Source organism: Vipera berus, assembly GCF_964194415.1.
Source record: "Vipera berus genome assembly, chromosome: 7".
NCBI classification, from domain to species: domain Eukaryota; kingdom Metazoa; phylum Chordata; class Lepidosauria; order Squamata; family Viperidae; genus Vipera; species Vipera berus.
In genome coordinates this window covers 30,389,373-30,863,234 of record NC_138209.1, presented here as the reverse complement: position 1 = coordinate 30,863,234, position 473,862 = coordinate 30,389,373, and the positions used below count along the sequence as shown (strand labels likewise).

At 38.7% G+C, this 473,862-nt stretch overlaps 4 protein-coding genes and 1 long non-coding RNA gene across 6 annotated transcripts; 4 read left to right on the top strand and 1 right to left on the bottom strand.

Moving 5' to 3' along the window:
- Positions 1-71,647: 71,647 nt before the first annotated feature.
- Positions 71,648-75,312, top strand: LOC308670661. The gene is made up of 2 exons (XR_014027053.1): positions 71,648-72,369; positions 74,915-75,312. It is a non-coding gene; the product is annotated as an uncharacterized lncRNA (long non-coding RNA).
- Positions 75,313-118,071: 42,759 nt separating this feature from the next.
- On the top strand, positions 118,072-142,693 carry USP38 (ubiquitin specific peptidase 38). Of its 2 annotated transcripts, XM_081332655.1 has the most exons (10): positions 118,072-118,989; positions 122,879-123,011; positions 125,486-125,615; positions 125,786-125,887; positions 126,925-127,083; positions 127,759-127,952; positions 130,004-130,097; positions 131,619-131,725; positions 132,728-134,063; positions 142,445-142,693. In XM_081332655.1, exons 1-10 carry the CDS (start codon positions 118,266-118,268, stop codon positions 142,604-142,606), a joined length of 3,141 nt encoding a protein of 1,046 aa, XP_081188781.1. In that variant the 5' UTR covers positions 118,072-118,265; the 3' UTR covers positions 142,607-142,693. The 2 variants fall into 2 exon arrangements, with proteins under 2 accessions (XP_081188781.1, XP_081188782.1); XM_081332656.1 differs by lacking the exons at positions 118,072-118,989; positions 122,879-123,011 and adding an exon at positions 124,514-124,599.
- A 35,409-nt stretch (positions 142,694-178,102) lies between these two features.
- GAB1 (GRB2 associated binding protein 1) lies at positions 178,103-289,029 on the top strand. Its single transcript, XM_081333360.1, has 11 exons — positions 178,103-178,329; positions 258,550-258,844; positions 262,057-262,270; positions 267,804-268,405; positions 270,457-270,542; positions 271,481-271,787; positions 281,185-281,274; positions 284,021-284,114; positions 284,913-285,036; positions 286,445-286,567; positions 287,297-289,029. Exons 1-11 carry the CDS (start codon positions 178,258-178,260, stop codon positions 287,453-287,455), a joined length of 2,166 nt encoding a protein of 721 aa, XP_081189486.1. The 5' UTR covers positions 178,103-178,257; the 3' UTR covers positions 287,456-289,029.
- A 9,347-nt stretch (positions 289,030-298,376) lies between these two features.
- On the top strand, positions 298,377-352,771 carry SMARCA5 (SNF2 related chromatin remodeling ATPase 5). The gene is made up of 28 exons (XM_081332651.1): positions 298,377-298,795; positions 305,137-305,211; positions 305,751-305,917; positions 308,839-308,939; positions 310,445-310,545; positions 311,938-312,117; positions 313,681-313,836; positions 313,926-314,057; positions 315,059-315,127; positions 315,532-315,641; positions 315,779-316,005; positions 316,306-316,427; positions 316,503-316,655; positions 316,929-317,061; positions 317,713-317,861; positions 319,353-319,472; positions 319,572-319,682; positions 320,402-320,515; positions 320,665-320,787; positions 321,748-321,880; positions 326,565-326,683; positions 327,923-328,135; positions 331,266-331,373; positions 331,803-331,864; positions 337,113-337,197; positions 339,630-339,799; positions 341,350-341,524; positions 352,714-352,771. The coding sequence occupies exons 1-25, from the start codon at positions 298,673-298,675 to the stop codon at positions 337,162-337,164; spliced, it is 3,153 nt and encodes a 1,050-aa protein (XP_081188777.1). The 5' UTR covers positions 298,377-298,672; the 3' UTR covers positions 337,165-337,197; positions 339,630-339,799; positions 341,350-341,524; positions 352,714-352,771.
- Positions 339,180-425,634, bottom strand: FREM3 (FRAS1 related extracellular matrix 3; the record flags this gene model as incomplete). Its single annotated transcript, XM_081332650.1, has 24 exons — positions 339,180-339,701; positions 339,841-339,987; positions 340,079-340,266; positions 342,047-342,173; positions 343,864-343,998; positions 348,388-348,515; positions 348,943-349,047; positions 349,500-349,692; positions 354,900-355,231; positions 357,631-357,762; positions 359,037-359,340; positions 359,991-360,149; positions 362,577-362,707; positions 362,876-363,058; positions 364,425-364,589; positions 365,501-365,698; positions 367,402-367,611; positions 368,338-368,487; positions 378,317-378,568; positions 384,660-384,785; positions 384,917-385,147; positions 393,339-393,485; positions 419,286-419,375; positions 420,453-425,634. The coding sequence occupies 24 exons, from the start codon at positions 425,632-425,634 to the stop codon at positions 339,180-339,182; spliced, it is 9,537 nt and encodes a 3,178-aa protein (XP_081188776.1).
- Between the last annotated feature and the right edge of the window lie 48,228 nt (positions 425,635-473,862).

Genomic DNA, 473,862 nt, shown 5'->3' with positions numbered 1-473,862 from the left:
TTTTGCAAAAAAAAATGTGCCGGAACGCCGTTCTGAGCGTTCTATGAGAAAAAAAGCCCTGGATATATCCATGTGCAATTTAAAACTTAAACCTGTGCTACACCATAAGTTTAAATGTCAAATATCATTGGAGAACCATCCCTGTGTATGACAGAGGAAAAACTAATGCCAGCTCACTTTAGTTTTGTAATTTTTGAAGTATAACATTTCTTTTGTTTTGCTGGAGATTGGAAACACTAGCAAAGGACAGAGTAGATTCATTCAGGAGAACTGAATTATTCTCCCTTAGGTTTTGAAATTTAGCTTTGAAAACAAAACCTTTGTGGTTATAGAATTACCACAATGGCTTTGTGATTATAGTACTAAACCTGGGGGGGAAAGACTCCAGATTGTTGGGTGAAAATTGAAAGTTACTAGGGATTAGAAAGCATATTTATTACATTTTTGTTGGCTAACATAAGTTAATTTTGGCTAATAAAGCCAAATATGATTTCTAGACTCCAGCCAAATAGTAAGAGCCTTAAATTAAAAACTAAAGATAATTCTTCAGGGAGGTAGGAAAAACAATGACAATGACAGAATCAAATGTTATTTTTGCTTTTCATGATAATTTGCAATTATAAAAAAGCATTAAACATTTGTTTTTCAATTTTTCACGCCAAATACTTTAAAGCTATGTTCAACTCTGACAAAATTGGATCACAACATCTTAGAGCTGTATCAGCATTAAGTTTAATTTAAAGTAGTTAAATCTGGTATTAACATTACTGCAAATGTCTTTTTAGGTTATAAAGATTCTTGTATCTCATAAAAACTAGGAAATCTTTCTCTAATCAGCATTTCTTCTTTTGCAACAATACCAACTTTGCTAATTTAGAGCTGCTATAACAAAATATAGCACGTAAACAGTTGTTATCTGTCTTTTTCCTCTTCTAGTGTTCAGATATTAAGACTTAAATAGTCAAGGCTAGCAATATTTTAAAGTTATTATTTATTTGTTAATGTCTAATAGGCATGACAGAATCATTATTAATTGCAAGAACAGTTGTACTATCAAATCTCCAACCTCTGGAGATCACTAAGAAAATTTAGAATGTTAGAAAATATTATTATCACTGGGATACTATGACCAATTATGCATGCATTTGTTCATTATTATCATTTAATGACTATTTCTATTTGTATCCTATGGTCCATTAACCTTACAGCATTTAAGGTGGCTAGCTGAAAGCAGTAGCAGAGCAACAAGTAGTAAAATTAACAACCTTTTGAAAGGCTAAAACTGAAAAGTAAGTGAATATAATTTTATTTGTTAAGATGATCACTACAGGGTAGTGTTCAGATGACAGTAAAAGATAAGTAACTTCACAAGAAACCAGAGTTTCTGTCAGAAACACAAAGTGACCAAAACCCATCTTTGGACCCAAAATAATAGAAATTCTTACTTCCAAATTATTTTTCACAAACACCTTAGACCCTACAATACAAACATATATAATATATAACCAACATGGTCATTTGCCAATGTCCTGCTTCATCCTCTCAGAATTGGCTGCAAATTCCTCACAATAACATCTTACACCACAAAATCAAAATCACCAGGGCACAACTGCACCAAATCTCTCAGTCATATTGCCTGCCACAGCATCCAACTTATTAAGCAGATGTTCTCTTTGTTTTTAGCTTTAAGAGAGGCCATTTATTCATTAATTATTGTACTTCCATGTTGCTCTATTCAAAATCAGCTCCAAGCATTGAAACTAAGCAGTATCTCAGTCACTATCTTCATTCTATAGATCAGTGTTTTTCAACCTTGACAATTTTCAGATCTGTGGACTTCAACTCCCAGAATTCCCCAATTAGCCTTGCTAGAGCAACATTTAAGTATGATAACTAATGAATAAATGTCCTCTCTTAAAGCTAAAAAAAGAGAGGACATCTGCTTGATAAATTGGATGTTGGGGTAGTTGTAGAGCACGGGTGTCAAACTCGCCATGTCGTGTGACATGTTGCGACATATCATAACTCTTTTTGCATTGCCGGCAATTGGGAGGGCGCGGCTTTGGTATGATGAAACCACGGGCCGGCAGTTTGACACCCTTGTTCTAGAGGCAACATTATGAGTGACTGAGAAATTCAGTGCAGTTGTACCTTCGAATAAGAGGGATCTATAGATTGTTCTAAGACTAATGTGGGTTTTGCCAGTTAATTGAAAACATTTTAAAATGCTTTTTCAAGTCACTCGTAGAAGGGTTCACAGACCAAAAGAAAAGGTGTGATAATACTTTTGTGTCCAATTATGACCCTTTGTTCAATTAAGGAAGATAAAGTACAAAAGTGTGCCAATTATGTCACATTCATATATACTGATTAATAAGTACATTTTCTTTCAATCTGCACATTCTTTAAACTCATATTTTATACTTTAACATCCCATAAAGCTGAGATCAAACACTGTGCTCAGTAAGAATGTACATTTTTTTTCTTTGGCTTTGCCACTACATCTTATAAATTATGGTTTCACACAATGAATAAATCCATGTAACATAGTTTGCAGTACTTGCAGTTAGGTACCCTTTTGTGGGTGGGAGCACTAACAGCAGTTAGGCAGGTGAACATAAAATTATGCATTACAACACTTAAACATAAAGACAAACAAAGTCTTTTAAACATTTAATTGAATAATTTAAGTCCTCGGTGTTTTTCTTTATATTTTGGTTAATAACAATATGCTTTCAAAATAGCAAACTGTTTCTACACTTCCCCCATTTTTCCTTTGTATATATTCCATCTGTTTCTGTCATTTGTAATTCAACTGTTCAAACAAATGAAAAGAATGAAGGCTTCTGAAGTAGCAATGAAATCTCAGGACAGACAGAAAATAGTAATAGAACTATTTTAAGTCCCATAAAGGACAAGAGTAATTAAGATAAACAAGCTTTTGCCAGATTGCTATTCCCCACGATGATCACTTCCACATGATTCATACTAATTTAATTTCTCTGTTCCAAATGGGATGATGGCAAGAAAAATGAAAGAATTACTGGTTTTACTTTTAATACTGCTTTCTTACATTAGCTGAGTAAAATGAGCCATGAAGTTCCCTAAAAAAAATTACTAATGTGTTCTTCTATAGAAGAAACTACATGACCTACAGTGTTCACAACCAAACAGTGCAGTAGCACCAACGACAGATGGTAGGAGAGAAAGAAAATATGTATATGGAAAAAGGTAGAAAAATGAATTTTGCAGTGATTTAGTTCGTCTTCAATAATGTTATAAATCTTATATTGTAGGAGGGGAAGAGCTATGTTAATCTATTGTACCCCCAAAAAACCCGGGTCTAACTAACAATTCTATTAAATGTCTTATGGAATCCTATACCTTTTAACAGAATTAATATTTTTTAATGCCAACTACAACAGTATATTTTCTTAAAACTCTTTTTCCTAGAACAGTGGTGGCGAACCTATGGCATGCGTGCCAGAGGCGGCACTCAGAGCCCTCTTTGTGGGCACACATGCCATGCCCCGGAGATGGCAATCGTCCCACGTGGCCGAATGTATCCCAGCACGGCTGGTTTCCCTCTCCCCCGTCCCGTCCTTCCTGGCCTCGCATGCTCTCCTTTTCCTGGGCACAACCCACTGCATCGCCTCCTCAGCTGTCAGCCAGCTGTCCAGCTGAGAGTCGGCTTCTCTGAACTGCTGGTTGCGGGCTGCAGAGCTCCAGAGTCCACCGGTCAAGGAGCTGGCAGGCTCTGGCTTCTGATGGACACCATCAGCCCCCATGCGCTCGCTAGCTTCTGTGTGTGGCGGCCAATGGTGTCAGGCAGCAGCTTCCCTGGCCCCTGCCTCGCCTTGCCCTGTGGCAATGGCACCCCCATCCTGCTTCGCCTCACCCCGCAGGACAAGACTCCTGCCCACCACCCCACCTGCCAGAAACCCCATGGATCTCTCCCAACCCTGTCCGGCCCCAACAGGCATCCCTCCCCACGAGCAACATCAAGGTGACCACGCCTACTTTGGCCACACCCACCCAGTCTGCCATGACCACCACAACCACACCCACTCAGTGGGCCACATCCCACCTGGCACCCGATGATAAATAAGTGGTTTTTGGATTGCAGTTTGGGCACTCGGTCTCTAAAAGGTTCATCATCACTGTCCTAGAACAACAAAATATCTCCAGAAGATATTATCCCCTTATGACACCTATATATGTAAATGACATTTACTGTACATTGGCTTAACAAGCCTACCAGTCTCCATGACAGAACATATTTTCTCTTAGGGCCTACTTCTCTGCTCATCCTAATTCATCACTATGGCAATAAATCCCATACTCTAATTTTTTGTCCCTGTAATAATACAGGTAGTCCTCAAGGTATGAACCTAATGGAGCCTGGCCATTGTGCTTGTAAATCAAAAAACTTATCAAATGAATCAAACTCAATTTTACAAATTTTTAAAATCTGATAAATGCCTATCCAGTCTCTTCTTAAAAGCTTCCAGTGATGGGGCATCCACAACTTCTGGAGGCAATTTAAATTTTAAACCTACAAACTACAGTAATACATGCTAATCTCCAGAGTAAAAGCTCAACAGTTTGCAAACACAATAGTTTGCAAAGTACAGTAGTAAAAAGCAGAGCAGTTTCCAAAGAGTAACAATTAAAAAAAATAAAATACAGAAGTAATTCTATGGTGGCACTCCAGCCCAGGCAGTAGTAGATTGCAGCAAAAACAAAAACAAACTGACCCAATTGGGTCTTGTTTGGCCATGTGACCAGGGACCAAAAAAACAACAACACCCTTCCGACTTCTTGTAGGCCCGAACAGTGCAGGCAAGTTCCAGACTTAAATACGGCTGCCGCTGCAGCAGAGCCCTAGTCCAAGTCACATGGCTACAGAGGCCTGTTTTGAATTTTTAATGTAAGCACCCTTTCTGAACTAATTTTTGTGAAAACTCGCTAAATAAATGTTCATACCTGGGGGTTTACCTGTAATGGATAACCTCCCTTCTTGCCAAAGTGATGTAACTCACTTTGAATCATTCAACTAGGCAACCCCTTAACCAGGCAATTTATTGGAATTTGACATTTTCTGTTTAACTGAGTAAGTCTTGATAGCTCCATAGCACAGTATGGGCTGCTTGATGGGAGGAAACCCTAAGGGCTGGTGACTAAGTGGAAGACTGCTGGTCTCTGGATCAGTGCTTGCATTCCTGCTGTTTTTGGACTTGGGACCTTTACTTCATTTCTCTCCCTATCACCCTCTTTTCAGATAACATTTCCTGCTTGGTCAATGGAGAAGGAGCTAGTGATATATCCTTGAGGTATTCCCTTGATCAGGGCTTTTCAATCAGTGGAACGGGTACCACCTGTGGTACATTGGCACCTGGCAGGTGGTACGCGACCATCCTAGAAAAGTGGTAGCGGGGGAGGGGAATGAGCTGAACCGGTGGCAGCACCGCACAAGCCTGAGCGAGAGATGGCTGGAGCTGCAGGGCTGTCAGGGCTCAGTGTAAGTCCCAGGATTAGCACCAGGCTCCAGCTGGAGGCCGGCGCTGATCCTGGCACTTCTGAGCCCAGAAGAAGCACAGATCAGTTGGAATGTTGCAGCATCACCAGGGTCTTGTGATTTACATTCAGATGTTTGGCAATAGATTCATATTTATGACGGTCACAGTGTCCCAGGGTCATGTGAAGTGACCTGCTGCAACCACCCAGCAGACCGGGGGAATAAAAACCAAACACACACACACCCCACCCCCACTGCTAATCCTCAACAGAAATGCTCACAACAATGAAAACCTCAGACAGGAGGAAAAGCGCCACCGGGCGGGCAGGCAGGTGTCTTGCTCGGCTGTGGCTTGGGGGGCACTTTTTTCAGTGCCACTGTAACTTTGAACAGTCACTAAGCTAACTGTTGTAAGTCGAGGACTACCTGTACCTCATCACTTTTTTCCTTTTTTTTTTTTTGGTCATCAAGTTTTTGACACCTTGCTAGGCAACTGGTGGTACTCGGATGTTGCCATATCCTAAAAGTGGTACAATGGGTGAAAAGGTTGAAAAGTCCTGCCCTTGATGCAAGAGCTAAAATAAATTCCAAACTGTGAATTGTTGACATAATTAGTGTGATTTTTGTTAAGGAAAATTCATTAGGTTCGTAGCTGATTGAATCAAGGATGTTGTTGGAACACAACCATATAACATACACATGAACTGTCAGTTTTTCAAGCCTTCTAAATGCTAAAAGTGCTATGTTACATTTTAGATTGAAATTTTTAGTATCAGATTAGTCTTCAAAGACAGCTTAACTAAAGAAAATTTCTAAAGTCAGATTACTTAAAAGGTCATCTTGACATGTACTTTAAAAACTATGGCAGAATTGACAGAATAAGCTCGGCTTTGGTTACCTTAAGGCTCAGTGTTTTGTGTAAAGCAGGGCTACTAGGTTTCCACAATAGCAGGGAATAACCTTGCATTTAAATTAATGAGCTGATGTGTTCTGGAAGCACGGACACAGATCATTATATACTGATATCCCAAGGACAGATCACTTTCTGACAATGACTCACAAGATAAGTCATATTTAACTGTTTTTCCTTGTTATCCCGTCACTATGCTGCCACATATAGTTTGATTTATTATTTAATACATACATATAAAACATAATATTAAATATTAAATCTTATTTACATAAATAGCATCAAATATGAGGTGATCACAAGCTTGCATATCAATTGTGCAGAGAAAGCAAAGAAAAAGCAAAATAAATAATAATAATAATAATTTTATTTATATACCGCCCTTCTCCCGAAGGACTCAGGGCGGTGAACAGGGCAAACATATAAAAATACAAAGATACAAAAGTTAAAAAAGAATTAAACACATTAAATAAATAATCAGCTTGGCAAATAAAAAATTACCAAGCACCATCAAATCAACTACTTGTTATCATTCTGTTGCTTTATATCCACAACTTCCCACAAAATTATTTATGATGTTTTGAATATCCCAGAACTTAGGGAATACTGCATTGGATTGATATGCATTAGAAAGGGATTACAACTTTTTGAAATGAACAAGCATGACAATATATTTTAATTTTACTGCAGATTATAATTTTGTCCATGTAAACTGAAGTTTCCTCATGTTATGAAGGGTCTTTCAACTGTAGCATCTCACAAAACAGGCTTGGCCTAATTTTTCATTTACTAATTACACCTCTGTAAGCAAATATTTGACACAGTATTTGTTATTATATAATGTTTTATAATCACTTGATTTTAAAAGCTGTGTTGCATATGTTCATAATCTTGAGTATGTAGGGCAAGAGGTTTAATATGTACTCTATTTCAGCGGTCCCCAACCTTGACAGTTTGACGGCCCAGAGTGGGGGAAAGATGATGTACTATTTATTTATTGGACTTCTTTTCCACCTTTTTCTCAGATCTTAAGAAAACATGTGAGATGTTTCTCACCATATCAATTCTGAGTGGTATATTGGGATGAGAGAGAGTCACTAGATTCAAATCATCATGTGAACCTCATGGATAACCTAGAACATGTCTTAGTTCTTAGTGAATAAATTCCCTTCCAAAGATAGATCCTGAGTTATAATTTTAGAAGAGAAAAATATTAAATACGAAATTATACTGACTGAATTTAATAAATATAACTTAAGTTTTATTAACTTGAATTTCAATTAAAACAAAATTACTTTTTTCCCTTTTCCTAACCACTTTTCCAATGTGATCCCTGGCCAACAGCTAAAGGACCCTAAAAGCTGGATACCATATTTTACTGTAAGTATACATTAAGTTACTTATTTGTTTACATCAACCATTGCAAAATAAACATTTTACTTGAGCAATCTCTGATTGTGGGAAACCATTCTAACAGTAAACACTAAAAAAAAATTCTGTTATTAAATAGAGTACTGCAAATGGCAGGCTGATATTGCTTTTTCATCATTGCACAGAAATAGAAGGCATTAACAAAATATAATGGTAACAGCACTCAGTAGAATACCAATTTCAGTACGACACCAATCTCAAAAAAAAAGCAGTGACTGCTTGACATTTTATAACATTTGTTCTTTTGAGCCTGAAAAATGAATAGGATCTTCAAACCTGATGAAACATTCTCAGTTCTTTATACTGTAGGAAATGGTGAAGGATTATTACTGCTCTCAACCCCTTATTGCTGTAAACAACAATAAAACCAAAAGAAACAAAGAACACACAAGGAAAAAACACATTCTAGGCAGGTTTCTCATCTCAGCCCGTCAGAGGAGAGTGAACTACAGATCTTTCATAAGGTCCCTTTTCTGGCATAATCATATTGTGCTCTTGTCTTCCATAAAGATAAAGTAATGCATCCTAATACATTTTCTGAAAATTCCTCTGTTTAAGAAGAGTTACATGATTATAAATTAACCAACAGCACCAATAACTATGGAAACTATAATTGTGTCTACTTTTACAATATACATAGAGGTTTATTGATCTGTTGTGGCCCTTGCAACTTTTATCTCCAGTTCTTCTTAGTCTATTGATTCTAAATCTATGAAGACTAGGAACAACATTCTAGATTCACTCTTGTGTCATGACCACTTGCTTTACATTTCTAAATACTTAAACCTCATGTCTTTTAAATAAATATCTTTTGTTGCTATAAAGTTAGTGTTTCACTTTGATGCCAACTTTAACATCTGTGAATTTCACTTTCAGAATTTGCAGTAAGACCCATATCGGATGGGGAATTCTGGATATTGAGGGTCACGCATTTACTATGGTAAGGTAAAACTGCTGTAAATTATTAATTAACAATAGCTCCAATGACTTGCAGTAAATAGTCTTTCTTCTAGTATTTGTCATTCATTCATTCATTCATTCATTCATTCATTCATTCATTCATTCATTCATTCATTTAGAAATTGGCCATCTCCCTCACAAAGGGACTCTGGGTGGTGCACAGGTAAAATATTGCATTATACTCCTACTCCAATAGCATAAGATTTATTCACTCAATATAGCAGTAAAATAATAGATTAAACGGGCTTTGGTGGATTTAAGAAGAAACCTACCCTTGTCTCCAAAAAAGTTAACAAGGAATAATCATTTTCTTAGATAAGCCCAAAACAGATTAAATTGTTCTATAAAGCAATGGGGACCCTGAGAACAGCTACATTTCTTTAAGTCTTCTCCAACTCCCATCTCCCACCCAAGGCACATAATTATTTGTTTGCATAGTCTCCTTGTGAAGAGCCATTCATAAAAATATCTCAAAAATAACCAAAGACAACTGAACTCCTCAAAACTAAACTACCCTCTGTTGATGTTGGGCTTATTTCCCTTGGTATCACAGCTCTTTTCACACTGATCAGTGAAGAACAACAATATTCAGTGATAGTTCTTAGTACAGCAGAAACCATAGGGATAGAAGAATCCCTTTCTATGAGCTGTTTTCCATTCACATTTTTCACAATCTAAATTAAAGTCATCAGAGAGCAATAGGAGAGGGAATCTAAACACAAAATATACATTAAACCTGAATTAAGTAACACATCACTTGTTTTTGGTTGCCGAGTTTCATTTTTGATCATATATAAAAGGTAAAGGTTCCCCCGCACATGCGTGCTAGTCATTTCTGACTCTAGGGGCCGGTGCTCATCTCCGTTTCAAAGCCGAAGAGCCAGCGCTTGTCTGAGGACGTCTCCGTGGTCATGTGGCCGGCATGACTAGACGCCAAAGGCGCACGGAACGCTCTTACCTTCCCACCATAGTGGTCCCTATTTTTCTACTTGCATTTTTACGTGCTTTCGAACTGTTAGGTTGCCAGAAGCTGGGACGAGTAACAGGCGCTCACTCTGTTACGCGGCACTCGGGATTCGACCCGCCAAACTGCCGACCTTCTGATTGACAAGCTCAGCATCCTAACCCACTGAGCCACCACGTCCCTGCTTGATCATATATAACCTCTTGCAAACTGTAATCAAACCTGAATTCAATAATACAACCAACAGTTTTTAACTGCATTTTTTTTAGAGTGCCACCATATATCACTGAAAGAGATTTCAAAGACACTTAGGGCCTTTGACCAAAGCTGGCCTATTCTGCAATTATCATATCCAACGTTACGTGTTATTTTACTGCATGAAAGGCTTTCTTCTTCATACAATTATTTTTTAAAATGTTTATTATCCCATTCAGGGCTTTCTAAAAATAGTATCTAAGAATAGAGCAAAATTTCTTTCCTCAAAGAGTCAGCTTCTTTTTACCTTCCGAGAAATCAATGGCATAACCAGGAAAAATGAGAAACCCTTCAATTCAAGATATTTAAGAAATGGAATGAGGATCATAGAGCCAAAGATGCATATAAGGCAGTTGCCAGGGATTGTATCACTTTGACTTTGCTTGTTGGAAGTCAGCAGTGAAATAATGATTATATGGACACTGCAATGGCCAAAATTTCAAGAACTGGTCTTAAGTACCACTCATGCAGCCCCATTGTAAATTCAAACAGTTACTGAATGGGTTATCATTAAGTGAAGACTACCTGCATCTGCCTTATCTCTACTTAACTTGACAGTAGGAGATTGCAGAGAATGTTTCACATCTGGTGGAAAACAAAACTTCATCATTACACCTTACCTTTCCTGCTAAAGTTTTATTTGAAGGACAACTTGATATTAAAGTATTTTAATATGTGTATGATATAGGAGTTCTTAACTGATTATTCAAGATATTTAGAAAGGTTTAACTGACTGCTCAGGGAATATTTAGATTTGTTACCCTCAAAGATAGAAATTTAAAGGAAGTAATAGCCACATTTTTTCAATCTTTATCCCAATGTGACTTGGAGGCAGCTCCAAGAAGGGAGAGGGCCTTCAATCAGAGGTCCCCAACCTTTTTGGCACCAGGGACCGGTTTCACAGAAGACAACTTTTCCATGGAACAGAGGGGGAGGGGGAGGTTTCAGGGTGATTCATTATATTTATTCTATATTTTCTAAATAAACAAACAAATAATGCACTTTGTTATTATTATTACATTGTATTAGATTAGAAACACTTTCTGTTTCTAAGTAAGTGGGAAGGAAAAGAGACAATCCTAAACTCAGCCTTCCAGCAAAACAAACCAAAGACCCAGCACGTTGAGGAAGTGCTGAGAAAACCATTCAAAAAGAGTGGGGGGAGCACTGCGCAAGCCCAGCAGCCTTGGAAAAGGTGCAGATGAGAGAGGATTCCCTTGAAGCCACAGTGCTTAAGGATAAATGTAGCTTCTCCCCTTCCCCCTCCTGCATTGCAAGCCGGGTAGGAGCCCTTGGCTTGCAAACTTGAGAGCTGAACGAAGAAAGGAGTGTGAACACACACACACACACACCAAATTAAACCACAAAAAGAAGGCAGGAAATTGTCAAACCATAATGCACCTGCAGCACCAGCAAAACTAAAGCAAAAAACTCAGTGGTCTTAGAAAAGGTCCAAATAAGAGAGAGATTCCCTTGAAGACGCAGTGCTTAATGTGAAAAGTAGCTTCTCCTTGCCCCTCTTTGCACCCTGAGAAAGCACCCTCACAAACACATACCTTGGGGAGAGGATCCCCCTCCTAAAAGGTTTTGGGGAAGCCCCTGGTTACAAGCTGGGCTGGCATGCGCTTGCCTTGAAAACCTGGAGACTTGCATGAAGGAAGCACAAGCCCAGCTGGGGTGCCAGGAGTGGGAGAGGAGGAATGTGGAGGAAAAAAAAGTAGCAGGAGGAAGAGGAAGCAGGAAGAGGAGGAGGAGGCAGGAGAAGAGAGAGCACAAAAAGCAGGAGGAGGAAAGATGCTGAGCTCAGATGTTGCAAGCCAGCTGCAGGTGCTGGAGAACCTTTGCACCGAGCAAGCCGGCTTCTGCCCTGCCACTTTCTGGCCCCTGTCCAGACCCCTGCAGACTCACCGTATGCTTCCAGTTGTGGGGACCAGTTCCTAACTGGCCATGGAACGGAACCAGTCTGCGGAGGGTTGGGGACAACTGCCTTGGATGACACTGCAAGAAGAGCTGTTTGTCTTTCTTTCTGGTGCAAAGCCAGCTCACCCTCCTGTGGTGCACCTTGACAAAATGTGGAAGCATTTCCTACAACAAAGCTGATATCTTGGCAGCCAAACTACTACTCTGAAATAGCACTGTGGTCTCCTGGCTAATGTAACAACACCATACACTAATCTTCATCATTATCGTCATCACTGTACTGATTCCTCTGTCAACATTACTAAATAACTAAGGCCATGGATATCAAACATTAAAAACATCTGTCAGGCTATCCACCTCCTTTACATGGATGTTCTGAAGCTGTATGGAAATAGAATTTCTGCTCAACAGTGTCCATATATACACCCAAGATAATACACTGGGCTTTGGACTGGAAAATACCAGGGTATCCTTCAAGCTGACAATATAAAACACACTGAAGTCAAGAAAAAAAATAGAAGTGAATACATCAAGAGAGACAAGAGATCTTAAAGTCCAAATCAAAGGAAATACCATCAAGGGAATAAACACCTGAACAAATCTAGTAATTAGATACACAGCTGGAATAGTGGACTCGACTTAAGCAGAACTAAAAGAAATGGATAAGAAGAGCAGAAAAATAATGACAATGAATCATGCCCTTCATCCACGCAGTGACATTGATAGACTCTACCTAACAAGGCAAATAGGTGGGCATGTAATGTTGCAAGTACACCAGATGACTGAAGAAGAAAAATGGGAATTGGAAGAATGTATGAAGGACAGTGAAGATGATGCACTGAAGCTATTTATTTATTATTTATTTATTTATTAATTTAATTTGTATACCGCCCTTCTCCCTAGGGACTCAGGGCGGTGAACAGGGCAATACATAAAAACTAGATACAAAAATTAAAATTATTATTAAAACATGATTAAACAATGCCCATAAATTAATACAAATTTAAAATTAAAGTCGTTTATAAAAATCCCACCCCGTCCCATCAGGCCAGGCCAGCTTGTTTAAAGAGATAAGTTTTAAGATCGCGCCGGAAGGAGCGGAGATCGGGCGCCATCCGGAGCTCAACCGGAAGATGGTTCCATAAATCCGGTGCACCCACAGAGAACGCTCTCCCCCTGGGGGCCACCAGTCGGCATTCTTTGACCGGTGGCACCCTGAGGAGGCCCTCTCTGTGGGAGCGTACTGGGCGGAGGGAAGTTGACGCCGGCTGCAGGTGCTCCCCAAGGTATTCTGGACCCATGCCATGAAGGGCTTTGTAGGTCATTACCAACACCTTGAACCTCACCCGGAAGACAACTGGCAACCAATGCAGCTCGCGGAGTAAAGGTGTGACATGGGAGTATCGGGAGACTCCCAGTACAACTCTCGCGGCTGCATTCTGTACCAGTTGGAGCCTCCGAGTGGTCTTCAAGGGTAGCCCCATGTAGAGAGCGTTGCAGTAATCAAGACGAGAGGTCACGAGCGCATGAGTGACCGTACGCAAGGCATCCCGGTCTAGATAGGGCCGCAACTGGCGCACCAGGCGAACCTGGGCGAAGGCCCCCCTAGTCACAGCTACAATATGGTCTTCTAAGGAGAGTTGTGAATCTAGGAGGACTCCCAAGTTGCGAGCCCTATCTACAGGAGATAATGACTCACCCCCCATAATGAGGGGTGGGATATCCTGAATATCCCGAGATGCCGGTACGCACAGCCACTCAGTCTTGTCAGGGTTGAGTCGAAGCCTGTTCCTCCCCAACCAGACCCGGACCACCTCCAGGCACCGGGACATCACGTCGAGGGCATCACTGGGGTGGTTTGGGGTCGAAATGAAAAGTTGGGTATCATCAGCATACTGATGATACCCAACTCCAAAACCACAAATGATCTCACCCAGCGGTTTCATGTAGATGTTGAACAGGAGAGGCGAGAGGACCGACCCCTGAGGAACTCCACAAGCGAGAGGCCTCGCGGTCGACCTCTGCCCCCCTGCCAACACCGACTGCGAGCGTCCCAGGAGATAGGAGGAGAACCACTGAAGAACCGTGCCTCCCACTCCCAATCCCCTGAGACGCCGCAGCAGGATACCATGGTCGATGGTATCGAAAGCCGCTGAGAGGTCTAATAGGACTAGAACAGAGGAATATCCCCTGTCCCTTGGCTAATATGCCAAGAAGGCATACTGAGTATTGGAGAGACCAACCTGGCCTACAAGAAAGATCAAATGAAGAAGAAAAAAGAAGCACAGCAAAACAAAGCACTATAAGGCCAATTCATTTTTAAAAAACAGATAATAATAGGACCTGGCAATAACTAAGAGCAGGAGAGTTAAAGAAAGAGACAGAGGGACTAATTCTGGCTGCACAAGACCAAGCCTTAAAAACGAATGCATACAAATCCAGAATAGAGGAGATAGCAACAGATAACAAATGCAAAGAAGCTGAAGAAACAGTAGACCACCTGGTTAACTGCTGCCAAAAGATTGCCCAGACTGACTACAATGGCATGACAAAGTAGCAACAATAGTGTGCTAGAAGATCTGTAAGAAATATCATTTATTTTCAGGCAAAACCTGGTGGGACCATAAAACAGAGAAAGTCATAGAAAATGAAGAAGGTAAACTGCTCTGAGATTCTAGAATTCAGACAGACAAACACTTTCCACATAACACCCCAGACTTAACAATTGGCAATAAGAAAGACAAAAAAAAGTCTGGATAGAGGACTTTATAATATAACCAATCTCATATTCTTAAAGGCTATTGGTTAAAAAGAGACAGCTGCATATATCAAAATACTTTTCTGCTTTTCAGTCATTAGTGTTATGGCTTGCTGGACATATTCTCATGAGGAAGGTGGTGAAAACCTGCTGTCAGGACCATCTAAGTGTGGGTGATTTGAGCAGTAATGAAACCAATTACTCTCCTCTGGTCTAGGCAGGTCTAGTCATCCCTAGAACTCCTTGGCTGCACCCACTGACAGCCTCTTAGACTCTGAAAATCAGCCACCCAGTCCTTCAGAGGCATGTGATAAAGATTCAGAACTCCATAGATCTGAAGAGAGAGAGCAGAACTCCATAGATCTGAAAGACTTGCCAAGAAACAAGCCAACAAAAGAACCAATGCGGACAAACTATGTATTAGTGGAGGCTGAGCATGACTGATTTTTTTGGATTCACTCCACGAGAGCGGGTGTTGAAAACCACTTTTGAATTCTCAGCTTTGTCATGTTTACCTTGCTGTGATGTAGATTCTGTTTCGCAATGCCTCCTGTGTTTCCCACTGGATTTGTCACTTGTTCATTGGATTCCTAGTCTCAGTCTATGTCAAGGTTGTTGACTGCGTTTACAGTTATCGTTTTATGATACTGATAAAAAGACTTTTTTTTTCCAAAAGTCAGTTCTGGCTGAGCTTTGCCTATCATTGGACTGTGACAAGCATCAGGCTAGCTATCTTGTTGGCTGGCAGCCAAGCTTGCCAGCACAGAAAAAATGATGATAAATATCTATTCATTTATATGCAAACTAGCAAAGACTCTTTAGCAGAAAAATTTCATAGGTGACACCTTTTCCTAGAGCCATCACGTTCATAAACTTTGATTTCAGATATGAAGCCAAAGTAATTAATTAGAAAAATCATTTTAATGAAACCACTGTATTGTTAAAAAACAAATTACACATAGGTGGGGACAGTATATGAGTGGCTATTTAACCTTCCATCCAAAGATAATTGTGACATTCCAAAACCTGATATTGGTATGTTGCCATGGATTGGTAATGAGTTCAGGTTGCAGAGATTTTATTGGAGAAGAAAAATAATTTGAAATTATTTTGAATGCCAGGAGGAATGAAAACTTTAAAAAAATTGTTTGCTAACGATGATGAAAGAAAAAGATTGCAAAGTTAGATTTATTAAAGTATATATAAGACATAAGGAAAACTGATTTCTTTGCTGAGTTATCCTTCTGTAGGCTAAAAGCAAGGCCAGTAATATTATTTTCTCAAAGATGTAAATTAACTGTAAGGAGACTGTCTTGTTACAGGAGTTTTTTACAACCTGTATTCAGGTATTAAGAGCTTCAGAAACTGACAATTCTATCACAATTATGTTAAAGAAGAAAACAAAATTAGTTAACAACCTAAGAAACATTAAGAGGAGGAAGAAAATAAAGGTTTAAGGTCCAACAGAGATGTTGGATGGCTGCAAGCAATAAAAAATGTATAGATATGTAGCCAACAGTTACCCAATTATAGTATTGTACTGCAAATCAATGAAAATATGCTTAAGCAAGCATTTTTATCTTGTAAAAAATCACTTTTACAAGGCAAAGTTAAGCAGAGATATTTTTCCCTCTGTCTTTGCTTAGTTTATCATATCAGCAAATTTATCATATCACTTTCCTTTAGTGTATCATATCAGCAAGGACAGCCATTTTTAAAATTTCCTGCAGGGGCTGTTTTATTTTTATATTAAAAGATAAGCAACATGGAGGATTGCAAAAGATAATAAGAGAATAAGAAGCATACTGTTGAGTTTTTTCAAATCAAAATTGGCCAAATTATAAAGTTCACACTTTTGCCAGACACTTTAATCAGTTTCAGAAATTCAAAATCTATTTTACTAAGCGGAGCCAATCTGGTTCTTTTTTAGTATGCAATGGTTAATTGTATCAGTTATCTTAAAGAAGCTTTGACCACTGCTATCCAATCTAAACACATTAGGGATAGTAAAATAAAGTATTTTTAAAAGGGGGAGCTTATTGCAAAGGTTCTTCTGGCAATATGACAAATATATTGATTCAAATACAGAATACATAAGCTTCAGTTTGAATTACTATTTCAAGATTTTTGCAGTTTGGTGAAATTTTGCTTGACAATTACACAAGGTTTAATTTGGTCCCGTGTTATTTAATAACCCACATGAAACTGCTGGGAAGAATCATACATAGGTTTGGAGCCATTTATCACAGGTCAAGCTTTATGGACTTCAATGTTCAGAAAGATTTGAGTATGTAACCTTATTATTAGAAAGTGGTTTGCTCAAAAGGACCTTTTATCAGTCCTTCATATTTATCTGATAAATATTCTAATGACACATAAATGACAGGCTTTCCTCTGACTAGATGCATTGTTTTGACTTCAAGTAAACTAAAAAGGTATACAACACTGTTTTACGAGACCATTTCTCAAAGCAGGGAACTGAATCAATCTCCAGTGTCCTATTGTGATACTCACTCTATTTCAGTTTATTAATGTCTCTCCTAATTAACCATCCAGGGAGATCATATAAGGCTATGCAATCTATTATGAGATCAATCAACTGAAATTTCAGGAAGAGTAGTGAGACTTTATTCATTTGTACTCTAGATTATTAATGAGAAAATATGTTTGCTGCTGGGTGTAGCAATACAGGTATTTTTTGACCTATGACTACAGTAGTTTCCATCTTATGTTCAATTAAAACATGACAACAGCTAATGTTTGTGTAGTATTATTTTAAGCAGACTGTGTTTTTCTATTGTTGTGACTTACATGACGTTTAGAGCGCATTTTATGGCCAATTCATGCAAAACTCCATGTAATCCCAAAGGGTTCACATACTTTTTCTTGCAACTGTATAACCTTCCCTGCTAGTTTTCCCAGAACATCAATAGGGAAGGAAGCAGAGATGATCTCTAAAGTCACTGCGGTAAGTCTTCCACTGGCACACACTCCCTAAGCTGGCCACTCCTTCATCCCCATACACCATTCCCAAACCATTCCATTCCTGCACATACTCTTTAACTTACATGGCACATATCATGCACCCTCTTTGATCTGCACGCCATCTCTCATGCACCTACTTGCATCCTTCCCAATCTGCACTTCTCACACATCTCCTCATACTCTCGCACATCCTCCAGCGCCCACATTATGTCTCTCATGAACCTCCTTGCATACCCATTCCTCTTGCATATCCCCTTGCATCCTCTCTGACCATCAGTGCTATGTCTCTTGCACACCCTTATGCACACCGAGACCTCCTTGAACCAGAACAAAGTTGCCTCATCTAACGATCATGGTACCTGTTAACAAAGGCAACTAGGACTTCAGGAATTACTATCACTAAGCAATGCAGTCGTAAAGTAAAATTCCAGTTTCATTGCTGTTATTAAGACAAGAACTACCTATATGTTATTTTATTTCTTATTGCTTAGACTGCATTTTCTTTTGCTGACTTTATATATTCCCCAGATTATTGGCCTGCTATCATAGTTAAATAATACTAATAAATAATAATGTCTTATTTATAATTTATGAGTGCAAATGCATTCAGGTTAGTTTCTTTGCTCTTCAGCTTTAAAATGTTATGCTTCTAGAAGACAGGGAGGATTTCAAATTGGAAAACAACTACAACAACAACCCTATCTGAATAATCAGATTATTCTGATTATGACATACACAAATAGACGTTTATAGCAGAAGATAAACAGAGCCAAAATGCCAATGAAGTGATTTTCTAGAATTAGTTCAGCACTGCTTTTATGCACAGATGTACTTCTGGGAGGATTAGCTTGTATAGAGTTTTTTATGTTAAACCTGCATTTTTAGAAGCAGCCATGGGAATAATTCCTCAGCCTTCTCAGCAATTCAGAAAGTAATGAGACCAAAGAGTCTACCAATCATCTCCCCACCTGTTGTCCATGTCCATGATGGAAGCTTTTAGGCATGGAAGCATGGTCCAAAGAATCTACTCTGCCATCCTGTGCTTTTGAATAGAAAATTCTAGCTAGAAAAGATTTAACCTTTATATCATCTGGAATGCATTTTAGGCAAAAGAGCAATAGTAATAGAAAAAGCAAAGGTAGCTAGCTGCCTTAGCAATATATGTTAAAAAGTACTAAGCAAATGTGTGGGTTTTTTCACAAATCTTCTATGTTCTCCAGAATTCCTTCTCTAATCAGATAGCAGTAGTGCTTCAAAAACTGATTTCATCTCTTTTCACATATATGTATATAGAGACACTTGGTTTTATTTGAAAAATGAAATAAACGATAAGCAGGAGGCTCCCAATCTGACATCAGAAAAAATGAACAGCAAAATTTCCACTGACCTGAAAAGTGGGGGAGGAAAAAAATTTAAAATTAGAGAATTTAAGTCTTCAAAAAAACTTCTCATTTTATGGGTATCATTTGAAATAGAAACAATATTTTTGGTACTATATTCATTTTCACGGTAGCAATTCTTCCTAACAACGACAATTGCAAGTTTTTCTATTTTTCCAAGTTAAGTTTTATTTGGTTCAGTAGTTTTATATAATTATCTTCCTTTATCATTGAACATCTTGCTGTCAGGTATATTCCCAAATATTTAACTTTTTTGATTATTTATAATTCTATTTTTTCTGACACTTGTTTTTTGGGGGGTTGTTTATCTGTAAGATTTTTAACCATCACTTTAGTTTCTTCTCTGTTTATCTTTTATTTGGCAAGGAAAGAAAGCTAAAATTAAATTGAAAATATTACAAGAAGCTAAGGAAAATGGAGGTTTTGGCTTGCCAGAGTAGGTTTTATATTATCAAGCATCAGTAGTAACATGAGTAAAAGAATAGATAAGTCTTAGAAATAAAAGGTTGTTGTATTTGGAGGGACATGATTTACAACTCAGTTGACACGCTTTCTTATGGTACGGGAAAAATAAAATTATAGATATTTCCAAAACTACTATATTAGAAATGCATTATTACTGACATGGGAAAAAATAAAATGTAAAATATACTTGAAATTCCAGGATGGCTCTCAACAATAGAAGCATTTGTACATCCAAATTTAGTCAGTCTTGAGAAAATATGGATATATACAGTAAAGATATTCTAAACTCTGAATGAAACTCTAAATTTAACTGTTATTTATTTTTCTGTGTTTTTTAAAGTGAATTTTATTTTTTAATGTTTCCATTTTTAAGGATTTTTTTTATGTGACCATGTTATTTTTAATCCTTTACAATGTAAATTAATCTAAGCTCATCTGGTAGGAAAAGCAGCCTGGAAATAAACTATAAGAATGCATCCCCAATTTTATAAGTATAAAAACATACAATCTGAAAAGAAACCAGAGTATAAAAATATAAAATTCATAACTGATTGATGTAGCAAATTCACCTGCAGACAAAAACATTCATATTCAAATTCCAGCCTTATTTTATGGAAAATAGTGCACATCCCAATCAAACAAATGACAAATAGACATATTTATTGGACATGCAATTGTATGAAGCCACAGCAAATAACCTACTGAACAATCCACCTCAAACTAAGTCACCATTCAAACTCAATGACCATTTCAAAAATTACATTTTCTAAAATTAAATACAAATTTGGACTTCAAATGAACCAAGCACAATGTCCAGACGCATTATTTTCTGGTGTTAGTGTATTAAATATAAAACAGCCTACAATGCATATCTGTTTTTACACCAACCAAGGTCAACTAGGTTCCATCTTTCAAAAGTATACTTTAAAATTTATTTATTAAATTTATATTTTACCCATCTGCCCAATGAGACTTACATAAAAAGATAAATAGAAAATAGTTCAAATTTCAAGCTGCGGTAGTACCTCGGTACTTGGCTGCTTCAAAACTCATAAAATATGGTACTCAACACATTTTGATGTGAAAATGTTGTCCTGGAACTGATTGTTTGTTTGGTACTAAACACAATGTGATAGGAAAAGAGGGATGGCTGAAGAATGGACTGGAGGTTAGCCATGTCAAGAAAGTCACTGCAAAAGGAAAAGGAAGACGGCTGCAGAGGGTAGACAGGAAGCTGGACATACTAGGAAGGTCACTGACATAGAAAAGGAACAAGCAACAGGGAGAAAGCAGAACTATTTAACTCATTTTTTGCATCTGTCTTTACACAAAGGGAAAAAACAGTCCAACCTACCAAAACCACTGCCATAAAAAACAGAATAGAAACACAAATTAAGATAGGCAAGAAAATGGTAAGTGAGCAACTGTCCAGCCTAGACGAGTTCAAATCACCAGGACCAGATGGATTACACCCCAAGGTTCTCAAGGAACTGGCAGATGTGATCTCAGAACCACTGAACTATATTTTTCAAAGATCCTGGAGCACTGGGGAACTACCAGAGGACTGGAAGAGAGCTGATGTAGTTCCCATATTCGAAAAAGGGAAAAAAATAGATCCAGGAAACTACAGACGTATCAGCCTGACCTCAATACCTGGGAAGATCCTGGAAAAGATAATCAAACAACAAATCAGCGAACACCTTGAAGCAAACAAAGTCATCATTAAAAGCCAACATGGGTTTGTCAAAAACAGATCATGCCAGACAAATCATATTGCATTCTTTGACCAAGTGACAAAATTAGTGGACCAGAGGAATGCTGTAGATCAGACATGTCAAACACAAGGCCCGGGGACCGGATCCGGCCCGCGAAGTGGTTTTATGTGGCCCACGAAGCCATCCTGGAAACAGTGAGGGAACGGCTCCCACTGCCTTGGCCCTGGCCCAGAGACCCTCCTTCTGCCAGAGACCCTCAGATCTGTCCTACTCCTGCCCAGGCCCCCATAGGCACCCTTGATGCGAACAATGTAGAGCTGGCCATGCCCACCCAGTAGGCCATACGTACTCTAGCCACGCCCACCCAGTAGGCCACGCCCACCCTGGCCATACCCACCCGGCCCCTTGAGGGCAACTGCAATGCTGATGCGGCCCTCAATGAAATTGAGTTTGACACCCCTGCTGTAGATATAATTTACTTGGACTTCAGTAAGGCATTTGATAAAGTAGATCACAACGTACTACTTGATAAGATAGAAAAATGTGGGTTAGATAGCATCACCACCAGATGGATTCGTAGCTGGCTGACAGGCCGTACTCAGCGTGTGGTCCTCAATGGAACTGCATCTACATGGAAAGAAGTGTGTAGTGGGGTGCCCCAGGGCTCTGTTCTGGGCCCAGTGCTCTTCAACATCTTCATCAACGATTTGGATAAGGGGATAGATGGGGAACTCATCAAATTTGCAGACAACACCAAGCTGGCAGGAATAGCCAATACTCCAGAAGATAGGCTTAAGATACAGGAGGATCTGGACAGACTCGAACACTGGGCACTATCTAACAAAATGAAATTCAATTGTGAAAAAAGTAAGGTTCTACATTTCGGCAGGAAAAATCAAATGCACAGGTAAAGTATAGGTGGTACCTTGCTCAATAGTAGTAACTGTGAGAGAGATCTTGGAGTCCTAGTTGACAATCACTTAAATATGAGCCAGCAGTGTGCAAAAAAGCCAACACAGTGCTAGGCTGCATTAACAGAGGGATAGAATCAAGATCACGTGAAGTACTAATACCACTTTACAATGCCTTGGTAAGGCCACACCTGGAATACTGCATCCAGTTTTGGTCACCACGATGTAAAAAAGATGTCGAGACTCTAGAAAGAGTACAGAGAAGAGCAACAAAGATGATTGGGGGACTGGAGGCTAAAACATAGGGAACAGTTGCTGGAATTGGGTATGTGTAGTTTAATGAAGAAAAGGGTGAGGGGTGACATGATAGCAGTGTTCCAATATTTCAGGGGCTGCCACAAAGAAGAGGGAGCCAAGTTATTCTCCAAAGCACCTGAAAGCAGGACAAGAAGCAACGGATGTAAACTAGTCAAGGAGAGAAGCAACCTAGAACTAAGGAGAAACTTCCTGACAGTTAGAACAACTAACCAGTAGAACAACCTGCCTCCAGAAGTGGTGAATGCTCCAACACTGGAAGTTTTTAAGAAGAGACTGGCCAGCCATTTGTCTGAAATGGTATAGGGTTTCCTGCCTGAGCAGGTGGTTGGACTAGATGACCTCCAAGGTCCCTTCCAACTTATTATTATTATTAAACAGGAAGTCCTTCCCAGCCAAAATAAAGGGATGTTGTAAGTCATGTGGTTTGTTTGGCACTCGTCATTTTTAGTACTCATCGGGCTTCCCAAAACCAATTAACAATGACTACTGAGGTACTATGCTATGCAAATTATTTTTTTTAACTATGCATAAAGCCAGGAACCAAGCAACAGATGATACAAGGATGAGGTCTTCTTACCCTATCAACCACCAGTGAGTGCCCTCCTCAGGGCCCCAAGCCAAGCAGCAAAACCAGGTTTTAATGCCCTTCCAGAAGGCCAAAATGGTGGGTACAGTTCTCAAAATATTCCAAAAATTCTACTGCAAACTTGATTTATATTTTAGTCATATTCACAATGTACTTCAAATGTAAAAACAGGATTCTTCATAGTACAAATTCCATAACACATTCAGCAGTAATTATTCTTTCATTTTTTTACTTCCCGCTGTAGAAGCCACCTAGAACTAAGAAGAAATTTCCTGAAAGTTAGAACAATTAATCAGTGGAATAACTTGCCTCCAGAAGTTTTGAATGCTCCAACACTGGAAGTTTTTAAGAAGAGATTGGACAACCATTTGTCTGAAATGGTATACAGTTTCCTATCTGAGCAGGGGGTTGGTCTAGGAGACGTCCAAGGCCCCTTCCAACTCTATTATTCTATTCTATTCTATTCTATTCCATTCCATTCCATTCCATTCCTTCTGATTAACCAAGTAAGAAAGTGGGGTAGAGGTATAACACAGCTTCAAGAAAGATGTCCAGCCACATATTCCAATATAATGCATTAAAAGTAACTATGTTGGATGTAATTGTATTATACCTTAAAGTAAACAGGCACATTTTTAATAGTCTACTAATCTGTTCTATGTTTCTATAAAGCTTAATAAATATTCATGAGTAGCTCCATGACATCTCATTAGTGAAGTGTTAAACAAGTAGAATAAATGCGGAATTAAACATCTGTAATGAATTACTGTAGCTTCCTAATGCAATTTGAAAACATTTATTCATACATACAAAAAACAAATTTACTTTAGTAGTTCCAATTTGTATTTCCAATCTGAAATACAACTGTGTTTGCAAAGGCTAAATCTATACTGCATTTTTATTTTAAACGTTCAAGCCAGCAATACCAGCCCTGTATGGGTAGGATTGCCGATAATAACATTTGCCGAATAACTTCATGTGTTATATTGGAAATTTGCTTAAGTCAACTTTTCCCATTCTGATGTCCTTCAAATATGCTGATTTCAATTCCCAGACTTCTCTAGACACCTTATCATTGGCTATACTAGATGGGGGATATGGGAGTTTAATTCCAGCACATTTGGAAGGGATAAAATTAGAGAAGACTCTGTAAACAATTCAGCTGATTCTGACTGAGCATCAAATGGAATTCACTTTTCCCAAACACTATTTTTAGTATAATTATATTCACAAGCAAATACAAGAGCAAGATCTTATTCAACATTGATAAAACCTTTTGCAGTTTAAACATTTTTATAGTTGCTCCATAAATGCATTTTTAACACAAGTGATCAAAAAACTAAAGGTTCAACTTCTCAATTATAACATTTGAAGATTTAATTATTGTGTATGCTAGTTAGGAATTTGTTACATTGGTAAGAGTTAATAAATCTTAATTTAAAATATTGTTGCCAGTTAATTACAAAAGAAGAAAGAAGAAACATAAAAGTATAATCCAACCCATCAGCAAAAGAGCACAATAGAATATTTGTTAGGATATTGATAATTCATGACATCTGGTTTGTATTTCTGAATAGAAGAATCAATTTCCGAAGTTGGCGTTCTCAAATGCTGGCTTGCACTAAATTGTTTTCTCCCCCAGGTTCTTATGTTGAATTAATCCTACCTAGTAGTATGTTTGAAAATCAAATTTCAAATATAGAAAAAGGAAGTAACCTACCCACTTTAAACTACTGATAAATTCTTTTTACTGCACAGATTTTGCAGTGAAACTTCCTAATACAATATCTCTTGAATTACATAAAAAGTAGGAAGTACTTTATTATTACTGATTGATGTAGAAATTTTATCTAAACTTTTCTAGTTATTTCTCCTTCTATTTTGTGACAACAATGCATGAACAATAAGAAAAAACCATATAAGACAAGAAAGAGACACAGTAATTACACAAACTTTGTCTCATTTACATATGTTTATCCTTACATTAGGGACGCAGTGGCTCAGTGGGTTAGGATGCTGAGCTTGTTGATCAGAAGGTCGGCAGTTTGGCGGGTCGAATCCCGAGTGCCGCGTAACAGAGTGAGCGCCTGTTACTCATCTCAGCTCCTGCCAACCTAGCAGATCGAAAGCACGTAAAAATGCAAGTAGAAAAATAGGGACCACTACGGTGGGAAGGTAACAGTGCTCCGTGCGCCTTTGGCGTCTAGTCATGCCGGCCACATGACCACGGAGACATCCTCGGACAAGCACTGGCTCTTCGGCTTTGAAACAGAGATGAGCACTGACCCCTAGAGTTGGAAACAACTAGCACGCATGTGCGGGGGGACCTTTACCTTTATCCTTACATTACATTACTCTATCAGATTTATTACTTTACAAGCATGTGTGTGTGTGCGCACACACACACACACACACACAAACACACACAACAGATGAATTGAAAACAAAATGCATATCCATTTTCATTAAAAAAAATCATTATTTGAAATGTATATACCTTTCCAACAATTGAAGTTGCATAAGATTGTTGTACTGTATATTGCCATCTAGTGTACAGTTTTTTAAGAGCAAATGTTTAATATAGCAGCAAGGTTTTATTATACTGCACCAGTGGACTACAACATGACTTTCTCTTCCTTATGTTTTTCACATATCTCTGACTCTTGTTCATAAAACTGAGGCTCAGATTGGATAATTCACAAAAGAAGAAGGGAATTTAATCTGTTTATTCTATCAACAAATCAAAACATTTTATTACTAAAGTGAAGTTTACCTGAACTACATCATGCTATCATAATTAGAATTAGAGACAGAATTATGTGATACATAATGTAATTGTTAGGTAAAATTATAATCATTTTATTCCATTTACTAACTATTCATGAAGAAATGTAATCTTTACTAAATTATTCATGATATAGGTATCTAGTAATATATCTAGTATGTAGTAAGTATTTAATGATACTCTACTAAAAATATTCCCTGACAAAGTATACTTAAAGGGACAGGTAACCAGCATCCCTAACTTGTAACTCTAGAATCTCCTACTGTGATTTCCAATCAATTTTAGCTTGAGAGTAAAGAAAATAGGTGTGATAAGCTTCTTAATGTTTAGGATACTTCCACAAAGAAAAAAACATCTCCCAATCCTTGCAAAATTATTAAATAGAGAAAGAAATCCCATTTGGTTCTACTTTGGTGATAACAATTACATCCCCATCTTGCCCACTACTGACCTTAAATGTAAAAAAAGGCAATAAAAAGGCTGTTCATGGTTTGCCCATTTATTTAAACATGATTTTATTTCACTTGAAACAATCATTTGTAGTCTATCTTGTCCTGCAGTTCTTACATCCTACTACATCAAATTAGAGTGGGACTGGAGAGTTAATAGCATTTCAAACTGAAAAGAGAAAGATAGTAAAGAATTTCCACTTTATAATGTTTATTTAATATTATGGGCACTTAATGAATCGTCAAAGTGTGTGTTTATTTTATTGGACATATCACAGCTATCAAATTCATAAAGCAATTTTGATTAACTAACCTAATAAAAACATTACTATATTAACAAATAATGCAATATCATAAAAATGCAAAAAAAGAAAATGAAAAAGAGGGCCATTAAGGAGAACCCAATAATGGTATATAAATTATACTTACACATAAGTCCATTTTTAGATAAGCCACCCTCAATTTCTTAATCAACATAAAATTGTGCCCCCTGTGAATAAGCCAAACTGCACTGGCACCAAAACTCTGTATAGCCACAGGCATATATGATAACAGCAAATTCATACAATTCAGTTACTTAACTTTCTCCTGATCCCATAGACAGCCAGATCCAGGTCTTAAAGGCTTTGAGGAAGCCACAGAGTATGCCTCAATCTAATCTCAGGTTGAATGCATGGCAGGTAGTGCAATGGACAACTTCTTGGGTCTTTTCAGGTGACAATCTTTAATTAATAGTATCCACAAGATCCCTCTTCTTTCAGAGTTGATGGGGCAGATAGACACAATTAGACAAAAGGAGTCCATCAAATATTCCAGTCTGATGGCAAGGCTTTATAGCTAACAAGCAACATTTCCAGCTGCATATATATACCTACTGGAAGCCAAAGCAGCTCCCAAAACAAGAATATAACATGGATTTACCAAGATATGTTCATAATTGCTCTTGCTACTATTTTCTGGACCAACTGAAGCTTCCAGATGTTCTTTGAGGACAATCTCATGTAGTGTGCATTGCAGTAATCAACTCAGGAAGTGATCAAAGTACATCACAATTGCTTTTCTTTAAACAAATTACAGTTGGATTTGCACTGTAATTGCTCTGGTAAAAATAAACAACTCACTTTATTGTAGAAATGTTACCTTGACATTATTTTAATTTTACCTTTTGTCACCAAATTGTTTAAAGAACAGGGGGATAACTGCAAAGTAAATGAAATTTAATCCTCAATTACGTAGGAAAATCTATACAACATAAAAGCAGGAATAAAGTATCCAAAGTAAAATATCTAACAATACTTCTGACAGTTTCCATCATGTGTTTCATAAATACTGGATCTAATGCAGTAGAACAGTAGAGCACAATTCGCATTTCAATAGTCATTTCTGACTATATGACCTAGCTCAATTATTTTTGAGAAAAAATAATTAAAATCTATGACTCTACAGCTCGCTCTCTTAGTCATTATATTACATCTCATATTTTTCTTCGATTAGAGTAAGGGAAACAAAAATAGATTATACAACATGCTAAGCTACAAACCATCAAGTGATCAAATCTGTATCTCCAACAACTTGACACCATATCACTGTTACAGCTGTCACAATTAGATTGCTTCAGAAAGACTTTACAACATAAACCTGAAAGGAATCAGAGATATTGCAGTGAGGATTTACTTGAAATATATTTTTTGCAAGATATACAGTAAGTACCCATTTGGCTACCTATGCATGTCAACTATAACATCGATTTCCTCCCCCTAAAATAATTAGGATTAAAATCCAGCACAGATAACCAAATCATATAGCAAATTGCCAGGGGGATTTTAGCCATGAAGTTCTTCTCCTGGTAATGGTCCACATACTTGAAAACTGGTACATTGGGAAGAGGAAGTTATAGATTCTCTACTAATATTCACACTAAGCACAAATCTCTTATGTCATTAAACTTATTATTCAATATTTTTTTTAATTCCATTTATATCCCGCCCTTCTCCGAAGACTCAGGGCGGCTTACAAGCTTAGCAGTAGCCTTCATTCTATGTACCGTATATACTTGAGTATAAGCCGACTCGAGTATAAGCCGAGACCCCTAATTTTACCCCCCAAAACTGAAAAAAGTTACTGACTCGAGTATAAGCCGAGGCTGGGAAATGCAGCAGCTGGAGGCTGGATCCCCCGAAAGACGTCTCTGCTGAGATGAGAGAACGGGGTGGCAAGCCGCCGAGAGAATGGGGCGGTGGAGTGCTCCGCCGAGAGAATGGGGCGGCTTGCTGTTCTCTCGGTGCAGCACGGCAGAGGCTGGATCTCGCGAAAGAAGTCTCCACTGAGCGAGAGAATGAGGCGTCTCAGCGCCCATTTTCTCGGCGAAGACTTCTTTCGGGGGATGCAGCCTCTGCTGCCCCTTTCTCTCAGCTGCCAGGGCAGCTGAGAGAAAGGGGCGGCAGAAGCTGCATCCCCCGAAAGAAGTCTTCGCCGAGAAAATCTCAGCGCCCATTTTCTCGGCGAAGACTTCTTTCGGGGGATGCAGCTTCTGCCGCCCCTTTCTCTCAGCTGCCCAGTGGAACAGCTTGCCACCAGAAATCAAGAGTGCTCCATCACTGGAGGTTTTTAAGAAGAGACTGGACATTCACCTGTCTGAGATGGTATCGGTCAGTGGTGGCGAAACTTTTAGAGACCGAGTGCCCAAACCGCAAGCCAAAACCCACTTGTTTATCACAAAGTGCCAAGGCAGCATCGGCATTCTGGTGCCCTCGGGGGAGGGGACAGGGAGGCGCCTCTGAGTGCCGCCTCTGGCACAAAAAAAAGGGGGAGCAAAAAATGGGCCACCGTACCGCAAGGCACAAAAACGCCAACCGCCGCGCCGCAGGGTGCAGATACAAGGCACCGCACCACGTGAGAACGGGGCTGGGCTAGTATCACGCAGGCACTAGCCCCGCCCCCTTTGCAGCATGTGCCTGCTCGTGGCCCCGTGCACGCATGCACGCATGTAAAATGCTTCCCCCTCCCTTTTCTTCCAGTCCACCAACCGACAAGGACCTGCTGCTGGCAGCGGTGGTGGCGCACGTGCCAACAGAGAGGGCTCTGAGTGCCACCTCTGGCAGGCGTGCCATAGGTTCACCACCACTGGTATAGGTCCTCCTGCTTGAGCAAGGGGCTGGACTAGAAGACCTCCAAGGTCCCTTCCAGCTCTATTCTATTCTATTCTATTCTATTCTATTCTATTCTATTCTATTCTATTCTATTCACTTTCTATATTTCTATTCTATTCTATTCTATTCTATTCCATTCACTTTCTATATTTCTATTCTATTCTATTCTATTCTATTCTATTCTATTCTATTCACTTTCTATATTTCTATTCTATTCTATTCTATTCTATTCTATTCTATTCTATTCTTATTACCATTCTCTATTCTATTCTATTCTATTCTATTCTATTCTATTCTATTCTATTCTATTCTATTCACTTTCTATATTTCTATTCTATTCTATTCTATTCCATTCACTTTCTATATTTCTATTCTATTCTATTCTATTCTATTCTATTCTATTCTATTATATTATATTCACTTTCTATATTTCTATTCTATTCTATTCTATTCTATTCCATTCACTTTCTATATTTCTATTCTATTCTATTCTATTCTATTCTATTCACTTTCTATATTTCTATTCTATTCTATTCTATTCTATTCTATTCTGTTCTGTTCTGTTCTACGTTCTGTTCCATTCCATTCCATATTTTCTATTCCATTCTGTTCCACTGTCAGAGCCCATCGGAGGCAACCCAGTCAGCCCAAACAGGAGTTACACTAAGGCTACGCAGCCTCTCCTCTCAACCTGAACCCCTCCTTACCTTTCCTTTTATCTGCATCCTATTTTTAACTGCCGGCTCTGCCCTGCCCTATTTTGTCCTTGAGCACTCGTGAGCTCATCAAGAACAGAAGGTAACCGTGGGGGGAAAGGCAGGGCAAGATCTGCAAGATCCCCATTTGCATTTGACTTTGCCATCCCATCTGGTTCGAGATAACACACCACAGAGAGAGAGAGAGAGAGAGAGAGAGAGAGAGAGGGAGGGAGGGAGGGAGGGAGGGAGGGAGGGAGAGAGAGAGAGAGAGAGAGAGAGAGAGAGAGAGAGAGAGAGAGAGAGAGAGAGAGAGAGAGAGACACGCACACCTCAGCAAAAAAGAAAGAAAGAAAAAGAAGTAGTAGAAGAGGCAGAGAGCCCCTGTGGGTAGGAGTGAGGATGGGGAGAAACAGCAAGAAGACCGGGTGGGGTGGGGTGGGTTAATCACTAAACCTTCCAGTGTTTAACCAAAGCAGCTTTTGCATTTGTCAAGCTCTGCTAGCAGGGCACTGGACGGGCCTGGCGGAGCTGCTGAAGGTTGCTGAAGGTGAACGGGAGAAGGTGAGTCTTCGCCGAGAAAATCTCAGCGCCCATTTTCTCGGCAAAGACTTCTTTCGGCAGAAGCTGCATCCCCCGAAAGAAGTCTTCGCCGAGAAAATCTCAGCGCCCATTTTCTCGGCGAAGACTTCTTTCGGCAGAAGCTGCATCCCCGAAAGAAGTCTTCGCCGAGAAAATCTCAGCGCCCATTTTCTCGGCGAAGACTTCTTTCGGCAGAAGCTGCATCCCCGAAAGAAGTCTTCGCCGAGAAAATCTCAGCGCCCATTTTCTCGGCGAAGACTTCTTTCGGCAGAAGCTGCATCCCCCGAAAGAAGTCTTCGCCGAGAAAATCTCAGCGCCCATTTTCTCGGCGAAGACTTCTTTCGGCAGAAGCTGCATCCCCGAAAGAAGTCTTCGCCGAGAAAATCTCAGCGCCCATTTTCTCGGCGAAGACTTCTTTCGGCAGAAGCTGCATCCCCCGAAAGAAGTCTTCGCCGAGAAAATCTCAGCGCCCATTTTCTCGGCGAAGACTTCTTTCGGCAGAAGCTGCATCCCCCGAAAGAAGTCTTCGCCGAGAAAATCTCAGCGCCCATTTTCTCGGCGAAGACTTCTTTCGGCAGAAGCTGCATCCCCGAAAGAAGTCTTCGCCGAGAAAATCTCAGCGCCCATTTTCTCGGCGAAGACTTCTTTCGGCAGAAGCTGCATCCCCCGAAAGAAGTCTTCGCCGAGAAAATCTCAGCGCCCATTTTCTCGGCGAAGACTTCTTTCGGCAGAAGCTGCATCCCCGAAAGAAGTCTTCGCCGAGAAAATCTCAGCGCCCATTTTCTCGGCGAAGACTTCTTTCGGCAGAAGCTGCATCCCCCGAAAGAAGTCTTCGCCGAGAAAATCTCAGCGCCCATTTTCTCGGCGAAGACTTCTTTCGGCAGAAGCTGCATCCCCGAAAGAAGTCTTCGCCGAGAAAATCTCAGCGCCCATTTTCTCGGCGAAGACTTCTTTCGGGGGATGCAGCTTCTGCCGCCCCTTTCTCTCAGCTGCCCGGGCAGCTGAGAGAAGGGGGCGGCAGAGGCTGGATCCCCCGAAAGAAGTCTTCGCCGAGAAAATGGGCGCTGAGATTTTCTCGGCGAAGACTTCTTTTGGGGGATGCAGCCTCTGTCACCGCCTTCTCTCAGCTGGGCAGCTGAGAGAAAGGGGCGGCAGAGGCTGCATCCCCCGAAAGAAGTCTTCGCCAAGAAAATGGGCGCTGAGATTTTCTCGGCGAAGACTTCTTTCGGGGGATGCAGCTTCTGCCGCCCCTTTCTCTCAGCTGCCCGGGCAGCTGAGAGAAGGGGGCGGCAGAGGCTGGATCCCCCGAAAGAAGTCTTCGCCGAGAAAATCTCAGCGCCCATTTTCTTGGCGAAGACTTCTTTCGAGGGATGCAGCCTCTGCCGCCCCTTTCTCTCAGCTGCCCAGCTGAGAGAAGGGGGTGACAGAGGCTGCATCCCCCAAAAGAAGTCTTCGCCGAGAAAATGGGTGGCAAGCTTCCACCGCCCCATTCTCTCAGCGGAGGCTTGCAGAGGTGGCGGCGGAGCTGCGCGCGCAGCTCTCCAAACCGCCGCAGCCCGTTTGGAGAGCTGCTGCCTTCGTCCATGTTTGATGAAAGCAGCAGCTCTCCAAACTGGGGGGTGGAAGTTCTTTTTTTTTTTGTTCACTGGAGTATAAGCCGAAGTGGATTTTTTCAGCCCAAAAAGTGGGCTGAAAAATTCGGCTTATACTCAAGTATATACGGTATATGCCTGCTTATTAAGGCTTTCATACACCCCCAAGCGGCATTATTACAAAGTCAGCTTAATTGCCCCCAACAATCTGGGTCCTCATTTTACCTACCTCGGAAGGATGGAAGGCTGAGTCAACCTTGAGCCTGGTGGGATGCGAACCTGCACTAATTGCAGGAAGCTGGTGTTACTTAAGGAGGCATTAGCCCACTGCTCCACCAAGGCTCTTAATATGAAAGCACATTTTCAAATGAAAGACCTTCCATATCAGAATGTAAATAAATATTTGCACTGCAATAAATGTGGATTACTTGTTGCTTCTCATGGCCCATATAAATGTGTGGTTTCCCATTCCTTCAATTAGCAAAAAAGCATACAGGCTTTTGTCCCAACAGATGGACTCTTTTCTGTCTCAATTACAAGGCTAGCTATTGAAGCTGTTTCTAACAGCTTTAGTGTATGACAATTTACACAAGCGATTGGTAAGTTGCATCGACTGCATTTTTCTGTATGCCCATCCAGCGTCATCTGTCAGTGGGAAGAAAAAACACCAATTGCTGTACTTAATAAGCTCTACAAGAGGCTACCCATGAGGAGCATTCAGAAGCTAAAACTAGTGCAGAGTGTAGCATCATGGACGGTTCTTGGGGCCTCTAACATGGCCCATATTGCACTGCTGTTCTCCAAGGTACACTGACTGCCAGCTTGCTTCTGGGTGCAATTTAAGTTGTTTAAAACCCTATATATATGGCCTGGGTCCAGGCTACACGAGAGACTGTTTCACCCCAATGCGACTGGCCCCCTTCACCTATGCTAACAGAGGAGGCATGCCGCAGAGCCTATTGGTCAGGAAATTCCAGCTAACAGGCTCCAGGAGAAGAGCCTTCTCTGCTGTGGCCCCAGCCCTTGCCCTAATGGGGGATTATTACACTGGGGTGGTTGATGACCGATAGCAGAACCCAACTCTCCCCACTTACATTCTGCTCCCTGCTTCCTTCTTCCCCCATATTTTTAGTTATAGCCTGTATTTTTACTGATGTTATTGTGATACACACACACACACAGAAAGAGAGAGAGATTTTAATGTTGTAGGCAAGCAAATCTAATTAATAAAATAAAATAATACACAGTGGGACAGCTTTGGGCAATTGTGGGCTGTTACCTGGAACAGAGTCTTAATCACCTTTTACGTTGCACAAAAAGACAGTTCTGCTTCTCAGTCTGACTCTGACTTCTGGTTATTTTTGAATATGGATTTAGTGTTCTTAGTAGTATTTGACCTCTTTATTTAGAAGAGCTTGTGCTCTTCTAAAGAGAGCTACATTCATGTCTAAAATATAGTCCACCTAAAAGGTTGCCTAGAGAGTCGGCAGGAATAGGCTGAGGCAAGCAGGATTTCTCCCACATCTCTTCCATTTCACTTTGCACTCTTTCGATACATGCAACCTATCACTTGGGGGCAGGGTAAAGTGGAAGAAAGCTATTATTAAGGCTCCATGGGGATATCAAGTGTTGGCAGCTAATGGCCATGACCAGCAGCTTTTGATACACTTGTGCTTTTGGCTACACTTGTCAGACTGAAAGGGATACAGGGCAGAACACTTCTTCATTTTAGCTATTACATATTCCAAAGCATTATACAGAATGCTGGTCCTGTGAGTATATGGTTATGTCCAGCAGCACCCAGAAATAGCTAATGGAGTATGCAAAATGATGGTGGCATTCTCCTAAAAGCAGTAAATGACATGGCCATTGCAAAACTCTTTGTCCACATAATCAGCAAACATTACTTATGAAAAACTGGAACACCAATATTGTTTTTTAAATATCAGTGTAGAAGCTTTTCCAAAAGCCATACTTGAACAGATTCAAAACAGGCTTAGTGTTCTTACGAAAGAGCATTAAACCCACAAAAATTAACCATACATAATGCCTGATTAAGCATTAGAAAAATAGCCGTATCTCAGAATTCAAGGTCACCTCTACCTTACCCTCTCCCTAGCAGCCCAAAGCCAAACTGTCATGGAGGGCATTGTCCTACAATTGGAGGAAGAAGAGGAGGTGTGTGTACAGCAGCCTAAATTGGCAAATAGATGTTGGGAATACACCAATCTCCGATGATATCATCATCAACATTGACATAAAGCCATGGCACTGAGAACAGTAAAGAAAGATATGCAGTCATTCAGGTAACGTCCCACTTGTGACAAAAGGAAACTATGAGAGACACAGTGGAGGTTAGTTTCCCAGGAAAGGCTGAATATATCAAGGGACCAATTGCTATGTCATAATGAGTGTGAAAAATACAAAACAATGTATTAAGCCATGGAACAGATTGAAGAGAATACTGGCTTTTACCTGCAGTAGTTATACAGAATTTCAGCCTCATTTTAGCAGACAGTAATCAAATATTTAAGAGGCTTAAAACTTCTTCACTAGCTGTACCATACTGTCTACTTAGCGTAAGCTAAGCCACCTAAAGAGGGGATCTGACAGTTCCACAGAACTGTATCATGTCCTCTATGCTGTTCCATTTCTGCATGAAACTACTGGAAATGGTCACTCAGAACTCTAGAGTAGGGCTTTAAAAACACCAGTACTTATGAATTCTGTCTGAGCTTGAAAATAGGGAGGATGATAAGTGCTTGGTGCTCTCTGAGCTTGGTTGTTTCCTTGCAGATATTTCATTACTAGACTAGGAAACCTCTTTCATGCCAGAAGGTAATGGAATTTGCTCTGTTCATATAGTAACATGCCCTGTCAGTGATGATGGCATGTTGTTTTCTTCTTGGACAGTATGGGCATAAGTTATGATAGTCATAAAGCGAGTTATTACATGACTGACCTGATTTTAAAACTTTTTTGCAACAACCGTTAAGTCAATCACTTAACTGAATCCGTGTTAAATGAAGCTATTGTTCATGACCAGAACCAGTGGTTAGAATGCAGTATTGCTGGCTGACTCTGTCCACTGCCAGAAGTTCAATCCTGACCAGTTCAAGGTTGACGCAGCCTTTTGTCCTTCCGAGGTCAGTAAAATGAGGTCCTGATTGTTAAGGGCAATAAACTGACTCTGTAAACTGCTGTAAAGAATGCTGTAAAGCAGGGCTTTTCAACCACTGGTACGCATAGTACGCATATCACCTGTGGTATATTGGCACGTGGCAGGTGGTACGCAGCCCTGCCCAGCAAAGTATAGCAAGGGAGGGAACGAGCCAAATTGGCGCAGCGCAGGACTTGCCCTGAGAAAGTCTTCAGGAGCTGCAATGCAGGGGCAAGGCAAAGGCCCCAGGATCGACACTTCCAGCTCATACGGAAGAGAAAGGAGGAGGAGGGGGGTGCAGACAGGAAGGGATATAAAAGGAGGCAGTTTGGGTGGGAGAGGCAGAGAAAAAAAGACAGCCTTGGGAGGAGGAGGAAGAGTCAGCTGAAGCTGCACCAAAGAGGAGGAGGGGCAAGAGAGGACAAAAATAGGCTAGGTGCACACACAGGTAGCAGCAATAAACAGATAAGAAACACAGCTGGAGAAGGATCATGGCATGAGAGTCCATATTACCTGCGCTACACCGCCCAGCCCTCCCCACAGCCTGCCCAATTTCAGCACGTTCTCACAGGCAAAGTGAACCGGTGACAAGCCAATCCTGCCCGGGTGCATGCAGAGGTGGCAGCAAGTGTATGCACCTGGCGCCTAGCATCCCGGGTGAAAGGGAAGCACTCAGAACGTGGTCAGCCTGCATGGCAAAACAGTCACTCGGGATGCCAGGTGCTTGCACCCACCACCTCTGCGTGCACCCAGGCAGGTTCGGCATGTCGCCGGTTTCGCCTCACTCAGCCCAGCCGCTCCGCGCAATGAGGAAAGTGCACCACTGCCTGCCCAAACCAGGCTGGGGTCTGGGTGGCGTAGCGCAGGTAACGTGGACTCTCATGCTGCTCGTTGTGTCCCCTCCACCAGAGTCCACGGGTGAGTGAAGTGGGCGAGGGCCATTTGCTGATCTCCTTCAAGGGATGCCTGTTTTTCTCCCTCCCTCATTACAAATATCTTCCTGTCACTCTGCTCTTAACGCTGTGTGGCTCTTGTTCAGCAATTTACAGTGGTCTTTAAAGCCATGATCATTGGCAGCACAGCCACCAGCCGCACTGGCAGCCTGTCCCCCTCCCCTTGTCCCTTCTTGAGCATGGAAGGAGGAGGGAGGAAAGAAGGGACAATGGGAGGGAAGGAAGGAAGGAAGGAAGGAAGGAAGGAAGGAAGGAAGGAAGGAAGGAAGGAAGGAAGGAAGGAAGGAAGGAATAATGGGAGGGAGGGAGGGAAGGAAGGAAGGAAGGAAGGAAGGGACAAAGAGAAGGAAGGAAGGAAGGAAGGAAGGAAGGAAGGAAGGAAGGAAGGGACAATGGGAGGGAGGGAAGGTGCCCACCCCAGTCCTGCCCCCCTCCACCAGAGACCCAAGGATCCCTCCCACAGCCCCGCCCGCGCCCCCCACAGGGGCCCCACAACCTGAGTGATGTTGAGCTGCCCTTCCCCCCCCCCCCCGGTCATTGACTTTGCTTGTCACAAAGTTGCAAAAGGTGATCACATGACCTTGGGACACTGTTACTGTCATAAGTATGAATCAGTTGCCAAGCATCCAAATGTAAATCACATGACCCTGGGGATCTTGCAACAGTCGTGTGAAAAAATGGTCATAAGTAATTTTTTTCAGTGCTGTTGTAATTTCAGTCACTAAGCAAATTATTATAAGTCAAAGACTACCTGTACTTTATCACTTTTTTCCTTTTTTTTTGTCATCAAGGTTTTGACACCTTGCTAGGCAACTGGTGGTACTCGGATACTGCCATATCCTAACAGTGGTACAATGGTTGAAAAGGTTGAAAAGCCCTGCTGTAAAGCACTATGAAACAACATATAAGTCTAAATGCTATTGCTATTATTATATGGTGCTCTTGCCCCAAACCAAAAGTAACTGGTTTTCAGCAAAAACATAGTAAATCATAGTCATGTGACTGCAGGCTACTGCAAATGGCTGTAAATGTGGGCCAGCTGCCAAGTGCCTGAAATGCAGTTGTTACCATAGTAGGCAGCCCTGCTGTTGGAACTTCAGAACCAGGTCATAAGTACCTTTTGGGAAGTCCGTTGTACCTTTGAATGGTTGCTAATTGACTGGTTGTAAGTCGAGGACTACCTGTAGTACCTTGATCAGGCTGTTTACTGCTTGACTGATTGTCTACTGTGATCCTTCATTTATTAGGGTATTGTTTTCTGTTTCTTTATCTGGTGTTAATCTTGGGTGTTAATACATAGATATCTGAGTATTGATTGCTACTGAAGATATGTTCTGGTCTTTTTGTTTCCTTTTCAGCTTTTCCATTGTCTCTTTTGAATGGCATGTAGATGTTGTTCCAACAGATAAACTCTGCTTGTTGATGGCCGATTTGTCAGAGTACCATGCTTCCAGAAATTCTCTAGCATTTTTGGTTTTAGCTTGGTCTTGGATGCTCGCATCTCCTAGTTGAAATCATGGTTTTCGTTGTGTCTTCTGATTGCTAGTTGGTGTTCATGGATGCACTCTGTCTTCTGCCTGTCTGTCATAGTAGCTGTTACAGTTCCTTACATATTTACATGTTTTCTTCTTTGGTTTTTATTTATTTTATTTATTTTATTTTATTAGATTTATATAGCGCCCTTTCCCGAAGGACTCAGGGCGGTTTACAGGGTATTTAAAACAAAACCAGTACTAAAATTAAAAAGATTAAATCATCCCTAAAATTAAAAACCCGTTAAAAATTCTCAGCCTGGGCCGGAGAGCTCAAAGAGCCAGGTCTTCAGGTCCCGGTGGAATGAATGAAGGTCAGGGGCAGTCCTGAGCTCCACGGGCAGCTGGTTCCAGAGGGCAGGCACACCCACAGAGAAGGCCCTTCCCCTGGGTGTTATCCGCCGGCAGTCTTTTACCGGGGGCACCCTGAGAAGACCCTCCCTGTGTGAGCGCACTGGACGAAGGGAACTTGATGCTGGCAGCAGGTGTTCCCTCAGATATCCCGGACCCAAGCCATTTAGGGCTTTATAGGTCATCACCAGCACCTTGAATCTCACCTTGAATCTACTTTTGGTTTACTTAAGATGTTTTAGTGGGCTTTGGTTGGCTTGTGTGCTACAATTATGCCATGTGGTTGTAATAGTCTGTTGATTGTTTCTGATATGTATGAGGGGTGTTAGCCTTTTCATAACTTGCACTGGTTGTGTTATAATTGGCTACGTGATTTGATAAAAACTTTTTGATAAAAGTTGTGTGGGAAAAAGTTCAATTTTGATGGAAGATGTTGTATAAGCACTCTATTTCCCTTTTTTGGACTTCTGGATTGTTGCAGTGTATTTGTGCTTGTTTGAATAATATTCTTACACAGCTGTTCTTGAGAGAGATGGGGTTGTTAATTTGGTAGTGGAGCACTTGATTACTGTGGATGTATTTCTAATTTGCCACCATTACCTCTAATCGATGAGGATATCCAGGAAGGGTAGTGAGTTGTTCTTGTCTTCCCTTCTGAATTTTATTCTTTTGAAGATGATGTTAAGCAATATCTTCCTGGATAACTGTCTCCTCTAGTTGTTCTTTTTTATTGAGGCAAAAGTGTTGTATTGCAGCAAACCCATGTTTAAATTACTGCAACCACGAAAAGCATGCCCCCCCTTCCTGGGTGCGACCCGCCTTCATTTCAACCTATCCTCTTGATGACGGGCCCAATTACTGGGACCCTGAGAGATGGTTGGGCAAGGGCAAGGACAGGAGCCTCCACCACAAATTTAATAAGAGGCCCCTGGTGCATTTTTTATCTCGATTTTTTATGGGGTTAGGGAGAGGGGAGGGTTCTAAAAAGGTTCGGTTGGAGACTGGGGGGGTTCCACCAACCGTTTCTCAGACCAGGCCGGGGATTGCTCGCGCCGCGGTGGGGTTTGGGTTGGGGGCCTATGGGGCCCCGGAGCGGGGTGTGGGATTGCCTATTCCCACGGCGGTAGGGAATGGCCGCAGGTGTATGAACAGAGGGCCGTATCAATACCCGGGAGTGCATCCCCGCTGTCTTCAAGCGGTGATGCGCTCCGACCCTCTGATTTCGGCTCGGGAGCAAGGATGAGCAGCCACCTGAGCTCAGGCTCGTGTATTTCAATGCCAGGTCCGTAATGAATAAGGCTCCTCTCATTCAGGAGTTGATTGAGGAGGAGCATGCGGAGCTGGCTTGCATTACGGAGACCTGGTTGGGCCCAGAGGGCGGGGTCCCCTTGGTTGATCTTTGCCCATCAGGCTTCCGGGTGCTGCACCAGCCTTGGGCTCAGGGTAGGGGTGGTGGAGTGGCAGTAGTTGCAAGGGAGACCTTATGTCCGCGGGAGGCCACCATGGTCCAGATAGTCGGGTGTGAGTCCCTCCTCCTGAGATGTGGTCCCAGAGCTCAGTTGGGCTTGCTGCTGGTGTATGTTTCACCTAGACACGTGGCAGCAGCCCTGCCTGAGCTTCTCGATATCCTCTCAGGGTTGGTGGTTGAGTTCCCCAAACTTATAGTTTTGGGTGACTTCAACCTACCATCCCTGGGGGAATCATCTGAGTTAGCTCGGGAGTTCATGGCTTCCATGACGGCCATGGACCTGAAGCAGGTTATTCTGGGCCCAACTCACGGGGGGGTCACACGCTCGACTTGGTTTTTCTATCCGGACGGTGGTTAGATGATCTTGGGGGGGGTTCTCCAATTATTTCACCCCTGTCATGGACCGATCATCATCTCCTGCGGATGGTCTTCCGTTTTGCCACTCCCTGTCGTGGGGTTGCTGAGCCAATAAGATGGTTCCGCCCTAGACGCCTTATGGACCCTCAGCGGTTCCAAACGGCGCTTGGGCCCCCACCTGCCTCCTTTGCTCACAGCTCGGTCGATGCCCTAGTGGAAGCCTGGGAAAGGGCAGCCACGGAGGCACTCGACCAAGTTGTACCCATGCGGCCCTTGACCCGACGCAGATCTCAACGGGCCCCATGGTTCTCCATGGAGCTCCGCGAGATGAAGCGTCGGAGACGGGGCCTAGAGAGCTGTTGGCGGTCCAGCCGATCCGAATCCGACCGGTTACGACTAAGGTCGTTTACGAGAACTTATCTCGCAGCGTTGAGGGTGGCTAGGTCTAACCACTTTGCCACCCTCATCGCGTCCGCAGATAATCGCCCGGCCGCCCTGTTTAGGGTAACTCGCTCCCTTCTTAATCAGGAGGTGAGGGAGGAACCCTTGCAGGGTCGAGCCGAGGAGTTTAGTCGATTTCTGTCGGACAAAATCGCTCGGATCCGGACCGGTTTGGACTCCAACTGGGCAGAGTCTGATGAAGAGGATACGGGCGGCCTTGTCGATTTAATCTGGGAAGAGTTCGATCCTGTGACTCCTGAAGAAGTGGACAAGATCATGGGGAAGCTGAGCTCCACCACGTGTTTGTTGGACCCGTGCCCCTCCTGGCTGACTTATGCAGCCCGGGATGGGACACGAGGCTGGCTCCAGGCAGTGATTACGGCCTCTCTGAGTCAGGGTAGCTTTCCCGCCGCCTTGAAGGAGGCGGTGGTGAGACCCCTCCTCAAGAAGCCTGCCTTGGACCCAGCAATTTTAAACAACTATCGTCCGGTCTCCAACCTTCGCTTTTTGGCAAAGGTTGTTGAGAGCGTGGTGGCGCAGCAGCTCCCTTTGTTCTTGGATGAAGCTGATTACCTAGACCCGTACCAATCGGGTTTCAGGCCCGGGTACAGCACGGAGACGGCATTGGTCGCGCTGGTGAATGATCTCTGGCGGGCTCGGGACAGAGGTTGCTCCTCTGTCCTAGTCCTTTTAGACCTCTCAGCGGCTTTTGATACCATCGACCATGGTATCCTGCTGCGACGTCTCAGAGGGTTAGGAGTGGGAGGCACAGTTCTCCAGTGGTTCTCCTCTTACCTTCTGGGACATTCGCAGTCGGTGTTGGCAGGGGGGCAGAGATCGACCTTGAGACCTCTCATTTGTGGAGTCCCTCAGGGATCGGTTCTCTCGCCTCTCCTGTTCAACATCTATATGAAGCCGCTGGGTGAGATCATTCGTGGTTTTGGAGTTGGGTATCACCAATATGCTGATGATACCCAACTTTTTATTTCTACCCCAAACCACCCCAGCGATGCCCTCGACGTGATGTCCCGTTGCCTGGAGGCGGTCCGGGTCTGGATGGGGAGGAACAGGCTTCGACTCAACCCTGACAAGACTGAGTGGCTGTTCGTGCCGGCATCCCGGGAAATTCCGATCATTCCATCATTGGCCATGGGGGGTGAGCTATTACCCCCCGTAGATAGGGCTCGCAACTTGGGGGTCCTTCTAGATTCACAGCTCTCTTTGGAAGAGCATATTGGAGCTGTGACTAGGGGGGCCTTTGCCCAGGTTCGCCTGGTGCGCCAGTTGCGGCCCTATCTAGACCGGGATGCCTTGCGTACAGTCACTCATGCGCTCGTGACCTCTCGTCTGGACTACTGTAATGCTCTCTACATGGGGCTGCCCTTGAGGTCCACCCGGAGACTTCAACTGGTGCAAAATGCAGCCGTGCGAGTTGTCTTGGGGGTTTCCCGATACTCCCATGTTACACCTTTGCTCCGCGAGCTGCATTGGCTACCGGTTGCTCTCCGGGTGAGGTTCAAGGTCCTAGTGATGACTTACAAAGCCCTTCATGGCATGGGTCCGGACTACCTACGGCAACACCTGCGGCCGGCGTCAACTTCCCTCCGTCCAGTGCGCTCCCACAGAGAGGGCCACCTCAGGGTGCCGCCGATCAAAGAATGCCGATTGGTGACCCCCAGGGGGAGAGCGTTCTCTGTGGGCGCGCCAGGCCTTTGGAACCGCTTACCGGTTGAGCTCCGGATGGCCCCCGACCTTCGCTCCTTCCGGCGCGATCTTAAAACCTTCTTTTTCGAACAAGCTGGCCTGGTCTGATGGGATGGGGTTGCGTTTTTATAAATAGCTCTAATTTTAAGATGTATTAATTATTATGGGCATAATGGTTTAATCGCTTTTAATTTTTGTATTCGGTTTTTTACTATGTATTGCCCTGTTCACCGCCCTGAGTCCCTCGGGAGAAGGGCGGTATACAAATTAAATTATTAAATTAAATTAAATTAAATCTGAGAGTTTCAACTGGTGAAAAATGCAGCAATCTTTCAGAGCACAAAACTGAGATTATATAATCTCAGTAGTGAAAGACCAATGATTGCTAATTGTTTAGGGCTTAATTTAGAATCTTGCTTCTAACATTTATGTATCTAAAAATCTGTTTCATTATTAAATGGGGTTATTAATTGGGAATGTTACTCCAGTGACATATTCCAGCCAACTAGCATCAACACTAGATCCAGTCAGCGATCCTTCAAGGACCTGGATTTTGAACTGCTGCTGCTGAACACCAGTTTGTAATGAAGCTGACTTCATCCATGATCTAATCACCTGGTGGGACACTTTTCTGTCATGGTGCCTGCAATCTGGAACCTTATTCCTCCAGACATTAGAGTCAACCTAATCCTGCTAGCTTTTTGTAAGGCACTGAAGACAAGTTTTTGCCACAAAGCTCTCCAGCCTAAAGGTTTGGATAAGCCCATTTTCATGGTTATATTAACTGCTGCATTAGTTGTTTTTTCCCTGCATAAATTTATAATTTTGTTATATTTCATTGTGTTTATTCTGTTCTTCAATAATGGTAGCTACCCAAAGTCATATATGTGAGGTAGACAGTCATATAAATTCAATAAATAAAATCATATATTCATTTTTATTTTTCCATTTCTTCCACAAACAAGTCAACAAATATACTGCAATACATAGATACATACACATAGGTTTGGGTGCTGCTCGTCCATTTCCCCTTTCACTGTATCCGCCCTCCTTCTCTCTCTTTCCTCTTCTCTACTTTCTTTCTCCCTTTCTTTCCTACTTCCCTCTTCTTCCTCTCCTCTCCTCTTTCCCTCACCACTCCCCTCCCGTTTCTCCCCACTTCTCCTCCTCTCTTCCTCCAACCTTTCTACTTCCTTCCCCCTCCTTTACTCTCTTCCCTCTCTCCTCTCCTTTCTTCCCTCCCATTCCTCTTCCGATACAATTCAGGGGTAATATCCGAGAAGCTCCTCTCCTTAAATTTTCAATATCTATATTAGTTATGATAACATTAATTTTCTATTACATCAATATTTCTATAAATCTGACCTTCTCGGTGTATACTTCTATAAATTTTTATACTACCTCCGGTTATGCAACACTGTGTCACCTGGGTAGTGATAGCCGTCTTTTAAGATATTCTCTTTTTCACCCACTCATAAAATTTTCCCCAAATTTCATAATACTCTGACTCTGTCTTATCTTTAATTATCATTGTTAATCTATTCATTTCCGCACATTCCATTATTTTTCTGATCACCTCTTCTTCTGGAGGAGCTTTCAGTGCCTTCCAGTTTTGTGCAAACACAATCCTAGCTGCAGTGGTTATATGAATAATCAAATATGTGTTCTCTTTGCTATATTTCTCTGGTAAAATACCCAACAGGAATATTTCTGGTCTTACTTCTATACGCTGTTGTATCATCTTTTCTATCCATGATTTGATTATGTTCCAATAGGTTTTAGCTTCTGCACACGTCCACCACATATGATAGAAAGAGCCTGGTATTTGATGGCATTTCCAACATTTCATAGATCTGTCCTTAAACATTTTAGCTAGTCTTTCTGGAGACATATGCCATCTGTAGAACATCTTGTACATATTTTCTTTATACGCTGTCACCATTGTCAGTTTATAGTTTCTTTCCCACAATTGCTGCCATCTATCTAATTCAATTGTATATCCAAAATTTCTTGACCATTTTATCATTGACTCCTTAACTTGCTCCTCGTCTAATTCCCTATATAATAAGTAGCTATACATTTTTAATCCATTTTTCTTCAGTTCCCGTATTTCATCTAACTCTGTTCTCCCCAAATTAAAACCACCTATTTTAGCATCTTTTTCATATCTAGATTGTATTTGCGTTCTCATGTACCAATCCATCTTTATTCCTTGTTCCTCTAATTGTTGTTTGGGGAAGCTGAAAATCAATAAATAAAATCAAGCGAAATATTGGACACATGAGAAAAAAAGTTACAACTTGCCCCAAGGCTTTGGTTTTAAAAAAGGCCTTAAGACTCAGACTTTAATTCTGACCTCTTAAAATACTTTTAACATTTTCATTGTTGTTTTTCACTGTTACTGATGTTGCATTTTTGGTTTAATATTTTTATGATGTTGCTGTTGTTTTAATATTTATGCTATCCTATATTCAATTTTGGTAGTTTATACAGTCAAAAAGTATAAAAGTATTATAAACAATGAAATAATACCCTCACAAAAATTCAATCCCTTCCTTTTTTCTATAAGCAAAGAAAAATACCATTATCAAAATCAGGGGTACATACCCAGTAAGAGAGAATTAATGCTACATGCCATCTGTAATACTAAAATGTACTGTATGTGAATAAAATGTCTGGGCAGCGCAAATATCATAGCCCTTATTTGCCCCAGAGTATTATGAAGTGCTACATTCAAACATATCTTCATCTATTAATTCTTCCCAGGTCTAAAAAAAAACTTGTAACATTTTTATGATAAAATGTGCATTGACCTGTAGATTTTATGCACACTGTTATCTTTCATGGAAAGCTGTAGGCATCCTTACAATTAAAACCCCTTAGGTACTCTGGAGCATGACACTCCAAGCTAAATCCATGATAATTCATGATTTTCTAATAAAAAATGACTATCAAAATAAATCATTGAAGTGTACCGGAATTAATCCTGCCTGAGTCATACATTTCATACACCATTTTTAAAACCTAACCAGCACATGATAATTAGGATAAGAAGGGGCAACTCAAATGGCTTTTTAACAAAGGTTTTTCTTTCCATTAGGAAACAAATGGGAAATTAATGTAACACTGTTTCTGCAAGCATATAGGGAACCATTGATATGGAAGACCACCAACAAAATGACCCTTTCCTCCTTAATTGGAGGTTTGATATTGAATTACATGTTTTTAGCTGCGGTTGGCCAATAGAATAAAATAATAAAATAATAAAAATAGCAAGATACTACCTTTATGGATAGACTATTACAAAACAGTCACTGACCTATCCAGATTTTTTTAGTCTAGAAAGTAGGCAATCATTTTAACAAGTGAGTCCAGAAAACTATTGGTTAGTCATAATTTCAAAATCAAAATGGAAAATTATTTAATGTGATTACTTGGGCATTTACAGTTGCAAGAAAAAGTATGTGAACCCTTTGGGATTACGTGGAGTTTTGCATGAATTGGCCAAAAAATGCGCTCTAAACGTCATGTAAGTCACAACAATAGAAAAACACAGTCTGCTTAAAATAATACTACACAAACATTAGCTGTTGTCATGTTTTAATTGAACATAAGATGGAACACAGTGCAGGGTGGAAAAAGTATGTGAACCCCTAGCCTAATGACTTCTCCAAGAGCTAATTGGAGCCAGGAGTGAGCCAACCTTGACTCCAATCAGTGTGATGATTTTGGATGTGTTGCTGACAGCTGTCCTGCCCTTTAAAAACACACACCTGTTTTGGGTTTACTGGTCTCAAGAAGCACTGTCTGATGTGAACCATGCCTCGCAGAAAAGAGCTCTCAGAAGACCTACAATAAAGAATTGTTGACTTGCATGAAGCTGGAAAGGGTTACAAAAGTATCTCCAAAAGCCTTGATGTTCATGTGTCCATGGTAAGACAGACTGTCTACAAATGGAGAAAGTTTAGCACTGTTGCTACTCTCCCTAGGCCTGGTCGTCCTGTAAAAATGACTGCAAGAGAACATGCTTAATGAGGTAAAGAAGAATCCTAGAGTGTCAGCTAAAGACCTACATAAATCTCTGGCACATGCTAACATTTTTGTTGACACATCTACAATAAGGAAAACATTAAACAAGAATGGAGTACATGGGAGGACACCACGGAGGAAGCCATTGCTGTCCAAAAAAAATATTGCAGCACGTTTGAAGTTTGCAAAAGAGCACCTGGATGTTCCACAGCACTACTGGCAAAATATACTGTGGACAGATGAAACCAAAATTGAGTTGTTTGGGAAAAACACACAACACTATGTGTGCAGAAAAAAAGGCACAGCACACCAACATCAAAACCTCATCCCCACTGTAAAACATGGCAGAGGGAGCATCATGGTTTGGGGCTGCTTTGCTGACTCAGGGCCTGCACGGATTGTTGTCATTGATGGGAAAATGAATTCTAGAGTTTATCAGGACATTTTGCAGGAAAACGTACGACCATCTGTCCGTCAACTGAAGCTCCGCAGAGGATGGGTGATGCAACAGGACAATGACCCAAAGCATACAAGTAATTCAACAAAACAATGGCTTCAACAGAACAGAATACGCCTTCTGGAGTGGCCCAGTCAGAGTCCTGACCTCAACCCTATTGAAATGCTGTGGCATGACCTTAAGAGAGCAATTCACACCAGACATCCCAAGAATATTGCTACACTGAAACAGTTTTGTGAAGAGGAGTGGTCCAAAATTACTCCAGATCGTTGTGCAGGTCTGATCTGCAACTACAGTTTGGTTGAGGTTATTGCTGCCAAAGGAGGGTCAACCAGTTATTAAGTCCAAAGGTTCACATACCTTTTCCACCCTGCACTGTGAATGTTTCCATCTTATGTTCAATTAAAACATGACAACAGCTAATGTTTGTGTAGTATTATTTTAAGCAGACTGCGTTTTTCTATTATAGTGACTTACATGACGTTTAGAGCGCATTTTATGGCCAATTCATGCAAAACTCCACGTAATCCCAAAGGGTTCACATACTTTTTCTTGCAACTGTATGAGTATTGGAGAGTACAGGATTTGTTTATTTTATTGGATTTATATCTGAGCTTTTTTATACAGAACCTGATATTTTATATTATTTCCCTAGGCTTTATTTCATTAGGTAAAACAGTAATAGCATAGCTCTTTTTTATATGCAATCTTAATAAGAAATTAATGAATAACAAAATGAAAAATACTATTTATGGTAACTCAATTTACATATTAATTAATTTAAGTTATATAAATTAAATTACAACAAAATTATTTTTAATAGCTGATTTTATTTAAATGTGTTTTGAATTTAATTATTAATAAGCAGTTTTATTGGATTTACTTCTGAGCTTTTTCATACTGAACTCTCAGCTATGGTTGAGACATTTGGTCTTTAATTTGATGTTAATTATTCTTAAAAACACTCACAATGTTATAATGAAATTACATTTAAAAACAAACAACAAACAAATAGCTCAGAATTTTTAAAAGCAGAAATAGGAACCTGCAGTTGTGCAAGTATTATTGAATGATAACAAGCAAACATAGTAGAAAGAGATTCTGGAAATTTTCAACAACTCTGCAGAACCACAGATTTTCCTATTTTCAATTATTTATGATTAGTCTCTTTAGTTCACTAAAATTGTATTTATTGTTTAATAACCGTGCCTCTACACTCTGTTCATCCAGTATGTAAAATTAGTAATGCTCATCTAATTTAGTAAGGTATTTATCAAACCATACATTATACATACTATATAACAGAGGTCCCCAACCTTTTGGGCACCAGGGACCAGTTCCATGGAGAGAGGTTTTTCCACAGACCGGAAGGTGCATGGTTTTGTGTGCTGCCTGCATCCCATGGATGGGGCTTTGCTTGTTTGTGCAGACCGGTTGCTGGCATGCCATGCCCAGTACTGGTCCATGGACCAGGGGTTGGGGACCCCTGCTATAAAAGCTCTAGATCTAGCCAGAAGTAATCTCTATATTTAGCTTTATTCTGTTAGGCTGAAATCTCAGTAAAAGAACTAAGCAATGTGAGTTTTACTCTTGAATAAATATACAGAAACTTTTCTTTCATTTGGAGACTCACCTAAATATAAACTAAAAAAATGAACAAATATGAATAAGAAATAGAAATGTAATACTGTATTTTTTTTGTTTCTTTAAATATGTTATACAGCCTCCAAATCGAACAACACGACTCTGGATGACTGACACAAGACACCCAAAATAAAACAATTAACAGTGATAGTAATAATTGGTTAATATGTGATCTGACTCTTACCTTCTTTCTGCACATCATGATCCTAACTGTTTGGGACATAACCATATTTTAAAGCCTTTTAAAAGATCAATAGAGTCAGAACCAATTGAACTATTTCTAGCTATTTCCTATTACTAATAACTATTTGAAATAGAACAGAACCAAATCAAATCTTTATTGCAGGTCATAGACTGTTTAATATTGTTGTACTAAATTCAGTAGAAAATTTAAAATTATGAAGAGAACCTTTGGTACTATCTTTATTCCATATAGCAAATGCCAAATTAAAGTATACCCAGGAGATAGCTGTTAACATCTGTCTGGTAACAGGCAGAGGATTAGAAATCCATTACCTATCCTATTAGTTCAATCATCTGACTTTCTACAAAAACATTTATCCTAATACTCACTGCACAATCTGCTGTCCTCTAACTTAGTACCATTAAATTACCGGTAAGTCTTGCCATTCTAAAGCAGTAGAAAAAATAATGGTCTCTTTTATACAGCAGTCCTTTGAAGAGTGTCATCACATATCTTTTTTGCCAATCAATTGCCTTATGGCTAAATGTATTAAATTCTTTCAAATGGTTATAGACCTTGTTTTCATCATTGCTCTCCTTTGAATCTGTTCTAATTTATTTTGAATCACAGGGCCCAGAACTTCTCAGAAAACCTTTTCTATGTAATATGAGTTATAAACTTTTAATAAAACCCATAACTTATTGTTTTTCATATATGAAGAAAGATTTAAATCACTACTGTAAGGAACAAATCAAGTGAAAATTATCTGTAGCGATGTATGAAAATATTATTACTCTTCATTGTTCAGCTTTACAATAACTATAAATTACAATGAATGCTGCATCCTCTGAAACTGCATTTCAAAGACGAAACTACTTTACTTGGAAATAGGCAATGCTGTACAGTACTGTATAGTCACATTCAGAGCTAGATATTTCCTGCTGGATCACACTGAAGCTGTACTTCAGTGGACAAGAGGACAAGAATACTTCTCATTTTAGAGAACTAAGAATACACAAGAATGCAGACCTAATCCAAACTAAGCCTCACAATGCCCTTAATGCTACCTCTCTCTCATTCTGGAGCTTTGGTAGCAAGGAGATGGGGTTACACACATATCATATGGGCTTAGACAGATATCCATAAAGCAGCTTTTGGTTATCATGACCAGAGATTATAGGACATAATTCAAACCAGCTAGAGAGCATCTTGTTGGAGAAAGCTACACTAAGACTAGTCCTCAGATATTCTTCATTATTTTCTTTCCCCTCTCTAAACACAAACTACATATCTATAGAGATATTTATGTAGATATAGACGGTGATACAGATTTATATTCAGAGACACACAACAACGTATCCTATGAGCTACAGTTCCCACAGTCAACAGGATGGCTATGCAAGCTGCACAATTCCTGGGATAGATTTGAAAATATGTAGAGAGGTTTTTTTCCCCTGAAAATCTTAACAAATGTACCAAAGAGCATTTTACCCCCAATGAAAGCCCAGAACTTTCAAATCCTATTTCCCTTTCTTTGCATGATAGCATCTTTTCACTGTATCCAATTTAAGAATTAAAATTTAGAGTTCTATACAAAAATATAGTCCTACATAGAAAATAATATTGGCTTATCTGCATTCCACAAAAAAATCCAGAAACTCATTAATAATGTTTACAGGTAATCCTCGACTTGCAACTATTCAAAGGTTATTTATTTAACTTTATTTATAAAATGTATTGGACACCCATCTTACCTCAGGGTAACTCTGGGCCACTTTCAATCATAAACAATAAAAACTGTAGAAAGATAAAAGCATAAAAAAATACTACACAGAGCCAAATACGGTGGCCGAATTGAAAGATGAGTAGTGAGGGAGCAGAATGGGAGGAGAGGTGGGATCTGTTGTTAACGATCAACCACCTCCACCGTGATGCTCCCCCACTGGAGCCCCAAGCCAACTGGCAGAGCCTGCTCTTTAGGCACTTGCAGAAGGGTTGAGGTCAACTGCACTCCAGAGGGCAAGATGTTACAATGGCACTGAAAAAAATGATTTATGACTGACTGTCACACTTACAAATGTTGCAGCATCCCCATGGTCACATGATCAAAATTTGTATGCTTGGAAACTGGCATGTATTGGGGACAGGTGCACATCATGTGATCATCATTTGTAATCTTCCCAGCCAGCTTCTGACAAGCTAACTCAGTGGGGGATGCCAGATTCGCTTAACAACCATCTGATTCATTTAACTGCAGTGATTCTCTTAACAGCTGTGGTAAAAAGGTTGTAAAATGGGGGGAAACTCAGTTAACAACTGCCTTGCTTAGCAATGGGCTAGATTGTGGTCGTAACTTGAGGACTACTTGTATATTTTCCAACCCAATAGATAATGTAAAAGAATAAAGAGGCTGGAACTTTACCTATTAACATTACAGTTGTGTTATAACTAAACAGAATGGGACCAAATTTAGAATGGGGGAAGAAGCAGGAAAAGAATGATTTAAGTTTGAAAATGGGCAAAATCCTGCGGGAAATAATATCCTTGCATGCCAATGTATTCCTAGAGCAGTATTCCTTACCATACCTTTGGCAATTTTAAGATATGTGGACTTCAACTCTCAGAATGCTGGCTAGGGAATTCTGGGAACTGAAGTCCATACTTCTTAAAATTCCAAGATTAAAAAATCTGTTATAAAGGAGAAGTTGGTAAAAAGCTCAGAATGTTGCCCAAGCCTTCATTCTAAGCCCCTCCTCCTCCCTCCCAGGTGCATGACTTTATAAAACTGTTATTAAGGGATTAGAAAGAATTCAAGAAACCATGCTTTCCATATTTTTTAATAACCCAATTCTTTAGATTTTTTATGCATGACTAATCTGATGCCCTGAGTCATGCCCCTTTTGACTCCAATACAAGATAGTATTCACTCCAATAATAAGCCTATTTGTGTGCATCTATTTGAACCGATTTAGGGTTTTTCCTGTTTGCAAATGAATATTTATGAATGGTTATATAACATCCCATGTACAAGAATGTTCAAACATAGACATGCTTCTACTTCAAACAGCTCATTATATTTTATTTTCAGTTAGTACTCAGTAACAATTTATTGACCCTGTGTATTTATTTTGAAGGAAATTTCTATTATTCAAAATCATTATGATTTTAAGAACATTTTTCCCAGTATGGTTGAGAAGCTATGAGATTACAGTGAAGCAGCTTTCAGCTATGAAATCACAAAAGAAATACTGCAGACCATTAATCTTCCAGCGTATTTTCAGAATAAAACCGTGTCCTTTAATACTAGGAATAGCCTTATTACTCAATTCAACATTAAGCCATTAGCAATCTATACTCCGTAAAGTTCAGAACATATATTTACCTGATTGGCAAGTATTATTATGTATTCAATTACTATGCTGTCCAACTCCAGCTGAAAAGTATGGAAGCTTTTCAAAGAGGGCACTGTATAATGGAGGTTCACTTAACAACTTTGCCCCAAAATGTGGCCACAAAATTCTTTATGGATAGGTCTAAAGGTACGTAGGACAATGTTTCCTTGTAAGATTAGAGGGAGAGGTGAGGAGCTTCTAGAGCATGACACATCAAGTGTCATCTCTAACTTTCCTTCCAGAGCAATCAGTTGTAACACTTCTCTAAAAGAAAGCAGGTAAGTAGTTGGAAGGTAGTGGATCTTTTTTCCGCTTAGTTGATTTTCAGTAAAATTAGGTATGTACCAAGTAATGGACTCTGCTTCCCGAATCCCTGCACAAGATTCTCCAGAATGAATCTGCTTTCAACCTCTAGTTCTCGCAGTGCTGACAGATTCTTTTCCAAATCTTTTTTTTATCAAGGGAGGCAAGCAAGAATGATAGGGAGAATTCAGAATTATCAGTCTGTTCTTTCTTTTCCCATACATACCCAAACGAACTGAAATGCAGCTGTTGTATGTGGCTACCACTTTTTATGTGTGTGTGTATATCGCAGTTACAAAGGACCGACACGAGGAGCATCCTGCCTTATTCAGGATCATTCTTAAGAGTTTTACGCTTAATTCGTTTTAGCGCAAGAGTTAGGCGACAATAGCTCACCTCCGCGACTTCTCCGCTTCAATACAAACGCATTTTCTCGGACAAACGTACCGAGGCAAAAAAAAAACCAACACAAAACCACACACCATGCAGTCGGAGGATCGAAGAGGATGGCAAGGCTTACTCCCCTCTTCGTTCGCCCTTTCCTTTCTCCTCCTCCTCCTCCCACCGAGGAGGAGACAGCTACAAAAACGATCGCCTTGGAAAGAGCAACTGCAGGTAAGGGGAACAAGCTGTAGTCTAGGCACACACACAAAAAAAAAAACAAAAAAAACCCACCGGCACCAGCTTTGGAAACCAATACGCTGAGACACCCGCACCCGCTCGCCCTTCCGTCTCCGACTGAAAACCGAGCCCGCGACCTACTCCGGCACAACGCAGCCGCCTGCCTCCACGTCCCCGCAAAGGAGAGGCTTCAACCGATTTTGCGGGCGGCAGGGCGGGGGTGTCCATCTGCCCTCCCGCGAGCCCAGACTCCAGCGCCCGCCTCGGGCTTGCCTTCCAGCGAAACTGCAACAGGAAGAAACTTGAAAAGGGGATGCAGAAGCGACGGCGGGCAAAGACGGAAAGCTTCCCGCCTAGGCTTAAGAGACGATTCCCGGCAAGAGCTTGCCGCCCCTTCGTTCAAAAGTCCCACCTCGGCCCTCCTCCGAGGAAGGGCCAAAGGAAACTCCCGGCTTTTATTTGACTTTTTCTTTTTTTTCTTTTTTTTACCTGGTGGTTCCTCCCTTCCAGCCGAGACGTCACGGTTAGCCGCGCCTTCCCCAGTCCGTGGCACGCAGCGTCCGTAGCCGCGGCTATTTATAGTCCGCAGCTTCCTTCCAGCGGACTCCCGCCAAGCACGGGACAGGAAAAGTGGCCAGAGAAGCGGCGCCAAATGGCGGGACTCTGCCGAGCGACCGGCTCCGATCCTGTCCTCGAGCGCCAGAGCCGCCGCCGCCGCCGCCGCCGCGCGCGCCGCGAGGATAAGTTGCCTGCTCCGCAGCTGCAGCTGCCGCTCGAGCCAGAGGCGCAAAGCAAGGCGCGCGCTCTTCCCCCTCGGCGCCGCCTCCTCCCTCCCAAGTCTCCTCCCCTTCCCCTCCTTCCGACAATGTCACCGCAACCCGCAGGAGGCTCCCTAGCTCGGAAGGAGCGGCGCGCGAAGGGCTGAAGGCGCAGGCGCTTCGGGAAGACGGGAAAGCGGGTGCGCCACGCTGCGCCCGGCTGTTTTTCCCTCTTTCTCTCCCTCTCTCTCTCTCACTCTCTCTTAGGCCCTGCAAAGCAGCTCTCGGAGGTGATCGTTGGTGCAAGAGCCGGAGTCGGGAGGAGAGGAACAGGAAGAAGGGGAGGCTTGTCGTTCGCCTCCCGGTGCCCAGAGGGAGCTCCGCTCCTGCTTTCTTTGGACGAAGCAAAGATGGGAAAGAGAAAAATGCCTTCCACCGCCTCCGATTTCTGATTTCCTGGTGGTGTCCTAGTCGGCAGGCATGCTTTTCTGAAATAGTAATGACTAACCATGATGATCTGATCAAGTTACCTGGCGTGCAGCTATATGTCCGCACCTTGTCAATATTTTCTTTTCGGAACAACCTTTACGAAACCTGCGATAAACCAAGTAAAGGTTGCTTGGAGAAAGAAATGAAATTACATTTGTACCAGACAAATTTAAATGGATCTAAATTTTGGCTTTTATGCCAAGATGTTTCTGCCTACACAGATATGAGTGGTGACCCATCAGCATCATAAATGAATATACATCTAATTTTTTAAGAGCTAAAACACCTGAATTGGTCTACTTGCATCAATGCATCTTTCGTATATTGTATTTTAGATTACAATTTCAACCAGATATTCAAATGAGACAGACTAACTGGAGTTGATGGGAACTGAAATTAATGTTCCTGGTTATAGAACACTTGATTTCTTTCGTATTCAAAATCTTTTGCAATCTACACTCCTTTGTAGATTATGCTGAGGTTGGCGAGTTTTTGCAAGTTGTTACCGCAATTTTTAAAAAAACCAAACTTAACTTCTTGCCCTTTTCGAGTTCCATGAAACCAGAAAGGTTGAGAAACCAGTGTGGTTTTTTTTTTATGAAAAACCTATTTTTTAACTCCAGTTACAATCAAATGTAACCAATTACTGCTTACAGAATTCTAGGTTAGATTACACAAAGATGTGTAATGTCTTAATTTAGCCAATATCTTTTCTTCTAAAAAGAAAACTGTTGCTGTCTAATTGCTGCCTCTGTTGTTTTTGACCATGAGGGACACAATATCCAATTCAGTCACTGTGTGTATAGAATTTTGCTACTCTGTAAGCTCTGACCCATAAGCTCTGTAAAGACAGAACATTGCCTGGGGCACAGGTCGGCAACCTGCGGCTCCGGAGCCGCATGCGGCTCTTTGAGCCGTCTCTTGCGGCTCCCAGCCGCCCGGTGCGCGCGCACCTCTTCCAACGGGCAGTGGTGCGCGCGCACCTCTCCAAATGGAGAGTGGCACCGCCCGTTTGGAGAGGTGCACGCGCACCTCCCCGAATGGGCGGAGGTGCGCGCGCACCTCCCCAAACGGGCAGCGGTGCCGCTCTTTGAGGAAGCTGCCGCGGCCCGTCTGTGAAGCTGCCGAAAGCGGCAGCTTAGCAGACGGGCCGCGGCAGCTTCCTCAAAGAGCGGCGCCCCTGCCCATTCCGAGAGGTGCGCGCGCACCTCTCCGAACGACCGGAGGTGCGCGCGTACCTCCGCGCGAATGGGCAGCGGTGCCGCTCTTTGAGGAAGCTGCCGCTTTCGGCAGCTTCCTCAAAGAGCGGCACCGCTGCCCCTTCGCACGGAGGTACGCGCGCACCTCCCCAAAGGTTTGGGGAGGTGCGCGCGCAACTCCGGTCGTTCGGAGAGGTGCGCGCGCACCTCTCGGAATGGGCAGGGGCGCCGCTCTTTGAGGAAGCTGCCGCGGCCCGTCTGCTAAGCTGCCGCTTTCGGCAGCTTCACAGACGGGCCGCGGCGGGCTTCCTGAAAGAGCGGCACCGCTGCCCATTCGCGCGGAGGTACGCGCGCACCTCCGGTCGTTCGGAGAGGTGCGCGCGCACCTCTCGGAATGGGCAGGGGCGCCGCTCTTTGAGGAAGCTGCCGCGGCCCGTCTGCTAAGCTGCCGCTTTCGGCAGCTTCACAGACGGGCCGCGGCGGGCTTCCTGAAAGAGCGGCACCGCTGCCCATTCGCACGGAGGTACGCGCGCACCTCCGTTCGTTCGGAGAGGTGCGCGCGCACCTCTCGGAATGGGCAGGGGCGCCGCTCTTTGAGGAAGCTGCCACGGCCCGTCTGCAAAGCTGCCGAAAGCGGCAGCTTTGCAGACGGGCCGTCGCCATCGGGCAACCGGGAACCGGTTCCATCTCATTTTTAAAAAAATGGCAGCCGCGTGCGTCCGCGCATGCGCAAAAAAACCTTTTTGCGCATGCGCGTGCATGGACACATGCACGCGGCTCCCTCTTTTTTTAATTTGTGATGGAACCGGTTCCCAGTGGCTCTTTTTCTTTTTTAGGTTGCCGACCCCTGGCCTGGGGTATACCATTGTGGAGGTAGTCTACACTCCATATCCCATCATATACTTCATACACTATCAGTCTCGGAAGGTGGAAGGCTAAGTCAACCTTGAGCTGGTCAAAATTGAACTGCTGGCAGTCAGCAGAATTAGCCTGCAATACTGCATTCTAATTATTGTATGTGTGTTTATTTAAACAAATTTTTTATATCGGATTGCATGACCTCTGTAGATGCCATATGCTAAATATATTTGTTAAAATATGTTTTTCCCTGACACTCTTTAGACATGCAACTTCCAACACAACCCTTAAAATTGTGAATTTTACTGGAATATTTTATTGGCCAGTCAAGAAAGCTAGTCTGAATTTCTTTTAAAATATAGGAGAATGTATAAATGAAAAATCTCAAGAATTCTAAAACTTTCCAAAGGAATGAAGAAGATTTTGCATATAAGACTCATATTTTTCAGTCATTTGATAATTACAGAAAGCTTGTCATATTATTACACTTGCAATATTTAGCTCTTTTATGAAACTCGTAATAACATTTATTCATACCTAATTATTTTAATACCAATTAACCAAAGAAATTGTTACTTATGCAAAAAATTACTGTTCATTTGTTCAAAAGTCAGAGTCTGTATATCATCAAATGTACAGTTTAGATAATCTAATGCTTGTTAACTAAAGATTACCAAAGGAAATTACAGAAGCAAAACAACATACCTGCTTAAAAGAACAAATGGCAGATATCTTTTCTAGGTTTGTGCTAGGTCTCTGCTATAAGCATAACTATTTCCTCTCCTGCTGAGTTGCACACAGATAAGATGTCAGTTGTCAAATAGTATTAAATGAGATATATGCAGCATTGGATTGTGAATTTTAAGGAATAAAATTAGCAGCATGGGGCAATATGAAATGTCAAATCAGCTATGGGGGTTTTTTTTGAATAGCTTGTTGAAGTTAAAGTAAATCTTCTCAGGATCTGATAGACTGCTGGGAATATTCATATATAAGCTTATACAAAAAAATGCAGATACAGGTAGACCTCAACTTACGATCACAATGAAAACAAAAATTTATGTTGCTAATCAAGACAGTTGTTAAGTGAGTTTTGCCCCATTTTACAATCTTTTTGCCACAGTTATTAACTGAATCACTGCCGTTTTTAAATTAATAACAGGATTGTTAACTGAATCTGGCTTCCCCGTTGACTTTGCTTTTCAGAAGGTCACAAAAGGTGATCGCATGACTCCAGGACACTGCAATTGTTATAAGTGCCTGAATTTTGATCACATTTATTTTTTTATTTTTATTTATTTTATTACATGATCCTGGGGATGCTGCAACAGTTGTAACAGTGTGAGAAAAGGTCATAAGTCACTTTGTTCACTGCAGTTTTAACTTTGAATGGTCACTAAATGAATGGTTGCAGGCCAAAGACTAACAAATGTACTTAATAAACATTGTCTATGCATGTATTTATTAAATTTATATACCACCATATCTTAGGAACTCCTGACGGCCATTGGAAAACATTAAAATACATATCCAGGTTAAAATACCATGTGCATTACATTAAATTAGAAGTTACACATCTTTCATTGATATCACCATTAACTCCTAAAAAGGTCTTCAGAACAATTTGACATTAAATAATATGCATAGGCTAGTACTAAGGAACTCAATTTTACTTCCAAGAGAAGACTGTTCCTTTTTCAGATTACCAATTATAATTGAAAAGGTACAGTTCCAGGTGTCAACTCTACAATGAGCGTGGCTGCAGCCATTTTCTTCTTATTATTCTAGGTTGCCCCATAGAACAGAAGGAGGGGGGTTGCCCAGGTGCTTCATTGGTCAAAATAATCTTCTGTCTAGTGGGAACCAAGGTCATCTACTGCTCCCACCACCAGGGACTGGGCGTTGCATAAAAAGTCCACCAAATGAAAATAATGGGGAATGTAGTTGCTTGCAAAGTTTTGTGGGTGGGACATTATACTTTGTTACTGGGTAATTGTTACTTGTGTATTCAGACTTGGTTTCACTTTTGACCTTACCAATACTTTGTAACTAATAAACATGTTATTAGTTTTTAAAAGTTTTTAAGAAGAGCCTTGACAGCCATTTATCTGAAGTGGTAGGAGGTTGGACTATATTACCTCCAAGGTCCCTTCCAACTCTGTTGTTGTTTGAGGAATTTTCAAGCCTGGGAGTTCTGCTTTATTCGTCTCTGTTGGAACCATGACATCAGGACTCAGTCCCTGTCATTCTGAAAATGGAGCAGCTTCCTCATTCGAGACCACTTCAAGCAGATCAAATCCAATTGGAGAAGGCAGTTCTCAATGTATCCTTTTCAATGGAGCTTAGGAGATATCAGTGTCAGTGTTCTTCTGTTCAGGTGTGGGTGTGTCAAGTGAGGGTGTTGTGAGGGGTCAGGTGTGAGTCATCAATGAGAGTCTTGTGATGGGGAGGTTACATCAGGTCTGGGTCATTGGGAGATTTTGCGGGGCTTGTGCGGGTTGATTGAGAGTTGGGACTGTGTCTGGCTGTGTGGTTGATTTGGATTCTGAGAGGTTTGTAGACTGTAGGTCATTTTGAATTGTACTCCGAAACCTACATGCAACTAGTGCAAGTCCCTGCAACACTGATCATGATACACATTAAAAACAACATATGATCATTGGATTCTATACCAGTGGTGGCAAACCTGTGGCACTCAGAGCCCTCTATGTTGGCACATGTGCCTCCACCACCAGCAGCAGGTTCATCAGGCCACCACCGCCACCCAGAGCAGGAGTCCCGCCCAGCACAAAGGAGGCGAAGTGGCCGACTAGCAAGTTCGAGTAGAGGTGGTAGAGCAGAGGTCACCAACCATTGTTGATTAGTGCCTGCGTGATACTCACTAGCCCTGCCCCATTCTTGCGGGGTGCAGCGCCTTGTATCTGCACCCCACAGTGTGGCAGCGCCCATTTTTGCACCTTGCAGCACGGTGGCCCATTTTTGCACCCCCTGGTTTTTGCATGGCAGAGGCGGCACTCAGAGGCGCCTCCCTGTTCCCCCCCCCCTGAGGGCACCACAATGCTGATGCGGCCCTGGCACTTTGCGATAATTGTGGGTTTGGGGTTGCAGTTTGGACACTTGATCTCTAAAAGGTTCGCCATCACTGTTCTATACCATCACAGTTACTTAATGATCTATAAAGGCCATCCTATATCGGGTGTATTTGTTGCAAGGCATGAATTGATGTAACAATGTCCTCCTTCACTGTGAAAGACCTCTTTCATAAGTAGCTGCAAGTCCTGGAAGACCAGGAGACTATGAGTTCTAGTCCCGCCTGAGGCATGAAAGCCAGCTGGGTAATTTTGGCCCAATTACTCTCAGTCCAACTGACCTCACACTGTTGGGGTGGGAAGAAGTGTTAAGTATGTTCACTGCCTTGAATTATTTATACAAATAATAAATGCAAGGTATATACACACACATACGTGCATTGGGTGTCTGTAGGTGTGTGTTTATGAGAATAGATAGATAGATAGATAGATAGATAGATAGATAGATAGATAGATAGATAGATAGATAGATAGATAGATAGATAGATAGATAGATAAATATGAGCTGTCACCGGTGTGACTACTGCCTGTCGATGGCCTTCAGGTTAGGCTGACACAGGAAATAAAGATTTGTCCCATGTTTGGGGCCTAGCAAGGTAATCTAAACATAGTTAACAAGCATTTGACACATATCTCCCCTTGCTTCTCAGCTAACAAAGCGAGAGAGATCCTGTGGCTTAGAGGTGAAAACAACTGCCTAATGTGCAATCAGCCCAGGTTCGAATCTCAGAAGGGTATGGCTGACTGATGAAAACTAATAAGTTTGAAATACATATCAGTCTCCCTTAATTCTTTGCTAGCAATTTAAAATTTACACAAATATGAGCTGTCACTGGTGTGACTACTGCCTGTCGATGGCCTTCAGGTTAGGCTGACACAGGAAATAAAGATTTGTCCCATGTTTGGGGCCTAGCAAGGTAATCTAAAAATAGTTAACAAGCATTTGACACATAGATAGATATAGATATAGATATAGATATAGATATATAGATATAGATATAGATATAGATATAGATATAGATATAGATATAGATACACACACACATCATCCAGGTAGCCATCACAGTTACTTAATGATCTATAAAGGCCATCCTATATCGGGTGTATTTGTTGCAAGGCATGAATTTGTCCCATGTTTGGGGCCTAGCAAGATTTGTCCCATGTTTGGGGCCTAGCAAGGTAATCTAAAAATAGTTAACAAGCATTTGACACATAGATAGATATAGATATAGATATATAGATATAGATATAGATATAGATACACACACACATCATCCAGGTAGCATCATCAGTGCTAGTAAGGAGTGGGATTAGCTCTCAGTTTATATTCTAGTGGCTGGCTTGCCCAATCAGTGTTAGTGGGAGTGGTCTTGGAGGTTTTTTGGTTGGGCTATTTATTGTTAGTTTGTTTGGCAGTTTCTTGACTGAGGTATTGTTTAATTCTTGGTTGTTGGTCTGATGTTAATCTTGGAGTTAATCTATGCTCATTTGGGGCATTGATTGCTGATTGTTTCTTTTTCTTTAGATTTGTCTGTTACTTCATGTAAAATTCTGAATAATGAAACTAAAAAAAGGGGGGGAAAATCAGAATTTTTTTCTCCACATCTGAATTGAGTTGTCTTTTATGAGCTAATATTTCAATTGACTATATTCTTTCAGTCACACACACATCTGTAAAACAAACCACCAAATAAAATATTTCAAAGAAGACCTCTGGGTTCCACGTAGATTCCAGAAGTTTTATCTGAATCCAAAAAGTAGTCCAATAGGCTGCCATAGTAAATGTCTGTATTTAAATATTTATAGTTCAAAAAACCCCCACAAAAGTGCTATATTCTCACTACTTAATTTATTTTTGCTGAATATATTTTCATCTGTCAGTAAATTAGTTATATCAAGCATGGCAAAAGAATTTGAAACAAAAAATTAAAAAAATCAAAATAACAAAGGCTGACATATCACCAATGAAATCATATAATGATGATGATGATAACTTTATTGTCACTTTGAATGTACACCAATCGGCATACATCAAAATGAAATTTCGTTGCATACAGCTCTCAAAGGGTCACCACCTCTGATATATACTTCTTGTTCATGGCCCACTCAAATTTCACATTGTCCATTTTAGTCTCTAGGGAGTGAACAATGGCACACAGGACAGATGGAAATGGGGCTCCATGTTGATTAGCCCTCAAATTCGCTTGTATTCTGACAACCTCGCCTTCTTTCCTTTTTCTGATCCTGACTCTTCCACCTTTTCCTTAAAGAGGCCTTGCTTCTTTTCGCCCCTGGAGCACGCTGCTGCTGCTGCCACCAACTCCTCCAAAAGCCCCACTCCCTTCCTCTGGGCCTGCTGACAGCCTCATCCAGTTCCTTCACTCCATAAGCTCCAGGTCCCAGTGGCGTAGCGTGGGGGGTGCAGGGGGGCCCGGCCGCACCGGGCGCAACATCTGGGGGGGCGCATTAGATGCATTTTACTTTAATTACATCAGTATTTTCATAACAAACAATACATGTGCTTAGGGGGTAAGGGTTTCTTTAACTATCTAGTGGAAGAGACTCGAGTGCTAAAATCCACGGGTTAGGGGGCGCAAATTACTTGCCCCGGGTGCTGACAACCCACGCTACGCCACTGCCAGGTCCTCTCCTCCTCTGCCTCCTCTGGAAACAGCCCTGATTTGCAATACAATCCATCACTGGGCCAGCAGTCAGATCTTGCTGCTGGTAGAACAAATTCAAACAGCCCCAATGACTTTTAACTTTTAATATTGTTTTGATGAAAGAAATACACTACTTTCACCAAGATTTCAAGAATCCAGTAATGTCAACGTTAGATCATTCTAGTACTTCAGTGCCAAGTAATCATATGTTGGCAAATTTTCCTAACAATATTTAGAACAGGTTTTTCAATTAGCTTTGATAGATTGTTATTTGAACCATTTCCATACTTTACCATGTGCATAAAATTGTATCCTTTTTTTACATCTGAGGCCAAATAGTATTTAAAGAGCATTTTAATGTTAGATTTGAATAACACAAAATAGACTTTCTATTCTGTTTTTTACTATTATTTTGATTGATTAATGCTGTAAGTCTCTGCAGCAATCTGGATTAAAAAGAGGGGTAAACTGAACCAGATTGTGTAATGGAGCTCATATTGCACCTGTTGGCAGTTTCTCAAAAGCTGTGTGCTTTTGAGATTATACAGCTACTTCCACACTGCCTCAGGAAAAGACATAGTTTGATTTAAGAAGATGCCCTAGGTCAGGGGTAGGCAACCTCGGCTCTTTTATGACTCATGGACTTCAACTCCCAGAATTCCTGAGCCAGCAGGAATTCTGGGAGTTGAAGTCCATGAGTCATAAAAGAGCCGAGGTTGCCTACCCCTGCCCTAGGTGCAATGATGCTCCTAATCATTTTCTCTTGTTTGAGCACAGTAGGTTGCACAGCCCAATATGTATTTATTGTAAAGATTACATATCTCATAATCTCTCACTAGATATATATTCATACTGTGCATCTCATTAATGATACAGATGTATTTATTAAATGGTGCATTGTATTAACTATTATTAATAAATGCACTATATTGCATTAATACTCAAATTCATAAGAAATAAGCCAGACAGAATAAGGGAAATCACTTGACTTTTAGTTTTTTTAAGCTTAGACATGTACCAGAAACAACTCTTATACTGACATTTTATTCAATCTAAAGTTTCCTCCGTTGACCTCTCCAAGGTCCTGACAATGCTTGGTTTTCCTAAGAATCCGGTCTGCCTAGTCAATTCATTCATTGAACTTTTCCTTCAGCTGCTTGCTCATTGATTCATTCAATTTCTTTGGCTGCCAATCTCACACAAGTGATTTCTTTGGATTCTTCAGTCTACCCAGACACTTGTAATACATACACATACAAATGCATATACACGCTTCAAGTATATGCTGTATGTTATGATCATCAATGCTTCCATTTAATTTAAAATGGAAAATAATTCTGGCTTCTAAACCAACCAGGCAGTCCCCAGGCATCCATAATTCACTAACTTGCCCAATTAAAACAGAAAAGACTTTTTCTGTTTTGATCGCTGTTGATTTTATATTGTTTAGTTAGTTGTAAGCCACCCAAAATTATTTTAAGATTGGAAGATGTACAAATGCTTTTCAAAAATGACAGAGATATATCTGAGGGACAGCATTTTTCTTGAAATTATTCTCACAACCCCATTTATCCCCACTTTTACAGAATATTTGCAATTTGTAACAGAATGATTGATCATTATGATCTCAAAATTTTGGTTAAACATAGAATTCCTACTTCCTAGCTGTGAATTCCATACATGTAAAAGTGTTCATGGGCAATCTGTAGTGCAAATAGTCCTAACTTACTGATTGCAATAGGGACTGGCAACTCAGTTACTAAGCATCACATACATAAGGTGAAATATATGTCCACAGCAGTTTTTATGTTAGTTTTGACCGCAGTCAAGAACCAAATCATCATAAGTCATTAAGAATGATATATGAATGTACCTTGTGACTTCTTGCTGACTTTCCCTTTGACTTTGTCAGAATCCAGCTGTGAATTCCCAAATGGTAATCACATGATTGCAGGAGGCTGCAGTCATCGTAAATGTGTGCCAAATACCAAGATTATGATGCACACCTCCTCCTGATCCAAGGACATGTAGAGCAAAGAGGAAACAGACATAATGCCAATCAGCTAGAGTACTTGTGAGGAGGCAACCTCAGCTCTCATGAAGGGCTGCACCAGCGTCACCTACTTAATCCTGCCCAGAGGACTTGAGCATTGCTGGAACAACATGCCCAGCCTTGTCTGCTCATGCCATGTATCCTGACCCATTTGACTCATGGACTGCTTTCCTGGACTTTGTGTGTGCCTGTTGGACTCAGATACTCAGTAACTCTTGCCATGCTGAGCTTGGAATCTGGATCTGCACAATGGGGGTGCTTTCCAAGGACCTGTTTGGGAGGAGTAAATAAACACCTATAGAACTCTTATTGTGCATGTGGGTGGGGGAGGGCAGCACAAAGCAGTCAGTAAAGGAAGAGTACTTTTAAAATGAGTGGAAAAGCATGGCTCATCCCACTTCCTACCCTCTGAGATTCTGCCATAGTGGGATAATACATGGCTAAGAAAACATGGCTAGAAATACTAGAAATAGTATGCACTTGTGCACTCTCCCTCTCCCTGACTCTCTCCCCCCCTCTCTCCCTCTCCCTCTGTCTCTCCCTCTCTCTGGAACTCTATGAGCAACTATTACTAAGTCTTGATTAGCTGTTGGTTCTCTATGACTTCTAAAGATGTAAACCTTTCCATTGTGTAATTGGGGTGTCAAACTGCCGGCCCGCAAGCCAGATGCGTCATCTGGAAGCCACGCCCACCCCATTGCCAGCAATGGCAAAACAGTCCCGATAAATCTCGCGACATCATGTGATGTTGCGAGTTTGACATGTCTGTAAAATATAACAAACCTAACAGATGTGGAAATAGTCAAGAGAGCACAGCTAATCCCAGCTTCATTTTAATAGTGAAATGGGATGAGTTGGATAACAGAACGATTGTTTCTCTGGAAATACAAGAGTGTAAACCAGCTTAGTTAAAGTAAAACTAAGTTCAGGAATAATAGGTTCTCACTTTAAGTACCCCTTTTCTCTCATTTTAAATAAGTTGTGTGTATTAAAAGTGAAACAATTTTATAAGAAAGGTTTACAATATAGGTTTGTGTGTTATTGGTTTATAGCTAATGCAGAACTGCACAATAGAATAGATGCCAAAAAACCAGCTATTGAAATATGGATAATTAATAAACTGCATAATATTTACATCAAGCTCAAGCACACTGGAGGTAATTTGACTTGAATAATTCTGTATATTTTTATCATAATATTTACAACCCATATAACTGGTTTGTATACATAAAGAAAATGCCCACCACAGACAAAATCTGCTGCTTTGTATGCTGGAGGAAACCCAACTTGCTAAACAACTCTGCAGTTATGATATGTTATAATAATAGGTTAGTTCTATTATAATATACACAAGATAAAAAAGAGAAAGTTTTGATGGGTCTCTTAAATATCAAATTCTAGAAGTTTCTTCTTGGCTGGGCTCAGAACTGCGTATTAGGCTAACATATGCTTGGCTAGTTTATGACATTGCTGTGCCTGGTCTACTGTGATGGAATTTCTAATAGATCTTGGAACCACTGTGAAACATTAAGACAATTAATGGAGGGAGCAAGCCTATTACAGAAGAGATTACCAAGTCCAGGAGAAGAGGGAAGCATGAGAAAGAGACTGAGACACTCAGAACAACTGCTTTAATTACACTAGTGTGTAAGAGATTCAAGATTCTGTTATATTACCCTACTGGCAGTAAAAATCCAAGTGATTCTTGTTTCCTGGATTTGCCAGCTTTGCAAGGCTTGACACCAATCAATGTAGATAGTTCTGTGAATCAGGCTGTTGGTTAATTCAGTTGAACTTAGGGATTAGTATAATATGTGAATGCAGCCAATTTATTTAATTTATTTTTATTTTGTCTTTATTAATTTTATAAATAACTCAAGGTAGTACACATACCTAATACTCCTCCTAACCCCTGTGGCGTTAGGATGGCTTAAGCTGAGAGAGAGACTGACTCAAAGTCATCCAGTCTGTTTTCATGTCTAAAATGGATTAAAACTGGTCTCCCAGTTAACTAGCCTGATGCCTTAACCACTACACCAAATTGGCTGTTCATTTTCATCAATTAATTTAATTTAATTAATTCAGTAACTGAAAATGAAGGGTCAAGTCAAAGAGTGGTTGAATAAAACTATTTGGAATAGTTATAATGAATTATTAAATATTTACATTTTAGAAGCTTTTTAATATTATCTATGCCTAAGTTCATAACAATTTGTCATAAATTCTGGAGATTTTTATTTATAACAAATATACCTGCAGGAACAAGTGCAGAGAACAAGCTAGAATTCTATTAGATATATACAGCTGTAGAATAATATCTGATGCTGTCTAAAAGTTAAGATAGAAATTTTTTCCCAGTTAACTCAAACCACTCTACCGCCAAAGACAAACAAACAAACCCACAAGGTGGCAAGTCAGGAGAACCCCACTTGTAGAGATGTTTAGCACAAACAATCTTGTCACCTAGCAAAAGGAAATGTCATTCCAGGAATCTTATCTAATTCTTAAAAGAAAAGGTCTTCAGTGCATTGTGTTTTTTTCCCCCTTTAAATAATGGGAAATGTAATCTTTGTTTAATGAGAAAAGGCTAATGTATGGAAAATCTATAGTACAAAATAAAGTACTGTATCGCAGCAAAGCCAAGCAAGACCAAGCCAAATGAAAGTTTTATGGAAGACTCAACTGAAATATATATTAGCTAGCCAATACTTTCTCCAGTTTTACATCCCTAAATTTTTCTCCTTGTACCTAGAACGGCATTGTATTTTCCAAATATTACCATGTTTGCATCAGAGCCTTACTATTAACAAGACCTCTGGTAGAATCCTATGCTACTACAGGTCTACTGTAGTACCATTAGACTTCAGAAATGTATGTGAAAATTTTAAAAAGACTTTCTTTTTCCATTTTATTTCTCAAGATAACCAGAATATTACTTTCTAGAATCTCTGGCAGTTGGTGAAAAATATGAAAGATGTTTGCTTCTTCCTTTCCTGCAACAAAAATAAAGTGGTGCCTAAAGAGCTGGGCTTATGTACTGTGCTAAGCTGAACTGGAGCTTGATAGGATCCATTGTGGTATGCATCAATTGAGCCACTGCATCTTGCCCAAGAAATCTACGACTAAAAGAAAGTTCAGCTTAGTGAAATGTGTGAATCACAGTTATTGACAGTGAAAAGTTATTGCCCTGCAATAGTTTTGCTTATTTAGTAGATCCAGCTTCCTGCTCTATACTGCATTTTAATTATTTTTCATATCTCTACTCCTACATCCTATCAGGTGAATGGCATAAGGATCTGGTAGAAGCCACAACAAATGATGTGAATTACATAGTATGCATCAGCTGAGGAACTGATATAACTTACATTTGCACAATCATATCATGATGTCTATGATGTTCTTGGACCCTACCCAATGAGGATTTCTTCTGAAAGTATCACTTCTTGTGTTACAATAACACCTGAATTTTATGTTCACTTAGTTAAGTGGACTGATTTATTTATGAACAGCTTTGCACTGTGGCATCCTGCATATGTGTGTTAATACCAGGACTTGTTATATTAGAAGAGCCTCCAATCAAACTCAAAATTAGAAAGCATGGATTGCGAGCATACTGCTATTGACAAAACTTTGTTAAACATAATAAATGTTATTCTCGGATTGACTTATATATACTATGAATAATTTGACAATAGCATTAATTATATTTAATAACAGTATTGTCCTCATAATGTTGGCTTTCTAATTTGGAGCTTGGAGTTTGGTGGGAGGGTCTTGAAATATCACATGTCATGGCAAAAAAAATTTCCCCCCCCCCCAAATAAGAATTTAATATGCAAGCTGCGATGCATAAAGATGGAAAATTGTCCTTATTTTTTTATACAATTGTCCTTATTTTTTATACAATGAATTTTGTATATGCACATGAAAGGCCTTCCACAATATTACAGTCCAGGCTATGATAAGCAGAGTCCCATTTTAAAGAGACAGTTTTATATATAATATTTTATTAAATTTCTGTTATTACAGTTCCTTAGTGCTTAATGAACAATGTATTGTGTGGGTTAATTTATTATGTTTAGTAATACCAATTATGTTCTTACTCTCTGTCCCGTTTTTCCAACCATTGATAAAAATAGGTTCCATGTTTGATAACATTCTTTACCTTCTTTTTCTTTAATTCTCAGTGTAAGTCTATCCATTTCTGCACAGTCAGTATTTTCTTAAAATTATCTCTTCCTCCAATGGTGTTTTTTTCATTTTTCCAGTGTTGTGCAAATACAATCCTCATTGCTATTAATACATGTAATGTTAAATATACGCTTTGTTTATCAAGTTTTTCTGAAATTATACCTAATAAAAAGAGTTCAGGTTTAAAGTCTATGTATTTCCCTAACATCTTTTCTAACCAAGTATGTATTTTTGTCTGTATGTATTCACTCTAGACTAGAGCTATCAAATAATTATACACAGTGCTTTTTTGTAAAAGAAAAAGGTGCCGGAACTCACACGTCATACAACCCGCCTTGCCTACCCTACAAGGTTCCATCCAAAAAAGGTGCCGGAACTCCGTTCTGAGCGTTCTATGAGAAAAAACACCCTGATTATACAAATATAACTTTAAGAATTAATAGGTTATAGTAATATAATTCAAATTTATGAAATAAAATAAAAAATATGAAAATATTTTTCCCTGTAAGAATAGGTTTACACAACTTAGATTATGGAGTAAGCCATGATTCATAAAATCATGGGGTTCATAAAACCAGACAATCACTGTGGTTTGCAATGGTGCAATAGTCCACTAAATGACCATACTGATGACATCCTTAAAAGGAGGTTTCATTTGAGGTATCAGCTCCAGCCTATAAAGCTAAAGTTCTATGATGAAATGTGCAATAACCCATCATTTTCTGCATGTGCATATAGAAAATAAAGGAACAAAAATTAAACAATGAAAAGTAATCATCCCTTCCAACAAGAAAATGATACTGACAAGATATACAGCCTCGTGAATCAAAGAACTGCAGAAGAGATTTCTGATGTGTCAGTTGATTAAGGCTTCCAGAATTTTTACCTTACTGAAAATACTTTTTCTTTTGTCAAAAGCTAATCAGCTGGAAATCATGGAAGAAAAAGAATATTCTAGCTGATATGGTTCACAAAACATTACTTAAGCCTCATGAGTCTGATGGACAACAAATTATTGCCTCCACCAGTGCAGCATTTTTCCATGCCAGTTAGATCAGAGTTCTTATTTGCCACTTACAATCAAGGGAGATTTTTATGCAGCTTTCTGTGGCCCGTATTCTAATAGGAAGGTTTCTTCTACTCTACTACTCACCTATTATACTTGTGGACAATTTTTTGTGGACAAATTATCCGTATTATCTAGACATTTTCCTTGGTCACCATGCTATTCTTTCAGACTGTTTTCTGAGCACCATTTTGAGGCAGTTCTACTCCTACCCAATAGGCAATTCCAACTGATGTGGGGGAGAAGAGGTCAGTATGGAGGGTGTTGATGACATACAGCAGGTTGAGCTGAACCCAAGCAAGATGCAACTCCAAATTCTCTGTCAGACCTGTGTTCTCTCCCAGAGGAAAAGCATGATCCCTGAGGAAGCAGAGATTTCTGACCACTCTTTATTACAGAAATGTATTTAGTTTATCTGAATTAATACTAATATGTCAGCCTATAGTTGATTCTAGTTATATATGCATAGCCCAATTGTATATTTGCAGAAAAATAAGAAATTTCATCTAATATAATAGAAAGACAAGGGTTTTTTTAACCGTTCAGTTTCCCATGTGTCCTAAAAACTTACTCTGAAGGTCCCTCAAATTCCCTTGTGTGAGTAGTTTTCAGCTCATGTGCCACAATTACACTTATGATCCTCATGGAATTGATATTATGTAGTTCTGTAATAATTTTCGCCAGCAACATGCTTCCATTTTTTTTATTTTCTGAATTCAGAATTTCAGTACACAAATATGCACTTAAAATCACTTCAGCTTCCAGAAATGTTATTTATTGATTTATTGATTGATTTATTAATTAGATTTCTTTGCTTACCATTTCACTTCAAGGTGACTCTGAGCAGCTTACAAATATAATAATGTTATAAAATAATTATAATTAAAGTGATGATAAAAATGCATGAATTAAAAGTTGGTTTCCACTGTATTGTTTTTTTTCTTTTTCAGCCCCCAGGAATTCCAGAATTTCTAAAGTACAAAACTACAGCTGTAATATTTTAAAATCTTGGAAGTATAGACATCCAAGTAGAGTATATTATTTTCATTTTTAAAAATACACTTGCAGATACAGGAAACATCTGTGTCTGTGTCCAGGACAATTAAGGTTTTTAGGGAAGGAAACTGAAAATGATTATGACTATCACTAACGTTAGAAAATCTACTGGCTGCTGCAGATAATAAAACTGCTGCAGCAAACTATGCACATTAATAAGTTAATTTTGAGACAGCCAATCACTTTGACTCTTCTAGGAATTTTACAGATCCTTATTAAATCCAGGAGTAGAGAAAATATCACCCAATCATCAAAGCAACGCAAAATAAGAGCTCTTTGACACATCCATGTAGTTTTAAGGCACCAGGCTAAAAAAAGGGAAATCATGAGTTCAAGTCTTGCCTTAGTCACGAAAGCCAGCTGGGTGACTTTGGGCCAGTCACTCTTTTCTCAGCCCAACCCACCTCACAGGATTATTGTTGTGGGGAAAATAGGAGGATAAAGCAGTGTTAAGTATGTTCACTGCCTTGAGTTAGTTGTAAAAATAATAAACACAGGTTATAAATAAATAAAAGAGTGCATGTGACAGTAGCTGGAGACAGCAGAATAAAAGAGAAAGAACTGGAAAAAATAACAAAATACAAAGACCTGCAAATAGAAGTAGAAAGGCTATGACAAAAAAAATGAAAATAGTACCAATAATAAAAGGCACCCTGGGTGCAATCCCAAAACATCTGGAGCATCACTGGAATACAACTGGCATTGACAAAATCACCATCAGTCAATTGCAAAAGGCAGCTTTACAGTTCATACCTTGCAATGATACCTTTAAAACCATCCAATACCCATATCTGTCTATCCCAGGTCCTTAGGAAGGACTCAATAGGCGGAAAAAAAATGGCAAATTTAGTCTGAACATTGACTGACTGTGTGACGAGCCAATAGTAATAATAATAACGCAAAAAATAGTTTGTCATTGTCTTAATATACTTGGAATTCTCCAACCCAGATAATAACCAAGACTGACTTTTCAAGATCAAAGTTGCAAAGTGATGCCATCTGGTGTGACAATGAGAATTTTCTTATTGTGAATTAAAACTTCACAAAATATCAACTGACTACCATTATAAAGACAAAATCAACATTAATGAGGAACTTTTATATTTTAGTAGTCTGATGTAAAATAATCTAATTTAATCCTTGGATTAGTGCATTTCATTATAGATGGGCTTTAAGGAACAGCAATGGCCATAGATTTTTCAGTATTTTCTGAGAAAGTGCACAAATCACCCTGCTTAATAACTAGAACTTTAATTCTTGAACATTTATTACTTTGTGTTTCTCTTTCAGTAGTATTGCTTGTGTGGAAATTGAAATAGCCACCCCCACCTCCTGCAGAGGTTTTTGTGGTAATACTTAAAATAACTTGTTTCTTTCTTCAACAGCTTTACTATATTGATAATGAACCATCTGAAATAGTTATGTGCACCATAACTATTTGCAAAGTTTTAGTCATGCTATTTAGGAAGGATCCACATCAAAAAATGTTGAATCTAGGTTTCAGTTCAGATTGTATAACCTAAACTTGTCAGAAGTTACAAATTACATTTTAAAAAAATGTTGGCCATCTTTGAATTACACATGTAAGTTTTAATTCAAAGAGAGGGAGAGAAGAAAGAAAGAAAGAAAGAAAGAAAGAAAGAAAGAAAGAAAGAAAGAAAGAAAGGAAGGAAGGAAGGAAGGAAGGAAGGAAGGAAGGAAGGAAGGAAGGAAGGAAGGAAGGAAGGAAGGAAAGGAAGGAAGGAAGGAAGGAAGGAAGGAAGGAAGGAAGGAAGGAAAAGGATATGCAATGGTGACATACCATTGACTAAGCTTTTTGTAAGTGAACTCAGTCTATAGTGAAAAAGATTCATACATTAACCATATTGCTGTTGTTTCAGCCATGGAAGTACCAACCATTAAAAAGGAACCACAAAAGACTTTTTATTATTATTTTTCCTAATGGACTAAATGCAATAGAAATTATTTTGCACTTGGATGCAAGGCAACAGAGAAACCAAAAAGTAATCTTTTATATTAAAAAATTACAGCTATGTGATCTATTTTATATTGTTTGGTCTGATCATCCTATTTAATTATGGTACTTTTTTAGTGCTTATCTATCTAGTTTGTTGTTTCATACAATACTATACAGTTTTGCAATGGAATAAGTAATGCATGTGATTACAATATATAACTAATAAGAAATGTTACAGAATGTTACCACCTTTGTTTCTAATTACTGTATGTTCATACCAACAATGATACTCAAAACAATCTTTTTGTACCATGATAAAGAATAGCTATTAAGATTGTCATAAGACAGTTCCGTTGCTTTTGAAATTATATCTTATCAGAGAAACTAACAGCTAACAAATAATGACAATAACAACGCAACACATTTTGGCAGTATCCATGGCAGCTCCACCAGCTCAGACATCACTATGTGATAAAATGTGCCTATATTACCCATACATGAACAAATCAGTATAGTGCATCTAAAGCAAGGATTGTGGGGTATCATCCAACTTACTTTAGATACAAAAGCATATCTAGCTGTTCCATTAGTATAAGATTATATGAAAAGAACTTGATGCACTTCATGACATGGTGAAGATGAAGATGCAAATCCATATGTAGGCCAAGAGTAGTGAAGAGCTACTCTTTTGAGGAACAAGCATGCTTTGGTCCAAAGATTCTACTTTAAGAGAAGACATACTTGGATAATTCCACATACAAGTCCTATTAGGGGAATAATGTGCTGACTGCATAATTTTTGTGAAAGGAGTAAAGTTGGGGAGGGGACATGGAGACAGCAGCAGAACAAGGAACAGTAGGAAATACCGCAGGCATGACAGAATGGGGCCAGTAATACCAGGATCTGCTGGTAGCTTAGCAAGAAAGAACACTTATATAAGAAATAAGAGCTGACAGCTCAGATATCACTATAGAAAACTGTTGACATGACCATCATAAGATAAATCATCTTTTGTGATGCTTGGCCTGCTGCAGTCAAGGCAAAGGATAAAAAGAAGGGAGAGACAGGAGAACCTGAACTTAAATCTGCTATTGCACAGAATAACTGCACAGAGTAATGCATGCTGTACGTGCAAAAGAACAGAGTTAGATCAGAGGATGTTATTCCCGATTGCTCCACATAATTCCAAAATGCAGACCTTCTTTGTAGCAGAGTAACCGGTGAAGAGTTTCAAAATGCAAATTACTCATAAGCGTAACCTCTTTTTAAGGTCAAAAGTCTAAAGTAGTATTTCTCAACCTTAGCAGCTTTAAGATATCTGGACAATTCCCAGAATTCAGACATTTCAAAGTAGCCAAGGTTGAGAACCACTGATCTAAAGTAAGCCTATGGGTTACAGCTTGGATCAGGGCTACTGTGTGCTAGGAGAGGAGTTTTACATCTTTCCCCAGATGTTTGTTTTCAAAATACTTTGACCTTCCCTTTCCCACAGATTGGCTTTATGTATAGTACTGAGCCACAATGTTCATTTTATCTTGGTATATTGCTTGAATCCAACCAAATTGCACTGATTCAGAAAACTGGAAGAATTGTAGAACAGGTCTAAACTTATGTATAAAAGATGGCAGCAGAGTGTCTGCTGGGAGCATGGTGACTTGAATATGTATTTCCATTCACTCATATTTGATTCTTGGAGACTGCCTGGACAAATCCCCACAGTTTTCTTGTCAAGTCTTTTCATAAATGCCACGGCCTCCTTCCTAGGGCTGAAAGAGGGAGAGAGATTGACCCAAGGCCACCCAGCTGGCTTTGTGCCTGAGGTGGGACTAGAACTCCCAGTCTCCCAGTTTCTAGCCTGATGCCTTAACTACTGCACAAAACTGGCTCTTAATCATATATTATCTATAAGTATATAACGTATAATTACATTATACAAAATTGTATAATTACATATATAACAAAGCAGCACATAATCATAGAATCACAGAGAGGAGAGGAAATTATTAGTTAATGTTAACTGGAAATGGGAAGCAATTACCTGGAACAATATTCTCTCATTTACTAGGCTAGACCCTGCAGCTCTCTCTGATACTCTGGTCAATTTGTCACCTTTGCTATTAGATAAGCACAGCTATATACAAGAGAGTTTAGTTCTCTTTTTAAAAGGGGTATTTTATGTTGTGTCAGTATATAAATGCTGTTAAATGAGTAAATGATAATCCTTGGTTTATAATGAGTCTGCATAACATTTAATAAGTGCTTCAGAAAGCACCACTAAGGCACTATGAGAGTATGTATTATTGAAATATCTAGCGTTTCAGTTTCTCCTGCAGCCTGAAGCAAAATTGCCATGAGGTTATTGTGTCAGCCTTTGGAGGCAGGACAGGTCAGAGAATATAATTACTACTTGAAGTCTACTTTATTGTTGAGGAATATAATAACAGAATCTTGAAAACTTTCTAATGTATCCCTCTGCCCCCTCTTATACAAAGCAGAAACAAGATGGAGTTATCTTGAAGTTCTTTCTCATTCTGTTCCTCGTTCCCAAGAATGAACTGTCATTTGTTTACTATTCTTGTGTTCTGTCACAGACCAAGACTCGGATTCTGACTCTGAAGAAGTTGCTCCACTGAACCTGTGGAATTTAAGCCTCAGAAGACACCTAGCCAGGAATCACTTGAAGCTGATCATACACAGCTACCACCAGAACATCTGGAGGATTAAGTTGATGAGCCATAGTCTCAAAACCTTGGACTCTGTGAGCAGAGCAAGGAAGCTCAATGAAGCTCCTTGATAGGCAAGGCAGTAACTGTCTTTATTAAAAGGTGGCTGCAGGCTGATTTAAGAGTCAGGCTCGAATCTTTCTCTTGGAAACAACTGCCTGATGTCTACTTTGATAGTCATTCCTATATATTTTATTCATGTAAAAAAACACAACATTCTGACTTTTGGACTAGTTGATAAACCTGGCTTGGCTTTTTGAATTGTGGACTGGATTTTGACTTTTCTTCTGTGTGTTCCTGTTGAAAGTGAAACTAAAACTTTCTTTCCAAGAGACTATATTTTAATTTACATTCCTTTCCTCATCTGTCTTTATTAATCAGTCTTGAGTAAATTACTATTATCAAATAGAAATGGTGGGTCTGAGATATAAGCCAGCATAGATACCCAGACCCAGAGTATCTTCCAGATTTACTGATGTAATCGGGAATTTCAGTTGGCAAAATTAAAGATATAATAGTGGTAATACTGTATTCTACTATTTGGAATACAGGCATCATGCCATCTCATCTGACATGGCATGTATACAGTGGCAGCATTGTAATAAGTGAAGTTTATCCAAGGCATGATTACTTCTAATTGAAAACTTTTCTGTCAGGCCCAGCACAAGAACAACATAACACAATCCAGTCAAAGTTTGGTTTTTTTATTTTTTTATACCGACAGAAACTTGCCAAGCTAAACCTATACCACCCTAAGCTAATGGATTTATCCTGTGAGATTCTAGGGCGGAGCTATCTGACATCTCTTCCTCTTCTCATGATCCAGTTCCATGCTGTGCTGTCTCTTTCTCTCCTTTGAATGTGCTCCCTCCTTCCTGGGAACCTTTTGCATTAACCGTAGTCCCTCACATCACCTCTCTATTCATAGACACATTCCATCACATCTTCCTTATATTGTGTCTTGAAAAACTGAAGTTATCTTTTAACAATAGGATAACCATTTGTGGAACACTGGAGGATCACTCATGGCAGCAAAAAGATAAAGTATTGCAGGATCCAATCTGGGTCAGTCAGCGGGACCAGAGATTTTGTCTTCCGAGCTTTCAAACTCATGCTGGAGTCGATCCTCAGGGAACTTCTCTGTGTTCCCACAGAGAGGTTGTGGGAACTTCTTCAGAGAAGACACAGAGATGTTCGCTGAGCATGGGCTCTGGCATGAGTCCGAAAGCTCAGAAGACAAAATCTCTGGTCAGGGTGACTGACCCAGATTGGATCCTGCAACATTATCCTGGGTATATTCACCTTCATTCTTGAGAAAGTATTCTGTATTTCTAGTGGCCATATTGACTTCTGCAGTCAAAAGGTGGTAGTTCCAAAAACAAATCCTTCAACCATGTGCAAGCTTATTCTCTCAGAAGGATTTGGAAATCTCTGTGACCCTTCACAGGCTGCAAAAAATCAGGGTCTCTAATTTTGCTATAAATAATTAAAGGTAAAGGTAAAGGTTCCCCCGCACATGCGTGCTAGTTGTTTCCGACTCTAGGGGCCGGTGCTCATCTCCGTTTCAAAGCCGAAGAGCCAGCGCTTGTCCGAGGACATCTCCGTGGTCATGTGGCCGGCATGACTAGACGCCAAAGGCGCACGGAACGCTGTTACCTTCCCACCGGAGTGGTCCCTATTTTTCTACTTGCATTTTTACATGCTTTCGAACTGCTAGGTTGGCAGAAGCTGGGACGGGTAACAGGCGCTCACGCTACTATGCAGCACTCGGGATTCGACCTGTCAAACTGCCGATCTTCTGATCGACAAGGTCAGCGTCCTAACCCACTGAGCCACCGCGTCCCTTTATAAATAATTAGGGGTGCACAATTAAGAAATTATTTCCCTTGCCTCCCACCCACCCACCCACCAACGTTGAGGAAGAAGTGCTGCTACCATAGTTTCAAAGTTTTCCTTCCACAAACAATAAGTTATTCAAGGTAAAAACTTTTTAGTTTTAAATTGTGCCAGACATTCAATCATGTATTTTTTTTCTCCCTCATTTTTCTTAAACTTTTTTTGAATAGGTGTTTATCATTAATCACAGCAGGTGGTGGAACAAGACAGTGATTGGTTAAATCCAACTTGTAGGTGGTCCTTTGCTTTTGGCTATTATTTGCTGTTTATAGGATAACAAAGAAGGTTATATTAACTGTCCAAGCTATCCACACAACTGTCAGCATGCTGGATGGAAAAATCAATAAAGAAAGGCTGCAGAGAGACAGAAAGAAAAGCAAGGGGAAGAAATTACAGGCTGCACGAGGTAATCTATCTAGGTAGGACAGGCAAAAGGAAGAAACACCACAGGGCTGGTCAGTAAGGCAATTTCCCTCAAAATCAGCCAAATAGCCAACAACTGAGAGTTTCTTCTGCCCGCAGAAGCTATAAGTAAATCAATTCCTACCTTTCCTTCTATTTTTAGTTCTATCCCAAACTCTAATAGAACGGGAATTGCAAAGAGAAATAGAAGAACAATTGCTGTTGTACTTTTCAGCTTCCCAAAAAGAAAATTGGAGTAGTCTTCTTCCTAAATTATTTCATGTATCCTTAAATGACAAGATAATTCGAAAGCAGGACTGGCAGGAGATGTTTTGCAGGGTGTCTCGACTGAATGTAAGGCTAAGCATCCCACAGCCCAAATAGTTATTTCAGTTTCTGAAGAGTTAGTTAAATCAGTAAAAATCTAGATTCACCAAAAGTGATTTTGAAGATTTTGCTTTTAAGCATACTGAAAGACTCTCTTCCTATCCCCAGTCATTTGTTTTGGCAAAAGCAATTCCATCTGCTTTTTTATATTTAAAAAAAATATATTTGGGTTAGTAGGTATAAAAATAGTAACTTCAGCATATATAATTTAAATCTGCCTCTCAATTTAAATATATTTTCCTCTTCTTTAAACAACTTTTTCAACTTTTTTTTTAAAAAAATGTCTCAAGGGTCACCCTCATTATAATTGGCATCTACTTCCCGCTTTGAGAAAGGACTTAACAGCATCTCTGAGAACATTAATGCACTTTAAGGAGACACTGGGAAACGTTCCACAAGAGATCCATGAGCTGTTCAGAACATAGCCAGCTGCCTTGTGCTAACTCAGACTATTTGGCTAGTAGGATAGGAATAGGAAAACTCTAAGACCAAGGATGCATGTGGTTTCTGACAGGGGCCACTTTCCACAAAATAAAACCTGGCCAAGAAGAAAAGGAATTGTGTTTTAAGTATCATTTTTTATTTAAAGATACTCAAAAAAATCACATAGACTTTAATACATATATTTTCCTGAGATATCTATTTCTGTATGCAACTTTGGCTTACCGTATTTTTGTAAGTGCATTTTCAGCTAAGAACAGCATTGTAAAATCTGAAAAAAGCATGGAATTTGAAGGATGGCTCTATTAAAACTTACACAATAGTCTGGAAAATGAAAAAGCAACCAAAACAAAAAATCTGTATATATTCTTAATTTGAATTAATTAACGAGTCACAGCATAATCTAAGGTAATTCAAGGCATCAAAACATATGTGTGTATGCATGTGTATGTGAGTGTATTATCAGAGGCAGGAGTCAGTGGTTATAGTGACTGGCTACAGTGATAAAGTTATAGGCCAAATTTTTATTTATTTCTTTTTTTGTAGTATTTTATTAATTTTCTAATTTTACATTTAAGTATTTAAAAAGCAACGTGGTGGCTGGGTTAATCGATAATTCAATAGCATACAAAAATCTTTAGTACAAATCTCAAGGTACCACATCAAATATTTCCTCTTTTTCCCTTTATATCTACTGTCTCATATTTGAACTAATACAGTTCTTATTATATCAATTGAGTAAAAATAGCATTGTTACATTTATCAATAAATTTTTAGCTTAGACATATACTAGTTGCTTTTACATTCAATCTTTATAGAGAATTAATGTCTTATTAGTGTTTCCCAATTTTTAGTTTCCCATCAATATTTAAATTTAACATTTATTATTTATAATTTCCAAGTTTTAGGTAACCAAAGTTTCCTTTATCTCAATTCATAACAAAGTCTAATATTCAAGATATACATCTTATCTATTTAAGCATATTCTATTTCCCACCATCTTGCATCATCTAGTTAATAACACAATATAACATCCTTATTTTTAACTAATTTCCAAATGTCTTAAATTTAATGACCAAAATTTGTCTTATTTCAACATCAAATACTCTTTTTCCCTTAATATCTACTGTCCCATATTTAAGCTAATAGTTCTTATTATATCAACTAAGTAAAAACATGCTTATTACATTTATCAATAATTTTTAGCTTATACATATCTTAATTACTTTTACATTCAATATAGACAATCAATATCCTATTTGTTTTCCCCGATTTTTAATTTCCCATCAATATTCAAATTTAACTTTTAATATTTATACTTCCAACTTTTAAGTGACCAAAGTTTTTGATATCTCAATTCATAACAAAATCTAGTATTCAAAATACACATCTTGTCTATTTGAGTATATTCTATTTTAATTAGTAATATAAAATCCTCTCTAATAAATCAAACCCCCAATTTTCTTCAGCCTTATTCTAGCTTTCTTCCTTTGTCAGCTTGCCTTCCATGTCAGTGCTTTTAAGTCATCAAATAGATCTCTCTCTGTTGTTATATATATTATTTGAAATAAGAGAGACCATCCAGTTGCCATTTTTTTGAAGGGCTAATGAATTGTCTCTGTATTATTCCAAATCCCCATAGTTGTCCTGATATGTTTGTCTTCCCTTCGGTCTGTTCTTCTTCTTGCTCCTCAAATTTCTTCTGATTTATATAGAAAGTCTTTTCCATTTTCAGTGTTGATAGTCCCTTTTCTGCATTTTCTATTGACTGTATTTGTTGGTCAGTTGAATCCTCTATCATTGTATTTAATTGCTCCACTTCTTCTGTTATCTTCTGCGTAGTTGATTCTTTAATTGTGGTCAAAATTTGGGTTTGTATATCTAGGCTGACATCTTGTTCTTTTCTGTAGCATCTTATTTTATCACAACCTGAAAGAATGGTTTCATGTATGGTTTCAATATAAAAATAATCTGTTCCTGGTCTTCCTCCATATTCTCTTGATGGTGTGTTAAGTTGAGGGCTTTAAAGTCAGAGAATAAAAATAATTTTATAACTGGGTATAGGACACAGCTGAGCTTCTCACAGCTGGTATTTGTCAAAGTTGAAAAAATCTTATCTATAGCCTGGGCTTCAAGCCAAGTCTCCTTTAGACAATAACAAGTTGTAATATCAAATTTGGCCACAAGATGTCACCAATGCCGTTTAAAGTTTTTTTAAGTCCAAAATTTTTATAATCCTTTTTCCAATTTTATTTCTTTTTTGTAAATAAAAACCAGTCTTCTGTAAAGATAAGAAATCTTTTGGTTCCCAAATTTTAGAACCATATAAATCCAGTTAGATTAAGGTTATTCTTTCAGTGTCTTAACTCCCTGGATAGTCAGTCAACACTATTCTTAGAGGGTGGGATAGAAGTTCCCTTCCCTCTCACAGGGGGGAAGATGCTTTGGGCAGCTTTTACAGGAAAAGAAAATACTTGGGATTGAAAACAGGTTCAGATCTCACCCAGTCTCATCTGGGCTGCTCTAGAAGTGCCTGGTGGTAAGTTTGACTTCGGCTGTCTGCAGCCTAGTGATGAGCCATATATCTATGCTGGTCTTTCATCCTCCGGTTTGGAGGGCTGCCCTGGATCGAGCGGAAGGGCTACTGCCCTCCTGTGATCAAGTGGGGGTCCCCTCCTTGCTTGTCACCCCTACAGGGCAACTCTTGACCCTTTCCAGGGTCCCCCAGTGGAGTGAAACCAAATGCAGGAGACAGAGCTTGCCTTCCAGCGGCTCCAGTGGCTGCAATGGCAAACCGGAAGTCTATTTATTTCTTTATTTAAGTTATATGCCACCCATCTCACCAAAGGTGACTCTAGGCAACTTACAGTCAAAGACAATCATTATGCAAACATTTCGGTTCAAATTTGATACACATCACACTAAGCATGCCTTTATATGAAAGAATGGGAGGGATACGCGACAAATTTAAATGTCTGAAGGTGTACAAGTCAGTTATATCTTTTTACTGGCAGTAGGTAATATTATGTGTGACTTCATCTTTCTCTACAATAAAGTTTCTGATCTAGGCACTCCATGCCTGGCAGCCTTCTGCCAAGTCCCATCAAAATGAGCTAAGCTATGATGTGTCAGAACATCTGTTATTTATTGTTGAGTCTTGGTTGGGAGGCCTATGGCAGACATGCCAAGAACTTTAACAATTGTAACTGTTAATGTAACAGGAAGGTGAAATTATGAATGGAAAGTAACAACATTAAATAGTGTAGTCAACTAAATTTAATTGAAATTTATTTTAACTGTAATTTATTCGTGCAATAGCCAAGCTTGGTCCCCACTTAGACCAAGGTTACATCATTTATATAAATAAACAATAGAAAGAATTGTAATATAATTTTTCACAATATATTCACAAATACATGTTTAAAAGTATGGCAGAAGTGCTATGCTGACTTGAAGGTTCTACATAGTTATTTTTTCAAAGTTCTACTTTGAAAACATCTGAAAAGTCACCAAAATGGCAAGAAGAAAAATATGCAAGTATGTAGAATACTTTATTTACACAATAGCATAGTAAGTTAGGTGCAATATCACGTGATATAAATCTCTTTAGACTTACCCGAAACTTTACAGTGAGCATTAAAAATAAATTTTGACAAAGGGAGAGAGGGTGTAGTAGTGAGCTGTATGAAAAAAAATGCATTTAGTTGTATTTTATCTTCAATTAAGGGTAATTTACAGTGCCAATGATTTAGGGGTTTTTTTTATTTAAAGGCACCAAAATAACATGTGCTTTAGAGTAGTACAACAGTTCTGAAGAAATGCAGATTTAATAATCCTATTCAGAAAGACTGGGCCACCTATTCATAACCAAAATGCCTTCAGCCACAGCACCAGATCTTCTTTTATTGTTGCAATCTTGCTGTTAGGTGTATTCCTAGATATTTCACTTTCTTAACTATTTGTAAGTCTTTTTCTGACAATTGTGTTTTTTTAAAAAAAAAAATTTTATTGCTTTTATATAAACATATATTTAAACAAAAAATACATATAAAAAACAAGACATGACATAAACAATACAATCAACAACAAAAATACAAAAAGAATACTTAACTTCCATTATTCCTAATCTTTCTAATCATTTTCAGGTGACTTCCTCGAATCCCCCCTATCTGCGTTTCTTCGTTAATCCTCTTTAGCAATTTCTATTTCATAATTTTAAATCATATTTAATATCTACCTATATTTAATTTCTTATCATTTAACAATCATTATTTCATATTATCCTTAATACTAAACATTAAATTCTAAAACTACAACCTATAAACACCTCCAAGTCCATTTCAAACTAGTTGGTATAGCAATATTTCTTCAAATAATCCTTGAATTTTTTCCAGTCTTCTTCCACCGACTCTTCTCCCTGGTCACGGATTTTCCCTGTCAGTTCAGCGAGTTCCATATAGTCCATCATTTTCATCTGCCATTCTTCCACTGTTGGTATTTCTTGTGTCTTCCAATTCTTAGCTATCAAAATTCTCGCCGCTGTTGTGGCATACAGAAAGAAAGTAACATCTTTTTGGGAAATTTCTTTTCCGACTATACCCAATAAGAAGGCTTCTGGTTTCTTAATAAATGTATTTTTCAAAACTTTCTTTAATTCATTATAAATCTTTTCCCAGAAGTCTTTTACTATGGGGCAAGTCCACCACATGTGGTAAAAGGTTCCTTCTACAGCTTTACATTTCCAGCATTTTCTGACAATTGTATTTTTTGCTTAGCTGTCAAGTTTTTAACTATAACTTTGGTTTTTTTTCTCTGTTTATTTGCAGCCTATGTTGCTGTGAATATTTTATAATTATTATTGAAAGTGGTGTATAATTCTTAGCTAAAGTTAAGTCTTGCCTTCCTTTGCCAATAAAGCAATATTGGTCTATTTTCAAGATTCTAGTACATTGAAGTCTTGTAAAATAGAATTCATCATACTCTTAAGTGATGACAAAAGTTGATCTTCAAAACACATATATATGAGCTTGGTAACGTATCAGGACCTGGTGCTTTATCTATTTTAATATTCTATGGTATCTGATATTTCAAAAATTATTATAGGGCTGCTCATAATTTCTTTCTGAGATTGTGAGAGTTTTGATAGATTCTGTTTTTTTTAAATACTCATCAATTTTTTCCCAAAGGAGTTTCTTGTTTTTTACATAAATTTGAAAAAAAATCATTGAAATATTTTTGGATACTTGCATTAGATGTTCCAACAATATTCCAACAATGTAATGTTGGCAAGGAAATTATTCTACAAAAGATCTACAAGAAAGTAAATAAAGGTAAACATGACAATGATTTACAATTGGAACTTTAAAAAAGAAACTGAAGGATTGATTTTGGCTGCTCAAGAGCAAGCTATTCCAACAAATGCAAGTTAAAATACTGATGGATTTCTAAATTTAAACTGATAATGTCTTGGACAATAACACACCAGTTTTAACTCTGGTTGAAAAGAAGAAAGTATGGATAATTGTTATAGCAATACTATAGGATAGAAGAAGACAAAGAATTGGATAAGATAATAAAGTATCAACATCTGAAAAATAAAAACTGAAAGATTATGGCATAAACTGGCCAGGATGGTCACAGTTGTTATTGGCACACTGGGTGCTGTACCAAAAATATTGAATGGTACATAAGAAAATCTGTGTATTGATAAAATTACCACATGTCAAAGGTCACACTGCTTGAATGTATACATGTATAACATCCTAACTTCTTGGGAAGAACTTGATGCATCTGAAGGGCAACACCAGCTAAAGAACGGGCAACTATGATTTCATATATTTGTATATACAATAATTGAAACTTTAGAATAATCAGAAGTTTTAGAAAATAGGTCACAGAGGCTATACTTGTTTGAGTGGCAGTATATCCTTAATCTCTCCATGATGGAGCTCTAGCTGGTGTTCCCATCCAATTCTAAGTCAAAGACTGTACAGACATGGACTTACTAAAGGCTCGCAAAGATGATGATCTAGTAACTTTAAATTATGCCAAATCTGCCTTCCATGATTGATGGTCCATTGTATTCCCACACAGTCAGCTATGCTGCAGACAGGTGGTGGATTCCAGCACATCTAAAAGGTATTATTTGCAGAAGATTGAGCTAGACATACTAAATGAAGGCAGACAACTTAGTAATCAATAATCACATATATTTGCCTTCATTCGCAGACAACTTGATTTATCAGAAATTTGAACACATGTAGATAAGAGGAAAGAAATTCTATTCTGGTGCAAATTATATAATTATATATTCAATTATATAAATTGAATAAATAAATAAATTAATTAAATAAATAAATAAATACTCAAGTATATTTATATGATTTCATACAATCCTTCACGAGATACAGATTAATTCATTCTGCCACAGTTGTCATTACTGCTGCATGGCTGACGAAAGAAAGCATTTGTAAAGGTTTTCTTGAGGGTTTGAAGAATATTATAACAAAATGTATCCTTTTGTCAGACAGTAACCTTTTGAATTGGACTGAAGGAAGCTTTTAACCCCTCAAAATATTTTTAGTCATCTTGTTAAAAATGTTTAAATAAAATATTTGCTTGAAGCCTTTTCCAGAAACAGAGATAAAGCCTCTTCATATATCTGAGCTTGGCAAAAGAAAGGAAATGTAATTCTTCTCTGCTAAGAAATGACAGCATAATATGCCTATCGCAGCACTGCAGATTCCTTGTCTTTCAGAAATCACATTTTCCGGCGTAAACTTTATGTGCCTTTATCACTACATTTGAAATGTGTTACTCACAAATGTCTTAACAGAAATTAAAGTTCATAACTAGATTATATATCTTCTGTCTATGTACAGATAGTTTCTAATTCTAAAAATGTAAATGACAGTATTGTACTGAAGCTGTGAAAAAGGAAGGCACATTTATGGTTGGAAAAATCTGACATATACAAATATGTCACTGGGCTCATTTAAACACCATTAGCATTCAGCCTAATTTTAGAGTGGACAAGCGGACAAGGGCACCTGTGAAGTGGTCAAAAAAATCAGGGTGGTGGGCTGACAGTGCAATTGAAAGCTTGTCTCTTTTTTATGCATGTTGCATGTGATTATGGAGATCATATTAAACCCCCTGTAGACATCCTGCGAATGGACACAGGCATGGGTGGGGGGGAGGGACATCAAAAGCATGATATTATCATCATACAAATGTAAACTGCATGGGAAAAGCTACTTTACTGAGTATAGAAAAGCCTAGTGTGCCAGTACAAGCCATCCAATAGAAATGGCCAGCTATATCATATCTGATTTTCTAGTCTTGATTGCCATGCAGAACACTCTGTTGCTTAATGCTGACCTTATATGATGCTGCAGTTGTGCCGGTGTAACTATCCTGCATCAAGTTCTTGCAAGCTGTGAGATGCAGGTAATCAGGAGCCAGAATAGAGTTCGAAAGCACTGTGAATTTACTCCATGCAACCTATATACAAGACTCTGATCTTATAACAGTCAAGGCAAACAGGCACCAGATAAGAAACAATGGACTTGGGGGGTGGGGGTGGACTTAGGTCTCTTTCAGGATTCCAGACTGATGATGCATTTGATCCCACCCTGGGGCTCAGCTTGGTTACCTCCTACACAGGCAGAACTCAACTATAGTATTCGCAGGATAAGGAATTTTGGCAGCCAACCTATTCCAGCCAATCTTTGAAATAAAGAAGAATAAAGCTGGGAACTTTGCAGGAAAGTGGGATAAAGCACAAATAACTTTACATACATCAATTTGTTTACTAACTGAAAATATTATTAAAAGCTGTATTGTGTAATGGAGAGATGCAGTCCATAGTCGTTTTTGTGACTCTTAGAATGAATTGAATTGAGATTATATCCAAGTACTGCTTTAGTAAACATAGATCTTTTCATTTTTTGAAGATGACAAGTCAGGCAAAATAGTATCCAAAATATTCACTTTGTTAATATTGTCTAAATCTATTTATGATACTATTATACCTTTAGATTGCTTAATTTAAGCATTTAAGATGTATCACATAAATTACATAAATTGCCAAAGGTAAATTCATATGGGTAAAAATCAATACTACTATTGTCACAATAGGAATATGTTGTCTTTCCATATTTGAAAAAGTCTAGCATTTTACATCTAAAATCACGGTCTATAAATAAAAAATGAATTTAGAAGTACTGCAGAAATGAAGGGATTTATTTCCTGAGAAATGGACAGGAAATGGACCTAATTTTCTGATTTTACCTATTATACAACCCTGAGGTCAAGGAATATGTAATATTTTGAATAGTTTATCAGAATATTATTATAAGCTATAGCTTATAACAATAATAACTGCTCTTGTATGATTCTGACATGCTCCTTTGGGTTATTACAGAACAATATTTTCAGAACACTATAAATCAGTCCTAAAATTTCATTTATGTTTTCCTTTCACTCAAAAGCATGTTCCACATGTATTCCATTGAGTTTCTGGAAGAGGTGATCTTTAGTATGCTATGAATGAGTGACTATTTCTTTTGCCCCAAGAAACCCATAAAAAGCACATATTTTTAAAAAATCAATTCCAGTGTTTTAAGCCTACATTCCAATTCAAAGTCTGCCTCAGTTATAAATATCTTATTCATTTAAGTTCACATGAATCACTCCAAAAAAGAGTTTGCTGATGAATAATCCCTGATAACTACTATATTCTTTGTAGTTAAATTTCTTTCCAGAATCAAAGAGTATTATTACCAATGGTATCATACTTCACTGGTAATTTCTACCCTTGATGGGATTATGTTTTATTTTGGATGTTTTATTTCGCTGACATCAGCTCTGTAAAACAGAACAATAGCAGCAAAAATCTGCCACTAGGAAATCTCACAGCAAGCCTGTCTAATTTACCCCAAAAAAGCAGTATGGTATTGGGTTTTACAGATTTTTAAATTAATGTTATAGTATACAAAAATGCAGATTATTTATGCATTTATCCCACTTTTATTTTTTTATAAATAACTCAAGACTACAAACATACCTGAAACTCCTTTTTCCTCCTATTTTCCCCAGAAGAATCCTGCTAAGCGGGTTGGGCCAATATTCATGCCTAAGGTGGGACTAAAACTCTCCGTTCTCTGGTTACTACCTTGGTGCCTTAACTACTGAATCAAACTAGTTATCACTTATTAAATATTGCAGCCAAAGTTTCCCTAAAATACACTGCACTCTATTAATAAAAACACCTATACGTCCCTAATGAGAATAAAATCAGTAATATTTTAAGAAACTGTTTTAAAAGTGTTACTATTTAAGAAGTATTAAAGAATCTTCTCCCAAACCTTCCATTAACTAAAATAAGGGATTGTATTCACAAATTGTTAAGTCATAATTTACTTAACAATGGATTGTTATATAAGCCATAATTGGCTTGGTTCACACAGGACATTGGTCATGGTTTAGAACTCACATTGGCTAGATTCACCCAATAAATAAAAACTAAAGCCATTAAAAATCACTTTATAGGTTACTGCAATGTGTAAGCCAAATCTATTAATCTTACTAAAATTAAAAGCATGAAGAGTGCCCTTTTTGGGGATGGAGTACCAAGACTGCAATCATCATCAGCATTTCCGGCTTTTAGATACAGTATAATTCATATAAGCTTAGGGCTATCAGATCTGGTCTGCAAGGTGCAGAATGACCAATATTGTAGACAGCAATAAATATTTGTTTTTGTGTGGCTCTTTTCTATCATCTAAGGATGATCAGGATTCCTATAGCTCCAGATCTAGTATCCCAGTTGTACATGTGCTATGGTCTTTTTTACATTGACAAATTATATTAGAACAAAACTCTGGATACTTGGTTTGAATAAAATATACTATAGAAATGAGCAATTGTCCTTACAAATATGGCATTTACATGTTTTAACTGTATTGCACCTTCTACAAATATATTCAATTAAATTTTCTTCATTCCTACTTTCTATTGCATTATGTTGTCAGCTAGCTGTCATTGGTTGATAATTCAAACAAAAAGAACTATGATGTGGCTTTTTGTCAAATACCCTTAATGTGCCATTTGCTTTCTAAACCTGGGTGGTAGCAACCTTTCCTTGTTCATTTACCGTATTTTCCGGCATATAAGACGACTGGGCGTATAAGACGAGCCCCTACATTTCTTGTTAAATTATAGGGTTTGGGCTATACTCACCGTATAAGACTACCCCTCTTCCAACACACACCAAATAAAAATTAAAAAAAAACAGATTTGATTTTAATATGGTAATTTTAATTCAAATGCTTATGACATGCAGGTATTTAGTAGGAAAACTGTCACTTATAAACATAAGGCTGTTTGTCATCAAACATGTAAACATAAAACAGTACAAGTGGATTAAACTTTTCTTAATTCACTCTAAAGCTTTCCCTGCGCAGACCAAATGGGAGATCCACTCCAGGTTTTCCAGCCAGCCCGCCCAGTTCCTAAGTCAAATGTGTCCTTAGAGCTAAGCAGCTGCTCTGGCTGCTGCATTCCCCACTTGCCTTTCAAGTTGGGATAGACTGGAGCTGCTCTTCAACTTTAGAAGGAAAGACGCCCAGACCCCAGCCTGTAAAAAATCACAGACTGCAGCTTCTTCTCCAATTGGTCCTGCTTTCCCTGCGCAGACCAAATGGGAGATCCGCTCCAGGTTTTCCAGCCAGCCCTGTCCCTAAAGTTTCAGCACCCGGCGTAAAAGATGACCCCTGACTTTTGAGAAGATTTTCATGGGTTAAAAAGTCGTCTTATACGCCAGAAAATACGGTGATTTTTTGTTGCCCACTTCATATGTGGGATATATTGTCTGATTGAAATAGTTATTATCACATGAATTTCAGAAATATCTAGAATATTGGAAAAGAATTGCTGCACTTTAGCTTCTTCTTGGAAAATAAAAATAAGCTCTAAATAACCCAAGAATAGTTAGTTTGAAAATCACAGGAAAGTTCTTTGCTGTAATTATCCAACTGGGAACTAGAAAAGCTAAGGCTTTGTGTCAAACTATCCAATATTTTGTTAATAACAAGGCGGCAAGTTAACTAGTGGAGCAAAAATAACAAAAACAAATACACTTAATAAAGTGTATTTATGACTAAATTGCAGGTTTTAGGTTATGGTTGTTAACATATTGATGAAAATTCTGCAAATTTCTCTGAATCAATAAGCAACTATAGCTACAAATTGTATTTGACTGCTACTTTTATTGTCAACAAAGTGATTCTAAATGACTATCATTAATGCTGGATTTGTGTGTATCTTTCTACCCCCAGATGCTAGACCAGGGGTAAGCTAGCTGGCTCAGGAATTCTGGGAGTTGAAGTTCACGAGTCATAAAAGAGCCAAGGTTGCCTACCTGTACTAGACATTCATCTTCCAGAATTCTTAACCAGCATAACCACTTTGGAAAATGTACAATACTAGGAATTGTAAGCCAAAGGGACTACATTCAAGACATTTGTAATAATGTAGAATTCAAATAATTCTACAGAACTAAAGTATTTTATCATACTGTTGGGCATATCTGCACTTACCATTTAAACTTCTCTGTCTCCGTTCTTGATGAATGACTCTAATGCAGCTTAAGAAAATCCTGTCTTAACCAAGACCCTTTGACAACAGCTTGCAAAATAGATGCTTTACTCTCCTACCTTTTTCTACCAGGAAAACAATTGCCATTTTTCTTCCTGTATGTATGTGTATTTATATGTAGAGCCACATATATACATATAAAATTATTTTTATATACAGCAACAAAATGCAGATACATGCAGGCACAACAAGTTACTATTGCAGAACTCAGTAGGACTGGTGGACGAAATAAGTGAGTCATGGGTCTATCATAATCTTGATAATACCTCTAATCAAGCAGTTTGCAATGCATGACACATACTCAGTGTTAGCAACACTGGTTATCTTTGCTGTTCCCATTATTAATTAGAACAAAGGCTTAGAGTTCACCCCCATGTCTGTGAACCTTGTATACGATTAATAATAGCAAATAAGTCTTCACAACTTCCTACACAATAACACTCCCTGAACACTGTTCACATTTATTCAGCATTTCAATAACATATTACTTTATTGGTTTGACTAGTTATAATAAATCTGGAGTTGGCAGTAATTCTTTTCTTATTTCACAGTATATCATTGGATATAGTTCATTGGAATGGCTTTATTGTATCTAGTGATTTCACACAAAATCATATTGGTACAAAATTATAATTAGTGTTAAAGAAGAAGAATTAAAATAATTATGCCATTTCTACATCTTTTATTCCAGCTGTTTATAATAAACAGCCTAAGTATTTTTATAATATACACCTAACTATTAAAACAACTTGCTATAATGGATAAATGTTGGGGTGGGTGGGTGGGTTCCAATGAACCATAAAAATGCATTTAAGCACTTATTTAATGCCCCGTAATGAGAATATTGAAGTTTATTTTCATTTAGCCAGTTAGCTTGTATTTATCAAACTCATACCCTTTCTATACATTAAGATTTCAAAAACACTTTGTATTATTCTTGAATTACTGACTCTTACAAATGATTCTTTATTTTCAACACAATAAAAAGGGGGGAGATATAGTACATTAGGAGAAAAATGAACAAATCCTGCACATTTAATTTCTTTTAGGACCCATAGCATTTTTCCAGACTGTAAAGATTGCAGTACGTTTTTCTTAGGATGTCTTTGGGCAACCTTCTGTTATCATTACAAATTTGTATGTAATTAGAATTACACAATCAAATACTTGAAAAATACTCAAAGTATGCAAATACTTCACCATTCATCAATAAGCCAAGATCCACTGCTTATTCATTGCTTTGCCAAAAGCATTTGCAAAAATCCTTTTTTTTAATAATAAGCAATAAGCAAAAATAATCATACAATTGGGAACAGTTTTATTAAAATAAGTTATTCTATGGAAGTGACTAGAAATGTAACCAGTAATTAAACACTTGTAAACACATAAGGAACATGTGAAAAGAAAATTTATCCGGTAATATGTTGTGATTGCTTACTTTGTAGAGGAATAAACATTGCTTTCATCCACTGAACCTGAAAAATATTCAAGTGAAATTGACAAAAATGTATCTATTGCGGAACAATATGTTGTATGCAAAAAAAAGCAAAATAGGAATGTGTCATGGAATATAGTTTCAGTTTACATCAAATACATTCCCAAAACAATTATTTTCATTTGGGCTTTTGTTGTTGCACATATATTTTCCTGCCTTTTATCAAGATCAGTTGTTGGTTATTTGAAATTTCTGAGGTGGGAATACTGCAAGATATTAAAAATTAAAAGCAAGTCTCAATTAAAAACTATCAGGAAAGTTGTTCTCTAGCTCCATTTGTTTCTGATTCCTGAAGGAGATTCTCTTTGGATGAGTAGAGGTTCACATATATCTGCACTGACTTTTATTAACCTTGCTGCACTGCCACTGGAATGTTCTGACTTTTGCTTCTCATGAAATCTGTCAGCTAATCAAGCCAGGAACAGATAAGAATTTCAGAAGTGAAATTTCCAAGTCCAGACTGGAAGCAATGGACTGGGTGAAGAAAGGCTGACAGAAGTCAGAACTGTTTAGGCATAGATGGAAGGCCATGTGGTCACCCATGAAATTTAACAAATTTACTAGGTCTGTAAGCCTGGCTGGATTCATTCAAAATACTAAGTTTGAGGTCATCATTCACTAAGCAAAATAAATGGATAATCATAGGTATGTGATGCACACCACCCACAGTTTGCCTTGTCATTATTCCTATACATTATCCCTTACCACAGCCATCTTTACAGAAATCTTGGGATTGTATGTTTAAATAAAAAAGGAGGTGATTGAAATCAGAACTATCAGCAATAGAGACAAGAAAAGCATTCACCGTGCACCTGGTGTCACCCCACATGCTATGGGAAAATATTGGCAGGAATAAAGGTATCACAACTGTAACAGACCCATTTTATCACACTCTTTTTGTCCTAATTCATGTCCATAGGTCAGAGCGGGAATCTTAAGTTAAATCTGTTTTTTATCCATTCAGATTTGAACAATATGTTGGTCCTGTTCCTGTGGCACGCTTGATTTGGGTCATGGGGGTAGGGGTTAAATGTGTTACATAAACTCTTCAATGCATAGATTACCTGCTTAAGTATTGCAAAGGTAATTAGATTTAGTTCCAAATGGACCTTTCTGTCTATGGAGCTAAACTAACTCTTCCCTATGGTGCCAATTACTTAACCAGAACATTACCTGCATGTTCTGTTCCCCCTCCCTCAAGGTACAAACAAACAGACAAGCAGGTACGAAACAAAAGGGTTAAGTCTTTATACCACAATATAATTGCTGTCCGATAAAGTCTTGGCAGCAAGCTACCCACAGTCAGCCAAAATAGGCTAGTGATATCAAACGTTCGCTGACATGAGATAACTGCCAACAAGATATTCCAAGAACGTCCAGACAAACAAACCGAAAAGCAGAGATGAAGAAGCGTAGACACGAAATCCAGACCAGGGTTCACACAGGTAGAAAAATCCGACAGACGTGACCAGAATCTGTGGTGAATTAAATTGTTCATCACAAAGTTCTGAGAGCAGCCACACCCCCTTTTGTACCTTATGGGGTGTGACTCAATGACTCAGCTACTCCCTGGCCCTCCTACTCATCCTATGTTGCTGCAACGCTTGGCCCTGCGTCTTTCTCGAGGGTCTAGCCATGAATCATCTTCACTAGACTGTATTTGCTACAGCTGCTCGAGCTCCCCCCCCAGCCTGGCTACTAGTGCGCCAGTTGTGGCCCTACTGCACCAGTTGCGGCCCTATCTAGACCGGGATGCCTTGCGTACGGTCACCCATGCGCTCGTGACCTCTCGTTTGGACTACTGCAACGCTCTCTACATGGGGCTGCCCTTGAGGACCACTCGGAGGCTCCAACTGGTACAGAATGCAGCCGCGAGAGTTGTGTTGGGAGTTTCCCGATACTCCCATGTTACACCCCTGCTCCGCGAGCTGTATTGGCTCCCAGTTGTCTTCCGGGTGAGATTCAAGGTGCTGGTAATGACCTATAAAGCCCTTCATGGCATGGGTCCGGAATACCTCAGGGAGCACCTGTGGCCGGCAACAACTTCCCTCCGCCCAGTGCGCTCCCACAGAGAGGGCCTCCTCAGGGTGCCACCGGTCAAAGAATGTCGACTGGTGGCCCCCAGGGGTAGGGCGTTCTCTGTGGGCGCACCGGATTTATGGAACCATCTTCCGGTTGAGCTCCGGATGGCGCCCGACCTTCGCTCCTTCCGGCGCGATCTAAAGACCTACCTGTTCGAACAAGCCGGCCTGGCCTGATGGCTGATGGGTTTGGGTTTTATTGCTTTTTATGTATTTTAACTTATTGTTATAGTTTTTGGGCATCTTGTTTAATCTCTTTTAATTTTTGTATTCTTGTCTTTTAACATGTATTGCCCTGTTCACCGCCCTGAGTCCTTCGGGAGAAGGGCGGTATACAAATAAAATTATTATTATTATTATTATTATTACTCCCAGGGTGATCCTCTCAGCCTTCAGATGGAGACAGAGGCCTTGCCAGAGAGGAGGGCCCCGGAGAGGGAGGCCTTGCCAGTCCCTCCCCATCATCCTCAGAGTCCTATTCCTCGGTTAGGACAGGCCCGGGGGTCGGGGCCACAACACTGCATTTCCAGTGTCCATGACTGAGATGGGGCTGTTTCTGACCTGTAACAATTTGGTTTTTATCTTCTGTGTACTGACACAGGGGTTGAAAAAAGATTGGAATGTGGCCCTGACAATTCCCGTTGTGCTATCATAGATTCACACACTCCTCCAAAAATAAAAGAAATATAAAAAGAAATGTAGTCTTGCAGTCTTCTTGGCAGAAATTGAAGGAGCTAACATATTTATCCCTGACTGTAGTAATCCCGTGTCTCATTCTCTATTGACTACAACAGGGGATATTTGTGTCTTGTCCATACACTCCAAAGTAACGACTGGGTTAATTAAATACACTTACAAATCCTGGGTAAAAATTGTAGTAAAGACACTCCTGAACCAAAGTTTAATCCATGATGCCAGTTTGTACCTTGTGCTGTGCTTAATGATACTGTAATGTATTGGGATTTTACTTGAACTGTTTCACGTGTCTGTTTGAATGCTGCTTAAAGTTGCTCAATTGGTGTGTCTGTGTAACGGTCACTGACTAGCCAGACTTGCTGTCTCCAAGAAGATCACTGGATGATTTGGGGTGGGAATGGGTTCCTTTAAACCTATTGGCCGCCACCTAGTGGCCAACCATATAAGTAGCTGCACAGAAGCCTCTGTTTCAGTTCTGTTCCTGTTTGCCTCAATAAAGCAATGTTCCTGTTTGCAACCTCTCGTCTCGCTTATTGCCAACAAAGAACTTACTACACAACACTAGCGACGAAGGTGGGATGCTGCTTCTCTGAAAGAGCTGAAAGTCACTAGCGGGTGAGGACAGCACAGCACCTGGCAGGGACTGCGTCCCCCCCCTCAGTTGGCCTAGCAAGCCACACTAGTGACCACCCCACCCTGCGGACCCGTCCCAGGGCCCACAAAAAGAAGCAGCATGAAGCAACGCGAGACACAAGCCACGAAGACTTCCACCATGGCAAAAGTTGGAAAGTTCGAGGAATTCGATGTCAATCACCCAGAGAGATGGTCGTCCTACATTTCAAGAGTAGAGAACTACCTCTGCACCAATCAAGTTGCCAAAGATGGCCTGAAGGCCACAACACTCCTCTGTGTCTGCAGGTCTGCAATGTTCGACATCGCAGAGAACTTAGTTGCACCATCACACCATTACATACGCAGACTTGAGGAAATGGCTCAGCGACCATTTTCAACCGAAGCTGTCGGTGATAGCGTGGAGGCATGCCTTCGAGCAACAAGTACAACAACCCGGTGAGATGGCCACTGAATTCATCGCAGTGTTGAGACAAGCTTCACGCCTGTGCCAATTTTCGGACTTGGAAGAAAGGCTTCAAGACCAACTCATCTGTGGACTAAGGAGCAGGGAGCTTCAACAAAAACTTTTCGCAAAAGAGACTCCAGGAAGCACTAAAAGAATTCATGGAGGATGAAGCTGCCGGCAGGGCCGTGAAGTTGTTGTGTCCTGCCAAAAGTACTCCTCACGAGGAAGCCATCCATCACGAGGACGCCGAGCATTCGGAAGGCGTCGACTCCGACTGCAAAGTCGACAAGATCCAACGGCACCATGACAAGGAACTGAAGCCCCCTTACAAGGCAGTTCCCTTCCTTCGGTGTTTGGGCTGTGGCGGCTGCCACCAGTGAGCAGACTGCCAGTTCCGAACAGCCACGTGTCAGGCCTGTGGAAAATCCGGCCATATCGCAGCACTCTGTAGAGGTCGCCAGGACTGCCAATTGGACGATCTGATCAGGAGAGGTACCGGGGCCCCAGGGCAGCATAGAGTAGGGTTCTGCTCCAGTCATTGGAGCGTTTGCCGCACTGGAACTCACCACCCCCTTAAGCCAAAACTTTGGCTTCAAGTCGAGCTGCAAGGCATCCCTTGCAAGATGCAACTAGACACTGGTTCAGCTGTATCCATTATTTCCCTGGAGACTTTCCGGTTCGTGTGCAACCGCAGCAAGATATGGGCCAAGCTTAGGCCATCCGACATCATCCTTACTGACTTCCAGAATTCCCAAGTAGCCATCAAAGGCGAGGCCACACTGGCCATCAAATTCAAGGGGTTTTTGGGGCCCCTAAATGTGATTGTGGTAGAGGGCCAGAGAATGAACTTAATAGGGCTTGATTGGTTTGATGCACTGGGCATTCAAGTAACCGGGATCCACCGGACACAAGCGGCGAACTTGGCATCAGTATGCGAGGAATTTGCACGTTTTTGACACAAGCCTGGGAGAGTACAAGGGCCCTCCGGTAGCCTTTAAGCTTGATCCTGCCATAACCCCTATTAGATCAAGCCCCGTAGGGTTCCATTTGCACTGAAACACAAAATTGATGCAGAGCTGGACAAGCTAGTCAGCCAGGAGGTACTACAGCCCATAGATGGGGGTGAATGGGAAACTCCCATTGTCACACCGCTTAAGGCCAATGGGGAGGTCAGGATTTGTGCTGATTACAAGTGCACCATTAACCGGGCATTACAGCAGCACGCGAACCCGGTGCCAGTCATTTGCCACATTTTGGCATCGCTGCAAGAAGGTACCATGTTTGCTAAATTAGATTTGGCACAGGCCTATCAGCAATTACCTGTGGATGAGGCCACAGCGGCTGCACAAACAATTGTTACAGGGGGGCTTTTAAAGTCAAATGCCTTCATTTCAGGGTCAGTGTAGCCCCAGGGATCTTCCAGGGAGTTATGGAGCATATGCTCAAGGGCCTTCCGAGGATTTGCCCCTATCTTGATGATGTGATCATCGCCGGTGAGTCCACTGAGGTGCTTGCAAGGAGGCTTAAAGCTGTCCTTCAACGGTTCCGCACAGAGGGACTCAAACTGAAAAAGAACAAGTGTAAAATTGGGGTCCCTTCCACTGAGTTCCTGGGATTCTGTATTGATGCCAAAGGCATCCATCCTGCAGAGTCCAAGCTGAAGGCAATTCAGTTGGTACCAAGCCCCAGGTCCAAGGGAGAGCTCCAGGCATTCTTGGGTCTCCTGAATTTTTACCATGTGTTCCTGCCTAACAAGGCCACAGTGGCAGAGCCGTTACACCAGCTCTTAGACAAAAACACCCCGTGGAAGTAGACCAAGGTCCAAGAAAATAGCTTTAGGGCAGTAAAGTCACTACTGTCCTCAAATTCAGTGCTTACGCACTTTAATGAAACATTGCCTGTATGCATTGTGTGTGATGCATCCCCTTATGGGGTGGGGGCTGTACTAAGCCACTTGTCTAGTGATGGGACTCAAGTCCCCATTGCCTATTATTCAAGGACATTGTCCTCAGCTGAGTGCAATTACGCTCAGATTAACAAAGAGGCCCTGGCCATTGTGGCCGGGGTGAAGAAATTCCATGATTGCTTCTATGTCAATTCAGGATTTGACTGAGTTTCCCCTCCATGCTGGGAATGTGGCTGCAGAAACTGCTGCAGACAAAGTTTTAAGTAGAGTTGTGTCATGGATTCACACCGGATGCCTTGAAAATAGTCCTGGACCAGAGTTCCAGAGCTATTTCACACGTAGACACGAGCTTTCAGCTCACAAAGGCTGCATCTTATGGGGGAGCAGGTTTTATTGTCCCCAGTTCATTAAGGCACTGTGTGCTTCAGTCTCTGCATGAGGGCCATCCGGGCCTAGTCCAGATGAAGGCATTGGCACGGAGCTACCCATGGTGGCCAGGGTTAGATAAGGCTATCAAAGCCCAAGTACACGGGTGTTATATGTGTCAACAGTCCAGACCAGAAATGCCACAGGCCCCTGTCCACTGATGGGAGTAGATTCATACACCGTGGTCAAGGATTCACAATGACTTCACTGGGCCCTTTCAGGGACAGCTGTTTTTGATAGTGGTCGACAGCCACTCTAAATGTTTGGAAGTAATTCCTATATCTACTATGACTACTACTAGGACCATCCAGGTGCTTAGGAAGCTTTTTGCCACACACAGGCTGCCAGACATTGTAGTCTCGGACAACGGGGCCCAGTTCACAGTGGCAGAATTTCAGGCCTTCTTGAGGACTAACCTCATAAGGCATGCAATATCGGCTCCCTTTCAAAAAGTTTCATTTAGCATTTGAATAAGTATTGATGTGATATCTATATTGCTTGTAGTCATTTTACAAGAGTTAAAGTGCGATAGACTTAATAACTCATTGTTGTTAGCATATGGTAGATTATGATTGTTTTTACTTTTATACCTTGTATTTAGCTCTGGGAAGTCGGGGAGGGGGGAAGGGCAGGGAGGGAGGGTTGGGCTGGGTTGGGAAGGGGGTGGGTGGGTTGGGAGGGGTTGTTTTGTTAAAGCTAAAATGTATTGAAAAACTTTCCAATAAAAAAAAATATCGGCTCCCTTTCACCCCTGGGCTAATGGGCAGGCTGAACGCATGGTGCGCACAACAAAGGAGTCACTCAAGCACATTGTGACCGGGAATTGGCACCATAGGCTGGCTGATTTCTTGCTTTGCCAGCATACTACGCCTTGCACAGCAACAGGCAAGAGCCCAACAGAGCTTCGCTGGGGGAGAAGGCTAATCACGAAACTGGACAGGTTACATCCTGACCGGGTTGCAGCAGACACCCCACGCCCAAGGGCTCCAAGGGGGTTGCAAGTGGGTGATGGGGTGTGGGCCTGGAACTATGGGCATGTAAACTTGTGGATGCTGGGTAAAATTGTCAAAATTTCGGGACCTCTTTCTTACGAGGTGGCTATGAATGGGGGGTGAGTTGTTCACCACCATATTGATCAGCTACGGAAGCGTTTTGCGGAACGGCCACTAAATGAGGAACTCATAGTAGATCCACAATTAGAGCAAGAAACCGGCAGCCAAACAGGGCAGTTCTCACGCTCTGAGGACTCAATCAGTCAGTACAATGGGGAGGTGGTCGTAGATGGACAAAGTCCGAAAGTGCAACATGGGTCTCCAGATGGGGAAAGTCATCCCGAACACAGCAGCAGCTTGGCTGACACAGCTACCTCATTGGACTTTGGTTTGGATTGACCAGGAAAGCCCAGGCAAAAGAACTCAAGTCAATCCGACTCATGTAAACCCAAGAGTCCTGGTCTACTCAGCCCGGCAGGCAGGCTGGTAGACCGGGAGTTGCCTGGATCCCCCAGGCGTTCTGAATGGTCGCACAGACCACCACATTTACAAGATTATATTCTGAAATAATATGCGTACATTCTAGGGGGGAGGGGTGTAATGTATTGGGATTTTACTTGAACTGTTTCACGTTTGTTTGAATGCTGCTTAAGGTTGCTCAATAGGTGTGTCTGTGTAACGGTCACTGACTAGCCAGACTTGCTGTCTCCAAGAAGATCATTGGATGATTTGGGGCGGGAATGGGTTCCTTTAAACCTATTGGCCGCCGCCTAGTGGCCAACTGTATAAGTAGCTGCGCAGAAGAAGCCTCTGTTTCAGTTCTGTTCCTGTTTGCCTCAATAAAGCAATGTTCCTGTTTGCAACCTCTCATCTCGCTTATTGCCAACAAAGAACTCACTACACAACAGATACCATGGCTTATTACAGTTTTAGGCCATTTTTTTCCGCTAGGGGCCTGTGCTTTTTAAATTATCTTGCCTCCCAAAGGCTGAGTAAGCAGAATTTCATCCCCAATGGTATCACTGTAAAAGTGAGATAAACACATTGGCTTATTTGGGAAAGGATAAGATCTTTTACTGGTGAAAAATGGATGTGTTTTGCTTTATAGAATCTTAGCACATCCATTTCAAAAGGGGGGAAAGAAAAGAAAAAATATACTGCCTAAAAGAAGTCATTTTTTCACTAACTTTTAGCAGCACTGTTGGGTAGATGGGTGCTCTGTTGGGCTACAAAATGTGGTATATGAGTCAAACTACAACAAATTGTACAAACAGCAACATATTATTGTTTATTTCTTTGATTTATATTTTACTTTTCTGTTTTGGAGAGTACTCAAGGTAGTTATAATATTTAATTGCAAAAGCGGAATCTAAAATGTTGCAAACACTACAAAAACTTTATAAATTTGCTAACACCAAAAAATAAAACTCAAATGCAAATTTTGAAACAATCGTGTGTGTGTGTGTGTGTGTGTGTGTGTAAAATAGAATAATTGTATGAATGGCTTTCAAAACATATTAGAGTTCTTATTTAACTTATTTTTTTAAACAAGTTACTCAAAATTTGACCTTCATTGAGCCTTCTACACTTGTTTTGACATGCAGCTGATACATAGATAGACAGACAGACAGACAGAGAAAAAGAGATTAGAAATTTTAAAATGGGACAGAAGCCTTAGGTATGTGAGCTAATTTGCCTTTTCCATTCAGCATTGCAATATGGATGACAGAAACATAATGAGATAGTGATCTTCTAGTTACATAGAGACACCAAATCACAATTTTTCCCAGAGTTTAAAGCAAATGTAACTAATTTTTTTCTAGAAAATTATAGGAAGTTAATATACATAAAAAATAGCGTTGCTTTAGATCACCTCTCTCCTGTCACACCATTTACCCAGAGGCACACTATTTCTAGAATAGTTAACAATAGGAATATTATTTAAAACCATTCCTTAAAAAATCAGTACTGAATTGGTGATATTTTATGGCAAGAAAGGATATTGTTTTGCGTATACATTTATTTTATTTATTTTATTTTATTTTATTAAATTTATATACCGCCCTTTCCCGAAGGACTCAGGACGGTTTACAGGGCATTTAAAACAACCAGTACAAAAGTTAAAAACAAATTAAAAAAAGATTAAATCATCCCTAAAATTAAAAAACCCAGTTAAAAATTCTCAGCCTGGGCCGGAGAGCTCAAAGAGCCAGGTCTTCAGGTCCCGGCGAAATGTGCGAAGGTCGGGTACAGTCCTAAGCTCCACGGGCAGCTGGTTCCAGAGGGCAGGCGCACCCACAGAGAAGGCCCTTCCCCTGGGTGTTATCCGCCGACAGTCTTTTATCGGCGGCAACCTGAGAAGACCCTCCCTGTGGGAGCGCACTGGACGAAGAGAGCTTGATGCCGGCAGCAGGTGTTCCCTCAGATATCCCGGACCCAAGCCATTCAGCACATGCAAAGCTAGGATTACTTAGTTCTGTCATCATAGGATTGTTTATTTTCATGATTCAGACTTTAAACAACTATGTTGGCTATTTATTATAGGTGTCCTTGAGGGAAGAATAAAAGATCAAAGGAAATTATAAAACCAGACACTTGTTATTTAGAAAAAAGGAAATCATGTTATAAAGTAATCTGCTAGTGTGGAGTCATTTTTTGCTACTAAAGAAAAGACAACTTTTGCTGGGCTTAAGAATACAAACTCTTCCACTTTTTATATGATTCTTTTCCATTTTTAAAAAACTCTATCTCTTAGGGCCCTTCCAGCCCTATGACCATACGACTCCTTATTAGCTATGGTTCCTCTGTAATTAGGACAGATAATTCTTAGAAATTCTAAAAGTATATACATGCATGTATTTGTACATTTGTACATTTACCAGGCATTCTTGATGCAACTTTCTCCAATCTCTTAAATTCCTAGTCAGCATATTACTGACAATGGAAATTGTATTTCCAGTATATAAAGATCTTCAAACACTGGATGGTTGTTTATTAGAAATGTTCTACTAGACTCTGCACTGAGTAAGAGATGGGATTACTGAACTCTAGGCTAGCCAGCTCTATAATATGACTCTTAAGAATCTATGCTCACCTACTTTGAGTGTTATAATGTAATGATCAGACCTGTTGTGGTTGCTACGTCCCAGCGCAGGGCATTTCATAAGAGATGCAGGGCTGAAGCTTGGGACAAAATAATAGATTCAAATTCTTTGAAGGAAATGCTTTACAAGGCAGAGAAACATTAAAAGAGCTGTGTTTTTTCCAACCTCATACCAGTTGCTTTGGAAGTTACACTTGGCTACCTATACATGAATGTACATTCCCACCATTTGACTTTGCTATGGAGATACTGTAGGTTAAAAATGAGCAGATACATTGAGTATTCAAATTCTTTATTGATACAGATTGATAACACTGAACATGTTGGTCAAATCTAGAGAGTGTTTACTACATTCAATAGGCTTATTTGCTGAAAAAACTAAAATTTCCTAGGATTCTCATCCCATTTCTGCTTTGGCAATAACTGATTTTGACTGAGATTGTATATGCTGCTTGAAGTAACCACCTCATTTTGCAGAATGCAGTTGGTCCAGCAGAAAAGACCTAGGGCTCTGCAATCCTTTGAACAATATGCTTAACAACACATAGGGGCATGTGTAAAGTACCTTTCTTCCTATCATTAAAGCAATATCTCTTTTCAAAGCAGCTGCTTCAGAAAGTGTTCCTTAACACATGCCCCTGTGTGTTGTTATGCATATTGTTCAAAGGATTGCAGAGCCCTAAATCATTTCTGCTGGGCCAACTCTGCATTCTGCAAAATGAGGTGGTTACTTCAAGCAGCATATACAGTCTCAGTCAAAATCAATTATTGCCAAAGCAGAAATGGGATGAAAATCTTAGGAAATCCTAGTTTGTTCAGCAACTAAGCCTACTGAATAGGTGGTAAACACTCTCTAGATTTGACCAACATGTTCAATCTATCAACCTGTAGTAATAAAGAATTTGAATACTCAAAGTATCTGCTCATTTTTAACCTGCAGTATTTACCATAAATTATATACTTTTACACAACAAATTTTAAAAAAATTACCAAAGGTACAATTGCTATTATTACACCATCATTCTTAGTTAACTCCCTTCTGACTACAACAATGCAAATTATTTGTTAGCAGTAATCAGTTATGCCAAGTATTTTTATACTTCTGAGCACTCTGACTTACTGAAATGGAATTGGCTTTCAGCCACTAACATCCTTTCTGGAAATATATGATTTGTTACACTACTAGCAGAACATAGTACCCTCCTGTTCCAGCTTATTTCCTTTATATGCTTCAGTCCAAGTTTTATATCTTGTAATTATGTGCATTGTTATATTAAAGATGGATACAACTTTTCATTTTGACAATCTAATGAGTTTGGGTGACTACAATGCCACCCCAGTTTATAATTTTGTAGAATATTTTGCCATCAAGGTAGCAATAAATAGAAATTGTTTTTGTTGGTAGAATAGATAATATTTGGAACATTCAGATTGTTCAATATGCCTACTTAGTTAATAAACAATTGTTAGAAAGGCTCAGGAAAATGAAAAGAGGATATAAGATGTAATGTATTTCATTTTTAATCCTATTTTATTCTAAACTTTTATAATCAGATTCTCCCAACCTGGGACTATTCAGATATGTTGAACTGTACTAATCTAACTCATCTAGAACCCCCTTCTTTAGTGTTATATATTGGAGTATATGGGCATAAAATTTCAATGGAAATTAGTATTCTTACAAAAAAGAACACCAAAATTGTGCTTTGTAATGTTAGTGCATAACTGGGAGAAACCTCCAGAACACTTCCTTGTTTTTATTTATTAAGAAAATAATTTTGCTTCCTTTAAGATATCCAATAGAGTTGAGTAAATGCTTGTGGCATGAGAGAATTATTACCATAGCAGCAAATGGTGTAATATAATGTCTGCAGGGGACTTCTGGTTATGGTATATTCAGATGTACAAGCATATAATAACTTGCTTCTAATAACCTATTAGAAGACTCCAAGGTCCCTTCCAACTCTTGTTATTTATTATGTCCTGTGCATTGCCATAAGTGCTAAAATAAAATGCCAAAGATAAACAGTCAAAAGGGGAGATGTAAAACAGTTTTTATAAAATGCAGATACAAATCCAAAACCCAGCAAATATATATGTGCTGAAAAGAAAAAGAAAATAGAAAAGCATAGAAAATAAAGGGAAAAAAGAATTCAGTAAAGGAAAAGGTGGCCTCCACATTTTACTTCTGCAAGCTGCTTTAACATATTTATTTATTTATTTATTTATTTGTTTTTATAAACCGCCCTTCTCCCGAGGGACTCGGGGCGGTGTACAGAGGAAGGAAGGTATACAGATTGAACAATAAAAAACAATAAAAAACAATAGTAAAAACAAAACTGTGACCCCAATTAAAGCTATCATGCCAGGCCGGACTGCTGGAACAGGAAAGTTTTTACGTCGCGTCGGAAGGTGCGGAGGTCGGGGGCCATCCGGATTTCGGTTGGTAAGCTGTTCCAGAGGGCTGGCGCACCCACTGAGAATGCCCTCCCCCTGGGGGCCACCAGACGACATTCCTTGAGCGGTGGCACCCTGAGGAGGCCCTCTCTGTGGGAGCGCACAGGACGGTGGGGTGCTGACATTGGCAGAAGGTGCTCCCGTAGGTAGTCCGGACCCATGCCATGTAGGGCTTTGTATGTCATTGTTAGCACCTTGAACTTCACACGGAAGGCAACCGGAAGCCAGTGCAGCGCACGGAGGAGAGGTGTGATATGGGAGTATCGGGAGGCTCCCAAGAGTGTCCGTGCCGCTGCACTTTGCACCAGTTGAAGCTTCCGAGTGGATCTCAAGGGCAGCCCCATGTAGAGAGCGTTACAGTAGTCTAGGCGAGAGGTCACAAGGGCATGGGTGACTGTACGTAAGGAATCCAGGTCCAGATAAGGCCGTAGTTGGCGAACTAGTCGAACCCGGGAGAAGGCCCCCTTGGTCACAGCTCCTATGTGATCTTCCAGGGAGAGCTGCGAGTCTAGGAGGACACCCAGGTTGCGGGCCCTATCAACAGGGGGTAGTAACTTGTCCCCGATGTTAAGCAATGGGACGTTCTGAATATCCTGGCTTGCCGGTACGTACAGCCATTCAGTCTTGTCCGGGTTCAGTTGAAGCCTGTTCCTCCCCATCCATTCCCGGACCGCTTTCAGGCAGCGGGACATCACGTCGAGGGCATCACTGATATTGTTTGGAGTTGAGATAAAAAGCTGGGTGTCATCAGCATACTGATGGTACCCTACTCCAAAGCTGCGAATGATCTCACCCAGCGGTTTCATGTAGATGTTGAACAGGAGAGGCGAGAGGACCGACCCCTGAGGGACTCCGCAAGCGAGAGGCCTCGGGGTCGACCTCTGTCCCCCTGTCAGCACCGACTGCGAGCGACCCTGGAGAAAGGAGGAGAACCAACGCAGAACCGTGCCTCCCACTCCCAGTCCCCTGAGGCGTCGCAGCAAGATACCATGGTCGATGGTATCGAAAGCCGCCGAGAGGTCTAATAAGACTAGGACAGAGGAATGGCCCCTGTCCCGGGCTCTCCAGAGATCATTCATCAGAGCGACCAATGCCGTCTCCGTGCTGTAGCCCGGCCTGAAACCCGATTGGTACGGGTCTAGATAAACCGCTTCATCCAGGATCTGAGGAAGTTTGTGTGCCACCATGCTCTCAACAACCTTCGCAAGGAAGCGAAGATTGGAGACAGGACGAAAGTTATTCAAAGAGGATGGGTCCAAGGTGGGCTTCTTGAGGAGAGGTCTCACCACCGCCTCCTTCAAGGCGGTGGGGAAGTGACCTTCACTCAGAGAAGCAGAGATGACCGCTAGGAACCAGCCTCGTGTCCCCTCTCGAGCTGCATAGGCCAGCCAGGAAGGGCACGGGTCCAGTAAGCATGTGGAGGCGCTCAGCCTTCTCATAATCCTGTCCACTTCCTTAGGAGTTACAGGATCAAATTCCTCCCAGATGACGTCGACAAGACTGTCCATGTCTTGTTCTTCCATCTCAGCCCAGTTGGAGTCCAGGCCAGTTCGAATCCGAGCAATTTTATCCAGCAGATATTGACCGAATTCCTCGGCTCGACCCTGCAAGGGTTCCTCCCTCACCTCTTGGTTTAATAGGGAGCGAGTTACCCTGAACAAGGCAGCCAGGCGATTATCTGCGGACGCGATGAGGGTGGAAAAGTAGTTGGATTTTGCCACCCTTATCGCAGCGAGATAAGACCTGGTGAGGATTCTTAGTCGCAATCGGTCGGATTCGGACCAGGAAAATGGCATAAGAACAGTATATTTTAATACATTGTTTTTAATAATCATAATTTTGCTCAGTGGTTTGTTGATCTGTCCTCCTTTCCTGTTTTCTTTTTCTTCTTTTTTACTAACAGAACTGTAGTGAAGCAAAATAGTCCCCTGATCTACTGTAGTTCACACAGAAACACAGTTCTGGTGGATTTCATTTGGTTTTACACAGCTTCAGTTCAGGATCTGAATATATCCCAGTTGGCTTATTTATGTGCTGAATAAAAAAAGGATTTGGTGTCCAGTGCGTAATTTCCCGACATGTTATTTAACTGATGTCACAGAAAATAGAGATCAGATCCTGTCTTTAAAGTCATTCCTACAACTTATTTTACAGTTTGCCCTTACAGTATAAACCAGAAGCAAATGGTCATCATTCTGAATGAGATACAAGGTTCTTGTAGTAAATGCTTAGATCTGTATTTTTAATCTTGCATTCCATGCTGGTTCGGGAGAATTTTAATATATAACATGTTGGTACAATTGCATATTGGTAAAATATTTGAGCAAAGAGAATGATTAGCAGCAGTGTGGAATTGCTTTGCTTATATTTAAGAGATATGCTTATCTCAGACTAATTTCAAAAGCATGCTCTTCGCTTAAAAGCTGCCTTAGAATAAATTGTGGTTCTGTAAAAATGATTGAAAAGTAGTCAGTAAATGTGTAAAAACACACTTATCTGCCACTTCATCTTTTAAACTGGAAATACCAGGGAAAGAAGATGGCATTTTCCACATGCAAGCATGGACTTTATTGCTAAGCAATATTCTTCCTAAAATATTGACCTTTAATATGCTCTTTGGGTGTTAAATGGAGAATACATAGCTGTAGATTTTATATTGTCAGGAACAAAAATGATCTCATGCTGCCTGCTTTTAAAAACATCTTACTCTGCAAGAGTCAGCAAATGAAATATTTGTGAAGATGTTTGGCAGACATATAAAAAGCTAGAAAATTCTGGAGTCAAATACATATACTGATTCATAGGATTTTTAAAAATTAAGATATAATTGAAATCAGTCTTTCTTTGGGGATTGATGAACAAACGGTTGGGAAAAAGTTATGGAACTTTGTTTTTATAAAAGGTAACTGCAATGAAATTATTCTATGCATAAAGATGCAAAGATTCGGCACTACCCACAAAGTCTCATTTGATTTCTTTGATCAGAAAAAAGACAATAAGTATGTTTATTGCTGAGTGGAAACCCCTGAAAGACTTTTTCATTGAAAAATGAACTCAAGATATATGAATTTAATTATTAGGAGGGTGGGGAAATATATTGTAGGACAAATGAAAGTCATCCTGCAACCACAGAAGAAGAGATTAAATTACATTTATACTTATAACTGCTATAAAGAAAAACAGAAGCTACTTCTCTGTATCGTTTTTCCTTCTATTTTTCTTTTACTTTTTCTTTCTTTCATCTTTAACTTTTTCTTTCAATTCTTTTTCTTTTCTTCTTCTTACTTTACCTTAGTTTGCATTAACTTTTAGGTTTTTTAAAAAAAAAATCTTTAACAAAAATTATATAAGAGGCAGTAATAACTGCTTCTTTGAAGGAGGGTGTCTTCCCTGCTGCCTTGAAGGAGGCGGTGGTGAGACCCCTCCTCAAAAAGCCTGTCCTGGACCCGGCTGTTTTAAATAACTATCGCCCAGTCTCCAACCTTCGCTTTTTGGCGAAGGTTGTTGAGAGTGTGGTGGCGCATCAGCTTCCTCTGTTCCTGGAGGAAACTGATTATCTGGACCCGTACCAATCGGGTTTCAGGCCCGGATACAGCATGGAGACGGCATTGGTCGCGTTGGTGAATGATCTCCGGCAGGCTCGGGACAGGGGTTGTTCCTCTGTCCTGGTCCTATTAGATCTCTCAGCGGCTTTTGATACCATCGACCATGGTATCCTACTGCGGCGTCTCAGGGGGTTGGGAGTGGGAGGCACCATTTTACGGTGGTTCTCCTCCTATCTCCTGGGCTGCTCGCAGTCGGTGTTGACGGGAGGGCAGAGATCTACCCCGAGGCCTCTTGTTTGTGAAGTTCCTCAGGGATCGGTTCTCTCGCCCCTCCTGTTCAACATCTATATGAAGCCGCTGGGTGAGATCATTCGTGGTTTCGGGGTGGGATATCATCAGTACGCTGATGATACCCAACTTTTTCTTTCCACCCTGAACCAACCCAGCGATGCCCTCGCTGTGATGTCCCGTTGCCTGGAGGCGGTCCAGGTCTGGATGGGGAGAAACAGGCTTCGTCTCAATCCTGCCAAGACTGAGTGGCTGTGCATATCGGCATCTCGGGTTAACCAGACCATTCCACCTTTAACGATGGGGGGTGAGGTGTTACCCCCCCGTTGATAGGGCTCGCAACTTGGGCGTCCTCCTTGACTCCCGGCTCAAGTTTGAAGATTATATAGGAGCCGTGACCAGGGGGGCTTTTGCCCAGGTTTGCCTGGTGTGCCAGTTGCGACCCTATCTGGACCGAGATGCCCTATGCACAGTCACTCATGCGGTCGTGACCTCCCGTTTAGACTACTGCAACGCTCTCTACATGGGGCTGCCCTTGAGGACCACTCGGACGCTTCAGCTGGTGCAGAATGCGGCCGCGCGAGTTGTGATGGGGGTTTCCCGATACTCCCATGTAACACCTCTACTCCGCGAGCTGCATTGGCTCCCGGTTGCCCTCCGGGTGAGATTCAAGGTGCTGGTGATGACCTATAAAGCCCTAAATGGCGAGGGTCCGAGATATCTGAGGGAATACCTGCTGCCGGCATCAAGCTCCCTTCGTCCAGTGAGCTCCCACAGGGAGGGTCTTCTCAGGGTGCCGCCGGTAAAAGATTGCCGGCGGATAACACCCAGGGGGAGGGCCTTCTCAGTGGGTGCGCCTGCCCTTTGGAACCAGCTGCCAGTGGAGCTTAGGATTGCCCCTGACCTCCATTCATTCCACCGGGACCTGAAGACCTGGCTCTTCGAGCTCTCTGGCCCAGGCTGAGAATTTTAATTTTAATTTTAATTTTAACTGGGGTTTTTATTTGTTCAGGGATTGATATAATTTTTTTTTAATTGTTTTTAACTTTTGTATTTTTCGTTTTAATCACCCTGTAAACCGCCCTGAGTCCTTCGGGAAAGGGCGGTATATAAATATAATAAAATAAATAAATAAATAAAATATATAAAAATAAATATTTATGATAGTTATTATTACTTAAAAGAGTTATCATTAACTGTTATTTTGGCAAATAGCAAAATGTATATATGCAATTTAAAAATATTTATATTAAAATCTACTGCTGTATACATAATAAACATGTTCACGTTCCTAAATGATTGATTTTATAGCTGGCTGCTAAAACAAAAATCATTTTACTAACAGGAAATTTCCTGTCAAAGGCCAATAATGTTGAGAAAAATATCCCTATGAAAAACTATGGTGCCACTGAAAGCACTGCAGAGTTCTCCTGCTATCCAACCAACAGACAGAATTAATAACTGGTTTTCCATGGGTAATAGCTGTGACAGGGTATCAATAATCAGGAAAATAATCCCTGGAAGAGAATAAAATAAGCCATTCTACATCCCAGCAACGCTTCAAATAGGGGGATGAGGAACCACAGTCCTCCAGTAAATGCTAAACCGCAACTTTCAGCATGCCTCAGGAACAGGATGGCTAATGATGAAGGATTCTGAAAGCTGTAGTTCAGCTGTAATACCTGGAGAGGCAAGCTAAATCTCCCATAGTGTGCCACCATTTTGCACTGTTCTCAGGAGTAATCAAAGAATAGGTCACAGAAATCAAGAGAGGAGTGTGACTTATGATTAAAGCCCCACAACCTTTTATATGCTGTATGGCTTCAGTCATGTCCACCATCTTGATCTTTGTGAAATCACCTCTGAGTGATTTGTGGACACCTCTGAGGGCCCTTTAATCAAGATTAGAGACTTCCCAAAAGCCCTACATATTATATGAAACCAAGAGAAGCTGTTATTTCTACATAGCATGGACTGATTTTAAAACTTATTCTTGATCTGTTATTAAATTTGTACACCATCCAACTCCTAACAATCATGGGAAGTTCACAAGATTAAAAAAACACAAAATAAACCATCAACAATATAAGCAAGGAGCAAAAAAAATATTGAAGCCTCGGAAAGAGGTCGCTTGTCAGTCAACAGGAGTGCTGATTTGCCACCAGCTTATCAAGTATTTAGGAGCAGAGGACTTGGCAGCACAAGTAAGCAACAGCCAATGACTTAATAGCCAGCCATCAACACCCCAATCAACCAATAAGTAGCCACACCCAATCAGGTACCACATAAATATGACTCACAGAATAGCCCACAGCACATATTCCAGTAGAGAGATGTTCCTGGAGGATGGGCTCCAGCACAATCTGAAAGCTCAGAAGAGTAACATCTGGTCCCAGTGACCGACCCAGATTGAATCCTGCAGAAATCTATATTACTTCCCACAGCAAGGAAAAAAAAGTAGAGATGGTTAAATTGGTTGCTTTATTTAAAGAAAATAACATACCTAATTTTGTTTTCATTTGGTTTTGATTTAAGATAAGATCATTGTAATAGAAATGGATAGTATATATTACTGTGCAAAAGTAAAATTTGGGGCAGTAATGTTTATTACTGCTAAAAACAGAACTCAACACCTTCTTTTTCTTTTCCCCCTTTTCCCCCACACTTTCTCCTCTTCCTTTTGTTCCTCTCATAGTTCCCATTATTTTCATTTTGCTTTGTATTTTATATTTTGATAAACTAATAAAAAATGAAATACAGAAATACAAGATGCTGGTGGTGGTTTGGTCGACAAACTAGGACATAAACCTAGAATGGCATGGGGAATTATCTTTTATATGAAGATGAGATCTGATTTTATTGCCAGGTTAGGGTATCTGTGGATGTCTGTTTTGTGTGTGTGTGAGGAATACTATTTTAGTCTGGACAGTCATCTTGGTTTAGTTATGTTTTTGATTTATGTATTGCATATTCTAAGCCAGCCAGATCTTTCATCTTTCTGGAAGTGGGCAGCTTAATGAACCAAATAATTACTTAAAAAATAAAATAAACCTAGCCAGAACTGGTAGGCAAGTTTTTCCACACTTGTCATTTTTTATCACTTCTTGCATGTTTTCCTTGTTAAAGTCAATTACATTTTGAAAGCAATATTCTTATCCAGAAACAAATCTGCTAAGTTTTCCTACTGAATGAGATAATGTAATAACCTAGTCTAGTGTAGCACAACTTTGTATATACTCCACCAGAATTAGAGAACAATTATACATTATTAACAGTGAGAATACTATAGTACTATATTACTATGCTGCCATCTAGGGATAGTCTACTCTAGACTCTAGATTTTTGCAGCCAATCTGGCAGCTCTACAACATAGTCAACAGAGCCTTTACATTTAATCAAAGGTCAGGCTTCTTCTGTATCTACTGACATCTCCCTGCATCACTTTAATGAGTAAAATATAAGAATTGTACCTATCCTCAACAGTGGGAAAAACAATGTTTATTTGAGCAAATATAGGAGGTGACAGTACATCCTGTACGTTGAATCACCCTGCTATCTCAGCTTTTCTTATTTTTAAATAATGCCAAGAGCCGCTTTCATAGAACATGACTTCCTTATTCAAAGAGCACACTCTGCTGGTTGCCTATCAAATCTAACTGTGCTAGCTTTAGAAGAGGCATGTGTTCATATAAAATAATTTTTTCAGAATAAATCAAGTTGGAGAGAAGACCATGAGCTGTCTCTGGGTTTGGCAATTCTCTCAGATGTACCATCACTCGAGCAATGCAAAGTGCAACTATTCCCTTATGATTTCATTCAACTTATTTTTGTAAGAGTACGATAAAAATGTTATAGAAAGCCATCATGCAAGAAATACATATTTGCTATTACTAACAAAAATTGATAGGTGTAGGGAGCAGTTAATGATCCTTTGAAGTGCAATTATTTATCCTGCGTACATGCAGTATCTTGTCCAAGGTGTTAGTTTATCGCAAAATAAAGAAATTTGTATTTTCCAGTTTGTGTCAAACGAGATCAGCTCTTGTTCCAGAGCATCATGTATTTGAAAACAAGTCCTTATCAGAGCTTCTGTTAGCCATTATGAAACAAATACTGATTTGCAATCTAGTGAAATATTAAAGCATACATATATACAACAATTTTTGAGTCAGAATATACTGTGATTACAGACCTTCATCAAAAATTTTCTTTTCCAAACAATTGCTTGGTGAACCCAAAACATTTTTAATTAAAATAACCAGGAACCATTATTTCTGAATGAAGACTATCTATTTAGTCTTCATTTATTATTCAACATGAACAAAAGCTACATGAAAAACGTCATAACAAATTGTAGGATACACCATAGAAAAGAGCTGTCTCATTAGAAGAAAAAGGAAAGATTTGAGAAAGATTTCCCAGCAACTAATGCTGTGGAGAAAAATACAGTCAGCTAGTAATGGATGACTACATGCGCTGGTATGTATTTTAAATATATCATCATAAAAACTTCCAAATGATGTAAACATTAAACAACAAGCAATATTATCAAATGCTTTAAATAAAAAGACAGATTAAAATGCCTAGCCAACAGCCATGACCACAGCTTCACAATCATAGTATTCATGCTGGATATGGCTAATGGGTTAAGACAAGATCCCACTTCCCTGTTCTTAGCTTGTGCATCCTGCTCCCGTCCTCCCCCCCTTTTTTTAATTGTAAGGTATTAGTGTTATTATGAGTATTTATTATTCTGGAGTTTTATTGGCTTTAATGTTTGTAAGTTGTCCAGAGTTGTCTTGAGGTCTAATGAATAAATATATAAAAGAGGTCTAATAAATAAATAAAAATAGTAAGATGTCAAACTGATTTAAAACAATTTAGGTTTGTGTCTAAATTGTAATAAAAATGGTATTTTCTTTATTTTTAATGGAAAGATACATTTGTTTCGACAGACTTCAAAGTATCCAAGATGTATGAACTGTCAAGAAAAATAAGTACTTTATTATTGTTATAAAGTATGGGAAATTACAGCCAGGTTTATTTTTGTTTAGTACAAATAGGCCAGTGAATATATCATACTGGGCCAAAGAAGTGCATTGCACTTTATTATTATTTAGGCATGATTAATATGTATTTTTAAGTACAATGAATCATACATATGCCTAACATTTTTCCCCATTCCAATATAGCAGCATCTCCACGTTCTTTAACAACTGGAATTTAGCAGGATGTTGCTTCCACTGTAGCTCCATTTATTTATGTAATCTCCTTTATAATGTCAAGAGTTGTCTTGTAATACAAAACACCACTGTATAACACAGTAAAGAGATACCGTCCACACCCTGGATGGTATCTCTTTACTCTCCTACCATCCGGTAGGAGATATAGGAATATAGCCAGCCGTACCAACAGGCTGAAAAATAGCTTTTATCCGTGGGCTGTTAGGCTTTTAAATGGGACAATCTCTGTGAACCTATGCAGAATTGACTTGGGAGGCCGGTGTGTGGTGTAGTTGGTTCACATGGTGTGGTAGGATGGAGGGTTTGTTGTCACTGTGTGTTGGGGGGAGAGAGCACGGGGGGGGGAAGGCTCAGCTAATCTCAATGTACACATGTTGTACTTTGACAATAAAGGTTTATTATTATATACTGTGAACAAGTGCTTCCTTTTGCCTGTTATGGATATTCCCACAGCCTAGAATTGTGAGAAAAATGGGAAAGTGTTGTGGCAATTTAAGGGGTGGAATTCAGCTTATTTCAAATTTATTCAAATATCTTATTGTACCAGATACAAATCAATATTGGCAAATATGGAATGTAAAACACCATTTTATTTTTGCTCTTTCTTTACCAAGAGATCTTTATTCTCTAGTTAGATCTTGATACAAAATCAATAGATTCATGTTAACACAAATGAGGAAAGCATCCTTTTTTGCTTCTCAATACTACTATAATAATATTTTGGACTTATTGGTTCAAATGTGTTTGTACAGAAAAGAAATAAGTGATTATGTTGTTTCAAATGCAACCAGAATAATGCTTCATTAAATCAAATAGTTTTGTAGTGTTCTAAAATTATATTCTGTGCAGAAGTAAACACATATATTAGTTTGATTGTAAGACAAAGTTTAATATTTTTGGATCAACACATTCTTTTGAACTACTTATCTACTACTGGAAGCTGACAGCTGGACAATGGAAATTGATTCTCATGTCATAATTATTACTAAGAGATTAGTTTTTCACCTTTGGAAAGACAAATTTATGTTCCTAGTTACCTAGGAGATTGAAGACCTGATGTTAACTGCATCTTACAAACAAGTCATCTGTAGATGTAGAATATGTATGGACAATTACAATGAAATATATGTTTATATTGAAATTGATATTTAAAATGACACACACACATGCCCACATCACAAACAGAGGCACACATAAACAGAGAGAAGCACTCACATGTACAATTTATGTTACTTCCTTGAGGTAATTTTTTTCTTTTTAAATAATAAGAAAAAAACCTTATTACCGCTTTGACAGAAAACTGATTTTACTAGAAAATGGAGTTGGACAGCAACTAAAACAGAGATAATGCCATGGTAACATAACTATAACTTTAGGTAGTCCAAGGATACAATTTATTAACTGTTAGCAGCAACATACAGTAGATACTACTGACAATCTATGATAGACATGTCAAACTCACAATGTCACGTGATGTTGTGCAATGTATCACAGCCTTTTCACCATTGCCGGCAGTGGGGCGGGCGCGGCTTCCAGATGACGCATCTGGCCCACGGACCGGCAGTTTGACACCCCTGATCTATATGATTGCACCAGATATAAGTTAAAAACCCCTTCATCTATCTTTGGTAATTTTATTACAACTTACTAATTATAATGTTGAAGGCACCAAATAAAGTGAGATAGTGAGGAGGACAGCTTGCTGATAGTACAGAAACTGGCAGAGTTTACAGCAACTCTGTCATAAGTTCCAAACAGATTAGTACAGGGGTGCCAAACTGCTTGCCCACAGGCCGGTTGCATCATGCGGAGGCTGTGCCCACCCCAGCTCTGGCAGTGCAAAAGTCATGATACGTCATGACACATCACATGATGCGACGAGTTTGACACCCGTGGATTAGTAGGACAAAGAACAACAGACATTTGCAAGCCACTAACTTTTCCAAACAATCCTTCTTTGTGACATTTGTTAAGCATTTTAAGATTATTAGTGTTGGGACAAATAGCAATAACAAGTAATATTCTATCTTTACATATGATTTTGAAGTGCATACAAGTAGTCCTCGACTTACAACACTTCATTTAGTGACCGTTCAAAGTTACAGCAGACCTGGAAAAAGTGACTTATGATCATTTTTCACACTTACAACTGTTGCGGTATCCTCATGGTCATGAGATCAAAATTCAGCGCTTGGCAATTGACTCATTTAGATAGTTGCAGTGTCCCAAGGTCATGTGATCATCTTTTGTCATCTTCTGACAAAGTCAATGTGGGGGCCAGATTCATTTAACAACCATTTTACTAACTTAACTGCCGTGATTCACTTAACATAAAATGGAGCAAAACATCATTTGGCAACATAAATTTTAGGCTCAATTGTGGTCGTAATTCGAGGATTACCTGCATTAGACAGGTAAGAGAAACTGCCTGATGACTCTGGAAGTAGCCTGATGACTCTGGAAGTAAAATCCAGGTTGTCATCTATTTTATGGTGCGTAAGAATCAATATGTGGGTATGATAAAGGCAATTTACTCCTCTCTCTAAACTGGACATCAGCATCAACTGTCTATTAATGTTAAATGGCATTAGAGTCAGGTAAAACAGTAATACGTCTATAGTCTAAACTAAGGCTTTTTATTCCATAAAATATAGCTAATCAGCTGAGAGCATTTTAAAAAAGATTCAGATACAGGCAGTGCTTTTTTTGTAAAAGAAAAAGGTGCCGGAACTCACACGTCATACAACCCACCTTGCCTACCCTGCAAGGTTCCATCCAAAAAAGGTGCCGGAACTCCGTTCTGAGCGTTGTATGAGAAAAAAAGCCCTGGATACAGGTAATTCTCAATTTACAACAGTTCACCTAGCGACTGTTCAAAGTTACAACATCCTTGAAAAAAAGTGACTTATGACCATTTTTCATGGTTACAACCATTGCACCATCCCCATAGTACATGATCAAAATTCAGAAGCTTGGCAACTGACTCATATTTATGACGGTTGCAGTGTCCAGGGGCCATGTGATCACCTTTTGCGACCTTCTGACAAGCAAAGAATGGGAAACTGGTTTCACTTAACAACCATGTTACTAATTTACCAATTGCAGTGATTCACTTAACAACTGTAGCAAGAAAATTCATAAAATGGAGTATAACTTACTTAACAAATTTCTTACTTAGCAACAGAAATTTTAGGCTCAGTTGTCGTCATAAAGCAGCACTTTATATTGTGCAGACTAGATGAGATTTTTGTCTTGTGCCCAGAACAATTCCCAGAAACAACTGGCTGACCACTTCAGCAAAAAGGATCTAGACTAGCTAGGCTTTTGTCTGATTCAACAATTTCTTTCCTTTTTTGGACAAAAGCTCTTATCATTCAAGAAGCATCCATTTTGAATGGTCTACCATATTTTTTTAAAAAAGCTACACATTTTCACAAAGAGCAATTCCAGGTCAGCATGGGTTGTTCTGCCTCTCATCAGTTTTCCATTAATTGATACAGCAAAATATTACACCTCCAACATCTATAACTTTCCAATTAATCAGCAAATACAGGTAGTCCTCAACTTACGACAGAGCCCAGAAATTATGTTAAGTGAGAAATTTGTTAAGTGAGTTTTGCCCTATTTTATGACTTTTCTTGTCAGTTGTTAAGTGAATCACTGCAGTTATTCAGTTACCAACACAGTTGTTAAATGGATCTGGTTTCCCACTGCCTTTGTTTGTCAGCAGGTTGCAAACGGCAGTCACATGATCTTGAGACACTGCAACCCTCCTGAGTCGGTTGCCAAGCGGACAAATTCTGATCACGTGACCATGGGGAGCCCGCAACCGTCATAAGTGTGAAGCATGGTCATAAGTCACATTTTTCAGTGCCGTTGTAACTTCGAACGGTCACTGCATGAACCGTCGTAAGTCTAAAACTACCTGTAAAAAAATTCCTCAGGGAACAGCAGTAATAAACACTATGAATAACATCTAAGATGGCGGCGCCTGGAATGGCTGCGGCTGCATTGGCTCTTGAAGGCGAATAGTTTTGGGAGGGATAGTAAGGGCTATAGGCCACATGATCAGGAAGATTTTAATGTGTTTGAGCAACATGGTGGAACTAAGGTAACATACGACATACGACCGACAATCTTTGCTGGCCTGGCGTTTCTAGTTGTTTTGGAACTGTTCGTAAAAGTCGTTGGCGCTGTTTGAATTTGTTCTACCAGCAGCAAGATCTGACTGCTGGCCTAGTGATGGATTGTATTGCAAATCAGGGCTGTTTCCAGAGGAGGCAGAGGAGGAGAGGACCTGGAGCTTATGGGGCAAAGGAACTGGATGAGGCTGTCGGCAGGCCCAGAGGAAGAGAGACAGAGAGGATTTTGGAGGAGTTGGTGGCGGCAGCAGCAGCGTGCTCCAGGGGCGAAAAGAAGCAAGGCCTCTTCAAGGAAAAGAGTCAGGATCAGAAAAAGGAAAGAAGGCGAGGTTGTCAGAATACAAGCGAATTTGAGGGCTAATCCACATGGAGCCCCATTTCCATCTGTCCTGTTTGCCATCGTTTACTCCCTAGAGACTAAAATGGACAATTTGAAATTTGAGCGTGCCCCGAACAAGGAGTATATATCGGAGGTGGTGACCCTTTGAGAGCTGTATGCAACGAAATTTCATTTTGATGTATGCCGATTGGTGTACATTCAAAGTGACAATAAAGTTATCATCATCATCATCAACTTCCTGCTCTAGTTCTGTCTCCGCCCTTTCAACCCGCATTCTTCCTCGTGCGACGCTCCGGGCTCGGCTCACGCAAAAGGCCTCCGGCATTTCCAGCGCAAGTGAGAAAAGCGCAGGCGCGTCGTCGGCCGGGCAGTCCTCCGAACAATACTTGTTTATGCGCCGTTGGAACGCCCGCCCGTCTTCTATTTCCCGTCTGGCGTGACGATGCGTTGTTCTGTTGCTTCCGGGTCACGTGTTCCCCGGCTTTTGGGGCCTCCGACATCTCGGTTTTGAGAAGCCTCCTGAGAAACACCGGGTCGGGCCGATGTTGAGGCGTCGCTCCTGGCCGGGAGGTTGAGAGGCGGCCGCGGAGCGAAGGACAGGGCCGAAGGGGACCGGGTGGCCAATGCTGGGCCGGCGTTCACCATGGAGAAGATCTTGGAAGGGTTGGTGAGCTCGTCCTATCCGTTGGCGGTGAAACGGATGATAGTGAAACGCGTGGTGGAGTCGGCGGAGTCGCCGCTGAGCGGACCGCAGTGCCGGGCCATGTTCGCCTTGAGCACCCGCCTCATTCTGCAGGGCCCTGACCAGTTCCAGCGCCAGGTCGGGCGGCAGGTCCTCGAGGCCTACGCTCGCCACCACCGCGACGACTTCGAGGCCTTCTTCACGCGCGACCTGGTCCTGGCCTTGCTTGGCGGGGGAAGCCCCACGTCCCCTCTCCTCCCTCCTCCGTCGCCTGCTCCCGGCCTCGGCTCCAACTTGGACCCCGGCGTGTTAGACTACGTCCAGACCGGCTTGCGACTTCTCATTAGCTGCCCGGCGGTGCTGGAACTCTTCGCGTTGCTCCAGAGGGAAGCGTTACGCCTGGTGAGCGAGAGGCCTCCGGCTCCTCTCTGCGCTCGCCTTTGCCAGCTTCTCAGCGACTTTCCTCAGTGTCTGCCCCGGGGTAGAAAACTCGCCCTCGCCTTTTGCCAGCAGTTGGTACGCAGTATCGCTCACTTCCAGACGCAAAGCACCCGGGAAGCTGCTCTACGCCTCTACGTCTCCCAAGTCACCCAAGTCAGCAATCTGCTGCGCAGCATCTGGAAAGCAGAGCCCGATACGCTGCTGCCCTCCTTGCAGGAGCTCTTCGCCATCATCTCTTCCACCGGTAGGCTTCTGTTTTTTTCCTCCGTCTTCCCCAGGGGTCTTCGAACTTGGCCCTTTGATGACTTGTGGACTTCAACTCCCAGAATTCCTCAGCTAGCGTGCCTGGCTGAGGAATTCTGGGAGTTGAAGTCCACAAGTCATCAAAGGGCCAAGTTCGAAGACCCCTGGTCTTCCCGTTGAATCTAATCCCGTTGGGATTCTGAAAGTAAACAACAAGAAGCTGGGGGATATCAAATACGGAAAAAGGAATTCCAGCCTGCTCCAGAAAGGCTAGGACACGGGTAGGCAACCTCGGCTCTTTTATGACTCGTGGACCTCAACTCCCAGAATTCCTGAGTCAGCATAGCTGACTCAGGAATTCTGGGAGTTGAAGTCCACGAGTCATAAAAGAGCCGAGGTTGCCTGCCCTTGGACTAGGAACAAGACTGGTGTTGATGAGCAGAAAGCTGTTTGAAGGCTTCCACATCCAGTTTGCAAAAATCTGGAGGGCAGCACAGATGCTGAAAACTGACATCCTTGGCTGCTTTCTAGTGTTCTCTGGATTTTTGCGTCTCAGATATGTTATACTTGTCTTTGGTTATTTTTTTAAAATGTTAGCTAAATATTGGGGACCATTCTTGTTACTGCCAATATGGCTGTGATTTACTCAGTGTTTGTGCGATAACTGATTAGAGCAAAGTTCCTAAAGTTTCAAACAGTATAGGTAAATAATTGATTAAATTATTTAGCATTTGGATTGATTAATAGAACTGGTGACTAGATTTTAGAAGTTCTTGGAGGGAAGTGGGAAGAACTGAATGTAAATATTTGGAGAGTATTAGATTAGCAAGGTATATATTTTTATTCCTATATGCCACGACTTCCTTGATTTGTAGTGAGCTTTGATGCATACCGGTAATATTCAGGCACTGTTTGGAGATAGCTGGATTCTACTTTGATGAGAGAGATAGGAGTTAGTTATGTTTTTGGGTTTTTTTGAAACTTTTATGTCACTTAAATTATTATGGCATTGTTAATGATATAGTTAATATTAAATGTCATTGAGTGGCTGCATAGTTTTAAAGTGCATTCATTTTTTCAAAATGTGAGATTTTTAACATAAGTAGAAAGTTTTTAGTTGCACTAACGTAGAACTAGTTTAGTTTAATCAATTAAATATATTTACAAATATAATTTTTTAATTTTTTTTATTTTTTTAATTCCATTTATATCCCACCCTTCTCCGAAGACTCAGGGTGGCTTACAAACTTAGCAGTAGCCTTCATTCTATGTATATGCCTGCTTATTAGGGCTTTCACACACACCCCAAGCGGCATTATTACAAAGTCAGCTTAATTGCCCCCAACAATCTGGGTCCTCATTAAATAGTTCTTAAGACCTAGCTTTGTTGTACATTGTTTTGGTACTATCTGTGCAGAGATAACTTATGGCTTCTCCATTGGCTTTCCTTTTGACTGTTTGTAAATGACATGGTGTAATATGTTTTGTGTTGTTCATCTGGAGGTTAGGACCAGATGATTTTTACTACGTCCTGATACATAAAACTATGCAACTCAGAGGGTGTATTTTCTTTTTAACCAGACTGTATTGGAACTGTAGCATTTGCTAAAACAGAATACAGGTGAAACTCGAAAAATCAGAATATTGTGCAAAAGTTCATTTATTTCAGTAATGCAACTTAAAAGGGGAAACTAATATATGAGATAGACTCATTACATGCAAAGCAAGATAGTTCAAGTCGTGATTTGTCATAATTGTGATGATTATGGCGTACAGCTCATGAAAACCCCAAATCCACAATCTCTGAAAATTAGAATATTGTGAAAAGGTGCAATATTCCAGGCTCAAAGTGTCCCACTCTAATCAGCTAATTAAGCCATAACACCTGCAAAGGGTTCCTGAGCCTTTAAATGGTCTCTCAGTCTGGTTCAGTAGGAATCACAATCATGGGGAAGACTGCTGACTTGACAGTTGTGCAGAAAACCATCATCGACACCCTCCATAAGGAGGGAAAGCCTCAAAAGGTAATTGCAAAAGAAGTTGGATGTTCCCAAAGTGCTGTATCAAAGCACATTAATAGAAAGTTATGTAGAAGGGAAAAGTGTGGAAGAAAAAGGTGCACAAGCAGCAGGGATGACCGCAGCCTGGAGAGGATTGTCAGGAAAAGGCCATTCAAAAGTGTTGGGGACTTTCACAAGGAGTGGACTGAGGCTGGAGTCAGTGCATCAAGAGCCACCACACACAGACGGATCCTGGACACGGGCTTCAAATGTCGTATTCCTCTTGTCAAGCCGCTCCTGAACAACATACAACGTCAGAAGTGTCTTACCTGGGCTAAAGAAAAACAGACCTGGTCTGTTGCTCAGTGGTCCAAAGTCCTCTGTTCTGATGAGAGCAACTTTTGCATCTCATTTGGAAACCAAGGACCCAGAGTCTGGAGGAAGAATGGAGAGGCACACACTGCAAGATGCTTGAAGTCCAGTGTGAAGTTTCCACATTCTGTGTTGATTTGGGGAGCCATGTCATCTGCTGGTGTTGGTCCACTGTGCTTCATTAAGTCCAGGGTCAACGCAGCCGTCTACCAGGAGATTTTGGAGCACTTCATGCTTCCTTCCGCAGACGAGCTTTATGGGGATGCTGACTTCATTTTCCAGCAGGACTTGGCACCTGCCCACACTGCCAAAAGCACCAAAACCTGGTTCAATGACCGTGGGATTACCGTGCTTGATTGGCCAGCAAACTCGCCTGACCTGAACCCCATAGAGAATCTATGGGGCATTGCCAAGAGAAAGATGAGAGACATGAGACCGAACAATGCAGAAGAGCTGAAGGCCGCTATTGAAGCATCCTGGTCTTCCATAACACCTCAGCAGTGCCACAGGCTGATAGCTTCCATGCCAGGCCGCATTGAGGCAGTAATTGCTGCAAAAGGGGCCCAAACCAAGTACTGAGTATATATGCATGCTTATACTTTTCAGAGGTCCAATATTCTATGTACACTCCTTGTTTTATTGATTGCATGTAATATTCTAATTTTCTGAGATTGTGGATTTGGGGTTTTCATGAGCTGTACGCCATAATCATCACAATTATAACAAATCACAGCTTGAACTATCTTGCTTTGCATGTAATGAGTCTATCTTATATATTAGTTTCCCCTTTTAAGTTGCATTACTGAAATAAATGAACTTTTGCACAATATTCTAATTTATCGAGTTTCACCTGTAATGGATATTGAAGCTGTTGTCCTTTTTATAGTAGTGTCACAGAATAATACATCTGTGAGTGTGAGACAAATTTACATAGAGAAATGTAAATAAGAAATTCTGTGAGTTGTTTCAGTCAGAAATTTATTTTTATTTTGCCTTTATATTGTTTTTATAAATAATTCAAGATGATAATTACATAAAATACTCCTTCCTTTTTCTATTTCGCCACAACAAGTATGTGAGGTGGGTTGGACTGAAAGAGAGTGACTGACCCAAGGTTACCAAGCTGGCTTTCATGCCTAAGGACTAGAACTCAATTTCTATCCTAGTGCCAAACCACTAAACTAAACTATGTTATATCCAGACTACCTGTGAGCTGAACTATGATATAGGAAAGCCCCATTAGAGGAAAGGAAAGAGGTGGTTTTTCTACTACTCTTATAGTTTCTTTGGCTTTTCTCCAGATGAAAATAGGAAGCAATGCTCAAACTGTATCTTTTATCCTTCCAGCAAAGAGCTTCCACTGAATATCACTCCATTTGGGTTTGAAGAGTCTGAGAACTTTGAATTGGTTCAGAATATGGTTAAGCTTGAAACATAACCTTTTAAAATTGATTCAAATCTTAATGGAAAAAAGTAGAAGTAATATACAATAATTTCTTATATGTTTGGTAATTATAGATACTTCTGAACCTTCGGTTGCTTTGGCAAGTCTTGTGCAGCATATCCCTTTACAAATGATTACAGTCCTGATTGGAAGCCTTACTACAGATCCAAATGTAAAAGATGCAAGTATGACACAAGCTTTGTGCAGGTATAGTATTCAGTCTAGCAAAAGAGTACCTGTTAATTTAATTAAGCATCTTGTTTATTACATGCATTTTAAAGAGAAGATTATTATTTCAATTTATATCACTGCTTATTTCAAGTTCATCGCTCTGGTTAGTGTATAGTATTGAAACCACAGCAATCAAAACAAAAAATTACCAACCATATAGATATAAATAGCAGATGAGTAAAATCAATGACAAAATAACATCACTATTATATGGCCTACTGTCACAAAGCATGGATATCACAACAGAAAAGGCTCTCAGGGCCCAACACATGGCATTCTCTACTAAACCTGACCTGAAGCATGCCTCTTCTGTCAGACTTAATGGCACAACTACAAACAATCAGATGGAGGTAATCCTTCAGATAACCAAGCCCATTCTAGTTAATATGCAGATTAAATCTGCATATATCTGAACATGGTGTTTACTGCGTTGGATTTGTATTTGGAATGGAATACTTTATTTGGCCAAGAGTAATTAGACATAAGGAATTTGTGTCCAGTACAGAAACGCACTCTGTACTTGCAAGCAACAGAGAGAATAATATAATACCAATAAAATGGGGAAATGAAGATAATGAAAAGGATAAATAATGTCACAACCGCACTGCACGGTTTAATATGCATACAAATTAGATAGGAACTGTGAGAATCACACTGTTCAGCAGAGTGATGGCATGAGGAAAAAACTGTCCCTGTGTCTAGTTGTCTTGGCTTACAATGCCATGTAACACCATCCTGAGGCAAAATAGTTTATGTCCAGGATGTGAGGTATCTGCAGATACAATTTCAGCCCTCTTTCTGATTTGTGTAATATACAAGTCTTCTATGGAAGGAAAGCTGGTTGCAGTTATTCTTTCTGCAGTCTTGGCTATCAGTTGAAGTCTGTACCTGTCCTGTTGGGTTGCTGTACTAAACCAGACAATTATTGAAGTACAAATAACAGACTCCATAATTCCTCTGTAAAACTATATCAGGCCCCTGGAACAGTCTGAAATTCCTGAGTTGATACAGGAAGAACATTATTTGTTGTGCCTTTTTAATGATCGTTCTAATGTTAAGCATCCATTGCAAGTCTTGGGAAATGATAGAACTCAAAAACTGAAGGACTCTACTGCTGATACTGTTCTGTCAGATATAGTAAGAAATGTAAAATAGAAGGTCTCCTAAAATCCATTCTTCATTTCTACAGTTTTAAGCATGTTCAGCTCTAGACTAATCCAGCTGCACCACAGTTGGACAAAATTCCTTTTGCATTGATTTAGGCAGCTTAAATTGGCCATGCAGTAAGCTAGCTCTAAATAAGAAATTTAACTTTTCCTTTCCTATCTTTTCTTACAAAATAGAATACATAGGAGTACAATAGCATATTTTATTTTCTGTTAGCTAAAAAGATATTAAAAGGTGTGCTGACTGTATAATACCTATTTTATATGAGAATGCATTTTCTGTGTCCATGCATGGTTTAGGAAAATAGTGCCATTTCATTAGAAATGAGGATACTTTTGAAGGTGGATTGTGATTGTCAAAAGGAACAGTAAGGAAAAATTGAGAATTCTTAGAAAAGGTTTGTGTTTCATTGTATTTTCAAACCTTTTTTGAACTCCTGTACTAGATGTGTGAAGAGTTTAGAACTACTGTTTCTCATATTTTGTTTTAGACATTTCCTTAGCCCTCTCAGGTGTCCTTACATGATTAGCCACCTTTTTCCTTGGGGTGTTTCATTTTATTTATTCTACATTACCTAGGATCAGTGATGATGGGCAATGCAGCTTTCCTAGAAACTAACCTAATGTTAGGAAATGGGGAAGAAATTAACATTTTTGAAAATTAGATCATGAAATTTATTTTTCCAACAAAAATCAGTAGCACTTCTACTTTCCAAAGAAAACTTAGTGGAGGTCTCATGTAATTACAGAATGTAGAAACATGTTTATTGGGGATTACAAATCTGGAAGAAAAAATTATTTTAAAGTGTACAAAAATGGTGAGTATTGTGGCTTAATAGCAAATCTAACTTGAAGATTATTTGTGGAATATCAAATTATGCTATCAAGATATTTTTTTTTGCTATAATGGATGTTTTGATGATAGATTGGTGATAATGTAAAGAACGTCTGTTGGCTTTGATAGTTTGGTTTACCTAATGTAATAAAACTGTATCATGATGTCTAGATAATTTATTACATAGAGCACTGCAAATAACAAACTATGTGTTGCCTTGAGGGAAACAAGCGACAAAATATTGAATCTTTTCCATAGCTTCCCTAGAGGAAAAGAGGTATCTGGCAAAGTTTTTCCTCCAGCCAGAGCATCATATGGTCTCAGGGTAACCTGTGACCTTCATATAATTGATATAATATGAAAACCAGTACCAGAGTTCAGAAATTGAGTAACTGGGATATAGATTTTGCAGCTAAAATACTAAAAAAGAGAAATTCATCACTTTTCAGGATGATTGATTGGTTGTCCTGGCCATTAGCTCAGCATGTGGAGACCTGGGTGATAGCATTATTGAAAGGACTGGCTGCAGTTCAGAAGTTTACTATCCTTATTGATGTTACTTTGCTTAAGATTGAATTGGTAAGTATTATTATTCAACGATTATTAGAATTTTAGTTGATGTTGTAATAAAATTGTAAATGGATTGCTTTTTTTATAAAAAATTCTTCACTGCAATTTGTGTATTTGTAAATCTATGATACTACTGTACATTTCTTATTTTTAATAACAATTCTTCCTTTTCCTGCAAGGTATTTAATCGCCTTTGGTTTCCTCTGGTGAGACCTGGTGCTTTGGCTGTCCTTTCCCATATGTTGCTCAGTTTTCAGCATTCTCCAGAGGCTTTTCATTTGGTGAGTTTTTTCTTTCTTTTTTTCTTTTTTCTTTTTGCCTTAAAATTGTCCCTGAGAAAGAAAATACCTGCAAGCAGGTCATCTCACTCTTATATCAATAAAGCCAAAAAATCACATCCTTACAACCCAGAAAAAAATGAAACATAAATTTTGATTACATTACAGTTGATTCTTAACCAGTTTTATCTTCCTCAATCTTAATGGTTTATGTCATAAAACCATTAAGTTTATAACCGTACATCTGTAAAGTTCTTAACACTTTCTTTCTAAGAGTGTTGATATTAACACTGGGTTGTATCAAATTATGTGGCCAAAGTATCTTTGACCGTGTTGAAATGTACGCCCCCTCTGATATTCCTATCTTGATAACCTCATGGAATAGGAATGGCTGATACAGAATGAAAGTGAAATCATCAAAATTATTTTCCCATTTTGCTTCATTTGAAGCTTTAACTGAATTTTAATATGTCATCAATGAACTTGGATGCAATTCATTTTATTTATTACATTGCTGCAGAGGTCTGTTATAAAGAACAGCATGAGTTATAATTTAGCAGTAATGCAAATTAAACTAAAAATTATAAGAATGAACGGTCAAAGATGTACTCTGCTAATTCTAAAATGATGGAGTCTTCTTTTTAGCACTTTCATAAAGTTTTTCCTTATTTGCTAGCAGATGTGGAAAATTATGGAGCTGTAGAATTAATTTCAGGAAGAGCTCATAAAACAGAATGTTTTATACGTTTGCAGACTTAACCATATATTTTAAAAAGTTGCTAAATGTTTCAATCACAGCATGTAGGACAATAATGTACTAGCAGTGGCTATCCTGATTTCTATCCCAATAGAATGTGAAATTATGTTTCTTAACTTGAAATTGCTCATTTAAAGAATAAAGATAAAACTGATCAATTAAGGTGTTCAGGTAAATAGAAATACCATAGTTAATTATTATGTTCTGACTTCATAATATAGTAATTAAAATGTGTTATGTTCAATGAGCAAGGCAATCATTAATCTATTTATCTTAAAATTAGATTGTTCCACATGTGGTTAAATTGGTAATATTGGTCAAAAGTAATGGTCTGCCTACCAGCACAGCATTCTTAGAACAGCTGAGTGAATTAATGCACTGCATGATGTACCATTACTCTGGATTCCCAGAACTTTATGAACCCATTCTAGAAGCAATAAAGGTATGCAAATACAAATATTTCAGTACTGAAGGGCTTAAAAATCATTTTTTATTTTATACATAAAATTGTATCAGTTATTTTGGGATTTCAGGAAAAAGTAAAGAAAAACATTGAAATCAGTAAGCAGGTAAAATGTAACAGTGTCATTAATGTAAATCTTTTAAATAAAATCTTGAGTTGTTTTATCCATAAAAGAAAATGGTAACGTACATTTTTACTTCAACATGGTAAGATTTTCATAGAGGTATTTTTGCCTGTTAATTATTAAAAAGAAAACATTATTTTAGCTAATCCTTTATATCAGAAATTGCTGTTTAAAGTAGCCCAAAGATTTCCAGATTAGGAAAAAGATTTTCACTTTTTTGTTACCACGGGAACTGAATAGTGTTTTAGAAGATAATACATGTTTAGATTCATGTAATAAACTTCCACAAGATGGGTTGGTGAGCACTTAGTTTTAATTCTTGATTTGCACTGCAAGAAAGAAAAAAATATATGGTGAACAAGATGGTTATATGTTGTCAGTTTATAAATAGGCGCTTTTCTTAGCAGAGACGTTGTTAAGATTTGAAAGTAGTGGGACATAGGCTGTTTGACTGCTTTTTTTGTAGATGTAATTGTTATGAAAACAGTTGCATAATAATTGTTCAACTTGTCTCTCTGTTTTCGTTACAGGAGCTTCCCAAACCCAGTGAAGAAAAAATTAAGATGATACTGAATCAGAGTGCCTGGACATCTCAGTCCAGTTCCTTGCAATCTTGTCTGTCTAGATTTTCTGGAAAATCTGAAACTGGAAAGACTGGTCTGATTAATTTAGGAAATACTTGTTACATGAACAGTGTGATTCAAGCACTATTCATGGCTACAGAGTAAGTTTAATCCTATTTGTTTTAAGGTTGCAACTTTTTATGTATGCAATATGTTTTCTTTTTTAGAAAAATATATGGCATTTTAAAAATTTAAGATTCAAACAGTCTCTACCATACTGGCATTGCAAAGGACCCTCGACATAGCTGTTGGTGATGACAACTGGCACCCATTATCTTCCCTTTCCTTGTTACAATCTAGGCTTGTTTTCTTTGCCATATTTGTTTCTTTGTTTTGTGTTCCTTGTTTTGTTTCTTCTTTTTAAATGTTTTGAACATTTTGTAAATGCCCAGAATCGCTGGAAGTTGAATGGCATATAAATTTAAGTTATTATTTCTACTACTAGTTCTCTGTTGGCTTGAATATAGCAGTAAGAATCTGAGTAAGTAACAGAATGTGTTTCCATGCCTCAGTTCATATTAAGATTAAAGAAAATGTAAATCACAATAAATTGTTCATTTGATCATTGACCAGCAAATAAAACAAGAAAATTACAATTAATTATTTAGAATATAAATATCATGCATATATATATATATATATATATATATATATATATATATATATATATATATTATATATATATATATATATATAATATTTATATTCTATAATATATATATATATATATATATATATATATATATATATATATATATATATATATATATATATATATATATATATATATATATGAGTTCAAAATTCTACATACTGTGTATAGTGACATTGTAATGGTATGTATTCTGGCATTTATATAGCTTTCTGTATGAGTTAATGCCGTGGTCCCCAACCTTTTTGGGTCTGTGGACCGGGGGCGGGCAGCAGGTAGCAACAGACAGTGAAGAGGTGGACAGCAGTGGGAGGGGATGGTTACACGCGTGCAACCTAACCCTGCGCGTATGCAAAAAAAGCTGCACATGCTCTCCTGGTGCTTGCGTGGCCCGATTCCCAACAGATTGCAAGCTGGTGCCCGGGGATTGGAGACCCCTGAGTTAAGGAATTCCAAACTTATTTCTATAAGGTAAAGGTAAAGGTTCCCCCGCACATGCATGCTAGTCGTTTCCAACTCTAGGGGCCGGTGCTTATCTCCGTTTCAAAGCCAAAGAGCCAGCGCTTGTCCGAGGACGTCTCCGTGGTCATGTGGCCGGCATGACTAGACGCCAAAGGTGCACGGAATGCTGTTACCTTCCCACCGTAGTGGTCCCTATTTTTCTACTTACATTTTTACGTGCTTTCGAACTGCTAGGTTGGTAGAAGCTGGGACGAGTAACAGGCGCTCACTCTGTTATGCGGCACTCGGGATTCAACCCGCCAAACTGCCGACCTTCTGATCGACAAGCTCAGCGTCCTAACCCACTGAGCCACCGCATCCCTGATATTCCTGATTTCTATACTAGAAGGAAATTTAAAGACATCCCTTCTGCATTATTTATAATTGGACAATTTATTGAACGCTGTTTTTTTTCTAAATTTCAAATCAAAACAAAGTCATTTCCCAAAGTGATTAAACTGTTCTTCAAAAGTATGGCTTAGTACAGACATGTCAAACACAAGGCCCGGGGGCCAGATCCGGCCCGCAAAGTGGTTTCATGCGGCCCGCAAACCCATCCTGGAAACAGTGAGGGAACGGCCCCCACTGCCTTGGCCCTGGCCCAGAGACCCTCCTTCTGCCAGAGACCCTCAGATCTGTCCCACTCCTGCCCAGGCTCCCATAGGCACCCTTGATGCGAACGATGTAGAGCTGGCCATGCCCAGCCAGTAGGCCATACGCACTCTAGCCACGCCCACCCAGTAGGCCACGCCCACCCAGGCCATACCCACCCGGCCCCCTAAGGGCAACTGCAATGCTGATGCGGCCCCCAATGAAATTGAGTTTGACACCCCCTGGCTTAGTATTAAGATTTAATTCCAATTTGAGCAGTCTCATATTGCTAATATGATTTTGAACATAGTTAAATTATTTTAAATTAGCTTAGTAAATGCTCTTGAAACATCGGAGTATCTTTGTATAAATTTGTATCTGAAAACTTTATGATCTCATCTTTTGCAGTTTCAGAAGACATGTGCTATCATTAAATCTAAATGGCTGCAATTCACTAATGAGAAAATTACAACATCTTTTTGCATTTCTTGCTCATACACAGGTCTGTGTATTATTTTATGAAAATTAAAGTAATACTGCAAAACGGAGGTTTGCCTTATTTATATGTAGAATTGATTGTGGAATATTTGCATTTTTTATAAATCAGTAGAAAATGCAGACCATTTTGTTTCATCTCTGAAATTTTGAAACAATTGGATACTTCTGGAAAAAATGCAGATTCGTTGAAACTGAGCATTATACTGATGCTTGTAAAATTATAAGGTGCAGTAATTTTAAATTCAATATACCGTATTTTTCAGACCATAAGACGCACCGGACCATAAGACGCACCCAGTTTTTAGAGCAGGAAAACAAGAAAAAAAATTCTTTCTCCTTCTCTCTCTCTCCCTCTCTCTTTTTCTCCCTCCCTCTCCCATTGTCCCTTCCTTCCTTCCTTCCTTCCTTCCCTCCCTCTTTGTCCTTCCCTCTCTGCATTAGAGCAGTACCCGCGGAGGCGGCCCTGCAGCCCGGCTTTCTCTTGCAGAAAGCAAGCTGAAACGGAGTGAGGGAGATTGCCAGAAATGCGAATCGGCCGATCTCGCGCTCCTGCAAACTCCCTCGCTCAGTTTCAGCTTCCCTTGCTACAAGAGAAAGCAAGCTGAAACGAGGCAGATTGCAGCAGCGCGAGATCAGCCGATTCGCATTCCTGGCAATCTCCTCACTCCATTTCAGCCTGCTTTCTCTTGTAGCAAGGGAAGCTGAAACCGAGTGAGGGAGAGTGCAGGAGCGTGAGATCGGCATTTCTCAGCACGTGCCGATTTGTGCTCCACTTGCAGAGGTTGGGGCTGGCCATACGGATCACCTTCGGACCATAAGATGCACCCTCGTTTTCCCCCCCACTTTTGGGGGAAAAAAGTGCGTCTTATGGTCTGAAAAATACGGTAATCAAATGTTTTATTCAAACATTCCCTCACAAGTTAAAGTAACACATTAAGAGGTTAGGATGGATGTCCAAAATTAGTTTGGAAAAGAACATTAAACAATTCTCGTTGCATGAAATTTCATTAGGTGTCTTTAATGATAACTATTATTTCCCTGTATTTCAAATATACTTTTTATTCTAAATTAATATTTACGATTGAATTTTAACATGAATTGGGAAATAGATATTACATATTTGGATTTTTATGCTGTCAGAATAGTTCATTAATCCTTAGCTTTTCCACTATATAAAAGTTTGTGAGAAAGACTTTGAGAAGTGGGGTGAAGAGATCATGTCTAGGGAACAATCAGATAAGCAGGTACATCCTGCAGTTACATAACTCTCCCTAACTTCTCAGGTTTTAAATGAAATACGGTTGGAGATTTTTACTTTTAGATTTGCAAAAATCTGTTAACGTAGCCTTGCAATAAATTAGAAGTAGCTTATGTGGTCTGCTTCCTATGTGATATACCTGGGAAGGCTGACATCTACTATTCTTGCCTCTTATTCACTTGATTTCTGTTTTTACAAATTATGAATTGCTTTGTAGAATAATGCCAGTGTTTCAAATTTGTTTTGTCTTATTTGTTTTTTATTTAGAGGGATGCCTATGCTCCTCGCCTTTTCTTTGAGGCATCTAGGCCTCCTTGGTTTACTTCTAGATCTCAGCAGGACTGCTCTGAATATCTTAGGTTCCTGCTAGACAGGTAATGATAATCAGAATTCATTATCCAAGATGTTATTTTTAAATACATTTTACATGCAAAATATTTTATAGGCAATGCATTTCTTGTAACTTTGTTGGGTAAGAAGTATTCACCATAAACCTCTTTCACAGAAAGCTGCAAAACCTGAAGCAGTCTTCCCAATCTTCAGGTACAAAAAATATGGTATCTTTCTAAAGACAACTATTACTTAAAAATAAAATAATCAAATTTTATATAGTTTGAAATAACATGCTTTGTTTTTGACTTGTGTGACATCTCAATCATAGTCTCTTTCAACACAATCTTGGTTTTCAGTTTCTGTTTCCAAAAAAGCCGTTTGAATCTCTGCAATGGGATGTTTCTTTGTCTACAAAATTCATACGATATGCCAAACAACTGTAATAAACTAAAGTAAAGTAACTGTTAGAATTAAAGCAATGGAGCAGAGTATATTAATCTGTAGTTGGGGAGACGGCATTCAAAGTACAAATAGTTCTTGACTTACGACCACAATTGAGCCCAAAATTTTTGTAGCTAAGCGAGACGGTTGTTAAGTGAAATTTGCCCCATTTTACAACCTTTCTTGCCACAATTGTTAAGTGAATCACTACAGATGTAAAGTTAATAATCTGGTTAAGTGAATCTGTCTTCCTTATTGTCTTCACTTGTAAGAAGGTTGCCAAATGTAATCACATGACCCCAGGACACTGCAACCGTCATAAATATGAGTCAGTTGTCAAGCGTGTGAATTTTGATCTATGATCTGTTTTGACTATGGGGATGCTGCAGTGGTCATAAGTGAAAAACTTCAGTGCTCTTGTAACTTGGGACGGTCTCTAAATGAACTGTTGTAAGTCAAGGACTTAACTGTATTTTTTTCCACACTAGACTTGCCTAGTAAGTAATTGGTTGTATGTATAAGCATACTGAAACATAGTAACGTGTCAAATAGATAAACTGGTGGAGAGCAATATAATTTGAATAGAATTTTTTTCCCCTAAGGCTACATGAAGAAGAGAGAACCTTGAAAGTTCTGTCTTCATCAAGGCTTCCTGAGGATATGAATGAAGAGTCCCTGGTCCAAGACGTAGCCAACAAATCTCCACTGTTTATCAAGCAATCATGTTCAATGAAAGAGGAGAGAACCTTGATAGAAAAAATGTTTCGAGGGAAACTGCGAACAAGCATATGCTGTTTAAATTGCAAAAGTACTTCTCATAAAGAAGAAGCCTTCACAGATCTTTCACTTGCTTTTTGTCCTCCAGTATTCTTTAAAAATGTTGGTCCGCCAACTGTAGAACATTCATCTGATGAGAAAGATGACGCCATGGAACAGGTCAATGCTAGGGCATTGAGCCCCATGACAGAGATGCCATTTGGTGTGGTCACCGTTGGTGATTCCTGTGAAATGGTCACAAATGATGGGACTTTGAAAGATCCCTCCACTGACTCAAATTCTGAAAATGTTACAGATCCTTTTATCTGTAAGGCTGAACTTGGGGATAACTTGAAGAAACACATCAGTGAAGTTACTCCTTCAGTTACTGATTTGCTAAATTATTTTTTGGCACCTGAAGTTCTTAAAGGGGATAACAAATACTTTTGTGAAAAATGTGCCTCCTTACAAAATGCAGAAAAAATTATGCAAATTGTAGAGGAGCCAGAATACCTCATCCTGACTCTTTTGAGATTTTCATATGATCCCAAGTGTCATATTAGGCGCAAAATCCTAGACAATGTGTCTCTTCCGCTTGTTCTAGAATTACCTGTTAATAGAACTCTCTCATCCTTAAGTACATTGTCAGGCATTTGGTCTATGAGTGTTGAGTTTTCTGATACAGGAGAGAATCTGGCTAAAAAGCTAAAGCCTTCTGGTGCTGAAGAAGTTGGTTGCCCTCAACTAATCCCTTATGTATTAAGTTCTGTAGTTGTACACTCTGGCATATCTTCTGAAAGTGGGCATTATTATTCTTATGCAAGAAATGTTGCTAATTCAGGGTCTTCACTGGGATCTTTTGATCAGTCGCAAACTCTGGCTTTAGCTTATCCTCAGAGCAATTTAACTGCAGCTACTGAAAAGGGTCTGGATGAAAATGAAGTGTCCAAGGAATGGTTTCTATTTAATGACAGCAGAGTGACATTCACCTCATTTCAATCAGTCCAAAAAATTACGAGCAGATTCCCCAAAGATACTGCTTATGTGCTGTTTTACAAAAAACAAAATAATGCTGGGACTATCAGTGCTAAATCAGCCAGTGGACTCTGGATCAATGGAGATCCCCCTCTACAGAAAGAACTTATGGATGCAATTACAAAAGATAATAAGCTGTATTTGCAGGTAAGGTGCAGATATTAATCTGAAGGAAATCAGTTCTGTAGTTACTGTAAATGTGGACAGTATAATATAAGGTTGGGAATACAAATCTAGGCAGATTATTCTGATTAACCAGCATTGTTAAGATAATGTTATGGATTGCTAAATTTTAGTATTCCCAGATTTCTGGCAAAGAAAAATCTTAAATATCTTAACTGAAATAACATATTGTTCTTCTGGATTGGAATCACAGTTATAATGTTAAAATTTTTATAAAGTATTTTATTATTATTTATTTTTCATCCAACTCAGACTGAGGTGAATCTGAGTGGGATTTTATCTGATCTGTATTTGTTTAATATATAAATATTATGATTATAGAATTAAAGGCTTTATATAAAATGAAGTCATTTAAAAACTCAGAGTACTAGTAAACCACAATTTAGAATTCAGTTTGACAAAAAGGTCTTCCAAAGGTTTAGGTTGATTTGAGAATTTACTAAAGTATTCATATTTTCCAATATGGCAAATCTAAATCTCTTTCTACCTCAGCAGTACACTTCAATTCTTTTTTTAAAACAAAGAGTAGGAGTCAACGTGGGGAATACCTGTACTTGTCAGCTCTTGACCTTCCATTATTTAATGAATATTCTTAGAGTTGTCAGGTTAACATATATCTCAATGTAACTTTTTATTCAATTTATATAGCTGACCATTTCACATGTGCGACTCTGGTGACTCACATACTAGCTTTGAATAATTCTAACTTGAAAAAGGTTTTTTTTAAAAAAAAATTATTAAATTTATTAAATATTTACAGACACATACACACTAAGTATATACATTTCAAATTAAAAAGGAAAAGGACAAAGAAAACACTTAACAAACATACATATAAACTAACTGGGGATTAAAATCCCCTGTGCAGTTATGCATAATTACATCCCGGTAAATCTTAAATCTTATTTAACGTTGTCTGTTTCGACTATTAAATATTATCATAAAGATTACTATGAAATGTCATATTAACCATTCTAGGTTTGTTCTATTTTTTAACCAATCATACCATCGTTCCCCGTTGGTGTAATATATAGATTCTTGTTTCTGTTTTAACATATAAGTTAGTTTATCCATTTCAGCACAATTCAGAATCTTATTAATTAACATTTGGTCCGTTGGAATATTTATATCCTTCCACTGTTGAGCGAAGGTTATTCTCGCTGCTGTTGTAACATGTACAAAGAGATACCAATCTTGTCTATTAATTAGTTTTGGCTTTATACCAAGTAGGTAAGAGTCTGGAAGCAGAGGGAAGATGACACCAGTTATTTGTTTTAACCAGTTTTGGACCTTCTCCCAATATTTCTTACTCTGAGGGCAAGTCCACCACTGGTGAAAAAAAGTACCCTTGGCCAGTCCACATTTCCAACATTTATCAGAGGCGCCTGGAAACATTTTGGCTATTCTAGCTGGCGGCAAATACCATCTATAAATCATTTTGAAATAGTTCTCTTTGAATGCCGAAGATAATGTTATTTTCATCGTTCTGGCCCATATTGTCTGCCATTCCTCTAGTTGGATCGACCTCCCTATGTTTCTCCCCCAGGCTATCATTGTATCTTTCACGATCTCATCATCTATATATCTAGCTAGGAGGAGATTGTACATTCCAGAAATAAATTTTAGTCCGGGGCCTTCCAAACTTTTATCGAAGGGTTGACTAGTTTGGGAGATGCCATATTCCTGTTTATCCTTAGAAAACCTGGTTTGGATTTGAATGTATGACCACGAGTCTATATCTATACCTTGTATCTGTAATTGTTCTCTAGATTTCAGATTCCCTTCTTCATCCACCAGAATCTTGTAGGACCAGTTTCTTTTCAGGTTTTGAACAGTCGGCTGGGTTGTTATCTCCAATGGAACCACCCATTTGGGAATCTTGGTATACATTCGTTTTTTTAACTTTTTGCCAAATTCTGATCAAAATTCTCCTAATGTAGTGGTTAGTAAAGTACTTGGATGGAGTTTTTTGATATGACCGTAAAGTTGAGTGCCATCCTTGGTTAAGGTCAAAGCCTTCAATAGTTAATATACGTTTCCTCGACAGGGATACCCAATCCTTAATCCAGAGGAGTGCAGAGGCTTGATAGTATAACTCCCAGTTTGGAAGTCCCAAGCCCCCCCTTGTTTTGTGTTCCTGGAGCATTTTTTATTTTTATTTGTTTTTATTTTTATTTTCCCCTTAATTCGTGGTTTTTTACCCTGCCAAACAAATTTCCCTATTGCTTGATCCAGTTTCCTAAAAAATTTGTTGTCTAAATTTACGGGGGCCGTTTGAAATAAAAAAAATCCAACGTGGGAGGATATGTGCCTTGATTGCGGCAATTCTGCCCAAAAAAGATAATTGAATATTTTTCCACCTGTCAAGGTCTTGTAGTGTATTGGCAAATAATTTATTATAATTAAGTTCTTTAATATTGGAACATTTATTGGTTAATTCGATTCCCAAGTACTTTACTTTTTTAGCAAATTTTAACCCCATAATTCCTTCTATTTCTTTTTTCTTTACATCAGTTAAGTTTTTGGACAACATTTTGGTTTTTTCTCTATTTATTTTCAGTCCTGCCACCTCACCATATTGTTCAATCTTTTTTACTAAATTTGGCCCAGAGACTAGGGGGTCCTCTAACACAAACACCAAATCGTCGGCGAAAGCCTGAAGTTTATATTCTTCTCCTCTAATTTTGAGGCCCCTAATAGTCTCATCTTGTCTAACTGTATCAGGAAGTGGTTCCAGAGCCAAAACAAACAATAATGGGGAGAGAGGACAACCTTTTCTGGTGCCCTTGAAAATTCCAAATTCTCTAGACATCGCTCCATTAAAAAGCAGCCTAGCCGACTGTTCAGAATATATTGTTTGAATTGCATTCATAAATTTAGGGCCAACGTTGATCCAAAATTACAGACCAATTTCATTATTGAATGTAGATTACAAAATTTTTACGACCATATTGGCAGGAAGACTTAAAATATTTCTTTCCCACTTTATTCACCAGGACCAAAATGGCTTTTTACCCTATAGACATCTTAATGATAATGTGCGAATAATTTTAAATGTATTGGAGTACTACCAGAAACTTTCAGACAGGCCCATGGTGATGATATTTGTAGACGCACAAAAAGCTTTTGACAGAGTCAATTGGAAATTTATTATGCATCAATTAAAACTTGAAAAAGTTTGAAGTGGAATCCAGTTGAAATTGACTTGGCAAAATTACAAAATTTAGCATATGTTAAGTATGCTCCTCGATTTCACAAGCACATGTGAGAACTAAGGTGATGAGGGTTGAGAGAGTAAGACAAGGGAAATCACTAGACCAGTGGTGGCGAACCTATGGCACGCATGCCAGAGGCGGCACTCAGAGCCCTCTCTGTGGGCACGCACGCCACCACTGCCAGCACCTTTCACAGGTCCATTAGGCCGCCGCCCACAGCAGCAGCACTACCCAACACAAAGGAGGCGAAGCAGCCAGCTAGCAAGCTCGAGTAGAGGTGGTAGAGCACGCCCACGCCCAGCAAGCCAAAGGCCACCCTGAGCAGGGAAAGCCAGATCCCCATCGGCGCCATGGCCCCCCAGGCCCAGCTAGGATTGTGTGCCTCCCCCCATTTATGCTGGGCCTCCTGTCCACCACCCCACTCGCCAGAGACCCCCTGGATCTCCCCCAACCCTGCCCTGCCCCTACAGGCATCCCCCCCATGAGCAACATCGAGGTGGCCATGCCCACTCCAGCCATGCCACCCAGTCTGCCATGACAAATGCAGCCATGCACACACCCCATGCCCCTCCTGAGCGCACCACAATGCTGAGGCGGCCCTGGCACTTTGTGATAAATAAGTGGTTTTTGGTTTGTGGTTTGGGCACTTGGTCTCTAAAAGGTTCGCCATCACTGGACTAGACAGAAGGGTTATATACAGAGGATGATGGGGAAAAACAGATCAAGGAAAAATCTTAGAAGATTTTGAAAATTGCAATATTTATATGGCATTTGAGCCATACAAATGTGATTTTAGGTGTAGAGTTACTTGATCATATACATGAAGTGATAAATAATCCATGATTTGGATCTTTATGTGGATATGGGAAAGTAGGAAACAATTTGTTAAAAGCAGTCAAATAATGGGTCAGTTTTTTAATTGGGTGTATTTTGTCTACATACCAACTTACCTCAAAAATGGCTTAAGTCGTCATCAAGGTCTTCTACAGAGGATATTGGGAGTGAGTGTTTTCCAATGGTTTCAATCATTTGCAGCATCTTTAGCATAGTCTCAAGAGAATTAATCTTAAAAACTTCCTTAAGTGTTTGGTGCCAAATTTTCCAAGGACAGTCTCATTTTCTCTTTCCTCCAGGAGTATCCAAAAATAGCTCAGTCCTGCATCCAAAAAAGCAAGTTAATGCTGCTACAGAATTAGCTACCTTGTTAGAATAAAAAAATCCATATACATTTATGTATTAAATTTATATGTCCCTGTCTCACTATCCAAAGTAATTGAAGAGTACAAAGTCTAATTCACTTAAATTGTCCAGTAATTTTGGAAACCTCTGTGACTGACTGCAAAAAAGTCTGTTAATTCATTGTAAAGCTATGGTTCCAGTGGAAGTGAAAAATTAAGTTGATGATAGAGCAGATTTTATTCACAAAACCCAGGTTAGGTAAGTCTCAAATTCCTATTGGAAAGTCTAGGAATCTGGTCAATAGTCCTATGTGAATCAGGTTAGACTAGGGTTGGAAATTTAAAGGTTCAACTTTGTGATTCAAAATTCAGCACAGTTCAGTTGGATTGGCACCAGTTCAAGATTTCATTTGGAAGAAAAGATTAGTCTTTATAATGAGAAATTTTTGAATGTGTGAAGCAGTTTCACTTCACTTTTTGGTATAATGGAATCCCTGGTTGCATCAAGAATATGGTTTGCCTGTAATATCTTGGGTTAGCTAGACATGGCAGCAGAACGATGTTAGTACAGTGCCATAATAATAGGCCAGTGATGGCGAACCTTTTAGAGACCGAGTGCCCAAACCACAACCCAAAAACCACTTATTTATCACAAAGTGCCAGGGCCGCCTCAGCATTGTGGTGCCCTCAGGTGGGGCATGGGGGGTGTGGCCCACTGGGTGGGCATGGCTGCAGTTGTCATGGCAGACTGGGTGGCATGGCTGGAGTGGGCATGGCCACCTCGATGTTGCTCATGGGGGGGATGCCTGTAGGGGCAGGGCAGGGTTGGGGGAGATCCAGGGGGTCTCTGGCGAGTGGGGTGGTGAACAGGAGGCCCAGCATAGATGGGGCGGAGGCACACAATCCTAGCTGGGCCTGGGGGGGCATGGCATCGATGGGGATCTGGCTTTCCCTGCTCGGGGTGGCCTTTGGCTTGCTGGTCGTGGGCGTGCTCTACCACCTCTACTTAAGCTTGCTAGCTGGCTGCTTCGCCTCCTTTGTGTTGGGTAGTGCTGCTGCTCCGGGCGGCGGCCTAATGGACCTGCGCAAGGTGCTGGCAGTGGTGGTGTGCTTGCCCACAGAGAGGGCTCTGAGTGCCGCCTCTGGCATGCGTGCCATAGGTTCGCCACCACTGTGATAAGCAATCCATAACAGAAAAGTTGTCACCTGTGCTTTACACCACACTTATACACAACAGTCTTAATTTTTGAAGAATAAAGAGGCTTAAAACTTTTCTAGCTGTGCAGAGTTTAAAAGTAAGGGAACCATACTCATTTACTTCTTATGGCTTCCAATGAGGTCTGACAAGAAGGACATTATCGAGTTCCCTCAATTAAACAGTCTTGTCAGATGGTACTTAGGAAATGCACCTCTCTGTGGTTGCATCTGTTCTGTAAAATAGTGTCTCCCCCAATATTGAAATGTCCCTGATCCTGATGATCTTCTATAATACATTAAAAACATGACAATTTCTCTCATAATTGGACCAGGAAGTTAAGTGTGGTAATTATTTTGATATTTTAAGTTTTGATTTTTTTATCATCCAGGGTCATAAGTCAAATGGGTGGGTCTATATAGCTAGTTAATTAATAACCTTAAATCTATATTTATAATTCTAAAGCTGAGTTGAATTTCCAGTTGTGTTTGCAGGATCAGTACATTCCATTAGTAAAAGAGAGTAAAATTAAGGCTTGAGACTGGCCATATTAAAGAAAGTGAAAGAAACCCTAAGTAAAGTTAGCCCTTCTCATGTAAAAGAGCTGATTGGTAGATATTATTATGAACAAATTACTGCCCAGTTTGTATCAGTGTCAGATATCATAATATTTAGTGCTGAAGTTACTACACTCTATATTATTTGTAAGAATCACAAAAACTATCCAAATCTATCAAAATTCTGAAGTTCTTTGGATCCACTTTACCTGATTAACAAATCTGCTTCAGTGGCTTGATTCAGTCAATTTCTTGTTGAATCTATTGACTCATTCAAAATGTTATACAGTTCTACCAGTTCATAAATGCAATACTCAATGGAAATAACAATAGGATAGGCGTACTGATCATTTGAGTCCTTGATCTGTTATACATCTTAATTCATGGTTTTAACAGAACTGAAAACATACTCCAGAAAGATTGCCAAAGAATTTATCCAGGATTCCTGCAAGACTAGTATTTGATGTTCTTAATTGTCTCTGGTAATTTAGTAAACAATTCTGCCTACACCCTAAATCAATCATTGCAAAACTAGGAGTGCCTTCGTATGAGACTTTGCATTTCTTTCATCAGTAGATGAAAAATTAGAACTATAATTAGAACTAATTAGAACTATACAAGCTATTTTTCTAGAATCTTCTGGGGAATACTACAATTATGATGGATCTAGTATCTCCTTGTTAAAGGATTTTAAAGAAATTTAAAATGTTGCAGGATCCAATCTGTCATTCAACAGACCAAAGGTTTACTCTTCCAAGCTTTTGGGCTCACGCTGGAGCTTATCATCAGGGAATTTCTCTCTCTACAGAATACGTGCATTAGGCTGTTCTACACGCAGTATTTATATAGTGCCTGGTTGTGTGTGATTTTTAGTTGGGGTGTTGACGGCTGGCTATTAAGTTGTCGATTGTAGTTTTCTTGTTCCACTGTGCCCTTGGCTCCCGTTAAGTTGGTGGTAAATCAGCACTTCTGTTGACTGACGAGGGAAGTATTTTTGAGGCTTCAGTCCCCTGGCTATTTTTGTCCCTGTTTGGCCAACAATCATAGTAACTGCAAAATTGAATCCTTGCAATCTGTCCCACATAGTTGCTGGGGCAATCCATGCAGGGAATACAGTAAATTACAGTCGAAGTTTCTCCCACCTCCAAACAAACAATTGTGCCAGCCATTTAGCCAGGTTGTAAGTAGAAGTACTCTTTAGCACTGCCAATAGGTCTGAGAGGGATCCCTATTTTGCGTATTTTGGTGCTCCCTGGGCTGGTGTCTGTTCCTCTCATTAAGTTTCCTGACTCCACCCTTGAGCACCACGGTCACATCACGTACATTATTTTTGACACAACTCAGAGGCTTAAATCTGGTTCCTGATAAGATCAAAAGAGATGTTGATCTCTTTTGACATGATGTCCTTATTTACATCCCTCCCTCCCCATTTACCATATAAAGTGATAAATGGAAAACTAGAAGAGTACAATACAGATCAAAACAACCTAACTAGGACACAAATCATGAATCTACTCCACTACTGATTTCATGTTTAAAAAGGAAATATAAGCAAATAAAAGGGATACCCATGGTATCCCCAATATCTAGAGTCATTGCAGAAACAGTCCTGTGTAAACTACAGTTCTGTATTTTTCAAAAATACACCCCAAATTTTGGCACTGCTACATGGATGACACACTTGTCATAATAATCAACAACTTAATAGCCAGCCATCAAAACCCTAATTAACAGCTAAACCCACACACATCCGGGCACCATACAATGCATAGTGCACATTTTCTGGAGAGACAGAGGTTCTCTCTCTGATGGGCTCCTAGCAGGAGTCCAAACATTTGGAAGAATAAAGCTTTGATCCCTGTGACCGACTGAGATTGGATCCTGTAACATTACCCTGGGACACATATGTACCTTCATTCACGAAATTTGAAATGTTCTGGAATAGTTATAGGTGTCCTTAAGTTTAAAAGAAAAGTTTCTAAAACTAGTAAAACAAATGGATTCTTTGGTTTATTTTGTGGGGTGCTTGTTTTACATTTATAGGGTCACCATTGAAGAAGTATTGTGTAAAAATAATTGACGTAGCTATGTCATATGTAGCATTCTGCTTCCTATTTTTCCCCCCTGAAATTTACATTACAATCAGTTTCTTAAAAATTAATGTCTGTGTGTATGACTACCATTCATTTTTTTCTTTTAGGAACAAGAGCTTAGTGCTCGAACCCAGGCCCTAGAAGCATCTGCAGCTTCGTGTTCTTTTCGGCCAAATGGATTTGATGACAATGATCCCCCAGGGAGTTGTGGTCCAACCGGTGGAGGTGGTGGGGGAGGATTTAGTACTGTTGGCAGGCTTGTATTTTAAGGAAGATTGCATTGGTTTCTAAATAGCTTTGATTCCTGCACAGGACTGTTATGTTACTGAACTGTATTAAATAATGTCCCAAGCTTTTTTCAAGATGTGATTTTTGCTTTAAAAACTTTTGTTTTTTGTTTTTATTTGAAATAAATAAGTGCATCATGGAGAAATCTACCTCTTAAATTCACTTGTTTTTGGAAAGATATTCTTGGCCAAAAAGGGAATTAAACTTTTAAAAACCAATATAGATCAGATAAAAGCACTTAAACATTTAATTCCAAGTCCAGTGATAAAATATTTGAAAAAAGACATGTTTGTGTGACACCAACAGTGCTTGTGCTTTTTGTTTTTATTTTGTTTTATTTCTTAAATATGTAAATTGTCAAAGGCATTAGAAATGATAACTATTAAATGGAAATCTAATCTTTTAAACAATATAACCCAGAATAACAAAAGCTCTATTTCAATATATTTGTATTACAAGTACAAGTATGTAAAGAATCAACTTCCCATGCTTGTTAAGTCACTTTTCTAAATGGGTGTAATCTTGTAGAGAGTTTTTGGGGGGAAAAAGAAAAACATTTGTAGCATTTCTTAACTGCTTTAAGGATTTTAAAATTATTTCAGGGAATACATCTTACTTTCAAGGAAGAGTTTCTATGTGCCTTGCCATACTGTAACAAAGTACAACATTTTTTGAACCTGAAGAAAAATGTAGAACATAAGATGTTAATTTCTTGTTTAATATGAAGTTCATGAATTTTTGAAAAGTGTTAGCTTCTCCAAAAGTAAAGTTTAATGGTTCCAAAAATATAGTAGTTGCTCATGTTTTTAGTACTAACATTGGTTAAAACTTTTTGCATTGAAAATTAACATCGCTGTTTTAAAAATTGGAAGTGAAGCTTTATGTATATTGCTGAGATTAAACCTCTTAGGATCATATTTGCTAGGTGTGTGGTAGTTGGCAAGAGAGTTTTAATTTTTTTTCCTCACATGCAACCTTATCTAGATTTTTTCCTCATATTTTTCCTCATATTTCCTGTTGCATATCAAGTGAGTATGCAAGTTTTGAAAAGAACAGTTAAGAAAAATTGAGTACTGGGAGAAGAGCCTTTAGTGGCATCAGGGTTTGAAAGTCAAAGTAGTTTTGTGAGCCCAGTGCAGAATTAATGTACACGTCTTACTAAAACATGTGATTCTTAACAATGCTATTTTGAAGGGCACAAGGGGTTGTAACACTAACTTGATTTGTATTACACCAAAGATGCATTAAACTAAAAACAAATTACACTTGTTATCCAAGAGTTGCAATGTATGGCTGTGAAAGTTGGACCATAAGAAAGGCTGAGCGCCAAAGAATTGAGGCCTTTGAACTGTGGTGCTGGAGAAGACTCCTGCGATTCCCTTACACTGCAAGGCGTTCAAACCGGTCAGTCCTAGAGGAGATCAACCCTGACTGCTCCTTAGAAGGCCAGATCCTGAAGCTGAAACTCAAATACTTTGGCCACCTAATGAGAAGGAAGGACTCATTGGAGAAGAGCCTAATGCTGGGAAAGATTGAGGGCAATAGAAGAAGGGGACGACAGAGAATGAGGTGGCTGGATGGAGTCACTGAAGCAGTAGGCGTGAGCTTAAATGGACTCCAGAAGATGGTAGAGGACAGGAAGGCCTGGAGGAACGTTGTCCATGGGGTTGCGATGGGTTGGACACAACTTTGCAGCTAACAACAACAATCCAAGAATTCAGCCATTGCCTGTTTGCCTGTGCTAATGTTCAAATATTTTTAGTAAATTATGGAAGATAAAAATAACTGGTTTTAAAAACTTTACATTAGTAAAAAAAAAATCAGTATGTGGTCCTAACACTTAGGAACTTTGGATTTTCTCTTATAGGTTGGTTTGTTTTTCTGTCCATATTGCCTCCAATTGTATTGTGTTGAAATATGGGCAAAAAATACAAAAATGAACCTGCAGCACAGGAGCCAAAGAACTAGGTAGTCCGGTATATTGTTTTTCCCGTTGCTAATCAAATGCTTTGACTGCTCGCCAACAGACCTGAGGACAACTGCCATTTTTTGCTATTTCCCAAAGTCAAAATACTGTATCCACTGACAATTGAATTAATATTCTAGGGCAGTGTCTTATGTAAATAGCATTTTATTTCCTGAAAATAGAAAAAAGGGGGAAAATGGTATCGTCTTGAACAGTTCCTTGCAGTCACAATTCTGCACAAAGTTTTTAACACGGGGAGTTTAAGGCTAAGCCCAAGAACGTCATAGAACAATTCAGCCAAAGTTCAATATTTACTTATGTACAATAGACAAAATCTTGCCAGGCTAAACCTTTACTACTCTCGCCCTAAAGGATATATCCTTGGAGATTCTCTTCACATTGCCTCCAATTAAAATACTGCTGAACAATTAAAATATATAATTTTCCTTTAGGTTGCTATTTTCAACTATCCTATTTTATTTATTTATTTATTTATTTAGTTACATTTATATACCGCCCTATTCCCTGAGGACTCAGGGCGGTTTACAGGAAATTAAAAAATCCACCATACAAAAGTTAAAAAAAAAACCAAATTAAAAAATATTAAATTGACCCTGTATACTTAAAACCCCAATTAAAAATTTCTCCTCAGCCTGGGCCCGAGAGCTCAAAGAGCCAGGTCTTCAGGCCCCGGCGGAATGATCGGAGGTCGGGGGCAGTCCTCAGCTCCACCAGCAGCTGGTTCCAGAGGGCAGGCGCTCCCACTGAGAAGGCCCTATCCCTGGGTGTCACCCGCCGGCAATCTCTCTTATAGCCTGTTTGCTATAACCTTGAATACAGAAATGTTTTTGAGACAATTATCTTTGAAATTACTCTTATTTTAAATTTATTGAATAAACACATTTTGAAAGATATATGATTTGCACTGCATGCTACAGTATATTTTCCAAAACACTAATTTGCCCTATATATTGGTAAATATTGACTGCCACATCCTCCAAGCTAAGTCTTTATAGCATAGTTTGTGAACATTGATACAGATTTCAGCACACATCATCTATAATTCATGTATATTAATATTCAAACTTTGTTAATTGTATCAAAGCTGTTTTGTACAATTAATGAAAAGATTGACTCTTATAATCAAAGGGACAGAAGTTTCTTTTATAATTATTTGGTCATTCCCAAATCCCTCAATTTTCTGAGAATGTCTACTGACCTGTATGTTGTATTTCATTTCTCTTGGAAATCAACAATTCTCCCAACTGGGGGTGTGTGAATGTGGATTGTAGTCCATTCAGACATAACTTGAAATAAGCTCATGGAAAGTACTCCAGATGTGTATATGAAAAATTTGTGACACTTAGGCTAAAACAGTCTAGGACTGAACTTTTGCTAAGCTATATAACTCATTGAGTTCAAACAACATGCTAAGCCTAAACCAAATAAACTATATTATATTTGAAAATAAAGTGAATTCAGTGATTATACTGACTTGTTTAGTAAGAGCCCATGCCTCATAACACCCAAATTACACAGGATATTTAAGTAAAAATGTTTATATAAAATAATGGTGAATTTTCTACTAGTAGTTTATGCTTCTTCAAATTCCGAAAAATACAATTGTCAAAATATGGAGCACTGTAGAAAGATAAAAAGTTACTTCACCACTTTTCACAGGAACTTTGTACATAAAAATATACAGCTTTCTTCGTCATATATATTCTCCAGCATGAAATTCATGTGGCAGATATGCTGAGGCATCAATCAAATGATGGCATTCCTCCCAAATATTTGAGTACCAGCTGTTTGCAAACAGTCACAATTCACAAATCCTATTTTTACAATGGCAATAAATTTCTAAATATGCACATTATTTCCAGTATTTTGTCTGTTTCATGTTCTGCATATCTCCAGAATTTGAAAACTTGCAGGCCCTTTTATTAGGATTGGTTCTAAATAAATACTATATGCAAAACTAGATTTTTTTCTTGATGTGTGAGCATTGATATTACATTGGTTCTTTTTATTTAATTTGTAACAAATAGCCTGATAATTAAATTATCCTGGCTGTTGCTCTTGGATTATGTATCTCAAGATACAAACTAAGGAATAGCTTTGGGAAGAAAGCAGAGGTATCTGTATTTACTCTGAATCTCTGTTTTGCAGCTGTAGATATCACACATCATATGATAAATAATGAATGTATTAAAATAATTATCATTAGAAACTACAGTACAACTCAAGTGAATACAGTAATAGTAACATATTAAAGTGGTCTATTGTTTATGTTGTGCTTGTGCTGCAATGATATATTCCTTCAACTGTTGACTTGTAACTCGGAAACTCAGAGTGAATCTCGTACCTCGAACAAGATCACTTCCTTGCTCATTAAGACACACACGGCTCGTTAAGTGAACATGAGGTATCTCAGATACCACTAAGATACCTTATGCTTCCCCCTCCCATCCTGCCATGCTGGACTCACCTTGGAAAGATCCATCTCCTCTCTGCCGCGGTTCCTGCTGCCACCCAGATCTGAGGCCGGGGTATGCTTCGGCAGCCCTCCGGCAGCCCGTTTCCAGGTGGCAGCGGCCTGGAGAAGGCTTCCAACACCCAAATCAGGCCGCCTGAGGGCCTCGGAAGCATCCCCCAGCCTCATATTCTGGTAGCAGTGGCCTGGAGAAGGCCTCTGGTACCTGGATCAGGCCTCCAGAGGGCTATGGAAGCATCCCCTGACCTCAGATCTGGGCACCAGCAGCCTGGAAAAGGACTCCAATGTCCCGATCAAGCCTCTGGAGGCAGGTGAGCGTACCCTGGCATTGGTTCCGTTCTCTGTTGGAGAGAACAGAGGCCTAAAGTACCATGAGATTATGCGAGATCAATGTAAGATATTGCCCCACTGATCTCGTGTGGTTTTGCATTACTTTAGGCCTCCATTCTCTGCGAATGCACCAAAGTCCTGGAGCAGCCAAGAAAGTAAAGGATTTCAATGTTCACAGGGTTAGCATTGAAGGTCTGGTGCCTAGGAGACCCAGGATAGGGGTGAGGAATATTTAAAATTGAAATATCATCAGCAATCAGTGGCAGGATTTGGCCTAACTACAAGATTATTTCTAATTCCCATGATAATTATTGTTGGTCACTAGCCAATAAGCAATGGCTATAGTCACATTTCAAGATAGTAATGCATTAATTTAAGAGCCAACATTTTATTAACCATCATCTAGATATATACTCACAATAGCAAGCAGAATTATGGTTTACTAAAAAAAAGCCTTATAAAATTAAATATAAGCAAATCAAAGTCAATAGTGCAAAAATGCAACAATGTGCTCTATGATAAATATTCATATAGAACAAAGATACTGCTATACACACATACAGATACATCCATATATTCCTTTATCTGTTAAAAATGAATGTAAAATTGAATATTACTGCACCTCTGTGAAAAGAAAGGCCGCTATCAGTGGAGTAATTTGAAGAAACACAGAAATACTCCAACAACAGAAGAAAGAAGAGAGTATTTGATCTTTGTCTTCTAATCTACTATCAAATACTACTACTACTACTACTACTACTACTACTACTACTACTACTACTACTACTATTTTCTAAAATTAGTATTCAGGTCTACCTAGCCATAAGAAAGATAAAATATAACAAGAAATTATTATCAATTAGAAAGGAACCAGTCAGCAAAAAAGCACCTTAATAACAAGAATTGCAGGAAAAGGACATAGAGGAACGTAGCTGGATTTTATTTGACAGGATTTTCTAAACTCTGGAAATACAACCAAAAATATTCCTTTATGCACCTTTGGGACAACCATGACTTGGATGATTGAGAATCTCCATAGACATGAACATAGAGGGGTTATTTTAATATGAATAGAAGTTAAATGTAAAAGATTTAGAATATTACCACTGAAAATTTCAAAATACCTGTTGAAGAAACACTTCAACAGATATACGTTTGAAACACTTTTGTAGATCAATGCCAAACAAAATGAGCACAATATGTACACAGCCAGTGTTTCCAGCTTGAAGCTAGGTGGTGCTATTTTTCAGTTTTTCAGAGTAGTGCTATGCGCTTTATGAAGTTTACTTCACAATTTGCACAGCTGAAGGTTAGTCCCTCTTAAAGCAAAACATAACATGAGAACTAAGCAGTCAAAACAGCAAAGGAAGTGCTGAATGTCTCTTGTTCTCTTGCTAATGTGCTCATGTCTTGTTACCATTGTCTCCATTGCCACAGAACACATTAATTTTTCCTTCAAAAGCAAATTATGCATATTGTCACTCCCCTACCATTCCAGTCCTAGAGTCCTTCCTCTACCACCATTCTTTCTTCTTCTCCATTCCCAAAAATATTGGGCACAGCTTTGGAACCATTGCTGCACTCAATAGGCTTCCAGCTGTGCTGGATGCATGTTTGGTAAAGCCAGGCAGTAAACGCTTATGGGGATGCTGAATTTAGACAGAACATTAAAACCATTGTTCTGAATCTATGGATGTGTTGCTTTTTAAAACTCTACCCCTCCATAAATTTCATCAGGAGGCTTGGAATGGTGACCAGTTTTGAAAGAGCATTAAGCCTGCATTCTTAAGGGCACAGTAAAGTAGGAGAGTGAGATCTAGTTATCGTTCAAAACACCCCACCTCCTTCAACTACATTCCAAGTATACCTTTGAGACTGACAGAAGATTTCCTGCCAGCTGCATCAGTGCAGTTTCAGAATTGGTGAGTAGACTCTGCTTCTCTGCGTTGACATGGGAAGTAAAGTACTAATCAAAACTCACCATTTCCCCAAATCCAATCTTTAATACTTTCAAAACCAGCAGATGGTTTTCTGCTAGCTGATTATATTTGGAAAGAAGAAGGGCAGCAAAGCTAGAGGGGTTAACCAATTGCTTTGATTAAATGCCTTTGAAGCCAAGACATTACACTTTTATACAGTAGGCCTAAATAGTTTTTACATGCAGGACTGGCGCTGGTAGTAGGGACTGTACATTTTATATCAGCATTGTTTTCTGCCAACATATAGATCATATAGATGTAAAACTTGTCATGTCACATGACGTGACATATCACGACTCTTTTTGCATTGCCGGCAGTGGGGTGGGAGAGGCCTTGGTATGATGAAACCAGCCCGCAGGCTGACAGTTTGACACCCCTGATATAGATACACAGGCATCACTTTAATTCAGCTGTGTGGAAAAGTCTGTAGTGAGAATTCAGCCAGGACTCGGAAGACCAGCTTTCAGAATTTCTCCTCTGTAATAAAAGTATTCATGATTTAGTTTAACTCTAAATTGGCATCTTATGCAAAGGTAATCACCATAATATTTGATTGATTTACTATATTATATGATCCTAACCACTGTAATTTTGAAATCATGGCTTATTGCTTGGTATGTAATTGCAAATGCATCTAATTGAAATTTATTTAATAACAGTGTTTAAATAAGACTTCCGGTTTGTCTTGCGGCCGCTATGGACAGCTGGGAGACTTGCTCTCCCCCTCCAGTTTTGCATCGCTGGGGGCCCCTGAAAAGGGCTGAAAGTCGCCCTGAAGAGGCGACCAGCAAGGAGGGGCACTCACTGGATCGCGAGAGAGCTGCAACTCTCCCATTGGTCCTGGCAATCCCTTCAAACCGGTGGACGAAAGGACCGGCCATTATGGCTCATCCCTAGGCTGTGATCAGCTGAAGTCACATTTTCCACCAGGCAACTCTTAAAGCAGCGCAGAAGAGACTGGGTGAGATCTACCTCTTTTACACCCTAATTACTTTCTGTACCTCCTTAAGCTGCTAAGCATTTTCCCCCTTGCAGTGAGGGAAGAGGAATTTCAGCCCTCCCTCCAGAAAGAGCAGCGACTAAATACCCAGGGGCGTTTTAAACATTGAAAAAGTAACGGAATCCCAATTGGAACTTTATCTCTCAAAGCATGTGGATTGAAAGATTTTTTTATTTCCTATCCTTCATTGTCTACTTCTGTTGGAAATCTGGATTCATTCTTATTAAAAAAAGAAAGAAAAACTGAAAAGATTAAGAAAACTTTGGGACTCAAAGGGAAAGTTTAAAAGGGGCCTGGCTGACTGCCCAGGGAAATAGATAAGATACATAACCTTGATTACTTTGAAACAACAGCTGTGAAAGGCTTTGTGTTCCCTATCTAAGGAAAAAAATCTTTCTTTTGGATTTTCTAAGTGTAAAGCCTTTAATTTGAAATACCAGCATGGAAGAAGACCAGGAACAAAATTTACTTATAGATGAAGATCAACAAACTCTTGCTGTGTTAAAAACACTAATCCAAATTCTTACCACAACCAATGATATACTAAGAGGCTATGTGAAGGAACAAGAAGACAGCCCAGATATGAAAGCCCAAACTTTGACCACAATTAAAGAATCACCTATACAAAATAGAATAGAAAAAATGAAACATTCAAATACTTTGACAGAAGAATCTACTATTGAACAAATATTGATATTTGAAAATCCAGTAAAGAAGACATTGACAACCTGGAAAAAGGAAAAGGTTTCTTATACAACTCAGAAGGAACTAGAGCAGAGGTCTTCAAACTTGGCCCTTTTATGACTTATGGACTTCAACTCCCAGAATTCCTCAGCCAGGCATGCTGGTTGAGGAATTCTCGGAGTTGAAGTCCACAAGTCATAAAAGGGCCAAGTTTGAAGACCTCTGAACTAGAGGATCCAGAAAAAGAACAGTTGGATGAGAAGACAAACAATTCAGAACAACTACGTCGATATGGAAGAATAAAGAGACGACCCACTAGACCTACAAGTCCTCTCAAAAAAATGGCGATCAAATGGTTTTGCCAATATCAGTTAATATACATGATATTACAAGGAGATTGGTTCGATGACTCAAAAACAAGGACATGGAAGATGATTTGGCAAAGGAAAAAAGCTAGAATAAGACTCAAGAAGAATGGCGTTTCAACCATCTTATTGAAATCTGAAACAGAATGTACTTAAATAGATAAGATGTGTATGTTGAACACAAGACACTGTTATGAACTGAGATAAAGAAAAAATTTTGGTCATTAAAATTTAGCAGTATAAATACTAATAGCTAATTTGAATATTGATTTGTGCATAAAGGTCATGTAAAGGTGAATAATGTAGATAAGCTAAAAACTTATTGTTGAAAGTAATAAATAGGTCTATATGAAATGTTAAAAACAAAAATTATCAGTTTAAGCAAGAGATAGCAGATATAAAGAGGAAGAGAGGGAGCATTAAATATTGAAATAAAAAGAAATTTTGATTACTACTTAAAAAAACAAAAACTGAAAATTAGCAAAAAGGAAGGATATCATATTGTATCCTTAACTTGTTGACATAGAGGGTGAGAAGTTAAGCAAATGCGATGTGTATTTTGAATATTAGATTTTGTGAGTAATGGTGATAGATGAATTGGGAGTATACTAAAAATCTTTGGAATGATAAATATCAAATGTTAAATCTAAATGTTAGTGGAAATTAAAAGTGAAAAATCTATTAAGTCATTGATTGTCTAAAAGATTGTACATTAAAACAATTAGAATATGTGTAAACTAAAAACTATGGATATATGTAAGAAAGTTATTTTCTATGCGATGGATAGGATAAATCTTGTCTTTTAATTTACAAATAGACAGTGTATATGAAGGGAAAAGGAGAGGAAATATTTATGGTAGCAATTTGAAATATGTACTAATGATATCTGTATGTAATTGAATTACTACTACCCAGCCACCACGTTGCTTTTTAAATATTTGAATGTAATATCAGAAAATCAATAAAATTTGTATAAAAAAACAGTGTTTAAATAAACCATGATGTAGTGCAATACGTGAGTCAAGTTTCAAAAAGAGAGTATAGAGGTATCCATAGGTTGAACTGTGAGTAGCTAGATTCATACTAAACGGCCATATGATTAATTATAATGTTTACATTGCAGAAAATGATAGTTAACAATGGCAGCCTTTACTAACTAATGCCATCCACATATAGTTTCTATCAGCCCCAAGCAATATGGTTAGTGGCATCTGGACAGGATAGCCGGTTTATGTTAATTGTATTTTATTATTAGACATCCTACATTTAAGGGGAGACTAATAAATGGATGTTTCTTGGCTTTTTGTTCTAAACCACCTGCTTTCAATAAAGCATTTCAGGCTGGACAAATGTGCTTTTCAGACTTTGCAGCAATAATTTGTGGTCAGATGATAGTTAGATTACAATGCTAAAGCTTTAAAATACAGCCGCAGAAGTGACAGAAATGGGATCTAAGGCAGCTCCAATTCAAGCTGAGCTTTTATGTACTTCCCAAGTATAATGCAAACAGGCTTTGATTTGGGATCAAGATGCAATTCTATACAGCCTTTCCTGAAGTAAATCCCAAGGAATTTAGTGGGGTTGGATTTTACTGCTAGTCTCATAGATTTATTAAAGTAACTTAGATACCAATAGTGTAAATTAAATCTGAAAGACTAGAGTATTGTTAAAACAATTGAGGAAGTAGGCATTCAGTTTCCATTTGGTGCCTTTAATATTCCACATGTTTAGCTTAGTAGAATTATTTTTTTCTCAGTAAAAGCTAGAATGGTTTTGCATCAACTTCAATTAGACAGTTAGAAATTGTTGTGCACAGGTCTCCTTGTGCTACCAAAGAATTGCACAGACAAGGAAGGGTACTGAGAGCAGTAAGAGACAACACAGTAACCACAAGAGTACACTGAGTTGTGAAAGCAAAAAGTACTTTACTTTTGAGGTGGTGTAAGAACAAAAATGCACGGTCAAAAATAAACAGTCCAGGTCATACACAATAGTAACAGTCCAAGGAGTAATCCAAAATACAAAGTCTTCTTACCGGTCCAGAGGTCAATAAAACAGTTGTACAGGTTTATCACAGTAGTAAACCAACAGTACAGCAAAACAGAGCAAACACAGTAATAGTAGAGAGCAGTTAATTCAGAGAGAGAAAGAAGCTACGTTCCTAGCTTCCTCTAATGGCCATGAGAACACTTACACACCCATTGGCCAATTAACATCTTAAAGTCACAACATCATGGTTAATATATTTTCAACCCAACATTGTAGGCTATCACCATATGCCTAACACACTCACATTGCTAATGTGTACAATGTCACATTAGATTATATGTATAGCCTACATAACAGAAAAGCAGGGGTTTTATTTCCATCATTATTTAATCCCTTAATATAGGAGTGTCAAACTGATGGCCCACAGGCCGCATGTGTCACGTGCAGGCCACGCCCACCCCGATTCGACAAAGGCAAAAAAGTCACCATATGTCACAATACATCACATGACAGGATCAAGTTTGACACCCATGCCTTAATACATTGAACCCAGAGATAAGATGGAACTTGGTGAAGCCTTTAAAAATGTAGAACTAAGTATTTACACCTACACATTCACACATTTTATAAAAAGGATTTTCCAGAGAAAGATTGTAGAGAAAGATTGTATGTGTATATAAGATGTGCAACAGTAACTAAGGCTGTTATCAATTTTTTTTATTGAAAAGTTTTATAAAAGTTACAAAGAATCCCCCAAACCAACCCCCCCCAACCCCCCCCTTTCCCTCCCCCACTTCCCAGAGCTGAGTACAGGGTTACAAATATAATAATCATAATCTAACTAACATTAACCAACTATATAAATAACCAAGTTCATAATGCGCTTTAACTCCCCTTAACATAAATACAAGCAAAATAAAAGTATACATAATAATAAAAAAAGATATAAACAAATTAAAATCCAAATTATTAAACAATACTGTATGGCAACAGACAATATTGCTACAAAAACTATAATCCATTGCATGCAAGCTGTGACTAAGCTCCAGGAACATACTGGGATTGAATTGTATGTAAACCATGGGTGTCAAACTCACTGCGTCACATGACGTGTCGTAATGTATCATGACTTTTTTGCATTGCCGGAGCTGGGATAGGCGCAGCTTCCGTATGATGCAACCGGCCTCCAGGGCGGCAGTTTGACACCCCTCATGTAAACGTTCAGAGGATTTCATGAAGACATTTAAGAGAAACAGCCAATTTCTTTGTTTTGAAAAAATCTTTAACCTGTAAAGTATTACTATGTTAGTTTTCTTGTTTTCCTCTTTGCCACTGAGAAACTTTGGACCAGGAATATTTGAAGCAACATTTCTTTTTTCATGATTTGATCATCAGTTGTTTTCAGTTTTGGAATCCATACTCTACATCCTGCTACCAGGAATGATAGTGTTGTCTGGGCTGAATTCAGGAGTTTTGATGGTGGCACTAGAAATGAAACTCTTTTTTTCAAATGAAATTACATTGGCATTTATCTGTTTTTTTGTTTCTTTATTTTGTTTTGTTTTTTTGCATTCAAGTTAGTGTAGACTCCAGGCCTGGACAAGTCCCTGCAGTTTTCTTGGCAAGATTTCAGAAATGATTTGCCATTGCCTGCTTCCTAAGTTTGAGAGAGAGTGTCTGGCCCAAGATGGGACTAGAATTCTCCTGGTTTCTAGTCTGATGCCTTAACCACTACAACACCAAACTGGGGACCTCTCAGACTCACAGCTCCTGTTGAAGAGCAGATGGCAGCCTTTGCTGGAAGGCCCTTTGTTCAACTTTGTATTGTGCACCAGTTAGGCTGTATCCTGTATAGGGAGCCTTTCCTCTTGCTCACTCATACCCTGCTCATCTCCTATTTGGACTATTGCAATACCTCAACATGGGGCTACCCTTAGAAAGTATTCAGAAGCTTCGACTGATACAGAATGTAGCCGTGCAGGCAATCTTAGACATCCAAAGTATGGTGCATGTAACAGTTTAGTTGTGTGAGCTGCATGGATGCCAGTTTGCTTCAGGTCCAATTCAAGATGTCAGTTATCATCTTTAAAATCCTACATGGTATGGAGCTAAGCTACCTACAGTACCATCTTCATTCCATTACATCTGCCCATCTCCCCATCCTGCCCAGTCAGGCAGGAAAGGTATGTTGGGGACCCCATCAGTCAAAGAATTCTCACTTCATAATCCTCCCTTTTTCTGGCAATATATTAGATAACAAACAGCATTATTTTGATAGTATTATCATTTTATCGTATATGGTTTTAAAAGGAAAATATTGTAAAATGTTCCTTCAAATAATAGAGTTCTATTTATGGAAAAGAGCCATATTTTATACATACTGTTATAATTAGCTGAATATATAACTACCGGTAGGAATTAAACTGCTGAACCCATCACTGAATTGTCCTACAAAATCTGAAGAAATTACTTAGAATATTTAAAGGATTAGTCACAAGAACTATGTTTATTTGTTCTGAAGTGAAGAAGTTCTGAGTAAAAAAAACATTGAACACACATGATCATCTCTCATAGAAGTCTGTTTGCAATTGTTCCAAATTTATTCATTATCCACCCAGATTTAGATTACTGATTTCCAAAAATAAAGCACTTATTAGTCCGACTAGAAGACCTCTACTCTCTTAGCCTTCCAGAAAGCAATGAATACCTACCTACCTTTCCCCCAGGCATCAGACAAGGATGAGTTCCTGGAATATGGATATGGTATGGGGATAACATGGTGCTGTGGGGAAAAATGCTTTCTTTTCTGTGTTGCATGGGAATGTTATTTTATATTTATGTAGCCATATAACTCCTTTAATTTGTTTATATAAATAAAAAATACTTAAATAATCCCCCTCCTCTGTTGAGAAGTTGTTGTGACCTATTACACAATTATTGGCAGGAGTACCAATCATTAATACAAAGGAACTGATCTGTAACAATGAATGCAGCTGAATGCTCTACAACTGAAATTGCAATCCTAATATGTTTTTAATAAAGCAGAACTCTATAAGGTCATGACAACCACCATTTCTTTCTTCATGTATATATTTAAAAAAATCTGATCACTGGAAAAAACATCAAACTGATTGAATAAGCCCTATATCAATTATAAATATAAGAAAATATTGCAAATGGGAGCATATAATACATACATTAAACTTTAGGTTTTCAATATAATACGAATTCTTGAATTAGGCTTGGTAGAATGGACCTAGCTTGTCCTGTGAATGTAAAAAAACAATCTTTCTTAACTTGGGAAAAGTCATACTTACAGATGATATACGTGGAGATAAATATGAATTGTTTTCTGTACTTTATGCATCCCAGATGGCAACAATTATAAATTCATTCATATGTCATGGATTACTGAATGGGCTTATAGGGAAAATGCTTATGTTACACAGCTATACAAGTAAGGAGGAACTATAATGTAATGCATTAAGGGATTTTTTATTGGCATTAAAACTTTGAAATTATATTAAGTAAGCCAGTGTGAAGTATCTGATTTGTCATAAACAGTCTAGTGCTTGGAATTCTAAATAAGAGAAAAGGTAAAGGACATTCCTTTAACTGTTCTGAATATTTACTGAACTGGGAAGAAATGCAGTGGAAATATTCTTACCTATCACATCAGTGTTATTCTGCTGATGATTTTCATCATTAGTTGAATATTCTTTGATTAAGCTAAAAATATGAATCCTGGGCATATTAGTATTAAAACAAACACTCGAACACCAGGATGAAGTAAAAAACAAAACAGTTTAATAAACCAAGCTTTCGTTGGCCAACTGCCAATGTCGTCAGAGTAAAATTGCTGGAGAGGTGAAAACGCATTTATATTACTGGCGTTTTTGCGCTCTGCTCATAGAGCGCGTCACTGGCCGTATTATACTGAGCTGCTTCGCACTCATTTTCATGGAGTGCGGCTGTGTCTGGGTGCCAGCTGTCAAGGGGGGATTATGAGTCGTTCTTTTGGCTGTGGTCGGTGCCCTCATCATTACACATGCCCCCATGCTAAGCATCTTTGGGGATTCCTCCCCCCCTTTTTGCCTGTTGTGATGTAATGCCACTGTGTGGCCATGCGTTCCTGATCCTGGCTTGAAGGTACGCTCCGCGAGTACTTGCGTTGCTTGCACTGTTCTTCTTCCCAGCTCCTAAGGGCTTGATATGCAGGGAGCAAATCTATATGGTGGTTAATTGAGAACTGGTCCAAAAATCAGACTTCTTTAAGCAATCAGCCACCCTTGGTGTTATCCTGGGCAATGGCCTCAGCCCCTGCCAAGTCAAAGGTATGATTGTAAGCAGTCATGTGCACCTACACCTGCGAATGTTGTTCTTGCCGTTTGATGGCATAAGCATGTAGTATTTTTCATATGAATATGGTTACTTGAGGGGCTGTCTCATCTCACTGGGATTAGCCAGTCCTACTCGTGCCGGCTGAGGAGGCATGCTACTGGTCCCATCAGCTTGATTATTCCAGCTGGTGGAGTCCAGGAGGAAGGCCTTCTCTGCTGTCGCTCCTGCCCTCTGGAACCTCTTGCCCCCTGATGTGAGGTTCGCCCCAACTCTCCTAATCTTTCATAAGGACATCAAGACCTGACTCTCTCAGTTGGCCTGGGGACCCAATGGGGGAACAGTACAGTACAGTGGGGGTGGTTGATTGAGTTGATTAACAACATTCTGTCCCCACCCTCACCGTGTGTCCTTAGATTTTAATGTTTAGTTTTAATTTATTTATGTTTTAATGTAGATATCTTTTTTATGACTGTAAGCTGCCCAATGGTAAGATGTGTGGCCAATAAATTTTATAAATAAATAAATATAAAACATAGAGACACTGGGTCTGGGGCACTAGATGTAATGGTATTTTCTTTCTGCACTTTCAGTGTAATCCCAGGTTACCAGTTATGGAAAGTAATCTTGGTTTATTGGAGCACATAAAGTGGAAAGGGGGTCATTTGAGGAGAAAGGATGCTTCTTCTTCCCAGTGCTTCTTCTCTTTCTTTCCACTGCCACATTCTTTTCCTTAATAGTTGAAAAAATGTGTACAGAAATGGTGACCCAACTATGTTTCTTTTTTCCAGTGATATACACAACTCCAATCATATTTACCATTAAAACAGGGTCAAGATGTACAGTGTAGTTCTTGTCTCTTTCTCTTTTGAGACAATATGTAAGTACATTTACTGAAGTCCATTTCATATGAACTTTGAGTAATATAGAAACCTGTTTGAAATTGAACCCTAGACTCAAGAGCTTGGAAGGGACTTTTTAGGCCAGCTGTGGAGGGCAGCCACATGATCTGGGAGACAAACACAGCTGCTTTCCAGAGTTGCAGATTGTGCTATGTTTGTATTTCCTTGTGATTCAAAGCACTTTTTTTGGAATCAAATTCAAAGCATTGAGTAGCACTAATGGTTAGTGCTATTAATAAGAAAAGTTCCTTAATGGGAACAATGTTTAAGTGATAAAGGCATACAATTTGTATTAGAAAGGGAGGAGCTGCAATTATATCCATTTTTTTGGTTTTGGTTTGATAGTAGGGGGGAGAGAGATTATTTTTGTGGTTTCTAGAACATGAAGTAGCTTGAGATGGGCAGCATTGGAGAGAGATTTTTTTTGCATTCATCACTGCGGCGAGGAAAAAAGTGCTAAGATATGATGAGAATGGCACTTGAAGACTGTGCTATTGGTTGTATCAAAGGAGGTTGGTTGTGGCACCAGATTATTTGTTTTTAATACTTTTTTCTTTTTTATTGTTTTATTCAATTACATTTAGTTTTATTCAACTATTGTGAGCTGCCCAGAATTGTGTCACTTAAGATAGACAGTTATACTAATCTTCTAAATAAATAAATAAATAAAAATAAATGAAAACTCGGATAGTTCCTGGTGTTCCCTGCTTTTCTCCGCATTTAGAGAGCTGCAGAAAAAAAAAAGTCTCTTCAAAATGATTTGTAAGTAATTGAAGAGTGGAAATTCTGGGATGTCAAAGTCATAAATATTGTAAAGAAGGAGTGTGCAACTTTATTGTGGCCAACATTTCACTTGGCCTTTGATGTGTGGAGATAGGGAGCTTGAATGAATCCAAGGTGAAGTTTGAATACAACTTTGGTCATTACTGTTTCATTAGGGTAAAATACAGTCATATATAAAATATAGCATTTACTTTTCAGTCTTATAATAATGATTATCCCTTTCTCTCATCTTGAAAATCACAATTTGGTAGCAACTTTTGTGGACACAAGTCTCAAATTGTGTAGCTTTTCCTGTAAAGGACTGTGAAATTGGGATGGAAATATTAATGCTATTAACAGTTTAATTCCATTGTTACATAAGAAAGACAACTGTGTTAACAGAGTTGGTAACCTCAAAGCTCCAGTAGGTGTAAAGCAAGCCAAGTTGAAACTGCTGCCTTGTTTTAACTGAGAACATAAGATGACTTGTCATTATCTTGGGAGATTTCATAATACTATATTGTTAGAGTGGGAAGGCATTATGATTAACATTAGTCCTTGACAAAGGAGCATTTTATAATTTAGGCTGAACTTGTCTGTGAAATGAAAGTTTCTTTTTCTATATAGCAAAGCACATTTTTAAAAACAAAGATGTTAGCTTTGAATTTGCAAAATGATACACAAAAGAAAACAATGGCAGAAGTTGCACATATATTAACTATCAGAGGAATCAATAAAGTGGTAAAAATTAATACTTCTATATTTCACACTTCTTTGCCTTTCTGTTTAAGACAAAGTGGAAGTTCACTGCTACTTCCTTTAGTGGACTGCTGACTTTGTACATTTACCTCAGAAGATAAACAGCTGACTCTTCTACTTTAAGGCAGAAGTTTTCAGGGAACTTAGGCATGAGATAAATAATAGTTTTGGCCTTGCAGATGTACAATAGTCTGAACTGGAGCAATAATAGTATTTACCTTCATGCTTCACTTTGGGTGGTCTGCAGTTCTGTTTGGAAAAGTATAATTTGCCTCTTTGGCATGAGAGAAAAGAGCTAATGATGTTACTGGCCACAAAACTGCAGACTGCAGTTCTACTGAAAGAATATCATGAAAATCAGAAATCCCTGGGTAACTTGTATAAGAATCCAGAAAGAAGGGTTAGGGGTGGAGGCTAGGTCAGCTATTAGAAGTTTTCCTTCTATTTAAGAACATATTTAAGAGTTATATTGGATCAGACCACAGATCTGTCACTTTAGGATTCTGTTTCTGTAATGGCTGCAAACCAGATACTCCTGGGAGGTCCACAGGTATGACCACAACAATATTTCCTGTTGTTTTTTCCCCCAGAAAAAGATTTTTTTCGAGGATATGAAGGTAACATAATTATCATGGTTAATTGTTTTCCCATTCAATTGTTTAATCCACTGAAAATTACCAAAATCAGTGACTTTTGTTTAATCGCTCAATCAAATTTGACAATGTATATCACTTGCATGGGATTCTTTAATAGTAAGGCTATTATTACTATTGTTAAGTTTATTTAAGCTTTAATTTTATTAAGTTTAATGAATTTTAATTTTATTTTAAATTTATTAAGAAAATGTATTAAAACTACAGTGTTCAACTCTGAAACTCCCTTTTAGAACACTTTTATTTTAATCCATCAAGTTTGAATTATATTGATTTTTATATATGCAATTAGTGTCACTGTAAGGTTATGCAAACCTACTTACCATGTACCTCCACATCTATTTTATGCAAAGTACAACTATGCAATGTATGAAATCCTTTATGGATTAGATGAGATGACTGAGTTTCTGCAAGCTATTTATGCTGGATTGCATGGTTAATTGGAATATTTAGCAATGAAAATAGAAGCATAAATGATGCACATGTGTGTGGGTGAGATCAGTCCTCTTGATTAGGAGAAAATTTTCCACAATATTTTAATCTATTCACAATTATGGCAGTTTCTTTCATGTTCCTTTTTTCCTTTTTTTCTTCTGGATTATGGGGCAGTAAATGTTTGCCTTTCTTGTTTATAAATATACAAATAAACAGATAAATTTACAGAGTCAACAAAGGCAGAGCAAAGTTCAAGAAATTACCAGACTTAAATTATTATTTTTGACTGACATTTTCCAAAGATTTCTAGACTACCATCCCATAATATTGAGATGCCATTGGAAGGAAATATTGCTTTTCCCCCATACAGACACCACGATTGATATTAATTCCAAACTATAATTGTTTTGTTCCTTTGCATTATGCATAGAATGTCCCTTGGTGATTTCCAGATATCAACATGTTGTTTACTGACTTACTTGCTAGATTGAGGAAAGCAAAACACAGAGATGAAAATTGCTGATTCTGTAGTATAGTCTTTTTACAACTGTCTGAGATTCTCTCAAAAGATAAAAGACATGGGATAAAAGATTAAAGATGTTTCTGTTTTCTGTAAATAAATACCAAATATAAATCTTTTATTCTCATCAGCCTACTCCAAAATGATGCTTTTCAGGACGTGTTGTGTTGTATAGTTCCCGTTATTATTAGTGAATATATCCACTGTCACATTTGGTGATTATTCATAAATTAAAGATAATCCATTTAAAATATTTCAATTATGCCATTCTAAATAAAACATTAACATAAGAAATATTTTTGTAGTCATCAGTGTCCTTTATCTTTTATTTCATGTATCCTGGACTACCTGCAAAGGGCAAACATTTTTATAAACTTGGAATTAAGAAGTGCAAAAAACTTATTAGAATTAAGGTGGGACATAAATACGTAACAGAATTTGATACCAGGTATGGCAAATTTGAATACTATACTCTGTGATGCCTTCTGATTGGTTTATTTAATAATTAGTTAGCTGTTGAATAGTCTTCTATGGTTTCATGTACAAGATATTATATAACATTTTAAACAAATATGTAATGGTGTAGTGGATGATATACTTTTTTTCCTGAGGACCCTTCCTTATATGATACTCAGATGGTCAGAGCCAATCTGAAAGTCAGGACAGCCAGTAAAATTGGGAGCAGGAAGACTTAAAGCAAAGCCACAAGATGTTAGGGCTTGGATAGGTTTATTTTTTTAATTTTAATTCCATTTATATCCCGCCCTTCTCCGAAGACTCAGGGCGGCTTACAAGCTTAGCAGTAGCCTTCATTCTATGTATATGCCTGCTTATTAGGGCTTTAGATGATGTGCAGTGAGTCTTGCAAAATGAGCCATCACTTTTCATGTCTCAAGATGGGCAGCATTTAGTTCACAGTGGTCATTTATATGTTTGCTATCCTTTAAGGGAAGAAATGATTCAACTGTGCCCTGAGAACTGAAGGGCTTGGAATTAGAAAGTCTAGTGATAAAGATTAAGGAAAGACTATGTTTTCTCTTACCATGTTTGCCACCAGACAAAATTTATTTCTGGAAAGCCAACTGGTTTGCTACAACCTCAGAGTTGGCATTATGACCTTAGGACACAACATCAATGGATTTTATTACTGGCCTTCTGTTTCTTTTCTTTTTTTGCCAAGAAGCTGGACTCAAGGTTTACTAGCACCTTTCCTGTGGTTTAGCAAATAAAACCAGTACTATCTATACTTGCTTGCTTGCATTTTATATCTTTATTAGCCAATTCATAAGAAGTGACTCTGGCTGACATACAATAGAAAGATTCATCCTGTGTTCAATTGATTGCTGCTTGCGTTTGTAGAACTCCTTGCAGCTTATGGATTAATACAACTCTGCCTTCCCTTTTTCTGGTGAGATGGAGGCTATTCTGGACTCTGGGTGTAATGGGAAATGTTTTGTGTACATGATTTATTGGCAAGGCTATCCAGAATCAGAGAGATTGTGGGAAAACTGCAGTGGATGTCCATGTCCTGTGCCTTGTACACTAGTTTCAACTGCAATCATTGAAGCTCCATCCACATGATCTACGTTTCAAGGGAACTATAAGTCCCAGGACAAATAAGACTCTGTTTCCAGGGGAAGAGGACTCCACAGAACAGACTGGGATACAACCTGAGAGCGGAAAAACTTCCCAGACGCATCTACATCTGTAATGCAACACTGGCTGGATTAAATGGGAAAGCTGCAAGAAAGGGAGAGAGGAGAGTAGCCTAGATAGTAATAGAAACAGGAGATAAAAATATCTGCTTCTTTTTGTTTTATTGTAATGATATAAACTTTGATGCATTGTATTATTTCAGTGCAGATTTCAATAACTAATATTTATGTAATATGCTTGAAATTATGAACATTCTATTATTTGGAAAGCCTCAAGAATTGAACATGAAAATAGTAAAATGCATATTATATTAGTATTGATTGCAGATTGCAGGATATCAATATTAAAGTCACAAAACTTTCACTCTTCATCCAAAGTTAAATACAACAACAAAAACTCTGCTGTAATTCACATCAAAGTGTTGTTATACAAGGGCAATTTGGAAATAAACCTCTGTTTGGTTATCAATGACAGACACTCACAGTTACAGAAGTTTTATTATACACATTAGAAAACTACATTATAATGCTTTTCAACATAATTGCCATTCAAATTGAAGCACTTGTCATAATGTCTATAAGGTTTGAAATTCCTTAGTAGTAGTGGCTCAGCGCCAAATCTGGGCTACAGGGGGAGGGCAATCAAAAACATCCCAACAGAACTGCTTCAAAAGTTCTTGGGTGCATCTAGCAGTGTGCAGGTGCGCATTATTGGGAACCAACACCACACCGGAAGTCAGCATACCTTGATGCTTATTATGGATGGTTCGTCTTAGTTTTGGTAATGTATCACAGTAGACTTCTGAACTGATGGTTGAACCATGCTACGTGAACTTCACTAGCAGTACTCCTTTGGCATCTTCACATTTGGCGGGATTTTCTATGGCATCACTTCCAGTGTGGTGTTGGTTCATGACAATGCTCGCCTGCACACTGCTAGACATGCACAAGAACTTTTGAAGCAGCTCCGTTGGGATGTTTTTGATCACTCTCCCCATAGCCCAGACTTGTCTCCGAGCCACTACTACTAAGGAATTTCAAACCTAGTAAGATGTTATGAGAAGTGCCTCAATTTGAATGGCAATTATGTCAAAAAGTAATGTAATGTTGTAGTTTTCAAATATGTATAATAAAAGTTCTGTATCTGCAAGTGTCTGTCATTATAACCAAACGGAGGTTTATTTCCAAATTGCCCTCGTATAATAATAGTTTTGGAAAATGCCCACTTCTTTTACTGATGGCAGAAAATAGGAGTGAAACTACAGTTTGTTCCCATGATTCTGGCCTGGGATTTTCAGTGCTTGTGAGAAGACAGCCTGAGACTAATATGGAAGATGATGTAGAAAATCAGAGAGATAACCTTGAGGGAAATAAGCAAAGTTGCTATATAAGCAAAGGGTGTTGAAACATTCCATAAATCCTGGAAAACAAGATCGTATTTGGAATATTCTTAGACAAGCTATTCCCTGATTCACTGGGATATAAAAATGAGAAGTAAAGTGTTGTGTAGCCAGTTCTTTGCAGGCAATAAGCGAGACAGAAGGTTCCAAACAGAAACATACTTTATTGGAGTCAAACAGAACAGAACTGAAACAGTGGCTGCTGTGCAGCTACTTATACGGTTGGCCACTAGGCAGCGGCCAATAGGTTTAAAAAAGTAAGCCATTCCTGCCCCACATCTACCAATGATATTCCTGGAGACAACAAGTCTGTCTTGGTCCATAGCCGTTACACAGACACACTATTGAGTAACCGTTAAGCAGCATTTAAACAGACACGTGAATCAGTACAAGCATAATGAGGGTTGCAAGATAGCCTATCTCAATAATATGTAGTTCTAATCTTATGGAGTCTGTTTCCTAATCTGAAAAACTAACATAGATTGTATCTATAGTGTTCCTCACCTCTACCCTTGACAAAGCCACGTTAGTTCTTTATGTTTGCAGCTTTGTCTTCAAGGTGCTTACAGCCAATTGCTTTAGTACCTGCTTTAATCTCTTTCTAAGGACACAATGATTCATTGAGCAATATTACTACTATCCTCTTCTCCCCTTTTTTTAGTTTCTTGAAGAAAGGAGCCACATTTGTTATTTGTTGATCATATTTGTGCACATTTAATTAATTAATATTATTTATTATATATTTCTGTTGTAAGCAGAAACAAGCAAATGTCCAATATTCTTCAAATCAAGATACGTAGTGGGACAACTTATTTCCAATACTTGTAGAGGCAAGTCCCTTGACTACTGATTTGGCTTCTTAGATACTAGATTACTCCTTAATGATTTTTTCTGATGCTATATTTCCATGTTACACTTTCCCATAAATATAGACTGTCTGGATTTGCCCAACAGTAAACTTTTTTGACTTTTTTGTCTATTTTTATGGTTCAGTGTGTCATAGCTTGCTTCTGTTAAGAATAGGTTTTCCTGAATGTTGAACTTTTTGCTCTTCCTTAAGTCATTTTAAAACCACTATAATTACCAATGATTGCTTCCTTGATATTTTTGAACATTCAATGGGTCAAATTCTTTTCAGGATACTGAAGTGAATCAAAATCTGGGTTTCATGAATAAGAAAAATCAGCATTATGTGTTAAATACTTTATGGCTCTTTAGACATTTTAAATAAAAGAGACACATGAAAATCTTAGTATACAAAAATCTCCAGATTTGTTTCATACTGCAATAATTGGGCAGGGTCAGTTTGCTGTAGTGGCTAAGCAAACTACTCTTGCCCAAATCCAGCTGAATGACCTTGGGCTAGTCACTTTTTCTTAACTCTAGGAAGGAAGCAATGACAAACCAATCTAATGGGCAGCAGAAACAACAAAACAAAACAGGGATCATTGAAAATGAATAAACATTAAGACTAGGGCTGCAATGAGAGCCAGGTTTTCAAAAATTTCCAGAACACTAGGAGAGAGGAAGTGATGTTAATGGAGGGTATTAGCAACACAACAGAGAAGGTATACTTCTTGTTTCTTGTAAGAGGGCAATGATTAATGGAGGGGGCCTGGAATCCATCTATTCTGCTGGAACATACTATGTGGGCAAAAAAGTTGGACACACCAGAGTTGTATGCTGCCCGGAGTCCCTTCCATGTGAAATGATTGGCTATACAAATATGGTAGTTAAATCTACCAATCAATAACCATCCAGGCCCTAACCATGTAGGTCTTTGTAGGTAATAATCAGCACTTCAAATTGCACTCAGAAGCCAACTGGCAGTTAATGCAGTTCGCATAGCAGTGGTGGCGAATGGACAAATTGAGAGGCACCTGTTACTACCTGTACTGCTGCATTTTGAACCAGCTGTAGCTTCCAGGTGGTTTTCAAGGTCTTCAGTGGTAGCCCCACATAGAGTGCATGCAATAATCCAATTGTATTCTTTGGGTGAGCTGTAAATACAAACTAATGTTTCTATGAAAGAGAGGAACAAATTGTAACTGAAATGGGGTCCATTTATAGGAATTGGGCAGAAATCTCTCTGAAGTTAGACAGATTACTCACATACTGTATGCTCTGTACATCTGGTTTTCTGTTTTGGGAAAATACAGCAAAAGGATGATTGTTGTTGGCTTTAGAAAGTTTTATATGGATTAAAGGCTTAATGGACTTAGTTTAAAACTTTGAAGTTGATTGAAAAGATCCTCTTCCATAAGGAAGTCCTGTTTGTATTCTGGACTGATAGTAAATCTTTGAAGACTAGATGCTAGAAGGCACCATTTAAAAGAAATGCTTGACTTGTAGTGACAGGAAATTTTTGAACTACACAAAAGGAAAAAACAGTCCAACCTATTAAAAATAGTATCGTAAAAAACAGATTAGGAATACAAGTTAAAATAAGCAAGAAAATGGTAAGTGAGCACCTGTCTACCCTAAAGGTAAAGGTAAAGGTTCCCCCGCACATGCGTGCTAGTCGTTTCCGACTCTAGGGGCCGGTGCTCATCTCCGTTTCAAAGCCGAAGAGCCAGCGCTTGTCCGAGGACATCTCCGTGGTCATGTGGCCGGCATGACTAGACGCCAAAGGCGCACGGAACGCTGTTACCTTCCCACCGTAGTGGTCCCTATTTTTCTACTTGCATTTTTACGTGCCTTCGAACTGCTAGGTTGGCAGAAGCTGGGACGAGTAACAGGCGCTCACTCTGTTACGCGGCACTCGGGATTCGACCCGCCAAACTGCCGACCTTCCGATCGACAAGCTCAGCGTCCTAACCCACTGAGCATAAGCAAGAAAATGGTAAGTGAGCACCTGTCTACCCTAGTCGGGTTCAAATCACCATGACCAGATGGATTACACCCCAGGTTATGAAGGAACTGGCAGATGTGATCTCAGAACCACTGAACTATACCTTTCAAAGATCCTGGAACAATGGGGAACTACCAGAGGACTGGAAAAGAACTGTAATGTAATTAGTTTTACCCCATTATCTTGAGTCTGTCTATGGCTTTTAGAAAGTTTTCTTTGAAGGTAAACAGGCTTAATTTAAGGCTAAAGCCTTTTGCAATTGCTGGAGCCTTTCAGTCTTGTATTGGAACATTGTGACACATGACACACCTGAGGCAGCTTAAAGAGGAAAAAAAACAGAGTTAATGTGTTACTTTATTTTGTGAGCCTTTCTTGCTTTGCACTTGATTCCTGTGTCTTTAAGGGTACAGGGAAGGGATGGGGGGGTGCATTCATACTATACTGTGGACAGAGTTCAGAAGGGAGAAGAGGAAGAAGGGTCGACCAGCTAGCTCAGGGGTCTACAAACTTAGCAACTTTAAGACCTGTGGACTTCAACTCCCAGAATTCCTCAACCAGCCATGATGGCTGAGGAATTCTGGGAGTTGAAGTCCACAAGTCTTAAAAGTGCCAGGTTTGAAGACCCTGAGCTAGCTGGTAGTGGTGCATATTAATAAACATGGATAAATTCTTCATACATTTGTCAGTGCAAAGGGAAAGTGATTCAGCAAAGGAACAGCCACCAAAGAAATTAAAACTGGTACTTTTTCCTTTTTTTCTACAGTTTGTAATATTTTATTAGATTATAGAATAAAATACAAAAATACAAAAGCAAAGGAAAAGGGGGGGAAAAGTGAGGGGGAGAAGAGAAAAACAACAGACTTCCTCTGTTGCAGTAGAAGGAAGCATTATCATTGAGCAGACAACACCAACTGGCAGGAATAGCTTAAGATACAGAAGAATCTTGACAGACTTGAACATTGGGTGCTATCTAACACAATGAAATTCAGTGGTGAAAAAAGTAAGGTTCTACATTTAGGCAAGAAAAATCAAATGCACGGGTACAGGATAGGCGGTACCTGGCTAGATAGTAGTAACTGTGAGAGGGATCTTGGAGTTTTACGAGCCAGCACTGTGCTGCAGCTGCCAAAAAAGCCAACACAGTTCTAGGATGCATCAAGATCATGTGAAGTGTTACTATCACTTTATAATGCCTTGGTAAGACCACTCTTGGAATACTGCATCCACTTTTGATCACCATGATGTAAAAAAGATGTTGGGACTCTAGAAAGAGTGCAGAGAAAAGCAACAAAGATTATTAGGGGACTGGAGGCTAAAACATATAAAGAATGGTTGCTGGAATTGTGTATGTCTAGTTTAATGAAAAGAAGGACTAGGGGTGACATGATACCAGTGTTCCAATATCTCAGGGGTTGCCACAAAGAAGAGGATGTCAAGCTATTCTACAAAACACCCGAAAGCAGGACAAGAAGCAATGGATGGAAACTAATCAAGGAGAGAAGCAACCTAGAATTAGAGAGAAATTTCCTGACAGTTAGAACAATTAATCAGTGGAACAACTTGTCTCCAGAAGTTATGAATGCTCCAACACTGAAAGTTTTAAAGAAGAGATCGGACAACCATTTGTCTGAAATGGTATAAGGTTTCCTGCCTGAGCAGGGGGTTGGACTAGAAGACCTCCAAGGTCCCTTCCAACTTTGTTACTCTATTTCTAGCTATTTAACTCTTTACTAGCATTGGCTGGTATTACTGCAGAGAAAGAAACCCCATTGAAATTGAATTCAGTTTCACTGCTGAGCCATCACACTGCCAGAAAACTAGGTAAGCCTCTACTTAAAATATAGCTTAAATCTTCATGAATTTTAATTTCCCCAAGAGATCACAATGCTGAAATCCTACTGTGGATTAACATTTAAAGGACAGGAAGGGTTAGTAATTACCATTCATTTTCTTGAAAGGAGCATATCAATTAGTTTAATAAATTTCAGAATTTAACAATAACTATTTTGTGTTGTGAAATCCTTAAACAATGTAATAATATAAAAAACTGAAAATTGGTAATCAAAATTCATTAAATCAATATAAAACTTATTCTGGACTCGATTTGCATTTTGCATTCTCATGGTTAGTTTAAGCATATATTGTGTTCATGTAAGACTTACATTTTGGTATAACATGATGTGTAAATCCAGATACTATATCTACTTACGGTAATTGGTGAGGATTTCAAATAAGTATCTTCCAAGTTCTTTCTGGAGATACTTAGAGCTGAAACCTGGTACCTTTTCCATAGAAAACTTATGCTTTACCCTGGACAATTGCAAGAATTGTCTGATATTATTTGATTTTTCCCCTCCCAGGTAAATTAAGAATACTCAAAATTTCAGATGTAGACATTGTTTTGACCTGTTGTCCTTAATTTGCATTTCCTGGCCTTGAATTCGAGGACTAAAGAGAAATACGTTCTTGTGTAGTTTCCATCATTTCAATGATCAGGACATGATCAGGACGAGAATGCCGGGCAGTAAATTATAATACGTTTTTAAAAGAATCCAAGGTCAGAAGAGCTTCCACCATATTCTGATTCTCATTCCATATTTTCAAAGTTTCAATACTGATTTAAAAAAAATTAAACTCCTGTATTAGTTAGGATAAAGGTAAGACATAGTAATCCAATATAAGAGGAATATCAATGTTAACAAATAGTGTACATTAACCAATACTTTGGTCTAGTGCAGACATGTCAAACACAAGGCCCAGGGGCCGGATCCGGCCCGTGAAGTAGTTTCATGCGGCCTGCGAAGCCATCCTGGAAACTGTGAGGGAACGGCCCCCACTGCCTTGGCCCTGGCCCAGAGACCCTCCTTCTGCCAGAGACCCTCAGATCTGTCCCACTCCTCCCCCATAGGCACCCTTGATGCGAACGATGTAGAGCTGGCCACGCCCACCCAGTAGGCCATACGTACTTTAGCCATGTCCACCCAGTAGGCCACACCCACCCAGGCCACACCCACCCGCCCCCCTGAGGGCAACCGCAATGCTGATGCGGCCCTCAATGAAATTGAGTTTGACACCCCTGGTCTAGTGCTATAAACTGCAGTGCCATAAATTTTCCCATGAGGAAATCCAAGGGATTTTCCCTTTCATATATTTTCATTATTGCTTCCTCAATCTCTTACCAAACATTTGTCTTACCAAACAATTGTAATTGCTTATGGTCTGAGAAATGTAGTTTTGAAATATAAGTTCTACATATACTGTATTGATTCATCATCTCCATTCAACTGTCAAACTTTTGCCATTTTTTCATCTAATTTTTCTTGAGGAATTTATATATTGCTATTCTTTTTAAAAAAAACTGTTTTTTTTCTCTTTCTAAAAACGTTACTATAACTCTGCCTCTTTCTTCTCCTCTGCTCCCTATCCCATTTTCCTAATTTAAAACTACTCCTTTTTATTACACAGTCCTGGCCACCTCCGTGCATTTTGCTAAAATTAGATCCTATCGGATTCCAGGCAGCTCTGGAGAATGTTTTCTCAAAACTGCCTGGCTATTGTATCAACCAGACTGAACTGTAGAATGCCAAATTCTCCTGGGCACTTTGATATGGTGGTTTGTAAGAAGCTCTTTTCTGCTTTATATGAAGCATGTATTGGATGGCAACTGACCAGGGACTACCAGGACTGTAGAATAGACAGAAATGCAAAAGGTAATCAGAAGACAATAGTGCCAAACCATGTAATCATCAGAATTAAGTATAATTTAGACAGGACTCATGGCATAAATCTCCTAATGGTTGTATATAAAATATTCCCTTCAGATTCTGGAAACGTCCAATAAGTAGGAATTGCCTGTTTTCTTAGATAATAATCTCTTCTGGTGTTCTTCTTTGTAAGAAATTATTCTGATCATAGATGTGAAGATGACTTGGCCAAAAATACAGTGTCAACAATAGATTGCATATATTTAGAAATTACACATGCTTTTCAGTAAAACCAACCAATTCCCTCCATTTCAGTTTTTTATAAGGCAAGGGAATAGCACTGGAGAGATTCTTTTTATTTTTGAAATTTTAGTTACTATAAAGCAGGGGTGTCAAACTCAATTTCATTGAGGGCTGCATCAGCATTGCGGTTGCCCTCAGGGGGCTGGGTGGGTATGGCCTGGGTGGGCGTGGCTAGAGTGCGTATGGCCTACTGGGTGGGTGTGGCCAGCTCTACATCGTTGGCATCAAGGGTGCCTATGGGGGCCTGGGCAGGAGTGGGACAGATCTGAGGGTCTCTGGCAGAAGGAGGGTCTCTGGGCCAGGGCCAAGGCAGTGGGGGCTGTTCCCTCACTGTTTCCAGGATGGCTTCGCAGGCCGCATGAAACCACTTTGTGGGCTGGATCTGGCCCCTGTGCCTTGTGTTTGACATGTCTGCTATAAAGGCATCACAGACTGTGACTACCCAGTTTCTGTCACACTCTGGAGTTAAGGAGAGGAGAAGTGGCCCAAGAAAGGTAGCTGATAGCAGCATGAATGACCAAGCTGCTATCTGAAAGTGGAAAGTGGGGTTAGGGTATGAAGACCCAGAGGACCTCTGCCAGAGATTTCACACCTTCAGCCTTCCACACTACACTACAGGCTTAGTCCAAGCTCTGCTACAGGTTTTTTTTAGTGCCTTGGCAGTATTTAAAGTATTTCCAAAGGAGGTTTATAGAATAACAGAGTAAGGAGGGACCTTGGATGTCTTCTAGTCCAATCCCTGCTCATGCAGGAAACCCTACCATTTTAGACAAATGGCTGTTCTATCTCCTCTTAAAAACCTCCAGTGTTGGAGCACCCACCACTTCTGGAACAAATCATTCCACAGATTAATTGTTCTAACTGTCAGGAAATTTCTCCTTAGTTTTAGTTTGGTTCTCTCTTTGATTAATTTCCATTCATTGTTTCTTGGTCTGCCTTCAGGTGCTTTGGAGAATAGGTTGACCCTCCTCTTCTTTATGGCAGCCCCTTAGATATTGCTAGACACTGCTCATATCAAGTAATACATTAATGATAATATTAAAATGATTACCTTTGGGGGAAAATTGTACCTTTTGTACCTTATCTTTTGGGGGAAATTGTATCATGTTTTAGTAAAAAATTGAACAGACTATAGCCTTAATATATACAGTTATTTGCATAATAAATCTCTATATGCTTAATCATAACCTAATATAATTAAGTTTGAAAAGAATTTGAAGAGTTGAAAAGTATTTGAATAGAGATGATATATTTTTTCAAAAAAATTATATTCACAAATTGCATTAAGCCCTCTTTTAACATAAGCCATAACTGGTTGGGTTCACACAATACTGAACTGTGAACAGTGGTATACACATAAGAGATGCATAGTTGATGCATCAAAACATCATGTAGTTTGGTTAGTTCTGGCATGTGAATATACTTCCTTGTTGTTGTAGTTAGTTGTGAAGTTGTGTCTGACCCATTGCGACCCATGGACAACAAATGGATGAAGTTGCAGTACATGTACTTTTGTACACATTTCCAACAACCTAAACATTTTTTTGAATTTTAACAGAATTTAACAGAGTTAGAACGGACTAGGACAGGCATGTCCAACCTGCGACGTCACGTGACGTATCGTAACTTTTCCCCCATTGCCGGCAATGGGGTGAGCGTGGTTTCAGTATGATGCATCCGGCCCGTGGGCCAGCAGTTTGACATGCCTGGACTAGGAGGTCTTCTAGTCCAGTGCTTTTCAACCTTTGGTACATGTATCACTGGTGGTACTTCAGCACCCAGCAGGTGGCACATGTATGACGGGTTGAAAACCACTGTAAAAAAAACTGTAAAAGTTTAGCGGTGGAGGAGCTAAAGTGGCGGCAGCACTGCACAGGCCTGTGGGAGAGTCAGCTGGAGCTGCGGTGTTGCCAGGGCTCTGCTGAGCCCAACTGATCAGGTGGGGCTCCAGCTGATTGGCACTTCCGAGAGCAAAGTGCAGCCTGAGGGAGAGGAGTCGGACTGAAGAGAAGAGGAGGGGAGAGAGGAGAGGATGTAAAAGGAGGAGGTTTTGGTGGGAAAGGGAGAGAAAAAGAGACGGGGAAAGAGAAGGGGATGGAGAAAGACAGACAGAGGAGAGGCTTCTTTGAGACAAGCAGAGGGAGAGAAGGGGATAGAACAGTGCAAAGATTAATGTCAGAGAAACAAGCACAAGTTTCCCATTAAAAGTGTGGTAAGTGGGTGTACAGATAGTCCTCAACCTACGACTACATATGAGCCCAAAATTTATGTTTCTAAGTGAGAAATGTGTTTTGTCCCATATCATTTTACACAAATGGCTGTCCAGTCTTTTAAAAGCCTCCAGTGATGCAGCACCTACAACCTCTGAAGGCAAGATGTTCTACTGGTTGATTCAATGGAATTCAGTATCTAGACCACAGGTCTGCAACCCACGGCTCCGGAGCCGCATGCGGCTCTTTCAGCCGTCTCCTGCAGCTCCCAGTCCTCTGCCATGTGCAGTCCCCCCACCCAAAAAAAAGTGGGACTAAAAAAGTTCAACCAATCAATTCAAATATGCAGGGTAGGTGCATATCTCGCCTTGTCTCCACTCTTCAGTCAAACCCTGTTCTGCACATGCGCGCATGTACGCACACGCGCACACATTTTTTGCGGCTCCCAGTTTTTCCTTTTGTGAGGGAACCAGTTCCGAGTGGCTCTTTCACTGTTTCAGGTTGCTGACCCCTGATCTAGACTGATGAAATCCTTCTGACTTTTAACAGGGTCTGAGTATTTGAAATGGTCCTAGTTTATTTCAGTTTTAAATAACATTAATTAATGTTATTTAAGTAATGGGGTCAGAAGGAAAGTAGCTATTATACATTGTATAATGTATAATAGTACATTGTATAATGATATTAAAATTTATGCTTTCTAAACTAATATATTCACGAAGAGCTGGCTAATAACGTTTTGTTGGCCAGCAGCTGATTTTTTTTTAAAATAAACCCAATGTGTTTCTGACCTCTAACCACAAATCCTCGTGTATAACAATATGTTTTGATTTCAGCTCTAAAGGCAATTCACTGAAGAAAAATGTTATACTGCAAGATTTTTTAAACATCTTTCCATAGTGCCATATGGATCCAGGACACCTGGAAACATTCAGTTATTCCATTGCATGGCTGAACACTTAGATCATTTTTACTAAAATGTTAGCATAAGTCCTGCCCAACTAGCAGGAATGATCCTTGTACATTTAGAAATCTACATTTGTCAAAAAGAAGAAAAAAATGGGCTTTTATTATTACTTCAGATTACCTCTCAGGTATTGGCTGACACTTGAAATGAACAGACATTCTATCTGTTCAACTTAAGAATATTCTGATTTGGCCCTAGTACAAGAGATTCTAAGTATGATTTATGATATATTTGTAAGTAGTCCATAATGCTTGATCATGCGCAATAGTAAAAACAGAACTTCTGGGTTGGTACATATCCTTTTGTCATCAAAATTGTAGTTATAGTGGATATACTAAAGTACTATACACATATACTTTCTAAATATATTTTCTTTTTGTTATGGATGGTTACCACAGTGGTTTGGGAAGTTAAAATATGTTCCCTTTTTTAATGAACTAATCATACCAAACTCATTTCATATAATCACATTTTGCAATGATCTGCAAATAACCCAATTCAATCACTCTGCTATTGTTAGCTGTCCGTTTTGCTGCAGGGGATTTCAAAATTAACTGCAAATTAATTTTATTTTTCAGAAAAGTGATCTTCCACCTAAGTATTCAGGAACTTCTGCCAAACTTATTTTATACAATGATGCCAGCATTGCTTCTAAAAAACCTGTATTTTAAAATTGGTCAACTAGGATGAATGTGCTGAAAAAAGAAGTATCTGAAGATATTGAACATACGTTTACATTGTATTAGGTTTAGAAAAATCTGGAATTTGTGTAATAGTAATATTTCATGAATTGGGCTCACAAGAACAGTTTTTCAAACTCCACCTTGTCTCTCCACCTTTTAAACAGTCAAAAGCAAGAAGACATCTGGTTGAGGGGCTTGCTTCTGTTTGTGTACCACAGAAAGAGAGCAAGTGAGATACAAGCTGCCTTTTTCTTTCTAGCTACCTGGCTTTGCAGTATCCATATGTTTTGTTTTTTTAATCCCATTTATATCCCGCCCTTCTCTGAAGACTCATGGCGGCTTACAATTTAAAGCACAAATCAATGTGCTTAGCAATAGCCTTCATTCTATGTATATGCCTGCTTATTAGGGCTTTCGCGCCCCGCCCCCCCCCCCGCGGCATTCTTACAAAGTCAGCTTATTGCCCCCAACAATCTGGGTCCTCATTTTAACTACCTCGGAAGGATGAAAGGCTGAGTCAACCTTGATCCTGGTGGGACTCGAACCTGCACTAATTGCAGACAGCTGGTGTTACTTAAGGAGGCACTAGCCCACTGCTCCACCAAGGCTCTTGAGGGCAAGGTAACCCTTGATTTTCTTATCCTTACTCCACTGCACTATGAGATACTTTATTCAACAGTCTTCCTCAACTCTGGCAACTTTAGGATGTGTGGACTTCATTCCGCATCTTGCCTTCTGGGACTGGAAATCCACACACCTTAGAGTTGTCAAGTTGGGAAAGTGTTCTTTATTATCCTCCTGTAGCAATTCTTGGGAGAACCAGCCTAAGAGCCTTTCCTCACCCACATTTAGTCACTGCATGTATCAGTTTGAAGACACTTTTCTCTATTTAAAATACAATTAATGCGAACATTTACAAAAGCTCTTTATACCAATCATTAAATTTGCCTCCCTTCCTTTTTGAAAGAAAGCATGCATCTGAGAGGAGAAAAAAAAAGAAAAACAAAAACCTGGCCAATTTCTCAGAGAATCTCAGCTTTGGATGTTGAGTGCAGTACACAGAAAAGCTACGAGGCCAACTTTGGGGAAAAAATTTACAGCAGTGAGAGTGAAAAGTCAGCAATTGATTAGTACAGGCCCGGTAGGGCTTGCAGGAGAACTGGCTAGAAGGGGAGGAAACTTAAGAGTATGTGCAAGATCTACATCTTAGTCAGATATAGATAAGATACTAAAATACTGGGTAAGCTCACACATTGTGCTAAACCAGTATGGTGATTTGGATTTGATTTAAACCATAGACTCTCCTGGTTTGTAAATGATGATTTAATGGAGTAGCATAATATGTAAACATAGACAAATGAATATGTGCATTCAACAAATACAGGTAGTCCTCGACTTACAACAGTTCATTTAATGACTGTTCAAAGTTACAACGGCACTGAAAAATGTGACTTATGACTGTTTTTCACTGTTACGACCTCTGTAGCATCCCCATGATCATGGGATCAAAATTCAGATGCTTGACAACTGGTTCATATTTATGACTGTTGCTGTCTCAAGGTCACGTGATCACCTTTTGCGGTCCTCTGACAAGCAAAGTCAACGGGGAAGCCAGATTCTCTTAACAACCGGGTTACTAACTTAGCCACTGCTGTGATTCGCTTAACCAGTGTAGCAAGAAAGGTCACAAAATGGGGCAAAACTCACTTAACAGCAGAAATGTTGGGCTCAACTGAGGTCGTAAGTCGAGGACTACCTGTAATGATTAAGTCCAGGCTGGGTTTACAAGATACGCTTACTCATGGTTAACCAAACTTCAGTTGTCTGAGTTCGCAGGACGCGCTGTACCACAGACGCGCTGGCTCGGTTCCTAGAAAACGCTGGGCTCAGCTGCGGTTGGCTGGTTTGTGGTTCAGGGCTCCGCCGCAAGCAGCTCGCACGGGACAACGGCCCCGCCTCCCGGTCCATCCCCACATTCCGGGCAAGAGGTCTCGTCGGGCTGAGGTGCCGCTCGAGGCGGCACCGGAGTGGGGGGGGGGGTGGCCGAGGAAGCCGGGAGGGGCGGCAGAGGAGCCGAAGAAATTGAGCGCGAACGGCTGGGCTCCTCCTCTCTTCCGCGCTGCGCTGGCCACGGGCGTGAGGGAGTCGCTGTGGGCGGACTCAAGCCTTGCCCAGCCGAAGCGAGGGAAGCCCTCCGCCTCACGCTTCAGTAGAGCGGGTGGGAGGTTCCTGCTCCGGAGAGGACCGAGCGGGGAGGGCTTTCCCGACGCCCGGGCTTCCGTGCAGTAGCTGAAAGTTAGCAAGCAAAAAACCCTCGTTTGCGTGGACGGAGAGAGGGAAGGAGGGGGGGGGGTCTTCATCTCCTCTGGACTGTCTGTCTCGGCTTGGAGCACCCGCGTTATATATTCACGGACGAGCCCCACACGCACCGTTCGGCCCTCCCTCTCCGCCTCTCTCTCTCTCTCTCTCTTTCGCTCCCTTTCCCGGTCGTCTCCTCCCTCTCCTGCGCTTCTCCCTCCTCTTTCCCTTCCCCCCCAGAGAAGCTGCCGGAGGAGGCCGGCAGACAGGCGCGGCGCGGCGCTCCTCTTGTGTTGTCTTGGGCTGTTTGCTCGGCCCGGCCCGGCCCGGCAAGTCGCAGCTGCGGAAGAAACGGCTCCTTCGCTCCTCGGGGCGCGACGCAACCATGAGCGGCGGGGAGGTGGTCTGCCAGGGCTGGCTCCGAAAGTCGCCCCCGGAGAAGAAGTTAAAGCGCTATGTAAGTGTCTCCAGTGGCTCGGCGGGTTCTCCTGCTTGCAGGAAGCGCCCTTCTCCGCTTCTGGCTACTCTCCGCGGCGTTTTCGGTCTCCTCTGCCCGGGTTCCCTCCGCGCTTCTCCCCTTCCTTTTCTTGCCCTTAATCCCTACGGTAGTTAACGCGCTGCCCAGGGTCTCAACGGTCGGCTACCACCTCTGCGGGTCGAATTAGATATACACAAATGCTTTGGTTCTTGTGTGACTTTTAAAAACAATCTGACCGTGTCTGTTTACAAGCTGACCTCTTTGAATTGTGTAGGAATAAGAGAAATAATTTCAAAAAAAAAAAAGATCTCTACGTTCACCTTTCTTAATTGCAAGTTCGCAGTTCTCTTCCTACTGGGGCTTTTGCAAGGCCCTGAACGGACCCAACTTTTCTCTTCTTCTGATTTATCGCCCTTTGCGACGGAGGATCGGGGAAGAGCGGACGAAGTTTTCCGGAACACATACCGTATATCAGCGTTTTCCAACCTTAGGAACTTGAAGATGCGTGGACTTCAACTCCCAGAATTCCCCAGCCAGCATAGCTGGCTGGGGAATTCTGGGAGTTGAAGTCCACGCATCTTCAAGTTCCTAAGGTTGGAAAACGCTGCCGTATATCTTTAAAAAAAAGGGGGGGGGGGAAGTCTCCGAAGCACTCAAGACGGAACTCGGCTCTTTGGTCGCTTTAAAAAAAAAGGGAGGGGTATAGGAGAAGAAGATCCTGTGGAAATCTGCAAATATATATATATATATATTTGCTCTTGGAACTTTTCAGAAGTTATTCCGCGCGTCATCTCTGTCTAGTTATGATTGTCGTTAGTTTTTGGAAGACTGCATTTTAGCTGCCTTCTGCCATGGGAAACAAACATGTAGGAAAGGAGAAATGCAGTCAGTGTATTGATTGCGTTGACTAGACTTGCTGGTTGAAGCTGCATGCATGCATAGTTGCGTTGTGTTACCTGAAGCAGTTACGATTTACAATGTATTCAACATTTGAGTGTTAACAACTGGACGTGTTTTTTCCCCCTGAATGACATGGTTAGCGGGCTTTAGGAGTGTGCTTGAGAAATGCATTGATCTTTTGGAATGTGGTGATTCTAAAGGGTAAAAAGATTCTTATACACAAATATTTTGGCTTTTAAAACAATCTTATAATGTCTGTTTACAGTGGGTTAATTTACCAAAACTGACATCTTCGAACTATGTAGTAATAGAAAATAATTAAAAAAAGACCTCTACCTTGTCTTTGCTTTCATCTATAATACTATTTCTACAGAAATTTGCATTAGGGCCTGTAACTAGTTTGTTGCATTGCACTTACTTAAGTATCATTCAGATATGAAAATAGTATTTCTGGAAACATTTGATTATTACACAAAGGCAAAGAGAATGCTGCCCATTTGATATAATTTTATATTCCAGAAATAGGTACCTTTTCTTTTCATAGGCAAAACATTTCATAATGCAGATACTCCTAACATTGGGAACATAAATTACTTCAAGACCCTGAACAGACCCAACTCAGCAAATAAAATTCTGTCAACTATTGATGTGGTGATTTAGAACCTTCAAGTAGAATAACATTTATCCACTGGCTTCCACATATGTTGATTTACAACATCTAAAATTTGCAGCCACACAGTCCAAAGTTCAAGAATAGATAGTGCCATAAAAAAACAATAAGAAAAGGTGTATTTTAGAGAATCTATAGTACGTGGGTTTTAAAAGAATCCAGCAGTATAAACTTCTGGACTAATAAATGTACTTGTCTGCCAATTGCTGTTTCTGGTTAAATAAAATATTGTTTATCTTGCACAGCTTTGCTGGCTGCATGGTACTACTCTTACTAATGTAGCATAGACAATTTTAAAATACATAAGTATATAGTAATTATGTAGTTATTTAATTGTTCTGAGAAATAAATGTAAGAAGTGTTTAACAATTCTTAAGTACTTTTTAATACCTTTAAAAAAATTTAAACTGAAAGAATGAGATAGAATGAAACAAGGCTAATTCATACCAGAGAGAGTTCTCAGATTTTGTTTTTCCACAAATGAAGTGAAATTGGGCTCCAGCAGTTCTAAAAAGGTATTCATGGTGATTTTGAAATAACATTGGTAGGGTTACTGGCATGTATAGACAAGGTTGTGAGATTGTTGGGAAAAAGATAAAGGCTGGTGAACTGCAGTCACCAATCAGGCTGAACATAGGAGAAATACTATTTAACTTCTTTGGTTGAGTATTTGGAGTGGAAAGTGACTTTTTTTACAGTGGGAAAACCCTTATGTGTCAGGGAATCTTTCAATTAGATTAATTTAGACCTGCTTCTGAGATATTTTAAGTATTCAGACTATTTCTCCCTTTCTATTTCTTTATGGCATTCAATAGAAGTAAGTATGAAAATAGCTTAATTATTTTATTAGGTCTTTGGTTAGAACTGGGCATATCTTCTTGTGCAGTTTAAATAAATTCATAATTATATTGGATCATATAGAAAGTGAAGTGACAAGTAGATGAAGAGGCTCCAAGCTGTATATTAGATGGAACGTAATATTACAGTATGAAAATTCTGCATTGCAATTTTCAAAGACTGAATTTCATCAGTTACCATTTAAAGATTATTGATAGTCTTATCCATAAGTTCTGCATTCCTATATCAAACAAGAATAGAAATAACTGGTAATTTGTAAAAATGACATATAAAAGCTACAGTCTTTTGGTACATCTGATGTAGTTGACTGTGTTGCACAGTTAACTTACAATGTTAGTGTTTAAATTGTAACTATTTTTGCTTTTAAGAGTAACACAGCTACCCTTCTGAAACTGCTGTAGTGTACAAATGGAGGTTATGTAAAGTAGTAAGCCAGAATTACACATATAGGAGGTAAGCCCTAGTTCAGCTTTTCATTAATATGTAAGAAATTAACAGACAAAAGATATTCTCATTCAGCAGTAAAATTAATACCTGTAGATATATTAATAATGGCTAATAAATTACAACAAAAAAGTTGGGCTAATGTGCCAGTAGCTTTTTAGTTCTTTTCCCCCCTATTCTGTCTTGAGGCTACCATTCTATACCATTCTATAAGCCTCTGGTGGAGGAAACTGCCTTACGTAGCTTTGTAGAAAGATCCTGAGTCTTGACATACAGAGCCCTGTACATATAGTCCCTAATGTTAGAAAAATAAAGGATTGTGGTCATAAGGATATGTCTACTGAATTCTTGAGTCACTTGTAATGTAACTAACCCTAACCCTAACCCTATTTTAGCTTCTGTCTGGGAAGCAGTTCAGGCAAGTATTTGTCCACTAAATTTGTCCACTAAATCTGTCCACTAAATCAGAGGTACCCAACCTTTTGGGCACCAGGGACTAGTTACCTGGAGAGAGTTTTTCCGTGGACTAGAGGGGGTATGGTTTTGTGTGCTGCCTGCATCCCGCAAATGGGGCATTGCTTATTTGTGCAGCCCGGTTGCTGGCATGCTGCGGCCTGGTACCGGTCCATGGATTGCGGGTTGGGGACCCCTACACTAAATGTTTTAAAGACTTTTTCTTCTCTATTTCCCCCCCCCCAAGTCCTCTGATAATAGCTATGCTTCTTTTAAATTTCCTCACTTGGACAGGACTTTCACTTTTCACTGTTATGCTTTCCTCCTTGACATGTATCCATTTATACTTCATACATTCTGATTGGGCTTTCAATATCATTCTGAAGTAACCTGAATGAAATCTTGGCTCTTGGTGCATATTTGGTTTCAATTTCATACCGATTTGGTTTTTGTAAGTTTTCTCTTTTGAAATCAAATACCATTTAAAGTGAATTGGCATTTTCATTGTTCAATTTTCCATTTACGTATATATTAAACGTGGGAGCGTTGTGGTCACTAGTCCCAATTGCTCATATCATGCTCCACATCAGATCAATATTTAAAGTAATTTTTTATTACTATATAGCAGGCATGTCAAACTCACAACATCATGTGACATTGCACGACGTATCACAACTTTTCCCCCATTGCCGGCAATGGGGTGGGCATGGTTTCACTATGATGCATCCGGCCCGTAGGCCGGCAGTTTTACATGCCTGCTATAGTGAGGTACACAGAGCGGTGGCCTAGTGGTGGTGAGTTCATTTCCCATTCGGAAGGTTGAGAGTCAATCCTAGGCAGTGCCAGTTGGTTTATCAGGGCGCAAAGTGAAAATATCTGCTGCAAACTCTGCATAGGTGTCAGGAAGGGCATTCGGCCGTAAATGCTCAGCTCCATTCAGTTGCCCCAATGACATGGATTAAAGGGTTGTAAAAATAAAAAAATATATAGTGAGGTACATGGTGAATTGCTCCATATAGAAATGCAGCATCTAATAAGCTGTCTTGCATGTATTCATTATTAAAGCAGTTTCTTCTTTTAATTGCTCTTAGTTTTTTTCCTTATTTAATTCTTGTTTCCAGTTAGAAAGTTGGTCCTTGACTTACAATCATTCATTTAGTGACTGTTCAAAGTTAGTGGCACTGACAAAAGTGACTTATTACCATTTTTCACGCTTATGACCATTGCACCATCCCATGGTCACTTGATCAAAATTCAGGTTCTTGGCAAGTGGCATGTATTTATGATAGTTGCATTGTCCCAGGGTCATGTGATCGCCATTTGTAATTTCCCCAGCTGGCTTCCAACAAGCAAAGTCAGTGGAGGAAGCCAGATTTGTTTAATGACTACATGATTCACTTAACAGTGGCAGTGATTCACTTAACATCTATGACCAAAAAGGTCATAAAATATGGCAAAACTCGCTAACAACAGTAACCGAAATTTTGAGCTCAATTTTGGACGTAAGTCGAGGACTGCCCGTATAATATTACAATATTTTGTTTGCTATAAATTATATCTTCTGTTCATGGATTTTGCTTCTTCATTTATGCTTTCTAGCTCCTTTTTACTTTTTTGAAATTGGTCCTCTTATGCCTTCTAGTTTCTTGGACTCTCTATACTCTTTTGAACATTGTCCCAGGAGGAAAAGTCATTCCAACTGCAGTTCTAAACTCTTACTAGCTTCTTTCAAAATTCCTGAAAAACTATACTGTAACTGTTTTGATGTTTCAGAAAATCAGATTAGATTGGTATTGTACAAAAGAAGCAGTTTCTTTAAAAACAAATCTCATAAAGAAAATTTAAATCATTATTTGAACTAGCACTGCAATTTATGTATTTGATACATTGTAGTACTCAGATTATCCTGCTGAAATGATAAAAGCTTGTGGTAACCAGACAGAATGATTTTTGTCTGATATGATTTGAATTTAGTTCATTTTATTCTCAGAATAAATTTCTGGCCTCATGATTCTCTCAGTTGATCTAAAAATTGTGGCTAAAAGCAAAGTAGACTAAACAAACCTATAATATGCTTACCACTGAAATATGAGAGAGAGGTTTTATACCTTGAATATAAATGGATGTCTTTTCAGAAGTAATAATGTTTTTTCTCTTTAAGGGCTTATTTTTTCTTCTGTTCTCTTTATGCCCCAGGGCTATAATTTTTAAAAAATGCAAAAAGAAGTAATTGGCAAAGATCTTGTCTCCATACTACTCCCATTTTTCCCCTTTAAGCTACTGGGGGCTATTAGGGCTTCTTTAAAGGCACTATACATCAGGGGTGTCAAACTCAATTTCATTGAGGGCCGCATCAGCATTGCGGTTGCCCTCAGGGGGCCGGGTGGGTATGGCCAGGGTGGGTGTGGCCTACTGGGTGGGCGTGGCTAGAGTGGCTATGGCCTATTGGGTGGGCGTGGCCAGCTCTACATCGTTCGCATCAAGGGTGCCTATGGGGGCCTGGGCAGGAGTGGGACATATCTGAGGGTCTCTGGCAGAATGAGGGTCTCTGGGCCAGGGTCAAGGCAGTGGGGGCCGTTCCCTCACTGTTTCCAGAATGGCTTTGCGGGCCACATGAAACCACTTTGTGGGCCGGATCCGGCCCCCGGGCCTTGTGTTTGACATGTCTGCTATACATAGTCCGTGGTACATGTATTTTTTTAAAATGACCCAATTCCTAAAAAATTGCCAAATCTAGCAAGATTGGGCGTTACTCCCACAGCATTACTGGTGGGAATGCTAAAACCTCAGAGGATTATAGCCAGTTATTTTTTCCAACTTGATTTTATTTTAGTTTGCTGTCTTATCAATAAAAGTTATGGAAAATTTAGTAAACTCTGGTACCGCAGATGTCACATCACTGGTCACTTGTTTTATCATCTAAGGTTATAAATAAGAACTGGTGGTCTAAATAATCTGTGTTTATCTTGAGAATGAATTTATTTCTTAATAGAATTGAAATCTAAGTGCACCTTCTAAATACTGTCTCAAAAACACAATCATGTGATAGTCGTAATAACCTTCCTGGTATTCTATTATACGATTTGTCTTTTTCTTTGTAATTTTCAATAAGATATTTCCTATGTGTCTTTTAAAAGTAATTGTTGTTTGACCTTAATAACTTTTCCATAAAGCAGATAATTTTTAATACAAGTGCGCTATTTATATGATTTGTCACCAGATGCTCTTACAAAAGCAAAATAGCAACTAAAATTACAAAATCTAGTCACCTTACACCTTCATATGATGCAGTAAAACTAGTTTATCCAATTGCTGTTGATTAAATAATATTAACAATCAGCAGATAGGATTTTAAGGAATTATTGGCTACAGGAATCTTCAGGGTGAATGTAAAAGTGTCTTGCTGAATAAATTCCATTATTAGAGAATGGTTTTATGCAGCAGAGAGCATTTTCTACTCTTAGAAGTGTTGAATACAAATGGGAACATTAGGAACCCTGAGATCTTAAATTCACAGAGTTTTTATAAGTTCTTTTATATCTTACCCAGATATCATTTAGTATGTATTTGGTCAGGGCCTTCCTTGAATGCTTTCAAAATGACTGACAGAATTTATTCTAGCAAATTTCTATAGTTAATTTTTACTAAATAAGTTTCATATGCGATAGTTTCATATGCAGTTATTCTGACCCTCAAATTTTTTAGTTACCAACAAAGAGAACAAGAAGGAGAGGGCTCATGGATCACTTTTGTCTCTTCTATCTCTAAGTACAATTGCATAAATTTCTTAATACGTCTTTTTTCATAGTAAGTCTTATCTAGAAATAATCTAATTTTAGTACCTCTTTATTTCCTTTAAAAGTACATTAGGGATATTTCAGTCAATTGACTCTTCAGTTTTTAGTGTTCCCAGCCATTAGTTTTGTTGTAAATGATATGTATGGTAGGCTCTTCTCCCTTTATAAATAAAGATTGTTTGTTTGCCACTTTGTTTCTGGATGAAGTACACCATTGAAAATATGTCTGGAAACTCTATTTCTTTCTAACTGCCCAGGAGCAAAATATGCTATAATTGTATGTTTATTGGTGTAATTAAGACCAGATGAGAATGCAACGTTTCCCACTAGGAAATGTACTTCTCACAATAAAGTAAAATAAAATAACTGCATTAAGCTGGTACAGAGGTTGCCTGGAAGAAGAGCTTTGTGGTATGCAGGTGATATAATTCTTTTTGATGAAGCAAAAAGAGAATGTGATATGTTCAAAAAAAAGTACTTCAGATAGTCTCATAGTATCTTCCAATCTTTGTCAGTGGCCAGTAGCATATACAAAAACTAGAAGATACTGTACACATGCAGAACATTTTCCCAACTTATGCAAGTCTTGTAGGGGCTGGATGGAAGAACAAAATAATGCAATCTGATCACTTCATTTTAGAAGCAAAAAGATCTCATTGTTTTGCAAAGAAGCTTTAGAGCTTTGCTTGGCTTTAAGCAAAGGCCTCTTCAAGATTTATAGGCCCCTAATCAGCATATCTGAAGAATAAAGACAATGTTGGTAAATAAACACAGGTGTTTTCAGGTAGAGCAGTTATTGTGAAAGCAGTAATGTGTTGCTTTGTAACTTTCACTTGTTTCCCACAATTTTTCTATCTTCTGTTCTCCCTCCAAAAGTGAACTAGCAGAGGACATTTTGATTGGTATAGCTATGAACTGTCTGCATATTTTATCTTTAAAAAGACAGATAAAAATTATTCTTTGGGTCACAAAAATGTGAATTAAATGCCTCATGTTACCAGTTTTGTGAAGTTGGTATCAGAAGCTTAGTGAAGAAAACACCAGATACAATCTGCTTCTCAGACGTTCCATAAATAAATGTAGCACTCCTTCAGCTGAAAAGTCCTCTTTCAATTTTTTGCTTTCCTTACCTCAGAAAGAAGTATAAACCTGGAAAGAATCACTAGTGACTTTGAATGCCTTTGCAGGTTCATTCAGGAATAGGCAGGCTTTTAATTTTTTATGGAAAAAGATTGCATGTTTCTGGTCTGGCAAGTGAGTACAGGGAGAACTTACTGATACGAGTATTTTGAGTATAATTTTTGTTATTTAACATGTCTGAAAGTGATTGCAATCTGGATTTTTGGATCTTATTTTGATAATTATTTTTAGGCTCCCGGGATCTGATTTCTTTTAGAAAGAAAGAATTTCTGAGGCCATTTTTACAGAGGGATCAATTGCTTTATTATTAAAGCAATAATAATAATTTGAGAAGGGGTCCTTTTTGGGCTGTTTTCAGTTCATTGGAAGGAAGTTTTCGCTTTGGGATAAAAATGTTTAAATTGCAAATTACAGGAATAAAAGAGCCCAAAATGTTATTTTTATAACCCCCTCCTGTTTTTCCTCTGCAAATAGTTTAATAGGCTACAGTTGATCTACAGTTATGCTACAGTTGCATAAAATGTCTTGTTTGCTGAGATGGCACATTTTTTAACATGGTAATAGCAGAATTGTTTTGTGTTAGTTTTTCACCTCTTTCCATAACTATGTTGGGACAATAGGTATTGCAGAAAATGTTTTGTCTGTGGGCTCTTTATCCTAAGATCAAGAATGTGATGCCTCTCTTACTTAACAGATGATGTAGGCTTTTGTGAGGATTGTTTGTTATGTGATAATGTGGGCCTGTCCTTCTCCCTTCCTCCCCCCCTCCTTTTCTTGTAGGTACACACCCCATTTGACTCCCCTGAACCTGATAGAGCATACGAGGAAGATGAAATTTGAGTTTGAGTCAGTTGATTATTATTATTTGCATATCATTGCTCAATGTTACAGTGTTGAACACTTGTACAGAAAGCATTTCTGAGGTGGAAGTTCTCAAAGAAAATATGCTATTAAATGTAGGAACATTTTTAAAAAAATATGAATTGCAGCTGTTAGCCTCCATGTATGAATCTTCAACAGGAAAAACAGAGATATTCACATCTGTTATTCATCTTGGAAATGACAAGACTTAGATTTTTCATCCATTGTTTTGGGCTCTAGATTACAAGCTTCACAAGAAACTATTTTTGTGTCCTACCAATGATACCAATGACACACTATGAAGTTATTTGCACTAGAATTAAAGTATTTCCTTAGTAGTAGCCATTGTTCAAAATGAAATTTTTGAAATATTTGAACCAAGTTTAAAGATGAAAAACTAGTTCTTTTACTGAAGAAAGCAGCTGTTATTTTCCAGCTGCAGGAAAGAAATTGTACTACTTATATTAAAGCCATATACAGATCTACCTGGTATGCAAGCAATCCAGCTTGACTATTTGTTCATACATTTTATTAGTATGTTCATGTTCAGTGTTTCCTTTAAATAGAGAGCTTTGTCCTGGAAATGGGAGTTGTGCTTTCCTTACTCAGCTGGTGTCCATGAAATCTGATCTGCAAAATTATCCAAGTATATTTTGCTAGAAGTCTTAACTCACCTAACATTCATCAAGCCTGCAAAGGCATCTAGGCAGACTTGGCTTCTTAAAAATAAACTTTCATTCCTAAGATATTATTCTTTATCTCTCTGCTTTCATTGCTTTGAAATGTAGCACAGAAATGTGCTAAATGTTCATATAATATGGTGATATTAGGTCTTAGTTTTTGAAAATCTCAAGCTTGTGGAACTGATTCTGGCTAAGGTCTCGTGTAGAGTAGATTGATCAGAAAATTATATTTAACTACAGGATAAGGACAGTTTTTAATTTCTTGACTGTTATCTTCTTGTCCTTTGGATTTTTGCAGCCCAGGTTAGGTCATTGCTCAATTGATGCGAGAGCTTGCAGAATTTGTCTGATCTGCACTTTTCCTCTGAGGAGCAAAACCATACTTAATGGTTGGTTCTCAGCCCGATAAAAAGCCATTACCTAAATAGCTCACTACTGCGGACCACCTGATGTCTGAGGGAAAAAAACAGATTTAGAGTGTGAAAAAAAATCAGGAAATCACTGTCCTCATATTTGCAGACGTATATTGGTTCTATTACTTTCATCTTAATAAAACTTAGTAATGAGAAGGCTGAGATTTATGCTTGGGAAAAATTTAATTTTAGTTGAAACAGATCTGATAGTCTGATACCGTGTCCCACAAGCTCCACAATTAAATAAAGCCAAGGCAATAGTTTTCTTCCATTCTCAATTATGGTAAAAGGAGAGAGAAGAGCTTGGTTATTACAATAAAAGGACTGAGAGTAAAATCAGTAACAGACTGTTCCATTGAAGTTCCAAGTCAAACTAAAAGTGAAGAAAGCCAACCACATTTCATAATGTGATTTTGAGCATAACATTACAATTTTCAGGGAGAACATCAGGAATTGCTTTGAAGTCCTGAACCTTCAATGATAGCAAACAGAGGAGAACTGTGGAATTAAATAAGATCATGACGTATGTTAAAAGAAACTGTCACGGACCTGAAAACAGAAGAAATCAAACTCTGTGTCATAAAAAAGTAGAAATTGCCAAGAAGAGAAAAGAAGCCCAAGCCAAGAAAACTGGAGGTAACTTAAATAATTTCAGAGAACTGTTGGAAGAAACAAGAAATAGTCTTACAGTGATTTCTGTAAAGACATTGAAGATGGAAAGAGAAATAAATGGAAAAACAAGGAAATATTTTGGAGGTTCCCATATTCCATTGATATGCTGTAGGATGCTGATAGTAATATTCAAAGAAGACTAAAGGTAAAAGTAGTCTGAAATGTGCATCCAAGATCCCTTAGAATATATTCTAACAAGAACGATTATTATTAGAACGTAATGTTAAATCAGTGTTCTGATCATTATCAAGTTGGAAGGCTGCAGTATTGATAAAATATACACAGAAATAATGGTAAGCAACTGAAGAATTTTTTAAATATTTTTACTAAACTATGCCAGTGATCGGGAATGACACGGGTTGAAAGACTGGAAGATGTTAGTACTTACCAATACCAAAGCAAAGAGTTTTAACAAAACCGATAGAAGAAAATATTTGGTAGCCTGGTGTTGAGCTGTAGGGTCCTTGGTGCTCTCTCGGGTTGGGTGTTTTCTTGCAGACATTTTATTACCAAACTGGGTAACATCAGTCCAGTGCATCTGGACTGTTCTACCATTTGAAAATTAGATTAGAATAGAAAGATTGAACTTTGGTATTGGAAGAGACTCTTGAAAAGGTTGACTCAGCCTTCCATCCTTCCGAGGTAGGTAAAATGAGGACCCAGATTGGTGGGGGCAATAAACTGACTTTGTAAAAATGCCGCTTGGGGCCCCCCGAAAGCCCTAATAAGCAGGCATATACATAGAATGAAGGCTATTGCTAAGCACATTGATTTGTGCTTCTTAGATTGTAAGCCGCCTTGAGTCTTCGGAGAAGGGCGGGATATAAATGGGATAAAAAATATATATCATGGACAATCAAGAGAACAACCAATAGAACAGTTCAGAGTTGTCACTCAGGGTATAAATGACCAGCTCCAGTTATTGTATTTGAAATGTATTGTAGGCGTATATTTACTTCTATGGAGAAATCTATAATGCTGTGAAAGGTAGAAGGAAGGAGAAAAAGAGAGTGACCAGTAGCAAGTGGAGGGACATCCAGCTAGTCCTTGACTTAAGACCACAACTGAGCCTAAAATTTCTGTTGCTAAGTGAGAGATTTGTTAAATGAGTTTTGACCCTTTTATGATTTTTCTTGCCACAATTGTTAAGTGAATCATTATAGTTGTTAAAATAGTAATGAAGTTGTTAAGTGAATCTGGCTTCCCATGGACTTTGCTTGTCACAAGGTCTCAGAAGGGGATTACATGACCCTGGGACACTACAACGGTCATAAATATAAACCAGTTGCTAAGCTTCTGAATTTTGATTGTATGACCACGGGGATGCTGTAAGGGTGGTATATGTGAAAAATGGTCACAAGTCACTTTTTTCAGTGCCATTGCAACTTTGAAAGGTCACTAAATGAACTGTTGTAAGTTGAGGACTACCTGTAATTACAGTGATGAGGGTTGCATTGCTGGAAAGCCTGGAGAACCAGTTTTATCCTGGAAAAGATCCATCTATGTGGTCACTAAGAAGTGACACTGACTCGGTGACACATAATTAGTCAAAGTTTAAGGGTGGGGGGAGAGAGTTGGTTGATTTTTTAAAATAATGGTTCTTTTATGAACTATGAAGTTTTTAATGAACATCCTTTATGATCTTTTTCTGTTGTATACTTTAAAAAAGATGTTTCATTTGGATAATGTTTTATATGGTCACAGAAAATAGAATAGTGCTTATTTGGTTATCTTGCTGAAAATATATGCAACTGAAGGATGTCTTATTAAGCAAGAAATTCGCTGTACAAAAATTTCTCAGGTTTAGATTGGTAAAAGAATCCCATCATTATAAACAGCTCAAACTTTGCTCTGACATATATAGTGAAACAATGATTAAGAGGTTTTGTTTGCTGATTCTTCTAGATTCAGAGCAGTATTGAAAGTAGGAGAATGCCAATCAAGTTATCTAGATCAAAGTTTCAAACTTTGAAAACGTTTGAGAAGCATTATAGGGTATTAAACATTGTGTTGTGGTTGTTAGCTGCAAAGTTGTGTCCGACCCATCGCGACCCTATGGACAACGTTCCTCCAGTCCTTCCTGTCCTCTACCATCTTCTGGAGTCCATTGAAGCTCACGCCTACTGCTTCAGTGACTCCATCCAGCCACCTCATTCTCTGTCGTCCCCTTCTTCTCTTGCCCTCAATCTTTCCCAGCATTAGGCTCTGCTCCAGTGAGTCCTTCCTTCTCATTAGGTGGCCAAAGTATTTGAGTTTTAGCTTCAGGATCTGGCCTTCTAAAGAGCAGTCAGGGTTGATCTCCTCTAGGACTGACCGGTTTGATCGCCTTGCAGTCCAAGGGACTTGCAGGAGTCTTCTCCAGAACCATAGTTCAAAGGCCTCAATTCTTTGGCGCTCGGCCTTTCTTATGGTCCAACTTTCACTGCCATACATTGCAACTGGGAAGACCATAGCCTTGACTACGCACTTTTGTTGACAGGGTGATGTCTCTGCTTTTTAGTGTGCTGTCTAGATTTGTCATGGCTTTCCTCCCGAGGAGCAAGCGTCTTTTAATTTCTTGGCTACAGTCCCCATCTGCGGTGATCTTGGAGCCCAAGAAAATAAAATCTGTCACTACCTCCATTTCTTCCCCATCTAATTGCCAGGAATTGAGAGGGGCGAATGCCATGATCTTGGTTTTCTTAATGTTAAGTCTCAACCCAACTTTTGCACTCTCCTTTTTCACCCGCAACAAGAGGCTCTTTAGTTCTTCTTCATTTTCTTCCATTAGAGTGGTATCATCTGCATATCTTAGGTTGTTGATATTTCTTCCGGCAATCTTAATTCCAAGTTTTGATTCATCTAGCCCTGCCTTTCTCATCATGTGCTCAGCATATAAGTTAAATAAGCAGGGCGACAGTATACAGGCTTGCCGGACTCCTTTCCCAATTTTGAACCAATCAGTGGTTCCATGTCCAGTTCTCACTGTTGCTTCTTGGCCCACATATAGGTTTCTCAAGAGACAAATAAGATGGTCTGGTACGCCCATCTCTTTAAGAACTTGCCACAGTTTGTTATGATCCGCACAATCAAAGGCTTTAGCATACTCAATGAAGGAGAAGTAGATGTTTTTCTGGAACTCTCTAGCTTTCTCCATGATCCAGCGTATGTTGGCAATTTGATCTCTAGTTCCTCTGCCTCTTTGAAATCCTGCCTGTACTTTTGGTAGTTCTCGATCCACATACTGCTGGAGTCTAGCTTGTAGGATTTTAAGCATAACTTTACTAGCATGAGAAATGAGTGCAATGGTGCTATAGTTTGAACATTCTTTGGCACTGCCTTTGTTTGGAATTGGAATGTAAACTGATCTTTTCCAATCCTGTGGCCACTGTTGAGTTTTCCAGATTTGCTGTCAAATTGAGTGTAGCACTTTTACTGCATCATCTTTTAAGATTTTGAATAGCTCAGCTGGAATACTGTCACCTCCACTAGCTTTGTTGTTGCTCAGCTTTCCTAAGGCCCACTTCACTTCACATTCTAGGATGTCTGGCTTGAGGTCAGTGACCACCTTATTGTGATTATCAGGGACATTAAGCTCATTCTTGTATAGTTCTTCTGTGTAATTTTTCCACCTCCTCTTAATCTCTTCTGCCTCTGTTAGGTCCCTGCCATTTTGGTCCTTTATCATGCCCATTTTTGCATTAACCATTCCCTTCATCTCTCCAATTTTCTTGAAAAGATCTCTGGTCCTCCCTATTCTATTGTTTTCTTCTGTTTCTTTGCACTGTTAATTTAAGAAGGCATTCTTATCTTTTCTAGCTATTCTCTGGAATTCTGCATTCAATTGGGCGTATCTTTCTTTTTCTCCCTTGCCTTTCGCTTCCCTCCTTTCCTCAACTATTTGCAAAGCTTCCTCAGACAGCCATTTTGCTTTCTTGCATTTCTTTTTCTTTGGGATGGTTTTGGTTGCTACCTGTTGTACAATGTTGCGAACCTCTGTCCATAGTTCTTCAGGCACTCTGTCTATCAGATCTAATTCCTTAAATCTATTTGTCACCTCTACTGTATATTCAACAGGGATATGATTTAATTCATACCTGAGTGGCCTGGTGCTTTTCCCTACTTTCTTCAGTTTAAACCTAATCTTTGCAATGAGAAGCTCATGGTCTGAGCCACAGTCAGCTCCTGGTCTTGTTTTTACTGACTGTATAGAGCTTCTCCATCTTTGGCTGCAGAGCACATAGTCAATCTGATTTCTGTGTTGACCGTCTGGTGATGTCCATGTCTTGGGTTGTTGGCAAAGAGTGTTTTCTATGACCATCGTATTCTCTTGACAAATTCCTGTGCCCTGCTTCATTTTGTACTCTAAGGCCAAACTTGCCTGTTATTCCGGTTATCTTTTGGCTTCCTACTTTAGCATTCCAATCCCCCATGATGATAAGGATATCATTTTTTGGTGTTAGTTCTATAAGGTGCTGTAGGGCTTCATAGAACCGGTCAATTTCATCCTCTTCAGCACCGGTGGTTGGGGCATAGACTTGGACTACTGTAATATTGAATGGTTTGCCTTGGATTCGAACTGAGATCATTCTGTCATTTTGAGGATTGTATCCCAGTATTGCTTTTCCTACTCTTTTATTGACTATGAAGGCTACTTCATTTCTTCTGAGGGATTCTTGCCCACAGTAGTATACCTGATTGTCATCTGAATTAAATTCACCCATTCCTGTCCATTTTAGTTCGCTGATACCTAAGATGTCGATGTTCAGTCTTGTCATCTCTTGTTTGACCACATCCAGCTTTCCTTGATTCATGGATCTTACGTTCCAGGTTCCTATGGAGAAAAAATCTTTAAGCATTGGACTTTCCTTTCACCACCAGACACATCCAGAGCTGAGCATTCTTTCAGCTTTGGCCCAGTCGCTTCATTCTTTCTGGCGCTACTAGTACTAGCCCTGTGCTCTTCCCCAGTAGCATATTGGACGCCTTCCGACCTGAGGGGCTCATCTTCCAGCGTCATATGGTTTTGCCTTTTGGTACTGTCCATAGGGTTTTCATGGCAAAGATACTGGAGTGGGTTGCCATTTCCTTCTCCAGTGGATCACTTTTTGTCAGAACTCTCTGCTATGACCTTTCCGTCTTGGGTGGCCCTGCACGGCATAGCTCATAGCTTCATTGAATTACACAAGCCCCTTCGCCACGACAAGGCAGTGATCCATGAAGGGAATTAAACATTGTAATTAATTTAATTAAAAATATTCAATGGATATCTTGTATTTTCCCCCAAACTAGTCAAAGTAGAAGGGTATAAAATGGCAGTTTAAAAAGCTGGTTGTTTTTTTTTTGGGGGGGAGACATAAATTCATTTTCTGATAGACTCACATGTGACATAGTTTAGGTTTATTTAACTTAACAGAAACCAAATTTTCAAGTTACATGCTAAGGCCGCCTGAGATAAAGATGGTGCTCCTTATCAAAGAAAATGACATCAAACTTTATATTCAGACTTATTTTTTTCAGAATGCAGCATGTTTTTGATGTTAATATCCTTTTAAAATATAAGGAAATCAAATGCATTGAATGAAAAAGCTGAATAAAAATATGACTAATACTTTTGGTTCCAATATCTATAACAGCACCTTGGTGATGATACACTTAAGGGGTTCTTGCTGAAAACCTAGTCCCAACAGGGCGATTACTTCAAGACTTGTCATGGGGAGACTGAAGGGGAAGGACTGACCATCTTTGAAGGTATTTCATGAATATCTGCCAAGTGAATCTTGAAAACTTCACATTGCACTCTGTAAGGAAAACATAGTGTTCCATCTGGATCACAGATGATAGCTGCACAAGCTGTCCTTTATGGTGTCAATGGGGTATTTTAAAATGTGAAAATAACATCATTTAGAAATTATTAAGCACATGAACTTCTCAGTCTTCCCCAACTCCTGCCAAAATGATCTCACACAGCATTCAAGTAAGCCACTAAATACTTAAAACTTTAAAAACATAACTTCCTTACAATGGAGAGTTTCACTTTATTGAATATATGTGAGAGAACTGCAGCATGTTGTGTGAAAATGTACATGTGAAAGTTGTTGTGTCTTTTAATAATTCCTCTTGAAAATTCTGGTGCAATCTATAGCAGCTTGTGTTACTATCTTATTTCATGTTTTCAGGCTTTGTATATTGCCTTGCTTTTTAAAAAGTATTAGTTAATAACATGAGACAGACTGTATGAGGACAGCTAGTCGTGTAAGTCAGCTTAGTCCTAAATTTTATATAAGATTTTATATATCATCTAAGCACACTGGATTGGCCTTAGAAGCCAATAACCTTGTTTCAGTTGTGCCTTCTACATCCTTCAGGATGCATCACTAATCATACGCACCACTACATTTTTGTGCTGTCTTCAAGATTTACTCCTCAAAGTTCAGTGGTATTTAAAAGTTTGTGAATCCTTTTGAATTTTCAATTTTTTAGCATCAATAGGACAAAAATACGATCTGTTCTCCACACAAGTCCTACAACTAGATAAAAAGAATTTAATCAGTGAAAACAAACGAATCAAAAACATTATGCTTGTTCATTTATTTATTGAGGAAAATGACAACAGACAATCTTTCTTTAACGAGGGACAATGTGGCTTTATCAGTTGAAGGTTAAAAAGGCTTTTCTTGCTACTGCTGTTAATGAATTTTATTTATTTATTTATTTATTTTATTTTAATCCCATTTATATCCTGCCCTTCTCCGAAGACTCAGGGTAGCTTACAATCTAAGCACAAATCAATGTGCTTAGCAATAGCCTTCATTCTATGTATATGCCTGCTTATTAGGGCTTTCGCCCCCCCAAGTGGCATTATTACAAAGTCAGCTTATTGCCCCCAACAATCTGGGTCCTCATTTTACCTACCTCGGAAGGATGGAAGGCTGAGTCAACCTTGAGCCTGGTGGGATGCGAACCTGCACTAATTGCAGGCAGCTGGTGTTACTTAAGGAGGCATTAGCCCACTGCTCCACCAAGGCTCTTTTTTAATTTAGCATTAAAGATGACTCCCAGAATGCAAATCTATTCCCTGGCCCACCCAGAACAGGCATTTCTGCTGAATCCCAAAGTCTACATCAATTATTCCACATCAATTGTTACCTCACAGCAATGAAATTTATTGTGGTCCACAACCAGTACAAAAGAAGTTAAAACAACTCAAGTTCCATCCCAAAATATTACACTTTTAAGACTTTACCATATAAGTATGTTTCTATTAATATTGATATGACTTAAGAAATAAAAGGGTGATACCACTTTAGAAGACTTCTAACTAACTGATGGGCATTATTTCTATTACAGGAGTGAATTACTTAAGAATGTAATTCTGTATAGAATTTACAACATAGAAAATTATGTTTTAGAGTTCTTCAGGTTCACTAGAGGCAGAAGGACATTGCCTAACCAGTGCATGAATCTATTTTATCCAACTTCCATAATTGTAAAGAGGAAGACATTAAAATATGCTCAGCAAATAGGACGTTGGTAATAGTAGCAAACAAGTTCAGGTTCCCTCAATTCATTGAGAAGAGGATATAATCTAAATTATTCTAAATTTTCTTTCTTACTAAGTGTTGTAACCAATATTTAGAAGGCAATTGGGGAATACGCCAATATGAAACAGTTTGCTACTTTCACTGCTGAGTTTCAAATATGGTATACTCCCCTAGTCTTCTTAACATTTCTCTTTCCCTCTTTCCTTGTAGTACTGCCTCTGATAACTTTGCCTTTTTAATTCTCTTGCCTCCTTTGAACACTGCTACCAGCAATGGCTGTTACAGACATTATAATAGTTAAGGAATGTTTTGTGCATCACTCCACACACCGAATTTGTGGTCCAAAAGTCTCAACAGGATCATATTTTCCATCTATTTCCCTTTTATAGATCATTCATCAGGGAAATCAAGACTCTCTTCATGCCTAACCCAGGTCTTAAATGCAGATTAAGAAGGGTAAAGTACAGTCTAAATGTTGCTGGAGATGCAGTACTGCTGCTTTTTCAGCCAACTTGGCTTTAATTAATAAAGCCAACCTGTCCAAAAATGTATCTTAAAAAAGAGCTTTGTTACTACCACTTTTGAAGAGTCAGGAAACTCTGCCTGTAAAAATTGACTGTTAATTATCTCAGTCATTATTAGGAGGACAAAGTCCTTAAGAGGCCCTTATAAGTCAAGATCGTGAATGATATGGGTAGCAATCTGAATAGATCTGAAGAACTGCATTTGTTACCTAAAGAGAAAATGGTGCTGCACACCACGGATGCAATATTGTTCAAATTAGCTTCAAGCCTTGCACAAGTTTTAATGATCTCTGCTCAAAGACAGAACTGGTGTTGCTTCTCTCTTTTGCTGTCACTTAGATCTTATGATAAGGCAGCCATTGATGTGTTGTTACTACTACCTGTGCAAACAGCCAATTACAATTCCTGGGCTTTTTTTATCTTTTGTATTCAGAGTCTTAAACTCCCCCACAAAATGGTGAAATCATTGTGTTGAGTAGGCCTTTCATTTGTGACACTCCAGTTCCCATTATCAGTTAATTTTGCTGATCCAGTGTTGTATGAGTGAATTTCATCTTGCACAAAGGCTTTCTTCCCCTATTCTATCCTGGAGTAAACTCCTGTTTCTTATTTGTTGGATTGTGAGTTTCATTATTTTATAGTTTAAGAGTAGAATTTGATGAAAAATGAGATAACTAACAAAAATATTTTATACAATTATACTTACTTTCTACCAAGCCCCTCTGCAAACTCACTCTGTGTTTGTTATGTGATGAAATTATGAAGTAATCTCTGTGTGTATTGTTAAAATTCAGAATAATGTAATTCACTCATAGCTATTTAGAAAGACAACTATAGCAGTGAAATATATATACTAATGTAGTTAATGACAAGGGGACAAAGCTAGGTCATATGCCCACCGACTCATTGGTGACCTCATAGCATATGGCTATGTGAAAATTGAAATACCCATTAAATAAGAGAAAGTAGAAAACATGACTTGAATATGTTGCAATTCATGCTCAAATGGACAAATTATTGACACCAGCTGAAGGTGATTTTGAGATAATTTATTTTTTTATTTTATTTTATTTAGATTTATATACCGCCCTTTCCCGAAGGACTCAGGGCGGTTTACAGGGCATTTAAAAAACAGTCAATACAAACGTTAAAACAAATTAAAAGAGATTAAATAGAACCCTGAGAAAATTAAAACCCAGTTAAAATTAAAATTAAAAATATTCTTAGCCTGGGCCAGAGAGCTCAAAGAGCCAGGTCTTACTGCTGGGTTCTCCAACTCTTTGCATCTATCTGTCATTCCTGTATTTTTCCAACCAAAAGGAAAGTTGCAAGTAAATTATATAAGGGAATTTGAAACACTGTTCATCAGCAAGATAACCCTCTGAAAATAGAAGGCAATGGGACCAAATTTTGTGTAGAGTGAAGGTAACAAAAGAAAGACTAACTAAAAATTGTATGTGGGAAAGGTGGATCTGAATGTTGACAACTACTCCATTTTAAACTTACCTTCTGGCTCTTGGGCCCTTAAGCCAGCGTGGACATTTAGCAGCTTGTCTCTTACTGCCCATGCACACATAGATATTATATGACAGAACAGAAACACCACGTACAGGTGAAAGATTATTTTGTTATACAAAAGAATATATAGACAAATCCTATAGCCACTACTAGTAAAGGCACTGGATGAAATTTCAGAATTGTATGCTATTACAACTTTGTTATGTTATTTAAATTCTTCTAGGATCATACCACTGAAATACAAGGAGCATCTTTCTATAGATGCAAATTAAAATTAGAAAAGTCTTGAAACTCTTCTGAAGGCAGTTGTTCTGTTTAACAAAACATTGAGGCATTTTCCAATTTTGTCATTGCATTTATCAGGCACTATTTTAAGAAATGATTATTATATAAAATAGGAATACTTAAAAATGAAAATACCTATGTTGTTATACAATGACATCAGTGCATGATGAGGGCAAGTGTTCATTCTAAGATTACATTACTCGTACATATGTTTTATGCATACATACTTTTTCTTTCTAATAATGTTTAAATAATATGCTCACTTTATATGGATTTAAAACATTAGCCTTTGACTGCCAGTTAATAGTTGTAAAATTGTTACAAAAATGTGTCGAGGATTGTGCCATACAAAGTTCTTGAATCCTTGGTATTTAGGAAAAGAGGAGTCTTTTGACTTTCAATTAACAAAATGTTTATTTTAGAAGTTATTTTAGAAAAAAGAAACTTATCTTCCTTACCATTTGAAGCTATTTTATTTTATTGTTGAGTGCTACAGAATTGGGAAATACTCAGCTTGTGCTTTTGTGCAACAGATTATGAAAGTCTTAATTGTATATATGACAAAATCTATTTTGTAAGGGACAGCATAATCACTGATATCATTTTTATCTTTGAGAAGGGCTGCTTTAAAAAAAATGGGAAGAGAATGTTACTTAAATACCTTAATAGCTGACCTTTGATGGCTTGATTCAAGACCTACAGGTTAAGACATTTCTACACACTGGGTTGTCTCAAATGTTACACTTTTTCAATTCATAAAGCAGTTACATTGAGAAAATAATGCCATTTTTAATACAAATTTTATTGATTTTCTGATATTGCATTCACATATTTGAAAAGCAACGTGGTGGCTGGGTAGTAGCAATTCAATTACATACAGATATCATTAATTAGTACATATTTCAAATTGCTACCATAAATATTTCCTCTCCTTTTCTCTTCATATATACTGTCTATTTGTAAATTAAAAGACAAGTTTTATCCTATCCACCACATAGAAAATACCTTTCTTACATATATCCATAGTTTTTAGTTTACACATATTCTAATTGTTTTAACATACAATCTTTTAGACAATCAATGCCCCAATAGATTTCTTAATTTTAATTTCCACTAACATTTAGATTTAATGTTTGATATTTATCATTCCCAAGATTTTTAGTATACTCCCAATTCATCTATCACCATTCCTCACAAAATCTAATATTCAAAATACACATCGCATTTACTTAACTTCTCACCCTCTATGTCAACAAGTTAAGGATACAATATATCCTTCCTTTTTGCTAATTTTCAGTTGTTTCTTTTTTTAAGTAGTAATCAAAATTTCTTTTTATTTCAATATTTAATGCTTCTTCTCTTCCTCTTTATATCTGCTATCTCTTGCTTAAACTGATAATTTCGTTTTTAACATTCCATATGGACCTATTTATTACTTTCAACAATAAGTTTTTAGCTTATCTACATTATTCACCTTTACATGACCTTTATGCACATATCAATATTAAAATTAGCTATTAGTATTTATACTGCTAAATTTTAATGACCAATTTTTTTTCTTTATCTCAGTTCATAACAGTGTCTTGTGTTCAGCTTACACATCTTATCTATTTAAGTATATTCTGTTTCAGATTTCAATAAGATGGTTGAAACTCCATTCTTCTTGAGTCTTATTCTAGCTTTTTTCCTTTGCCAAATCATCTTCCATGTCCTTGTTTTTGAGTCATCGAACCAATCTCCTTGTAATAGCATGTATATTAACTGATATTGGCAAAACCATTCGATCACCATTTTTTTGAGAGGACTTGTAGGTCTAGTGGGTCGTCTCTTTATTCTTCCATATTGACATAGTTGTTCTGAATTGTTTGTCTTCTCATCCAACTGTTCTTTTTCTGGATCCTCTAGTTCCTTCTGAGTTGTATAAGAAACCTTTTCCTTTTTCCAGGTTGTCAATGTCTTCTTTACTGGATTTTCAAATATCATTATTTGTTTAATAGTAGATTCGTCTGTCATGGTACTTGATTGTTTCATTTTTTCTATTCTATTTTGTATAGGTGATTCTTTAGTTGTGGTCAAAGTTTGGGCTTTCATATCTGGGCTGTCTTCTTGTTCCTTCACATAGCCTCTTAGTATTTCATTGGTTGTGGTAAGAATTTGGATTAGTGTTTTTAACACAGCAAGAGTTTGTTGATCTTCATCTATAAGTAAATTTTGTTCCTGGTCTTCTTCCATGCTGGTATTTCAAACTAAAGGCTTTATACTTAGAAAATCCAAAAGAAAGATTTTGTTTTTCTAAATAGGGAACACAAAGCCTTTCACAGCTGTTGTTTCAAAGTTCTCAAGGTTTTGTATCTTATCTATTTCCCTGGGCAGTCAGCCAGGTCCCTTTTAAAGTTTCCCTTTGAGTCCCAAAGTTTTCTTAATCTTTTCAGTTTTTCTTTCTTTTTTTCATCAGAAAGAATCCAGATTTCCAACAGAAGTAGACAATGAATAATAGGAAATAAAAAATCTTTCAATCCACATGCTTTGAGAAATAAAGTTCCAATTGGGATTCCGTTACTTTTTCAATGTTTAAAACGCCACTGGGTATTTAGTCGCTGCTCTTTCTGGAGGGAGGGTTGAAATCCCCCTTCCCTCACCGCAGGAGGGGAAAATGCTTAGCAGCTTGAGGTGCAGAAAGTAATTAGGGTATAAAAGAGGTAAATCTCACCCAGTCTCTTCTGTGCTGCTTTAAGAGTTGCCTGGTGGAAAATGTGACTTTGGCTGTTCACAGCCTAGGGACGAGCCATAATGGCCAGTCCTTTCATACGCCGGTTTGGAGGGATCGTCAGGTCCAACGGGAGAGTTGCAGCTCTCCCGTGATCCAGCAAACACCCCTCCTTGCTGGCCGCCTCTTCAGGGCAACGTTCGGCCCTTTTCAGGGCCCCCCAGCGATACAAAACTGGACGGGGGAGAGAGAGCAAGTCTCCCAGCTGTCCATAGCGGCTGTGTGAAAAACTGGAAGTCCAAAATGATGCCATTTTTATTCACTTCATATGTTGCTGTGGCACTTTCCTGAAATATCTCTTTATGATCTTGCCTTCCAGGTGTGATTGTACAGAATCAGTGCAATCACAGCTGTAAACTGCAATTTAGCCTTACAAGAAAACAAATTCTCCTCCATAATCTGTTGCATTTCTGTTTTAGATTAATCACACAATTGGGTTATCATCCAACTGTAGTTAATCTAAAGTAGGGGTGTCAAGCTGCCGGCCCACGGGCTGGATGCATCATAGCAAAACCGCACTCACCCATTGCCGGCAATGGCAAAAAAAGTTGTGATACGTCGTACCATGTGACATTGCAAGTTTGATACCCCTGTTGTAAAGTATTAAAAAATGACATGAGCTCAATTCAGAGCACAGTTTATGAAAATTAAACTAGTTACAGTTACTAAACTAATAGTTAAATGTTGGAAATATGCTAAATCATGCTCAGTTTAAATTAGAAGAGAAAGCTTCCAATTTCTTCTTTGCAGCTCTATTGGCAGAGAGGAATGGAATGTGAAACCAAGGCTTGGTGAGGCTTTTTCCTGAAGTCCTGGACATTGGCTTAGGTTTAAAAATGCAGACATACATATTATTAATTTCCCTGGCTAAGCTTTCTGTTTCACCCTAGAGATAATTGTTTTTAATATTTCAAGGCTTTTTTTTCAGAAAAAGCCTTTGATAATTTAATATTAATAAAGGAGAATATCTGTAGCTCAAAGTTGACTGTGGTTCTTTGGTGCTCTCTGAGCTTGCTTGTTTTCTTGCAGACGTTTCATTACCCAAACTAGGCAACATTATTCACTAGCACTGATGATGTTTACCTAGTTTGGGTAATGAAACATCTGCAAGAAAACAAGCAAGCTCACAGAGCACCAAGGAGCCCTCATATTTTAGTATCTTTTTCATGGTTATTTTGATATAACATTCTCACAGTAATTCTAAGCAGAGTGTGAAATTTGAATTTTCACATTTGTAATAGTAATGGAACAACTGTATTTGGCAAATATTTATTTCAATTGTAACCAGTTGTGTTCAGGTCTGATTAATGTGGAATATAATGAAGAAATTTCTTAGCTTACATTCAAGCCTGAATGTAAGTTCTTTTCTTGAGTTAAAATCCAGATGCAATATAAGTACTAATATTTGCATATTTACTCAATATATGTGTGTACTTGTATAGAAATTACAATTTGTGTACAATTGCAATATTGTATATGTTTACTTGCAATTAAATTCCAGTTATCAACAGGAATTGAGTTTTGAAAATTATTGCCTTAAAGTTTTGATTATACCTGGCACCATAAACATATATAAGAAATATTACTCACACTTTTTAATGAAAACTAGAAACAAACAAGATTTAAGATTATGTGATTACAAATAGTGCTGAGAGCTAAAATCATGTTTCGTTTTCAAAAGACTGTATAGAAGATAATTAGTTTGAAATCTACCTAATAGCTATATTGTATTAATGCTCATAGCAAGATATAAATAATTCAGAACAATCTATAAATAAAACGTTTTAAAGTTTGTCCTCTTAAAATGTTTTTTAAATCTTATGGGGAAAAGTATGAGAGTTACAGGTTTGTTTAATAATAAGGGGAAAGCCTAAACAGTTTACCTTCAGAAAAGAGAAATTCTGAGGAGGGATGTACAAAATGTAGTTTGCAAATGCATCTTTATTTTTTAATCAAGAATGCAGAATGACTGTTTTCCTAGTTGTTTTAGGTGATGGGTTTTCTTTTGCTGGAGGTATTTAAATAAAAACTGGTTTGCTAACTGTCAGGGATGATGAAGTTATAACAATGTCACACTGGACAAGGAATTAGAGAAGCTGACCTCTAATCTCCTTCAATTATGTTACAATCCATCTGATTTTTTTTTATTAAGTTGCATTTTTGTCTGAATCAGCAGGGTTTTCATGTCATTCTTCATTTTCAAAATGGTTTTAGAATTCAATCTTAAATTTCAGTACATTTTCATCCTTGTTTTGTAGATACAAAGTTTATCAATTCAAATATGTAATTAGCTTCATTATTTGATTAATAATATGCATGTCTTGAATTATTGTTTTATTTCTGTCAAAGTGAATCCCATGGGATATTTTTAGTTACAATATCTTTCTTGAAAATCTTAAGTGTCAAAATCACTTTCTGTCATAACCTGATTATATTACTGGAGATGAAAAATGCTTGTTGCTTTTGATTTTATCGACATATCTTGCTTCCAGAGTACTCCCATGTTCCACATAACTATCATGTGGAGCTTTTTTTGTCTGTGAAAACAGAAAACAGAATTAAAAGGTGAATTACAGTTGCCAGAAAATTCTTGGTGGATACCGTACCTCAATTGCATCTAACGTAGCTCTTGTAAAGTTGAGATGAACATATTTTTACTAGCTACATGCATATATACAGTACATGCATGCATTTTTTTAATATTCTTTAGTGCAAAGCTGCTAGATATTAATAGTTAGTCTTAGAATCTCCCAAAGTAAGCATAATCACAAAGTGTCGTGACAATACCAAAGTTTTGACAAATTTCCAGATAAGATTGGTCATTATGTGAGATTAAGAAGAGTATCTGAGGCCAGAAAATGTTGCTAATCCCTGGCATATACTGTATCTGTGCAATTAAGTAGAGATTTCATTAATCCAAATTTGGGGTTGTTTTTCTTGTTGAGTTCCCCAAGTTTCCTTGGTCTTTGTGAGCATAAATTTGATGAGAGTAGAACAATCAGATTAGTTGTTTGAATCTAATCAAAGAAATTACCAGACAGGCAAAATAAATCTGCCCTTTTCAACTGATTCCTTAAAAGAAACGGTGTGTTCTCACATCAGTGGTCAATACCATAGATGCAGTTGTGGGATTCAAATATTTGAACAACCAGTTCTCCACATGGATACCACTTTCTGAAGTCTGCTCTGAGCCTCGGAGGCCTGGGTTCGTTTGCCGAAGTAAACAAAAAATTAGCTACCGGTTCTGCCGAACGAGTGCAAACCAGCCAAATCCCACCACTGCATGCCTGTTGGTGTTTGGAATTCTGTTTTACTTAAAAGAGTTGATTTGCCCTGCACAGTCTTTGATTTTAAGTTTTCTTTGAGCATGCTATTTTCAAAGATGAATTAATATTTCTGCAAAAAAGGAAAAACATGTCAATTTCCATAATGGAAGACTGGATGGAGTGGGCAGTGATGGCAAAGTTATTTTAAATAAAGAGAATTTTTCCAGTTTTGTTTCTACTTGGTAACCACTTCTGGACTTTATGCATAAAACAGGAAAAAATGAAAATTTACTTAGGTTTCGATAACTAGATTGTCATTGTAGAAATTGCTTGCATATTAGAAATGTAAAGCAAAAAGTTGAAGCTGTAATTGTATTTTGTACTGCACTAAAAAGAGTCAGAAGTCAGTACTTTTCTTTCTTTTTACTCTACACATCTTTCCCCTCTGATCCATAATTTCATTTGTATTTCATATTACAATAAACTATAATAAATATTTTAGAAATACGGTAATTAAAAAATGTGACTGCTCCTGAATAATCCCCTCCAGAAAAGGAGGCAGACAAGTGAAGTTGCATGCAAAGATGAGACAGGAAACAAATAAGTGTGGTGAGTGGGTGCAGCAAGATTGGATATGCTCCAATGTACAGATTCTGATTAGGAAAGGAAATTATGTTGGGATGAAAGTAAACTCTGGGAAATTTCTGCAGGGCAAACAGGGTAAGGGGTCTTCTGAGGTAATGTGAACTTAGCAGTTATATTATGATAAAGCAAGAATTAGTGACTAAGTGAACAGGGTTTCCTCTCTGTCCTCAGACACACCCAGGCAATTTCTTCCCAGCTTGCAGAGGGCCTAAGTATCTTGTTTGTATGCATGTTGAATATTTTTTCTGGAATTCAGCCCTTATACCCCAAAATAGCTGTTCAAGAAAAGTTAGTTTTGATGTTGCCCACCGCTGATTTCATCTGGTGAATGTTTAAGGAAGTGATGTATACTAAAGCCATCTCTGTCACCTCTTTGAAAACTGATGCCACATATATTGCTAATTCAATTTTAGCTGTTTTCCTGATTTTCATATTGGGATATAATGGATTTTATTATGGATTTTAGTATTGATTTGTACTGTTTTATAACGTAAGACACTTAACAGTCTGCCAGGTTTCAGGGAATAGGCAGATTGCAAAAGTAAATCACATGGGATATATAAAGTATGCACATTAATGTTAACTTGTTTATTAAAGAATTACTTTATAATTCTTTAAATAAAATAAACTTTCCATAGGAATACAGGAAATATCATCCCTATTGGATCAGATTAAAAGACCACCTAGTCTAAAATTCGGTTCTTACAATATTCTGTCCTGCCAAATGTCTATGAGATCTTCCACAGGTATTCCCAATAATTGGTTTTCAGAGCCATGTGACCTTTATTATTGAAACTAATGCAGTCTAGACCACGGGTGTTAAATTCGCTGCGTTATGTGACGTGTCATCACATATCACGACTTTTTTCACATTGCCAGAGCTAGGGTGGGTGTGGCCTCCGCATGATGCAACCAACCCATGGGCCGGCAGTTTGACATCCCTGGACTAGACACTAAAAGCTTTATTTTTAATAAATGCTTAATTGTTTTTATCAAAGTTTCTGGTTATCACATCTTGTAATAAAATTCATAATTTATATAGTGCTTGAAGAAGTAACGAGTGTCCTTATCCTATACATCTCATTCAATTTCAATAGATGAGTCTTTTAATCTTGTCAAAGGAGGAAAAAAATTATCCATTTTGTTCTATACCTTGCCTGATATTGTCCATTTCCTCTTATCTCCACTTTTTCTAACACAAACTTTTACCTTCCCTTGTGGTAGAGTTGCACAGGCTTCTTGGTTGTGCACTTTTTAAAAGCTTGACATCCATAGCAGGGCTAGATCTATATATAAATATATTATTCAAGTCCTCCATAAATTTATTGAAAACAGTATTAGTGCTAGATAATTTTATGATTCACATTACAATGTAGTTTTGTGTTAGCTATTGTTAAGTTACACAATAGTGGCTGGATTCAAGGTGATCCAAAAGATAACAAATTATATTATGGCTTAACACAGTGTGTGAATCCAGCTACTGATTGTATAGTACTAGTCCTTGGTCTTTCTTACTGATATTTATTAACTGGTAATGAACCAGCTATATTAGGTTAGTGAATATTGCTGCCTATAGTATTCTATTCTGTTCCATCCTTTTAGAGGAAACATTTAAGGCAGTGTTAATTTTTTTTAAGAAAACATTAACACTGCCTTAAATGTTTCCTTTAAAAGGAGTATTCTGCCACTTTTTAAAATGTAATAATAGGAAATTGTTACTAATAGAATGTCCATTTGGGATCCTCACACATAATTGATGCACAATTTTTACTGCCTACCCTGTCCCTGCTCATGCCTGTTGGAGCCTGGGGAGGAAAACACTTCCTATAAAATACACTGCAGAAATTGGCAGAAGGAATCGGCATATATTGACAAATCTCTGGCACATCTTTGTGCTAGATCCGCATTTGCCTCTGACTGCCATTAGCAATAAAAAGGACCTTTCCCCTCATTGTTGGAAGATTCTGATTCTAGCTTGTTCTCCGTAGCTAGAGTTTAAGCAAACCTCAGTTTCATATCTTTGGCCACCAGGAAAATGCACTTCAGAGAGAAAGTTGAAAATGTTCATCCCCCATGGAGTGCAAAAAGAGATAGGGGAAAATATCGCAAGACTGGAAACCTGAAATTCATGCAGGCTTCTTCATATGACTTAGTTCAGCCATCTTTGCTCTAATAATGTACGTGACTTCCAAACTTTCTAATGTTGTCTTTAAATCCACTTCTGAAGGCATCTTTCAGCAGCAAACTTTCCTACCTTTTCATGCTGGAAACAAACTCTAGTCTAAAAATAGAGATTAAAAAAGATGCTCTCCAACCCTCCAAACATGAACAAATGGCAATCTAGTCTTATACAATTTATGTTCTGCTATACCCACATATACCATTGGCTATTTGTAATATCTTTGAAAACTACTGTTTCCCATTTCATCATTCTAGACTAAAAGTAAGAAATAAAGTAGGTGTTGTATGGGCAAGAATAGCTAAGTGTAATAAATTATAACCTTTTTAGATTAACAAGTACAACATGGATGGCATACATAAAGCTGAAGTTGACTTACACTTTAATATTAAGAATTTAGAAAATACTTCCATATTCTAACAACGTTATTTTTTTTTACATGGTCCTATTTGCATCAGGAATAAATCATTTCTAAACACATTTCAGTTTTGTTCAGATTGTGGTAAAATTAGAGTTCAAGCTTGTCATCCTTATCACTTTGACATAAAAAGTATTTGGGACTGATGGTTCTGAATAAATTTATCTTTGCTGAGGCAGTGAATTACTGGCATTAACTAGTACCAGACTAAAGCCAGTAAAATAGCTTACCAGTTCTGTGTGGTAGGATAAATTCCTACTGAGATTGGTTAACCCACCAGATCATATTATGGGAGACCACATGGCATTACACTTAGTATTTAGATCAGGGATCTTCAAACTTGGCCCTTTTATGACTCATGGACTTCAACTTCCAGAATTCCTCAGCCAGCATGCCTGGCTCAGGAATTCTGAGAGTTGAGGTCCATGAGTCATAAAAGGGCCAAGTTTGAAGACCCCTGATTTAGATGTTTATTTCAGCTGCAGTATATTACTCTTGAGTCTAAATGAATGTGAGAACAATAAAATGTCATCACAAGTATTTCAGTTGCACTATTCTTTCTAGTTAAAGTAAATTTTACAGTGAGATTGAAGAGAAAATATTTTACTGTTCTTCATTAAAGGACGCGGTGGCTCAGTGGGTTAGGATGCTGAGCTTGTCGATCAGAAGGTCGGTAGTTTGGCGGGTCGAATCCCGAGTGCCGCGTAACAGAATGAGCGCCTGTTACTCGTCCCAGCTTCTGCCAACCTAGCAGTTCGAAAGCACGTAAAAATACAAGTAGAAAAATAGGGACCACTACGGTGGGAAGGTAACAGCGTTCCATGCGCCTTTGGCGTCTAGTCATGCCGGCCACATGACCACAGAGCGCTGGCTCTTCGGCTTTGAAACGGAGATGAGCATCGGCCCCTAGAGTTGGAAATGACTAGCACTCATGTGCGGGGGAACCTTTACCTTTTTAAAATGCGCTAGTTTGACAGATTTGAAAAAATATTGAACTACTATAATTATTTTTTTAAGTGTTTCTGAATATATAAGGACATATTGAATGAAACTAGGAGGTGGAAACCATAACACTCTATGAAAGGGAAAGAAAAGGAAGATTTTGGAGAATTATCATAATGGATTAATTTTCTTTTTCTTTGTAGGACATTTCTTTGGTATTCTATGTTGGAATGCAACTTATGTATTTCCCTTCAAATATAATGAATCCTTGAACTAAGCAGTAGTGATGCTTAGTAGTTTTCAGTAAAGGTCTCTATAAAGTGTAATGCATTATTAAATGATGACAGAAACTCCATTTTACTTGGTCAAATATTGATTATTATCTGAATATTTCGGAAGAGAAGACTGGTAAAATACATTCTAAGAATTTTAAGTTGTATAGCTCAGAAATTCAGAATAAGACGGATTTTTGGAATCTTAAGAATGTTTCCTAAGAAAAGTATACAAATATTAACCATTGCTTAAAACCAATACCCATATTGTTTTTTATATCCTTATCCTATTTAAGGATAATCAAATATGCCAACCATCAAAGAAGATAGAAACCTATGTTGATTTAGCACAAAAAGTTCAATATGGGTCAGGTGTCCCGGAGTTATAAATTATTCTCATAAGTAGATGTGACACTGGAAGAAGTGCCTCTACCCTGTATAAATGGGGCTGGACAGATTCTTCTTGTTTTGACCGTGGTTCTAATGTGCAAACTATGAAACATATTGTGCAAAACTGCCCACCAAGCGCATTTTCTGGTTCCTTAGAAGATCTGTATGAAGCAATGCGACAGGCGATTGCCTGGATAGCAGAACTGGACATCCAGTTATGAGGCCATTGCCATTTTGTATATAATTAGGTGGATTGTGTGTATATGGTTAGTTCTCTTTGTCATGTTCTCATCATACACTAAATAAATAATCTGCTCATATAATTTGCCAAAAGAAACAGCATTGTTAAATAATTTACTCTATCAGATGGAAGTCATTAAAATTTAATGCATGTATCTACTATGGTTCTGCAGTACTTGTATATGTGCTGCTTTTTTTTAAAGTAGGCTGAATACGCATATAATACATAGTACATTTGAAAATGCAAGCTTCTAGGAACAAATAGTTCTAAAGTACAAAAAGCATGAAATGGATCTGGATGACTTCCATTCTTCCACCTGGCTCTTTTGGCATCATTATGTTTTGTCCATCTTTTGTCTTTATCTTTTATTGGTTTCACTGATTTCTTTTATTGTTGTAGGCTGCCAAGAATCATTAATAGTTGGTCAGTATAAAATATTAATAAATTATTATTATGCATTTAATAACTGGTTAACATATGATAACTGTTGCACTAAACAGAAAGATTTTATGGCATCATATTGATCCCACCACAATAAGGGAAAGTAATTTGGATACATATTTGTTATTGTTAACCATGATAAGAAACATGGTAAAATGATATGTACACATATTTTTACTCTTGAAAAAGAACACATGTCCTTAAATTAAAAAGTTCTGATGGAGTGTAATACTGACTATATTTAGTTGTTGGACCTGTTGACTTACATAATGGAAGCTATATTACAAATTGACTTTAATGCACTTTCCTGAGGAATACTGTTTTCTCTAATTTTTTTTAGTGGTGGTGTTTTGTATTACTGGACATACATAAATTATTTGTGCAACACGATATGATTGTTTTATCTAGATTTCATAATTCAAATCTTAAATACTTGCTTTTGGTTGCCTGAGAAAAAAACTCAGGCTATCTTCCTACATGCACTGAAAATCCCAGGCCAGAATCATTCAAACAAACTATACTTTTACTCCTATTTTCTGCCATCAGTAAAAGAAGTGGGCATTTTCCAAAACTATTATTATACAAGGGCAATTTGGAAATAAGACTCCACTTGGTTATCAATGACAGATACTTGCAGATACAGAACATTTATTATACACATTAGAAAACTACAGCATTACATTACTTTTTGATATAATCACCCTTCAAATTGAGGCACTTGTCATAACGTCTTACAAGATTTGAAATTCCTTAGTAGTCATTGCTCAACACCAAATCTGGGCTATGGGGGTGGTGGTGGTGTGATCAAAAACATCCCAACGGAACTGCTTCAAAAGTTCTTGGGTGCATCTCGTGGTGAGCATTATTGTGACCCAACAGCACACCGGAAGTGGTGCCATAGAAAATCCTGCCAAATGTGAAGATGCCAAAGGAGTTCTGCTAGTGATGAGGTCTCTCTCTGCATGATCATATGACCACATTTTAGGTGCTGTGCAACCAGCCCACATTTATTTTGTTTGTAGCATCCCTCAGTCACATGACTTGAGATTTTTGATGGTTTTGCCAGAAACTGGCATTTGCTTCTGATTTCTGGCAAAAAATATCCATAATGAACAATGGGTTCATTTAATGATTGTGGCATTTGCTTAATGACTATCACAAAAAAGGTCATACAATCGGGCCCAGTCATGTGCTAACCCACTTTACGGGCATCATGACTTACAACCCTAATTACCAGGCTCAATTATGGTCATAAATTGAGAACTACCTGCACTGGTTTATTAACAAGATTTAAAATACAGATAGTCCTCAACTTACAACAGCTTGTTTAGTGACTGTTTGAAGTTACAGCACTGAAAAAGTGACTTATGACCATTTTTCACACTTTTGGCCATTGCAGCATCTTCATGGTCATGTGATTTACTTTTGGATACTTGACAGCTGGTTCATATTTATGGCGGTTGCAGTTTCCCAGGGTCATGTGATCATCTTTTGTGACCTTCTGACAAGTACAGTCAGTGGGAAAGCTAGCAGTAACAAAAGTGTTACTACTCTAACAACTGCAGTGATTCACTTAACAAATGTGGCAAGAAAAGTCATAAAATATGGCAAAACTCAGTTAGCAAATTTCTCACTTAGCAACATGAATTCTCAATTGTCATAAGTCAAGGACTACCTGTACCCAACCTTTGTTAAATTTTTGTTTGAATGCTTCTTTAATATTACCATAGTATTAACACAGTGTATTATCCCAGGGTGGCATTGACTAGGTATTACAAGATCTACCTGCTCTACAGATGACTACTGCTGGGTGGAAAGATGGAAGCTTTGCTATGTTTTGCTGTTACAGACCTATTTCCCAGGTGTAGTACTTCTTGCCAGAGAGACAAAATTGGAGCTGACAGATAATTTCAGTGCACAAACAACAACTATATCTATCTTGTTTCATCTCAGTTAGACTCCAGCAGCTTCTATATATTTGGGCAAAACATTGGCAACATTGCTGGTTTGGCCCAGGTTGGTGATGTATTAGTGATCTAACATACAAATAGTAGACTGAGTTCAGAGTGTTTACAATCATGTTTCACATGTTTAAGGCATTAGTTTACTACATATCAGTGTGAATGTTATGTTTCTGGGTAGACAATGAAGGAGAAAAAAGAAGCTGAGATTTTAATTCACTCTGCCAAGCAGTAGCAGTACACTGATATTAAGAAAGCAACTTTAACTTACCAAGTTCTAACTAAGTGTTTCAACTTGCCCTACCACATGCTTTCTTTTAGGCTTGCTTGTCTATTGTACATTTCCAACTGGCTTATCTTGTTAAACAAGTACTGCTAAAAGTTCCAAATTTGCTAAGAGAATGACAATAGCATTACTATAACATATTATCCCAGGGTGGCATTGATAATTGGTGTCATCAGTCTGTCTTTCTATACAGTTCTTGAATGAACATCATCATCATGGTGGTTCTTTTTACTTTTTCACAGTAAAATATTTATTTATTTAATTTAATTTAAAATATAAAATATAAAATATAAAATATTTTAATTTAAAATTTTATAATATAAAATATAAAAATATTAAATGATGTCAAAGTTTAGTAATCATTTAAGTATTATTTTGTTATAATTTAACCAATTATTTTGGTTAAAAAATATTTTTCAGCAAGCCTCTTGTAAATAAGAGTATTATCTTGTACATCAAAATAATGACTAAGCATTTTGTCTGAAGGAACTTTGTTCTATTCTGTTGGAATTATTCAGATTCTTAGTTTATGATTCTATTAAATACATTCATATCATTCCCATCAAGTTGTACTAGAATTATATCTGTTTTGGCAGTAAACCTAACAATCTTGGCAAGTAAATATTGCATATAGGGGGATTTGTTCTCAAACCTACAATTAAACAACTTTCTAAAGCATCTCAGTTTTTGGCTTTAAGCTGCATTTTGATTGATAGAATTCTTAGAAAAGTGTGTGTTATTTTCAGAAATGTAACCTATTGTATTGTATATGAACAATACAATAGGTTACATTGTATTGTTCATATACAAGTATGAAAATTGGTCACTAAGAGAATTGTCGTAAGTAGAGGATTACCTGTGGTTAGGGGTGGAGGAATTTCATGCTCTGTAGTAGTCATCTGCACTTCATAGCACCTGCTGAATTGCCTTGCCATGGCATTCGCCTGTCCTTATCCATGTTGCCTGCCTACAGTGCCTGCTCATACTCTGCAGCAGTTGCCTGTAGCCCACTCAGTCTGTTTGCCTGGGATACAGTTTCAGTAGCATAAGCAAGACTTCTGGATTCACAATTCTTCCCACCTAACGTTCTCAATGACCTGCATGGTTCTCACTGGCAACCGTTAGCAGCATCCTAGGTATCAACCAGGTACCGCCTTAAAATGTAAGATGTCCAAGTAGGAGGTACCTGGTTGATACTTAGGATGATGATAATGATGATGATGATGATGATCATCATCATCATCATCATCAAACCAAAGAAGGTAACAAGATCAACAAAGAAGCAGAAGTCCAAGAGTTAAGCATACAAGTTCCAACAATGTCCAACTAAAACAAAACCTGGACAGAAGCAAAAGTGTAATCAGGACACAATCCAAGACTCAGGTATAATGAAGGCATTCAAGTAGGGGTCAAGTCACAGTTTATCCCAACACAGGATTGCTGTAAACTAAAGACTTTTATGCTTTAAACTATTGCAAATCTAGCTATGAGTTCTTCCCAGTTAATTGGTCATAAGTGCAACATGAAAACCAAATTTAATTCCTGATATGATTTATCTTCTAATCTATGCTTTGGAATACTATGATTTTTATGTGTTCATTTCTGAATTTCAGCCATGTAACAGAAATCTCCAGCAACCTCAGAAGTAGGATAGGATGACCAAGTAATTTAAGTAATTTGAGCAAGAAGGGACATCAATACTCCTTTATCATATGTAGGAGAGAGATTTGAAAATCACTTTTGCTTCTGTCCACGTTTTGTTTTAGTTGGATGTTGCTGGAACTTGTATGCTTAACTCTTGGATTTCTGCTTCTTTGTTGATCTTGTTACCTTCTTTGGTTTGATGATGATGATTATTGTTATAGTTGGAAGGAACCTAGTAGGTCATCTAGTCCAACCCCTGCTCAGGCAGGAAACCCTGGCCTATACCATTTCAGACAAATGGCTGTCCAGTCTGTTCTTAAAAACCTCTAGTGTTGAAGCATTTACAGCTTCTGGAGGCAGGTTGTTCCAGTGATTAATTGTTGATTGCACTGATTAATTGATAGCATTTTATATTACCAAATCAGCAAAAGTCTTTGCTTTGTATATGGTTTTGTAACATTTCCATTTCATCCCTTGATTTTTCTTTTGATCTATTTATCCCCAACTCGTAGTATTTTGTCTTTATTTCTGTAGAATTCAATGCCTCTTTTTAAACTATGCAATACACAAGTGGGAAAGAAGCGTATACGTTGCCTTGCAATTTTAAAAATCTTCATTTATACAATGTGGAAGATTCTTAGGAAACCTCTTAGCTATTCCTTTTTTGGTTATATTTTTAAATAAGGTGTGGTTGTTAGAAAACATAATTTATTGCTCATTCTCCTTCCCCTTCTATGTGTATCTTCCTTGGTTCATGGAATAGTGTTAAATCTCTGCATAATTCTAGGTTGTCGTTATACAATAAATAAGATTGTACACTTTTTTTACTCAAAAAGTATCTTGGGATTTTGAAATAGTTCCTTAGTAGTTTAGGAAGTTTTCCCCCCACTTCCTATTGTCCTATTTGTTTCCATTTAATTTCTATAGGGATTGGAAAATATGTTCATTGTTGTCAAGGTATTGCTGACTAATGATGATATATATCTGCGCTGCTCAGTGCTTCCTTTGAATAGCTACATAAATTGAATAAATAAATGAATAAATCACATTGGAAATGAAAAAAATGAACTCCTGAAGTTGTGAATGTTGTTATTAAATGCAATACTATAATGATATTGTCAGACTAGATACCGTATATACTTGAGTATAAGCCGAATTTTTCAGCCCACTTTTTGGGCTGAAAAATTCCACTTCGGCTTATACTCCAGTCAACAAAAAAACTTACCGAGGACTTGTGCGCGGCCGAGGCTTTGGTGCTTCCGGGATCGCGCGCACCTCTCCCAAGCCACCGCCATCCGGAGACCTGCCGAAGTTTGGGGAGGTTTGGGGAGGTGCGCGCGCACCTCCCCAAACCTCCCCAAACGTCGGCAGGTCTCCGGACCTCCGCGCCTTGCCTGCCTGCTTCTTTCCGCAGCGGAAAGAATCAGGCAGGCAGGGCGCGGAGGAACGGAGACCTGCCGACGTTTGGGGAGGTTTGGTCGCCTCCCCAAACGTCGGCAGGTCTCCGTTCCTCCTGCCGACGTTTGGGGAGGTTTGGGCGCCTCCCCAAACGTCGGCAGGTCTCCGTTCCTCCGCACAGACCTGCCGACGTTTGGGGAGGTTTGGGCGCCTCCCCAAACCTCCCCAAACGTCGGCATGTCTCTGTTCCTCCTGCCGACGTTTGGGGAGGTTTGGGCGCCTCCCCAAACCTCCCCAAACGTCGGCAGGTCTCCGTTCCTCCGCGCAGACCTGCCGACGTTTGGGGAGGTTTGGGCGCCTCCCCAAACCTCCCCAAACGTCGGCAGGTCTCCGTTCCTCCTGCCGACGTTTGGGGAGGTTTGGGCGCCTCCCCAAACCTCCCCAAACGTCGGCAGGTCTCCGTTCCTCCTGCCGACGTTTGGGGAGGTTTGGGCGCCTCCCCAAACCTCCCCAAACGTCGGCAGGTCTGCGCGGAGGAACGGAGACCTGCCGACGTTTGGGGAGGTTTGGGGAGGCGCCCAAACCTCCCCAAACGTCGGCAGGAGGAACGGAGACCTGCCGACGTTTGGGGAGGTTTGGGGAGGCGCCCAAACCTCCCCAAACGTCGGCAGGTCTGTGCGGAGGAACGGAGACCTGCCGACGTTTGGGGAGGTTTGGGGAGGCGCCCAAACCTCCCCAAACGTCGGCAGGTCTCCGTTCCTCTGCGCCCTGCCTGCCTGCTTCTTTCCGCTGCGGAAAGAAGCAGGCAGGCAGGGCGCGGAGGAACGGAGACCTGCCGACGTTTGGGGAGGTTTGGGGAGGTGCGCGCGCACCTCCCCAAACCTCCCCAAACTTCGGCAGGTCTCCGGACGGCGGCGGCTTGGGAGAGGTGTGCGCGATCCTGGAAGCACCGAAGCCTCGACCGCGCGCAAGTCCTCGGTAAGCTCCGGGCGGTCACTTGCTTCGCGTCTCCTGAGGGAAGGGGGGGCGACTGGAGCGGGCGTGTTTCCTCGCCTGCTGGGCGCCGCGATTTGCCCGGGGAACGCGCGGGCCCCGAATGGCAGCGTGGAGCGAGGAAGTGGACAGCCAGGGCTTCCCTGAGAGCCGCGGCCACACAGGGTATTCCTGTGTATTCAGGCCTGCAAAATGGCGGATCGAGCCTCTGCTGGCGGCAGAGGCTTGCAGAACGGCGGATCGGCTTATACTCGAGTCAATAACTTTTTCCAGTTTTTGGGGGTGAAATTGGGGGTCTCGGCTTATACTCGAGTCGGCTTATACTCAAGTATATACGGTAGGTATTTTTCTTCAGGGTGTCTAAATTCAATAATACCTCTTTTTTCTACCATATCCCTGTTGTCAGTTATAGATAATTTTATGTAACTTGGAAAGAATCTTGATTCTATAATTAATATTAGAAAACATAAACTAATTAGAATATGCACATTAATGTTTGTGTATATTCCTTTGAAATCCTTTACGTATTCTATTTCAATTTTGAAGAGCTATAAACCCAACCCACTAATACAACTTGTTTGAAACCTCAAATATGCTTGCTATTCTGACTCCCAAACTCCTACAGCTTGTAACTTTTGATCTGAAAGCATGTATAGCATTATTCATTTTTTCTACCTGTGCTTTGGCTTCTTTTAAAGCACATCCCAAAGGTGCTTTTTCAAGAGGCAACTGCACTTCCTTGTTTTTTTTTGAAGACGTTTCGCTTCTCAACCTTGAATCTTATTCAGAGCTGATGAGAAGCAAAATATCTTCAAAGAAAAACAAGAAAGTTGCCTCTTGAAAAAGCATGTTTGGGACAACCATGATCTGGATAACTGAGAATCTCCATAGACCTTTAAAAGATGTGTATTGACTTGATTATAAATCAACTGTTTCTCAGAATGGGTTAGCAAGGCTTTTGTCTAATTACATTAACTAGAACTTTAAACCATAGTACTGTACCAAATAAATATTATTTGTATATATTGGTGACTTTGAATGAGTTGGGTTCTTTTTCATAAGACTTGAGTTTGTACTAGCCAGAAGTCTGAGGATCCACATGTTAGCGCCGTGAAAGAAAGAGTAGGCTGTTCTTTTTTGTTTTTTAGTGTTTTGCATGGATTGAAATCTAGAAAGATGCCTGAATTGCTAGCTAATTAATACCTAGGAAGACGTACCTGGAGATGACAGAAATGGGAGTATTAGAAATTAGATTATTTTCTAATCTGCCAGGTCAAATAAATCCAAGGTGTCTATGAGATTCTGTTAATTCTGGCTCATTTTGTTGACCCTTACTTTCAAAGTTAATTTGCTACTCTTAGGGTGTACTAGGGCTGGAATGAATTTTAATCATTGGCATAATAGACCTTTGGGGTTCTGTTTTCCTCATCTCTCAGGGCAGAGTATTTGACAGTGCAGGGACAACAGAGAAAGCCATCTTCCTAGACCCCCATTGAAATTCTTTGACTTACAGGGTCTGCAGCATATCTTCCTGCCAGAATGAGTGGGATAGGCTAATGTGATGGGCAAAGATAGTTTCGTAGATAGCCTGGCTCTATGCCATGTAGCGCTAATTCAACACTTTGAACTAGATTTAGAAGCAAACTGGCACCCAGTGCAGTTTGTGGAGTAAAGGATATGCCCTTCTTTGGGCACCCAGTATGGTTCACATGGCTGCACTCTGCACCATCTGATGCTTCTTGATAATTTTCAAGGAAAGCCCCGTGTAGAACGCATTGCAATAGTCCAATTGGGATATGACAATTGGCAAGAGTGACTGTGTTATGTCAGTAGCTTTGTTGCAAAGTAGGTTCCTTGAAGCGGGAGATTCTGGTGCAATTATTGGTTAATGTTGTAAAGGCGGGAAAACCCGGACTTGTGATTGGATACAGTTTAAACAGCTCGAGTATAAAAGCCAGAGTTATTTTGACAGTTGTCAGTTGACATATGTGTATTGAATAAACCTTATTGCTGTTTAACCTCACTGAGTCATTCGTCTGCCCGAACCAAACAACTGGCGATGAGGATGGGATTGACGGCGGACTAGTGAAGGATCGGCGAAACAGCTGCGCGTAAGGCGGTAAATTTTAAAACAGAATTCACAGTCAACCACAAGCAGCCGCGGCGGAATCAACAAAACCTCCGAATGGCGCAAATAGGGTCTTTAAAAGAATTCGATCCAAACTACCCAGAGGACTGGGAAGAATATGTGGGACAGGTCGAAGGGTTTTTGCTCGTAAACGGCATAACCGATGACCGGAAAAAGGCGGCTGCCTTACTAACCATTTGTGGCACACCTGTGTATCGGGTTGCTGTGGGACTTTGTCAACCGTTGCCGGTATCAAGCGTTCCGTATGCCGACTTACTGGCCAAATTAAAAGTACATTTTACGCCAAGAAGATCAGAACTCTTTTGGCGGCGCATTTTCGAAAAACGGAATCAGAGACCGGGCGAGTCAATCCAAAAATTCGTTGCTGCAGTCAGAGAAGCAGCAGTTCATTGCAAATATGACAACTTAGAAATAAGAATCCGGGACAGAGTGGTGCTGGGCTTGCGAGACGAGCAATTACAAAATAGAATTATCGCTAAGCCCACCGGTGACTTGCAAGAAGTACTCGACGAACTCTTGACATATGAATCCACTGGGTATCGCGACCCCCCCGAAATAGCATGGCCACTTCTGCCGAAATAAATCAAGAAAGCCTTGTGGACTGCGGGGAGGTGGACCAACAATGGGAAGCCGACATAGCCGAAGTCACCAGACAGTTTGGAAAAATGGCGGCAAAACCATCCCGAAGCGACGGATCAGAACCAAGTCGCCGATTCCAAACAACAACAACACCACAACGACAACCAACAACACCCCAACGACAACCGAGGGACACTGCAACAAGACCGCGCGACAGCGACAATAGATGTGGCAGCTGCGGAGGCAACCATCCCCGAGCAACATGCAGATTCCGTTCTGCTAGATGCAGATTGTGCGGGAAGACTGGCCACATTCAAGCCATTTGCAGGGGTCGTGCACGCGACAATCGTCTACACGAAGTCGACGTTTGGCCCGAAGGTAAGGTAACCCCTTACTATAGTGGCAAAGAGACCCCTAGACCTTGGGCACAATACCCCAACCGCGGGGAGGTGGCGCGAGTCAATCACATTGGGAAAAGAAAAATAAACCATATTTTGGGATCAAAATTAAAAATTGTAGTCCAGTTGCAAGGAATCCCTTGCAAAATGGAAATTGATTCTGGGGCCTCAGTGTCCATAATATCCAGTGAAACCCTTAAAAAGATTGAACTTAAAAGTGGCCGCAAAGTTCCACTTAGTTCAACCAAAATTCAATTGGCAGACTTCCAAAAAACCCCAATAAAAATTAAGGGAAAAGTTACCCTTAGAGTCAAATATAAGGGGTTTAATGGAACACTAGACTTAATAGTTACAGAAGGCCATAGAACTAGTTTAATAGGCCTTAACTGGTTCCCTGCCCTGGGGATTTGGGTCGGGGGAATTAACACCGTTATTAATAATAAGACCCTCAAATCTGTCTGCGATGAATTCGCAGATGTATTTGATGGGTCTTTGGGTAAATATAAAGGGCCCCCAATTAATTTTAATTTAGACCCATCGGTTAAACCCATCAGGCTTAAGGCCTGACGGGTGCCTTTCGCCCTGAAGCAAAAAATCGAGGCCGAGCTCGATAAGCTTGTAGGCCAAGGCGTTCTAGAACCGGTCGAGGGTGGTTTGTGGGAGACGCCGATCGTCACACCCCTTAAACCTAATGGGGATGTGAGGATCTGCGCTGACTACAAAGCCACCCTGAACCTCGGAATGAAAAAACATGCTTACCCGGTCCCGACGGTGAAGCAGGTCCTCGCCACGATACAGGACGGCGCCATATTTGCCAAGTTAGACTTGGCGCAGGCGTATTTGCAACTTACTGTTTCCAGGGAGGCTGCTGAAGCTCAAACTATTGTTACCCACAAGGGGGCGTTCCGAGTCCACAGACTGCAATTCGGTATTGCAGCAGCTCCAGGCATCTTCCAGGAGGTGATGGAGAGGACCTTAAAGGGCATACCTGGTGTATGCCCTTACTTTGATGATGTTCTAATTGCTGGAAGAAATGAAGAAATATTAGCTGAGCGTCTGGAACAGGTATTGGGAAGATTCAGGGGGGCTGGACTAAAATTAAAAAGGGAAAAATGCTGTATTGGGGTTAAATCCACAGAATTTTTAGGATTTAGGATAGATAAAGATGGAATTCACCCTACACCTGATAAAATTAAGGCAATTAAATTGGCACCAGAACCAAAAAACAAGGCTGAATTACAAGCCTTTTTAGGATTAGTCAATTTTTATCATACATTCTTGCCTCATAAAGCTGCCATCGCGGAACCACTACATAGACTATTAGATAAAAAAACCCCATGGCAGTGGCATGATAAACATAGAGTCAGTTTTCAAACATTAAAAGATATTCTTTCAAGCCAATCCACAGTTACTCATTTTATTGAGAATAAACCAATCTATTTAGCTTGTGATGCGTCACCTTATGGTGTGGGGGCTGTTATCAGTCACATGGATTGTCATGGCATTCAAAAGCCAATTGCATACTATTCCAGGATGCTTACCAAAGCTGAAAGGAATTATGCTCAGATTGATAGAGAAGCATTAGCAATTGTGGCAGGAGTAAAAAAGTTCCATGATTACCTTTATGGTAGGAACTTTACCATACTCACTGACCACAAACCATTATTGGGACTGTTTACCACTGATAAACAGACACCCCAAATAATGTCTCCCAGAATGCTGAGGTGGTCAATTTTCCTCTCAGCATATTCATTCTCACTGCAACATAGACCGGGTAAGGAAATGGGCCATGCAGATGCCCTTAGCAGACTGCCTTTAACCAACACAGAGGAGGACCCTGCCCCAGTAGGACAAATTATGTCATTACAGGAAATTCCTGAATGCCCCTTAACTGCTAAAGAAATAGCTGAGGCTACTAAAAAAGACCTAATTCTCAAAAGGATTATGGCCTGGGTTCTTGGTGGTTGCCCTAGTACTAACCCCGATGCCAAGTACATCCCATATTTTAGGAGGAAGAATGAACTATCATCCCATTTGGGATGTATTTTGTGGGGCAACCGTGTTGTTATTCCTGAACTGCACAGAACTACAGTTTTAATTGAATTACATGAGGGACACCCTGGAATTGTGCGAATGAAGGCATTAGCTAGAAGTCACTTGTGGTGGCCAGGGCGTGATAAAGATATTGAAGAATGCGTTTCAGGATGTTATTTGTGTCAGCGATCTAGACCAGAGCTGCCACACACACACACGCATAAGTGGGAATCGGCCAGGAATCCATGGTCTAGGATTCACATTGATTTTGCAGGGCCATTTCAAGGTTTAACCTTCCTAGTTGTGGTGGACAGTTTCTCTAGGTGGCTGGAGGTAGTGCCTGTTAATTCAATGACATCTAGTAGAACAATACAGGTTTTAAGGGGCCTCTTTGCCACTCATGGGTTGCCTGATGTGATCGTATCGGATAATGGGCCCCAATTCACCTCTGTTGAATTTCAGGATTTCCTCAGGGCCAACTCGATTAGACATACGACATCAGCACCTTTCCACCCGTCCACCAATGGCTTGGCTGAACGCAACGTGAGAACCACCAAAGACGCCTTGAAGCGAATCATCCGTGGCGACTGGCACCAAAGACTGGCAGACTTTTTGCTGACCCAACACACAACCCCTTGCACGGCTACCGGGAAAAGCCCTGCAGAAATGAGGTGGGGCAAACGGCTAACCACCAAACTGGACAGGTTACATCCTGACAAACTACCCTCGAGTGCTGAACCTGACATCCCAATCAGGTTCTTCAAAATTGGAGACTTAGTCTGGGCCAGAAACTATGGACAGGGGGACAAATGGGTTCCGGGGGTGGTCACTGACATAATGGGGCCGTTGTCTTAAACCATTGAGGGGGAAGGGAATAGAGTAAGTAAAAGACATATTGATCAATTAAGGAAGAGAGTTGCCGGAAGTATGCCAGTTGATGGGGGTCAAAGCGTACACGGGGGTGATACTGCATCTTGGTTTAATCAAAACAACTTGCCAGCTAGCGATGAAGCGGAAATTCAAACCAGTGTGCCCATAGCTAACCCACAACATTGTCAAATTGACTGGGAGCTGTCCCCTATGAACAGGCCAGCAGTACCTGAGCAACAACAACAAACACATCAGCAATCACAATCTGTTAGTAGGGAATCGTCAGAGCCTGTAATTCAAAATTCCAGACCTATAAATATAAGCCAGCCAAGCAGACAGTCAGTTAGCAATGACTTAAGCAGCCAACACAATAGATACCCATCTAGGGTCCACAGGCCACCCAAATACTTGAGGGATTATGTCAACAAATAACATCAACTGGGGGGGAAGGGGTGTTATGTCAGTAGCTTTGTTGCAAAGTAGGTTCCTTGAAGCGGGAGATTCTGGTGCAATTATTGGTTAATGTTGTAAAGGCGGGAAAACCCGGACTTGTGATTGGATACAGTTTAAACAGCTCGAGTATAAAAGCCAGAGTTATTTTGACAGTTGTCAGTTGACATATGTGTATTGAATAAACCTTATTGCTGTTTAACCTCAGAGTCATTCGTCTGCCCGAACCAAACAGACTGATAGGGTCTCCCTGTCCAGGAAGCGATGTAACTGGCACACAACAGGAAGCAAAGGCCCTCCCAGCCATAGCTGCCACCTGCTCTTCTAGCAGGAGCCATGAGTCTAAGAGGAACCTCAAATTATGCACTGGTTCTATCTGCAGTAATGCAGCCCCATCCAGGACCAAAGATGATAAACTCTTGGATACAGAGAGGCCCCATCCAAAGCCACTTTGTCTTACTTCAGCTGGAGTCTGTTGTTCCTCATCCAGACCTCCACAGCTTCCAGGCAATGTAAAAGGTTCCACTGCATCACTCACTTCACCCGGGATGGAGATATATAGCTGGGTATCTTAGTGTACTGGTGATACCTTGTCCCATGTGACAGATGATCTCACCTACCAGTTTTATGTAAATGTTAAAAAGGAGCAGAGAGAGTACCAAACCCTGTGACACCCCCAAAGAAGGGCCATGAGCTGGACCTCTTGTTCCATATTTACACAGATTGGGTCTGGTGCCTTATTTTCCCCTAATGTGAGACACTGAACTTTTCTTCCCCTTTCCCTTCCTGTGCCACTTTTCTTTCTTTATTTTTAAATAATTTTAAATAAAAGGTTTTCATTGCATGCTGTATGCAATGAAATGGTCAACAGGTTGTATTTTTGTTGTACTTTCCTCAGAGCAACATTCACAACTAGCAATACAATGTGTATAAAACTATATAATATATTCTGTCCTGTACTCTAAATACAAGTTTGCTATAATTTTTGCAAGTAGTTCTTGGGTTATAAGGGCAATTAGGACAGGAATTTTTTATTGCTAAGCAATGCAGTCATAAATTGCAATGTCAAATGACCATGTCACTAAGCAACAGCAATTCCAGCAATTTTGGATGCTATCGTTAAGTGAGAACCTGTTGGTCATTAAGTGAGAACTTCACGTGACAAAGCTTCCAACTTCCTGTTGGATTTCCCATTGACTTTGTTCATGGGAAGCCAGTATGGAACATCCAAAATTGTGACTGTGGTTCACCATGATGTTGTAATTGGGAATTGGCACCAAGTGCCCAGAACACAATCACCTAACTTTGGAGATACTGCAGTGGCAGGACCTATGTGGACTTGCATAACTTAACCTCAGCACTGTCATAATTTTGAACGGTTGCTGAACAGATGTTTGTAACCCAAGTACTATCTGTAATTTTTAGAGTTTTCAGTAGCACATCAATAAAAACTATATTAGTCCCTTCAATATTGTGCCATTCTACTGACAGTGAAGGAGGTTAAATATTTTCTACAAGACTGTTTGGAGTCTTTGCATAGGAACTATTTAGCTAACGAATTCTGTGAAAATATGTGAAAATCTAGTCTTTTTCATTTGAAAGTTCTTCTAAGACTGCCAATTATTTATTGCACTTTTACTTCTGTAATAAAAGGCTCTTTTTATCTTGTTTTTGTCTTCTGGCTATTTGACCTTTGCATATCTAGGATTCAGTATTTTCATTTAAAAGAGGTCTCTGTGAATTCTGTTCAAATGAATATTTTCTTTACAGTTTATGTTTGTGCTTGTCATGAATAATTCCAGTACTGTAGTATTTTAAATTTTAGTTTTTAAACATGTTTGCTCTCGGTTCGGTTATCCCTATTACCAGTTTAACAATTGAAAAAAAAGTTATCACTTCTTGTCTGACCACATGAGGAAATACATAAAACTTCTTTTAGACAGTATAAACATTAAAAATAAAACTTGTTCAGATGTTTCAGTGTTTTCTAAAATAGATGAAAATATCCAGATAGTTTTAATTTCAATGCAGGTCCTAACATGAGGTTGCATATGCTTCTTCTATTACTGGACTGATGTTATCCTTGAATTTAGATAACTGGTATTATCCAGAAATAGTTTACTGTTGTGAAGAGAGAGGGGAAAGTGTAGCAAGTCATTTAACCAATTAATCAAATTAATTAACTAATTTAAGGCATAATCGTTGGCTTACTAGTTAACACCTTCTATTCCTTGAGGCAGAAATAAACTTTTTTAAAAAACTTTGTAGTTAAAAATGAAAACATGGGATAGATACTATATAAGCATAAGTACACAATATATTGAAATAATGATAGTATGACCTTGACTAAAATGGGTATGTAAAATAAAAGAGCTTATAATACTTATAAAGAATAGCTATTTTTAGTATTTTAATGAAATTATTAATGATTAGATAGAGATTAGTTGTTCCAATGTAAAATCTTCTCAGATTGATTGATATTTTGCAAATTTATTCTTAATAACTACTGAATTGTAGCTAGGGAAAAAATAAATCTATAATTGTATAATGACACCTGCTGCCTACAAATCTTCATTGATGGTGATAAGTTCATTTCTACTATCAAAGCAGAATTAAGAGAATATATATTTCATAAATTACTTTTGTTAGAAATAGCTTTAAAGTTTGCCCTGAAGTATAGTTTTATTTTTTTTATTTTTTTTAAAATTCCATTTATATCCCGCCCTTCTCCGAAGACTCAGGGCAGCTTACAAGCTTAGCAGTAGCCTTCATTCTATGCATATGCCTGCTTATTAGGGCTTTCACACACACCCCAAGCGGCATTATTACAAAGTCAGCTTAATTGCCCCCAACAATCTGGGTCCTCATTTTACCTACCTCGGAAGGATGGAAGGCTGAGTCAACCTTGAGCCTGGTGGGATGCGAACCTGCACTAATTGCAGGCAGCTGGTGTTACTTAAGGAGGCATTAGCCCACTGCTCCACCAAGGCTGGTGGATTTGGTGGAAATATTTGCAATGTAGAGAAAATATATATATATTGGCTGTTTGAACTCAGGGAAAATGTGACACTCATGAAAGTGTTCATGAAATTTTAAGCATAAGAAGGAGCGTTATATCCTCCCCCACATTTTATGGTTTGGATTGTTCTTGCTTTTTTAAAGCAAGTCTGTTTTTTTAAACTGAGGAGATTTTGTGCTGAACTAGTTATTTTGTTTGGTAGAGATTTTACTCCTAGCAAAGCATAGTTAACTTCATCCTTCTCTGTTTTGTTCCCTTTCAGGAAAAGTCTATTGCAGATGTTGTCCTGTTCTATGTGAAATTGATTCTATTACATTTTCCCCTCATCTTCTGCTGTCATTTTGCTTCCATTGACTGTTCCCCAAAAGCCTGAATGGCAGAATGGCTTATGTCAACTTCTAAACATAATATTAATAATTCCTCTGCTCATAAAATATTGCTCTGATAAATGTTTCACATAATCATGCCATAGCTTATCTTCTCATTCAGTCTTAAAGTTCCAAATCATACATTTTTAAATTTAATTTAATTTAGTCTTAATCACCATCCAGAATTCCCCGATAGTCAACTAGATGCATGTGTGAATCTGAGTGAAATAGAAATTGCTAGCCTTTGTTTTCATCTTGTATATTTTCAAGTTCTAGAACAATGAAAAACGATCATTATCCATTTTCTTAAATATGAGCTTAATATCAAAACCTCTACTATGTCTGTCACAATTATTTTCCAACTTAAGTCCCAAATCTGTTTCTTTTAAGGGAGTTGCTTCATGAACATAAGCCCATTTGTGCATCTTTTCAGAGTTTAGAATGCCCGTTAGGAGTTGTATTGGCCAAAACTGTCTATATTATTCTAAGCATTTTTGTTGAATTATATTGTAATAATATAAATGAGTGCAATTATATTGCCCCTCATTACTCAGGTTTCTTGTTTGTTTGTTTGTTTTTTGTTTTTTTGCTGTTTGCAAAGATAGTCCAGGTAAAACGTCCTCAGAACTTGTTCATGTGTAAAGAGAGAACATAGGATGCAACTATTAAGAACTATCCTGATCAGGCAGTGTATTGTGTGGTACCGTATGGATAAATTTAAGGCCAAAGATTTTAAATGATTACTGTATCCCCAGCACAATTTCTGATGCTTATTTGGCCAATTTATATTTAGGAATTACTCATATACCCATATCAGTTCCCTGCTAGCAAATACTGCAGATGCATATTTGTGCAAATAAACTTATTCCTCACTTTCCAGTGTCCATTTCCTGAAATAGCTACATAGGACAGATGTGAGTTTGTTCTGAATTGAAAAAACAAAGTCATCTAAATTTTTATTTTGTCTTTCTGGTAGGAGGAGGAACAGCAGCTTTTTTCCCCTCCTCCCCGTTCTCTCAAAATACAAACAGGGGCTTGACCAAACTGTCTGAGCAACTCCATTTTCTGTCTCTCCCTGCATGTTACTTCTGTTACTAAATGAATGTGGAGCAGTTGAAGTCACAGACTTGGCTCTGGGCCACTGGTGCTCTGTGTGTAGCTTCTGTGCCACTTTAATGAATAGTGATGTGATTCAGAGATAAGCAGAGATTCATCTTGGAAGAGGGTATGTTTTTCTCTTTCTGTTTGGTTTTCTTCACTGCATCCAATCCCAATTTACTCAATATACCGACGATTCTTTTACCGTAGCTTTTGTATCTTGCCAGAATAATTTAGCTTTCTTTCTAGTTAAGACAGATTGATGTTTTGATAACTGAAGATTTGACTCCATTAGATAATAATCAGTGAATGTAGAAAAGTTTGCTCAGCCCTTTTCTCAGTTAAGGTCAGGCGAATATAGCTGTGTATGTACATTCAGCTGAATTGCTTTAAGATGTAAATTCTTTGATAAAGCAAGTTAGGCAGCCAGAGGCGGCACACTGTGATGTAATACTCAGATTCCATTAAGTATGGTGCCAAAACCCAGCTAATTAGATTTGTGTAATAGATTGGAATTGGATCAAATTTTGCTAATAAGTAATTTATATACTGTAGATGTGTCTCAGAAAACATTACGAAAACAAACAACAAAACCACAAACAAGTCAACATGAATATGAATAGTTTAAAAAATATATATATTCAACTTGTTTAAAATTATTAAGGAAAGGTCATATGTCTTAATTCTGTTACTGTTTGAGTTTTGTTTTTCCTGGTTTTAATAGTTTTACTTCTCATTTTTAATGCCAGGTAATTGCTTAAACAGGTATTTTTATGATTCTCAGTTTTAAATAATTAGTCTCTTACAAATACTATAGTTGATTGTCTTATTTTTCCACTGAACAAATATCAAAGTTATTAAATAAGGATATAGTAGAGACAAATACTATGAAGTTCTTTTTAATAAAATTATGACACTTTTCTTGTTTTAACTGAAATTGTACATTTTATGGTGATTTTGAATTTGCTTATAGACAAAGAGATAAAAAGTTAGAGCATTAAGTCAAATTGTGGGAGGGTAATTAAGTTCAAATCATTTATATGAACTGAAGTTTAATTGTAAGTAAATATGAGTTCTACAGTTTCTTTTAGTCCACACTACCTGTTCCTTTGAAGGTAAAATAAAGGTGAGATATGTTGTTCTTTCTGCCTTGAATATTTCTGAGGATAGATTAAAATTAACTATATTATTGATTGGTTTGCATGGTAGCACACAATCTTCTGAAACTAAAAGGCTTATACAGGGCGACACTTTTGGCATAGTGGGCTACTGTTTCTGAAATCCTTTTGCTAAATTATATTGCGATGGTTGCTTTATTTAAAATTATTTGCATACATTTATTTTAAAGAATTAGATTATTAGCCGTGCCTTCAATTATTATGAATAAATCAAATTTCTGATTCTGATTACTATAATTATATTTAACTTTGAAAGAAGGTTCTGTAAGTCAGTGAAACAAAATATACATGCTTTTGATAGAAGTTAAGACTTACTACATTTTTATAGTAGGCTTGAATTGCTGAGTAATGTGTGGCTGACTATATTACTTAGTTTCTTGAGTAGCTTTGTGATAGTTTATTCTCTCAACTTTCTTTACTTGTTCTTTGTAGTGTAATTTATTGTACAATTTCATTGTATATATTCTATAAAATTATGAGGGTGGGAGAAATTAGCTTGGAAAGCATTAGCTCTCTTTGACATTTAAAAGACTTGTGTTGAAAGCTGGCATCTTCTTTGCTAGAAACAAAGCATATTATCTTGCATAAAATAAATTTACAGGAGTTGCTTTCTTAATTTTGCTTGCAAATTCTATAGATAGAAAAGTTTTACAGAGTCTCTGAGAAATGTGTGTGACTATAAGGTGATTGAACAGAATGGTTCTTGCTAGCAAATTTAAATGAATTTCTTCCCTTGGATAGAAAAAAACAACTGGAATGATATATTATTAAGTATCTCACTATGTACCACATTCTGTCTTTTGATAATCTACATCTACTGGCAGATACTGAAAATCCGTGAAAACTTCCCCAGTGTGAAATTGCAGAATCTAACGGTTTGTGTATGTAGTAATGACTACAGAGATAAACCATATGGGTCCTTGACCTCTTTGCCCTCCATCAGTTAGCCTAAATGACAGTGTGCTTCTTTATATTTGTTGTATGCTTAGAATTATGTAGTTAGCTGTCTCTGTCTGGTCCATCTTTCCTTGGGGACTGTAAGTGGAAGTTATTGCCATAAATAGACACAGTACCAGCAAGTAATGCTCTGGCAAGTTCAACTGCATGTTAATTGCAAATAATACAAATCTGAGGAGCAGGAGTAAAATCCAAAGCAGGTTATTTTGAAATTGTTCATACATGTTTGCTGTTATTTGTAACTGTTTGAACCCTAACTCCATTTGATAAAAGGGATGTTTATTTAGAGACAATGGATTGCATGCTTCAAGCAATCTTAAATATATAATTCTTATTCATAAGATATATAAATACCTTATGTGATTTGATTTGAAACTTGGTCAGTTTATGGATCATATTTGTTCATATTAACAACAGAATGCCATCGGATAATAGGAACACAGAAAATAATATGTGTCAACAGTATGTGGGTAGTTGAAAATATATCTGGAAAAAAAATACATTGGAATCTGCATATAGAAGAGAAAGATTTCCTGAGGTTATAGATTTTGAGGTATTTTGGCAATGTGTGAAAATGTGCCTCATCATCAGTGATTGTTTACATGGCTTTAAGACACTTGGGAGGGATGGAGTATGGAATTAAAAATAATTTATGACTAAGACATACAGGAATTTGGAAGAAATGCTATAAAATTGTATCTTATTTTGAGCAGAAGGATGCTGTATGTAAATATCTTTCAGTGGAATGTTATAAATTCTCTTAATTTTCTACTATTCCAGCAATTCATTTTTAATAAATAATTAGAATATATTTTTATGGTTTATAAAATGGAATAATTGATACTTTTTTCAGGTGGTCATTATGATGAGTAATTATTTTTCACCAGTTTGATATTAAATGTAACTCATTTTTATGCTAAAATTGGTAGTATTCCCAAAGTCTACTGACTGGGGAAAACAATGGTTTTCATTCTCTTGCTCTTTTTAGCAATTGTAGGAGAGGTAGATTTCAATATGTTTAGAAGATAAACTTATTAGAATTGTATCAGGAGATTAATGTAATGGTTTACCATTCAGAGTTTACCATTAAACAAGCACACAAATTATCTCATCTCATTATATGATCAAAACTCTGATTTGAGCATTTTATGATTACTTCATCTACCATACTTTGCAGTAGGACAGTTCTCAGCTCAGGGCAATTTAATTGCAATGAGTTTGTTTTGTTTATTATGCCAAAAATCAGGAGAAATAAGAGTTACATAGAAACTCTCTGTGCAGCCCTTCACATTCTCTCTATTGGAGAGTTATTTGTTTTTTATTTGTTTTAAAAAGTTTTTGATGTATTCTTAAGATTAAGATATGAACCCCAAGAACAAAAACATTTGATAAATCTAAATTGTATTTCTGTTTATTTTGCTTAGAATTTCATATATATATATACTGCTCAAAAAAATAAAGGGAACACAAGATAAGACATCCTACTATTAAATACAGTACATTGTGTTGTTTAAGTGTTCCCTTTATTTTTTGAGCAATATATATATATATATATTGCTCAAAAAAATACACATACACACACACACACACGTGTGTGTGTGTGTATGTATGTCAAGGATTTTGAGGATAGCAAAAACTAATACAAACTAAACTTAAAGAAAAAAAGAATAGTAAGAATAATAACTCCCAACTTTCCAACCAATGTGCTCAGTCATAGATTACACAGTAATCCATATTTGTTGCCTGGACATACCAGGAATTTAGGTAATATTTGTGAATAATGATTTATTTATTTAGTGGAGGAATAAAGCAGAAACCAGCCCAAGATATAACATGCCTGTCCAGCACCAGTGCTTTTCAGTATATGTTTTATATATGTGTGTGTTTGTGTCCTTTCCATTAAAATAAATGCACAAATGAGTAAATGCTTAACATTCAAGCATATTTAAGTATAATTTGAGTGAGGTTTTACTATTCTCAAAATCCTTGATCAAAAATAGTTTTTTTAAATGCTGATCAGATCAACAGATAGTTGTACTGTTCTAAAAATTAAATAGTGAGGGGTCCTTGGTGGTCTCTGAGATTTGGTGTTTTCTTGCAGACATTTCATTATCCAAACTAGGTAACATTATCAATATTGGCACTACAATAAAACAACCAAGCTCAGAGAACACCAAGGACCTTTCATTTCGACCCTGAGCTATAAATATTCTCCTTTATTGGAAATACTGAGTATTGTTTTACATATATTTCTCTTCTTCTCAACCCGTTATTGAGTGATCAAAGATGTAGTTGATGGGCATTAACTATAAATGTTTAACATGTTTGTAGGCATAGTAAGAATTTACTTCAGGACATTTTTCAATGGGTTATCACTTACCTCAAGATAGACAGGAATTCCAATGAACTACAAAATTGAGATTTAATGATAGTTGTTTGAGGAAATCAAAGTTGGTGGCAGTTCTCCATCCACTCGCCAGCTCTTATTATACCTTAGCTTCTCTCATCTTTTTCCCCCATTCCCTATAGTTCTTATCAAGTGCTTTCCCATTGGCTATAATGTACCTATTCTTCCGGTAACCATTTGTAGCCAGTGTATTATAGTTATTCTACCTGAGAGTGACAGGAAGGCATACTTACCAAAATATTTCCTATTTTTAAAATAGGAGTGGATAAGTGAATGGCTCTAAATCATTTGTCTGTAGGCATAGGCCAGTTGCTTCTGTAATATGCAGTCCTCAGTTTATAGGTCCTAACCAAAAAATCAATTTCTTGGTTACATTCAGGCAACAGGGACGAGACAACCAAATGCAACAAGCTATAAAACATGGGCCAGAATTTCAGCAACAGAATAAAGCAAAAATTACACTTCAGTTTTGCGTATCACCTTAGTTCTTAGTATTTCAACATCTGCCAATGCATGCTTTTGTGGTATGAATATTGAAGGAAGCACTTTAATATTTTGCACTTTAAGGCAAAAAACATCAATTGTAGACTTGAATTTAGAAGATCAAGATTGGCTTTATCAGAACAAAATGCATGTGCTACAGCTGGTAAATTTGTACAAGCAATAACTGTTATTGAGAGGTAGATTAGTTGGTGACATGTGAGAACTTGTCTCATCAGGGCAGACTGAAAAGAATCTATTTTAACCTCTAAGCAATTTTTCTGTGGCTAAAAGGAACTCAGGAATGTAGCCTAGAATCCAGCATTAAAATTTAAAAATGTGTGCTTGGTGTTATCTGGAATATCTCTGATCCCTCATAGGCCAGCCAAACCTGAACATGTCCTCTCAATGTGAGAAGATACAATGGCCTGATAACTGAGAAAGACAGATTCCCTGATTCTGGCAGCATTTGTTCTATTTTATTTATTTATTTTTGTTTGGGGGAAAAAACCCCAGATAACTGATGAATTATGAAGGAAATGCTGCAAGCTGCAGAATTAAAATCCCTTGCTTGGTGGTGTGAGCTGCAATATATTGGTCAGCAATTTAAACAAAAGGAATATGCAATATTTTAATGATAAATACATGATGAATACCAATGAAACATATGTATGTTTCATGTGATTCAAATTGATGCTGTATAACTAGAGTGTAAAAAACTTTGCTCTGTAGGACTTTTAACAAAGCAAACAAAGCCTTACCTTATAATTTTATGTATGTTCTCTAGATATATTGGGAGTTTTATCATTTGCCAAACTATATGATCATAATAAGAGATAACTGTGGAAGTTGTGCTAGGAATTCATCTGAAGAATTCCACATTGAAGAAAGCTAGTATATTATATGTATATCTAAATACTCATTTATTCATAGTGAATTAATTTCTCATGTGTTTGTCCACATGCAACCAAAATTGCATGCTCCCTATCCCCAAGATGCAGGAATCACTGGATTTCGCAAAAAAATCCAGCATGGGATTCCTGAATAGTCTCAGTGAAGACCAAATTGATTGGTGCCTAAACAATTACTGCTATGGAAGGTTTGGAGAGAATGGAAAATGGAGTGGAATCCTGTACATTCTGTAATATTTTCTTACAAATCTTGTTGATATTCTTCCACCAGGGCCTTGTTTGATTCCTGCTGTGTTCAAATTAAAAACCTCAAGCCCCCCCCCCAAAAAAAACCTATTAAAAATTTATACTGTGACATTAATTCTGAAAAAGCCAGGTATAACAACATAATCAACATAATCTTCATCAGCCAAAAGAAAAGGTGGATAGAGGTTAGAAGATTAGCTGAACCTTCCCATAGTGAAAACACTTTTCCCAAATACCCAGCAGGCTCACACTTGTAGGAAGTAATACATGTAACAGCGTATTGGACGATAAATGCAAATTTTAGGCAGACTGTCAAGGGAGGAGTTTGTCATTTAGAATGTTGGCCTCAAGCTGTTTAGGGCTGTATTAAAGATATGTTACTGTATGTACATTACATAGGATAAAGCAGTAAACTATATAAAAGAGGAAGGCTGTGCATTAAAAATGTATATGTATGAAAGTTTCTTCAACTGTTGTGCTCTCAGGATAAGTAAGGCTGATATATCTATCATACTGCAGTGCACATGATAAAGCAATTAGGTTTTGGCTTCTTGACAATCAATCTATTTGTCTTAAGCACTTTATTCTTAAATATCTGTTGTCTTTCTTGCTAAGAGCTGTTCATAGCTGAACCAAATTTTCACTTTAAATCTGCTTGAGGATTTCTCATCTCTTTATACTGGAACAAAACTAATTCTAAAGTACTAAACATTCTTCTTCCATCTAGTACTACTCATAAACTCCATTTTATGCAATGGTGAACATCCTTATTATACTGGAATGTAAATTTGGAAATGTTAATGACAAACTAAAACTGGATGAAATTTTCAAGTGGATTTACAGAAGAAGGAAATATAAATATTATATTGTTGTTGTTGTTAGCTGCGAAGTCATGTCCGACCCATCGCGACCCTATGGACAACGTTCCTCCAGGCCTTCCTGTCCTCTACCATCTTCTGGAGTCCATTTAAGCTCACGCCTACTACTTCAGTGATCCATCCAGCCACCTCATTCTCTGTCGTCCCCTTCTTGTATTGCCCTCAATCTTTCCCAGCATTAGGCTCTTCTCCAGTGAGTCCTTCCTTCTCATTAGGTGGCGAAAGTATTTGAGTTTCAGCTTCAGGAACTGGCCTTCTAAAGAGCAGTCAGGGTTGATCTCCTCTAGGACTGACCGGTTTGATCACCGTGCAGTGTAAGGGAATCGCAGGAATCTTCTCCAGCACCACAGTTCAAAGGCCTTAATTCTTTGGCGCTCAGCCTTTTTTATGGTCCAGCTTTCACTGCCATACATTGCAACTGGGAAGACCATAGCCTTGACTATAGGCACTTTTGTTGACAGGGTGATGTCTCTGCTTTTTAGTGTGCTGTGTAGATTTGCCATGGCTTTCCTCCCAAGGAGCAAGCGTCTTTTAATTTCTTGGCTACAGTCCCCATCTGATCTTGGAGCCCAGGAAAATAAAATCTGTCACTACCTCCATTTCTTCCCCATCTATTTGCTAGGAATTGAGACGGCCGGATGCCATGATCTTGGTTTTCTTAATGTTAAGTTTCAACCGAACTTTTGCACTCTCCTTCTTCACCCGCAACAAGAGGCTCTTTTGTTCTTCTTCACTTTCTGCCATTAAAGTGGTATCATCTGCATATGTTAGGTTGTTGATATTTCTTCTGGCAATCTTAATTCTAACCTTTGATTCATCTAGCCCTGCCTTTCTCATCATGTGCTCAGCATATAAGTTAAATAGGCAGGGCGACAGTATACAACCTTGCCGGACTCCTTTCCCAATTTTGAACCAATCAGTGGTTCCATGTCCAGTTTTCACTGTTGCTTCTTGGCCCACATATAGGTTTCTCAAGAGACAAATAAGATGGTCTGGTACGCCCATCTCTTGCCACAGTTTGTTATGATCCACACAAAGGCTTTAGCATAATCAATGAAGCAGAAGTAGGTGTTTTTCTGGAACTCTCTAGCTTTCTCCATGATCCAGCGTATGTTGGCAATTTGATCTCTAGTTCCTCTGCCTCTTCGAAATCCTGCCTGTACGTCTGGTAGTTCTCGATCCACATAATGCTGGAGTCTAGCTTGTAGGACTTTAAGCATAACTTTACTAGCATAAGAAATGAGTGCAATGGTGCGATAGTTTGAACATTCTTTGGCACTGCCTTTCTTTGGAATTGGAATGTAAACTAATCTTTTTTAATCCTGTGGCCACTGTTGAGTTTTCCAGATTTGCTGGCAAATTGAGTGTAGCACTTTTACTGCATCATCTTTTAAGATTTTGAATAGCTCAGCTGGAATACTGTCACCTCCACTAGCTTTGTTGTTGCTCAGCTTTTCTAAGGCCCACTTCACTTCACATTCTAGGATGTCTGGCTCGAGGTCAGTGACCACCTCATTGTGATTATCAGGGACATTAAGCTCATTCTTGTATAGTTCTTCTGTGTAATTTTGCCACCTCTTCTTAATCTCTTCTGCCTCTGTTAGGTCCCTGCCATTTTGGTCCTTTATCATGCCCATTTTTGCATTAACCATTCCCTTCATCTCTCCAATTTTCTTGAAAAGATCTCTGGTCCTCCCTATTCTTTTGTTTTCTTCTGTTTCTTTGCAGTGTTCATTTAAGAAGGCATTCTTATCTCTTCTAGTTATTCTCTGGAATTCTGCATTCAATTGGGTGTATCTTTCTTTTTCTCCCTTGCCTTTCGCTTCCCTCCTTCCCTCAGCTATTTGCAAAGCTTCCTCAGACAGCCATTTTGCTTTCTTGCATTTCTTTTTCTTTGGGATGGTTTATTATCTTATATTAGTAAAGGTAAAGGTTCCCCCGCACATGCGTGCTAGTCGTTTCCGACTCTAGGGGCCGGTGCTCATCTCCGTTTCATAGCCGAAGAGCCAGCGTTTGTCCGAGGACGTCTCCGTGGTCATGTGGCCGGCATGACTAGACGCCAAAGGCGCACGGAACGCTGTTACCTTCCCACCGTAGTGGTCCCTATTTTTCTACTTGCATTTTTACGTGCTTTCGAACTGCTAGGTGGGCAGAAGCTGGGACGAGTAACAGGCGCTCACTCTGTTACGCGGCACTCGGGATTCGACCCGCCAAACTGCCGACCATCTGATCGACAAGCTCAGCATCCTAACCCACTGAGCCACCGCGTCCCTTATCTTATATTCAGCTTAAAATTATTTATGTAAACATCCTGACAATAGGCTTATGACTACAGCTCCTTATGCATCTTATGTAACACGCTTTTAGAGATAAGTTAAAGGCCGCATAGATGTACTTTTCTTTGCCAAATTTTATGCCTCATTAAATGGATTCTATATACAATCTACATAGTGATAAAGATAACAATCAATATCCATAAAACTATGAACTGGTACTTTGAGCCACTAATTGCTGTGTTGATCCTAAAATGCAGGGTGTACCAATTAGTGTTAGTATGCAAGGATTAAAAACCTTATTGCAATGTTAGATTTGCACATGCATCTTTATCATAAGAAGCCCAGTCGGACAATCACGTTCATAATTTGCATTGCTCTAAAGCATTTATCCTCAAGAATTTACACTATTAAAAGTAAAATAAAAGTCACAGTGGAATTGTTTCAACAAATAGAAATTGGCAGTTCTCAAGTAGAACTCAAGAAACCAAATTGCAAGTTTCAAGCTTTGTACTCAGTGTTGGGGACAACTGTAAACTATAATAGTATCTGGAATAGCAGAATTGAATTTCTACTGTATTCATCTGAGCAGCATTGATATAATAAAACATATTGTTCTGCATAGCCATTTCTATATAGCAATACTTAAGATATAACTCAAAGATTACCCATTATGAATCAGATAAATGCCAAATGTATATTAAAAACAAAAAATTGTCAGTGTCTTCCTAAATAAAAGAATTAAAAAGGATAAGTACATCTTTCAGGGGAGCATATTTATACGATTTATTTATTGAATTATATGGTTCCAAATCTACTGGTCATGGTACATTAAAACAATAAAATGTGCCGGTACACAATATAGCACTAAAAATCTTCACAGTAACCCAGGTAAAATAAAACATCTACAATTACATCTTAATACGCTAATTTAAGTTTATTATTTATTTATTATTTATTTTTCACAATTCCATAATAAAATTGCACAGGCGGGAACAAGCTCACAATTACATTTCAGACGACCACTTTCAAAGGCTTTCCATAATATCTTGATTTTTGGTTTTTACCAGGCCAGCACAGTTGAGAAATAGCTAATATCTTGTAGTGTCAATGTCAAAACAGAAAAAACATCACTTGGTTTCATACCATCCTTTCCTTCTTAAAAATAAGGGATAATCAGGAACTGTTCCTATAGTGATTATATGAAATGGATAAATTCTGGTTCAAGTCTTTATTATTACAGCCATAGGCCAACACATAAATTAAACATTCAAATAAAACAAAACTAAACAGAACCAAACACAAGAAGACATAGCAATATATTACAATTAATGATGTAATCAATGGGTGACCAAGGTCTGACTAGTTTTACAGACAGTATAACAAAACCTAGCTACCTTCAGAAAAACTGAATCATACTGACCTGACAATAAAAATACATTGAGTATAGTCTAATACTAGATAGAAACACGTAATAAAATTAATTATAAAAGCTAATTAAAAAGATATAAAATATTTATGTTTCTGGCAAATCCCCAATGCTGCTGCGCAGAATCTAGCCACCTGCACCATGATCATTGCCTGCTCATCCTTAAGCAGCCACTGGAGATAAATAACTTTCTGAATGACCAAGATACCTATCAATTTATTTATATTTATTTATATTTATATTTTTATACCGCCCTTCTCCCGAAGGACTCAGGGCGGTGTACAGGGCAATAAATACAAAAACAGGATACAAAAGTTAAAAGCGATTAAATAAATGCCCAAGGTTAAAACAATAATTAAGACGTATTAAAACCCCAACCCTAACCCATCAGACCAGGTCAGATTGCTCAAATAGATACGTTTTTATGGGGAGGTATGGTTTTTCGAATAGCTCTATGGAAGGAACATCAAAAGAGTATTTGACCAATGGTCTCCACCTCTCTTGAGCCACAGGAGCAGTATCTTTCAGTCAGTGGTGTCTTTGATAAATTCTGGTTCAATAAAGCAGTGCTGGAAATATGCTAATCAATTTAAGTCTTTGTAGGTAAAAATCGATACTTTCAATTGCTCACACAATTGCCCAGTCAGTGCAAGGCACTGAACCTAGGTGTCATACAAGTAGGTTTAGGACAACTTGGTGCAGCCAGCTCAATGTAGTCAGCTCACCACCATCAAGTTGCCTCTGCAACTCACTGCCACCAAGTCACTGCAGAACAACTCCACACAGCCAACTCGCTGCGAGGACAACTTGCTGTGTGTGGCCAGAGGCAGAGCTGGGTGGGTGGGTGAGTGAGTAGGTGGGCAAAACACAAAGCAGTGGCTGGGGGCTTCCTATTTTCACCCTACTGCTGGTGCTGAACTCTGAGCCAAAGCGGCTGGGAACCGTGGTGGCGGCGTGTGGGGTGGGTGTCTGGAGGCAGCAGCAGCTATGCTGAGCTGGCCATGCCAGTTGTCTCATTTTGCATACAAGAGTATCTGTGGAGATGCACTGCTGTTGAAGTATTTATTTATTTATTTATTTATTTATTTATTTATTTATTTGTTTGTTTGTTTGTTTGTTTGTTTGTTTGTTTTTATATACCGCCCTTCTCCCGAGGGACTCGGGGCGGTGTACAGAGTAAGGTAGGTATACAGATTGAACAATAGAGAAAAACAATAGTAAAAACAACTGAGACCCCAAGAGCTATCAGGCCAGGCCGGACTGCTGGAACAGGTAAGTTTTTAAATCGCGCCGGAAGGTGCGGAGGTCGGGGGCCATCCGGATTTCGGTAGGCAAGCAGTTCCAGAGGGCTGGCGCACCCACTGAGAATGCCCTCCCCCTGGGGGCCATCAGCCGACATTCCTTGAGCGGTGGCACCCTGAGGAGGCCCTCTCTGTGGGAGCGCACAGGACGGAGGGGTGTTGACGTTGGCAGAAGGTGCTCCCGTAGGTAGTCCGGACCCATGCCATGTAGGGCTTTGTATGTCATTGTTAGCACCTTGAATTTCACTCGGAAGGCAACCGGAAGCCAGTGCAGCTCACGGAGGAGAGGTGTGATATGGGAGTATCGGGAGGCCCCCAAAAGTGTCCGTGCAGCTGCACTTTGCACCAGTTGAAGCTTCCGAGTGGCTCTCAAGGGCAGCCCCATGTAGAGAGCGTTACAGTAGTCTAGGCGAGAGGTCACAAGTGCATGGGTGACTGTACGTAAGGCATCCAGGTCCAGATAAGGTCGTAGTTGGCGCACCAGTCGAACCCGGGAGAAGGCCCCCTTGGTCACAGCTCCTATGTGATCTTCCAAGGATAGCTGTGAGTCTAGGAGGACACCCAGGTTGCGGGCCCTATCAATAGGGGGTAATAACTCATCCCCGATGTTAAGGGATGGAATGATCTGAGTATCCTGGCTTGCCGGTATGTACAGCCATTCAGTCTTGTCAGGGTTGAGTTGAAGCCTGTTCCTCCCCATCCATTCCCGGACCGCTTTCAGGCAGCGGGACATCACGTCGAGGGCATCACTGATGCTGTTTGGAGTTGAGATGAAAAGCTGGGTGTCATCAGCATACTGATGGTACCCTACTCCAAAACCACGAATGATCTCACCCAGCGGTTTCATGTAGATGTTGAACAGGAGAGGCGAGAGGACCGACCCCTGAGGGACTCCGCAAACGAGAGGCCTCGGAGTCGACCTCTGTCCTCCTGCCAGCACCGACTGCGAGCGACCCAGGAGAAAGGAGGAGAACCACCGCAGAACCGTGCCTCCCACTCCCAGTCCCCTGAGGCGCCGCAGTAAGATACCATGGTCGATGGTATCGAAAGCCGCCGAAAGGTCTAATAAGACTAGGACAGAGGAATGGCCCCTGTCCCGGGCTCTCCAGAGATCATTCATCAGAGCGACCAATGCCGTCTCCGTGCTGTAGCCTGGCCTGAAGCCCGATTGGCACGGGTCTAGATAAACCGTTTCATCCAGGACCTGAGGAAGTTGATGTGCCACCACACTCTCAACAACCTTCGCAAGGAAGCGAAGGTTGGAGACTGGACGAAAGTTATTCAATGAGGTTGGGTCCAAGGTGGGCTTCTTGAGGAGAGGTCTCACCACCGCCTCCTTCAAGGCGGTGGGGAAGTGACCCTCGCTCAGAGAAGCAGAGATGACCGCCTGAAACCAGCCTCGTGTCCCCTCTCGAGCTGCATAGGCCAGCCAGGAAGGGCACGGGTCCAGTAAGCATGTGGAGGAGCTCAACCTCCTCATAATCCTGTCCACTTCCTTCGGAGTCACAGGATCAAATTCCTCCCAGATGACGTCGACAAGACTGTCCATGTCCTGTTCCTCCAACTCTGCCCAGTTGGAGTCCAGGCCGGTTCGAATCCGAGCGATTTTATCCAACAGATATTGACCGAATTCCTCGGCTCGACCCTGTAAGGGTTCCTCCCTCACCTCTTGGTTCAGTAGGGAGCGAGTCACTCTGAACAAGGCAGCCGGGCGATTATCTGCGGACGCGATGAGGGTGGAAAAGTAATTGGATTTCGCCACCCTTATCGCTGCGAGATAAGACCTGGTGAGGATTCTTAGTCGCAATCGGTCGGATTCGGATCGACTGGATCTCCAACGGCTCTCTAGGCCCCGTCTCCGACGCTTCATCTCCCGGAGCTCCGTGGTGAACCATGGGGCTCGCTGGGATCTGGGCCGGGTCAGGGGCCGCAGGGGTACAACTCGGTCCAGAGCCTCCGTGGCTGCCCTTTCCCAGGCTTCCACTAAGGCGTCCACCGAGCTGTGAGCAGGGAGTGCATGTGGGTTCCCAAGCGCTGCCTGGAACCTATCAGGGTCCATTAGGCGCCTAGGGCGGTACCATCTGGTTGGCACCGTGCACCCACGGCGGGGGGTGGCAAAGGGGAAGTCTAGCCGTAGGAGGTGATGATCGGTCCATGACAGGGGCGTAACGGTCGTGGCGCCCCCACCGATATCATCACGCCACCGTCCAGACAAGAACACCAAGTCGGGGGTGTGGCCTCCCTCATGAGTCGGTCCAGAAATTATTTGCGACAGGTCCATGGCCGCCATGGAAGCCACGAACTCTCGAGCTAGTTCAGACAATCCTCCCAGGGACGGTAGGTTAAAGTCGCCCAAGACCATGAGTTTTGGGTATTCAACCACCAACCCTGAGAGGACATCGAGTAGCTTGGGCAGGGCTGCCGCTGCACGATTAGGTGGTAGGTACGCCAGCAGCAGGCCCAACTGCGCCCCCGGGCTGTATCTCAGAAGGAGAGACTCACACCCGACTATCTGAGGGATGGTGGTCTCTCGCGGGCTAAGGGTCTCCCTGATGATTACTGCTACTCCTCCGCCCCTCCCGTGGGCCCGAGGCTGGTGCAGCACCTGGAAACCAGGTGGACAGAGGTCAACCAGAGGGACACCACCCTCTGGGCCCAGCCAGGTTTCCGTGATGCAAGCCAGGTCCACGTGCTCACTCTCCACTAGGTCACGAACAAGGTTAGCTACGGACCTGGCATTTAGGTAGACCAGCCTGAGCTTAGGAGGCTGCACACCTTCGCTCCCGGGTCCTCGGGGGAAGTACAGAGGGTCGGAGCGTCTCACCGCTTGTACAGAGCAGAGATGACTCTCCCGGTGACGATACGGCCCTCTGCTTGTGCACCTTCTGCCGTTCCCCGCCATCCTGGGAATTGGCTGTTCGTCAGCTCGCCACTGGGCTTTGTCGGTGACTGGCCCTCATTCCTCACCTTCGTGAACGGTCGTAGGCCTGGCCTGCGCTATGGTAGTTGGAAGGCCCCCCTTCGCCGAACAACCATAGTCTTTTCCCGCCCCCCTCCCTAACCCGACAAAAAACTTAACTAGGAACTTAACCAGGGGCCTCTTGTTGGACTTGTGCTGGAGGCCCCTGACCCTGCCCGGCCATCTCTCAGAGGTCCAATGGTCGGGCCCGTCATCGAGATTGGATGTATTGTAGGCGGGACGCACCCAGGAGAGGGGGGAACCCCTGAGGGCGTGTAGGTCTGTGCTCGAATATTGGAGAAGCATAGAGTCACGGGGTTTTTTGGGAAGGCGGTCCCCTGGATGGAGAATTGGCAGGAGGGTCGAGATGGGTAGGTGGGTATCTGGACCGTCACCCAGCCACTGCCACTTGGCTGGGTGAACCCCAGAAGCAGGCCACTCCCCATCCTCTCACGATGGGTTGTGACTCTGTTTCCGGGGGTGGTCCAGGACCCACTCTGGGTGAAGCATACCCCATAGAGCTCTCACCTCTATGGGGCTGCAGGTGTAAGGTCAAGCCACTCTGCCACTGTGGCTTGCACCCAGGCCCATCATGTCCTGTGGGGCGAGGGTGGGCAGGGGGGGTTGAGAGTTGGTAGAGGCAAGATGATGATGGCTTCGGTGGTCCAGTCGCCGCTGTCTCCACTGATCAGCTGCATCGTGGCGTCTTTTGGTTGAAGATCGGCACGGAGACACCACGCCGTGTCTAATAGTGCTGCCGTCGAGGGTTCTTGGTAAAGGTGGTCGACCGGGGTCTGGAGAGGCTTTCGCTGCTGTCGCTTTCGCTGCTGCTCCGTTGCATAGCTGTTCCCCTGATCCGCTGGTCCGCGGCGTCTCCTTGATGTAGATCGGATGTGCCGCTGCCTAGGGCTAGGTCAAGGTGGTCGGGGAAGGACGAGGTGCTGGCCCTCACTCGAGATGGCTGCAGAGGTTCAGGGGGGTGGGCCGGAGACGCCACGCCGCCGCTGCTAGCGCCGCTGTCAAAGGCCCCTCGGAGGGTGGTCGATCGGGCCCGCATAGCCGGTCTGCGGCGTCTCCTTGATCCCATGGAGACGCCGCCGCTAATCAGGGGCAGGTCAGGAGGCCGAGGCAGAGCAGCGACTCCGGTCCTGCTCAGGGTGGCTGCAACGGCTGCCACTTCCGCCGCCCAGCTGATCCAGCTGATCCGCGGCGCCTTCCTTGGTCTTCGGAGACGCCGCCGTTGCCCGGGGGCAGATCAGGGAGCCGAGGAAGGGCGGAGACGCCGGCCCCACTCCAGATGGCTGCAACAGCTGCAGCGGCTCAGGGGGCGGGTCGGGGGCGCCACGCCGCCACTGCCACTGCCGGTGTTCAGGCCCATGGAGAGACGACCGACTAGGGCCCGGCGAAGCTCTCACCGTCGCCGTTGTTGACCTTGCCGCTGCCTCCGCCACCCAGCTGGTCCGCGGCGCCTCCGTTGATCCTTCGGAGACGACGACGCCGCCCGGGAGCCGATCAGGGAGCCGGGGCAGAGCAGAGCTGCTGGCCCCTCTCGGATGGCTGCAATGGCTGTAGTGGCTTAGGGGGCGGGCCGGAGACGCCACGCCGCCACCGCCACCGTCGCTGTTAGGCTCCTGGGGATGAGATGACCGACTGGGGGCTGGAGAGCTGTCGCCGCCGCTGTTGTTGTCCTCGTTGTCGCCGCCTCCGCCGCACAGCTGATCTGCGGAGACGCCGCCCTTGCCCGGGAGTAGATCAAGCGGTTGAGGCAGGGCGGAGGCGTTGGCCCCATTTACAACGGCCGCCAACGGCCCAGGCGGCGGGGCGGAGATGTCCCGGCGCTCCTACGGCTGAATTCGGGAGGCAGCGGGCGGCACATTGTCCAACTCATCTGCCCAAATTTCTGACCCCACCCCAGGGGGCCGATGACATCCCTGGGGGGCTCCTGGGGGGACGCCTTACCACTGGGGGCTACGGAGCTCTCCCCAGCACGTCCGCCATCTTTGGAGCCGGCAAAAAAAAAAAAGTAACCGTAAAGTAACAATGATTTTTTAAAAAGAAAAGGTAGGGGAAATTGCATTAGAACAACTACAAATATTTTGATTGTACTGCTCAAAAGAAAACTTTTTCTCAAAAGAACCAACCCCTCTTGTCAAAAGAAACAAATAACCTTTAATTTGATTCTGACAGATAACACCAAACATTCATTTCTCCAAGTGTTATTCGAGTGTCATTTAACCAATTCCCATGCCTGAAATATGCATGGTTCCTTGTGGCTTCAACTCCTAGAAGTGTAATAAGAGCGGGTTTGGGGTGGGGGGGGGATTTGGGGATATATTGTAAAATTTTGTTTTTGTAAAACTCTTTAATAAAAAAAAATACATATTTTTTTCAATATACCACATTTGAATCAAGGATAATCTTGTTGATTTTAACCTTAAATATCACAGAATAGTCCACCCACAAATGATAATCGTGCAGTTCCTAAGCTGCACTTCCAAAAGAAAAATAATTGTGATAGTATCAAGCTTGATGGATTTACTGTTATCACCTATTCATTATTCCTAATGGCTAAACATCTAGTAATCCAAACGATTACAGCAGAATTGTAACTCTGGAAAGCAACTGTTCATTTAGGTTTAAGGATCATGATGCATCTAAGTATAGGTTGGAACTAGAACAGGGGTAGGCAACCTGGGCTCTTTTATGACTCGTGGACATCAACTCCCAGAATTCCTGAGCCAGCTGGCTCAGGAATTCTGGGAGTTGAAGTCCACGAGTCATAAAAGAGCCAAGGTTGCCTACCCCTGGACTAGAACATATTTTCATTGCTAGTATTTATTCTAAAGTCCTTTGATGTACTAAGATATATACACTTTGTCTTTTTGCTAGAGCAGCCACCTTCTGGGGGTTGGGTAAGACTTTTTGTTGCTGTTTTTAAACCATATGACCCATACTTTACTGATTTACTATAATCTAGATCAGGGGTGTCAAACTCAATTTCATTGAGGGCCGCATCAGCATTGCAGTTGCCCTCCGGGGGCCGGGTGGGTATGGCCAGGGTGGGCGTGGCCTACTGGGTGGGCGTGGCTAGAGTGCGAATGGCCTACTGGGTGGGCGTGGCCAGCTCTACATCGTTTGCATCAAGAGTGCCTATGGGGGGCTGGGGAGGAGTGGGACAGATCTGAGGGTCTCTGGGCCAGGGCCAAGGCAGTGGGGGCTATTCCCTCACTGTTTCCAGGATGGCTTCGCGGGCCGCATGAAACCACTTCGTGGGCCGCATCCGGCCCCCGGGCCTTGTGTTTGACATATCTGATCTAGATTTTAGTACTAGAATATTTCAGGGTTTTTTTTTTATTTTCTGCTGTTCTGTCCTATATCAGCCTGTAATTGTGCTCACATTGACATAATTAAAGTATGGTTTACTCTGAATTACTACTGGCTGGGTTAATGGTATCTTGGGAAGTCAGGTTAAATAAACAAGATGTAGCATGGTCTATGACTCCACTTCTTGAATACATTAGTGCAAAGAGACAATTGGTGTTCTTGTGTTTACTCATGTAAACACAAACATATGTCTTTGTGTTACAGTTGCAGAATGGAAATGGTAGTGTGCTTCCCATTTGGTAATTTAACAATGTCAAGAAACCCCCACATAGCTGAAGGGCTCTGAAACGGACACCTAGGTTTGGTGGAACCTTGATGGTGATAATGATTGAAAACTCCAATGTTCTTTTACCCAGTGGACTGAATTTCTTTGGCCATTTGTGTCATTTGCTTACTCTTGTTACTTCTTTTTTTCCTTTTCTTTTTTTGCCTTCTTTCCCAGCCTTTGGCATCTCCTGTTCATTTTAATTCTTTTTGCGAACACCAGATTGCTTGTTAACCTTCTTTCTTATTTATGTTCAACTAAGTCTAGATTGTAGGTTTTGTTGGCTCTAAGGTCAGGCAGTTGTGTCTTTTTACTGTTATTTTAGCACTGTTAGAATAAGCTCAGTTTTCAGGATGATGCTAATAAAAAGAATGCTCAGAACTGGCCAAATTTATTTCAGCTGAGAAAATTTGGCAGTTTTTTTTAAAACAGCTATTTTATCTACTAATTAAATGAATCTAAAACGTGGTGGGAGTGGAGAATAACCCATTATCCAGAGTTATGTAAAATATAAATACTGTATAATTTAATAATCCATCTCTCATGAATCTTCTTAATCAAAAGGTTGGCTATGTCTGAAGAAATCATTTCTCTCATCAGGCAGATTTTGAAATGTAGAACACAGCCATAGTATCCTTAACAAAAGACCATCAGCTCTGCTTAAATATTTCCAACAAATCAAAGTACATCAGTCTACAATATAAGGCAGATGGTTCCGTTATTAATTCTGACCTCTTGAATTTAGCTAAGATGTGATTCCCTGCAGTTTCTATCCAAGTGATTGAAGACTGCTATCATGTTCTCTTTTTTGGAATAAATGAAGCAGTTCTTTGAACTGTTTCTTCTAAGACTTTTTCCAGATTTATGATTAACTTGCTTAGCATTTTCTGCAGACATTCTGCCAATATTGTTATTAAAACAGCATGTGAGACTTGGTACAATAATTTAAATACTTCCTGACAAAAGCAAAAGGTAGCTGAATTGTTACCAACCATAATTGGGACATTGAACTTGTTAACATGATTCCTTGTTTTCTTTATTGCTTTCAATATTTGAGATGAACTACATCCATTCCTACTTCAATTACATTTCAGAAAAAGATTGGTAATACCTGAATGAAAAGATTTCTGCAAGAATTTTTAAATTTCACAGAATTTGGGTATTTTTAAAAATCAATTCTTCCCTTGCAGGATTCATCTAAAATACTTATTCATGTGTTTATTTACATATATTCATACATTGGCATTTTCAAGAGAAAAATGTGCATTGCTGTAGTTAGATGTGGTCCCTGCTTATTATTTTAGTATAGTTTAAAGTTTCAAATAGTTTGTTCATCAGTTAAATACTTCTTTTATATCCATTAAAACGTTCTGAAATCATACAATTGTTGTTATTTTCAGTCCATTGTGTCTGCTTCCTGCTGGTCAAAGGTTATTATAATAGGGTGGTGTATAGTAAGCTGGAAAGCTGACAGGAAGACTAACACTGACCTTCTTTTGGAGTAGACGCAACAACTGAAAAGATTGGAATTCAGGGATATGCTGAAAACAAAGAAGAGGTACTTTTTATTAACAGTATCAAACTGTTGTCCATATGAATATGTCCAGTCTTTCATCTGATGTGTTGTAAAAAGAGGTAAAGTTGGTTATTTGATACGCTTTAATTTGTTTGAGTTGACCGGGCTTTAAAATATTTTTGAAAATATTTGCATAATTCTTCAGTCTTGGAGCATTACTGGTATTTTCAGAAACAAAAGTAATATTCAAGGTTTTATGTGTGTTAAATGTAGAATTTGTAATTTTGTTAAAATTTCTTGAAAAATAATTCTTTGTGTAAGACATTGAAACAGATAGTATAAGGCAATTCTAATCATTTTACAAAAAGAATTTCTGTAAAGAAAGAACTGGTTCAAAGACTTGAACAGAAGATGATCAGGTTCCCTATAGTTCTGAGCATATATAAAGGGTTTGTCACTTTAAAATAACTATTTTTAAAATTAATTAAAAATAATTTAAAAAATAAAATTAATTTTATTGAAGCAATATATGAAGAAAAGAAGGGACAAGCTACTGAATAATCATGTATGTAAATTTGGATTTCTTGGTAGTCATCATGCCTTTCTTGATTACTGCTGTTATTATTTATAAAGTGCATGAAGTTTAGGTGTCAAATTAAATCTTGGATTATATTGACTTAATGACTTCAAACTGTTCTTCTACTAACGCTTCCCAAATGCCACCCTACATTCTTGCTTTTTGTCATTTCTTCCATGATGAATAAATCAAAAGACAGATGTTGCCTACTTTGCTTTCTGTGCTTTGAAAATCCCATTAAAATTTGAAACAGCTTTTCATAATTTTGAAATGAGAAACGACTATATAATGGCTTTTGCTTTTTCAATCAAAACCTAACCATACACATACATGCATGCACACACACACATATTAGTTACAGTTTGTTGGTATGTGGAGCAGTTCTGATATTTTTAGAAAAGAGAATCAATAAAAACAAATATTAAAGGAATTACTCTTTCAATAATGTAAAAAATAATTTTAAAAACATTAGTTTGTTTTAATATGCTCTTGGGTTAGAACATGACGTTAACACAACTTGACAAATATTTCCCAAACTTATCAACTGGGTGATAGAATTAATATGAAGGAAACAGAAAAGGATTCTTGAATATGTATTTTGCAGGCATAGCAAACTAAATGTCAAATGTATAAAAATTGGAAGATGAATTCAAACATTAGAAGAAACCTGGTTTCTGTGCTGTAGTTTAACAAGGCTATGTAAGCTAAAATTATTTATCCTTTTTTTAAAGTGAACAAGATGGATAACATTATTTGGATTGCCGTTTTAAAGCTCAGTCAGGCACTATATTCCCACATGCCATTACAGTTTTATGAGAGTGGAAGAGAGCATGACCCCTTGATAGTTCTTGATTGTGAATGTGTATAGAGGGATTTCCCCTATGCAGCTCAAAAAGTGTTGCATTTTTCGTGAGCAAATGCTGCAGGGCAATACATGCAGAAGTCAGTACCATTTTTATTACTTTAGCTTGAGCTGGCCAATGCAATAATTCTTTATTACATGATCAAATTGAATACTGTACAGACATCTGGAAACTCCAACACCCAGAATTTACACCCAAGAAATCCTGACATTTGTGTGAAGTGCATGATTACATAGAGGGGTTTGAGAGCTAAATAGCACTCTTCAACTTAGGATAATAAATTAGTAATTATTTAATAATAACACACACAATCTTATCAAGCATTTTATAGCTTCATCTGCTTTTTTTAAAAAATGTTTAAATATATAATTTTCTATTTTTTCACTTTTAGGTTAAAGAAATGCTGCAAGCACTATTATATTTACATTGCTTTCAATGTTTTTGTTTGTATAAGTACACTAAAGTTAGAACAGACCAATGTAGAACTGGCAAATGGTGACAATAGATTAAAAACAGGAAATGTTGGCCATGTGTGTATTTCAAACAGCTAATCAGGATGATAGCTGGTGGAGTGGAAACTTCCACTGAGACTGTTTTTTCCTTATTTTTCTTTGTAAGAAAAGACGGTGCTTCCTGGAAAACAATTCTTAAAAAGTGTGAATGTATTTATGGCAAAGGGGGAACAGCGTAACAATAAGTAAAGATGCACCTAATATTTTATGTGCTTATTTATAAAAGGACTTAAGATATATTGTTACAATGAACAACTGAAGCTTGAGAAATTATGCTTTGAATAGTTTATCTGTGTCACAAGCCAGTAAACAGCAATCTTTATGCTAATTGTGCTAATTGTGTTCTAAATTATTTGTGTGCTAAATTTTCAGTGAAATTGTTTATTTATTTGAATGAAAAGCTTATGGTATAGTAAAGTAGTCTGCTTTCCTCATTCAACCATTGGAGACTGAATGTGATAAAAGCCTCCTGTATACGTAGAAGCTGCTATGACATAGAGACCTTCATATTCATTCATTCAATATCCTCCCAATATTTAGGTAATCCATAATTTTGTTCTACATGTTTATTAATTGACTTCATCTTTGGATAGGGCAAGTATTGAATCAGTTAAAAAGTTACCGGTAAGTTGGATTGTAATAGATCAAAGGTTTAAAATATAGGAAACTTTTTCACCTTAATGCTTTTTTAAGTAAGGAACAATAAAAAAATTAATTAAAATATATGCATAAATGTGGCACTGTAGTGATAAAGTAACTTTGAAAGTAAGTCTTGCTGAACTCTTCCTTCTCATGGTTGGGACTCTAACATTGTAATTCTATATAACGGTGGTTCTCAACTTGTCATCCACAGACCCCTGAGGGCTGCGATATCATCACGGGGTCTGCGAAGGCTTGAAGAAATGATTTAAATGATTTAAGTCTTGAGTTAAGCCTTGGTGGTCTGTGGCCACGATGAAGAAAAGGTAGAGAACCACTGCTATATAATATTCTTGATAGCATATTGTAACTGATTCAAGGAGCTCAATTTCTAAGAAAGCATGCACAAGATTGTACACTAAATCTTTTATACTTAAAATGATATCTCAACTGTTATTATGCTTAATTTTTCCTTTGTTTTCCTTCAGGTGGGACTGATGGAACAGTCCTTGCAATACAAACTTTAATGCTGGTTAGGTTTAAGCAGTACTATTATTCTGTTTTAACGGGGATGGGGGAAGAGCTGGAAAATTGATGCTTGCTCATTATAGTAATATCTGTAACAAAGACCAAGCTTTTCAAGTGTATTCCTGAAGATGTTAACATCAGGTGTCCCACCTGTTACAAGGAATCAAAGAATCTCAACAGGGGGATATATATATATATATATATATATATATATATATATATATATATATATATATATATATATATATATATATATATATATATATATATATATATATATATATATATATATATATATATATATATATATGAAAATCAAAGCTGTACTTTTCATTTCATACTGTAGTATGATCCTCTGACGTTTTTCCTCAGTAAGGCAATATACAGCTTCTATCAGGCAGCCAATATTAAAATGTTAAAAATAGAACTTACTTCAAGAATCCCAGATATTTTCAGATAACAAAGAGTGATTTATATGGACTCGCTTTGCAGTTTCATGAAACATAGTAGGGCCATTGTACTATGATTAGCACGCGTGCTGATGTCAGGTCTCTTGTCTAGCTTCAAGCTTTATTCTGCTGTTAAATTGTGCTTTTGTGCTATAATCCAGAGAACCTTTGTGTCTGCCTTACTAGTGTGTAGTTTCTGAAATTGCTTTTGTTTTTAAGGACAGTCTGTGCCAGTTTCAGCAAGTGACTCATTAAGCAACTAAAAAAAAATTCCCATTTTCACTTTCTGTGAGAAAGATGTATTCTGAGGGAATAAAGCAGAGATATAGAAGCAGGTGTTGTTGTCTAAAGGCAAAGTTTTCTGACACGTAGAAATACAAACAAGTTCTGTTTATATTACCAATTTACCAAGCAAGCTGCACCTAAAGCGATATTTCACTCCTACAGAGGACCTTTGTTAGTTCTGAAATATAGAGAAGATTTCAGTGTACAAGTTAGAGAAGAAATTTCCAAATCTGTACTACAGACATGTCAAACACAAGGCCCGGGGGCCAGATCCGGCCCGCGAAGTGGTTTCATGCGGCCCGCGAAGCCATCCTGGAAACAGTGAGGGAACGGCCCCCACTGCCTTGGCCCTGGCCCAGAGACCCTCAAATCTGTCCCACTCCTGCCCGGGCCCCCATAGGCACCCTTGATGCCAATGATGTAGAGCTGGCCACGCCCACCCAGTAGGCCATACGCACTCTAGCCACGCCCACCCAGTATGCCACGCCCACCCTGGCCACACCCACCCGGCCCCCTGAGGGCAACCGCCATGCTGATGCGGCCCTCAATGAAATTGAGTTTGACACCCCTGCTGTACTATATAGGTCAGAACCATGTTACTGTGCAAATCATAGCACGCCTTCTTCTCACACTTACATTGAGTACATTGATTTTTCCATTTTTCATTTGTGCCTGCATGTGTTTACCGTATTAGGAAACTCCTGTGATCACCTAGATACTGATGGGTTACAACTCCTGTCTTCTTAGTACCAAAAAACCCAATAGTTTTTCACTCTAATGGAAGGAAATTAGGAATGTTATACAGTATAAAATAATATAAAATATTGAAAGTTGATAGCTTTTCTATCCAAATAATTGGTTAATGTACTGGATTTAAAGGATTGTTTATGAGCAGGCTACTCCCATGTAGCTTAAAAATTAGTTGTTAAAATTTGTTCTTTCAATATTTGCTGATAAGTCAAAAAGAAGCTTAGTCAAAAAAAGAGTCTGTTTGAATGGTTTAACCAAAGAAGGCCATAACTCAGTGGAAGACCATAATACTAAATCCTCAATATTTCTGCATAAAGGCCTAAAATGGGATCTATTTTCTATACATGTCCTACAACTAGATAAAGAGGACCCAATTAAATAAATAAGAAAGATTACATTTGTTTATTTATTAAGGAAAATGATCCAAATAACATTTTTCTGTTGACAAAAGCAAAGGTATGTCATTTTCAGTAGCTAGTATGTGCCCCCCCTCCGATTGGGAAGCAGTAACTGCAACTAAACTTTTCGTACAACTGTTCATCAGTCCTGCAATTGACTTGGAGAAATTTTAACATATTCTTCCTTAAAGAAAGTTTCAACTCAGGATTGTTAGTGGTCTTTTCACACAAGCTGCCCACACCATGTCCCTTTACATATTGCCTTAGGATTAAATTCAGAACTTTGACTTGGTCATTCCAAAACATTAAGTTTCTTCTACTTTAAGCATTCTTAGATCATATGACTTGCATTTTGGGTTGTTGTTTTACTGTGTGACCTTTTTTATCTTAATGTTTAGTTCATGGACAGATACTCTGCCATTTTCCTGTAGAATTTTCTGGCACAATTCAGAATTTATAGTTCTATCAATGATGGCAAGCTGTCCTGGTCCAGAAGCAATAAAGCAGGCCCAAACCATGATTCCACCACCACCACCATGTTTCATAGATGGGAAAGGTTCTTGTGATGGAATGCAGTGTTTGCTTTTGCGAAACAACACTTTTCAGTCAAGCCCCAAAGTTCAATTTTGGTCTTATACATACATAGAATACCGTATATACTTGAGTATAAGCCGAATTTTTCAGCCCACTTTTTGGGCTGAAAAATTCCACTTCGGCTTATACTCCAGTCAACAAAAAAAACTTACCGAGGACTTGTGCGCGGCCGAGGCTTTGGTGCTTCCGGGATCGCGCGCACCTCTCCCAAGCCACCGCCGTCTGGAGACCTGCCGAAGTTTGGGGAGGTTTGGGGAGGTGCGCGCGCACCTCCCCAAACCTCCCCAAACGTCGGCAGGTCTCCGGACCTCCGCGCCCTGCCTGCCTGCTTCTTTCCGCAGCGGAAAGAAGCAGGCAGGCAGGGCGCGGAGGAACGGACACCTGCCGACGTTTGGGGAGGTTTGGGCGCCTCCCCAAACCTCCCCAAACATCGCCGGGTCTCCGTTCCTCCGCGCCCTGCCTGCCTGCTTCTTTCCACAGCGGAAAGAAGCAGGCAGGCAGGGCGCGGAGGAACGGACACCTGCCGACGTTTGGGGAGGTTTGGGCGCCTCCCTAAACCTCCCCAAACATCGCCGGGTCTCCGTTCCTCCGTGCCCTGCCTGCCTGCTTCTTTCCACAGCGGAAAGAAGCAGGCAGGCAGGGCGCGGAGGAACGGAGACCTGCCGACGTTTGGGGAGGTTTGGGCGCCTCCCCAAACCTCCCCAAACATCGCCGGGTCTCCGTTCCTCCGCGCCCTGCCTGCCTGCTTCTTTCCACAGCGGAAAGAAGCAGGCAGGCAGGGCGCGGAGGAACGGACACCTGCCGACATTTGGGGAGGTTTGGGCGCCTCCCTAAACCTCCCCAAACATCGCCGGGTCTCCGTTCCTCCGCGCCCTGCCTGCCTGCTTCTTTCCACAGCGGAAAGAAGCAGGCAGGCAGGGCGCGGAGGAACGGACACCTGCCGACGTTTGGGGAGGTTTGGGCGCCTCCCCAAACCTCCCCAAACGTCGCCGGGTCTCCGTTCCTCTGCGCCCTGCCTGCCTGCTTCTTTCCACAGCGGAAAGAAGCAGGCAGGCAGGGCGCGGAGGAACGGACACCTGCCGACGTTTGGGGAGGTTTGGGCGCCTCCCCAAACCTCCCCAAACGTTGCCGGGTCTCCGTTCCTCTGCGCCCTGCCTGCCTGCTTCTTTCCACAGCGGAAAGAAGCAGGCAGGCAGGGCACGGAGGAACGGACACTTGCCGACGTTTGGGGAGGTTTGGGCGCCTCCCCAAACCTCCCCAAACGTCGCCGGGTCTCCGTTCCTCCGCGCCCTGCCTGCCTGCTTCTTTCCGCTGCGGAAAGAAGCAGGCAGGCAGGGCGCAGAGGTCCGGAGACCTGCCGACGTTTGGGGAGGTTTGGGGAGGTGCGCGCGCACCTCCCCAAACCTCCCCAAACTTCGGCAGGTCTCTGGACGGCGGCGGCTTGGGAGAGGTGCGCGCGATCCTGGAAGCACCGAAGCAAGTCCTCGGTAAGCTCCGGGCGGTCACTTGCTTCGCGTCTCCTGAGGGAAGGGGGGGCGACTGGAGCGGGCGTGTTTCCTCGCCTGCTGGGCGCCGCGATTTGCCTGGGGAACGCGCGGGCCCCGAATGGCAGCGTGGAGCGAGGAAGCGGACAGCCAGGGCTTCCCAGAGAGCCGCGGCCACACAGGGTATTCCTGTGTATTCAGGCTTGCAAAATGGCGGATCGAGCCTCTGCTGGCGGCAGAGGCTTGCAGAACGGCGGATCGGCTTATACTCGAGTCAACAACTTTTTCCAGTTTTTGGGGGTGAAATTGGGGGTCTCGGCTTATACTCGAGTTGGCTTATACTCAAGTATATACGGTAATCTTCCAACAGCAAAGTGTGGATGTGTTCTTTGGGAGAGCTGTGGCTTTCTCCTTGCAAACCTGCTTTGCACATCATTATTGTTCAGTGTTCCCCTGATGGTGGCCTTATGATCACTGATGTTTGCCAAAGCAAGAGGCCCTTAATTCCTTACAAATTACCTTATGATTCTTTGGAAGCTCCCAGATTATTAATTGTCTTGCTCTTGATGTGATCTTGTTTGTTTGACTTCTCCTGGGGAGGGTAGCAATACTGTTGAATTGCCTCAATTTGTATATGATCTGCCTGACAATTGACTGGTAGGGTCCAGGCTCTTTGGAAATAGTTTTGTAACCTTTTCCATCCCAGTGAACATCAACATCTGTTTTTTGGAAGTACTCAGAAATCTTTGTTTGAACTATACTTGTATTGTGAAGATCAGACTTTGATAGTGAATACCAAGAATTTTGTCCTTTAAATAAGACAGGACATTTCACAATTAGACCTGATTATCATATCAGGTCTGAGATCCAAATTCCCTTCTGTTAGCAGCAAAAGGATTTTTTTTCCTGTGCACTGAGTCTAAGGCAATCTCACCACTAATATCAATGTCACAATTTATTGTTTTACAACTGTATCCAATTCGATTTCTTTCTATTGTCCTATCCTATATTGTATTCTATTGCTATTGTTTTTATATTAATATGCTTACTGCTATTATTTTATATTACTACGCTAACTACTAGAAATATAGAAATATACAATTTCTTTATAATGCAATTACTATTACTATCATATATCTTCTATATCATGCTCTATAGGTATTCTATTTTACAATGTTTCCTCTTTACTATTACTATACTGCACTCTATAGTATTATTACAGCAATGTTTTCTTCTTACAAATCATGTTCTGCCTTCTGCCTTAATTCCTCTTTTTGGGATTTCTTCTATTTATTTTCTGTCTGTTAATGGCCAGTATGTAGAGTACTTACACTTTTCCATGTTCTCTTTTGCTTTGTTGTGCCACATATTTCCTTTTCCTCTGGAGTCTGGACCATTCATTCCCTTGGAAGGAAAATGTTTCTCTCTCCCCCCTCCCCCCCCCCCGCTTTAGATGTTTTATTTGCTGGTGATTATACAGCGTCAAAATACACATCTCAATTATCTGCCCTTCATTATCTACTTTTAGGGCTTCTGTGGAAAACAGATCATGTTTTAGATGATGTTTATGCAGAAATACTGAAAATTCAAAATGGTTCACAAAATTTTTAAGCACTACTGTATGTAGATGAACTTCTTCAGGTGAAGAGCAATGCATTCTGGGAAACCACTTTGGCGATCGCTGTAATAGTGCTCAATGGAGAAGTGGTCAATAATTGTAATGATCTGTGAGAATATCCTTGGGAGATAAGAAGAAGAGGAAGAGTAGACTGCTAGGCAATGGTCAGATTAGAGCAGACATGTCAAACACAAGGCCCGGGGGCCGGATCTGGCCTGCAAAGTGGTTTCATGTGACCCGCGAAGCCATCCTGGAAACAGTGAGGGAATGGCCCCCACTGCCTTGGCCCTGGCCCAGAGACCCTCCTTCTGCCAGAGACCCTCAGATCTGTCCCACTCCTGCCTAGGCCCCCATAGGCACCCTTGATGCGAACGATGTATAGCTGGCCATGCTCACCCAGTAGGCCATATGCACTCTAGCCACACCCACCCAGTAGGCCACACCCACGCTGGCCATACCCACCCGACCCCCTGAGGGCAACCGCAATGCTGATGCGGCCCTCAATGAAATTGAGTTTGACACCCCTGGATTAGAGGCACTTAGCCAAGGGAGTGCAGCAAGCGTGTCAGAAAGAGTCTTTCTAGATTCTTGGATTGTAAAGGTATGGGGGAAGAGATGTGTTTTTAGATTTGCAAGATTCTGTTACTGTAACCTTACAATAAAAATAGTGTTAATACTCATGGTTGGTGCTTCTTATCTGGACTACCTCTAAGGACTAACAATAATAAACAGATTATATCTTTTTAGGAGTTACCAGAATATTTTAAAAGTTCAAAAAATTTAAGCAAGACTGGTTTTCTTTCTCTGTTTCTCCTTTTGGCCTTCTCTCTCTCTCTGTCTCTCTCTCAAATCAATTTGTTTACTCCTGGCAACTGCCTGACAAGTCCCTGCAGTTTTCAGAAGTGATTTGTCTCTGTCTGTTTCCTAAGGTTGAGAAAGAGCGGCTAACCCAAGGTTACCCATCTGGCTTTGTGGTTGTCCAGTTTTTAGTCTGCTTCCTTAACCACTATACCAGTCTAGCTGTATATTTAGAAAGAGAAAAAGTGTGTCCAAGAAAACTAGAGACAGCAGGTGAAAATGTGCCTGCCCACATGTACATTAGCTGTGTCAATGGGGATTGGGGTTGGAAAAGGCTGGCTAATGCCATAATAACAGGGTTAAGATTTAATACAGTGTAAGGCTTTTTGTTCTTCTGCACTTGGCTTATTCTTAAATAAATGTGAATGTGATTATAGCCTCAAATACTCTGTTGAACCAAAACATTTCATGCCAGAAAATGAAAGGTCCTTTATGTTTTCAAACATACATATATTTGTACAAGACATTAAGGTAGATTAGTTGTGGGTGGAGGGTATGCAATATAAAATAAAAAATATCAATTTAAAAACTGTTAATCTTACATTTTTTTCTGTTGGCCAAAAAAATTGTGGATATATTAAAGATACGTAAGGCTTGTTAACCCATATTGCTATTTCTATCCTGAGCTGAAAAACCTCTGGGGCAACATAGGATTTAAGCCTAGTGGCTTCATACTGAATATTCCAACTATTTTGTATACTGCTAGATTATGCAATCTTAGTTGTATTCCAAATTGTCAACTACTTTGCCCTTCTTAACTACTGCACTTTCTTTTTATATAGATTTAATTGAATTCCAAATATTTCAATTTATAATATAATTTTATAGCTTCAAATATGTATTTAGATTATTCTGTGCTATTTCAGTAACACATGCATGTAAAATATATGGTTATTTTCTCCATTCTCTAGGCATGGAAGAGAAGATGGTTTGTGCTCCGCAGCGGTCGGTTGACAGGAGATCCAGATGTATTGGAATATTACAAAAATGACCATGCCAAGAAACCAATTCGTATCATTGACTTGAATTTGTGTCAACAAGTGGATGCTGGATTGACATTTAACAAAAAAGAATTTGAAAACAGCTATATTTTTGACATAAACACAATAGACAGAGTCTTCTATTTAGTTGCCGACAGTGAAGAGGAGATGAATAAGTGGGTTAGATGCATTTGTGATATCTGTGGATTCAATCCTACTGATGATGGTAAGTAAATTGTTATATTTTAGCAATTTATTAGAAATTTGATCCCATAGAAATACCATGTAGGAATATGGAAATTCAGAAGATAACTGTTGTATTTAAGTTTATGCTGACTGTATTGGTTTTTGCCATTATAGAAAATTATTGTGGCCTTTCAATAGCCATTATTTTCTAATGCCACACTTTAGCTTCTGAAAGAAGGTTTTTTGGGGGGTTTTTGAAGCAAAGAAAGTCCAGCATGCTACATATCTGCAAAGTTGCAGCATGAAACAGATAGCAGTTTACAGTACAGAGAGACAGTGTAGTTGTGGACAAAGGCAGTGTCATTTATAGTCACCCGAGATAGCAAGAAAATCTAAGCACATAGGTCTTGCCATGGGACAATGATTGCCTGTATTTTTATAACATACATGGAAAAAAGAAAAAGGAGCATTTCCCGGGGGGGGGGCAGTTTGAAGTCTTCTTTTGAACTTAGTTGGTCCTTTTAATGCGACTTCCTTTGATCATGGAATTCTCAGGATACTGTGATGAATAATTTATGTGGTATTCCCCAATTTCTTAGGTATTCCCCCGAGAAATCGATGATGGGGGTGTTTCTCAGCAAAAAAAGTTTCCCATTCAGAAATGTGGTTAACTATAAGAGACATTAGCTAGCAAATTTGTTGAAAAAGGAAGAAATATATTGAGAATATGTGTTTTGAGAGTATATTACTGTGTATTGTAAATATTTGTTTTAAATGATTGAATTTTGAAAAGACGCATGAAATGAATATAAATGAATATATGAGACCATTGTTAGAGTGCCAGAATAGGAGTGACCTGGTTTCAAACGGTTTGGCTACAACATTGCTGAATGTTCTGGTCTAGTTACTAAGTTGCACCCTAATCAGCTTCATTGGTGAATTAAGTGAATAAAACAATGGGGAGAGCCACGTATGCTCTATTGAGAAGTATAAATTTATTAAATGAATAAAATATATTGTATGATGAATTTGTAAATATTTATAAATAAATAAGGCATCTGAGTAAGGTTGCCATGTAAGAGCAGGGCTCAATCAATGGATCATAGACCTTTTATTTTGGGTTATTTTGAAACTGCAACTATAAGCGTTCCCAGTTAGCAGGGCCCATTGGTAGCACAAAGGGCAGAAAGAAACATTCCCAAATATTTCTATAATGGATTTTCTGAAATAATTTTGAAACATAGTTTTCAGAATCTTAAAGGAAAGTTTACATATTTATATAGTTGAATGTTGAGAAAATGTTTGCCTTATGTTACACTACACTTAGAGGTTGTTTTGGAAGAGTTTGGAGATTATAACAATGCTGTGGCTACATTGGGGACTGTACGATAAATATTTGCTATTGCAAAATATTTGCTATGGTTTTCTACTTTTAGAATTTAGCATACAGATTAACTGAATGGCACATCTGTTTTGCAGAATGAATGGGAATATCCATACCAGATTCTTTCCTTCGATAAACAGCTGGGCAGATATCCATAGCCTGGATTTAAAAGGAGTTCTCAATCTTACAATGACTATATAAATGTAGCTTTTTGCATTGCAGTAGTGATTACTAATAAGTTCCCTTTTACTATGTGGGGTATCCTACAGCTAGATTTACAGTCTTAAGACTGTGGAAACTCAGGTTTTAACTAAGGAATTAAGAATTATTAAGGTAGCGTCTAAGAATATAGGCAGTTCATGTATAGTAAGTTTTTTGTAAAATTAGGCTGTTCAGGCCTGATTCAGTATTTCTAGATATCAAAGAAGTTGCTCCAAGACCTCAAGTTATGACTGGTAGAACAATGGATTTTTTTTCAATAAACACCCAACTTCAATTTACAAGTGCCAGTATTTGTATTTTTTCCAATATTTTTCCTTAATTCTAGCATCAGCTAGAATAGCAACATCAATAACCAGCCTTTCTTCTTTTTAATAATTGTTATATTAAGCATGTTATCAACCACATGCCTGTCTCTTTGGATCTTAAAGCCCCATAAGATCTTAACCCACTTATTTTCTAAAACCTTCTTAACTTGATTGTTTTTACTGCAAGCCTATGGCAAAGTTTCCAGTGAATAATCTGGCAGCTTGGTCACGATGCTGCTTGTAGCCAGTTTATGAAATTTTGCTGTAGCCACTGATCAAATGGTCAATTGTTTCATCCTTTTCACTACAAAGGCGACATTTGCTGTTGTTCGTTATGATGTTGAATTTTTGCCTTCATTATTTTTTTTAATAAAAAGCCATTCATCCTGTAACAGACCCATCAAGCGACAATAACATAAAAGCATATGAAAGTAAATCAAGAACATAAAACAGTCACTTAAAGCACCTCATAGTCAGAGGCTTACTACTTCTTGTAATGTCAGTATTTACATTATTAATTGGGTTTGCAAACAATTCATCATTCTTTTCTGTCCTGTTATACATTAACACTGAAATGCAGAACGTAAAAAGTCTTAGGCTTTTTGTCAAGACGCAGGGGAAAATAGAGTTTGTGTATTCATTTATTTTATAAAACTGTCAATTGGGAAGGAAATTGTGGGTTCTTCTTACTTTAATCTGAGAGTGACAAGTGAGGACCATCTTGTTCAGAGAATCCATATCTGAAGATGGGTAAATTGATAGCTTACCTTGATTAAATATATATTTAATTGAGGTTGAGAACTTAACAGTCACCATTCTTTTACAGAATAACTGCAGCCTGCTCCGTTACCTCTGTATCTTGAAGATATTACCATAAGAGTAGTTGATATTATATAATCGAAACATTACTAATGTCTGGTGGGATCTAGGAAATGTGTCTTTCCTACAGTAGGATCTTCCCCATGGAACATTCTTCCCTTTAAGACCCAGCTGGCCCTCACATTCCTAATCTTCTGGAAAGCCATCAAGAGCTGACCATTGCCCCAGGAATTGGGATGACAAGGTTGGAGCCTAGGGATTGAATAGATGAATGGAAATAAATGTTGGGTTGGTGTCAGGTTTTCCTTGATTTCGAATTCTGTTGTTTTTATTGTTTATGATTTTATTGCTGTTAACCGCTAAGAGTTATGTACTGCAAGATGTATGGCCATATAACTCTTTTGAATGAATGAATGAATGAATGAATGAATGAATCAATCAATCAATCAATCAGTCAATCAATCAATTAGTCAGTCAGTCAATTGAGTATTGAATGATATGGCTGCATGTTCTGTTTTGTAGATGCTGTGAAGCCACCTGGCAGTTCTCTGCCGGCACCAGCTGAATTACCGTTAGCTGTCAGTACTTCCCTACCATCTGTACAAGCTGAGCCATCCCTGCCTCCTCCATATCAATTAATTAATATTCCACCATTAGAATCTGCCTCCAATCATGAAGATCCACAAGATTACCTGTTACTAGTCAATTGTCAAAGTAAGAAGCCTGAACCAGCAAGGTAAACATTGGATTTTTTGTTTTATTAAAATGCTATAGTAACTGTTATCATAGGTAGTTTCTGAGTGGCTAACAAGTTTTCATTACCTATTGTAGTGAAAAGACCCGTGGTGGCGCAGTAGATAGAATGCAATATCGCAGACTAATTCTGCTGATTCCCAACTGCCAGCAGTTTGGCAGTTCGAGTCTCACCGGCTCAAGGTTGACTCAGCTTTCCATCCTTCCGAGGTCGGTAAAATGAAGACCCAGATCATTGGGGGCGATATGCTGACTCTGTAAATTGCTTAGAGAAAGCTGTAAAGCACTGTGAAGCGGTATATACAGGTGAAACTTGAAAAATTAGAATATCGTGCAAAAGTTCATTTATTTCAGTAATGCAACTTAAAAGGGGAAACTAATATATGAGATAGACTCATTACATGCAAAGCAAGATAGTTCAAGCCGTGATTTGTCATGATTGTGATGATTATGGCGTACAGCTCATGAAAACCCCAAATCCACAATCTCAGAAAATTAAAATATTGTGTAAAGGTGCAATATTCTAGGCTCAAAGTGTCCCACTCTAATCAGCTAATTAAGCCATAACACCTGCAAAGAGTTCCTGAGCCTTTAAATGGTCTCTCAGTCTGGTTCAGTAGGAATCACAATCACGGGGAAGACTGCTGACCTGACAGTTGTGCAGAAAACCATCATTGACACCCTCCATAAGGAGGGAAAGCCTCAAAAAGTAATTGCAAAAGAAGTTGGATGTTCCCAAAGTGCTGTATCAAAGCACATTAATAGAAAGTTATGTGGAAGGGAAAGGTGTGGAAGAAAAAGGTGCACAAGCAGCAGGGATGACCGCAGCCTGGAGTGGTTTGTCAGGAAAAGGCCATTCAAAAGTGATGGGGACTTTCACAAGGAATGGACTGAGGCTGGAGTCAGTGCATCAAGAGCCACCACACACAGACGGATCCTGGACACGGGCTTCAAATGTCGTATTCCTCTTGTCAAGCCACTCCTGAACAACAAACGTCAGAAGCGTCTTACCTGGGCTAAAGAAGAACAGACCTGGTCTGTTGCTCAGTGGTCCAAAGTCCTCTTTTCTGATGAGAGCAACTATTGCATCTCATTTGGAAACCAAGGACCCAGAGTCTGGAGGAAGAATGGAGAGTCACACACTTCAAGATGCTTGAAGTCCAGTGTGAAGTTTCCACATTCTGTGTTGATTTGGGGAGCCATGTCATCTGGTGTTGGTCCACTGTGCTTCATTAAGTCCAGGGTCAACGCAGCCGTCTACCAGGAGATTTTGGAGCACTTCATGCTTCCTTCCGCAGACGAGCTTTATGGGGATGCTGACTTCATTTTCCAGCAGGACTTGGCACCTGCCCACACTGCCAAAAGCACCAAAACCTGGTTCAATGACCGTGGGATTACTGTGCTTGATTGGCTAGCAAACCCGCCTGACCTGAACCCCATAGAGAATCTATGGGGCATTGCCAAGAGAAAGATGAGAGACATGAGACCGAACAATGCAGAAGAGCTGAAGGCCGCTATTGAAGCATCCTGGTCTTCCATAACACCTCAGCAGTGCCCCAGGCTGATAGCTTCCATGCCAGGCCGCATTGAGGCAGTAATTGCTGCAAAAGGGGCCCAAACCAAGTACTGAGTACATATGCATGCTTATACTTTTCAGAGGTCCGATATTGTTCTATGTACGCTCCTTGTTTTATTGATTGCATGTAATATTCTAATTTTCTGAGATTGTGGATTTGGGGTTTTCATGAGCTGTATGCCATAATCATCACAATTATGACAAATCACGGCTTGAACTATCTTGCTTTGCATGTAATGAGTCTATCTCATATATTGCATTACTGAAATAAATGAACTTTTGCACGATATTCTAATTTTTCGAGTTTCACCTGTAAGTCCTAAGTGCTATTGCTATTGCTCTTTGGGCTCCATTACTTATTCCATTCTCTTCCAAAAGTATTGAAGTTCATCAATCTTGATGAAAAGCTTAAAATTTTATGAATATACTTTTCCTCCATGAGTTCCTATGTGATTTTTAAAGAACAACTACCACTAGAGTCTGATTACTTAAGGGTGAGGTAAATCATCTTAAGTTCCTTCTGGTTAGATATTATTTTCATTAAATCTGAAAAGCAGCCTATATACAATGATATTTTATCTTTAAAATTGCTTTTTATCAAATATTTTTTCAAAAGGGGTTAGGGTTACTGTTTAAAAATAATTTCCATCACTGATCTCTTAATTTTAACATGTACTCAAAAAAGCAGCTTTTTCATCTTGGAAGAAGTGGAGGAGTATTTACTGCTGGAGGATTTTGAAAGTAAAAAAGTTCCATTGCAGTGAGTGTTTGGGATTTGTCTTTAGAATTTAATCACAAACCTAAAGCCTGTATGAAAAAAAATCAACTTTTGTGTGTGTTTGTGCATCTTGTGCATTTTGCTGTGGATTTTCATAAGCAGTGCAAATAATTACTACTTGATGCTTGAAGTGGAGAAATTGCTGCATTGTTTGCAGATGTATTGGTCATTTTGAAAAGACTGAAGTAAAAGGATTTATATTTTGTAAATAGAAAAAAATCAGTCCTCGCTTTACAGTTTTGCTCCTTGCTAAGAAAATCTTCCTCACAACACCTAGTCCACAGCCTGCTAAAAGTTTAGAATGTTATCCTTCATCCTTTTTCTCATATGAAGCAAATGTAAGGAAGTAGTAATCTCATTTTACTCTGTCTTAAAGAGCCCTAGAATAATCAAGACAATAGAAAATAAATCCTAAGAAGTAATATTTGGACTTGAGAAGTTGAATGACATTGTAATGTGATAATGTTGCTCTGAAACTGAAAAAGCCAGAAAGTTAAAAAACAAACAAACACCCAGCCCTCTCTTAATTTAGGACATGTTACAATTTCACATTAGAAATGGCCATGACACTAAAACAATGCTGAAGTGAATCTAATTAATCAGATATTAGTGGACTTGCTCTCACTGGATGTAGTTAAGTAGAAGTTAGGTAGCTATATTGGTTTAATTTGGATTTCTACACTGAGCAGGTTTGGATTTGATAAAAAAGACAACTTCTAATTCTATATTTTTGTGAAGACAGAGATAAGGAAGGATACTGTAGTATATAACAGGGATTCATATGGTCAGTCTACTCATATTTAAGAGCAAAGTGGCATATGCAGCTGCTTTTGAACAGCATTTTTGTCTCAGGCTTGTATTCATACATATTTTCATTCCAAAAAATAATGTTTTAAAATGTTGTTTGCAACTGTAACTTCAAATTACTTTTAAATATTATTACTTAAATAACTTATATAACTTTAAAACATTATTTCTTAGTTTGAATAACTAAATTATTCCAAAATTGATGAATTCATAACAAGTTATGGAGGATGTTTTTTTTAAGGACTAAGAGAAATAAAGTAGTTAAAAATAATACAGTAACACATTTAAAGAAATTTTAATAAGAGTTAATATAATTAATGTTTTATTATTAAGTTTAAGTTTAAGTTTAAGTTTATTAAATTTTTATACCGCCCTTCTCCCGAAGGACTCAGGGCGGTGAACAGGGCATATAAATAGAAAATACAAAAGTTAAAAAAGGATTAAATTATTGCCCGAATTAAAACAATCAAGGTATAAAAAACATTAAAAAAAACCCTAAAATTCCCCCATCAGGCCAGGCCAGCTTGTTCGAATAGATGGGTCTTTAACCCGCGCCGGAAGGAGCGAAGATCCGGTGCCATCCGGAGCTCGACCGGCAGTTGGTTCCATAAAGCCGGGGCGCCCACAGAGAAGGCCCTCCCCCTGGGGGCCACCAGCCGGCATTCTCTGACCGGGGGCACCCTGAGGCGGCCCTCTCTGTGGGAACGCACAGGGCGGAGGGGAGTCGACGCCGGCAGCAGGTGGTCTCCGAGGTATTCCGGACCCATGCCATGTAAGGACTTAAAAACCATCACCAAGACCTTGAACCTCACCCGGAAGACAACTGGTAACCAATGCAGCTCGCGGAGCAAAGGTGTAACATGGGAGTACCGGGAAACTCCCAAGACAACTCTCGCGGCCGCATTCTGTACCAGTTGGAGCCTCCAAGTGGTCTTCAAGGGAAGCCCCATGTAAAGAGCATTGCAGTAGTCCAGACGAGAGGTCACAAGCGCATGAGTGACCGTACACAGGGCATCCCGGTCCAGATAGGGCCGCAACTGACGCACCAGGCGAACCTGAGCGAAAGCCCCCCTAGTCACGGCTACTATATGATCTTCTAGAGTAAGCCATGAATCTAGGAGGACTCCCAAGTTGCGAGCCCTATCCACGGGGGGGTAAAAACTCACCCCCCATAGAAAGAGATGGAACATTTTGAATGTCCCGGGATGACGGAATGTACAGCCACTCAGTCTTGTCAGGGTTGAGCTGAAGTCTGTTCCTCCCCATCCAGACCCGAATCGCCTCCAGGCAACGGGACATCACAGAGAGGGCATCACTGGGGTGGTTTGGGGTCGAAATGAAAAGTTGGGTATCATCAGCATATTGATGATACCCAACTCCAAAACCACGAATGATCTCACCCAGCGGTTTCATGTAGATGTTGAACAGGAGAGGCGAGAGGACCGACCCCTGAGGAACTCCACAAACGAGAGACCTAGGGGTCGACCTCTGCCCCCCTGCCAACACCGACTGCGAGCGTCCCAGGAGATAGGAGGAGAACCACTGAAGAACTGTGCCTCCCACTCCCAGTCCCCTGAGACGCCGCAGCAGGATACCATGGTCGATGGTATTGAAAGCCGCCGAGAGGTCTAATAGGACTAGGACAGAGGAATATCCCCTGTCCCGGGCCCTCCAGAGATCATTCACCAGAGCGACCAGTGCCATCTCCGTGCTGTACCTGGGCCTGAAACCCGATTGGTACGGGTCTAGATAATCAGTCCTGTAGATCAGGGGTCCCCAACCTCCGGTCCACTAACCAGTACTGGTCCGCAGCCTGTTGGGAACTGGGCCACGCAAGTGATGGGCCATTGCATGAAGCTTCATCTGCGCATGTGCGGAATTTAGGTTGCATGCACAAAACCATATTCTCTCTTCCCCCTCCCCTGCCACCATCAGTGTTCGGTGGAGCCAGAAAGGTTGGGTACCACTGCTGTAGATAACTAGCAATTGATTGTTTATGAGAAGAGATCTCTTAGAAGCCTTGCTGACTAATATCCATGAGACAGAATGACAACTGAGAACTTAGCAATGTAGTGTGGAAACACAGTATATCATGAAAGCATCCACTTTTTGAATTTAAGAATGAAAAATGCCACATTGGTACCTGCAGTCCTAGATGATTTACCAAGAAGCAGTTTCTCCCCTCAAGTCCTACTGCATTATAGATGCATGTTAGTAATACATGTAAAGTTAAAGCCTGTATGAAACACAGTTGTGATTTTCTATTTTTGTTTCTTATTTTAGGAAATATTTGTTTCTGTAAGAAACATGCATAAATATGCATTTATTTTTTGTTTGTTTTCATCTAACATTTAGGTTGTCAGCTGATACAGCAAAACCTGCCTGTTCTGAAACAGATTGTAATGATAATGTGCCTTCCCATAAAAGTTCTGTGCAATCACTAAACAAGCATGCAGTGAATGGATATTTCCAGCAACATAGTGTATATGATTCCCCCACATCGAGAGCAGCTTCAGTGTCAGTAGATGGCAGTCTTTATAATCTACCACGGAGTTATTCTCAAGATGTTTTACCAAAGGCATCTCCTTCCGGAACTGATATAGACGGAGAGCAACATGTTTTCAGCACTCCATCTGCAACCTCTTCTCTTGATACACAGATGAGGCATTTCTCCCTTAGTTATGACATTCCCTCAACACCTGGAAGTACTTACCAGATTCCACGAACTTTTCCAGAAAGCTCATTAACTCAAAGTTCAAAACTAGAGACTATTCCAGATGTTCCTCCACCACGTCCACCCAAGCCTCATCATGCTTCAGATCGCTCTCCGGTGGAGGCATGTAGCATTTCTCGTACTGCATCAGATACTGATAGCAGTTACTGTATCCCAACAGGTGGCTTGCTCCCATCTCGCAGCAACACAATTTCCACCATGGATATAAATATATTTCGCAAAGGTTAGTGGTTTTTTTATTGGATAAATTTTATCAAAGATTTCATTTATATTTCCAAGAAAGGAATGTTAGATCAAAATCATTGGGTTTGTTTTAATTTCCTTTTAATGTGATCTTATAAATCTTGATAAATTATATTATTTCAATGCAGATTTCCATTCAATGATATGTATGTAATATTATTTTAAATTGTGAACATTCTATTATGTAGGCAGCTTATTGATAAATTGATATTGATAAAAAAATGAAAAGTAAAAATATATCAATATTAAAAGCATTTTAAGATGTCAGTATTGCAAGTTTAAAATTATTTAATTTTTTATCCAAACTTAAGTATAATATAAAAAGAACTGCTGCATTTATATCAAAATGGTAGTTATTGATAGTAGTTTCAGTACTTAATATTAAGATCTCCATTCTATTATTATTTAGTAGATATAAATTTATATAGACATTCATATGTTTATAAAAGGAAATCACACAATCAAAATCATGGGTCTTTGAGGGTAAATATATATCCTTAGATTTGGTTTTCTTGCGCTGTCTTTTGTTATAGTTTATTAAGAGAGACATCTCTTAGGGCTACTGCAACATGGATATCCTACATTAAGAATTAGATTAAGCCCTTTTGAACTGCCATATTTCAGTACCAAAACAGAAATATGCATGCTTGATTACTATGGTTTTTACCTATATAATAATGAGTGGGTAAAAATTGTGTTAGACTTAATACATTTATTTTAATTAATTTCCCAACCTATAAAAAAAGTTCCAACAGTGCCCCTTTTATTGTCAACATTGCACCATCTCTCTTGTGTCCCTAAGTAAATTAAAGTTTTTTTAAAACAGTAGGCCTTATTTGCAATGAGGCTACCTGCCTTTGGCTAAATGCCTGCAAATCCTTTTGAGCCTGGATGCTATTTATGATGTAAGTCAATCATTTTATTATCAAGCAAGATGGTTTCCAGAGTACAAATATTTTGAATCTAAAAATTGCCATTGTGGTGTTCATCTTTTACTATTCAAGTATGCCTTAATCATTTTAGTGCCTACAAAGCAGGATTAGGCAGCTCCCTTCAGCTTCTGTTGGAATGGCTAAGGCTGAAGTTGTGTAAAGAAACATGAGCTTGGACAATAGCTCTTAGATATTCAGGTTTGTCCCTTGCAACTTTGTAACGCTTAAAATCTTTGTGAATATTTTTTTAATTCTTGGATGAAATAATGAGGATGGTATGGGATTAAGGAGAAGATTGGCATGTGCAGAAGAGCCAAAACTGGCAGTCAAAATGAAAGGTACAGAACAAATTAGATAAAAAGGAGGATGGGATGGAATATTTCTCTTTCCCTTTTAAGTCTAATTTCTTTGTTCACTGCTTACATCTATAACAGGGGTGTCAAACTGCTGGCCCACGGGCCGGACGCGTCATCTGGAAGCCACACCCACCCCATTGCCGGCAATGGCAAAACCGTCCCGATACGTTGCGCTACGTCACATGACGCTGCGAGTTTGACATGTCTGATCTATAAGATCGAACATTAGCTCTGTTTGCATATTTAAACAGTGAAAGAGACATAGAGAATTTTCCTGCTACTGAGTTATAATGCTATTACCTATCTTGAAATTGTCTGAAATGTACAGTGGCTAGAAATTTTGCCTATTTTGAGGCTAACCTTGAATAGTTTTGGAATAAAAGGAAATATATTAATCCCAGAATTAATCTGACCTACCCTTATTTTAGCCAGGGGCTGGAAATCAGGTGAAGTTAATATTACGGTAGTACAATATGAAAACATGCTTGTGGCTGTAATTAGCTATAAGTAGATACCTGGGCTAGTCTTTCTAGCCCTTCCCTCAGCTATATTGTGCTTCAACTCCCATTATTTCCAGTCAAGTGATGTTTGTATGAATATATCCAAAACATAACAAAGTGGGAAGACTGATATAGAAAGTAATTATACAAAATTTCTCATTTTGACTAGTTGCTCTTAATAGTATGATTTTATTTCATCGCTGAGGAATGGGGGAAAAAACATTTGCTTTCTTCTTGTTTTAGACCTTGGTTCTCAAGACTGCTATTTTGTTCCACGAACGTTTCCAAATGATAGATCAAGCTCACTGGAAGGCTTCCATAACCACTTTGTAAGTATTATTTTGATTTGCCAAGTGGGGAGGATAAACTTTTCTAAAGCTGAAATGCCAGTCTACTTACTATACAACTCAGGAAAGAAACTTTATGCTGAACATCAAACATCAATCACTGGCTTTGCTTAGTCAGAGACAACCTAGATATATTCCCTGTGCAGTAAATTGAGATACCCTATTTTTAATAAATGAAGTCACAAGATTAGAATGAGAATTCTGTTAAAGAGGGTTAAAATTAAACTCTCTACAACCAGAATTTCTTTAAGAGGGTTCTCATTCTGATCTTGTGACTTCATATATTAAAAATATGGTATATCAATCTACTGCGCAGGGAATATCTAGGTTGTCTAATGTTGTCTCTGAAGCCTAAGAGGTCATTTGCTAGTTGGAGGGCTCTGTAGTGATGCCTAATGGGACTTAAGCAAGTTGCTGCTCTTACATCAGCAAATATTTTAATGTCAACATCTGCAGGCCTTGTATCAAGATGATAAAAATGCCCATTGAGTCCTTACTGTAACCATAGGTATTTCAGCATTATTTATTTATTTATTTATTTATTTGGTTGTGTGCATATTCACTAATACAAAACAATAGAACTTATGAAAAATATTTGCAAGGATGGCTTGGCTATAATGTAATAAAAGGGCAGCTTCATAATGGGACATCAACCTGATGCAGGAGAGGGAAGGAGCTTGGTAAATATTATGAAAATAGATTCAGCACATAAGCTTCTAGCAAAATGTGTAGAAAAGTGGCAGACACATAATACAATGAGAAGGCAGAGGATGTGGTGGATGTTTAAAAGTGTAAGGGATGGAAGAATTCTGTTCCATGAAGGAATGGTTGGGGCCCTTTGATCAATAATGTATCATATGACTTGAATCATAGTCAGTGAATTCTGATTAACTTACTGCTATCATAACTCTTGTTTCTAGAAAAATAAAAGTCTGTTGACTGTTGGAAGTGTTTCAAGTGAAGAACTGGATGAAAATTATGTCCCCATGAACCCTAACTCTCCTCCACGCCACCATTCTAGCAGTTTTACTGAACCCATCCAAGAAATGACGAACTATGTGCCAATGACTCCTGGCACTTTTGATTTTTCACTATTTGGAATGCAAGTGCCTCCACCAGCACACATGGGATTTAGATCTAGTCCAAAGACCCCTCCCAGAAGGGCAGTCCCTGCAGCAGAATGTGAACCTCCTCCAGTGGACAGGAACCTGAAGCCAGATCGGAAAGGTGAGGGATGAGTGTGTGCATTCAGTTGCTCTAAGCATTTTCTTCCTATCTCTGTTTACCCTTCACAGAATAAAACTATATAGAAGTTGATAGCCAGTATGAACAATTTTAAATTAGAATTTTATTATTAAGATATTAAATATGTTCATCAAAGTTTAATTTTTTTATTTGTATCTTCCTTTTAACACTTAATTTCTGTAAGCCACTTAGAGCCTATTTGGTATCATGTAGTTAGATAAATTATACAAATAGCCAGCATCTGAAATAAGAGCAGCTATGGATAAAGTGTTCAGGGTGAATTCATGGATTGCTAGGCAGAGAAAGTTGCCTAGAGATGTGGTGGTTTATTTTGCAAAAAGAGAAATTAGAGACCAAGTTATACAAGCTGCCTATGATGTTAAAGTGGTGATTGCTGGACAAGAAGTTCTGGTTTTAAAAGAAATTCCTCCAAGGATCTTAAGGGGAAGGAAGGACTATGCATTTCTTGTGCAGGAGTTTAAGCAAAGAGATATAAGGTTCAGATGGGAGATCCCTGAGGGGCTGATGGTGATGCATGAAGGTAAAAGGTACCGGCTGATTACTGTGAAGCAAGCGCGTGATTTCTATAACAATGTCTTAAAAGCAGCCCCATTAACACTTCTGGAAGCTGGAAAGGGATCTGGAGAAGGAAAACATCAAGAGGATGGAACAGAGGAAAGTGGTGTTGGAGGAGATCAAGCTACAACTTCTTTGGATGATCCTAGAGAGCAAAGAGTAACGCGTGCTGCTTTAAAACGAGCAAAGAAAATAAAAGAACAAGATCAGCAAAAGTCTTCAGATTCTTCACAACGTACATATAGTCAAGCTGTGGGAGGAGCACGGCCTAAAGAAATTAGTCCTATCAAAGCTGTGGTCCAAGAGCTTTTGGAGGATATGCATGGCAACTAAATTTCTAACCTGGAATGTTAATGGATTAAATTCACCGCAGAAGAGGAAGAAAGTTTTTCAATACTTAAAACAATTTAAGATAGATGTTATATGTTTGCAAGAAACGCATATTAGAGTTTTGGATCAAAAGTATTTATTGAACTCGAGACTGGGTACGCAATTTGTTGCCTCTGCAGAGAATAAGAAAAATGGAGTGGTTGTTTATGTTAAAAGTGCCTTAACAGCAGACTTAATTGAAGCAGATAAGCATGGACGATATGTTATGATTGAGCTGTTGTTAGAAGGTAAAAAGACGCTTTTAGTTGGATTATATGCACCTAACCAACAACAAGCTGATTTTTTTAGCTTACTTCACACAAAGATTACCCAGTTGGATTATAAATCTTTTATTTTTATGGGAGATTGGAATGGTGTTTTGGATGTACAGCTGGATAAGGCTGGAGTTTTTAAGCGCATTCCAAGTCATGCAAGACTGCCTAAATCCTTTTTTGAAATGAAGGATGACTTGGAATTACGAGATATTTGGCGTGAGAGACACTTCCAAGAGAAGGATTATACCTTTTATTCTGACAGACACCAATCTTTTTCAAGGATTGATTTTATTTTGTTGACTAATGACCTTTTTCTGAGATCTAAAAAGGTGAAGATTTGTGCGAGAATTATCTCTGACCACAGCCCAGTTTGGTTGGAGATTGATGAGGAGAAAAGAGACAGACGCTCGTGGCGTGTAAATGAGAATTTGTTTAGAAATCAGAAAAATGTGGAAGAATGTAAACAGCGGATGAAGGATTTTTTTGAGATTAATATGAATAAGGGTACTTCTATGGACATGGTTTGGGATGCTAGCAAGGCCTATATGAGAGGGGTGTTGATATATATGAACAATAGACATAGACGTGCAGTGGAAATTAGAAGGAAACAACTGGAGAATGAAATAAAGGAAAAAGAAAAGGCTTTGATTTTGAATCCAGAGGATGTGAAGATTAAGGAGGCTATTAGATTGCTAAGAGGACAATTTGATAAATTAATGGCAGATCAAGTGGCAACTAATCTGCGGTTTGCTAGGCATAATACTTTTTGCAACGCTAATAAACCAGGCAGATGGTTAGCTTATAGACTGAGAAAAAAGCAAAGGGCCTCTAATATAGATAAGATTGAATATAAAGGAAGGGTTGTGTTTCAACAGAATCTTATTAAGGATGCTTTTCTGGATTTTTATTCGAAATTATATACTAAGGAGGAAATTAATATAAAAGATATTGATATATATTTGGAGAATGCTAGCATCCCGGTTCTTACGCAAGTACAAAAAGAGGGGATTAATCAACTGATTACAGAAGAGGAAATTTTTACAGCTATTAAGGAACTGAAGGTGGATAAAGCACCAGGCACTGATGGCTTGACTGCGGCCTATTATAAAAACTTGCAATTAGAGATGATAAAACCGTTAAAGGAACTGTTCCAGACAATCCAGAGGGGGGGAGAGGTGCCCCCGTCTTGGAGAACAGCTTTTATTTCTTTGATTCCGAAGGAAGACCAGGATGCTACTCAAGTTAAAAATTATAGACCGATATCGCTTTTAAATACAGACTATAAGATATTTGCTAAGGTCTTGGCTAATAGACTGATGAGGGTCCTGCAACAGGTGATTCACGGGGACCAAACGGGGTTTATTAGTGGTAGGCAAATGAAAAATAATGTGAGACATATAGTTGATGTGTTAGAGTTTTTGGAAAGGCACAACCAGATCTCTGCAGCGCTAATCTTTTTAGATGCTGAAAAGGCTTTCGATCAATTGAATTGGCAATTTTTGTTGAAAGTCTTAGATAAAATGGATTTTGGCGAAAATTTTTTGCAGCCGATTAGGGCATTATATCAAAAACAAACTGCCCGAATCATAGTTAATAATAGCTTGACAGCAGTATGTAATATTGAGAAGGGCACAAGGCAAGGGTGTCCGTTATCGCCCTTGTTATTTGTGTTAACATTGGAGATACTATTGACCAAGATTCGGAATTCAGAAAAAATTAAGGGAATTCAAGTTGGAGATCAGGACTATAGATTGAGAGCATTTGCCGATGATCTGGTTGTTACAGTGACCCAGCCAGAGAACTCTGTTGTGGACCTGATGGAGATAATAACACAATATGGCAAAGTTTCTGGATTTAAAGTAAATATACAGAAAACTAAAATTTTGGCTAGAAATATGACAGTTTCACAGAAGGCTCTCTTAGAAGGATTAACTGGATTTGAGATTGTTAAAAGGGTTAAATATCTGGGGGTGATTTTGTCGCCCTCTAATACAAAGCTATATAAAAATAATTATGAAAAATTATGGGGAAAAATTCAAAAAGAATTGGAGAGTTGGCAAAAATTGCAATTGTCTTTGTTGGGACGGATTGCAGCAGTGAAAATGAATGTCCTGCCCAAATTTTTATTTTTATTTCAAATGATACCGATTCTTAAGAAAGATTCTAATTTGGAGGAATGGCAGCGTGGTATCAATAAATTTGTCTGGGCAGGGAAAAAGCCACGAGTTAAACTTAAGATTATGCAGGATACTCGTGAGAGAGGTGGCCTTAAGCTGCCCAATTTGAAATTATATTATGAAGCTGCTGCATTAGTAGGAATAAGCGATTGGATTAATTTGACGCAATTGAGGTTATTAAATCTTGAGGGCCATGATCTGTTGTTTGGCTGGCATGCATATTTGTTGTATGATAAGAAGGTAGATATTGTGTTCAGGATGCATATTTTAAGACAGGCATTGCTGAGAGTTTGGAAGAAGTATAGACATAAGTTAAGCAGCAAGATACCATTGTGGGCAATTCCAAAACACGCAATAGAAAATATACATGCTGGCTTTAAACATGATGTGACTACGTACAAGGAGATTTTAAGTTTGGAAAGGAATATTTGGTGCTTGAAAGCATATAGCCTGTTGCGAGAAGAGAAGGTTGTCCAAACTTGGTTTCAATATATTCAGTTACGGGCCAGGTGGAAAGAAGACCAGAAAAATGGATTTATAATGACTGATGAAAATTTGATAAAGCAAATTAGAAACCAGGGACCAGCACATATTAAACGGATATATCTTGCATTGCTGGAGATTGATTCAGAAACGGAGCTTGTTAAAGATTGCATGATAAAATGGGCCCAAAACATTCAGGAAGTTATTACAATGGACACCTGGGAGAAGATTTGGGTGAGGAATGTAAAATTTACTCAAGCTCAAAATTTAAGAGAGAACTTTTACAAAATGTTTTATAGATGGCATTTAGATCCCAAAAAGCTTGCAAGTATGTATCCGAAATACCAGCCTAAATGTTGGAGATGTGGTGATGAAGATGCAACATATTTTCATATATGGTGGACATGTAAGAAGGTTAAGGCTTTTTGGATAAAAGTCTGGTGGAATATGCAGAAGATTTTTAAACGGAGGATAAAGTTTTGTCCGCAATTTTTTTTGTTGGGAATAATTGTTGACGCTACAGTTGTGGACTCTAAGCTGATGTTGAACTTAGTTACGGCAGCAAGACTTTTGATAGGTCAATATTGGAAGAAAGAGGTACTGCCGACTATAGAAGAATGGACTTTAAAGGTTTCCGACCTGGCAGAGATGGCGAAGATTTCAGCCTATTTGAAAGATCATTCGCAAGAACGTTATATTATGGAATGGAGAAAATGGATTGAGTTTATCCAGAACAAGTATAGGGTTAAGAAGTTTTATGTAGCATTCGAATGAGTCTTCTTTCGTTTCTTTTTCTTTCTTTTATGCTAGTTTTTTTTTATATACATTTATTATGGTTAAGGTGTGTTTTATCCTATATAAGCTAGAGAGTGATGGATTTTAGAATCTATAGTCTTTAGTATATGGTAGTTTATGATTGCTTTTTTACATACATATACCTTGTATTTAGCTCTGGGAAGTCGGGGGGGGAGGGGGGGTGGAGGGAGGAGGGGAGGGAGGGACGTTGGGGGGAGGTAGGGGGGGTAGAGGGAGGGGGAAGGGTTTTTTTTTTTTTTTTTTTTCTAATGGAAAACTGTATTTTAAAACTTTTCAATAAAAAAAAAAAAAAAAAAAAAAAAGAAAGCAAAAGATAAATTATACAAATAAATAAAATTACAGCAATTTTAAAAACACATTTGCAACAGTTTATTGTTATTGCTATACCTTCAGTTAAGGTTCTGTTTTTAATTTCGGGCAAAATTTCTGACAGTAGGCTAGATCTCTGATTTGGGAGTAATTTAGGTATCACTAATCCATGATCAGCAGAATGTGTAGATAATAATCTGATTTGTTTTTCATAAAATAAGTTATTAAATGGAAGCAGTCTCATTTAAATCTTTAATTTACAAATACATACAGCATTTTTGAAACTGGTAAACTCATGGTTTTACTGTCTCTTTAAATTTAGATTTTACTCGTAGTGTATATTTCATCTCAAATAACTCCATCTCTCAGTATCCATTAAAGTTGTATTAATGGATAATACATATTTTAATGTAACAATGTAGAAGGAATGCATGTCATTGTCATGGAATAGCAATAGCAGTTAGACTTATATACCACTTCACGGTGCTTTATAAGCTACTCTAAGGGGTTTACAGAGTCAGCATATTGCCCTCAACAACCTGGTCTTTATTTTACCGATCTCGGACGGATGGAATGCTGGGTCAACCTTGAGCTGGTGAGAATAGAACTACTGGCAGTCAGCAGAATTAGCCTGAAATACTACATTCTAACCACTGTGCCACCATGGATCTCTAACAATAGGGAACTATTATTAACTATTACTACTAGATGTTGTAAAATTACCATTCATAGCTTGCCTCATCATAGGCCATGCCAGTGCAGCTCAGTGACATCTGGAGGGCCCTGCTTCAGTGTCTTAACAGGCTTTTGAATTGACTCAGATTATTTGCTACCAATAGAAGAGATTGTTTGTAGCTCAGGAATCCTACCTGCTCTCTGAGCTTGGTTGTTTTTCTTGCAGACGTCTGCAAGAAAACAGCCAAGCTCAGAGAACAACAACCACACGGATTATTTGCTTTCCTGAGAACTACTAAAATGGGAGAAGGAGCAGAGTGGCAATTTTCTCTTATTCCCTCTGCAGCAACTTTTATATGAAAGTATAGGAAGGAAGTGGCAGCAGGAGAGAAAGAGTAAGAGAATATTGCTGCCATGTTTCCTTTGTCTAGCACAATGATTTGCTAGATTCAAGTTCCTATTTGTTTATAGAGGTAGAAGCCTGGATCCAACCCAATGTGTATAAAAATAAAGGCAGGTAAGTTTTTTTCTTCCAGCAAGAGAAGACACACGTTATTTGAGCATGTTTTGTATATATCTCATTTTATAAAAAATTTTTTATAATGACTCATACTAAATTATGTGCTGATCACAATTACACTTTTTTGCTGTTCTAATCTTTCAGTGCTTGCAAGTGTTGGTGATGGTACTTTCTAAATTGCATTGGCAGCAAATTCAGATTTTGCTTTCTCTCAGCACTGCTCATCAGCATTTCTACCAATGAAAATAACTGAGTTACTCTGAATTTTTACTTAAGTGTTATTAAAAATTCTTACTGATTTCAGATGTAATAGATGTGTAGCCTCAAAGATAATATTAAAAAGGAGCACTGTTTTGTAGTTAAGCATCACATCAGTCTCTTTGCAAACTATTTGCAAAATGGCACATAGAACATGAAATGAATACTTAATTACAATTGAAATTTCACACAGTCCTGAGTTTTTTAGTAGATGATACATTGAGATCTTAAAAAATGTTAACAGACCTCTGAGCGCTTGTGCTAATAACTGGCTAGCTATATGCAAAGCAGAGAAAATAGCATGCTTGGTTTCTGATGTAATTGTGTACAGTTTTATATAATAAATAGTGAACTTGAGGCTTTTCAAAGCTGGTGCTTTAGTTTCTCTTGCACATCTCTCTTTAGAGCACTGTTGAAATAAGAATGCAGCATTTTTTTGTAGTTCATGTTATAACCTTTTGAGATAATAAGGAATTTCATATGCAGTGATAATTCTATTTTGTTTTGTATTGTGACTCTTTTAACTTGTATAATTAGTGACAGCTCTTTGGTATTTTACTCTAGAATTACAGATAGAACATTAAACCTAAATCTTGGATCCTAAAATGAACTTTGCATAGAAGGAGAGTTTTCTGTTACAGCTGCTCTATCTTGAAGGTGAGGGTTACCCTTAAACAATATGAAAGAGGAAGCTATAAAACATGATTTCCTAAAATCACATAAAACTTTCTTCCTGTGAACCTCACTGTTGTAAAGGATCCTAGTCTACCCAATTTGAACAGGCCAAACCTAAATACAGTTTATTATCATCTTTATCTGTATAAAATCCCAAGAAATCTGTATAAAATCCCCACCATCAGAGAATGATTTTCAAATTATTGTATATTGTAAAATAGTTTTAAGTTAAAAGATTGGCATGATCTGATACGTTGGTCAGCAGCCTCACACTATCAGGTGCAAGCACCAACCTTTTCATGCATTCGTTCACCATAGTGTTTCTATACAAGCAGACCTTGCATCTCAGTGATGAAATGGCTTCATCATTTATTATCTCTTGATTTCCTGTAGATGTATCTGAATTAGAAGACTATGTAAGTCCCTAAAACATATGCCTCAGTAAATTTATTATTCTTTAAATTAATACATATATAATAAGTATATAAGCCTAAGAGCTATTGCTATTGCTATAAGATGTTGTTTCTGTAAAATTACATAGTACTGTATATCTGGAAGGAATCTGCTTTCAATTTGATAATTCATTGTTTCTACAGGTTAGACATTAGATCTAATTTCACTTTGTTGGCCTGTTATTCATAGCTTTATTGAATTCATTTAAAGAAAGCTAAATGTGAGATTTTGGTTGGCTTTTTTGGTTGAATTTTGGTTTTTGGTTGAATTTTTCAGGAACCTCCAACAAACAATTCTGCAAAAACTCACAATAATGCAGGAAAACTTTATGAAATCAGTTTTTCTAAGTATTCCTTTTGCCAGCAATCATGATAATACATCAATAAGCAGTTATTCTCTAAGTGAAAACAACTTAGTTTATTATTATTTTATATACCTTTCATATCTTTCATCATGTAATTTAGTGTTAGATATTGGGATAGGGCTATCAGAAATAGAATTAAAGTTTTAAAATAATAAATGCACCACTGTCACCATGCATATTTCTTACAACTACGTTCATTCAAGATACAAAATTAAATGAAGTTGCTGCTGTATTTCACTACTGAAATTGAATTGCCTGCCTATCAGTAGTAATTTAAGGGACATTTTATTTATTTAACTATAGAAATAGCAATAGCACTTAGACTTATATATCGCTTGATGGTGCTTTACAGTACTCTCTATGCAGTATACAGCATCAGCATATTACCCCCAACAATCTGGGTCTTCCTTTTACCAACCTTAGAAGGATGGAAGACTAAGTCAATCTTGAGCTGGTCAGAATCAAAGTCTGGTAGTGGGCAGAATTAGCCTGCAGTACTGCATTCTGACCACTGTGCCACCACACCAGCTCTGTATACTATTAAAAAAAATATTGTTTCGGTAAAGTTTAAGTAGGCAAAATAGTGCATCATAGGGTAACAATTTTTGAAACAAGGTACCTCAAATGGGCTATCTTACAGAATGCATCTAAAATCCAGGATCTGTGATTTTAGTAGAACTGAAATGTGGCAAATTTGTTGTCATGTCAGTGATTCTATGTCACCATCTAGAGGGTCAGTAGACCAGTACCACCCTAGCTTTCCAGATGCCAGTTAGATGGGCCTCTCTTTTGGCCGCTGGAGACCAAGTAGATGGGTCCCATTCTAGCCCTTTAGAGATCAGGTAGACCAGTACTACTATCAGCTGCTGGAGTAGTAGGGTTAGCCACAGTAAGCCAGAAGGAACTTAGAAGTCAATCCCACTCTCATGGTATTTTGCTCTTGGTCATTCTGTTTTTCTGTTTAGATAAGGAAATATTTTTGAATAATCTAGTTTAACATATTTCTATGCTTCCATAATTAAAAAAACTTTTACTGTAAGATGGCAGAACATACAGTATCTTCTGTGCTGTGGCTCACCTTTTTTTTCTTGATATACTTTAATCCCTTTCATAGTATGCTTTATTGAAGTATCACTGTAGTGTTCCTCCTTCCAATCTGATATCTAACAGCACTGTTTTCAGCAAGAACATCTTATTTATTGGTGACATTCAACTCAATTGCTTCCTTGGAGCAATTTTGATGCATGGTCTCTCAGCACGCTGCATGAATTTTAGTGTGAGATTTCTGTCTGTCGCTTGCTTACCCTTCAAAAATGCAATCTCTTTCTGCAAGGGACTTTGCAGTTTCTTAGTAGTCAAATTATTTTTCTTGTTTTTTTTCTTGGTAATAAAAAACTATATTAAGAAATATTCCTTTTTTATCAATTAGGTCAAAGCCCTAAAATTTTAAGACCTAAACCTCATGGTTTAGAGCGAACAGATTCACAAACCATAGGTGACTTTACAACAAGGAGAAAGGGTATGTACTTCAGTATTGCATGATCTATTGGGCTCAATATAAGACTCAATATAAGTAAAAAAAAATCTGACTACTCATATTGTTCATTCCACGTGTCTCAGCCACATGTCTACTTGCTCAGGAAAAAACATTTGTAGCAAAACATGTTGAAATTCTGCTTGCAAATCACTTTTCTTCCTTTTTAACTTAATCTTGGGCTTTATTTCAAATATATTTTGCTTGGTTTTAGATTATGTATACATTATAATGTGAAATATGTAAACACTCAAGTAATTGAGTTATGCCATATTATGATTTATAAAGACTACTGTTTATAGAAATTTTATTAGCATAAAGGATTTTTTTTCAATTAATGTGTAATATCAGAAGTAATTGAAACATGGCTATTTTAAAAATATTACTGCCTTGATTTGGTTTTGGTATTAGATGTGTTAGATAAAGAGTCCTGAAGGGCTTTCAAAAATTAAGAGCATTTCTGCTACTTATTTCTTGAACTACTTCAAAGGTCTGAAATGGAAGCCAAAAAACAGGCTGCTTCAATGAATAGAAGAAAAGTACTGTGTTTAATGTTCACACAGGTTTTTCAGCACATTTTCCCAATTATTTTTAAAGTATGTACAATTTAATTGTTATACACTTATAATATTGCATTAAATTGTGTATTTAGCACAATGTTATAAGTGTTTTTAAAATGTTACAACATACTTTCCCCCACTGCCCTATGTTTATAAAACTTTATAACATATTTAATGCTCCTTTTTAAATTGTTTTTTAAAATTTACTGTAAAATTAATCTATGTTAAAAATATAATGGATATACATACATGCTTATTCACGGCCCAGTTAGTATTTTAAGTATTTTAAAGTAATTTTAAAAATACCTATTTTTTATTATTCTAATCAAGAATTGCATGAATAGTTTAAAATAATTCTAAAGAGAGTATTCCATGTACCAAATTGCTTAGAAACAGAAGTATGTTAATATGTTACAATAATGAAACATATTATACTACTTACTAATTTATACTAGTAACTTTACAATATCTCTCTGCTATTTACAATAGAGTACAAAACTGGAACTAAAACCTGATAAAACTATTAAAAGCAACTATACATTTTTAAAGATACGTTTTAGGGTCTTTTTATAACTAAGCAAGGTGTTAGGACACTTAACATAGAGTTCATTTTAAAAAATTGTAGGCAGACCTACATGGCATTAATTGTTTTAATACAAAATATCATTCTTTTCATCATTTGATCACTCAAGGCTACTAAAGTTCAATAATATACAAGCATTCAAAAATCAAATGCATAAAGTATATCAAAAAATCTTTGCATATATGCTTATCATAGTCTCAAAATGATGGATGTCAACATTTCCCAGGATCCAATTTGTTTTTAATGCAGGATAATATTAAGTCATAGCTAATTGCTCTGAGGTTATTCTTAAAAAATAACAAAGATGTATGCAGTTAATGCTTGAATCTAGTATAATCTGAGACCTTATTAAAATGATTACGATATTATGACATGGTTTAGCTAATAATTAATAATTCCATTCTCATGAGCTTAATAGGCTAACACTACTTTCAAAGAAGATCTGAATTCTATGATCTGCTAAATCATACACTACTGTATTGATTAACTTCCCTTTCTTTATAAAAAGGACCTCACAAAATTAACAATTTAGGAGAGAAAAGAATAGTTATGGTAGTTTATTCCAGCAAGATACAACTCCTTCTTGAGGAGTGAAAAATAATTGGAATTTATCTATTAAAAGCAGACAAAGTCTGAAGAACTGGTTTGGTAAAAGTCAGTTAGTCTTGACTAATCTTTTAGGATCTAGTAAAAATTTGCACAAAGCAAATTTTTGTTTCTGTGTGTGTAACAAAAGTTTTAAAAGTGGTAATGAGAACTAATACAAACTAAATTAGAACAGAGAAAATTAAGAAGAAATAAATAACAGAATAACCCAAAGTACAATAAGAAAAGAAAGAATAAAATAGAAAAAAATACATAAAGACCTAAATATTTCAAATAGTTGTTTCCATTATTCTTCACAATGGTTATAAGCACAATTATATTTTAATCTCTCTCAAGTTAAATGATGATTTTCTTTTCTATAATACAGTCCTGTTTAATCATCAAAACCATAAACCACAAGTTCATTTTTCACATGTATGCAGATAAATCCTGCAGGAATAAATATAAATATTGGCTTTTCTCTAATCAGAGAAGTCAGCTTGTCCATCTCAGCAAGTTCTGCTAATGTCACCAACCATCAATTGAATATTAATTCAATTTAAAATGGAGCAGTATCTATTTGAATCCAAATTTTGTTTAGCTTTTTTACATGTCCACCAATCGTGATAAAATGTCCCTTTATGTTGTTCACATTTAAATGATTGTAAGTGTAAATCTAATCATTTTAGATTGATACTGATTGTCTGATGGCAAATGAAAGTAGAATGATTTAATTGTACAATAAAGTTTTATTTGATTTTAGAAACTATCCATTTTAAATTGGTACTTAACCAAAGTGTTGCTTACATAAAAGCTGTTTATACTACTTCTATATAGTAGTTCTAGTACTATGCATATAGTATATTAAGGGTATATTAAATATATTTTCCCACATTTAATGGTGAAGTTCCATATGGAAAATGAACTATAATAAATAGGTGTATAGGAATGTAAGATTTTTTTAAACTGCATTATTTTCAAACTTGTTTCTTATGTATTATAGTGAAACCAGCACCACTAGAAATTAAACCTTTATCAGAATGGGAAGAATTGCCAGCTCCAGTTAGATCTCCAATCACCAGAAGTTTTACACGAGAGTAAGTCTTTGACTTCTGTTTTCATACTACAGTATATTCTTTTTTATTTAACGGTGACCACAACATCTATTTGTACTGCCCATATAAATTGCTTTATATATGTTCCTGTCATTTTGCCGTACAGCAGAGAGTCTAATAAGGGGTTATGAAAAAATCAAATTGGCAGTCATGACCATCCTCTTGATTTTTCTGAATCCCTCCCCACCGCTACCACCAGAAAGTCTTGGTTATTTTGCTGGGATCTTCCTACATAATACTTTTCCTACGGCACCAGGTTTTTTTTTAAAAAAATACTCTTCAAGAGCAGTTCCTGATATGTTAAAAAAGGTAAAGGTAAAGGTTCCCCCACACATGCGTGCTAGTCGTTTCTGACTCTAGGGGCCGGTGCTCATCTCCGTTTCAAAGCCGAAGAGCCAGCGCTTGTCCGAGGACGTCTCCGTGGTCATGTGGCCGGCATGACTAGACACCAAAGGCGCACGGAACGCTGTTACCTTCCCACCGTGGTGGTCCCTATTTTTCTACTTGCATTTTTACGTGCTTTCGAACTGCTAGGTTGGCAGAAGCTGGGACGAGTAACAGGCGCTCACTCTACTACGCGGCACTCGGTCCTAACCCACTGAGCCTTCTAGATTATTTTGTGTTTCTTATTTCTTGAATTATCATTCAACTCCTTTATTTTATGGTTCTTGCTTTTAAAGGGAAAGATGGAATAGAAATACTTAAATGAAACATAGAAATATATTTATGAACAGCACAAATAAATACACTACACATTTTAAAATACTTTTCTTCATTTAGTTCTTCCAGGTTTCCATTATCTCCCCGGCCAGATTCAGTTCATAGTACAACTTCTAGCAGTGATTCGCATGACAGCGATGAGAATTATGTACCCATGAATCCAAATCAGTCCACTGATGATCCAGTAGGTGGTTTTACATCATAAATATGCCCTTTCTTTAAAATTATATCACACTTTCTGTTTTTAGGTGGGAGGGGAGGTATTTAAATCAATTAAATACTTTGAGGCTTATAAAAGTGAAATGATATTTAAAATAACATGAGCATCATTTCATAGTTACACTTAACAAATTCCAGATAGCGATAAAAGGGATGAAGCAAATTAGTCAAGTTTGTTTTTAAAATGATTTATTTGTTTCATGTATTTCACACCTTGAAATGTTATCATTAATGTCTGGCAATTAAGTTCTGGGGACCATAAAATGAGTAAAACCTTGGAAGTAATGGGATCTAGTTACCTGGTTCTCATATTCAGCCTTCTCTTTATTTGAATCTGAACGTAAGAATTGTTCTTTTGATTAGAAATAAATGACCAAGCGATCAGCCAATACCTATGATAAAGTAGGGAACCTGTTGAATTTCAACTCCCCAGAGCCCTGCTGATAGATAATGAGTCACAAATTTCTAAAGTGGCTGGTGCGAATACACAGGAACAACACAGGAACAGTATTTTAGCCCAACTCTTGTTCTTGCAAAAGATATTCTTTACTCATTATATACATGCGAACTAGAAGCTTTTGAGCTCACTCTTCAATATATCCAAAAACATTTCAAAACTATTTGGCCATCATCATGTCTTCTGATAGTGAATGAATTCCATTATTTAACTAATTATAAAATATTTCTTTAAATCTTTAAATCTCTCTAAATCTTTGAATTTCCCACTATTCAAATATATCATGATATTATGATGTTAAATTAATGACATAAGATATAGACCAAAAGTATTGCCAGTTGTATTTCTCTTGTGCATACTTTTATACAACTTTATAAAATATTTTATTTATTTATTATGAAGTAATTGTAAGATAAGGTAGGCAATCTTTTATATGGTCTTTGACAACATGTATACATATAGGGGGGTGGGGAGAGATACATATTGTGAAGTTAATTCTTATGAATGTAAATATTAATGTGGATTTCCAAAATGTTTCCATTTCATAGCATCTCTTCTTGCCCCAATAAATGTTCCAGCCATTCAAGAAGTGTTTTAAGCTCAAAAGAGTCACGTTCCAAATTTGGGATATTTCTGGAACGAACAAAATAGTGTTAGGCCATTTCTAGTTAACCTAATACAACTCAAATTTTAAACCTTTTGCACATCTTTAACATTAAATCTGAGTTTGATTTCAGTTTTTCCTATGCTGTGCTCCTAAATAATTTTAATTAAAGGAAATCTTAGTTGTAAAATATTGTTGGATATTGAAACACATATTACAAAATGAGAACACAGTGCTTCACAATGTTGAGGGATAAAATCTATTAAAGTTTTTCACTAATAATAACAATAATCATTTCAATTACAATTTCAGGGTTTGTTTGGCAGCAGCAGTCTTGATGGGGGAAACAGCCCTATGGTAAAACCTAAAGGTGACAAACAGGTGGAATATTTAGATTTGGATTTAGATTCTGGAAAATCTACTCCACCTCGCAAGGTAAACACAACTGCATAACTACCCACAGATAATTTGGCTGTAGACAGTGAATCATTTTATTTGTCAATTACAGTTGAGATCCATTTCTTTGGATCACTAAAATGGAAAAAATACAACTTTTTATGTTGTCACCATACTGATCATTTTAGAACTTTTCTTTCAGCCAACTTTCCAAAGCTGGGTACAAAATTACTTTTATTCAAACATACCGGTACTTGTACGGTGTATGTACAGTGTAACATACTTGTCATGAATTTACAAGTGGTTGCTTTCTTCTTTTCATAAACTTAGATCAAGAGTTTATATCCCAATCCTCTAGTTTGAAAGGATGGAGATGAGGAATAAATAAATATTATTTGCAAAAAGAAAATTATACTGCTTTTTTTCCACTAGACACCTCTGCTAAATCACATACTTTTCTGGAAAGAAAGACTTTCATTTGTGGAAAAGACTTTATGTTACCTTCCTTTATTATAAGTGTCTCTGTGTATGTATCTCAAAGTCAGTGTTGACTCCTGACAATTATCTGTACTCGTTCCTGCAGCTTTCTTAGCAGCATTTTCAGAAGTATTTTGCCATTCCCTCTTTCCTAAGGCTGAAAAATAGTGACTGGCCCAAGGGGCTTTGTGCCTAAGGCAAGTCTAATAGTCTCTGTTTCTCGCCCAGTGCCTTAGCCACTATACCAAACCCTTTCTCTTATTCTAATCTAATTTTTTATTTCTTTTCCAGAAAAAGAGTAGTGTTTCTGGCAATAGTGTGGCTGATGAAAGAGTCGATTACGTTGTTGTTGACCAACAAAAAACATTAGCGTTGAAGAGTACAAGAGAAGCTTGGACAGATGGAAGGCAATCCACAGAATCTGAAACACCAACAAAAAGTGTGAAATGAAAATAAAATTTTTTGAATTCCTGTTTAAATATTCTTAAAGTGAGCCACCACTAACTGAGAAAGAAGAATACTTCAATGAATTATTTTTCTTCAGATATTTCAATATCAAGCTGATGACAACATGAAATATTAACAGTAGTCTGTGGCAAATCCTAATGATTTTTATAATGTAAAATAGTGTTTCTTAGGTCCCAGAAAAACATTTTGGTCTGGAATTAACTGATTGATAGTATTACGATGTTGTATGCACTTTTTCATTGTTAAAATGATGGTTCAGCTTTCTCCACCTAATGTATTTTTAATACCCTCCTTTCACCCTCTGACACTACTATATAACATTCTAGGAAGTAAGCTATGTGTATGATACTGAAATTAAAGTCTGAGGTGCATTTTAATAGCTCAAAGATCAATTAGAAAAAATAGTTTCACAATTTTAATCTACTTGAAATGTCAAGAGATGATTTGTTAAATGCCTATGTCTTATATTTAATACATGCAAAAAAGTATTTCAAACTCTACAGGTTGCCTTCCTACCAGAAATGGCTGTGAGTTAGTAATAATAGACACATTTTTGGATCTACTCCAATGTCTTATTCAATAATATATTAGTTAGAGGAGGTCCTTTTGAATTTTCACTGAGAAGAGTGTTCTCTGTTTGCCGAGCAAAGATTCTGCAGGGAGGGATCTTTGCCCAGAATATCACATAAATCTCAATATCATTGAAGGTATGCAGTAATGACTGATCTCATTCTTTAACTGCAAAGTGTAATATTTACTTCATTTACAGAAAACAAACTATGACATCAGGTACGTACCTAGCACCACATTGTGCTAGTTCACAAATCAGGTTCAGACAACGTGCTTTTAATTTTCTACTGCAACCAAGCCTTCATATTGGTTTTTAGTATGAAAATTCATGAGGCGGTGTGACATTCACTGTTTATAGTACCAGAAGATACTGTGATTTTTGTTTTGTTTTGTTTTTAAATCAGACTGCAATACAAATGGAATTATTATGTCTTGACACCACATGAATTTTTTTAAATGATCCTTGTTATGCCTAGTTTCTTGCTTGGCCTTATATTTAAATTCCTATGCAAGTGGCATTTTTTTAACATCTTGTTTTTTTTAAAAAAAAAAGAAAACACAAGATTTATCCCATTTTTTAAAAAAAATTCTTCAGGTACAGAATTTATTTTGAATACTTTGATTTATTGAGTCACTATCCTTATTCCAAATAGTAGCTGTTTCAACAGCTAGAAAGGGAAACACTAATTCTCTTGAAAGTAAAACTTTAAAAAATCATTAGTCATGGTGGAAAAATTTACTAATTCATTCTTTTGTGGTTGTAAAAAAGAAAATGTTGTATTTCTCAAATCTCATAAATACTGAATTAAAAAAGAAATGCTGGCCTTAATACTATATCTAATTTTCCAACCCCATTCCAACTCAATAGTTTGTAAATTTTCTTTATTCCTAACAAGGTTTCATTTTAAATTAGAAATATTTTGGTGTTTTAAATGTTTTTTAAACTAAACATTGCATTTTGAGATGAATTTTAAATAAATCCAAGTTCTGCTTCATGAGTGCAAGTCATTGATTGGGAACCATAGGCATAGTTGTCAACCTTTAATAATATACATTATTGTATCTAGATTATTAAATAAGACAAACTATTAGAAATTGTGCAGTTTTTTTGAAAAAAACCCCAATAATGGTGGTTGTGTTTTAAAACTGAAACAAAAGGGTATCTCCAAAAGACGTCTACCCAGTTTTTAATGCTTCTATTACTAAACCCATTCGTTCATAAAAATTCTTTGAATAGATGTACCTGGATGAGCCTCACAGTCAAGACAAAGACAATCAAAACAGCAATAAGGGACCACAACAGGACATCCAAGATTACATGAACCCCAAAGTGAAGGTTTTAAGAGCTTCCAGAACTGATAGAAGGTGCAGTCCTTGTATCAGGGGAAATGCTTTTTTAGAGGACAGGGGGCATAGCAGAGAAGGCTTGCTTGTTCAATCCCAATATGATAAAGTTTAATAGAGGGGACCTGGAGCCCACACATAACCGATGTACAGAGACCAGCAGTCTTTCATACAGCCAGCTCATGTTAAAACCAGCTCATTGAATTTCACTCAGAAGCTGACCGACAATCCATGGAACTTGTATAGTGGCAATGACACGTGGATATATTAAGAAATGCCTGTTATTATTTGTGCTGCTGCATTTTGAACCATCTGTAACTCCTGGGCAGCCCCACGTAGAATGCATTGCAACAATTCAGTCATGAGGTGAGCATATCATGAGTAACTGACTGGAGACCCTCCTGATTGAAGAATTGGTGTAACTGGCAACCAAGTTGAATTTGTGCAAAGCCGTTCTGACCACAGCTGTCACCTGCTCTTTGAGCAGTAAGCTGAAACTATAAGGAACCGCAACTTGTGCATCAGTCTTCAATGGAGATATGCTGCCTGATCTAAAAACAATTAGTGCCCTCCAAAAGACTCTAACAATTCTCAGCAATGTGTATGAAGGTTCTCACTTCACCTACTTCCAGAAGAAGAGTTGTGGGGAAAAATGGGAGGATGGAGCACAACATATGCTGCTGTGAATTATTGAATGAAAGAGGATACAAGTCTTAAAAAAGAGTCAGTTATGGATGTTGAGATCCATATAAATATAGGATACCCTGGAAGTATAATACTGGCCATAAGATGAGAAAATGACACTATTTGAAGGATGGAGAAACCTAGCTACAATTAGGCTGTCTCTTGCAATGATGAATGATCAATTTCTTACTGAGAAAATATTAAAATATAGCAATACAGGGGCCCATGATGAATTTTGTTTTAAAACGCTGGTTCATTTCTTTGTTTCATGTTTTTAATTTGGAGTACAGAATCACATTTTAAAAATAATGAAATTAATCCTTTCTTAGTAACCAGTTACAGCAGATCTGCCCTGCCAATGGAACGAAGCAAGCTGGATGCTATTTTTTTCACTTTACTATTTAGTATATTTTTTCCTGAAATGAGATTACCTAGGTAGGTAGGTAGTGTAATGTATTGGGCTTTGTCTTGCTTAGGAATATCACATGGGGTTAATTGCTGGAAGGTTGCTCAAGCAGGGAAGCTGGCTAACGGCTCCCAGCTTCTCAGACAACCCATCTCCAGTGCCGCCATTGGCTGCTTCTAGGGCGGCAATAGGTTGCTTTAAACCTATTCGCCACCACCTAGAGGCCAAGGTATAAATTGCTGCATTCGGAGCCCTGTTTCTCAGTTCAGTTCCTGCAACCAAAGAAAGAATGATTCTTGCTGAACTTACTCGCCTCATCTCATCAATCATGCAACGAACCCAGTATCTAACACTGGCAACGAAGGTGGGATCCTGCTCCTCCAGATGAGCTGAAGAGTCACTAGGGGAGAGGCCGAACACACCTGGCTGGAAAAGCAATTCCCCCCCCTATGGTCGGCCTAGCACAGCCACGCTAGCAACCATGCACCCAGAGGACCAGTCCCTGGGCAATGGAAGAGCAGGACAAGACAATGAGCCCCAGCCATGAAGACCAGCAGAAATGGCAAAAGTCGGAAAGCTGGAAGAATTTGATATAGCTCACCTGGAAAGATGGTCTTCGTACCTATCCAGGGTCGAGAACTATCTACACATGAATCAAGTTGCTGAGGATGGCCTGAAGGCCGCGACGCTCCTGTGTGTGTGCAGCCCAGCCACGTTCAACATTGCGGAGAACTTGTTTGCGCCAACGCCATTGGAGTCTGTAATGTTCACGGACTTGAAGAAACGGCTCAGAGACCACTTCCAGCCCAAGCTGTCGGTAATCGCTTGGCGCCATGCATTCGAACAGAGGATTCAGCAACCAGGTAGAACAGCGTCTGAATTCATTGCGGTGTTGAGGCAGGCTGCACGCCTGCCAGTTCTCCGACGTTGAGGAGAGGCTACGAGACTGGCTTGTCTGCGGTCTCCAGAATCAAGAGTTACAGCAAAAACTCTTTGCCAAAGAGACACTGTTGTTTCCAGATGCACTGAAAGAGATCATGGCAGATGAAGCTGCCGCCAGGGCCGTACAAGCCATGCAGCCCACCAAATCAGCACAGCACGAGGAAGCCGTCCACCACGAAGATGCCAAACACGCGGAAGACCCAGAAGACAACACAGAAGTCAAGCTACAAAGACACAATGACCAACAACGTCACAGAGACAAGCAACAAGGGGCAACTTACAAGGCAGATCCCTTCCTTAGGTGCCCAGGATGTGGCGACCGCCACCAACGCACGGACTGTAGGTTCCGGATAGCCACGTGTCAGGCCGGCGGAAAGACTGACAACATCGCATCGGGTCTGCAGAAGTCGCCAAAGGGACCGGCAATTGAATCGTCAGTTGGACATTCCGACGAGGAGAGGTACTGGGGCCCCGGGACAGTATAGTGTAGGGTTTTGCTCCAGCCGCAGAAGCATTTGCCGCATGGGAGCTCACCGCCCTATTAAGCCAGAGTTTAGACTGCAGGTAGAGCTGCAAGGGGTCCCCTGCAAGATGGAGCTGGATATGGGATCAGCCGTATCCATTATTTCACTTGAGACATTTAATTTCGTCTGCAATCGCAGCAAGAGATGGGCCAAGCATAGGCCATCTGACATTGTACTAACCGACTTCCAGAATGCTAGAGTCACAGTCAAGGGTGAGGCCACATTAGCCGTTAAATTTAAGGGGTTTTCTGGGCACATGGATGTTGTTGTAGTAGGGGGTCAGTGAATGAGCCTGATCGGGCTTGACTGGTTTGATGCGCCAGGCATCCAATTAACCGGAATCAACCGGACACAAGTCGCGAGTCTAGTGACAGTATGTGAGGAATTCGCAGATGTGTTTGACTCAGCTCTGGAGACGTACACGGGCCCGCCAATAACATTTAAACTAGTTCCTACTGTAGTGCCGGTCAGGATTAAACCTCGTAGGGTGCCATTTGCTCTTAAACACAAAATAGACACTGAGTTAGATAAACTTGTAGAACAGGGAGTACTTCAGCCAGTAGAAAGGGGTGAATGGGAGACCCCAATTGTAATGCCACTAAAAGCCAATGGGGAGGTCCAAATCTGTGCCATTACAAATGCACAATCGTGCACTCAAACAGCATGCATACCCGGTACAAGTAGTAAGCCACATCCTGGCGTCCTTGCAAGGTACAATTTTTGCAAAATTAGATTTGGCTCAGGCCTGCCAACAGCTTCCTGTTGGTGAGGCCACAGTCGCGGCACAGACAATTATAACCCACAGGGGGGCTTTTAAAGTAAAACACCTGCAATTCCGGGTCAGCGTAGCCACCGGCATTTTTCAAGGCATTATGGAGTGGACGCTTAAGGGCATTCTGGGGGTTTGCCCCTATTTTGATGATGTGCTCATCGCCGGTGAGTCCACTGAGGTGCTAGCAAGGAGGCTCAGAGCCATCCTTCAAAGGCTGAGTGAAGCAGGCCTCAAGCTTAAAAAGAATAAGTGTAGTATTGGAGTCCCTTCAACTGAGTTCTTGGGTTTCCGTATAGATGCCGATGGCATCCGCCCTGCTGAGTCAAAAGTAAAAGCCATTCAGATGGCACCCAGCCCCAAAACGAAGGCAGAGCTTCAGGCATTCCTAGGCTTCCTAAATTTTTACCACATGTTCCTTCCTAATAAGGCCGCAGTGGCAGAGTCGTTACACTGGCTCTTGGACAAAAATACTGCATGGAAGTAGACTAGTGTTCACTAAAGAAGTTTTCAGGAATTGAAGGCTCTACTGTCAGTTCCACGATCACTCACTTTAAGGAATCGTTGCTGGTATTCACTTCACTGAATAATATATAAATAACCATAAGTCTGATGGAAGCTTTTTTGCTACATATGAATTAATCACTATTTAACTGAGAAACCTATTATTAAATGTACAGAAGACTGAGTAAATGTTATAATTTCTACAGATAAAATCTGTCTTCTTACAAAGAGTTCAGGAAATATTCATAGCACTACAGTGGCCACAGGATTGGAAAAGATCAGTTTACATTCCAATTCCAAAGAAAGGCAGTGCCAAAGAATGTTCAAACTATTGCACCATTGCACTCATTTAACATGCTAGTAAAGTTATATTTAAAATCCTACAAGCTAGACTCCAGCAGTATGTTGATCGAGAACTACCAGAAGTACAGGCAGGATTTCAAAGAGGCAGAGGTACTAGAGATCAAATTGCCAACATACGCTGGATCATGGAGAAAGCTAGGGAGCTCCAGAAAAACATCTGCTTCATTGACTATGCTAAAGCCTTTGATTGTGTGGATCACAACAAACTGTGGCAAGTTCTTAAAGAGACCATCTACTTGAGAAACCTATATGCGGGTCAAGAAGCAACAGTGAGAACTGGACACGGAACCACTGATTGGTTCAAAATTGGGAAAGGAGTCCGGCAAGGCTGTATACTGTCGCCCTGCCTGTTTAACTTATATGCTGACCACATCATGAGAAAGGCAGGGCTAGATGAATCAAAAGTTGGAATCAAGATTGCCAGGAGAAATATCAACAACCTAAGATATGCAGATGATACCACTCTAATGGCAGAAAGTGAAGAGGAACTAAAGAGCCTCTTGTTGCGAATGAGGAAGGAGAGTGCAAAAGTTGGGTTGAAACTAAACATTAAGAAAACCAAGATCATGGCATCCGACCCTCTCAATTCCTGGCAAATAGATGGGGAAGAAATGGAGGTAGTGACAGATTTTATTTTCCTGGGCTCCAAGGTCACTGCAGATGGGGACTGCACCCAAGAAATTAAAAGACGCTTGCTCCTGGGGAGGAAAGCCATGGCAAATCTAGACAGCACATTAAAAAGCAGAGACATCACCTTGCCAACAAAAGTGTGTATAGTCAAGGCTATGGTCTTCCCAGTTGCAACGTATGGTTGTGAAAGTTGGACCATAAGAAAGGCTGAGCGCCAAAGAATTGAAGCCTTTGAACTATGGTGGTGGAGAAGACTCCTGCGAGTCCCGTGGACTGCAAGGCGATCAAACCAGTCAGTCCTAGAGGAGATCAACCCTGACTGCTCTTTAGAAGGCCAGATCCTGAAGTTGAAACTCAAATACTTTGGCCATCTAATGAGAAGGAAGGACTCACTGGAGAAGAGCCTAATGCTGGGAAAGATTGAGGGCAATAGAAGAAGGGGACGACAGAGAATGAGGTGGCTGGATGGAGTCACTGAAGCAGTAGGCTTGAGCCTAAGTGGACTCCAGAAGATGGTAGAGGACAGGAAGGCCTAGAGGAACGTTGTCCATGGGTCGTGATGGGTCGGACACGACTTCGCAACTAACAACAGTCCCCAGATTTTTCAGCAGATAGTTGAACAAGAGAAATATTGAGTTCATGTTGCCATTGTGCTTTATTAAAAAGTGTGGGGGGAAAAACAACATTTGCCTTTAACTGTGTTATCTTGGTAAGTGCATTATGCTAATATTTTACACCTTTAAATATGTATATTTTAAACTGTCTTTTGGCCATGGGCAAATCAAATCAAATTGCTGCAAATGAGAATTAAAAAGAAAACATCTTAAAAGCAACTATAGGGTATTGGAAAGCCTTCATGTTTTGCTGAACTAGTATCAATATATCTGACACATCCAGTGGCAAAGAATACTAGGACAATGGTATCTCCTGTCTAGAGGGTCACTGTTTTATCATCCTTACTTTAAAAAGAAAACACAATAAAACTGAAACCCACCAGAAACTATCAAAGTCTGATGTCATTTCTTTTTTTTGTAGCAGTGGTTTCATGAACTATTTCAGACCCTGATCAACACAATGGCTGGATTCACATATAGCACTAGTTATGGTTGGCTTAAGTCTATAATGGGATTTAAGAAATTGGAATTTATGGTTCAGTTTTTATTGTAAAACCCATAAACCATGGCTAAACAAAATTTATAAACCAAGTCAATGTTCCTTTTCCTGAAAATCTGGGTAAAAAAAATTAAAAAGAAGTAAAAATATAAGGATTAAAAACTTGTACCAGATTATACAAAAATATGATCTGATGTAGTTTATTTACATATTGAATGGCTTTAGGCTAAATGAATAACAAAAATCAGTGAGGTTATGCAGCAATTAAAAAGACACCCATACAAGCAGTAACATAGATACACCAAACTCAGCAAGCACTAAGGAATGTCAAGGATCTATACACAGACTATTAGAAAGCAACCAATGAATGTAAAAATGAGTGGATGGAAAAAAAACCTGCCCCAGAATTAACTGATTGTAGAGCATGAACATCACAAGATCTGAATTGGGATAGGAAGAAAAATATGACTCTATGCTTTAGGCTTACAGTGACTCCATGTTTTTTATGCTAAGATATAAAGAGGAAATAACTAGAACATTAATAGTTGAAGTCTACTGATGTTTTCTATTCATGCTGTAAGTTTCATTTCATGTGTTAGTGATAAAATGTGATAACTCTGGTAACTTCTTGGAAAGAAGTAATCTACTAGTGTTTATCTAAAAACTAATGTTTTGATAAATATACAAAGCCCAAAAGTGCAACTGGAAAAGACTTCTTATACATCACTGGTCCCATACTGATCACAACAGTTGTATTAGATAACAATAACTAGAATATCAAACACTCTACTCAATATGCTACTTTTATTCAAAGGTTTCCTACACTTGGACTGCAGAAATCCAGATAACACCAAATTACAGAATCATAATTTTACTGCCATCTAGGGTTCATCAGAATTTATGCAGCAAATGCCAAGTACATTAAGTTCAGTTTAGTCTTCTAATGCGATATTCTAGTTCTATTACAATGAGTTACAACGTTGCTGCCTATCCACTTCCTCTTAGGACACTGAAACACAATTTCAACTGCTTTTGTTAGATTTTGGGCTCAAGAAATCGATTCTGAAAGCTCAATATTTAAATACTTTAAAATGAAGATTTTATATCAAGGTGATATGCAATCTCAAAGGTGCTTTTTCAATAGGCAATTAGACTTTCCCCAATTTTGCTTCTCCATAGTCATATGTAGTAATTTTGATAAACCTTTTCACCATCCACCCATCTATACTAGTTTTATAACTGATAGTTTAAAAATATAAACAACTCAAGATATTCATAAATTTAGAACCGAAATGGGTCATTCAGGCAGCGGGTTTCAGCACAGTGCAAAAACACTGATAAAAATCTGTTCAGCTTCTGCCAGAGCAGGGGTAGGCAACCTCGGCTCTTTTATGACTTATGGACTTCAACTCCCAGAATTCCTGAGCCAGCCACGCTGGCTCAGGAATTCTGGGAATTGAAGTCCATGAGTCATAAAAGAGCTGAGGTTGCCTACCCATGTGCCAGAGCACACTCTGAGAAGGGTTTTTTTTATTATTTCACTTAGTAACTGTTTCACTTGCCAAACTCCCTACTGAAGAGAGTTTCGTTGAAGATTCAACTGGAATATGTATTTCTGAAACTTAAACTCATCAGTCCGTGTCTGCACTCTGAATTAATCTTGAGTTTCATCTTTATGAAATTCTTTGAACTACCTAAATATTATATCCTGCCCTTCATTCATCTGAAATGAATTTCCTGAGCTAGAAGGCCTCCAAGGTCTTTCCCAACACTGTTATTCTGTTATTTTTCTCAAACTCCCATTTTTAAATATTCTGTTGATAATTTCTAGTTTACATATCTTAAACACGTTCCAATTGTTTAAAACACTTTTTAAATTATGCCCGGCACAATATTCAAAGTAAGATCTAACCTAGGCTGAATGGAGTCAAACAATTATTTTTCGTAAAATATTTTTTTATCTGCTAAATTTGTCTTTTAGCAAATATGTAACAGTATATTAATACTGTCCAACTACTGATATATTGTTATTCTACAGTTTTGTTGGTTATATTTGTTTTTAACCATACAGATTATGATTTTACTTTGAAAAGCCTTATAGAATTTTAAGGCTTTGTTGTAACATAACCATACCTACGTAGCCTCTGAAACCTCTCGATAGCACCAAATGACTGCAGATTTTTTTAAATAGAAGAATCTGCTATTTAATGGCCCTCTGGATTTTTGCAGCCTTATTGGTCAGACTCCTTAATATTTTAAATGAACAAATTCTGAGAAACCCACAGGTATCCCAGTGTCCATTATATTAAGCTTTGATATTACTATTAGAATCCTGCGACCGTCCTAAGTTCTGAAGTCTTGGTGAAAACGTGCCAGTATTTTTCAGATCGGGAATGAGGAAAAACCTGCAGCAGATTCTGCCAAGACGCAAACATTGATGGGAGTCATGGTTCCAAGAGTGGAGGGCTGCACCAATCTCCCATTTCTATTCTTACTGACTGAAAGCTTTGGAAGACCTGGAAAGGCTAGCAATATTTTTTCAAACTTGACAACTTTAAGAAGTGTGGACTTTAATGCAGGGCTGGCTGGGAATTCTGGGAGTTGAAGTCCACACATCTTAAAAGTTGCTGACTGAGAAGCTCTGAGCCAGGGGTCTTCAAACTTGGCCCTTTTATGACTTGTGGACTTCAACTCCCAGAATTCCTCAGCCAGCAAAGCTGGCTGAGGAATTCTGGGAGTTGAAGTCCACAAGTCATAAAAGGGCCAAGTTTGAAGACCCCTGCTCTGAGCCAACCCTCCGGCACCTCGACTTGTCTTTTTTGTTGCCTCTCTTCTGCAACGGAACGGCAAGACCCGCCCCGATTTAATGACGCAAGGAGATTCCCGCTCCCAGTTGTGGTCGCTCGGGCAAACTTCACCCATTCCTATCCCAAATGCCGAACACTGGGCGGGGGGGGGGGCAAAGGAACCACCTTCTTGCTTTAATTGGCCAATCAGGCCTTGACTTCAGCCAATGTAAGAATCAGAACGGGCTTCTTCTTTTTTTTTTTCCTCTCCCCCTCCGTGTTTTCTTCCACACCCAGCCCGCGAGGCTAAGTCTCGCGATATTCGAGAGCCGGCTCGGTTCCTGGTTGGTGGGACCGCGTTGAGAAAGCCGGGGCGGCAGCGGAGAGAGAGAGGGGCCTGAAAGAAAAAGAAGAAGAAGAAGAGAAAGAGAAAGAAAAAGAGCCCGGCTCGAGTCCCGCGGACAGAATCGGCAAGAACTCCGTTCGTTTCGGTTTCGTGTTTCGAAGCAGGAGTTGGGAGTTCGGCGCCCTTCACCGTTTTCATCTCCCCGGACGGTGTTCGTGATGTCTGCGCTGGGACCGGAGAACGAGAACGTGAGCACCGCTTCGCTTCCCAGCGGCATGGAGACCGCAGGAGCGGTGCCGGCCTCTGCCGAGGGGCCGCCGGGGATAAGCGACGAAAGAACGGTAAGGGGACTCGGTGGCTAGAAAAACCGGCTCCGTTGGGGGCGACCCGCAGGCTCCTCTCGCCGGCCGAGGCAGGCAGGGAAGGGCGGGCGGGCAGCGTGGGGCAGAACCTCGGCCGTTTCTTCGGACCGAATCTGGGAAAGCGCTCATAACCGCCGAGTTTCTCCGACCCCGAGTTTCTCGGGCGGGGACCGAGTCGTTGGCGCCGGAGACAATGGGAAGAGCGAGCGACTGTTGAAGCTTCCTCTAGCCCAGCCGAGCGGCGCCTCCGGCGGACTCCCCCGCCTGGCAGAGGAGCGATGGGCGCGCGTATCCCGACGGAGGCGAGCGATTGCCCCGGACGCCGCTCCTTTTTTCTCCGGTTTCATCGCGCCGCCTCCGCTGCCTTTTTTGTTGTGCCCGCCAGCAGCTGAGCCTTGATGGAGGGGGGGGGGAAAGGTTCGACGAGTCTTATCAATTCGCCTCCCTGTCCTGCGCTGCTTCTATTGCAAAAGCTCCGTCGGTCCGGTCCTGGCTGGGCTGCCGGTGGAAGCGGGTTTCATCGGCCACGTAACCGTGCTCGTAGCGAAGTGGTCCTTCCCCAAGGCTCAGAAGCCTTAAACCAGGGGTTTTCAAACTTGGCCCTTTGATGACTTGTGGACTTCAACTCCCAGAATTCCTCAGCCAGCGTACGCTGGCTGAGGAATTCTGGGAGTTGAAGTCCACAAGTCATCAAAGGGCCAAGTTTGAAGACCCCTGCCTTAAACGTTCAACGTTGCGCCTTCAAGCGGCGCCGAGATTTATTAAGTTCTGTAGCCCGGTGCAGCCCTGGCTGCTCTTGCAAAGCCTCCGATCGCGTTAGCTTCAAGGGCTTGGAGGCTCCCGAGGCGAGCGGCGGGGTTGGTGCTTGAGAGGCCTTCTTCGCTTTCAGTAGTAGTTGATGCGGTAATCCTGTTGAGGCCACTTCCCTTGTTTTACGATTAGGATGTTGTAGACGTCAAAAAAAAATGCTGTCGCCGGGCCCCGAGACAACTGCTCTTGATTGTGGAAAGTCATTTGTGCTCGGTTCCTCCTGGCGCATGTGCGTTTCACGAGAAACAACCCTTCTGCACTTGTCCAGGGCTCCACCTGCTTTATTGTATTCTGAGATTTCTGCTCAAAGACGCTTAGTCTTTGCAGAAGGCTAAAGGTAAAGTTAAAATGTACAAACGCACAAACCCTGAAGGGAACTTTGTAATTGTTCTTAGAAAATTAATATAGGAGCTTTTTCCTTTCTATTTTTTTTTGCTAAAGTATATAGTTGTTTTATTTAAAAATAAAACAGGTAACATACAGGTAATCCCCGAGTTAAGGACGTTCCCTTAGTGTTGAAAGTTACGCGATAAGCGCCCTCTAGTGTTTACCAACAAGTCTCGAGTTTATGAATGTTGCAGCACCATGGCAGTCCTTCACCCTTACAACCTGACCGCAGAGGCACTGCAACATTCACCCTGGCTATTCCCTTGAGGAATAAAAGCCTTTGCTGCTGAGAACGGAGCTCCGATTTTGTCAGCAAAAGGCCTTGAGGAAAACCTGTGCTGCCAAGAACGGATTGAGGCGCTTGTCGCTCCCAGCCTTTTCATCGGCAAAGGCCTTGAGGAAAACAGGGAGTGATGGTGTTCGAGTTACAATTGGAATGGACAGGCTCCATTACATTCATAACTCGAGGACTACTGTACATTTTGGGAAGGCTAAACGTTGTATTTACCGGTCTATTAATCTGAAATAAATCAGGAAATACAACCTATTTGTAGATGGATTCCAAGCAATTTTGCTTGCAAGTATTGCTAAAGTATATATGTTGTTATAAAAAGTATTTAGAATTGCAGCTGCATCTGTGTTAAATTGAAATGTTACCTTTGCTTTGACTTTGAATTTTTTGTGTTCCAACTTCTGTCACAAATTTCAGCCTCCAAAATTTATATTAGTAGTGTCCCCTGAAAATTTTACATTGAACAGTTTCAAATAAATGTCTTTGTATAGTTACATAATAATAAGATACATCAATGTTAGTGTGTTACTTGCTTCCTTTTATCTTTGTTTACAACTAGAAGATAGTAATTTTAATTGGACTGTGCACACATTAATAAACCTGTTTGAATCATATGTGTTTGTTTAATTTTGTTTTTAGTAGTGTAATAAGATAAGGATGTTAAACTCCAAGCATGTCATTGGTAGCATAATTCAAGAAGGTATAAATTTCATAAATCACATTAATTCACATATATTTGAAAGATAAATAATGAATCGATGCATAATCTTGTCTAGGATAGAGGAATTATTTATATCCGCTTCTACAAATTAAGTAGGACTTGTTAGTCAGGCATTTCTAGCTATTTATTTTTTATTCCACCCTTTTAAAAATACATTTTGGTCAATTCAAGGCAATAAAGTCTCATGGTCATACAATCTCTACTTAAATACTGTCTGAAGTTAAGTCATGACTTAGTCCACAGTTTTTCACTTTGGTCCCTTTCAAAGTTAAAGACTATTATTTGTATAATATGTTTTATATAATCAGTTATTGGTTTTATGCAATTTCAAATATATTTTAGTAGAAAATGGAAAAAATGTTAATTCACTGAGAACAATTACAAATTTACATTAGGGGTTTGTGTTTGTACATCTTAGCTTATACATTTTACTTATTTAATACCTACTTTTATATGTTATCCCATCTGCATACTCTGGGCTATTTATATCCATAAAAGAGGCTTGCTATCCTTAATGACAGCCAAGTCATATTACAAACTTAAAACACAATCAGAAGCAGTATTTAGACTTACTAGTATTTGGACACTGTAGGGATGGAGAACCTAATTAATATTGTATATTGTATATATTGCACATCTTGGAGTACAGGTAGTCCTCGACCTACGATCACAACAGAGCTCAAAATTTATGTTGCTAAGTAAGACATTTGTTAAGTGAATTTTGACCCATTTTACTACCTTTCTTGCCCCAGTTTTTAAGTGAATAAGTGCAGTTGTTAAGTTAGTAACACTGTTAAGTGAATATGCAACTGTCATAAATTTGAACTAGGCATCAAGTGTCCAAATTTTGATCACGTGACCATGGGGATGGTGAATAGTCATAAGTGTGAAAAATGGTCATAAGTCACTTTTTCAGTGCAGTTGTAACTTGGATCACTAAATGACAGTGGATTTGATTTAAATCACTAGTAAAAAGGTTTGATTTAAATCAACTGGATTCAAATCATAATTTTTAAAGAGCAACTGTCATCTCTGTCCCGCAGCGGCTCCTCCTCTGACCCGCTGTTAACTCACCGACAGTCTCATTCACTTTAATGAATGGTGATGCAGCAGTGACACAACAAGGTGTGGGACGTGGTGGGCAGCAGGTGAGTGGATGCCCGCTAACAGGCTCTGCCATGATGGATCTGAAATGACAGGTGCTCTTTAAATGTAAGGACTCATTCTTGCTGGTAGTTAGAATCTTTAATATTATTTGCAAACAAAATGAAGTTTCCTATTTAGAATAATAAGCTGTCAGTTTAGTAAAACAGCAACATCAGAACCGATTTTAGGTTAATGGGTTAATCACACATATTGTGTTTCCCTGAAATTAGACCTACCCCCAAAATAAGACATACCCTGATTTTTGGGGGTGGGCCTAAAATAAGCCCTAGTTAGGATCCTGCCCACTCTGCCCCAGCTCGCTGCCGCAATGGGGCAGGAGAACACGTGTTGCTCCGCTGCCACCACAATGAAGCAAGGCAGGTGGAGGGATGTGGAGCTGCCCCACAAGCCCCACACCCACTTACTTCAGGACCCCCCCTCCAGCCAGGCTATTCCTTTCTCGGCGACCTTTCAGTCCCCTCCTGAGTCAGACTACCATGCTACGGAGGATGGGAGAGATAGGCCCAGTCCCCCTCTGTCGTTTCGGACCCGGGGGAAGTGATGGCAAAAGGCTTTGCTGCTGCATCATGACATAATCGTACAAACAGTGCATAATTTCTAATACATAATTTGTGTGCTGACACATATCTTCTTACCCCAATTTCTTGAAAAATTATTCAGCAAGGGTTGCTAATTGTAGTTAGATTAGAACATAGACTAATATCTTCTTGTTTGATAGCACTTGGCTATATAAATTTTATGAAGTTTTCTAAGATTGTTAGGATGTCTTTTTTAATTTCATGATTTATTTTGTGAGCCACCTACAAGTTAATAATTGTGGCAACTCAGAAATATTGGAAATGAATACATTGGTTACTTAAAAATAATCCCATTGGAACCACCTAACAAATTAATTTCTGCCAGTACTAGAGAGGCCAATGTAGAATTGGAAGGAAACACTACACATTTATGTCTAAGGCTGTGCAAAGTCTTGGAAATGTGTGGTATATTGTATAGGGCAACTACCCTTTTCAAAATGTTCACATAGCTTTATCTAGCAAAATGTTTCTGACTGTCTTTTCCATTTGAACATGCATATTCATAGTCACATGCATGACTATGTTCTGGATTTCTAAGTGCAATCCAGGATGCCCATATGCAACTAATAAAATCTTACAAGGTTCAGGGGCCTGGTTATTTTCAAGACCTCCAATACAAATGTTGTCCACCCAGTCTGAAGATGTTGATGCAGGTAGTCCTCGGGTTACGTATGTTTGCTTAGCGAATGTTCAAAGTTACAACATCCCTGCCAAAAGTAGTTATGAATGGGTCCCAAAGTTACATATGTTGCAACATTACAGCGGTCGTTCGCACTTACGAATGACCACAGAGATGCTGCAACATGCTACTTTGTTGCCATGTTCAGTCAGACTTTCCAACTTCAGGAGATCTTTTTTTTTTCACGAGAAGTTGGAAGGTCTGATTGAACTTTTTTTTTTAGTCCCACGAACTACATTTGTTTCCCTGCAAATGGCAGTGGAGAAATGTGATGGAGCTGGAAAGCAGGTTTGTTTAGGAGCCCCACTTGCAATTTAGTGAAGGAATGATTTTGGGAAGCGAGGGGAGCTAGGTGGTGGTGTGCCAAGCTCTCCAGCTCTGAAGCAACACAATTTGTGAAACCTGGGTGGGTTCAGCACTCCAGTAAGTGGCAGGACAGGTCTGCACTAGCTTGTGAGAGAGGTTGGGGCTCAGTGGGGAAGGGGAGAGACTGGTCTGGCGCTTCTCTGCATGGCTGGACAAGGGCTCTGGCACTCAGGAGATGAGGGTGGGAAGTGTGGGGCTCTCAAATGTGGCACCAAAGATAACTTAGCTGTTGGTGAAGGGTGGGGAGGAAAGGCCCAAGCAGCTTGGGACCCCAAGGGGTGGAAAGAGGAGCATGGGGTCTCTCGGTGGGGGAATGCCTGTGATGGCTGGACGCAGTGGTCTTGTCCCTGCACTAGCCCCCCCATGGCCTTCCCCACCCTTAGATACCTCATGTGCACTTAATGACCCATGCATTCGATTAGCAAATGCATGGGCCAAAGCAGGGAGCGATCATGTTCAAGTTACGCCATTCACTCCTACAAATTCTTAGGTTACAAATGTAATTGGCAGGTTCCATTACATTCGTAACTTGAGGACTATCTCTATTTCTTAGTTATTGAGTTATTGAGAGGCACAAAAGGAGAGTGTACAAAAATGGGCATCAATAAAGGAAAATATTTGTTGTTCAGGGTTGAAATGAGGGTCCTTAGTGCTGTCTGAGCTTGGTTATTTTCTTACAGACATTTCATTACCCAAGATAGGTAACATCTCAAAAATGGGCATTTTTTGGAGGGCTCCCTTCTCTGAACACACACTCCAGTTGTGAGGCAAGGATAATTCTCATTATTCTGGTCTTTCAAAAGCTTGTAAAAACTTGGGTATTCTGGATGGTCTTTGAAATTTGATGCTGTAGAACTCCTAGTGGCAAGAGTATTAATGTAATGTAATGTAATGTAATGTAATGTAATGTAATGTAATGTAATGTAATGTAATGTAATGTAATGTAATGTAACACAGCACAATGCAACAGAACACAATATATAACTTTACTATAATTTTATATTTATTATATAATTTTAATTTTATAATATTATTACTGCATTGTGTGCAGCCATTACTTTTGTACTGCTTAGAACATGGGTGTCAAAGGGCTGGATGTGTCATCCGGAAGCCGCCCCCACCCCATTGCCGGCAATGGCAAAACTGTCCCAATATGTTGCGCGATGTCCCGTGAGGTCGCGAGTTTGACGTCTGGCTTAGAATATGTTTTATTAATGTGGTTTATCAAGTTTGCTGTATGTAGTTTGGATTTCCAAAACAAATCTTAATGTTTGTAAAGATAAAATGTGAAAAGATACTAAGGATTTTATTTGTTCTTAGGAACTAGTTGGTGATGAATCTCCAGGAAAACAAAAAGAAAATCAAGAACCAGATCCTACATATGAAGAAAAAATGGTAGGTATTTTGTATACTGCTCAAAAAAATAAAGGGAACAGAAAATAAGACATCCTACTATTAAATACAGTACATTGTGTTGTTTAAGTGTTCCCTTTATTTTTTTGAGCAGTATATTAATAAACATTGTAGTGTCGGTGATTACTTCAGGAGTTGATAGTTTGGTTCATGCACTGGGCAGCCACGCATCTCAAACTTGGACTGATCTCTCAAATAAACTTGATGTTTTATTAATGTTTATTTTTGGAGGGCTTTTAAGAATGGGAATAGTAGCAGTTTGTTTTCTATTTGTACTCTTAAGTTTCCTTCAAAGTCTGTTGACATTCCCCCACCCAGTCTTCAGCCACACAATTTCTATCAGTGTCACTGTAATCGGCTTCCTAGACTCTCTCAAAGATTGGATGCTAAATTATGGTATTTTCTGGTTTTGCCCCACGTTATAATTGTTTTTCAAATGTTGAAAACTAATTCTACAATTTGATTTTCTTTCATATAATCTTTCTTGGTTTTTTTTGCTAATTGTTATAACTTTATTGCAGCAAACTGATCGAGCAAACAGATTTGAATATCTGTTGAAGCAGACAGAATTGTTTGCACATTTCATTCAGCCTGCTGCTCAGAAAACTCCAACTTCACCCTTAAAAATGAAACCAGGACGACCAAGAATAAAAAAAGATGAAAAACAAAACCTGTTATCTGCTGGCGAGTGAGTACCAACAGAGTTATATTTATTCTGAAAATGTGTTATTGTAAAATATTTTAGTGCCTTTCAATTGTAATGTGCAAAGGAGGTCATGCAACTAAATAAATAAATTTGAAACACAAAGATAGATCTTGATTGAATACAAATATGTAGACATCAGGGTAGATTGCACTTAAATTGTCTGGGAAGGCCTATCTCTGGTGAGAATTGATACAGCCATATATGTGAATAGCAGTAGCACTTATACTCACTTCATAGTGCTTTACAGTCCACTCTAAGCAGTTTACAGAGTCAGCATATGGCCCCCAACAATCTGGTTCCTCATTTTACTGATCTCGGAAGGATGGAAGGCTGAGTCAATCTTGAGCCGGTCAGGATCGAACTCCTGGCAGTCAGCAGAATTAACCTGCAATACTGCATTCTAATCACTGTGCCTCCACAACCCTTCACTGTGAAACTCTTTAGTCTGGGATATAAGGAATACCTTTTACAAGCAATACCTTCTATAGTATTGGTCACCATGATGTAAAAAAGATGTTGAGACTCTAGAAAGAGTACAGAGAACAACAAAGATGATCAGGGGACTGGAGGCTAAAACATATAAGGAACGGTTGTTGAAATTGGATATGTCTAGTTCAGGGGTCGGCAACCCGAAAAAGGAAAAGAGCCACTGGGAACCGGTTCCATCACACATAAAAAAAAGTGGGAGCCGCGTGCGTGCGTCCATGCACGCGCATGCACAAAAAAGTTTCTTGCGCATGCGCGGATGTGCACGGTTGCCTTTTTTTTATGTGTGATGGAACCGGTTCCCGGTTGCGCGACGGCCCGTCTGCAAAGCTGCCGCTTTCGGCAGCTTTGCAGATGGGCCGCGGCAGCTTTTGCAAGAAGTGGGGCCGCTACCCATTCCGAGAGGTGCGCGCGCACCTCCTCAAACCTCCCCAACCGTCGGCAGGTCTCCATACCTCCGCGCGAACGGGCAGCGGCCCCGCTTCTTGCGAAAGCTGCCGCGGCCCATCTGCAAAGCGGGCCCCGCTTCGCGCGGAGGTACAGAGACCTGCCGATGTTTGGGGAGATTTGGGGAGGTGCGCGCGCACCTCTCGGAATGGGTAGTGGCCCCACTTCTTGCGAAAGCTGTCGCTTTCGGTAGCTGTGCAGACGGGCTGCGGCAGCTTTCGCAAGAAGCGGGGCCGCTGCCCGTTCGCGCGGAGGTACGGAGACCTGCCGATGTTTGGGGAGGTTTGGGGAGGTGTGCACACACCTCCCCAAACCTCCCCAAACGTCGGCAGGTCTCCGGACGGCGGCGGCTTGGGAGAGGTGCGTGCGCACTCTCCAAACCGCCGCCATCCCGTTTGCACAGCTGCCGTGAACGCGGCAGGTCTCCGGACGGGACGGCGGCAGCTTGGAGAGGTGCGCGCGCACCTCCGCCCTTCGGAAAGGTGCGCGTGCACCTCTCGGAACGGGCGGTGCCACTCTCCATTTGGAGAGGTGCGCGCACACCACTGCCCGTTCGTAGAGGTGCGCGCGCACCGGGCGGCTGGGAGCCGCAGGAGACGGTTCAAAGAGCTGCATACGGCTCCGGAGCCGCGGGTTGCTGACCCGTGGTCTAGTTTAATGAAAAGAAGAACTAAGGGTGACATGATAGCAGTGTTCCACTATATCAGGGGTTGCCAGAAAGAAGAGGGAGTCAAGCTATTCTCCAAAGCACCTGAAGGCAAGACTAGAAGCAGTGATGGAAACTAACCAAAGAGAGAAGCATTCTAGAACTAAAAGAAATTTCCTGACAGTTAGAACAATTAATCAGTGGAACAATCTGCCTCCAGAAGCGGTGAATGCTCCAACACTGGAATTTTTTAAGAAGAGACTGGACAACCATTTGTTTGAAACAGAATAGGGTTTCCTGCCTGAACAGGGGATTGGACTAGATGACCTCCAAGGTCCCTTCCCATCATCATTATTATTATTATTATTATTATTATTATTATTATTATTATTATTATTATTATTATTAATTATTTTAAGAAAGCTTTTAAAAGATACCCTTTTTGTTTGGCTTTTAACAGTGTCTAGTTGATTGTTGGTGAGAAGTTTTAATTTAATGTCTTAAGTAAGAATATCTGTTTATTGTGGATTTATTTTAACATGACTTATGTCTATCATCCAGAGACTTTGTAGTGGATTGTCTTTTAATTGTCTTTTTTATTTAAAAAATAAAATAAAATAGTGAAGAGATAAAAATAGGAAAAAAATTGGACAGGGAAATAAGAAAACAGAAGATCTCTCAGGGTGTTAAAAAAAAGCTTAAAATACAGTAAATAAATGTGCAAATATAAGTCTGTTCCTATGATTTTGACAGTATCTATTGGACAGTATTCATTTTAAAACTTAACAATTTCCAGGACCCCATCTTTGATTGTCCTTTTCTCAGCATGTGATACAAGATTATCTCTTTTTACCCTTTCTAATTTTGAATTGGAAAGAAATAAAAATCAGCCTTTCATTAGAATGGGCAGCAAATTTTTCCTAATAGAGTTCCATATATGCCTGCTTTGAATATTTTCAGAATCAAATGAAATTGCAGGTATGATCTTAGTTCAGTTTCTGGTTTATATGATTGAAAGAAGGAAAACTGACATGGCAATGTGCTGTGATGAGATTGGATGCTTTACAAATGGGAAAAAAGTCATCAATACTTTCTTGCCTACATAGTAGAAGAACCATACAGAGCATAGTAATAGTTGTAATTAATAATAGTTTGGGAAGCAGGAAAAAAATGAGCTTAAGAATGGAGAACTAGTTTTGATGGATGCATTCCCCCCCATCCATATAAGAGTTTAGCTAAGCAGTCTGTTAACTATAAAATTTTGGCTTGTTTTGGAATCTACCATAGTTATTGTTTATTTTCTTAACATTTCTATTGTTTCTAGCTATCGGCATCGTAGAACTGAACAAGAAGAAGATGAGGAGCTTTTAACAGAAAGTTCCAAGACTACTAATGTATGCACTCGATTTGAAGACTCTCCATCCTGTATGTAATACTTTGTGAACTGTCCAAAATTAAAAGATTTTGATACTTTGCTCATTTAATATCACAGAATTCACACATTTGCCAATATTATCCAACTCAAATTAATATATTTTTGAAATATTATATGCTTCCTTTCAAAACAAATCTTCCTACAACAGACTAGAAAATATTCACATTGGTATTTTGAATAAAATTTTGCATGCAAACTTTTAAAAATACTTGTTCTGCCATTATGGTTTACTTTTTTTATTCATTATATCCAACTTTTAATAGAATGAAAACTATTTTTTTGAAGGAGTATATTTCTGACAAAAAATGGGAACGTGTTTTTAATTTTCTACAACAGATTATATTTCCAAACTGGATTCTAAATTGAGTATCAAAATCATGAATAGGGGCTCCCAACCTGTGGACTGTGGCCCACTACCAGGCCACCGGGCCACATGAGTGGCTGGCCAGTGTGTGCATGTGCGTGAGCACACACAGTCCCACTCTTGCAGGTGTTTGTGGCCCCACTTGCACAAGCGTCGCTGCAAGTATTGTGGGTGTTTGTGGCGCCATTTGCATGAGCGGTGTGGGCATTCGTGGCCCCATTTGAGCAAGTGTTACTGTGAGTATTGTGGGTGTTCACTGCCCCACTCAAGTGTTGCAGACATTCATGGCCCACTTGCACAAGTGCTTGCGGTTCCACTCGTGCAAGTGCTTGTGTCCCCACTCATGTAAGCAACGGATATTCATGCGAACGCATGCATTCACCCAACATAAAACCATCCCTTTCCCCGCTCCAGGCCGCCAACCCCAAAAGGTTGGGGAACTCTGTTCTAGAAATACTGCAGAGAAGTTATATGCAAGCTAAATCTACTAATTAAATATGTGTATAACAGAGAGAAATTTCAGGGTTTAAAGTTACATAATTTTAGAATATATGTTCATGTGTTTTTCCTTCTTGATTTTGAATGTATGCCATATAAATCACAAATTCAAAGATTTGTTGTTTGCTACTTCTTAATAAATATTTCAACAGAGTATCATTTCTGGTGATTGAGAATAGACAATAGTGGGACAGAAGTTATACACCTTCCAAAAACTTTTGCTAATAAGTACATTCAGGCATTTGTATCTAATAACTTACTATAATTTGTTTATCCTGTTATTAAGGTATATTAAAATGCTATGATAATTTGTTTTCATAACTATGACATTTCTTTTCAAATAGAAAATAAACAGCATTGTTTAGTTTTGATCAATATTTGTAGAGCAGTCAATATTTTTATTCATTTGTACTTCTGTTTCTGATGTTGATTAACATTTGTTTTGCAAACATTGCAACTAGTTGGTAGACATGAACAATTCTGAGTTACCAATGAATTTGTATACATTTAATTTAGTCATGATGTCATAACATTTTGCATTTTATTCTGTTAAGAATATGGATTGAAAACTCTGAAGCAAATATGATGTGACTTTAAATTTATTATAGTACTTGCTTCTGTCTCTTATTGCAGATGTGAAATGGGGTAAATTGCGTGATTATCAAGTCAGAGGATTGAACTGGCTCATTTCTTTGTATGAAAATGGCATCAATGGTATTTTAGCAGATGAAATGGTATGCAGAAAGCTGATTTTGTTTAGAATTAAAGTGAAAATTAATATTTAACTTTAATTATTACAAGCTTGTCCAGTTTTCTTTATGGTGAACCGTTTCTAAATTTTGAAATTGGTTATAAATTGTATAATAGCATGAAATACATAAATATAAAAGATAATGATATAGTTGTAAAAAGCCTAATAGCAGATATATGTTCACATTTTTTTAAAAAAAGTGATTATTCTAATAACAAATTTTGATTTAAGTGGTAATTGGATAAGTAAAATATTTCTTATTTTATGTAATTAGTCCTGACAACTGGTATTGAATCTAAATATTTGGGGGAAAGTGGCTTTTTAGGTATTTGTAAAAATAAGATCAGATATATTTTCTAAGAAATGTTATGTAATTATTTGGTTGGCTTCTGTGAAGGTTTTCTATTTTGAGTAGAATCATTGTCTAAGTTAGTTGTCATGGTTCTGATAAATGAAACAGTTCAAAGAAAATGCAACCATTGTTTATCTAAAAAGTATTAATAATGAAATGAAACATCGGCACTCATGGAGGGATGCCAGAATCTGAAATCTCCTCCCCCAAAACCCATCGGAACACACACACACACAATCCCCGCCCTTATTTACACATCATAAGTCACATTATCCAATTAGTTTTACATATGAGGTCTTACCTCCCATTGTGTACGCGGGCTTTTCTAATTTTCTCAAAATAGTTGTTAGAAAATTCCCTCCCTTCAAGATTCAAAGCGAAGCAGTTTAAACAAAAGGCTGTCTCTTATATTGTCAGTGCAAAAACATGCCAATGTTTGCAGCATTGACATTAGTCTTGCTTCAGGAGCCATTGACTGTAAAGACTGAATTGCAGAATGTTTTATTTTATGTTCTGGAGTTGTCCTGGGTTTTATGTTTTCAGCATGATATTTCAGGTTGCAGTTTTCCTACATAGTTAAAATTCTGAATATATAATGTTTTTATTATAAAGGATAATATTCTAGTGATAAACAGAGTAGCATAGTTTTTAATGTTGTTCTAACTAGAAATGGTTGTATATTTGAAAATAGGTCTTCTGATAATAGAGAAGCTCATCCTAAGAAAATCTAACAATCCTGGTAGCACTTTCAGGAAGATTTTATGATATGGGATACAAATATATATGCTTACAGGATCATACATTTTCTAAATTTAATATATTGATACACACACACAATTCCAAGATGAATAAAAGACACCTGGGTTGATTGGTGTTTAAAATTTAGTTATTGCTGAAATCTACCCATGAAAATTTGGTGTGCATGTATGCATACACACACACATGCAAACACAAAAATTACATATGTATTTTATCTTGCTTCCTGATACAAATTAACTTTTTGTATGTATACACTGTTAACAGGGTCTTGGAAAGACATTGCAAACAATTTCTCTTCTTGGGTACATGAAACATTACAGGAACATTCCAGGTCCTCATATGGTATTGGTTCCCAAATCAACTTTGCATAATTGGATGAATGAGTTCAAGAGATGGGTGCCAACTCTTCGAGCAGTATGTCTGATAGGTGACAAAGACCAGCGAGTGAGTATGTTTCTACTAGTCATATATATGTTTAGGGACAATTAGCCTATCTTGTCTGTAGCGAAGTACTGTGGATTGGTAAGTGAAATTTCGTATGGATGGTGACAGACTTACGATGCCATTAAATGAGATATCACTTTACTATGACTTGTGATTTACTGCTGGCTACTCCATTGACTCTGGTTATCAGAAATAGGTTGTGAAGTATACAATTGGTGATCACATCTTAGACAGTTGTAAACAACTCCTGTTTGAAAACTACCTGAATGGTAGTCAATGACTATGATGGTTGTAAAGTTACATTGTGCCACCATCCAATGATTACTTGGTGGGGAAGTCACTAAATAAAATAACTGTGTCGTATTCCACCAAACAATAAATGTTATGGATTATTTTAAAGTTTCTTATCAATTATATCTCTATTTGACAAATGCATTTTTGCCAGGAGCCATGGTGGTATAGTGGTTAGAATGCAGTATTGCAGGCTAACTCGGCCCACAGCTAGGAGGTCGATCCTGAGGGCTCAGGGTTGACTTAGCCTTCCATCTTTCTGAGGTCAGTAAAATGACCAGATTGTTCGGGCAATATGCTGACTTTGTAAACCGTTCAGAGAGTGCTGTAAAGCACTATGGAGTGGTATAGAAGTCTTAGTTCTATTGCTATTGCTATTTTATGCAGCTTAAACTTTGTGTACAATATTGGAAGTTAAACTAAAATCTATTTCTAGCTGACATAAATGCTTTTAGATCAATATTCTCATTTTTGGAATGGGCAAATTCAGTTCCTAAGGTGGCTTTTGAATTTTATTTATGGTTTCTTAATTGGCACATTTTTATAATTTAATCTGGTTTATTAAATAAGGAAATATACTGTACTTTTATTGGTTTTGAGGTTCCACATGAATTAAATCAAATTGCTTTGTTGCTTTTTAAATGTGGTTAAGTCCTGTTTATAAGGAAGATGATAACCTTGATATCATTTAATGATAATTAAACATATTTAAATATTGTCAGATGCCAAAATAAAACTATTGAAAACATTAAGACAGCTATAGTGATATTGTTTGAAATTTTCTATTACCACAACAGTGTTCTGTCAGTTAGGAATTGTTATTTAATTAAACTTTTAAAATAAAGAATATAGGGTGGGTTTTTTTTTTGGATTTAATTGCTTCTAATTCTTTATGCAGGAATTAGGGAAAATTTATTGCTATGTTTATTCATTTAAATTAGTTAATACTAGGACAGATATTATATATTATTTTTAAAATACATCATTTCTCTTGCCATAATCTGTTGGAAAACCTGGTCATAAGGCTGGTGCAACACAGTTTGTGAATTTTTGCACTAGCTATTAGCATAGTTACAAATTACCCTGAGTTTGCTCAGTACATTAAGATTATAATCTATGTAATGTTGGGGAACAAGTGGTAACAGATTTGAAATTATCAGGGTTACGGGTGGATGTATTTAATGATAACTAGCCATAAAATACATATTCTATGATATAGTATTGATTATTTCTTTCTTTAAAATGTTTAATTCAATATTTTCTCTGATTAAGGCTGCTTTCGTGAGAGATGTTTTGTTGCCAGGTGAATGGGATGTCTGTGTAACATCATATGAAATGCTCATTAAAGAGAAATCAGTATTCAAAAAATTTAACTGGAGATACCTAGTTATTGATGAAGCCCACAGGATTAAAAATGAAAAATCAAAGGTAATTTTAAATAACCCATTTAGGGTAAGAATTTAAATTTTGCAGATTGCTTTCCTGTCAGATGTTTATAATAATTATTTTTCTTTCAGTTGTCAGAAATTGTGAGGGAATTCAAGACTACTAATAGGTTATTGTTAACTGGAACACCATTACAGAATAACTTACACGAACTCTGGGCACTTCTTAACTTTTTATTGCCAGATGTCTTTAATTCAGCTGAGGTAATGTATGAAAATATTTGTGAAATTTAGTGGCAACAACATTAAAAAGTTTAATGGCTGAATACATTCACAAAAGATTATATGACATTTATGTACATGAGTTGATTGGCAAGCAGTTTGTGGTGAAGCCTCAGTGATTCTGATCAAAGTAATTATATCCCAACTGCTAATACGGTAGAAATAGGAAAATGATCCTCATTTGGAAAACTGTAATTAAAAGGGAACGTAAGTACAGGTTTGCCTCTTGATTAAGAAGTATTTTCTCGGCAAGTATAAATAATTTTAAGCATCAGCAACAGTTCTGTAGGAATTTATTAATTGAATTAATAATAATACTGTGGAGAATAGATTTGACTATGGCACTGTGAACTGTTCAATATGAAATATATAAATATTTAAAATTGAAAATAAAATAATTTTTTAAAAACTGTTAAAAGTATTTGAAAAAGAAGCATTTCTAGCAAGGTAGAAATAACTATATCATTGATGGTGGTTATCTTCATAAGCATCACTGTGTCATGCCCAGAGAATAACGCTGTTCGATGCTTTATCTCTGTTTTGCAGGCTGGAAATCAGCCTTAACTTTAGTACTATTTCACTTTTCCCCACTGATAGCTATATTTACTTTATAAGTTGGAAATCAAATTATGGCTTTAGTAGATCTTAAAAATCATTAAGAAGGATTATTACAGTATCCATAATCTGTATCAGTGTGTCATATGAAATTATAGATAACGCGAGAAGAGTGGGAGTATGTTCATATATCTCATATCAAATGTTGACATCATGAATGTCAGCCAACCTGAGTTATGCTAGCAGCATTTCTATATTATTTGAACAAGAAATGAGAATTGAGAAATATATTTTGGTACACTAAACTGAAGATAATAGTTAAATGCTTCTGTTTGTGTTTTAACAGATGTGTGGACAAGGAATAGTACTTTAAATGCTGATTTATTGGTAATGAATTATTTGATTATAAAGCATGTTTTTTAATGCAGGATTTTGATTCATGGTTCGATACAAACAACTGTCTTGGGGATCAAAAATTAGTAGAACGGCTTCATATGGTGAGTTTCTTTTTAAAAAATGAACTAACTTTGGTCTATTCTTACTACATAGCGCTCACTGTGCAACATCTCTATGTATTCTACCTGAAAAGTAATAAAACATGCCTCTAAACTTTGCTTGAGATCCTGTTGGTGCAGATACTGCAACATTTTTCAATTCCATAAATAGCACAAATAGTTTCGTGATCATTGGGACTTCTAATTTCCTCTATCTTTCTTTCCAGAAAAGTTATGTAATAGTTGACGTTTCTCCATTGCAAGCACAAAGGTCTTGGAACCACAATTAGATATAGCCTGGAAAGCTTATACTTTTGAAAGAGTAGTAGTATAAAATACAGTAGTATAAAATACAGTAGTATAAAATAGTTATTTTACTGTGTGATATTATGCATTATAATTGGCAGGTACTACGACCATTTTTGTTACGTCGTATAAAAGCTGAAGTAGAGAAAAGTTTGCCTCCAAAAAAAGAAGTTAAAATATATGTTGGTCTCAGCAAAATGCAAAGGGAATGGTAAGTAATTAAAACTAGTATATGAATAAATACAATGTCTCCATGTTTCTGATTGCTTTTTATTATTAAATCTTGAAATATTTTCATTACATTACTGCAGAATTGGTAGCCTTTGTTGTCTTTGTCTTTCAATATAGGTACACAAGAATCTTAATGAAGGATATAGATATATTGAACTCTGCTGGAAAACTGGATAAAATGAGACTATTAAACATTCTTATGCAATTACGAAAATGTTGCAATCATCCGTACCTTTTTGATGGAGCAGAACCTGGCCCACCTTATACAACAGATATGCATTTGGTTACCAATAGTGGCAAAATGGTTGTTTTGAATAAATTGTTGCCAAAATTGAAAGAGCAGGGTAACTATTTCATCTTATTGCTAAAATTATTTTATAAAAATTCAAGAAAATGTTCCCAATTGCTTTCACTCTTCATAAAAATAAATATGCTATTAATTTTTGTAGAATTCTGTTTAAAAATTATCTGCTGTCATTTGCTAATTATATATTATAAATTTTGCAAGGATTCCTAATAGCTACAGCACGTTTATTCACTGTGCATGTTGCTTTATGAGTATACTTATTTCAGTTCTTCATAAAATTTATTTAGAAGAATTTATTTGAATAACTGAATTTTTAAAATCCTTTCATGTGCAACAGGATCACGAGTCCTAGTCTTCAGCCAGATGACAAGAGTATTAGATATATTAGAAGATTACTGCATGTGGCGAAATTATGAGTATTGCAGACTTGATGGGCAGACACCTCATGATGAAAGACAAGTAAGCATGCAGAAACAAGAGGTTTATTTATTTGTTTTCAAACTCAGTGTGAATTGACCAACTTTTTTATTGTAGGCTTCCATTAATGCATACAACGAACCTGACAGTTCAAAGTTTCTCTTTATGCTGAGCACACGGGCTGGTGGTTTGGGAATCAATCTAGCTACAGCTGATGTTGTAATTCTATATGATTCTGACTGGAATCCACAAGTAGACCTTCAGGCTATGGTAAGCTTGATTATTATGAAATGTGTTTGAATCTGAGTTTTTCCCCCCAGGGATATTGGACATACAGCAATATGTTTGCTTGTCCGCCTGGATTTTTGATAAAAACTATTACATTAGTAAGTAGTAATTATTTCATATTATTTTTAAGTTGGGAAGATTTAGATTTCTAAAAGTTAATCAAGTGAAATGATATTTGTTCACCAATTGTGAATTGCTTATAATACAAAATTGTAATTTTTATGAATTGAGTATTCCTTTTTTCCTACCACATAGGATCGTGCACATAGAATTGGTCAGACAAAGACTGTTAGAGTATTCAGATTTATTACAGACAACACTGTAGAAGAAAGAATAGTAGAAAGAGCAGAAATGAAACTTCGCTTAGATTCCATAGTTATTCAACAAGGTAAAAATATTCCGTTGTTTATTAATAATACCAAATGTCAGTAAGCTAAATATATCCAAACCTAGAAAAAATGCATCAAAATAAAAAATGATTGCGAAGTACTGCAGTGGGAAAATATACACAAAAAGTATTGTCTAGACATAAGCTTGATAGCTAAAAGGTGTATCTAGAATGTTGATTTAAGAATAGTTGATGTTAATAATTTTAATTGGAAATAGTAATTGGAAGGATACAAAACATTTTTGAGGGAAGTTGCAAGTCTTATCCACCAGCATAAACAATTTTTTGTACATTGTTAGATGAGGAAAAATGAATGCTGTGCAAATATTCAGTAACACGTTGGAAACTTGTATTTAATATGAATATTTGGCCTCACATTTTCCTGGAATAGCATTACAAATTACATTTGAATAATAAAAGGTTGCTACTTAAAAAAATATTTGTCAAATATTGCCACAGAAGTATATGTGCTTCGTATTCCACTATTTTAATCACATTCCAGATTTACAGAAATAATTTTTTAAATTCTTTTTTATCTGTAAAACACAAATGTAGTGTCAAAGAATTGCATGTTTTGCCTGTTTTTAAAACTTTTTTGTGAAGTTATCAGCCTCTTGAGAATATTCTCTTTTTTAATATATATATATATAGGTAGACTAGTAGATCAGAATCTGAATAAATTGGGAAAAGATGAAATGTTGCAGATGATTCGACATGGAGCTACCCATGTCTTTGCTTCAAAAGAGAGTGAAATTACAGATGAAGACATTGACGGTATTTTGGAAAGAGGTGCAAAAAAAGTGAGTGGATATTGGGAACTAGTAAAAAAAGTTATGCTAATTGTCTTAATTCAGATTTTATCAGAAAACCATGTTATTATTATTATTATTATTTAGATTTATATACCGCCCTTTCCCGAAGGACTCAGGGCGGTTTACAGGGCATTTAAAAAACAGTCAATACAAACGTTAAAACAAAATTAAGAGAGATTAAATAGAACCCTGAGAAAATTAAAACCCAGTTAAAATTAAAATTAAAAATATTCTCAGCCTGGGCCAGAGAGCTCGAAGAGCCAGGTCTTCAGGTCCCGGCGGAATGAACGGAGGTTGGGGGCAGTCCTAAGCTCCACAGGCAGCTGGTTCCACAGGGCAGGCGCGCCCACTGAGAAGGCCCTACCCCTGGGTGTTACCCGCCGGCAGTCTTTAACCGGCGGCACCCTGAGGAGACCCTCCCTGTGGGAGCGCACTGGACGAAGGGAGCTTGATGCTGGCAGCAGGTGTTCCCTCAAATATCCCGGACCCTCGCCATTTAGGGCTTTATAGGTCATCACCAGCACCTTGAATCTCACCCGAAGGGCAACTGGAAGCCAATGCAGCTCGAGGAGTAGAGGTGTTACATGGGAGTATCGGGAGACCCCCATCACAACTCACACGGCCGCATTCTGCACCAGTTGAAGCCTCCGGGTGGTCCTCAAGGGCAGCCCCATGTAGAGAACGTTGCAGTAGTCTAAACGGGAGGTCACGAGCGCATGAGTGACTGTGCGTAGGGCATCTTGGTCCAGGTAGGGTTGCAACTGGCGCACCAGGCGAACCTGGGCAAAAGCCCCCCTGGTCACAGCTCCTATATGGTCTTCAAAAGTGAGCTGCGAATCCAGGAGGACGCCCAAGTTGCGAGCCCTATCAACGGGGGGTAACACCTCACCCCCCATCATTAGAGATGGAATAGTCTGGTTGACCCGAGATGCCGGTATGCACAGCCACTCAGTCTTGGCAGGATTGAGACGAAGCCTGTTTCTCCCCATCCAGACCCGGACCGCTTCCAGGCAACGGGACATCACGGCGAGGGCATCGCTGGGTTGGTTTGGGGTGGAGAAAAAAGTTGGGTATCATCAGCGTACTGATGATACCCCACCCCAAAACCACGAATGATCTCGCCCAGCGGCTTCATATAGATTTTGAACAGGAGGGGCGAGAGAAACGACCCCTGAGGAACTCCACAAACAAGAGGCCTCGGGGCGGACCTCTGCCCTCCCGTCAACACCGACTGCGAGCGGCCCAGGAGATAGGAGGAGAACCACCGCAAAACAGTGCCTCCCACTCCCAACCCCCTGAGACGCCGCAGTAGGATACCATGGTCGATGGTATCGAAAGCCGCTGAGAGGTCTAATAGGACTAGGACAGAGGAACAACCCCTGTCCCGAGCCCGCCAGAGATCATTCACCATTCATGTTGACTGTTGATGATAAAGTAGATTGTTACAAAACACTAATTAAAATCTGTTTATGTATGTAGACTGCAGAAATGAATGAAAAACTTTCCAAAATGGGTGAAAGTTCACTCAGAAACTTTACAATGGATACAGAGTCTAGTGTGTATAATTTTGAAGGAGAAGATTATAGAGAGAAACAAAAGGTAATGTATTTATTTCTCTTACTTCAATATGTTAACTTTACTGTCCATTTACAACCATGATGTTTCCATATAATTTTCTAAAAGTACAACATGTTGCAGATGGCATTCACAGAGTGGATCGAGCCACCGAAACGTGAAAGGAAAGCCAACTATGCTGTTGATGCTTATTTTAGAGAAGCTCTTCGTGTCAGTGAACCAAAAGCACCAAAGGTGAGTTATTGAAACTTGTTAAAAATAGAATAATTAGAAGAAAATAATTAGAAGAAAAGCTGGTATATTTATTCCTAAAATGTTTTATTACATATCAGTGTTGATGAAATTTTTAGAATAATAAATTATTTAAGGCTGTTTTTATTTTTTTAAGCAGATTTATTTGTACTTTTATGAAAGTTGTTTCCAACTATGTCTTCAGACAGTGATTGAGGTTAGAATAAAAAAGGGTTTTCAAGCTTCTTCCCTGTAAACTCAGATTCCTGTTCCTCTAAAAAAATAACATATCAGTTCCTGTTCCTCTAAAAAAATAACATATCAGTTCCATTCACTGAAGTGCTTATTAGAATTTTTATATGTGTATATGTGTCTCTGAATATATGCTTTGCATTTGTCATCATTTTTTTGCTGTCTTTTTGTTTCAACTACCGCTACATTGTTTATTTTTCCATTTTCCAACAAATAGTTTGTTTTGTAATAATAGCAAACAGTGAAAATAAATCAAGCAGAATTGGAAATTAAACCACTCAGGTATATATATAGATTAAAGAGTTTTCTTTGAATAATTAACAATTAAATACATCTTTGTATCTGTCAGTGGGAAGGGGGGCTAATAGCAAAATATGGAAGTAGTTTGTATTTTATGTGGAAATTAAATGCTGCTTAACTTCTGTTACTGAAGTGATTATGATTACAGTGCAATGTGTCTTTTTTTAAAGGCCCCGCGACCTCCAAAACAGCCTAATGTTCAGGATTTCCAATTCTTTCCTCCACGTTTGTTTGAATTGTTAGAAAAAGAAATTCTTTATTACAGAAAAACTATTGGATATAAGGTACTAGTTATCCATATTTTACTTTTTCAGTTTAAAAAATTAAAAAGTTCTTAAAATTTTACTATGTGACAATAAAACCACATGTTTTGAGTAAAAGCTATAATGTTTTTAGAGCATATGAATTGATTATAGAAATATAAATTCTTTAGGTACCTCGTAATCCTGACTTGCCAAATGCAGCTCAGACACAAAAGGAAGAACAAATTAAAATTGATGAAGCTGAACCGCTTAATGAAGAAGAACTAGATGAAAAGGAAAAGCTACTTACTCAGGTATTCCCCACCTGCTTGGCAAATTATAAACTATCCTTCATTCCTTTTCTAGTAGGTACTAAGGGAAAAAAGTGTTCTTAATGTAAAAGAATATAAAATTGAAATCCAGTTTTGTTCAGCAATTGATGACTAATTTGATGGACACTGTTTTGTCAGTAATTGCATCTTGTAAGCTTAGTCAGTATAGTCACATTCTCTGTTGGCTCCTTTTTCCCCAGTTGTCTTCAAATTGTTCAACTGCACTGTTTTCTATATTAGCCTTTCTTTTTTTATGAGTCAGAATAATATTGGCTTAAGACTTCCATAGACTACTGAGGTTTTAGTTCGCCTTATCTTGCATGATGCATTATTCTTGCAGTCCAAAATATTGAAACAAATTTTATTACTTTTAAATACTGTTCAATACTATTGAATAAATTCAACAAATTAATTCAGTTGCATCATTCATAGATTGCTTCTGCCAGAGCTTGCTGGATACAGTAGCTTAGAAATGCCATAAACAAATATTTATTGTGCCCTTGTCTTGAGTTGAAATCCAGAAAAGAGAAAAGTATTGTTTGTGGGCATTTCCCCCCAAGAAGGTACAGTTGACTTCTTCTAATCAAGTTTACAACTTGATTAGAACATTACCGAACATTCATGTACATGCTGTATGTACAGTACAATGTATGAAAATGACTAGCTTGAATGAATTTTAATGAAATTGAGGATCGTTATTCAGTCATAAATGATTTATGATTACGAGCTAGGGAGGTAAGAATTTCAGACTTCATTAGTTCTAAATTTTATCCATGTTTATGGAACATGTTTAAAAATTCTTAGAAGAATCCAGTTTATCCTCAACTGGCTAATGTAATTTTTCAAGCTTTAGCTTGACGTGGCTCAACCCAACTAAGCCAGGTCTTATTAAAGAAGGATAGTATTATTAAGCAATTTCTTTATTACTCTTTTATTTTCAAGGGCTTTACAAATTGGAATAAAAGAGATTTCAATCAGTTCATTAAAGCTAATGAAAAATGGGGTCGTGATGACATCGAAAATATAGCTCGAGAAGTAGAAGGAAAAACTCCAGAGGAAGTCATTGAATATTCTGGTAACACCATTTTAAATTTTTAAATAATATTATATTAGGTATACTCTCAATCCAGTCTGATACAGTGTTTAGTGAGACATATGTAGTGGTTGAATCCTTAGAGTTGTGTTCATGACAACATAAACAGAGTTCTGTGCAATTCCACCTATACAAACCCTGCTAACATTTTACCAGAAAAATTCAGTCCAACAAATTGCTGAATTTGTTGGACTGAATAAAGAGGAGAAAGTGCTAAAAATCATAGGAAATATAGATGAAAGTGATGTGTATGCTTGTACTTTCTGAATATTTGCAAAAAATATACACATTGTAGACAATGCTGGTTGTTTTGAAGCACTGTAAAATAATTAATGCACAGTTGAAGTTGTTTAGCAAGATCTGTTATTTAAAAGAAGTTTTATAATTTATGAAATAGATTCAATGTAATGTATGTGTTTGATCCTGAATCTACAATATGATATTTAGAACTAACATAACTTCACAAAAGGACAAACAACATTGATAAAAATTAAGATGTGGACAGGACAGAAGAAACCAAATACCCTGCTGGAACATACTATTGCAATATTTTAAAGATGCTGCTTTTAAACATAACATAGTTTGAACCAGTTTTAAGTGTTGAGGTTTTGTGAAAACAAGAACCACAGATTTTTAAATAAAACACTGGTAACACACACACACACACACACACACACACACACACACAGAGAGAGAGAGAGAGAGAGAGAGAGAGAGAGAGAGAGAGAGAGAGACCCCAACTCCCTCTTGCTTCCTTTAATTGCAGGACTGCAATATAATAGGATAGCATCATGGGCTGTATGCTACTAGTAAACTATGCTGCATAAAAATTGGCAGGGTACATAATTTAAAATATTTTTGAAATGTCGGTTATGGGGGTGTTTATTTCACCTTCTTGTACTACTTTCCTTAAAATTAAGTTCATTCTTTTTCCTTTGCCTTGAAAGGTGCTAATTGAAAGTAATGTGAGGAGAGATCAGTGGGCTGGCTCTCTTTGAAAAAGAGTAACAGCAGAGAACGTGCACATAGCAGGTTCAAACAATTATACCTTTAAGGGAAGGAGCACATTTTGGGGGGGGGGGAAATGAATGTCCATTAACACAAATGATGTTTTTTCACAATATTTTAAAGTAAATGTTTAAATTGTATACCTCTGAACCAAGCTTAGTATACAATTGGGAACATGAACTGTCTCCTTCTATCCTAAATTTGATTTAATTTTTAACTCTACATGCTGCCATTTTTCACTTAATTCATTTCCACAGTATGTGTAAGATTACAAACAATAAAACACCCATAATAAATATAACATTAAAATGTACAAAGTAAACAGTAAAATAGTAGTTTATTATAAACAATAAAGCAACATTTGGAGATTAACTTGCTGATTTGCTCTTCTTGCCCCTCTTTCATTGGCTTGCTGCCAAAAATCTGCAGAAGAATTATCAGTTTCTTCTGGGAGAATGAGCACGAACACTGCATGCACACAATTTAAGCCTTAACAGGCCAAGCACCATAGAACCTTTTGTGCATTTTTAAGTGCACACTGATCACTCCACAAACTAAGGAGATAAATAGAATATATAGATTACAATAATGAGCACATATGTGCAAAAGAAACTCATTTTGCTTTTCCAAAAGCTGGCATTCAACTAGCCAACTGACCCAAAGTTATTCATTAATCAAAAAAAACTTGGAAAAATGATATTATATTTATGATTTTCAAACCTTAGTGTGGGTATAGATTCTTTATGTTCTTTTGCCTATTGATTCTGGAGATTTCAGAATCAGAGATTTTAGGCAACTGATTCAGACATCCTGAATCTCAAAATCATAGGGCCCAACACCAGGCTGAGGCGAAATATAAGAAATCAATCCTTTGTTTTAAGAGTGGAAAATGGACTTTGAATGACATCTAGTGGTGGGTTTGTGTATAGCTCTACAGTTTGCTTCCTAGCTGCTTGGTTATTCCTAGCTCAGGAGAACAGCTGGCAATAAAGGAAAATATTTTCACATACTTATCACATTACCTTCTTGGATTATAAATACCTACTGAGCTTGGACTTTTAACTTTTAAGAGCTAGTGGGAGAGAAAGAAAAATTTGACCTTGAATTATGCCTGGCTGGGAAAGACTTTTGAGCTGTTTACAGAGAGGTTGAACATTTTGAACACTTTGAATATTGTGGAATACAACCTTGCCTGATTGACAATTTTTGGATACTTGAGACAAAGGATCACTATAAAATATTGCTTTCATGACTGAACCTATACTTTGGAATCTATTGGATTATAAAGGATACATATAAAGACCAGAAAACTAGAGGAAACTTTGATCTACACTTACTGAAGCTGGTGATACTAGATGATGCTCAAGAAAAAACAAACACCTTTCAGAAAGAATATATTCTATCCTACAACTAATTCACCAAAAATTGTTGAATGCAGAGGACATAAAAAGAAATCATGAGACTAAAAGCAATTTAGACAATATAAATGAGCAAATCTCCAAATTAAATCTACAGCTAGAAAGTTCCCAGATAACGACTACAAAGTATGAACAAATAATCCAGAAATCAGAAGACGAAGCAGAGGAAATGGATTTAGAGATAGAAGAGATAAAAGAAAGAAAATATAAACGACTATGTACAAACAAAATACTGGCTGATGAGAGCAAAGCAGCTTGAAATAGCTATACCAGTCTCCCTTTAATTCTTTGTTAGCAATCCAAATTTAATATAAAAATGATTGTCGCAGTTAGCGCCTGCTGCCTGTGGATGGCCCTAGTTTGGGCTGATACAGGCAAAAGATTCCTTCTCCCATATTTAAGTCGACAGGGTGCATCAAAAAAACAACACTCAAGACATATCTCCTCCCCTGGTCTCTTCCCTTCCTTGGTATAGCTGACAAAGTGAGAAAGAGCCTGTGGCCTAGAGATTAACACAGCTGCCTAATGTGCAAGCAGCCCAGGTTCGAATCTCAGAAGGGTGTGGCTGGCTGATGAGAGCAAGGCAGCTTGAAATAGCTATACCAGTCTCCTTTTAATTCTTTGTTAACAATCCAAATTTAAAACAAAATACTGCAAGACTTAGCTATAACAATGAAAATACAAAAGACCTTTTAGCCCTTAGGTTGCAAAATATATCTGATGGCAAGGAAGAAGATTTTTAAAAATGGAATATAGAGCTGTTAGGGGAAATATTACAACTTGGGAGACAGGGAATGAAAAGAGAAATGGAGCGAGAAAGGAACTGGGAGTTGTTTAAGGAATATAAATGGGCGGAATCCCCCCTGCCCCCCGCAAAATACTTTACCTAAATTGTCTTCCTTGTGCCAAGCAATTTTTACAAAAATAGAAAGAAAATTCCTGGGCGATCTAATTGCCCTGGCTTAGAAAGCTATTTGGCAAAGAAAGAGAGTCAGATTTAACAAGCAGAAGATTTGACCTTTTAGAGGGGGCATTATATGTTAAAATACTTGTTTGAATAAGATTAAAAGAACGGATGACCCTTAGATATAATTAGATTTTTATAATGGAAGATATGATTTAGAACTAAGATAGCATTTTTTTTTCTTTTGATATGGGAAATAAGAAGATAAGAAGAGGATTGATATGAATAAAACTTAGCTATATAAATGCAATTAATATTGAGAAAATTGTAACTGATAAAGATATTTCAAATATTGATGGGAAATCAAACCTTAGCAAGAGCACGAAAAACAGGATGTTGATTAATGAATTGACATTATTGATTTATGAATTGATATTGAAAAAATACTGGATTTGTAGTATTGAACAGATTTATATTGAAGAAGTTAATGTTAAATATCTGAACCCAGACAACATGTTGTTTACTAAGCACTAACCGTAATTCTTAAAAATTAATAAAATTTTTATAAAAAGGAAAATACCACAAAAGAATGGTATGCTCAGGAGGAAGGAAGAAATCACTATTCTTCTGAACACACACTGCATTCTGCATTGAGTTTGCCAAAGATTCCTGGGTGATCCAGTAGACTACCCAGCAATGTCTTCTGGTAAACTGTACAAGAGAATGTTAGAGTAAGTTTAAGCAAATGTGGTTCATGCAGCATGACAATCTTAAACTAACAGATCTACCACAAAATGGTTGAAACAGAACAAATGTCATCTTTTGGGAAGACAAAGGCTTCCTCTTAAGCCAGTTGACATGTTGCCTCCGGTCAGAGAATGCCGGCTGGTGGCCCCCAGGGGGAGGGCCTTCTCTGTGGGCGCCCCGGCTTTATGGAATCAACTGCCGGTTGAGCTCCGGATGGCACCGGATCTTCGCTCTTTCCTGCGTGGGTTAAAGACCCATTTATTCGAACAAGCTGGCCTGGCCTGATGGGGGAATGTTAGGGTTTTAATGTTTTTTATATTTTGATTGTTTTAATTTGGGCAATAATTTAATCCTTTTTAACTTTTGTACTTCTATTTATATGCCCTGTTCACCGCCCTGAGTCCTTCGGGAGAAGGGCGGTATAAAAATTCAATTAAATAAATAAATAAATAAAATAAATAAATGTTATGCTGACTTGATATAAGAAGGAATTATGTTAGATCTAAAGAGAAATCAAAATACAAAACTGAACAATACTTGATTTACTTTGCAAACATGTGAGACAAAACTAATAGATTACTTTCTTCAGCTGTTTTCTGGGAACGATGTAATGAGCTTCAGGACATAGAAAAGATCATGGCGCAAATTGAAAGAGGTGAAGCTCGAATTCAGAGGAGAATTAGTATTAAAAAAGCACTTGACACAAAGGTAATTGCCTTTTAAGTTGTATCGTGAAGAAAAATGGTAAAATATTAAGAAATGTTACTATTGGTTTTTAAATACTATTTCATATTTTATTGTTATTTTTTCCGTATTTCATAAAATAAGGTTCATATATTTTCTTGTTAACTAAAAGTTTGGGAACCTTTCTTTAGTACTTCTCAGTTTCAGGTCCTACTTAGCTTAATTATATGCCTCTAGAAATACTTTAAAGTGCTGAATTGCTGTTCCTAGTCCTCTGTACATATCACCCACCCACCCACCCCCGCAAAAGAAGAATAGCAGCAGTCATTACACATGGAAAACGTTATAGAGTGTGGAGTAAGGGGAGTGCAACTTTTTCTGAGGCAAGGCTGGCATTCCTGAAATAAAAGGCCAGGGTAAAAATAAATGTTATTTTATAAACAGATTTAATTATAATTTAATGCAATCAATATTATTACTATCCAGCTATGTATTATAGTCCTATTCTTCATGAAATATTAATTTGATAGCAAATTCTAGAGGAATTTGAGAGACTATATGCAGCTGTTGAGTCCTTCTGATAGAAAATTGCAAAAACATGATTTGATATTCTTGATTCACTTAACCGGTGTTCTCTTAAAGACCATGTGATTGGCTTGACAATCATGATGACTCACTTAACAACTATCATAAAAACAGTTGTAAAATCAAGCCAAGTCGCAGGGTGACGTGCTTAATGACCACAACAATTTACAATCAAAATTCTGGGCTCAAATTAGTCATACATCAAAGACTAGATGTATTAGTTTAAATACCTAATCCAATGTTCAAATTTGGAAAGAAGGTCTAAATTTTTGAGAGGCTGCTTTCTACAGATCAAGAATCCACTGGGATTTAAACATCAGGTTGTGATATTTCCTCCTGGGTCTTACTCTATACATTGTGAGCAGAACTGTTAAGTTTATAGTTGATCAAAGGACTTGTTATATTGAACAGATATGGGTATTCTGAGATTGCGGTATTGTTTACTGAATGCTGATTCTTTGTGTTTTAACATACATGTATGTTATTACTTACATCCTATATATTATTTTTTGTTTTAAATTGTTGATATGGTAGTAAAACTAATCAATCAATTATCTACAAATTAAGAGACCTTTTTTGCTTTTAGATTCTAGAAGTATGTACTAGCTAAATTTCCAATGAGCTTGTATTATGTATATTCTTTTACATGCCACTTTGATTTGCTTGTTTTTTTCTTAGATTGGCAGATACAAAGCACCTTTTCACCAACTGAGAATATCATATGGTACTAACAAAGGGAAAAATTACACAGAAGAGGAAGATCGCTTTTTGATCTGTATGCTTCATAAGCTTGGATTTGATAAAGAAAATGTTTACGATGAATTGAGACAGTGTATTCGAAACTCTCCCCAGTTCAGATTTGACTGGTTCCTCAAGTCTAGAACTGCAATGGTATATACTAGTTTCTGTTTGTTTTTTTGTTTTTTTTAAAATACAAAAAACAAACCAGTTTGTGAGTAGAGAAAACTGTATTATGTGTAGATAAACCTTATTTCTGACAGGTAGTCCTTGATTTATGGCCACAGTTAGGACCAGAAGTTCAGACAATAAATGATGTTAAGTGAGTCATCATGTGACCAGTCTCAATTTTATGAACAGTTTTACTGCAGTTGTTAATTGAATCGCTGTGGTAGTTAAGTAAATCACATAGTCATTAAGTGAATTACATGGTTGTTAAACGAATCTGGCTTGTTGGAAGCTAGCTGGGAAGGTCGCAAAATATGATCATGTGACTGCAAGACAGGCCATCATAACTTTAAACTATTGTTAAACAAATGATCATAAAGTCAAGAACTACCTGTATGTTCTTACCCAAAAATGTTAGACCGGTAGTAACAAGTGAAACCTGATTTATGAGGAGTAATATCCCCTTTGTTTGTACCACTTGTTACCTGGAAGTTTCCTAGTACAATTATAAATGCTGATTTTTACCTATAAAGGGACATGGGAAGGGAAGTGTGGTAAAGTTCTGTTGCTCTTTCTCATAGTGGGTATTTGTTTAAATTAATATGATTTATCTCCCTGGTGAATAAGCACAGTACAGCTTTTCTATATCTTATGTTATTTTTTTAATTGTATTTTGGAGAGGAGTTTCTGTTTTAATCTGAATTACAGAGATCAGGAGGATATGTCATTCAATCAGTACTAATTGGAGGGTCCTATCAGCCAGAATAAATGAATGAATGCATAACAAAACCTATAGTGAAAAATAGCTGGTTGTCCACTGGACTATGGTATAAATATTATTTATATAATTACCCTCATGGGACAATTTTCTTTCAAAAGTCATTGTCTAGGGCACAGGTCTGCAACCTGCGGCTCCGGAGCCGCATGCGGCTCTTTCATCTCCTGCGGCTCCCAGTCCTCTGCCATGTGCAGTCCCCCCCCCAAAAAAGTGGGACTTAAAAAGTTCAACCAATCAATTCAAATATGCAGGGTAGGTGCATATCTCACCTTGGCTCCACTCTTCAGCCAAACCTTGTTCTGCGCATGTGCACATGTACGCGCATGCGCACACATTTTTTGCGGCTCCCATTTTTTCCTTTTGTGAGGGAACCAGTTCCGAGTGGCTCTTTCACTGTTTCAAGTTGCTGACCCCTGGTCTAGGGAATGCTGAAAGAAATCCTAAATAAGCTTAAAATATTTTCAAATAAAGTGTTCTGGTTATGCTGATGAAACAAACATTGAACTGTTTGGGCACAAAGCATACAATAAATTTGGACAAGAAAGGATGACACAATTTATGAAAATAATATATTGCAACCTACTAGGTACAGGATTGACTCTATTCCTTTGGAGTCATATAGGAGCCTATGGCACAAGAAATATTGTGTGAGTGAAAGTATTCAACTAAATTTCAATATATCCTAGAAGACAACGCCCCAGCGTCTTCTGAAACAGAAGGTGATTGGCTATTTTTGTAAGCCCATGATAAGAATCACAGCAGGTAATACCTAGAGAAAAGGAAGTAGTTATAGGAAACAAAAATACAATAAAAGGTGTAAGACTGATCTTCATAGTCCCCAGCTTGAATATTATTGAAAATCCTTATGGAGATCTAAGTGCACTCAAGAATATAAAAAATGTTTCTGAGTTAGAATTTCGCAAGGAAGAGTGGAAAGAAATTCCAAAAGCATTTAAGAGCTTAGTTGGCTGTGGGAAATAGTTTCTGCATGACTGTAGTTTTTTTTTAATTACTTTGAATTTATAAACATTAAAAATATTATTAAGTATCCATTCACACATGCTTAATGTGTGAATGAATGTGTCAGGTACAGGTTGTGCTAGCTTCCACTGAAACATAAAATTTAACTAGGAGTGTCTAAACGTCTCCATCCAATTGTACATTTGAAGCAGCATAGTAATTGTATTTTTAAAAATGTTTTTTAAAGTATGCCTTATTTAGCAACCACAGTTGGGATTGGCAGCTTTGTTGTTACACAAAGCGGTCACTAAGTGAAAAATCACATGACGTCTATGCTTTTTCCATTGTCCCTCCCTTGGGGTAGTCATTCTGGCACTGAGATAATTAGCAAGAAGTGAATTAATTTTTGTATTTCGTTAAAGAGGAAGACATTACAAGAGAATAAGCAGGCATATTGAAAGGAATGTGCTGCTCTGTGCAAATTGCTGATGTTATCTAGTTGGGTTATGAAATGTCTACAAGCAAACAACCGAGCTCAGAGAACTTCAAATAGTCTATTTTGTTCTTAACTATGGACATAATTCCATTCAAAGATATCAGAGATTCTATGCTTGATGTAATTGTAATCCAAAGGAGACACTGACATTTCTATTGAAGTAGCATAATGGCTACACTGTCTGTTTTTGTTCTCTGCCTCATTTTCATCCCACAAAGAGGTTCCCCCCTTATCTCATTGTTGAATATAATGATTCCCAAGAAATGGAGCTGTAGTTCCAGATATATAGTAGATGTAAATTGTTGACAAAGTAGGGTTTTAACTATGACTAGTTTGGAAGGCTGGAGGGCTTATTCTACAGATTTTTCCAAAGTTTGTCTTACACGAGTAAGCATCTATACCAGTGATGGCGAACCTTTTACAGACAGAGTGCCCAAACGGCAACCTAAAACCCACATGTATTGTCGGGTGTCAGGTGGGCGTGGCCAGTTGGGTGCACATAGCCCATTGGGTGGGTGTGGTTGTGGTGATAACAGCAGCCTGGGTGGGACTAAAAAGTTCAATCAATCAATTCCAACTTTGCGAGATCTTTTTTTCCCCAAGAGAAATTGAAATTGATTGATTGAACCTTTTTTTTTTGCACATGGCAGCGGAGGCCTACAGCAAAAAGGTTTTATAAAACCCAGCTGAAGGCCTAGGATTGGGGTGACGGCGTGCGTGCCCACAGAGAGGGCTCTGTGCCACCTGTGGCACGCGTGCCATAGGTTTGCCACCATGGATCTATACAGTGGAGATGATTAGAAAGAACGTAATGTAATTGTATGAAATTCTTTGTGTAGTGGCAATTATACCATTGAATGTCCTGCTTGCTCTTGATTCAGGAATTACAACGAAGGTGTAATACCTTAATCACTTTGATTGAAAGAGAAAATATGGAATTAGAAGAAAAAGAGAAAGCAGAAAAGAAAAAACGGGGACCTAAACCTCTGGTGAGAGTAAAATGTGTTTAACTGTGAAGATTCATAGGCCATTTTCTTCAGATGAAAGAAAATGATATAAATGATAATGTATATGGGAAAGGTTATGAATCCATATTAGTTATAATTCTCAGTTCTTCTAATATTTTAAACAGCACACATTAAGTCTAATTTGTAGCATTAATCATATTTTTACATTGCCTCAATGTTTCATGCTAAGTGGCATAGAATTGACTAGGATTAAGATAGCCCTTGCAATATTTTTTTCTAGACCTCTTCCCATATTATTATGAAAACTATTTTTAAATAATAATAATAATTTTGGTATACAAAGAAAAACAAATTATAAAATGTTTTTAACCTCACTGTAGCTTTAGAATAATTTAAATCATGAATAAAATTCTCAGAGCTGAGACTCAATTTTTCTCTTTTCTGATACAGACACAGAAACGTAAATTGGATGGTACTCCTGATGGAAGAGGAAGAAAAAAGAAACTAAAGCTGTGAATATTGATTTCTTATAATCACTAAATTTAGTTCTTTAATTTTACGGGTCTTCATAAGATGTATTTTACAATTCTCAACTATTATGTCATTAAAGGACATTGGGTTCATGTGTTTACCTGCTGAACTAGAAAAAGTAACGTAGTTTCACGTTTTTAAATAAAACAGCTGTGCTGAACTTTTTTTTACCATTAACACTTGAAATAAAAAATAGGCTTCATCTAGTAGTTGATGTTTTTTATATATATTTGTATATATTGTTCAATTCTTTGTTTCACAAATTTGCTAAATCACACTACCTGTGAGTAGTTTATAGATATTGTGCTTAGGATTCCCAGACTATAAAGTTTTGAATATACCCATGTTTTCCTGAAAATAAGACCTGGTCTTATATTTTTTTTGCCTCCAAAAGAGGCACTACGTTTATTTTTGGGGGATGTCTTACCTTAGGACCACTGCAGCCAGGTTTTCCACACCCTGGCACCTGTCGTGCCGCTGCTTGATTTCTTTAGCGGCTGCTTGCCACTACTTGCACTGTTGCAGCTGCATGCTGCAGGAGACCGCATGGTGCTTCAGGCTGTTGCCACGACTTGCGGCAGGCCATGCGGTGCTTCGGGCCAGTGGCAATGGCCCAAAGCGCTGTGCGGCATCTTGTGAGCAATGGCAATGGCGTGAAGCACCTTGTGGCCTCCTGCCATGAGCAATGGAAACGGCCTGAAGCACTGTGCAGCCTTCTGCTGCAAGTGGTGGTACCAGCATGATGAGCCACGCGGCACTACAAATGTCGGGGGTGTGGGAGGCCTGGCTGCAGTAGTCCTACTGGTAAGGTAAGTGGGAATGGGGTGCATGGGGCAGCTCTATCCCTCAACCTCCACCCTAGCTTGATTTTTTAGTTCTGCGCCTTGCCCCCAAACCAGGGCTTATTTGGGGGTAGGGCTTATATTAGGCGCACCCCCAAAAATCAAGCTAGGGCTTACTTTCGAGATAGGCCTTACTTTTGGGGAAACACGGTATGTTCTTCGCTGTTATGGAACATATATCCAGTGATAAAATAACCATTTATAACTGGGCAAACTAACTTATCCATGCCATTCTATTAGTTTCACAAGATGATCGCTGCACTTTAGTTTAACTTTTGCCTTTTTAAATAGGCAGATAAAAATATCAAATATCCAGCCACCCAACATTTTTATTTTCTAGGAAAATGTCAGTGGGACACAGAAATGTCATTGGGAATATTACATTGGAATTGGTATTTTACATTATAGCATAGAGTCAGTATTGTTGATCTACAATGTAATTTAATCATTTTTTTTTCCTTTTTGGAACTACTTTCTCTTTTCACTTGTCAATTATTGTTGTATTCTGGTCAGTCATAGTAGATAATAAGCCAAGAAGCCAAAATCAAATTCCAATTTCTACATCATGTTAAACTACATTTGTAACTGGTAAGCCAAAGAAAATCATTTTAAATTAGCTTACTACCCAATAAGCAGGAAAAAGGATAGCATAATTTTTAGGTAAATGTCTTTCCACTCAAATTTTATTTCTAGATTTCTCATAGAAAACAAGAATTAGTCTTTTTTCTTGGATGTGTTCTTTAACCCACATAACAGGTACAGCATGATTGCTTTCTCTGTAACCTTCACATTATACAATCCCTGTAAAAACAGTTGCTTAGCAGTCCCTAGTATTGGATCAAGCTTCTGCATGTACAAATTAAACATTCAGATTCTGGATTGAACTTTTTATTTTACCCAGGTTGTGGAAACCACCAACTTCAAACTTAGCTTATCAATTTACATTCTTATAATAAAGTGTAATTAGCTAATATAGTGGGGGGGGGAAGTACATCTTTGAGTTCTGTGGTTTTATGTATCAGGACACAGTAAAAATTATCTGGTCCTTAGCAATTCTTAAAAGTAGGTAAATACAACCTCAGATGAACAACACCTGACATATTACACCATGTCATCATTTATCTTACAAAAAGAAAGCCAAACTGGAGAAGCCATGTGTGAAAAACTAAATACACACTGTTTTCATAGACATGCCTAAGTAGCAGCCATGTGCTGCTAATCACGTGCCCTTGATCAATTTATCATCAGCAAATGTGGCTACCTCAATAAAAGCTGAAGTTTTAGGAGTTGTTGGTCTCCACCATTAAGGTTTGTGTTAACATAGTGTCAAAGAGTAAAGACATCGGCAATGATCTTAGAGAAGCAATTGTTGCCACCCATCAATCTGAAAAGGCTTATAAGGCCATTTCCAAACAATTTAAAGTCCATCATTCTACAGTGAGGAAGAGTATTCAGAAGTGAAAAGCATTCAAGACAGCTGCCAATCTTTCCAGGAGTGGATGTCCCAGCAATTTCAACTCAAGATCAGATGGTGCAACGGTCAGAGAAATTGCAAAAAATGTAAGTTACATCTCAAACTCTACAGGCCTGTTTGTTAAATGTTAGTTCATGACAGTACAATTAGAAAAAGACTGAATAAGTATGGTTTGTTTGAAGGGTTGCCAGGAGAAACCCTCTTCTCTCTAAAATTAATATTGCAGCATGACTTAGGTTTGTGAAGTTGCATCTGAACAAATTGTGGGACTTCTGGAACACTGTCCTTTTGTCAAGACCAAAGTGGAGATGTTTGTTCATAATACAGTGTCACTTGGCAAAAACCAAACACAGCATATTGGTACAAACATATCAACTGTCAAACACAGTGGAGGAGGGGTAATGAATTGGGCTTGTTTTGCACCTTGCAGTCATTGAATTGACCACGAATACCAAAGTATCCTAGAGTCAAATCTGCTGACAGCTAAAGCTTGACCGACAGTAAGTCATACGACAGGACTATGATCCTGAGCACATCAGCAAATCTACAACAGAATGGCTGAAAAAGAAAAGAATCAAGATGTTGCAATAGCCCAGTCAAAGTCCAGACCTCAACTCAATTGAAATGCTGTAGTGGGACCTCGAGAGATGTACATAAACAAATGCCCACAAACCTCAATGAATTGAAGCAATGTTATAAAGAAGAGTGGGCCAACATTCCTCCACAACTATATGAGAGACTGATAGTCATACAGAAAGCTATTCAGGTTATTGCCACTAAAGGTTCTACAGGCTATTGAATCATAAGGTGTACTTAGTTTTTCACACATGGCTTCTTCATTTTGGCTTTTGTTTTGTGAAATAAATGATGACATGAGGTTGTATTTACCCAGTTTTAAGAATTGCTAAATATCAGATGATATTTACTATGTCCTGATATGTATAATCATAGAACTCAAAGAGTGTGCCCTCTTTTTCACGTGACTGTATATATTTTACATCAGGAAATGTTAGGAATAAAACAGGAAAAAGCTGCTATGTAAGGATAAATTTTAACATAGTAATTTTATATTTTATAATTACTTGAAAAATAAAAAACTTGTTTTGGTTCAATGAAGTGTTCTGGTTTTTTTTCTACAAAACATAATAGGCATTCACTTGTACCAGCTAAATTCAAATTTTCTGTTCTCTGCCACTACCTGAATATTGTATTAATCATAATGCAATTAATAGTGTAGTTTCTGGCAAGCATATCTGAATTCATTTCAATCAAAAGCTACTGACAACTTATAAGAGTAGGAAAAAAATATTAAATATAATTTATTTCTGGTTTATTATAGTTTACTGTAGTACACTTGTAGTAAAATTACCTCTGATTTTTGCAGATTCCAGGCTTTCAACTTTAATAACAGGATAGTTTGGTCTTCAGATTTTACACTGCAGTCATGGCATTTAGTATCTGGCTTTATGTTTAGGTCCAATACCTTAGGTAATGCAATATGACAACAAATGGAAGAGACAATGCTTATAAAACACATTTTATAAAATGACTCTGAAAGAATATTTTGGTAAATTCACAGTCATAGGGCATGAGCGGTATAGCACAATACAGTTGAAATGTAATGTTTCTGTCCTTGACAACCTAACATGTACTTTGAAATAAGTGAGTTAAGTATACAATTATATGCTATGAAATATATTTTACATTTGAATGTAATACAAATTGCAGTAATCTGTTCAGGAAGTATTTTAGTCTACATTTTAGTCTAATGAAAGAAAGCTTCTATTTTAGTGGCTTTCCACCTTTCTATTGCCAAATGAAAAATAGACTGAATGATTGTACCAATTGTCATATAGTTTATAGTAAAACTTTAGAAAGAGCAATTTCACTGTACTGAGTCTTATTCCAGGTAGTGTAAATAAAACTGCAGCCTTATCAGAGCACAAAGGCTCTCCTCTTATTGAGCAATGTGCAAGCAGTGCATATCAGTTTTTAAAGGCTGTTTCTTCTCAAGATGTTCCTATCAGATCTTCCTTCTTTAGTGTTTCAACATAGATAGAATAGAACAGAACAGAACAGAAGCTGGATGGGACCTTGGAGGTCTTCTAGTCCCCTGCTCAAGCAGGAGAACCTATACCATCTCAGACAAGTGACTGTCCAATCTCTTCTTAAAAACCTCCAGTGATAGAGCGCCCATGATTTCTGAAGACAAGCTGTTTCACTGGTTAATTGTCCCCACTGTTCGAAACTTTCTCCTTAATACCAGGTTGCTTCTCTCTTTGATCAGTTTTCAACCATTGCTTCTTGTTCTGCTCTCTGGTGCTTTGGAGAATAATTTGACCCCCTCTTCTTTGTGGCAGGCCCTCAAATACTGGAATACTGCTATTATGTCTCCCCTATTACTTCTTTTCTTTAGACTAGCCAAACCCAAATCCTGCAGCCATTGTTCGTATGTTTTACTCTCCAGGCCTTGGATCATCTTAGTTGCTCTTCTCTGAACTTTTCCCAAGGTCTCAACATCTTTTTTGTAGTATGGTGACCAAAATTGGTTGCAGTATTCCAGGTGTGGTCTCACTAGGGTTTTATAAAGTGGTACTAATACTTGTGTGATCTTGATTCTATGCCTCGTGACTGCTTGGTAATATAACAGTGGTAATTCTGGAAATGTGAAAGTCTACAGTTAATAAGATATTAAGCTCATGATTTTGACAGAATAAATAACCTATGATAAATTTGTTCATAATCACCTAAGTATATAATCATTATTATTGCAGCTAATTAAAATAAAACCTTGCATATTTTGACTTCTATAAGCAAAAGAACCCATCATTTCAATTTTACATTAAAAATTTTTTAAATTTCATACATTTCTTCATAAATGAACCATTACATTACTTTGGTTTAACAAAAAAGGAAGGAAGAGGAGGAGGAATCAAAACTAGCTGCTATGTCTATGCAGATATAACGTACTGAAGAAAATACAGCATGGTCCCGTGATGTGAGTAAACTTGAATTTAGCTGGTATAGGTGGATAAGATTGCTATTGTCATTAGGAAAGATATTAGGGCTATTCTAGGGCTATTCTAGGGCTATTCACACTAGCTTTCAAAGCCATAAATGTCGGTCTGCTTTAATGAATAGTAGAGAGCTGCTCTGCTTATAGAGTTCACTTTTCCAAATAATCTTGAATGTGCATTGCTCTATATGAAAGATACAGCAGGAGCAGCCGGCAGATCCATTATTACTAAGTTTCTCCTATAAAGCAGGAGACTTTTATGGGCTAGTGATTTTCACCTGATTAACCAATAAACACTGGGAATCAAAATATTTAAAGGAAACTAGCATACAGTATTAAAATGGATATTATAATTTATAGATTGGTTAGTAGTATTCTGAGAATTTCTAGGCAAGAGAAGGTAGATATATTAACTAATGCACATTGATTATATCAATTAACAAGGTGAATCGTATTAAGTTGCTTATAGACAAATGGTGTTCAAGCACCATTAACAGGCACTTCCTCCCAAGCATGAGAAAAAAGAAATGGTTGGTTTTAATAACACAAATGCTGTCCAATTAATCAAGGGTAGTTTTTAGTATATCAAAATCCTCTAATTAAAGCTTTTATGTCACGTAGACATTTACAATGAGTAGATCGTACTGAAATTGGTGTAGCTTCTGAATAAGTTGGTGCAATCTTTTTAATGTAATCTGTTTTTATGTAAGAAAATTCAATGGAATCTAAAACTTTCCAGACGTCTGAGGCAAAAACCTACTACATGAGAAATATATAAATTCTGTAACCAAATTTAGTATATGTGATTAATTCCACACCAGAACCTCAGGAAATAGAGGCAATAATCTTACTTTTACTTATTTTGGAATTATACAGATTCTATTAATCTGACATGGAAAGTTGCTTCAGAACTGAAGCCAGTTCTGTCTAGTTCATAATTAAAGTTGAAATAATAAGGGGTTACCAGCTTTGAAAACGTACAGGATGTGGCACTATTTTATTCAGGTAATAGCAAAGTGCCATCCTGATTCTCCTAAAACAATATTGAACAGCCCTTTCCCAGAATGATTTATTTTCAAAATAACATGGTTATAATTGTCACATTTTTTTTAAATGACTGCATTTTTGACACAAAATTTACTATGATCGCTTAGCTAAGTAGCAGTTGTTTTTAAAAACAACACTGAAAAGCAATTTCCAGGCAGTTAAGATCATGTAAGTTATTCACAATGTTTTACAATATTTTCAAAGTTCCATTAGGAGAGAGCTATTTGAACTAACATAAATAAAATACTACTAACTGAAAGCAATTGGAATAAGAATCTAATAATGATTTAGCTTTATGATATTTATGGTACAGAACATTGCAGGATATTATATGAAAGACTGTAATATTTGTATATCAAAACATTCAAGAAACATTCTCTTTAAATAAGTTCAGTATTTTTCTAATACAGCATTTTGCTTATCAATACAGATAATACAATTCTATTGAAATTTAATTATAGATATTTACTTGTATCTTATTTAGTTAAAATTTTACCTTTTTTCTTAACCTTCCTCTCACCCTGTCATATAAAAATGGTATAAAACTAAACACTATACAAAATGAAAAGGAAATCAATATCCCTTTGAATAGCACCAGGCTTTCATGTTGATAGATAAGGCACACTTATATCTGCTAGCAGTTTTTTTTAAAGCACCATTTCAGGGGGAAAATGCTAAATTTAATTAACATTGTATTCCAGCAGATCATCCTGTGTTCCTGGGAGTTGGTTGTGGTGGAAGTTATAAATAAATCACATTTCTGTACAGATTATTCTTGCTATAATTTTCTTCCAAATGCTGAAATCTCACTGAACATGGTACCAAAACTGCAGCAGCCTAAATCCATATCTACCCCACCCCACCACAGCTCCATGTGATTTCCATTGTGTAGGATCTTCAAAGAGTCATCACTGCTGTTAAACTTCAGAGCTGTCACTATTGCTCTGCTGTGTAGTCATAGTTTCATTACTGTTGGAATGATTGGTAAATGAGCTTGTTTTTCCATCAGCTGAATGTCCCTTTCGCTTCAGAAGTAATATAATGATTATAACAGTGCAGAGAAGAAGCAACAGTCCAATTGCACCTCCAATAATGGGAACTATCTTGTCTTCTGCATTGCTTCCTGTAATTTGCAGGATTGGCTTTTCATAAGGTTTACCTGCTGGAGACCATTCTTTTTGCTTGAGTATAATTTTATTAGATCGGTCAAGAACTATATGCTGGATATTTGTTCCTCTATTCTTATCAGCACCAATATCTTGGGCGAGAGCAGGAATATCAGAAATAGCTCTCCGAGAGCGACTAACATGTGAGGTACTGTTATTGTAAGATAAAGCATGGTGATCTTCAATACTTCTTTTTCCTAGGCCCTTATGAGCATTTTCACGTGAACGAACCATGTAGATGGTGTGGATGTACCACTCTCGACCCACTGCTACCTATTAGGTTAAAAAAAAGATGAAATAAAAGAACAGAAAACCAAGCAAAATGAAAAAGTCTGTGAGACTCCAGTAGCAATTGCACACCTAAACTGCATGTAGGTGTTTTCATCCAATAAAATATCATCATCCACATTACCTGGAATAATGGAGTTGACAGCAGGCTGAATCCATCAGAACCAGGTTGCTTTACCAAAGGATAGCCATCATTGTGATCAACTGCTAGTTTGGCATGGAATGCCATATTTCCAAACATTTTTGCTTGTGTATCTGGTTGAGCTTTATCCTAGGGAACAAAGAAATAGTGGTATATTATTAAATTTAAACTTAAAAATGACATTTAGGAGAATTTATTAGTCTAGCATTAGCATACCTACCAGAATTTTAAATCTGTACAATAGGGAAGGTGAGTCAGCTAGACAGCCATATTCTTTGTTACTTGGACTATACTTGGGAACATAACCATCAGCCCCTGTACATAAGAACACCTTCTCAATGTTACAGATGAAAGACTCCCCTAAATTCTGAACGGGATCCACCATGACACGACCGTAAATTTCTGAACCTAAAATTAAATAAACATGAGATCAAAACAAAAACGGTCACTCAAAAAGCCCTTGGATGTAATTCTCCAAGATCTCAAATTCAATAAACAAGTAACAATTTTTCATGTGACAGAAAAGTAAAATTAACAGACTAAGATAATCACATTAACCATAATTTGAATTAACTTTAAATATTAAAAAAATCAATTTATTTTTTTACTCCAGATCAGTTTACAACTTTGAAAAAGTGGCTGTGGGCATGCCATTAAAGGAGGAAATATGGTCTCCTAGCCTGCAAGATATTACACAGACTGATATATGCAGTAAATCCAAACATGTAATCATGTTCTTTGAGTAGCTAATCTATAATGCAAGAATTATTAATGCTAAACTTTTAAAAAGTGTATATATTATATAAATTAAATATATATAATGTAAATTAAATAAATGTATAACAAATGAAATAAATCACAATTTGCATTTAAACTACAAACTTCTGAAATTTAGGAACAAAAATGCTTTTGCTTGGCATATATTCATATTGTCAACACGGCATGCTATCACTCTGAGAAGACATGCTAGGCCCAGGAAACCAGCATAGGAAATTATTTGTCATGTATCACTGCTGATTGCGCAGCACTTAAGAGAAGAAAAAGCATGATATTCTGGCTAAACTAGATTTCTTATATACATTTTTAAAACGTTTTTTTATACTGGCATCTGGGATCTGGGATCTCCGCTCCTTCCGGCGCGACCTTAAAACCCATCTCTTTAAGGAAGCGGGCCTGGCCTGATGGGACGGGGTGGGATTGTTATTATGACTTTAATTTTAAATTTGTATTATTATGGGCACTGTTTAATCATGTTTTTAATAATTTTAATTTTTTTGTATCTGTTTTTATGTATTGCCCTGTTAACCGCCCTGAGTCTCTTGAGAGAAGGGCGGTATATAAATTAAATTAATAAATAATAAATAAATAAATATTTTAACAATTCTGTTTATTCTATCCCTCAACAATGGTTGGCTAATATTATTTCATAATTCTATATAAATACTGCCCTTACTTTGAGCTATTAAAATAAATGCTTTATATTGCTCCTAGATAAGGGGTCCCCAAACCCTGGTCCGTGGAATGGTACCGGCCTGCAGCATGCCAGCAATGGTCCGCACAAAAAAGCAAAGCCCTGTCCACAGGATGCAGACAGCACACAAAACTATGCACTCTCCAGTCCGTGGAAAAACCTCTCTCCATGGAACCAGTCCCTGGTGTCCAAAAGGTTGAGGACCTCTGTCCTAGACGTTAGTTCTGCAATTTACTTGCTCTATCAAAAATTCCTGCAACTCTATTTTTCTTCACTAGGGGTCAGCCTTTATTTAGGATACAAGTAAAAATAATTTATATGATGTTACACTAGTGATTTAGTATATCTTTTGGTCATTCCAGTTACAATTTGAATAAGGCATTTATTCAGTATAAAAACAGGAATTCTGCTTCCTAAGGAAAAAATTTTTTGCAGAGTCACATTACACAATGCATTTTAATTTGTCAGGAAGAAGCACTTCATACAAAGATGATTGCAGATTTGGACCACTGTAATTTTAAATAAGTTTTTAAATTCATGGTGCAAGTGGACAAAAGTTCCTTCTTTCTCAATAACAAATATTGGAATATAAGAGGACAGGATTACTCAGAGCATTAGCCCATGCAAATGAATACACTGCAGTCAAAAAAGGGGATTTACAAGTGTGGCTAAAATGGTTCATTGGTCTATTCAGTTGTATGTTAAAGCAGATTTTACCCTCTGTGAATGAGACATCAGTTTCTTCTCCAAATCCCAGAGAGCCATCAGACAGCCAAAGATCTTTCTTGGATAGCAGAAACATTTGAGTATTGAGATTAAATTCAGCTGCTACTGGGTCACTGACCTGTATAACGCAAAGACTATTTAGGGAAGTAATTTAATCGTCTTTCTAGCAAAAATCTAGCATAATTTAATTGCAGTTTATTCTCAATGTTATTAGAAATATTCAAAAGAGTTCAACAAAGTAGAACTAAACAGCAGAGTGTGTTCCATGATTTGTATTTATAAATAATTGCTTCAAGGAGTAGGTGCTTCATATAGTGCCATTGTTTTATATAAGCATGCCACCTTGAATTCCTTCTCACAGTCTTTCAAGAATAAAATCTATAAATGTAGGCTGACTCAATCAAACAATCATTTAGAGCAGGGGTGTCAAACTGCCGGCCCGCAGAAGCCGTGCCCACCCCATTGCCGGCAATGGCAAAACCGTCCTGATACGTTGCGCGATGTCACATGACGTCGCGAGTTTGACTTGTGTGACTTAGAAGAAATAACATAGAGTTGGTTGGAATGAGGCAGTACCCAAGTTGACTGATTAATTGAATGAATATTATTTTTTCATAGAAAAAAACAGCAATCTTAAGTAGTTTTGCTTCCATTGAAAAAGCCCAAATCCAATTTAAAATAAACTGATGTCAGGTGACATTCAATGCTGCTGAAAACAATTCCTGTAATACAGTTTAATACAACATAATCACATCCAGATCTGTTGGGCCCTATAATTCTTTTATTGGAAGACATAGTCTTAAAACCACTGGTTTTTTATTTTTTCTATAGCATAGCTATAGTAGGGTGTTCTAAGACAATTCTCTCCTGCACTAAAATGGCTTCTAATAACCCGTTATAAGACAATTATACAGAAAAGATTGCATAGAGGGATATCGCATATTGCATAGAAAAGATATCCTAGGGATGCACCTGTGAGACAATATTTATGTGACTGAATATTGTTAGAAGAAAGGAAATTGTTTAGTATATTGATGTTATTTTCACCCAAAAGTCCTAAATCAGAGAAATTTATAGGTACACTCAGTGTTTAGTAATATAATCTCTACTTAGAGGCAGTATAAGCTCTAGGGCACACTGACAGTCAGATATGCTGGGATTCTAGTTCTCAGAATTCTAAAAGTTAGCCCTAATGCCACTTCAGGTGGTGAGGTTGAGAAAAACCACTAAAAAATGACCAGGTTTTGATTTGGAGAGAGTGCAAAGAGAAAGTGTGTTTTTAAAATTTTAAATATTCAGGGCCCAGTTTTCTAAGTCAGTTTAAAACAACAAACATGTAAAATTAATTCACTGCAATTAAGCCAATGTAATTATCAAATAAGGGACGCGGTGGCTCAGTGGGTTAGGACGCTGAGCTTGTCGATCAGAAGGTCGGCAGTTTGGCGGGTCGAATCCCGAGTGCCGCGTAACAGAGTGAGCGCCTGTTACTCGTCCCAGCTTCTGCCCACCTAGCAGTTCGAAAGCACGTAAAAATGCAAGTAGAAAAATAGGGACCACTATGGTGGGAAGGTAACAGCGTTCCGTGCGCCTTTGGCATCTAGTCATGCCAGCCACATGACCACGGAGACGTCCTCGGACAAACGCTGGCTCTTCGGCTATGAAACGGAGATGAGCACCGGCCCCTAGAGTCGGAAACGACTAGCACGCATGTGCGGGGGAACCTTTACCTTAATTATCAAATAATATTTCAGAGAAATGTATTAAAATGCTTTATTAGTTGAGAGCATTAAAGTCCTGAAATATTTTACCTGCTGGAACCTGATATCTAAATCAAAAGTGATTGGCTCCCGTGGGCTGCAGATGACAGGCTGGGTATATTCTTGGCTGGGTGTGGCAACACAGGGGATAAGTTTCACAGTATAAGTGCCAGAATAGTCACGTACCTGGAAAAAGACACCCAAAGTAAAATATGAATTGATACAAATCAATTAAGAATAAGAAATATTTAGAAGGGCATGCTGGTGCAGAATGCAGCGGCACAGGCAGTTATGTATACTTTTAGATTAGCACATATCACAGTCTGTGAGCTGAATTGGTTCCCAGTTTACTTCTGGGTCCAATTGAAGGTGCTACTTTTAAACTTTAAAACCCTTCATGGCATGAGACCAGATTATCCAAAGGAGTGCCTCGCCCCAATCACATCTTCCCATACCATTAGATCTGGCAGAGATGACATGCTTCCGGCCTAATTGGCTAAGGACTTAAATTTGGCAGGTGTTAAGAGGCAGCCCTTCTCTGTCCACCTTGTGAAAAATTCTTTCCCCCAAAATGAGGTTAGCTCCATCTCTGTTAACGTTCTGTAAATCCATCCAGACCTGGCTATGTCATCAAGCCTGGGAGTCCCAGGAGACCAGTGATATTCAGAGATGGCCTCATCATTGTGTTTGATTTATTCTCTCTTGTACCTGGTGATCTGTATGTTTTAATATGTCTTATATTTTTAATAAATATTATTTTAATATATTTAATTGTTGTACATCACACAGAGTCACTTCCTATGACATGGATGGCTATATAAATTTTATTTATAAACAAATAATGATTATGTGTATCAGTGGAACATTTGGCGTACGGCTTTTTTTGTCTTTTTACTATACTTACACAAAATCATTGGGATTCTGAACCTACAGCATGGACAAAATCTGCATCAGTAGATGACTAATTGATTGTGATATACCCATAACATGCTCTTCTTTTCTGACAAACCTTAACAGTCATATAACACTCTACAGAAATAACACTATAGCAAGGATGTGTACCCCCTTCATGGATTATTGCCTTGTCGTGGCGAAGGGGCTTGTGTATTTCAATGAAGCTATGAGCTATGCCGTGCAGGGTCACCCAAGATGGACAGGTCATAGCAGAGAGTTCTGACAAAACGTGATCCACTGGAGAAGGAAATGGCAACTCACTCCCGTATCTTTGCCATGAAAACCCTATGGACAGTACCAAAAGGCAAAACGATATGATGCTGGAAGATGAGCCCCTCAGGTCGGAAGGCGTCCAATATGCTACTGGGGAAGAGCAGAGGGCTAGTACTAGTAGCGTCAGAAAGAATTAAGCGACTGGGCCAAAGCTGAAAGGATGCTCAGCTGTGGATGTATCTGGTGGTGAAAGGAAAGTCCGATGCTGTAAAGATTTTTTCTCCATAGGAACCTAGAACGTAAGATCCATGAATCAAGGCAAGCTGGACGTGGTCAAACAAGAGATGACAAGACTGAACATCGACATCTTAGGAATCAGTGAACTAAAATGGACAGGAATGGGTGAATTTAATTCAGATGACCATCAGGTATACTACTGCGGGCAAGAAACCCTCAGAAGAATGGAGTAGCCTTCATAGTCAATAAAAGAGTAGGAAAAGCAATACTGGGATACAATCCTCAAAATGACAGAATGATCTCAGTTCGAATCTAAGGCAAACCATTCAGTATCACAGTAGTCCAAGTTTATGCCCCAACCACCAGTGCTGAAGAGGATGAAATTGACCGGTTCTATGAAGCCCTACAACACCTTATAGAACTAACACCAAAAAATGATGTCCTTATCATCATGGGGGATTGGAATGCTAAACTAGGAAGCCAAAAGATAACCAGAATAACAGACAAGTTTGGCCTTTTGAGTACAAAATGAAGCAGGGCAAAGGCTGACAGAATTTTGTCAAGCGAACACGATGGTCATAGCAAACACTCTTTTCCAACAACCCAAGAGACGGCTCTACACATGGACATCACCAGACGGTCAACACAGAAATCAGATTGACTATATGCTCTGCAGCCAAAGATGGAGAAGCTCTATATAGTCAGTAAAAACAAAACCAGGAGCTGACTGTGGCTCAGACCATGAGCTTCTTGTTGCAAAGTTTAGGCTTAAACTGAAGAAAGTAGGGAAAAGCACTAGGCCAGTCAGGTATGAAGTAAATCATATCCCTGACGAATATACAGTAGAGGTGACAAATAGATTTAAGGAATTACATCTGATAGACAGAGTGCCTGAAGAACTATGGACAGGACTTTGCAACTTTGTACAAGAGATAGCAGCTAAAACCATCCCAAAGAAAAAGAAATGCAAGAAAGCAAAATGGCTGAGGAAGCTTTGCAAATAGCTGAGGAAAGGAAGAAAGCGAAAGGCAAGGAAGAAAAAGAAAGATACACCCAACTGAATGCAGAATTCCAGAGAATAGCTAGAAGAGATAAGAATGCCTTCTTAAATGAACAGTGCAAAGAAATAGAAGAAAACAATAGAATATGGAGGACCAGAAATCTCTTCAAGAAAATTGGAGAGATGAAGGGAACGTTTCATGCAAAAATGGGCATGATAAAGGACCAAAATGGCAGGGACCTAACAGAGGCAGAAGAGATTAAGAAGAGGTGGCAAAATTACACAGGAGAACTATACAAGAACAAGCTTAATGTCCCTGCTAACCATGATGAGGTGGTCACTGACGTCGAGCCAGACATCCTAGAATGTGAAGTGAAGTGGGCCTTAGGAAAGCTGAGCAACAACAAAGCTAGTGGAGGTGACAGTAATTCAGCTGAGCTATTCAAAATCTTAAAAGACAATGCAGTAAAAGTGCTACACTCAATTTGCCAGCAAATTTGGAAAACTCAACAGTGGCCACAGGATTGGAAAAGATCAGTTTACATTCCAATTCCAAAGAAAGGCAGTGTCAAAGAATGTTCAAACTATCGCACCATTGCACTCATTTCACATGCTAGTAGTTATGCTTAAAATCCTACAAGCTAGACTCCAGCAGTATGTGGATCGAGAACTACCAGAAGTACAGGGAGGATTTCAAAGAGGCAGAGGAACTAGAGATAAAATTCGCAACATACGCTGGATCATGGAGAAAGCTAGGGAGTTCCAGATAAACATCTACTTTTGCTTCATTGACTATGTTAAAGCCTTTGATTGTGTGGATCACAACAAACTGTGGCAAGTTTTTAAAGAGATGGGAGTACCAGACCATCTTATTTGTCTCTTGAGAAACCTATATGTGGGTCAAGAAGTAACAGTGAGAACTGGACATGGAACCACTGATTAGTTCAAAATTGGGAAAGGAGTCCGGCAAGGCTGTATACTGTCGCCCTGCCTGTTTAACTTATATGCAGAGCACATCATAAGAAAGGCAGGGCTAGATGAATCAAAAGTTGGAATTAAGATTGCCAAGAGAAATATCAACAACCTAAGACATGCAGATGATACCATTCTAATGGCAGAAAGTGAAGAGGAACTAAAGAGCCCTTGTTGCGGGTGAAGAAGGAGAGTGCAAAAGTTGGGTTGAAAACCAAGATCATGGCATCCGGCCCTCTCAATTCCTAGCAAATAGATGGGGAAGAAATGGAGATAGTGACAGATTTTATTTCCTGGGCTCCAAGATCACCGCAAATGGGGACTGCAGCCAAGAAATTAAAAGACACTTGCTCCTGGGGAAGAAAGCTATGGCAAATCTAGACAGCACACTAAAAAGCAGAGACATCACCCTGTCAACAAAAGTGCGTATAGTCAAGGCCATGGTCTTCCCAGTTGCAATGTATGGCTCTGAAAGTTGGACCATAAGAAAGGCTGAGTGCCAAAGAATTGAGGCCTTTGAACTATGGTGCAGACTGCAAGGCGATCAAACCGGTCAGTTCTAGAGGAGATCAACCCTGACTGCTCTTTAGAAGGCCAGTTCCTGAAGCTGAAACTCAAATACTTTGGCCACCTAATGAGAAGGAAGGACTCACTGGAGAAGAGCCTAATGCTGGGAAAGATTGAGGGCAATAGAAGAACGGGACGACAGAGAATGAGGTGGCTGGATGGAGTCACTGAAACAGTCACTGAAGCAGTAGGCGTGAGCCTAAATGGACTCCAGAAGATGGTAGAGGACAGGAAGGCCTGGAGGAACGTTGTCCATGGGGTCACGATGGGTCGGACACGATTTCACAACTAACAACAACAAAAGGATGTGTACATTGAAATTAATATGCATATTAGTGATACCTTATATGGTTTTAAGACACAAAACTGACTAATATGCTTGTATTCTTACTGAATATGCATGTAAAATATCTGCTCCTGAGCCATCCAAAATCTATTTTCTAATCATACATTAAGCCATGGTTTGTTCACCTGTTATTATTTATAGCACACTAAAATTATTTTGAAAAGTAGGTTAGTATGAACCTAATCTAAATCTCAGCGTCATTTACTTGTGAGTACAAATGAGTTAAATGTTGGCCCTTTTTAAAAAACACTGAAAACTACCACAAAATACTAATGTTAGTACTCACAGCAAAATCAGAAAGAAATTTCCATTGCTGCATTGGCTGATTGAAGGTTTGCTCACTTTGAGAAAGGGTCAATGTGAATGTAAGGCCAGGATGATCAGATGACATCACCATAGAAGTCAGAGAAGTACCTGCAAAAGTGAAGGAACTGTTTTATGATGAAGGTCATTGATGTTATCCACACACTGTAAATCACAGATGCTGGGATCAAGAATGTATTTTTAATAGGTGGAATGTGAAGTTGATGGAATGGAACTGCCTTTTCTCTTTCAATTTAGGAAACCAAAGAATCAGGATATAAGGAGATGCACTAGTGGGTAGAGTAGGATCAGGAAATACTGTGTGTTTTGAAGACAGAAGGAAATTGGCAAAATCATCCTTCTCTCTTCTGCCTATGGAATCCAAAGCTTTTCATGAATAGATGATGAAACCCAGTTCAGACTGTAAGTTTCTTACTCTTTATGAGATTCACATTAAATCCCAAAGTCTGTTGTCATAATCCTATGAAGTGATTTTTAGATTAGAAAAGATCTGAATATAAAAAAGTGCTGGCCTTACCTGGATGGGATATTATGAACTGTCCCCTGAATCGAATTTCAGTCCTGAAATGAACCACCAATTGCCCTTCATCATTCATTTGCATGCTGGTTGGGTAAAGAGACCCTAGATGTAAGCAGCCATTATATTATTTTAGAAATAATAATAAAAAGACTAATTGTTTAGTAGCATTAAAATGTATTAGACTGCAAGTACCACAAGACTTAGTCAGCATTGTGTGGATTAAGGAGTCGAAATCATTAGTATCATAAAATAAAACAACAAATATGAAAATAGAGTAACATAAATAATTCAAATTTTATTTTAAAAATTAGTTTTGCTTTGAAGTAGCTGTCACTCTGCAAATGGCTGGATAAACAAGGACATCCTCAGTTATTTATCGCAGTCTAGCATACAAACCGGCTATTCTTTTCTTGTGAAGTTCCATATAGCCATGAACAGCTAATTTTGTCCATGAGGCTGAGTTTACACATCCTGTAGTAGCCAGTTCTCCAGACTAATCTCTTAAGGTAAAAAGATTATGGGCAAGAAAAAAAAAGAAAATACTTATAATTTACCTTGCAGTTCTGCTTCTGGTGGACTTCCAATGCCATCTTTCCACAGAATGGCAGTATCATACACAAAGGTGAGCCTCAACTCAGATTGCAGATCAAAATGTTGCCAGCCCCCAACTGCTGCAGGTGAATGGAAGACATACGATACATAGAGGGGCACTCGAAGAGTGACATATGATTGAACCAGATTCAACACCTAAAAAATAGCATTGCATTAGATCACCCTATGTTCATACTGGATCTTCAGGAGTTAAATCACAGCTCTTTTGAACACAGAATAAAATCTCATCCTCATACCTTCCTTTTGGGTTGGCATATATTTTGGTCCCTTGTTTATTTATTTTGTGATATGTGTTGGCTCCAGAACAAACATTTCTTGATGTACTTAGAAATCTACTTTGATGCTTTAATAATGAATTTACAGTTTATGGGGAAGTGTGAAAGAATGAAATGTAGGTCAAAATTTAAGCAGGCAGCCCTCTACCTGACTTCTGAAACACAATCCTGGCAAAGAACAAAACCCACTTTAAAATCAACTTGACAGTCATCCCAGAGTGTGTGGCAATCTGAGATTATAGTCAAGTCCCTATTATAGGATTAAGTTGATACTAAGAATCTCACATTCATCTCTTACCTCCGGTGCATTGCAGTCCAACTTTTTAAAAGTGAACTTGCTCATATTAAAGTATAGCTTCTGATTATTAAAGATAAGCATCGTCACCACCAATTTCCTTTCCAGCTTTTAGAACTGATAGCAAATCAAATGAAGAATAAGAAGTGAACTAATCAAAGCCTATATTCTAAGAAGTAAATAAAACTCCAGATAAAAAGAATAACTGGCATCTAACACTCAAAATAATCCTCAGGATTTCAAGCAGTTGAGAATATTTTTAAAATACAAAGCAAATCTGAATGTAACTATCCATCAGTAATAAGGTAAAGGTAAAGGTTCCCCCGCACATGCGTGCTAGTCATTTCCAACTCTAGGGGCTGGTGCTCATCTCCGTTTCAAAGCTGAAGAGCCAGCGCTTGTCCGAGGACGTCTCTGTGGTCATGTGGCCGGCATGAGTAGACGCCAAAGGCGCACGGAATGCTGTTATCTTCCCACCTTTCGAACTGCTAGGTTGGCAGAAGCTGGGACGAGTAACAGGCGCTCACTGTTACGCGGCACTCGGGATTCGACCCGCCAAACTGCCGACCATCTGATCGACAAGCTCAGCATCCTAACCCACTGAGGCACCGTGTCCCTATCCATCAGTAATAGCTTATGACAATATAACTTTGATTAGGAGATGATACACAAGTTAAATTCTACCTCTTTTTTCATGCAAACATACTTTCTCCCTACCTGTTTAAACTACAGTGCCATAATTTAAATATACAGTACATAACTGAATGTGTACTTTACAAAATAGTTCCATTTTCTTTTCTGATGTAGTCCCATCCCATCTAATGTGGCTTCATGTTTTCCCATAAATAGGATCTATGTCTATCTCTGTATGGTTACTACATGTCAGGTAAATGATTCAGTTTCTATATTAGCAATCAGTAAGAAATTTCACCGTAAAGTATATATTTGTGTGTTACTCATGTCATGTAACATTTCCTATATATAACAGATGGAAGGCATGCATATGTTCCTAACTTTAATGTCTTTGTCGCCTCTCTGGGAAGCCTGATATGCAATATATCAGTGTTTACAGCTAAACATATACATATAAACACTACTGGATCTCATTTTTACAGGTTCAAATTATATGAAGATGTCAGCTTCCTACCTTTTGTCCTTGACATGCTTCATTTGGCATTCATTTAGCTAAATTCCAATCTGGCTCTCTTTACCACCATTCTTTTTGTTTCTACCCTACCTAGGATTCTAGCTCTATGTTGCTTTATTTATTTATTCAGGCTTAGAACCACAAACAAGATCTCTCATTAACTAATGAGATACCACCTTACTTCCTTCCCACATGCACCTGGACAGACATCATTATATGAGCCAGTAGTGTAGTGGTTAGAATGCAGTAATGCAGGCTACTTCTGCTGACTGCTGTCTGTTAGCAGTTCAGCAGTTCGATTCTCACCGGCTCATGGTTGACTCAGCCTTCCATCCTTCCAAGGTTGGTAAAATGAGGACTCAGATTGTTGGGGGCAATACGCTGACTCTGCAAACCACTTAGAGAGGACTGTAAAGCACTGTGAAGCAGTATATAAGTGTAAGTGTGATTGCTATCATGATCATCCTAGCTGCCTTAAAATATATGTATACCGTCTTACAAAATCTTTAAGATAATTGGAAGAATCACATTTTAAATATATTTTTATATGGCCAATGTCAGGATCTAAAATAAATGTGTCAGGTACTGAATGGATTTTCAGGTAATTCATCTCAAATATCAATCCTAACCACAAAGGGGATGGCTGGCTCTTCCCTGCTCGAATTGAATAGAATATCTGGGGTAGCAGAAATATTTAGGCTAGCTAGCATCTTTCCTTAATGAAGGCACTGTTTCTCCCATAACAGTTGAACTAGGGCTAATTGAAACTATTTGATTTGCCCCAAATGATGAATTTATGCTTTTAAATTAGGGCAGAATAGTGTTTAATTAAATGAATTAGATCAAATTAATTAAAAGTAATTGAAAGTAAAGCAAATTTGTTTTAGTTCTTTGTCCTAGTCCTATCCATTTTTCTGAAGCACGGTCTTAGTCACTGTCCCTACTTTCTGCAAAAGGCAGCTTTACTTAGAACAGCTTACATCTTGGGACAATATCTTTAATAGTAATACAGAGCAACACCTGTCTATTCCAGGTCCTTGAAAAGAAAGCAGTAGGTGGAAAAAAATCCTGACTGTGCCACCTATCATAATACCTGAACATGAAGATCCTATAAGGACGCCTCCTTTTTAGTTTAATGCTACACCTATAACATAGATATTAAATTATAGCACCATGTTTTGGATTTTTTAATAAAATTATTTGTGTTTTGAACATAGTCTTCTGCTTTTTACTATCATTGAATTTTGTCCTTCCTTCAGTTAGCTCTGCCCAGACATTTGGGAAAAAAACCATTGCTGATTTTAAAGCAAGAGACAATGTTATTTCCTCTCATTAAGTTGGATGTCACCTATCCGTAATAAATTGATATTATCAGGTCATAAGCTCAAATGAGTTCCGCCACCATGAATTAACTAAAACAGGTTTTTTTTCTCCTTTAGAATGGCCTGTCCATTTGGTGCATACTAATACACTATTGGCTCATCAGGCACACACTGAAATATGTAAGAGCCTTGGTGGAGCAGTGGGCTAATGCCTCCTTAAGTAACACCAGCTGCCTGCAATTAGTGCAGGTTCGCATCCCACCAGGCTCAAGGTTGACTCAGCCTTCTATCCTTCCGAGGTAGGTAAAATGAGGACCCAGATTGTTGGGGCAATTAAGCTGACTTTGTAATAATGCCACTTGGGGGGGGGGCGAAAGCCCTAATAAGCAGGCATATACATAGAATGAAGGCTACTGCTAAGCTTGTAAGCCGCCCTGAGTCTTCGGAGAAGGACGGGATATAAATGGAATTAAAATAAAAAATAAATAAAATAAATAAGTTCTTATTTGGCTGCCTTAAGTTGCCCTAATTCATGAACCACAAATATTAATGCCTATACTATCTTTGTCATCCAATCATTTGACATATCCAATCATTTGACATATGCTCATACATACATGGCATGGGTCCGGAATACCTCGGGGACCACCTGCTGCCGGCGTCGACTCCCCTCCGCCCCGTGCGTTCCCACAGAGAGGGCCTCCTCAGGGTGCCTCCAGTCAGAGAATGTCGGCTGGTGGCCCCCAGGGGGAGGGCCTTCTCTGTGGGCGCTCCGGCTTTGTGGAATCAGCTGCCGGTTGAGCTCCGGATGGCACCGGATCTCCGCTCCTTCCGGCGCGGGTTAAAGACCCATTTATTTGAACAAGCTGGCCTGGCCTGATGGGGAGTTATTTAGGGTTTTAATATTTATATATATTTTCTATTGTTTTTACTGTGGGCAATAATTTAATTCTTTTTTTTAACTTTTGTATTTTTGTAGTTTTATGATATGCCCTGTTCACCGCCCTGAGTCCTTCGGGAGAAGGGCGGTATAAAAATTTAATAAACCTAAACCTAAACCATACTGAGTATATTAGGATCATGTTCAGTCTTTGAGAGTTAGCACACAAAAGAATCATGTTTATGATGGCAGCTGTTTCTTTGCCTATGTATGGAAGTCCCATGGTTTTTAAATTAATGGCAGTTAGGAAATCTGGTCTGTATAATTTTATTTTCAGACTGTCTGTTGTACTCTTGTTAGACATTAAGCTGTCTGCCAAATTTTCCTCCAATCTTAGGAGACACATTTCTCACTTCTAAATTCATTCTGTTTTGATTATACATTATGTATTCATTCAGTATTTATTATATCTCTTAAAAAGTGGCAATCTGTTTGAAACTCCAAATAACTAACTTGTTTGTAAGAGCATCCTTTATAATGTGCTATCAGCAAAGCTTTTTGTGTGCCATCCAGATTGATTTTCTAATTGAATTGATCTGCTATGGACATTAAACACAATATTGTTCCTTAGCTTTGTTTTACACAATACATAGATTCTGCCATTATGTTGGATAAACTAACTTTATTGCTTTGTTTATATATGAATCAGGAAATAATGGAGTCTTCAACAAACTGTAATAAATTATTGAGTTCAACTACATTATTGGTCCATCTGCCACAAATCTACTTTTCTGAATAGCAGCTATACTCCATGTAAAGAATAGAAATTTCTCTCAAAAGGGTGAGAAAAAAGGTGCTATGAAAGCTTCGCTGTAGACAGAGTGAATCAAAATATACAATGGAACCTCATTATTCATTGTTAATTGGTTCTGGGATATACGAAAAGTACTAAAAATGATCAGTACCAAACAAACCACAAGATTTATCACATGATCCTTTGTTTTGGTTGGGAAGAACTTCCTGTTTGTTCCTTTTCTTATGTCAGTGACCTTCCCAGCCTAGCCGACTTCCTGTCTACCCTCTCCAGCTGTCCTCTGCTTCCTTTTGCAGTGACCTTCCTGACATGGCCAACTTCCTGTCTGTTCTCCACAGCTCTCCCCCTCTTCCTATTGCAGCGAGTCAAGAACAAAAAAAATGACAAGTACCAGAACAACATTTTCACGTCAAAATGCATTGAATACAGAATTCAATGAGTTTTGAAGCCGTCAAGTACCAAGGTACCACTGTCTATTCTGATTCTGTATATTATTGTTTTAAATGAAGGAAGAATCTGTTCTGGTTTTTCATGCTATGACTTGAAGTGCATACAACTGAGCAAAATCCTTGCATTAATAGAAATTTGCTTTTCTTCAATGGAGCCTACCTGACCATCTGTCCCAATGGAGCCGCTACAGTCAGTTACCAGTTCTGACATATCATAATAACTGATAAATTCCCACAGGCAGGCCTCCTGGTTGAGATTACGATAGAAACGTAAAGTCTTAGATGATCGTATGCTACCACTGTATTGATAGGGTGAAGTTTCTCCAATCACTTCTGGGTTCTTGATATCATCTGTGATGAAGCCATGTTTTGTTTCAATTTCATTATAATCCAAGAGATTGGAGCATTTGTGATTGCCTACACGAGTGCCATCTGGACTCAATGTCAACTCAAAGTTGGACAAAGGTTTGGTTGAGATTACTGGCAACATTCCTGAAATCAGAAATTGCCTATTAGATATTTTATGCACTAATAATAAAAGTAGCTGGGTGATTACATTACATCAGAGAATATGTAAGATTCAGATACATTTTACAACAGTAATTCAACTTTCAAAGCAGGGTTAAGAAAAATGTTTGTAGTTAGTTGCCTAAATCTTTTGTAGGTGAAGTATAATTATTTATGGAACTAAAGTACACTGAAGTAATACCATGTTTCCCTGAAAATAAGACACACCCAGAAAATAAGTCCTAACCTGATTTTTTTTAGGGTGCATCTAATATAAGCCATATCCCCAAAATAAGCCTGGGGTAGGTGGGCATGGCCAGCACATAAGGCGGCTAGCGAGCGGCGACCAATTGTGTCTGGCAGCAGATACAGCCCGTGTATTATTGCACGAAAAGAGGTATGTTTGTATGTGTGTAAAATACTTCACAGTGAGGGAAAAATTATTTGATCCCCTGCTGATTTTGTACGTTTGCCCACTGACAAAGAAATGATCAGTCTATAATTTTAATGGTAGGTATATTTTAACAGTGAGAGACAGAATAACAATAAAAAAATCCAGAAAAACGCAGTTCAAAAAAGTTATAAATCGATTTGCATTTTAATGAGTGAAATAAGTATTTGATCCACTATCAATCATCAAGATTTCTGGCTCCCAGATATCTTTTATACAAGCAACAAGTGGAGATTAGAATCACTTTCTTAAAGGGAGTGCTCCTAATCTCAGCTTGTTACCTGTATAAAATATACCTTTCCACAGAAGCGATCAATCAATCAGATTACAAGCTCTCCACCATGGCCAAGACCTAAGAGCTGTTCAAGGATGTCAGGGATAAGATTGTAGACCTACACAAGGCTGGAATGGGCCACAAGACTATCACCAAGCAGCTTGGTGAGAAGGTGACAAGAGTTGGTGCGATTATTCGCAGATGGAAGAAACACAAAATAACTGTCAATCTGCCTTGGTCTGGGGCTCCATGCAAGATCTCTCCTGTGGAGTTTCAATGATCATGAGAACAGTGAGGAATCAGCCCAGAACTACATGGGAGGATCTTGTCAATGATCTCAAGGCAGCTGGGACCATAGTCACTAATAAAACAATTGGTAACACACTACGCCATGAAGGACTGAAATTCTGCAGTGCCTGCAAGTTCCCCGTGCTCAAGAAAGCACATGTACAGGCCTGTCTGAAGTTTGTCAATGAACATCTGACTAATTCAGAGGAGAACTGGGTGAAAGTGTTGTGGTCAGATGACCAAAATTGAGTTATTTAGCATCAATTCAACCCGCCGTGTTTGGAGGAGGAGGAATGCTGCCTGTGACCTCATACCCACCGTCAAACATGGAGGTGGAAACATTATGCTTTGGGGCTGTTTTTATGCTAAGGGGACAGGACAACTTCACCACATCAAAGGGACGATGGACGGGGCCATGTATCATCAAATCTTGGGTGAGAACCTCCTTCCCTCAGCCAGGGCACTGAAAATGGGTTGTGGATGGGTATTCCAGCATGACAATGATCCAAAACACATGGCCAACGCAACAAAGGAGTGGCTCAAGAAGAAGCACATTAAGGTCATGGAATGGCTTAGCCAGTCTCCAGACCTTAATCCCATAGAAAATCTGTGGAGAGAGCTGAAGGTTTGAGGTACCAAACGTCAGCCTTGAAACCTTAGTAACTTGGAGAGGATCTGCAAAGAGGAATGGGACAAAATCCCTCCTGAGATGTGTACAAACCTGGTGGCCAATACAAGAAACGGCTGACCTCTGTGATTGCCAACAAGGGTTTTGCCACCAAGTACTAAGTTATGTTTTGCAAAGGGATCAAATACTTATTTCACTCATTAAAATGCAAATCAATTTATAACTTTTGTGAAATGATTTTTTCTGGATTTTTTTGTTGTTATTCTGTGTCTCACTTTTAAAATAAACCTACCATTAAAATTATAGACTGATCATTTCTGTCAGTGGGCAAATATACAAAATCAGCAAGGGAACAAATATTTTCCCCACACTGTATATGAATATATTGCATGAATCCTCAAGTCTAAGCATTTGGTGAAACATTATCTAGAATAAAAAATAAATAATTTTTAAGTGTATGAATTTGTTCTAAATTGAATTCATGGTCCTATTCCCAAAACCACTCCTGCTTACTACAAGCTTTCTTCATTTCAGCACTAAATTTAACAGATTTTTTCTATCTTATGTTTAAGCATTAATATAACATTCCTTCTTTGTTAAGCATGTTAAGCACGAACAAAGATGAGGATAAACATTAAAAGTTGTCTTTGAATTATTGTTTCAAAAATCTCTTTGTTGATGACAATTGGTGCTGCACCATTTCAACTGTTCTGGTTCTAGTGGCACGTATGTCTGGTACTTACCATCTATATGAGGCATGGTAACTGAAAACCTGATCAGGTTTGGATAGTCAGGATCATCAGGACCCATGTAATGAATTTTGGCTGAGAAAGGCTCTGCTCCAACTGTACCCAGAATACGTGGTTGGCACAGACCTATTGGAAAACAGCAATGCTTATTGAATGATTTAAATCAAGCCACACCTCTCATTAATGTGACTCTGGGAAGCTTATACAGTTATGAAAAATAAGTACAGGTAATCTCTGACTTATAACCACAATTGAGCCCCGTTTCCATTGATAAGTAAGGCAGTTGTTAAGTGAATTTTGCCCCATTTTATGATCTTTCTTGCCACAATTGTTAAGTGAAATCACTGCAGTTGTTAAATCGGTAACACAGTTATTAAGTGAATCTGTCTTCCCAATTGATTTTTCTTATCAGAAGGTCACAAAAGCCCTAGTCATGAAGCTAGTATCTCTATTTTTCTCTGGCCAAGTTCCACAGATAATATCTTCTTAAAGATATTTATTTCAAGTTGTTTTTTAAAAAAATAAAAGTATACCTAGTACAATAAATATACTGATCATTTGACCCTGGGACTACTGCAATTGTCATAAATATGAGCCAGTTTCCAAGTGTCCAAATTTTGATCACATGACCACGTGATGCGTAACTGTGAAAAATGGTCATAAATCACTTTTTTCAGGGATGCTGTAACTTTGAACGGTCACTAAATGAAAAATTGTAAACTGAGGACTACCTGTATTATCTTAATATAGTTTTATTTAGAAGAATTGATTTACAGCAATGCTCTTGCTTTAATAGTAAATACTGATAAATGCCTGACATGGAATTCTATAAGTCTAAATGCCCTCTCCAAGTGTCATTAAGTTACTAACATAATCTCCAATATCAGGCAGCTCACATCAACAATACACCTATCACAAATACGTGTAAATGACATAGATTTAGAAATCCTGTCACAATAGTTTCCCTCACAGACAAATTGTAGGAAGTATCAGATTACATACAGACTTAGAGCAACATTGATCCTTTGATACTATGCAAGCCAACTTTACATTTTCTTTATATGTATGAAAACTAAAATGTTATAAGCTTGTTTTCAAATGACATAAATGCAGTGGAATAGCCCTAGTCATAAAGCTAGTATCTCTATTTTTCTCTGGCCAAGTTCCACAGATAGTATCTTCTTAAAGATATTAATTTCAAATTATTTTTTTTAAAAAATAAAAGTACAATAAATATACTGAAGTACAAAGTTTGAATGTCATATCTAACTCCCTTTGCTACTAGCTTAATAATCGTTCTTCTAATTGTTCCATCTTTTTCATTACTAAAAGAAACATTTCTAGGAAAGAATGTTCTATCTGAATAAAAGTGTTCAGAATCACTTATTTATTAAACTTACCTTCTTCTCTATTTATTACATGGATGCGACTCAACAGTTCTAAGCCCACATCTCCATTGGCCTTGACAGCACGTGCTGCACATTGAACCCTGGATCCAGCTTGGAAATAGATGGAGTCTAAAGCAATTGATTTGGTGTTAGTGAAGAAAGTATTGGAATCCACTTCACGCATAGGGCTGGTCACACCATCCATGCCACTTGGAGCACTGACAAGCCAACGATACAAGGTCATTGTGTCATTGATGTTTTCAGCAGCACAAATAGATCCAGTCTTGTCATAATCTGAGTATTTGGGATTGCATGCCTAAATGCCAAGATGCACATAATATATCCATTTAGTTACATTTAAATCTTTACCATAAGATAAAGATAAAATCTTTGTCTCTTTTTGTTTCACTAGAGCATTTAGCAAATTCCTTGTTCTTGTTATCACTTCATAAGTCTGATTTTATATTCATCCGAACTGAGGAGTTAAGTATTACTGGCTCTGGCATTTAAATGTAAAATCCAAATGTTGTGGAAACACTTCAATTTATTAAAGCTTTGAATAAAAAAAGATACTGATATCACATCTATTAGAAAATCAGGGAAAAGAATAAAATGAAGTATCAATAGATTATTTAGGAAGTTGCAAGAAGGTTTAGATCAAGTTTTAATTCTATGGAGAATGCATAAGGAGACATCTATTTCTTGACATCAGTTTCTTTTCTGTGAAATCAAAATTATCATGATTTTTTCCCACAAGCAAAATTTTGAGGGCAAAAACTATAACTAATATTCTTAACATTAAATTTACTATGTTTTTAAATAGATACCAATAATCAAGTAAAACACTGATTTGAAGTGATAAAGTGAAACTTTCCAGAAGCTTAGAAGATTAAAGTCAATTTTTTCCCCCACCTAGTAGTAGAAAAATTAGACATTATAATTTGGAAAAAAAAAGATGGATCATACCGTTACACACACAATAGGATATCCATTGGGGGGCTGGGGATTTATTTTGCTTTTGGCAGTGTCATCATACAACAGAAGTGTTACAACTTGTGGCACAGCTGGGAAAGTCACATCTGCCATGCTATCCATTTCTTCAATGTATATAATGGCTTTATTCAGCTGAATAGAAAAACATAAAAAGTTTCTATCTGCAAATATAAAGCTGACATGAAAGCATGCTTCTGTAACCAGTTACATTATAGATAATATAATGTAAAATTAGTCTACCCAGAAATAAGAGAGTGCAGAATATGAAGATATAAATTCAAGGAGCATACCATCCACATCTGATTAATTTCTGAAGCAGAAAATATTATGAAGACTTCTTTCTCATAATAAAATATAATAACCAAGAACTAGAATATATGAAATAATTATCAACTTAGTCCTTTTCATGGTATCTGAAACCTGACTTACGATAACTTATGATCATAAGATTTGTCTTATGCCATTACTATCCATTCTAAAGGATGAATTGAAAAGTTTCTTTTAGTTAGAGCAGACATGTCAAACACAAGGCCTGGGGACCGGATCCGGCCCACGAAGTGGTTTCATGTGGCCCCCAAAGCCATCCTGGAAACAGTGTGGGAACGGCCCCCACTGCCTTGGCCCTGGCCTAGAGACCCTTCTTCTGCCAGAGACCCCCAGACCTGTCCCACTCCTGCCCAGGCCCCCATAGGCACCCTTGATGAGAACGATGTAGAGCTGGCCACGCCCACCCAGTAGGCCATACACACTCTAGCCACGCCCACCCAGTAGGCCATACGCACTCTAGCCATGCCCACCCAGTAGCCCACGCCCACCCTGGCCATACCCACCCGGCCCCCCAAGTGCAACTGCAATGCTGATGCGGCCCTCAATGAAATTGAGTTTGACACCCCTGAGTTAGAGGAAGAAATTATTCACTTAACAAAGGGAATCCTTGGAACCATTCCCTGCCTCTGAAAACATCAACCAGGAAAGTGTTTTCCAAATTATTTGATAAAAGAAATACCTATGTCCAATTCATCTTGATAGTGGTTCATATGGATCAATCCATATTTTTTAGAAAGATGTAGATTCAGATCTAGAATTCAATCATACTAAAACTATTTTTACTGATGGCAATTAGATATTATTGGAAGGCATCGACACTTATTTTGTCAGTCTAATGCAGGTAGTCCTCGAGTTACAAATGCAATGGAGTCTGCCCATTCCTTTCGTAACTCGAGATTCGTAGGACTGAATGGCATACCTTGAACATGATCACTCCCTGCTTTCGCCCACGCATTCGCTAACTGAATACGCGCTTCATTAAGTGCACATGAGGTATCTCAGGGTGGGGAAGGCCATGGGAGGGGGCCTAGGGATGGAACAGGCCACCTGCTTCAAACCCCCCAAGGCTTCTCCCATAAGCGTGAGAAATACCTCATGCTCCCCACAATTGCTTTCCCTCCCCCATCCTGCCACACTGGGTAACTTACCTTGTGAAAATCTAGCAAGCTGTCTCCTCACCAGCTGTCTCCTCTCCAACTTCTCTACTGCACAAGATCATGGCACCCAGAAGCTTCTAGTCTCCATGCAAAATGTTTGCAAGCTGACAAGAGGCTTTGGGTCAGCAAAATCTCTGCCTCAAAGTGTCCAGCCAGCTTGGAAGTCTTTTGGGTGCCAAGACTGGAAGCTTCTGGGTGCTGTGATCTCGCAGGACTTCAGGCTTCCAGTCATCACACAAAATGTACTTCAGGAAAGGCCTTTGCCAACGAGAACAGAAGCTAGGAGCGACATGTGCATCCATCCAGGGCTCCATTCTCGGTGGCAAAGGCTTTTTGCAAAGATGGCAAAAAGGCTTTGGAAATGGAGGGAAGGCATGTTTCAGACCTTCCCTCCATTTGCAAAGCCTTTTCCACAGATCTCATCCAGGCCTCCGTTTGCAGAGAACAGAGGCCTAAAGTACCGTGACAGCATGTGAGATCAATAGTTTGAGATCTCGTGCTATGATCTTGCATGAGCTTGCAGTACTTTAGGCCTCCATTATCTGCAAATGCACCGAAGGCCTGAAACAGCGAAACAGGCCAAGAAAGGAAAACTAAATCTTCATAAAGTGAGGCCTAGTGCCTATGGAGACCCGAGGGTGGTGGTGGGAAGAAGGAATAGCCAAGGTGAATGTTGCAGTGCCTCTGGGGTCATTTATAAGGGTGAACAACTGCCGTGGTGCTGCAACATTCATAATTTCAGGACTTGTTCGTAAACACTATGGGGCACTTATCACGTAACTTCGAACATTCACTAAGGGAACATTTGTAACTCAGGGATTACCTGTAGTCAATCTAGAGATTTTAAATCAAGCTAAAGCAGTAAATCTTTCTTAATGCTCAATGCCTGGTTGGATTCAATGCTTCTAAACTTTTCAAATAATAGAAGGAGGACTGAGCAAAGTCTTTGTTTCCAGTTTGGTCTCTAACAGTAGACTTCCATGTATTCTGAAAAACTAAGGTTGTTAATGCTTTGACATTTCTGAACTATCCTAAAATGAACGCAAACTACAGGGCAAAGCATTTGGTTATTTACCTGTGTCTCAGCCACCATATTCTCATCAGGTTTCAAATGTACTGTAAATGCTTCACGCATTTCTCTCACCCCATCATACAAAACTTCAACCTCAACAAAGTGCTCAGTTTCTCCTTCTTTAAATTCAATATCTAAAATGAATTGTGAGAAATGGGTCATGTCTGTGAAATATGAATATTCATCAGTCAAAGTTTTGCATTCACATTTTGTAGCATTAAAAACATACCTAATTCCAGATTTTTTAAAAATCTTATGCAGTAACATTTGCTGCAATGTCCAATTTAGAATCAAAATCTTACCCTCAGACATTGGATTATAGTCTTCTCCAGAAGCAGCTGAGCCATCTTTAGTATGAATTCTTACAATAGAAACTTTGGAAGTATCTCCAAGTCGCAAGACTGAGATCTTTAAAACTGCAATCTCTCCAGGCCTCTGCGGTTCTTGAATGTTGTATTTCACCTCAGAGAATTTAATCATTGGTTCTGCAAGACAACTGGAAAACGTCAACATCTCCTTTCAATCAACGCTAAACTTCAGTATAGCTTTTAAGAATAGGCTGAGACAGAAAAGAAGCCCTAATATATATAAAAGCCCTATATATATAAAAAATGTTGCTTAATTCACTGAATTTGTTTATTATTTAGCAATGTGATTTATGGTAAATTTGATTTATGACAAGGCAAGAACAATGCCATCATGAACATCTATCAATTTAAATCATAAAAGGAAGAGGATATTAAATTTTGTAAGATTAAACTTTAAAAAACACCTAGAAAAGTCCCTTGTTTTCACTCAGGGTTTATGTCATCATGTGCAATATCATAGTTGGATGAATACAGATCAAAACTCATTCTCATCACTCTGTGCTAGCATAAATTAAATCCCTGAATGGTAGAGATAGATTATGAATAGTTGCTTTCTGAAGTGTCATAAGACTCTCTTTCTTAGACCCCTCAGATACAATGTTAGAACAAATTAGCACATCAGAGATAATGTTAGAACAAATTATTCATAACATTGAGCAGGTTTGTTTTCGGTAACTATACAGGGAAAGTCTGTACCAGAGGGTACACATAAAAAAAAAGATTTTAAGTATTAAGGTTTTCCTAATAAGCCACTAAACAACAGAAAGTTGATAAACTTTCAGAGGCTATAATAGAAAGCCTCTTATCAGGCCTAAAGTATTTATAAATGTTAATTCTTTAGTGTGACCAATTTATATTCAGCTATGGTTCTCTCTCCACTTCAATTTTTTTATTTACTACTTTATTTTATTCAGTGGTGGAGGAGGGGCTAAACATTTCTACATTTTGAAAGAGGGGTACAGCTTGTACCCCATATTTCATAATATGTTACCTTCAAAAATTGTTCAAAACATGTCACTTGATTGAAATTTTTAATGTGACAAAAGAAAGAAATTATTGATTATATGTGATTAATGTTTGATACTTTTAATTAATATATTTTTAATTATATTTAATCTGTAAAAAGTCCAATTTAATGCTTTACCTGATACACATTAAAAATGTGATGCTCGTCTAGAAAATATAATAAAATAAAGAGTATTTTGTTTAAAACTATTTATTTTCTTAGACAATGGGGTTTAGAATAATTTTGAAGGAAACAGACAATTTACCGGTACTATTATCTAAAAAACGTTATTGACCATTTGACTTCTTTTCATGGCTTTAATTTAAATTTTAGAAGTATTGTCCCTCAATGTAGAGATTAGCGATATATAAATGAATTCTAATTTTTTTACATAGTGGTTGTCCATTTTCACACCCCTTGAAGTAATAATCTAAAGGTCCCTTTACAGAAAGAATAGCAAATGGCTCATCAACCTACTGTCCTCTTCATCCTTAATTTTCATCAGCACTTCTTTTGGCTCCCCAATGGAAGCACCAAACAAAGAGGTACTTTTTGGTGTTCCAAGCACCAGTCTGAACTCTTCCTCCTCTTCATAGATAGCATCGTCTTCCAAAACCACAAAACAGGGTTTTTCTATCTCTCCTTTAGGAAGCAAAAAGCCAGAGTAGCTGTTATAATATATTTTGACTCTTGGTGATGTCACAGATGTGTCCATTTAGGTTTGTTTGTTTTACAGCACTATGAAACCAGTTTTTCATTAATGTATTCCTACATGGTTTTTCAATCTTCCCTGGAAATTCCTGGTGATCCTGAGCCAAATACTAGACAAGTCCAATTGCTTAGCTTTCAAGACCAACCAGTTCAACCAAGAACTGCCAACTGCTGAATCTACCATTTAACTTTAGAATCCATATTAAAATACTTATGTTATTAAATACTATCTTATATAATCACTGAATATTGGGATGTGTAAATAATCAATCTTGAGAAATTGATTTGTTTCGAGCTTCAGTTCCCTTCATGTTAATCAATTCTCCAATGAAATGATTTTTTGTTCAAAATATCCATAACAAAACTTATATTCCCCTCTAAAGTTCACAGGACTAAAAATGATAAATTTAAGCAACAATAATAACTAAAACAGGAAAAGAAAAAAACTATCCCCACTAAACTCTGCTTGATCAGGCAGCTGTTCACAAGCTCCTCTGTTCAGACAAAGAGTTAAAAAACACTTGAGGTACAAAAATCTTTTATAGTGTGGTTTGTATAACCATTGATTAATAAAAGACTCAACTGTTTCCATCATAGCAATGGAAGCAAAATCAGTGGACAACATGAGAACCTAGGTTTCTAGCTTTATATTCATTGAACTTTCAATTACAATTCGTATGTTTATATAGTATACCTGAATGCAAACACCCCAACATACATAAACACACATTAGAAAAATGATAAAAATAGGGCTTGGAGTGACTACATGGTGACTACATGGCCACATCTGATAGCAATGGGTTGCTTGCTAGGAAGCTATTTTATTTAAAAGGAGATCTTACCTGGTAGGAATGTTATTATTGAATCATCTGTGTTTGGTCTCTCCTCATAGTCCATCATAACCTGGGCAGAGCCTTGGCGAGTGTAGCAGCGGACAGTAGACTTATGATTAACATCTCCGTTTCGTAAGATTATAGCTTCCACCTGACCATCTTTTTCATTCACAATGTAGAGTGGTTCCTTAAATTGGACTTTGGGCACTGCAAAAGAAATATGAATTACTCTATTCCATAGTTATGTCCACCTCATTTAAGTTCACTCTGTATATTCACTTTTCACTAATGTATGCATAATTAGCACAACTGTAAAATTTATAATCAGGGCTGCTTAGTTAAGAACTTGTTATATCAAAACAATTGGGGTAACTTGCAAAGGTGTCTTACTTATCTGAATATACACTACTCTATACGCTGTACACAGGTACTCCTTTTATTTTAATTTGTCAGCCAAGATTATATTCTTGTGTTTTTGATATAGTTGATTACCTAATCAATAGTTTAGTTATGTTTACATATTATGACAAATACCTATGGCATGGGTTCTCTGCCATAGGTATTTGTCATAACGTGTAAACTTAACTAAACTATTGATTAGGTAGTCAACATAGGTTCTACCTATGTGATTTATAGATTGTGATTTATGAATTAAGAGGTTAAGAAAATACCACTGTATAATATGATGTCAGAAACCAGTTGATGGAATTGATGGAATTATTTTATATAAAGAAATTTAAACAAAAGCCATAAAAATACAGATAGGCCTCAAGTTACAACAATTCATTCAGTGATTGTTTGGAGTTGGAATGTCACTGAAAAAAGTGACTTTTGACGATTTTTCACTCCTACAACCACTGCAGCATCCCCAACATCAAGTGATCAAAATTCAGGTGCTTGGTAACTGACTCTTATTTATAATGGTTGCAGAGTCCTGGGATCATGTGATCACTTTTTGCAGCCTTCTAACAAGGAGTCAATGGAAAAGCCAGATTCACTTAACAACCATGCTGCTAACTTAACAACTGCAGCGATTCACTTAACAACTGTGGCCAGAAAGATCATAAAATGGAACAAAATTCACTTAACAACTCTCTCATTTAGCAACAGAAATTTTAAAGTTAATTGTGATTGTAAGTCGAGCACTACCTATACTTAAAATTTGATTTCTTGGAGTGCATTTTGTTAGAGCAGCATTCTCCGGCTTGCTGCCTTCAGGCATATTAACTTCCAAACTCCATATCATCAGCGGATATTAATCTTGTTTGCTAAAAATGATGGGAATTAGTTAAAGTTTTTAAGATACTAGGTTGGAGACAACTGTATTGAAGGCTATTAGTAAGAAAGTTTGTTCTAATTTTGTCTTTAATTGACAGGAAAGCTATTTTCTTCATGTTTGAATAGTTACCAATGAAAGCTGTAAGATATTTAGCAGTGCCATTTTCTATTGTACTCTAAAGGATGCTGTTAGAAGGCAAAGTTACAAATGTTTCAAAATTATTTAAAAATGAAGGAAAATTAATGGCAAAACGATACCACTAATTAACATCTTTTTTTCAAAAAGAAAATACAAACTCCAGATGTATAAGATCTGCATTAGGCATTCCAACCTTTTCTGGAAGTGAAGTGTAGCTTAGGATGGTTCTCCAGATTTATAATGAACTCCAGTATAGTCTATGTCCTATTACTATCTTGGTAGCTAGATAGGTAGAAAGGAAAGAATGCTTTCCCTAAAATTCAGAATTCCTAGATATAATTTCCATTTTTTTTCCTAAAAAATATACAGGTTCTATTTTCCAAATTCAGTTTTAGCACTGTCTTATATGCACTTGTGCATCTGTTATCTTCTAGTTTTACCAGAGAATATTTGGTAAACAGTCAATTTATAGAAAACAATCTGCAATGCTTACAATCAGTGATGGTATCATTTATGATAATAGTAGCTTTGCTTGGCTCTCCAAGCACTGCATTCACTGGCATCTGAAGAACAAGTTCAAACTTTTCTGGGCCTTCAAGAACGGGCTGTCCTAGATCATCCAAGATAGTTGCACGAAAAGTCTGCATGTTTACCCCAGGAGCAAAATCCATGTTTTGGCTTATGCCAACATAATCAACTCCAGCTAAAAGAAGAAGAGAGGACATTTAATTATGTGTACACTAATGTTCATATGATCCAGATGGCAGGTTATACACATTTTCAAATGCTTTTTTCATGTATTTTGAACACCTAACCATAGGACAATTGAACTTTCTATCATGTTAGAGAACTGTTCTAGAATGTCAAAAGGAGATCAAATAAAAGGCTACAATAATCAAAATCACTTTTTGTCATAGGAAAACCATCACTGACCTTGTCTTGTTTTCATCTCTACTTTGAGATTATGCCAGGAAATTTCTAAATTTAACTGACATACAGGAATTAGAATGAGAGAGCACAGGATATTGAATTTTATTTCCTCAAATTTTAAAGCATTTTTTTCTTTGAGGATACTGCTATAGCATATAGTTGAATTAGATAATTTTGTGGTCCCAGAATGTGGCTGTGCCAACAAAATAAGAGGGAATCATTCTGTGCCTTATTCAAACAATCTCATGGAATAAATTACAGAATATTGGAGCAACAAATTCATTGAACGTTGGGGCTGCTGGAATTTTGCTTATATGGTAGTTTCCTATCTACCTGTTAGCTTATGAACAATATATAGCTCATATATATAGCTCATATATATAAAACCCTTAATGTCAACACAGGACAAAAAGTTTGGTGAGAAGCTACTGAGTAGATATATTAGTATATATCTACTCAATAATTACTATATATTAGTAATACCGATGAAACAATTCACCTTCTGCAGATACTGGTTCAGTTTTCCTGGAACGCACAGTGACAGTGGCTGCTTTAGACAAGTCTGTTCCAGTTCTCCAAACACGAACTTCTACATAGCCAGCACTCTCAGCCACATAATATTCAGTGCCACCAAAATAAAAAGCAGGTTCTGAGTCATAAAACAAAGATAGAAAAGAAAATGGTAATCACTTAAAAAAAAAAGACCAGACTTCTTGTATTTAGTTATCTGGACAATAAAAAAAGAGGGAAAACAAAGTATAAATAGTTTTGGAGATTTTAAAATGTTAACAATTGTCAGCTCGCATAAAATAGGGGATCTATCAATATTTTTGGTTTTATTTTTAATGTCCCCAATATTTCCTAGATCATCACGCTGAGTCAAGATCAGAGAAAATCATGGGGAACATGCAATAACATATGTAACTTTCATGCGCTTAGTAAATTTAATAATTTTATTGATTGATTGATTGATTGATTGATTGGGACTTATAAGCCGCCCTATCTCCCGAAGGACTCAGGGCAGCTAACAACAATAAAATACAACGATACAAAAGTTAAAAAGAATTAAATTAACAAACCCAATAAAATAAATTAAAATTAAAGTTAAAAATTAAAAAAACATTTTAAAATCCCTGTCATCAGTCCAGGTCAGCCTGATGGAAAAGAAGTGTTTTAAGGCCGCGGCGAAAGGACCAGAGATCCAGGGCCATCCGGAGCTCAGGGGGGAGCTGATTCCATAGGGCTGGCGCTCCCACAGAGAAGGCTCTCCCCCTGGGGGTCACCAGCCGACATTGTCTAGCCGATGGCACCCTGAGGAGGCCCTCTCTGTGTGAGCGTACTGGGCGATGGGAGATCGTTCCCGGCAGCAGACGGTCCTGCAAATATCCCAGGCCTAAGCCATGTAGGGCTTTAAAGGTAAGTACCAGCACCTTAAATCTCACCCGGAGGACAACCGGTAACCAATGCAGCTCACGCAGGAGGGGTGTAATATGGGAGTATCGGGATGCTCCCATCACTACCCGCGCGGCCACATTCTGCACCAGCTGGAGCCTCCAGGTGGTCTTCAAGGGCAGCCCCATGTAGAGAGCATTGCAGTAATCTATACGGGAGGTAACGAGTGCGTGAGTGACCGTACGTAGGGCATCTCAGTCCAGATAGGGGTGCAACTGGCGCACCAGGCGAACCTGGGCAAATGCTCCCCTGGCCACGACTCCAATATGATCTTCAAAACTGAGTCATGAATCCAGGAGGATGCCTAAATTGTGTGCCCTATCAATGGGAGGTAACACCTCTCCTCCCATAACCAAATATGGAAACTCTTGGACTAAATGAGATGCCGGTACCTAAAGCCACTCAGTCTTGGCCAGGTTGAGCTGGAACCTGTTCTTCCCCATCCAAATCCATACTGCTTCCAGGCAACGGGACATCATGTCGAGGGCATCACTGGGTTGGTTCGGGGTGGAGATGAAAAGCTGGGTTTCATCAGCATATTGATGATACCTCACCCCGAAACCACGGATAATCTCACCCAGCAGCTTCATATAGATGTTGAACAGGAGGGGCGAGAGTACCGACCCCTGAGGCACCCCACAACTAAGGGGCCTAGGGGCTGACCTCTGCCCCCCTGCCAACACCGTCTGCGAACGGCCCGAGAGGTAGGAGGAGAACCACCGTAAAACGGTGCCTCCCACTCCCAACCCCTCAAGACGTCGCAGCAAGATACCATGGTCGATGGTATCAAAAGCTGCTGAGAGATCTAAGAGGACCAGGACAGAGGAATAACCCCTATCTCGGGCCCGCGAGAGATCATCCACCAGCGCGACCAATGCCACCTCCGTGCAGTACCCGGGCCTGAAACCCGATTGGTACGGATCCAGATACTCAGTTTCCTCCAGGACCAAAGGGAGCTGCTGTGCCACCACGCTCTCAACAACTTTCGCAAGAAAGTGAAGGTTGGAGACAGGACGAAAGTTATTTAAAATAGCTGGATCCAAGGCAGGTTTCTTGAGGAGGGGCCTTACCACCGCCTCTTTCAAGGTGGCAGGGAAGCACCCCTCAATCAAGGAAGCATTAATAACTGCTAGGAGCCAGCCTCGTGTAACCTCCCGAGCCGCATAAACCAGCCAGGAGGGACACGGGTCCAACAAACACGTGGAGGCACTTAATTTCCCCATGATCCTGTCCACTTCATCCGGAGTCACAGGATCAAACTCTTCCCAAATGTTCTCGGCCAAACCCATCGCTTCAAATCTGATTGTACTCTCCTCCTCCTTATTTCCATGTGAACTAGGGACAACTATCTGGCAAAGGGTAGAAGGGATCGCCTGGAAAGGTAAGAACTGCTACCAAGGCAATAGTAGGTATTCTCCAATAAATTACCTGAGAAAATAACTCAGGCAAAAACCTCCCTAATTCACATGAAGATAAATTGAGGGAGTGGGAAGCACATTCAGCCTTGCAAGATTATGTACAATTCAGGTAGTCCTTACTTATATACTGCCTTATTTAGCCATAATTGAAAGTTACATAAAGAAATAAAAAAAACCCTTGCTTTGCAACCAATCCTTACATCTGCAGCATCCCACAGTTATGTTATCACTTTTCATGTGCTTCCTAACTGGTTTCCAAAAGCAGATTTAATGCTGAACACAGAAATAAAGCCACAAATTGCAGTGAGATGACATCTCACTTAACAACAGAACAAGGTTTTGTTATAAGGCCTTTGTGGCCATATGATTTTTCTGCTTAGCAACGACAGTGCTTAGTGACAGGGTTGTATGTCCCATTTGCAGTTGCTAACCAAGGACTGTCAGTAAAAATAGTACTGACCTTTATATCCCAAAGGTGCTTTTTCATGAGGCACCATCTAACTGGATGGTGGGGAATGGAAGGATTTATACTCCTTGCAAGCAGCTGATCATTTGCATTATTTCAGAGAGTCATTGAGCCACCTGGAGGATTACCTGTGTCATCAGGGTCACTGAATAGTGCAAAAAGGTGTAGAGCCTTCTTGGAATTGCTGAAAGGACTGTGTTGTAGATTGGAGATAGATGATGTCATATCCATCCCACTCTGTTGAGAGAGGACTGTTCAATTTTGACATAGATGGGATCTTTCACCCTCTTTCAAACCAGTGATCTTCTCTGTCCAAAATGTGGACTTTGCTGTCTTTGAAAGAGTGGACTTTGTGTTTTAAATGCAGATGGACTGCTGAATTTTGTCCTGATTGGTTTGTTCTTCTGCATTGGGCAATGCATTTATGAAGTGGTTGTTTTGTTTCCCCAATGTACAGATCTGCACATGGCTCACTGCATTGTATATTATATTCCTTGCTGTCTGCAAGGAGTATAAATCCTTTCATTCCCCACAATTCAGTCAGAGCTGAAGAAGCTTCTTGGATGAGAAGTGAAACGTCTTCAAAGAAAAACAAGGAAGTCCAGTTGCCTTGTGAAAAAGTACCTTTGGGACAACCATGACTGGATGACTAAGAATCTCCATAGACATACTGACCTTTATAGTTTCTTAGTTTTGTCTACCTTGCAGGGTTAGGATTCCTGTTAGAGTAACAGACTGAAATATTTGTGCAAACATAGGTTCCAAACTTAATCTATCTTTCCCTTGTCATCTTTTAGTTAATGGTTCTCTCCTTTTTCCTTCCAACTGTCCTCCTTAATCTGAACAGATATTTATCCTACATATATTTACATATACTTAGCTCTCTGCAGTTAAGATCAATTTTTTAAAAATATAATGATGTAAATATGTCAGGTATAAATCAGACTTTGAACTCATTCTCAGATTATTTTGCCAAGTGCAATCTAAAACCCATTTTCTATAGAACTGTGAAAATGCATCTAAAACATTAACCTTTGAAATTGAATAGTACAGAGTACTGTGGATAGTAAAGATCTCTTTTGTAGATTGGATATTGATAACAACAACACAAAATAAAGCCAATGCCAAATAAAATTTATATATAGTAATACTCTTACATGTTATTGTAAGGGATAAAATTGAAGGAAGAACCTGTAAATCTCCAGCTTTGTAATAGTGTGCTGCAAAACAATTATGTCTTCTAAAAATGCAGAAATATTGATCAGTGCCTATTTCATGAATTATTAATTAAACATATAGGCAATAGCTTAGAAACAACCCAGAGGCTAGGTGCTCCTTAAAGGTAAAACTATAAGCTCACATTTCCTCATATTAGAAACCAGTTTGTATAATCTATATTAACTCATGAGCTTTAATCACAAAGGGAAGCAAAGGGAAACTTTTTGAATAGCATATAATTTAAATCAGATAATGTAATTGCAAATTAAAGACAAAGCAAAACATTAACTGTTTATTATATCTTAAATTATGGTTCCTGTGACCATTGATGTTTAAGATTTTCATTCATCCCTCCCAAAGTCTAGGATGGCTATAATCTCAACATCTATTTGTACATTAAACTCTTTTATTTCCTTATCTATTAGCTATTTCATAAGTAAATAAAAATACTTTTATTGTTAAAAATACTAGCCTCCTCACAGTGAAATGTTCTGTGTAAACTACTCATTTAAAAGCCATTTCTGTTTTTTTTTTCCAAAGAGGGCCTCAGAGAGTTTGCTCAAGCAGACTATTCCCCAGTGGTCCCTCCACAACTGAGAAACACGTGTGCCAGAACTGAAACCTGTTCTACCTGCCCTGCCACTTAAACATTCCTGTAGAAAACCATGGTAAGATTTCTACTTCCTTGTAAAATCACAAGTTGTTTGCATCTCCATCTTCAAAGCTCATTATCGTATAACTGGGTCCTTTGTTGAGTTACACATGATCAGGCAGCATGTTTCTGCATAATAGGAAAATAATACAGAACCCACAGCTTCCTAGAGTATGATCAAGGGCTAGTAACAAAACCCATATTGTTCACCCCTAGGATGAATATGAAGATCAAAAGACTAGATTTTTTTGGTCTTGAGTACTTGATTATGCAGCTTTTTCTTTAACAGGAAACATGAGCAGTTTGCTGGTCATATAGGTCACCAGTTGTCATATTACTGTGCAGAGCAAACAAACCATTGATTACCTTCTAAAATTCTTAAAATTAAACCTTACTATCAGTTCTGTATGCATTATTTAATATGAGACATACAATTTTCATGATGCAAAACAACAGAATTTGTAATATATGATGAATTGACATTGTATCAAATAGAATAAAAATATAATTCTTTTACCAAATTACAAAGTAGATGCTGGATTAAACAAACAGAAGCTTTAATCCCGAGTACCTCAACTCACCATCCTCTATGTGTGGTGAAACTACTCTCTCAAAATTCTGGTTGGAAATTGTGAAAGCAACAGTCTCATATGGAAAATGCCAGACTGGGAGATGATATGTGATCTTCACTTCCTCCTATACTTCGGACATGTTTTATTTTTAAGGGTTTTTTATTTATTAAAATAAACCTATAACCATAACTTAAAACAAAGAAATCAATAAATAAAATACAAAAATGACAGTCCATGGGTACTGTTGTCAGTTTTTAAACAATTCTGCATATTCATTTCTTGCTATTCACTAATAGAATTTATTTCTTTATAGAACGGCAGCCAATTAGTCCAAGAAAGTTAAGCTCTCCCAACATTTCTAAATAAGGAATGTCCTGTTATCAGAGTATTCTACATGTTGCCCAAAACAATGTCCTTCAAAATAATTTACATAAGATTATTTAAATAACTGTCCCGTTGTTATATCATCTGGCTCATTCTTTCCCTCCTTGATTCCCTCAGTTGTCTTAACTTCAGTTTCTATAATTACAACCTTACAGAAATGAAATAATGCATATCTGAACACTGATTAATAATGATTGAATTTTTTCTCTTCAGAGTTGCACTGACATACAACGGAATAAAAATCAAGCTATTTGTAATGTCCTTATATGACCCTATTTATGATATCCTGTTTCGTTGATATAATGTCTTGTTCAGAAGCACCTTGCAATAATCCTCTACAATTTAAACACAAAGCCTGGTTATTTAGGTGCTGTGTATGCATGATTTCAATATTCACAATATTGGAAAGTGCTTGCCTGACATGGAATTACAGGTAGTTCTTCGTTTAGTGACTGTTTGAAGTTACAATGGCACTGAAAAAGTGATTTATGACCCATTTTTCACATGACTATTGCAGCATCCCAATGGTCATAAAATCAAAATTCAGACACTTGGCAACTTTATGACAGTTGAGTGTCCTGGAGGCATTGTGACCATCTTTTGCGATCTTCTGACAAGTAGATTCAATGGGGATTAGATTTCAGCAAGGCATTTGACAAAGTAGACCACAATCTACTGCTTTGTAAGCTAGAAAAAGGTGGAATAGACAACATCACCACCAGATGGATTTGTAGCTGGTTGACAAACCGTACTCAATGAGCAGTCCTCAATGGTACTACATTCACATGGAGAGAAGTAAGCAGTGAGGTACCAGCAATGTGCAGCAGCAGCCAAAAAACTAATACAATCCTGGGTTGCATAAACAGAGGCATAGAACCAAGATCATGTGAAGTATTAGCACTGCTTTATAAAACCCTAGTGAGACCACACCTGGAATACTGCAACCAATTTTGGTCACCACACTACAGAAAAGATGTTGAGACCTTGGAAAAAGTTCAGAGAAGAGCAACTAAGATGATCCAAGGCCTGGAGACTAAAACATGAAGAACGGCTGCAGGACTTGGGTTTGGCTAGTCTAAAGAAAAGAAGAAATAGTGACATGATAGCAATATTCCAGTATTTGAGAGGCTGCTACAAAGAAGAGGGGATCAAATTATTCTCCAAAGCACCCGAGGGCAGGACAAGAAACAATGGTTGGAAACTGATCAAAGAGAAGCAACCTGGTATTAAGGAGAAAGTTCCAAACAGTGAGGACAAATAACCAGTGGAACAGCTTGCCTTCAGAAATCATGGCACTCCATCACTGGAGGTTTTAAAGAAGAGACTGGACAGTCACTTGTCTGAGATGGTAGAGGTTCTCCTGCTTGAGTGGGGGGCTGGACTAGAAGACCTCCAAGGTCCTATTCTATTCTATTCTATTCTATTCTATTCTATTCTATTCTATTCTATTCTATTCTATTCTATTCTATTCTATTCTATTCTATTCTATTCTATTCTATTCTATTAACTATTATAACAATATATGAAAAACTAAAAACAGAACTGCTGTTTTTTATACTTTCCATTTTCTCTTTTCAGTAGTCTTCTTCTTTAGGGTTTCACAGCAATTTATAATATTACTTGATTTAGTACTGATACATCTGAATGAAAACCAATAAACAAAGCTATATTCACTTTTCCAGTGTGCAGATTTCCCCTCTCTCCATCCATTGCCTGCTCTATTTTCTTATAGATATACTGTATACATACATCATTCTTAGCTCTGGTCCATTATATTTTAGCACCAGTTTTAATCATTCCTGGAACTGATCTTGTAGATCTTTCACAAATTCAGTATTGTAGGCTAACTGTGCTCACTGCCAGCAGTAGGATCCTGACTGTCTCCAGGTTGACTCAACCTTCCATCCTTCTGAGGTTGGTAAAATAAGGACTCAGATTGTTGGGAGCTATATGCTGACTCTGTAAACCATTTAGAGAGAGCTGTAAAGCACTATGAAGCAGTATATAAGTCTAAACACTATAATAGGGATTTTTTTTTAAAAAAAAACTTCCAATGGCATAACTCAAGAATTCTATCTCCAGAAATGATGAATGTAACAAAGTTCTCAAACTGAGCTTCACTTCTGCTAACTAAATGGGCTCAGTCTATAATTTTCTTAGCTATTAGGTAGAAATGGTTGACCATGCCTTTTTCTAGAATGTTTTCAACTTCTCAGTTTACTGAGAATACATGTGGGTATTCCCCAATTATCTCCCGCTGAAGTACTAACGAGATCCAACTCTGCTTAGCGTTTGAAACCAAAGAAGACAAGAAAGATCTGCTACCTGCTGAGGCATTTGCAGGAATCCTCTGCCTTCCCCTAAATATTTAGGTATGCAGTAGCTTAGGAAATGTGCTCCTAAAACACAATGCTATAAACTTTTATGAGAAGTTTCTCTCTGAATGCCACAACCAGCAACTGATCCTTTGAACTACTTTACTTAAAAATGAAATACAGTTCTGTGAACATTCAGACAGGCAGGTTTCCTGACGCCAAATCAAGTTGTGATAAGAAGCACACCAGGAACTCTGATTGTTGGGCCCATTAATACCATTAGTCTTGAGACAAGTACACAGCATGGAAGAGGGTTCATCTTTTGTTGCCAAATGGAGAGGGTTTCCCCCCCCCCCAACAAGCATCCTCCTCTTCTGGCCTTTAAAATCTGGGAAAGAAAATGGCTCTCTGATTTTTACAATTGCTTAATTCTCTCTTTATCCTCCTTTCCTGTTAGCAAGAAAAGGACAAAGTAAGAGAGATGTCATGCAAGTGAAAAGTGTAATGTACTTTATATTCATTCTGTTTAATAAAGAAGCTATTACGGCATGACCAACTCTACTCTCTTGGGCTGTCTTTTTTCCAGTCTTTACCATCCTCCACTGAAGAAACGCATTCATGTTTTCCTTTCCATTCTAAACCCCCCAACACTCACAACTTCTGCTCTGAATTCTTGCATTTCTAGAAAGAATGGAATCATCATATCATAAACATGTAAAAACAATTAAAGCTTTTTCATGTATTGCTAGGTCTGACAGCCTCATCACATTTATTATTAAACAAGTCAAATGTTTCATTTACATGAGAATTGCTGAGTATCGAAGGGTATCGATGCAGTTATACATAATTATGGGCAAAGTCAGAGGCTGGTAATAGGCCAGTGATAGATATTACATATAAAGTGCTCTCATTCTTTAACGAAAATGAGGTGATAAAATGTAGAGGAAAGATGCTGCTATTATTGCTAATACTACTACTAGAATTTGTTTTCTACTGCATAATCATGTAAGCAATCCATCTTCTAAATTTTAAAATATCAATATGTATTGTTTTTAGATTTATACAGAATATGCATACATTAAAAGGAATAAGTTAGAAATAGAGTTTGTACAATGAAACAATTGAAATAAGTTAAATAGAAATCAATGGGTTTTATTTCCAAGGAGAAGTGTTTAGCATACAGTATATACATGTAGAGTACATGTCTGAGCAGACATCTATATGCTTGTAGTAAAATTAGTTGCTATTAGTTTTCCTTTAAATTTAATGGATCAAATGATGACTGAAGTTTTACTTCAAAGACATTTAAATATAACAAGCCTCTGAGAATCTAATATAGCATCTCTGCCAGTAGTGCAGACAACTTTGACTGACAAACATCTTATATCAAAATCTGTTATGAACCAAATCAGATTTGAGTCACATTGTTGAAGAGAACTGTTTTATTGCATGAGTCAAAGTATTCTTGTTCGATAGTGTGTGTTGCCCTTAGTCCAGATCAAATTCATTTTGCTTTTAAGTAATAATCTGAGAGTTAGTTCTGTCTATTCAACTTTTCAGAAAACAGATTTTTTTTTCAATTTAAACCCATCTAAAAATTGAAAGCAATGAATTCAACAATCATATTAGACACCAAACAGAAACTAAATATTCAAATAAATTAAAAACCCACCTAAATAACCCATCTCATCTAAAAGTGAGACAAAATGTCCAGAATAGAACAAATAATATATACCAGTTAATCCATAACTTATGATTGAAAACATGATTCTGTAATCCAAGATGTACATATGCATATACTGTATGTATAGGGATAGATAGATGATAGATAAGCTAGAGCTAGACAGACAGACAGATAATGACTGTGTAGATAAATACAAGAAGTGACTAACATGTGTACAAGAGTTCATAAAGTGAGGGAATAAGTACTCAGGGACCAAAACTTGAATAAATGCACTGAATATTATAAACCTTGAAAAGATCTGTATTCTTTCTACTCACGATCATTTATATCAGCTAAAATGATGACTTTAGTACTTGGAAATGCAGCTCCAATTTTTCCACCCAGAGGCATACTTAATGTGACATTAAATATTTCATCTTCCTCATAAAGTGAATCATCAATAATTATGACCCGGCATATTTTCTCCTTCTCATCCTTATAAAAGCGAATTAGGCTGGTATGGTCATCAGGACGAGATATGTAGTCAGAATATGACAAGAGTGTAGAAGGAATTGTGCCGGTGGCAGTCCCTTAAAGAAAAATAAAATAAATGACAGTGAATATATATTATATTTACAGTATTTCTTTTTGTGTATGTACAGTATATATTATATCTGCAATATTCACATTTGTAATTTGGTTATATTTATACTGTAGTTATATAACTATAGCATATAGCATACAGTGTTCAAATGTTTGTGGTTCTATTAGTGGCTTTACATCAAGCAAATTAAACCAGAATCATAACAACCTAACATCTCTGTGCCACTTAACGAGTATAAGTCAATTTTATTTGTCCCCAAATGTTTTCCTGAAAAAAATGTGTCTTCAGAAACTCAACATGGAGGGGTAGGGTTAGGATACTCCAGATTATCAGGAGGTAAACTGCTTTAAAGAGGGATCCATCACTGTTATCTGTATTCATGTGTATGTATGTGTAATATACAGATTACAGATAGCAGAAAGCAGCATGTGACATAAGTTCTTTTTTTTTCAGTTTCCAGGCTGAAAACAATACAGTAGTGTGATGCTCAAAGTCCAATTTCTGAAGTCCTCCTTTTCCCAATTATTATCCAGGTTAGTTTTAGAAGAAAATTAGACATCCTGAGACTTGTTGAGTGATTGTTTCAGAGATATTTCTTACCTAAACAGAGGAACACAACAACCATGGGCAGGAAAGAAAGAAAGAAAGAAAGAAAGAAAGAAAGAAAGAAAGAAAGAAAGAAAGAAAGAAAGAAAGAAAGAAAGAAAGAAAGAAAGAAAGAAAGAAAGAAAGAAAGGGAACAACTTTCAAATTCTTGTCAGAAAGTGGATTTCCTTATGGCAAGTTGGCAGTGAGCATCAGAAACCTCCCTTCCCTTCCCTTCCTTTCCCAGCAGCAGGTAAGTGGTTGCTGCCCAATGGAGGAGAGAGCGAGGGATTTGAGTGGCCAGAAAGTTGTTAGACAACACCAAAAATGAGGAGCATGGGACCAAGCAGTATAGTAGTGTATTCAAATAGCCACAACTTCCCCAAATTTCATTTCTTCAGGAGTAATGGATCCTGGCATCCTGTAAGTAGGTAGAATAGAATAGAATAGAATAGAATAGAATAGAATAGAATAGAATAGAATAGAATAGAATAGAATAGAATAGAATGGAATGGAATGGAATGGAATGGAATGGAATGGAATGGAATGGAATGGAATGGAATGGAATAGAATAGAATAGAATAGAATAGAATAGAATAGAATAGAATCTGGAAGGGACCTTCAAGGTCTTCTAGTCCAGCCCCCTGCTCAAGCAGGAGAACCTATACTATCTCAGACAAGTGGCTGTCTAGCCTCTTTTTAAAAAAACTCCAGTGATGGAGCACCCACAATTTCTGGGGGCAAGCTATTCCACTGGCTAATTGTCCTCACTGTCAGGAAGTTTCTCCTTAATTCCAGGTTGCTTCTCTCTTTGATCAGTTTCCAACAATTGTTTCTTGTCCTGCCCTCTGGTGCTTTGGTGAATAAAGTTTTTGCCCTATAATGTACAGTTTTCCCAGTGAAAGGTAATGGCAAGAATTTTAGCAGTATATGATATTAACACATACATAGACACATACCACTTACTTAAAAACACTGCAAATGCAGCAAAATGTAATAAAGCCATCATTAAAAATAGTAATTGTAACATTGTATAAAATACTAATAGCTTCTAAAAATGATTGCTCTTTACTCATCCTTGTTAATATGACTTAATATCTTAACATTAACAGAGACAATAGCAAGTATGCAGATCTAATTAAAGTTTATTTCACAATTAATTGGGTAATTAAGTAATGTTTAGGCACTCCATCTCTCCATCTCTCTCTTTCTAAATGCCTTCATATAAATACATAGTAAAAAGTAGCAAGTTCTCCTTTATCAACCATTTCCTTATTACAAAATTCAATTTATTACAAAAACTGTTTTAAAAATTACAAATCAATGGATCTGACCTGACATGTAAAGTATTAGAAGCATTTCACTTTTTTTCCTCATTTCATATGAGAAACAATTATAATTAGGAGGTTTTCAGTAAGTTAATTATATCCCTGTTTAAATATGTGATACAGGGGAAAGAGCTTGGGAGACTAGGCTAGAAGATGTTGCTAATGGATAAGAGAGAGCCTGGCCTGCTCCTGGATAATGGGTGGAGCAAGAGGCTCAGGAAAGACCCTCCCTGGTTTCCCAGTCTATACAGGAGGTGGGAAGGGAGAAATGTATTTTCAAACTTGCAAGATTCTGTCATTGTGAGCTTACAATAAAGTAGAATTAGCTCATATGTTGTGATTTCTATCTAGTTTACCCTATGAGGCTAACAAAATAATTACATATTAGATTTTATTAACAACTTACTTCATCAGGATCATTTTTCATACACAGGCTTTATTTATGACTTTTTAAAAGTTATTTGTTTAAAATGTTTCTATATTACAGCATTTATGGATCAATTCCATTAAATCAGATATAATAGATTTTGTAAGAGAATTTTTAAATAGCAACATTTGTTTGATATTTTATGGATGTGTAAAATCCCATCTTAGGCTTGTATAACCTTAAATTGCCATTTAATGGACATTTGCCTCTAATGACAGCCCTTTTTACTATGCGTCCACTAAATTAAGATTTTATTCGGGGTATATGCCATAGGCTGTAAGCTTAGGATTCCTTCTTTAAAAAAAAGGCAAATGGCTGTCCAGTCTCTTCTTAAAAACCTCCAGTGTTGGAGCATTCACCACCTCTGGAGGCAGGTGAGGAACAAAGACTCAAGTGAACAAACAATATTGTCAAAAACAATTTACATTAGCTAGAATTGAAACTAACCAGAATGAGCATTTCAAGTTCAGATATAATGATAAGCAGCTATATTATGAGTAAAAGCAGAATATTTCAATCTCATCTTTTTGTAGTGTGAGATCCAACATTTGTTGTACAGTAGTTATTTCATTAGAAGTATTGTTTCTTAATTGGCACAAAGAGAGGTTGGATATATCAACCAATGGAACAGTTTATATCCCCTTCTTTCAAGCAATATTACAAATAAGAACAGCACCATTCATACATGCACATAAATCAGTGAAAGCTGTGATGCACAGTTGAGTATTTAGAGATACACTATTTATCAATAGAAGATTTATTTTTTATTTCATTTAGAAAATATACATTCAAACTAAGCCTGTACAAGTATATTAGCCTGTAAAAATATAGTACAATTTATTCCCCACCAAATTCTATGTTTGGTCCAGGTGGTCTGGGCCGTTCTGTGAGTTTGGACTTTTAAGCTCCATATTTAGAATTCCACATATTAAGCATTCCTTTTATCTATAGATAGACTGTAAATAAGTGTTCTAAACCAAGCTTCACTATTACATAAATGTTTGGAAGAAAAAGAAATAATGCACAATTATTCAGGCATTGGAGCAATCAAAGTGGCTAATATATATAATATATATTATGTATTATATAATACAATATAATAAAAATACGGATTTATTTCCTCATGAGAACTAAGCTAATATGATCTGTACAATGCATTAATTGTGCAAGAGAGCAATAATATATGCTCAAAAATGGCTTTTAAGAAAAAATAAAAGTACACAATAAGGACATTGTAATTACTTAGCTCTTATCGTTGTATAATTAATACAAATAATTAAGCAGATGTTGCTATATGTACAAGCTCAACTATACCTATTCTGAGATCAGATATGGGGGAGAATTTGTATGTTATATTTGGGGAGTATACAAAGTTTGGCAAGAAATGATAGGAATGTAAAGAAGAACTGTTATCTTGAAAAAGGGCAAATATACAAAGGAAGGAATTTATTTGAAGCAGTGGGTTGTCTTTTCAATTAAAACAGAATTTAGATTACTTTGGCTAAAAACAAAGATACTACAAGTCTACTTCAAAAAAAAAGAATTTACTTCAAGCTTTGCTTCTTTGAGAGGTACTATGGGTTACACCTTAACACTTGCAGTTTGGAAGAGTCACTGTCTTCCCTGTTAACTTTATCTAGAAGTAACATGACTAAGATGAACAGGACAGGTCCCAACAAGGTAAAAAAGAATGAAGAAATAAAAATAAGCAGAATCCCTCTTCCCAGTCACAGTTACAATCCTTACTGCCCTGTAAAATTGTACAGCTGTAAGTACAGGTAGTCCTCAACTTACAACAGTTCATTTAATGACCATTCAAAGTTACAATGGCACTGGAAAAAGTGACTTATGACCATTTTTCACACTTACAACCATTGCAGCATCCCCATGGTCATGTGATCAAAATTAAGAAGCTTGGCAACTGACTTATATTTATGACCAGTTGCAGTGTCCCGGGGTCATGTGATCCCCTTTTGCAACCTTCTGAAAAGCAAAGTCAATGGGGAAGCCAGATTCACTTAACTACTAGGCTGCTGATTTAACAACTGCAGTGATTCACTTAACAAATGTGGCAAGGAAAGTTGTAAAATGGGGCAAAATTCACTTAACAAATGTTTTACTTGGCAACAGAAATTTTAGGCTGAATTGTGTCATAAATTGAGGGCTACTAAGCATTTAACATAAATAGCACATAACAAGGGCTGAATTATGCTCTCCCTTTTCCACAGCATTCCACATTCATAGCATCAAAAATGTTTACATGCTGAGCCCTGTAAGTACAACATGGAAGAGTCTATTCTATATAGAAGCTGGTCTAGTGTAAATTAAAACGTTCATTTTTCTTGCCTTCACAAACTATTCTGAATGTTTAGGAGTCTAATATTACTTTTCATGTTAAAAACTCTCTATACACATGCAGTCCTTCAAATGTTTATTTTAAAGTTTTACTGCATTAAATGAGATGCTCAATGAACTAAGCATAAAATTACAAGCCCTGATATTAATTAATGAGCTTACACCATGTTATTCTATCACTGGTCTATTTCTAGTTAGGCCACCTAGTAAGACTTAATATGAAAGCCTCTAAATAAAGGAATGTAATCTTTTTTAAAGTGGCTATGAACCTGTTTTAATACTTTCATCTCCCTATTACAACCTGCAGCTGTGCTGACATACCTAACATCTGAGACTGACCAACAGCTGTCATGCTTCACAAACACAACTTGACTAGCTGTCTAACCCATGGGGTTATAAATCTTACAGCATATGCACCAGGCAGAAATTCATCCTACCTTATAAGGAAATAAAGTATTAGGGGGAAATGATCTTACATACATTTTCCACCAGTTCTCCCATTAAAGTATGACTAAGCTGGGCAAGAAAAATACAGAGGTATTGTATTTATATTAGCATATCCAACATATTTTTAGTATCCATTCATTATTTCTACATGTTACTTGGCAGTTTGCTTCTAAAATCAATTTACAAATCATTTTAACAAATACACTGGCCACCTTCTGTTGTGCAAGTTTAATAAAAAATTAGTTCCATTAAATTTAGTGAAAATTAATGAATGCACTAGATTCTATTTTAGAAAATTTCTCTTCTGCTCAGAAAAGTAAAAAAAATCATCCAATCTGGCATTGGAAGAAAGGCAAATATCACAAAATATTGATGTTTCCATGAGATCTGGTACAAGATTACTTCTACAGTCTTATTTGGGAATACGGCTGCAATATTTAGAACACAATCCCTGGAATCTTGTGAGGGTTTAGTAATTTGGAAAGTGAAGATTGCAGGATGGTATCAGAAGACTTTTTCAATTCAGCAAAAATATACAAAGCAAAACTAAAAAGAAAAGACAAATGAAATGAAAAGGGGGAAAAAACCATAGTTATTCCACGCTACTTTTTATCAAGAAATGATCTTATCTTTTTCGCCACCAGGTTTTGCCTTTTTTAATGGCAATGATCATGCTTCCCATGGTTTGTTAGATCTTTTCTCCATCAAATCAAATAAAGAACAATTTAGAAAGAAAAGAGAAAATACTTTAAACTGAAGGGAAACATGTAATCAAATTAGTCACTAGCAATTTGCAAGCTTTTTGGAACTGTTTTGCTTTACAAATTAATCTATGTTCTTATTTTTTAAATGGATATGCTGTACTAAGTTAAATCAAATTCTGCTTTATGAGAAAAATACAATATTTATATTAGGCATAAGTTAGTAAGAAATACCTTGATGAGTGGAACAAACAACCATTAGTTCATGACTAGTATCTCCAGATCGTCTGACTGGGATTAACAGCTCACCAACATCTTCCTCTACTCTATATTCTGACCCAGGAATATACACAGTAGATTCTGAAAAGGAGCAGAAGATCAATATATACTATTCATTTATGACAAAGACAAACTATACTAGGTTTGTAAACAAGGTATGAAAAGTATGAAAACTACAGGATGGGAAAAAAGCAGAAAAAAAAGTAACCTACCATCACCAGGATCAATGACTTCCACCACTGCCTTATCTGGGAACTCCAGGGCAGCCATAACTGGATCTGACAAAATAATCTGGAAAGTCTCAGATTCTTCATATTTATTATCTGCAATTATTCTTACTCGCCAAATAGCCACAGTCTGTCCTGGGTTAAACTGAACCTGCTTCTGAGCTTTTCCTCTGAAATCTTTATCCTTTTCCGCTGTTCCATCTTTAGTTCCAATGCCTATGTAGATGTTTGGAAGGAAAAAAATGAATATAAGACACCTTGGACTTGAAATATGTATTTAAGAAACATACCTTTCTACCTAAAATAATGTTAAAATAGATAGATAACCTTTATTGTCAATATGCACATTGGCACATATTAAAAATGAAATTTAGTTTCTTGCTCTCAAAGTGTACACATACATAACACATTTAAACATGCTATATACAACATATGTATAAACCTACACCCTTACATATAAATAACATATAAATATTAATCACTGTCCATGTTGAATACATAATGGAAAGAGAAAGCTTTAGAGTTCACAAGGCACTTAATAATAAGACACACATGAGAATGCAAAATTACAATCAAACAGTTAAGATTTAAAATGACTTTTCTTTTTGTATTGTTTGGCGGGTTCCCGGTTAGAAAAAGGACAGCAGGCTTGAGTGAGATCAGCTGTTTATTCACCTCCACAGGAACAACTTTAGCGCGTTTCAAACCCCCTTATATAGTCCCGCTGGTGGACTTCTGGCCAATCCCTGTTTGGGGATTCTCCCGCTGTTTCCGCTCGACCAATCCCGGCTGACCGCATGTGGAGCTGTCAGGTCGCAGCTGTTATTGGTAGCTGTCAGTGGAAACCGCATGTGGAGCTGTCAGCGGGAGCCGCTGTTGTGATTCAGGGTCAGCCTGTGGGTTCGGCAGTTGGGTCGGATGACTCAGATGAGGGGGAGGAGGGGGGTGTTGAAGAAGAACTTGCTGATGATGGCTTGGAGGCTCCGCAGAGCCCCCAGCCAGGCCCCTCTTACTTGGTGGAGACCCAGCTGTGTGAGCCTGACAGTGTGGATGAAGATGACCCACAGCTGGCCCTGTTCAAGGACGCCCGACGCAGGAGGCAGTCAAGTAGGAGCAAGCAGAGAAAGGCTGTGGGACTTCTCGGAAGGAGGCAAAGAGAGGCCACGCCCTGAACTCTTATAAAGGGAGTGTTTGGGGGAGGGCTGGTTTGCTGAAAGCAACCGCTCCGATAGAGGATCAAAGCTCCGGTATCTTGTTTCATGTTTTGTTTGTTTGTGTAATAAATTTGGCAGACGTATTCCAGCCTCTGCCGTTTGTACAGGGGTTGCCTTTCTGCAAGGCCGGTAGCAGGCTGGTACAGAACAGCCGCGTGTGGAGCTGTCAGCTGTCAAAGAACTGTCAAACCTGCGAACTATGTTTATAACTATAAAAATCCCTTTTACAACATATATTACACCCCTTTCCCCCATAATTAAACAACAATACTTAAACAGTTGTTTGCCAGCTTATTGGCCGCCTGGCCATATGTAGTCTTTTAAATAAGCAGGTGGTTTCTTAGCTCTGGTGGAGCGTCGGGGGGGATTGCCACCCGGGCTTCCTTGGGTCGACGAGGGTGTGGGAGCCAGGGGGCTTCCTGTCGTGGGGACCCGGCTGCTCTGGGGATTTAGGGTGGCGCAGGGATTTTCCCCTAGGTCAGGGGTTTCAACTTGGGCTGGAAAGTTTCCAATTTCTGCCCAGGGGTTGGGGTTCACGCTGCCTGGCTCCCATTGCAGGATGTTCCGCTGGTGCTGGGGATTGGATGCTAGGTCCCATTTTCCTCAGCTGGTCGATATGACGTCTCAGTTGCCGCCCCCCTTCCTCTTCAACGAGATAAGATATTGGCCCTGTTCAAAGGATGACTACCCCAGGCAGCCACTTGTTTCCAAGTCCAAAGTTCCTGGCCCACACATGGTCCCCTATGTCGAATTGTCTGGTGGAGGCTGGTAATTCTGTCTCAGCTGCTATTCTGTCCGGATGTAGCCTGTCTAGTCTGGTGACTAGGCGGCGGCCCCAACGTAATTCAGCTGGGCTTTTGCCGGTGGATGTGCAGGGGGTTGAGTGGTGGGCCAGAAGGAATTGAGCCAATCGTTGGTGCCAATTTCCAGTGATGATGCGTCGTAAGGCGTCCTTGGTTGTCCGGACCATAACTTCAGCCAGGCTGTTAGTGGATGGCCGGAAGGGAGCCGAGGTGATATGTTTAATCAAGTTGGCCCTGGTGAAATTCTGGAAGTCAGCAGAAGTGAATTGAGGTCCATTGTCTGAGACTATAATATTGGGGAGGCCGTGCGTAGCGAAGAGCCCCCTCAGCACTTGTACTGTGCTGGCTGTGGTCAGGCTTCTAACTGGGATTACCTCCAGCCACCTGGAATAGCTGTCTACTATGATAAGGAACAGTTGCCCCTGGAAGGGTCCGGCAAAATCTATGTAGATCCTTGACCAGGGTTTGTGGGCTGAGTCCCACTTGTGTAGGGGTGCGTGTGGTGGCCCTGGTCTGGATTGTTGGCATGGCTGGCATCCGGCAACATGCTCCTCTATGTGTTTATCCAACCCTGGCCACCAAAGGTAGCTGCGAGCTAAGGCCTTCATTTTTACCACCCCAGGGTGTCCTTCATGTATGGCTAAGAGGGCTCTTTGCCTGTGTTTTTTCAGGGATGATGACTTGGCTTCCCCATAAGATGCACCCGTGGTGGGTGGATAATTCATTTCTACTATTAAAGTAGGCCTGGAATTCAGGCCCTGGGCTATGGCCCTGCCAGCCAGTGGTTACCCACCCCAGTACCCTGATGAGGAGTCTGTCTGTGGTTGTTGCAGAAGCTATGTCTTTTACTTGCAGGGGGCAATCTGGCACTTCTTCGATGGCCAAGATCTGTCCCCCTGGGGCTGGGTCAGGATCAATATCTAAGATTGTTCAAATCTTTTGAAGGATGTGCTTTGAAATGTATGGAAGTGCATTTTAAGGCCCTTTCTTAGAATTTTTTTTTTTGCCTCCAAAGCTCTACTGACTCCTTGAATGCATGCCATTGCATCTGAGTAGGTGTATCCACATACATACACATACAGTTATGTAAGCCTAAGAACAATACACCGCTGCTCTAAGAGACAAGCTGAGTATGCCCTTCTGTTCTGAAGAATTTGTACAGTTCTAATATTAATATGATGCTTTAAAATGCAAGAAAGAATCAAAAGTGAGAATTTAATTACTGAGAAGTGAGAAAATTCCATACTAATTTCTACCAGCATACAGGAAAACCTTTGCTTTTTGGGAACTGTTTCCATTTTGACATTGAGGTGCAAAAATGTGATTTCAGTTATTGCAATTTAAGTTTACTTTAACATCATGAATCTGAGCTTGAGTTTGTTAATATCTAATGTTTCAACTCAGCTGCAGCTTAAAAAGTTACTCTTTTAATTAAATTATCATTTTAATTAAAGTTACAAAATTTTAAGAATAATAAATCTTCTGCATACCAATGTACATGTGAATTCACATTCCTAAGCTAAACAAATAAAAACATCCTTTAAACATATATTCTTAAATGCTTTAAACATACTAGGGAAATATCACACATCTTTGTTGTACTCCTTGCTCAGTAATGAACTGCTGGCTAGGAATTTCATTTATTTTCACACATTCTTTACTTCTGTCATATACTTTATCACTCATCACATTCAGCAACCAACTTTAACTTTTTATATTTGTGCTAAATATTCCGTGATTCATGCCTTTTCACTTTGTCTAAATCATCAGAGTATTATAAGCTTATTTTATAATAGCCTTTTACTTATCTTTTTCAATGCTGAAGAACACTTTTCTTGTCTGCCCAGAAAAGCTGGTCTGCCCAGCTTTTAGTCACTTTTTCTCAGTGTCACTACCTACACTCTTCTGTTAAAGTTCCATTAAATACCTTGTCAAAACATTGCCAACAAATGAATCTGCTTGTAGTTTATGTAGTAACTCTTGGTACTTTTCTTTTTGTATAGAGAAATATACAAAAAATCAATCTGTAATTCATACAGATTAAGCAACTCCTGTAAAGGACTCTGGAAGCAAATCATAATGATCTATGCTAGCAGATTGGTCCCTTTTCATATATTTTTTCTTGAAAATTACTGTACATAGCAACAATTCCACTTTTTGATATATCACTTTCATTCTAAATACTCCTCTGATTTTTCTCTCACAACAATTTCATTCCAAGCCATCTCATCCTTTTTATTTTAAATTCTATTTACTCTGGTAGAGGCTTTTGGTTAACCTTCCTCACTCTCTTCCAAGATAATTATATTTCTATCAAAAGCCAGCTACATTTTCTCTGCCTCTTTTTAATCTTAACCATTTCTTGATCTCCTTGACAATCACTTTCTCATTATACATTATATATACTACCTTTCTCTCATCTACACTTTCTGCATCAGTCCTTATTTCATATTCATGCGTCTTATATTTTTTTACAGTATATCCACTTTTCCACTCTTGTGGGAGATTAATCTACCTTCCATTTTTATACTTTTTTTTCCTCTGGTCATTCTTCATTATACTGACTACTTACTTTCCCCCCCTTCCATATTGACTTTTTTCTCATTTTTTTCTACCTTAATATTTATTTATTTATTTATTTTATTAGATTTATATACCGCCCTTCTCCCAAAGGACTCGGGGCTGTGTACAGGGCAATTAAAACATAACATACAAAGTTAAAAATAAATTAAATTAAATTTAGCCCCCAAATAAATCAAATTCTAAAATTTAAAATCCCAATCCCTCAGTCCAGGCCGGCAAGCTCGAATAACCAGGTTTTCAGGTCACGGCGAAAAGAGCGAAGGTCGGGAGACATCCGGAGCTCAACAGGGAGCTGATTCCAGAGGGCAGGTGCGCCCACAGAGAATGCTCTCCCCCTGGGGGCCGCCAGCCGGCACTCCCTGACCAACGGCACCCTGAGGAGGCCCTCCCTGTGGGAGCGCACAGGACGATGGGAAGTTGACGCCGGCAGAAAGTAAGTAATCCGGACCCATGTCATTTAGGGCTTTGTAGGTCATCACCAGCACCTTGAATCTCACCCGGAGGACAACTGGGAGCCAATGCAGCTCGCGGAGAAGAGGTGTTACATGGGAGTATCGGGAGACCCCCATCACAACTCATGCGGCCGCACTCTGCACCAGCTGAAGCCTCCGGGTGGTCCTCAAGGGCAGCCCCATGTAAAGAGCATTGCAGTAGTCTATTCGAGAGGTCACGAGTGCATGAGTGACTGTACGTAGGGGCATCTCAGTCCAGATAGGGCCGCAACTGGCGCACCAGGCGAACCTGGGCAAAAGCCCCCCTGGCCACAGCTCCTATGTGATCTTCCAAACTGAGCTGTGAGTCAAGGAGGACGCCCAAGTAACACCTCACCCCCCATAGTTAAAGATGGAATAGGCTGGATTGCCCGAGATGCAATATTGCAAGTATTGCTTTGCTTATCTCTCACTTTGAAAACACTATCATTTTTGTACCTTATACACTCAAATGTCTACTCTTTTAGAATTATATTTGTTACTTTGTATGAAGTGTGCATGAAGAATCTTATTTTTAAACTATATGTTCAAAACAAGTAGATTTTTTTTAATCAGATGCTCATTAAATTGGAACTATTCTCATTCATTCTGGGGTCTCCAAATGCGTAATCTAGAACGCTTTCCCAAAATGTACATCTTATTCTTCCATTATTGCCACTTTTAATATGCCAGGGTTTCCTAACCTATGGTCCGTGGCCCAGTACCGGGCTGCGACTTTTGGACACCGGGGCCCAGGAATAGCTGGTGAGCCCTACCCCACTTGTAGTAGCACTACTGTGTGGGCACTAGTGGCCCCATTTGTGCATATGTGGGAATGCTAGCACTGCTGCCAGTTTCATGCGGGCACCAGCCACCCATTTGTGCATGCACAAGAGCACCAGCATGTGTGCCATGGGCATGTGTGGCCCATTTGCGCATGCGTGTGTGGGCTATGTGCACGCACATTTCCCTGCTGCTCCCTTTTCTTCCGGGCCACCAAGCCAGAAAGATTGGGGAACTCTGTAATATGCAACTAACGCCAACACTGATATCTGTTTTCATGTGCTCCCACAACTTACTGCAGGTGACATCAATCAGTTCTCTCTGACATATATTTTAGCTCCTATGTTCATAATTAAAGCTACACCTTTACTTTTCTGCATACATTCATTGAACCTCACAAGATCAGGACATTTTCTTTCAACTGTATTCAACGGTATTACACCATCACCTTTGTTTAGTTTCAAACTCAACATAATCACTTCTTTCATTTGTTAATTCATAATTAATAACCTCTCTTACATTGCAAGCTGCAATCTTTTATATTCTATGGCTGTTATCAGATGGCTTACAGATACTGACTCAAGAAGGTCCAATAATAAGCAAGTAATGCAGAAAGAAATAAGTCAAGGATTCTAGCAGGGTCCAATCTGGATCAGTCACCGGGACCAGAAGTTTTCTCTTCTGAGCTTTTGGACTCGTGCTGAAGCCCCCATTCTCAGGGAACCTCTCTCTAGCAGTTCCCTGAAGATAAACTCCAGCACTAGTCCGAAAGCTCAAAAGATAAAACCTCTGGTCCTGGTGACCGACTCAGATTGGATCCTGCAACATTATCCTGGGACACTTATATTTACCTTCATTGGTAGGATTCTAGTGTCTTAAACAAATTCAAAGTATTGGAAGCAAGAGTCTTAATATAGGAAAGTGAATATGATGGAAATTGGAGAGGAAAAGAGGATGGAATACAAAAGGGTAGGGGAAAGCAGCACCACAACTGAAGAAAATATACATACATATTGAGATCCATGAACTGAGCATAAGTAAAAGATGTTGGAAAAGAATACAAGGAATGAGAAAGAACAAAGATATTATTATGGAGGTAAACTATAGATAATCAAGTCAGGCAAAAGGTCTGTATTAACTAATTCTCCAAATATTTGTTGGAAACAAACTCAGCCAACATTATCAGATTCTCAAAAAAAACAAACCAACAAAAACAAAAAGAACGCTAAAACAACAACAACAATAACAACAAAAACCTGCCAAAGCAGGGCAGTTCTTTGATCATCATTTTGGCATCCCTGGCCACATTGCCTACAGTCCTTAGCCACAATGACCCATGCTGAATGCATGGCAAAGGCTCATTTTTTTACACAGCCAAATGTGAGAGTTATATGGCCCTATCCTGCAGACTCCATCATGGGGATGGGAGTCAGCAAAGTGGCTGGGTGAATTTGCCCAAAGACAATCATATGCAAAAACAATCTTCCAATGTCTTAAGTTCCCCACAACTGGTGATTTCCAAGTCAGTGCTGCCTCTGTCTTCTTGGGCAGGGGTCCCCAACCCCCAGGCTGTGGACCAGTATTGGGCCGTGGCTTGCCAGCAATCGGTCCGCACAAACAAAGAAAGCCCCATCCGTGGGATGCAGGCAGCACACAAAACCACACACCCTCCGGTCTGTGGAAAAACCTCTCTCCACGGAACCGGTCCCTGGTGCCCAAAAGATTGGGGACTTCTGTTCTTGGGTGTAAATTCTTGGGATCAGCTAAGGGACACCATGCTGAAGAAGGTTGCAGCATTTGTTCCTAAGTGTCACTTCTATACTTTCAGCCTTAAAAACTAAAATGTTTCAAGTTACCTCTGACATCTCCTCTTCCCCATTTTAGCCTAAGTAGGAAAGCTGATGAATTTTTGAAAAGATTCAACATCAATAATTAACTGACTACAAACATGTCAGCAACATACTATGTTTCTTGTTCATTTTGCATTAAGTTGTTACCAACCAGTATTTGTTGTAACAGTTTTGAAGGGGTCACATAGCTCAAATCAAGAAAAAGCAGCAACAAATTGCTAATATGTCCCTAGAGAACAGCCTTCCTAAGTTACAAAGATTTTTATGTAAATAGGATTAATGCATTTTGAATCTAAATTAAAAAGAAGCAATTTCAGAAGTAAATGGTACAGCCCAATGTAAAAAAATTCATGAATCTGGAGGGCTTTCATAAAAATACTGTACTATAAAGGATAATTAAGGTATGCAAGGCAGACTAATATATGGAAAGAAGATCATTAGTTTAATGTACTGCATTCAGAAACATAACTTAAACATAACATATACAAATCTCTACAGTACATAATATCAGATTGACAAATTTGTTACCATCTCCATTATTGTACAAAATATCATATTGTTGATATGATATTTTACACTATCTTTTAAATAATTTTATAGTGTCTAAAATATTTTGATCATGAAAACTATAAAATCACAAGTTCTCTGTAACAAAGCTACATTGTTACATTTCTAATAGTTCAGCACATTAAAACCATACTTACTAACAAATGAAGTCTCCCCAAGATATCCTCTGCGTTTCAGAGTTACCTCCAGAACCTTGGAATCCTCATCAACCGTGTAATATTCTTTTTCCAGTGAAATCCAAGCCCAGTTCAGACGGAAAGGTTGGCTCTTCAATCTGTTTCCTCCTAAAATTCAGTTAATAAATAAATTATTATGTGGTATATATAATCTGAAAGATATCCAAAATCTTTTCAATATTCACATACAGGACATACATGATATACAATATGGATAAAACTGCACAAGTAAGAAGAGTATTTCTCTGCTGTAATACTGTGTACATGTGTTATATTAGATTTTGTTTTAACTATGTCTTTTTGATCATACAAAAATGCAATGATTATTTAAAGAAGAAAATATAACTTGCTGTCTTCAAAAGAGTGACCTTTTTCTTTCAAATGCAGAATGACTGCTGAATCTTGTCCTAAACAAGATTCTCTCCTTGGGTTTTTTCACCTGTGTTATGCCATGGTTTGTGAAGTGAAGTGCTGGCTTTGTTACTCCAAAGAAGACAGCAAAATCCACATTCTGAACAGAGAGGGTCACTGGTTTGAAGGAGGGGGTCAAAGAGGCTATCTGTGTTAAAATTTAACAGCTCTATCTTTCTCAACAAAGGATATACACCCCCACCTATCTCCAGTCTACAACACCTTTCAGCTGTCCCAAGAACATTCTACAGCCATTTGCACTCTGATTCAGGTGACCCCGAGGTTACAGATAAAGCCCCAAGTGGCCTCAATGACTCTCAGAGAGCTAGTGACCAGCCTTCAGAGTGCTAACAACAAGATGACTGCAAAGAATATAAATCCTTCCATTCCCACCACTCAGTCAGAACTGAAGAAGCTTCTTGGAGAGAAGCAAAACGTTTTCAAGGGGGGAAAAATCCCCAAGAAAGTCCAATGTCACAGAATAAGACCCACAATTGCCAATACAACAGACTTCCAGTGCCTCCATTGTGCTAGACTCTGCTTCTAGATTGAGAATCATAGTCACCTCTGTGTGCACAGATGCAAAACAAAGTACAAAACAAAGTGTCTTCTTCAAAATGCATAAAGTAGCCTTAATACTTTTTAAGAAATCTGTAAAGATCAAGTGGTCCAAAATAGAAATCTTCATTAATTTTGCTAAGGCATATGGCAGAGAATAGGAAAAAGCCAGTGCTTCAAAGATAACCAGTTAAGGCATCAGACTAAAAAACAGAGAATATCTGTTCTAGTCTTGCCTTAGACTAGCTGGGTGACCTTGGGCCAGTCACTTTCTCTCAGTCCTAGGAAGGAGGCATGGCAAAATATTCTTGTCAAGAATATTTCATGAACTCCAAAAAAGCTGCTATTTTTGAGAATTAAGAAACAAACTGAATTTTAGCGAATTAAGAATGAGATTGTGAGAATATATTCCTAGAATATGTAGCCTTTAATTAAGATTACAATAGATGTGCAATTACAAAATAGGTGTGGTATATAATGAATGCTTTGCTTGACTATTTCTGTAGCCTAATTCATCACATTACTTCAAATTGTTTAATGTTCACAGTTGCTGGAAAATCTTAATATTTTAACATACTTTTACAATTGTAGATTGAACACATTTCTTTATATAGAGCTGCATTGGGAAACATGGATTAGAGAGCTTATTTATAATTAATAATAACATAGTTACCATAGGCTGTAACCATATATAAAGAACAAAGTTCATACTGCCTTCAGATTTAAACGCAGGGCATAAAGTTATTTTATTTTAGAAATTAATTGACTGAGCAAGTTGCAAAGTACACATTTCACCATTTTTTTCTGCTTAGCTAATATCCCCTCCCTTCAATCACAGGATTGTACTTTGTACCTTTCAACAGAAGCTGAAAGTTAGAAAGAATTTGTTAGAAATATATCTGTGTTTTTAAAAAATGTATTACTGTTTGTTCAAATAATTTCAAGCTGTATCTTATTTTATAATTTTGGTTTCCTTGTTCAATATCATACACGTTATCTCTTCAAAGAATAGTTTTGTAGTTTATATTTAAGTCTTTTGTTTCATTCTTTTTCTTATAATTGATGCAGTGCAAAGAATAAATAATAAATAATAGCAGGAATCAAAATGAAGTGTTAGGTTTAAAGGTCTATCTTGCAAATGCCAATGTACAACATGGTATTTTATACCGTCACACATCCAATTCAATTATCTTATGCTTACATTACTGTAGCGGATAATTACTTAGGGCCCTCCTTGAAAAAAGTCCATAAATGTAATCAAATACAAAATTGTATGCATTTGTTCAATGCATTTTAAAGATCATGACATTCTGGTCTTGAAACAATTGCATACGCTTGCATTGTGTTTTCAGATATAATTTTAAAAAATCTGGTTCTTATTATGTTCTAAGAACTTTAGACAGATGTTTGTAATACCAATATATAAACTTATCCAAATTATCATTCATCAAAATCTTGTTACATGTATCTCCTGTTGATATCTGGTAGCTTCCCAAAATCCTTTAGTAGCAGAAAATGTATACAGCTATTTCAGCTACATAATATTGAGAAGTAAAACAATACAAACAAAGACAATATAAAAACACACAATCCATTAAAATATTTCAGTCCAAGGAAATGGGTACTATATAATGATTCCATAAGACACAGGGATATTAGACTTTCTTAACATCTTGACCCTAGCACTGGGAGGATAAGCCACGTTTTGTCTGCCTTCTAGAAGACCAAGATGATTGGAGCCATCCAAATATCGGGAAAAGGCTGTTCCACAGGCAAAGCAATCCTTAGTCCTATAAGATAGCACTGTTTATTTATTTATTTATTTTATTTATTAGATTTATATACCGCCCTTCTCCCGTAGGACTCAGGGCGGTTCACAAGGTTTTTAAAAACAATACAACAAATTACAAAACTTAAAATCAATTAAAAAGATTATATTGACCTTGAAATAAAACCCCAATTAAAATACAATTAAAATCCCAATTAATATTCTCAGTCCAGGCCAGAAAGCTCAAAGAGCCAGGTCTTCAGGTCCCTGCGGAATGAGCGAAGGTCAGGGGCAGTCCTAAGCTCTACAGGCAGCTGGTTCCAAAGGGCAGGCGCACCCACAGAGAAGGCCCTCCCCCTGGGTATTGTCAGCCGGCAATCTTTTACCGGCGGTACCCTGAGAAGACCCTCCCTGTGGGAGTGCATAGGACGAAGGGAGCTTGATGCCGGCAGCAGGTGTTCCCTCAGATATCCCAGATCCAAGCCATTTAGGGCTTTATAGGTCATCACCAGCACCTTGAATCTCACCCAGAGGGCAACCGGAAGCCAATGCAGCTCGCGGAGCAGAGGTGTTACATGGGATTATCGGGAAACCCCCATCACAACCCGCGCGGCTGCATTCTGCACCAGCTGAAGCCTCCGGGTGGTCCCCAAGGGCAGCCCCATGTAGAGAGCATTGCAGTAGTCCAATCAGGAGGTCACAAGCGCATGAGTGACTGTGCGCAGGGCATCTCGGTCCAGGTAGGGCCGCAACTGGCGCACCAGGAGAACCTGGGCAAAGCCCCCCCTGGTCACGGCTCCTATATGGTCTTCAAAACTGAGCCGTGAATCCAGGAGGATGCCCAAGTTGCGAGCCCTATCGACGGGGGGTAACACCTCACCCCCCATCATTAAAGGTGGAATGGACTGGTTAGTCCGAGATGCCGGTATGTACAGCCACTCAGTCTTGGCAGGATTGAGACGAAGTCTGTTTCTCCCCATCCAGACCTGGACCGCCTCCAGGCAACGGGACATCACGGCGAGGGCATCACTGGGTTGGTTCGGGGTGGAGAAAAAAAGTTGGGTATCATCAGCGTACTGATGATACCCCACCCCGAAACCACGAATGATCTCGCCCAGCGGCTTCATATAGATGTTGAACAGGAGGGGAGAGAGAACCAACCCCTGAGGAACTCCACAAACGAGAGGCCTCTTTGATAGAGGATCTGGAACACGCCCACTCTGTCAGATCAGGTGGAAAAGATGGACACCCTCAGACACAGATGGTCCCACAAGTAATCTGGCCCCATTTCATATAAGGCTTTAATGATGATAACCAGCACCTGAAATGCACCTGGAAGCATACTGGCAAGAAGGTTTTAGCAGCAGTGGTGTTACACATATGAACTTTGAAGCACCCAGACTGTACATTGGGTGTCAGATTCTATATCAGTTAAAGCTTCCAGGCTGTTAAAGGGCAGCTCCACCTAAAGGGTGCTGCAGTAATGATCAAGAACCTCCTGGTCCAGGAATGGTCCAGAATGTCGACTGGTCCAGAATGTCGACTGGTGGCCCCCAGGGGGAGGGCCTTCTCTGTGGGCGCTCCGGCTTTATGGAATCAGCTGCCGGTTGAGCTCCGGATGGCACCGGATCTCCGCTCCTTCCGGCGCGGGTTAAAGACCCATTTATTTGAACAAGCTGGCCTGGCCTGATGGGGAATTACTTAGGGTTTTAATATTTATATATATATTTTATTGTTTTTATTGTGGGCAATAATTTAATTCTTTTTTAACTTTTGTACTTTTGTAGTTTTAAGATATGCCCTGTTCACCGCCCTGAGTCCTTCGGGAGAAAGGCGGTATAAAAATTTAATTAAATAAATAAATAAATAATAATAAATAAATGGGGGCAACTGCCATGTAATTATATCAGTGAAAATATTAGGAAGATTAAATTAGTTACCTAATGGTTTTATAGACATCTGGTAAAGATAACATTGATTCAGACTTAGTGTGCTGTGCAATCCTAGCCACTGCAGGTTATAAACCCTGTGGATGATTTAACAGATTCTGGTGCATTTGATGGAAGGTAATGAAATAAATTATTGTTTAGCATAATGAGAAAACATGCAATAAGTAAAAGAGTAGGCTAGCAAACTGACACTGATGGTATTTGGATTAAAATTCCCATACATTTCAGCCAACAGTGGGCTATAAAAGTAAATTATGATAGTAGTCCAAACATTTGATGTATACCAAGTTGCTTAATGGATTAAAATATATATCATCTAATAATAGTAACAGAAATGCCATATATTTGCCTTAGTCTCAGATATACTGTATCTGACAACCTACTATTTCCCAGTAATAGTTTTTTATTGTTTTCAACATACGAAATATATAAAACTTGTCAAGGCAGAAAGGACAACTGTATTTAAAATGAAATATTTAAAAGTAAGACGTTTACTTCAATTGTTTCCATGGTAGACACAAAAAACCTGGAACAGGCTCAAGCTTTGTGCTTCACCAGACACATTCAACAACAAAGGGTCTAAGAGCAAAATATCTAAAAGAGACCAGGAAAGATCAGTGTACAAGCTGTGGCAAAAGCGACTTTGATAATTTAAGAAAAGACTAACTTTTTTAAAGGAAAGCCACATATAGATTTTGAATAGTTTGTTGGGGAGACTGCATTCCAAAACTGGGACAGGACCAGGACAAATACATGGTATGGCCTGGCTAAAAAAATCAGATTTAACTTAATGTATATTAATTTGAACTCAATAATATGATTATTTTCCTGCCTATTTAATAGCTCTTGTTTCTGTCAAATTAAAAAGAAGAAATACAGTTTGGTGACAGCTGTTAGAGGGACATTGAGAGTCACACCCAAGTTTTTGGGAGCCACATATAAACCTGGGGCTGCAGCTTGAGCACTCCATCTATGTAAGATAAAGCAATCTGCCTATTTAGAGACATTCCTAGCTGTGGATGATCTTCTTCTCCAAGTTGCAATCCTTCATCAATTAGATTATGTGTGGATAAAACAATTTCCCTGATGGTTGTATAGATGTTTTCTTACCAATCCTTGAACCTCCTTTACAGGTCCACAGCCCTTATTCAGAACTCAGGCACAAGGAAACACGGATCATCTATCTTACACAAAGATAATTAACATTCCAATGATATACCCTTTGCCTCATGTATACTACTTCTGTTTTTCATCTGTTATACACACTTCACAGATCACTAACTGGAAACAACAGTTCAAGGGCTTCAAATTGGCAATTTTCCCAGCCTTACAGGGCAATGCCAAGAACTCAGAATTTAACTCTTTTGGCCCCTTCCCCAAATTATTACTCCGATTGGCAGTGAGTCTTTTTCCTCATTCATATCCATCTGTCTGTTGCTAATAAATAATTCTGGGGTTTGCAAATCAAGTAAATCTAAGCTATAGTCTTCCCTCAAAAAGGGTGTACTCGTATTAATTGCAGCATGGAGTAGGTGATTGCTATGCTAGGTTGCCAATTGCAATATTTCACATCTTAAGGAGACTTAATAATTGCCCTCAAGTGTATGTAAACATTATGGCAGAATATTAAGGGTTACATAAATAAATAAGAATAAGGAGACCATAGTACTATAATTATCCTTCAGCAATATGCTGTGAAACGTAATTGTTTGGAAATAATGTGTAAGCATGTTATATTAAATAAGGAAAGTTTTGATTGCAGAAAAGCTTCACAGCTTGATGTTGAGGCAGTTGTGTTCTTGCACTGCCTCTTTGAGATCCTTCCCAAGTTATCTGCACAAATATGATTCTTCTCCAGGTTTTATACTAATGGATGAGGAGATGACATGGTAAACTTGAAACAAACATGGTAGACTTGAAACAAGCATGGGTCTGGAAAGCCTTTGCCCAGTCAATTCATGGAATGGTGCTTTTCTTGTGGCATTGTCATGAAGTTTCTGAAGCCATTGGCACTCTAACATAACACCAACAACTACTACAACAACAATAATAATCCCCAGTGAGACACTACCTTGAAGTGGTTGTGGGGCTTGTGTATTCTGAGGAAGATGAGAGCTATGCCAGAGGTTCAACCATACTAGACAGGTCTCATCAGAGGAGTCAGATGAAGAGTGTTTCTCCCATAAAAATAAGGTAAGACGTAAATTTCAGAATGCCATAGTGGCTCGGATGTTGCTGGGTTAACAAGGTCCACGCTAGATGTTGGATTTCCTGGATATTTGGTGAAAAATGGGTTACAGGACTGTTGGCTGAGCAACCAGGGCCAGCAGCTGCAGAACTACTGGAAGAAAAGGTGTTTACCCGTTGCAGATACACAGTGATTGAAAACAAAGAAATAAGGATCTGTTATTACAGATCAAGTCCAACAAAAAGAGGATTTCTAAAACGAATGCACCAGTTCTGGAAAGAACAACATCCAGAATCAGAAATAACAGAACAGAGACTAGCAGATCAATGCCGATTTATAATACAAAATAAAGTATTCACAGAAACAGAATTGGACAAACTGCAAAGGTTTACCCAGGGCAAAGAAATCAAAGCCTTGCCAGAAGTAATTCAGAATATAGAGGCAAGCCAGGGGAGTTGACAGTGAAAGAATCCAGCAGAGATATACAACTGTTCTCATTTGGAAACCAGGCTCCTCTTCCTCAGGAAGAACAAAGGCCTCTAACTAAAGAAATAAAAGAAGTGAAACAAAGAATAACTGAGCATCTAGAACAGCACAAAAACAGCAGAATAAGGCTGCCTGCATTGAAGCTTGTTCCAAAGAAACAGCTAGCACAAGCATTAAAAGATGCAAATACTGCAATATCAAGTATAAGAACCAATTCGCTGCAAGAAACAAACCAACTAATGTGCAGCACAGCTGCAGTTATAACCGAATACCTGGGATGCAAAATCAACAAAGAAGAAAAACAAAAAAACAGTGTGTACCACAAAAATGGAAGGTTAGACTAGAAACTAAGATCAGCAAGTTAAGATCACATGCAAGCAAGCTAGAACAGATGAAATAAAAGAAGCTGAAGAACAAGAAGACCAAAGAATACCTACCGGTAATAAAGAAATACCACTTAGAAACAAGGAAGATCAAGGAAGCACTGGAAATAATAAAGCAGCAAATAACAGCTATAGCCAGTTCTAGGAATTGTGACAAAATATATAAATTCTTCCACTGGCCAGAAATAATTTGCTATACAGTATAGTATTCCAGTCAAAGAGCAGGCAGTGAAATAACAGACAAGAAACAACAGCTTTTTGGGGGGTGGGGGAAAAGTGAGGAATTGACAATTAAAGAGAACTGGTGTATGTTGGTGATAATGCTAAAGCCTAACTAAGATCATTGTTATCCAGCTCCAGTCTGACAGCTCCAGTTTCTACTTCCCTTCTGTATTTCAACAGATTTGTCTGTGCTTCCTTTGCACATGGATTGCTCTAAATAATGTAGTTCATTTTTTAATAAGTACTAGTTCAACAAATAACATACTAGTGCACATCTTTATCTGGACCAAGGGCTCCACTTGACTTTTGAGTGGCATGCAAGCCCCCCCTCCCAAAACAGTTGTGGGCAAGACAAAGCCAAAAAGAAATCTTGGTTTCATTTATATTTACATCTAATGCAGTGAAGCATAGGAATTTTTGCAGCCCAGATAATTCAGATACAGACACCAGCAGTCTGCTGAATAAGCTCTCAGTACTCCCATCCTGTAACCTCTTTATTACACACTTCCAATTCTTCCCCTTGCCCAAACGTGGAAACCTTTTGGCTTTTCATTATGTGTTTCCATAGTGTACCCAGTCCAAACTTTATTTTCTAAATAAAGGCCATATTTACAACATTGTCTAACATACTTTAATGATGTATATCTACTTAACATATATAAACCCTGCTTCTAAGAAATACTTTGGAGTCTACATGCCTTCTAAATTATTACTCTGATTATCACTTTAAAGCTGTACCAGACCTAAAAATATTCATAAAGGATTAAAGCATAATATATTACTGTGATGTCTGCCATTATTTTTCCCCAAGCAATTAAATATTCTAATACTAACAAACTGAATCTTTAAAACAACTGATGTAATTATTTCACAAACACTACATTTTAAAATTGTCCTATTTAAGAAGGGGACATATCTTGCCTTCTAGGCATTCTTTATAGATTTCCTTCATACTACCATGTTATAATAAAGTGAGTTGATTTATTCCTTGACTAAATTAGTCTCTGAATACTCATTGGCCATGGATTGGTTTTCTTTGGTGGAAAACATTTGATCAAGTAAAAGAATTACCACTGATGGAAGATCAGTGATAAATCTGTGTTGATTCCCCCTTTCTTCCGTGTGTTCCCCTTTCCATGTCTTCCAAAATCTGTCCCAAAGGATTAAAGAAAAAAACAGAATAGTTGTGAGATTGTGGAGGCAAAAATTTTTGGTAAAAATTATCTGCATTCCTTTCTCGCAATATGATTTATAATTCCTGGAATGTTTAGGCCAACCCTAAAGAATTTGGATCATCATTAATTCATTTTAGCATAGTTTTGCATTTCCATTCTGAAAAAATCATAACTATATTCTGAGTCTTGAAGTGGTATCTCAGAGTCTGTATAATGTAATAATAATCTCCTCAGATATATAGCTTAATGATTAATACCAGGAAACTGAGATCAATCAAATTCTGTTTTACTAATTTATTGTCATATTTTATACTTGCAGAAAGATACTCCACAGAGATTTAGAAATGGTAAGACAAAGAGGCTGAATCATTTACCAAACACTGCACAAATATAATAGAATGAAGGTGATCTTTTACAGTGCAATTAATGAAATAAATGATGTTGGAAGATGCTATGAGTCACCAGTGCAAAAAAGACTTTAAGAATTAAAATATTAATTGTTATCAGTACTCCCTGGTTACATGATGTTTCTGAATAGGTATCTAGAAAGCTGTACAATTTCATAAATGAAGAATGTTAAAATCTATATTGTTATACAAATGAGTTGTATAATACTGTATATGGAAAAGATATCTGAACAATATATTTCAAGTGAATTTATGGCAAAAATTCAGTCTGCCATATTTACACCAGACCTCCCTGAAGAACTTTAGCGAACAAACAAATCCCAAATCCTATGGACCCTAGGAGCCTCAAAATAACCTGAAACTATGTAAAAGAATATATTAAAGAATTACATTTACCAGACTGAATAGTCACATAATAATTATTAGTTCAACTTAATAGTAAACTGGGCACAAGCATATTTTTTAAGATGTAAAGAAATGGTGACCTAAAATGTACAGCTTATAAGTACAGTTTATGCAGACATACATATATCAAATCAGGGCTGGTTTTAGGCTAAGGCTGAGTAGGCAGCGGCTACGGTGCCAAAGGTCAAGGTGTGTCAGTGCTGTCTCTCCTTCTGAATGATTTTTAAAATGACAATCTTGGCCACCAATCTAAGGCCTAAGGATGCCATATATCGAGCTGACAATGCACCCAAGTCATGCATTCATACATTCTATGCACATGTATTTGGAGCAGCTTTTTCTTCATTATATTCCACAAGCAAACCACTTTTTCATTTGATAATTATTATTAGTCCTTTCTTTGGCATTCAACTTCTCTGTGTTTTTCCCCATCTGTAGGATTAAATCATATTATGTATGTTAAATATCATGAGAAGCATAGGTAAGCTGACATGATGGCTAGTTAGATAATTCAGAAAGATTAAAATTATTATTTAGACTGAAATAGGAAATCCTAATACAGCCCACAAAGCTCTAAGTAAATCAGAACATTCACAGACAAATGAAAACATAACAAACAATATTTTCCTGGATTTCAGTGTCATAACATATGTTAAAGTGAAGAATACACAAGACAAATTCTTCTCTTAAATAAGTATGTCAACTATAACAATTTCAAAATAGTGCCATCAGCTTCTGAATATTCAATGTATAGCTATTTCTCTGTTTTATAGCATGAAATTCTTGCTTCTTATGATTGTGGTGATGATATGTAAACTATTTTTTTAAACAAGTTTTATTGGTTTTTCAGTTAAAGTCTACATATTTAGAAAGCATCATGATGACTGGGTAATCAGAGATTCAGTAACAGAGTTTTCAGTACATAATTCAGGTTACATTATCAAAACATCCTTCTCAATTTCCCTTAACACAGACATGTCAAACACAAGGCCCAGGGGCCAGATCCGGCCCGCGAAGTGGTTTCATGTGGCCCGCGAAGCCATCCTGGAAACAGTGAGGAAACGGCCCCCACTGCCTTGGCCCTGGCCCAGAGACCCTCCTTCTGCCAGAGACCCTCAGATCTGTCCCACTCCTGCCCAGGCCCCCATAGGCACCCTTGAAGCGAACGATGTAGAGCTGGCCATGCCCACCCAGTAGGCCATACACAGTCTAGCCACGCCCACCCTGGCCATACCCACCCGGCCCCTTGAGAGCAACCGTAATGCTGATGCGGCCTTCAATGAAATTGAGTTTGACACCCCTGCCTTAACATTTCATACAACCAGTTTAAACTAATAAATTTCTAGAGATAGCATGGTCAATTGAAAAATTTGTCAATTCAGTTTCATTGAGATATATCTATGTCCTGTTATTAAGGTTTACCTAATTTTAATTTTAATTATATTATTCAAATTTAGCCTTTAACATCCCAAATAATATTCACAACCAGTGCTTTTTTTCTAAAAAAAAAAGGTGCCGGAACTCAGAGGTGCTGTCACTGGGAGCGATGCTGGTGTCTGTAAGAACCCTCTCTTGCTATGGCGTTGCCGCCTGTCCTTTGCACCCCCACCCCTGCGGCTTGGAGCCACAGGCCACAGGGATTCTCCTTCCCACAGCCGCCATGGGGATTACCCATTACCCCTGCGGCTTGGAGCCACAGGCCGCAGGGATTCTCCTTCCCACAGCCGCCATGGGGATTAGTTGCCACACCACAGCCCATGCTGAGCCCCCACTCGGAGCTGTTCCAAACCCCGACCCAGAGCTGTGTTCCTCGTGGCAGCGGTCTCCGGCGCTGAACAGCTGACGGCCCCGGCACTCGTTCACTTACTGCTCCGTAGCTTCCAAACGCAGTAAGTGAGTGAGCAAGTGGCGTTTGGAAGCGTTTAGAAGCGACGGGGCAGTGAGTGAGTGAATGAGCAAATGGCATTTGGGAGCATTTGGCAGCGTTTAGAAGCAACGGGGCAGTAAGTAAGCGAGCGAGCAAGAGGCCTTTGAAAGAGACGGAGTGAGTGGGGGAGAGACTGAATGAGGTGCCTTTGAAAGAGACGGAAGAGTGAGTGAGAGCGACTGGAGGCATTTGTGAGCAAAGTGTGAGTGAGTGGGGGGGGCTTTTGCGAGCGAAGGGTGAGAGAAAAAGGGAAAAGTGAGGGGGAGAAGGGAAAAAGAAAAGGCACTGACTTCTGACTTCCTCTGTTGCAGGAGTAGAAGGAAGCATTAACATTGAACCTCAACTTTTTACTTTTCTATAACATTATAAACTAGCCATTTCTATAACAATAAATAAATCTAACCAATAAAAATTACCCCTTAATTCGTTCAATGTTTGCAGCTTCCTCAATTTGGTATACTCCAAGTATGTTGGGACTGCAATTCCTAGAATTCCTAGGTATCTGGGAACACATTTTCAAATTCCACATTTGAGAAGCCTGTTTATGGCATTATAAATTAAGTGCCTTAAATTTAAGGTAGACAATTGGATAAGCATGAAGGATTTTAGATTCAGCTATAAATGGCATTTTCTTGCTTAGCAACCAGAGATACCAGATTCTAAAACTAGATCGTTTTCTTCTGTGATCTCTGTTTATGTGTTATCTCTTTCTAAGTTCTAAGAATATACATCTCTATAAACATCTGACAGCCTATCCTCTAGAACATCCATTCCTCTTTTCATTTTAATGCATTAGACAACTAACTTTTTCTAGCTGACATTGACTTTTTTATGCTTGCAGAGGTATGCTTGTTCAGAAAAAGTGAAAATGTTGATTATTTTTTATAAAAAGTTGGAATTGTAATTGAGCTGATTTAATACGATATAGCAGGGTTGATAAAGCAGTGTAAATTGATTATATAATTGAAGAGAAGCTGAACATTTCTTGCAGAGTTGTTATCAGGCTTAATACACAGAAGTGCATACACACTCACAACTACATGTAGGTGCATGTATGTTTGGCCATGTTCCAGCATTTTCAAAATAGAAGATATTATGGGAAAAGTGAGTGAGTGAGAGAGAGAAAGAGATTCTTAACTGAAATGTACAAAGAATATGGAAGATCTATGCAAGGACTTAATGTGGTTTTGGGAACACTTCCTGACACATAACATCAGCTGACATTTAGGGCTGAGTTGGTGTCTTTCATTTTTTTTAATGTGGCTTGTTTGAACCTGGAACAAATCTGTTGTTCTTTGTTTTTTTTGTTTCCAAAACTTTATTTCTTCTGAGCTAACGTATGATTCACTTTTCCATTGGATGAACCATTTCTGTTTCTTGGACTTTTCCTTCTGTTATTTTTCTTTGTGAGGTTTTTTTTTTTGTTTTTTTGGAGATATCAACTTTTAAATGCAGTGTGTTAAAGCAATTCAACACAGATTTTTCCTTTTTTTCACAATACAATAGCCTCTCATTATAATAATTGAGAGCCAGGGTTGCTAGCAATTGTAAGGGCTGAAGTTAATTTAAAGGGATTTGATAAAAGTAAATCATTGTCTCCTTTTTGATAAAGTGGAAAAAATGGGCTTAATGGCCCCACTGTGCATGGATTCACAGTTTACTTCAGAGTCATCCTGGTGAGATAGTCAGCATATAAATTTAATAAATAACTTTTTTTTTCAAATGCCCCTATCAGGGATTGAATTTGAATGAAGTTTCAGAAAAGCAAATATTCTGTGCTGGTGGTACTAAGCTCCCAAAGATCTAGCATGGGATAAATGAATTCTTCCTAATAAAAATAACTTCCTGCCTTTTTCTAATCATTTCTTCCCTACAGCAATTTGAAAAGTGAAACAAAGTGAAACAAACCACTACTCTCTCCATGCAGGGAAATTTTCTTGAGTCATACTTGGATATCCTATTTGCAAATACTATCTTACTTACCTAGTTCAGATGGTGTAGTTGGGGAGCAGGGAGGAGTGCAAAGTTCCTGCCTTTGCTGCAACTTGCCTGTGCAACATTTGCCGGCTGGGTCTTTTGGTGCGCTCAGCAGCAATTCCTATTGGCTTTTGAAAGCCAATAGCATAGCTGACTCAGGAATTCTGGGAGTTGAAGTCCATGAGTCATAAAAGAGCAAACCTTGCAATAGGCTTTCGAAAGCCAATAGCAGCACAGCTTGTGCAAAAGTTGTTTTTTTTTTGCAAAAAAAAAAGGTGCCGGAATGCCGTTCTGAGCATTCTATGAGAAAAAAAATTCCTTTATTTCATTACAGCAAAAACTATAGCATCTAACATGTACACAGTGGCTGAGTAGCTATGTTCTACCTAATAAACATCATCTGTTCCACATCCTAATACATCACACATTATTGAAAGGACCACAGCCTATGTTTATCAATCTAGATCTAGAACTATTTATACAGAACCAGATTCTGTTTTAAATTTTAGCTAATTCTTACTTAGAATAATAGAATAATCAAACGTCTTTTAACATCAAACGTGGGATCTATAAACCAAATTTCCATTATGTCAGTGCACAAATTATAATGTCTAAAATAAGCCTAATAAATACATAAACACATTATAATTCTATCTCATAAACATTTTCTATTTTAGATCCTGATAGATCACTGATTACTAAAAGGATAACCTTTAATGGTTCTCTAAGAACTCACTTTTTAAATCTAACTCGGGCTTTCTTTTTTTGCCAATCAGGTTTCCAGACCAAGGCCTTTGAATTGCCAGATAGGTCTCCCTTCACTTCAATACATATTATTTGAATCGAAGGAGGCCATCTAGCCATCAGTGGTCCACAAAAACCAAACCATTTGTAATCAATATGTTGTTGCCCTGTTAGTTCTAGTTTCTGTATTTGCTCTAAAAACTTTATCTTCAGTTCAGTCTAGATTCCTCTTCCGTCTGAGTTCATCTGCTTTAAATAGAGAGTCTTATCCAATTTTGTAATTAATGCTTGGCTATCCAGTCTTTCAGGAAACTGTCTTTGTTGATCTTCCACGTCCTCTATGTTAACATCACTATCTTGCACATTAAGTTTTCCCATAGTATGTTGTTGGTTGTTAAGGTTATTTGCCATAGTGACAGTTCCTTGTACTTTTAAAGTTGTTGGTTCTTTGGATAGTTGTTGCTTATATTCCTCTGTCTCAATAGTAATATCTTCCAGTTTTATTATATTCTGAAGTGTAAATTCTTTAGTTGCAGTCTGGGTTTCAATTTGTAACTTAAGGTTGGCGTGTAAATTATTAAATCTGGAGATATACATCTCAGTGACTCTGTAGATTGTTTCAAGTATGAGGTTATAATCAAGCAAGGTTTGTGGCTGATACTTCTCCATTTTGTAATAATTATAAGTACCGTATATACTTGAGTATAAGCCGACTCGAATATAAGCCGAGACCCCTAATTTTACCCCCCAAAAATGAAAAAAGTTAGTGACTCGAGTATAAGCCGAGGCTGGGAAATGCAGCAGCTCACCTTATGCTCCTCTCCAGAGATCTTCCCTCAGCAGCGGCCGGCAAAGTAGCTCGCACGCGAAACAAGCCTGGCAGAGGAGCCGGAGCGGCGAGCAGAGGCGCCCGGCCCAGATCCTGCAAGGCCCGGCCGAGACGCGCCCCCAGCAGCGGAGCTGCTCCGGCTCCTCTGCCGGGCTTGTTTTGCATGTGAGCTACTTTGCCTGACGCTGCTGGGGTCGCGTCTCGGCCAGAGCCTTGCAGGATCCGGCCCGGGCGCCTCTGCTCGCCCTCAGCAGCACCTGGCCCAGAATCACATGCGAAACAAGCCCGGCAGAGGAGCCGGAGCGGCGAGCAGAGGCGCCCGGCCCAGATCCTGCAAGGCCCGGCTGAGACGCGCCCCCAGCAGCGGAGCTGCTCCGGCTCCTCTGCCGGGCTTGTTTTGCATGTGAGCTACTTTGCCTGACGCTGAGAAGACCCGCTTGGGCACTCGGGTTGGTGTCAGTCTCCGCAGGCCCTTCTCGTTTCCAGGAACGTCAAGCGCGCTTGGCTCCCCACCCCCACGGCAGGGCAGGGCAGGGCAGAGACTTGCTCGCCCTTCTGACGGCCCTGAAGAGAAACGAAGGGCTTGCAAACTCCCCGCGAGAAGCTGGGCGAAGCGCGCGGCTGGGCGAGTGTGTGCCTGCGTGCGTATTTACGAAAGAAACGCTCCGAGAGTTCTTCTTTCTCCGCCCCCTTGGGGGGAACTCTAGCGACTGCTGTAGCTGCGCTTCTCTTCTCGGCTCCGAAAATAGGGATTTCTACTCTCTCTCTCTCTCTCTCTCCCCTCCCCACCCCGCATTCTCCTGCCTCTTCGATTGCGACAATAAAAGGGCGAAGGGTGCGCTGGTTTCTTCCTCCTTCCTCCCCCGCTCCCCTCCCCTCCCCGATTGTCAGGTGTGGCTTCGACTTTAGTTTTTGCCTACGGTGCTAGGGAGTTGCCAGTGGTGGGATCGTTTTCGGAGTTGCGTGCTTGGCCCAGAGGTGCAAACAAAATGTTTGGAAAAAGGGGGGTGAGGTGGGGTGGGGTGGGGTGGAGGAAGCAGTTTGCGAAGCAGCCGAAATGGGGGTATATAGAGGATGGGAGGTTCCCACCGAGAGAGCCAGCAGAGTTGTTGTCGAAGCGCGTCACACGCCTTTCCAACCACCAGATGAGGGAGGAATAAGAAAGAAACACACACACACACACACACACACACACCAGGAAATCGAGAGCACAGCCTTAAGTTAAAGGTGGCGGACGGGCCCGAGAAAAAAGGCTGCAAAACTCCAATCTTTTAAAGCGTGCGGTGTTGTTGTGTTTTTTTTCCTCCCCCCGAAAGTGAACGGCAGCTTTCCGTACTAGTGTATTTGTACTGCCGCGAGTGACAACTGACAAAGCTTGCCGGTGTGATCTTGATTTTGGAACTGATGAAGTCTGTTAACTAATTGATTGGCACTCCGGTTGCTCATCGCCGTGAAACTAGACCTTGTTTTTGGGGTTTTTTTTTGTACTTTGGGCTGATCAAATGGAATAAATGGAATAAATAAAAACACTGGCATGTCAAGACACCAGCACAAAGACCAAGGTACAAGCAGCTCTCCTTCAGTCATTATTGAAACATTTGATCAGCCCAACTTCTTCTTCTTCTTCTTATTATTATTAAATCTGTTTTTTAACCAAGCGTGACTTCACTGAGCTGAATAGTGCAGGGTTGCCTGCGTGTTTGCTTGTTCCGGGTAGAAAAAACGCTGTCGACCCCGGCATCTTTTGCGGGGAGGGGTGAGGTGGGGTGGGGTGGGGTGGAGGAAGCAGTTTGCAAAGCAGCCGAAATGGGGGTATATAGAGGATGGGAGGTTCCCACCGAGAGAGCCAGCAGAGTTGTTGTCGAAGCGCGTCACACGCCTTTCCAACCACCAGAGAAGGGAGGAATAAGAAAGAAACACACACACACACACACACACACACACACCCACACACCAGGAAATCGAGGAAGCTTGCGTAAGATCTGAAGGAGACACGATCGTGGGAAAGGCACCGAGCGTGCCGTGGAAAAAAAAGAAAGGGTGGACTTGGGCTCGGCTGGTTTCGCAACGGGAAATGGGAAATCCCCGCAAAAGATGCCGGGGTCGACAGCGTTTTTTCTACCTGGAACAAGCAAACGCTGCCCCAAAACTGGGGCGTTTCAAGCCATGGCTCCTCCGGCAACAGTCGCTTAAGCTGCAGTTCATCCGGTTCCCCCAGCCTTTCCAAATATTCCAGGCTGGAGCATTCACTCCCTCCGCAGTTCCTCCAGCCATTACGAGCGGTTTCTGGTTAAGTTAAAACAAATACAAGCAGATTCAAGCCGTGGCTCTTTCCGCCCCGAAAATCAGCTGATCGGGCGTTTCAAGCTGATCGGGCGTTTCAAAACGGCCACAATCTCCCGGCAAGACCTCCTCTGCAGTTCCTCCAGCCATTACAAAGCAACTCTGGTCAAATTCAGGCCGTTTCGGTCTAATTCAGGCAGATGCAAACAGATTCAAGCCGCGGCTCTTCCACCCGAAAATCAGCTGATCGGGCGTTTCAAGACGCGGCGTTTCAAAACGGCTACAATCTCCCGGCCAGACCTCCAGCTGCCTCTCGCCGATATGGAGGGCACCAACGCCCCCAAAAACAGGGACGACAAAGCAGTCTAGTCATCCAGCCCTAACATGGAGGCATTATGCACTCCAAGGGCGCCCCCAAGACCACCAAACCACACCAAACTCACGGAGCTCACGGAGCTCAGCTCGACACGTCCGCCATCTTAGTTGAGCCTGTTAACAGACTTCATCAGTTCCAAAATCAAGATCACACCGGCAAGCTTTGTCAGTTGTCACTCGCGGCAGTACAAATACACTAGTACGGAAAGCTGCCGTTCACTTTCGGGGGGAGGAAAAAAAACACAACACCGCACGCTTTAAAAGATTGGAGTTTTGCAGCCTTGTTTCTCGGGCCCGTCCGCCACCTTTAACTTAAGGCTGCGCTCTCGATTTCCTGGTGTGTGTGTGTGTGTGTGTGTTTCTTTCTTATTCCTCCCTTCTCTGGTGGTTGGAAAGGCGTGTGACGTGCTTCGACAACAACTCTGCTGGCTCTCTCGGTGGGAACCTCCCATCCTCTATATACCCCCATTTCGGCTGCTTCGCAAACTGCTTCCTCCACCCCACCCCACCCCACCTCACCCCCCTTTTTCCAAACATTTTGTTTGCACCTCTGGGCCAAGCACGCAACTCCGAAAACGATCCCACCACTGGCAACTCCCTAGCACCGTAGGCAAAAACTAAAGTCGAAGCCACACCTGACAATCGGGGAGGGGAGGGGAGCGGGGGAGGAAGGAGGAAGAAACCAGCGTACCCTTTGCCCTTTTATTGTCGCAATCGAAGAGGCAGGAGAATGCGGGGTGGGGAGGGGAGAGAGAGAGAGAGAGAGAGAGAGTAGAAATCCCTATTTTCGGAGCTGAGAAGAGAAGCGCGGCTACAGCAGTCGCTAGAGTTCCCCCCAAGGGGGCGGAGAAAGAAGAACTCTCGGAGCGTTTCTTTCGTAAATACGCGCGCAGGCACACACTCGCCCAGCCGCGCGCTTCGCCCAGCTTCTCGCGGGGAGTTTGCAAGCCCTTCGTTTCTCTTCAGGGCCGTCAGAAGGGCGAGCAAGTCTCTGCCCTGCCCTGCCCTGCCGTGGGGGTGGGGAGCCAAGCGCGCTTGACGTTCCTGGAAACGAGAAGGGCCTGCGGAGACTGACACCAACCCGAGTGCCCAAGCGGGTCTTCTCAGCGTCAGGCAAAGTAGCTCACATGCAAAACAAGCCCGGCAGAGGAGCCGGAGCAGCTCCGCTGCTGGGGGCGCGTCTCGGCCGGGCCTTGCAGGATCTCGGCCGGGCGCCTCTGCTCGCCGCTCCGGCTCCTCTGCCGGGCTTGTTTCGCATGTGATTCCGGGCCAGGTGCTGCTGAGGGCGAGCAGAGGCGCCCGGGCGACCCCAGCAGCGTCAGGCAAAGTAGCTCGGCCGCGCGCAAGTCCTCGGTAAGTTCTTTTTTTTTTGTTCACTGGAGTATAAGCCCAAGTGGATTTTTTCAGCCCAAAAAGTGGGCTGAAAAATTCGGCTTATACTCAAGTATATACGGTAGTCCTTGGTGGAGGCTATTTTTCAAACAAAAATCAGTAAGAGTCCACCTCCACAAGTCTAAGCCAAATTCATCTCCAGCTGTTTCAGGTTTTTATCTTAATGCCAAGGTCAGTCCAAAATGTAAGCAAGCTTGTTTGAAAATAGTATTCACTAAATATCCTCAGAGTACTTCAAAAGACAGTATCTTTTTATTTATTTCTCTTTTTTGTCCCCTTTTTTAGACTAATAGGTAGAATAGTCCATTTCTGTAAATATAGGAACTTTGGGCCAAAAGTAGAAAGGCAGTAAGTCCAATAAATCAGTATAGTTTAGTAAAAGGCTGTTTTTTTTCTCTCCCAATGTAGACAAAGGCCGCTCTTGAGGAGGGTGGGGAAAAAATCCCTTCCCTCTCTCCTCGCAGGGGGAAGCAAATTCAAGAAGCTTTTGACAGGGAAAGTAGACAATTAGGAAAACAAGAAGGCATTCTCACCCAGTTTTCAAGTGCTTTCAAGTGCTTCAGCAGGAAACGGCTAAATGATGGGCCATGGGAGTGGCCGATCCTTTCTTCTTCGGTTCAGAGAGTAGCTCCAAGCCAACGGGAGAGCCGCTGCCCTTCTACCGCCGACTGGAGAGACCTCTCCCCCGCTCATCGCCCCTCCAGGGCGACTTTCAATCCTTTTACAGGGCCTCCCCGATGAAGAAATCCAGGCGACACGAGGAGCGAATTCCTTGCACGTCTGGGAGCACCGAAATTCCAGAACTGGAAGCTCCTGATATGTAAACTATTAAACATATTGTGCAAGATTGCCCACAACTTATGTTCTTGGGTTCCCTAGAAGGTTTACATTGCGTAGAACACCATTTTTTATAATAGAGAAAGTATTAGAAAGATGTAGTTTCTTACTAGTCCTACCATATCCTTGCTAGCCCTCCAATGTGGTCAGGAAATCCTGCTTCACCAGAATATTGAAAGATAAAAAAAAGAATATACTAGCAGAACAGCTGTCCAGCATTTAACAAAACAGGAATGGTGCTGCTCATTTTTAACTGAATAACTTTTACTTGATGCTGTTACCATTCTGAACAGGTCACTCAGAGTCATAATGACAAGGAGCCTAGTGTCACTTGGTGATTTCTTATTCTTCTCTACCCAACACAAAAAGATTGGTTTGCTTATTGTTGGTGAGGAACCATGGCTTATGTCTTAAGAAAGGCCATTTACTCCTGCAGATAGGCTACACAGCTAGCAATTGAACAATTCAGATTTAAAATAATATCTGAATACATCTCTTGGGATTCTCCAACTTTTAGGTATTGCTGGATTGGCATATTTTCTGCCTAATAAGGCAAGTGTCTCTTATAAATATGGCAAACAAAACATGCTATGTAATAGCTAATATGGAAATTGTTTTGAAAAATCAGACATAAATGTAAATACTGTAAACTACTTTTCTCTAAAAATCCATTATGTGAATTACAGCAAAGTATTCTATTTCTTAAACATGGTTGAAGATATATAATAAAAGCAGATTATTTCATCTTTATTTATAGTTCTGTTAAGTAACCCCATAAAACATTTTTCCTTATAAGGTTTGCTTTTTGGAAACTGTTTTCATTGTTTACAATGCACTTATTTCAACATAACTTTACAACTTTTTAAAGTAAGCAAAATAAAAAATACATTAAAATTTTAAGTGAATAGATTTTCAAAAGGAGAAGATTATAGATGGTCTATTGAATAATAGGAAAGCTATCTCAGTTCCTATAAAACTCTGCTAACTTATCTAACAGAATGATGAAACACTAATTATTATGCCAATCAATATTTTGCTATTCCTTGGAAGTTTTTTTATGCAATTATTTCAGTTTTTATCAATGTTTCACAGAATATACAAATAGACTTATATTATGACAATAAATTGAAGCAGTAAAGAGCTAAATATGATGTCCTATTGTTCTGATTTGTAAATATAGTTAGTAGTATTTAAAGTTAATTCTAGGACACAACTAAGCTTGCCAAATATTAGCTTCTTCATGACACAAAATCATGAGCCAGAAAACCACACACATATACTTTTCATATCACTGGAATACCCAAAGCTGATTTATGTAACTTATTGTACTTTCTTTCCAGCCACTTTGTTTCTCTTGGCTTGTGTTCAATACTTTTCCATCATTGTTATTAGTAGGAGTGCATATTACAAGCCATTTTTCTTATCACAACATTATTGATTGCTGTAGTAGAATCGTTTTTTAAAAGGAGGATGCTTCCAAACTGTAAAATGACCGAAGGTTTTAAGGTGCCACCTGCTGGGTAGGGCATAGAAATTATTTGATTAATCAAAGAGAATCTTATTTTTTGCCATCTAGTAGATTTCACAAATCAATATGATATAAGCTCACCTTCTGTTTCTAAGAATTCCCATTAAATCTGGGTATAGAAAATGAACAAGTAAATTTGCCAAAGTGTGATCATCCAGGTATAAGCAACCACCTGGCTGTCCTGCTTGCCTAGCCTGATTTAGGCATTTGCTCATATCATTGGTCACTCTAATGAAATAGAAGCCGCAGCAGCACATCTAACTCCAATGCCACAGCTACATTCTTATCCCTGCTCCTCCAAACGTCCTCATAGTCTAAAATGGGAGGGAGGGCACAATACACACAGGGAAGGTACTGCTCTAAAGGAATACCCAGTGGTTCAGCCTTTGAGGACCGCCCTTATCTTAGATTATCAAATGATGAATATATGCTCCTACCATCTTCAAATGCATTTTCTCCATATCACTCTCTCCTTGTTCTCTGGAGGAAGTATTGGGTGGAGTTGGTCTCATTGATGTGGTAAATCACATACAGATATTAGGTACTTTGAAACTTTTAAGGAAAACTTCATGCAGGTTCTTTAGATGTGTCTCTTTCATTTATTTCTAATCACTGTTTACTAATGGGAGCAGAAGAAAACAATAGTTAAACTATTTCTTCCTATTTATTTTTTTTCCTTAAAGTTTCTTGAGTGTGTGTGTGTGTGTGTGTGTGTGTGTGTGTGAGAGAGAGAGAGAGAGAGAGAGAGAGAGACGGGTGGCCATAGAAATTTATTAAATAAATAAATAAATAAATGAAGATCTCTGCCTCACTTATCCCAAATTTTGCATTATTAGAAGAATTACCATGCAAGATATTATCATAATTCATTATTTCAAGTCTCCCTGAGACTACTTTTGAAAGCTAAATGTATCCTCCTGGTTACTCAATTTCTATTCCACAAGATTTTTGTTTGCACATTAATTAATATGTACTGATGCAATACACAAATAGTGAGTGGCATTATCTATTTTAATTAGAAACAATGCACCTGAGGGCATACCCTTCCTGCTCTACCAGTAAACCGGAACATCATGACATTTAGTCATATAGTTCTTAAAACCAATTATCACCTATTAGTAGCTTTAGTATCACTTTATCTATTACCTTCATTAATCTCAGATCCATTAAGAAACTTCTGATGAATGCATGTATCTTCATTTATATAACTTCAAATATTGGCTTCTCATCTTTGGTACATTATTGTACCTTATGAAATCAATTACTGTTTATTCCAAAGACAGTGGCACTTTTACTAAATTTATATACTGTGTGCATAAAAGAGATCATCTTATATATCTTTAGTACATATGGATTTCAAACAAGTTAGTAAAAAGTTTTGCTTAGCAGATATCCTGCATTAATTTTAAAGAAATGTCACATTTCTTGTTCCATTTTTGAAATATAGCAAATATTTTGAAATAATGCAAACATTCTCCAAATAAGAAATTTCAACTACAATTAATATTTCATTGTACATTGTATCATAAGAATATTTTTGCCTGAAGGCAAAATTACCTAAGCATGTGACTTTACTTTAAAAACCTAGGAATAATAATAATAAAGTCTGTGATCATTGTTATCAGAAAAATTGTAGCTCATAACAGCTTTTTTTAAAAAGTATATATATCTTATCACAATCTTACACATGTTTGTATGAAAGGAAATCCTACTGGATCTAAACAAAATTAATCCTTGTGGGGTTAGGACTAGACACTTATTTGCATGATGAATGTGATATATCTCAAATTATCACTTACTCTAATGGATATTAAAGGCTACAGTGGGAACAGAATGGAGGATAAAATAGATTTTGGGCTATTCCAATATAGCTCTTCCCATGTTTCATTCTTATACATATCATGCAGTCTTCCAGGATCTGGCTGCCTTCCAGCTGTACAGATTTCAACTCCCAGAATTCCTTAGCCAGTTCCACCATTCCACTGCTGAGCATTCTGGAGAGTGGCCAAGTTGGGGGATGACTACTCATACTTTCTGGTATAGCCAAAATACTGTCTAGTATAGCCAAATACATATTAAAATGCTAACAAATAGATATGCCATGATTTTAGTCTTATCAAGTGATTATACATGATTATTTTCATATATTGTTCCATAGCTTTCTTTCCTCAATCATATATTTATTAAAAGAATTATAAAAAATTGTTTTTAAAAGTTGGAAGCTGTAGATCTGAATCTGCATTTCCTTCTCTGCCTACCTCAGGCCCTAGATACAGCTCTGCCCATCTCCCAAAATTTCTTGTTGTTGTTAGCTGCGAAGTCGTGTCCGACCCATCGCGACCCTATGGACAACGTTCCTCCAGGCCTTCCTGTCCTCTACCATCTTCTGGAGTCCATTTAAGCTCACGCCTACTGCTTCAGTGACTCCATCCAGCCACCTCATTCTCTGTCGTCCCCTTCTTCTATTGCCCTCAATCTTTCCCAGCATTAGACTCTTCTCCAGTGAGTCCTTCCTTCTCATCAGGTGGCCAAAGTATTTGAGTTTCAATTTCAGGATCTGGCCTTCTAAAGAGCAGTCAGGATTGATCTCCTCTAGGACTGACCGGTTTGATCGCCTTGCAGTCCAAGGGACTCGCAGGAGTCTTCTCCAGCACCATAGTTCAAAGGCCTCAATTCTTTGGCGCTCAGCCTTTCTTATGGTCCAACTTTCACTGCCATACATTGCAACTGGGAAGACCATAGCCTTGACTATACGCACTTTTGTTGACAGGGTGATATCTCTGCTTTTTAGTGTGCTGTCTAGATTTGCCATGGCTTTCCTCCCCAGGAGCAAGCGTCTTTTAATTTCTTGGCTACAGTCCCCATCTGCAGTGATCTTGGAGCCCAGGAAAATAAAATCTGTCACTACCTCCATTTCTTCCCCATCTATTTGCCAGGAATTGAGAGGGCCGGATGCCATGATCTTGGTTTTCTTAATGTTAAGTTTCAACCCAAGTTTTGCACTCTCCTTCTTCACCCGCAACAAGAGGCTCTTTAGTTCTTCTTCACTTTCTGCCATTAGAGTGGTATCATCTGCGTATCTTAGGTTGTTGATATTTCCAAAATTTCTACCAAATCATAATTTTAATAGGACAGAAGTGGAAATGACTAAATATATTGGAAATAGTTATACTGATTGTGTCACGACAGTGCAGCACTTTGGGATTTGAGGTGCTTCAGAATACATGGGTAGTATGAATCTATCCCTGTTTGCAAGTCTTTAAAGCAGATACTAGTTCTTCCAGATCAAATACCCTTTGTAGCTGGCTGAAAAAAATAAAAAGGGTGCTTTAAAGAATTGCAAACAGATGTGCACCCCTCTGTACCCTGAATCACTTTTTGGAATCAAATGTGAAATACTGCATAGTCTTAAAATTAGTTTCTTGTGCTCCCCCTTTCTTTGTCATAACTAATTTTAGGATTGCAACTTCTGGAACAACATTTAAAGCACCAGCTAACTCTTAGCCAGAAAAATATTGAACCTGCCATAGAGATGAGATGGGTTTACAAGAAACACATGTTCACCAACAATAACTCACATAACATTTTAAAAGTCCAATTATAATGTATAACTAGTATTTGGGGTCATATATCTGTATAGGTACTGTATTATGATCACATTTGATTGAAAATAATTACCGGTACATCACAAATATTCAACTCTTTCCTATCAATTCATGGAGACTGGAGGATATTATAGTGTATTTCTTCACCTCCTAAACCAGGTTTCACACTGATAATATTGTCTTTAAATAAGCAATTTCCAATCTGTAAATAAGGTGTAATAATGTATCTATACCAAGCCAAAATAAATGGCAATTTCCAATTATTGTATATTCTTGTATCTACAATATATGTGTTTCAATACCACTGAGCACAGAAGGACTTAGTTATGTTTTAATAAAGCATAGTTTCAGGACAGGAAATATATTTTGTGCAACCTAAATTCACAATATTTGATGCCACTATTCATGTGCACATCATTTTAAACCTAGCAATCCACTATGAAAAACAGAAAATCTTACCACTATCTTCAACTGAAAAATAGAAGATATCACTTGTAGCATTTTCACGTTCTTTCAAGGCATAACAGATCTTCATGTCATCAATATCAGCTGATGGGAATGAGAAAAATTACACAAGTCACTGCAATGCTGACATTAAAATCTTTTCAATACAGGTTAAACTTACCCCTTTGGTTTTGTTTCTCTTTCTTTGTTTAGAACCAGCTTATATTTGTCTAGATATCCTACACAACATATGAACATCTGAAAAGGTTTAATATTTCCCCCTTTGTCATCTGGAGTACCAAACCTGATGCCCTTTGGATGAATCTGAGCTGTTCAGGTGTTCAGACTTCAAAGTCCAGAAAGAGATTATGGAACTTCATTTGCAAAGCATCAGGTTGGAGAAGACTGGTTTAAATGATTGTGAGTCACTTGTTTTCATTTAGAACCTATAGCTGAGTGTACACATAGGACTGTCAGATTTTATAAAACAAGCCACAGCAGTTCACACATTATGCTAAGACACAAAACATTTACAAATCTCAGAACAAACAAGTCACATTAAGTCTTCATGGGTGAATCTAAGCTATTAATTAGTATATGCTTAAAGTGCCTATAATGAAATATAAAATTGATAGGTTGTGCTGGTTGTAATCACTGAATAATAGTGTGATAATCAATGGAGTGATATCACAGTAAAATTGCTTTCTTATTTCACTGGGTAATATGTATTACAGGTGTTTACATATTTGCTAATATATCACAAGTTTTTAAAATGTTGAGAATTTTTGAAAGTTAAATATTTTACACTGCCAAACATCTTAGAATGCTCTTTTAATAAACCATATAAATCTATGGCAATTTAAAAATGTATTTGTGTCCATAGTGTAAAACCACTTGACCTACAATAGACTGAGCTCCTTACTGCTGGATTTAAGCCATTATAGGGCAGGAAATGCTTTTGGCTTGGCAGTATTATGAATCCAACTAATTTTGATTCTGGCAACAAACCAAGTTAAATAAACCCATGGATTGGATAGGTATAATGACCCTATCAAAGTAAATTGCTTGTAGATGTGGTTCTGTGAATATGATTTTAAAACCACATTCAAACGGACTTCATTGTTTTAGAAGCACCAACCTTTTTAAAAAATTAATAAACTAGTGATTTTATATAGTACTAACCTTGGGAAAAGGATTTGACACTTGTATTTCCTAGACCAGTATTAATGAGGTATCCATGTTTTGGCCCATCTGTGATCTTATATTTCAATAATTTGTGTGGACTATCTCTGTCTTCTGCCTTCAGAGACTTGCTGGTTATTAGGAAGCCCAGGTGTCCAGTTGCTATATTTCTCAATGTGGAGGCACCCTTGTTCACTACTATATGTGGTATTCCATTGTCTAAAGCATTGATCTGAATTTTCATCATCTGTGGGTGACGTGTTTCAAGGATGGTATCAGGAAAAACATAAAAATCTGGATGTGTCCCATCCGTTACAGTGAAAGAGAAGCTATCATGATTAATTTCAGCACCATCATGTTTATAGTTGATCATATTTTCATTTAAATCTTGTTTAGTGAAACTGGTGACAGAATAGCTGTTATTATAAATAATCTGACCATGTACAGGGACTTGGGTAATTATGAAATGGAGTAGATGGTCAGGTGTATCCCTATCATCCACATTTAGTTCAAATGGTGTGATCAGTTTGGTTTCCCCTTCTTGAACTATGAGGTCATGTATTGTTAGAATTGGCTTCTTATTGTCCACATCAGTAATAGAGACTCTAAAAGTACGGAAGACTGGATTATAGCCATCAGTCACTTCAAACTCAAAGCTATCCATCTTCACCTCATCATCTGCAGTGTGAATATAATAAATCTTGTTTCCAGCTAGCTGAAGCTGAGTGAAGGTGGTGACAAGAACTCCAGGGTTGTCAGAATTCTCTAAATGACCTCTGCTTGGTGCCCGGGTGATGCTGAACCTGAGTAGTTCATCAGGACTGTTGATATCGCTTGTGCTGAGAAGATCAGTAGTGAGAGTCACTTTCCCACCTTCTTTCAGAGTGACTCCTTTATTGACCACCTCGGGAAACACCATATCAATGCCATTGATAGTAATGTAGAAATATCTGTCTATTAAAGGATTGATGCCATCAGTGACATCAAACTTAATTAAGTCACGGAGTCCCTGTTGGCTCGTATGTGTATAACATATATATTTATGATCTATGTCATCCTGTGTGAAATTCATGCCAAGTGTAATGTTGTATAGCACCTCTTTTTTTTTACTTATATGCTGTAATAAGCCATGCCTCGGGGGTAAACGAATAATGTAAGTAAGCATCCTGTCTTCTGAGTCTATGTCAGTGGCTTTGAGATCTTGACTGGTGATAACTTTAGATTCCCCAACATCTACTTCTAATCCATCATTGATGGACATCCGGGGTGTTTCATCATCAACCAAAATGACCATTATTAACACTTCTTCTTCCACCGTGTGTAAGCCATCAGTGAGCTGGATTTTAAAAGAGTCCTCTTTAGTTTCTGAGTCATCATGCTCATACATAATGCTAGATGCTTCCTGAATTTCTTCCAGAGTGAAATTGGTAACAGACACAGTACCTGTAGTCAGCTGGTTAACAATCTGCCCATGCTTAGGAGGAACAGTTATAAAGAAGCGCAATTCATCTGGGGGAATATCAGCATCAACACCATTGAGAATGGGTGTGTCAATTACCAGGCTCATTCCTTCCAATACCACAAACTCACGTACAAACAATTCAGGCTTCTCATCATTGGTTGGGGTAATGATAATTGGAAAGAACTGAGGTGGTGAAAAGTTAATACCATCAGAGCAATGGAAAGTGAATCTGTCTTCTAAAGGTTCTATCCCCTTATGGATGCTCTGAACATAGTTGATATGACCAACACGAATATCTTTGATGGAAAATGCACTGATGGGGAACCCAGCTCTGGATTTTTCAGATCCTGGTGCTGGAGAGATATTCTCTAGGTATCCAACAGTGGACTGTGTTAGAATGGTACAGAGAATATCATCTCTGGGAGTATCAAGATCTTCCACAACCAGCAGTTCTAACCTTAGCACATTCTTTCCTCCTTCATGAACAGTGAATGGTTCTTCTCCCAACATAACTTCAGGAGCAATGTTGTCCACTGGCAAAAGAGTTACAATAACACGTACTCCTTCTACTGTGCTTCCTCTCACCACCCACTCACTGGACTGATCTGAGATAGTAAGATTGAAAGAATCAGTCTGCTTCTTCAATCCAATCTCTCCACTATTGTGAGCATAAACAACTGTTCCGCTTATGAGATCCTCTTGAGTGAATCTTTTAGAGGGTACTCCATCTACTAAAATACTACCCAGCTTAGGGGGATCCTCTACAATAAAAGTTAATGCCAGTTCATCAGTATCCTCATCTGTGCCCTGGATAAGAGAAGTAGTTATTTCAGTAGCACTATTTTCCAGAACATCAATAAAGGCTCCCAAAAGTCCATTACTACCAGGGACCATGATGCTGGGACGTTCATCATCAACTGGTTGAACAGCAATTTTAACTGTGATTGGTACTTGATGAACTCCATCATTTACTTCTAAGTGAAAGGAATCACTTCTGAACTCATCACCATTATGCTGATAGGATATGCGACCATTGGCAATGTCATCTAACAGAAAAGATTCACCCTGTACCATCAATCCCTCCTCCAGGTAGCGCAGGTGGCCATGCTGAGGTGTTTCAGTTAAAGTGAAGACAATTCGGTCAGTGTCTGTATCTTTATCAGTAGCATCTAGCTGAGTGGTGGTGAGAAAGAAGCTGTGCCCCTCAAACACTGTGAAACCAGCATTGGTTATTTGTGGGGGCTGATTATTCACTGGCTGCAAGAAGAAAGTGAAAGTGCCTAGCACAGAATTACCAGCTGCATCTTCTACACTGTAAGTGAATTGTGCTATTCTTGGAGTAATGCCAAGTTCTTGGTCAGGTGGTCTATAGGCAACTTTATGATGATTTATTTGTGCTTGAGTGAAATGGGTAATGGGCATCAGAGGGTTGTCAGTCAATACAATTTCACCTGCCAAGACAGGGTGATTTTCATCAGTATCAGTTGGTGATGTAAGCACTGTATATTTCAGCTCCCTATCGTCTGTGTCCAAATCAGTATAACACAGATAATTCTTCTTAAAATGTGTCACCTGGTATTCCAGGACAGTCATCTCTAACGTTGTCCCTGGGGATAGTTCTGGAGATAGGTTATCTACTGGCTGTATCTTGATGATAAACACCTGTTCTCCAGATTGATTTGGAGGGTCATTATCATCTTGGAGATAGAATACAAACTGATCCATCACTACATTTGTGCTATGAGGTCCAAGATGCCTGTAGAACAACTTTCCATCCAGGATATCCTCTTGCAGCCATTCAGTCACTACCTTCTCATACAGACCCTCACTGTCTAGAAAGTGCCAGGAAGATGTATCACTATGATCTTCTTCCACATCTTCCTCTTTTTCATAGGATGATGGAACTTCTTCCTGACGCAACAGAAGCTCACCAAAATGCTTTGGGACAGGTATATCTGAAGATCTTTCAACCTCCTTAATAACAAACCGAATAGTTGAGTCATCAGAGTCTATATCAGTAGCACTGAGTACAAAGGGTGAGATCTGGACCACCTGGTGCTCACTTAGGACCAAGCCAGTGTTGGCATTGAGGAGTGGTGGTTGATCATCATCAGGGGCAATTGTAATTGGATAAAAAAACTCCACCTGGTGTTGTCCATCCTCCATGCGGAAAATAATGTTATCACTGAAACTGTGCTCACTGCCATCATGCTGGTAGATCACCTGTCCAGCTTCCAACTCTGCTGCAGTAAAAAAATGACGACCAGGAGACGCACCTAAAACTCTGAGTTCACCATGCTTTAGACCTTTTGTAACCCAAATCTTCACTTCCTCTAAGTTGTCCTCATCACTGATTACAAGATTGTCAGAAAGTGGCCTTGACTGGCCTTCAAAAAGCATCATTTGAGGGCCGGCGATACGATTAAAGACAGCCACTGGAGCCAAAGTGTTCATAGGTTTCACCACCACCACAAAAGCAAAGGGGTCTGAAGAGGCACCCTCAGGGTCCAACACCTCCATCTCAAGCTGGAAGAGGCGCTCGTGGTCTGAGTCCACTGTAGGAGGCTGGTAGGCAATCTTCAGCTCCCTCAACTCCCTCTGAGTGAAAGATGTGAGTCGCCGACTGGGATCATCAGTACTTATTAAGTAACCAGTTGCCTTGTCCTGCTCTCCAAGACCGGGCCAGGAGGAGGTGAGGTTAAATAGCAGCAGATCTGAAGGTGTCTCCAAGTCCTCCGCAGCCAGCATATCAAGGGTGATGGCAGTAAGTACAAACTGGTCCACCTCCATCATGAGCAAAGCTACAAAGCTGGGCTTGGGTGGGGTATTCACGGTCCCCTCCCGGATCCGAACCACAACCTGAAAGTATTCCTGCTGGCCTAGGCTCTCGGGAGAGCCGCTGTCTTCCAGCATTTCCACCCGCATGGGGATGTGGTCACGGTTGGGGGACGGCGTGGGAGCCGTGTGCTGGTAGCGGATGCCCTCGCTCAGGAAGCGGCGGCACTCGCTGCTGTAGCCCGGCGGCAGGGGGCGCCCGCGGGGGTCGATCAAGCGCCCGTAGGAAGGCAAGTGGTTGCCGCTGCTGGGCGGGTGAGGGAGGGCGGTGAGGCGGCACTGGCGACGGCCGGCTTCTCCCGCCTCGGCGAAGGCCAGGACTTTGGCGTCCAGCGGCTGGCTGAGGCCCCGCAGTTTCTCCACGGCGAGCGGCAGGTTGCGGCTGAGGAGGCGCAGCTGCTGCGAGAGCACCTCGGCCTCCAGCGCGAAAGGCACCACGAACGTGCGGCTGGGGGAGTCGTAGCGGAGCTGGAGGCTGAGGCGGTCGCGGCCGGGGCTGCGAGACCCGTAGTGCGTGTAGGTCACCTCTCCGGGACCGAAATCGCAAGGGAAGCGTTGGGGGGAGAGCGCCCCGGGTCGGTGAGGCGCAGGCGGCGGCCCGCTCTCCAAGACGGTCACGGTGCACTTGTCGCCGGGCTGCACGCGGATCACCAGATCGCGGGCGGGGTCCAGGAAGACGGAGCGGCCGAAAGGCACGCGCAGCCCGCGGTTGGCCACCACGATCCCCGCGGCGCTCCCGTCGAAACCGTCCGCTTCCGCGGGCCGAAGGAGAAGCGGCGGCCCGGCTGAGTGCGGCTGCGGCTGGGTGGTCCCGAGCGCAGCCAGGGTACAGAACAGGAGCAGCGGCGCCCTGCAGCGGCGAAGGTGCCTGGGCGGTTCGGCCATGCCGCCGCTAGTGCTGCCTCTCTCTCGCCCGGCGATGGGCGGTGAGCGCGAGTTCCGACGGACTTTGGGACCCGGGGACGGCGTGGGACGGCAGCGAGGACGACGAGGTGCAGGAGCCGGGTTTCTGTGCTGCTCCGGAGCGGGGCTCTCTGGGACTCGGCCACTGCCTGCTGCAGGTACTGAAGGGGAGGAGAGGGGGTGGGAGCTGGCAGCTCCTCGCACCGCCCAGGAACTGCCTCCCCCTCCCCGGCCCACCCAGGAACCGAAGCGGTGGGGAAGCGTCCCCCGAAAGACGGCAGGGGGGGACGACCCTCCTCCGATCTCGCTTGCAGGAAGACAAGAGTTTTCGCTCCGGGGCTTAAGATCTCCTCGGCAGCGAAGAGACAATTCCCTTTCCAGCAATCTTTGCCTCCGGGGCACAGATTTTTAAGGCGCGAAAGGGCAGGGCTAGTGACGTTGCGTTTCGGTCGCTTGCAGGTTGTTGCTTTTGCTCCCTCAGGTGAGATAGGAACGACGTGGTCCGGTCCAGCGAAAGCAGTTAAAAATGTTATCTTACAGTGCTCCGAAACGCTTTGCTGCTGCTGCTGCAGCAACAACACAGCTCTCCCTCCGCTTGGAAGTTATCAGGGATGTGTTCGGCTTAGGTTGGGTTTTGATTCAGGCAAAAAGTGTGTTGTTGTGTGGCATTGGTGGACCCAACTTTTTCTTCCATTATATCAGACAGGAATTCGAAAATAGAATTCCTGAGAAATGTGCAGTATAGATTGGGGAATATGTGTTGTTCTGTCAGGATAATCAATCAGTTTCTTTCCTAGAGCTGTGGATAATTTAGCAATCAGAGTCTCTGGTGATTGTCAAATCCACTCATTCTCATCAACGTTGGGGGGGAGGGGTACCAAAACAACATATTTGCCAAATTCATAACAGTCTGACAATTCTGATAAAAACGAACTATCCTTTAATGTTGGGAACAGATTCCTCCCTTGAGAAGAGTCACATCCCTCCCTTGAGAGGGATTTCAGAGTCCTAGTGGAAAATCACTTAAAATATGATCCAGCAGTGTGTTGCACCTGCCAAAAAAGCCAACACAGTGCTAGGCTGCATTAACAGAGGGATAGAATCAAGATCATGTGAAGTGTTAATACTTTATAACACCTTGGTAAGGCCACACTTGTAATACTGCATCCAGTTTTGGTCACCATGATGTAAAAAAGATGTTGAGACTCTAGAACAGGGGTGTCAAACTTGCAACGTCACATGACGTGTCGTGATGTATCACAACTTTTTTTCCATTGCCGGCAATGGGGTGGGCGCGGTTTCAGCATGATGCATCCGGCCCGCGGGCTGGCAGTCTGACACCCCTGCTCTAGAAAGAGTGCAGAGAAGAACAACAAAGATGATTAGGGGACTGAAGTCTAAAACATACAAAGAAGCATTGCTGGAATTGGGTATGTCTAGTTTAATGAAGAGAAGGACTATGGGTGACATGATAGCAGTGTTCCAAAATCTCGGGGTTGCCACAAAGAAGAGGGAGCCAAGCTATTCTCCAAAGCACCTGAAGGCAGGACAAGAAGCAACGGATAGAAACTAATCAAACAGAGAATAATCAGTTTTTAAGAAGAGACTGGATAGCCATTTGTCTGAAATGGTATAAGTTTTCCTGACTCAGCATGGGGTGGACTAAAAGACCCTTCCAATATTATTATTATTATTATTATTATTATTATTATTATTATTATTATTATTATTATTATTATTAGGCTGCCAGGGGTCCTATGCTAGTGGTTCTTTGGATTGTGAAACAAGTTAAAGCAAGGGTAGGAAGTATAGATCTTAAGAAGTAGTTTAGGACTCCTGCAAACTTTGGATTTTGCTAATTATACATTTTGCACTGGTGCAGAAAGGGTAAGTCAAATATTTGTATATAATTTGCATTGGCCTCTGAACTGCTAGTATGTAAATTCTCTAATTCTGCAATCATGTGTAGACTGACTTGGGAATTCAACCTGTTAGAGTCTATATAAACAAATTTAGGTGTCTTGTACTATTGTATTTGTCAGAACATCTGTTTAAAGTTTCAAAGAAACTGGAAGGATACATGGGAATAAAAGTACATTCCTCAGGTCATATATTTAGTTAGTTTATGGATTCATAAACAAACCTCTCACAATTCATTTAGTACACAACCAAAATAAAATAAAATAGTGTGGCAATATATGCCCTGCAGTTGCTATATAAGGTTTCCACATGTCTCATAATTTTGAACTGTATATACTACTGAGACAACCAATATAACAGCCCTATACCTCCAAAGGGTCAATACATACTGTGTCATTCATAGAAGTCAAGGGTAGGATGCATTTGCCCCACAATTGCAAAATTACTCAAAACATACGGCATGATTTTTGTTGCTTTATTAAAATGGGTGCATTAAGATTTTAACAGGTAAATGCACCTAATTTGCTCTGAGGCTTCCCTAAAGCCTCCTTCCCCAAGAAGGCTAAAAAGGCGATCCTTGCCCATTATTGATCTCATAAGAATTAGCAAAAGCTTATTAGAGTTTGCACCAAAATGACATGTGATGAAAACTAACTGGAATGAGGGAAATTGCTAATCAGCTATATAAGATGAATTACTGAACAAATTTGTGTTTATTTCTATGCTTTCCATTTCTCATTTGTATGATTTTGCATGAAGTAATTCAGCAGCAAAGAAATTACAATTCTTATCTAGTGCTCATTTATGTTAATTTTATTTACCGAGCATCCTGTGAAATTCCTGTTACAACTATACTGTTCTGTTATATTGCTAAAATTTTCTTCTGAAGACAATTTTTAAAGCATTTAAATACTTACAATAATTGTTTTTCTCATTGTATGTCCAGGCAGTCTCTTGAAGGGTTATTAAATTCAAAAAAACAAAAGAGATCCTGAATGGCTTACTAATTAGATAAATACTTAATTTATAGGGATTGCCAATCAGCATGAATAGACTTCAACATTCCAAAGCATATTTCTTAATAAATCACTATTATTATTTGAACAAAAAGATGTGTATTTGAAAATTGTGTCCTTGTTCTGAAATTTTGGAATGAAAGAATTATTGCAGTTTTAGCAATGCATTATATGTTGGATTTTGATTGTATTTTTAAAAGTATGCTTGAAAAAAACAGCAAGATTATGATTATAGTTTTCTCTGACAAGCCAAGTTGTAGCAACAGTAGTAAAAACATTGTGCATTATATTTTTAACTGAGCATGAATAATATATGTTATACACACAAACACACATTACATATACATATATGTACCATATATATATATATATATATATATATATATATATATATATATATATATATATATATATATATATATATATATATATATATATATATATATATATATATATATATATATATATATATATATTAACAAACAAATGAACACTGGGATAGAATTAAAAACTAAAACAGTTTTTATTGCTGAAAAATCAAGCTTTCGTTGGCCAACTGCCAACGTCATCAGGATGGAGATGCTGGGGTGGGGAGATTCCGTTTGTACTGTTGGTGTCTGCACTCTGCTCATGGAGCATGCTCAGATCTGTTTGTTGAGGTCTGCCGTATTTCTTTGAGTTGTCGCGCATCCGTTTTTGGGATGTATTTGTCTCTGGGTATCTGTTGTTAAAAGTGAATTGTTTATAGCTCCATGTGTTGTAGCCATAACCCTGGTCATTGTCCGTGTTCTCATGCCAGGGATCTTAAATGGTTGTTGCTCTTCTTCCTTGTGTTCGACATTGCAGAGTGGTTGTGTGCTGGTGCAACCTTGGATTTGATGCAATGAGATAATTTGTGAATTCTTGCGCTGTTTGTCTTCATGTCGCGCACGTCGTTGCTCTTCCCAATTTTTTAGTGCCTGGTATGCAGGGGGGAGGTCTATATGCCGGTTGATGGAGGAATGGTTTGAAAACCAGGCTTCCTTAAACAGGCGGCCGCCTTTAGTGTTGTCACTGGCAATAGCCTCAGTCCCTGCTAGATTAAAGGCATGGTTATGTGTAGCCATGTGCGTCCACACCTGTGAACGTTGTTCTTGTCTTCTAATAGCAAGCTTGTGTTCATGCACCCTAGTCCTCAGTCGTTTTGCTGTCTCCCCAATGTAATTGCAATTGCAATTCTGGCATGATATCTTGTATACGACCGAGGCTTTTTCTTCATTGGGGAGTGGATCTTTAGGGCGCATGACGCAAGCTCGTAAGGTCCGATCAGGTCTGTGGGCAACACCGACTTTGTGAGGGGTTAGTATGCGCGCTGTGGCCTCGGATACACCGTGGATATAAGGCAGTGTTATCCGTGATGTTAAGGCGTTGTTACATTCATGGCGGGTAGGTTCACTTGGCCTGCTGTATTGTCTGATGAAGTTAGACGGGTACCCGTTGTTTTTGCAGACACGATAAAGGTGGCGTCTTTCTTCCCTTTTTGCCTTATTCGTGCTGCAATGCGTATCTATACGTCTAAAGAGGGTTCTGATACAGCTGGCCTTATGGGTTGTGGGGTGATTACTTTCGTAATGAAGTATCCTGTCCGTATGGGTGGATTTACGGTAGACCGATGTGTGTAACGAGCCATCAGGTTGACGCCTAACTAACACATCTAAGAAGGGCAAAGCCCCATTGGTCTCTTCTTCTGCGGTGAAGCGGATATCAGGATAGATGGAATTGAGCTTCCTCATCAGCCTGTCCTTGTCCTGCTTTTTGACAATCACAAAGGTGTCATCCACGTATCTCACCCAAAACTTGGGCCGACATGTGGACATCACGCGGGTCTCTAGCTGTTGCAGGACTGCTTCTGCAATGACACCCGAGATGGGGGACCCCATAGGGGTGCCCTTCACCTGTTCATAAATGGTGCCTTGAAATGTAAAAAACGTTTTCAGGCATAGGGACGTAAGCTGAAGCAGATCTTCGTTGTTAAGTGAATCTTGATGTTGCCCCACTCCCTGCTGTTGCAAGCAGTCCCCAATTACAGCAAGTGCTAAGTTTTGTGGAATTGAGGTGAATAGGGAGGTGACATCATAGGAAATCATGATCTCCCCCTCCTCTATGCTGACGGATCTAATTTTCTCTAAAAATTCACTAGAGGAGTTCACAGTGGTGTCATTGTTCATTACTAGATATCTTAATCTGCCATATAGCCATTTGGCCAGCCCTGAGGTTGGAGTTGGCCAAATGGCTATATGGCAGATTAAGATATCTAGTAATGAACAATGACACCACTGTGAACTCCTCTAGTGAATTTTTAGAGAAAATTAGATCCGTCAGCATAGAGGAGGGGGAGATCATGATTTCCTATGATGTCACCTCCCTATTCACCTCAATTCCACAAAACTTAGCACTTGCTGTAATTGGGGACTGCTTGCAACAGCAGGGAGTGGGGCAACATCAAGATTCACTTAACAACGAAGATCTGCTTCAGCTTACGTCCCTATGCCTGAAAACGTTTTTTACATTTCAAGGCACCATTTATGAACAGGTGAAGGGCACCCCTATGGGGTCCCCCATCTCGGGTGTCATTGCAGAAGCAGTCCTGCAACAGCTAGAGACCCGCGTGATGTCCACATGTCGGCCCAAGTTTTGGGTGAGATACGTGGATGACACCTTTGTGATTGTCAAAAAGCAGGACAAGGACAGGCTGATGAGGAAGCTCAATTCCATCTATCCTGATATCCGCTTCACCGCAGAAGAAGAGACCAATGGGGCTTTGCCCTTCTTAGATGTGTTAGTTAGGCGTCAACCTGATGGCTCGTTACACACATCGGTCTACCGTAAATCCACCCATACGGACAGGATACTTCATTACGAAAGTAATCACCCCACAACCCATAAGGCCAGCTGTATCAGAACCCTCTTTAGACGTATAGATACGCATTGCAGCACGAATAAGGCAAAAAGGGAAGAAAGACGCCACCTTTATCGTGTCTGCAAAAACAACGGGTACCCGTCTAACTTCATCAGACAATACAGCAGGCCAAGTGAACCTACCCGCCATGAATGTAACAACGCCTTAACATCACGGATAACACTGCCTTATATCCACGGTGTATCCGAGGCCACAGCGCGCATACTAACCCCTCACAAAGTCGGTGTTGCCCACAGACCTGATCGGACCTTACGAGCTTGCGTCATGCGCCCTAAAGATCCACTCCCCAATGAAGAAAAAGCCTCGGTCGTATACAAGATATCATGCCAGAATTGCAATTGCAATTACATTGGGGAGACAGCAAAACGACTGAGGACTAGGGTGCATGAACACAAGCTTGCTATTAGAAGACAAGAACAACGTTCACAGGTGTGGACGCACATGGCTACACATAACCATGCCTTTAATCTAGCAGGGACTGAGGCTATTGCCAGTGACAACACTAAAGGCGGCCGCCTGTTTAAGGAAGCCTGGTTTTCAAACCATTCCTCCATCAACCGGCATATAGACCTCCCCCCTGCATACCAGGCACTAAAAAATTGGGAAGAGCAACGACGTGCGCGACATGAAGACAAACAGCGCAAGAATTCACAAATTATCTCATTGCATCAAATCCAAGGTTGCACCAGCACACAACCACTCTGCAATGTCGAACACAAGGAAGAAGAGCAACAACCATTTAAGATCCCTGGCATGAGAACACGGACAATGACCAGGGTTATGGCTACAACACATGGAGCTATAAACAATTCACTTTTAACAACAGATACCCAGAGACAAATACATCCCAAAAACGGATGCGCGACAACTCAAAGAAATACGGCAGACCTCAACAAACAGATCTGAGCATGCTCCATGAGCAGAGTGCAGACACCAACAGTACAAACGGAATCTCCCCACCCCAGCATCTCCATCCTGATGACGTTGGCAGTTGGCCAACGAAAGCTTGATTTTTCAGCAATAAAAACTGTTTTAGTTTTTAATTCTATCCCAGTGTTCATTTGTTTGTTAATTTTAACATGCCTGGGATTCGTATTTTTAATCTTATCAAGGAATATATATATATATATATATATATATATATATATATATATATATATTATTTTAATTCCATTTATATCCCGCCCTTCTCCGAAGACTCAGGGCGGCTTACAAGCTTAGCAGTAGCCTTCATTCTATGTATATGCCTGCTTGTTAGGGCTTTCACACACACCCCAAGCGGCATTATTACAAAGTCAGCTTATTGCCCCCAACAATCTGGGTCCTCATTTTACCTACCTCAGAAGGATGGAAGGCTGAGTCAACCTTGAGCCTGGTGGGATGCGAACCTGCACTAATTGCAGGCAGCTGGTGTTACTTAAGTAGGCATCAGCCCACTGCTCCACCAAGGCTCTTTCTATATATATGAATGGGTTTATTCCCCACCATTTCCAGTTAATGTGAAAGTGATTTCTATTACCTTAGTAAATATTACTATGAAAATTAACCTTTAGATGGTGAATAAGTTGAGTAGTCTATTGCGGTGTCCCTTTGATGTATCTAAGGGTTGATATTTCAGAGTAGATTACCATGGTAATTACAAACTGCAGGCCATGTGAACAGAAAGGTCTTTCACAAAGCCTGATTTATGGTAATGTACCATCCCGTCACACTATGATCCTTTATTCACAGTCTCATCAAAAACAGGCATCAAGACGACAGATTGAAATGGCTATAAATGTATTGAAATAGTTACTGTATAAGCGGATGTTTGATTCTTTATTTAAGTTGGACAAATTGCGGGAAGATTTTCATGAGACTGCAGCTAATTAAGCTTAAGAAAATTCAGGTTATATAATGAAATAATGGATTGGTTTTTTAATATAATTTGTAATCATATACTTGCATTTGAATAGATAATAAATGCATAAAATTACAAGTAGTCCTTGACTTACCACCACAACTGAGCCCAACATTTCTGTTGATAAATGAGACATTTGTTAAGTAAATTTTGTCCTATTTTACGATCTTTCTGGCCACATTTCTTAAGTGAATCACTGCAGTTAAGTTAGGAAGTGAATCTGACTTCCCCATTGACACTGCTTGTCAGAGGGTTGCAAAAGAGTATCACATGACCCCGGGACATTGCAACCATCATAAATATGAGTTAGATGCCAAGCATCTGAATTTTGATCACATGACCATGAGGATGTTGCAATGGTCTTAATTGTGAAAATTGGTCATAACTCACTTTTTCCATGCTGTTGTGACTTTGAGCCATCACTAAATGTTATAAGTCGAGGACTACCTGTATTGGAATATAATGTTTTTTTTTAAAGCATTCACACTAAAACAGCCATCATAAATACAAAATAAAGCTCACTTTCTAAAAAAAAATTGTAAAATTACTGCTAAGAAAATGGTGTCTATTTCCACAGCTATGTTTTCACAGCTTATAACTCATCCTTAAATCCATGATTAGGAAATTAACTCAGCTGGTTGGTTTGTTCAACAATGAAGCACCAACAGATCATAGTAGCTTGGTGTCTACAATATACTGGGCCAAAAAGAAGGAAACCACATTTTAGCTTAGTAGCCCAGTTCAACCCAACCACCAGATTGATTCTTGGTTTCCTTCCTTCCAACAGTGGGCATGTTTCTTCCACCAATGGAGTTCAGCTGGAGATACAGTATTGCAGGAGTAGGAAAGATGTCATTTGATATCTGACTGACTGAATTATTTCTGCCATTCTGACTGTCATGGTGTTCTGCAGGTCTCCCAGTTCTCCAGAGCAATGGGGGAAGAATACAGAACTGCAAAAAAGGCATTGGAAAGTCATATCAATCTCTGTTCTGCCAGTGAAATACTGATTGGATTAGAAGCAGTACATGGATTAAAGGAGCCTCTTTATTTGTGGGAGACAGATTATAAATTAACTTTATATCTTACCTAAGGATAACGCAACCCCCTTTTTAAGCTGCTTTAGTAAATGGGCTTGATTTAAGTTCAAAATTCCCATGCCCGTAATTTACATCCAAAAAGGCATTCTTTGAAATACACCACAGATATGAAAGATTAATCAAGGCATACACAATGGCAAATGGCAAGGAATTAGAGCATGGCAGTAGAATTCACAACCTGTTTATTGTCTGCAAGTCTTAGCTGCAGAAAGTGTAATCTTCCAAACCAAGGGAACCCTATGTTCTCCCCTGTTACATGATGACCTACGGGAAATGGATCATTGGTTTCTTGTTGGTGTTGGCAATGGGAAGTCTGCAGTATAATCTTTATTAACAAGCTGATTAGGTTAAAGCCTTCTTAAATCCACTGGGTAAGAAAGAAAAAAAATTAAAGCAGCTAGAATATAGAGTATAAGATATTAAAGTATACTAGTTTATAGCATGTTGAAGTACACGATGCATGTCAAACTCATGATGTCACGTGACGTCATGTGATGTATCATGACTTTTTGAGCACGGTTTTGGCATGACGCATCCGGCCCACGGGCTGGCAGTTTGACATGCCTGAAATACACACTAATACTCTTTAAGGCAATATAACAGATACTTAAAATTATATGCACAATTAGCATACAGTATATTTACATTATGCAATACTCTTGGTATTCAGAAGGTAATTTTGGCTGGCCTGCTTCCAATTAATTCCAAGGTGGTGTACTGACATGTTAGCTCTGAATTTCGAAGTCACATTTAGGCCAAATTGTTGTTAGTGTGTGGGATAAATTATCTCTAGATCTCTAAACACAACCATTTCCTTATATGGAAAAACCTTTATGGAGTATTACTTAAAGCATACTAAGTAATGTGATCTACCCTGTTACTGAAAAAAAGGCAAGGAATATTATAGTAGTTATGTATACAATCAATATTTCATGACAGGAATATTTACTGTTTTTAATCTCAGATGTTAGTTTTATGAAATGCTGTATGGCTATGGGGTCCTATGTTTTGTTTAACAGAAACAGTTATTTAGGTATCTGTGTTAAGATAGTTACTCTCAGACTGGAATCCTAAAATTAAAAGATGTCTTATAGAATTATATAGGATTAAGACTATGATTTAATTTCCCAAATACTGCTAAGCTGGTCACTGCAGATAAAATCTCAAATAATAAAAAGAAATAAAAAAAAGTTTTTTTGTTTTAAACTAACCAGAATTTAAAGGATAAAACGAAATTGGAGAAATTATGATCCAACCATTTAAATCTTAAGGATATAGTGAGCGTACTATGCCTTCTCAAAACTCTTTTTACATTTTCATACAGTAAAATAATTTAGGGGCCTTTGCCCCCAATCTTATTTTGTAGCTGTAAAGAGGAAGGAGATGCTAGAAATTAGGAATTATAGAAAGTTTTAACTGAGTCCTAAATTAAAGTGACTGTTGCACTCTATTTAGAATATAACAATTTGTTGACACAGTTATATTTTATTAGCATATGCTAAACAAATCTTCGAAGTGTATTTCAACAGCTTAGCGTCAGGTCTTCAGTTCTATTGCTAAGATGCCTGAAAGGGCAATTCTGTTAAGATTGCTTTTTCTTGTACATTATCAGACTCTAGAAAGGGTACAGAGAAGAGCAACAAAGATGATCAGGGGGCTGGAGGCTAAAACATATAGGGAACGGTTGCTGGAATTGGGTATGTGTAGTCTAATGAAGAGAAGGGTGAGGGGTGACATGATAGCAGTGTTCCAATATCTCAGGGGCTACCACAAAGAAGAGGGAGTCAAGCTATTCTCCAAAGCGCCCGAAGGAAAGACAAGAAGCAATGGATGGAAACTAGTCAAGGAGAGAAGCAACCTAGAACTAAGGAGAAACTTCCTGACAGAACAATTAACCAGTGGAACAACCTGCCTCCAGAGGTGGTGAATGCTCCAACACTGGAGGTTTTTAAGAAGAGACTGGACAGCCATTTGCCTGAAATGGTATAAGGTTTCCTGCCTGAGCAGGGGGTTGGACTAGATGACCTCCAAGGTCCCTTCCAACTTTATTATTATTATTATTATTATTATTATTATTATTATTATTATTATTATTATTATTATTATCATCATCATCATCATCATCATCCTGAAATAGACATCTTTGCTGCAGTAGTACACTGAGATTCCGTAAAGTGCTAATTACCCCCCAAAAGACCTCAACCTCCTTTTTCTATTGGCTGTTTTCCAAGAAGGGAGTCTTCTTTCTTCCAGGCATAATCTGCATTCTTTGTTCTGAGACGCACAACCCAGTATTTAGCTGTATGAAAACACATGTTTTGTTTGATTGTAAGCTTTTAACCAAACAACCTGAAGATTTCTCACAAAGCAAGACCTTTTCAGTGAATAAGAGAGGAATACTCCCTTTATAAATGTTTTGGCCATAAGGAATTCTACATTCCATTATGGAGAATCAGTACGAATTTGCTTATGTCCAAGTATCTCCACCCTTTGATCAGTAGAGCATCAGTTTTCTCCTCCTTCATCTAATCAGTTCCATGTAAGCTTCAGGCATGTAATTGCCTTACAACTGATTAAAACAGGGTGATGACTTAGAAAGTTGCAATAGGAGCTACATTCCATATTAAGTGCAATGATCCTCCCCCAAATGAATGATTATTTTTAACAACAGTGGAACTTAGTTACCTATTAATATGATGGGAAGATAAAAAAGATGCAGAAATGCTTTGCCCAAAGAAGATAAGAAAAACTATAAATACAGAATAGCTCATAATGACAATTTATGCACACACATATGCACACGTATGTAAAATGAATACATCAAAGCTCTTAAATTAAAATAATGTTTTTAGGATGGTCAGGCAATTGTCTGGATATTGCTGAGTTGGGAAATGCTAATAGGTAGATAAATGCTAACTGAATTCACATTAACTCAATAAATGATTGATACATTAAAACAACATTCTTTGACGCCCACTTTGTGCAAGTTCCTTTCCTTTGAAATTTGTTCCTTGCTTCCTTCCTCTTACACACTTTTGTATCCATTGGATCTCACATTCTTCTCTCTAAAATTCCAATTCCATTCCTTATGGATTAACAGTAGAAAAGAAAATTCTCATGAAACCTTGGAACATTCTATTATTGTTAAGAATATGTTCTATTTGCTTATTGTGTTTATGTGTGTATGAGGGGAAAGAGCAAGTGAATTGCTTTTCAAAAGAAGAGGCATACCTCCCCCTCAAAGCAAACATTCAGTAATGGATATATAGTTCCTGCTCATCACCCCCTCCTCATTTTAAATTAGCTTTTGTTGAGGCTCTATGACCTTGATAGTTCAAAAATAAATGTTTTTTAAAACAACAGTCAATTAAAAATATACTAGGAGAACAACTAAAAAAAAATGCCAGTGACAGTGCTCTTGAAACTCACCCTAAAACGAACAATTAAAAGCAACTTTTCTCACTTAGCAAGCTGTTCCAGAATCTAATAATTACTATTTCTGAGGCTTGGTCACTTATACCCAATCCAGTGCACATCTGGGAAAGAAAATTGCAGAACAGTCCACAGACAGATTCTAAAGGAGATGCTTCTAATTATTTCATGGTGCTTTTTAAGATATAATAGGAAAGTTCTTTTACCCCCAAAACCAAAGAACAGCTATCATAGAAAAGAATAAAATTTATATGTCACAGATAATAAAAATTAATGTGTGTGTGCTTTGAACAATAGACTGTTCATTAGGATGCTTACTTGCAGCTGTTTGGTGTGTTACCATCCCTTTTACCATTAATCCCAGTGGTATTTCTTCCTGTCTGGAAGCAGGAGAGAGAATCTTGGAAAGATAACACAGCAAATGAAAGCTTGTCCTTTTCATATTCTCTTCTGGCAGCTCTCAACCTGGGTGCTTTTATTTTTATCAGGCTTTTACCCTTGGTCCTGTTGGCCTTTAGCAGCATACTACAGATTCTTGCCAAGCGCTGTATTACATTATCTCAGTGATATGTTTGGTAAAGTCCTATGAAACCAGATGCTGGTCTTACTCTGTATGCCGTTGCTCTGTCACAGATAATTAGGAATATAGCTCCTACCTACTGTAGGTTAAATATAGTGAGGATTTAGTTGGCTCCCTATCATACTTGCCTGTTGCCCCACCCTCTCTAATTTTAGATGTGCATGGAGTGTATTTCTCTCAGCTCTCCAATTTCTTTGTTGCTAAAATAAAGTGTGGGGGGGAGGGGGAGGGAAGGGAAAAGGAAAGCTTCCTTTGAAAAACTGAATGTGTTGCACTATATTTATCTCATTCATTTTTATGACTCCGGAATATAAGAAATGCACTAAAATGCACTGGATCATTTTGAAGATTTTATCAGGAAAGGTTGATATAAGCAACAACCTTATGCATCAGTTCATAATAATCTTTCCTGCTGTGCAGATTGATAAAATGAGGCTATGATTTAAAGTACATTATAATGGAAAATTACAACAGAAATTTTTAAAATCACATTCTCAAAAAGAAGTACTTTTTTTGAGAATACGATTTATCCTCACAAACTGTTTTACCATCTTATTTTACACTGAGAATAAAAATAATTAATATTAGCCTGATTTGCTATAAATTTCCTCTCATGAAATATTGTTGGTGTGTATGTCTTCTATAATATTCCTTGCCTTTTTATCAGAAACAACATCGATCACATTACATTATGATTTCAGTAAGTCTGAACAAAAGTTTTGCCAAATGAGGAAGTGCTTATGTTTGTCTTAACAAATGGCACCATCTTAATGCAACGTAGTTGGCTGTCTGACTGGAAAGCCAATTTGGTGTAGTCGGTAGGCTAGAAAGCACGAAACCATGAGTTCTAGTCCTGCCTTAGCCATGAAAGCCAGCTGGGTGACTTTGAGCCAGTCACTTTTTCTCAGCCCAACTCACCTCACTGGGTGGTTGTTGTAGAGAAAATAGGAGGAGGAAGTTGGATACGTTTCACACCTTGAGAAATTTGTAAAAATAATAAAGGTGGGATAAAAATAAATAAATAAAATTTGCAATGTTCTATATTTCCATAGAAACCAAACATTGTTAAAAATCTATATACTGTATCATCCCATTTACTGAAGTGATCTTGAAGGGAAAAATACCTTAAATGAACATGCAAAGGATATAAGATACGAAGCTGCTGTATATTGAATAAGATCTTTTGCTATTATGACTGACACTGACTGGTAGCATTTCCCGAAGATTCAGGCTTCTTTATCAGACATAGATAGACATAAAAAAATGTCTACTCTTGAGCTGGAGTCACCAAATATTTTCCTGTAGTATCCCAATATACAGTCCATGGGTTGGAAAGCTCTGAGCCAGCCTAGAGACAGAATTCACATAGAAGAGACTTAGGAGTCTTTGGAATGAAATACACTTAGTTTTCAGTGGCTGACATTTCTTTTTCATTTAACTAAATGCAGAAAAAATATATATATTAGTCATGAAATGGGCAAAGGCCAAAAATGTTTTCCTATACCATTTCCACAAACAAAAATTATAAACATACAGTATGCGTGTGTATATATATGCTTTAAGAGGCACAGAATGGCTTGTTTTGGGATTAGCAAAACCAAGCCACTGTGGTTTGTAAACTATGGCTTCTTTATTTATTTAACAAATTTATACAGTTAGCCTTCTCTGTCAATGTGACTCTTGATGACATGCAACCAACAATTACAAATAATGCCATGACTATAACGCTATAATATTGGGTTGTCCATTCCAGCTATATTTGTCATTCTGTGACAACTTCTCTAGCCTTAAATTTGGTTTAGAATGAAAAAGCTATTGGATTATATAGTCTGATATTAGTTTAATAGATAAATAAAATATAATTTATACTGATTTTTTTAAAATGCCTCCTCTTTATTTTAAAGAAATAGGTTTTATACGCTTTTGAAAAGAAAATTATTAGTCTGATTTCATGAAAACCTTAATCTTGAAATATGGAAGTTGTTTTTATTAATTAACTTTTGATCTTCATTTAAGTGTAGAAAAATCTGAGATTTACTTTTTAAAACTAAAGTTGCAATTCTTTGCAGACTTCTTTGGATGTAAGTCCTATTGAATTAATGTGGATAAGCCAGTGGCATATCAACTAGCATTGTATTTAAATAATATTGCAAGAAGTTCAATATACCTGAAACATTTTGAAAACATCAACCAATAATTTGGATAGCATCTTGCTCAAAGGGCAGTTTGCTAATATCAGTCAAAAAGCCTGCCTTTGATGCAAACTTTTGTTTTATCAAAATTTGGCTCAATAGATTGGCTGATTAAATAACTAATTTTTGCTGCAAACCCTTTTTGAAAATGTTCATTTTTTGTATTTTATAAAATCTTTACATTGGCTTTATTTCACACATGAAAGGTTTAATTTACTTTTTAAAAGTCATTCTTACATATGTTAGATAGATAATCAATATCTAAAAACAGAAAAAGAAAACTGAATGTGATTTAATTCCCAGTGACACAACAGAACAGTAGCATTTTACCTGCATATTGAATTAAATTCTAAAAGGTCAAAAATCTAGTATCCAAAAACAGCAATCCACTGTCCTATGGTTAAATTTGTAAAGTCCCACCTTTTTTTCTTGTTGCCAGTTTGATATTTACATAAATCAAGGTTTGCTTCACTAATCAGCAAGAGGCACCCCAACTTTTAATGTTTCTTTATTCCTTATCACATCTCACCTGCAGGAAACTAGCAACCAATTTGTCAATACATATCAAAAGTTTCTGTAAACCTATCCTTTTAGCAGATTTACCTTAGCGCTTTATACCATTTCAAAAGCATCTTTGTCTCCTATATTATGTATTATACACTAGTGTCTTCTTATAATTCTGATCAAATCAGTACACATTTTGTAAACTAGTCTTTGGAAAATAATCCAAGATCAGAATATAAGCAACCAGGTCTGGAAAATGTTTACATTTTAGTCTTATCACAAGAGATTATTTATAACATATTATCTTTCATAAAATAAATGGACTGTGAAATTAGCTTTAAATGGTAATGGCACTACGTATTTTAAAAGTTATCCTACTTTTCCCCCCAAGAAAACCACAGTCACTTATAAACTGCAATAAGGATGCAATGTTCCAAGTGCTAAATTCAAACCACCATATAATACTTTAAAAATCGTTTTCTTATTCCATTTTGCTTTCTCTTTTATCCTTTGCTGGATTGTTATGGTCAATTTATTTTAGTTTGCAAATATATTTTCATATTTTATATATTTTTATACTATATTCAGAATGTTGTAAACAAGTGTTTCCCAGTTTCCTCAAAAATTCTGTCTTGGGTATCTGAACTTGGAAAGGTAGTGCAGCAAACATGTAATTATATACATTTTGCTTTTCCTATTCCTGACTTCTGTAATCTCACTTTCTATTCTCATGCTTTGCTGTAGAAAGATCAAACACACTTTCTCTATTTATCTCTTCCAAATCATACATTGGAAACTATTTAGATATAGCAGCAGCTGGATAAGCCTTAATTATAGGCTATGCTTATAATTGGAATTTACATTACACATGGTGATCATTTTCCTACTCACCATTATGCCAGATATGGACTCTTTAATTGGAAAGTTATTTGGCAACTTTGCTAGATAAATGTCATATAGCCAAATAAAGTGCCTTGGGTTCATATTTCATGAATTTCTAGGCAGTACACTTCATATACAAAGATTTTCTGACATATATTTGTGTTGTCATATCTTAAGAAAGTAGGGCTAACTGAATTAATTACCTGCTTTTTCAACAATATAGTATAAGGAAAAAAAGATCTTATACAGAGCTATTTTCCAGGTCTTCCACTTTGCGTGCCTCTTGTCAAAGTGCTTTATAGTTATCCTCACAAATTCTTCCACCATCCTGTCAAGATATTATGATATGCAAATATATATACCTAATTATAATTAAATAATTATAATTTTCCAGAAAATAATTATCCAGAAAATATGTCACATTTTTTATCATATCAGGAAAGACTTAAACAACTATTTATATTGCCTTATAGATTCTGTATCCTTGTTTTTTCTTTATACTGGTTGGAATACTGCATACAGTTTTGTTCACCACTCTCCAAAAAAGATATCGAGACTCTAGAAAGAGCAACATAGATGATTAGAGGCCTTGAGGATAAAACATGATGAATGGTCACATGAACTGGGTGTGCCTAGTCTAACAAAGAGAAAGGTTGGAGCCTTCCAATATTTGAAGGGCTGCCACAGAGAGGAGAGGTCTGACCTATTCTCCAAAACACCTAGGTACAGGACAAAAGGCATGGATGGAAACTAATCAGGAAGAGAACCGACCTAGAAGGAGAAATTTCTTGACAGTTTTCATGCAGTCCTTTTATCTTTCCAAGTGTCTTGATGATATTGCAGGTGGCATAATTTATCACATTCACTAGAATAAAACTGGAAAAAATTGAAAGGTTTATTGAAATAAAATGTCATATACTAGGTGCTTTGTAGCAGTCTAACTGAAAGTTCTTTTGTCAAGTAACTTATTTGGGATATTAATCCTTTTTCACTCTGACAACTTTTTGTTTGAACAAATTGATATGGGACAATGTAACAATTAGCATTGAATAAGTCAATAAATAGATATACCATAATGCCGGGGTCCACATACATTAATTCCTATGTAAGATGGGAACAAGAAATGAAATGTAGTACCAATAAAAAACACACCCCATATTACTTAAGTGATTGTTGCAAATGCACTACTTCAACTTTATTATTAGAATGAGATTTGATGAAAATTGTTTGAAGATAAAATTGTCGAGCATGTGCATGCACATATAATGTGGTGCTTCCATAATATTAAGAATGAAATCCAGATACAAACTAAACTAATCCTTTCAGGAAAGTGGCCCTGATCAACCTATGATGGCAACATTCATTCATAATAAAAGTAGAGTTTCTGAACGAAAGCATCTTTGTGAATATCAGCATCCCAAGCTTCATCTAATTCAACTCAATTCTTATCAGTGGTTCAAGTTCTTGAAAGGTGAGGAGCAATGAAAAATAGTGGCTAATACAAATATAGCACACAATGGTTTCCATTCTTTATTGAAAAGGCTAAGCTGGATTAGTGCAGAAAAAATAGACCTCATTTGCAATGCAGCTAGAACAATACACATTTCTGTGTTGAAAATAAATAGTATTTACACTGGAGTCAATAACCCCAAATTTAAGGAAGATTTCCAGTTATTCTGATCGATTTTATTTCTAGTTTTTTTTTACTTTCAGCTATTCATGACTTTATTAGTGTGGCTAAATTCTGATACCTCATATGGAAAATAAAACTGATTAAAGATACCACCAGTTAATTTTATTATTTGTTCTTTTTATATTTATATATCAAATAAAATCTTTTGATAGCCGTAACGTAGCTTGCCCAATATTCATGCTCAAAGAAAATCAGAACTGGGCAAAACAGTATTGTGACAAATTACATTTTCCTTCTTCCCCACTTGCAAGATCATTCCTCTAAAGAGGGAAAGGAAACAGCCATGCCCAGGCATCCAGAGACCAAGCAGTGTCTGAATCAATATATTTGGCCAATATTTGCCACCTCAGCAGATGTGTGAACTTCAAGCCAAAGTCCACATCTCTTCAAGTTACTGAGATTGAGAAACACTGAACTAGGCTGATATTTTTGTGATTTGCTCTTATGCTAATAACTATTATAGGAGTCATCTGAAAGATATAATGATCAAGTCATCCAAGACTGGATTAGTTAGCATAACTTTTCCATCTTGGAAATTAGTTTCATTCCCCAAACTCTTTGCTTTATCTTCAAGAAGCTGGCAAAAGTAAGTCAGACCCTGACATAGTTTCCCAAGGAATCACCTACTATAAAGGTTCCTGTGAAGCATAGTTTGGTAAGTTTTAGTCAAGATTATATTTTGTTTTGTTTTACATTACAACTGACAATTCTTCCTAGTTGAATTCTTAAAAATAGTAAAAATATTGAGTTGGGATTTGAACTTGACTTTTGCCTAGCTTGTGAGAAATTTTCCATATATGCTAAAATTCCTGGGTATCCACTCTTGTTTGGTTTTTAAGGACAGCAAATGTAACATTTGCAATAGGCCCTGGATTGTTTTTCAATTGGTTTGTCTATCAGACCTAAAAGAAAAGCTTCAGGTTTCATTAATATTTGTATCTTAAATATTTTTTGTATTGTCAGTTATGTTTATTCAGTGTGTTTTCTCATATTTGCAAGACCACCACATATGATAAAATGAACCTGGATTTTTGACTACATTTCCAGCACTTATTAGAATTGAATTTGAATTTGAATTTATTAAATTTATATGCCGCCCTTCTCCCTAAGGACTCAGGGCGGCTCACAACAATAAAAGTTAAAAAACATAAAATACCAAATTAAAAAAAGAATTAAACAAATGTAATAAATACATAACAATTAACCCAATAAAACCAAATTTAAAACTATAGTCAGTCCAGGCCCGATTGTTGGAACATCCATGTCTTCAGGTCACGGCGGAAGCACCGAAGGTCAGGGGCCATCCGCAGCTCTGGAGCCAACTCATTTCAGAGGGTCGGCGTGCCCACAGAGAAGGCTCTGCCCCTGGGGGTCGCCAGCCAGCATTGCTTAGCTGACGGAACCCTGAGGAGGCCGACTCTGTGGGAGCGAACTGGGCGATGGGAGGTTGACAATGGCAGCAGGTGGTCTCACAAGTACCCCGGGCCTAAGCCATGTAGGGCTTTAAAGGTAATGACCAGCACCTTGAATTGCACCCGGAGGGCAACTGGAAGCCAATGCAGCTCACGCAGGAGTGGTGTAACATGGGAGTATTGAGAAACTCCCATAAGCACCCGCGCGGACGCATTTTGCACCAGCTGAAGCCTCTGGGTGCACTTCAAGGGCAGCCCCATGTAGAGAGCATTGCAGTAATCCAGGCGAGAAGTGACAAGGGCGTGGGTGACCGTGCATAGGACATCTCGGTCCCAAAAGGGGTGCAACTGGTGCACCAGGCAAACCTGTGCGAAGATCCCCCTGGTCACAGCAGTTAGATGATCCTCCAAGTTAAGCTGTGAAATCCCTTTATACATTTTCACTAGTCTGTCTGGGGTCAAGTAGCAATGATACATCATTTTATAAAAGTTTTCTTTCAAACTTTAATGTCAATTTTAGTCCATTCATCCATACATTCTCCCATTTATCTAGCATTATACTATACCCAGAGGGACGCGGTGGCTCAGTGTGTTAGGATGCTGAGCTTGTCGATCAGAAGGTTGGAGGTTTGGCGGGTTGAATCCCGAGTGCCGCGTAGCAGAGTAAGCGCCTGTTACTCGTCCCAGCTTCTGACAACCTAGCAGTTCGAAAGCACGCAAAAATGCAAGTAGAAAAATAGGGACCATTCCGGTGGGAAGGTAACAGCGTTCCGTGCGCCTTTGGCGTCTAGTCATGCCGGCTACATGACCACGGAGACGTCCTCAGACAAGCGCTGGCTCTTTGGCTTTGAAACAGAGATGAGCATCGGCCCCTAGAGTCAGAAACGACTAGCACGCATGTGCAGGGGAACCTTTACCTTTTATACTATACCCATTTGTTTGTCCATTTTAACCATACACTTTTTAACATATTCATCTTCTAGATTCATCTTGAGTAACATTTTATATATTTTAGAAAATCACATGGTCATCTCCAAAACATAAATTAACATCCAATTCAGATTTAGTTCCTATGAAAGCAAAACTTTTTTTACCACATTTAAATATTTCAAAAATTATATAATAATTAAACCAATCACAAGCAAATCCTTCACTTACTAACTGTTCTCTTGTCTATCTTAAATCTCTCTTTTTCAAATATCAATAAGTCTTGACATGTCATCCATTTACATTCCAAAATCATCTCTGTTCTATGTAGTGCTTCCTGAGGTGATAGCTAAAGTGGCACTTTATCAGCTAATTTTCTTTTATACTTCCACCATACACATGTCATCAATTGCCTAATAGCATGAATCTTAAAACCAGGGTTAACTTTTACTTTATCATACCACAGATAAGCATGCCACCCAAATCTCAAATCAAAATCTTCAAGGTCTAACAGTGTTGAATTTTCAAAGTTATCCAATCTTTTAACCATACCAGACAACAAGTTTCATAATCTAAGATCCAGTAAACCCAGATCTCCTTTACCTTTAGAATCTTGTAGCTGCTCATATTTAACTCTTGGTTTTTTATTTTGCCAAATAAATTTAGATATACCTTTCTGCCTCTGTTTGTAAGTGGAATCTCTAATCAATATTGGTACAGTCTGAAATAAAAATAACATTCTAGGTAATACTTTCATTTTAATTACTGAAATTCTTCCCATTAATAACAAATTTAATTTTTGCCATCTATTTAAATCCAATTTTACCTCCTTCCATAAATTACCATAATTATTTTTGTAAAGCTTAGAATTTTGCTCAGTAAGAGTCATTCCCAAGTACTGTACCTTTTTCACAACTTTAAAACCAGTTTTAAATTCCAGTGTCTTCTGATCTTCCACATTTATGTTCTTAGTCAGTATTGTCATTTTTCATATATTTATTCTTAAACCCCCATTTCTCCAAACATTTAATCTTCCTCATAACATATTCAACATTCTCTAGCAGGTCTTGCACAATCAATACCAGATCATCAGCAAATATATGTACTTCATAATTATATGCTTTAGTTTATAGTCCTTTAAAGGTAAAGGTAAAGGTTCCCCCGCACATGCGTGATAGTCGTTTCCGACTCTAGGGGCCGGTGTTCATCTCTGTTTCAAAGCTGAAGAGCCAGCGCTTGTCCGAGGATGTCTCCGTGGTCATGTGGCCGGCATGACTAGACGCTAAAGGCGCACGGAACGCTGTTACCTTCCCACCGTAGTGGTCCCTATTTTTCTACTTGCATTTTTACGTGCTTTTGAACTGCTAGATTGGCAGAAGCTGGGACGAGTAACAGGAGCTCACTCTGCTACGCAGCACTCGGGATTCAACCCGCCAAACTGCCGATCTTCTGATCGAGAAGCTCAGCGTCCTAACCCACTGAGCCACTGCATCCCATATATGTACACTTTATGTACATATTATTTATATACAGTTATAGAATATTCAATCTTATCAACCACCTTTTCTAGTAATATGTGAAATCAGCATCCTGTGTGTTTCTGTTGTGACCTTCCTTTCTGTTCATTATTAAGGAGAGAAATTTCCTAGAAAGTGCTAACCATCTAATAGACAATTTAACAGTTATCAGATATCCACAGAACAGAACAAATCTTGACAAATGTCCAGAACAAAATTATTTCATTTTTTAATTAGATAATTTCTGAGATTATGGGAAAATTGCATATAAAATACGAAGAATTTGACAAAAAACACTGTAAAACTCTGATTAGCAAGCTAATTAAATTATGAGCTAGATGGTTCTACAATTAAGTAGATTCACAGCTGACTTGAAAATTGTACTCTGAGCATGATCAACAATAATTTTTTCATTAAACTAGAGTAAGGTATCTGAGTAGATATAGGCAGAATTCAACTTTTATTTTCCAGAAATTAGCTCAGGTAATCCCATCCATACAAAAACATTGGTAACAAAAATCAGGCTGTATTTTTATAATTTCACCTGGTCATTAGGAAATGAGTTTAATTCCTAAGTAATGTTTGATTTGCTGGCTAGACCAGGATATCACAGATACTTTTCTTCAGGGCAAATCAACATTTTCTCTAGAGATGCTTGCTTTCATTTCTCCCTGTGTTCCCATAAATGGATGATAAATTCAAGGAATGAAGTGAGTGTGGGCATGGGGTAAAGATAAGGCTTGGATCACCCTATGAATATTCAGGAAGGAGGCCCAGGTAATTTCTCTCCAATCATAATCTATGAATCAAACCAATGTTGAAATTCAAGAGCTTATTCAGTAAAGTAATTAAACTGGGCTAGATCTGATGGAAATAATTTAAATTCAATTTCTTGAAATACAAAGTATTTGTAGCTGTAATAATTTGTCTCAGGCAATTTAAATAAAGACAAAACTTGATTTAAGAATAAAAATGACACTTCCATGAAAATAAGATGAGATATATGAAAGAAAATAATATGTCAGAAAAATAATTCTTAGTGAGGATTATTAGTTATTTCAAGACAAGACAATTTTGGCTGCAACCATAGAACAGTTGATATTCCTGTCTATCTTCTCTGCCCTTCCTCACCTTTAGTTTGTGCTAGATATCCAAGCTAAAGTATAGTAAGATAAATATGATCAATTGTTTAAATTAATGGATAAGGAGTAAATTTAAGATTAAACTTTATTTATATTTTGCAGCATCTGAGTCATTTATATGTATAGGCTTATACTGTATGTATCTTGTAAAAATAAACTAGTGCTTTGTTATGTTTAAATATTGGCTTATCATTGAATAGTTTCATACTATCTCTATTGATCTCAGGTTTATTTATTTTTTTCAAGTTCAACCATGTCCTTAAATTTCCCTGCATTTTAGGTATCTGTTTGTTCTGATGAGACTAATACACAAGACTGCATTTTTGCAAGAGTAAATGTAGTAAATACTTAAGAAATGGTAGCCAGCATTTCATCCTGCTTCTGATACAGTTCTCTATTCTAATATTCATATTAGGGTTTCTAAATGCAAGATTCAATTGTTTTCAAGAAATGCATTATGGGGATATTCTGTGAAGCAGCAGCTGGTCTGGCAATTGTCCTTGCTTTGTGCTAAAGAAATAAGCATGTTTGGGCACGTGGAAGAATGGGGTGTTTCTGCATCTCATTCCATGGCTTTCTGTGTCATGACCTGGTTGCATCCTGAACTCAGAGTCAGGATACACCTTTTGTTTTCCTCCATGTTATTAACCTGCAAAGCCTCCAGACATATAATTATGAAGCATTAAGAAGTGCCAGGCTTTCTTTTCCTTCTTCAAAGAAAATAGGTGCAGTAAAGATGAAGTGATTAATCTTCCAATCAACAGCCACATGTTCTGTTTTAAAAGCATGGTTCTTCAGACCCTGGAAATGTGTAACATTAGGAATAAAATGACTTTTGGAAACAAAGAGCAAATTTAACTCATTTCATGATACATTTATTTTGCTTGCATTTAAAGATGAGAAAGGGATTTATGAGAATAATGTGTCCATCTGTTAAATAGCACTCTGTATAAATGGGTACCATCTTCACAAGGACTAAATCAAAGCATTTTTGCCTTCAGGCCTCTGGACAAAAGGTCAGTTACTAATTTATATTAAGGGATTGCATTTAGACTAAAGTATTACAAACCTTGAAACTCACAAACCTGGTGGGAAAAACAGCAGTTTTTCTTACAGTTTTATGCATATAGAATTTGACATTTTTGCTTTAAAGTTCTTTTGTTTTTTAAAAAAAATAATTTTAAAATATATTGAATGCTTATATATTGGATTTAAAATAGCTACATATTGTATTTGTTCTATTTTATAATACATACTGAATATTTTAGAAATAATATACACATTTCAAACTTAATTATAGTAATTATATTAATAATATATTTACTTTTGGGGTTATTAAAAAGGAAATGTAACAGCTGCTTTTGAAACTTTAAAGAATTTGAGATTTATTTATGTTGTTACTGAATTGTAAGTCACCTTGAAAGGTGTAATTTGTATAGAAACACAATTAATAGAACACTCTCTCTCTCTCTCTCTCTCTCTCTCTCTCTCTCTTCACATACATACTGTGTTTCTCTAAAAATAAGACCCAACTAGAAAATAAGCCCTAACTTTATTTTTCAGGATGCCCATAATATAAGCCCCACCCCCAAAATAAGCATCAGTTAAGAGCATCAGCCAGATGGATGCATTTAGTACTGTATTTCCCTGTAAATAAGATCTAACTGTAAAATAAGCCCTAATGCGTCTTTTAGAGCAAAAATTAATATAAGACCCGGTCTTATTTTCGGGGAAACACAGTATATATTCAATTTCCATCTGCTTCCAAAGTCATACTGGAATCTAATGCTATTGATTGCAAATATAATTTATTGTGACACCCGATTTTTTGCAGCCCCTGCAGCTGTGAAAGTTTTTTTGGATATAATTTGGTAGCAAAATATATGTTTTTAGTAGTGCTTTTAATGAGTTTATAATATAGAAATATCACATATTACATAATTTATAATCTTTTAAAAAGATTAAAGCAGGCATGTACTAATTTTGCATTATATCCATGGTCCACATAAAAATAAAACAAATTCTTTGAAAAATCAGTCCTGTTCCCTCTAATACTATGCCTTCTACAACTCTAAGAAGACAACTTTTTAAACAAATATCTAAATAAATATGCAAAAAGCTTATGTTTCGAACCTTAAAACACAATTGCACTTCAAAATCCAGTTATATCCTTAATATTTTTTAAATATTAATTTGTATCCATGCCAACTCTAGTAGTCAAGCATAAGAACTGTAGATACAATTTTTTAAAAAAATATTCCAGCTATTTTAAAAACATAAACCAGGTCAAGGGCTGACAGATTTATTACTGTACAAACTTTGAAGGCTGGAGTCCATTTTAGATTTTTCTTTTAAAGAGAGAAAATTTATTTTGTTTTACATAGAAGAAATAATTAATGTGTTTGAATGAAGGAACATTATTCTTTCCCCAAATCTGGAAAGAAACCAAGGGTGATTTGTTCCATTAATGACAGAAGCTTGGAAAGAAGGGCTATTTACCAAGAATGTTTGTTCAACAAACTGCCTTCAGTTCAAGAATTGTCTAGTGAAGTGAGTTTTTACCCTTTAATTGTGACTTAATGAACTCCCAGTATGTTCATTCCCTCAGGTCTCCAAAGGTCAAAGAAGCTGAGCAAAATGCATTGTTAGCCCTCATTGTGCTATAATATGATAACATCACTAAGTATTCAGAAAAGAAGTTTCCTGTTAGCAATAATCAGGAAAGAGCTATTTAATTGGTGGAGTTTACTGAAGTGCATTACTAATCTTTTTAGCTTTTGCCCTTTCAACAGCAAACTGAAATGGCAATCTTTTAATTGGCTTTTAATAAAAAGAGGAAGCTTAGAATATTCTAATTATGCCAGCATTTTGTGCTCAGCTTAAATAAACTTAAGAAAAGTTTACCATCACACTATTGTAGTACAACTCTATTTGTGTTTACTTGGCAATTAGTTCTTCTTTGTTGAATTGAGCTTATTTCCAAGTCAGGACTTTGCTTAGGATTTCCAGATTCCTTCAGTTTATTCAATCAGTGGCTGCATTTTACCAGAGTTAGGCCACTGTAAGTCTCCAGATACTTGAAACTACAAATCCTCTCCATTTTGCCAAATTGCAAATAGACTAATAACAGTTGTCCAAACTACCTGAACAATCCCAGGTTGCCCATCACTGCTTCACACATCACACTGAGCCATAATATGGTTTGTAAACTTATAGGTTAGTGCATTGCCTGAACCCAATCAGTATGCCGACTGGGAAGAGTTTTAAAAAAAGTCAAGATTGCTGTCCTGACTGTGCATTCAAAGCCCTGCTTCTTGCTTATATGCAGAACACATAAAAAAAGAAACAAGGCTTCATTTCTGCAGTGCAATCACTATTTTTTTCCTGAGCCTGGGCTTCACTTGGGCTTTAAAAGGCGAGCCAGGGATAAATTTAAAAAGGAAGACTTATATATAGGTAGTCCTTGACTTAATGACCATAACTGAAACCAGAATTTCTGTTACAAAGCAAAGCAATTGTTAAGTGAGTTGCATCCAATTGTACAACCTTTTCTGTCAGGGTTGTAGAGCAAATCACTACAGTTTTTAAGTGAATCGTGCAGTTGTTAAGCAAATCTGGGCTTGCCCCATTGTCTGGAGCTGGCTGGGAAGCCAGTTGTAAGCCATTTTTTTCAGTGCCATTGCAACTTCAAACAATCCCTAAATCAGGGGTGTCAAACTACTGGCCTGCGGGTGGACGCGCCATTCGGAAGCTGCGCCCACCCCATTGACGGCAATGGCAAAACCATCCCAATACATGGCGCAATGTCACATGATGTTTGACATGTCTGCCCTAAATGAATGGTTGTAAGACAAGGATAACTTGTAAAACAATGCAAATGTCAGACATACCTATCAGGTTAATTACTTTCAGATGAAACAATATTAGGCAGAGCAGAGAAAGTGAGTAAGAAAAGGAAGGAAAAGTAATTAAAGGTAAGTGATTAAAGAAAAAAATGTAATGGGATTCAGTTTACACCAAGATCATTGTACACTTCTCATCAGATTTCTATTTTTGCACATCATTCTTGCTCACATCATGTCCATGGCCAGTTCATACCTTGCCTCTTGTTTTTCAAATTTTTCATCTCTGTTTTTGAAGATATCAGCAACTCCATCTAACCACAACTTTTTGTGTCTTCATTAACTCTTCCTCCAAATTTTGCTTTTCCAATTCAGATTTTATTTATTCACTGTATACTGTATGTCTGAAGCATCTCAATGTCCTTTCAGATTAATCATTCATTTTTGTAATCAATTTACAATCATTTATCACCAGGGCTTTTTTTGTCATAGAACGCTCAGAACAGAGTTCCGGCACCTTTTCTGGATGGAACCTTGTAGGGTAGGCAAGGAGGGTTGTATGACATGTGTGAGTTCCGGCACCTTTTTGTTTTACAAAAAAGCACTGTTTATCACCAATTTGTTCTTGTACTTGCTGGTTTTGTTTTGTATTTGCCATTAATGTATAATACAGTCCAATTTCCCTATCAAATACAACGGCACTAGTCTATTGATCAATAGATCCTTCTTGTATCATAAGGATGTTATGACTCCATATTTATTATTATTATTATTATTATTATTATTATTATTATTATTATTAGTAGTAGTAGTAGTAGTAGTAGTAGTAGTAGTAGTAGACCATTTAAAGCATTTTGAGCATGAACATTCATTCTAGGTATTTTTATTATTCTCATAAATAGTGTCTAGAATACTCCTTCCAGCATTTCCTTCCTTTTCAGATGAGTTCCAAATAATTTCATCACTATTAGTCTTAATTACATTTGCTTGGCAGGATGTCATTATTTTAACTTGTTTACTATTCCCATTTTTAAAATTTCCACAATTTCTGTTGTTTTTGCCTCTTTTAATTATTCCTTGGTCTCATTTACCATATCTTTTTTAAAATTAATAAATTACAGGACATTAATTTACTTCACAGTTAATGTGATTGTTTATCAATATTTATTATTTTTATCTTCTAATAAAATAAAAATGCAATATGGCAGAAACAACCATGTTGCTAAGCAAAGGACTGTCATTTTAATTGGCAAGAATGCAAATCTAGCCTCTGATTAAAAGAAGCAATCAGTATTCATGCTAATGATGCTGGAATTTTGCTTTTTATGTTTACTCCAAAGCTCTTTTATAAGCTTTGTTCATTATACATACCCTAAAACTCCTACATCAACACAGTTCGAAAGTTTGAAGGATAAAAGGTGATGCATGTTATCACTGAGGACTGAGTTTTCACATTTATATCATGAAATGGTTTCAGCTAGCTAAACATTGCCTGCCTTTGGATATTTATAGATTAGCAAAGCACACAAGTGTTTTGCTGCATTCTGGGTTTAGTTGAACAAATTTATTGCTGATTCTTTTCCAATTTATCTGACACTGGAGCATGATGGGTGTTTTCTTGAATTGTTGGGATCCTGCTGACCTTGTGAGAAGTTGGTTTTCCATTTGGTGGAGAAGTTGGGTCCCAGTCTATAAACTGAAGCCAGCCATTTCTCTCTCCCTCCATGCTCTATAAAGATTCAATAGTTGGTTCTTAATTTCTTTCTTTAGTTCATTCCCAATATAATAGAGGAATATATATATATATATATATTGCTAAGCACATTGGTTTATGCTTAAATTGTAAGCCGCCCTGAGTCTTCGGAGAAGGGCGGGATATAAATGGGATTAAAATAAATAAAAATAAATAAATATATATATATATGTGTGTAAATTACTAACAAAGAATTTAGGGAGGCTGATATGCATTTCGGACTCATTAGTCTTCATCAGTCAGTCATACCCTTCTGAGATTCGAACCTGGGCTGCTTGCACGTTAGGCAGTGTTTTTTTTTTTTACTTCTTGAGCCACAGGTTCTCTCTCGCTTTGTTAGCTTTTTTGCAAGGGGAGAAATATGTGTCATATGTTAACTCTTAGATTACCTTGCTAGGCCCCAAACATGGGGCAAATCTTTATTTCCTGTTTTCAGCCTTATCTCAAAGGCCATCGAACAGGCTGTAGTCACCCTCGACAGTTCATATATTTGTGTAAATTACTAACAAAGAATTTAGGGAGGCTGATATGCATTTCGGACTCATTAGTCTTCATCAGTCAGTCATACCCTTCTGAGATTCGAACCTGGGCTGCTTGCACGTTAGGCAGTGTTTTTTTTTTTTTTTTACTTCTTGAGCCACAGGTTCTCTCTCGCTTTGTTAGCTTTTTTGCAAGGGGAGAAATATGTGTCATATGTTAACTCTTAGATTACCTTGCTAGGCCCCAAACATGGGGCAAATCTTTATTTCCTGTTTTCAGCCTTATCTCAAAGGCCATCGAACAGGCTGTAGTCACCCTCGACAGTTCATATATTTGTGTAAATTACTAACAAAGAATTTAGGGAGGCTGATATGCATTTCGGACTCATTAGTCTTCAGCAGTCAGTCATACCCTTCTGAGATTCGAACCTGGGCTGCTTGCACGTTAGGCAGTGTTTTGTTTTTTTTACTTCTTGAGCCTCAGGTTCTCTCTCGCTTTGTTAGCTTTTTTGCAAGGGGAGAAATATGTGTCATATGTTAACTCTTAGATTACCTTGCTAGGCCCCAAACATGGGGCGAATATTTATTTCCTGTTTTCAGCCTTATCTCAAAGGCCATCGAACAGGCTGTAGTCACACCGGACAGTTCATATATTTGTGTAAATTACTAACAAAGAATTTAGGGAGGCTGATATGCATTTCGGACTCATTAGTCTTCATCAGTCAGTCATACCCTTCTGAGATTCGAACCTGGGCTGCTTGCACGTTAGGCAGTGTTTTTTTTTTTTACTTCTTGAGCCACAGGTTCTCTCTCGCTTTGTTAGCTTTTTTGCAAGGGGAGAATATGTGTCATATGTTAACTCTTAGATTACCTTGCTAGGCCCCAAACATGTTTGGGGCCTAGCAAGGTAATCTAAGAGTTAACATATGACACACACACACACACACACACACACACACACATACGACTAGCACACATGTGCAGGGGAACCTTTACCTTTTACCTTTTATACATACATACATATATACATATACATATACATATACATATACATATACATATACATATACATATATATATTCCTAATATAATATACTAGAATTTTTCCGTTTCTCAAAATACTCCTCTATGGTAGCATGAAACTTGGCATTTTTTCTCTTTTATTCTTGGGGGAGGGGTGTCTCTGAATGGCTTTGGGTAGCTCAGGAGGTAGGTCACTGCTTGGACAATGTTATTTGTATTCTCTTATAGATCTGCTGGAAGAGAGAAAATGGGAAAAAAACAATTGGAAACTGGTAGAGATGCCAACTTTAGACATTTTGATATCAGAAAAATAGGTAAGTTTCTTATTTTTATTTTAAAAACTGCTTTGTAAGAAATGTTGTGTGTGTGTGTGTGTGTATTTAAACCTTGACAGCATAGAAATGTCCATTGCCTCACTGTGCTTATCCAGTTCAAACAACAGAGAGTTTGTGCTTATTTTGAAGAACATCAATCAGAACAGAGAATCTAAGAAAGCTTGGACGCAGCTTCAATAATTTGACATCAAGTTAATTGGATTCAGTCAATCAGAATAGAGCTGGAAGGCACCTTGGAGGTCTTCTAGTGCAACCTGCTGCTCAAGCAGGAGACTTTATACCATTTCAGGGAAGTGGCTGTCCAATCTCTTCTGAAAAACCTCGAGTAATGAAGCACCCACAACTTCTGAAAGCAATCTGTTCCACTGGTTAATTGTTCTCACTGTTAGGAAGTTTGTCCTTAATTCCAGGTTGCTTCTTTCCTTGATTAGTTTCCATACTTGTTTATTGTCTTGCCTTCTGGTGCTTTGGAAAATAAGTTGATCCCCTGTTCTTTTTGGCACCCATAGTCCTTCTTTTCTCTAGACCAGGAGTGTCAAACTGCCAAAGCCGCACCCACCCCATTGCCGGCAATGCAAAAAGAGTCGCAAAACGTCGCGACACGTCACGTGACGTGGTGAGTTTGACACCCGTGCTCTAAACTAGCCATACCCAATTCCTGCAACCATTCTTCATGTGGTTTAGTCTCCAGACCTTTAATCATCTTAGTGTTCTTCTCTGTACTTTTTCAAAAGTCTCAACATCATTTTTGTAATGTGGTGACCAAAACTGGATGAACATCTTAAGGATGATCCACATTCAGTATGAAGACTTGTCATATATCATTTGAAGCCTATATCATTTAAAGCCTTTGTCTTTTAGGCAGACTGCTTTTGAGACAGGCTAAAGCTCGTCCAAAATGTCTTGGCACGACAGTAGCATCCCTCTCCTGTAAAAATGGAAGACCCCACCCCACCCATCCAGTCAATCTATGGCACAGGAAGTTGGAGGGAGGTGAGATGGGCAATTTGCAAAGCTGCTATTGGCCCAGCAGTTCTGCTGTAGGATCATTCCCTTTTAGATGCAAGGAAAACTAAAATCCTAACTTCTACAGTCCTACTTCTCTCACCCCACTCCTTCAAAATGACCAAGATTTTACTCATGTAAATTGAAAACATAATTCAAAGGACTTTACTGTTGAGTTTCTGTGATGGGGAATTCTATTCCCAGGGGCTGAGGCTATCGAACACTGGAACCTCCTCATGAAATATTCTTTAAAAAGGTATTCAGTTATAGAATGTAACTTAAGACCACCTGATAGCTGAGTGCTCTGAGCTCTTTTATACCTCTCCTTCCTTCATATTCTCACTTTGGACTGTGTTTCCATTACACTTAGTCAGCAGCTACATCCAGGTGATTTCTGTATTGCAAATCACAGAGATAAACTCTTTGCTGCCAGGTAGGTTTATAGCTTGACTGTCTTTGAAAAAAACAAAGAAATAATTGACAAATTCACCAGTCAATTGCAAAAGACAGTTTGACTCAGAACAGCTTATATCCTGCAATGATACTGTAACACCATTAAACATCCACATCTGCCTAGACCAGGTCCTTGAGAAGGACCAGATAGGCAGACAAAAATACCAAATCCAGTCTGAATATCTGGTTGACTGTGTGACAAATCATAATAATTGGACTGAGTGCCTATCCCTTTATTCAGAACCATTCCAGCATACATTCTGTAAGTGACTGGTAGTGACTCTTTCATCCAATTGATGACATTTCAATTTCATCTGGGGAACACTGCCAATCACTGACTTTATGCTGCTAAAATCTAACATGGCCCTGTTCTCAATGTAGGCTATAAGGGTGGACAATTTATGCTTCATCATCTCTTCATGGGCTTTGGGACAGGAGGAAACGATGCCGTGGTAGTTGTATGCATGAGCCTTAAATACATTTAATTTGGTTGTAGCACATGTGTATTCTAAATTTTTTATATAGAGCTTCTGGAGGGTCATTTAAACTCTTGAAGTACCAAAAAAGTAGACAAAAAGACAATGTTAAGGCCCTGATTCTCTTTTAGTTTTGTTCTTAATCTTTAATCAGAAGAGCTATTCAAATAAAGCACTACTCTCTATAAAGTAGCACACATGACCAGTCTACAGTCTGCCTTAAATGTGTCAAAAGCATTACAAAATAGAATCCTTCCCTTTTATTGTAGTTGAGTGTGCACTGCTACAATAAATAAATAAATAAATAAACATTATCACTGAAAAAGAAGAAAAAGGAAGGACTCCTGTATCTAGGATGCAAAAATCTGTATAAGTAGCCAAATCAAAACCAAATACATTTTGTTTTAAAGAAAGGTGTGAACCCAGTAACTCATAAATATATAACCTTTCAATCAAGGGAAACTTCTGGGTGAGTGATGGTGAGCTAAGATAGCTCCAAATGAGTGGAGATTGTTATATACTGGGTTCGTTGCTTGATTGATGAGATGAGGCGAGTGATTTCAGCAAGAATTATTCTTTATTTGCTTACAGGAACTGAACTGAAAAACAGGGCTGCGAATGCAGCTATTTATACCCCTGGCCTCTAGGTGGCGGCCAATAGGTTTAAAGCAACCTATTGCCACCCTAGAAGCAGCCAATGGCGGCGCTGGAGGTGGGTTGTGTGAGGAACCGGGAGCCGTTAGCCAGCTGCCCTGCTTAAACAACCTTCCAGCAATTAACCCCACATGATACTGTTTGGTAATACAAAACCCAATACATTACACCCCTCCCCCCTAGAATGTACACACATTATAATAACAAAAGGAATGATTACAGCAATTACAAGATTTACAGAGAAACAAAAGCAGTATGCAAAAAGTACACGTCTTTCCGTATCTTGCTAATACAGAGGCTCTCCTGGCTAGGAACAATTCAATGACACATACAACATTATAGCTCAGTTATTTTGGAACAAAATCCTGTAAATACACAGGATGCTTGTGAACCCTCGTGGAATGCCTGGGAGAGCCGGGCAGTCCCCGGTCCACCAGCTTGCCCGCTGGGCTGGGTAGACCAGGGTCCATGAGTTCAAGTGAGTGTGGCTGACTCGCAATTCTCTGGCTGGACATTCCAGGTCGGCCCACCCCAGAGTCTAATCCTTCCGCAGAGTTAGCACAGAGGCTGTACTATTCTGGCTGACTTTCTCCGTCAGGGGCCCCATGCTGCACTCCCGGGCTTTGCCCCTCTACAACCACCTCCCCATTGCTCTGACTGCTTGGGACCTCAGAGCATGTGGATTGTTTGGCCTGGCTGCCTGTTTGAGATCCGTGGATGGGACCTGGAACGAAGTCCTCACTTTGTGGCCATTCTGGAAAACACTTCCTAAGCTGATCGATATGGTGGCGAATGAGTAGGCCCACTTCATATGAGAGAGGGGAGATTCAGGGTGTACCTGAAACATGTGCTGTACTTTCTGATCTTGGTTTGTTATGCTTTCTTGTCATCCAGGTTCCAGTGAGCACAACTGGTTATGGGTTGCCACAAAGAAGAGGGAGTCAAGCTATTCTCCAAAGCACCTGAGGGAAGACAAGAAGCAATGGATGGGAACTAATCAAGGAGAGAAGCAACCTAGAACTAAGGAGAAATTTCCTGATAGTTAGAACAATTAATCAGTGGATTAAGAAAAGAAGGGACAACCATTTGTCTGAAATGGTATAGGGCAGTGATGGCGAAACTTTTAGAGACCGAGTGCCCAAAAACTGGCCCCGCCCCCCTGTCTGCCCCAGCCAGCCCCCTACCCCACTCACTTGCATGGTCACACACTGCCTCTACGGCCCACCGCAGATTGCCTTGGTAGCCCAGCAGCGCCATGGCAGCCATGCCCTCTGCCCATGCCCCGCAGCATCAACTGCACACTATGGGGCATGAGGGCGGAGTCTTGTCCCCACTGCCTGGCTGCCATTTCCTTGGCTGCTCTGCTCTGCATGGGCTGTGTTCAGGGGCGACTCTCCGGGGGGGGCTGCTGGTGAAGAATGGGCCATGGGAGGAGATGGGGCTGGGGCGATGGCACACATGCCCACAGAGAGGGCTCTGAGTGTTGCCTCTGGCATGCATGCCATAGGGCCACCTCTGGTATAGGATTTCCTGCCTGAACAGGAAGTTGGACTAGAAGACCTCCCTTCCAACTCTGTTATTCTGTTCAAGTAGACAAATAGAAAAATCCTTTCAAAGAGTAAGGGAAAAATAATACTGAAAATGTGTAGTGTCTAATTCTGGAAGGTTTATATGCTCCACGAAGAGTTCATGTGTAAAGTCTTGAGTCAGATTTCCATGCTCAAAAATAGTGGCTCTTGAAAGTTGGACTAAATTTCCTAAAAAGAAAATCTGATCTATTTATGAACATCAACTATGAATAACTTGACTCCCTGGAGATAGAGCAGTATAAGCTTGGAACTGCTTATTCTCCTTTTAATTTGTCAAATGCATGCTTTTGCTCATGCATTTAAAGAAAGTATTTTATATTTGCAATCACATTCCTGAGCAGCACGCCCTGAAAGAGAATTCACTGCATGCTACAGCATCTACATTCAAAATGTGCCCAGTGACTGAACAAATAGTCTTGTGTGAGATCAATGATTCTTAACTACAGATATCTGCTCCATCTTTGAGGACAATCTACAAATCTTTCATCTGCAGTTCTCTATGAAGTAATATTTTTATTACAATACAGCAAAAGACTCAAAGATGGTTTTTCAAAAGGCAACTAGACTGTTTTTTCCCCTGAGGAAGAAGATGATGTTTCTCTTCTCATCCAAGAAACAGTAAAAGATCATCTTCTGAAATGTCATTTGGTGCAGTATTTTCCTAGGAAATAGTGAGCCTACCAGGCGGGTTACAGTGTGTGTGGGCTATAGCTTCATTCTCCCACAGCCATATATGTATCTGTGCTTGTACTGTTTTAATTTGTAAAAAATGTGTTATACTTTCTATTGTTTATTTATTTATTTTATTGCATATAGCCCAGAGTTGTGTGACATGGGCAGCTATTATAAACAAACAAACAAACACATTCTTGACAAGATAGATTTTTTTTTTACTAACATTGCTCAACTTGTACCATTTTGCTAATCATAGTTCAGGGATTCCAACTGAAAGAATTTAGGTAGCAAGGTTAAAAGAAAAGAACTATATTTGTATTTCTGGATATTGCTTTTTAATCTAAATGGAAAATAATGGTCTAGATACTGTATGCCAGGAGTTAGAAAACTGCAGCTTCATTGTATTCCTCTAAAGACGTGTTGTGTTCATCTCGAGGAAAGCCAGATATCATTTGTACGCCTCAGCCAATCTGAAACCAGGTGTTGTCTCTTTTCTTCCATCTGAATAGTTGTGACATTTGTTCAGCTGTTGTATAGAGAGATCCAGTTAATTCCAGCTTTCCCCAGACCTCACATATTAGGCCTTTTAACCTTGGAAAGTATCTACTTTCTCTAAATGTTCAGGTGATTTTGACATTCTTTATGAGATTTATTCAGATTGCTATTTTGGACTTTTTTTCATCAATAAGTTTTAAATTGGTATTTTATTTGAGCGTTCTGCACCGATGATATTTTTGTCCCACAGGAAAAACATCATCCCAACAATGCTAAAAATTCTTATCTGGGAGCAAACTCAGTGATACTTCCTTCAGTATAAGCATGTATAAGATTGTGCTATTTTCTTATTATTTCAGTTTGGTAGTTTATCTTAGGCTTTTGGTGTGACCATATATCTAAACAAGTGAAGTTGTAGAGATACAGGCAGAATTTGAAATTATTTCAGTGGGGCAAGTTGTGAATATGCTGTATTATGAATCAAGGAACCCCGTCATTCCTAGGCTTTCGTGGTAAAATGAAATTTTCAGGGTAATTTTCAGCACTAGTCAGCAGATGCTAAGCACATTAGCACTTATGATTAGTATACTTATGGCAGAATTACAGTTAAGAAAGAATGTTCATAAATAGATAAAGTTTATGGAAGCACATGCCAAGAATTGCCTTGTTGCTTCTTTGAGGAAGAAGGGAACCCAGCAACCACTGTTTCCATGTGAGTTTAACTGATGACATTTACAAGTGAGTAGATTTATGACTTCATCTCTAAGATAATCCTGCAAACTGCAGCAGCAAGAACCATTGCTGAAATTATTCCAGGCCTGCTGTTGTTTCTAAAAACAAGTCATTGCCTGCACTCTAGGAATATTCCTTTAGGATATTATGGGTGTTTATTTCAAGGCACTTCCATGACATCTCTCCCTGATAATATTAATTTCCTTTTCTACTAGGAGCTTCTTAGATAAAAAAGTTCTCCTTCTATAACTGAAAGAATACGTCTCTCTCTCTCTCTCTCTGTGTGTGTGTGTGTGTGTGTGTGTGTGTGTGTGTGTGTATAGGTCTGCAACACGCGGCTCTGGAGCCGCATGCGGCTCTTTCAGCCATCTCCTGCGGCTCCCAGTCTTCTGCTATGTGTAGTCCAAAAAAAAAAGTGGAACTAAAAAAGTTCATCCAATCAATTCAAATATGCAGGGTAGGTGCATATCTCGCCTTGGCTCCACTCTTCAGTCAGACCCTGTTCTGCGCATGTGTACATGTACGCGCATGTGCACACATTTTTTGCGGCTCCCAGTTTTTCCTTTTGTGAGGGAACCGGTTCCGAGTGGCTCTTTCACTGTTTCAGGTTGCTGACCCCTGGGTTAGACCTAATAATAACTTCATATCTGAGAAGTATTAGCATTTAATTAAAATATGACCTGTCAAATCATCACGAATTCCTAAATAGAACCATGAAAGATTTTTTGAATTTTAAGAAAACTGTGTGAAGATCATACATGATCCCTTACTTTATATAATCAGTGTCTTTGGAGAAGTTCAAGGATAGATTATTGATTTGAGCACCTTACCACTGTTCTACTTCCCCCTTCTTCTAAATTCTACATTAGGGTTATGTAATTTTTCTCCATGTTTTGGTCAATGGCTAACTTATGGGGCGTGTATTTTAAATTTTTAATTTCCTACCTTGAATGAGACACTATTAGTCTGAGAATTTCTGTGCAATTTCAAATGCTGAACCATAGTTTCTGTGCGGCCTTCAATATGTGAGGCTAGGGCACTGATGCCATTAATTCAGAAGGCACCATTTACAATATGAATATGCAGGTGAGTAGAACTAAAATGAGCTGCAATTTTAAAAAAGGAATGAATTTTGGAACAAGAATAAGAGGAGAAAATAGCAGTAAGAGAAAATTGTTTGGCTGAAACTAGAATAAGGATGGTAATCTTTTGGGGTCCTTTTTTCGGGTTTTCAATATTTATTTACTTACTTATTTATTTACTTATCTATCAAATTTGTATAGCTACATGTCTCACATGAAAGTCAGTCATATATATATATATATATATATATATATATATATATATACACACACACACACACACACACACACATATATACACACACACACATATATATATATACATACACACAGTATATATATATATATATACATACACACAGTATATATATATATATATATATACATACACACAGTATATATATATATATATATATATATATATATATATATATATATATATATATATATATATATATATATATATATATATACAGTATATATATATATATACTGTATATATATATATATATACAGTATATATATATTCAATTTTATTTTCCCATTTCTTCTACAAACAAGTCAACAAATATATTGCCATACATAAATACATACACGTAAGTTTGTGTGCTGCTCGTCCATTTCCCCTTTCACTGTATCCACCCTCCTTCTCTCTCTTCCCTCTTCTCTACTTTCTTTCTCCCTTTCTCCTTTCTTTCCTACTTCCCTCTTCCTCTCCACTCCTCTTTCCCTCACCACTCCCCTCCCGTTTCTCCCCACTTCTCCTCTCCAACCTTCCTACTTCCTTCCCCCTCCTCTACTCTCTTCCCTCTCTCCTCTCCTTTCTTCCCTCCCATTCCTCTTCCGATACAATTCAGGGGTGATGTCCTAGCAGCTCCTCTCCTTAGATTTTCAATGTCTATATTAGGTATGATAATATCCTTATCTCCTCATTTTTCTTCCATCTAAATTAGCTGTCTTTTAAGGATATTCTCTTTTTCACCCACTCATAAAATTTTCCCCAAATTTCATAATACTCTGACTCTGTCTTATCTATAATTATCATTGTTAATCTATTCATTCCATTATTTTCCTGATCACCTCTTCTTCTGGAGGAGCTTTCAGTGCCTTCTAGTTTTGTGCAAACACAATCCTAGCTGCAGTGGTTATATGAATAATCAACTATGTGTTCTCTTTGCTATATTTCTCTGGTAAAATACCCAACAGGAATATTTCTGGTTTTACTTCTATACGCTGTTGTATCATCTTTTCTATCCATGATTTGATTATGTTCCAATAGGTTTTAGCTTCTGCACACGTCCACCACATATGATAGAAAGAGCCTGGTATTTGATGGCATTTCCAACATTTCATAGATCTGTCCTTAAACATTTTAGCTATTCTTTCTGGAGACATATGCCATATGTAGAACATCTTGTACATATTTTCTTTATACGCTGTCGCCATTGTCAGTTTATAGTTTCTTTCCCACAATTGCTGCCATCTATCTAATTCAATCGTATATTCAAAATTTCTTGACCATTTTATCATTGACTCCTTAACTTGCTCCTCCTCTAATTCCCTATATAATAGGTAGCTATACATTTTTTAAATCCATTTTTCTTCAGTTCCCATAAGTATTTCATCTAACTCTGTTCTCTCCAAATTAAAACCATCTATTTTAGCATCTTTTTCATATCTAGATTGTATTTGAGTTCTCATGTACCAATCCATCTTTATTCCTTGTTCCTCTAATTGTTGCTTGGTTTTCAGCTTCCCCGTGTCTGTTAGTAGGTCTTTATATTTTATAATGTTTTCCATGTTAAACATATTGGGGTGTATTAATGCTTCCATCGTTGAGAGCCAATCTGGAATCCTCAAGTAATTCTTCCTCTTTATTTTCTCCCAAACCATCAATAAAGAATGTTAGTGAAAAATATTACTTCAAAAAAAAAAGAATTGATGGGAAAGTTAGAGATACAGATTGTAAAGAAGGTAAAATATCTGGGGATTCACCTGACAGCAAGATGTACAACAATTAAAGAAGATAACTATTACAAACTGAAAAGACAAATCGAAGTAGATTTGGATAAATGGAAAAAGGTACAACTATCATTAATGGGCAGGATTGCAATAATCAAAATGAATATATTACCACGATTGTTGTTTTTGTTTTCAACAATACCAATAAGATTGGAAAAGAAATATTTTGAGGGCTAAATAAAATAATTTTGAAATATATTTGGCAGGGGAAAAAGGCAAGGATTAATTTAAAAATGTTACAGGATGCAAGACTCAGAGGTGGGTTTACTTTACCTAATTGGGAATTATATTACCAGGCTGCAGTAATGTCATGGATGAGAGAATGGATTTTACTGAGGAATACTAGATTATTGACATTAGAGGGACATGATTTACAGTTGGGATGGCATGCGTTCATATGGTATGGGAAAAATAGAATACACAGCTATTTCCAGAGACATCATATCAGGAAAGTGACTCTGTGTGACGTACAACTAAAAAAAGCAGTCACAATTAAAAATAACTATATTAAGGCACACAAAACAGGACTACTGTGCTAAAGTTCTCAATGCTCTTTTAAGGCCAACTTGTTATTTTGCCAATGGCAAAATTTCTTGACTGTACTCTTCGTAAGTAATCACTTGGAAGGAAATGTAGTTGGTTTAACTAAACTAAACTAAATTATTTCTATATTTAAAATATAGAAATAAACAGTTTTTAGGCTTCTGGGAAGGCAACATTAATCTGGAGATGCATCGAATAAGCATTTACAGTAATTTTTAAACATTTCTCTGAAGAAATGTATTTCCAATGATATGTTTAGAATGAAAGTCTGACTGATTGATGTTACTAATGTAATATTACAGTTTATAGATGTTAGTCGTTCTTTATATCTTTTTCAAATATTTGAAAATAAATTTTGAAAAGCCTTCCTATGAAAGACAGATCTCTATCTAATCTTTTTATGAGTTTTCATAGCTCCGGTAAAGAAGATAAAACTACTCATTAAAAGGCACAAAATCATTTATTATATTCACCTTGGAAGAGTAGATGAAAGCAAAGCAAGATTCATTATCAGAGAATCCAAAACAAATAATGAGAAGCAGAGACAGGAGAATAAGCAAGATAAAGAGGGAGGCTCCATTCCTGCATGAATCTTATTATTATTTTAGAGAGTCTTTAGATCTGCATCAAAATTTCTATCTTCTTCCTTGGTGCCCCCTGTGTCTGCTGTATCAATCAGACAATTTATTGTCATGTTCTGTAAAAAATCTTAAAATTATATTAATGGAGGAGGCATTTTAAAGAAAATAATAATGTTCTTTGTGGTGTGATAGAAAACATTGTAATATTAATACAACGTTTCTGAACATTGAAAAAATCCAGAATATGCCTTTGGAAAGAGACATGTGAAATATGAAATCTTTTTTGCAGCATTTACATTCATTTAATTTTTATAGCTACTCATCTTAATCAAATGACTCTTTTCTTGCTAAAACTGTTTCCTGCTGTTTATATTTCTCTGTTTCTTCCTATTTTTGCTGTGAAGATAACTGTAGATTGGCTTCAAACAGCTTTTTAGGAACTGAGAAATTACAAGGTATCAGTGTTGAAATGTCCTAGGAATCTTTAAATCAACCTTAAATTAGGAAGAGGTTGTTAACTTTAGGAACCCAAGACTTTTCCAGGACAAATATGAACTTCCATCTTGCCCCAAAGCAAGCCAAAACCACTCACCCTGTCTGGATATCAGTAACAATGGCTAGGATAACTCAACCTCCATCCATGTTTTATGGCCTCATATCAAAAGTTACATTTTATACCTTGTGTTGAATCAAGTCACACTGTATGATTTGCATGTTGTATTTTGATTCCTTGTAATGCCAGATGACTGCTACAGCCTGTGGTAGAAACAATCTCTCCTTCTAAGAACCACTGCATCCTCCTTTGCCATTTCTTTAACAAGTTCAGGAGAAGATTGGTGAAAAGCTGGCCTTTTTGGAAAGAAGAAATAAATTCATTGCTAGAACATTGCAAGAATGGACTCTGTTTTTAAGCAGGTGAAATTAACAAGAATTCTGCTACTTTCTTCTTCTAGCTCAAGAGAAAAGAGAAAACTGATGTTTTTAATCTCTGAGAATATTAGAGGAATCCACCAATTCAGGATCATGGTAATCATGTCTGGATGATATCAAAACAAAGCAAAGGAAGGGATAGAAGGACGTCTTAAGCAGACTTTGTTTCTAGTTTATGTATAAGAGACAAGCCACTGAAGGTTGCAGTGCGGAAAAGGGGCCATTTCAACTACCTGAATCCTTTAGTAATTAAGGAGCAAAAAATCATTCTCTTAGATATTTTTGTGCATACATTCTTGATTAAGAAGCATCTTGCAGGATCAGAGCAAGATAGCTCCAGAAGTAATTAACAGGGACAAAGTGGACTTTTACCTACATGCGGCCCAACTCTGGTTTTAAAGAATATTATACAAGAGGAAACATCTTATAATACCATAATATTTTAATAAGAATATTAACAGGAGAGTCAAACAATATGCTTTTGATTCATTGAGAATTTGATATAAATAAGTATTTTATTATTAGATATCTGAAACCAAAACCCACTTTTTACCTAAAAAAAAGTTGATAATATAAGTTCCTACTAAAAAGGCCAATGACTAGTAAACAGTGCCCTCTGGTGTTTTTCCTTTGGTGAATTGGCCCATGTTTTTCATTGGAGGAACGTAGTTTGTCACATTTTGTTCCATATTGATGCTTTTGCATTTTCCACAGCAACAATTTTAAATTTAGTTTAAATTCTTTAAAAGGTAACCTATTTGCTTTGCAGGGGTGAGTAAAACTCAAATTATATATGCAACGATTCCTAGTGAATAATGGCAATTCCTATATGTCGAAGTGCCCTCTTTTGTTAAGTTTTTGGAATGATAAAGTACAAACTACATAAACTACCAACATTTCATGTATCTTTTTTCCTTTTATCTGGCAGTTTTGATTTATCAGTGGAAATTTAAATATGTTTAATTATTGAGAATGTTTTTTAAAAAAAACCTTATACCCTTTTTAATGCTTGTCATTTTCCTTCACTGGCCCTTGTACAGATTCCCCTGCAGATCTCTGCCATTGTTTGCAGTTTTCCTAATGTTAGCTATTCTCCAGGTTTCATACCAGGCAGGTGTCAAGGGGTCAGTTAGAAAAGTCCCTTCTCTTTGTTACTTGTGCACACAGATGGCTGGCATTCATTCATGGCTCTTTTGGGGGTTAACTTAACAACTTGACACTTCACATCATCCTCAATCCTGATTTTACATCGTTGGCCATCTTTGTATTGATTTCAGCTTTATAATTATCTTTCAATAGCTTCCTGTTCTAATAATGCTGTTTTATGCTCCCAGTAAACAGTAGCAACTATTTGAAAGCTATCTCAGTTTGTTCTTGTATTTCATCTTGGTTTCACCCTGTGAATAGAAGGAATAGACTTTAAGGATCTATTTTCCTATTTCAGTAATCAGAAATCTCAGCATATAGCAGCAAAGTATCCTGAAAACATCAATACATTGCAGAGAGGCAGGCAATTAACAATGACATCCCCTGTTTTCAGTGCCTATACAGCTATGTATAAAATACAGATGCCAAATGGTGAAAGAAGAAATGCTAATACTGAACAGCAAATATGCTTTAGGAACAGGAATTTACTAAATACAATCTACCAGGCAAAGCATGCCAACAATGTCTTTTAATATCAACTAAACAATTTCTCAAGAGGATAGACACAGTGATAAAGGGAGACTAAGAACCCTGATATTTGCTGGAAAGACCAATACCGGTATAAGTGACATAGGGGTCAGCAATCCTAGTCTTACCAACAGAAAGTAAAGTATTGAAGGACTGAAACATCAGAAGTTTTGGAGTAGGAATTTCTTATTGAGGTTTGATATTACTAGAGGAGGAAAAACTGAAAAAATCCACCAACCTTGGACATCAGGAAGACAGCTGTTAATTTAGAAAAATATGGATTACTCAACAAGGCTTGAAATCCTAAGCCTTCATACCAGTGGTGGGATTCAGACAGTTCGCACCACTTTGGCAGAACTGGTAGCTAATTTTTAGTTGCCCGGGCCCAGAATGGGCGTCCGGAAGCGGCATCCACACAGAAAACAGGTTGTTCGCATATTTGAATCCCACCACTGCTTCATACCCAAGTTGAGTTCTATCTGAGAACCTAGGATGTCATAATGTATCAGTGTAGAATATCTATGGATCCAAGCCCATTTTCAATTGACAATTGGAAATTTTGTCATTGTACAGATTTTATAAGTGCTGCTAAAGTTTGTTTGTGTGGCACCGAGTATGCTGATAATCACCATGGCCAGTTTCTGACATATTTCAATTTTGATTTTCAGATTTTGATAGTAAGTCCAAGCCTTCCTCTCATCAGAATAAGTATGAGCCCCCTAACATGGCAAAAAAGTAGAGGTTTTTAAATATAATTTGATTAACATTTTAAAGTAAGTGAAATAATATACATATTTTTTTTTTATTGAAAAGTTTTAAAATACAGTTTTCCTTTAAGAATCCCCCCTTCCCCCTCCCCCCTCCCCCCTCCCTACCTCCCCCCCTCCCCCCCTCCCCCCCCGACTTCCCAGAGCTAAATACAAGGTATATATATAAAAAGCAATCATAAACAATCATATACTAACAATTATAAACTCTAAAATCCATCACTCTCTAGCTTATATAGGATAAAACAAATAATAATAATATTAGATATGTATAAAAAGAAACTAAGATAAAAAAAGAAAAGAAAAAAAACGAAAGAAGACTTATTCAAATGCTACATAAAACTTCTTAACCCTATACTTGTTCTGGATAAAATCAATCCATTTTCTCCATTCCATAATATAGCGTTCTTGCGAATGATCTTTCAAATAGGCCGAAATCTTCGCCATCTCTGCCAGGTCGGAAACCTTTAAAGTCCACTCCTCTATGGTCGGCAATTCCTCTTTCTTCCAGTATTGGCCTATCAAAAGTCTTGCCGCCGTAATTAAATTCAACATCAACTTGGTGTCCACAACTGTGGCATCTGTAATTATTCCCAACAAAAAAAATTGCGGACAAAACTTTAACCTCTGTTTAAAAATCTTCTGCATGTTCCACCAGACTTTTATCCAAAAAGCCTTAACCTTTTTACAAGTCCACCACATGTGAAAATATGTTGCGTCTTCATCACCGCACCTCCAACATTTAGGCTGATAATTCGGGTACATACTTGCAAGCTTTTTAGGATCTAAATGCCATCTATAAAACATTTTGTAAAAATTCTCTCTTAAATTTTGAGCTTGTGTAAATTTTACGTTCCTCACCCAAATCTTTTCCCACGTGTCCATTGTGATGACTTCCTGGATATTTTGGGCCCATTTTATCATACAATCCTTAACAAGCTCTGTTTCTGAGTCAATCTCTATCAATGCAAGATATATCCGTTTAATATGTGCTGGTCCCTGATTCCTAATTTGCTTTATCAAATTTTCATCAGTCATTGTAAATCCATTTTTCTGGTCTTCTTTCCACCTGGCCCGTAACTGAGTATATTGAAACCAATTTTGAACAACCTTCTCTTCTCGCAAGAAGCTATATGATTTCAAACACCAAACGTTTCTTTCCAAACTGAGAATCTCCTTGTACGTAGTCAGGTCATGTTTAAAGCCAGCATGTATATTTTCTATTGCGTGTTTTGGAATTGCCCACAATGGTATCTTGCAACTTAACTTATGTCTGTACTTCTTCCAAACTCTCAGCAATGCCTGTCTCAAAATATGCACCCTAAACACGTTGTCTACCTTCTTATCATACAACAAATATGCATGCCAGCCAAACAACAAATCGTGGCCCTCAAGATTTAATAACCTCCCTTGCGTCAAATTAATCCAGTCACTTATTCCTACTAATGCAGCAGCTTCATAATATAATTTAAAATTAGGCAATTTAAGGCCACCTCTCTCACGAGTATCCTGCATAATCTTAAGTTTAACTCGTGGTTTTTTCCCTGCCCACACAAATTTATTGATACCTCGCTGCCATTCCTCCAGATTAGAGTCTTTCTTAAGAATCGGTATCATTTGAAATAAAAATAAAAATTTAGGCAGGACATTCATTTTTACTGCTGCAATCCGTCCCAACAAAGACAATTGCAATTTTTTCCAACTCTCCAATTCTTTTTGAATTTTCCCCCATAATTTTTCATAATTATTTTTATATAGCTTTGTATTAGAGGGCGACAAAATCACCCCCAAATATTTAACCCTTTTAACAATCTCAAATCCAGTTAATCCTTCTAAAAGGGCCTTTTGCGGTGTTGTCATATTTTTGGCCAAAATTTTTGTTTTTTGTACATTAACCTTAAATCCAGAAACCTTCCCATATTGTGTTATTATCTCCATCAGGTCCACAACAGAGTTCTCTGGCTGGGTCACTGTAACAACCAGATCGTCTGCGAATGCTCTCAATCTGTAGTCCTGATCTCCAATTTGAATCCCCTTAATTTTTTCCGAATTCCGAATTTTAACCAATAATATCTCTAATGTTAACACAAATAACAAGGGCGATAACGGACACCCTTGCCTTGTGCCCTTCTCAATATTACATACTTCTGTCAAGCTATTATTAACTATAATTCGGGCAGTTTGTTTTTGATATAATGCCCTAATCGGTTGTAAAAATTTTTCCCCAAAATCCATTTTATCTAAAACTTTCAACAAAAATTTCCAATTCAATTGATCAAAAGCTTTTTCAGCATCTAAAAAAATTAGCATCGCAGCAATCTGGTTGTTCCTTTCCAAAAACTCTAACACATCAACTATATGCCTCACATTATTTTTCATTTGCCTACCACTAATAAACCCTGTTTGATCCCCATGAATCACCTGTTGCAGAACCCTCATCAGTCTATTAGCCAAAACCTTAGCAAATATCTTGTAATCTGTGTTTAAAAGCGATATCGGTCTATAATTTTTAACTTGAGTAGCATCTTGGTCTTCCTTCGGAATCAAAGAGATAAAAGCTGTTCTCCAAGACGGTGGCACCTTTCCCCCCCTCTGGATTGTCTGGAACAGTTCCTTTAACGGTTTTATCATTTCTAATTGTAAATTTTTATAATAGGCCGCAGTCAAGCCATCCGTACCTGGTGCTTTATCCACCTTCAATTCCTTAATTGCTGTAAAAATTTCTTCTTCTGTGATCAGTTGATTAATCCCTTCTTTTTGTACTTGCGTAAGAACCGGGATGCTAGCATTTTCCAAATATATATCAATGTCTTTTTCATTAATTTTCTCCTTAGCATATAATTTAGAATAAAAATCCACAAAAGCGTCCTTGATAAGGTCCTGTTGAAACACAACCCTTCCTTTATGCTCAATCTTGTCTATATTAGAAGCCCTTTGTTTTTTCCTCAATCTATAAGCTAACCATCTACCTGGTTTGTTAGCGTTACAAAAAGTATTATGCCTGGCAAACCGCAGATTGGTTGCCACTTGGTCAGCCATTAATTTATCAAATTGTCCTCTTAACAATTTAATAGCCTCCTTAGTCTTCACATCCTCTGAGTTCAAAATCAAAGCCTTTTCTTTTTCCTTTATTTCATTCTCCAGTTCTTTCCTCCTAGCTTCCACAGCACGTCTATGTTTGTTGTTCATATATATCAACACCCCTCTCATGTATGCCTTGCTAGCATCCCACACCATATCCATAGAAGTACCTTTGTTCATATTAATTTCAAAAAAATCCTTCATCCGCTGTTTGCATTCTTCCACATTTCTCTGATTTCTAAACAAATTCTCATTTACGCGCCACGAGCGCCTGTCTCTTTTCTCCTTATCAATCTCTAACCACACTGGACTATGATCAGAGATAGTTCTTGCACAAATCTTCACCTTTTTAGTCCTCAAAAAAAAATCATTAGTCACCAAAATAAAATCAATCCTCGAAAAAGATTGATGTCTATCAGAATAAAAAGTATAATCCTTTTCCTGCAAGTATCTCTCGCGCCAGATATCTCGCAGTTCCAAGTCGTCCTTCATTTCAAAAAAAGATTTAGGCAGTCTAGCATGACTTGGAATGCGCTTAAAAGCTCCAGCCTTATCCATCTGTACATCCATAACACCATTCCAGTCCCCCATAAAAATAAAAGATTTATAATCCAACTGGGTAAGCTTTGTATGAAGTAAACTAAAAAAGTCAGCCTGTTGTTGTTGTTGATTAGGGGCATACAGTCCAACTAGAAGCGTCTTTTTGCCTTCTAGCAGCAAGTCTATCAGTACGTATCTTCCATGCTTATCTGCTTCAATTAAGTCCGCTGTTATGGCACTTTTAATATAAACAACCACTCCATTTTTCTTATTCATTGCAGAGGCAACAAAGTGCGTACCCAG

Coding starts and splice junctions, on each gene's coding strand:
- GAB1 (XM_081333360.1), top strand. CDS start 178,258: ATGAGCGGCGGGGAGGTGGTCTGCCAGGGCTGGCTCCGAAAGTCGCCC. Junction 262,271..267,803: donor AAGAAGCCTGAACCAGCAAG/GTAAACATTGGA, acceptor TCTAACATTTAG/GTTGTCAGCTGATACAGCAA. Junction 270,543..271,480: donor AAGGCTTCCATAACCACTTT/GTAAGTATTATT, acceptor TCTTGTTTCTAG/AAAAATAAAAGTCTGTTGAC.
- SMARCA5 (XM_081332651.1), top strand. CDS start 298,673: ATGTCTGCGCTGGGACCGGAGAACGAGAACGTGAGCACCGCTTCGCTT. Junction 316,428..316,502: donor CACCTCATGATGAAAGACAA/GTAAGCATGCAG, acceptor TTTTTATTGTAG/GCTTCCATTAATGCATACAA. Junction 319,683..320,401: donor GTGAACCAAAAGCACCAAAG/GTGAGTTATTGA, acceptor CTTTTTTTAAAG/GCCCCGCGACCTCCAAAACA.
- USP38 (XM_081332655.1), top strand. CDS start 118,266: ATGGAGAAGATCTTGGAAGGGTTGGTGAGCTCGTCCTATCCGTTGGCG. Junction 125,888..126,924: donor CTCCAGAGGCTTTTCATTTG/GTGAGTTTTTTC, acceptor TCTTAAAATTAG/ATTGTTCCACATGTGGTTAA. Junction 127,953..130,003: donor GCACTATTCATGGCTACAGA/GTAAGTTTAATC, acceptor CATCTTTTGCAG/TTTCAGAAGACATGTGCTAT.